At 30.4% G+C, this 576,716-nt stretch overlaps 11 protein-coding genes and 2 long non-coding RNA genes across 20 annotated transcripts; 5 read left to right on the forward strand and 8 right to left on the reverse strand.

The window, feature by feature from the left end:
* Nucleotides 1-4,675: 4,675 nt before the first annotated feature.
* Nucleotides 4,676-6,317, reverse strand: LOC136986831 (uncharacterized). Its single transcript, XM_067284452.1, has 2 exons — nt 6,073-6,317; nt 4,676-5,787 (listed from the first exon to the last, which is right to left on the reverse strand). The coding sequence occupies exons 1-2, from the start codon at nt 6,240-6,242 to the stop codon at nt 4,746-4,748; spliced, it is 1,212 nt and encodes a 403-aa protein (XP_067140553.1). The 5' UTR covers nt 6,243-6,317; the 3' UTR covers nt 4,676-4,745.
* A 16,927-nt stretch (nt 6,318-23,244) lies between these two features.
* On the reverse strand, nt 23,245-27,456 carry LOC136987103 (uncharacterized). The gene is made up of 2 exons (XM_067284773.1): nt 27,218-27,456; nt 23,245-24,271 (listed from the first exon to the last, which is right to left on the reverse strand). The coding sequence occupies exons 1-2, from the start codon at nt 27,385-27,387 to the stop codon at nt 23,245-23,247; spliced, it is 1,197 nt and encodes a 398-aa protein (XP_067140874.1). The 5' UTR covers nt 27,388-27,456.
* Nucleotides 27,457-30,149: 2,693 nt separating this feature from the next.
* Nucleotides 30,150-31,719, forward strand: LOC136987113 (zinc finger MYM-type protein 5-like). The gene is made up of 2 exons (XM_067284782.1): nt 30,150-30,232; nt 31,011-31,719. The coding sequence occupies exons 1-2, from the start codon at nt 30,150-30,152 to the stop codon at nt 31,717-31,719; spliced, it is 792 nt and encodes a 263-aa protein (XP_067140883.1).
* A 4,032-nt stretch (nt 31,720-35,751) lies between these two features.
* LOC136986846 (uncharacterized) lies at nt 35,752-201,775 on the reverse strand. 2 transcript variants are annotated; one of them, XM_067284474.1, is made up of 8 exons: nt 201,396-201,775; nt 68,439-68,471; nt 51,829-51,969; nt 48,733-48,879; nt 43,824-43,935; nt 43,623-43,744; nt 36,300-36,481; nt 35,752-36,236 (listed from the first exon to the last, which is right to left on the reverse strand). In XM_067284474.1, the coding sequence occupies exons 1-8, from the start codon at nt 201,526-201,528 to the stop codon at nt 36,195-36,197; spliced, it is 912 nt and encodes a 303-aa protein (XP_067140575.1). In that variant the 5' UTR covers nt 201,529-201,775; the 3' UTR covers nt 35,752-36,194. The 2 variants fall into 2 exon arrangements, with proteins under 2 accessions (XP_067140575.1, XP_067140581.1); XM_067284480.1 differs by lacking the exon at nt 68,439-68,471.
* Nucleotides 201,776-213,263: 11,488 nt separating this feature from the next.
* On the reverse strand, nt 213,264-324,252 carry LOC136986781 (uncharacterized). Of its 4 annotated transcripts, none has more exons than XM_067284404.1 (10): nt 324,038-324,252; nt 250,832-251,042; nt 246,429-246,698; nt 239,475-242,665; nt 235,708-235,911; nt 234,407-234,480; nt 233,200-233,371; nt 229,189-229,294; nt 218,657-219,973; nt 213,264-214,239 (listed from the first exon to the last, which is right to left on the reverse strand). In XM_067284404.1, exons 2-9 carry the CDS (start codon nt 251,023-251,025, stop codon nt 218,689-218,691), a joined length of 5,496 nt encoding a protein of 1,831 aa, XP_067140505.1. In that variant the 5' UTR covers nt 251,026-251,042; nt 324,038-324,252; the 3' UTR covers nt 213,264-214,239; nt 218,657-218,688. The 4 variants fall into 4 exon arrangements, with proteins under 4 accessions (XP_067140505.1, XP_067140496.1, XP_067140517.1 ...); XM_067284395.1 differs by lacking the exon at nt 324,038-324,252 and adding an exon at nt 266,567-266,822; XM_067284416.1 differs by lacking the exon at nt 250,832-251,042.
* Nucleotides 291,575-292,164, forward strand: LOC136987192 (uncharacterized). Its single transcript, XR_010882587.1, has 2 exons — nt 291,575-291,615; nt 291,945-292,164. It is a non-coding gene; the product is annotated as an uncharacterized lncRNA (long non-coding RNA).
* Nucleotides 324,253-330,047: 5,795 nt separating the features above from the next.
* On the reverse strand, nt 330,048-364,497 carry LOC136986809 (pyruvate kinase PKM-like). Of its 3 annotated transcripts, XM_067284428.1 has the most exons (13): nt 364,359-364,476; nt 355,481-355,654; nt 352,735-352,873; nt 351,720-351,811; nt 351,517-351,651; nt 351,256-351,442; nt 351,043-351,185; nt 348,452-348,579; nt 348,217-348,367; nt 335,879-336,198; nt 332,292-332,410; nt 332,082-332,099; nt 330,048-330,626 (listed from the first exon to the last, which is right to left on the reverse strand). In XM_067284428.1, the coding sequence occupies exons 2-13, from the start codon at nt 355,502-355,504 to the stop codon at nt 330,457-330,459; spliced, it is 1,626 nt and encodes a 541-aa protein (XP_067140529.1). In that variant the 5' UTR covers nt 355,505-355,654; nt 364,359-364,476; the 3' UTR covers nt 330,048-330,456. The 3 variants fall into 3 exon arrangements, with proteins under 3 accessions (XP_067140529.1, XP_067140540.1, XP_067140534.1); XM_067284439.1 differs by lacking the exon at nt 355,481-355,654 and having other exon boundaries at nt 364,359-364,497; XM_067284433.1 differs by lacking the exon at nt 332,082-332,099 and having other exon boundaries at nt 364,359-364,473.
* A 147-nt stretch (nt 364,498-364,644) lies between these two features.
* On the forward strand, nt 364,645-401,196 carry LOC136986838 (probable phosphoserine aminotransferase). Its single transcript, XM_067284462.1, has 10 exons — nt 364,645-364,796; nt 381,813-381,873; nt 384,198-384,267; nt 391,990-392,189; nt 393,306-393,383; nt 393,463-393,560; nt 395,099-395,268; nt 398,189-398,317; nt 398,550-398,687; nt 400,779-401,196. The coding sequence occupies exons 1-10, from the start codon at nt 364,740-364,742 to the stop codon at nt 400,882-400,884; spliced, it is 1,107 nt and encodes a 368-aa protein (XP_067140563.1). The 5' UTR covers nt 364,645-364,739; the 3' UTR covers nt 400,885-401,196.
* A 10,329-nt stretch (nt 401,197-411,525) lies between these two features.
* LOC136986767 (zinc finger protein 26-like) lies at nt 411,526-441,617 on the reverse strand. The gene is made up of 3 exons (XM_067284369.1): nt 441,346-441,617; nt 413,320-416,345; nt 411,526-412,654 (listed from the first exon to the last, which is right to left on the reverse strand). The coding sequence occupies exons 2-3, from the start codon at nt 416,326-416,328 to the stop codon at nt 412,076-412,078; spliced, it is 3,588 nt and encodes a 1,195-aa protein (XP_067140470.1). The 5' UTR covers nt 416,329-416,345; nt 441,346-441,617; the 3' UTR covers nt 411,526-412,075.
* Nucleotides 441,618-447,629: 6,012 nt separating this feature from the next.
* On the forward strand, nt 447,630-487,373 carry LOC136986774 (isoamyl acetate-hydrolyzing esterase 1 homolog). Its single transcript, XM_067284382.1, has 6 exons — nt 447,630-447,804; nt 478,073-478,131; nt 478,258-478,477; nt 480,012-480,099; nt 482,449-482,570; nt 486,883-487,373. The coding sequence occupies exons 1-6, from the start codon at nt 447,745-447,747 to the stop codon at nt 487,066-487,068; spliced, it is 735 nt and encodes a 244-aa protein (XP_067140483.1). The 5' UTR covers nt 447,630-447,744; the 3' UTR covers nt 487,069-487,373.
* A 23,390-nt stretch (nt 487,374-510,763) lies between these two features.
* On the reverse strand, nt 510,764-537,068 carry Tsp97E (Tetraspanin 97E). 2 transcript variants are annotated; one of them, XM_067284490.1, is made up of 6 exons: nt 536,936-537,068; nt 522,136-522,303; nt 520,479-520,694; nt 517,720-517,842; nt 516,779-516,879; nt 510,764-510,991 (listed from the first exon to the last, which is right to left on the reverse strand). In XM_067284490.1, the coding sequence occupies exons 1-5, from the start codon at nt 536,993-536,995 to the stop codon at nt 516,805-516,807; spliced, it is 642 nt and encodes a 213-aa protein (XP_067140591.1). In that variant the 5' UTR covers nt 536,996-537,068; the 3' UTR covers nt 510,764-510,991; nt 516,779-516,804. The 2 variants fall into 2 exon arrangements, with proteins under 2 accessions (XP_067140591.1, XP_067140598.1); XM_067284497.1 differs by lacking the exon at nt 516,779-516,879.
* A 5,766-nt stretch (nt 537,069-542,834) lies between these two features.
* Nucleotides 542,835-544,454, reverse strand: LOC136987197 (uncharacterized). The gene is made up of 3 exons (XR_010882588.1): nt 544,371-544,454; nt 543,192-543,404; nt 542,835-542,960 (listed from the first exon to the last, which is right to left on the reverse strand). It is a non-coding gene; the product is annotated as an uncharacterized lncRNA (long non-coding RNA).
* A 9,004-nt stretch (nt 544,455-553,458) lies between these two features.
* CycH (cyclin H) lies at nt 553,459-571,928 on the forward strand. The gene is given in 12 exon segments (XM_067284898.1): nt 553,459-553,532; nt 558,275-558,392; nt 560,980-561,102; nt 561,491-561,508; nt 561,510-561,565; nt 561,632-561,833; nt 565,350-565,457; nt 567,243-567,298; nt 569,575-569,645; nt 569,727-569,838; nt 570,630-570,705; nt 571,792-571,928. Coding segments are annotated over 11 exon segments (999 nt in total). The 5' UTR covers nt 553,459-553,532; nt 558,275; the 3' UTR covers nt 571,852-571,928.
* Nucleotides 571,929-576,716: the final 4,788 nt, after the last annotated feature.

A 576,716-nucleotide genomic window follows, 5' to 3' on the forward strand; every position in this document is an offset into this window, starting at 1 on the left:
AAGTTGACAACTCCTGTACCTAAGGAGAAGGGCGGCATCGCCGCCCAGCAGGGGAGAGGAAAAGCCGAAATAGTAACCTCTCAGGAACTATTTGGTACCCCAACTGCCCCATCTTGGAGCAGCTGATTGTTAGTAAGAATCGTCTTTTTTGCGAGACTTTTGAAGGCGTGGAAAATCTCTTGACTTTTCCAAATGTCGGTAAGGCTCGCAGGGCCAGTCTATGTTAATTTCATTCAGGAGAAGACTCATTTCAGTTCTCTCTTTGGCAGTTATAGTACAGTCGTATAGGTAATGGTTAGCTCCGTCTCTAACGGAGGTTTGGTCGATAGACGTCTGTCGAGGTTTGTTGATAGCTCGTCACGAGTGCCCCACAGTGGGCACTCGTCAGACGTTCTATCGACAAACCTCGCCAAGTAGTGAGAAAATTTCCCGTGGTTACTCAAAAACTGAGTAGTATAGTGGTCAGGGGTAAACCACTTTATTTTGTTGTGCTGCCGGAGGTCAGGAATGAATTGCTTAGTAATGTGGTGCCCAAGCTCGTTCCAGTAAGATTGCCATGTATCTATGGCCTCCTCCCACAGAAGCCGTTTAAAAGTCCCTTGGCTGATTTTGCAGTAGTCGTAAGAGATGTTTGGGTCGAGGGCTGCTTCCTTCGCAAGGGCGTCCCTTCAAATTGGGTGAACGAAATCGTGCCTCTACAACAGCTTATGTAAAAGTCATCTTTATGCATTTTATGTATTACCAGTGGCGTAGCGTGGGTGTCAGCCGCCCGGGGCGGAGGAAAATTTCGCCGCCCCCTTATTTAGGTATTTCAATTTAAAAGACTAAAATATACAGTAATTCTAAACAACTCTTCGGCAAGAACATTCATCATTATTGTGTATTGTACAGATTACAAATAAAAAAGTCATGTATATATGTTTTACAATATAATAATCACATTTATTATAAAAATTTTTACACGTATGTCCCTTATCCGTACTGTAATCTAATTTGCAGGTGTTATTAGGCTATACAATATTGAACACTATTCTTTATATGATAGAAGTCATTCTCGCTAAATATTAGTCATAAACAATCCAAGCACAAAATAAAATACATGAATCCCTACAAGTCAGTAGCCTACAGACGTGTTGCCAGTCGCTACAATGAGCAAGATGTCATTATTATACATTCATTTAAAGAAAGGGGATTCCCCAGTTTCGTCACAGAATAAGTAATTAAAAATTCCGTGCTCGTTTCAATCGGTCCGAATCGTAGGTGCGACAAAAATATGAAATGAAATGGTTCAAATTTTTACAAGATATTATTATTATTTATTGTGAAATTTTGCCGCTCCCTAAAAGTGCCGCCCGGGGCAGGCCGCCCCTGCCGCCCTCACTACGCTATGCCACTGTGTATTACTAGCTGTTACCCGCGACTTCGCCCGCGCGGATTTCGTAAGCCAACACCATTTATATTCAATATTTCAACAACCACAGTAATTGTTACATAACACCTACCGCTGAGAATGATGAAAATTGCTGAGAATCAAACGAACTGTTTTCAATTTGATCAATTTTCTGGAACGTTTACAATCGTTCTATAATCGAACCAATATGCAATAATAAATTCGAATTTAAAACGGTTCGAACATTTGGTTAAAAAAATCGAAATATATAAAAATATTTATAACAATGTTTAAAATGTTATCAATTTAATACACCTAAGTACTCAATAAAGACTAAACGTAGTACAAAATAAAAAATCGCATCTAAAATACTACAGTAGAAGCCGTTCTTCATGTTAAGCCTTAATGCTCTTCCTCTCTCCTCCGCGGGGGAATTTCGAAAAATTCCTTCTTAGTGTGCGTTTCCATGACGTAACTGTGTACCAAATTTCACTTCTTTAGGTTCAGCGGTTTGCTCTGGGCGATGATGAATCAATCATTCAATCAGTCAATAAGTCAGTCATAGACAACTTTGTTTATAACTGACTGATTGACTAATTGATTCGTCATCTACATTTGTAAAAATCGTGGTCGTGGGGTTGCTTTATACTTCGATTACAGACAAAACACTTTCTGACTTATGAAAAGCTCCATTTCCGCTCCACTCAATAATTTTAATGTCGACCCCATTACTTTTTGTCTGGATAACTCTTCTAGTAATCCATTTACTTTCGAAAAATTAAAATTTCTTATGAATAGAGAATTAAACCTCATTATTATTTTGTATTTATCAATTATTTTGCTATGTAAACTAACTTTTTAAAAAGTATTTATTTCTAAACACACATTATTTATCTTCATTTAAATTTTTTTTTTAGCTTTTTAAGAATTTGTCTTCAGCAACACATTTAAATATCTTTATGAAATAAATACACTGAACTCCCAAGTATCTTTGCTAATTTGTGCACGAAAAACCGGAAAACACGGATGATCCAAAGTATCCTTCTAAGCCAGGGGTGACCAAACTATGGCCCACGAGGTCAGTTCATCCGGCCCGCTGCCGCACCGTGCCACAAATGAGCTAAAATATAATTATTTATATAGAAATATAAATTGTAGATAAACTTACTATGTAGAAAAAATTAAAATAAGTGTAAGTAAAATTGCCAAAATTGGTCCAATCTGATTTTTGCATCTGACAGAAATATAATTTTCAGGAAAATCGGTGAAATAAACAATTCGGCGACTTTTTGCCACTTTGTATATCGGAGCGCTTTTTCAGTAAGTACTGTAGGCCTACAATACCAGCCATGAAGTTTCTAAGGAAAGCGGTTACGAGCTTGCTGCAGCGATCGTGTTTGTGTATTGGTAAATAAATATGTTGGTTGTCTTTATTTTTTGTGTATTCAGTGTATTGTATTGAACAAAATGGGTTTTTTTTTTGCAACTCTCTCCGCCCTGTGGGCACTAAGAGGGCTCTCTTATAGCAAGCCCATTATGGGTTCGGCCAGGTCCAGAATGGGGCGGCCGGGTGGTGAGGGACGGGGACCGATATATCCGGATGCACCACCCCCCGAAAAATTCCTAGGGATTTATCGGTCCGTCCGGATTCGATCCCGGGTCCCCCAGGGCGGCAGACTGACCGCTCGGCCATCCGGCCACTATGAACAAAATGGTTATGCCGCCCGCGGTCGTGATTTTTCTCAGTTATGTGGCCCGCTGTCAAAAAAGTTTGGTGACTCCTGCTTTAAGCTATAAAAATTTATTCAGATATTTTAAATGAATTACAGTATACTGTATATACATTCCATTATAACGAGATGCAAGTGTGAGTCCCAAGTTTTATAAGGTTATAGGTAAGTTTAGTCAATAAACATAAAATGTAGATTTCTTCTATCAATATTTTCAAAAATATGGTGTAGAAATTAAAATTTTATAGTTCTTTATATAATTCTTACATTTTTCAAATCACTGTACAGTACTTTAATTTTAAGACTAGATATACGTATATAAAATTACTGAACAAGTAATTTTATATATTTAAATTAGTTTACATTCATTTAATTTAAGATAGTTTTATTAAATAAGAATATTTATACGAAGATTAGCTCTATAAAATACAGTTGCTTATGCAATTACTGATTTTATAACATTTACTTTACACGGATACAATGCTTTTCCGCAGAGGAAATAAACAAATCAAGAGTCCGAACGATTACAACACATCTATCGGCAAACTTGTTTATTACCTCTACTTTTATAGGTGAGAACACCTTTAAAAGTAGAGGTAATAAACAAGTTTCAATAGACATTCAGAGACCATATAATCTATTGATTCTGACATTACTAACTTTTAATTCATTGTATAAAAACAAAACACAGAGACAGTCTTTCCAGTTCATTTACAGCACTATCAGCAACGACAACGCTCCTGGTTTATATGAAAGGTAGAATAGATCGTTAGGAAAGGAAAAAAATAATTGTATAATTAGTCGCCATTAAAGAAAACTGGGCGAAAGGCACAAAACAACATTGAAAATTTCAATACGCTAAAATCCATGTTCAAATATGACACAACACGCATGCTTGCTTGAATAAAAAAGTTTATGAAATGGCAGTGTTTGGACTTAAGATTTGCGATCGCGTTCAGTTTTATTAATATTAAGTAGATATAAGTCTTCCTAATAACAGCCACTTGGCACTAATTTCTACACTTAGCTATTCGTCGGGCTATTCAATTATTGGTGTTCTTTACACAAATGTTTTCTTTTAGACCCTACGGGTGACTGCCTAAAAACTGCACGCCAACATCAAACATAGCGGGTATAGTACGCCGTTCAAAGGGATCCTACTTTCTTTTACTGTCTATCTCCTCTCCCTCCTTCTGCTTCTCCTTACCCTTACCCTCTTTTCCGCCAGCAAAACACGATGTGTACGGCATACATATGTACAGTACAGTACAAGTACAGTACATATGTATGCCGTAAGTGCCACATTAACCAACTTGTATCAAGAGAAAAATGAAAGACTAAGCTTTGTTCTAAATTTACGTTTAAATTTGCACGTTTCTCTTTATTAACGAGTAAATTTTTTCTCTTTCACTTATGAAACAATCGAAAAAAATACTACACTATATAAAATGGTGCAATCGAATAAACTAGATTCTATCAAATGATTTTATTTCTTATATAAAGTAATCTATGTATTATCATAATTTTTTTTTGCAAATTTTGCTCATAATGAAAACTAAAATATTAAAAAAAGAAATTATAGAAATTTTGAAAAAAATTTGCTTTGGGACTGCTTTTAAACTTCTTCAAAAATAAAGATTTATATTACAATAGAGATATTCTATATCTTTACTCAATGAAGTAGTTCCTCTGAAATTTATGATTATTCTTTCATCCGGTATATAACGACTTGCCAAATTACTAATTCGTATGTTACTTCGTACGATATCATCATCATTAATTTTCGCTATCACACGAACTATAGAAGATTTCGGTACATAAAAGACTCGATTCAATTTAACGTTTCCGTTCTGATCACAAATTACGTTCCGTTGTTTTTCGGGTTTCCAACTACTATAGTCAATAAACTTCTTTATGCTTATTCTTATACTTTCTTCGCTGTTATAAGAAATTGGGAGTACAATTCCAGTGAGGAAACAATCTTCTACAACAAATATCTCCGAAATGAACTGGAATTTGTTTTCCATATTCATTTCTTGATCGAGAATGAAAGAATTTCGATTACAATATATAAACCAAAAAGTATGTTTTTCATTGTTCCTCGAGATATGTCTTCTAGAAATGCTATCTGGAATTATTGATTTGTCAGATGTTACTTTGTAGTGTTGAATGGAATTTACTTCTTCTTCTGATAGGAATTGTTTCGGATATACATAGCCCTTTAAAAATTCATCATCCATTGTAAGAAATCTGATGTTGAGTAAGAACGGAGCTACGACTTGTCGCAGGGATGTGTTCGAGTTAACTCTACGTCTTGCCCATTCGCAAACAATCTTAAATATAGTCATCTCGTCCAAATTTTTATATATAGGGCGAGAAACGAGTCTACGAATCACAATTTCATCACAGTCCAAAGCGTTTTTATTTTGATAAAATACTGTGTTCCAATCATTGCTAAATTTCTTCCAACAATAAAATTGTAAGCTATGGTCTCTATTTTCGCAAGCAAACTCGTAAATTGCACAAACATGTGGAGTTCGAAAAGGATGGTTCATATAACTTCGACAATAAACGTTTAAAGGAGCTATGTTCAATCTTTTGCTCATTCGATAAACGTTTATTGCATGCTTCAAAGAGTGAAATTTTGGCTTTTGTTCATTCATAAATCTATATATAAGGAGACCATAACAATTAAGATTAAATCAGAATGTGATATTTTAACATATCTTTAATAATTTTATATTTCTATAATAAAGCTTCATTGCAAGCGATTAAATATTAAGCTTTAGGCATAATATACTGTAGACGAATCCACTTGTTGTCGTCATTTTAGGACTCGTCTGTACTGATAACAGTGTAAGTGATTTCAAGAAAAGTCTACATGGAATTGTTATGACTATTAAAATAAAATTAAATATATTGTAAAATTCAATGATTAAAGAGAAAACTTACTCGCCGATTATCTTTATATTTTCGTATGCATAAGGCAAGTAAAGAGTGATAGATACATTGTTCGAATATGGCTTCAACATTAATTTTATTCTTGGGCTGTACTTACGAAACTTTGATCGTGAAACGGATATTTGTCTTCCATCCACATAATGTATTTCAATCGACTGCATTATAAATTCTTATACCAAATTAATTAAATTTTATTGAATACACTTTTGGATGAGAAGAGAAGAAACTATTGTCGGTTCAGATATTGTTTCGTAATAAACATTTGCTTACGTGATTAATTGTAATTCATTTCAAATTACGTAATTAGGAAATTGTAATTACAGAATATTTTTCTTATAACACGGTATTTCTAAACAAGGTTCGAGAATTGGGGAAACACCCGTACAGCACGTTTTCGCTTTAACACTGTTCGAAAATAGAAGACATCCCGTGAAAAACATCAAAATTCTTAATACTACTTAACAGCTAGACAGTCAGCGCGAGAAACAAACACAACGACAAGCTAGACGAGACAAGTGGACCGACAAAAGATAAACGAGCAAGACCCCAAATTCTTTTATTCTAATATTTTATTATTACAGTACTAGCGGGTGGGCCCGGCGTTGCTCGGGCAAAAGTAACGATAGCGAACATTAAGATTATTACGTTATAGTCAACCTTACCCGTTTTCACAGAATGCAAGAATTGGATCCCCCTGTTTCTGGACTAATTAGAAAATTGTTAGATGGTGTAAAAATATGTTCGATTTCCCGCAAAAACGAAAAAAAACTGCATCTGCGTCTTGCACGTCGCTTTCTCTTAACAATTCCATTGTTACATAACACTTCCATTGTTGACACTTCCATTGTTACTTGACACTTCCATTGTTACTTGACATTCCATTGTTGATGGAAGTGTTAAGCCTTAATCCTGTCCCTCTCCCGTGTGGAGGAATTTCGAAAAATCCCTTCTTAGTGTGCGTTCTCGTGACGTACCCTAACTGTGTACCAAATTTCAACTTTCAACTTACCGTTTGGGCTCTGCACTGATTATTATTATTATTATTATTATTATTTTATTTCTGCACGATTTACATCGGAGTAAAAAATACCTCGTCCCGTAACCCACAGAAAAGAAGGTATCTGTTTCCACACCTTTATTGCATTAGATGCACTTTAAGTGCAAGTAGTTCCTCTTCTCCTCCCTTTTCCTCTTCTTAAAAGGTTTCCAGATGAGCATTGTGTACTAGTCTCAACAGTCGTATTGGGTAACTCTAAATTAACTGATAAATGATGTCTATCTGATAATTGCTGCGTGTGTGAAGATTGCTGTATGTCTTGAGATTGCTGCATATTATGCTTGACTGGATCTGGTGTGTTGACCACAAAGATAGTATTATCAAGCACTCTACTGAGTATGAGGGATGTGTGTATGGCTGCCTGTTTCTGAAGAATGCTGATGTCAATGTTGGATTCTAATTGATCTATGTATTTCTTTATGGTTTTTGCTACTATTCCTGTTGCTGCAATTACTATTGGTAGTTGTCTGTGTATTCCATAGACGGCTAACTTCAGATTTCAAAAGATGATATTTACTTAATTTTTCAATTTCTTTAGCACCAATGTTGTAATCTGATGGTACAGTTATATCTATTAAGAATTATTATTATTATTATTATCATCAACTCGTCTCGATTATACATATAGATATGAATTCGGGATTATCCTGTTTTCTGGAGTCTTCACAATCCGCTAAATAATGAAACACCACTTAAACAGGTAGCGTTAACAGGGTCCTTCAGAAAACAAAATAATTGAATAACGCTCCAACTTATATTAACATTTACAATTTCAAAACCAAGCATCGCTTACTATTATTCTGTATCGATCACGTTTTTGCACCAGTATCAATCTTCGTCCTAGTATCGCGCAACACTAGTGGCTATGCGAGTTGTTACATGTGGAGAGGTCAACAGCAGAAAGCACAGAAAAATGACTTATTTTGTGATAGCACCTTGTTTGTGCTTTTGTTGGTATTTTACTTTCTTAATACATGCTTACCCCACCAGTGGCGTAGCGTAGTGGGGACGGCAGGGGCGGCCCACCCCGGGCGGCAAAATTTCACAATAAAAAGTAATATCTTGTAAAAATACCTAAATAAGGGGGCGGCGAAATTTTCCTCCTCCCCGGGCAACTGACGCCCACGCTACGCCACTGTACCCACCACAAATAAGAAACAATAACAGTGGTTGCACTGTATCATTGTCAGTCTGAATGAAGAGGGTACAGTGTACAGTACATGAAGTAATTAGGAGCATAGAAAGAGTACTCTGATAGAAAATTTATAACAATGTCTGCAACATTTGAATCAGACCGAATTTGGCATAAACACAAGAAACGTTCGTTAAGATGGCATTTTTGTTAAATCTTGGCATTAATTTTTTGCCGTAGGTGCTAGTATATAGCTTCTTTTCAACATTGTATTTTAATTATTATTTTCCGTCTTCTTTTTAGTCTAAATTCGGTTAGTCCCAGTTGTAAATTAGATTAGGGTTTGTTAGCTTTTGATAGGTTTGTTCTAGGTTATGGTAGATTAGTTTAGTTAGTGAGAAAGTTCAAACACGCTCTCACAGCGAGTATTATAGAAGGTGATCAAATTACAAAGAGTACGTATATACAGGTACTCCTCACTTTACGACCTATCTGCTTAACGACCACTCGCACTTACGGCCAATCGAGTTTCGACCTGCAATTCGGGGAATTCCCTTTCTCAGCTTGAGTGTCAGTCAATGGCGATTGGTGACATGCGCACTAAGCGTATTATAATAGTCTTATAGTACTATAATAGGCTAATAGCGTACTATAATAGTCTTTTTATAAATAAATTTGAAGTTTGTTGCATAATTTATAATTTTACAACGATCCTATATTTCCGGCGCAAGTTCCTCGCTTATCGACCAATTCGCTTAACGACGTAGTCGTCGGAACGGAACTCGGTCGTAAAGTGAGGAGTACCTGTATATTAGAATACAGGTATTTGTATCGCTCCGTTCTTATCTTTTTGGTCGATTTTCGCCAAATTTCTATTACTTATTCTCTAGGGCTCCGAAGGAAATATTGATTACCGTTAACTCTGGAAACCCTGCCCTCCCCTGGTTTCATCCCCCTTAATATAGAGATTGCGGCCCTCCCCTGGTTTCATCCCCCTTAATATAGAGATTGCGGCCCAAGTTATTAGCGAGGTTGAGGCCGAAGTTTTCAACACGAAAACGTGTACGTCGGACGTTCAGCGCCGCTTTCCTGTAAGCTTAGAAGTTTGACAACGGCGTTTGGAATGTCGAGCATGGTTCTACTGACTTTCCAACGCCATTGCCAAACTTTTAGGCTTACAGGAAAGCGGCGCCGAACGTCCGACGTACACGTTTTCGCGTTTAAAACTTCAGCCTCAACCTCTCTTATGTCTCTTAGACTCACGACTAAGCGGGATCACTTTGACGCTCAAGCAGGTCTCGTTCTCATTCTCCAATCTTCTTTGGTATCGCTGGTTTTGAGCGCGATCGTTCAAACTTCGCCAGCCTCGGACACGACTACGAAGTCGTCCACGATGCATTTTCGGTAAAATTAACGGGGATACTATAGATTACCCCTATGGAATTTCGGGATTTTGAGTATATAATATCTGAACTGAGGGGACCGAGACGAGTTCAACGATATAGGGTATCGTTGAACTCGTGACTTTTGGACCGGAGACGAAAAATAAAAAAGTTATCATACTTTTTTCGGCGATCGCGCGATATAGGGAGTCACGTCGCTCTCCGCTAAGTCGGCCTCGCTATCGCGATCGGGAGTCCCGTCACTTGCCGTTAAAATTGCCTTTAGTAGACGTTTTCCCCCTTTTTTTACTTTGTTCAAGAACTACCGTGAATCGATCACTAGTTTAGCACATGGCGGCGTGTAGTGGCGCCCATACGAGAGGTCAGTCGGGCCGCCATGTTCGCTGCCATAAGTAACATTAACCGAAATGGCGATCGCGCGATGATCGGAAGTCGCGTCGCTCTCTCCGCTCTCGTATCGCGTGTTTAACCCTACTGGAGATGACCGTAATCCGACGTCATGGTATGCGGACTTTACCGCAAGATGGCAGTACTAGCAACTATGGTACCGTCTTCGTGAGAGCATTAAAAAAGTATAACTTAAAAAGTATGATAACTTTTTTATTTTTCGTCTCCGGTCCAAAAATAGGGCACCGTTGAACTCGTCTCGGTCCCCTGAGTTCCAATATATAATCAAAGTCCTGAAATTCCATAGGGGGTAATCTATAGTACACCCAATTAACCTATCCAATTTCGAAATTTCTTTTCGTAGCGTGTCGCCCCGGGTTGAATTTTTGTGAATGCCCGAACGAAAATTTCTCGGTTTTGAAAAAATAATACTGGCTATTGGATAGTCCGAAATTATTTTTTTATTTTGCACAAATAATGTATATACAGTAGAGCGTCGAAAAGTGGAACCAACTGGGGACTGGGGTCCTTCCAGTTAATGATTTGTTCCAGTTTCCGACTTTGCACGAAAAAATACATTAACCTGTCCGATGTTCAAATTTTTCTCCGTTGCGTATCGCTTCCTGTTGAATTTTTCTCCGTTGCGTGTCGCTTCGTGTTGAATTTTTGTCGATTTTAACCCTAACGAAAATTTTTATAATAATCATCGAGGCTATCGTATCGTTAAAAATTATTTCTGCATTTTGTACAAACAAAATAAATATATTAAAGAATATAAAAAACATGAAAATTATACTTTAGAAGTAAATTTAGTATCAAAAACATTCGATTCAGCACGACACAGTCCGACTGAAATTCGTTCCACTTTCCGGTCATTCCACTTACCGACGTTCCACTTATCGACGCTCTACTGTATATTGTTTTATATATATATATATATTAATAAATGTAAAAAAAAAGAAATTATATTTTGAAAGTTAATTTTAATAGAAAATTATAACAACTAGTGCCATCTACTTTCAAAATGGTTCCGATGCTGAAACGAAATATCTCGGTGTCAACCGGTCAAGGTCAGCACGTGGCAACCAGAAATATGTGGGGAATAACACGGGACAGGTAAATGGGTTTTTCAAAGATTCGTTTGTCAAAATTCGATATAGAAACGTTCGCTTTTCTAACTTCCCAACGAGCAAATCTCGCACTACTGCCTGTGTGTAGAGTTTGTTTGTTTAGTTAGTTATGGCAACGCAACACTTGGGCGATCTGCCTAGGGGGACGCGGGTGTACTATAGATTACCACTTATGGAATTTCGGGACTTTGAGTATATATTTGAACTCAGAGGACCGAGACGAGTTCAACGGTACCCTACTTTTGGGCCGGAGGCAAAAAATAAGAAAGTTATACTTTTTTCAGCGATCGCGCGATGATCGGGAGTCGCGTCGCTCTCTCCGCTAAGCCTATCGCGTGTTTAACAGGCAGTCTGGCAAGTCGGCCATATATACCTTCAACAAAGGCAGATGTTAATCTACGAGCACACTGATCGTCTACAGTTCGAGTTATTCTGTGCCAAATTGCAATCCCTACATGTACTCCTTCATACATCTAAGCTGGTTAGCTTAGTGGTACGAAGGAGTACAGTACGATTTTATAAACAAGGCATAGTCTTGTCAATAATTACGAACTCTAATAAAACTATAAATTTTTAAAATGTCTTAATAAACTTAAAATACTCAAAATTAATTTTATTATTTCTTAAAAGTTGTAGAACACTTTTTTTTTTAAACTCTTTTCGCCCTGTGGGCACTAAGAGGGCCTCTTTAAGAAGGCCCATTATGGGTTCGGCCAGGCCCACAATGGAGCGACCGGGTGGTGAGGGACGGGGCCCGACATATCCGAACGGACCACTGTCGCACATATAAATATTATACATTGTACTTCAGGAAACTAATTTAACTGTTTATAAAGATGAAATGAAAAACGGGATGTCTCAGCCTGTGTATCAGTGTTCAGCGAATTATCTCCTCGATGAAAAAAAAATCCAGCGACAAGTTGCTTAACTTTCCCGACAACGATAACAATTTTTGTAGCGCCGTCTGTTATGAAATTATATTTAAAAAATGTTTTAAATTATTAATTGTTATAAAATGGCAAAAAGCTTAAGGTCCACTAAAAGCCAAGCGGTTCCGTTCCCCGAACACTGCGAATTCAGTCGCGGGTTCGCTAATCGCCAGATTGGGCTGGCAACCTGGAGTTTTTCGGGTTTTCTCTGCGTTTTTTGTAACGCCTATATAGGGGCCAGTTACTCTTAAAAAGACCTCCAAGAAGGCAATCCCCATAAACAGATCGCCCAAGTATTGCGTTGCATATCTTAATAAATCAAACACACAAGCAAAAACCTTAATTGTGGGGGAGGGGATAGGTTTTATAAAAAATACGTAAATACGAATAACGAGTAAAATCATCATTAATTAAAAAACCGACTCGAGATAAGACATACGACTCCTCTTTATCTCCACCAAAATTTCGATCACCATTATTGAATAGCATTGATTCTCCTAATACACAAATTAATTACAGGAATCTGCGCTATTGATATAACTTACAGAACGATTCGGCATAAAATTTTAAGAAACTATAATAATGTAATTCGCAATGTAAATGGCGAATATGGATGTGATGAAGACCGTGTATTTATACTGTTTGAAATCAATGGCAGTGAACTGAATTTTTTCTAATTAATCACAACATAAAATTTAAAAAAAAAACGAAACGGTTAAATTCACTTTTGAAAGGTTTACAGTTGAAATTTTGCTAACTAATCAATAGCATGCTCTCAGTTTCCGATCGTTGAATGGAATAATCCAAGAAAATACGGTATGACTCGTGTGGATTGTTGAAAAATAAACAAATAAATAAATGTAAAATTGAAATTTTTAACATAACCAAGCAATCGCCTTAAATATTCGGATTATAATCTTTATATATACAGGTAGACCTCGCCTTACGTCGGTAATTGGTTCCAGGAGAGGCGACGTAAGTCGAATTTACTTGTGTAGTTACGACGTAAGTCGAAACTACAGTGGAAAACGCCAATAATGAGACTTATAGACCGCTAAATAAGACAACACAGAAACACAGATGTTTTCATGTTTCATTCTCTATGATTTATGGTGATTATATTAACATTTACTGTAAATGTACATATTTTAATATGATTTTATGTGCTTTTAACGCTTTTCTAGTGATATTACGTCTTCAATATTTGTGGCGGACGGATGTAAAGTCGAATAAAATGACTTAAACTTAATTTTTATTTTTCCATATACTTTTTTGACAAACGATGTATAACCGAGAACGACGTAACTCGAAGTATACCTGTATATATATATACTTAGAAATTACTAACGAAAAATTCGAAATGTTCTGTTTTCTGGTGTCTTCACAATTCGCGAGATAACGAAACACCACTTAAAGGGGTAGCGTTAACAGGATTCTTCATAAAACAAATAATTGAATCTTCCAAGAAACGATCGTTGATTCAGCATTTTTGTTAATTTTGGCATTAATTTGCTTCCGTAGATGCCATATTAACAAACTCATATCAAGAGAAAACTGTAAGACAGCTATGTTCCAAATTTAGATTAAAATTTGCAGTTTTCCTTTATTAACGAGTGAATTTTTTCGCACTCATTTACGAAGTAACGAAAGTTTACGAAGTAAAAAATATTACACTACAGTATATACAATAATGCAGTAGAATGAAGTAGATTACATCAAATGATTTTATTTCTTTATACAGGTAAATATATTGTCATATTTTTTTTACAAATTTTGCTCATAATGAAAAGTAAAAAATTAAAAGAAAATTATAAAAATTTCACATAAATTTCCTGTAACACTGTTTTCAAACTTCTTCAAAAGTAAAGTTTTGCATTACAATGTAGATATTCTATCTCTTTATTCGGTGGAGCGGTTTCTGCAGAACTTATGGCCATTCCTTCATCTAGTATATAACGTCTTGCGAAATTACTAATTCGTATGTTACTTCGTAGGATGTCATCTTCATTAATTTTAGCTATTACACGAACTATAGAAGATTTTTGAACATAAAACACTCGATTCAATTTAACTTTTCCGTTTTTCTCACAAATAGCTTTTTGTTCTTTTTCGGTTTTCCAAATACCGCTTTCGAAAAAATTCCTTACTTTTATTTCTATTTCTACATTTCTGCTATGAAAAATTGGGAGTTTAATTTTAACGAGGAAACAATCTTCTTTGACCCATATCTCCGAAATAAACCGGAATTTCTTTTCCATATTCATTTCTTTTTCCACAGTGGAAGAACTTCGATTACAATATACGTACAAAGAAGTAAAATCTTCATTCTTCCTCGAGACATCTTTTCTACAAATGCTATCTGGAATCATCGATTTGTCAGATGTTGCTTTGTAGTGTTGAATGGCATTTACTTCTTCTTTTGTTAAGAATTGTTTCGGATATACATAGCCCTTTAAAAATTCATCATCCATTGTAAGAAATCGGATGTCGGGTAAGAATGGAGCCATGATTTGCCGCAGAGATGTATTGGAGTTAACTCTACGTCTTGCCCATTCGTAAACAATTGTAAAGATAGTCATCTCGTCCAAATTTTTATATATAGGGCGAGAAACGAGTCTACGAATCACAATTTCATCACATTCCAAAGCGTTTTTATTTTGATAAAATACTGTGTTCCAATCATCGCTAAATTTCATCCAGCAATAAAATTGTAATTTATAGTCATCAATTTGGCAAGCAAACTCGTAAATTTCACAAACATATGGAATTTGATGGGGATTAGTCATGTAATTTCGGCAGTTATTTGTTAAACTAATTATTCTCCATTTTTTGCTAATTCGACAAACCTCCTTCGCAAAATTCAACGAGTGATATTTTGAAGATTCTCTTTTAATAAATCTGTATGTATTGAAATAATAAGAATTACGGTCGGTTCAGAATGTAATATTTTAAGATGTATTAATAATATTATATTTTTACAATATTCCCTCAGGGCGTACTATAGATTACAACCTATGGAATTTCGGGAATTTGAGTATATATTTGAACTCAGGGAACCGAGACGAGTTCAACGGTATCCTACTTTTGGACCGGAGACAAAAAATAAGAAAGTCATCATACTTTTTAAGTTTCCATACTTTTTTAATGCTATCATGCAGACGGCACCGTAGTTGCTGGTACCGCCATCTTGCGGTAAAGTCTGCAAACCATGACGTCGGACTACGGCCGTCTCCCGGAGGGTTAAGTTTGTTGGAGTCAGAATCTCACCACGGAAAGCAATCATTCTAATGTACTGCTGGGCGCACCAGATGACACTAGATAAAGCAATTCACGAATCGTCGTTTGAAGATGAAAAGACCTCTCCGAATACCGTAGTAGATTAGTTTAATTACTGTCGTGAAGTCATCATGAATGCATTAGACGCACAGTACGATTCAAAAAGTAAAATTGGCAGATCCGGTCATATAATAGAAGTGGATGAAATGAAATTAGGACGTCGACAATACAATCGTGGCAGGATGGTGGATGGACGATGATTGTTGGGCATGATCGACCGAGAAGGAGACTATCGATTACAGATATGACCTGAAAACTGCCCAGACAAACCAATATTGGTTGCTCTCATACAGAAGCATGTGGAACCCGAAACTACAGTCATCTCGGATCTTTGGAAAGGATATAGTGGATTAGAAGAATATGAATACGAGCACCAAACCGTGAATCATAGCGAGAATTTTGTAAATCCCGAAGATGGTGCCAATACACAAACTATAGAATCTAACTGGCGACCACTGCGAAGGCGACTCAGCCGTGGAGGAATAAGAGATGATCATCTAGCTTTGCATCTGTGCGAATATCCGTGGCTCCGTGACGCGCAGCAGCAGAATGTGGACCCCTTCTTCAAGTTGATCGAGAACATTAAGCAACAGTATCCTCTGTAGATGTGTAAGTTGTTAAAGTTTAATTATCAATAAAGATGATGAGATAATGGCATAAAATGCATTGTAACGGCAAGCGACGCGACTCCCGATCGCGATAGCGATGGCCGACTTGCCTGACTGTCTGTTAAACACGCGATAGGCTTAGCGGAGAGAGCGACATGACTCCCGATCATCGCGCGATCGCCGAAAAAAGTATGATAACATTTTTTTTCGGTCCAAAAGTATGGTATCGTTGAACTCGTCTCGGTCCCCTGAGTTCAGATATATACCCAAACACCCGAAATTCCATAGGTGGTAATCTATAGTATCCCCCAGCCTCATTGCAAGCGATTAAATAGTAAGCTTTAGGCATAATATACTGACCACAGTGTAAGTGATTTCAAGAAGAAAAGTCTACATGTTATTATTATGTGTATTAAAATGAAATTAAATATATTGTAAAATTCAATGATCAAAGAGAAAACTTACTGATCGATTATCTTCACATATTCGAACGCATAAGGCAAGTATAACGTGACAGATACGTTGTTCGAAAATGGCTTCAACATGGATTGTATTCTTGGGCTGTATCGTCGTAACTTTGATCGTGAAACAGATAGTTCTCTTCCATCCACAGAATGTATTTGAATCGATACCATTATAAATTCTCATGCCTAATCAATTAAATTTCATTGAATACACTTTTGGATGAGAAGAGAAAAATCTATTGTCGATTTAAACTATTGTTTCGTCATAAATAAATATTTGTTTATGTGATTAATTGCAATTCTTTAAATAAATTAAATTGTATTTTTACTCCTTCTTATCGTTTATCTATTTCACAGAGATTATTTTCTACCTCAGAGCCAGAAACATGAACATGTTTCGCGTCGATCTTTTACTTTATAAAGCATATTGTCGACTTGTACTATATATATAATTCATAATAATTTTTAAACACGACTTTATTTACACATCTTATTGCATTTTTTACACTTTACGCAAACGAATTTTATAGTAATATCCTTTATTCCGGCTTTGTTATTACAATGTTTTTAAAATTTTTGTCATACTTTTACTCTTAGTACGTGTTGTTTCATATTTGCCCATGGATTCTAGTATTTTGAAATTTTCAATGTTGCTTCATGCCTTTCGCTTCGTAAGTATATTTTTGAATGCCACGTTATTTTGCACGCTATCTTATTTCAATCACTCACGACTTATTAACTAAAGTAATAAAAATATAATTTATGTATTGATGAAAGTACATAAATCTACTGTATACATTGTATACAAAGATGGTTGCTTGTAGGTTATAATTTTGTTTATAAAATGTATCTAAGATTTGTATTTTTAGATGCTTTTAAATAAATTTCTAACTGTAATTTGGGGTAATTTAATAGAGTTATACCCGAATTGAGAAGCGATACATTAGACAATTATTACAATATCAAATTATATATAGTTTCATCTGTATAAAATTACCTGTTACTTCTATATGTATGCAGAAATAGAAATATGTTGTAACAAGCTCATACAAGGATTTTTCCAAGTAATTTTAACTTAAATTTATTACTTTCAAGCTAATATATTTGATTAAAATGTACTGTACTGTACAGTACATGTATTCTGTACAATAGTGTATTGAAGATATATACATGTAATATGGCTTCTTTCAGTGGCATAAATGTTCTTACATTTGACTGACATTAAGGTTTTTAGAGTAAATATTACTTTAAAACAGTATTTAAATCAAAACTGATGATAAAGAAACTTTCATTTTTTTTATTATTAAAATTAATTTTTAGGAGCAATAATCCCATCTTTGGCTAGCCATTCACTGCTTAATTTTCTAGAACGTTTAAAGTTTAATTAAATTATTTTTTAAACATTTATATAAGTTTTTGCCCCTTTATAAAATTCTATACATAGGATCTCTTTAGACAATAAGCAATATATATAAAATATACTTCAAAATTATTTTGTATGGAGCATTATCTTCATATATAAACCCAGTAGAAAATTTTAAAAAATCGAAAATATTTAATTTAAATATAATTATCGTGATATTAATTTTTTACACGCGGTTTACTTGTCATGCAATACGTACTCATCAAATAATAAATTAAAAAAAACGTTTATCACTACTTTTATTGTATTTTTTAATATAAAGAGTTTGTCTATTGTTCAACTTACAAAACGCTGTTAATGTATTTTAACAATACCAGTAGTGTGTGTGTGTGTGTGTGTGTGTGTGTGTGTGTACCATTGTTGCAGAATGGTTAGCGTAAACAAACATTTTTGCTAAATCGTCGTCCATTGGATCAGGCAGTTCTTGCTTGTTGAACATTAATTTTTGCTTATACTTATGCCTGCTTAATTCATGTAAACCTTTATAATATTCGCTGGACATTTTTCGGAACAGAAATGATTGTGACTGATGCACACGATGTTTTTCGCATCGACTATTAACCAACCACTGGCAACACAACTTCGACGTTCTACCGGACGTTGAAGAAGGCCCAATCACGTGACTTGCCTCAGGCTTTATTTACTTTTAGACACGGTCAATAGTCACATTTTATCGTGCTCGAGAGACCGATTGTATAAAATCTCTAAACACGAATAAGCTGCTCGCAAATTATCGCTTCACCAACAGGGTGGCTGCGTGGAATTTTTCGAGTTTTTCATCACCTGTCTAAGGCGAGGAACACACATGCGTGAAATTGTGTGGCAGAAAACTGAACCAGAAATCAGCTTTCAGTTCAGTTTCTGTTATACGCTTTAATGCCAGAACACACATACGTAAAAATTCTGGCAGAATAGGAAACACCACTGTCACTAACAGTGCTAATTTTATTAATTTTTTCCTCTCATATCTATCCCTTTGTGTACCTTCCATTTTTTCTCCGCTTTCTCTGCTATAATATAGAAAATTTAAATTAATAGACTGTATTACGAATTCAACTAAAGCAGTGTTTCTGAAACTTTTTGGTCCGCGACCCCCATTTTGCACTTAAAAATTTCAAAGGACCCCCTGAAAAATGCGTATGTGTAGAAAAACATCCCGGAGGGGGATTAATTTAAATTTAGAAGTTCATTTTTTTTTGTTTAATTGCATTGAAACACTCATAATTTTAATAACAGATTTATTTTTAGTATTATTAAAAATTAATAACTTATCTTTGGTACATATGTTTTGACATTAGTAAACTGAATTAGTCAAGTTAAACATATTTTAAATTTAATGCGATGGATGAGGCTGCTTATTTTGGCACAATAAATTAAACCTGGGTTTAACATCAGTCAGTGCATGTCTCATAGCAATTTCTATGTTGTTAAGACGAGAGCGCTGCTTTGTTTTGATGTTGGTCATTACCGAAAATGTCATTTCGCATAAATAAGTAGTTGCAAACAGTAATAGAACTACCATTGCTAATTCAGCGAGTAGTGGATGCTCTGTTTTCACACTAAGTCAAAAAGAATTCAATGTTTGCTTGCTAAACTGGGTTCCGAACGTTGTTCTATTACAGTTCAGGCTGGGAGTGGAAGCTCGGGAGATTCCCGAATAGCGCACAAATTTTTGAATGTTATATTAGTCTCGTATTAAAATATTCATATTGTTTTTATTTATATGTGCAATTTATTTAAGTAAAAATTATTTTATACATTTTTTATTTCTACTATTTCTAAACACGAATCCATAGTAAATTTATAAAATATTTGAAAAAAATTGATCTGTCATCAATTTTTCTGCGACCCCCAAATATTTTTCACGACCCCCTCGGGGTCGCGATCTCCACTTTGAGAATCACTGAACTAAAGAACGTGAAAGCAGAATACTAAATTGGAAGGAATGATTGCTAAAATCGACAGAATGTATACCTGGGTAGAAAATTTGGACGAAGCTATTGTTAATTTAGAAACAAGACTTGAGGATTTAGAGAAAATATTTGCATACGATACGGGCAAGGTTTTATCGGTTGATTGAATAGATCTGGAGAATAAATTGGCCGAATTTACATTAAGTCAGGAGCGGTTTGAGTGTTTTTCGAGGCTCAATAATTTAATAATTTCTGGCTTACCCGAGTCGGAAAATGATAACTTGCAGATTAGAGATGTAGTATTAGAGTTTTTTCGAAATAAATTAAGTGTAGATCACGTTTGTTTAGAGCGGTGATATAGATTGGGGCAACAACAGAAAAATAGAACTAGGCTGATTTATTGTAGTTTTTTGGACTATGCTGATAAATGTAAGATTAGAAGAGCGGCATTTAAATTAAAGGGGAGTAGGATATTTATAATGGATGACCTTCCTCCTCTAACTAGAGGTATAAGGAAAATAGTTAATAATTGTGCTAGAAGGAAAAAAAAAAGGATGGGAGCTTCAATTACTTATTTAAATAATAGAAATGCGGTAAAATTGATAACAAAATTTATAAATATAATATAGTTTCTAAGAAAATGGAAGATTTTAACTTGACTGGGAGTAGGTACAGTACTTTCGTGGAATTGTGAAGTATTGTATATAAATCTAGTTCTTTTTGGAATTATTTTGCGTACTTTTGATATAATTTCCTTGATATAATCGTGGAAGATTGGTGTTGGATCTTTGTGAAAATGCGAGATATATAATTTTAAATGGAAGAGGATCATCTGTGTCTAAAGGTGATTATACTCATGTGGGTGAAATAGGATTTTCTGTAATTGATTTAGCCTTGGTTAAGTTGACTCGGTTATCTGTTGTAACAAGTTTTTTTGTATTAGATAAAGTAGATAGTAATCATTTTCCAATTAGCGTAGTTTTAGATTGCAAATCTAAAAAGAAACTACGAGAATCGTTTAAATAGTCTATGGGAAATAGTGCCGTGGAATTGTCTTATCCCTCAACTACGTCTGAAATTACTGATTGCAAAGACACATATTGTATGTATTGTCTACAAAATAAGTTCTATTCTTTATTGTAAAGCTTTTTTTTTTAAACAGAAGATTAATAAGAATTTGACGTCTGGTGACAGTAAACAGTTCTGGCGATTCATTAATTTTGTGTTAAGAGAAAATACAGGGAGCTTGCAGATCTTGATTGGGTAGCTTATTTTTCAAGGAAATGTCACTCTAGAAAATATTTACCGGATATTTCTGTATATAACTTGTGTGTGAATTGGCAGGAAACGATACTGCACCAGGTATTGATGGTATACCACCAGTGGAACTATATAAGTACTTCTCGAGCTTGATTAGATATATGGTAGGTTTGTTTAATAATGTTTATCAATCAGGAATTATCCCATTTGGATTGCCGTATATGTATGATTATTCCTATATTTAAAAGGGGCTTAGAGATTTATCTGATAATTATAGAGCAATTTCATTACTACTGACAATTTCTAAAGTTTTTGTAAAATTTTATGTAAGCGATTGATAACTTGGTTGAATAAGTTTGAAGTATTCTCGGATTTCCAGGTTGGTTTCGGTCTGGTTTCTCAACATTGGACAACATTTTTGTTTTATATGCTTTAATTCAAAAGTCTTTAAAGAAGAAACAGGCTAGCTTTATGCTTTTTTCGTTGACTTGACATCGGCATTTGATTCTTTAGATAGATATCTTTTGTGGAGACAGCTTTTGACAATTGGTTTGAGCTATAAATTTGTAAATTTCTTGATTCAGTTATATACTAATACAGAGGCATGTATGTCTAGTAAAGGGGGTACGTCTGATGTTTTTTTTCACGTTAAAAGGAGTGAAACAGGGTTGTGTATTGAGCCCCAATATTGTTCAATTTATATCTAAATCTTCTTGTAAGAAAATGTAGTGACTCCGAATTAGTGGGCATTGATATTCTGGGAACGGAGGTGAAAATCTTGACTGATGATTTGGTTGTTGCCTATAGGTCTGCAGAGAATGATTGACTTTTTCCGATATACACTACAAGAGTTAAAAATTTTTGTTAATATTGATAAATCTAAAATAATGGTATTCCGAAATGGAGGGAAACATTCTAAAAATTAAAATTGGTTTATACAAAATTGTAAAATAGAAGATGGTGATGAGTATAAGTATTTGGGTATAATTTTCCAGTCTAATGGGTGATTTTTAAAGCATTTAAAGTATATTCATAAAGTGAATATTGGAACAGACGAGATTATTAAGGCTTGTATATGTAGTAAATTGTTACGCTGACAAGATAAATTAAAATTATTCAAGTCATTTATTCAGTCAGTAGTGTTATATGGGTTCCGAGATTTGGGGTTTTGATTGGAGAAAGATGATAATTTACAAATTAATTTTATCAAACGTTTATACTCTTTAAAAAGATGGATTCTGTCGTATATTATATACTTAGAGTTCCAAAGGGTCCCTCTTTACTTTAATATAATAAAAATAATTTAAGATCCTTATGCAAACAGTCGGTTAGTAAATTTACGAAGTCCGCTAAATTGTTGTTAATCTCTCAAAGAGTAGCGTGGGGAGATCGAATTGTGTCCTTGTTGCAAAATTTTGGTTATCGAAATAATCCTATAATGTTAAATGAAACTGATGTTGATGATATTTTAATGAGATTGGCAAATAATTATTTAAATGAGTTTAAAGATAGAGCTGCTAACTATAAATATAATGTGGTTTTTGGATATTTTTAATGAATGGGGCTCGGTAACTTATTTGAATACAGAAAGACTATTTTGCATTACACAATCAGTGTTATTGTGTGCGATGTAATATATTTAGAAGAATGATGGCTCCGTGTTAGGATTATTGTGAATTGTGCACTCGTGTTAATTTTCATGATTTTCATGTAATAACTGAATGTAAGGCTCTGACGTCGGTCAGACAAAAGTGTTTTGGTAAAGATTATTGATCGGTTCAATCATATAAGCAATTGTTACAAGATTATAATAAATATCATTGTAATATTCCCCTACATACAGGGTTTCCCTGTATGTAGGGGAATATTACAATGATATAATAAAATAACTAATAATAAAATATAATAGATATAATAAAAAGATAATAGATATAATATAATAGATATAATAAAATAACTAATAAATAAACATTAAATTACTTTTATTTATTATGTAACTATATTGGAATGCTAATTCACAATTTTTTTTTTCATTTTGAAAAGCAGAAAACAAAGGAATAAAATGCAGAAGTTGAAAGAATTTTGAAAAATTTCTTTCTACGGAATTTCTTTTAAACTACTTCAAAAGTAAAGATTTACGTTACAATATACGTATTCTATAAGGTTACTCAATGCAACAGTTTCTTCTCTGGAATTTATGTCATCTCGTACATAACGACTTGCCAAATTGCTAACTCGTATATCACTTTGTGCGATGTCATCTTCATTAATTTTAGCTATCAATAGACCTACAGAAGATTTCTGAACATAAATGACTCGATTCAATTTAACATTTCCGTTCTGATCACAAGTGGTTTGTTGGGTTTTCCAACTATCACAGTCAATAAAATTCTTTACTTTTACTCTTATTCCTACTTCGCTGTTATGAGAAATTGGAAGTTTAATTCCAATGAGGAAACAATCTTCCTTGACCCATATCTTCGAAATGAACTGAAACTTGTTATTCATGTCCAATACTTTATCGAGAATGCAAGAGCGTCGATTACAATATATGTACCACGAAATTAATTTTTCATTCCTCCGCAAGACATCTCTACTACAAATGCTGTCTGGAATGTATGATGAATCAGAGGTTGCTTTGTAGTATTGTATGGCGTTTACTTCTTTTTCTCTTAGGAATTGTTCCGGATAGACGTAGCAATTTAAAAATCCATCATCCATTGTAAGAAATCTGATGTTGGGTAAGAACGGAGCCATGACTTGCCGCAGAGATGTTTTCGAGTTAACTCTTCGCCTTGCCCATTCGTAAACAATTCTATAGATAGTCATCTCATCCAAAGTTCGATACATAGGACGAGAGACGAGTCTATGAATCACAATTTCATCACAGTCCAAAGCCCTTTTGTTTTGAAAAAATACTTCATTCCAATAATTGCTAAATTTCTTCCAACAATAAAATTGCAAGTCATACTCTCTGTTTACGCAAGCAAACTCGTAAATAGTGCAAACATTTAGAATTTGATAAGGTTGGATCATGTAAATTCGGCAGTATTTACTTAAATCACGCATGCCCAATCTAATGCTACTTCGATAAACGTCTATTGCATGCCTCAATGAGTGAAATTTTGGAGATTTTCGTTTCATAAATCTATACATAAGAAAATTATTGCAATTAACAACAGATTATATATATCAATATGATATATTTAATAATATTACAGCACTATAATAATGTTTCATTACTAGGCATTAGGTAGAAGGTTTTAGGTATGTATAGTGAAATCCACTTTTTCTAATCATTTTGTGACTCGTCCGTATTGACAATTATCAACAGTAAGTGGTTACAATAAGCAGTCTACACGTTACTGTTACGTGTAATATAGTAATGCTTTTGATTACGTTAGAGGCTATTATGTAAAGTAATACTGTAAATGTTAGATGAAACTGTAAATGAGAATTAACGGGTGCCATATCAAAAATCTAAGTAAAGTAATGACCTGTTCCGTTCTATACAAACCAAATATACCATTGTTTCGCTTATTTGGTCAGGTAGAATACGGCAACACAACACGTGGGTGCATTAAGGAAAGAATTTTAATGGAGAACTGTGTCTAATGATTTAAAATGTGAAGAAAACCTGGGTATCTCCGGGTGACCAGCTCTTTAATGAGACGGAACCTGCTATCAACTATCACTGTTCAGTAGGTTTACCCTCGCCACACCTTTCGATTGTGTTTCTGTTAAAATATACTCAATTATCCACATATTCTTTACAAATATAGAACAATTTTCGATAAATATATATACATGGACAGCTGGATGTTTAATGATTGGTAACCTGGATTTAAATTCACAAAAAGAAGAATTCCAAAAAATTTTCATGGTTGGTGTGTCTCGGATATCTAATGCCTTACTCTCGCCATCTGGCCATTCCCATTAAGAGCCAGTCTATTAATAAGTTGGTCATAGAACGAAAATAGAAAACAAAATACAAACAACTATAACTAACTGTAATTGTAATTTTCTAGTGTAAGGGGCCGTCCATAAATTACGTAAGGGCGATTTCGGCCATTCTAGACCCCCACCCACCCCGGTGTAAGAAACCGTAATATTTTCTTTGATCCCCCCCTCCCCTTTCCTATCTTACGTAATATTTAGGCATAATTTTATAGAAAGATTTTAACGAAAATAAATTTTTTTAATGAAACCCTAAAAACTTTAAGTCCAAAATATATAATTATTAATATGTACTATTATTTATAAAAGACTATGTTATATTTTAATGAATTCGAATGAACAATTTATTTTAAGAACTTCATGTTTTAATTATTAACAATCTTTTTATTATTATCATTAATCAACATCATAATATTCATTTTTATATTAATTTTAATTTTCACAAAAGGACGCAAAAAACTTCGACAGATCGACCAGCTAGTGCACGTGTAAATAGAAACTTCATACAAAATAAAACAAGAGAAAATAGAAACCACATTCTCTTGCCATATTGGTTACATCTTGGCTAAAGCCAAGAAAATAAACTACATGCTGATAAAATGTGCTACGTACACCGGGGAACTAAATCATAAAGCTTATAAAAAAACTGTATATAATGGGGCAATACAACCAATGTTACTTTACGCGGCCTCTAGCTGGGATCATGTAACTAGTAAAAATTCAGTAGCAAATAAAGTACTCTCTCTTCAAAGTCTTTCAGAATCTGCCATCAGAATTTCAAAGTGCTGCAGAACTGTTTCTACTAATGTCTCTCAGATTCTAGAAGAGCTTCTTCATTTGCCACTATATATTGTAGAAAAGGTTCTGAACTACTACATCCACTGGCGTAGCCAGGATTTTGTTATGGGAGGGGCCTAGTAGAGGCTGTAATTTTCTGGGAGGGGCACCAGGTTAACTGGGGGGCCGTGCCCACCCATGCCCCTTCCTGGCTACGCCCATGACTACATCAGAACTACAAACATCAAAGCTCAACAACAGTGTCTACTCCTATCTACGGCTGTTCAAATGCTACCATATTGCAATTACCCTATCTCTGATCATCACCCTGTAAACAAGGTTATCCTCAGCTACATTCCTCCATGGATAACCATGCAGACATTAATATCTACACAGATGGGTCTAAAAACCCCCTTCATGTCCGCTCAAGTATCTGTATCTTCCTCCAAACTGACATATTTTGCCCAAAATATGTTAGAAGATACTCCCACATATCAAGCTGAAGAAGATGCTGTCTACCAAGCTGTTCAGTGGGCCACTTCACTACCAAACAAAACTGTCTATCAACATTTACAGTGATTCTTAGTCAGTCCTAAAATTTCTAATAAATACCAATTTCAGTAGCAATAAAATGACATATATCCAGCAACATATTAATAATCTTGTAATAAGTAACTGTTTGATACTTTTACATCTGTTTGATACTTTTTACAATTAGTGTTCAAAAAATATGGAAGATAATATTATTTCTAATTTCTAGTTTTACATTTTAGTTTTCACTAAAAATCGAATACTAATATTATGTTTACTTTGTATCATGTATTTTGGTTTATGTATTCTTAGTGTTATACACCCACAGGAGTGGTACACTTATTCAAATAAAAAAAATAACGAGAAACCCCTACACGGCCTTTCTCTCATGATAAAAAATGTGTAGAGAGTGAGTCTGCTAGCGTTATTATTCTATCACGTCACATCTGATGGTGCCAGTACAACGAGCGTTCTTAATAGGAACCGCCAAATTCAAAACTCCACCACTCAACGAGATCAAAAAATAAAAACAATATATTACGTAAGACGAGATCTATTACCCCCTACCCCTGAGTAAGAAATCCTTGACCCCCACCCACCCCAAAATACCTTACGTAATTTATGGACGCCTACCTAACAAATTATTTTAATTTCAAATTTCCGAACTGACCATATACATAGAAAGAAATGTTTACTGTTAGTATTTAGTAATAAATATTCCTAAATACAATATAAAATGCATTTAAGAAGACTATATAGAAAGACGATACTATATAATATTACCGATAATATGTTATAAAGTTCGAAAATATTGAAGGAGAAAACTTACTCATCGATCATTTGCACATTTTCGTATGCATAAGGCAAGTAAAAGGTGATAGGTATGTCGTTCGAAAATGGCTCCAGCATAACTTTAATTCTTCGGCTGTATGTAATTAATGTAGATCGTGAAACAGATACTTCTCTTCCATCCATAGAATGTATTTCAATTGATTCCATTATATATTCTTCTGCCGAATTAATTCAATTTTTTTAAATTACTATTTTGGATGAAAAGAAAAGAAAGTATTGTTGATTTAGACTATTGTTTCCTCATTCATAAATGTGTTTGTTTATGCAATTTACTGTAATTCTTTTAAATTACGTAATTTGGAATTTGTGCTTATATTCAAAATTTTACAAAACTTCTATTACATTCTGTCATAACACATTTAGTAACTGAAGTACTACCTGTACATTCTTATGATGTATCCTAACTGTGTACCAAATTTCAACTCTTAACCGTTTGATCTCTGAGTTTATCATCATTATTACAGTGATATCAATTCTATAGACAAAACGGTCACGGTTGGAACATGTCGGCGTACATGTACAGAACATTCAGTGGTGACAACGTACTTGATGTAATAAACAATTTTTCGATGTTAGCATTGATTTGGGAAAATTTTAATCATAAGTCAGGCTCAACTGTAAGCTTACTGTTTGTCTGTATTTGGTCTGAAGAGCTAGCAATGCAGAAAATCCTCACTTCCAATGGTAAGAAGTCAAAGGGCGTCAGGGTTTTCATAACAAAGCAAGTTTTGCCAATTCAATATATTCGTTTGTCAATTCACCCCAAAATTGCAACAAACTTGTCTCCATAAAATGACTTTCTGTATTAATATCTGATGAAATATCAAGCAGCTGTTCCTGCTCGATAACTGACAGTAACTGAACAGACAATGGAGAGACATTAGCGGCTGTTCAATTTGACATGTCAGAAGGTCAACCGTGGGATCGAGAGCAGAGAAATATTACTTATTTCTTCCAGCATTTGTTCGCGAGCTTTCCATAATACTTCACTTGTGCTTATGACACAATCGCCGAACACGTATTGTCATTTCGCTGTATTATTATAAATTGATTAAACTGAGTGCATAAGGAAATCGAAAACCCACAGCACTGTGAGCTGGCACAAAATGTACAGTACAACGTCTGCAACAATTTGATCAGATGAAATCTTTCGAAAATACAAGAAACGTCGGATAATTTGGCATTTTTGTTAATCTGCACTACTCTACCCAGTAGTTGCTAGATTAACCAACTTCAACTGTATCTAGAAAAGTGTTGGAAGAAAACACTTTGTCTGAAATTTGCGTTTAACTTAGCACGTGTTTTCTTTCATTATCATCTGAATTTTTTCACTTTCTCTTACGAAATAATTGTAAAAAATATTAAAATATACATCACAGTATTAAAAATAGATAGGAAAATATCAAATTACTTTCATTTATTACTAGCAGATGAGGCCGGCGTTGTTTGGACAAAAAGTAACAACAAACATTAAGTTTATTAGAATCTTTCGACTTTTAACCCTTCTATTATATTATATTATAGTATTTTATTTATATAATTACGAATGTTACCTTTAAGAAACTGTTCCATTCACAGCCGAATATCATATGGTCATCTGACAACCAATGAAATTTCGGAAAAACGGATGAAATGAATGAAAAACGGACCAAATATTTAAACTCGTCCCCTCGAAAACCACTTAAATCATATTTTGTGCAGGCCGGTAACCTCGTATTATGTAATTTTCCTAGTCCAATGCCACCATACCGCTGGTCCAATAGAAAGAAGAGACTGTCGCGAAAGGCGGGTTGCCAACCTTAATGTCTGAAAGATTTTATATGACTTGTTTAAATAAAAAACAGTCTCGTAATACTGTGAGAATAATTGCTTTTATGTTATATCTACGCAACACCTTATCTCACTGAGAATTACTTATTAACCGTAAAGAACGATTTCAACTTTTAACCAACAATTTTAATGTATTTTATTATTTTGATTATTTATATTGTATATATATTACTGTAATTTATTGTTTGGATTCAAATAAGTCAATATTTCAAAGAATTTTGTATATTAATGCTATTAAATTTTGGTTCTTTATTAAAGGTCGACAGGGTAGAGACATAGAAGGGGTCATGTGTCATATCTCCAGTGTGGTCAGAGTTAATGAATATTTTACTCGTTATTAGCATTCACAATCTCATAATATAATCGAGATGAGTTAATAATAATAACAATACTGTAATAATGATGATAAGGTGAGAGTTCTTACGGTTAAGAGTTGAAATTTGGTACAGAGTTAGGAAACATCATAAGAATGTACTATACATACACTAAGAAGGGATTTTTCGAAATTTTTCTCGCGGGGGGAAGAGGGAGAGGGTTAAGGATTACTTCGAAAAACTTCGTTTCTACCGTGCTATTTTAGATGCGGTATTTTGCGTTTTTGTGAAAAATCGAACATACTTTTACACCCATCTAAAAATTCTCTAATTAGTCTCGGAAGAGAGAGGACCTAATTCTTGCACCCATTATAAAACTCGGTCTCTACCTTCAAAATTAAGCTTGAGTTCTAATATGAGAACCAGTGGCGTAGCGTAGTGGGGGCGACAGGGGCGGCCCGCCCCGGGCGGCACTTTTTAGGGTGCGGCATTTTTTCACAATAAATAATAATAATATCTTGTAAAAATTTGAACCATTTCATTTCATATTTTTGTCGCACCTACGATTCGGACCGATTGAAATGAGCGCGGAATTTTTCATTACTTATTCTGTGACGAAACTGGGGAATCCCCTTTCTTTAAATGAATGTATAATAATGACATCTTGCTCATTGTAGCGACTGACAACACCGTCTGTACTGACTTGTAGGGATTCCCCGTATTTTATTTTGTGCTTGGATTGTTTATGACTAATATTCAGCGAGAATGACGTCTATCATTCTATCAATATTGTATAATAACACCTGCAAATTAGATTACAGTATGGATAAGTCCCTTCAGGGAAGTCTGTGAGTGATGCTTTGACAATTCAAAGAAAGTTTCATTAATGGATGATCAGTCGTCCAATTCACATTAACTTAATCGTATACAGTATACGTATGCGCTTTCCAAACTGTGATTTTAGTGCTCGTAAGTACGTGTAGTGATTGTTAAATTATTGAACTTTATTGAAAAATTGGGTTAAATTTCAGATATGTATACTGTCATGGCGGCGCTTCTGTTAGGTTAGGTTAGATTAGATTAACTATATATTTAGTAGGCGTTTCCTTTTTCTTCTTTTGTCCAATAACTACCGTGAATCAATAACTAGTGACGTTTAGCACATGGCGGCCTGAAGGCGGCTCTCCTCCGGGAGGTCAGTCGAGCGCGGCCATAGCGCCGCCATAGCGCCGCCATGACAGTATACATATCTGAAGTTCAACTAAAAATTGTATTGTTCGTGCACGTTTACATTCGACTATGTGAGTATTAAATATTTTATTTACGTTTTTTATTTTTGTAATTGTATGTTTGACTGTCTGCTACGTTGTTCAAGCTTTAATTTATTAAAATAAAAAAATATCAGAACAAGTAAGTTTCAGTAAAGTAGGTTATATTTTTTTAATTTATTAGTAATTATTTTGAAATGTTCTACGATACTTCGTTTACGAATCCAACTCGTACTTTTATTATTTATTATAAGTCTCAATAATTATATAGTTTTTTGTTTTAACATCAAAAATGAAAAGAGTAAAAGAAAGTGGGGCATCTTACCGTCATAAAAAAAGCTAAGTTGGAAAACATTAGAAAAAATGAAGGGGCATTACTTAAATACGTGAAAAGGCCTGTTCCTGAGACGTCAGATTCCACGTTGGACTTAAATTCATCAAAGATAACTGGATCTTCAAACCCAGAACAAGCTAAAAAAATACAAGAACTTGACACTGTTGATCTGGTACCTGTTAGAAATGTTGACATTGTTCCTGAAGATCAAATTCCAACAACATCTACTCAATTAGAGTCTGCATCTGTATGCCTAGACACCGGCCTCGATAGCTTAGAAACAGAGAGTGATACAGCATCGGCATTGTCTGCTATTCAATACCGAAACTTGGACGATATCGGAAACTGGCCTGAACACATAGACGAAAATATGCGATTGCATCTCATTCAGCAAGGCCATTTAGTTGTTCAGCATATCAATACTAACTTCGCTGTAGCGTCAACAGTAACACGTTTAGATTCGTGTTCTTTAACATCAAAAGGAGAGACAAGACGGCTTACCCAGGAATGGTTTTACCACACATTAACTAACGGCGAAAAAGTTTTACGTACTTGGATGGCTTATTCTCCTTCCAAAGCATCATTATTTTGCTTTTGCTGTCGTTTATTTGAGAACGTAAACACACCGAATGGATCAAAGTTCTGCTCATCTGATGGATTTAATACTTGGTGGAAATTAAATCCTAAGGTTTCAAGTCATGAATCAAGTGCGCTACACGACCAAAATTATTGAAAATGGAAGGAGTTGGAGATCAGACTTAAAAAAGAACAGACTATTGACAAAAAAGAGCAAAACTTAGTGGCAGGAAAAACAAAAAAAAAACGGCAAGAAATTCTTATCAGAATGTTTGATATTAAACATTTCCTTGCCAAACAAAATTTGGCTTTACGTGGCCATACAGAAAACGACACCAGTACTAATAAAGGAAACTTTTTAGAATTGGTGCATTTAATTGCAAAGTACGATCCTGTACTTCGTGAACATCTTGTAAGATCTGAAATGTGTGGCAAAATTTCAATCACGTATATGTCACCAGAAATCCAAAACGAATTTATTGCAATTTTGGGAAATAAAGTTCGCCAGCATATTGTCTTATGTTACAGCCCTTTCTTATGTTCTGGATCAGTGATGTTTAACCTGTAATATCTTTCCTAATTTTATTTATCTCTGTTCTTTTACCAAATATACTATAAGAGGTTCTTGGTTCCCTTTCACCCACAAGAATCTGAAAAGATTCTTCATGATTCTATATGTTATGAGCTGAAGGGAAACACATTCTCTGCCATTTCGGTAAGTGTATATATCTTAATTAGCTACAACATTATTGTAATGGGATCAATCATCAGGATCGTGAATAGGAGATAGTTGCCATTAAAAAGACCTCCAGGAAGGCATTCCCTTAGACAGATCGCCCAAGTGTTGCCGTAACTTAACTAAAGTAAACCAGACTTTTTGCCTGTGGGCACTAAAAAAGTTTCCTTTTAGCAAGCCCATTATGGGTTCATTCAAACCAACAATGGGTTGCGAAGGACAGGATCTAGTATATATACGAGTGTACTACCCTCTGAAAAATTCCTAGAGTTTTCGACCTGCTCGGATTCGATCCCTGATTCCCAGTGTTACGTTGCTTTATTCCTTCAATAAAATTCAAAAATATTCCTTTTTAAATTTAAAATATGCTTCTAATATACGAATATAATAAATTTTTAAATGATCAAAAGCATAACATATAATATTCTTATGATCAGTGATCCAAGCTAACGCACGTGGACTATAAATAACTTCGATTAAAATTATACACTTAATTCTAATTCGATTAACACTAAAGGGAGTTAAATATACGTCTAATGCTATATTTAACATTAAATTTAAAACTTATTATATCAGAAAGTTTGCAATTTAAAAGTATAAGAAGGAAGAAAAATATCGACCTTAGGGTGTAATGCAATATGAAGGTTGACAGTTTGTATCTCTTATCAGTTTTAATAACTTCTAAGTTAACTTCAGGCAATGAAATTTGTAACTTTTATGATTTTCCATGTAATAATTACGCTACGATTGATCAATATATTATAATATTCGAGCAGTTAACATAACTCTTCGACCTGAGACACGGAAAAAACCCCAAAATACAATTTATCGTGGATTCGCACCTGCCAGGTGGAATTTTTCGGAGTTTCTTCACGAGTCGGAAAGCAAAATTTTCCTTAGAAAGTTTTTCCCAGAGGCACTCTTTTGGCAAACTTCTTGCATGTTGCTTTGCCTTATTCCATCAATCCAATCCCTTCTTAATTTTCTCAAGCGGAACATCTTAAACACTGACGCCAGTTTTTTGGGAGGATGTCTGGCTTATGGACGTGACGTCACGAATACTCTGAAGGCGAATGTCTCGTGAAGGGTGACAAAAAGGTTATTGCACTATCGCACATATAAGGATGTTGTGTAAAAATTTCATTATATACTGTAGTTAGAATTGTATGTTATATTCAGAATAGTTTAATTTGTAAGGACATATATTTACTTTAGGCACTTCCATAGATTATGTAACATACCCCCTCTTCATAGGGTCGTGTTAAATTTATGGAGAGAGAGAAGTTTTTATTATTATTTATTTACATCTAACATTAAGAAGGCCTATTTTTCCCTATAACTCTTTATATTTTTACGTATAAAAGAATATATTTACTAAAATAAAGAATAATTTTATACACAAATTTAAATTATCTTTTATTAAAAATTTTTAATATATTTTTAATTAAAATTTTAACAATTATTTTAATATAATTAAACTTTTATGGCATTGTCATTTAAATTTCTTAATTAAAGCAAGTTTTATTGAATAAAGAAATACTTTTTGAATAAATTTAAATAATTAATCGCAACTATTCTATCTTTAATTTAAAGAATATCTAGAATAATGGAAAGTATTTATTATTCAATAGTTGAAAAATATCACACAAGAGGGCGCTAAGTGCACTTTAAATGGCCTTATACTTTATGCAGAGCGTCATATTTGATTTCATTTATTCTATTATTTCTGTTAAATTACAAAATTTAAAATTTAAAAAAATTATACTTTTATCAATAGAAAATTTTTAGTATTGAATATTTTAAATAAAATTAATTAATACTATAAAACTTTTAAAAAATTATTGCATCTATCTCCATTTTTAGGATTTCTTTATACAATTAAAAATGGATTCAAACTTGTTTAAATTAATTTTTTCTACTTTTGATACTCCTAGATAATTTAGATATAATTTTTATTGGCATTTCTTATTTTAGTAATATGAATTTTGATTAAATTATACAGTATTATGATACTATGGTTTACTATGATACTACAGTATGGTTTACAAGGTTCCATATCCTTAATTTACTTCAGTAACTTCCTTAATTCTTCATTTTTCAATGTTAAAACTCAAATTTAAACATTAAAAACTCAATGTTTGTCCTATTTTTTTTTTAAATTTGAAGCAGCAGAATTCAAATACAGTAATGGAGGAGGAAGAAATTGACTTAGGGATGATCACCTTCATTTACAATAGAAAAACTATTGAGAATGACCAATCGAAGTATTATCTAAATATTTATTTCTAATTCAGTATCACTCTTTATCTCATTTTGTTAAGGAAGATCTACAAAAAACAAGAAGAATTCAATTACAGACTGTGTTATTCAATAGTTTGAATAACAGTCGTTTGTTGCGAATGAAAGTGAATTTGAGAATCGGTCCGTCCATTAATTATGTGTATAGTTTAAGAATGGGGAGGATTGGCAAAAGTACAGTACATCATTGTACACGATGGGATGTAAGGAAAGCGAGGTATTGTCTATGCAGACTTTTTTGGTATTAGTGGCATACGAATTTATTCATAACTAGTCACGTAAATAAACTATCAGAAAATTTTTGCGGAAACTTTTAAAATTTATTATCCCCAATGTCAGGGGGTTTATTAACTCTTATGCACGTAATTAAATGGGAATTTGCCAAGAGTTCATCATTGTACTGGAGGAAGAGAGTCAAAAGTAGCTCATAAATTATAATTAAGGGACAATGTCTCATAAACTATTAGAAATTGACTCTACTTTAACCTAATTGGCTAGCACAAAATTGAAAATTTATACAGTGAGTTAAAGAAATGATTATTTAACGTTTATTATTAATAATTGCTAAATTTAACGCATTACGAAACGTTACTTGCGAGACTTATAAGTGTAAATGCAAATTATAAAATGGTTACTTAAGATTCACTTCAACAGTAATAATTTTTAAATAAAGTCAAACCTCTGAACAACGGCCAGTGACGAAAACATAAAAACTGGCCGTTGTTTGAAGGTTATTACATATATATATATTTGTTTTTTGTTCAAAACAGTGGTTACTGTTTACGTGTGTCCTTTATCGGAGGTTCCACTACGTGTACTGTAGTTGCATTTGTGTTACTTCTATATTAACTTTTTCGGCATCTGCAGATGCCGAAAAATTTATATCTGAATGAATGAAGAGTTATACTAAGGAACGAAGTTATCAAAACTCACGAAAAAAGCATTATTACAAAAGAATTAAAATTTGAAATGACTAATTAAGAGATTAATCGGTCAGGTCAGGTCCTACGCAAGATAATATGTTATCACACGAGTTAACACATTGTTCAAAACGTGTATCAGCGAATTTAAAGCAAGTTAATTATGTTCCTTTTACTTTTTATTTTGTAATAGAAAGATTCTTAAATGTAGAAGTATAATATTTTATTTCCTATGTACAAGATATAGCTATATAAGAGCAAAAATTCCGAAAAAAGACAAATCGGGAGACGATGTGGGATGATATTGAACAATTGATAGAAAGACATGCCCAATTCAAATATAAAAAAAATCCGATAACATATTCCCAATATATATAATTGGGTGAGGGTTCATTTCTACAGTTCATTTTCATTTAAGAATTATGCAGTCGGTTTCATTCAATTTCTTCGGGAGATATTTTTTGTGCATTCACAATATACTGTGGATGAGATGCGAGGGGTGTTTTTTAAAACCCTCAATTTTGATTTCAATGCAGTGTTTCTTTGAAAAAAAATTGTTAAATGGATTGAATGAGGTAAGGCAAATGATTCTTCCCCCTTCTTCTTCTTCTACTACTTCTTAGGTAACATCTTGGCAAGCGCCATCCACTCTTCCGTGTTCTTCAATCTTCACTTTCTTTATATGTGGTTTAGATGATCATCTGGTGGCTCTGGAGAAGGCTGCAGACAAAATTAAAGTTTAGAATAATTTAGAAATGATCATCCCCTTATCCGCGTGCTTACCTGTTTAGTTATTTCTGTGCTGTTTTGAGAAGATATGGTCTTATGTGGACTTTGATGAGAATCGGCTGGTGAAGATAACGTCCTTCGAACCATGTCGCGGTGACTTCGATGACATCGAAAAGACGAGTGGCTGCGTAAAGAAAGCTGAGAACGAACAGATGAAGAGCTTGGGCGCCGGGATCCTAAAGAAAAGAAAAGAATAAAAAGTAAATAAAAATTTATCTGGTAAAGGTTTTTATATCTGTGCAAACACTCTCGACTTTGAGAGGTTACATGACATCTTCCACAATAAAATCAAATCGTTAAATGTCTTCACTTTTCAACGTAACTTTCTTAATGTGAATTGTTCGAAACAGCAGCCTCTGACGTAAACATAAAACTGCCCGTTGTTTGGAGGTTATTTCAAAAACAAACGTTCGTTTATTTATCTTTACACTAACTAACTGTCTACCATTGTATTTATTAATCGACAAAATGGCTACCATTCGACTCGAGTTATATAATTTGCAATTTATCTATAGCCATAATATTTATCATCCTTTACTTTTCTATTAAAAGTACAAACATTTTTAATTTTTGTTTGTGTTTATATATACATATATATAATTATATTAAGCTTAAACATCATTAATTCGACTGTCAGTAATGTCATCTTACAGTAGATCAATAACACCCAGAAAGAAATTCACAATATTAATTAGATTAAGTGCTTATTTAAGGTGTGGTAGAGTCAATTTGAAAAAGATCCGAAACTCTTTAATTTAAAATAATTAATCCTTCCGCTTCTAGGGCCCTAATAGGACCTTTTAATGGTAACTGTCACGAATTCTTCCAGGCACCGGGTGGTGAGAGAGGAGCCCGACATATTGAGGAATTTTTCATGGGACAGATCGTGCTGCTGAGTCTATTGTCCAAGTGATGTTGAGTTGCTAAGATATATATATATATAAAAAATCCAATAACAAGATGCGTAACTTTCCCAGGAAAATTTTTAAAATTGAATGTGGCGTCATCGATTATGATATTTTATTAAAAACAGTTTTTAAATGTAATTAATTATTATTATATAGCAAAAAGCTTAATTTTGAGGGTAGAAACGAGTTTTATAAAAAGAAAACATATATATAAATGCTAATAATAAGTAAAAGCTTCAAGTCCAATCTCGAGATGTGTTTTTAACGACACCGTAACGTACTTTATGTTTCCACCCCCTTGACTTTTAACCACTAAAATTTAATAAAACGAATACACAAAGCTCTATGAAAAATTTCAGAAATTTTCGAAGAAAAGCAGAGGAGTTATTAAGCTTCAAAGTGGGCGAAAAATTATCCATACATACAGAAAAACCTTCCAACTTTTTTGCATTTCTCGACGTTTCACGGTCCTCCGAGTCCAAAAATGTAAAAATTTTTAGTGGTCATTTTTTGACCGAGTGCCATACTTTCCCTCTTATATATAACAGCCGGTAAGGTAAAAATTATAGGCTATATTTCTCTAATTATAAACTGTAAAACAATGTCCCCTGTTTAGAAGAGACTTCGTTACGCTATTGAATTTTACGCCGGTAAAATATATAAAAATATAAATTACAGATTAAATTACATAAAATTTTAACATAAAAAATACTAATTAAATTATTTTTATAAGGTAAATTATTCACAAAATCGACACAACTAAAGTGGTAAGTGTTGCAGCTGTTATCTTAAAGACATTCTTCAATGAGCATTCGTGGAAAATTCGATAGAACTCATTACTTCGTTTGAACAAACAATTCCTTTCTGTATCAATGAATTCGCCATAAAGGTGTTTGTTGATAAAATTTGTTGACACTTTTCATTTTAACTCTTTAATATACATTCTGTATGTCAAAACATCGTATCAATTTAAATTATTATTCGATCTATACGTGAGTAAATATTTAAAATAAACAGAAAAACGATACAGTTTTACGCTACAAATAGCATTTAACAGCCTATAATATACTTATTTTAATTATTACAAATCTCTAAATTCTTAATTAAAGATTAAGTTCCGCTTTAAAATGAAGTTCATCTGCCTTACATATTATAAAAACTAAGTTACCGATATTATTATTCTGCTTTAAATTATAAACTAATTAAAATAGTTATAAGGTGAGGGGACATTTTCGTGAAAGTATTAAATTTATTTCAAACATTAATTGATAAAAGCTTGTTGCTTGGTGTCTTCGAGAGCATACGTACTGTACAAAGAAACCAGTAAATTACAAACTATAAAAAAAATATTCATAAATTTCACAAAAGAACGTTTGTTTTTGATCTCGTTTCGTCCAGTGGGCATTAAGAGAACCTTATTTGCAAGTCCATTATAGGTTCTGCCAGGTCCATAACGGGGAACCGAGTAGTGAGAGACGGAGACTGACGTATTGGAAGGATCACTCCCGAAAAATTTGGATTTCATCCCGGGTCCCCCAGAGAGATAGACTGCCATTTTAGGTGATCAGCCATCCTGCCGTTAGTAAAGAATTAAAGAAAAATCAATAAAGAAGACATAATTATAAATTTTGCATAGCAAGATTAGATCCTGGCTTTGCTCTATTCATTTTCATAATTTTAAATTTATAAATTAAGGCAATATTTACTTATTAAACTGCAAAAATCACAATACAAATTAAAAAATTTTGCTTACAATTAAAAAAAAAAATATTAATGATTGATTTAAAGATAATCGATGTAGAAGACATAGTTACAAACTTCACGCACGTAGATTTAAATACTGGCTTATTTTTCCATTTTTAAATTTATGCAGACAAGTAACTAAACAAACAAACGAAAGATAAAATTCCAGGCATTATCCAATAAGATGAGAAGGAACTTTATTCAAAATGACACGAGGTCGTTCGGTTGCGAAAGGTCTTTCTTCTGAAGCAAAATCTATGTGATTATTATGGACAGAATCGATTCTTAGCTGGGTGACATTATTCACTTAGAAAGAAAAAAATAATAATAAAAAAAAATTCTTTCTAATGGCAAAATGTCAGCAAAGAAAACATGGTTTGGTCTACGTCATTTAAAAAAATATTTTTCAAGTGAAAATGTCGTTTTTAATTCATTTTTTCTTCTTTTGATAACCGAGGCCTGCAGCAAAAGGAGAATTATTTAGTTGAAAGATCTCATGTCCATCCATTCATGTATTGCAATCGACATTCTGAATAACTTTCGCTTTCACAAAATATTTTTTAATATATTTTCGAAAATATTTTTAATATATCGTACACACGGCTATTATCGCCTTGAAATATTGTTTTTTCGTAAATTTTTATTTAAAAATAACTTTCTTTTTTTTTACTAGGTAATGAATGATGTATACTTTAATAAAAGTGCTCTGGGATTGTGAAACTTACAAGGAGAAAGTTTCAAGTATTAATAATCCAGTAGTAATTTTTGTTTACTAAAATTTACAGAAAAATTTATAATTATATGGAAAGTAAACACATTTTTTCGTGCTCATTGCTTGTTCTTACATGCCTCAGTGTAGCGGCGTAATTAGGCCCCACAGAACCTCTCGTGCGAGGGTCTTCTGCAAAATTTTTGCAAATACCTCAATATGGGAGCTCTTTTATTGAAGGTTCTTCTATAATTTTTTTTTTAAAGAAGACTTCAATAAGGACGTCCTTAATAAGTATTCTGCAAAATTTTCCCGGAAGATTTCAATGAGGGAGTCCTTTCATTGCAAAAAGTGCCCACCGGTAGCCGAGTGAATAAAACACTATTCGCGGGTTCTCGCCTGATGTTCTATTTGAAGGGTCTGGAGATTGTAAAAATGTCCGTTAAGTAGATAAGTAGAGGTGTCCGATATTCGGGAGTGTCCGTTAATGAAAGTTAACTGTATTGTGGTTTCTTGATTACAGATCTGACATAACTTTAGAATTGTAGAAGTTTGTAGCCAGAAAAGATTTCCAGAAGAATTTTTAGAGTGAGAAAATATCGACTTTTAAGTCTCCTTATATTTTATTTTATTCATAATTCCACCTTATAATCCTACGAGTTAGAGCATTCCGTTCTAAACATATTATTTTTAAATTTAAATATTATTTGTAGTATTAATTAACTGGCTACCTAGTGCTAGTAACGAGTAAAATCTTCGACCCCTCTCGAGATATGTCACATGACACTTTATATCTCCCCATCCTCTTAACTTTCAATTACCAAAATTTAACAGCATCAATCCACCTAATACTCAAACCTCCCTGCAAAATTTCAGAAATTTTCGACAAAAAGCACAGTAATTATTAAGCCTCAAATTGGATGAACAAAACCGTGCCCCTCCCAAACACACACTAACATCCACACCTTCAGAAAAAAACCCAACTTTTTACATTTTTCGACGTTTCAAGATGCCTTGAGTTCAAAAATGCAAAAATCTTGGAGGTCATCATTTGACCGATCGCCATACTTTCCCTCTGTTATACGAAACAGCCAGGAAAATAAAATATACAGATTAAAAGATTTTAAATTTAACTGAAAAAAGAGAGCCCTTTATTTACAGAAAACGTACATATTTAGACGGGAAAGAACCTAAAACAGCTGTTCCATTCCTCTGTATATTTTTTTGTGTTCTTGTAGTGTAAAAACAAGGCGAATTGTAAAGACTCTAATTTATTTGTGCTTGGCTCGTGTAACCACGAATGCTTTCTTTTATTTTTAAATTATAATATAAATTTTATTTTATGGCAGTTTACACAGATTGAGTTATATATATATATATATATATATATACATGCATGCGATATGAGGGAGAATACACTGCAATGCTGTTTATGCTCTACTACAGAACACAATTTTGAAATCTAAATAAAAAAACACTACATAATGTTATGATGTCAACACTGTAACAATGATTTATTTTTCTGAAGTGTTACATAGCGAATCGTATTGTCTATATCGCTGCCTTTTTACGTTACAGTGTAATTAATAAAATAATGTAACGTTCGGTACTCCGTGCTGTGTATTATCGCTTAGTACAATTAAGAGGGGGGTCGATCGAGCATATGCTTTACGTAATTTTCGGTTTGGCGACGTTGTTACGGAGCGTTACAATGCGTGGATGGCTTTTTTTTTGGTTACGGCATGTGGGTTATCTGCCAATCTCTATGCGAAATTAGCTCGAAATACTACACGAGGCCAGCCCGTTGGCGAAGTGTGAACCCGCGACATGTTCAATGGTTTTATAGACTCGACTAGTGGTGGGCATTTCGGATCTAAGAGTACATAAATAATTCTAACTTGTAACTGTATTCGTCCATTAGTTTTTATAATGCTGTTAATAAGAAAAGTAGTTTTCAGGTAAATTATTTTTACTTTTTCAACATTATAGTAGTTTCATTGATTTAAATTAAAGTAAATATTTTACATTTTCTTGAAATGAACTAGCGTGGAAACAAATACAATAGTAATCAAATAGCTTCAAATATTTTAATTTGTAGAGTTATCTGGTGTAAAGTCAAACATGTTTAAGGTTGAATTTATTCATAAGCACATTTTTAATGGAAAACACATTTCTGAAAATTCAATCTGCATAATATAATTGTATAATTTTTCTCTTAAAACTTGCCATTTGTATATACAAGGCAAAATAAACAGACTAAATACTTTTACTTTCCCGGCTGTTGTATATAACAGAGGAAAAGTATGGCGATCGGTTTCTAATTTTTCAATTTTGAACACCTGGAAATGTCGAGAAATACAAAAAAACTCTGGGGTAATTTCTAAAATGTATGGATGTTTGTGTGGGATCACGATTTTCTTCATCCTCTTTGAAACTTAATAAATCCTGTGATTTTGTCGAAAATCTCTGAAATTTTGTAGGGCGCTTTGCGTATTAGGGAGATTGATGCTATTAAATTTTGGTGATTAATGGTCGAGGGGATAGAGAGATACCGAGGGTCGTGTGTATCTGTAGTAGGATCGGACTTAACCCTGAAAATGAAGCTTTTTGCCATTTTATAATAGTTAAAAATAGAAAAAGGTTTTAAATAAAATATCATAACAGATGGAGCCACCAAAATTTTGAATGTTGTCGGGAAAGTTGAGCAACTCGTTACTGGGTTATTTTAATGATGTCTAAGAGTATGCTTACTCTTAAATGCGCCTATCTTATTTTTTTTTTAAATTATAGTTGGCAGCACACTTTAAGCATGCTCAAGCAAATCCGGCCAAAATCTAACTAACAAAACAAGCTGACATTAAATCAGCAAAGATCATCACTTCTATTTTAAAGATTCACAATTTAGGAAATAAAGCTTTGTATAGCACCAATCAAAGAATTAGTATCGCTAGTAGTGAGAAAATTAAAATTTGCACTCTTAGATACCTCGTACAGTCTTATGTAACCTCATACATATATCATATATTTAAATAAAATACATACTATGTGGGTATAACTTAATTTCTACATGGACACTATGAATGTCTCTATGCAGGTCAACTGTTTTGAACGGCTACAGTGATGCGATTTCAAAGATCTACTAGACCTTAATTTAAACTTATCTCGTCCACTAGTACTTTATCAATTAACAGGACTTAATAAAGTGCTAGTAGACGAGATAAGTTTAAATTAAGATAAGGACACAAAGGCATATCAACCAAACTACTAGATCTGTAATTCTTGTGGTATACCACAAACAAAATGAATTTCAGACAGAAAAATTCAAGAGTGGTAAATTAGATTTGTGTGTATTTCCCATGATTGAGGTCCTCTATGAAAAGACTAAACCATCAGGAAAGCAGATGTTGAGATAAAATTCTTCACAATTGTTTCATAATGGCATGGTGATGAATTGTGTTGAGATATTACTGTGTCAAGAATATCATCCCGAAGAAGTTGAGATTTCAGAATTGTTTGAGCATGTCAAAATACATATTTCCTTTAATTATAGTCTTTGAAAAAAGAAATATTTCATAAACCTTTGACGTAGACAAAACCCATTGCGCCAGTATAAAAACTTTTTAAAAATATTTCTAATTTCAACATAATAGTCATTTTGTAACACCCTATATCACAGTACATATACTGGATAAGGAGATGGAATGAGGCAACACAATATCTGGGAATTCAAGGGGAATTCAAACCAAAGGGAATTCAAACCTGGGAAGACTTTACCATGGGAAACTTAACTGGTCTCTATTTAGGTGAAGAATACCCAAAAACACCACATGGCTGTTAGCCGTGTAGCGTTTTCGGGTTGAGTGAGGTGCGAACCGCAAACTACCAGTGTTCAGCAGTTTCATACAGTCAAGCTAGTGAAGTAGGTATAAGATGTAGGAATAATTATTTTATAATTACCACTTGTACGCGAAGGTGGCCTAGAGCCGATCACAGATGATCCTGATGCGTCCATGCCTGTCATGACAACGGAAGGAGCAGAAGCGTTTCCGAGACGATCACGTGGTCGATTAAAGCGTGCCCTAAAAATAAAATGTAATTTTAAAAAAAATATACAAATATATCAAGTGTTTTTTTTAGATTTGAAGAAATATAATTTACCTGCTGAATAATTTGAGCACAAGGCAAAAAAGACCAGTAAATATCATCAATCCTGCAACTACGCTTATTAAAGTTGCAAAATCGGAGTTATCGAGTATTCCGTTTGGATTTGCTGAATATTAAATGAATAAAAAAATATTATTCACTTTCTAGAATTTATTACAACATAATTAATTATCCATGAGAATTTTCTATTGTTTCTAATTAACATCCAACGTTTCCTCTTGAAGGACGAAACGTTGGATGTTAAAGTATGGATAAGAATGGATTCTGAATGATAATAATCAAAAATAAACAAATTTATACGAATTTACTAAAGAATAAAACGTTAATAATATATTTAAAATGGAGTAATAATAATAACCAGCAACGAGTTGCTCAACTTTCCCAGCAACAATTAAAAGTTTGGTTGCGCCATCTGTTATCATATTTCACTTATTAAAAACATACGTGCCTTTATGGTCACGTGTTTTTAATTGATTTACTAAAATATATTTGTCAGTTTGTTAAATATTGCCAAACCTGTGAACAACGGCCAATACGGAAGACACAAAAATATAACCGTTGTTTGGTGGTGATTTTGCTTGCATCTGTATTCAACTTTCCCGAAAAAATAACCGCCATTTAGAGGTGGCTGTAATTGGAGGTTGGATTGCATTGTAATTTATTTAGGAGAGTAATTGTAAATACGATGTATTTTTCAATTTTTATGAGAATTATTGAAAATTTTGAATAGAACAACTTTACAACAAAATATAGACACAGAGATAAAACAACTTTTTAAAAAATTCTTGTTAAATGATTTTACCCGAAGTATACACTTTGTAAGTGGTACAATTCTTATTTGAATTATACATTTAATGTTAAAAATAAGATAAAAAATATTTTTTATATAAAATTTTCTTATGTTACTAATATATTTAAAAAATATGAACCGTTTTTTAAAGCATTTTCTATATGCATAGTTGCGAATAAAAAATTAATAAGATGTCAAATGTGATCAGCATCATAAATAGTGAAGATACAAGTGTGCCCGGAGACCAATTTAAAATTGCACGTGTGGTATATAGAATGTCATGTACTTGTCGAATTCAAAATTATTATATTGGAGAAACTGGAAGAAGGTTGGAGCTGAGGATAAAGGAACATGAGGCGGCCATCACATTTAGAAGAATGGAATCTGAGGGGTTTTTGCATTGTAGTGAATTTGACTGTAACATAAATAAGAAAAGTACTAAAATATTATATAAAAAAGAAAATTGTACTGAAAGAAGAATTTTTGAACATTTTTGCATCAGCGCGTATACAAATGTACTTAATTTAAATACCGAGATGAACGTTGATGCATGCTGGGAAAGGTTGCTGGATATGAAACATGAACAACGATTATTAACTTGATGTATCCACTGATGAGGCCTACTAGAAAGGCGAAATGCATTTGGAGTATGTCATTTATGGAATAAAAGCGTTGGTAATGAAAGTTTAGTTTGTTCCTTGTCATTTCTTTGCTTTTTTTTTTTTTTGACTTGTATTGTCCTCGAAGTCGGAAGTAGATTGAGTACTTTTTTACTTGCTTTTAACTGAGAGTAATTTTTTATTTTTAGTTGATTATTGAATATACCGTTCCCATTAGTTTTAATTATTGAATTTATATATTTAGTTTTATGTATTTTTTAAAAGTAAATTTTAAGAGATTCTTTATTTGTTTACTTAAAAGAAGAAAATATTCTTATATTTATATACAAAATATGAATTTTTGAAGCGTAATAAGGAAAATACGTTCATTCAAAATGGCTGAATTGAGAAGGAAAAAAAATTTAAAATAAGTTTTCAACTTCTAATATAATTCAGAATATTTATTTTATAAACATAAAATAAATAAAATTTTGTAGAAAATACATCAAAATGCAATTTTCAAAAGTAATAAAATTTAAATAATATAATGGAACTTTCCAACATGGCGTCACAAGATGGCGAATTCGGAGCTAGCGAAATAGTACGATTCGCTAATTGTAGTCTTGTAATCTTGTATTCTAATATATCGTTTATGATTTTAAATGAAATTAAACATGTATTTGTTTATTTTGTTTGAAAAAAATATTATTCGGTAATAAATACATCTAACCCGAAAGTTATTTCAAATATCAAACGAACAGCTAGATTCTTTATTGGGCTATAAGGCCAAGTAATTACTAAACAATTCGGCAGAAGGCGAGCCGCCATCTCTTGTTAAATATAGTTATAGTAATTTGTTTAATCATCCGCCATGTTTTGATAAATATGGTGGATAAATATGCCTGGTGTTATATGGTGTTAAAAATGCCTGTCTCCTGCTTAGTAATTATTTAGCCTTATAGCCCAATAACGAATCCGTCTGTTCGTTTGATAATAGTCAGTATATATATATATATAAATACACGATAATATGGTTTTCACCTCGATGCAATTATTTTATCGAAAAGCAAAGCTTGCCACAGTGAAAACTGAAGCAGACTAAAAGTTGTACAGTACAATGTTCGTTAGTTCGTCATGTCCGTAATCTGACACTATTCACTCTCAGCCGCTAATGGCACTGTTGCCAAGTCACAGACGATCTTTACATTAGTTCAAATTCCAGTTTCCACTAAATGTGAACCCCTTCCCACTAAACGTAGCGTGATATCGAGCCCGAGCTAGGTCACAGTATCATATAACACAATACTGTATAAGTATAAAAATCAGTCCTCGAAATTTCCCAACAAAAAAAATACTGTACTTTCCACTAAATTTCCCACGGTCATTTCAATTTCCCTCAAAAATTAATGGAAATCTACCAACTTGCAGCGTGCTCAGATGTTCTGATTATTAGTCCAACACAATATAATGTATTAATCAGGGGTGTAGCAGTAAATTAAAAAGTACCAGGGTGTTCCGAAATTGAATCGCCACTGTCTAAGGAACTTTACATGAGCAAAGCGCAACTTTGTGGTGCAATATTTGCAAAACGGCTTAAATGCGTCAAAAATCGACAATATATTCGTAATCAGGGCAGAAAACTGTACATAAAGTATATTTATCAGTTTTTTGGCCGAAAATTCAACCTAGATGTTCACAAAATACAAGGGCATCGCCCTACTCATAAAAAGAGTATAGGGCGCCATCTGGTACGCCCTGGCACGACTACAGCGCCAGTATTAATACCATACAAATAAAATATGCTTATTTGTATTATGTCAATGGAATAAATAATAAGACAATATGACTTAAGCTTTCTTTTTCGTTTTCAGGAAATTTAACTATATTATAAATTTTTATATTGTATAAAAATAATTGATAAATACAAGAAAATTTCGTACTGTCATTATGATTGAATTTTTGTTTAAAAAAAATAAAAACAATTTAAATCTTTATGTCCGTGATCTCATTATGGACGTGCATTTTACACATAAAACATGGGGAAAATACGGTAGACTCTCTGTAATCTGACATATATCGGACTAGCGAGTGTTGTTACAGGACGTGTTGTGCTGGCGAGTGACAGACTGTAGATATTCTGCTGTATTTAATTTTTGCTATTTTTATAATTATATCAGTACAATGAAAGTTATTCGTTTTCAATTAACTTATATCATATACATTATTTGGAAATGTCACGTGTCAATCCTCCCTGTTATAATGTCATCACTAAAAAGGTCTGTAATTTTATTATTTTATTAAAACACAAAGACACGGTGTTAAAGAGAGAATTAAGTGTAAGTCTAAGAGAAAACGGAAGGAGAGACCAGCTGAAGGAAAAGAAACGGAACTAAAGAAAGGAATGGAAACATTTAGGAAGTCCTACACAATAGACAAATTGTTAAAATTCCGGTTAATGAGTACAGTGCAAAGCAACAGTTGAAAGACATCAATGTGTATATATATATATTATATATATATATATATATATATATACAAGACACTGAATTGTTGCCCAAAAAACTAATAAATGTTTGAGCAATTTTCTGTCACAGACATTGCAGAATTGTTGTTATTTGTGATGTCGTAGCCCAATAAAAGCAGGATGCAAGAAATACACGAAATGGGCTCTAGTGTGCGAATGACTAGAGTTGCTAACTGTTTTTAAGCAATATAGCCTACCTCTTGTGATGTTATAAAAACTCTAGAATGATCTGTTAAGTCGATATATATATATATAACATTCCTAAGAATAAAGACATGTCTTTATTGTTGGCAACATCGCAAACAACCAGTCCAAACACCATCGCGAACAACCAAAGTTCTCTCCCATAATATAGTAAGCGGCTTCAGAATTGTCTAATTCCGATTGCACATGATCCTAGTCGTAACACAGAAATGTCGCTGTATTGTAGTCTTCCACGACATCAGCAACTGTTGAAACACAATTTCACCTGTATACACACAAGCATTTGAACAATGAATCCGTCGTAACGGCGAAAAAGGAGTTTCAACAATTTGTCGATTGCCACTGAATAGTTTTCGACTCACAGTTTAGGAACTAGTGGCCTAAGACATAAGATACAATCTTCGTGAATAAGCTTATGCCCATTGGAAAGGTAGGGCCGTCTGGAAAGGGCTGGCATTTATATTTTACACCGGGCCTCTTAAATTTGATTTGATTAGTTCTATTCGTCATGCGTGATCTCTCGAAGGAGGAATACCTCCCGGGAGATGTGTTATGGACAACTATGCAAAGAAAAATCGGAAAACTCCATATGACCAGCCCGTTTGGCCAGGCCCGAACCCACGACCAACCAGTTTTCGAGGGTTTAGCCATTCAGCCACTAGTGGGCATCATCAAATTTGGAGTCGGTGCTGCATGTAGGACACGGGAAAAGATAGATAGATAGATAGATAGAGAGCGATTAGATTATAAATTTCTTAATATAAAATTAATTTAAAAATTCTTCACCTGGTATGCATATTATGTTTCCCGTTTCTGTGAATTGGCTCTGGTACTTCTCATCACATCTGCAGTCTCCCTCCGGATGACACACAGAATGTTCATCGTAATGGGTGCATGCTTCGCTATATTGACATTTGTCTCCTATTTTCGCAACTGTTCAATAATTTAAAGCAATATCTAAATAAATTATTTATTTATTTTAAATTTTTATGTGAAAAAAATGAAGTATGATCGATGCACAGAAATGTATGAATTGTTAATGCGGCTTAGAATATTTGATGTTTTATAACATAGAAAGTGAGTATCAAGTTTACAAAATTACTTTAAAAACAATTATTTTTAAACAATGGTCTTACATCTTCATCCATCAATGAAGATGTAAGAGGCAGAATGATGGAGGCAAGTCATAAGTAAACATTTTCTAGGCTCTAAGATAAGATGATAAGATGAAAATGCCGATGAGGATGAATAAAACGGTAAAAAATTAATGATGATGCTGGAGAAGATAATGAAGATAGAGGAGAAAATGATAAAGATGAAAGCAGTGAAGACGATGCAGAAGATGGTAATGATAGAAGTGAAGAAGGTGATGCTTGTGGTGATGATAAAGTTCATCATCTATATTCTGGGTTAGACTAAATTTAAAATATATTTTAAAGACAGTAAATAATTAAAACTCAAGATGTAAGAGACGAAAAGATGAAGACAAGTCATTTAAAGAAGGACAATTTCTGGACTTTAAGATACGGTGATAAAATGAAGATGCTGAAGAAGTGAATAAAAGTAAATAAGAAATGGATGATGGTCTTGAAGATGACAAAGATAAAGTCGGTAATGTTAAAGACGAAGAAAGCAATGAAAATGACGCAGAAGGTGGTAAAGATAAAAGTGAAGACGATGATTTCTGGTAATGATGATAAAGGTAGTGGAAAAATGATGAAGAAAATTTCTTTAAAATATTAATTACTGAAGACTAAGTTTATGGAAGCCTTTCAGCTCTCTTTAACGTTAAATTTCCTATTTTTAATCGTCTAAAAATTATATTTTATAATATTAAACCTTTACTCCATGTTGAAAATTAAGTAATTTATTATTTGTAAAACATAGTATAAAGTTGGGTGAATCTTTTATAAAAGAAATTAATTATATACTCGAATTTAACTTGTTTTAAAACAAAATCTATTATTATTATTTAAGAACAAATTAAATAAATCTACTGAGAGAAGAGGGGAATAAACAAAAATTTTATATATAAATTATTTCTTAATTTTATAAAAATTTTCTCCGCTTTTACCAACTTTTAAATAAAATAAAAATTTGGCACAAATTCAAGTAATTAAATATTATTTTGTAAATAAGGAAACGACGAATATTCTTTTGTCAACGTTTCCTTTGTATACTTAAAAAACTGGCAATGTTGTTGCTGAACCTTCCCATATTATTTGTTTCCATCCCTAATAATTACCTTTAAGTCTTCAGATCGGTTTTGGAGATATTCAGTGGTTGGGACCATAACTCCCGAATAAAATGTCCGATTTTCCTGAAAATTTCTAGAAACGTGGCCCACTAACACAAAAATCTTCATGCAAAAGTTCAGAAATTTTCGACTAACGGCACATGACTTATTATGCTTCAAAGTGAGAGAAAATAATTATGCCTTCATACACGCTCCTTCTGTTACAGGCTATATAACAGAGGGTGCGTGTGTAAGAAGTAAAAAAAAAAAAAAAAAAAGAAGAGAGAGAGAGATTCGTATATACTTTAAAATAAAATATAAAAATAATTTAAAATAAATGGTTTTAAAATAGAAGAGTTTTGCTAGTTTTTGTTGAATTTAAACAAACGACGATAAGACAAAAACTATATTTTTAAGTGGTAACAGATGTAAGTCTTCTTAGTCATTTAGTAGCTTGTATTATTCCCCTTCAAGTATTTAAATAAGTACAATTTATCAAAATTTTTCAAAGTATAGAAGATATTATTCTGTGTTAAGATGGATCTGCGCTTGTCCTTTTCTTTCTGGCAATTTTTAGATAAACGCAAAGAAAATATCTCTATCTACTCCCGTTTTCTTTTTTTTTTATGATGTCGTGTATCAGCTTCGATCAATTCTATTGATTTATGTTGTAAGTTAGTTACAGTTTGTCTTATTTTTTTTTATCTATAAAAATCATGTCTATTTTTATAAGATATAATTATCGTGTATCCTCCTGTGAAAATTGTTCTATATTAATTCCTTAAACTAAACTGGAAAAAAAAATTAAATAATCGAATAATAAGAAATTGTTCGATCAAATCTAAACACGGTTTGGCCATAGTGTATAGCCTGGCCCTATTTAGTATATATACAGGAAGGCCCAAAACTCGGTCTCTTAGTCCAATAACAGGATCTTATATTACAAGTTATATCAATATCAAATATCGTTTGATACTGTTTTTATTACACAGACTTGTAACAAGGGCCTTCAAGTCCAGGCAAGTAAACGTAAGGCTTAAGTCTACTTGTGTGGATTTGTGTTAGGGCCCTACGCAATCTAAAACAGCCATTTAATTCTCTGTAAGATAAAATTATCTTTAAAGATTTTCTACATTTAATATATTTCATGGATGAAGACTATATCTCGAGAATGGATCTTCTAGCAGAAATCCTTTTAGTACTTTACTTCAAAAGCAATAAAAAAATAAAATAAAATAAAATACTAAAAGGATTTTTAGACGATCTTCTTGACTTTCTTCTTCTTATTTTATTATTATTTTTTTTAATTACTTTATTTCGGAACGTCTGAAAAGTACTTTTACCAAATTTCCAGACTTTGAATTCATTCATGTGTGCGATCCACTATTGAAAAACCACAATGCTTATCAGAATATATTGAAATTATTCATAAAAATTAAATAAATATGAAAATTTATAATAAAAAATATTTAAAAAGGAGCTTCCATTAATTACGTGTACAATTACGCGACCCCTTCTCCCCTTTAATCTGTACAATTAATTAATAAACGTCCCGAAAACTATAAGAATTTCATAAAATTAATACGTTATAATTTCATTAAATAATGGTAAATTAGCATTTTAGAAGCTAAAACAATGACACATACCTTTGACGCAATTTCTATTTTCGATATTTACTGGATATTCTTCGAGACATTCACATTTTTTGGTTGTCAAATTGCAGTAAACATGAAATAAAATATTGTTGCATATATCTGTGCATGGTTCTCCGATAAAAAACCCAACACCTGTAATAAACGTACAGTATATACTCACGAATAAATATACAATACAATAATATAAATACAGTGAAACCTGCTTAAACCGGAATCGTACGGTACCGATTGTATTTTATGATGTGAAAGGTTTTAACAGGTTTTTGAAAACATTTTTAACATAGTAAATCGCTCCGTTCCGAAGAATTTTACTCTTTATGCAGGTTTCCATTTTATTTACGTTCTATTTTGGTCCTTTGGGCGCAAGATGATGCCCTTACAGCCCCTTTGGCTTTTACAAAAACCAAAGAGAAGGAGAAAGGCTTTTAACGTTAAAACAAGGAAAATAAATAGAAAGACTTCTAAAGTTAAGCCTTAGAAAAAGAAAAAGGAATCTAACACAAAAACAAGTAGAAGAGGCTTCTAACGATAAGGATGGAGAAGAAGGCTTCTAACGTCGAAGAAAAAAAAGAGAAAGAGAGGCTCTTAATCTCGAAACAATATACGAAATGCCGTTATCGGCATCTAAAAATAAAGCAATATAATCATTCAGATAGCACCCGTAAGAACAGATAACATTTCGAAGGACCATAGAATATTTATTAATTGAAAACAACGAAAAAACTAAGTCGTTGTTCAGACGCTTTCAAGAAGTGTACATTGTCTCTCAAGCAGAAAATAGAACGTGAGTAAATAATGTCGGCTTGATATAATGATAGGTTTGGTTTTCTAGAGCGATAAAAGTGGAGCTTCCGTGACCAATGGATGCTTTCCTCAAAATGATCGAGTAACCAAGCACCACTCTCCATAACACAAAGTTTGCCTCTACAGTAAACGTCATTCTTGTATATCAATATACAAAGAAATGACGTAACTTAGGCCAAACCATAATAAAAAAATGGCAGAAAACCAAAGATTCCTGGCATTTCTCCAAAAACGTTTCGATATTTATCGTTTATATTCGTTTTTTTATTATACTAACAATCTATAAATATAATAACATAATAGGCAATTTAGTGTCTAACAAAGAAAAATGGAGATTTGGAAATTAAACTCCTGTCGTAAAAATCGTTGGATCTATTTTTTACAGGGCGTAACATCATTTAAAAGTTAACGATTATATAGAAGTTACGCTTGACGTAACTCTAAATTTATCTGACACAGTGGAAAAAATGAAGGGGGGGAGGTAACTTCAGTAATGCTTTCTTTGTGTTCCTGATAATACCATTATCGGATTACACTCCATTAATTTATCATAGCATCGATCGATGTTTTATATGACGAGTTATAATTATTCTGTTCGATAATATGAGATGATATTCTATCCATTTATCATTTTATATAATAATATAAACAAGAACACTGAATAAACAAGTATTGAAAATCACTTAACCGGTTAATTTTACAGATGATGGAAGCGGTACTTTGCCGGAAATTGCCTGTTTTGCATACACTTGGATGCAAATCTGTATAAATTTAATTCAAAATACCATACAATTCTCTGTTGTGTCGCTTTTAAAGGAAGTTTGCGTGTAAACCTTTAAATGGGGGATGAAAAGATACGCGTGTAATTGTTGTATGCGCATTTTAGAGAACCACATAACATTTTGACGTCACCAGGGAAGTAGTTTGCAGGGGTGGAGTTGGTGGTATGCAAGGAGGAATGTATACAGGGCCGGAATGCAGGAAGGAATGTATGCGGGGGTGGTCACCTTCATTCACTCTCACCCTTTGTTACCCGAAAGATCCCAGAATACTGTCGTGATCCGGGTTCTTTCAGGTCACAAAGGGTGTCTACGAGAGTGACGAAGCAGTCTAAATCATTATAGCAACAGATTAAATGTAACAATAATCAATATACGGTAACTTTCAGATTTCCTCTTACGGAATATTTTGTTGTATTTAAATATGGCGTCGTTTCCTTGTTTAAAAGTTTAATAAAAACATTTTTCTCCACTCTTTTTCACCCTGCGGGTACTAAGAGGGTTTAGTTGCAATCCCATCATGTGTTCGAACAGTTCACACTGAGAGAAACTGGATAGGGATTACGCACTTAACAGGATCCAAACTTCCCCAGAACAATAGACTGATGCCTTTACTCCCTCTGTATACACAAGTCCTTCTTGTGAATATTATATTATAACAATTTAGCAAGTTATATAATAATATGTATATATATAAATACAGTAAAACCTGTCCAAAACGGAACCGTGCGATTTCTGTTTAAACAGGTTTTACTGTGGTTTATAAGATATGATAAATGTATTAGATATAATGTAAATTAATACAAGTGTGAGTAGTAGGGCATTTTTTTTACTTTCATTTCTGACTCTTTCCACCCTTACAAGACCTTTTAAAGTGGTTAAAGGTGAAGGGGGAGATAGAGGTCATGTGTCATATCTCGCGTGGGGTCGGACTTATGAGGATTGTATTTGTTATTATTTGTAATTTTTATGAACTTCATCGCCACCCTCAAAATTAAGGGTTTTTTTTGCCATTTTATAACAATTAATAATTTTAAAAGTTTTTAATGAAATATTATAACAGATGGCGCCACACGCAATCTTTAACTCTTACCGGAAAAGTTATGCAACTCGTTGTTGGTCTTTTTTTTAATGTAGTAGTAATATGTTGTATTTTTAACTTAAATAAGTTAATTTAAAGCAGAGTTTTTTTTTTTTTTTTTTTTGCTAATATTCGTTAATAGGATAAAATTTTATCATTATCCTTATCTCTAATTCTGATAAATTGTAATGATACTTAGTAGAAATTTATCGTTTAATGTCTTTTTTTTTAATGTGTCGGTGTTATAAAAATATTATAATTTTCAGAAACATGCAAATAAAATTGCTCTAAATTTTAGAGTTTTGTCTCTTCTTCACTCTACCTTCAGAGATCCTCTTTCCATCCTTAGAATACCTTTTAAAATGGTTAAAGGTCAAGGGGAGATGGAGGTCATGTGTCATATGTAGGGCCCTATCCCTCTCTATCCCATTGACCCATAGCAGAACATCTGCCATGGGTCAATGGGATAGCGAGGGATAGGGCCCTACATATATGGAACAGACTTCTCATTTAATAAATATACTGCTCTCCTGGATTCGATCTTTGGTTCCCCAGAGGGTTAGACATCCGATCACCATAAATTTTAGACTTATAAAGAATTAGTAGAAAAATATTTAAAAATTAGACAGTATTTTTGATTTAACTTGCATAAAATGAGAATCTTTGTGTGAAGATAAAGATTTTTGTATAGGTAAAGAAACCATTTGTTGATTAATTTCGTGTCTTTAATTAACGTTTTCTTTTCTAAAAAGCTAATTAAAATCTTAAAAGATCACAATCTTTTTGTGAAAATTTAGTAAAACATATTAATTTAATTTGAAATTAGCTGAATATATTTAATTATTATTATGGTTTTATTGTCTTATTCTTTTTCTTCCTAGATGGAAACTTATTTCTGTGTAGTCACGTGATGTTTACTATATACTGTATATAAATAAACGTAACATGAACATATGCGGGTGTTTACAGGTTTTTTATTTCATTACTAGACTCGCCAACAACCCCTTTCCAAGTACAGTACAGCTCATATTAAATAAGGTGCAAAATTACCAAATTCTCAGATAAAATACTTGATTGAGCAAGATACTGTCAAGCAAATGTCACTTAAATGAGTCAAGGGTGCTACTTTCGCACATGGGAAACGCAAAATCTCAATAAAAATTGAGAAGCGTACCGTTTAGATCGGTTATCCAGTCTAAAGGAAGAAGATAATCGTTCCATCTAGACTGGATAATCGAGACTCCATTGTATTCATTATTCATTTTCAATTAGCTAAGAGGTATTTATCACAAGTAGCCGAATAAAATTAAATAAATAGCTATTAATGAGACCGGATAAGACCATTTTACGAATAATAAAAATTTCGGTTACAAAGTATTATAATAGAGAGTAATTTTCTTAATTATCTTGAAATTTTCGGTTAATTTAAAATGGGTATATTATTTTCAACACTTCGAGCATTAATTCTTTAAAGAACTTAAGAGAATTGAATGTATTTCAATGCGAAATTAAACCAGCAGTAATCAGCAAGTAATGCCGAAATCACCCCCTCCAAGTAATTTGTAGTAATGCAAGTGATTTGAGAAGGAGCTAAGAACGTTTCTTTGAAGATTGTTCACGTGTAGACAAACAGTATTCCCATTGGAACTGTGCAATTTGCAAACATTTTCAATTGCAACTGACTAGATAGAAATTTTTCTAACTTTCTAAAGTAATTTTAAATCAATTTTTTCCCCTTATATAAACATCAACTTAATTGAATTTTCATTATAATTATAATCGATTTTGGAAATATAAACAAATATATATATGTATTTTTAATTTAATTAAATTAGAAATTCAAAAAACACATTGTTTTTTATATACATTTATTTAATTTACCTTCAATAAAAATCCAGTAACGAGTTGCATAACTTTCCCGGTAGAAAAGTTAAAATTATGTGTGGCGCCATCTGTTACTGGATTTTATTACCAAACTTTTTATATTAGTAATTATAAAATGGCAAAAAGCTTAATTTTTATGTTTTATATAAAATTGTAAATGCTAATAACAAGTAATGTCCGACCCCATTGGAGATATGACGCGTGATATCTTCTATTTCTTCACATCCAGGGTTTTTAAGCACCAAAATTTAAAGGCATCAATGTCCCTGATATATAAACCTCCCTAAGAAATTTCAGAAATTTTCGACAAAAGGAACAGGAGTTATTAAGCTTTAAATTGGATAAACAAAATCGTGCCCTTTTACACACACTAACATCCATATATACAGAAAAAACCCTAAATTTGTCGAGATCTTCGACAAATTTAGGGTTTTTCTGTATATATGGATGTTAGTGTGTAGGGATGTTTTGTCTGTAGGGTCGATTCATGACTTCTGAGTCAAAAAAATCTAAAAATTTTGGGGAGGAGTCGTTTTTTGACCGATCGCAACATTTTCCCTGTTATATACACCCTCTAGGAAAATAAAAATAATTTATAAAGAAAATATAAAAAATTGCCTTTTTAGAAGGTATTTTTCGTAATTATAAATCATTCAACTGATTTTTTTACAACGAAAATATAGAAACTTGGCCGAAATTAGATGTGAAGTAATCTTATTTGGAGATTTCTTTATTCAATAAATGTAATTTAAGGTAGCTACTGCCTGTCGCATTAAAACTTCATCACATCAGAATCGATACAAGAAAGACATAAAAATAATATCAGAAAAAGTGGAAAAATATATTAAAAAATAAATTTAATATTATACAAGCACAATTTTACTTTATATATAAGTGTAAATATTATCAGAACGGCTCCAATTCTTATATTATTTAAATAAAAATATAAGAAAGTAATTATCATTATAAATTATATTATATTATATTATATTATGTCAAATTATAGAAGTAAGTAAAAATTGGAGGGGGGGAAAAAATTCCAGCAACGAGTTGCTTAACTTTCCCAGTAACATTTAAAACAGCATAATATGACCTAAAGCTTAAGTTTCAGAGTACGGATGGGTTTTATAAAATATTGTAAATGCTAATAATGTGTAAAATTGTCATTACATTCGACCCATTAGAGATATGATATTTGATCCCCTCTATCTCCCCACGCCCTTGACTTTTTACCACTAAAATTTAATGACATCAATGCCCCTGATTCAAGAACATCCCTGCAAAGTTTCAGGAGTTTTCGACAAAACGTACAGGAGCTATTAAGCTTCAAAATCGTGCCTCTTCGTACACTAACATCCATACATATAGAAAAAACTCCCGGTTTTTTTTTTTTTTTCATTTCTCGACGTTTTAAGGTCTCCCGAGTCCAAAAATGTAAAAATTTTGCAGGATCATTTTTGACCGATCGCCATACACATCCGGAAAAGTAAAAAGGAAGAAAATAAATAGAAAAGACAAGAAAATAAAACCGGAAAGACAAATGTCATCCGTAATGAAGCATCTTTAATATAGACTTAATTGAATTATATTTTATCCAATATTTTTATTTTGTCTTATATTTTTCTTTTCTTCGATTTTTTTTCCTTTTAAGTGAAGATTGATAGTTTATAAAAGGAAAACTAAGATTAAATTGGCAAAAATTCAACGAGAACAATAGATATCGGATTTATTGTATACGGGAGTGTGAACATTCTGCATCAGATAATCGATTATCCGTTTAATTAACTTAATAAACTCGTCCAATTTAAAGATATCAGTTAAAAATATTAATAATAATTTTAAGAATTTCATTTAAAACAACATTAATTCTTTAATTTTTTTCTATTAATTCAATTTTTTTCCCCATTTAATGATTATCGATATTTTGTGTTAACTTAAGTTACCAGTCAAATTAAATTAACGAAAAAACCAATTTTAGTGATAAATTAAATAAGAAAACGCAAGATATCGTTTTAATATTCTTGTAGAATCAATTTTTTGTCATACGTTCTTTTGTGAGAAAGTCATTTTCGATATATTAATTACTTTCTCCTTCTATCAAGCTTAATTAAAGTGACGGGAGATAAAGACTCAATCAACCGCCTTCTGTTTATTATTAAAATAGACTGACAGTATTATCTAACATCTGAGCTACAGGCAAAATTTCAGTTAAATATTTCTATATATTCAATACAAAATTTAGTTTATTTAGTAGCTTGATATATAATTATTTTTAAAAAAAATTCTTCTCATTCAAGTTCTAAGAGTAGTTTAATTCATGAAAACTCACAATTCGGTCAGGCCCACTGGTCACCTGAATAATGAAGGAATATACACGAACATTTCCAAAAATATTTATTGGACTCGAACCCGGATGCCTCAAAATGGTAGCGGACGGATATGCAAACACCCACCTGTTTTGACTTTGTAGCATATTACGTATTCATTTTTAAAAGTAAATATTCGATGTTATTCATAATTATAATCACAAAACTTAAGTTCTTGCATTAGCTTTATATTCACAGGGTTGAAAGTTTATTTCCACATGTCTCGGATCTTGTAACCATAGGGTTTTTAACCCCTATGTATAAGACCTACCAAGAAAGTCTATATTGCACTACACTATAGCAGGCTGACGACGATGATAATGATGATTAGCTTTACATAGTCTATAGATCTTCATTTTTTCCCAACTCTTCATTCCAGGCGCATTAAAAGAGCCTTTTCTTCATGACCATTATTGAGTTCTGTCAAACTCATAATGGCTGAATTCAGTAAAGATCTTGTATTAGTAATCAAATCGAACCCTTTTTTTATTATTTAATAAGTAATAATAAAAGAAAGGGTTCGATTATTCGTGAAAATTACTAAATATCCGAAATGAACTCAAATACAGAAGCTCCAGAATGTCACAATTCCTGTGTCCTACGTCTTAGCCATATCTATCACCACCCCTATTATATAATCATTTTAAAAATAATTATATAATAAGATTGTGGTGGATTATATAGTGGATTAAATATCAAATTCTTCATATTTTATTAAAATTAAATTTTTTGATGTTGCTAAATGGACCACAATTCAGATTGAAGACACTAAATTATTTCCTTAAATAATTTTTAAAATATATTATTGAAACCGTTTTAAAGTATAATTGATCAATCAATCATATTTCAAAATGATTGGCTGATGATATGCTTTCTTAAACGTTAATTGGCTAATGATATCATTTGATTGAAGATGATTGGTTAATAACATCGATTAAAATAATTTGTTGGTTGATGATATCGATTGAAGATGATTGGTTAATGATATCACATGACTTAAGATGATTGGCTATAATGATATAAACTATATAAAAGAATTGCATGTATTTTCATATACTGAATTAATGTTTTTTATCTTTTGAATGGTATTTTATTTAATTACAGATGATCTCTGTTTATTACTGAGTTATTACATATTCTGTAATAGTTGCAGTAATAAATTCTTTAATTTTATTTATGTATCGTTACTATATTATTAATAAACAAATTATATTAAATGCTCAGTAACTTTTATATGAAATTTAGTAAGTTTTATATAGAGAAGTTATGGTTCTTCCATGCGAGAATTAGATTATTTGATACAAAAGGAGAAAATATGCTTCTATTAAAAGTTAGTGCCAGTTTTCTTTTCATTTAAATCATAAAATTATAAATTACGTTCTCAAATTTATGAAAATATCAGATGATAATAATATTTTTGAAATTTTTGTTTGCATATCTTGATTTAAATTGTGAATGATTACTTTGCGGTTTCACCGTTTGGAGCTCTTTCTTCGCTCATTAATTTAAAATTGTGTTAAGAATTTATCTACTAAGCCATCGTAGATTAAGTAAATTAGCAATACAGACCTGGTAAAATATGTTATAGTATATGATAACATATTAACACTCTCATATATTATTAATAAATTAAATTTAATTGTTTTAGTTTAAATAACGAACGTGTATCCATAAATTATAATTAAGATAAGGCTATCTGTTTTACACAGTGATATTCCCTATAGATCTTTCGATATAACTTATCTACACTTTGAATTATTAATTTTTAGTGTTAATTTTAAAGTATATTTAATAGTTCAGTTATTTTAATAATATAATATTTAAATATATTACAACTTTAAAGCCAATCATAATTGAATGCATTCAACTTTAGGAGTTTATCTTCATAGCTTAACTTTTTATTTAATAATATACAGTATTTTAGAATGATTGGCTGATGATATGATTTTCTTAACGCCGATTGGTTAATGATATCAATTTAATTAATGATGATTCGTTGTGTTGATAGAAATCCACGTAACTTCATTTATGCTTATTTTCATACTCTATTTTATTACGATTATATAATGATTATTAATAAATATGATTAAATATTGCAGCCGGGAATTGTGACGTTGCTACAACAAGTAAATGTTCGTTTTTATTAAAATAAATTTATTTTAATAAATAAATTAATTAATTAGGCTACTTTATATATTTTAAAATTAATTAAAATTAAATAATATTAAACACAATAAAAATAACATTTTTTAAATTATACAGTATATATTTAGTTATAAAATATACAAATATATTTTAAAAATAGAGGGAAAATAGAATTTATTTATAAAATTTTAAAAAAAATTAAATTTAAAATTTATTAATTAATTAAAAAGATTGAAAAGTAGAACCTTTTTATTTATAAACGAAATTACAATTATACATTTAATTTTGTTGATCAATAATTAAAAATTTAATTAACAAAATTCTACTTTTAATTCTATTTAAAAATTGATTAACCAATTAGTCATTGATCAATTGTTCTTATATTGATCATCTATGTGCATTGTTCGAGCAAATTTTTTTTATTTTTTATCTCCCTCTCGATTTAATCTTAACTCGTCCATCATTTTATAAAGGTTTAGTTGAAAAAAATGTTTGAAAAAACTGTTCTAAAATTAACATAAATTTAAATAAAAGCAGAGAGACTTGATTTAAAAAATGCTTTAAAAAATACATTGTTTTCTGCAATTTTCGTAAATTATTCTTAATATTTTATATATAATATATATCGTAAACGCTTGCTTACAGTAGTGATTCATACAAATGACTTTTTGTTTGAACTTTTGGTTTGGGTTACTACGTAATGAATAAAAAAAAAAAAAAAAAAAAATATCCAGCGAAGAGTTGTCTAACTTTCCAGGCGATAAACATTAGCACAAAGTTAAAATTGTGTGTGGCACCATCTGTTAGGAAATTTTATTTAAAAATAATTTTTATATTATTAATTATTATAAAAAGGTTTAATTTTGAAGGTAGAGATGCGTTTTAAAAAAATTGTAAATGCCAATAATGAGTAAATTCTTTATTAACTTTGACCCCACTCAAGATATGACACGTGACTACTTTATCTTCTAACCCCCTCGACCTTTAACTACCAAAATTTAATAACATCAATGCTCCTTATACACAAGTTACCATGCAAGATTTCGTTTCTTAATCATTACCCCATCCCGTGATATTAAACAAACTAGACGCCAACCCTCCTAAATACATACCTTCACACATACATACATACATATTTGAGATCCGGAAACTTTTTCCTGTTTTTTTGGGGGGGCCCAAAAAAAGAGGGTCTCAAAACGTCTAGATTTACAAAAAACAAGGAGGATCAAATTAGACACGATTACAATACTTTCCTGTGTTAGGCCTATATAATAGCCAGGAAATTGATAAACAGTTTCGTTATTATTTTTCTAACTAAACGCGTTAAAATAACACCAAGAATAGTAATATTTGCTGCTTATTCTTTACTATTTTACCTACAGTGTCTTCTCGGTTATCCGGCCTAAACATTATTTCGATAAGCAAAATAATAAAGAATTCAAATAATACGAAATGAATCCTTATAACATATACTGAACAGCACATTCGCTTTGCATAGAGGATCTCATAATAAAACAATACAAAAAACATTCTATTTGTTTGAAACTTAGTTTTAATTTAATTTATCTGAAAGATAGAAAAATGGTGACAAAAAGCTTATTTCTATATCAGGTTGAGTTAGAGGTATTGTATAACAGATAACATGCACAACACAAGTCACACAGATGTGTATGTTGTCAGTAGCGTAGCGAGGGGGGCAATGGAGTCTATCATACCCCGGGCCCCACTGGCAGAGGGGAGCCCGGAGCATGAAAGTAATAGTGACTATTCGTAATATATTATAGATATTTTAAGGTAGGTACTGTACTACATTCTATTATTATTTGTATTACATTCTTATTACGAGTAAATTGAATTTACTACAGTACAATAGTTAAAGTATCAAAGTTGCATTGTACTGTACTGTACAGTACATTACATACATAACGTTCTTGTATCAAAGTAACAGAATGTTTTTAATAATTTTAATTCAAAAACAGCAAAAAAGACAAAATAAATCTGTAACAAAAGATAAGAAACTTTTAAAAAGTTTAAAGGAAATTGGTATATTGCCAGGAAGAAGGGGGAGAAAAAATCAGTCATACGACAAATAGATGAATAAATACTGACTTGATCCTTTGTTCTTTCAATTCCAGCCATAGTAGTGAAATTATTAATATTATGTTTAATTTCCGATTTGTAAATATAAATAAAATTAATTATGTACTGTACAGTACAGTAAAACCAGTTCAAAACGGAACATAAATACAACAGAAACCTACCTAAACGGGTACAGTTCCTCGGAACGTTGATATTTTCTGTGTTTAAAAAACCTGTTCAAAACGGAAACCTGCCAAAACGAAAAAAACATTCGGTGCCGTGCGAGTCCGGTTTGCACAGGTTTTACTGTATCTGCTTAATATACAATTTATATTCATAAAAAATAAAACAAAAATTGAATGAATAATTCTTTTAAATATTTCCCTTTTTTTTTATTTTACAAATAATACGAATAAGATAATTTAAAAACAAAATTCATAAAAATGTACATAAAACAGATGAATGTGAAGATCAATCTGAATAAATTTATTTTTTATGAAACGAATTTTCTTTGTATTAACTTATTTAATGGCGGAAAACAAAGATAAAATGCAGTTAAAAGTTTTAAACCTTAAAATCTTAAATCCTTAAGAAGATAAATCTATTCCTTAAACTTATAAGCTGAAGCAAAAAATTTATCTTGTTAAGGATTTAAAATTCTATTTTATAATAAAATCCAGGTTAAATAAAGCATAATACATTTAAAGTAATTTAAAATAAAGTAGGAAGAGATTTCCAGTTATAATATATTACAGTCAAACCTGCATTTATCCTGATACAGTAGAATATATACACATTTAAAATGCATTTTTTACTTCCCGGCTCTTATGTATAACAGAAGGGAAGAATGGCGATTGGTCAGAAAATGACCCCCCCCCGAAATTTTTACACTTTTGGTCTCAGAGGACCATCAAACGTCGAGTAATGAAAAAAGTTTTTACTGTATGTACAGGGAGAGCACGATGTTGTTCACCCACTTTAAAGCTGAATAACTCCTGTTCCTTTTGTCGAAAATTTATGAAATTCTGCAGGAAAGTTCGTATATTAGAGTCATTGAAGCTGTTAAAGTTTGGTGATGAAAAGTCGACGGGATGCGGAGATAGAGAATGTCATATCTCGTATGGACTTAACGAAGATTTTATTTGTTATTAGCATTTACAATTACTTGTAAAACTTAATCTCTACCCTCAAAATGAAGCTTTCTGCCAGTTTATAACAATTAATAATATAAAAGTTTTTGTTAAAAAATCTCGTAACAGATAGCGACACGCACAAGTTTTAATTCTTTCGCTTGGAAAGTTATGCAACTCGATGCTAGATTTTTAAAAATTTTAATTCCAAAAACTACTTTAAAAGATATTTCTTTAATTAAAAAATTAAAATTTATATTATTATATTTTGTAATATTAAATAAATATGCGTTAGAATTTCGATTATTCGGCCTAAACGTGAGTAACGTTGGGGTGGATAGCACATTCAGAGGTGGATAATGGGTAAGATGTTACAAATATAATCAAACCAAATTTAGCCAACTTGCATTCGTAATTTTAAACTAGATTAAGACAACCAATCCCGATTATCCGGTTACATTGACAAAAGTCAAGATAATCGAGTTTTGCGGTAATTCAAAATTATATTGAAGTTATAACGATGATGGATAAAATTACTGGACATTTATAATTAGTATAACACTAAATAGAGTTGGATAACACTAGATAGAGGTCAGTTTCCTACAGAAAGTCTTTCTGGGAGAGACCCATGGCAGATGGCCCATGTAGCCTTATCACAAGGCAGATTACTAAGGAGATATGGCTACTTCATTGTCTCATCTCATTAACCACCCAACCAAATAAACTTAATTGGTCTTTCTTCCATATGTCCAAAATCAATTTATAAATTAAATTTATAATATAATCTACAAATACAACAACGAAACTTTCAATTTGTGGTGCTATCTATTACGAGATTTTATTTAAAAACTTTTATATTATTTAATTATTATAAAATGGCAAATAGCTTAATTTTTAGGGTAGAGATGCGTTTTATAAAAAAATTGTAAATGCTAATAACAAGTAAAATCGTTATTAAATCCGATCCCACTTGAGATATAACACACGACACCCCTCTATCTTTTCACCCATCGATCTTTAATCATGAAAATTTAATAGCATCAATGGCCCAAATACACAAACCTCCCTGAAAAATTTCAGAAATTTTCGACAAAAGAGACAGGAGTTATTAAGCTTCAAAGAGATTGAACAAAAATACCCTCTTCACACACACATAAAGACACACTAATACAAAAGCAAAGACAAATACAAAAACAAAGACAAACATTAATACAAAGATAAAAACACAGAAACACCAACAAAACACAAAGACAAAGACAATGACAAAAACACACAAACACAAACATACAAAACACAAAGACAAAGACAATGACAAAAATACACAAATACAAACACAAACATACAAAACACAAAGACAAAGACAATGACAAAAATACACAAATACAAACACAAACATACAAAACACAAAGACAAAGACAATGACAAAAATACACAAACACAAACACAAACATACAAAACACAAAGACACACACACACTAACGTCTTTACATACAGAAATTACCCCTCATTTTTGGGGGGGGCATTTCTCGAGGTTTCAAAGTGTCCTAAGTCCAAAAATGTAAAAATATTGGAGGGGTCATTTTTTGACCTATCGCCACACTTCCCCTCCGTTACATATAACATCCGGGAAAGTAAAAATAATCGAAAGTCTAATGAAGTTTGAATAAGGCAATAAAGAAAATTTTAAATTAAGAAACGAAGAAAAAGTTATAAACTTAGAATTTGATCTGAAAGAATTTCCAGAGAAACATTATCTGGAATATAAAAAGTAAGATTTATTCGTGTAATGATATTTTTATGATTATAAAGAAAAAATAAAACTACTTTAAAATGTATTCGAAAGTAGTTTTGATATTAAAGAAGAAATAAAGATTTGAATGTGGCCATTTACTAAATCCTTTCTTTCGGTTAATTTACAGTTTCAACTTTCCTGAGATTGTTTAGAAAACTTATAAAATACTCCGATAACTATCTTGGTTTTATGATAAAATGTCTTCTCAGACATGTTTCCTTAATACAAAGCTTATCTGTGGAAGGGGCAATTTCTGATCTTCATACAACATTGATGATTGAGTATTAAACATTAAAACAAAATCCTAACCCGGTGGCGAGTTATAGACCAATTTAAATTAGGCGGCCTCATACACAGTGTTGACTTCAGACATTTTTCTTTGGGGGAGTTTTTTGGGAGGAATCTCCCGGTACCCTCTGAAAGATTAAGTTCTGCCCAGCTCCTGCGTCAAACCAGCAATCTAGGGTCCCCAGATATGGCGCCAAATTTCGATATTCTTACTACGGGAATGAATTTATAAAACATTAGTTTGGGGCCCCTCTATTGCCAGGGAACTCAAGAAATTGTCGTTCTTGGGCATAGGATCCTAATACTGTAACATTTATGCTAATCATGGGATCATGAATTCTCAGATTTCTTATACAGTAAAACCTACGTAAAACGGAATCGCACGATACTGGCTTGGCGGTTTCCGTTTTGAACAAGTTTATTTAACATAGAAAATCACTCCGTTTTGAATAATTTTTCCTGTTTAGGCGGGTTTAGATTTAACTGTATTAAGAAATCCAGCAAATGGCAAAAGCTTCTGGGAGACATTTCTAAGGGAAACTTGTCCCTATTTAGGTGTTACAAACGTGAAAAAACCGGAAAAATGAGGAGACTAATACGTTGGCGAGGTACGAACCCACGACCGATTTACGAGTGTTCAGTGGTTTTATCCATCCGGCCATTGGTGGGATGTCAGTTTATCACTGGGATGGGAGGAGGTCTAGAGGATTTCTTAGTGGTACTAGTGGCACGTGAATCTGTACTAGCCATGTGAGTAAACTATAATTAGAAAACATTTGCATAACTTGTAAAAAATCATTTCTTCAATGTCAGAAAGATCTATTGTACAGTACAGTAAACGTAATTACAAGGGAAATTTGACAAAAGTAAGCTACATTATCGTATACAGAAGGGAAGGAGAGGTCAAAAATGGCTCAAAAACTATACACATAATCAATTGACGTAATCACAAATAAAATTAATAATCTCAAAATTATAAAATTATATCCACTTCATTCAGGTTTAAACAAAAATGTAACCATAAAGACAATACTCTTACATAAAATCCTATACACGAAACTAATGCCAGGTCATTCGTACACGCACAGAAATTCCCACCAAATTATTTCCTATCATTAATTATGATATTATTATATAATTTAATTATTTAAGAAGATAATTCATCGAAAATTAAACAATTTATTTAAATAAGAAAGACAGTAGAAGACTAAACAAGCTCAAGTAGAAGTCATTACTGAGTAATCAGAGTACTATACACATATATAACAGTGGAAGACATTAAGATCCTTTATCTCTTGTATTAATAAATATATTTGTAGCTAGCTAATTGTTCTCTTAGAAAGATTGGATGGCATATTTCCAAAACAGACATTCCATCATTTCTAAGATTTTGGCAAGAGATCGCAACCGGGCCACTTCACTACCAAGTGTTGTCTCATCGCTCATCGAATTACTGAACCTTAAACGCTGTCACCTCTACCAAAAAAAGAAACGTCTAATGACTGAACGCACAAAAATAATATTAAAAATAAATTATACAGTAAAACCTGTCTAAAACGGAACCTCGATAAAGCGGAAACCTGCCTAAACCGGAAATATTCTTAGAAACGAATCGATTTTCTGTGTTAAAAAAGAAAACCCGTTCAAAACGAAAACTTGCCAAACCGGAAAAGCACGAGTCCGGCTTATACAGGTTTCATTGTAATTAAATATAAATCTTTAATCTCCCTTCAAAATTTTGTATTAAACTTTTGAAAAAAATTCATCGTTTAAACGAGGCGGGAGATGTTTTTTAAAGGTCGTAATTTCAGTTTGTAGTAATTTGGGGTGGCCCAAAAGTCGGTTAACCGAGAATACTCTTATAAAAGTTAATAATTAACAAAATGGAGGAATTAACTCTCATTCTGAATCATTTTAATATACTCCTTTCGTACGTTAAACCTGTTTAAAACGGTTAACTGGGGCCTCGTATATAAAATTCAAATTTCCGAAGTAAAAAAATTTAAATTTAAATTCAATTTCTTCCTCTTTCACAGGAAAGAAATGCATCAGCGATTACACTGAATTTGTATTCCTACAATTGAAGATGTGGGCATTACGTTTTCAATTGGCATCTTACCACCCCCTTACTATGGATTAACTTATAATTTATCTTAGTAAATACTAAACATAAATTATAAAAATAAGAGAATTAGAATTAATTTCTTGTTATTACAATGGATAATATAACCTTGTAAGTCTGACTATACATACCTCTACCATAAGCCCCTTGTTTGCCTTCGTCCTCTGCACAATTTGCCACGAACACATACAAGAAAAGTGGGAAAGAAGGCAGAAGAAACAGGAAAGGAAAAAATAATAAAAGATAAAATTAGTTTATGTGTTTATAAAACAGATAATAATTTTAAAAAATAGAGAAAAAGAAACAGAAATTGTGCATATTTTAAATTTAATTCCTTTTTTTACAGGTTAAAATTCATACTTACAACTAATTTTCGATTAAAAATACATATTTGAAAGCATTTAAATTACTTCAAAATTATATTTTAAAAGTACTTTTATTGTTGTGATTTTATAAATACAGTAAAACCTGTCTAAAACGGCAGCTGAATAAAAAGGAAACCTGCACAAGAGGAAGAATTTCTTCATGAACGGAGCAATTTTCTACGTTAAATAATAATAAAACCTGTTCAAAACGGGAACCTGCCAAAGCGGAAAACTATTTCGTACACTGAGATTTCGGTTTATACAGGTTTTACTGTATAACGAAATTTTAAATGTTGTTATTACTATTAAAATATTCGAAATGTCCGTTGTATACGGGTGGTCGTTATTGGCATGAAAGAAAGTATTCTTAATACGGACAAACCTCTCAACAACGGTCACATATGAGAGCATTAAAAACCGCAGGTATTATTATTTGCAGGTAATTCTGTATACGATTTTGTTCAAGTTCGTGGAAGAATGGCCGCTGTTTACAGGTGGTAGTTATTGGAGGTTCGATTATATTTTTATAAGAAAATTCTTTTTAATTTGTCTGCATTAATGAAAACAATTTTTTTTCCCTATTTTAATGTATTTACAGTACAACAATAATTGTTCTCCATTTTAATAATTTTCTTTTATAAAAATAAAAATATACATACATAAAATAAGTATATAGATACAGTAAAAACCTGTATAAACCGGAATCTCACGGTACGAAATATTTTTTCCGTTTGGCAGGTTTTCCGTCTTGAACAGGTTTTCTTTCTCAACATAGAAAATCGCTCCGTTCCCGTTTATGCAGGTTTCCTTTTTAATCAGGTTCCGTTTTAAGCAGGTTTTACTGTATATTTCTATATATTATTTATTTATTTAAATTATTATTTATTAAAACATTTATATCAGAAATAAATTGTTATTTTTAAAGTTAATTTTAATAAAAAGTAAATTTTTTTTTTTCTGTTCTAAATTCTGTAAACAGAAAAATAAATAATGTAAACCTGTGTAAACCGAACTGGTGGCGAATATATATATATATATGTCTAATAGCCAAAAGCTGAATCGAATTAAATAAACGAAAATTGTTTAAATTGCTAATTATTATAATTCAGTGGGAATTTGTAAGCGTAAAAAATAGAAAATTGAAATTGTTTTAAGAGAAAGACTTTGTAAAATTGAATCCTCGAACAATTAATCAAACAAAGAAACAATTTAACATTTTGATTAAACGTTTAAATAAAAATTCCTTTGATCCGAAATTGTTTCGAAAAATTCAAAGATAAGAAAAGAAATTCTATAATTAGAATTTTTCCAAATCGATTAAAGTCACTTTAATGAAAAAATTCTTTAACCCATTATACACGACACAATAAACAATTTAACGTTATAAAATATCATACTTTAAGGATTGTTTTTTAAATAAATAATTTAATAAAATATAGTGAAATTCTTCAATTCTCTTCGAAAGTAAGAAATTACAACATGAAATTACTTTCTGGTACGCCAGCCAGGGGTTCCTGTCTTCTTCTGGCTCGTTCTGGGGTTCTTGGCTGGTTAAAATACAAGGGTTGTAATAATACATCTACAATGGTACAGTTTTTGCACTTTGTAATTAGGGCCTACCCTAATATCTGTACTACTTACACTGCTGCTACACTGTTATCACGATTGTCTTATAAGGGATTAGTGGATAAAACTAGTGAACTACTTTGTTGCGGGTTGGCTCTTTACTTATGGCACGGCCACGTTGAGTTTTCCGGGTTTTCTTCACGTATAAAACACCCAAATAAGGGTCAGTTTCCCGTAGAATGACCTCCCAGTTGTCTTCGCTATCAATTCGACAATTCTGTCAGAAACTTCTTGTCCATTTCCCAACTTCATCCAACGTGCCAATTCTTAGTGTATGTTTAACATACATTAATTGAAATTTCCAATAAAGCCTAAGGATATCTTTCGTAATAGTTTCCATAATAACTCGACTCAATTACAGATATATTACTCGAAATATTGAAGAATATTTAACAGATGTCTCCTTCGGATATTCCCTAAGGTCTAAGATATAATTAGATGTTCCAATATGTTTTTCAATGTTCAAGATCTTATGTTCTTGTTTATGCACAAAATTACTTTCAGAACTTATAGCTGTAAGCTACCTGTTTCATTCAATAAAACTCTGTTTTTTTCAATAAGGTTCCATAAGGTTCCTTCAATAAGATTCTACAAGGTTCCTCCAATAGGATTTCAAAAGGTTCCTTAAATGAGATTCCTTCAATAAGGCTCCACAAGTTTCCTTCAATAAAACTGAATTTATTTTTATTTTTAAAATAAAATTTTAAAATACATAAGGTTCCTTAATTAAATAAACTTTCATAAGGTATAATAAGGTTTAATAATTATTATAACTATTAAAATTCGGTTTGGAACCATCAAATGTCGAGTTTAATATGTTTAAATATTGTTTTCATTTTACATATAAAAAAATAATAATAATAATCATCTTGGTACATTATAAATTCAAAATGAAATTAAATGAATACTTTTATGCAAATAAAAGTTATAAATTCAAATAATTAATTCACTTTTAAATTGTGAAAACATTAGAATTAAATTATGTTTAGAAAGAAGATAAACATTTATAATATTTTAATTTAAATTGAAATTTAATTTTTAAATTCAATCTTGATATATTTTTTAAAATTAATTCATTAAAAATTTTCCATATTTTTATTAGATTAAACAACAATAAAATACGAAAATTTTAATTAAAAATTATTTAATTCTAATAAAAAAAAATCATTTTATATTAAAAAATAATAATTATTAAAGTAGATTAATATTTTAAATTTGTCATATTTATTTGTATAAAATATTAAGATAAAAATAAATAGTTTTAAATGTTTAATTTTGAATTTTATAAAGTAAACAACAATAAAAAATATGGAAATTTTTGACAGATTAATTCCAAAAATGTATCAAATTATAAAAATTATTATCAGGATTAATTATAAACTATAAAAATTCAGCAAATTATCTTACAAATTATAAAAATTCATTAAAATTGTCCCTCAAATTATAAAAATTAAGATTAAGTTAGAGTAATTCAAGATTAAATTATAATTTTAAAATTTTCTTTCTAGAATTAATTTTTACTCTGTAATAAATCCTTAAAAATTTTATTATAAAAATAAAAATAAATTCAGTTTTATTTCTATTTTTATTTTTATTAAAGAAGAATGAATGAGACCAGTTGAATAAATTTACTCTCTATTGAATCTATAATCTATAACTCAATAAATCTATTATTTTTTTATAGTAAATTCTGAGAAAAATGTATAAATATATTTATTTTTCTTTCATGCCGAAGTTATTGGCAATATTTTATGTATCAAGTTATAAGATTGACACCCCACTCGCAATAAACAAAGTTATAAATAAAATTTCCTACCAGGAATTATTATACATAAAAGAATATGGGAAAGAATTATATAAAGGAATAAAGTATACAAAGTTCTCTTCAATTTTTAACGATGTATTAAATTATTTTATAACGTTTCGGTCACAGGGGATCTTTAAATGTCCAGGGATTTTTTTCTGTGTGTACGAGAAGACAACGATTTTGTTCACCTAATTTAAAGCTTCATAACTCCTCTGCCATGTGTCAAAAATTTATGAAATTTTGCAGAGAGGTTTGTATATTAGTGGGTTGGATGCTGTTAAATTTTGGTGGTTAAAGGTCGAGGGGGTCAGGAGATACAGGGGAATCGTGTGACATAACTCGAGAGGGGTCGGACTTAATGACGATTTTATTCGTGATTAGCATTTATAAATCTTTATAAAACTCATCTCTACTCTCAAATATTAAGCTGTTTGCAATTGTAATAATTAATATAAAAATTTTTTTAAATAATATCTCGTAACAGATGGTGTCAAATACGATTTTAACTTTTTTTTTTTTTTGCCGGGAAAGCTACACAACTCGTTCTTGGATTTTTTTAACATTATATTAAATATTTTTCCGAAAAAATAATGTCGTAACTTGTTCAAATAGTACAAAATACACTGTTATTTTCATTTTATTCGGTGTTAAATGCGAATTTTAAACACGAATAACCTGATAAACATGTGTTCAACACGTCTTTAATTTGATTTACTTAAATTTTAATTACTTTATTCAAATGTTACACCCGAATATGTAAAGATTTAACCTTTTAAATTCGTGTTTAACACTTACAAAATGCGTAATTAACGAATTTAAATTAAAACGAAATTAACTCATTTTTAATTCTAATTAACTTCACATTCTTAAAAGTGTGTAAATTAATAACTTAATTACTTAATAAAGTGAAATTAAATTGAAAAAAATTATATATTAATAAAATTTAGTTTATAATTTGTATCATAAAATTTTAAATTGGTTTAATATATTTGAATTAATACAATAAATAATAAAATTAATTTAATTCGAATAAATTAAACGTTTCATTTATTAAGTAACTAGCAATTTATTATTGTGACGTATGTACTGTACTAATAGAGAAAGGGTTGTCAATACAATATAGTACAGTATACAAATTAATACAGAGAGAGATAGTAATACAGAATAGTACAGTGTATAGACTAATACAGAGAGAGATACCAATATAGATTAGATAGTAAATACAATGAATAGATTGATGTAAAGAGAGATAATAATACAGTAAAGTACAGTGTATGGATTAATACAGAGATATATCAATATAGTACAGTGGGTGATCGGTTAATAGCATTGTAATTGTAGAGATCGCCAAGCCTATTAACCTCAAACTGGTTTGTACGCCATTCTAAGACCGTTGATCTGACCTCCCCCACTTCTTCAAAAGATCTTTAATTAATAGCAGATATCGGCATTAATCCTCTTTTTCATAATAAAATATATCTTGCCGAGTTTCTTGGTGTTCTTCTGTCGTCAGATCCGTTTCAGGTTACATTATGAGCTCTTCAATGTTCTTTATTTCTCAGACGTGATTTTTGTTACTCCTTTAGCTGCTTGAGTCTTCTTGATTTACTGTATCTTTCTAGATAAGATTGAACTGCGCCTACTGAGATTTGTTCGAGCCATACTGCCCAGCAACATCAGACATCTTCTGCCCACTCTCTACCTTTGCTGTTATACTCTATGTCGACGTCTCCCGCGCTCCGAAAAGTTTCGAATTGTTCCCTGAAGACAAAGGAAAATCAATCGTATTTCTATTTTCGTCGCTTATTTTTATGTTTGTTCAGTGAAGTGTTCGTTGTCCGATCATAAAAATCTTTTGCGAAAGTGTTCGTTAACCGATTACCCACTGTACTTGTACAGTGTACAGACTAATACACAGAGAGATGCCAATATAGTACAGTAAATGGATTAATACAAGCCACATACAACCTTTGTGGCTTTTAATGTAGCCTGATAAAATGTAAAATGATATAAGTTTTTGAATTTTCAGCTACGAAAGTATACTTTATAATTTTTCTTTTTTTTTAATTAATATTTTTATGTAGTGTATTTTATGTAATTTTCAACACAACAGGTCTAATGAGAATCCTTTGAAATAGGAAAATCCAAAATGCCACATCCCATTTCAGAGGAATGAAAGGGGATCCACCTCTTATATAATTAGGGGAAATAACAAGAACTACATTACACACAATAGGAAGAAGAGGATCAGAAGCGAATGAAAAATTGTACAATTAATTAATGGACGGTCCTGTAAGCTAGCAGTCGATGAAAATAAATTTTACTTTGTAAGAAGTCTTCATATAATTTTTAAATCTTTTGTCGACTGTCAAAACTTAAAATAATATGAGAAATTGATCAGAAGATTAAATTTAAGATAAACATTGAATGAAAGGAAATCGATATAATTTAAAAATTTTTTAAATACAATTGATATTAGGATTTAAAAAGAAAAATAACTTAAGTTCTAACTGCAGAGAATTTTAGGTTTTAACTTTGCCGGCTCTGTTATATATAACAGAGGGAAAGTTTGGCAATCAGTCAAAAATGAATCCCAAGATATTTTACATTATTGAACTCGGGATTTTGAAACGTGGGAAAATACAAAAAAATTAAGGGTTTTTTTCTGTATGTTTGGATGTTTATGTACAGTACAGACGTTTGTGTGTAGGGGCACGATTTTGTTCACCCACTTTGAAGCCTAATAACTCCTGTGTATTTCTCAAAAATTTCTTAAATTTTGCAGATACAGTAAGACCCCGCTTAACGCGGGGGATGCGTTCCTAGATGACAGAGCGCTAAACGAAACAGCGTTAAACGGGGTCATCTTAACATGTAAATAAGGGGGATACGTGAAACAGAACAGAGAATAAGAAAATTTATCAGTTTTCTTTTGTTTTATTTTGTAACATTTATTGTTAAATACTTTTTTATTACATTAATTATAGACTTATTTATTGCTAATATCGTAATTTATTCATAAAACATTCACGAAAATAAAAAAAAAGTTCGAGTAAAGAAGTTATGTTTGTGATGAGGAAGGTTCTTCCTCATTTGACATTTTTTGTTTCTTTGTGAAGAAGTCATCTAACGTCGTTTGCCTTTCCCTGTTTCGTTCAGCAAGCAGTTGTCGATAGCGAGACATCGCATCCACGACACTTCGTCTTGCCTTTGAACTTCTATCAAAATTGAAATCATTTTGTATAAACTGATCCGCAATATTCCGTTATAGTGGCTAAACTTTTTTTAGAAAATCCGTTGAAAGTTCCTTTTGTTCCTCATCTTCAGAAACGCTAATTTCCTCATCTTCATGCACCTGTTGTTCTACTAATTCTTTTAGATCGTCGTTGGAAAAACTTTCTCCAGTTGTAACTCGCAATAATTCTTCAATATCCTGCGCATTTATATTATCCAACCCTGTTTCATTAGCTAGCTTGATAATTTCGTCGGCATCAACAATGGATTCCCTTGTGTCAACATCCTTGCTTAGCTCCGGCCATACATTCTTCCATACTCCTTTCAAACATTTCTCGGTCACCTCATTCCAGGAAAGATTGATGTTGTCTACAGCATCCATGATATTCTAGTTTTTCCAAAAATCTCTAATGGATTGTTTATCTGCTCCATCTGTTTTATCAATCAGTTGTCGGAATGTCCACAGATAATAAGCTTTAAAATTTGATATTACGCCCTGATCCCAACACTGCGTGCGATCTCGGGGAAGTTTAATACTACCGCGTAATACCGAAACAACGTTAAGCGGGATCTTACTGTAGGTTCGTGTACCTTACACTCCATCTTCACCTTACACTCCATTGATCCTGTTAAATTTTGGTGGTTAAAAACTAAGAGGATGGGAAGCTAGAAGGAGTCGATCAAGTAAGTTTGGTCCAATAAACCGGAGGTCGTCGCAGCTCCCTTACGAAATACAGGATCTTAAATTTTTGGTAGTGGTTATGTACAAATACCATACGCAGAAGCCTGACAATTATTGTTAAATATGTATTAAAGCTACACGTGGAGTGATGTTAATTCTCGCTACTCTAAACACCACCGTACAAACTCTCTCCATGCTGGATAATCTGCAGGGTTTAAGTCTTGTCAGTTAATTATGAATGGGATGTAACACTTGCTCATGTACTCCAAACGATATTCTGCCTGACTGTCACCTTTTTACGCTTAATGCTTTACGTGCAATTAAGAGTTGTTATCAATAAAGAAATAACAATTAACAAATATTCTGTGTTATGATTCCAGTTTTCACTTTTTTAGATTCATTTGTCTACGTTTTTCAAATTGCTACACCTCGAAACAAGTCGCGTGACAACGAAGAGACATTTAGGGGATCAAAGAAACTTTAGGTGCCTGTATTTTATAAGGGAACTGCGGCAATCCCCCAATTTATATGATCAAAATTTCTTGCATTGATCCCCTCTACACCAAAGCTACATATCTTGTGTTAATGAAACATATGTTACTTTTCCAGCTGTTACATAACAGAGGAAAAGTATGACGAGCGATTAAAAAATGACCCCCTCAAGATTTTTAAATTTTTTAAAACTCTGGGGTCCTTGAAACGTCGAGAAATGCAAAAAAGTTGAAGGCTTCTCTCTATGTATGGATGTTAGTGTGCGTGAGGCATGATTTGTTCACCCAATTTGAAGCTTAATAACTCCTGTGGCGATTGTCGAACATTTCTGTAATTTGCACGAAAGTTCATGTATTAGGGCGAAGTGTTTCTGAAAAATTTTAAGGAAATCGGACGATTGGATCGGCAGATATCGTCCCACCCCCTTAATATCTCCCGAACCAATCTGAAGACTTGAGGTAATAATGGTAGTAAGTATTAAGAATAAAAACAAATAAAGAACTCTGCGAAAGTCCAGCAACAACGTTGCCAGCTTTTTTTTCTATAATTAAATATAAAATAACACTAAGATACTGTAGAACAAAAATAGTCAAACATCAAAATACATTAGTAACCAAAATTTAGTTATCAAACTCCGTAACTAGGTGAGCGTAACCGCAATGTTCAATGGTGGAAATACTTTGTTACATTCGATTAAATTATCATTCAGGGTAATGATACATTTAGAGCATTGTAGAATCATACATCTCTGAAAGTGACACTTCGATATTAACGTTACAATTGACAAAACCAATGTTACGCTTGAAGGAAATTCTTTATGTATCATACTACACTTACATCAATATATATTATTAGAATTACAATTTATCTGAATTTTTAATCGAATTTTTTTTTCTCTTGAAGTATAAATTTTTCATGTACGCTTTCGCTTAGATTTCTAGATATTGAATATATATTTATAGCCAAGTGTCACGAATTTATTTTTACTTTATTACTTTACGTATACAAAAACTCAATTTGAAAAATGATATGAGAAACCATAAAAGAAATTTTTGAAAGTCGATGAAATATATATATATATATTCCGTTTTAAAGTATTGTCACTTGGAATTGTGTGCTTTTTTGGAATATATTTCTTTCAAAATCCTATAATTATTATTAAAATTAATACTTTCACGTGTTTTTGTTTCATTTCATTATGGTAACACGACAATGGGTGATCTGCCGAGGGAGGAATGCCTCCTGGAAAGACTTCCTATGAGAAACTGGCCCTATTTAGGTGTTACTTCGGAAACTGGACTCTATATAGGTGTTAAAAAACGTGAAGAAAAACCGCAAAAATCCACGTGGACAGCCCGTTGGCCAGGTACGAACCCACGACTAGTTTTATCCATTAGTCAATGGTGGGCCGGGTAACCAATAATAGTCACTAGACAGGACCGGTTTCTTGGTTTCCCAAAAAACTAAATAGACACAAGAAATTGTCGAAATAATCAAACCAACGTAATTCTTTGGATTCAATCTAGAGGAACAACAACTCTAAGACCTCTTAGTTTTACAATAATGCTAAGAAACGGGGCTTTTTGCGGGTAGTAAGAGGGCCTTTTATCTATATTTATCAAGTAAAAAATGTTATTGGATTGATATATTTTTTAATGTAATGAGATTTTTGTGTTTGTGTTCATTATCACAATGTAGTGAGTGTTTTTATGTGTTTGCGTGCATTATCTTAATGCGGTGAGTGTTTTTATGTGTTATTTTAATACAGCGAATGTTTTTATATGTTTCTATTCATTATCATAATTTAATGAGTGCTTTTATATGTTCGATTATCATAATTGAAAAGCACGGTGTCCATACAGAAATTCAGTATGATCACTTCACCCTTACAATAGTATGAGACGAACTGCTTGTCGATACATTTTGAAATGTCATATCATCACTCCCAATAAATTTAGGTGTTTGCAAAATATGTTCATTCAATCAGTAGACGTGATCTGTTTTCTACATTGCATTTAATTGAATTTTCTGTCTTATAGTTCCTTTACAATTAATGTTTTGTTTTGCTGAAACTATCCCATTTCACCCCCACTCAGCTTACACAATGATATCGAATAGATATATTTTTAATTATATTTAAAATTTTAATTACTTATAAAAATAATAATAGAAGCAAACTTGATTATCCGTGAAACTTTATAAGTTAAATTACCTATCGTTAAATTAAATGTAATTAATTTAATTAAAACTGACGAGTCATTTTAATTAAGAAAAAAATTAGTCTGAATTCCGAAAGAAAGTGTTTTCTGTAATTTTTGTTAGTGAAACGAATTTTTTTTAATAAAAATTAAAGAAAATTCTAAAAAGAAGCAATTTTTATTAATTAAATTAAGCTTTTAAATAACTTTTAAGTGATTTTATTTGCCTTATAAAAAAAAATTAGTAAAATTGGCAATTTAATTCAAATAAATAAATAAAAATCAATTAATTATTTAAGAAAAAAATATAGAAGTAAGCCTATAATTTATTACTGTAGGGGTGGTCCAAAAGTAAGTTAACCGAAATGTGTGTTTTTTTTAAGAAGGTTCGAACTAATCTAAGTTAACTGACTTTTGGGATACCATTCGTAAATATATTTAAATGTTCTTAATATATTCCAATTAATTTGCATAAACTCATAATGAAAATGACTTCATCGATCATTTTGACGAATGGATAAGAATTTAAGTAATAATAAATATATTGTTCGGTAACAATACGCATTATTTTAATTTATGAACAATGAATGAATATTTATAAGAAGTCTTTTAGATAAATTCATAAACATAATTGAATTCGTGTGTATTTTCTAAGTTGAAAGCCGAAGATGTCGTCTAACACAGTGTCTTACGCGAACAGGACGAGTCAATTGTTAAGTAGATAGATCAATTTACAAAGGAAATATAACGTGGTTAGATCTTAATATATTTCCTTGTTAATATCAACATTTTAATGGTTTCCTTTAGTGAGTTACACTTAATTGTTTATATTTAAATAAATAAACAATAAAATTCTTCAGAGCACGTCTTCAACTTGACACTATGGAAATATTAATAAACACTACAAAGTTTTTACATTATTCTTTAAGGCCTGTTCTTTCCTGGCTGTTATATATAACAGAGGGAGAGCATGGCAATCGGTCAAAAAATGACCCTTCCCAAGACTTTTACATTTTAAGACTTAAGACGTCGAGAAATGCAAAAAATTCGGGAGTTTTTTCTGTATGTCTGGATGTTAGTGTGTGTTTGGGGGCACGATTTTGTTCACCTTGTTTGAAGCTTAATAACTCCTGAAGCTTATTGGTGATGTCAGAGATAACAATTCAAAATGTTTACGTATTAAATAATCATTTCAACGCATGTAATCCTTTAATTAGGACTTTCGAGATCCAATTACATAACACTGGATTTGGTACTTCCAGGATACAATTGCATAACACAGGAACTGCATAACTCTAGTGTAATGCAGAGGTATTCGATGTAACAAGAATTATAGCTTAAATTCTATCATCTACTAATATGTCATCAACAGTAATTCACTAAAATTAACAAACTGGCAATGGTAAAGTTAATCGTTACGTTGCCTGATGCGGATCATTAATACTAGAAGCGTATTAAATGTTTAAAATTATATACCAATTGTATTAACTTACAATTATAAAGAAGCGCTCTAAGGTGTATTTTTTGGAAATTCAATTCATAGTTCGACACGTATAAACGAGGAGCATTGTTAAAGCACTACGATCTCATGCGATCGTATTAGACGAAACGGATTTAACATTTGTTCACGAAAGACACCAGCAGACTATAGATTGTTTCAGCTTACCTATTATGGATGACACCAGTGGAATCGATCAACACGGGAGAGATGAGAAATGACATTCCGATCTGAAGTACACACGGAAAATCACGAGAATCCAGATTCGATTCGAAATATGACCCCTACACGAGGATACACTCAGGCCAATTGTCTTATTGCTGAATACGACAATTGTTTTTTTTCAACTTATACCATATGGCATCAGTTCTTTTTCTAAATTTTACGATAAATCATCCACCTTCCACTTCCTATTTCAAATCATAAACCATAAGTTTTCTTATTTTGCAATAAATGAATCCGTATTCCATATTTCTCTCCCCCTTCTTTCTTCCCGACTTGAAAGGATACTTCTTTAAATAACAATTCTGGATTCGGTCGAGCTTGTAATAAGATTGACAAGATAGTAAAGGATGGGGTAGACGTAGTGGGCACAATGGGGGTGCAGTTGGGTAGTAGCCTACCCTTCTGGAGAACCCTTCCGACGCATAGGATTAAGAAAGCTTACCATTATTCGTATAGGGTGGATCTACCGGGGGAGTGCCTTCCGGGAAAGACTTTCTAAAGGAAACTGTCCGCTATTTACGTGTTACAAAGGTGAAGAAAATCCGGAAAATTCCACGTAGCCAGTCTTTTCGCTAGGCGCGAACCCACTACAAACTACCAGTGTTCAGTGGTTTTATCAACTCGGACACCGGTGGGCTCGAAATGATGTATTGATAGATACCATAATAATAACTATCCCCACCATAATAATAGAGCTTTAACTCAGAAGATACTTGTGCAAACCTCAGAAAATTTTTCAAGGAAGTCAAAGCTTCGACCAAATAATTACATCAATAAATATGTATTTAATTCTTTAATTTTAAGGGTTTTTATGGTAACAGACACTTATTCAACACTCTAATTATCAATGCAAGAACTTGAAAAGTATATATTTATACAATAATATTACAATCTGCAGCACTTCCATTGACAATACGCACTTCAAACTTTCTCCTCTCATTACTTACCACTTAATATTTAGTTTTTATTATTGTAATATAAATAAAATGCATCATTTTCTTCCTAGAAAACCATTAGATTTTGTATTTTCATCATACAAATGGCTTTGGTTTAAAAAAAAAACAAAGAAAATACTTTCCATTTTACTTATGAAAACTTAAAAATTAATATAACATTTTATTCTTATAAAGATTCTTTATATTCTCCAATAAGGGAGAATACTTATTCTATTTTCAAACGCTTATTTCCTGCAAGTAGCAATAAATAATACAAATTATGGAGTAAAATAAAATAGTAATTTTATAAATTTTAATGTACAGAGTGACCAAAATGTCACGTTTTTTCCTTGACAAAATTAATAAAAATATGATTAAATACTTGTTAATTTACTTTTTAGATTGGTAACCGACTTTTGGGCTACCCTGTACATCTTCCATATTCATAACTTCTTAGATTTATATGGAAATAAGATCTATATTAGCTTAAAATTTCATTAATCGTAGAGTAGTCTTCGATTTTAATGAAATTTCTATGTAAATCCTAGCTGTCCCGGCCACGCGTTGTTGTGGCTTAAAATGTATCTATTATAAATGTATAACACTTCCCCCGAGGGGAAATTTCAAAAAATCCCTTCTCAGTGTACATTCTCTTGACGTACCCTATTAAAACGCAATCAAAAACGCATCTAAAATAGTATAATAAAAGCCGAGTTCTTCACAGTAAGCCTTAATCCCGTCACTTTTCCCGCTGGGGAATATCGAAAAATCCCTTTTTAGTGTATATTCTGTTGACGTAACCTATTAAAACGCAATTAAAAACGCAAAAAACGCATGTAAAATAGTATAATAGAAGCCGAGTTCTTCACGGTAAGCCTTAATCCCGTCCATCTCCCCCCACTGGGGGGAATTTCGACATGTATATTATATAAAAACACGTGCGTATTCGAATGCAACGTTGTGTCAAAATTTCAAAGGAATCGGTAGGAACAAACGAACGTTATATTTTATTTATATTAATATTTATATTAAGTAATAATTTTAATAAAATAGGAATAATTAATAGTTATTCTCCTAACCTCACTCAGACTCTATTACACTGTAAGACAACAACACCTTGATGCTGAGAACCTTTAACTTTAATCATAAACAAACGTTTTCGGCCCATTCCATGGCCATCGTCAGGCTAACAACATTCGAATACTGTTCCGAATAACCAATTTCAAATTTAAATAAAATACAAAAGAACTCACGCGCGATGCTAAACAACGTAAACTAAAACTAATATAAACAACATAGAAAAGAACAAACGAACGTTATATATTATTTATATAGATAGATAGAAAATGATCTGCTTCAGTCCATTCTCACAGAAAAGCATAATGCCTGACAGAAAAGCAAACTTAGTTCGTCGGAAGGTAGCGCCATCTGTTGGACATAAAAGCCTTAATTTATATATAAATATATTTTTGAAAGGGGGGAGATGGTGTAGGGGTATGAAAAATAGATAGTAGCCGATTCTCAGACCTACTGAATATGCATATCAAATTTGGTAAAAATCGGTAAAGCCGTTTCGGAGGAGTACCGTGTACACTAACATTGTGACACTAGAATTTTAATTATATAAGATAAGATCTATATTAGCTTAAAATTTCATTAATCGTAGAGTAGTCTTCGATTTTAATGAAATTTCAATGTAAATCCTTTGCAATCATATTATTCTGTAAGCGTGGGATGCGGGAATAACCACGAGAGGAGTAGATAAAGAAAGGAGAGAATCTCGTGAAAGAAAGACGTGCCAATACGAAAAGTGTGATTGGATAAAACCAATGAACACTAGTCGTAGGTTCACACCTTGCCAACGTGGAGTTTTCCGGGTTTCCTTCACGTTTAATAACACCTAAATAGGGACCCATTTTCCATAGAAAGAATTCCGGGACGGCACCCCTTCTCGGCTGATCAGTTATAACGACAATCTACTAGAGAATCTATATTTGTTTTAGAAAAAATAATGCATAATCAAAGGTTACTCAGAGTTGACCTTAAGCAGAGTGGTGCAACTTGGCATAGTCATGTCCCATGTTTCAGCGAGCCCTTGGAAAGCTTTCTAAGTTTTCTCAATGTTTTCACACTTGAATATGTGTCAGTTTTCCATTAAAACAATACCCACCTGGGAAGCATCCTCCCATGGTAAATCACCCACTTGCTGCGGTTTTTTTTTAATTTTTATTTTTGACACCGGGATCCGAGCAGCCCCCGTTGTGGGCTGGTCGAATCCACGATGAGTATAGAAGAAAGGGCCCTCTTAGTGTCCACAGGGTAATATATATATATCGTAAATAAAAATAGGTATTTCTAATTACATTTTTAATTTATTACAATTAAAAATATGAATTAATGTGAATTTTAATTAGAAAATCTGAACCGACGTCGTATGAAACATAAACGAATTTAATTAATAATTTAATGCTTCTAGCAATATACAACTATTGCTGACGTAAAGTATAGACTTAATTTAATATATTTACGTATATCTAGTGGCAATATTATCTGTTTATCACAAACTAATCACCCGTTAGAATTCTATTTGAGTAAGCATTTGGTAATTATAAATATAAAAATATGAAGAATTAATTAATATTCTTCAATACATCGTGAAACAGACTCCCTAGTGTCTAAACCCACTGAACATTGGTAGTGGCGGGTTCGCACCCCATCGATGGTCTAATCACCTGGAGTTTTCCGGTTTTATTCGCGTGACTAATACGTAAATAGAGGCCAGTTTCCCCATAGAACACGGTCCTATGGGGACCAAATGCATCCTATTTTTCAGGTTCCTTACTCTAAACACTAAGTAGCGCTATCAGATCAATTTATTAATTAATAAAAAAACTATTAATCAATTCATGAAATCAACCATGGAGGATCTCGTTAAGTTTCTAATAAATTATTTGAATGAGGTAGCAATTTAGTCTCATTCTTCACTACAGTTAACTGATTTTTAAACCATCCCAAATAAATAAATTTATATATTTATGTATCGTTTATTCTTTAAAGATAAAACATTTAAATTATTTTTGACTTTTTAAGATAATTTTTTTTACGTTTTAATTTTACATACGTGGAAAAATAAAGTAGTTTCAATTTATTAAATGAGACAATATACAGTATCAGAATTTTATATGGTGGTTGTTTTGCTTGTATTGTTTTCACTGTAATAGAATTTATAGGCCATGTATTATCTGTAGTATTAGAAGGAAGAAAATAGGTAGAGCTGTCTGTCCTAATGAAATAAAATATGAAAAAAATTGATATAGAACAGGACTAGATTTTAGTTTGTTGTGGCCTATTTGAACGGTCCTTTACTCTTCAATAAATGATGATAAACTTAATAGCATAAGGCCCTAATTCGTAGCTTATTAACGTGAGAATCCAAACTTCAGGTTCGTAGTGTGGCTTAGTAACGTGAGCTCCTAAACTGTAACTACATAATTTGAGACCCTAATCTGTGGCTTTATGACCTATAACCTGAGTCTCGCAATTTTTCGTAAGGTCTGGCCAAAGAAGGCGTTATTTGCAATGTCTTAAATAACGCTTTCTTTGATTGGCCAGATATAAGTTGTCGTAAGAAAAGCAACCTTAGTGTGCAGAGCGCTAGCTCTTCAATATAGCCTTTACAGTTGATCACACTGTTCCAATACTTTCATGTTGGTCTGAGAGCAATCTTGTGTCGTCAGTCACTCCTAGCAGCGGTACGAGGGACATTGACAGCAGTGCTGCACGTTTAAGAAATACTGCACACCGATGTGTTTCTATTCATGATAGGACCGTGAACAGCCGTTTTGCAGCAAGATAATGCGAGGTTTCACACGCTAGAGTTTCCCAGAAATGTCTGTCACGTTGCCAGACTTTTTATCCTTTAGTGATGAGCATCAATTTTGCTGAAGAGAACTAATCATACAACGAACACACCAATAATTAACTATGCCAACTTTACTAGCGTATTGCTTTTATGATTAATTCTCTTCAGAAATATTTATGCTTATTATTAACGTATCTATCAGAAGAACGAGTAACAATTATCAGACTTGTTCTGCCTGCCCAATACCCAGCATTGCTGCCCATCCAGCATTTGCAGGATCAGATGGGACTCCAGCGTGAGCCATTTACGAGTGGACAGATCTGGAGCGGCAGTTGCAACACCCGTGGCTCTCGCAGGATAACATATGGTGCATGTTTGCCTGCATGCCAGATCGTATCACTGTATGAATTCAGGAAAGAGATTCTACAAGTTACTTTAAATTGTACCATTGTTGCCCAGGAAATTGTCGTATTGCCATGGTATTTTAATCACTTATTGCAATCTTAATTACGTTCGTGCTAATAAATTTTGTAACTTTTCTTGTCAAAGAGTGTATTTACAGTAAATATACATAAATTTACTGTAAATACCTTTCATTAACACTTATATTTACATGGAAAATAACTCGGAAAGTAAATATTTATATTTATTTTGTAAGATAAAGAAATTTAATTAACAAAGCATTATTTATGTGCAGAACATAATATTCAGACACACAAGATACAATAGAATTGAATTGGCATTTTTCAGAGATGTCGCCCATAAGTGACTGAGTGAATAAAACCACTGAACTCACCTGGCTAGACACGTGTTTTCCACTTTTCTTCCAGTAAATAGGGGCCATTTATCCCATAGAAAGTCCTCCCTCCTTGGCATATCGCCCATATGTCGCGTTGCCATTTAAAAAACAACAAAGATGTCATTCATATTATACATGCACTGTAGTGATGTGTACGTTAGGATGTGGCATCCCATTATCCATCACTCACAATCTCGATAAACATTACCAATAAAAGAATGATTTAAATATATAGGGCCTATATTAAAATTATGTCGTCATCAGTGGCTATTGTTTAGAGATTTTTCGTTGTATTTTAATTTTATTATTCTGAATTAACGATCGTTAAAAACTGTAATTTTTAATTATAAATTTCCAATTAATTCTTAATGATTTTTAATATAAGAACCTTATAAGAAATTAATTTAAGTTCTTTTTCTAAGACGTTTCAATGACTTCTCATTAAAACTTATTCGAAAGTAAACATTTTTCTATTGAAATCTCAAGTCTTCATCTTGTTATTCGAGTAATTTCAAAGATTTTTACATTAATTTCTTTTAGTTTTTGTCTTCTTAAATGTTAAAAAAATAAAGAAAAGCTATTAATTATTTTCTAAAGAATTGCTTCCAATTATATTTTAACAGCGTTGCTAATTATTATATTTAAATTTTAACGGCCTTTAATCTGTTTAATGATCATTGCTGTAAAATTCATGTACAGACTTGTAATTTTTTTTAGCTTTTAACGTTTATTTTTGTTGTAAGTTACAAAATTAACTGTAAAACGGTGAAAGAAGTGGCCCTCAATATTATTTTTAATAACTACTATGCCCTGTAGATAATATAGAAGACGTATAATCAGACCTAAAATGGCCAGGCCCCTCTGCACTACATCATCTACACTTAAATCCACCGCTGTTTTCAGTATATAAACAATAAAATATTAAAATAATTAGAATTGTTGTGGCCCTGTAGAAGAAGCCATTACTCTTCCACCTAATAATAAGGACAATAAATATTAATTTGTGGATGGAAGGAGACTTATAGGTAACTTCAAGCCCTAAATTGTAGCTTGGTTACATGTAAATCCGGCTGTATACACGTAATATTCTAAAACTATTGTACTAAAACTATTTTGTTACTGTTCACTGTTTATTTGAAGCTTACCTACGATTCGAATAACTTAATTAAACAGAAACTCTTTTATGATTAATAGCAAAATAATGGAAACAAAAAATAATCTAATCTTATTTCCTAAAAACATTTAACGTATTTATCAAAGTTTGTGTGACAAGAGAGGTCAACCACTGACACATTTACTTCTTGAAAATTGCATTTGTAGCAGACATCCATTAGTTCTAGTAAACATTGTAATCAACAACCTTTGATAGATTAAGAAGTTACACTGAAGAAAAATTGATAGCAAAATAATAAAAAATAATAAGAGTAAATTACGTTATTTAATCTTTGTGTAAATCAATCTTTGAGTAAACAATACGTCAAACTTACTTAATTTCTCTCGAAGTTTATACAATGGTATCCTTTAAGGTTATGAATGAAAATGTATGAGGTTCAGAGTCAAACACCGAACTTATATATTTAAATATAGGTGGATGTCTAGAATATGAATTTAAGATTATTTGGAGTATATAAATCAATTTTGAATAAATATAAGGATTCTATATATATATAGATTCGATTCATATTCGCTACAGGCTCACTAGAGCGAGGGGATAAAACTACTCAATACTAGTAGTCAATCGCGAGTTCGCACTTCATCAATGGGCTGGCTACGTGGAGTTTCGCGGGTTTTCTTCACGTTATTAATACCTAAATAGGAACCAATTTCTCGTAGGTTTTCCTCGCTGAGTAATATCTACCTAAGGGTCAATTTCTATTATAAATTTTGGAATGGTTTAATTCAGTTCAGTTAATTGCGTAACAGCCAGGCATTGATTATAAATGCTCTATTGTTCTTCCACACCACCGTGTCATTTAATTCGGGGTACAATTCACTTGAAATTTATTTATCATCGCAAACCTTTCATCAATAAGATAAACCGAATTAGACTCTATATATCAAAGTTCACAAACAAAAGTTTTAAATGTGTTAGAATATTCATGAATTAATTTTAGGTTCGTTAGAAGATTTAGGGTTTTGAATCGTCATTTTCCTAATTTGAATGCCAAACAGTGACGTAAAGAATAACGAGATTCGATGTAAATTTATAATTACATCCCCCGCTAAAAACAATTAACATGACAAATTATAAATTTTCAAAAGGAAAAGAAAATTATTATAATTAAAAGACGAATGATTCTCGTCTATTAATTCATTAATATAATAGCATCATTAGCGGAGAGCATCAGACATAGAAAATTAAAATTAAAATTTTGAATAATAATTAGAAAAATAAATAAATAAGAAAGAAAAATATTCATCATTAGAGATTCATTAACAATTGGGCCGCATTGTCATCATTTTCATTGATAATTGCTGCAGTTTTATAAATGAAAAGAAGGAAATTATTTTGTCTGAAAATGTAATTTGCCAACGAAAACTAAATATAGGAGGGCTAAAGCCAATCGCGTAACAAGAAGAGGTCCCTGGAGCCGGGGTATCCTTATCTTTGGTCCACCAGTGGCGAGTGGATAAAGCCACAATACCGGTTATAAGTCCGTACCTCTCCAACGAACTAGCTGGTGGAGTTTCCTGAGTTTTCTTCCCGTGTTTAATAAAAAAATAGGGATAGTTTCTTACAGAAAGTCCTCGGCGTACCCCATTAAACAAACCAACCTACTTTATAAAATAACCTCCTAATTATCTCAAATAAACAAGGGTGCTCACCAGTGATCGAGTGGATAAAATCATTGAACACCGGTCGTGGGTTCGCGCCTCACCAACGAGCTAGTCACGTGGAGTTTTCCGGGTTAGTAACAATAAATAGGAGCCAGTTTACGATAAAAAAAAAAAGCACCCCGCTTCGACAGATAACCACGTGTAACGTTCTGTATACAAACAAAACGAATTATAACAGACCCCCCACCATAATTCTCTTATGCAAAAACATTGGAGTTCTCTTCTCGAGTCTTAATTTACGATGGCTTCCGAATTCATTAATAAAATTTCATCTCTGATAGAATTAAGAAATAAAAAAGAAGTGAAGTAAAATCTAGCTGAAAACTTTTTTATTTTAATGGAATTTTTAAAGCACTTATATATATAAAAAATAGCATGAAATATCGACTGCAGAAAATCTTATTTATTTATTTATATTTTCAGCAGAGATTTTTTTTCCTCCCGGAATTCCTTCGATACTTTTTCTTAAATAAATTTTATTTATTCGCATTAAATTTTGATTTAAAAAAAATAAATATAATTTTTTATATCTAATAAATCCGAGTGATAAATTAAAAAAGTAATTATTTATTCATACCGAGATTTTTTAAAGCGAAACTTTATGTTTTAATCATTAATTTCTTGTAAAAAAAAATATTTAAAAATCATTTCAAGCAGATTTTTTAATGGTTTTAATTTATTTAAATTATTATAAATCTAAAGGGAAAAAAATAATAATATAGCCTAATTTATACGAGAATATTCAGGGCGGGCCAAAAATCAGTTAATCGTGTTTTGTTCTGTGAATATAAACTTTAAAATTGCCGTATTTTTACGAGATTTTTATTTTAAAAACGCTGTATTATTGGACTGGAATTTGAAAAATTTGTAGACAAATTCTCACTTTCGTCCGTCCGTTCGTCTGTATGTTCTTCTTTAATCTCGAGAACGGTATTAGATACACGAAATTCGAGATTAAATATAGAAAGTTTAGGGAAAAGAGGCCCGGATTAACTATATACGAATTTCCGTTCTAGAGCGGAAGTCACGTAATTTCGATATAAATTTTAGATGACCGCCGGCACGACTCCATTCCTAACGGGAAACTATGACGTACAGGGGCAAACCACTACTGATTTGAGGTGAAGAGCATATATTTATAATTAAATAAATTAAATATTGCTGGCCGGCATTGTGACCGTGTAACAATAAACAATTGTTTTCACGAATAATAATGCTTCTAGTTATCGTTACATTAGATATTAGACTTATTTTTTTTAAATAACAATGACGCCAAAATTAACAAATTCCCCTTTTTTCTTACACGCTGCATCGATAAGATTCTTGTTAATTAGCATTTTAATTTGAAATTTATTTTTCATTTTCTTTTCGTTTAATCATTAACAAGGAGCATTCTGTACGTGTTTTGGAGCGTGCCTTGTGGAATAGAATTTGGAAATAATGGAAATTGCTTGAAAACAATGTGGTTAACTGACTTTTGAGCCATCGTCCAAGGCGCTTTCTTTGAGAAACAGGTCCTTATTTAGGTGTAGATATAGGAAACTGCCCGTATTTAGGTGTCAGGCTTGTTAAGAAACTCGGTAAACCCGTTGTTGAGGTGCGAACCCACGACTAAAATGCCAATGTTAGTTATTTATCCAATCGACCGTTGGTGGGCTGTTCAACGATTGAATGATATACAATTTAATCTTCAACAATCTTATTTCTTTACGAGAATGGATATGTAATTCGGTGTTCAGATAACACTAGATTAAATTACATGACATATTTCATTTTTAAATTTGAAATTTTAAGGAGAATGTAAGCTGGTTTTGATGCTTTTGTTCCTTTAATAGAAACGCTACTGATTTAACAAGAGTATGAATGGTACAATAAACAAATTTGAAAGCTTTGATGCGTAAAAAGTCAATCGTCCTCTTTTGAATATTAAATTCTTTTGAAAACAATGCAGAATTTTTGTAAATTCGAGATTTACTTCTACAGTATAGCCATTTACAATACGCGGTGTTACATTCACAGTTGTATATTACCGATTATAGTCGGTGCAGCGAAAGAGTAGATGTGAGGCAGTCTGAGAGGAAGGGTCCATGTTAGATGAAAGGGATGGAAGCAGACTAGACCCTACTAACTCTTTCACTGTGAATTTGTATAAGGGCATTGATTGCTCTTATACTTATACGAATGTCCTTATTATAACTTTAATTCTGTAGTCATGTTTAAAGAAAACCATTTAGTCGTAACATATTTACAAAGAAAGAGTTAAAAACCAAAAATACAATTTGTACTGTACTGTACATTAATTTGTACCTTTTAATAAAACTGAACTGAACTGAACTGCAGAATTTCTCTGTGCATGTATTGTAAGCGGTATTATAAAATAAAATTTCTATACAAGTGTAATTTTTTTATTTATCAAAGTCTACTTTTTGACGTATAAATTATATTCAAAAATGTCTTGCCCCTGTATATATTATGCTTTTCCCGATAACAAGAGACATGCCGATCATCTACGTAACTCCATTCTGGGGAATTTTTTTGAATTGAAATCATGTGACTTCCGGTGTAGACCGTTAGTTCGTATACAGTTAAGCTTTTTCAAATCTAGTCTCGACTTTCATCTAACACCGTGTTCTCGAGATTAAGGAAAAACAGACAGAAAAACAATGGGAATTTATAGGTCTACAATTTTTCAAATTGTAGCCCAATAAGAAAGTAATCGCTTATTATGAGAAGACAACCTAACCGTTCCTTATAATGTGATAAGAATCATGTAGAAGTATTTGATTGGATTGTGATTGAATTGATGGAATAAGGCAATCTGCCAAGGGGGTGGACCTCTCCAGAGAATTTTCTACGAGAAGCTGGCTCTTTATTCAGGTGTTAGACACGTGAAGAAATAAAAACCAGAAAACTCCACGTGGCCAGTCGCATTGGTCAGGCATAAACCCGCGACAGACTTCAGTTCAGTGGGTTTTATCTAATCGGCCGCTGGCTAAGGAAAACACTACACAATAAAATCTATAACCTTCCCTTTTAGATCTGTTCAATTTAGTGAATTTCCATTATTTTTTCATGACAATCACTTCCTTATACATAAAAATATCTGAATATTTGAATATGATAAATGGTGAGGAGATATGAGCAATCCGCATTTTTTTCCAAAATTTTAATCATTTTATATTCTGAAGTATAGAATTTTAAGATATAAAATCTTTTCTTATGTCAAATGAAATAAACATTACTTGTTTAAAGACCCTTATTGTTTTCGCAGGCCTGTAAGAATTTAGTGTAACCAAGCGAGATTGAATATCAATAAAACTTTACATAACCTTCTAGTAACGTTTAATGAATAATTAAATGAAACATTTGAATATTCTGGAATTGATAATTATTCACTCTCCTGTATTTATTCTACAGTTTATAATTGAAAGCCATTTTCATTATCGAAATCAATTCAAGAACCCATCATCAGATGAAAGAAATTCCATTTTAATCTTACAAAAGAGCATTTACATTCTGTATATTTGTTTAAAAATGTGTAAATAATTTAGGGAAAAAAAAGGAAACAAACTGTCATTGAAGAATATACAAATTGCCCCAAAAGTCTGTTAACCTCGAGATATTCTTTAAGAACTGTTAGAAGTGGCATACATTACTGGTGGATATCATTCGTGCCTTTAAGTGGCAGAATTGGTCGTGGGTTCGTACCTCATCAAGGATTGTTCGCGTGGAGTTTTCCGGTCTTTCTTCGCGTTAGTAACACCTAGATAAGGGCCAGATTCCTATGGAAATCCCTTCCTGGAAGCATCCCCCTCGGCAAGTCCCCACGTAAACAAATGCACCGAATCGAGTTGATCAAGAGTTCGTACCACATCAGCAGGCTATTGACGTGGTGTCTTTTGGTTTTTTCAAGTGTGTGATACCTAAATAGGGGCCAGTTTCTCGTAGATAGTTCCTTTACTAAACACGTGATGTTATAGCATTTACAATGGCGCTTAGACGATGTAATAAAAGAAACATGCCGGAAAAAAATAAATCAAACTTAAGAGAATTTTCCATTACACTAAAATAAATTAATGATCATCCATACTATTTTATAAACAGGTTTTTCTCTCTTCGAAATTCACCAATCTTTACGATCATTTGGAATTAATCCAAATGACGGGGGTTAATAAAGATTTAGATTCATTGGATTGGATGATAAAAGGATGAATTGTAGCATTATGGACCACTTGCAAATTAAACCATTAATAGAAATTACACGTTACAGATAGCAGAAAATCAAGAAATTGCTTTTTTTTATGTAAAAAGTTCCAGTAACTTATCCAAGAATGCATATCAATCCAACTTTATCAACTGCTTTTAATTATAAACATTGTTTTTAATAGGATTAGTTATAGGATTTGTTTTGTTTGTACAGGCCAGTGGGATGCTTCCAGGGAAAACTTTTTTTGGGAAACTGGCCACAATTTAGATGTTTTTAACACGAAAAACACCTGGAGAAAACCCGCCCTCACTTCTGGCTTTTGCCAACTCCTTGGAAACACTTTGCAAGCCCTTTGGCAAGGCACGAACCCACGACCAACTACCAGTGTTCACAGTGGTTCAGTCGGCCACTTGTGGTCTCTTTAACTGATTGGCACAGCTTGGCACATGAGGCCCTTACGCCATAAAGACCAATAACGAAACCAAACTCTTTGCCTGAGAGGGTACTTCAGAGAATGCAACGTAAACAGAGTTATTATTTTGTAATTATAAACACCAAGTATAACTACTTTCATTTTACAATATTTAGTTATAGTTCCATTAATAAATAATTTATCTGTAGTGGCATTTATCGATTATGCAAGGCGCAAGAGACCCCTTTTACATAAGTTACATAATGCAAATTTCGTGTCCAAAAATATCTGATATTGTGAAGGGACTTATTAGTGGATTGATCTATAGGAAAGGGGCCTCGTGAGCAGTTTTTTACGGATTATTGTGCATCTTGTGTTTTACGGAAAACTATTTTCTCTCAAGTTTTATTATTTAAAAATACAAAACGTTGTAAAACTATATCTTTTAAATGTACCGAGGCCTGTTTTAAAACTTTTTTCGCTCTGTAGACACTAAGAGGGTCTTTTTCAACTCATCATGATTTCGGCCAGGCCCACGTTGGAGCGGCTGGGTGATGAAAGACCGGGGCCCGAAGTATCCAGAACAGACCACCCACAAAAAATTCCGATGCACACTTAGGCCTTAAAAAAGTATTCATCAGACTTTGAGAACCCTTGCTCTTCTCTAACTGAAAATTCCAACTGAATATTCCAAGAATTAGAAAGAATACTCAATTATTTATTTATTTATTTCTGTAAATATTTGAGGAGAAATCGTACAAATAATATCAATAGATATTCACGTATACAATCATAAATACGAATCACCATTTTTATTCAATAAGTGGAACCCTTCTACAAGAATTCTTATTTACAAATGCATGGAAAATCTCTTCAAATATCTCTGCTTATAATCGAGATTTCTTTTGTATTCTGTTTGTTTCTTATCTATCTGATCGATTATGTGATAAAGCTTGATAATACCAAATTAATATTAAGTAACAGATAAATTCTTAATAAGATCTAACATATGTTATAAGCTGTAGATCGGCTTTCAATATTTAAACATATTTAATTTATCTGAAAGATTAAGTATGGCTTATGTAAGCTTATTAGATAAGGAAATTTAGACAATTAGATTAAGAGATAATTTAACAGTAGCATTTAATAGAATAACACTTTATAGAAATTTAATTATTCAAGCGAAGAAATTGTTGACGATTAAATTAAAACCATATGGGTTCGTGCCTGACTTTTCCGGGGTTTTTTTTCGTTAGTAACACCTAAATAAGACCCAGTCTCCCATAAAAGTCCTTCCGGAAGGCCTTCTCATTCGGCACGTGTCCAAATCAACCAATGTTCAGTTATCTAACGCGTAAATAGGAACCAGTATCCTGTAGAGGTCATGGGTTCACGCTTAACAAACGGGCTGGCCACGTGCCAGCCCATTTTTCGGGGTTTTCTTCACATATCTAACACATAAGTAGGTGCTAGAGCCCCATAGAAAGTTCTTCACTAATCGTCCATTTGTTTGTTCGGTCCACTATTTCTCTTCTTCCTTATTGTATGATGATCCAAGATCATCTCTGGGATTCTGTTTCTGTCCATTCTCTTGAGATAATCACAATAGCTTAGCATTTTGCATTATGGAGGGGATCAAAAGTACCATTTTTAGGCAATGAAAAGCATATTTTTGGTACTTTTTTTAATTAAATAAACGTATATTTATTGAAATACATCTAATATGAAGGAATCCCAGGAATAATCTTTTTCATTCTCGAGTACAGGTTGACAGTCCCATTATATTTTCAGTTTTCCATACTAATTGCCATTATTCTTTCTGTTTATTCTAACTTAAACCGAATGAAGTGGCCGAATATAGCCGAATATTGAATAATGCCAAATCTTCGGTCTAATACTATTTAATAGGTAAATTGAATATATTTAAAAACGGTATTATACGTAGATTTACATCTTATATATAGGTTATATAAAAAATTAATGTGATACTTAATACTAATACGATATTATGAAGTTTTATTATACAGTACAATCAATAAGTTAGATTAGGAACGAACAGAATACAAGAGAAACCTGGAGAAATCTCGATTATACTCAGAGATATTTGAAGAGATTTTCCATGCAACTGTACATAAGAATTCTTCTAGAAAGGTTCCACTTATTGAATAAAAATGGAGATTCATATTTATGATAGTATACATGAATATCTATTGATATTATTTTACGATTTCTTCTCAAATATTTGTACAAAATATTCAAAAGTTTTCCATACTGTTTTCCATAAAAAGCCCTCCCGGCTGGCATTTCCACGTGTTGCGTTTCATTACACAAACAAACACACCGTATCATATTACCTATTGTTATGATAATTACAGAATATTTTTTTCTTGAATATACATACCTTAAATATTTTTTCTACATTAAAAACTCTGTAATTCAATTTAAATCAAAGATTTTCAGCTTTACATTTGTACAAGTTAACCAAATATCAGGACAATTACAGGAATCCTTCATTTGTAATTTGTAACTGTAAACAGAATGGATGTTTGCAATTCTGTTCTCCCGAATCGTTTATTTTAATCGAAGATAAAATTTAATGGATAAAATTAGATTAAATTGCCATCATTCTTGACTAGTTTTTGATCGATAATATCCTAAATTCTTCAATTTATGCCATTTGTAACGTGTAATTTCTCTAATTTGCTAGTGGTGCATGATGTTTTAATTTATCCTCTCATTATCCCATCCACTAATTCTACATCTTCAGCAGTCCAACTACCATTTGGATTAATTCCAAATGATTATAAAATGTCCCAAATATCGACGAATTCTGAAGAGAAAGTACCCTATTTGTAAACAACTGAATGGGCAATAATTTATTTTAATTTAATGGAAAATTATCTATAATTTAAATTCCTTTGTAATGGTATCTGCGAGATTCTCCTATGAACTAATATTTATGTATTTTAAGTGTTAAGTATTTAAGTGAATTTAAATGATTTATAATAAAGCGAGTCATTAATTTAGTTTTCCTATCAATTTTCATTGTTTGGGAAGAATGCATTGTGTTTATCGCCGCCATCTTGTATGACTGTAAAATGAATGTTGTCCTGTATTAGATTTCCAATAGTAAAATATTAAAAGAAATTACTGATTATGTTATATTCCGAAATTTTATACGTATTATACATTAAATAAGCCGTAATTAGTCAGTAAATAGTATATTTAACTCCATAAAGCAAACAAAGTATGGCCTAACGGTAGCCAAATACTAGTAGTTGGACGTGGATTCACGGCTCGCCAACGGGCTGGCCACGTGTTTTTCCGGTTTTCATCAAGCTAGTAACACCTAAATAGAAACAAGTTTCCCTTAGAAGTCCTCCCGGGTGGCATTCCCCCTCAGCAGATCGCAGAGGGCATTGAATAGGAGTACATGCTGAGCCCCTATTCAAAGCCCTCTGGAGAGATATTTGACAGTCCAAATGGAACCAAATCTGGTATAGCGAGGAAGACATTTCTGTAAAAAAGATTAGTAAAAACTCACTATTAGGCTCTTCTGGCACTACAAGGAACGAAAAAAGCAGTTTCCTTTTCATAAGTACGAACGTGCTGCAGTTAATTTCTGGGTGAACGGCAATTGAGTATACTGTGGAACAGTGGAGGGTACTCAGGAAATTGATATATTCGTATAAGATCAGCGTAACCAGTGATTGCTTTCCACCAACAGGTAAACTTATGTGATTTCTCATTGAACTTTCTTGCTAAAATAGAAGCGGGAGTGTCCTGGCAATGGAACATCCTGATTATTCCTGGACAGAATATTTAAAACACGTTGCAAATTTGGCAGCCTGAAAGACATCAGTTAAGATTGGATATTGGCACTGTTTATCACCTTCCTATAGCATGTGTGTCTCGTATAATACAAATGAAATGATTGTTGCATGCAGTGCCGAAAGTACCATAGTGGTGAGTTTTGTTACTCATTTTTACATTTTTGGACTAGGACACCTTGAAACTTGAACCTTGAAACGATTTTGTTCACACTCTTTGAAGCTTAATAATTTCTGTGTGCTTTTTTGTCGAAAATTTCTGAAATTTTGCAGGAAGATTTACTTATTAGAGGGATTAGTACTATTAAATTTTGGAGATTAAATGTCGAGGGGGTGGAGAAATAAAGGGGGTCGTATGTATCTCCAGTAAGGTCTGACTTAATGAGGTTTTTACTCGTTATTAGCATTTACAATTTTTATGAAACTCATCCATATCTTCAAAACTAAGCTTTTTACCATTTTATAATAGTTAAAAGTAGGAAAAGTTTTTAAATAAAATATGATAACAGATGGCGCCAACGATAGTTGCCGGAAAAGTTAAGCAACTCGTTGCTCTATTTTTTAATTAATTTGGTTGCATTTGGATTGTTAAATATCTCTCTAAATAGCGTTAAATGTGGTTACTTTAATTATAATCATCCTATATATTTATGTAATAGTAAAAATAGTAAGCCATGGAAGAATGGTAAGTTGCAGCTAAATTATCGTATCAATAATAGAATTTTTTTTTTAAATATATTTAAAAATTCATTAATTTATCATGTACTATCATTATTTAATATAGAATATTTTGATTTTTTTCAATATTTTGAAAGTTAATCATAAAAATTCTGTTGAATTCTGTTAGTAGTTTCTTTCTTGATGATTATTGCAAGGCTGCGAGATAAAATATCTTAATTATCCTTTCTTGAGAGAAATTAATCAGTCTGTGTTACTAATTATTGATGGTCACAGTGAATATAAGATTAATTAATTCTTCTATTTATAGAACACTTTTCATTCACTTTTCACTCACCTACTCTTACAGTTATTAAATAAATCATAATTTAAGCAGTTTTACTACAAACGTAATTAATGTATGTTAATTACATTATTTTAATTACTAAAAAGCAGTAATTATCAGATGAACAGCTAAAAACTCAAAAAAAAGACACGCGTAATAATATTTTTAAATTCGAATATAAATTTATGTAAATATGATTTACTTTATGTTGGTTATATCTTTAACAGGCACATTACAAGCCAAGTTTATCTATCTGCATAAGTATATCTATAAAAAATGTGTACTGTATCTCTGTATGTTAGTATGTATAAATATGTACTCACATTCACGTAATTGCCGAATTCAACACTAAAAACATAGTAGAAAATGTTAAAGTAATCCTGACCTTTCTTGGTCTGTCAGTCGCAGGGTTGATAAAACCACTAGTCGCGGGTTCGTGCCTCACTTATGAGCTGGCCGCGTGGTATTTTCCGGTTTTCTTTACCTACCTAACATCTAAATAGAGGTCAGTGTCTAACAGTGTGCCCGAAACCACTGAACACTGGTAGTTGGTCGCGGTTCGAGCTTCGCCAAAGGGCTGGCCACGTGGAGTTATCGGGTTTTCTTCAAGGTCATAGTGGCTAGTTTTCCATAGACGTCCTCCCAGAAGACAACTTCCATCTCAAAGCCGGAAAACACACCCTTGGCAAATCGCCCACAGGTCGCGTTGCCTCATTCCATTAATCCAATCCAATCCTTTCCTTCTTGACAGTTTGGACCGTTTGTTTGAACGCGTACTATTCGGAAACTCCAAAATCTAGGAATCCTTGGGAAAAAGTTTGGGGAACCATGGAAAGCACCATCTCAAAGATGCAAAGTAATGGATAGGTTTAACGATTTAACGACGACGTCGAGGCTTAAGGTACTCGGATGTAAGGGAGATTGACAAAGCTAACTCCCGAATACAGATATAGTAGCAGTAAATCTTCTTGAACAAAATGTCGAAAAGTTATCAGTGAATTACCATAATCATAATATTTTCCTCCTTCTTTCGTAGAATCGTCTCCTTTTCCTCTAAAAATCACTTATAAAATATTAATCTCGTAAAGCCTGCACGTGCAATCGAATTTGAATTCTTGTCAACAATATAACAGGTCTTCAAACGTTTATGGAGATTTTATACAATTACTTTCCCCGGAATGATATAACTTTTTACTGTATTTATCATCTTAATAAATTAAACCGAAATTTTGAATTTCTTTAAATGCAAAAATTGTTTTGATAAAGATTCCACACTCAAAGATAGTCAAAAATCAGTGGCATAGCTTCATGAGTCCAAAGCAAATTTAAATTAGGGGACCCCGTGTGAAGTGTTGACAGACATTTTTCTTCGGGGGAAAATCTTTGAGGAAAAATTTTCTTATAAAAGATTGGTTTGGGGCCCTTCTATGGGCAAAAAGGACAATTGCCCACCTGAGGCAATTTCCCTTTTTGCCCATAAGGTAACGCGCCATTGTCAAAAAGAATTTTAACCCTATACACGTTTTTATTAGAAAATATTTTTTAAGTTTCTGTGGCCCATCGGTGGCAGAATGGATAAAACCACTGAACATTATTAGTTGGTCGTTGGTTCGTAAACGGGCTGGTCATGTGGAGTTTTCCGAATTTTCTTCACATTTGTAACACTTAAATAGGAAGCTATTTCCCATAGAAGGTCCTCCTGGGAGGCATCCTCCCTCGGCAGATCGCCCACGTGTCGTTTTGTCGTATACGAACAAACAATAAGTTATTCTGTTCTGTTAAAATTTTTAGTGACCAAATCATCCCGTTTATATCATCTTCAATACTTTTTACATTTACCTGAAAGCAAAAACAAGAGTCAAAAATCAATTAAACAGATATAAATAGCTACGTAAAAAGCTGATTGAAAGTAATTGTAGGCCTCGAGACTTTTTCAATTTCTAATTATTTCTTGTGAATATACACACAAACGAGCAATTATTTATTGTGACGTCGTAACAACGCCGGGTTGCAAGTTTTCATAATCTTTTAATTTAAAAATTTATCTATATAACTCCGTTCTCGAGATTAACGACGGACAGACATACAGTGGTAATGTATAGGCCCGAAAATTGCAGCCCAATAATTAATTAAATAATATGAAATTTAACCTGACTTTCCGGTATTTTTTCAAGAAAATGTGCTTACTCTGGTGTATTACTCTGGTATATACTCCACATTAGCTTTGTTTTCACCCATACATCTCGATACCTTAAGACTTGATGGCGTTGTAACAAGTTTAGACATGTCTCGTGTTATACTGGGCATGCGCGGTACGTTCAAATTTAGTTTGTAGCCATTTTTCTTTGGATTGGTAGAAAATTACATATTTTGAAGTTACTGTTTTAAATCAAACCAATGGTGTCAGTGGACGTAATACAAAGTACATTATAGACAGAATTTAGAAAGATTTCTAGAGTGAATAAATCCTCTTACGCTGTATAAAGAGTGGAATTTAGAAAACTTTTCGGATTTTCTGAAGAAAGATTTCAATACATTTTGGGTCGCATTCTCCCTCATATACAGAATACTGATGGGAGAAGATTACCATTTACACCCGAGCTGATGCTATGGTATTTTGATATTGGAATCTTCCAACTCTCAATAGGAGATTTGAGCGGTGTTCATCAACAAGTCGTAAGTATATTAAATGCTTTATATATTGAAATATTGTAATCAAAACTAAAATTTCCTGTATTTTATCGTATGTGGCTGCATATACCAGCTTTATTTCATTATATTATAAATGCACAAGTTATTATCAGTTTTAAATATTCTAAAATATTTTATGATCATAGAAAATTATGTTTTATTAAATTTATCATTGTTCATTTAAATAATAGATAAAAAGCATTCGTAATACTGCATTTAAATTGTGACGTAATCACATTTACAGAGTCATTCTTTCTCATATCAGGTTGTGGAGTTACAACTATTACAAATACAGGTTAAAATTTTTTAATAAATGTCCGCAGTTTAGAGGTTCGGTTTTATACGGATGAATAACCTAACTTGTTTTTACTTTTAAAAAGTTTACTGTTTTTAATCTTTAAAAGATATATGTAGCATTACAGATTTAATACCTGTAAATATAAAATATTATGAGGTACTATTTGAAGTCTTCTCAGTAAGAAACTTAATAAAGTTTGTTTACGGCTTCTACTTTCTGTCTGTTCTCTAGCTGATGTAATCGATCTTAACTCGGCACTTATAACATCACGTATCTTATTAAGAAAACTTGTATAGGTTAGCTGCACCGTCAAAAAAGGACACTTACGTAGATAGTTAAAGTGAATTGAAAAGGGTAACACTTAATACTGTTATTCTTCCTTAGAATCGTGACTTGACTGGACACAGAAGTATCGATGAGGGAGGAAACTAGAAATTTCTTATCTATTAAATTTCTTTCGTTTCGTGTCGAATATAATATACTTATTTATATACAATTCAATTCCCTTCTTGATTTAAATGATTTCCGAAACGTAAAAATATTGAATTTGTCCATTTTAAAGTTATTAGTTTACATCTAAACTTTAAAAATAAAATTTAAATCTGAGTTAAAGTTGTTCAAGAAACTATTCAATCCAGATGTTATGATTGTATTGAGATGAATATATATGCTTTTATCTAATAAATATATGAAAATATGACGTAAAGGTGTATTTAACGAGGAAAATAATCTTAGAAAATGCCAAAAAGTGAATAGCCGAGGCGGTTAAGATGTTAAACTGTTGGTTTGGGGCATCCGGGATCGAATCGGGTAAATAAGAGTTATTTTATGACCGATCAGTCCATATATCGGGTTCCTTGCCTGACCACCCGGTTTCACTCAATTATAAGCCCGAACGAACCCGCAATGCGTATGGTAAAAGGCCAACTCAGTGCCCACAGTGCGAAAACAGCAAAAGAAAAAAAAACTGAACAAGTCGATTAAAATAGTTACAATAAACATAAGTAGTCGCCAGATAAATTTCAGAGAAAAACATTCTAAAAATCTTGTTAAATTTCAACAGCTATTGGCTAGATTAAAAAGAAATCTCCGCCTACTTTTCTTCTTTAACCAATCACCATAAAAATCTTGTACGGTACATTCGTTTCAACCAATTAACAGCATAAATTCATAATTATTGAAAAAGGTGCTGTGTATGTTATTCAATCGACGTTATTCTTTATATTTCTCATAATAATTTATAATTAATAAAAATTTGTATATACATATTAAGTTAAATTATTATTATTGTAAAAGCATCTTATTTATACGGAATTTATAAGAATGCTTCAATGTTTTTATTTATTTTAATAAAAAAATAATAAAAATAGTCTACATTCAATTACAAAAAGTTATAAAATATAAAAATATGCATATATTTAACGTTGAATGTATTTTATTCATTTATATATTTACGAATAAAAATTTAAGTAAATTGATGGAAGAAAAATATAAAGTTTAAAACTTGGACTTTCCATCATTTACTTTTTATTAAAATTATTTAAATTTCTAAATATAATACAATTAAATATAGTATAAGGTAATAAAAAATACGTGTAAATATTAAAATATTTTAAAAGTTTTAAAAATTTTTATCTTATGGAGAAAATTAAATTTATTTTTTTAATGTTTTAAAAATATTTTAAAAAACTACTTTTTGTATACTATCATCAAGGCTGGACTTTAAAATAAGCTTAATAAGTCACAGCGTAGGGCCTCGCTCCATCCTCCAAAAAATTAATTAATATGTATTATCCATTATTTGATGGAAATGTAGGGCCTCTAGTATGCCGTAGCTTAGAATCACAATGTTTATTTTTATATATTTCGTCGATCTGAGTGTCTGTTCGTTCATTAGTGTTTATAATAATACATACAATAGATTGTTTCTGAAATCTTTTTTTCTTATTTTTAAAGTATTTTAAGCAACATTCAAAATGAATTTTCTTATTTAACGAATTTGTGAAATGTTATATGCTGAATTTATGAACTAACTTCAACATATAATATTTCATAACTACTACTAAACTAACTCCTGAAATACTGTTGTTTAATTAAATATTAATAAATTTAATTAACAATTTGTTAATTAAAATTTTCTCTGTTTGACTGTCAACTGTTTAAAGAAACTTCTAAAACTTCCAAAATTATTCTATCGTTAGATCTATATTGTTACTAATAAACAGAATATAATATCCAAAATAATATATATAATTTATGTATAAATTATTTGTTAATATATTAACATATTACCGGGTCCTATCCCATCTATCAGTAAGTAAGGCTTCAGAGAGACGAGACGTGCCATTGGTTCACAAACACGAGGCCCCACACCTCTAAAAACCAAACGGCATACGAATAAAAGCAATAAAACAAACAAAAACACGATTTTTTCCTATCATTTATCAGAAGAGAATTAAGTTTAAAGCGATAGAATTTTACATTTTTATATAAAATATTAAATTTTGGCGCTATTCTGTATCCGCAGCTCGGACTAAATTATCCTATTTGCCCTTTAAAACTAGGCGTTATATATAGAATTTATTTGAATCTATATCTACATCATTTATAAGTTAATGTCTTAATTTATTCCTCATTAGGAAAGCTCATCGGGAATGCTATATCAGGAAAGGAAAACATAAGAATAAAGCAGCGGGTTGCGTAACTTTCCCGGCGACATTTAAAACTGCGTGTAAGGCCATCTGTAATAATTAAAAAATTATATTTCTAATTATTATAAAATAGCAAAAAGCTTAATTTTGAAAGTTGGGGTGGATTTTATTAAAAGAAAATTGTAAATGCTAATAACGAGTAAAATCGTCATTAAGTCTGACCCTACTCGAGACCCCTTGCGAAGTTTGCGAAAATAAAAATAATTGTGAAGCAGATATTTATAAAAAAAACAACACTGAAACACATTTAATTTTTCTATTCTCAGATTTAATATAGTTTCTAACAAATTTTTTAGTTTAATTGAAATTATACAGAGCTTCACGCTTAGATAAAGCAGGATCCAGTAAATCCATTTGGTCATGGGTTTGGGGTTAGGTTCGGTATAATTGTTGACGACAATGCGTTCTGCTGAGGGGTATGCCTCCCAGGACAAGTTTTTACGGTAAACTGGTCCCTATTCGGGTGTTACAAACGTGAAGGAAACCACGAAAAGTTCACGTGGTCAGCCTATTGAAAAGCGCAAACCAGATTTCAGTGGTTTTATCCACTTGGCCACTGGTAGGGTCATGGGTTCGAATACAGAAAAAAATCTCAAAATTTATTCTTCCGTACGAAAACACGGTAAGAAAGTAAGTTTAATAAATGATAAATGTTTTTATTTATTTATTATTAATATTATTCATATATCGAAGAGGGAATATATGACGTATGGGGCCATTTTATTTCATCCATGCCACTATAATAATACGCCTGACAGACCTACACTCTACATTTAAACCGATAGATGTTTATTATATACCCTCCCAATTCAGATTAATGTTAAGAAAAATATAATATTTATTTCCCGAAAATGTTATTCCAAATCTTTATGGCAAGAAAATATTTTATAATTATATTCATTTAAGCAGATACTTTATAAATGTTAAGTGAAATCATTTAAATTTGAAAAATATGAAAATATTCGAAATTCCTTTGCATAAATTACGAAACAAGAATTTCAAATATTAACCGTGTACTGTAATTATATCAAATTGTTAATGAAGACAATTAATATTAAGTTGTACGTTCAATTCTCTAAAGAATTTTCGAGTTAAATAAATTTTAATAGTGAATTTAAAGAATTTAACACGTTAAAAATTCAATTTTTTTTTCTTTTTATTATCATTGTCATCAAAATATTTATTTTTATTATTTTTATTTTATTAAAATTTATCGAGTTTTAAAATAAAAATGAAATAAAAACTCAATTTAAAAATTCCAGCAACGAGTTGCTTAACTTTTCCAGATAGAAACATTTAAAATTGTGTGTGGCGCCATCTATTATGATATTTTGTTAACATCTTTTTACATTCTCAATTATTATAAAATAGCAAAATATTTTAATTTTGAGGATAGAAGTGAGTTTTATAACAATTTTTTAAATGCTAATAACTTGTAAAATTGCCATTAAGTCCGACCCTACTGGAGATACACACGATCCCCTTTATCTTCCCACTCGCATCACCTTTAACTTCCAAAATTTAACATCATCAATGCCCCTAATACTCACATCTCTCTGCTAAATTTCAGAAATTTTCGACAAAAGACACAGGAGTTATTAATATTCAAAGTGTGTGAAGAAAATTTTGTCCTCCCACACATACTAACATCTAAACATACAGGGAAAAAAAAACCCTCAATTTTTTTCACTTTTGGAATTTTTAAGGTCCCTTGAGTGCAAAAATATAAAATTCTTGGGATTAGGGTCATGTTTTGACCGATAGCAATGCTTCCCCTCTGTTACGTATAATAGCAGGAAAAGAAATAAATAATTAGGAAAAAAATCTTTAATTGAAGACTTCTATTTTAAAAAATAATAAAAATAATACATTTTAATTTTCTATGTAATATAAAAATGCAATGACGTAACAATGATATAAAATTTACATATTATTACTTCAAGTTTTGCGTTTTTGTTACGTCATCACTGAAATAAAAATAAATGATGTAATAATATCTTAAAATATGTATAATATTAGTGGAATTTATAACAATGACTACCTGTAAATAGCGTTTATTTTTTTAAACTAAAATTCATATAAAACAACCTCAAAATTCACGTCATTGGAGCGACTATATTTTTTTTATTTTTTTCGCATTTTTATAAAAATTCAAAAATACTTGTGAAATATACGTCATTATTGAGGTACGAAACTTCATTGGCTCAAGAAATGTATATAATTTTTACGTAATAATATGTATTTTAATACGCAATAATGTGTGTAAATTACGCAATAATAATAATAATATATTATTACGTAATTTTTTCTAGTATTTTAACAATTAATCGCGTTATTGCTAAAAAATGACGTAACAATCCTACATAGAATATTCGTATTATTACGCAATAATGTTTAATTTTGTACAAAAATACAAAACAAAAACAAATATGAAATGGAAATATTGAGTGAAAAATTCGATGACGTAATAAATACGTAAAATTTATCCTGTCATTTCTAATCAGTGACGTAACAATCATTCAAAAATATTTATATTATTACGCAATGTTTCGATATTTTATTTTTATAAAAAAATACAAAAATAATTATGAAATGGAAATTTTGAAAAAATTCAGTGACGTTACGAATTACGGATTCATGACGTAATAAATCTGTAATTATATATTTTATTAATATTTTTGAGTAAGGGCGCGTGGTCTACACATTTCTATAGGCAAAATATCGATGACGTAACAAGCGAATTTTTGAAAATTTTGTGTGTAAACAGACTTAATTGATACATTAAAACAAGCGTTGTCTTGACAACTGAGTAAAGGAAATTATTACCATAGCAACAAGCTGACTCGTAATCGATGGCAAAAGTACGTTTCGAGGGCGTTACGATCACTTCCGTCTGTCACAATTTCAATAAAATATGAAAGTTGTGATGATTTCCATTCCTGTTTCTCTTTGTTTGAATATATTAAAATATTTTTCTTTCAACAAATAACACAACAAAATGCAAATTAATGTAATTTATTGTATAATGCCGTCTGCTGGCAAGTAGAATAAATTCGCGTGAAAACTTATTAAAGAACGTTCATAAATAAATAGATAAATCCAGCAACAAGTTGCGTAACTTTCCCGGCCAAAAAACGTTGAAATTGCGTGTGGCGCCATCTCTATTAATTATTATAAAATGTCAAAAAGATCGATTTTGAGGGTAGAGACAATTGTAAATGCTAATAACAAGTAAAATCGTTAAATCCGACCCCACGCGAGGTACGGCACGTGATTGCTTCTATCTCCTCAACCTTTCGACCTTCAACCTCAGAAATATAATAGTGAATGTCCTTAATATACGAACCTCCGTGCAAAATTTCAGAAATTTTCGACAAAAGACATAGGAGTTATTAAGCTTCAAAGAGGTTAAACAAAATCGTATTCCCCACACAAACATCCATTCATAAAGAGAAATCCCCTAGTTTTTTGAGTAAAACCCCCAAATTTCAAGGCCCCCGAGTCACAAAAATTTAAAAATTAGGGGGGGGGTTAATTTTTGACCGATTGCCATACTTTCCTTATATTATATAAAACATCCGGGAAAGTAAAATTTAAGGGAAAGATTTAATAATTTAAATAAAAAAAAATTAAATTTTAAATTTTTATTTAATTCCGATTCATTAAAATTAATATTTAAAATTTAATTAAATTTAAAGTTATTTTTTTATATATATATATTTATAATTTTCTTATTCATTTTTAAGTTTATTTATTACCTTAAATAACATACAACGAGACAAACCTTTAAACAACGGCCACTGCGGAATTATAAGAAAAATGGGCGGTTATTTCGTGTACATTTCAAAAATAGCCGTTCCCAGAAAAATGGCCGCCGTTTGGAGTTGGCCGTTATTGCAGGTTTGACTTACATACAATAAAACCTGATTAAAAGGGAACCTTAATAAAACGGAAACGTGTCTAAACGGGAAAAATATTATAAACTCAGCGATTTCCTGTGTTAAAGAAAACCTGTTCGAAACGGAAACCTGCCAAACAGGAAAATATTCGTTATGTACGAGTTCGGTTTACACAGGTTTCACTGTATTTATTTACTTATTTTTCATTTTATTTTAAAGATGAAAGTTTTATTAATTTTAAGGAAACAAAATCTATCAGTTTTTTTTTTTTTTTTTTTTTTTTTTTTTTTAAACTGGCCAATATATTTTTAAGTTATAAAGGTTAGATTTTACGTAATTAAACGTGAAAGGTATTGGCTCTTCTAGGTAATAAGCAGCTAAATAAACAAACCAATAAGATGACAACGTTACGTGTATGCTAGTTACATGTTATCTGTATTCTCCCCTCCATTTACTGCATCATATTTCTGACTATCTTCTTTCATGCCAATTGCTGGAAGTCATTAAAGCAGTTGCTGGTAGCTGTTTCTAGATTTTTCAACTTGTTATAAAACTGGGTTGAGAAAGTTTTTTTTTGACAATGCCCCTAAGCAAATTTATTACGTGGAAACTTCCAAGAAACAGCATCTACGTCAGATTCTCCGTATACCAGTACGTTAAATTTGCCCTCGAGGTGTGTAGCCAGTTCGTTTAGTCACAATAGTGGGCACTCTGACGTCATTTTCGCACTTCTCAATTAGAAAAATGTAAAAATTCACGTGCGATTTTTCCACGCCCATATATTTATAATGTTAGAGTAAGCCAGACAAACGAGATAGTTCAAAATATTAAATTCCCGTCTTACTTAAATAGGCTACAGTAAAACCTGTCCAACACGGAATCTGAATAAAGCGGACACCTGTCTAAACGAGAAAAATTTTTCAGAACGGAGCGATTTTCTACGTTAAAAAAAAAAGACCCGTTAAAAACGGAAAAAATATTCGTTACCGTGAGATTCCGGTTTACGCAAGTTTTACGTGTTCAATATTTTTTTAAATTAAGTTTTCTACGTTATAAATTCCGTTTACAATTTATATAGACTGTATAAGTGAACTTGAACACACAAAATAAAATACGGTTAACTGACTTTTGGGCCATTCTTTATAGGTATAATAATATAATATGAAAATATAAATATCGTCAATGAATTATTTTATAGGCAAGATTAAAATACATCTTTAAATTTTCGATTAATTTCGTGTAATTGAAGTCTTACTAACGCTTCAAATGTTGATATATGCAAATGAGGCTAGAGCGTCAGAAACTTGGAGTAGTGTAAGTGAGTTTTAAAAATAAAATTAGCATGTTTTTTTTTTTTTTTTATATAAATCATCTCGTACAGATTCGCATATTTGTACGCATTCATACAAAATAGTTTACTGTAATATTTTCAAAGTGATTTCATGATTTTATTCTCGACTAAGAGTAAGTACCTGGCATGTTTCTACTTTGAAATGTTAACTTTCATGTTTATGTGGCAAATATCCTAGCTATATTTAGAATAGCAATTTAGGAATGTTTTTATTGTTCTTTCTGTATATTACATGATATAATGTTCTAACACGATGCTACATAATACTGGCTAATATTTAATTAAAAGTTTCCCATTAGCAATCCAATCTGGTATACTTGACATTTCGGGAAATGCTCTAAAAATTTGTACCAAAACTCGCTACTGTGGCACTTTTGACGCTGCAAGAAACGAGAAAGCAGTTTCTTTTCTATAAACGCACGTGTTTCAGCCGGTTTTGTGTGGGAAGGTGGCCACAAGCCGTTTTTATCAGCTGCGATGCCAACCGCCTTGCAAGAACACCCATTTCTTGTGAAGCTGTTTTATAGATACAAATGTAATGTGGCTAGATTTAGGAAATTTCGTCGTCGTTAGAATTTATGCGGAGGGACGTTGACTCCACAAGATCTCAGGAGAATGGTCACTCGATTCGAGGAAACTGGACGTCTGGGAGTTCAACACGAAGAAGGCGCAAACTTATCACTTCACAAGTCGTTGAAAATGTTATCGCAGCGGTTGTTGAGCAGACAATGAATAATGTTGTAATCTCCAGTAGTATAGGTGCAAAGCCACGGCATTTAGGTTTATTTTATGGCAGAGTGGAAAGTACCGAGAAAGTTGGTGCATTTGTTATTCATATAAGATTGCCACAATCAGCAGTTGCTTGCCTCCTATAGAAAAATCCGAATGGGTTTTTGCATTAGCCTTCCTTGCCAGAATGGATGTGTCATGGCCAAGAAAGATAATGTTGACAACGAGACACATTTTGACCTCAGTGGAACAGTCAACATCCATGACTGTCTCATGTGGACCACAGAAAACACTCGAGTTTTCCAGTAAATTTCATTTAAAATGTGATATGTATTTACAGCTGCATTTAGAACATCCTTGGACCATTCTCCTTCGAAAAAAACTAGTAACAATAGATCAGCGCATGTTCCGTGATGGCCCAGATATCGAGAGATGTTCAACATTTTTCTCGTACCACAGCTTCAGCGATGAATAAACTATTTTCATGAAAGATGGAGTGTCTCCTTACATCGGAAGCTGCCTACAGAAGTTTCTGTAACAAAACTTCACTGATAACTGAGTGGTTAGTCGTATTTTTCCTACCACCTCTTAATCCGTGTAATTTTTGGTCGTCGGGTAATTAAAAAATGTGGTAGCCTATATCGAAGGCATGTTGCAAATTTGGGGCCTTGAAAGGATCACACTACATGGGAAAAACATCATAGAGTATCAATTGCAATCAGCAGTCGAACACATTGTCCTTTAGGTTTTATACTTTTTGGGACCACATTAAGTAGTATTCCCTGCGTCAATAAGATCTATTTATAAATTAAGTAGTCTCACCAATGGTGAGTGAAAAAAGTACTGAACACTGGTCGCGGGTTTGCACCTGACTACATGAAGTTTTCCGGATTTTATTCACGTCTGTATCATCTAAATAGAGGACAGTTTTCTCATAGAAAGCTACGGGGAGACACCCTCCACGGTAGATCGTATGTGTTGTTACCGTATACAAACAATAACAACAATATAGTTTAAGTGTCTTGTACTGTACAAATAAAAAGATTTGTTGCTTACAGCGCCGAACACGCCGTAGTGATAAGTTTCAATACTAAGTTTTTTATAGGGAAATGTCTTCCTAATGTCCTGAAATATATACGAGATGGTTTGTACTGTTGTACTGCTAAACATTTCTCTAGACAGAGCTAAATAGAATCGCAAATTACTTAACTAAATTATTAAGGTTTCGAATTAAATTAAGAAATATTTACTGAATATACATAAAAAAAAACATAGAAATTCTTAATACGAGAAATATCTTTCGAAGATGTAAATTAACTTCTGCACAACATAAAAGTAAAATGATTGACGAGTGCAAAAAACCAAGAATATTTTTTTTCTAATTTGAAACAAGTTTAACTTTCATTGACTCGTTTAAAAAAATCTGAAAGAATTATCATAAAATAATGCGAAAATTTAAAAAACAAAATTCATTAATTTTTAAAACTTAAATTTAAAAAAATAGTCACGAAAATCACTCTTTAAATTAAAGAGATGCTCTTTATGTAGGTTAACCTAATGAATAATGATAAGCTATCATAGTCTATTTCCTTTCATCGTGTTATAATCTTATCGAAGCTGACGATCGAAGTTTGAAAATTATTGTTAGGAAGTTGAGAAAATTTCTTCCCGATATTATCAGCTTTTCAATGGATATAATGCAAAAGCCACTTTAAATAATTTAAATCGATAATTTGACGTATTAATCTACCAACTGAGTCAATTACTTCTCATCAACAAACTTCGATTCTAATCGCTGTTAGCAAGTAACTTTATATATTATCAGATCTATGGGGTTAAAAAACAAATATTGAATTTTATAAAGTATTAATTTAATAGAAACTATTTTAAGGAAAAAAAAAACAACTGGCAATGACACTTGAACAGGCGGTTTAGGAAGTCCGATAATTTTCAGTTATGATTTCTAAAAGTTTCAAAAAAGGAAGGCCGAAAAAAGCCTTATTTTTGAGTAGGGTTTTAGAAAATTCTAAATGCCAATAACGAGTAAACTTTTTATTAAGTCTGACCCTACTCGAGATATGACCCCTAATTCTTCTCTATTTCCCCCTTGACTTATACACTTCAAAATGTATAGCATTAATGCGCCGTATACAGAAGTATTTCTGCCAAATTTCAAAAATTTTGGTTCATTGGATCCTGAGATATAAAGGAAGATACGTGCCAACATTCACACACTCTCGCATTCGTACTGTACAGTACAGTACACACACAACTTACGTACTGTACTGTAATATAAAAAAAATTGTATATCTCCATGATATACTGTACTGTACAGTACATGGACATGTACAGAATTTTTTTAATCTTTAAAATCTAGAGAAATCAAAGAAACTTGCAGAGTCAAAATTTGACCAATGCAATACTTTCCCTCTGTTAACTTCAGCAGTCTGAAATGAAATTATTATACATTTTATGTAATTAATTTGAATCAATCGATCCAACATCTAAATTTAAAAAGTTGTTTAATAAAATATTTTTTAAAGTCGTCATATAAAGAAATGTGTTTATTTTATATATTTTTCTTTATTAAAAACTTATAGGATGGTGTTTTTATAGATCTTTTATGTTCGGCTATAAAGCATCGTAACAAATTCTTCCAACTGTTTATGTTGCTTTCAAATGTTGTTTCTTTGGTCCGAATGAGTTATAAAATTATATCAGAAAGGTCATTAAAATCGATTTTATAAACTTATTTCCTATATATATATATATATATATATATATAAAGTAATAATTCCAAAATAAATAATTAAAAAATGATGTAACTTATTTTAAAATCTAATGTAATTTTAACAGACTATTATTTTATTAAATAAAATAATTTTGGTAAAGAATCAAGTGTTAAATTTAAGAAAACGCTTCTACAAACTTAGGTAGTCCTTTATAATACGTTTGAGATAGAGTCCACAAAAATATAAATTGATTGGGTAATGGACGAGTAATTATGCATAGCTCCGCCTTCTGATATATGTCTGTAGCCAATTACCTTAAGATGCATTAATTTTGTTGTAATTATGTCAATTTGACATCATTTTAGAAGTTTCCATTAGAAAAAATATGATAACGATGTCAAATTGGTGTAAAGGCGTAAAATTCTGACAACACGAATTCGTTTCTAGTTAATTAGACTTAATTAGTAATAATTTTTAATAACGTCAATTAATACTTTAAGACATTCCACAACTCTGTGATTTTTCAAAAATCTAACGGAAAAAAACAAACAAAATTCATATTAATTAGTGAATTTATCTTGTATAAATTCTAATATATTATTCAAATCATCAATGTTAAGTAGTATTACGTACTGTGTACATTAGTAGACTTAATCTGTAATGTATGATTGTAAGATGGAGATTTTATGTAAATTTCAATCGTTAAATTATAGTTTAGATACAGGCACAGTATATTCAATCCGTAATTTTCGGAAAAGGCATATATAAGTCTACAGTAAATTAAATGTAAAAAGTATACACTTGTACTGTACTTCCTTATGCAGTATTTTTAAAATAAAGTTTTCTTCATCTGTCATTTAGTAATTCTTTAATCTTGATTTATGCTTGATAAAATCGCATTTTTATTTAATTTCTTACATAAATAGTAAATGGATAGAACCGGCCAAATGGTCCTGTGTCGCTTTGTGGCATGTGTCAATATGTAAATTAAACTTGAAGTGAATTAATGTTATCATTCGTCAGAGACACGTGTATACCTCCATTGCAATAAGAGAACTGTTAACGAAAAATATAAGAACATTTAATTACGCAGTTTATTCATCAAATGTGGAGCTTTACCTTCTGTTTTCGAAAAGGTTCACCTCAAAAGAAAACGCTTTGAGGACTTAGCAGGTATTCAGAATAACACAATGCATCAATTAAAGACAGTATCTTTTTAAAGGTTTCTGTTGCTATTTTAGATAATAGAAACCGCAAATAGAGCATTGAATAAATGTGGCTAGAGAGTACTTTGAAGAGGGTAAACATTTAAATTGTTATATTTAAAAGAATGAATGATTTTTAAAATTTGATTCCCATTTCTTTTAGCCACAGCTTGAATCTAAAATTTTAATAATTGTAATTGAAATTTAAAATTAACAGAATAATAAATGATTACAATACCACGGTGCAATTTAAAAAACTAGTTTGTTGTTGGAGCACCTATTGCTCGATATATGCGGAGATTCCAGGTATGGAAGCATACAGGCATCTAATGCCATCCTGCCATAGATGAAAATGCAGCACTAGATTTGGCACACTCGTAGATGGTTGAAGCTGGCATTCAATTGGGAGCATATTCTTAGTTAATTTCGATAATATCAAAGTTTCGGTATCCAATAGAATCGGGAGGCTTACGTTGTGTAGTCGATCATTAAACAGCAGGTTAATGCCTAACTACTTGTGTATTGTATGACTTCGGATAAGCTTCCTGTTGTTATTGGATACACCAGCTTCAATATTATCGAAATTAGCTAAGCCTGTGGCTCCTAGTTGCATAGATGCTCGATGGGTGACAATTTGGAGATCGAACAGACCAACGAAGTGAATAATGAAGACATTTCTGGGAAATCCTAATTGGAGCTTTATCTTGCTGAAAAGTAATTATTTTCAGCTCTGCTATAAAGGCAACACAATGAAGACGCGATTTTCTAAACATGCCACTGTGTCGCCAATGTACTGTACAGTACAAGTATCTACATCATACCAGTAATTTCGTATGATAGTCGGACATACGAAAAGACTCCTCAGTCCAATATGAGAGCAACGGAGGTAGTGTGCCAATCGAAGATGAGATTGAAGCGCTCACGTGTGCTCCTCCATTTTCTAACATGGTCGTTCGTACCCAAACAGAATCGGGATTCGTCGCTGCAAACGACTCCGGTGTTGGGTTGTCAATGAGAGGATGCGTAACGATCGCCATGCATTCAATTTTGCCCCCTGCTAGTTGTCTGTCAATAATCAAAAATTTACAGAGTTTTGTAGCGAGATTTAGCCTGTTGTTGTTGTTCGTGCTTGTCCCACAATCAGAATGGTCATTTTTCCTAATCTTCTGAGACTTTCAGAATCTGTCCGCCATGTACTGTATTGTACTGTACGTTTGCCCTGACATACCAACACTCTAAGGTAAGGACTGTTAAGATGATATAGAATCTGGCAAAACTGCCTTCTTGTTTCTCTCGGTAAGATGATGGGGCCTTTGTCAAACCCCATCAGCTATGCATATTGCCTTTGACTGCGTGTATAGACACGCCTAGCGTTTGAAGACTCTAAACATTAGGTATATTGAAATTTTTGAACACAGTGAGCCTCTGCAAGCCTTTTTATAAGATACTGGACTAGCGATTTAGAAGCAGTTTTTGCTGGTATTACTTGGCCTGTAATCCGGCAGTACGAATTTTGCATAACGGTCGATTTCGTACGAGATCGACCGTTATGCGAAATTTGCATACTATCATTAAACACAATGCGTCTCAGAGATCAAAAGTTTAGTACTCCGGAGTTTTGTACATCTATCCAATATATTGGAAAAAAAACCAAAACTATGTTTAAAAATCAGTGTAAAATTTATTATTTAAAAAATGTAATACAGTATTTGAAAAAACACAAGAAAAATAACGATGAAATGAATGCCACACTGTAAATATGGAATCCGGACTAACGACTCTACTAGTGCTCTGTGATACATTTATTAGTGTTATTAATTAAAATTATGATTTGTCAAATTTTAATTTTTTAAACAAATTACTAAAATCAAGATTATAACGAAACAAACTTTACAAAATTGATTTTTATCTAAAATTATAAGCTTACAATTAAATTTAACAAACAGAATATTTTATATAAACTCTACTTTTAAAATAATAATTTATAATCTTGTTTATTTAACAATTTTAGTCACTAATGATAAAATTAATAATTAAAATTTATTTTCTGTAATTACTAATAGTTTTTGCTTAGATCACTACGCACGAAGTTAAGTTTGCTTTGTATACAAAGGATAAATCATTGATTTATTGTATCAGAAATGCGTACCAACCACCAAACACGTCCTTTCGAAATAGTCTCACGTATAACTTTGCCAAGTACAATCTATTTATCTAGAAATTTTTCTATTCTTATTTTAAACAAATACATCTTGCTCAAGTCACGCGTATAACTTACATAAGATAAATTGTTAACGAATACTCCTGGACAATGATAGAAAAGATAAAAATAAAAATTAAATTTAAAAAAAAAAACAAAAAAGCACTAGCGGTCTTCCTCAAATTAAGGCAAGAAATAAATTGAAAACAATTTAAATAACGACGATTGGTTGACGATGCGGTTTCCTTAATGATAGAAAAATTGAAATTGATGAAAGTAGGCGTATCTCTTTAACGCAAAAAATTAATTTTATTGGCAATTGGTCGAAGGCGTTGCTTTCTTAACGATCATTGGTTAGACCATTTGAAATCGTATAAAGTAGGCGTAACTGTTTTATTATTCGATATTTTAATTTTAATTTGAAAAACAACTTATTTATTTTTTTGCTTTTTATTCATTTTAAATATTTTGAATATTCATTATACTTTATTATTTTCGTGAAAATTTATATAATTTTACGAGTATTTACGAAAAAAATAAAATAAAAAAATGATGAAGTAGACAAACTTCACTTTCTCTTCACTATTTCCACTTGGATAGTTTATCTAAAGTAAACATTTTTCTTAAATTGAAGTTATATAATACTCACAGCAACTTTTTTTTTCCTCCCTTACTATTTTGGCCATCAGATTAACTCCATTAATAATTCAAATTAAAATTCTAGCACACGTATATTATATAACTTAATTTTTTAATTAAATTTTTTTATGTTTCTATGAATAAAATGTTTGATGATTATCGATTTTATTATATCAAATAGGTCACTACTGTAAATCATTTTTTAAAATAGTAAAGCTTTAATAAAATCATTGTTAAATATAAAAAGAAAAATTAATTTTTAAGTATTTTCATTATATTTTTCGGTAATAAAATGTAGTATTTTTGTTGAAAAAAAATTAATTTTTTGAAAAATTTCGCGATTTCTTCTGATACTAACCCATCTTTGACCTTGATCTAATTTTTTTTTATAGTTCTTAAAATAACTGATAAATTAAAGTTCTTAAAATTACATTTTTCTCACGGCTGATAAATAATACAGTTGATGTGATTTATCTTAATAATTATCATTCAAACTTATATAACGAGGAACATTAGTAATTTTTTTTTTAATATTGCAAAAATAAAAGTAAATAACAGTGACAAATGTTTTTTAATTATTTTAAATGTCGTATATTCATTATTTTTATCGTTACGAAGATATAAAAGGTGGTCCAAAAGTCAGCTAACTAAATATATTTCAGGATTAACGATCGTTATAATTAGTTTCGAACAGCTGCATACTGTTGTCTGTAGTTAAATTTATAATTTTACAATGAAACGATTGAATTGCTGCGAAAACCTCGATGTAGTATCCTTCTAATTAGTGCCACCCTCCTAAAGCGCTAATAGATATATTCCTCATAAATATTAAGTAGAGAATTGAATCCTTGATTTACTAAACGTGCTATTTTGCATTGCAAACGACTTTATCATCAAGTCACGCGATTCCCCAACTCCCAAACTCATTCTCCTATGTAAAATTTGTTACTGTATGTACTGTACAGTACTTTATGTTATTTCGTTTTAGAGTCGCTCTCGATATAGTGCCAAGCATAGAAATTCTGGCGCTTAAACCGAAGTTTTATTGTATTTTTGAGTCACCCGTAATTAAGGGATTTTATAATTTGTAAAAATAATTATAAAACATAGATTTTTAAAATTATTTGTTTTGAATTAATTCTAAAAATTTTGGAAATGGTAAAAATATTTTTAAAAAAGAACCACTTAGGTTTATATATTAATATTATATAATATAAAGCAATATAAACATGACACCAATCGGAGTATTTTTACAATGATTAATTATAACTTGATTTTCCTTATGGTATTATACTACGGTATTCAATATACAAATTAATAAAATAATACTACTTTTGTGAATCTAATGAGAAAAATTATTCTGACATCGTCGCAATGCTGGCTTCAACTTTTAATTATATTCTTAATTTATTTAATTTAAAGTATATGCTCTCGATCTCAAATTAGTAGTGTCTTGCCCCTGTACAGTACGTCATACTTTTTCCGACAACAACACAGTCATGCCAGTCATCTATGTAACTCCATATAGGGGAAATTTTTAAATTGAAATCACACGACTTCCGTTATAGACCGGAAGTTCGTGTATAGGGCCTCCTACCCCTAAGCTTTTCTATCCCATATCTAGTCTCGATGCTTATCTAAAACCGTTCTCAAGGTTAAAGAAGGATAGACAAACGGACAGACGACATTAGGAATTTATAGGTCTACAATTTTTTCAAATTTTTAAGCCCAAAAGTCTTTACGGCGAGTATTCCAAATATAATTTTTTAGTGATCTGTTTACCTCCTCATAAATCATCCCTTGTAAACGTCTACGCACGATTTATTCAGCATATTATAAGTAAAGGCGTAATTTAGTTCAAGTAATAATTAGTTTTGAACGAAGTACATGACAAGTGCTAACAATATACAAATCCATATATATATATATATATATATATTTGTAAAAAGAAATATAAGAAATTGACGGGGAACCAGAATGACGTTTGAATTTCTCATAAATTGTAAAAGTAGGTCTACTGTACGAAATTTAAATAATTCAAGTAAGGTTTTTATAAAAATGAAAGCTTATTTCGTTGATTTAAATAAGTAATTTTAATATCATTAATTATTTTTTATAACTTTTTAAAGGTTTTCATTAAAAAGGGAAGGAATGAAAAGTTAGAGAAACGAGCAATTGTTTTTTGATTCTGTTATTTCTTACGTTATTTCGAAATTAAATTAAAAATTAAAAAGCAAATTTAATTTTTATATTTTAAAGTTAAAAACATTAAAATATTGAAGATATTCATCAATTATTAATTTTCACTAAATGATGTATTACGCTACATGTCATCTTTACTGTAATATATTTGACACATACTTAACAAAAACTGCATTATTATTTTCTTTAACAATTAAAAATAGAAATTTAAATTTAACGAGCAATTATTTATTGTGACATCGTCACAATGATGGAATGCAATTTTTAATCATAGTTTAACATCAAAGTAAAAGCATTAATATTCATATGTGAAAGTTACTGTCATTTTATTCTATATGGGAAATATTTCAAACTTCCTGTACTGGATACACATACGTCGATACAATCAATATATAATATATATAGAAAATTGGAATCTCTGGCTCCTAAGCTTTCCATATCTGGTCTCGATTTTCATCTATCTAACTCTGTTCTCGAAGGACAGACGTACAGTACGACCCAATTATTAAATATTGCAACCCATTTATACTAGCGCTATGATTCATATTTTGATCGTTGATGCTTAGAATTTATCTTCGTGGTAGCTGAATTAGTCGGTCCATTACTATAATAATATAAAGGGTGGTCTATAAGTCAGTAAACCGTTGCAAAGAATAAATTTTTGTTATATTCAAATACTGTATTATTTAGAAACTTTGTAACAATTATTTAATATAAAAATCCTTCTCATTCCTGCAAACTGGTTGCAACTGACTTTTGGACTATCCTGTAGCCGTGTATTATTAAAATTTATGTTTTAAATATAAAAATATCTTTTTTAATCAAAAATTTTAATGTTATATTAATATAAATGTTGTATTATTTAGTAATTTCGTGTAATAACAGCAGATTACATAACACACATCATAGATACAAGGCTATCAGCATGTTAGTTATATCATGCATATGGATGATGATAACTATATTATAGATGCAAGATTGTTTAATTAACTCGTATTATAATTTCAATCATAATATCATACACTTTAAATTCTTATTTATACATACAAATTTTAAATTGCTAATGAATTACTTGATTCGTTAGCAAACGAAAGTCATTACAAAGTAATTAAAATTATTATTATTATTATTATTATTATTATTACTATTGTTATAAAAATTAACGATTAACTCAATTAATTTTTCTTAATTAAAATCGATTTAAATTCAATTTGTAGATAATTAAATATACACAAAAAACTGGCAGAATTATTGTTTTGTATCAAGGTATAATCTTTATTGAATCGAATTATCTCATTAAAACAAGAAAGTTCACTTAATGAAACATTTGTTTTTTATGTTAATTACAAATATTTAACATTTTTTTCTTGTACAAAGCTATGGCGGATTACCTAATAAGCGTACGAGGCGCGCGCCTAGGGCCTCGTCGTCTCGAGGGGCCACAAAAATTACATAGCAAGAGGATAATATGCCTCTAAAAATCTACGTTTGTGAACGTTTAAAAAGTGTACATTTTGGTAATAACACATAAATTGACGATTTTATTGTCTTTTTAATACAAACACTTTACATAAAAGGTCCTTACAACAAAATTGCTTCTAGAGTCTTATAACAAAATTGAGCCTAGGGCCTCATAACTGAAATGCGCCTAGGTCTCAAAGGAACACAATCCGCTACTGTTTTCCAGTACAATATTTTACAATATTTTAAAAACATTAAATTATCATCTGAGTGTTGAAAAGTTGTGAAATTTAACGAAATCGAGAAAAGGACAAGGATTTCTTTAATATAATTATAGAAATTTAATTTTTCTATACTTTCTCTTAAAAGTTATTTTAAAAATTTCGTTTGTTTTAACACTATTATAGAGCTATTGAAACATTTCTTTTCCTATTGTCACAGAGATCAGAAAGTTAATACTTTTATAATGATTCGTAAAATAATAATAATAATATAAAAAAGTACCAAAAATAATTGATTTAGTTCTCGACTTTCTTTTTAAATTATACATAATGCTCTTTCTGTCAAGAGCAGATTGAAAGATTTATACTGAAAATGCTTCTGTAGAATTCTTTTTTTCCTTTGTTTTCCTCTCTTTTCTCCCTTTGTTTTAAAGATAAAAGTGCTTAATGAGAAGATTTCGTAATTTTGCATATACTTATCTGCTAATTTTCGCCATTTAAACACAAGAAAAACCGGGAGGAAGTTTATAATTGCGCTATTTATTTAAAAAGTAAGGATATTTTAAATATTTAACACTTGAAACACCTAAAAAATCAATTTTTCTGAAGAAAATTTCCAGTTTTGACGTATTTTTTTTCGTATCAATCTGTGTAAGAGAGTGTGAAAATGTAAGATTTATCTTCTCCAAATCTCGATTTTTTGACTTTGCGTAAGAAAAAGGGAGCACGTAATAATGCTAAAGTCCTATAAAAGTATACACTTACAAACCCATCTGCTTTCTTTACATAAATAAAATCGAAGAATTGAAAGGGTATGCAAGCAATTTCAATCTGAATACCATCTACTGATGCATTACCAATGTGTTTGTTTGTATACGGAGTATTCAAATTTCTCTATTCCTTGAAGTTCAATTTCTACTTGTGTCACAAAAAAAACTGCCATTTTTATTTTCCATGCTGTTATATACAATAGATAAAAGTATGACCCCAAGATTTTTCCGTTTTTGGACTCGGGGCACCTTTTAAACGTCAAGAAATGGAAAAACATTTGGGATTTTTTTCCTGTATGTTAGTGTCTGGGGAACACGATTTTGTTCACCCAATTTAAAGCTTAATAACTCCTGTGTCCTTCGTTGAAAACTTCTGAAATTTGGCAGAGAAGTCCGAGTATAAGGGAGATTGATGCTTTTAAATTTTAGTGGTTAAAGATCGAGGAAGTAGGAAGATACAGAGGGTCACGTGTCGTGAGTGAGTTTGAAGTTGAAGGTTTTAGTCGTAATTAGCATTTACAACGCATCTCTACCGTCAAAATTAAGCTTTTGCCATTTTGTAATAAGTAATTCTGAGATATTATTAAAAATCTTTTTTACATAAGAGATGGCGCCACACGCAAATTTAACTTTGTTTGCAGGGAAAGTTACGCAACTCGTTGGTGGATTTTTTAAAGGAAAATCGTATCTTTTCCCTCTTATAAATAAAATTCGAATAATTAAAAATTTCTGACACTGCCAGGAAGACTCTACCGATAAAAATACCTGTACCGCGTATAGTCTTTATAAAAGATTTATGAAGAAACTACTTTAGTGATAACAACTTCCCATCTTCTCTATCCATAGCACATGCGTATAATAAAAACAGCGTGAAGAGAAATTGCATCAGAGTTGGCCGCCATTATTTGGCTTATCATCGAAAGAGTAGAAGAAAAAAAAATTTAGTTTTTCCCCCGTTTTTTCCCTTTTCCCCCCGTTTTTTCAGTAGAATTTATCGTCCTCCAACGAATAGATGATACATCGATAACTGTGGCATCTGCCTTTCTGTGTTATTTCTATCAAGGAAATTCTCTTAGAAAAAGAAAAAAAAAATACATTTTATTCAATTTGAATACATTTTCCATGTTTTACCACGTCTGGACTCTTTCTAAATTTAAATATGGGAGATTTATTCAGTAAATTCTAGAAAAAAAAAAAAAAAATCCAGTGATAATTGCAAATTTATTTCGGGAAATAATTATTTTTCTTACAGGAAATGAACGATGTGTTTCCAACTTTCCAAATTTTTCCCTTTATTTATTTGTTTTTCGTGTTTAGAAAATAATTTTCGGGACGTAAAAATTGTTAATGGATTTCCAAACTTGTATAAGAAGTAAAAATGAAAATAAAATAAAATAATAATAAAAAATTCTGGCGTGTTGTAAGCTTAAAAAACTTTGACTTTCGGAGGAAAGTTCTGATGATATATACGAGGATGTTGTTGAAAATCATCCAAGTTGATTCAACCTTCCTCGAAATTATCGAGTTTCTTTCAAAGAAACAAATTGTTTCGATATAATTTTGATAAATAGTCCTTTTTTGATTTAGTAAAAAAGAATTAAAACTTTTACAGAGAAATAATTTCCTTTTGTACATTTAAAATTTTCAATTGGATGTAGTAAAACCTGTTCAAAACGGACATCTGTCTAAACGAGAAAAACTCGTCAAAACGGGAGCGATTTTCTACGTTAAAAAACAAAAACTGTCAAAAACGGAATCTGAATAAAAGGGACAGTCGACTAAATGGAAGAAATTCTTCAGAAGGGAGCGAAAACCTATATAAAACGAAAGCCTACTAAACCGGAAAATGTATTCTGTAGCGTGCGATTCCGGTTTACGCAGGTTCTACTGTATTATCATAAAAGTGACAAACCGAACCTTTTATTTAATGTAAACATCATATTTTTATATATTAATAATAACTTTCTACCTGAGACACGAGGAGGAAATAAATTACACGTACTGTACTTTTCTCTCCTACTTTACAGTATTTTCAACAATCCATTACTCATCTATAAGTATCTTACAAAGTGACACAACGTTTTATCACTGATATATAAGAGCAAAAATATATACTAAACTGTCTTCTACTTTTCTACAAATACCGGCAGCCATTTATCAATTGACGTTTCAATAATTGACGTGAATGCAGTGAAACCTGTCCAAAACGGAAAAATATACGGTGAATTTCCCTTTACACGGGTTTTACTGTAGTGAGAACGACTCGAATTTTCATATAAAATTATATAATTTCAGTAGATTTTTACATTTCCGGCTCTTTTAGTATAACAGAGAAAATGTATGGCGTTAGGTAAAAAGAAGACCCCCCCAAATTTTTATCTTTTTGGACTTGAAACATCGAGAAATGCAAAAGAATTCGGTGTTTTTCTATATGTATGGATGCTTGTTTGGGCAATGGCGCGTTATCCTATGGATAAAAAAGAGCAAGTGCCCCAACCAACAGGGGACCCCTAACTCAAATTTTCCTGGACGCCCATGAGGCCGCAACGCGCCACTCTTGATAACTCCTGTGCCTTGTGTCGAAAATTTATGAAGTTTTTCAGGAAGGTTCGTGTGTTAGGGGAATTGATGCTATTAAATTTTGGTGGTTAAAAGTCTAAGGGGTGGGGAATAGAGGAAGTCACGTGTCTTATTTCGAGTGGGGTCGGACTTAATGAAGATTTTACTCGTTATTATCACTTACAATTTCTTATAAAAAATCATCTCTACCCTCGAAATTAAGCATTTGGTCATTTTATAATAATTAATAATGTGAAAAAGTTTTAAAATAGAATCTGATAAGAGATGGCGCCACACGCAAATTTAACTTTTTTTTTTTTTTTTTTAGCCGGGAAAGTTACGCAGCTCGTTACTAGATCTTTTTTTGTGTTGAATAGTTAGAATATCTCAAAATTTTATTAGTTTAATTAGATTTATTGTTAGAAATCCAGTAGACTGCACGCTACCACCTTTACTCATAACAACTTTTCCTTAACGTTATCTGAGGGATGAAGTAACTATGGCAACATGTTTCGATCCGTTTTCCTCGATAAAACCAAAAAGGAATATGATGTGGCGATCAACTCATTGCATGCATAAAAGAAATAATATAAAAACTACAGCGTAGCCATTTTTTATTATTATTATTTATTATTATTATTTTTTTACACTTCTTACACACGATCGAATAGCCGCTTAGCGTTTTTAAATGTATATTATCTCGTTAATTTAAATTTTTAAAAAATGTATATTTAATTAATATTTCGAAGGCGATAACATTAATTTATACGGTAGCATTAATAAAATACCTAATAATTAATTATAATTAATAAAACTATATTAAAATGAGACGATTCGTTAGAGATTTATTAATGTTTAGAGAACATTTTAGCGGCTATTTACGTAAAATAGACATAATTTTATCGAATTTTAATATTTTATAACAAATATTTTAATATCTTTTTAGGGCTTTCGGCAGAAATGAGTGTAAATTTAATCAGAATTTCGCTAGAAAATCGCATTAGAGTAGATCTATTCGTAGTATTAATGCAAAGATATGCGCAACTATTTGATCTATATCCGGTTTTTCATACCTGCAAATCGCATTTATCTGATGTTTTTCGATTCTTTAAACCGAATTTTACAACTTTAGCATGAGAAAATGTGATAAATATCAGCGGTTAATCATTTGTCTCACGATGAAATCTACGCTAGATTGCGATGATCGATTCGAAAACCATTTACTGATAAGCTCGAATGTTATGCAACTGAAATACGTAAAATCATAACTTCGAATTCGTTTAATATAATATAAACTAGATAAATTTTTAACATTATATATATATATAGGTCATATGTGTTCAATAGAGTTATCACTGTTGGGATTTGAAAGCTGAACTTTCATCAGATCTCTGTTTTCTCTCTCTTCTTATTTTCTTCTATTTATTATATATATATATATATATATATATATTATTATTATTTACAAAATAGTAAATGGAATTTTCGCATTATATTTTTCCTCCGGCTACACACATTTTCGTCTTTCTATCCACACACTGAGAATATATGAAACATTTTTATGTATCAGTTTCAAATATTTGTATGTAAACATGTATTTAGGTATGAAAATATCAGCAAAATTTTGTGTTAAAATATTTTTTTTTATAATTATTTATTTTGTTATTCTCATCATCAATATCACCATTAACATCCTTCTCTTCTTTATTATCATCAACAATAACATTTTCCTCCTCATCATCACCATTAACATCCTCCTCCTCATTAGTATCATCAACATCCTTCTTTTCTTCTTTCTCTTCCTCCTCCTTCTCCTCCTCATCATCATTATTCATCAATATGAAATCTTATAAGAATTTATATAGTCTCCCTTAATATTAATGAGCTAATTTTCTTTAACTAAGAAAAGTGATTATATTAAAATGTGCCACTAATGAAATAGTAAATTAATATTTTTAAAAAATTAAATCACTTAATGATCAGGATATATTAACCTTCAAAGTGGGTAAACAAAATCGTGACCCCCCACACACACACACATATTAACATTCACACATAAAGAATAGGAAAAAAACATTCCAAACTTTTTCCATTTTTCGACGTTTGGAGGTCCCCAGAGTCCAAAAATGTAAAAATCTTGGGAGGTCAATTTTTTGACCAGTGGCCACATCTTCCCTCTGTTATATATAACAGCCATAAAAGTAAAAATTGACGGTTAATGTTACTCAATAGTAATTTCTAACCATTAAAAAAAGAATAAAAATAAGAAATTTAAGCCAATAAACAAATAATTTTTGCAGTTCTTTGCGTTTAAATAGCACGAACAACTTCAAATAAGGGTCTGTTTGATGTAACTTCGACCATACTATGACATAAATTCCTATAGTAAAATCATTAAAGCATAACAATTTATCTGTATTTTGATTCGACGTTGTTGTTACTAGGTATTGTCCTTTCATTTTTACTGAATAATTTTATTTGCTGTGAAAATATTTACTTAATTTTCCATGTTTTCCTTGAAACTTAAGCTTTTAACGACAGGATAAACACATATTTCACAAGTTTAGTTCTCACAAAAGCTAATTTCTAGGCCCATAATAAATAATACGCTCTCATAAGATCTATACAATTTATCATTTATATATAAAATTAATTAATTAAAATTATAAATGAATATTTAAAATATTCAGATGAGAAGTGAATATTTTAAAGAAAATTGAAGTAAACAAATTATTTTTTAAAATAATTTATAAATATTTACTTAAATAAATATAATCAACTGTGTTTTTAATCCGTAACTTAATCTAGAAAATAATAAACAAAATATATTTTAAAAATAAATGTAAGGTAGAACCCGTAAATGACGGCCACCTCTAAACAGCGGACAACTTTTTTCTGAACAGAAATGCCCACAGAACAACCCAAAACGACGTCCACCTCCTAACAACGACCATCTTTTCGTTACTGTCCGTCGTTCAGAGGTTTGACTGTATTTAAATCATTATAAATTCATTTACTTTATGATAAATTCCAGGTTAAATATGGGTATTTTTTACTTTTTAATCATAGTAAAATGGCTTAAAATTCAGTTAATCACTGTAAACACTGAATTTCCTTCTTGTTTATATATGCTCTCGATTTTACTAGTGTCCTGCCCCTGTATACGTCACACTCCTCCTGATAACAGTCGAGCCATTCTGTTATCTATCTAACACACTATAAATGTGAAAATAATTAATATTTAAAGTCAGGTGACATATATTACAGTAAAACCTGTCTAAAACGAAACCTTAATAAAACGGAAACCTGCCTAAACAGCAAAAACAAATTTAGTAATTTTTCTGTTAAAAACCTGTTCAAAGCAGAAACCTGCCTAACCGGAAAAATATTCGTTACAGTACGAGTCCGGTTTACACAGGTTTCACTGTATCATTATTTTTATTTATATATTATTTTTAAAAAAATTTCCTATTAACTTGAGGCATTAAGTTACAATTTTTACGATCCGTAATGCCTGTTTCTTTTACAAAATTAGTGGAAACGTGATAAGCAGGTTACTTTATGTAATGGTTAACCGACTTTTGGGCTACCATATATATATTTTTTTAACCTTGCCGACTAAATAAGCAATTGTCAGACGACTAACTTATCGTTGATTAAGATTAATCGGTTATAGAGCAATTAATTGGTTGAGAATAAAAATGATATTGACATTTCTCCGCCCATTTTTATTTACCAATCAATTTCGCTGAAATGTTTTAGGATTTTAATCTTAAATATTTTAAAGGGGACTATTTACGTACTCGAGCTATTTTATACTTCGAGTGTATAACCATTTTACACTTTCGCGAAGGTATAATTGTACGGATAGACTTTTTGGAGATGTATGTACTGTACAGTACAGTACCCATCTCGAGGTATGGCACCCAAAAAATTCCTTAAAAATCGCTGAGATGTGAGAGGAAATACAAAATATCTCGAGTATAACTGAATTATTGAATGTTCAACCGGGAATTTTTGCTTTTATAATCATTTCTGCACTATTTTAATATATTTTATAAGTTGCCCTCTTGCTGAATACTTTAAAAAAAGATTGGCAGAGAATCAATCAATTATTTAAATGAATAATAATTGGCCGGTGCCTTCGAATCTAAGCAAGAGAATGGTCAATAATTGTAACTGTTTAATAATAATGAGCAAAATTCTGCTTCAGGGAGTTCAATTTGCTTCTGCATATAATTTTACAAGGAAAATGTCTGATGATTCTTATCTTTACATTACTCCATTCTTAATAAGGAAAATTTCGTTTTCCTTATTTGATTTTTGATTCAGAAGTAAATGAATGCGAATAATTTACTTTAAATGTAATAAAACTTTTTGAATATTTTACAAAGATTAATTAAACATTGAAAAAAAAATTTTCAGCAACGAGTTGCGTGACTTTCCCGGCAAAACAAGATTAAAATTGTCTGTGACGCCATCTGTTATAAAAAGTTTTCAATTATTATATAATGCGAAAAAGCTTAATTTTGAGGGTATAGATAAGTATTTGAGGGTTTATATATATATATATATATATATAATAGTAAAGGCTAATAAACGACTATAATATATCATTTTTCGTAAATATCTCTCTGTATAAATATAGAAAGTGACTCAAAAGACGGTTAACCATTGCAAAAACTGAATTGTTTCCTTATTGAAATAGCTTGTTACTTGCATAAAACACGGTTAACTGACTTTGGTGCAAGTCTGCATTTTGTTTATTTTTTTATGCGATTTACGAGTTAGAGCAGTGTTTACTGTGTTTTATTTTGAGTATTTTTAAATTGATATTTGTAAATAATTTATCCAAATTTATAAAAATAATAATCTTTATATGTTCGTTTCCACTTTTCACGCTTACAGTAAAACCTGTCTAAAATGGAACCTGAATAAAACGGAAACTTGCCAAATCAGAAAAACATGTTCAGTACTATGCGATTCCGGTTTACACAGGTTTTACTGTAAATAACACAGGAAAAGTATGGCAATCGGTCAAAAAATGACCTCCAAGAATTTTTACGTTTTTGAACACAGAGAACTTTGAATTGTCAAGAAATACAAAAAAAATTCGTAGGTTTTTTTTTTAAATGTGGATGTTAGTGTATGGGGGCACGATTTTATTCTCCTAATTTGAGGCTTAATAACTCCTGTACCTTTTGTCAAAAATTTCTGAAATCTTGCATGGAGGTTTGTGTATAAGGGGCATTGATGCTATTAAATTTTGGTGGTTAAAGGTCAATGGAGTGAGGAGATAGAGGAGTTCATGCGTCTTATCTCAAATGGGATCGGACGATTTTACTCAATTATTATTAATTATTTACAATTTTTATTATTAAACTCACTTCCACACTGAAAATTAAGCTTTTTGCCATTTTATAATAATTAAAAATATTTAAAAAAAATTTTAATAAAATATCATAACAGATGGCACCACGCGGAAATTTAAATGTTTTGCTGGAAAAGTTACTCAACTCGTTGCTGTATTTTTAAAATATTGGACTGTAATTTTTAAACTGGAGACCTGTAGATTCTCACTGTCGTCCGTCTGTCCGTCCGTTGTTCGTTAATCTCAACAAACGAGTTAGATAGATGGAAATCGAGACCAGATTTAGAAAGCTTGGGGGTCAGAGACCCGTTTAACTATATGCGAGCTTTCCGTTTAGACAGAAAGTACAGTACATGATTCTTTAATATTAAATGATGATTAAAAATCGCACCCTGGTATTGCGACGACGTAATTGCTTGTTAAAATTATAAATTTTCGCTCTAATTTTAATAGTTAAAAGGCAATTACAATTATCACATCGTAATAAAACAAAGTATCATTAACGTTAAAATAACTCGATACCTGTTTGATATTTTCCAATTAAAATGAACCCGATGAGTACAGAATAAATATATAACATCTTTAAATTAATTCAATTTAAAATATAGCTTATAATTTAAATATTTAACTTATAAATTTATGCAAATTAACTAAGCAGGCTGCTGCTTAACAACCGAGGAACTTCATTAACAACTGAGAAAACGTTAAGAAAATCAAACGTGTAAATCAATTAATTCCTATATTTTAAGTATTATATAAAAATAAAATCTGTCTTATATAAGTGAATATTTCACGTAAAAATTTTAAGAATAAAACGAATTATAAGCAAAAATTAAATTAATATTTTTAAGTTCCCCCCCCCTCTCTCGCTTTCTCTACAAAAGAATATTTTCAATATTGATCAGTAAATGTTACGTTAAATAATTAAATTTTTAATAAATTTTTTATAAATATATTAATATTATTTATTTATATATTATCATTTACTTGTAAAATTGATATGAGCATTAAAGTACGATTTGTAAATGTGGAGCAGGGTTTTAAATATATAACGAAATAATGTCAGTGAAGTATGTTATAAGTTTGTACGCTTCATATTAGGGTGGGCCAAAAGTCAGTTAACCATTCTAAAGCCCAAATTTCTGAGTTAATTTAAGACGTTTACAAAATTCGTTTAATATTTGATACTTAAGTGTTTAAATACGAAAATGGCAGCGATTTAACAAGTTCAGTTTGATTCGCATTTTACTTTTCCGGCTGTTATATAACAGAGGGAAATTATTGTGACCAGTCACTGCACTCGAGAAAGCCTTCAAACTTCGAGAAATGCGAAAAAGTTTGGGATTTTTTCTATATGTATGATGTGTGTGTGGGGGAAGGCACGATTTTGTTCACCCATTTTGAAACTCAATAACTCAACTGAAATTTTTGAGAAGTGCCTTCTGCCGAAAATTTTTGAAATTTTGCAGGGAGGTTTGTGTATCAAGCGGACTGGTGCTACTAAATTTTGGTGGTTAAAGGTCGATGGAGTGAGGAGATAGAGGATCTCGAGTAAAGTTGGACTTAATGAATATTTTACTCGTTATTAACATTTATAACTTTTTAAATAAAAGCCATCTCTACACTGAAAATTCTGCCATTTTATAATAATTAGTAATATAAAAAGGTTTTTAAATTAAATCTCGTAACAGTTGGCGCTACACACAATTTTAACTTTTTTGCCGGGAAGGTTATGCAACACGCTGCTGGATTTTTTTTCCATGTGTGAATAGAATTCGAAACACTGTTAACTAACTTTCGGGCATGCTGTAACGTATACCTCATCTATCTTGTCTTACGTTGCCTTTCAAGAAAAAGAGAATTGAACGATCTTTATACATCATCCACGTTTATATTGTAACGAGTGTTTTCCTTTTATTTATTGTGTTAAGTGGTCAGAATGCATAAAATATAAACGTGATTAAAATCAGAAATAAAGAAAAATTATATTTCTCTTTATTTGTAACCAATCGTCCTGGCTTATTTTAAAAAATAGTGATTAAAATCAGTTTTCTTTAATAAAATCTTCTCGTTTTACTGTATATAAAGAATTTATTTTATGGGGTTCACTTTTTACAGTGAAATTCTTCCCGGTATCGCCTAGGTAGGCTTTTAAAACGATTAGATTCGCGATTTCAATCGATTAACTGTCATACAGGTGTATAAAACAAGCGGAACAAATACGTTTTAAACAGTGGAAATCTCTCGAAAGATGGAATTTCTCGACATTGTTCCTTTCTGCAGTACAAAAGAAGAAATTCCTTTCCATTTAAAACACTGTTAAAGCCTCGTATAATGCATAACTTCCGCTATCCATTTTTACAAAACGGGATTGAATTGAGTCATCTGAAATGTTATTAAATGTCGAATGATGTCAGTGATACTGCTTTACGTTACTCATTTACACTTTCTTTCGGGTGTCTTTAATGATATAGATCTCTTTCTACGTTCCTTAAAACTTAGAAGAACAACAAAATTTGTAGGATCGATGTTTATTCGATTTATCGAAAGTCGAATGTCCGACGTGACAAAATTTAATAACAAATATTAATTGTGTCAACTGTAACATTAACAGTAATTTCCATTATTTAAAGCTTAGAAGAGAATTTCTGATAATATATTTATAAATATTCACGGCTGAGAGACCCGGGATCGAATCCGCGAGGTCGTAAAAAAATAGGAGGAATTTTTATGAGTGGGTTTCTCCCGGATATTTCGGGGCCCTGTCTCCATTGTGGGCTTGACCGAACCCATAATGGATATGATTAAAAAAGGGCCCTTCTAGTGCCCACGGGACGGAAAGAGTAAAAGAAATTGCAGATTTTGTCATAAATTTTGACTCATACAATCTTACCTTACAATTTTGACCTGTACATAGCTTATAAAAATAGGAACACTGGATTTCTATTTTCGCGAAGAAGGAAGTTTTAAAACATTCATAAATGCATAGTTTATAAGGGCGCTATATTGAGGGTTTTTTAATTAATTAAATATCTAATACGAAATCTTAACGGAATGTTTTCTTTTTTTTCTTTCCACTTAATGACTGTTAACATACACGAGAATCAACAGTGGCCGAGTGGATCAAACCTCAGTGGTTTGATCCACTCGGCCACTGTTGGTGGTAGGTTCGCTCCTCGCCAACGGGCTAGCCACGAGCAATTTTTCAGGTGTTTTTTCACCAAAATAAGTGCTAGTTTTGCGTAGGAAGTCCACCTGGGTGGCATCCCCCTTGGCAAATAGCCCACGTGATGTGTTTCGTAGCGTTGTCTTATTCATTGATCCTACGATCCTACTTAAGAATAATTTCACGATTCTATTGGATAAGAAGTCTTTTTTATCTATGATCACCATCCTCTAAGGAGCTACCACCCATCGGCTGGTCAACACTATCATAAAATCTTTTGTTTTATTGTATTGATAACAAAATTTTAACTTTCATTATATTGTCTGTGTGATTGTTTGTACTGTTTTTGAATGAAAGTAAAGACGACAATAGAAGAATGAATGATTTAGAATCTAGAGATTATTGCTTTATTCTCTTAAGAATAATAATAAAACAATTTTTAAAAAATTAAGTGTGAAGAGGTATAAAGAACGAGCAAAAATTATTGTATTGCTACAAATTTTAATCATATTTTTAATTTAAAAATATATGCTCTCGATCTCAAATTAATAGTGTCTTACCCCTATACATCATACTTTTCCTGATAACAAAAGTCTTCTGTATAACTCCGCGGAAATTTTCTTTTAATTGAAATTGCATGATACGTTTATATATACTTAATTTCGGTCTCATGCCCCTGCGCTTTCCATATCTGGTCTCGACTTTCATCTATCTAACACCGTTCTAAAGATTAACGAGGGACGGACAGACAGACGGACGATAGTTGGATTTTATAGGGTGGGAATTTATAAATCTACAATTTTTTCAAATAGCAGCCCAACAAAGGCCCCACCAGTGTCTAACGGATAAAACCATCGAACAGGTCGTGGGTTCGCACCTTGTCACGTGATTTCCGGGTTTCTTCATGTCTAATCCCCTCGAAAGATGACCCATTGAAGATTTTATTAATTAAATTTATAAGAAAAATTTCAAAACTCGTTCGAAATACAGAATTTAAAATAGAAAAGAGAGAGGCGATAAAGAAGAATTTATGAAAAGGGAATCGTGCGTAATGTCAAACAATCTTGCAAAGGGGGAAAAGATTTCCCACGAAATAAATGGTTAGAGTATGCTGATAGCTAAGAACACGTCACAGCTTCATCTGTGACGTGTTTTAGCTATCTGTGACGTAAGGAATTAATCCAGTAAGCAAAATTTATACTCGGTATATTAATGGATGTCATATTCTAAATATAGTACATTTTTTTACAGATAAAACATTATTGAAAATCTTTTATTTCTGTTTTTCTTTGCGTGTACATTACATTTACTGATAGGAAAAATAAATAGAAAGAGACTTATCATTTTTAATTAGGAAAAGGTTGTTTTTTTGTGAGTGTATAAAAGCGTCTAATTTATTTATCTGATAACATAATGCAAGAGCTCGAAGGTCCATTGGTATGTTAACAATTAAATAAAATGTGTAAATAAACTAAAAATAAAATATAGAAATTAGTTATATAAATCTTAATTTTTAATATATTTTTTATAATATTTAATAATTAAATGAAAAAGATTGTAAGGTTTGATTGCTTGAGACGTTTTATAAATGTTTAAATATATTTAGGTCCTGATCTAGTGAGGTACACTTGGTCCCCAGTTAAAGTGAAGTATATTTGGTTCCCAGTTTTGAGTCATAATCTAAATGAGGTATATTTAAAGAAGAATTCAAAGTATGACATAGAATATGTACATTATTAAATGTATATCTATATTATACTTATAGTTTCACATAGAAAAAAATGATATAGTATAGACCAATGGTTTTCAACAGAACATTAAGAGGAGGCCACAAAACTTCAAAAAATGATTTAAATGTGCTAAATTTTAAAATATATTTAGCATTATTTGTATAATTTTTCATATAAAAACTGCATATATTCACATTACGTTTGTTTTATACATACAAGAGCATCTTTAATGCCTTGGTATGTCACCAAACATTATGAATGTGCCACTAGCTCAAAAAAGTTGATAACCACTATATATAAATTTTAGATTATATATAATACTCATTATTTACTCATATTTTATATTGTATTACACATTGTTAAAAAAATTGGGAAGTCTAATGCATAGAAAATCAGGAGAAGGTGAGTTAAATATACTCTATTAAACAGTTTACTAATTGAAGTCATAGATGCCGTAACCGTAGTGAAAGGACATAATTAATAGATGTATTAAGGGTTTAGAATACGTGGTAATATGTATGTTTCTTCGGGATTTATAATGGTAACCTTTCTATTACAAAACTTGCTTATAAAAGATAAATATTTCATGAGATTTCTATAATAATAATAATTATTACGATTACTTGAGTTAATAAACAACCTTCAATACAGTCGAACCTCTAATAACGGTAACCTCTAAACAGCGGCCAGTTTTTCGGGATAGTTTCTTTATTCAAGTTAAAAATTTTATGAAATTTCCATATTTTTTCCTCTCTTTTTTTTGGATCAACAAGCAATCAACCTCCAATAATGGCCACCTCCAATAACGGCTACCTCCGAACAACGGCCGCTTTTTATGTTTCCGTCAGTGTCCGTTGTTCGGAGGTTTGACTGTATATATCTCCGTTGATACAAAAATAGAATATCTTATATCAATAATTTTTTAAAACGAATTATAGATTTTATTCTACTTTTTCAGGAAGTGGGCTTTATGCAGCATTATTTTTTGCTTCGTTGAATACTGAAATTTGTAGAAAATATGCACTTGTATGTAGAAAATTTTTAATATAAAAAATATAATATATTCCGTTATTTCGATCGTTTTAAAATAAAATTGATGTCGTGAGCTTTAACTTCGCATTTTCTCTTATGGATCTTCTTTAAATAGTTTCCATTGTTTTATTAAAATGTATGAAGGGATATAGAAACTATCTCCCGTAAAGAAATTCGCCGTAAAGAATTTTCACTAAATCACATATAAAACATTACAGACAGAAACAGAAATATATCTAAAATTACATGCATATAAGCTGTGTATGTGTATAACTGTAAGGTCTGACCCAAAAGTTTATGTAATAATAATAATATTTTATTTGTTTCTGAGCAAATTACTACACAAATTTATAATAAATGACATCAGTTCCGACTATTTAACAATAAAATTTCGTGAAATCTCGTTTTTATAACGGTTATTTTTAAAATTATCAAAGAAATAACGGAAAAATCAAGATGCCCAAAGGAAATCAATTTCCTTCAGAAGAAGATTGAAATTTGAAGATTGAAAGCAAGTGGACATTTAGTTACTGAAATTTCAAGCAAAATAGGTCTTTCAGCTTAAGGAAAATATATAGAATTTTGGCAAGAAAAGAAAATTTTAAATCAGCAGCACGTTCAGTTCGATCTAAAGTAACATCACACACAGATGAAAGATGTATTATTAGACTGGTATCTACACAAAATTTATTAGTTAGACAATTTTTAAGAGAGTCTAACTTAAATATTTTTTAAAATACTTTGCACAGAATAATGAGTAAAAATCCTTGTATTAAACTAACAAGGATATGTAAAAAACCACCTCTCAAACCTGAAAGTCTTAAAGTAAGTAATGGGCCAAAAGCTACATGCATTGGAAAGATGAATGGTTAAATACACTTTTCAGTGATGAAAAAAGTGGAAATAAGATGGTCCTGATGGCTGGAATTACTACTGGCATGATCTGAGAAAAGAAGACCGAGTGTTTTACAGCTGACAACAAGATGGTGGCTCGCTAATGGTGTGGAGAGCATTTGGATTTAATGGAATTTTCAATCTAGTATTTATTTCTAGACGTCAGACTTCAAGACACCGTAGAAGATCTTCTTCCTACAGCAGAAATGATAGTTAGTCCAAATTGGATATTGCAACAGGACAATACTCCCATTCATTGTTCAAATGCAACCAAAAAATGGCTTCAGAATCAAATGTGAATGTTATGAAATGGTCTGCAATAAGTCCTGACCTAAACTCAATAGAAAACTTAAGGAGAATCATGGCAAGACAGGTGTATGCAGGTAGTTGTCAGTTTTCCAATGTTACAGAACTTAATATAAAACTATGTTAAGTAAACGTAACTACGCGATAGTTACAGTCTTGTTACCGTAATTAGGATAAGGATTTTATATATCAGGATTATTCCAGGATTCGATAGTAACTTCAGCTTACATTCATAAATATTCACAACGGCCCACCAGTGGTCGAATGTATAAAATCACTGGACACTGGTCGTGGTTCGTGCCTTTAGTATTTCTTTAATAACACTGCTCAAATTCATTTTTTTTTTTAATTTTTGAAAAATCTGTCTGGCAGACAAACAGACGAGAAAATAAATATAAACGTTTATTTATTATTTTGAAAAAATTAATATCCTCGTCTATAGTAAATTACACTTAAATATTTGATTTTTTAAAAATTACAAGTTTATTATAACATAACAATTAAATTTTCGTCATTATAACAGACCATTGTTTATCGTAATTGTGGATATTGTTATCATTTGTTTAATGTTCTCATCAAGTCCCAAAACATGTAAGTTAATGATAATAATTAAATTAATAAATGCTTATACATTTTTAAATTGTTTTAACATCATAATGCTAGTCAATTAAACCAGAGACTCTTCTAATTGTAGTCTTATTTATTTACCACAGTTAATTATACCAGGTACTAAAGGCGAGTCCCAAAGTTATTTAAATAACAAATTCTTCTGCATTTAATTACTATGCTATATACTGTACTATAGAGAACTCTATTATATTTAATTACTCTACTGTACTACTGTACAGTAGAGTAATTAAATACAACCGATTAGAGTAGAATCGATTCTATTGTATTTTTTGCACCGGATTTTTTTATATTTAATTCTCTACAGTATAGTTTTACAGTAGAGTAATTAAATGCAGCGGAATCCTCTACCGTACAGTAGTTCTGTAAAGTGATTCTGCTGCATTCGATATCTTTAAATTGTTGAATTATGCAAGATTACTCGATATATTTTTCATAAAAATCTTTTAAATTCTATTTTAAATCGTCCGTCAATCTGTCTGGAAGTGTTTTTTTTTCTTTTTACGGTCTCATTCCAACATAAAGCCAATACTTTTCAAATACATTAAACTCGAACATAACAACTTCTCAATATTACATTCCAATCCAATTTCCTTAAAAATCTTTCTCTTGTTTTCAATGAGATTCGCATTAAACTGCATTCTTGATCTAAATCATTCAATACTAAACATTAAATGCGATTGGACTTACATGCCATTAAGGGCTATGTATATGAGATTGTCGACATTATCGGAAATATATAATAAAAATATTTTAATAAATAATTTATTGTTAAAGCTTTAAAAATAATAAAAATGAATGCGTAAATTTAAAATAAAGTTAATAAATAAAATAAACTCTAGTGTATATTATTGTGACGTCGTCTCAATGTACGTGATCCGGTCCAGACCGGAAGTATTCGACCCCTAAATCTGGTCTTCGCGTCGCGTAGCGCGTCGCGTCGCGTAGCGCGTCGCATCGCGTCCGGCAAAATTTAGTAATTTAATAGTTATTAAGCTTCTTTTACACGTAAAAATACTGTAAATGGATAATATAATTAACTTGACAGCAACTAAGCTATTAATTGTAATTTTAGATTAAATTAGGTCTGGTATAACTGAGAGAAAAATGTTATGAACGTAACAGATGATAATTTATTACTTCGTGGAAAGATCGTCTTTATTTTGTTTAATTATATGAAAAATGTAAACAAATTAAAATTAATAGCATAAATTTATTAATAATTTATGTTAAAACTACTCTGGAAACTACTTAATTTTATTCAGTTGTCGTGTTGTTTCGTGTCGACCCTCGCCTGCGTAACCTTAAATATTGTTATAGTTTACGTTTGCAATTTAAAAAATATATATATATATATATTTATTTATTTAAATTTTATTTTAATAAAAATAACAATTAAGCATGCAGATTATTAAACTGTAGTTTATAAATTCCGCAGATGAATAGAGTAAAAACCAGCTTTTGATTTAGACTTGCAGTTCTAAACTATGACATATAAAAGGCCCTTCCCCTCTACTAAACAACAATAACAATAAACACGAGGCCTCATAATACGAAGCCTTTAAAAGTAGCTCGCTTAGTTTATCTGTATATTTGCCCCTAGATAAATTACATGCGCTATTTGTACACTATTACGTCAGTTTGACGTCATTTTATATCTCCTCATTACAAAAGTGACGTAAAAATGTACTGTCCTGAAAAAAAATTCATTTTATCGTTGAAAACTGAGCCGTAAAGCGCCGCTAAGTGACGATTGATAACTCAATAAACTGCTCCTAATTCTCAGGCAACAACGAAATGAGATATATTATTTTATTTAAAAATAAATAATTTATTTCATCAAAAAATATTTTTGTTTATAATAGATAATTAATTAATTTCTTTCTTTATTATGTTTAGAATTCGTTCACCTTCGGCTGAACGGATAAAATCACAACACTAGTGATCAGTCGTGGGTTCGTACCTCTCAACAAGCTAGCAGCGTAGAGAATTTTCGGGTTTTCTGAACGTGTCTAACATCTAAACAGGGGCCAGTTCCTCGTAGGAAATCCCCAAAACCTAAACAGAGGCCAGTTTCCGGTAGAAAAACCCCAACACCTAAAACGGCCAGTTTCCCACAGAATAATCTCCAAAATTTAAACAGGGGCCAGTTTTCCACAAAAAATCCCCAATAACTGAACAGGGGCAGCAACCGAAAGTCCTCAATTTACCTAAATAGGGGACCAATTTCCAGGAATCTTTCAGATCGCGCATGTGTTGCGTTGACTTATCCCATCACCAAACCAAGCCTATTTTTAGAATAATTTTTAAAAAATCTGTATTGAGAATTGATCCATTTGTTCAAACAAATTCAAATCACGAGAAATTTATGGACTGGATTTTGAAGAAACTCGATCATAAAATGAGGAATTAATGATTTCCTCGAGGCATTTATCGATAAAGGAGAAAGTAAATCCCGAATATCCAAGTCTGAAGGGAGTTAATAAACTGATTCGATTACGTTTTTCTTTATTGAATACAAAATATTTTAACTTACTTTACACAAAATTTAAAAATCAGAGTGAAGAGAGAGATTTCTCCGGGAGAAAATCCATAATAATGTAATGGATTTTTAAGAAAAATGTAAATTTATAATAATAAAAATAATAATATTATCTCTCTCTCTCTCTCTTCTCGAATTTAAATATTGAATGCCTAACCACAGTGCTTTTTTTAATTTTAAAATTTCTTTTAAAAATCTGATAAGATCAATTTGCCAGCTCGAAGTATGAAGAGATAATTGATTTAAATATAAAAAAAGCATAGCTGAAAATACAGTAATTAAGAGAGTGCTGCGAATAAAAAATGGCGCTTATGAATTTTTAATTTGTTAAATGTTGTGCTGATTATCGAGTTTCTAACTTTTTTCCTTGTTTGAAAATATGCAAATGGGCGAAAGTTTGCTAGAAAATTATACATATTGACGTCGCGGCGGTTAAGGAGTTGCCTACTGTTCTGGGGGATCCGGGATCGAATCCGAGCCAACAGTTTATCTAGGATTTATTTATTTATTTATCTGTGGGAAGGTCTATTCTGTCATTGTAGGCCTGGCTCAACCGTTATAAGTATAGAAAAAGGCCCTCTTAGGGCTTACAGGGTTCTTAAAAATTTACGTATTACGTGATTAATTCAAAAAATTATTAGTTAATTGTGATATTTCATTGAAAATTAATTAATTTACTTAAAATTTCTCTAAAGAAATTATTGTTTTAAGATTTAGACTTTGGCTTCTTTGTATAATTTCATTTCTTTGGAACGTTATATGCTGTTTTGACAATTTTTTTTTCGGTTTAAGAAACTACTTAGTAGGAAAATTAATTCGAAATTGAATATTTCTGTATTGAATTAATGAGGAAAATTATATTAAAACATTTCTCTATGCAAAATAAGGTAGATTTTGTATTAATGGAATGCTAACATATTTTCTCATCTTCAGCATAAATACAAATTGGATCAAATGAACATCTTAAAAAATCCACAAGCAAGATGGATTTTGTTCGTGTGCTCGAGAAGATGCCACTGAATTTTGGTAGTCGGTAGTGGGTTGCGCTTCACCAACATATGATCGATGAGGCACGAACCCGCGACCAGCAGGAAAACGTTACGTGGTGGCACTTTCTGGGCATCCTTTACCTGTTTACACCTGATTATGGCCCAGTTTACCACATAAAGTCATCCTCCTTGCCAAATCGTCCACGTGTTGTGTTGCCTTATTCCATCAATCCAATCCCATTCTGTTTGATTAATTTGCATATAACTATTCAATTATATGATAAATTGAAGTGTCCTATAAAGAAATCGCTTCCTCGTCTAAGTTATATTGTAAAGATTCTCTGTAACATAGGGAATCTTTATAACTTCCTACTCGCTAATTACTTGAAGAACAACGGAAAACCTCTAAAGTCCTTCCTAGTTTCTCGAGTGAAATATTAGTTTTATTACTATTAATTTACCTAACATTTAATAAGAAAACAATAACCATAATTAGAAAAAAATTAATACATGTATGGTATAATCCAGACATCTTGCATGCGACTGTATCAAATTCTTGTAATGCCTTTTAACCCGTAATATTCTTCAAACTCTGAAAAATATTTTACTAGAATTAATAAACAAGAATATATTTTTAAACCTCACAAAAATTAGAATCGATAAGACTGTGTGTTTTCCACCATTCGTTGAATGTCACGGTTCCAACTGATAAGTTTTCAATTAGCTCTTTAAACATGACTAATGGCATTTCAGTCTGACAGTATTATTATTATTTTTTTAACTGTAAATATTGACGATAATCTGCGTGTCGTCGATGCCAAAATTAATTAGAAAATGCAGAAAATTTTAAGTGAAACAACTTTTAAATCTACTTTTTATAAAGAAATCCACGAACCTTAACTTTCTTCCATTTACGCCATTTTTACTGAAGTTAATAATGTTTTATACTTTCTTGGCTGATATATAATAGAGGTGAATTATGGCAATCGGTCAAACCCCTCAAGATTTGGCCCGTGTGGCGAGGGGTTTTGTCTGTATGTGTGTGGTGGTTTATTCAATTTAAAACTTGATAACTCTTGTGTCCATTGTACAAATTTTCTGAAATTTTTCAGAGAGATTTATATATTAGAGAGAAATGTTTCTAGAAATTTTCAGGAAAATCGGACTATTGTTTCGGGAGATACGGCCCCACAACTTTAATATCTCCCGAACCAATCTGAACACAAAAGTAATGGTAGCATTTGTTAGGTATGAAAACAAAGAATGCCGAGAAAGTACAGAAGCAAGGAACGTTGCCAGCTTACAGGTTTACAGAATTTAACGATCTATAATGGAATTGAAAACGTTTATTTCTATGGAACGAGAAAATGAAGTAGAAAATAGCAGCGAGATATTGAAAAACTAGTGTCAGTTACCCCGTAACTGACCACTAATTTAGAAATTTATACTCTCTTTTTTAATATTATTCTGCAGATAAGGAAATCATAAATTTAGTATTGTTGATATTATCATCACGAAAAAAAGATCAATTTAACAAATTTATGAGACCATTCGCGTTGTGACGTTGCGTAAGATATTGAATTAAATGAAGTTGAACTGAGTGAGTTCCACTTCTCGATCGAATCTGACAACTTATTTTATTCTTAGAATTGATAAAGATACAACCGCTGGTCCTTAGTTTTGTATATAAAAAAAGTTGGGAAGATATTTAAAAAGTTCTTTAAAGAATACTCATTTTTCTCCATTTTTACTTCTAGAACTTCAGTGAATTCGAGTTAAAAGCTTTTTAAAAGTTTGTAAAGACTAAATAATGTTTAACAATTCTTTTTTCCTTTTTCTTTTCTTGTAGAGAATTTATATCAGAATGGAAAACATTAAAAACTACTTGTAAAAAAAGTATTTTCTAATGCTTTTTTAGTGAATCAGCAGCCAGATTTGAAGCCAAATACTTGTTTAATACGAAGAGATTTTTTCCAAACAGATACGAGCAATTTAATGAGTAATATCTTATTAATTTCTTACGCAAGAGTTAATTTTTAGAATTTTTTTTAAATGAAAAAGACATTAAAATAACTACGAATAATGAAAAGTACGAAGGGAAGACACTAAAATGTTTGTTTGACGTGGACGATGTGGCTTCTGTAGGACTTTCTAAAAGAAACTGGTCTTATTTAGTTGTTACAAACGTGAAAAAAATTCGGAAAACTCTACGTTGACAGCCCGTGATTAGATACGAACCTGCTACCAACTATCAGTGAGCAGTGGTTTTATCCATTCGGGCACTGGTGGGTAAATACCCGAAGAAAATGCAGAAAAATCAACGAGGCCAACTAGTCAGTCAGGCACGAACCCACGTTCAGTGGTTTTATCTACTCGACTACTGACGGTCGACGTTACAACGAAAGGCCTTATTAGAAGCCTACTATTGTGACGTTTATCACCAAGTGTCAAAGAGAAGGGGTGGGATGTCCTGGTTTTGTGGTAGCCTTCATTTTTCGCAGGTCCTAAGGAATAAATATGAAAGATTTGATGCAGATCGGTCGAAGAGTTTAGGAGTTAATAAGGGAATTAAATTAGGGAGAGAGAGGTTTTGTGGTAGCCTATATTTTCCTCGAGGTACTAGAGAGAAAAACATTAAAAATTTGGCTAGATCGGGTTTAGTAATGTGTAGAGAACAGACAGCCAGACATTTTATTTTAATAGATCAACAAATTTCATAAATTTATAAATTCGAAAATATTTTTTAAAAGTATTTCTGTTCTTAGAATGTAAATAAATTCTTAAAATGATTTCCTCATAATGCAGACATGCCGACGAATATATAATAAACAACATTTTAAAGAAATAGTTAATTACTTCGTGACAAATTTAAAATTATTTCGGATCCACGCAACGAATACGTTTCACAGAATAGCTCGGCGCCTATAAAATCTTCGAATTAATTTACTCCGATTTAATTAATTTTAATTAAATTTATTCGTACAACGATGCAAAAATACTTTTCAACTTTCTAAATAAGACTTCATCAAATTAAAACTAAAAATTTAGTATTATTTAAATTCTAAATTAGGGAGTATTTCCATATAAAGCCTGAAAGTAAGAGTGAAAAAACAATGTAATTTTACGGGGCGCACTCTAAAAATTTATCCAACAAAGAAATTGTTTAATTCCAAGGAAAATGAAGGAAAGATCAAAGGCGAAGGATATATTTGACGAAAATTAGTAAAAATTAGAAATTTGTATCAAATTAGAAATAATGAAATGTACCGAAAAATTAATTGTATAAAGCAGCGATTTCCAAGGTGGGTGTTATTTCCCTCTTGAGGATGGTGGAAGACTCAAATGGGCGCTGAAAGGCAAGGGGTGTTGAAAGAGGAGGTAAAAATTCATATAAGAAATATATACATTAAAAGAGGTTGTAGTTTGGGTTTAGATTTATTTGGTTATGACAACGCGACATATGGGCAATCTGCCGAGGGAAATGGGGAAGCTGACCCCTATTTAGGTATTAAAACGTGAAAAAAATCCGGGAAATTCTACGTGGTTAGCTCGTTGGGAAGGCGCAAACCCACGAAAAAATGTACAGTACCTGTGTTTTATGCACCCGGCCACTTCTCGGCCACTTCAGAAAATCGTTACGGTTTTAGGAGTAAATTTTTTTTAAGTTGTCTCGTCAATTTGATAGCATTTTCCTTATTTTTCTAGCTGAAATAAATAATCGCCATTATCGATAAATTATTTACTTCCTGAACCTCTTCCTTTCTATCAATGCTGTAGTTCCTAATGCCGAGTGGATAAAACCAACGAACACAGGTCGTGGGTTCGCACCTGGCCAAGGACTGGCCATCTGGGGGTTTTCCGGATTTTCTTTACGTTTTTAACACCTAAATAGGGGCAGAAAGCTCTTCCGGGATGCACTCCCTCTCTGCAGATCTTTCTGCTTCTTTAGATAAAACTTTCTTAAATTTAATCAGTGATGTTGCTAATTTGCATACGTCTCTCAAAATAGAATTCAGGCTGTCTGAACTCGAGTTTAAAGCGGCGTTGTTGAACGTTATTATCTAATTTCGTCCCTAATGAGTCCGCTAAGTGTCGAGTGTCTGAGTGTCTCGTCACTTTAATTTCAGTTTTACAAGCATCCAGTTCGAAAAATTTTATCAAATACAGTAAAGCCTGTATAAAATGGAAACCTGCCTAAAGGGAACGAGGCGATTATCTATGTTGAAAAAAAACCTGTTCGAAACGAATGCTGCCAAACCGAAAATATATTCGTTACCGTGCGATTATGGTTTACACAGATTTCTCTATGCAGTGAAACCTGTGTAAACCGGAATCGTTCGGTATCGAATATTTTCTCTGTTTTGAACAGGTTTTTTAACATAGAAAATCGTTACATTTCTAAGAATTTTTCCCATTTAGGCAGGTTGGTTTCCGTTTTATTAAGGTTTCGTTTTGGACAGGTTTCTCTGTACATGAAATTACGATTAAACAATGACAAAGAATTTTAAAAGTTTATCAAAGTTTTGTAAGTGATTCACGTCTCCATTTTTCTTTCTTATTTATGTTTTTATTTTTAACATGATATATAATTATAATTAATTTATTAATTACTAACATCAATAACTCATCAATATCATTAGCATCGATACTAATAAGGCAGAACACTAAAATCTATCATAAATTGTGTAAAACGTGTACTTACAACTTTAAAATCATGCGTGTTCTCTTAAGAAATTTTTTGAAATAATTTTTGGCCCTTTGCCGAAAATGTCAGCATTCCCTTTTAGTATATAAACCGTATTTTTGACAAAAGAAAAAATACCACAAAAACGAAGATAAAAGATCTACATCCTGTTTTTATTTAATATTTATTATATGCATAATAAAATTAAATGATCATACATAAAGATGGAAGAACAATTTCATGGCATACGTTCAGAATCAATCTAAAGCAAGTTTCATTCGCCAAACACTGCATGAATTCATCTGAGCCCATCAATGGCCGAATGGATAAAACCATCGAATTCTGGTCGCGGGTTCGCGCCTGGTCGACGGGCTGACCTCGTGGACTTTTCCGGGTTTTCTTCGTGTTGGTAACACTTAAAAGTGGCCAGTTTTTCTATAGAAAATACCCAAGGGGATCTTCCCCTCGGAAGATCGTCCTCCTTCGGGCCTCCTACTCCTAAGTTTTTCATATCCGGTCTCGACTTTTCATCTATCTAACATCGTTCTTGAGATCAAGGAAGGAAGGACAGACAGACGGACAACAGTGGGAATTCATAGATCTACAATTTTTTCAAATTGCAGCTCAATATATATATGCAGACGTGTGTGTATGGGGGGTGTCCGAAAAGTCACTTAACAGTGGCAAAGATTAAATTACTGTGTGGAATAGTACTTCTTATTTCGATCAGTGTTTAAGGACAAAGCATTTCTTCTCCCATTTTACCTTGCTATAATGATTTACTCCGCTTTAATAATTGCAACAAGCAAATTATTTCCGAATTCACTTTACCCATCTTTGTTTAACAGGAAAGCATGAAAGATTTCTGCTAAATTTCTCTCCACTGGCAAAAGAAATATGATACAGCTTAACAAAATACCTACTTTTATTATTGTGTAAAAGGTAAATGAATCCTTAGTATCAACTGATTCTTTAAAAGCTTGTAAGAGGATTCCTTTCTAAGAATAATATCCAACACTTCACTCCGAATTTTCTCTTTTGCAATTTATTGTTTGAGAATTTTACTACGTTACTTACAATAAACGAAAATGACATTTTGTATTTTTATTTGCAAGGAAATAAATTTTGTGTAAAATGCAAATAATAAGCAAATTTAATTTTAATATTTAGATAATTTAAATAGAATAATTAATTTTAATTGAGCTGGAATTTGAAAAAAATTGTAGACTTATAAATTCCCACTGTCGTCTACACGAGGCCCCGATTAACTGTATACGAACTTCCGATCTAGACCGGAAGTCACATGATTTTAATTCAAAATTTTCCCCTGAACGTAGTTACGGCATGACTGTTGTTGTCGGGAAAAGTATGTTGTACAGGAGCAAGACACTACTAATTTGAGATCGAGAGCATTTATTTTAAATTAATTAATTAAATATGTGATTAAAAATTTCAGTCTGGCATTGTGACGATTATGTCACAATAAATTTTTGTGTTTAACACATACCTTATATCCCGATGTCGTTTTCTAACAATATAAAATTATACAATTGTATCAAAGCGTCGTAACTAAAAATACGTAGGGATGGGGTGGCCCAAAAGTCGGTTAACTGTTGCAAACATTAAATCACTGTCTTAAATATCAATTTAGAAATTTTGTAATTCGGGGGTCATTTTTCGACCGATCGCCATAGTTCCCTTTGTTAGCCTATATATAACAGAGCCGGGGAAGTAATAAACAGAAAAATGAAAATGAACGCATACAGATACATTTAAAAGCATATAAATATAAATACATAAATTTAAACGAGCTACAACAACACTCGTTTGTTGTGTGTTTGTTTATTTGTATATGTGTAATTTTTTTTTTTTTTTTTTTTTTTTGTTATTTGATGAAGCTCTGTGTTTGTGTATATTGCTGTATGTACAGTACGTGCTTTTGTGTGATTATTTTCTTTCCCTTCTCTTCTTTCTCATCCGTTCAAGGATGATGAAGAAGAAAATTGCTCTAATAAATTGCTCTTTACATTATTTTTTGTTTTGTAGTTTGTTCGTAAATAACGTAACACAGATATGGGCGTGTGCTCTTGCAAGTAATCGTTACGATGCGTTATAACGAAGTGAAGGATGTTTACTAAAAAATACTACGTAACGTTAGGGTCTCAACACTGTAGCAGAATGATTAATTTTGCTAAAGTGTGACAGCGTTACGAAACATTACAATGAATGGCATGTAAAAATATCTTTACGTAATTTATGAACGAATGCAGAAAAGGTCGTTTAAGTATTCTACACAGCATAACACTCAAAGGACTAAACGTATGTACAGTACAGGTACAGTATGTAATGTATGCGTATACATTTTTATCTGTACTGTATGTTTAAGTGTTCATGTATATTGAAGCTTTGTGTGTACCGTATATATGCTACTATGTGTTCGTGTTCTCGTTTACAGCTTAAATTTATGTATATATGTATTTATATGTTTTTAAACGTATTTGTATGCGTGCATTTTCCTTTTTCTGTTTATTACTTTCCCGGCTCTGTTATATTTAGGCTAACAAAGGCGATCAGTCGAAAAATGACCCCCCGAAGATTTTTTTCATTTTGCACTCGGAACCTTGAAACGTCGAGAAATGCAAAAATTCGTCTATCCTCTCCATCTATACCCTCAAAATTAATCTTTTCGTTATTTTATAATAATCAAAAATATAAAAGTTTTTAAATAAAATATTATAACAGATGGCGTACCATGCAATTTTACATATTGCCGGGAAAGTTAAGCAACTCGTTGCTGGATTTTTTCTCATGTAGAGTTATACATTTATAGCTAAATTGAGCTAAATGTGTTTTATGCAACATACAACATTCTTAATTCCTTTTCGTAATTTCCATAATCAAATTTTAGCTTCTTTTTTGAAGTTAAACAAAATTAAATTAAATTAAAATAAACATCCCATAAACATTTAAGAACGTAATTACAGAGAAATTTGCGTTTTTTTATATATGTTAAAAAGTATAAAACGAAGCAAATTGACAAAATTGTAACTTAACTACATAATTAAGATCTTATTTAGAAGCGCATTAATGTGATTAAGCAGGCAATTGTCCGTCACATAAATAAGATTTTCGTTATTTAACGTTTTTATAATTACGTAATGAGGATAGAAAACAGAAAATTTTTATTCTTTTATTGTAAATTAACTAAATAAATTTTATATTAAATGAAATTTTCGATTTTTAAAGCGAATTTCTTGATAATTTCTTTGCTGTTTAATGAAGTCAGTGAAGAAAACAAATGCTCTTTTATGTCATTCGATGCCATTTTGAGTATGGATCTTGGCCTAGCAATTTATTTTTTCGGATAAACATAGAATGTCAACCACCCGAAAAATTATGACAGCCAACTGGATAATAAGATGAATTCAATCTAAACTTTAATCTTCATGTATTATTAAAATATGTATAACTTAGAGATTAAATTCGAGCGAAGAATTCTTACGAAGCAGCAAAATCGACTTGGTTAAAGCTTAAATTATAATTAATTTATTAGAGTTATACTTATTAATATTCACTTAAACTTTAAAAGACAAACTCTTTAATAAAATTATAATTGTAATTAAAAATTACACCGAATTCTTCTTAATTAAACTTATAAAATGAACTTGTAAACTTGATTTTTTCACACTAGTAATGCAGCAAACTAATCGAAATTATCTTCTGAAAGAGCTTTATAAAATTTTAAACTCGTCCACAATAGATTGGAGATAATGATCGGACAGACAGACAGACAAACTGACAAGTGACTAAATTACTTCTTTTGGAAAAGTTCAATGTAGTTCATTCTGACGTTTTCTATTGCTGTTTTGATTATGAGTTCGGCTCTAGATTTATATAAATCGTCAAATAAAAAAAAAACTAAAATAAAATAAAAATAAAATTTGTATAGAAGGACCTTTTGGAATGCCAAAAATGAAATTTTGGCGTGACGTAGGCCATTTATTTCCTGTCACGAATGCTTATACGAGATGCCAAAATAGCTGGAGAAAGTAGAATATTTTCTATAATATTTTTCTATTAATAATATAAAATGTTTTTTACTATTTATTATTAAATTGTGCATAAAAAATATATTACAGTAAAACCTGCGTAAACAGGACGGAAACCTGCCAAACCGGAAAAAGTATTCGGTACCATACAGTCCGGTTTACAGAGGTTTTACTATATATATTTTTTGTTTAGGCAGGTTTCCGTTTAGGACAGGTTTTAATCTAACAATTGTTACTTTATATTTTCTGTTGAAGTTATAGTTTTACGTTATCAATATTCGAAGTGCAAAGTCAATATTGAATCGCGCAGTCGATATATTGGAGCTACTTTAAAATATTTTCGCTTCTAGAAATTTACTTGATCAATAAAGTAATAAATCTAAAACAAAATAAAATTTATAATACTTCAGCATTGTAAAAAATATCATAAAAATTCACAAGATATTGAGCTTTAGAACGAAATTAATGCCATATTTTTTTACTATGTGAAAATATTTATCTCCATTATAATAGTTTTAATTACAACCATTAAAATTAAGAGCCCACAGAAGTCAGATGTCCACACTACTTAGCTTCTTGACACCCTCAATATATTGAACCCAACACTGAATAGTGGGTTCACACCTCACTAACATTGAGTTTTCTGGGTTTTCATCACGTATACAAATAACATCTAAATAGGTATCACTTTCTCATAGAAAGTCCTTTCTGGAAGCACCCCCATTGGCACATCCCTTATCAATCCAATCCCCTATATGACCTATTAAAAAACAAGCTTTTAGAAATTGTATTATATATATATATATATTTTAAATAATAAAATTCGATAAAAATAAAATACAGATTTTTATCTTAATACACAAGAAATTAAATGGAATGAAGTGTTTGTAACAAATGTTTTTGACGTTCGCATTAACGTGATGCCTGGGGTCTATGTAGAGGCAAATGTTAATGAATAAATTTAAAATTTATTTTTAAATTTAAAATTAGAAAAGTAAATTTAAAAAAAAAGGAAGTTGAATTAAAAATTATAAATATAGGCGGTTCTCCGCAAAATAAAAATCGATTTATTTCAATAATAATTATTTAAAGATGTCTTTTACTTCGTGGGGATTGGAGAGATTATTTATTCTACCAGTTATCTCCTGCTGTACAAAGATGTCTTTTTCTTAAGGCTGATTGGTTAAAGAAAGCGCATTTTCTATCAATCATCGTTAAGATCATTCATAAACCAATCATCTTCGGCAAAACTTATTTCGATCAAACGTCATTAATATGTTTGAATATTAACTTGATTAATTCGCAGAGGACTATCAATGTGCACGAATTCATTAAAAAATATAATTCTTGTTCAACTTTTAAATTTTTTTATCTTTTCTTTAAAAAATAGCTTATTAACTTCGATAAAAAATACTTTAATTATTAATAAATTTATTAAATTTATAAATATTTTAAGTTTTTAAAATAATATTTTCTAGTAAAAAAATACTTTTTTAAGTCATTATTTAATGTATAATTTAGAGAAATTTTTATAATTATTACGTAGCCACAGAGGTTTTTTATGTTTATTTTTATTTTCCTCAGTTTTTACCCCGAAGCAAACGTAAGCAATACAGTTAATAGACTAACTTTATCTACTGCAATTTGTTGATGTTGTATCAGGAGACTGGAATAAATGATTTTAGCTACACTATTTTCTTTCTCGGATCGAAATCATCACACACTGGTACTTTATCGATGTTAAAAGTCATTTTGACAATAGGAGATGTAACATTTAGTAGAGAATTGCCATGTTAGATGATATCCAGAAGATAATTTGATCTTAGACGAGTAAACAATATTTTACAGAAAAGATACTAAAGAATTTACAGATTTATTAGATAAAACATAGAAAAACATTGAGTTGTCTTGCGTGTATGAAGATTTTACAATGATTGAACACAGAATATACATAAAAATTAAGGTAAATATAGGAAAAATTCATATATTTTTTACACTTTTATGAGAAATTTTGCGAATTGAAGGTTATCCTTTGTTTTATTTTCATAAAATTTAATGTAGAATCGTTACAATGCAGGGCTCAATATTTAATCATATTAGTAATTTATTCAATTTAAAATATATGCTCTCGATTTCATATTAGTTGTGTCTTGTCCCGTACATCATAATTTTCCTGATAACAGAGTCATACCAGTCATCTATGTATGTCCGTTATAAAGAAAATTTTTGAATTGACTATGACTTCAAGTATAGACCAGAATTCGTATATAGTTAATCGAGCTTAACTCGACTTTAATCTGACATCGTTCTCGAGATTAAGGAAGGACGGACAGCCGGACGGACAGCCGGACGGACAAAAGAGAGAATTTATAGATCTACAAATTTTCAAATTGCATCCCAACAAATTTTTATGCTGGTTACTAAAGGTTTCGATATGCTTTAAGTGAAGATTCGTAAAGCGCTGTAGAAATTTTGACCAAATTCGATCGAATTGTTGTTTAATTTTTTAAATTTTATAATAATTCGATTAGATTAGATTATTTTTAATAGATTTTTTTAAAAAATTTTCATTTATTTCGTTACAATTTTTATTAATAAATTAATATTCTTAACAAAATTTTGCACTTTCGATTGACTTTAACGTTATCTTGATTCGAGAAATCGAACGAAATTTTCGAAGTTACATTGATTCTAAATAAATTTAATAAATGTATTTTATTTTAGCAACATTTACAATTACTTCCCAGTAGTTATTTAATTTTATAAGAAATTATTTGATAGGAATGAAGAGAAATAAATTTAGCTCTTATGAAATCGTGTAAAGATACTGTAACATAATTAGTGTTTAATAATAATAATTTTTTGTAGTTTCACCAGTAATTATTATATTTAGAAGTAAGAATCAATTAATATTATTTAATATTTATTTATGTTTACGTATAATTTAACAAATATAATTAATTTTTTTAATATAAAAATCTGATTACGTTTTACTCGGTTAACAATTCACTGTGCTGTACAGTACAAGTTTTTCATAAAAATTAAATTGTCGTTTAAAAATAATAAATGTTTGGAGAGAAATGTTCAATTCTAGAATAAATAATAAGCTAATGTATAATCATATTATTAAATGCTAGCAAATCCACAGTTTAATATTAAACGTTGAAGTTAGATTAAATTTGAAAATTGTTAGTGTTTCTAAATGGCCTTGCATAATTTTTTAATAAACAAGACTGCCGTTCTAGATAAGTAAAAACAAAAAGAAAAGGAAAAAAAATTCATTAAAATTCTCACGGTTGAAAGGAAACTAAATATGTAACTGAATAATGATGATGTGCAAGCTGTGCCTTGATTGGAAATTCAAAAAAGTCCTTACAAGTTTGTTTAAACAATAACATAAAAAGAATTGCTGGCATAAACCTTTATTTTTTTATATATATATAACAGTAATTTTAAAGCTAACATTTAGAATTTTTTAAAAAATTTTTAGTTATTTTCATAATCTATAGAGTATAACAAAAAATTTTTTAAATAATTTTTTAATGATAATTGAACAGTAACGAGAGAAAAGAATTTTTCCTTTTAACAAAGTAAAATACCGTTTTTTTAATTAAATTTAAGTAAATATTTAGATTTTAATTGAGTTTAATAAAATCTAATTAGCTTAATTTTGTAGAAGGAACTTTTAATTATTAATAAAGTAATAATAATTTGTACTTTTATGTAAATTCGAAACAAAATAGGTGTGAGTATAACATTTAACAGAATTTTCGTCTTTATTTACAGACCACACGTTTAATAAATGGCTGAAATTTTTAATTCATTTAATTTAAAAAATATGCTCTTGATATCAAATTAGTAGCGTGTTGCCCCTGTACTGTACGTTATACTTTTCCCGATAACAATAGAGTCGTGGTCGATCATCTATGTAACTATATTCAGGGGAAATTTTTGAATTGAAACCACGTGACTTCCGGTTTATCCACGTGACTCTAGCCGAAAGTTTGTATATGATTAGTTAATTGAGGCCTCCTGACCGTAAGCTTTCTATATCTGGTCTCGACTTTTATCGATCTAACATCGTTCTCAAAATTAAGAATGACAGAAAGACAGATGAATGACAATGGGAATTTATACGTCTAATACTTTTTTAAATTGCAGCCCAGTAAAGAATTGCACTTTTATGACGTAGATACTAAAGTCCAATATACTAAGAGGGTGAGTCATGTGGAAAGAATGGGAACAGTAAGAAAGCAAAGAAAATTTACATGAAAGAAAAAAAAATGCCAAACCAAAAGGAAAATTCCAAGAAAGATGGATGGATAATATGAAAGAAGGCCTCAGAGAACCAGGAAGAGAGAATTGGAGTAAAAGAAAAAGTTGGGACAGGAAGGAATGAAAGAAAATTGCGTTTGTTGCCAAGAGCCTTTAAAGGCTCATGGCACAGAAGAAAAAAAGAAGAAAATCTAGAATCGAAAAACACATTATTTTTCGCATTACGACTTTAATTTTGATTGTAAAATTATATAAATTTCCTAAACTTAATAAAATTCATAATTGAAGAATGAACAATAAACATGAACGAGCAATTATTTATTGTGACATCGCAACAATACGCGGCTGCAATTTTTCGTCAGTGTTTCCAATTTTTTAGTAGTGTCTTGCCCCTTCCTATACATCATGCTTTTACTGTTAGCGATACAGTGGTGCCGATCACTTTAGAGGAAGTATATAGTTAATCGGGGCCTCCTGCCCCTAATCTTCACAAACAGATGAAAGTCCAGATCCCGATAAGGTGTCTCGACTTTCATCTATATAACTCCGTTCTCGCGATCAGGAAGGATGGACAGACAGACGGACGACAGTGGGAATTTATATGTCTACAATATTTTTTTCAAATTGTAGTCCAATAATTTAGACTAAAATAAATTGTGATGATTGTATATACAGTAGCTCCTCGTTATACCGTACATATAAGCGATATATTAGATCCGTTATTCGGTAAAGCGTTTTTATATTTGGAAAAAAAAACGTATTATATCCAAACGAGCGATATAACGAGAGTCTACTGAATTTACGAATTTCTAAATTAAGACTTACTCTACATGCGAAATAACATGTCAAGTAAAATTATATTTTATAAGAGGTATTTCATGTTGAAAAACACTTTAAATCAGGAAAGACAAGACTAATTAAAACAATTTTTTTGTCAGAATTTTAAAAAATTCGTTTTATAAATCACATTATTTATCAACTTTGCATCTTTTTATTTAGAATTTTAATTATATTATTTGATTTAGAAATAAAAATTCCGGTATGTCATGCACTGTAAATGAAGTGTTTCATCCAGTTCTGTGGGCTGTTTGACAATTATAATTAATAAATAAAACAATTATTATTTATTAATTAATATTCTGTTTAGAATGACATATATATATAAAAGTATTTTTAAAAATTTTTTTATAAATTATTTATTAATTTCCTTTTTATGATTTAAAATAACATCATAGCATTAATAATACGAATTATTAGCAATTAATTCAAATAAAGTGTTACTAAACAAGATTAATTTCATTCGATAATAACGAAATTTTATATAGACTTATTGATATTTGTTTCTAGACGTATCGAATAAAATGTACTAAATATAGACAGACTCGTTAATTATTTAATTAGTACATAGAGTGAGATTTCGATATTTCTATGTAATCTTTTTGAATCAATGCGATTAGATTTTTCTAATAATGGTGTTTCAGATTTGTCGTTTTTTTCATAAAACAACTAACAATGTTTTCTCCATCTTTATGATAGGTAATTTCTGAAAAATGTCGATAAATGCAAAAAATTGGGGTTTTTTCTATATGTAAGGAAGTTAGTGTATTCTGTTTACCCAGATTAAAGCTTAATAACTCTCGTGCCTTTTGTCGAAAATTTCTGAAATTTTGCAGAAAGATTTGGGTATTAGAGGGAAACGTTTCTATAAATTTTCAATAAAATTCGACCACTGGTTCGGAAGATATGGCTCCACTCCATTAATATCTTCCGAACCAATTTGAAGACTCAAAAGATAATGACAACAATTATTAGGGACTAAAATAAATGAAGAATGCCGTGAAAGTCCAGCATCAACATTACCAGCATTTTTCAAGATTTGTTTGACTTGTTTTATGGTTACATAACTCTGGATATTTTCTATTTGAAAGTTAAGATAATGACGAAAATATATACATTTTCAAGTCTATTTTTTATCCATTTTTTGGATAAAAAATCTGACTTGTTCTAACTAATTTCCAGTAATTTTATACAGAAAATCTTAGGAACTAATATCTAATTTATACTCGACAATTTCGCTGACGGCTACAGAAGCAATTTCTTGAATTAAAGTTTTGTTTGCTATAGAACTAAGGTTTTATCTGCTTCTAAAACTTTACTAATTTTATTCGTTAATAGGAACGGAGCTTTAGCAGAATTTAATACGTATTACAGCTCCGTAATTCTTTGTATTATTTTAACCATAATTAATGTAATTGATCCGTCTCTATTTACTTTCATTCATTAAGATATTTGTGACTCGAATCAATTTTCCTTAATCTTAAGCAATACTCTGCTAAATTCACGGTACAGTAGCCTATAGTATAGTTTCTTGGGCTGCAATTTAAAAACATTGTAGACAAATTCCCACTGTTCGTTTTCTGTCTATCCTTCATTACTCTACAGAATGGTGTTAGGTAAACGATGTCAAAATAATTTTTGCTTGTTTATAATTTATAAAATTACTTTTTTCACGAGTAAATATATGTTTTTAAGTACAGTATATTAATACAATTAATATACAGCCAAACCTTAATTTGGAGCCACAATTCTCTTTGAACTTGGCACTAAATCGAGTGTGGCGCTAAAATGAAGTACTTCAGACAATGCGAATTATATGTAGGAACGATTTTTACGCAAGAATTAGAGTTTGAAAGTTAAAATTTATGTAATTTGCTGATTATGTTCTCAGTTTGTAGGAACATATTTACGTGGAAGTTCCACTCGTAAGTATTTAATAGACTTTAAGAGAGTTGCGCTAAATCGAAGTTTTGCTCTATTTACTTTAATTAATAATTATATTTGGTTTCTAAATTAAAATTCTAATTTTGCTATAAAGCTTTACGATACAGTTATGAGTAATTACATATAACTCATCAGTTTATCATTTATCGAACGAATTCTTCCAATTAAAGAGAGTGTTACAAAACTTTTCTCTGCGGATAGAACGGCCATTTTAAAATTTAAAAATAAACGCTTACGACATATATTTAAGAAGACATCAGCACCCGTTATCCTAATGAAATCCGCGATAATGCATCAAATGTAAAAATGCCCTGGGGATAAAAAACAGAAAGTTGGCTTTGGAGAAAATCCCAAAAGAAAGCAGAAAGATTGCTGTGAAAGTCAGGTAATGTCCCACTACACCATACTATAAGTATCACGTGGATATACGAGTATTTCCACGTCATTTACTTCAGATCTAGTATTCCGAGTAAAGTAACTGAAAAGTAAAATGCTTACAGATATTGAATATGCATTTTATTTTAGACTTGTTTAAACTTGCATCCGTTTGAGTAATTTACATATGTATATATTAAAAAATAGCCTGTTATGATTACCACACAGTTTTTTCTCCGTTATTATTTGGAAGCTACAACATTATGATAAGCAATTGTGAATTTTTTAAAACTTTAAGTCATAATGGCTTCGTTTTTCTGGTACTGGATAAATCAGAAATCGGGTATCATCACGTAAAATAGTTTTTTTAATGATAAAAATTGTCAGAATCTTTATCTTTCCGGCTGTTATATAACAGGAGAAAGTATGGCGATTGGTCAAAAAATGATTCTCCCAATTTTTACTTTTTTAGACTCGGAGGACCTTGAAACGTTGAGAAATTTGGTGGTTTTTTCCCGTTAGTGCGTTGGGAGGCACCATTCTAGTCATACAATTTGAAACGTAATAAATCCTGTGCCATTTGTCAAAAATTTCTAAAATTTTTCAGAAAGCTTCCAATATTAGGGGGAAAAGTTTCTAGAAATTTTCAGGAAAATTAGATCACTGGTTCGGGAGATATGGTCCCCATTCCCGAATTAATCTGAAGACTTAAAATTGCTACCATTATCTAAAAGATAATGGTAGCAATTTTAGGAATGAATACAAATAAAAAATCCCGGGAAAGTCCAGCAACAATGTTGCCAGCTTTTTAATTATAACACATTTTAACTATCAATTACGCCACACATGATACACATTACGATAAGACTCGATCATCGATCGATAGGATAGATAATGTAGATCATGTGCGGCATAAACATATCGATTTATTCATGAAAATAAATATTTACCCCATGAATTTGTTACAAAATAAGCAAAAAAAAAAAAAAAAGTCTTACATTGAACGGATTATATTCCATTAATCTCGTTTACAAAAGAAATAATCTTTAAATCCCGTTAATTTAATTCAAAAGTTGTCTGTAAGTAATCAATATTTAACTTGATTGATAATCCCTTTACAGATTTTTCATAAGAAGATTTTTACATTTATTTTTTTAAATAAATAATTTATCCCTTTTATAAAATAAATATTAAATATTTAACTGAATTACATAAAGTTTTCTATTGCTCTCTAAAGAATAAATACATATATCATGCTTTTTTTTAAAGAAATTTATTATTTATATACAAATATTTAAAGGTAGACTTTTATAAAATTAGTTTATTTTTTATAAAGTAGACAAGTTTTTAAATAAAAACAAAGTAATGCAAAATGTACTTATAAGAATCGGACAATGCAATTTTCTTATTTTTTTTTTTTTTTACATACAAAATTCGATTTAACGTCACTATCTCTGAAATTTGCACTAAATCTGAAGTATGGTGAAGTATTAATACTTCAGCAGTATGAATTGTATGTAAGACTTAGTAAGATTCTGTACAGTATTTGTACTGTACGTCTTATTATGACCTGCTTCTTATTATAGATTAGTTTCTGTTAAGACCTAGTTCTTACTACAAATTAGTTCCTATTAAGACCTACTTTATAGGAACTAATACTTTATTTTTTTCCGTCTTATGGGTATTAAAAAAGGCCTTTTTCACACCCTCCTCGAGTTCGGCTAGGCCTACAATGGAGTGCCGTATACGAGACATACCCATGAAAAATCTTGAGGCTGCTCGTCCAGATCTGATCCCGGGTCCCCCAGAGCGAGAAACTTCGATAACTTACATGCTAGTGATGAGGACCTGCACGAGTTTGAGTTTGAAAGTCACATGAATTGATGAGAACAATGCCAAATGTAGACTTATGCAATACAAAATCGTACATTGAATAACTCAGATTCTGAACGGTATATACGGGAAAGATTTGGAAGCTTTACGAGAGTGACGTTATTTAGAAGAGTGCTATATCGAGTTTTGACTGTATTTTGAAAGTTAGAATTAAAGCAGATGTAGGTAAATATTTTTTATTAATAATTGGTTATGTAGTGCGTAAAAATGATTGGTTAATTGAGAAATAACGCAAAAGTAGCCGTTACTCCGCCTACTTTTACTTATCCAATCGGTTGCTGTAGCGATAATTATTTTTCCAATCATTGCTAATGTACATTTCAAGCAATATCTAACATATATCGCAAAGATCCACTTATGTTCATAAGAGATATTTTCTTTATTTTCGTAAAATAAACGAAATAGTTATACGTATTTAATATGCTATTATCTATTTAATGTTTTTCTATGTAACTTAAAACACATTTTGAATTAAATTTTAAGATTTTTATACAAAATATAAGATACATTACGTAATTATATAAACTACGATTCATATTGTTTGTCTGTTACTTGTAATTTAATAGCGTATATCATAAAACTGAACATGTAATTAGATGCTTCTATGTGTTTTTTGCTGTAATTTCAGAATAAATAATTTATCTGTTTCATTCCAATTACTACAACACGCAAAGCTTTTAAACAAACATTTTAATCCTATTATAATTAAATTTAAATTAAAAATTTTGTGTTTTTATGAAGACGTGTTGAAACTAAATAGAACAGAATCAAATAATTTAATTAATTCTGAACCTCCTAATAAACAAACTGTTTTAGTTTATTTCTATTTATATTTTATACGTAAATTTGATATAGTAATAATAATAATAATAATAATAATAATAATAATTGCGTAATATAAAAATAATAAATTGAACGGTTTTTAATAAAATTAAATTTAAAAATTTATAATTTTATACGCTAATTTATAATTAGGCTGCTGAAATTTTGAATTTGCGTACTGTCGCACTGTCGTCTGTCTGTCCGTTTATCCTTCGTTAAGCTCGAGAACCGAGTTAGATGATCGGTATGACTCGATTGTTATCAGGAGAAGTATGATGTTCAGGGGCAAGGCACTACTAAAATCGATACCAGATATGGAAAGTGTAGAGTCTGGAGGCCCGATTAACTATACACGAATATCCAGCCTGAACCGGAAGTCACGTGACTTCCATTCAAAAATTTTATCTCACTACATAGAGCGATAAGTTTGGCATAGAATTGATCATTGCGATTAACTCAGATCAATAATATATCATGCGATCCATAAGGTGTACAATAATCACATAATCTCACGTTTTAAAACTTTAAATAATTTATATTTTGATTCTTTCTGAAAGTAGATTCTTTTCTAAATTAAAATACGATTAAAAATTGCAGTTGAGTATTGTGACGTTGTCATAGTAATAGTTCGAATTTTTGGATATATAAAAAATATTTATAAAAATTAGCGTAAAATGTTTCTGAAATAAATTATCTTATTGGGTTTTACGTTTTCAGCAGGTAAGTTGCAGCATTAGCTTTCAACACTACTCTTTCTGAGTAAGCAGCTCTCACAGAACTGTATTGATTGATTCGAAAGGACCTTCTGCTCTTCAGTAATGGTTATGATCTCATTTAATGGAACAGATTTATTTTCATCAGTTTACAATTCCTTTTATTTTTTACCTTTCATATGATTGATTTTTCAGTGGTAGAAAGATGAAAAAATCTATATTAAAATCTGTTGAATAAGAAACTAATTTGAGGTATTCCCTAGTTTAAGATATTTCCTAGTGTGATGAATTCTTTAGTTTGAGGCATTCCCTAATTTGAAAGAGACTAATTTGGGATGAGTGGCGTTGATTTAATATAAATCAACGCCACTCACTCCATCAATTACTTTTAATTCTGTTTGATTTACCATTTTAAAAAATTTCAGACTTGAAATGGAACTATAATAATTAATTTTATTTTTAATTTATTTAACAGATTTTCCCATTAATTCTGTAACGTCACAACGAAAACATTAATAATTACTAAATATTTATTCATTTAAACAAAACTGTTGATGATTCTCTATAAGTAATTAGTCGTTTAAATACTCCTGCAATTAGTAGAATCTCATATTAGCCTGTTAACTAGATAAACAAGATTTCTTATGACAGAAAAAACACAGCGGAAGGTCTCTGTTTTCTTTTCAAGTATCACCGTTAAGGAAACTTCTTTGCATAATTTTCTTTGATTTTACGTTTAACTAATAGTTACAATTTCACTCATTTGTAAAAAAGAAAAAAAAATTATATTAATGTTTCAGGTTACTTCACACGCTTTGCTGTTTTAATACACTGTTCTCACTCCTCTAAATAAAATTCATTGTCAACAGTACAACATATAAATGAAAACATAACGATTTCGATCATTTCCACGTAGATGAGGTTAATTTAATCGATCTTGGCCAGATAAATGAATACATTCAGTTTAAGAAGTGATCATAAATACACTGAAACCTGAGTAAACCGAATTAATACGTATTTTTTCTATTTTGGGCAAGTTTCCGTTTCGAACAGGTTTTTGTTTAACACAGAAAATCGCTGCCATTCTAATAATTCTTCCCCCCATTTAGGTCAGTTTCCGTTTTAAGATTCAATTTTGAACATGTTTTTATTGTACTTTGTAATAGAGAAGTGTTTGAGTTGGAAAATTCAGAAGGAAAAGTAAAATGAATAAAAACATTTCAAAAATTAATATAACATGTTGTAATTAGCATCCCAAACGTAGTTGAAATCTATTATTCTCAAATGTGTTAATCCGGTTCTGATGAACACAATCCCTCGTTGAATTTCACTTCATGTTTAGCAAATTTAATGAGGGGTTGTGTTAAAGCAAATTGGTGAATTATAATTTCTGTTCTTCTAATTTTTTAAAAAAATTTTCATTCATTTTACCCTTCCTTTTGAATTTTCCAGCTCAAAAACTTGTCTATAACAAAAACAATTGAAGTTCTCACAATTACTTGCACACGATTAAATAAATTTTAACATTTTTTTAAAAATCTTGTATGATGCATATTAAAAAAATCATACATGGAACATTTTACTTAATACCTTTAATAATTCTACATGCAATTTGTGCGGATCTTATATTTTATTCTTTATTGGAAGAATAGGAAATATATTGTAAGATATTCTAATGATATTACTTTTCCTTACATAGACTACAAAATCTCCTTAAAAATTTCAATAAATTTGTTATAACAATGCCTATTTGATCTTGAAATTTATGCAGTAAATTTATTCTTTACAATCTTTGTTTCTACTGTACCTAATTGGTGTTTATTCTCCTGGATGTTATATAACAGAAGAAAAGTATGGCGATCGATCAGAAAATGACTCGACTTGTAGACCTTGAAACATTCAGAAATCCAAAGAAAGTTTGGGGCTTTTTTCTGTGTGTTAGTGTGTGTGTGTGTGGAGGCGCGACTTTTTCACCCAGTTTGAAGCTTAAGTAACTCCTGTCCCTTTAGTCAACAATTTCTGAAATTTTGCAGGAAAATTTGTGTATTAGAAAATGTTTCTAGAAATTTTCAAAAAAATCGGACCATTGTTTCGGGAGATATGGCCTTACCCCTTGCATATTTCTTAAACAAATCTGAAGAGAGATAATAGAAATTATTAAAGATGGAGACAAATAAAGAATGCCGGGAAAGTTCAGCAACAGCCTTACCAGTTTTTTTTTTCTATGTAATATTCAATACTTCTTTTTCAAAATATAAAGAAAAACATCTTAATGGAATTTTTATCATCTTACGCCATTCCGTGTTTAAACTGTGGAAGTGTACATTATCCTTTTCTTTAGTCCGAATAATCTTTTTCGTATTCTTTCATCTATAAGAAAACGAGTTTCTTTAATGTTAAACTTAATTAAAGCATCTAACGTTCTTTCATTTGTAAGTAAATAACAGCCATAAAGCAATAACTTGAACGGCTTTTTATTACATAAACAAATATTATAATAAAAAATGTCGTAAAAATAATATAACTTAAGAATTTTTAAGAAAGAATTTTTTTATATTAAAAAAATCCACATTTAAATCGTTGTAAAATATTTAAAAATTTCATAAAAATTCATGATTTTTCGGCGTTTCTTCGAAATGAATAATGTAAAGGATGCATATGAAATGATCTATAATTAATTTGCGTTTATAAAAATAAACCCAGCAACGAGTTGCACGACTTTCCCGGCGGAAAATGTTCAAGAAGCATAACAGCGAAGTTTAAAAAACATTTATGGCGGGCAGAATTTTTAAAAAGTTTCAATTTACATTTATTTTTTTGTAAACTTAAATTTTCTGCCAGTAAAAAAAAAAAAAAAAATTCCATAAATTGGAAGCATTGAGACATGGTCGACTTCCTAAATATCTCCAAAATTAATGTTCCAATTTTCCTGAAAATTTCCAGAAACACGTCCCTCCGATACATGAATCTATTTGCAAAATTTCAGAAATTTTTGACAAAAGGAACAGAAGTTATTAAGCTTCAAATTGGTTGTACATGTACAAAATCGCGCCCCCATACGTACTGTACATTAATATCCATAAGTACAGAGAACACTCCCCAAATTTTTTTTAGATTTCTAGACGTTTCAAGGTTCCCCGAGTCCAAAAATGTAAAAATCATAGTGGGTCCACAGCCGGGTACGTAATAATAAACAGGAATTTTTAAATAAACTTTACATGTTTACGCTTCGTTGAATAAACATACCTAAATCTCAAACGAACCAAATTAGCAATAAAATGAGTTATAAGTATCATTAAACCCATTTATTATTATAGTTTTACCATTAACTTTGTGTTTTTTAAGGCTTAACGGTATAAATTTCGTTAAAAAATTTGATTAAATTTACATAAAATGTAACATTAAAAACTATCAAAATTTGGTTTCTTAGCATCGAGAATTATGATAAAATTTAATGATCCGAAAGTCTGTTGCAAGGAAAATTTTATATTGTATTAAAATATAAATTTCAAGCTAATTTATTAGACATTATAACTCGTTAATTTCTTATTTTAAATTGGATTAAACATTAATAAACTTTGTTTCATATGAAAAAAGATGAAGAGGATAATAAATTGCAAATGATGCGTAAATAAAAATAGAATAATTTAAAATTAGATTTTTAAATATCTTAACCTTCTAAACATTGTTAAAAATTAGAAGAAAGTAAATTACGTTAGAAATTTAAATCGGGTATCAATTAATTGGAATTCAAATCTCAATAATAATTTATACATGGATTTTCATCCCGGGCTTCTAATTACAAGTTTGTTTTACATGTTACGAAATTTCCAAATTTTTTAATTTAATTTTTATTTTTATTTTTTTTTCTGATGAGGAATTATCGTAATTAAGAATACATTAAAGTTAATTAACAATAATCGATCGAGAAGTTCTTCGAGTCAATTAGCAATATGAAATCTTAAGAGAATCTTCTCAAAGTACAAAAAGATAATGTAAATAGGAAAGTAATTATAATCTTTCACTTCTTAAATTGAGTTGTTGTAAGTTGATAGTATGATAGAATAATTATGATGTGTGGATTATGTTACATCGAATTTTTATTCTTGGCATATTTAGCATTAATTACCATCAACAGTTCTGCGAGAACACGGGTCGTGGGTTCTCCCCTCGCCAACGGGTTGACGTGGAGTTTTCCGGGTTTTATTTGTGCTTGTAACACCTAATTAAGGGTCAGTTTCCCATAGAAAGTCCTCTCGAGAGGAAATCGTCCACGGCAGATCGCGTTGCCATAAACAAATAAAATAGAACAGCAGCTCTGTTTCTGGTATTGTAATTGTGGCTCCTTATGAAGGATCTGTTTTGCTTTAAAAAAATAGGAAAATATTTATTATAAATGCTAAATTACTGGAAATTAATTAGAATTCTTTAGTAGATTTGTTTGTATAGAGCAGGGGTGGCCAACTTTTGTATACATAAGATCTACTTTTTATCTTAAAAATGCGTCGCGATCGACTTGTTGCCATAGGCATAGTGTAAGTGGGGAGGGGGAGGTGTGAAATACATACTATGTTTATACATTGTGTTTCAGTACGTGGTACACTGCTTATGAGTCGAGTCATAACTGCATGCATACTGTTGTGTTCGGTTACAAATATAATACATTAAGTCAAGACATCGCGAGCGATCGACCAAAATTGGCTTGGCGATCGACTTGTTGGCCACCCCTGGTATAGAGCAATAAGACATGTGGACGATCTGTCGAGGGAGGATGCCTTCCGGGAGGATTTTCTATCGGGGTACTGACCCCTATTTAAGTGCTATAAACGTGAAGAAAATCCAAGAAATTCCACGCATCCATTCCGTTAGTGAGGTGCGAACCCACTAACTTAGAATATATGTAACAAGAGCCATTGCTAAGTTTGTTACAAGAAATAATCTTCATCAAGCCAGAAAGTCAAACACCAAAACGTTTAGACACTAGCAATTTTATTTCTCTGTGACATATGACACGTATGACGAAATTTATTTAAATCCTTTCAAACTTGATGGATGTCTCTGGTAGCAGTTTTAAGTATGCCGACTTTAGGCAAAATGTGGACTTGTGGGTCTCTGGTTATATAAGTTTATACAATGTAAACCCCTAGAATCTTAGCTTGTGCCGAATTCTGATTGTTGAACCAGGACCGAGTATCATTAAGCAAATATTTATGCGTGTCTGATATTTCTGGAACCCGTGATTTTAAGCAAAAACTTAAGTTGCTCGTGCCTAAAATCGCCCCTCTTCCTTCGTTTATCCCCATACAAAAACCTGAAATGGCCATCGTTCTGAAAGAAAATAGCGGCCATTTAATCACGTAACTGAAATGAAACGAGATTTTATACAATCCTATGCATATCTAGAGTAGGCAAATGCATATAAATCTAAATTTCATGAGCAAAATACTCAAAAAATCTAGAATTTAGGCCTTTCTAAAGAATTAAAACAATATGTAATTCGGCTGAAGGGTCAAATGATGAAGGTGTCGGACTTCTGCTTGGGGATCCGGGATCGAATTCGGACGGATCGAAAGATTCCAGGAATTTTTTGGAGTTTGTCCGTCCGGATTTTTCGGAACCCATCTCTCACTTTCCGATCTCCATTCTGGGCTAGTCGAACTCACAAACTTTAAAAAAGACTATTTTAGTACCCACAGGACGGAAAAACGGTAAAACCTGTCCAAAACGGAAACCTGTCTAAACGGAAAAAGTATTCGGTAATGCGCAAGTCCTGTTCACAGAGGTTTTACTATATACAAATATTACATTAAGACCTATAAGTATATTGAAAACCTTGCTTATACGGGAAAAATTTTCCAAACACAGCGATATTCTATGTTGAAAAAAAAACCTGTTCACAACGGAAACATGCCAAACCGGAAAAAATATTCCGTACCGTGCGAATTCGGCTTACAGAGGTTTTATTATATATATATAAATATTAGAGCAGGGCCAACGACTATTGGAAATTGTTTAAAATATCTTTCTACACGATTATTTTTAGCAGAAAATATCCTATAAAAGTTTTATTAGAGAATTAAAGATTTATAAAAATGCAAATGCTTATGGCAAAACTTATCTCGGCTCGTAATTCTTGTTGATGATTCCTGTTTTCTAAGTTTACCATCTTTTGATATTCCATTGTTAAATGAGACGGGGAGAAGTGCCGGTCTCGCGAGTGTAATAAATGATTCACTGATATAATAAACCAATACAGAGACACTGGAAAAATTTCTTTCCCCTGTCACAATTGGGAATTTACACAAAATATCCAATTTAAATGTTAAGCAATGGGAATTAAAATACGAATTTATCTATCAATTTTTAATGTAATTTTCAAAGTTATGGATTTATTCTTTGTACAAACTTAACGAAAATCAAATTGCTAAAATATATTGAAGAATTTTATACTACAGTAAAACCTGTGTAATTCGGAATCGCATGGTACCGAAATTTTTTCCGGATTGGCAGGTTTTTGAAACAAAAAACCCCTCCGATTCAAAGAATTTTCCCCGTTTACGTAGCTTTCGTTTTGGACAGGTTTTACTATACTGTACAGCTTATAGAAATATTTTGTTTATCTTAAAATATAACTTTTCGTTTCTCTTTCATGTAATATTTTCCAAACAAAATGATTCAAAGATTTCAGGGATTAATATTTAATACACAAAAGATTATTATTATTTGGTAATCGTGCAACATAAAAGCTAATGGAAGTATATCGACGTTATTAATAGATTACATTTTGTACTCCTTAGAGAAGTTTGTTTAGTAAAAAACATAATCTAAGAAAGAATTTAGATGTATAATGCAATCTTATGATATTAGTTTTGCATATTTTACTAATTGCATCGAATTAAATTACAGTAAAACCTGCATAAAGCGGAATAATCTGAATAAAACGAAAACCTGCGTAAACGGAAAATTTCTTCGTAATGGATCGAATTTATGTGTTAATAGAAGACCTGTTCAAAAAGGAAACTTGTCAAATCGTATAAAATATTCGGTACCGGGCGATTCCGGCTTACACAGGTTTTATTATATCAAATACATCAAGTAAACTATAAATAGTATAGTAACACTACAAAATAAAGAAGAAACAACTGCGTTACAATATCATAGGAAATTTTTAAAAATTCCAACAAACAGGTGGATCTTGTAAACTTCGTAAGATACAAAACTTTGTGCCTGACAATTTAATTTCAGTTGATTGGATGAGATCCCAAGTAGTGATTGGTCAAAATTTTATCAATTTCGTATCCGACCAATTACGATCGTGAAATTCACAATTAGCAGTTAGCTTTGTTATATCTTACGTGTTTTGCAGAGAACTGTCTATGTTTATTAAATTATAATAAATAAAATACCTTAAAAATAAGTTTTAAGAATAATAAATGCTTTTAATTATTTCTCAGTATTTGATTAAGAATTATTTTTCTTAATCGTTATTAAAAGAAAAACCTGTTCAAAACGGAAACCTGGCTAAACGGGAAAAATTCTTAGGCATGCAGAGAGTTTCTGCGTAAAAGAGAACCAGTTCAAACCGGAGAAAATATTCGATACCGTACGACACAGCTTACACAGGTTTCATTGTACATACAAAAAACGTATATACAGTTAAACCTGTCCAAAACGGCACTGAATAAAAGAAGAAATTTGTCTAAACAGGGACCTCAAGATCTCGCACGGAAAGCTCCAAAAGTGATCCTTTTGAACGTCCCGGATTACATTGAAGATAAGGACTTAGTTCCCACACTTTTCAACCAAAACAAGATTTGGGAAAACATCGACTATGCCGACTTCCAAAACTATCGTAAACACAGCACTTCCTTAAACAAAGGTAATACAAAAGAAAATTGTAGACATATCATCATTAGTGTCTTCCCATTCATTAGAAAAAATCATCATTAGGAAAAAACACGTCGCTCTCTCATGGAGCCACATAAAAGTCGACGACTTCGTGTACATCATGAGATGTTATAGGTGCTGCGAGTTCGGCCATCTTGCCAGCGGCTGTCAGCAGAATGTCACTTGTAGCCAGTGCAGAGGAAATCACAGATTCTCTGAGTGCGAACGCCAAGGGGAAAGACCATCCTGCAACAACTGCAGAGAAGCTAACCGATCCATGGGAAAATGGAAAGAATTGCCTACTGACCATAACGCCTTCGATCAGACCTGCCCAACACTGCAAAAGATCAAAACTACAATAATAAGTCAAACCAATTATGGACTCTAACACCAATAATTCTGCTTTCACTGGAACTGTACACTGCATTGCCGCCGCAGCCGCCACCTCCTCGTTCCTCTTCCGGAATCTCAGACTTCTTCAAGCTAATCTCCAAAAATGCAAAGCTGCACATCCCAGCTTAATCACGATATCAAAGCCTTAAACATCGATCTTGTCGTAATCCAAGAACCATATACAATCAAGAACAAAGTAGCTCTATTGGGCAGTTACAATGTGATAGAAACCACTAAAGATAATTCTACTTTCACTGCAGTGGTGATAACTAATCCTCACATTAGTGCTCAGTACTATTCCAACCACAGTAGTCAATATCACACAACTGTGTGTGATATTTACTACACTGTGAACTATATTTACTACATTCATCACGGAAGCATCAAAACTTACATTATCTCAGCCTACTTTCATCTTCTGAGCCTATCGACAACCTGCTCCAAAACGTTATTGACACCTTCCAGTGCTTGGTCTCATTCCCAGTCCTCCTTGCTGGGACTCTGCATTCTAAATACCCACTCTGATTTTCTCCAAGGGAAGATCCTCGTGGCGGAGCGGTGAGGGAGTTCATTGAAGAAAATCAATTATACTCCCTAAACGCCAGCCAGCTCCCTACGTTTTCTACCACACAGTGGAAGAACTGGATTGACCTCTGTATCTGCTACAACAAAATGTATAGCTTTATTAACTCGTGCAGTACTTCTGATATAATCAACTCCAGCGATCACAATTACATCTTCATGGAGATCTCTTGTTTAATCTCTCAAGCCACCACCTCCATCAAAAAGAAAACTAACTGGGATTTGTACGAGGGGATAGTGAAGGCCAAATGGAATCCCGGAATCCCGGATCAACCTCCGGATCATAAATGAACTTGATAAAATTATCGACGACCTCAACTCCACTCTTCTCATTGCTTATAATTTGGCCACCACAACCAAGATCCAAACTGTTAAAACTACCTTGGTGGAATGCTCAACTAGAGACTCTAGTTGAGCTAGTCTCTAGTTGAGCTAGAAAAGCCAAAATAAATTTCAGAAAAACAACAACATAGATAATCTGCAACAAAAATACCTTGACACAAAGAGAGACTACAAACAAACAATCAACAGGGCCAGGTCTGACTCCTGGAAACACTTCAGAGTTGGGGAGAAAGAGCCCTGGCAAATACACTACTACGTCGCATTTAACAAGAACAAAAAGGTACATACTCCAAACTCAGTCAAAAAGCAAGATGGCACCTACACCAACTCAATAGCTGAAACATTTGACTACATCATGGACTCGCCTTTTCTCAGTGATAATATTGATGAAAACAACGAACTTCACAAAGAAACTAGATCCGGGATTCCGGGATTCCATTTGGCCTTCACTATCTCCTCGTACAAATCCCAGTTAGTTTTCTTTTTGATGGAGATGGTGGCTTGAGGGATTAAGACCAATCTTGTACCAATCTTGACCTTATCAAGCACGACAAAAACTTTACCATGACTGAGCTCACGACTCAATTCAAGAAGGTTAACATTAAAAAAGCACCTGACCCAGACAACATAACAGGCGAAATGGCCAAGAGGGCTTCCTATCCACTTCCTCGTCATCTACAATGAATGCCTCTGCCTTCGATACTTTCCCAATCCCTGGAAAAAAGCTAACATCAAGCTCATCCCCAAATGCAGTAATCCAACAATTCCAAGATTACAGGCCTATCTCACTCCTCCCAATACTAGGTAAGGTTCTTGACGCTTTTATGGCCACACGGACACAATACCATGCTGAAACAGGTCACTATCTTCACAAACATCAGCATGGATTTAGGAAATATAGAAGTAGCAACTTTGCTCTCCATCAAATGGTCAACACAATCAAAAGGGTGAGGGAACAGGACAACCGCACCCTGGCAGTATCCATCGACTTTAGAGGGTCTTACAACCACGCTTGGGGGCCGGCTGTCCTAACAGCACTGAAGAATATCAAGTGCCCAGCCAACATTTTTGGGCTCTACAGAAGCTTCCTGTCTAAGAGGCTTGCCAGCATCAGCTATCAAGGGAAAACTGTCACCAAACAAATAAGGGGTTGCCCATAGGGCTTCAGCTCTGGGCCCCTTCTCTGGCTGCTCATGTATAACAGCCTCCTCAACATTCAAATCAACCATCAAGAGCACCCCAAAGGATAAATCATCGGGTTTGCTGACAACACTCTTACCCGTTTGTCTCACAGAACCATGTTCACCATAAACACTAAAAAATGTGGGTGCATACTCTTTCCAAGGAAAAAACCTTTAGTTAAAGATCCCACTGTCAAAATCAACGGAGAAAGGATAAAGTGTTTTACCAACAATAAATATCTGGTAATAATAGTGGACAAGGACAACCTGTTAAACTGGAATTACCATTTAGAACACATTCGCCAAAAGGTCATTATCCTCACCTACTCCCTTTTCTCCATTTGTCAGAACCTATGGAATCAATTTTCGTAACTCATCTCTCATATACAACACTGCTATCGAACCAGCAGTCCTGTACAGGGCTGAAATCTGGAGTGCTGTAGCCAACAGGCAGCATTTTAGAAGGAAACGTCTCCCCATTCAACGTTCCTGCCTAATCTCCATTACCTGCGCTTACCGGACTGGCCCCACCAAAGCCTTACAGGTTATTGCCAACACTGTCCCTTTAGACCTGAAGGCAATTGAAAAATACTGGATGTACTACTCCTGCAACCATACTGAGCAACTCATGACTGCTAACAAAACCTCTGACTCCATTCGGTACATAGCAGAGGAAATTGCTAAACACGGCCAAGATCCAAACCCACGTGTACAACTTTATCCACTCTGCTTCCCATCAACCAGAAGTGGATCTTGTCCCAACCTCAGAGGACCATGTCAATGGCAACCGGATTTTTACAGATGGGTCTAAAAGTGCACAGGGAGTAGGGGCTTCGTTTGTTATGCTCAATGACACCAACAGAATCATTCATCAGGCTACTACAAGCTAGACTCCTACTGCACCATCAACCAAGCAGAGAGCCTCGCCATCCAGAAGGCTCTCCACTACACCAATTAAAACTTTAACAATATGACAGCGCAACACATCACCATCTACAGCGACAGTAAAACAGCTCTTCTCCAATTAAAATACAAGAAAACCAAGTACAGTACATCATCATTAAGAACACAATCTCCCTCATTGCCTGTCTAACCATCAAGCACATCCACACACACCACTTTCCGCTGGGTTAAGGGCCACACGGTGGTAGCTGGCAACAAAAGGGCTGACTTCCTAGCCAAGAAAGCCACTGGTCACCAGCTTATTACATTCGGTGCTATACCGACTAGCTGGATCAGGAACAGACTTCAAGATCACACTTTTCAACAATGGCAAAAAAGGTGGGATTCCGAACTAACTGGTAGGATTACTTATGGCTTCCTTCCAAATCTCTAATTCAGAAGGAATGGACTTCTACATCCCAAACTATCATTCAACTCAATTTGTCACAGGGCACGGGAATTTCAAAAGCTACCTACGCAGGTTCCTTCTCAGAGGCGATGGTTGTGCAACTGCACTTTGGACATTGAGATCCCCTCCACGTCATCTTCCTGTGCCCAAAGTACAAAAATCAACAGAAGCTCCTGGCCAATGCAATAAACACTGAGAGCTACCACTAGCCATGCAACTGCCCGGACTTCTTCAACACCAAGAACACCTTTGCGGCCTTCTCTGCCTTCATTAAAGAGTCAGCAGTAACCCTCCCGGACTTCACCCGTAGTCGGCCTTCAACTGCTCACTAGCCAATCTCCACCTGTTTGATGCTTTTTCTTCGTGCGAAGGCTTCCAGCATAAAGCCCATTTTTGTTTGTCTTTCGCGTTCATTCTCTGTTGAGTTTTGGCGCCTGTTATTGTGCGTTGCGCCTAATTTGTTTCGCGCCCACGCGACACACCCTCTGTCGCGAGTCTATGGAAGAAAATTAGGGAAGGGGAAAAAAGATTATAAATTTGTTACACATCAACCCTGTTCTGTTTTTGTCATGCGTTGTGTTGTGTTTCCATTCCATCACTCCTTTTTGTCCTGTTTTGTCACAGGCAGCACTTGTCTCGTTTTTTTTTTTGTCAAACCACTGCCTTTCCTTTGAGCAACTTAATATCTGTATTCAGCTGGGCTGTGACCCACAATGTGTATGTAAATTTTCTTTGGGCAAGTAACGGGCCTTCGTTGCTTGCTCAGGTGACTCACATCCCACTTTCCTATCTACCTTTCCCCCCTTACTTCCTCTTTCCTCTTTTCCCTATTCTCATAATCCTTCACTTCAAAGGCTAAGCCCAAGGTACAGCCTCCTTATTCTTTACTTGTATTATATTGTCTAAACGGGGAAAAAACTTGTTTAAAACCGAGCGATTTTCTATGTTAAGAAAAAACCCGTTCAAAACGGAAACAAACCGGAAAAAATTATTTTGTACCGTGAGATTTCGGTTTATACAGGTTTTACTGTAATAAGCATCTAAGGAACTGGAATGTGTAAAAAATATCGAAATGTTTCATTTTTCGGGTGTTAATTCATACAACATCGAAGGGGGTCAGTTGTAATGCACGTGTTAAATATATAGAAAATACTTTGCATTTATTACATACATTTAAAATTATGCTATAAAATCAGGTATAGGTTAAAAATTTTCATTGTAAATTATGTCTAAAGAACAATATTATATTCCAGTTTTATATGAAGAAAGAATTGATACAGTAAAACCCCGTAAAACTGTGTAAACCGGAATCGCGCGGTACCGAATTTTTTTCCCGTTTAGGCAGGTTTTATTGTAATTCATTTAATTGTGATTTCTATAATAACAAAGATTGTTTTTTCATTTAATTTATGAACAAAAATTATAGGAAACGAAATAAACAGTGGTATTATCAGCAGATTTATCTCAAAATAATTTTTTTTATTTAAAAATTGTATTTTCCCCCCTTCTCTTTTTAATAATCGCTTCGATCGACTAAACTTTTGTCAGTATTTATAGTATACATCTCGAGGCATTTTTCTATCAGATCAGCAGATACGTGCTGTTTGGGACTTGGAGAGATATCTTTTGTATAACAAACGTCAAATTTTATAGCATTCAAGAGAATTTTTCAAGTGAAATTCTTTAATAAATTCATTAGTAATGCAAATCCAACTTTACTCAATTTAGTAAAGAGAATGTGACTTTCAAACTAATTCAAAACATCACAATAGGAAAAAATGGTAATTTAGTTATAATTTTCTAAAAATTTAATATTATTTCCATTGAAATTATTTACAGGTACGAGTGAAATCCTATCACGAGACACAGCAGGAACAATAGCATAGGCGCAGAAGGAACAATAGCATAGGCGCAGAAAAAACAATAGCATAGGCGCAGAAGGAACAATAGCATAGGCGCAGAAAAAACAATAGCATAAACGCAGAAGGAACAATAGGATACGCATAGCAGGAATAATAATATAGACGTAGCAGGAGCAATTTATGCAGGCCCTAAATTTAAGAGGCCTCAGAATCATTTATTCCATTGAATTTCTTGTTATTAAGAGAAAAAAATATTTTATATCAAATTTTATCATTTAAAAAGTACAATACAATTTTTAATATAGTGAGGAGCATTATGAAGACAAGTGGCCCGGGTCCCCTTCTCCACCCTCTGAAACCCCTGATAGGTATGATTTACTCATAGCATTTCCATAATCAATCAAGCAATCTTTCCATTGATTTAAGATAACCTCACCTATCTGGGAGAGTATTTCCTTAACATAAAGATTGATTTAAGCCCATAGATACAGCCGAAATCCCGTAATTGGCATTTAAATTTTAAAGAAAATATATAAATGTTACATCTATATACTCAAACAGAAAAATATAGAATAACATTACTGTACATCAATCATTTACTACTTTCATGTGGAAGGAGATAAATGATATGGATGGAAGCCATAATTTTAACAAGTAAACTTTGTTCTATAAATAATTATTTTGGTTATTAGTTTTGAAAGTAGAATTTCTGTTCTTTATTACCACCTCTTCCCTTTCACTAATATATCACATCACTGAGAAAAATGACCTGATACCACGGACAAAATTTGTCATCTTATCTTAGACACAAGGTAAGAAAGATAATTAATGTATTTTCTTACGCAATTTCCTGTTTCCAGAAATTTGAGTCTCTTCTCTTGTCACGTAGATCATTAAATAATTAGCATACTTTCCAATTATTGGGCTGCAATTAATTGCAAATATATACGTTCTTACTGCCTGCTGTCTGTCCTTTCGATCGAGAAAGCTGAGTTAAATAGATGAAAATCGAGACCAGATATGGAAAGCTACTAAGCCGGAAGCCCAAATTAACTATATATGAACTTCCAAACTGGACCGGAAGTCACGTTATTTTTTTAAAAGTTAAAATATTTTAAAAATTACGTCTCGGAATTTTGACGATCTCACAATAAATAATTACTAGTATTAATTATGTGTACATTACACGAAACACGTAAATATTAATTTATTAATTGAAGAATATGGTTTATTTATGAATTATTTATTTATTTATATAAATCTATATTGGAAAAATTTAATAAATTTGTAAAATTTATGAAGTAAATCCATAAATTTGTGCAAATCATGTCTCGCTCTTGCAATATATTATTTTTGAAGCGTTATCTGCTGCCAAAATTTCAGATTATGCGGGTGAAGTAATAACGCTTAACTCTGCTATGATGGAGTTTCTAAGACGAAATGATAATTAAGAACTTGTCCAACTTAGAATTAGGAATTTGACTTACCAAGGCATGGTGTGTCAAAAGTCTTTATAAAATCGAAACGAGTTAGCCAGGGAAAATTTTGGCATAGAAACATTATAGCTAGGACATATGGTTCAATCGTGCCAAAATGCCAAATATGTTGTTTAACAACATATTTGGCATTTTGGCATTTTGGCATGGGATGTGTCATATATGCTATGATATGCCATAGGATGTTATGTTAAGCTGTAAGATATGCCAAATATGTAATTTTATGTCTAAGGGCATGACAAAATATAATTCTGTCGTGCCAAAATGTCAAATTAATCTAATTCAATTCCATTTTATACGAGTATTAAGCAACTTTTAACTCAGCCTGTAAAATAAATTGTAATATCATATGTAAAATATAGTTTTATATCTCAAAATCTTTCAGGTTTATTATTAAAAATTTAATTGTCAAAATTGCGTAAATTAGTTGTAATATTAATGCAATACAATTTAATTCTTTGGCAATTACAGTTGTATCTTTGAATTTTACAATATTAACGAGTAACTACTCGTTATTTATTGAGCCAGACTACAATATTTAATAATCTTTTAATTTAAAAATTCACGTGATTTCAAATTTACACCGGAAGTTCATATACAGTTATCTGGGATCTTCGGCTCATACACTTTCCATATCTGGTCTCGATTTACATCTATCTAACTCCGTTCTCGAGATTAACGAAGGACGGACAAACGGACAGACGACTGTGAGAATGTATGGATCTGCAATTTGAAAATTGCAGCCCAATCTTCCTGTAATAATCTTTACAAATTAAGATAAATGCAGGTCATTTAAGTAATTTTAAAGGTAAAACAAATTTCTAAACACTGAAAAATCGTTATATGAATTAATTTACAACTGTATTTTATTGAATTAAATTTCGAAATACAGTATAAGTTTCGAATTTAAAAAAAAAGAAATGTAAAATCTTGCATATTGTATTAGCTCTATTTACAAGATCTAAAAATAAACGGGAGATAAATATTATATTAATTTACGTAAAAAGAACATAAAAATGTCCGTGTAATAAATAAATTTATGTTTAAAAATCTGCTCTAACTAAATTAATTTATAATTTATTTATAAAGCTACAATACTTTATCATTTTAAATGAATATTTAATTCTATTTCATAACAATTTTACTTAATAAATCGGTCGTAAAATAATTTTAAAAATTAACCGAATGAATTGCATTTTCTATTATTTAAAGATGATTTTAGTTTGTGCCTATGCTTGTGAGACCCTTCTATTGTGTGATACGAGCCTACAGGGCATTAAAAATGTCTACTATTATGTTATACAGGTCTACAAGACATTATATAATGTCAACAATAAAACACAGATTAACAAGAAATTTTGAATCATATAACAGAAGGAAGAACATTATTAGGAAGTTTACCAAGAGAATTTTCTTTAAATCTATTACAGTAAAACCTGTGTAAACCGGAATCGCACGGTTCCGAATATTTTCCCGATTTAGCAGTTTCCGTTTTTAACAAGATTTTTTAACATAAAAAATCGAAGAATTTTTCCCTTTTAGACAGGTTTTTGTTTTATTCGGGTTCCCTTTTGGACAGGTTTTACTGCATATTCTAGTTTTTATCTAGGATGAAATATTACTTCCTAATTCCACATTACATGATTTATCTTGCTAAACTGTATAAAAATTCAAATTTATACTATTATAAACAACTGAAACAGCCATAATTTTTCATTTAAGGCAATAAAAAGACTGTAATTAAAATAAATTCATGTCATAAATTCCAATAAAGTACTTCATTATCTATGGATTAGTTGCATAGTTAAAGAACTGACAAATGGATGTTAGCAAAGCTTTCAAGAAGATTATGAGTTAATACTTCTTCACATTTAACTGTTCCATGTTTGTTTCTGTCCCGGAAGATTGGAGGAAAAACGAACAAACAATACAATCGAATTGCAAAAATTGGTTTCAAGAACCTACTTATAGGAATTACAATATTAAATTACAGAAATATTCTAAGCTAACAATGCATATCCCGACCTCACTCCAGATATGAGACATGACCTTATATAACTTCTCACTCTGTTGATCTTTAACCACTAAAATTTAACAACATTAATACTCCTAATACGCAAACCTCCCTGCAAATTTCAGAAATTTTTGCCAAAAGGAACAGGAGGGTGAACAAAATCAGCCCCCAGATCTATATATACAGGAAAAAAACCCGAAATTTTTTGCATTTCTCGACGTTGAAGGTTTTCTGAGTCCAAAAATGTACAAATCTTGGTGAGGGTCATTTTTGACCGTCTAAGATTACCGTACTTTCCTTTTGTTATATACATCAGTGAAAATAGTAATATGCCAAAATTTAACTCTGTCTATCCATTTAATAAATAAATATGGAATATAATTCATTACGCGGTTGAAAAATCACGAATTTTGGATCATAAATAAGCGTTAACTTAATTAATTTAATCATAATTAAACAAGAGGACATCAAACTATTATAAACAATTCTCGACTCTCAAACAAATCACGAATTTTCGTGCTAAAGTTTTAAATGACAATGAATTTTAAAGGTAACCCTTTATATCAATTTGACCGCAGAATTTAAAACTTTGATATATTTTTAGAATTTCAATAAACTCTTGTAAATTTGATTAGGGAAATTCATGCATATAAAAGCTTGACATGGCGATTTTGTTCTGCAAAAAACAAAGAGGAAAAAATATATCCTAAATTAAATTTAGATAAGTCTCGAGTTACTTACATTTATGATCACAATTTATCTTGTTTCGAGTGTAGAAATATATAAAAATATGAAATATTCATAAAAATGAATGTTTTATTTGGCATATTTTCCTTATTTTTAATTACTATGCTTATTTTTCTACCATGTATGTGTGCTGTCATATTAATATGATATACAATTCAAACGATATTAAAATTTTATATGTTTTTTTCGCCAAATAATATCTTTTTTAATATAAAATTTCAATTTTACTTGTTTATTTATTTAAATATTACATTTTTTACGGAATAATTGAAAAAATAAACACATACAAAGAGACAGTACAAAGAGATAACACAATAATAATTGTTTTATTGTTTAATTAAGCTTAAATTTATGATATTTTGAGAATTTTTATGTTACTGTAAATAATTTCTTTATATTGAGATAAATTATTTATTAATATTTTGGATTAAACACAGTTTTTATAATGAAATTAACACAGGGCATCATTCACTCCGTGTTAACGATGTTCTGTGCTGAAATACAACATTGTGTGTGTTTTAACACGGAAACAATGATTTCTCGTGTTAAAAAGACAATTCAGAATGATCTTTCTTGTGTGTTAAGTCAACAAAGAAAGTCTTCTCTTGTATAACATTTGTTTTCTTCTAGTTTTACGTTAAGACAAGAAAATTAAAGGATTCTTGTAGTAAATTATATTTTTGCAGTAGTAAAAATATAATTTAAACCAGTTTTAAATGATCAAAAAAGGTTTGAATTAACGTAAAAAACACTTGTGAACTAATATAAATTTTTCTTTAACAGAATAAAGCATACACAATGCACAAATTTTCTGCATTATCATACAAAAGATTCACTCGTATATTGTTAATATAAACGAAATGAGGGATAGATGAAAATAGAAATAAAAGAATTTTTTCTTGATGTACTAACATAAAACCCTTTTATCCAAAAAACATTCCCTTAATGTTAAATATCCCAAAAATCAGTTAACAGAAATATGTTTTTAAGAATAGTTGCAGCTGTTCCAAACGGGTTTTTAACCGGTCTTAAAAATTTTATTTCAGTTAACTGATTTTTGGCTAACCTTTTTTAGACGAAATAACACGAGGATATTCTCTCTCCTCCTACGTTCGACGAACCTACGAACACAGGTTCTTTCCTATGTTAATGAGATTAAATACAAATAAAACTTTATATTTACTAATTGTCTACAGAAATAGGTTTTGTTTTGGAATAATTATACGTTATTATCTTTGTATTAACACACAAAAAGTATTCACGTGTAAACGTCTTCCTTTGTTAAACGTTTGTCTCGTGTTATCTTTGAATTAACATACAAGTCATTCCTTGTGTTAACACAAATCACTTATTGAAATTAACGTTCCGTGTAACGCGTGAAGATAAAAAGAATCCATTAAAATTCTTACACATTTACAAATAATAAAAAAAAAGTAGATATAAAAACTTTATTTATGTCCATTTGTCACTTCACTTCCATCATAAAATATACAGCAGTTGAAATTGCTTGAATTTCTACAGGAAACAAAAACGTTCATTTAAACAAAAAAAACAACGCATTAATTTGTTAAAACGGGGAATAAACTATTAAAATCATAATTACCTAAACGAAGGGCTGTCATTAAAATAATTGTTTAACATACCTATTTAATTAAATCTTAATTTCACTAATAGCAATTTCACAAACTCACTGAAAGCAATCGTTTAAAACTTTATAATTTAATTATCATTTTAATTAATTTGCAATGTGACGACGATTTAAAACACTTCTTAGCGTTATAAAGAATTTTTCCGAGCAATTTTCAATTAAAAATCTTGAAATATTTGATAGATAATTTACTTTAATTCGTTAGTAATATCTCAGTTCGGTTTCGAAATCATTTCTCTTGGCTTACATTGTTAATAATTACAGTAGAAGGGGGGAATGTCTTTTTACAAGCGAATACAATTTCCTGTTTGAAACTGTGATTAATAAAAATATTTTTGATTAGTTTTTTCCCCTTGGTTAATTTTTTTCCGAGCTTCACTTGTTTTTCTAGCTTATCCACGTTTCTCTATCTTTCGCAATTGAAATAGTTCCCAGAAAAGGAAATGAAATTAAGGAATGTTCGATAGAAACAATTAAGTTGGAATTACAACACTCGCCTTACTTTGGATAAACAATTTGAAAGAATGAAGCTGAGCAGAAATGATTTAGAGGTAGTTCTAACAAGTTAAGTTATATTTTCTCTTTGATGAAACTGTAAATTCTCAGAAATATGTTAATATACTTGATATTTAGAGTTAAAAAAGCATTTTAAAAAAAGATTTGGCGACAAAAATCTATAAAATATTTTTAATTTAAAAATTTTTAAGAGAATGGATATATTAATCGTCGTACTCTGCAGTCTATGTAAATAATATCAATATTTTGACAACAATTGGTTGGTGAAATGATTATCTTAACGATAATTGGTTGGAGATTTAATAGTGGGCGGAGACAAATCTATTTGTTTTATTTATCTTTTATAGCGAACCAATCACAGTTAAACGTTTCAAAATTTCAAAATGTAGGCTATTAATTAACTATGCTTAAATTTGCATTAACATTTTAATTTTGTTAAATATTTATGTTTAATAATATTTCATTAATATGAAAATTGAAGCTTAATTATAAATTTTACTTTCTTAATTAAAGAATTTTTAAATTTTATTGAAAACTAGCTACATGTGCCCAGTGTTGGTTAGGCTTTTAAGGGGGCGGGGGTTTGGTGAGGCTGGTTGGGCGATGTTGATAAAAACAATGGTTATAGTAAATAAAATGTACTGTACTGTACTGTACAATAACGTATTTACCTGAGTATTTCCAATAATGAAACAAAATAGTTCGGGATTAAGTTAAAGGCTTTAGGGGTGGTGTGGATGAGGACCATCACAGTACATTTTATAGGGTGTCGCAAAATTCATGTTAAATTCGGTGCGAATACGTTGAACCCGTACAGAACACTTCACCTAACAAACATACATAATAAGTTTAAAAAGGTAGTTGGGGACCACCATAGTATTTATTCTAGGGTATGGCAGAATATACAGTACATGCCAAATTTGGTACGGATATGTTCAATAGAAGTTTTCACCTAACATACATAAATACATATTTTTGACTTTTCTACATATGGATACACGTCAATATAAAGATTTTCAAAATTTTTGTAAATGATATAACATACTTTTTGCCTCCTGATGGATATTTTATTCCATAAATATTTTATTCTTTGTTTTAAATTGGACAGGTGATGCATTCTAGTCACTTTCTCTCGCTTCTGGCTAAATTATTACACAAGTTATAAAGAATCGCTTTAAATAGTCACAGAAATTGAGAGAGTAGAATACAGAAATATCTTTTCCTCATCTCTCCAGCCATTCTTCTTCATTCTACTAAGTACTCATTTATGATTATTATACCGACTGCAGTGGAACTAATTTATAAAATTGGTTTCTTGAAATATATGCCTCAATTTAAATAATTCATTCCGATTCCAATACATTAATTTTATGCCCAATTCTTTGATTATTCGATTCGATTAAATGTAAATCGCTCTAGTTTAGTACTTTATGTCTCTTAAAATTTGAATTAGGCTCGATATACTTCTTCGTTATTGCTTCAAAGCTGTAATTCACTCGGTACAATTTGTATAAAAGTTTAAAATTGGTTCAATTCTTCAGAGATTTTAATCATTTAATAATGATTTTTCATATTATTATATTTTTATCAATTATAATTAATTTTATTATGTATTTATGTAAATTATAAGTAATATTTTAACGTTGATGAAGTTGGTCTGACCGTTCAAACTTAATTAATCTTAAAATTAATTGATCCTCGATTACAAAAATTTATATAGAACATACAGTCGAACCTCTTAATAACGGCCACTTCTAAACAAGTCCCCATCAATGTCCGTTGTTCAGAGGTTGTAGGTGAAGAATTCAAAATATTTTTTTTTTGTTTACAGCATCAAACAGAAACAATTTAGGAGAGAAAATCGAACTTTTTCGACTTTAGACATTAAGAAAATTCAATTTTGCATATTTTTCAATTGCATGTTTAACTATTGAATAGTTTTAATCTATATTCACATTAAACACATAATTCACATTATTCTATTATTCTAGTAACAACGTTCTGTTGTGTTTACCATAACAGAACATTTGGAAAACGTCAGATTATTGTTTATCTCCATCTGTCTGCGTCATGAATATATACATCATTCCGCACTTTCTACGTCAATAAAGTTGATGTATGAGACATAAAAATGCAGAAAACATTGACTGTACACTTTCTTTTCCATGATTTGCGTCTTGTTTAATATTTTTTCAATTTTCTTTTTTATTTATCAAATTACTAAAATGAATCAAACTTTCAAGCTTACAGGCTGAAGTCTATACAAAGTTCATGTACCGGTACGAATAATATATGTTAGAATTGAATTTAAATAATAAATAAAAGGCATGTAGATCTTATTCTTTCTTATGTATATCATGGAGTAGCATTTATCAAAATTTGTTTTATTTAAAAATGCATTGTTATTTTTACATTAGAACCGGATAAATAAAAAAATCCATAAGAAGCAGTTGTGTGTGTAAATGCTGGAATCGAATGGTTAAAATCGATGAAAGAAATCGTGACAAATGTTAGATCTGATCAAAAATATTCCCTTCTTGTACATGAAATTGGATTCCGTAACTCGTCGTATACAGTACAGTACATTCTTTTATGTGAGATAAACAAAAAAAATTCATCTATGAATTTTTAAAAAATGCCAAGAGTTAATCGTCTTATCGAAAAGTACAAAAGAAATTTCTTTTCTGTAATCCGATATTTGGCTAATTCTGCTTTAAAATATGCAAATTTTGGCATTTATAAATAGAAATTTTGCTGAATTTTCATCCATTTTAGCGAGTTTTAATGATAACTTACTTAAGAAACTGATAAATATGACTTTATTTACTGGTGTAAAAATCATATTTATAGAAAAAATTATATATGCTTTTAACTTTATTATAAATAAAGTACAATTCTAGATCAATAGAAAGATGTGAATCAGTAATTTAAGAGAAATTATATTCTCTAAAATTAAAAATTAAAACTTATTTAAATATAAAAATATTAAACAAAATTTTATAATTAAGACTTAAATAATAACTTCTTTAATTTAAAATGCAATATAAATTATTTGAAATATTTATATAAATTATATGTCGTTCTTCGCGATATATTTTACATATCGCGAAAATACAGTAAACGATTTTTAACGGCGATTGGATGAAATTATCTCGATGACGATTGGTCAAATAAAAGTAATTTTAAAAAAGTAGGCGTGTCTCCGCCTCAATTTTTATTTTTCCAATCAATCTCGTTAGGACAAGTACTTAATTTAAAATCTTATCAAAATTTTTTAGATCTTTTTTTATAGTTATTTTATAGATAGCCATTAAAATTGATGAAACTTCTTTTAAAGTTTTTGCCTACGGACATTAAAAGGGCAGGTAAACTCTTTCAGTTAATTTTATTTGTCTTTCTATACCTCAATTTATCGTTGCTATTTATTTGTTTTTAGATTTTAATGCCCTGTAAATACTTAAGCTCATCTGCCAAGCCCATAATGAAGTGGCCGAATGCTGAGGTATGGGGACCACCCTTCGAAAAGTTTTTGGGATTATTGATTTGCTTGGATTTGATCCCGGATTCCTCAGAATGTCTAGATCATCTGGCCGGCAATTTGTTGTATGTATATAAATTTATATTATGTGTATATAGCCTATATATAAGTACTCTTATTCAATGCTGTGTAGAAAGATATTTAGCAGTCCAAATGCAGTCAAATCTTGTACAGTACATTTCAGGACATGCAGAAGAAATTCCTGTATGAAAAAATTAGTATCAAAACTCACCACTGTGGCACTTTTGGCGTTGCAGGTAATGAAAATGTAGTTTCCATACACGTATAACAGCCAGTTCTGGGTATAAAAATAGCCAGAACTTCTGAATGTCATTTTTAACAAATGCGATTGCTATCAACTTGCCTGAAAGCACATTTCTTCCAAAGGTGTTTTACCGAAAACAATGGCAATTCTGCTACTGCACTTCGGGAATTTCGTCGCTGTAAGAATTTACTTAGAGGACAATTGATTCCACGAGCTCGAGGGAAAATGATCACTCGATTCGAGAAAACTGAATGTCTGGGAGTTTAGTCCGGTTGACGGTGCATATCTATTATTTCACAAGTCGTTGAAGATGCTAACACAGCTGCTATTAAAAAGTCAATGAGCAATTCTTCAGGTCCAGTAATGTAAGTGCAGTATGAAGGCAGTTGAATGTATCCTATGGCACATCAGCTGATTTTATACAGATAACAATGCACCAACTTTCAAGCAGTTGCGTGCCTCTGATAAGAAAATCCATCTACCTTTTATGGAAATTGATGTATTGTAGCCACAGAACTTCTTGTGGTGCGACGAGGCACATTTTTACCTCACTAGAACAGTAAACGTCCATAATTGTTACATTTGGATTGTGGAAAACCCTCGTTTTTTGTCGTAGGTTTTCCTACACTTACGTAAAGTTAATCTGATATGGATCTGAATTCATATTTATCCATGGATCATTTTTCAAAGTTGTTCACAATGGGCTTTGAGACTTGCTCTGTGAAGACCCAAGGTACATCGAGTACATCGAGAGGTGCTCAACATATTTATCATACTTCAATTGCAACAGCCTTGAGTCCAACTTTCGTGCAATACAGAGGACAGGACCTCCCCATAACGGACGCTGCGTATGGCAGTTTCTGCATTTTATTATTAATAGATAAGTCATGTATTTCCTTTTAATCCTCCTTGATCTCTGGATCTTAATTCACGTGATTTCTAGTGGTTATCGAGGACTTGTGAGTAACTTTACAGAGCCATTGAACACACTGTATTCACCTTTAGAATGGCAACTACATTAAATAGCATCCTTTGCATTACAAAGGTCTCTGTATAGTATGAATCTGCACAAATAAAAAAAAATAGCTATTTTAAACGCCTAAAGTGCTCTAGTGGTAAGATTATGTATACATTTTTTACCAAAATTCTTCAGCGTGTCTTGGAATGTCACCATGCGGAATTTGGACTGCTTAACAGCGTTAAATAGGGGTTCCTACTTCCTTCTAAATCGTTTCTATCCCTCTAGGCAGCTTTGAATGGGGATACCGTAATTATGATCAACCGGTACATTTTAAATTTAATACATTTACTCTATAATAAGATTAGTATTCTCTCACACGGAAATTAAATGATGTAATCTGTCATATACTAAATAATTTCATGACAGTATTTAAACTGCTTAACGAACTAGCAAATGTGCGTAAATAGAAAAAAAAACACTCAAATATTAATTAATATGTGTATATAAACGAATTTATTAAGACAATTTTATATTTTTGACGTTTGAACAGGAAATCATTCAGTTAGAGAAAATTTGAATAGAAAATTCGTTATCGGTATCTACGTTTGACAGACAAACATAATTGCCTTAACTTTATAATAATTAGCCTATTTAATATAATTATTATAAGGTTAAAGGATACACGAATAGTTCCTAATTACATAAAATAGGACCGTGCAGATGATAAATTTGGAACTAATATCTCAGTAAATCGTTTTGAAAATAACATTTCTCATAACGTTTTATAATTTCTTTTAATTACAATAAAACCTGTGTGAACCGGAGTAGCACATTACCGAATATTTGTCCGGCTTCCGTTTTGAACAGGTTCTTTTTAACATAGAAAAATCGCTTTGTTTTGAAGAATTTTTACCTTTTAAGCAGGTTTCCGTTTATTCCAGGTATCGTTCTGTACAGGTTTTACTGTTATTAATTTTTATAAAATAGATAAAGTTTATATAAAATTTTATTGACGAATTACTTTAATGCATTAAAACCTGTCCAAAACGGAACTTGAATAACACGGAAATCTGTCTAAACGAAAAAAGTTCTTCGAAACGAAGCGATTTTCTACGTGAAAAAAAAACACCTGTTTAAAACGGAAACCTGCCATATTGGAAAAAATTATATTCGGTACCGTGCGATTCCGGTTTACACAAGCTTTGCTGTATTTATTTTTCGATTTATTCTATATTTTAAAAAAATTATATAATAAATATTTTTAAAACTGTAAAAAATTTAAGAATTTTTTAAATGAATTATTTATTTAAATCATCTTATATAAAAAAATACATCATCATCACTTCGTTTTTTATATGTAAACGGTGGAAAAACATAAAAATTTCTTCCTCTAATTATAAAATATTGTTGCAGACTATGGCATTAATTAAGGAAATTCTAAAATTAGGAAAATTTCCTTAAATTATAATCGTTAAGTTGCCTTAAAAAGAGAGAAAGAACCATGTGACAAGAAAGAATCATTTCGTTAGATTGATAGATCAGTAGCAAGGAGGAGGAGACGGGTGTACAGACACGATTTTTTACTCGAGTGAAGAATACAAATTCACCAAGAAATCTCTTAGGGTAAATAAATCAAGGAATATGAGTTAGTTTAGAAAATCGATGTTAACAGTAAGTATTTTCGACGTTAGCATCGATAAACTCCACCAATTTATACTCCTACAAGTTTTGTATACGGTAAAACCTGCATAAACCGAAATCGTGGGTTATCGAATATTTTTTCCGATTTGGCAGGTTCCATTTTATTCAAGTTCCATTTTGAACAGGTTTGACTGTATTTATTTATTTTTTAAATTTAATAAATGTAAAATAATTTGCGAAAATACTTTTATAATAATTGAGAAAACTATTTCTTTCAAGTATGAAAGGCACATGAAATGATATAGGCATGAAAGTAAGAGAAGAACTATTAATTATAATAATGCTGACTTCATTTTGACATAAAACTCCTTCTTAAAATGTTCTTTATCGAGGAAAAGTAATAAATAATGTTAAATATGTCAGCGGTCGATTGAAATTTGAAGTAAAGTTTATGAATTTTATCGTTTTAATCTTCATTTTTAAAACGTGTCATAAATTATTTATTCAAATGAAGAAATGTGGTCTAAATTAATCACAGATGAATGTGTGGCTTATATATTAAATTCGAGGTATACCACGGCCCTACTCGCAACCAAGGATTAAGAATTAAAGTTTGAAGTTAAACAATCTATAGGTCTACAATTTTTTTCAAATTTCAACTCAATATAACTCGAGGAAGACCTACAAATTCACGTGTAAGATGAAAAATAAGGTCCGAATTCAGGATTATAGTAATATCAAGAATCTCATATATTGCCTAAAGATACGGGTTCGGTTCCTACAAATTACATAAATTTTATATTCTTTCTTGGAATAGGTGTGTAGTTTACAGGTTTAAATTAAATTATCAAGCGCTATTTATTAATTATCAAGTCAGCGACTAAATTTCATAAGTCGTGAGGAACGTTTAAGTATAAAACATTAATAATTAATTAATTAAAATGAACAATTTTAATATTGTTTACTTTTAATTAAGACTTTTATTGTGTGGGAATTGTGTAACCTTTATCATTTTCTCTTGTTTGGTTTGTAAAGTCGATAGATAAACAAATAAATTTCTTATGTAATATACTTTATATGTAAAATCAAAATTTATATTTTCAAGATACAGTATTAAATAATTGATTAAAAAGAAAATGAAATGTATTTTATTTATTTTTCCTATTCAATTGTCGTAAAATTTATTTATGCTTTTATCTTATCAAATCACAACATACCGCTTATAGGCCTACAATAAATCAAAGCTCATATATTATTGTCTACTACACATTAATATCTTTTACACTTTACCCGTGTTCTCTGCGTGTTATAACGTTTACTAACAATTAAATCTATTCAGAAAAAACAATTAAGAATCAATTGTTTAATTGTTCATTTCACTTTCTCGGCTGTTATAGGCTATATAAGAGAGGGAAAGTGTGGCAAAAGGTAAAAATAAGATGACCTAAAGACCTTGAAACGTAAATAAATGCAAAAATTTGGGGTTTTTGTAGATATAGATGTTAGTATGTGTTTGTGTGTGAGGGGCATAAAATTTCCACCCATTTTAAAGCTTAATAACTCCTATGCTTTTTGTTGAAATTTTCTGGAATTTTGTAGGGAGGTTTGTATATTAGGAACATTGATGCTATTAAATTTTGGTGGTTAAAAGTCAAAGAGGTGGGGAGATAGGGTCATATGTCATATCTCGAGTGGGTCGGATTCAATAAAGATTTTACTCGTTATTAGCATTTAAAATCGTTTATAAAACACACATCTACCGTTAAAATTAAGTTTTTCGCCATTCTATAGTAATTAATAATATAAAAGTTATTTAAATAAAATCTGATAACAGATGGAGCCATACAAAATTTTGACTTTTTTGCCGGAAAGGTTATGCAACTGATTGCTGGAAATTTTCCTTTTACTCTCCCTGTATATAAGTTGAATTAATTTAAGCACGTATGGCATCTTAATGGAATTATAAAGAACTATATATTTAATAAGAAAAATATCGAAAATTGCGATATTTATGATAAATTGTGTTGGTTTTTATCGAGAAATTTGAGATGAATTTCACACGTTTGAGAGATTATTAATACGTTCTTGGAAAAATATGCTTCAATTTTTTCATCTGACGTTTCTCATGAAGTAGTTATTAAGGTTGATATATATAAAAATATACAGGAGATTTATAAATTTACCGTTCATTTTTCAATATATTCATTTAATAAGTTTTATTTTGACAGTTTTAAATTCGTAAATAATCATTTAAATTTAGTTTTAACAATTTCTTTATATCAATAATATTAACTTTAACATTGAACGTTGAATTGACGTATAAACAATATTTTATCTATAAACTTTATTCTATATTTTTTATTTACTAAAATTAAATTCTATTTTATAAAATAAAATAAGTTTTACTCATAAATTTATATATAAAATACATTATGTTATGGAGTATTATATAAGTTATATATAGCCTATATAATAAAAATTTAAAAAGTTAAATCTAAACAAATATTTAATAAATAAAATTTCCTTTTAAAAATGCAATTTTTGCCTATTCCAAAGAGACTAAGTTCAATCTGAAAATTTAATTTTTTCGCTATTTGTTTTTCCTTTCTATACCTTTAAACATACAATTCACCTTACACAATTCCTAGTATTTTACTTTAAATTGAGAAAAATAATTTCTTTTCTTTTAGATTTAAAAAAAAAAAATACAAAGGATAATCTTTTATCAATCAGTAATTTAAAAGTATTTCTTTACTTGCAAAAGTTTATGCCAAAAGAAAAAAGTAATTTTCTGAAACGTAGGGTATACAGTAAAACCTGTCTAAAACGGAAACCTGGCTAAACGGGAAAAATATTCGTTACAGTGCAATTCCGGTTTACACAGGTTTTACTGCACATCTCTAATATTAAAAATATAATAATAAATTTCTATAAAAAAAATAATAAATATTTTTTTATTTAATTTATTTTTAGACAATCTAATTTGTAATAAATACACTAAAAAAAATTATTTTCGAGTCGAGTATCCACTCTAGCTGATAAAAATCCAACTTATTCTTAATTATATTTTCGATAATTCAACTTATTCAACAGGGAAATAGAAGGGGAAGAAAAAAAAAAACAATTTCTTTAAAAAATTCGTAGTGAGTTTTATAATAATTAAGAATTTTTTAATAATGAAAAGAAATTCAAATTTTAAATACGAAAAATTTGAGGTAAGCATTCAAAGTTTTGAAATTTTTTTTATTTTTATTTTTGCGAGCTTTGAATGCTTTTGTATAGCGAGCGAATATAGAAAACCGTCTTACTATAGGATAATGCTCTTATGCTTTCCAGAAAATAAATCATGGCCAAAAATCCAATAGTAATAAAAAGTATCAAGGATCTTTTGCGGTTTTCGATTTTTAGTCGACTCGAAAGAAGATTATATTCTTCCTTTTTTTATTCTACCAGGAAGAACAAAGAATAATTGCACTTTCTACGCTTATCTCGCTCGTATTTTATTCTTCTCCAAAAAAAAAAAAAATTTAAAATTTAATGATTTACTTCCGATTTTTCTATTCAGCATAATTTTTTAATTCAAAATGTCATTCTATTCAACAAATTATTATTAATTTTGTATCCTATAACAATCTTCTCGACTTTTACACAATTTTAATGAATTTAAGGACGTTAGACGGCGATAAAGATTGCGTTTGTATGATAAAACGGTTATTATAAACATAGGTGGTCCTCTGTAGTAAGTGAAAATGTATTTTAACGATGATTGGCTGAGAAATTGTTTTTAAACGATATTGGGAGGTGATATTGAGTTGTTTAAGGTGATTGGTTGGCAAAAATTTTCTCATTACAGTGATTGGATAGAGAAATGAGAATCACTAAAGTGGGTGTTTTTTCCCCATAATTCCAACCATGCTGTATACATAGTTAAGTCAATTGGATCTTCAATAAATCGTAGGTGTGTTGTTTTGTCTGATTAATACGCATTTTTACGTCATATCGATGTAATAATTACACTTTCTTTTAACAACGGTATAAGAATGACACCGTTGACGTAATTGACGTAACAATTGACGTAACAATGTAACCATCCTGACATAAGGACTATATTTTATCGTCAACCAATCATCTTTAAATGTAAAATTCCTCCAACCAATCGTTGTTACGATTGTTTTTACGTAACCAATCATCATTAAAGTTATTTAAATATTAAAAAATTTATTAAAGAAGTAAATTTTTTATATTTAAATATTAAAATTAAATTTTTAAAAATATTTTAAGTATTTTTAAATTTAATTTGAAACTAAAATTAACCAATTAAGAATAATTCTAGTAAATATTAACTTGTATTAAATGAATTTAACTCGAGTTAGGGAAATAAATAAGGATTTTTTATTGCAAATTTTTTACTTTATCTATCGTTTTCCTCCCTAATCTTTAACATTTTATTAAATTAATAAAAAAATATATTAGTAACGATTTTTCTTATACAAACTTCAAACTTTCAATAGTAACTTCCGTCCTTTTATCAAAGGTTGACATGGAATCAATCGGATAAAATTAGAAAACTTCACTCAATCATAAAGTGAAGAGGGACATGCCTCAAGATATCTTTATATAATGCATGTAGATGAAACTTTACAATTAGATTTTTATCTGATTAAAGTTTCATGTGTCTAAATTTTGAAGATAATTAAATGTAATTTTAAAATGGAATTTTTAAAACAAATTATTATATTTTTGTGTGTGTGTGTGTGTGTGTGTGTTTAAACTTAAATTAAATTTTTGTGTAGTGGTTTTGTTTCTGAATATTTTAAAAATAAATGGAAAGAAAAATTAATATGTTTTAACGTTGTGCTCGGTTAAGCATGAAAATGGAAGAAACGATGGCTTCCATGAGAAATTTAAGCTTAGGAAGACGTGGTGAAAGGAATTTTTAACCTTGTTTTAATATTGTTTATTGAAAATTATATATATATATATATTGAATTTATAAGTGATTTTTTTAATATAAACAGCAGTTGCCAAATATTATACTATAGATAAACACAGGGAAAGTATAGTAATCTTAGAGGGGTCAGAGTGAAATCTTGGGGAATCTGAAATGACTTCCCCCAAGATTTGTACATTTTTGGACTCAGTGGACCTTCAAACGTCTAGAAATGCAAAAATTTAAAGTTTTTTTCTTTATATATGGATATGTTTGCGGGGGGCGATTTTGTTCACCCAATTTGAAGCTCAATAACTCCTGCGCCTTTTCTCCAAAATTTTTGAGACTTTTAAGGGAGGTTTGTATATTAGGGACATTGATACTGTTAAATTTTGGCGGTTAAAGGTCGAGGTGTGGGAAGATAAAGAGAGTCACGTGCTATATCTTAGGTGGTTAATGACGATTTTACTGATTATTATTATTTACAATTTTTTACAAAACTCATTTCTATCCTCAAAATTAATCGTTTTGTCATTTTATAACAATTAATAATATAAAAAGTTTTTAAATAAAATCTCATAACTGATGGTGCCACAAGCAGTTTTTAACCTTGTTGCCGGGAAAGTCACGCAACTGAATTTCTTTTTTTTTCTGTTTTTTGCACCTTTAGTTAACATAAATCAGTAGACATTCGAAGCATAGGCGTATTTAGGAAAGGATACAGAGGATATATAAGCCCTTCTTTATTCAAAAACTTTGAGATAAATACACAAAGAAAATAAATCGAATGTTTTTCTATGTGATATGGCTTATAGGATTTATCTACAAAAGTATTTTTACACACATACCTATTCCCAACATCTTCCTTACAATAATACTTAGCACACCACTGGAAGTAACACATCATCATTTGTAAGCTATGCATTCATCCACCAAGAGATTTCAAGATCCAGATTTATAAATTTGCTTGGCCCCGGATGAAATTCAAACCTTCCAAAATTTATTCATAAATTTTACTTAAAAAAAACTTAAATTTACATCGATCCAATGAAATTCAAATTGATTTCCCTTGCTTTTATCTGGATTTAAGCTTGTATTTACAACTTTATATAAAGTCTGGGGTTATTAAAAGTAGTAGACAAGCTCCAGGGTAAGAAATGTGTTGACTTCAATAGGATTCGAACTGCATCTTTTGATGACACAAGCCACGAATACTATCAGAAAATAGGATAAACTCAATAGCTTAAAGCATTGAGTTTATCTCTTCTTAGGCATTCAAGCTTAACTTCTATAATAGAACAGGCAAGTTCGGTTCTCATCTTCATTAAACATATATTCTTTCCTTCAATACGGGTGTTGGTGCTTTAATTTATAGTATAATTATCAAAATATAGCAAGAAATATGAATTTTTCTTTATATATGCAGTGTAATGATGAGTTAAATTTCATTAAAAATTCGAACTAAAATTCATCAAAATAATGTAGAAAAAACCTGAAAATTTCTGTAAATCTTTAAATTTACATTTTGTTTTCTCATAAAGTTCATTAATTAAAATATTTTCTTACAATATTTTCCCCTTAAACAGGTAAAAATGAATCGTTTATCATACATAGATGCATCTATTCTTCCGATAAATGTATTTAAAATTAAAAATAAAAAAAACAACAGCAAATTATCCAAAAAGAGTATTTGGGAAATCCGAAAGATGCAATCTGGAAAGTATCAAGAAAAGAAAAAAGGCACACTGCTGAGAAATTCCGGTGCGACTACCAAAATCGAACAATACCGGAAACTGTGGACTGACGTCATCCGCTCTCTTCCGTCATAGGACTCTGCAAGTGGATGAAAATTCCCACTCCGGCTTCCAGTTACAATAGAGAGAAAAGTCGATTTTTAATTTCCCGAAAATGTTCCATTGAATCGCATTCAATAACAGTTATTAAAGTCAAACTGTTTGCACACCAGAACAGTTAATTAAACATCAAACTTTCAAGAAAAATTATGTTAAAAAAATATCATTTTATCATCACTAACTTTTAAAATAATTTCGATAATATTAAAGTCTTTATTAACACACTAAATCCGAAATACAGGATGACCCAAGTAGCTAACCTGTCTTAAATACTTAATCACATTTTCATCGTTATTGTAAGCTTAGTTCACAATTTATGTTCACAAATATACGTGGAACATGTGAAACAAAGCACAGTTAATTGATTTTTGGGCTACCTCTTATATATATATATATCTTTAAGTTACTTTTTCCAATATAACATATGAATGACTTTCATCACAAAATAACGAACAATCGAATTTTTCTTTTAAATTCAATAAATCTATAAATCTAACGTTTTTTAAAAGTTATTACAAGTAATTTTATATTATTTTTTACGACAGGAAAACGAAAATCAAAGTAAGGAACTCAGTAAACTGTAGTAAACAACGTGGATGATGTATGAGACTAGATGATGATGTATGGAGCACAAGAAACAAAGTTCTATCACCAACAAAAATATATATATATATATATATTCTCTAATTATTAAATCTATTATTTGTCAATTTTTTAGAAGTAATTGGTGTCAGTAATGCGTTAAATTCTTAAAAATATATTAATTTAATTCACCAAAACAAGATATTCTTCTCAATAGGATAATTAAGATCAGCCATTATCTGTTGGAAAGAAAACTATTACGTTAATGAAAATGCTCTAATTATTATTTTGTTTATTTTTTATCAATTTTTAGAAGTAATTAATGCTAATAATGCGTTAAATTTCTTAGAATTGAACAATTTAATAATCCAAAAAATTAGGAAAGTTATCCTGTATTATCTATGGAAGATGAACGATTGTAGCTGTCAGAAACGAAATTTTATCACAAATAAAAAAAAATATATTATCTAATTATTAATTTTTAGAATTAATTGATGCTAATAATACGTTAAATATCTTATAAAATATTAATTTAATAATATATAAAGTCATTAAGAAGCGTATTATTTTATGTAGGATAAGGAAGAGTAGTATTGATAGTACTGTAGTACATTTTATTTAAGTGAGAGATATACTGCACTTGACAGATATAACTGTGTTTCTTACTAAGATATAACATATTTACAAGCACTTTATTCTTATTTGAAGAAGAAATTCGTGATTACTATCTGGCATTGTCAACAATCAACTAATAAAACCTCCCCCCTTACAATTGTGTTCATCAATAACTAACGAAAGACCATATAAGTACCTTATCGAAAAAGACAAATTCCTAACTGCTTGATATCTAGCAACGTCTTTTATTCACTCTATAATTAAATATATTCGCAGGATAGTCCAAAACTCAGTTAACATCACAAAAACTAAATTGTTTCCTGTACTATACACATGTTAAATATACGAATTGATAACGTGTTCGAGAGTTTTTAACTAAGTTTTGGGCCACCCTATATTATAATTTTTAAAAATACTAATTAAGATTATTTTAGTGTGTTCTATAACAAAACATCATGCTGTTTAATGGTATAAATTGCGGTTAAAAAATATGATTAAAATTCATAGAATAGGAGTAAGATTTTTTAAAAATATTCTTTGTCTTCCTTGCTCTGAGAAGTAAGAAGATGAGGAGGAGGAAAAGGAGTTTGTTATTTGCATTTAAATTATACATAATCAGTTATTAAACTGAAAGAATTAAAAAAAACGAAGGAGGATTTGCAAGTAAGGCATTAATCACTAGTCTGTTACAATGATAATCTATCGTCTTTCAGATAATAAATACGAGAGATCAGACGTCTTGGTTTGAATAATTCTAGAATTTATTTCGTCTAGAAAATTAAGAAAGGACAATGCATTTTCAGATATTCTCATCCACTTGGAAAATGACACGCCGCATCCAATTCATCAATTCAATTTTACGGAAGGAATATTTTTGTTTTGAATCAAACTATGTCCAATATAAACGCATCTATCATCAATGAAATGAAAACAATTACAAAGAATTTCGAGTAAGTAAATTATATTTATATTTTAGATTTATTAAAGATTATTATTCTTAGTTTTCTCATACATAAAATTAAATTAGAGTTAAGATATTTGGAATTTCGCATGCATTTTTTTAAAGATCTTGATGTAAAAGTCGATTTTAGAAGTATAAATTTGCGGCTTTTGTTTTGGTCTTTAAACTGTTTAAACAATGATTTTTAAATTTAATTAATTCTAGTTTTAAGTTATCCGAGAGGCCCTAGGCAGGAATGAATTCGGAAGTGGCAAGAGAGGCCATTTAATATAAAGATAAGAGTGGTTTTAGGTTGTACGAGGTCCTAGACTGGCGTGAATTTGTTCAGAGCCTCATGCAACCTACAGTTTAACATGAAGTTCATATCGAACGTTACTTGATACGATACGATGTCTAGGATCTTAGTACTGAATTCTGAGTATTGGGCCATAGTTGAGTACGTGTAGGAGGCCTCTAAAGCGCGAGGCCCTACTTAAAAGCTAGATTTTTTATGCCTAAATACAGCATGCATTCTACCACTCACATCCAGAAAAAAAATACATCTTTTATATATTTTCTAATAAAAAAATCGAAGTTTTTAAATCAAGAAAACATTCTGAATTTAAAATATAATTAATCACAGAATTTTATATTATAAACTAGAAAAAAAATCTCAACTTATTTTCTAGTTAAATTTAAAAAATTATATTTTAGTAATTTTAATTAAAATTAAACGAGTGTAATTTACAATTTAATATTAAATTTCGATCCATAACGTTTAATGTTAATTAATTATTTAGTATGCTTATTACATAATATCTTATTAAATTTGCTTTCTGACGTTTTGGAAGCAAGGTTTTAATATTTTCCAGGTATAAATAAACAATTTACCGTTAAATATATATTAAATATTTGTCTACATTCTATTTCGTAGTGTGGCTCGTTCTATTATCCAAGCATTGTTTTTTTAACACAAGTTTCTGATATGTCCAGAAGGATTATGTCACAGGAGGAGCCTATCATCAACCAAATCAATTATTATCAGTCGTATATAAGATTGATCCAAGCAACAGTAAGTATCTTTTGTTTATTTGCGAGTGAAATAACACGAATAATCCTAAATGACTGCGAGATATAACACGGAAAATGGCATCCCAACAAGAAATGAAGAGAAGGGCTCTTACCAGTTACATAATTTTTCATTGCAACAGAGAAAAGGGGTGGTCGTTTACAATTGTTTACGCTTTTGTTTGCCGGGTAACCCCCTTAAAACAGATGTCTGTGCAGTGAAGAACACCTGGAAATGATTGACAAATGAGGGTTGCTGTACTGAACAATCTAATTCGAGTATCCATTATGTATACGTCGATGCTTATTAAAATTAAAATTTAATGTTAAAATTTCTTAAAATCGCGTATAAATTTATTACGTAATATTAAATGACGTGAATGTATTAAATTGCATATAAATATTTGCAATTTTTACATCAATATATAAGTAATTTGTGTTTTCCACAATATAAAAGTCTCTTGGTTTCTCCATTATCCATTGTCGTTAATTTCAGGCTTATATTTTTGTATACAGATGAAGATGGAGAGGCCCATAAGGGCCTTTTGTCTTCGATTTCATTTGCAGTGTTAATGTGGGAAGACCCTAAAGACAGTCCCTCTATGTCTGGTACCTCCCCAACTTTTTGTATTAAAATTTCTTTGGATAAATAATAGAAAAACCGTGTTTTTATTGATATATTATTATGCCTTTCGGGAATTGATCAAGGCCTCATTTCCCTCATCTCGGGCCTTTCTCGAGAATAAAGTTTCTTAAATTTTTACAAGGCTAACATAAAATTCTAGATATAGATTTAAGAATTAAGAGTATAAAAATGAGTTTTCACTTTAAAATAATAAAATAATTGATTAAAATATTACATTTTTTGAAAAATATATAAATTCAAGTTATTGTAATAAATACAAATAATTCAATTAAAAATATATAATTAATTTATATTTATAACTAATTCTATTCACGAGTTTTATTCTTTTCTACGTTATAACCCTTAATAAAATTATTTAATTATTAAATTTTTAATTTATTTCCAATTAATTAATTATAATTCTAAATTTAATTCGAAAATGAATTTTTTTAAAAAAATATTTAATTAAAAAACAAAATTATTTTTATATATGTTTTTAAAATAAGCTTATAATATATAACGAGGAATTTTTTAAGAAGAAAAAATTAATTTTATATTTTAAATTAATTTATTTTATTGTTAAAATTCTCAGATATTTATCAGTGAAGTTAAATACGTTTCCCTACGTTCAGATGAATTTAAATAATAATAATAATAAAGTAAAAAATGAATTTATATATATTTAATTTAAGCGCTTAAATTTAAAAAAATTTTATTTTATTCCTTAACAAATAAAATAATTCAAGAAATTTGTAATAAATTTAAATTTTATCTTCGTGTCTTTAGATAGTAAGTAGAACAATAACAAAAAATTCCGAGGTCATAAAATAGATTTTAAAATACAGCACCGAAACAAAATGAATTATTAAAATTTCGAATTTTTTAAATGCTTGAATAAAATAATTTCCACGGAATTTTTTAAACAGAATTTACGTTTAAATATATCATAACAACAGCATCAGTAGCAGTAGTAGAGCATTGTAACTTATACGTAATAATTAAAGGTCATAGTTCACTTGTGGCCTCATGTAACCCCGCTTACATGTGGAGGTGTTTATACAGAACTCGTATACCTGCTACGAACAACGTACTCCATCCGGTTGCCATGTCAACAGATTGATTTTCCACTATCTCTTAGACTTAGAACTTATAGGATGCTTCTCCGTCAGACTCGCTTGCATAAGGAAAAGTGTCATTTACAGGCGCATAGTCACTATCAATCTATACAGATTTCATTCTTACATAACATCGATTGTTTAAGCGCTTGATATAAATGGAATAAATATAAAAAAATTAAAAAAAAACAAACCTAATTCGATTAAAATGTATTAAAATAATTTATTTTTAACCTTATTTTCCATATTTTAATATTAAAATAAGGTTAAAAAGTAGATATTCTCAACACTCCTTTATTACCGTAAAAAGAATGTTTTTAATAAATTTAAATCATTTAAATCGCTTCCTATAAGAAATATTAAGCCGTTATACAGTGTTTAAAACTGTAATAAATTAAAATATATGCAGTAAAACCTGTCTAAATCGGAACCTTCGTAAACGGAAAATCTCTACATAACAGGGGGATTTTTTGTGTAAAAATTAAAGGACCTATTCTAAACGGGTTTCCGGTTCACAAAGGTTTACTGTATAATTTTTGTAAAAATAAATAATAAAAAAAATATATTAAATTACATATTAGACGTTCGAGGATAAATTTTTATTTAATAAATTTTATTTTAAATAATTCAGATTTAAAATAATAATACATTAAGTATAGTGACTTTTGTAAAAATTGAGAGAAAGCGATCTCTCATATCGACCCATCTGTCATTACTATCTCCTGAATAGCTGTTAGAATATCATATATCAAAATTCCAGAGCAAGAATTTTATTTTTATAAACTTTTCTTTTAAAACTTTAACATTTAATTAAAGTATCGAATGTTTAAAATTGTACTTTTACTTATAAATAATTTTTTTTTAAATAAATAATAATAATAATAATAATTCCTGTTTATATGTTTCCATTCTTTCACATCTCTGCTACTTCTTACTCTCTAATTTAATTTTTACACTTAATTTTTTTAAAAAATTAAATAGTGTAAACAATTGTTTTTAATCTTAAACTTATTATTTCAGCTTTATTTATTTATTATTATTATTATTATTTTTATTAAATCGATGGATGTAGAAATCTGTATAAACTCTAGAAATCTCTCTCTCTCTCTCTGTAGATGTATCTAAAATTTATTTATTTATTATTTTTATAGAATAAAATTTAAAAAAAAATTCTAGAATTTAACATCAAAAGTAAGATTCTGAGCACAGAAAAAACGTTAAACAAGATCAATTTGACATAAAGAAAGGGAAAAAATTAGGAAAAAAAAATTCCCTGTAAAATTATTTTTCCATTTGGAAGGGAATTTTTTTTGTTTGTTCGTTTGTTTTTTAATTTATATTTCGAGTAAATAATTAATCGTTTCCCTAAAATTTTGTTTTAAAATTTAAAAAAATTAATAAAATATTCTTTGTGTTTACATAGTGATACACTTATACTTAAATTTGTTTACAAATGAAACAATTTTACTTCTATTTTTATAATAGGAGAAAAGCGCAAGATGTACTGTTTTAAAGTAAATAAATAATAATAATAATAAAAAAAGTAGATTTAAGAAAATTTTACGGATAAAATATTTAATTCTTAATACTAAAACTCGCTATCGAATAGAAAACAATCTTAATTTTAATTAATCTAATCGATTGCTAAATAAAATTAATTAATTGTAATTAATAAACATAATTTCAATATGTGCCTCAGTAAATCTTTGAAAAATTGCTTCCAATACTTAAATTATTAATTACTTTTATAATATAATTAAAATTTTCGGAATAAAGAAGACAAATTGTGTTTGGTAAACATGATTTATCATAAATTACAATTATTATTCTTCAATAATTATAACACTATTAAGATTTAACTGGGGGAATTTTCAAGATATTATTCTCTCATTTAGTTAATGATGATAATGAAAAAAAGAGGGGAAAATATTCGAAAAGATAATCTTAAAAATTGATTTTTAAATTAACTCCTATTCAACTGTGAATAATGCAAGAAATAAAGCTTCCAAGATAATCAACTCCTGATAGAAGTTAGCCCTTTATACTTTAATTATAGATTAAAATTCCTAATCCATCTTATCATTTATAAAGAATTAAATTCACGAATCACATCTGGAATATCTTGAAGAGATTTATAGTGTAGAATCTGTAATAAATTAATTAAAATTAAGGTAAATACTTCAAAGTTTTACATGAATTAGCAGCGATTCTTAAATTCAGCTGTTCTATAGAGTTTATAAGGAGTTTAAGGTAATGAATTTAATGTTAATTTATATTTATTTATGGAAGAAAATTCATATATGTATTTTTTTTTTATAAATATATCAACCAATAAAACGTTAAACTGAAGTGTAAAAAGTTATACGACGTTGTAGAAGATTATTGACAATATTACTTGGCATGTGAAGTAATATTAGGGATATTGGATGCCCAGTTTTTTAACTGTGAAAGAAAAAATATATATATATAGAAAGAGAGAGAGGAGAGGTCAACGACAGGACGTCACTCCTACATACTCAACTTTTTTCCTACATTTTTTTCTACAATAATTAGATTTTGTGACCTCAAACCAGCATCCACACACATCACTTCTTGTTACGTCACTAAATGCACGTACGTATGAGAAAAAATTTCGTATTTTTTCTATAATTTTTGCTTGAATTTCTGCCGTTTACGAGGTGTTAAAGAGACTTAAGATGGAAGGAAGCGCGCACAATACACAAAAACGAGGACGGAGGGGAGAGACGTAAGAGGAAAATCCACGATTTGATCTGACATAGAAATGAAAAGAACACGTGGAACACGGATAATCAATAGAAACTGCGGAGACAGCGAGTTGCCACTAATGTCGATCTGCCCATACATTTCTCTCATCAGTCAGAGTCGGAAGGGGCCATTGTTCTGTTCGGAGATTGGAGGTCAGAGGTCGTGACACTCGTGCACTTTCCTCCGACGTCTCCTCTATTCTTAGATTGAGGAGAAAAGATTGAAAGTAAAGTTACTCACCGTCTCTTTTATGCCTGAAAACTCTTGTTGTGTTTTCGTTTTCCAATTTCCATTGCGGGTAAGACAAAGCGAAGTATGGGATGGAAGTCACCAACGACCAAAACACTAGAAATTTGGGAATTTTGGAATCCATAACCTCAAACCATTAAGTCGTTATCCCTATTGAGTGAGAGCTGGAAGCTCTCCTTTTGACCATGTTAAAAGCTGTGTATGAATCCTACCGAAAGGGAAAGCTGTCTCATCTCTAGGCTAGCTTCATTCCGACTGACAATCTCCAGCTTCCGCCGAAAAAGACATCTGCCACCTGGCGACGGAAGATGGAAGCTCTTCGTTTAATATTTATACAGCGACATCCACCACTCGAATCTGTTTCTCCCGCAGTTTTACAACGTTACATCTGTATAAAAAAATAAAAAAACGCTAAAATTGAGTCGTAAAATTAACTTTCGAGTTTAAAATAAAGAATTCGATCGATTTTCTTACATTTTAAAAAAAATAAAATCGGTTTTCTAACGGGTTTTTCCTCATCCTCGCAGCATCAAGGAGTCGGAGTTAACTCGTGTTTTCGAGATTATATAAGAAATTTTATGTAATTAAACGATTAAAAAACGTTTTAAATATTTAATTCGAATTAATTGAGGATCGTAGGCGTGATGTACGTCACGAATATAGCATTCAGATGCTGGGATTTCTAGCATTTACGGATGCCAAATTGAAAGAATGATGGATGGAAAGACATCAAACGATCGCATTCGAGACAAGAAAAGTGACTTCTAACATGTCACTGCTACTGATTTGGAATTGCAGATATCACGTTCAATCTTAATCTAAGAAATCGAACTGCTCCCGATGTTCCTATATATTGAACTTTATTAGAAAATAAAGTTTTATTTTCTACTCCAGTTGGTTACTGCAATGTTGTTTCCATCGGAAACTAAATTGAAATTTTCTATTTTTAAACCCTAATTTCTTTACTTTTAACAAGAGAACGAGTGAAAAATTTTAATTTTTAATCGTATTTTTAATTTATTTAATTTAAAATATATGCTCTCCATCTCAAATTAGTGTCTTGTCCTGTAAATCATACTTTTCCTGATAACAATAGAGTCATGCTGGTCATCTAAGTATCCATTCAGGGAAATTTTTCAATCGAAATAATTTAATTTCCGGTTCAAATCGGAAGTTCGTACATAGTTAATCGGGAAAAAATTATAATTAAAGTGTACACACATTTAACTTGATTATAATGGATAATTATATGGATTTTTATGTGTACTTAATGCTTTGTTTATGATTTTAAAGCGCCTTTTTCGTAAGTCGAGTTATAAAAATAACGGTTTTATAATATTTGATGTATAGCTTAGAAAATAAATTTTTTTATATAAATAGTTATGGTTACGGACCATCAAGAGTGTGGAATTATCGCTTATTACACTCTTAATTGCGTGTAAGTAACTTAGGTGCAGCAAGGAATGGCTTTTAAAAGTTTGAAGGATATTAAAATAACAAGAAAACTTCACTTCATAAATGATTTAAATTAATTATTTATGGTCAATATATTCATATTTATAACGAGGACATCATCAAAAATTGTTGAATTCTTTTATTAAATGATAGAACATCGATGACCTAATTATGTCACAGTCAATAAAGCGTAATCTATAACAAGTTTAATATTTATTTAACGTTTAATATGTATACGTAGAGAATGCCTGTGTGCATTGTCCAATCTAAAAAAAGGGGGAAATTGAACATAGATTTGAGGAACACAGAGAAGGAAATTGAATGCAAAAGCGCAGACACAGAAAGAGTATTGAAAATGGATGTATAGAACACGGAGGAGTGTAGAATACGATGTATAAAACACAGAAAAAAGTGTTCAGCGCAGATTTTAGAACACAGAAAAAGAAGTTGATTGAATACAAGTGTATTCAATCAACTTCCTTTTCTTACACTTTATACATTGTATTCTACACTCTTCTGTGTTCAATCAACAGCGATGTAGAGAGAACAGAAAAGGGAGTCGAGTACAAAGAGGCTTATAGAAAACGGAAGAGCGCTGAATACAAACGCACAGAACACTGATGTGAAAAACACAGTGAAGACAATTGAACACAGACGTTTAGAATACAGAAAAGGAATCTGAATACAAAGAACAGAGTGTTGAACAACAATAGAGCAGAGAAAGGAAATTAACATAGATGGATGAACATTTAGTAGTGATTAACTCTAAAAATTGGACTTTCTTCTATTAAATTTCTAAATTTATTTTTATTTTTACAATAGAACGTCAAATAACGGCCACCTCCCAACAACGGCCGCCTCTAAACAGTGGCATATTTTATTTTTTAGGATACTTTCCTGTAAACAAAATTGCATACGAACCAACCTCCGAACAACGGACACTTTTTTGTTTCCGTCGGATTCCGTTCTTTACAGGTTAGACTGACGTATTTAAAGTGCTTCTCTCTGTATGTGAATTAAAATTAAATACGTGCAGTTATTCATAATATGACTGACGCAGTTTACTAATTCACTATATACGGTATTTAACTAATTTATGCACGTGTTTACTCATTTATAAATGCCAATAGTGACGATATCAACACACAAATTGTGACACTTGACATTTAAATACGCTTAGATGATTTTTAAAAATAATTAAAAAAAATTAAAATATATAATTTAAAAAGTTTAATAATTCCGAATTTATCCTGTATATAATCTTATTTTCCTTGCTCTTGATTGGTTTCAAGTAATTTACGTTACGTTACGTAACTTTTGCGTCATTTTGCTTTTACGTGACTATGACCTCACTTTTATGTTTAGGCTTTATGTAAGAGTTTTCCCATTTTATGTCGACGGGTTTTCGACGTCATTTGCATAATTTTGACGCAATTTGCTTAATTTTTACATCAACTTGACGTCATTTTGTGATTAATTTTGCGTAATTTTGATGCCATTTTGTGATTAGTTTTGAGTAATTTTGACGCCATTTTGTGCTTAATTTTGCGTAATTTTGACGCCATTTTGTGATTAACTTTGAGTAATTTTGACGCCATTTTGTACTTAGTTTTGCGTAATTTTGACGCCATTTTGTGATTAGTTTTGAGTAATTTTGACGCCATTTTGTGATTAGTTTTGAGTAATTTTGACGCCATTTTGTACTTAGTTTTGCGTAATTTTGGCATAGTTTTTATATAAGTTTGACACCTTTTCGCTTTATTTTACATAATTTTGAGGTTATTTGGCGCTTAACGACGTCAAATTTATCTAATATTGACATTTTGACATAACCTTTATGTTTATTTCTCTAAAAAAATAATAATAAATAAAAATTTTCACGGCCATTCAAACGGAAACATCGCAAACAATCACATTTTAATCATAAAAAATAAAAATTTAAGTAAATAAGCGAAAAATTTACGAAATAAAAATTACTTTTTACATCTTTCCAATATCATTTTCAAAATTTTTTCTACGCAAACGAAAGTGAAGAAAAAAGTTTCATCACAAGAAAAAAAAACTCCCGTTCGATCGTGTTTACGCCTCACTTGCCAATTTTCTTTTGATTTTTTACGATTGTTCGTCGTTATAACCTCAAATAAATTAGCAAAACGAAAGGGAAAAAAAAGAACATGGCGGAACACGAAAAAATGGCAACACTTTATAAAATATTATAGCTCGAGGCGACGTCATTACTCGCGGATTACACGAGCGGCTACGTCATCGTAGGTTCACGCGAGAGAACGACGACATTTGGCGAAGTGCCAACGTTTAAAGGCAATGAACGAAAATGGCGGAATTACGGCCTCTGACCTACTTCCCTTTATTTTTCATAAATTATACGAAAAGCAATTAATGGCGGTGTTTATAACGCTAACTTTTGCATAAATCACTTAAATTTTTCTACGTGGACGAGCAAATATTTTCCTAATTACGAGGTTGGTTTTCGTCTGAGGAAGGGGGAGGGAATTTTTGGGTAAACTAGAGGAAAAACTAGAGGAAAACTTATGTTTATCTTCGTTTAAATAATTTTCTGATTGCGTGAACAGATAACGTATAAGTAATTAAATGCGTTTATAAGATGTATAAAGCATTAAAATAATTAATTCGAGTGGTTTTGATAGTGGAGTTCCTCCTTTTAAACTTGTTTTCGGAGGTGGAAAAACATGTAACAAAGATCTTAAGCTAAACTGATTAATATGAGTTCGTTTTTAAGATTTTCCACTTATTTTACTAAAATTTTAATGTATAGTCGAACCTCCGAACAACGGACACCTTCCAGCAACGACCACCTCAAAACAGCACCCATTTTTTTTCTGCACAGAGAATAGAGGCCATTCTTTCATTTACTTTTTGGAACGAAAATGTATACAGAGTAACCTCTAAATAGCGGCCATTTTAGGTACAAATATGCGTACAAAATAACCTCCAAACATCGGCAACTTTCCTCGTTCTCTTCAGTGTCCGTTATTCAGAGGTTTCTCTATATCAAACTATTATTTAGTTTAATTAAATTTGCATGTAGTTAATATAAATCAAGTTTTGATTGTTTAAGACAAATAAGCCGATATTTTAAAAACTAATTTACTCGAAAAATATTTAACATTCGTAATGTCCGTCTGTGTGTCTAGTTGTGAAAGTGCATAAAGATTCTATCATAATTAATTAAAGATAAAATTCGAGAAATATTTTAATATTAATCTCAAACAGAATATTTAAGAGAAAATTATTTTTGTTTGCAATTTTAAACGGAAAAAAAACTTTTTTTTTTTTTTTAACTTTTAACTGGCGTTTCCTGGACATAGAAAAATGCAATAAAATTCGAGAACGTTTGCTCTTTTTTTATTTTTGTTTACGAGATAAAAGTTTAGAGTGCTGTTAAAGTCAATGAAATTTCTTCTTCCTAAAGACTAAACCATAACAGATAAATCGATAACAAGCACACACACACACACACACTACGCTTCTAGTGTTTCTACTCAATTTTCTTTTTATGTCATTTCCATTAACAAATCTTTTAATATAAATCGCTCCGTGAAATATTACATACAAACAGTATTTTTTAATAAATAGTATTTAATAATAAAGCATGAAAATAATAGTAAGGCAGAATACAAATGATAATTAATAATATAGTGTGCAGATAGTGCTTAACAACATAAAGGAGTATTTAACAACACAGCATGCAGCGGTGTACTGTACTTAATAACACAGCATAAAGATAGTATTTAACAATACAGCGTGAAGAGCGTACTTAATTAACTATAATGCACTACATTCGTGCATTATAGTTACAGCACAAAGTGGTGCTTAAATATACAGTACGAAGGTAATCTTTAAATAAAAGTAAAAAAAAAAAAATATGAAGTAAATTTTTAAAATCATATTTTAAATTAATTTATTTAAATAAAAATAAAATAATGATTTATTTTTTTAACTTTTTATCTTTGGAAAAAATAAACAGAGAATGCAATTTACATACTAAAAAATCAGGTTAGACAAACAACAGGAGCTTGGGACAATGGAGTTGGAGTTTAAAAATAGAAAATAGGAAGATTTCTAGAAGCATTCACTAAAAAAAAAATTCATAAATATCGAAATTACTAATTAAATACGTGAAAAATAATGAAGTCAAGAAAGTTGTGAACTGCAAATGTAAATAGTCTCATTTCTTCTGCCTGACAGCTTTTATTAATGACTGGAAACTTGATCTACTGCAACTTTCAGATCAAGGCAGGAATCTTTCATTAATGGCAAACACAATGACATTAATCCATTCTCTAAGTTAAATAATATAATAAACTATTGTCATATTGTGTTTCGGATTACGGAACAATGGAAAAAAAAGCGTCATGTTTCGCACCAAAGAAAAATGGCGCTCGACGTTTTTACGATCATGCGAACAATTTTAGTATAATGAAAATTTTAATTAAATAAATCTATACGAATATAGTAAAACCTGTCAAAAACGGAACCCTGTCTAAACGAGAAAAATTCTTCGATTTTCTACAATAAAATCTGTGTAAACCGGAATCACGGGGTATCGCATATTTTTCCCTTTTGACAGGTTGCCGTTTTGCACAGATTTTTTTAACAAAGAAAATCTCTCCGTTCCGTTTTGGCAGGTTTCCGTTTTATTACGGTTATGTTTTTGACAGGTTTTATTGTATTTTAAAAAAAAATCCCTGTTCGAAACGGAAACCTGCCAAATTGGAAAAATATTTGGTACCCTGCGAATCCGATTTGCACAGGTTTTAGTATATGATTATTCTGTTTTTTATGATTAATTTTGAATATTTAAATGCTATAATAATTGTTTTATTTCCACAATTGTTTCATATTTTAAATCGGGGATAATGATAATTTAATGCTTAAATTTTTCAAAAATAATATCTAATTTGCAAGCTTATTAAAAGAAATTAATTGTAATTCTAATTTCTAAATCATTTTTTTATTAGTTATAAGAAGAAAACTAAACAACGAGCTGCATAACTTTCTCGGCAAAAAAAATTGTGTGTAGCGCCATCTGTTATGAAATTTTATTAAAAGAAAACTTTTTATATTATAAACTCTAGGAATAAAAGTTTTAATTTATTATATTAAATAAATTATTTGTTAATAGCAAATTTTAAATTTCTGTTTAATAAATATTTTGGCATCCTCACTAAAATCGGGGCCCTGTGCTAAAAGCGAGTAGCCCGGCAACCGAGAATTTTGCGAATAAGTCTACTACAGCGCCGAGTAACGATTGAATTATGAAACATCATTTATTAAATCGTATCGTTATTTTTAGTATTAATATTTATATACGTATATAAATATTTTACCTCTTGTTAAAAATAATTAGCGAGTTATAAAGACTATAATATAAATTATAAAGTTTTATAATTTGAAGTCGAATAACCTGGTATCGCTTGTTTCCTCACGTTCGGCATATTATGTATCTGCTAAAAAATGATATAATATCTATTGTAGGGAATTTGCTTAAATTTCTAATAATAAAATAATAATTAATTTTTCAACCATAAATAAAACTAAAAATAAACTATTTTTGACGACAGACGGAGTTTGATTCGTCTGTCGTCAAACGTGAGTGTTCGCAATTTTCTTTTTCTTTTCTGTATTTTTTTTTTATGGAACTTTTTTCTTTCTCTTGATACTTCTAAAATGTTCTTCTGTTTGTTAAGTGTATTTTTTCGTTTTATTTTTCTTTTTGTAAAAGTAAAGCTCCACGTGAATATAGAAAACTTCAACTTGATCGCCAGATGGCGTTACCTGAAGACGCGCTTGCTGATCGCCTGTAGGAGGAGTTCTACTAGAGTCCATAGAAACAGAGAAGTTTCAAGTCGAATCACGAGTGACATCATGAGCATGCGCAATTGTCCGGCGCCATCTTTGTGGTTTGTTACGTTTTATTTATGAACCAATTGTCCTTCCACTCTAATTTACATAAATAAAAGCGTGTGTATTTTTAAAGATATAAACCAATAATTTCCGCTGTTCATTTACAAACAGCTTAATTAGATTATTTTGGTGAGCAACGTTAACATTTTTTAGTAACATTAACAATGCCGAATAAGTATTTTATGATGGGTATAAGTCTGGATACTGTAAATCTGGCGATAAGTGGCATATTTTTACACCACTTTCAAACCATATATATCTATCGACTTTGGTTTTATTCATTTGGTTGGTAGACAGTTTTGCTGTTTTCAAGCAGTTTTGTGATTTTTCCTACTGTTCTGTCAAGAAAAATCTTATTCATAATTACATTTTTAAATTTTATATCATATATAAAGAAAGAAAAAGTGTATTTGGTTTTTAGGAAAATTTAAGATGATAATTTGAAATTACAGATGACGTGGATATCCAAGTTTTATTGCTACATATTGTGAATGAAAGTTTTGTACATAATATTCTGAGTATAACATATCTGGTATATAGGTATATAACATATATGGTATATATAGGTAATGGCAAAATAAGTAAATAAATTTGCATTTTTATATTTTATTTTATTACATATGTATGATATGTAGGAAAACCATAGCTTATCCTACGATACATTTAAATAGCCAAAGAAATTTAATCCAGAAAAAGACAAATTATTTTAAAATAATTTATTAACTTTAACACTACTATACAATTTTACGTGGTTCAGTACAGTGAGAAATAGTATTTGAGATGAAATAGTTTTGTATCAATATTTTTGACATGAGAAATTTCTTATGACACTTACATTGGCACTATATAGTTTAGTAATTTATATAATATTCTGCACTATCAAAAGTAGAATATGAACGAAGATTTATTGATGGCCTACTACACCTGTCCTTGTTTATATAGGTCTAAAACACAGTGGCGTGCCGTGAAATTTGATGATAGGGAAGCTGTGTTTCTGTAAGAAGCCGACTTCCAGGGGCAATCGGTTAATTGCGCGTCAGTAATGGTCTAGGGTCCATTCGTACATGGGTGGTGGCTGTAGAGACAAAGACGACAAGTATCTGACAAAAAGCGTTTATTTTAACATAAAATAAACATACACTATGTACTGTACAAAATAGTTTGCTTTAGGACAATCGGCCGTTCGTACGTCCCGAGCGTCGATGTGGTTTTTCGATGGTCGATCGAAGGTGGCCCCGGGGCAGTGGCGTCGACAAGTCTGTAAGGCTCGGGAGACTGTCCGTTGGAGTCGGGGACACGGTCTAAGTCCGAAGTGGCACGAGTTACAGGTTGGCACAATAGACGAAAAATTTTTTTTTCTTGCTCGTTGACACACGGCGTTTTGGTTATTCGAACGTTAACCGAGTGCCAGGTGTCCTCGATTGTCGGAGATTATATCTATCTCCGTTCTTTCTTTCATCCATTTTGATTGGCCGTTCTCCCTCAATCACGCTTCCCGAGTGGTTGGTCCCTGGTTACTAAACGTAACGAGACTCTTACCTGGAGAGTGAGAAAAGTCAAAATCGAAGATGAATTCGATCTTCCACCAATCATAGGACGACTTTCTTCCGCGATTTATAGTTTCTGCCTGGCAGTTTGAAAACTGCACTCAACAGTTTTTCGACTGCCGAAAAGTTCTTTAGAATTACTGTATATTTTAGTCTTTTGAATTGAGATACCTAAATAAGGGGGCGGCGAAATTTTCCTCCTCCCCGGGCAGCTGACACCCACGTTACGCCACTGACTATCACTGTCAATATCTGCAAACTACAAAAATTCACCCAATATTAATAAATAAATAAAAACATGAACTTAACCTTGATAAACTTCAAAGCCATCCTAAATCTCCTTTTTTGTAACACTTCAATCTATTCTATCTTAATACTTGGTTTAACATTTCTATACATTTCCATAATTAAATCTATATAATTGTCATCAACCCCTTTTCTTCCTGATTCAGAGCGTTCTCGGGAATCCCATAATGACATTTACGAATAATGTTCGAAACCGAATTTAAACAGTATTTTTATAAATAAACAACAACTAACCCGTTATATATAAAGACCAACAACTGCCGAATTATCGCTAGCAAATGGCTATAGTAATATTAATAATTTAAGTTAATTTGGTACTAGAGTTAGGCGTAAGCGCCATCTCTTGCTAAATTTAATAATTAGAATTTAAATTATTTAATTAAAATGCTAATTATTAAATTTAGCAAGAGATGGCGCCTAACGCCTAACTCTAGTACCAAATTAACTTAAATTATTAATATTACTATAGCCATTTGCTAGCCCGATAATTCGGCAGTTGTTAGTATTTTTATTAAAAGAATTTCGAATGTTTACAGCTGACTCCACCTGTGCTCGAGCCAAACTTACGCCGCAAAGCGATTGCAGCGCTCGAGTGGCAGAAATATTTATTACGCCACTTCTGTAGTATTAGAGCTATTGATAGCTCAGAGACCAGTATACTGGTTCTACACATTCTCATCAGCCTTGAACTTATACGAGGCATGTTCGGAAAGTAAAGATATAAGGCGAATAGAAATCCAAGAAAAATTATTTTTTCAGTACGCATCTGTTAGAGTCTCGAGGCAGAAAGCACGTCCTTGACGAGGCGCAAACCCACGACCAAACTACCAGTGTTCAAGAAACGAAACTGCTTGGCCACTGGTGGGACAGACTCTCGATGGCCTCGCAAAATTTCGGAACTACACTATGACCAGCGTCAGAATTTTTACTAGGGAGCTCTTCCTCAAACGTATTCGTACAATTCAATTGTACTGTACATATCCCAGATGTAACCAGTGCCATCATCGAACCCTACTAATTCCCCGGAAGCACCCAAATATTAACTAAACGTTGAAAAAATGCGTTTACAATATATGGTACTAGAAAAAAAATCCTTTGTTCCGCTGTACTTGATTGTGAATCGCTAGTGCCACTGAATAAAACTCCAAGTCGGCAAACCGTATTTTCTCCAATTTGATATTCCAAACACGGAGTACTGTACAGTAAAAACTCAATTATCCGTCAATTTCTGTGTATAGTCAGAGTGCTAAATTCAGTTTTGAGCTCCGTAGAAACGAAGTGTGTCTAGGCAATCGTCTGGGGCTACCTGCGATGGTACACAAAATTACACGGAATTTTTTTTATGGGGTTTGCGCGTCAGCACGTACCGCATAAAACAAGACCAAACTGTACAATATAACGTTATTTACTGTATACCGGTTGACTTACGTAGTCATATAATATTCAGAACTTAACACTAGAGAAATTATTGAATCCTGACTTGCGTGTTAGAATTTTTCATTATTTACATCCACACAAACGCTTCATACTACAAATTTTGATTGTCATTAAGAATGTTTCATGTTGAAATCCGGGTAAATAATGAATCTCTCATTTACTTTTTCTCTGAAAATATGAGGGATTTTATATTTTTCATAAGGAAATGTTTGATGATTCATAAATTTGCAAAATGTTTTATAACTAATGATCTAATTTATTGGTTTGAAGAATGATGCAAATAATCCTAGGGAACATTTTATTGTTTAACCTTCTGATAAGTAACATAATTCTTAAATAATTAAAATGATTAAAAACAAATATTTAACAAATTAAAAATGTATAAATATAGTATATTTTGTAAATATTTCAATCTCTTAGGATTTATAATCATATTGAAAATCAATTTTGAGAGGAAATAACAAAATTATATATATACTGTATATATAAACCCCACTTTTATTGGGAAATAAAAGTTGTGAAAAGTATGAGTAATAAAGTAAAAATTGAGTATTCCTCTATAAAAAGTACTTTTAAGCTCTTTAAACATTTCTTGTAAAATAACATTAAATTACAAGATGAAATGACAAAGAACTTAAAAGAAAATAGATGTGCTAAATTTCCATGATGTACTATCTTGCAAAGATAGACAACAGGAAAATAATTTGTGTGCAAATAACTACACAAGTGCTCCTCTACTAAGTGCAATCAGTTTTCTTTTAATATTGTGTTTATTTTCACTTATAAGAATTGTAAAGAAAGTAATGAGAATAGTCAATTCATACATTTAATTTACTGAAACAAAAATTATTATTAGTACACTTATTCATAAATAAACTGAGAAATGCATTATTCTCTTTACAATTTAGATTTTATCTCCATTATCTAGCATGTTAGTTCACTTTGGGATCCGACAAACCACGAGAGCCATCATTATGAAACAGTATATAGGGGAAATCTATTGTAGTGTAGTATTTAAATTCTGAATATTGCATGTATAAAGCAAATAGATTATTGCTTTTATTCATTACTTTCAATACAATTCTTGCAGTTTTAGATGCAAAAATGCCATTTTCCCCCAATCATGCAATCAATCCCTAGTGCAAGAAAAGAACACAAAAGAAAAATGTGCAACCAAAAGGTGTATATATGTTTATTCATGCTGCACAAATGAAACAATAAAGTTGGTGTAACTTGAAAAGTGGAGAACATCACAAAGTCACAGGATATTTTTTTTTTTTCCACAATGCTGCCATACATGACAGTCAATAATTATAAACACTATATATATATTCTTAATCTAATCACTAAGAACCAAAATCTTGCACAACACATCACATGGTATCCACCCGGAGACCAGTAGGTGTTAACAGGAAGCTGTTTCTATGCAAATCACAACTGTTGTACGAATCACAAACTTAAGAATTTCTCTCATTTTTTTTTTTCTTTTTATGCAAAATTCTCAAAAACTGAGAAGTTGAAAAGAAATATATATGTAAATATATATATATATTGGTGCAATATTAAAATTATGACACGTTAATAAAAAGAATTCATTTTGTGCTGAAATGACTCAAGTGCAGCATTCAAAATATTTCAAAACTGGGAATGATTTAAATAATAATATAAAATAAATTTTTGATTAACAATATACTAACAAGCATAAATATAATCTGAATTCTTTTAGCTTTTTAAACGTCGTAATCTATAATCGTAAACACACAAAAGAAAAATTAATTACATCCATATTCTTTGCAAATTATATACAATTATTTCTTACAAAATAAAAAGGTAAGAAATTTACATTTCCTTCTGATTTTGAACAGAAAGCACAGTGTTAGCCACATTTTTATGGCTAGGCTACGGAAACACTGACATATATATACATAATATGTAACATGTAGAACGTATCAAGAAGAAAGGCCTTGTAACTCCAAAAAATCGGATAACAAACGTTTTCCATAAGTACTACTGTAATATTTACGTGATGACGTAGTCCTCCATGTCTGTTTCTTCACTCGACACGACATTCAAGATTCACAACACCTAAATAATACAATGCATCCCCGAAAGGTACACTTGGCCCTTAGTCTGATAATTGGAATCTGTAAAAATATCTGTTGTTATAAATGTAAATTTATCTAATAAACACGTTATAATTTTTATTCAAGGTTTAAAAATTAAATAGTTAAGATATAGATTCTTAGAATCTATTCAATATTATGCTAACCATTTAGTGTTTAACTATTGCCTTATTTATGAAAATTATAAGAACTTACATCTTGAGTGTTGCACACGTGTCCAAAACTTAAGGATAAACGTAACTGCTGGTAGCGACAGCTAGAAAAAGTCTCGGTGACAAGCCTGCCATGACATTGTGAGTGCTGCATGGCAGTTAAAGCTGGTCTTATTCCACATTGACAGGTCTCTCTGCCTGAGTATTGATAAGTACTTTCCATCCATTCTCCACCTATATCAAATTGCTGTATCTTTTTCACCACAGCTTACTTTTATTGCTTTGATTTGTAGGATTTTACAAGTTGTTGTGTATTACCCTGCATTAGATGTCAAGTAATATAGTTCTTGCTGTATTTGTCTGCATTCATCTATAGCGTTCTCTCTATTAATGTGTAAATGCCATTCGTCCTTAAATCTTGGACACGTGTATTTGAATAAACTGTATATATCTTACATCTATTATATTACGAGAAGAATATACAAAGCAGTTGATGAATTCTGTAACAAAACGTCTAAGAAAAGGTTCATCTATCAAACTGCTTTCATATTTTCTGAATTAAAAATTTCTTTAAAAATTATTTTCTTGCTTCTAAGTAGTTTTGGAAAATAATTTTTTAAATGTTGAAATTTAGTACCATTTCTTGGTGACAAATAATGTGTTCGACTTACCATTATAAGAAAGTAAAATAAATTTCTTATGATGAGATAACATAAGAAATTACTATCAATTTTCATTTGAAAAATCTTGCAAATTTATTTTTACATTACAAGGATCAAATGATACATTAGATGCCAATTAGAACTGACAGCAGATAATATACGTGGTACGATCCAAAGTTCGGGGAATGCAGTAATCTACGACAACAAAAGCATGTATTTGAAGTTACAGCGTATGAAATGGATTCTACCAAACCACCTCTACGTGTTCAGGTTAATTTCACCCATGTCATGTGATTAAACCGCAAGCGCTGCTGTTTTTTTCCGGAGATAGTTATCTTGTCCTGCGATGTAATCAAAGTGGAGTTTCAAGAACAACCTCTAACATTTCGACTTCACCGTGACCTTTCACCGTAGAATCATCGTACACCTTTCTCAGCAAGTTTAAAATCTCTGTAGGTGTTTTACCAAAACACTGACAAAATTTAATGTTGGAGGTTGTTCTTGAAACTCTACTTTGATTACGTCGCAGGACAAAGATAACTATCTCCGGAAAAAACAGCAGCGCTCGCGGTTTAATCATATGACATGGGTGAAATTAACCTGAACACGTAAAAATGGTTTGGTAGAATCCATTTCATACGCTGTAACTTCAAATACATGCTTTTGTTGTCGTAGATTACTGCATTCCCCGAACTTTTGGATCGTACCACATATATTATAATGAGTGTTTTCTGTCAGCACAAACAAATTTCATTAAATTATAAATTGTTCTACAATTTCTTTTTTTCACTTATAATAAAATTTTTTAAAAATCTGGTTTGTAAAGACTAGATATACAAATAAAAAATTTTCCTTAATTTAAATAATGGGTAAATTCAATGTACATTTATAAGATATTCATTATAATAATTTTAGAAATTAAAACAGGATGAGATTGGACTATATTACTAGTACTATCAATAATTAAATGCTAAGTCATTTGGCCACGAGATACAGAAGGTGTTTGGCTTTTTATATATTTATTAAGAGATAACTTAAATTAATAATTATTGGGCTTACAGACGTTTATCATCATCAATAGTAACTGAACAAAAATAAAATTTTCCTGCCTTTTCAGGCTTTTAAAGAAAATTTTTTTCATGTCCATCGTGGATTTAACCAGATCCATGACGGCACGACTGGAAATTAATAAAGGCATTCGAATGGTGAGAGACGAGGCCTGACGTATCTGGGTCAAACTATCTATGATAATTTAAAGTTCTACTTCGGGGGTGGGCATTAACAGTCGGATAAAATATTAATAAATATATCAATTTCCCAGCTTAAAATTTTTTCTGCATACTTCCTAATCATTATTTTCTACAACTTAAGTAAACAGTTTTTCATGAAATGAATTTAGTAAAAATTAAATTAAGAAATTGGCTAATAGACTTGCATCAAAACTGATTTAAAACTAGCAATGACTAATATTCACAAAGTTAGACGTCACAAACCAAAACCGTATAATAACGGTTTTCGTTTGTGACTTTGTGTTACTCACTACAGTGTTAATAGTAGATGTTTATTGACTAATATTCAACCAAATTTTTCCAATATATTACGTTCACGTCGGTTCCAGAAGTTAAATTTAGTACACCTATGTTAATTTATAATTATAAATGAATAAATAATTGTGATTTATTGGCTTTTTTTTTTCTTTTTTCTCTTGAATGAGGCTTGCATCAGTTCAAAAGTTTTAAAATGTAGCCCTTATATAAAAAAAAATTGCCCGTCCCTGTTCTAATCCGTATTTGAATCTGCGTTCTCTAGCAGGCTAATCCTCATATTACATTGTGCAATCTGTTTTTTGGTCCATTTTCAAAATATCAATCTTCAAAGATAAATCATGATTAGATTAATGTTTTGTAGGGTATTTTTTTTTCTTTGTTGAGTCTTAAAAAGAACAAGAATTTAAATGCTTAAAGTTGTGTGTTCTTTCTCAATTATAATTATTATTAAAATTGCAAAATCTTATAATTGTTTTTAAATTAAGCATTTTAAAAGATTCAAAAATCTTAAATGACTGCTTTAAAAGTTCTACTAATTACTATGATTACTATGCATTTGGCAAAATAACTTGAGGAAATTTTTCATTTTTTCATTCATATAAATTCCGACTGGTATTAAATAAATTATTAAAATTAATTAACAAAGAAATTCGGTTTAATTTTATTTACATTTGGTGTTGCAACTCGTGGAATCATGAAAAACTTGTCATAAAGCCAGATGATCTGCCAAATTAATTAATTCGTGGTTCATCCGTTGGATTTGTCGCGTGGTTGTTTTATGCATAAATCTGTTGTATTTTGCAAAATTGTAGAATATAAAGTAAATGCTACTAAGATTCAGGAAAATAACATCAAAGCATTTTCTTCAAATATAATAAAGCATAATCAGATTTATAAATTTAGTAGTAAATTCTTATTCAATAATTAACTAAAGATATAAAAATAGAATCAAATCATATCAGATGCCATTAACTCTCTTAAAATAATAAAAAACCTTTACTATTAAAAAGTTTGTGTAAATATACTTTTTATAGATTTTTTTAAACTACAAATTATGATCTTTTTATTAAGAAGTGCTAATTTAAACTGAACTGAATTAGTCTGCAAGAATCAAATCATCATCAATATTGCAGTGTCATCAAGCTAAAGATTTAGCAATGTAAAGCCTTTTTTTAGGCTTTACACTGCTTAATCTTCAACTTGATACAGAATATACATTGCAAATGTAGTTCTACAATACCAAAATCATCATAATCAAATTATTTGGACTAAAAACATATTGCTGTAGTATGTTTATTGATAAATTATCCAAATTTTAACAGGTTACTACTTATTAAAATACCAATAATATAATAGCTGATTGAAATAATCAAATAATATTCTCCACATAAAAATTGTGTTCCTCCTAGACCAACTCAAAATTTATCTTGTTTAAATGTCTAGCTAAAGAAAGAAAAATAAGGAAATCGTACTGTTACAGCAACTTTAAAAAACTTCAAATGTGGAGCCCTTTTTAATCTAATTCTTTTTTAACTATTAGAAAATATGAAAACTTTATAATTTACCATTATAATTGTATTTATCTTATCATTTTTAAACTTATTTTTTTACTGTTTTTATAATATATACAGTTCTTATGGAGGCAGTCATCACATGCTATGTGCGTGTGATGACTGCCTGTATAGAAACAATAGTAACAAAATACCCCACATATAGCATTACTTTGAAGATGTAAATAAATAAAATTACTATTTTCATGCATATAACCCATGAGTTATCTGTATATGTATTTGAAAGCAAGTGTGAGTTATGCAGTGGATAGGGAATAGGACAATTTTAAATTGCAATTATAAACTTGGTACAATGGGCAAGTTATGTGAAGGTTTTATTTTCATTCTATCAATTTTCTGTGGAGAGTATAACACCATCATAAGTTATATGCATGAAAATACAGTTTGTGAAAAACATGCAATCCATTTGTTTTTAAATCATAATAGAATTTTACATAAGCTATACGACAGATCAAATGCAGCAGAACATTTATGTCAATTAAATAATAAACTAAGTTTGTTTTTACCTGATTTCAATAATTATTGGCCACAGTGCATATCAATGCTCTCTACCTACAGGTGTTGTTCCTCTGCTCCTAGAACCGTTGGTCCCACCTCGACTTCCTACACGATGTACAGGAATTAAGGATTTTCTAGTGGTTGGGGGTGGTAGATTTGGTTTTGACTTGAGAGTGGATGATGGTGATGATGAACTTATATTTTCAGGAGAATCGAGTTGATTCACATCTGAATTAGAAGATACATTGCTAATAGGACGAGTCTGAGAAGAAGCTGGACTAGGGAGTTTCTTGTGAGATGACGGTTGTGGACTTCCACGACGAGAATGATGTCCTATTTCGTTTCTTTTACTCGAGAAAGGTCGAGGCATACGCGACTGAGCGGGACTCGGAGATTTTCCTTGTATCCTTCTCGAATCGGATGTTCTTCCTCGTAATGGCAACGGTGGACGACTAGCTGGTAATGCACTTGATACTTTAGTCAATGTCGCTCGATCGTTTGGTTCTGGTGTACTGGTCATCTGTTCCCATTTTTGGCGAAGCTTTTGAAACATCTGTCCTTCTGGTTCCGTCTTGCTATCACTTGTTTGAGATGGCATCGTAAAATTAGGTAAAGTATGCTCAATTTGCGAACTGCATCCACTATCTGTACTCGAATACATCAGTTCGGTTTCACCGTCGACCTCAATAAATTCATTTTGCAGAGAACTGATTTCTGCATCAACAGTTTTCTCTGCAGCATTCAAAATATCAGTTGGATTTGATTCTTCACTTTCTTTATTATCAAAGTCCAATTCAGAAGATACTTTTAACTCATTGAATGGATAGACAGTAATTCCTGGAAACAATGATAAGATGTTATTTTCTTCTGAAGGAACTTTTGCTGTATTAGGAAGTTTATCTTGCCTCATTCTCAAAAATTCATCCATAGATATTTCTGGAGTTTTATCTGGTAAACCATCCTGTTTCAAACACTTATCAATATTCGAATTAATGTTACTCTTTGATTCTTGAAATTTTGGTTTAAGTTTTAGGAAATTTTGATAACATCTTTTTATTGGGGATGCAGGTAATGAGCTGGTTTGGAAATTCTGTTCTTTTGTAGATAACTGACTAACTTTAGATTTAAAATCTTTTGATACAAGACTAAGTTCCAGACTAAAGGGTAATGTTGACAAAGGCTTTACCATATTTTGGAATTCTTCTTTTAAATGAACAAAAGCCTGATGGGTAAGTAAACTTAACATTGCTATTGGGTGATAATGACATTTTATGATGCTTTCACAAGAACACAGATGACCAATCCACCAATCTAAACATCCCAGACTAAAAAAAAAATTTTGAAAAATATATAAGCATATATAAATTATTTTATTTTAGTTAAACATTGTGTAAACAAATTATGAAAAATTTAGCTACACAGAAAAAAAAACTTGTTCTGCTAGGAAAGTAAGCGAAGTGTAAGTATTTCTTTCTGTATAGCTGTAATTATTCCAGGATAAATTTATAAACTCTACAAGAAAATTATAAGACTAAATAAATAAAGTTAAGGAAAAATATTCAAATTAAATTCTGAAACAAATAATATAAGACTTCTTCTAAAAAATTTAATAAACTAGCAAATTATTAATGCTGATAATTTATTAAATTTAATAGAAAAGATTTTTATTAAAAAAAATACTTGATTTTGTTTATCTTACATTGTTTTCAGAAATTTCATAAAGCAATTTCTATCTTTATACATTAACTTCATTTCTCATAAACAAACAACAACAACATATCAATAGCAAGAAGAACAAAGTAGATGAATAGACAATTATATAATTAAAATTTAAAAGGTATTATTCAAGAATATATTATGGCTTGTTTAGACATTCTATGTTAATTTTATTATTTACATAATACATATGCATTAGTTTTGCATTGATTATTTAAACATGTCTACGAAATAGCAGAATATCTAGAAGTGTTTGAATTTATTATTTATACATACTTTATGTTTGTTGCTTATACACAAGTTCTGTGTAAACAAAATTGTATCAGAATTTACATGAAATTGTATAAATCAAATTTTCAACTTATTTATGCAGCAAAAAAAGGGGTAAGTCAAGTTTTGGGCCAAATGGAATTACATAGGGCATCTTGATGTAGCCCAGGGCTGGCTAATTGCACAGACTTATCATACCTTGTAGGTTAAGCAATGAAAAACAGAGTTAGAGATCAAGTTCATAAATATATGCTTTAATAGTATTGGAAATACATTTTGGACTCAACTATGAGTCCAAAATGTACTTGCAATACTAATAATTTCCAAATCACCCACATACATTTACGTTTGAAGCACACCAAAAAGTAAATTACCAAGAGACACCATGAAAAACATGGAAATGGCATTTCTTCTAAGATCAAGCAACATGCTGATAACCACATGTGCAGTTTTCTACTGAAAGAAATACCTAGATGCTTGTCTTAATGAAAGCAAGTTATACTGTTAGTTAACAGCCTCATTTAGATAGAACTGCTTGAACAAAGTATTATGCCAACCATTTTCATAGAAAATTTGGACACAAATTCATCTATCTATCTATAAATGAATTGGTGTAGCACTTACAAAGCTCTGGAAATAGAAAAGAAGAATGTCACCATATCAGATGAAAAGCTAACTTCATTAACATACAATCACATGCAGCAGTAGTGATTATCCACATCTACTAGTTTTTTTTTGCAGGCATTCTTTTTATCAAAACTAACTTACTATAAAAAAACCACAAAACAATAATAGAATAAAAATTATTTCATATTCGGGGTGGCATATGCAAATTTTTATCAAGTGAAGTTGTGATGTTTAATGTGACTAATACATCATTATATTCTACAGCCACTTTCTAACCAAGACTATTGAAACAACGAACAAGAGGCACCTTTAAATCAAAGAATCATGTTTATTTTTTAAAAAATTCATATTTAACATTGTTTACAATATGCATTTTGGCTAGATACTAAATCAGGACCTCTTCAATTATTAGGTAACTAATAATAACCATTAATAATATGTTTACCTAATAGCTGAAGAAGACCTGACTGGGTACTAATCCAGCTGAAATGCATATTGTGAATAATGTTAAATATGAAATTTTTAAAAAATAAATGTGATCCTTTGATGAAGGTATCCCCCTGTTCATTGTTTTGATAGTCTCAGTTAGAAAGTGGCTGTGGAATATAATGATGAATTAGTCATATTGAACATCACAACTTCACTTGGTACAAATTAACTTAGTTATGCTTCTACGATATCCTCATCCTATCCATCTAATTGTACAAAATTTTTGGCAAAAAATTCCCTGCTTATCATGCACCATCAAAGAGCTTCTGGGGAAATTGGTGCCTTATGTAAGCCAATAGTGCACCCTTTTTCTTTATTGTCATACGATTGCATACATAAGGTGATTGATTTTCCACTCTTATGCCTTCAAAAATTATGTCATTGAGATCTCTCATGATTGCCATAAGAAATAGGCATGACATCATAAATGTTTTTCAACTACACATGACATGATGACATGGAAGTCTGCATGCTTGTTTTTATTAGATATCATTGAAGGTCATAGCAATCTAGGCTAAGCCCAAAAATATAGAAAAATCATTTCCTAGTCCTTCTGAGAAACACCTCAGCCATTTCATCATTCTTTCAAGCTGAACTCATTTCACATTAACCCATGCTACTGGAAAAGTTTGAAGGGCTCTGTAAGGGAGCCCAGTCAAGAATATGGTTCTGTAAGCAAATCATCATCATGTAAACTAAACTACATATGACACTAATATTTTGCACATGCAGAAAAGATACATTACAAGATTTTTTCAGAATTATCAAATTTGAGAAACAGCAATTACATACAGCATAATTGCATACGAAAATCAGCAAAAAATTGCCTCTTCATGCACATGGTCATGTTAAAGATTGCATGTTAATATGCCATAATAAAATGTCTAATGCTCTTCTATATTGGAAATTACAGCATGTTGATATTTTCTTTTTTCAGGTTACTATGGATACTAAAATGAAGGTTCACAGTTATATGGCTAACAAATTCTACTGAAAAATTGACACAGTTAAGTTTATTATCCATTCTAATTCCACAGTTGATGATTAGTGATGGATTATATGCCAAAGCCTTCTTTGCCTGTCAACAAATCATAGACTTCATACATATCACGAGGACATAGCTATGAAAGGAACCAATGAGGTTTGTTCTTCCCTGCATGATTTTATTGTCAGAGAGAGCCCATCTGAAATGGGGGAGCTGTACATGTTCTCATATTTGTGGGACAGAACCAGAACAACAGACAATTTATAGACTATATACCAAAACGGTTCATTATTGTAATCTTCATTGAGTGGACAAAATTACTTTCCAAATAGTTATAGTAGGTATTGCTACCATATTTCTTACAGTTCACATCTACTTACAAATGTGTCATAAGAGACCAGCAACATTTAAGCAATAAAAATCAAATATAATAATTGATTTATTTTAGTCTTTCTGTGAGAACCTGGGCTAGTGTAAATTTGACGATTTCAATCTTACCTTTTGGCCAAAAATAAGGGGGAGAAGTATTCCATTTCACAAATGCAGTCAAAAACTTCATAAAATTTTCCCACTGATGATTCCTCTATGAAAAATCATCAGTGATCCAAAGTGATCAGTGACACAGCTTCCAAAAAATTACTCATTGAGGGAAATGGGGGGGGGAATCACAAATTGGAGCAACCATCATCTTTGCCAAAAATGGACATTAGAGTGGCAGGGGGAGGACCCTGAATAAAAGGCAAGAGGATAGATGATCATCTTGAGTTCACCTGTCTAAATTGTGTGTGTCCACTAATTCTATGCCCTTGTAAAATAATTTATAAACTTAAACAAATAAACTTTTGTTACTTAATGTTTAAATGCATAGTGGAGTGCATTATTTCTGGTGCATTGTCTCTTAACTCCCTCCTCCATCCCAAACACGATCACTCTCATGCAAGACCACTAATGTGAGACTTAAATAAGGACCTAACAGTCACATTTCTTTTAAATCTGGATTCTACTGTATTGCATTGCCTATTACATTCTGTTCTATTGGTAAGCCATACTTTACATTTGAATCTTATTTGAGCCTACATATTTGCACCTGCTATTCTTTGTACAAAAGTAGTTATATAAGCTGATAATATGTAGAGAGATCAAAAACATTTCCAGTAAAAAGTATTTGGCTCCCTACCTAAACAATTTGGTATATAGTCTATACAAAACTGCTAATGTTATTTGAATTGGTTGGTGACAATTTATATAGTTGCAAATGGCAGTTTTAAAAAGTTCACACTAAATAACAATGACCCATTTGGGGTAATTCAAAATCTCCAAGATAAAGGATCAGTGCTAAAAGTTTTGGCATTATCAAGAAAGCCATTAAGATTCATGATCAAATTTGCACACCAATTCTTTATGTTGAAATTCAGATAAACTGCAGCAGCAGCAAAAAAAGAAAAGCAAATTTCATATAAAATGTAAAGAGGAACAGAGAGTATTAACAAACAAACAGAATAGAACAAATAATTTAAATACTTGTTGCCTTTAATGATAATGCTAATTTCATTTTTCCCTTCTTAATACATTCATATATTGAGAAGGTTAAATTATCAGTTACACCAGAAGAATTTTAATCTAGAAGAGTTTAAAAAAAAAAACACTTATTAAATAAGAAAGATTGAGAGATATTAACAAGTGCACAGAAATAATTATGTAGAATTGTAAATAAAATGTTACTGAAATATTTGAATAGACATATTGTTATATTGTATATACCAGGTGTGACCAAACTTTTATCCCTTAGGGGCTACTTTTTCGGTAAAATATAGTCTGCGGGCGACTATGAATATGGACAAACAATTTTAGGATTTTTCAAATTTTTCATAGATGTTTTAATAAATAATTAACAAGAATTTCAACTAAAAAAATATTATGGCAAATAAAGAAAACAAATAATTTTATTTTTTTATTTTTTTGAGATGAAATACTTATTAACTTAAAAAAAATACACTTTGAATAAGCAAATGAATAAAAATATTTAATTGGACAAAATCTGACATTGCATAAGTGCAGCAAGTTTTTCAAAATTTGGCAATTGCCATTTATATGTGCATGCGTTGTGACTACAATTAATTTAAAAGTTAACATTCATTTGCATTGTTTACCGGAATAAATACAAACACTATGGGTACGTTGCACAGACAGTCTATTATTGTAAGAATAAATTATCGAATTAAGATTTTTAAACATTTAAGTGAAAGCAACAGTGGCGTGCCGTCATTGGAAGCGATGGAAGCGCCGCTTCTACCTTCCAATGACCTTCCCTTGTATTTTATAAAATATAAATTTTCATATTTTAACGTACTTTGCATTAATTAAAATTAATATTTTATTATAACTGCATTATGTATCTTTTACAAATTTCTATACTACATGTGAAAAAAAACGATAAGATTGCTATTGTATATTCGAATAATTCGGTGGCGGAAGGAATGTCGAAACCGGGTCAGTCTCCAATCAGCCAGATTATATAGGCATTGTCACATGCGGTTTACAGAGCACCAACCTCACCCGGTTTAGCTGGTAGAAGCAACACACGCGTAAAGCGTCCAACTTTATAACCCGTAGCGGTTGTGGGCTGTTAGCCGCCTGCTAGATATTAGGCCACCCTCGCTCGATTATGCGAATCACGAGCAGACTAGATCAACGGCGGGCAACCCCTGGCCCGCGGGCCAGCTACGGCTCACGAAAAGTTTCTATCCGGCCCGCGAGATCTTTAATAGATTATTAAATTGGAAAAATAACTAATTAATAGTTATTTTTCCAATTCTTTGTAATTTTCGAAAACGATAAGAGAAATAAATGTAGTAATTAACTTTTTATTTATTTATTTCATATTTGCAGACTAAAAAATTACGAGTCACAAGAAGGCGTCAATTAACTACTACGGCCCGCGGAAAAACGTAAAATTTATTCTGGCCAGTGTTATAAAAAAGGTTGACCACCCTAGACTAGATTTATAACTTAACCCAACCGATTGGAGTTTACTGGCGTGTTTTTATGATATTTCTGTATAGTTGACAGGAGTTAAAAAAAAGCCATTAAAATATTTGATATATTTATTCTGTATTTAGTCTGCTCTCCCATCTTATATTACTTACGGATTTCAATGTTAAACCGGTGATATTACGATTATAGTATGTCCCATCTGTAAGGGAATGCAGAAAAAACGTGTACAATTCTTGTATAATGTTAAAAAAGTAACTGTTACTTTGGCATCATCATTTACAACCAAATTTAATGAATGAAACGCACAAGGTACAAAAAAGCTCTAGAATTTATTTTCTTTAATTTACGATCTAAGTATCCGTTGTCATAAAAATTTGTCTTTCCTATGTTTTCCCAAGACTACAGATATTCAAGTACAAAGTAACTGGTTTCGACTTATTTCTACTAAGAAGTAGTTAAATAATAAAGAAATTAGGGAATGGAGACATAAATAAAACCCTGCCAAAAGAGCCAGAATTTTACTTAAACAAAAGCGTAATCAAACCAATTACTAGCTCAGTACAGTGTGGAACTGATTTCCTGGTACTAAAACGAATTACAGTAGTTAGAAAACAAATGACTATTAAGTTTAACATATTTACATATGGTGAGAAACATTTAAAATTTACAACAGCCCTGTGGCGTCCTTTGAGATATACTAGTGACACGACAAAAGAGGCATTTGACATTGACCGGTATCGGCACCCTCGGGATTTGTCATGCATGTACACCTACCAAAATCGTCTCTGTTTCCATTCATGAGCCACTCGCAGGGAGCAATTTTAACTAAGTGGATTTGTTTATTTTTTAAAAAGTAAAGAATATTTTATGTTATTTTTATATACGTTTCTTCGCAAAAGTATATTCATACAATTGAATATTTTGTACCAGGTATGTATAATTGTATATCCATCACAAATTTTATTTTACTAAGTAAGTTTTAATAATTTTATTTTTAATTTTAGCCCTTATATTGTGGCTAGTGATTCAAAAATTTATTTTAAAAAAGTTTTGGCTCAAGACCGTATAATGAAAAAGAGAACATTATTAAAAGAGAAAGACCAATGTCTAAATTAAATATAAATATGTCAACAAAAAAATTTCGACATTTTGACGATAAAATTTATGACGAATGACAATCCTTTCGTAAAATTGAAGCAATTTGGAAATCAAAATAGAATAGAATTTAACATTGGTAGACAATATAAAATAAATATTGAAAATTATAACAAGATAATTATGATTAATAGATATATCTAAATTAATAGATGTTATGTTTTTTCTCAAAGCAAGAATTGGCATTTAAAGGGCATAGGGAATTTATTGAATCTAATAAGAAAGTTTGATATAATTACCTCTGTTATTTATTAAGTACGTCAGATAATCTATTAAAAATACATTTAAAGAAGTATACGGTTTTTACTGGCTTATCGAACAAACTAATACGAATGGACCCTGACGCGCAATTAACTGATTGCCCCTGTAAGTCGGCTGCTTACAGAAACACAGCTTCCCTATCATCAAATGTCACGGCACGCCACTGGAAAGCAAGTTGTTCAACTTTAGCTTCGCGGGTATTTTCAAAACCTTTGCAGTCAACCGGGGTCTACGTGTTGGCCACCCCTGGTATATACAGTATTTTATTTGTCACTATCAAATATATTTATAAAGTTTAATGTTTTATGTATACAGGATTAATATTTTGACTATGCTGTAGGCTGTTTATTGTTGTAAACATTTCTTTTTCATTAATAGTTGTTTCTTTATACATAGACATACTTATAAAAAAACATTATGATACTATTTTAGTATTAGCTGTTCATTTAATGATATAAAATATCAGAATTTGCAATCATAATAAACTGATTTAAGTTAAAACATTGAATTGTTTTATTTATAGTTTGTTGTAATAACCAAGAGGAAGTATTACAAATATCAACCGTTAGGAATGGATGAATAATCAAAACTATTTAATTTTTTAAAGTAAATTTTATATGGAATAATTTTATACAAGGAAAATTTTAAATAATGTAAATTGTTAATTGTAACATTTGCTAGATTACTAATAAATAAAGTGATCCAAAAGAATTCCAATTTTATTGTGTTTGATAAAATAATATATATAGAAAATTAAGGCATTGACAACAATTTGGTAATGTTCTCTTGACCTCAATCACAACTAACAAATCATCTAAAATTTATCTTGATAATATTGTTGCAATCAAAGATGTTCAATATTATTCTATAATAAAAGTATTATTCTTGTGTTTGTTAAAACAAAAAAGTGTCAAGTATATTGCCAAATATCATGGTTTATTTATAGGATGGGTGTAAAATAACTAGGTATTGAAAAATCACTATAATTTCTATATTTCTAACGCAAAGATGATGAAAATTATTTGACATGTACAGTACCTGATTAAATGGAAATACAATAGGTGCATAGCTTATAATTCAATGCAGGCACTGATGCCATCCACCAATGACATGTTTTCCTCAGACTGATGTGGAGCCACTTCTCTGTGCATCCACAACTGAACCTGTGGTCATGGTCATTTATCTTTGAATGACAATTCGCGATTGTTTCTGGATGGAATGTAGCATGACTCCTTCACCATATGCCATTATCTTTGCATAACAACCACCAATTTCCACACTTCACAGTGTGCAACAATTTGAACTTGCTCCTGAAGAGAGAAGCAATTGGCCATCTTTTTTTCCACTTCACATGCAGCCTCTCTCAGTCATTGCCGAGACAACAAACACAGGAATTATTTTATAATTCCATTGATTGATATACACACATACACAAATTTTACTACAATAGCATTATTATTATTATAAAAATTATGATTTCACAATGCCTAGTTACTCCACCTATCCTGTATGTCTGCACACATATAAGCACAATATGACTTCAATCAATTCAAAATTAATGCACTTTAATCACAATACTAGCAGAAAAATTGTTCAAATAAAGAAATACATAACTTATCCTTTGTGTATTTGAATACAATAACCTCTCATTATATTTCTCATTTGGATATATTGCAGTTTATTTTTTTGGTCTCTCAAATATAAAACCACCTTAGCAAGTAATCTGTAAAAAATCAGTTGCAATTGAATTTCTACTGGTAAAGAACTATTACCTTTTTTTAATCATTGACCTTGAAGCTACCACTATGAAATACAACCCACAAAAAAGCAAGTTGGCATGGAGATGAAAAACAGTCAAGGTAAATGGATAGATACATTGGTTATATCATGCCAACTGATGTACTGCTCATTTGGTTTGTCTCCAAACATGTGATATAATGAGGGATTACTGTAATTGCATGAACATCTTAACTTTTTTTATATGAATAACTAATCTGTATAATTAAGAAAAATTGTTGCTTTTATTAATACCATAATACTTACTTTAGGACTCCCAATAAAAATGCATTAAATTTTTGAATGTTTGAAGACAGTATTTCTTCTGCGTTGATGTGATTAATTAGTTCTTGGAGTTCACGTTTGCAATTTCCTGAAAATTTATATGTATAAACATTTAAAATTATTTATCTTATCATAATATTTATGTTATAGTTTTTGAAAAACAGATAAATTATATGAAATATTTTAAATTTAATTAATGCATTCTAATATCGAAAATCTATAAACTTACAATCGACAATTAATTAGAAACCACATATTCCTTGACATTTTATCAAATAATCTTATACTTTAAAATTCAAATTTGTTTCAATTTGTTCTCTTCAAATAAAATATAACAACAATAAGTTTAATTTAATTAATGTTTCTGTTGTTAGATTTCTGGAATTCTTTCAATACAAAAAGTGTTTGAAAGCACTGTTTGTTAGCAATTTATTTACAAGATAATCAATACCTACTAAATGAAATAATTTACCTACAAATGATAAAATGAAGTTTGCATGTTGTAATGAAACATGAAAAGATAAACATTGTAATACAAAAAACAAGCATTTTTTAAATTATTACACTTTAGGAAAGTATTTAAGTAGAAATAAAATAAACAGGAAGTGATAGAGAATGTTTAATGTTTCTCCTATTTAGAAAAGAATAACTATTCTTTCTTCAGGTAAGAGTAAAAACAAGTGTAAACAGATTTTGGTCCAGCAACTATTAATATTTCTACAAGAATTTTAATCCTTACAGTTTTATTGTAGAATGGAATGCAATAGAAAATATTAAGTGTAGAAAACATCTAATATTCCAACATTATTCAATTCTGATTCAGAATATTTTGTTTCTGTTTAAATTTGAGAGAAGCATTTATTTAGGGAGTTGAAATTTCTTGTTTTTACCTTCAAGTTTGAATTCTGATCTGTATGCACATATATAAAGCTTACCAATGAATATTTATTGAAGACAAATGTAAACTATATATTCTGGATTATATAGTTATATTAGCTAGAATATAGTATATAGCAAATAAAGTTGGAAAAAAAATAATATTCAAAATGAAACATGTTATATTTTTGTATATTACTCTTATTTAAATCATTTCTAGAGAAAAGAAAAACTCAGTGAAAAATGTATTCTACTGTAAAAAGTGGCTAAATTAGTTCTATTAAGAAATAAATGAATATATAATTATTTTTGACACTGACAACTTTGTAAAAAATTAAACTTATTTTTACATTTAGAAAAAGACCCTTACAAAACAAAATTTAAAGAGCATATAAAAATAAAAAAAACACCCAAAAAAGAACTTAGTTAATATTTCAGAAGGTATGTTAATCGATCCTCAATGGTATAAATTAATAGAAGGCACTCCACAAATTGAATATTGTAATAAAAAACACAGTCTAAGATTGTTGTACAAGATTGTTTATATTAAACACTAATACAGTACTGCATTTGAACTGTAGAATAAACTGATAGCCACCCACTTTAAATGTAAAAAATGAAATGTAATACATAATTACTGGATAAATGTAAGTTTTTTGGAATTTCTTAAATGAATGTGTTAAAATGTATAAAGTTATTATGAAATGTTTTCAACCACAGTTGGTGAAAGGGGGAAGAGGCCTTACTCGGAGGTATAGCCCTACAAGAAGAAAGGAGGGAAGGAGGAGCCAGGAGGTGGGAAAAGAAGAAATGGGGAGGGGGATTAGGAAAGGAAATAGAGGAGGGAAGAGGAAGATGAGGGTGCCTGCTGGAAACCGTCTGTTAAGATGTAGAAAGACAAAATTACAGATTAAAATTACAGTATCTAAGAATTAATAGCTGAATAACTGGAATAACTGGAATAGCTGGAATAACTGAACAACAAGAAAGGCGCCTTGGTTTGGCTTACAATACAATTGAAAACATAGGATGGGTGCCGGTGAGAATAATGAGGAAGGAGAAGCACCCTTTTGGAGATACTGAATAAGTCCTCGAAGTGTGGTCCTTTGATGGTTGCCAACCTTGTGTCCTGATGCTATGGAGTCTGGCTGTGGTTATCCGGTGAGATAGCTGGCATGTTGAATTGAGTAGCAGTTGGGAGATGATAGTCTGATAAATTTAGGTTGTTAACGAATTTGACGAATTTGGTGTATATGTCCTTGTCCTCGAGGAATACGCTAAGGTGGCAAGGCCAGTTGTGCCCTTTATGGGTTGTCAGGTCTCTGAGTTGTTGGCGATGCTGAATGAACTTGGTGCAAGTAAATATTAGATGGAAAGGGTCGTCCCTCTCCTTGACAAGACAGTCACAAAGTCCATTTCCCTTCTTAAGGAAACGATGAAGGTAGCACTTAAAATTGCCATGGATGGTGAGAATCTGCGTAATAGAATGAGTCGTACTCAGGAAAGTGAGGCGGGATCTACTGTTGACGTCCGGGAGGAAGTTGTGGATATTCCGTCCAGTGTGGCTACTGTCCCAGTCATTTTGCCACCTTGACATAGTGATGACGGCGAATTCCTTCCTGAGGAAGGAGATGGGAACGGAGGTGTAGGAGTACTTGGAGGCTACTTTATGAGCCTTCTTTGCCAAATTGTCCACAGTTTCGTCGCTGGAGTGACCCCTGACCCAGTAAAAGGTAATGAGAGTCACACCAGCAAGGGCACATAATGTGTCCAGACAATTACTTATGATAGGAAGTTTACAGTTTCCTTTTTTTATCTGATGCAGTACAGTTTTGCTGTCACTTATTATGTTGATCCTTTTCCCAGTGAACTGCCAGATATTGTCGTGGATATATTGGAGAGTCTTCCAAATTGCTAAAGACTCTGCTTGATTCACAGAGCAATTCTCGTACAGTTTGTAAGCAGCATTCCAAAAAAGTTTCCCTTGGGGATCCACCAGGTGAGCAGCTGCACCGACAGCACCTGGGACCTTGGAGCCATCCGTGTAGAAACTAAGTCCCTTCAAGGACAGTGGTGGATATTGGACAAAGTCGTAGGTAATGCTGTTCACCGGGTGGACGGAAGTTTAATCCTTCCTGATGTCAAGGCCCCAGTTTGCGATTTCGTCGATCAGGGGGTGTATTGTGTCCGGAAGGTTGTGGTGTTTGATCATCTTGTGGATGGTATCAGGGCTAAAGTTGGATGAGAGCTTGCCCATTAAGAGATTCATTACATATTTTTGGATGATCACAAGGTTGACTGGGGCTAAACCTGCGATCACTAGGAGAGCATCAGTGGGAGCGGTGTTGTAGGACTTAGTGATTGCGATTGCCGCTTTCCGCTGAGCCGAGAGCAGTTTCTTTCGGTTGTGGACTTTATTTACGGCGTACCCCCATACCTCACAGCAATAGGTGAGGATGGGTTCAATAGCACATTTGTAGATGAGTTTGCTGTTAACGCTGTTGAGGCTCCAACCGTTTCTGGCTATGGACCTTAGGCTATGGCTGGCTCTGATGGCCTTAATTATAGGCATAGTAAACGTGATCCTTCCATGAAAGCTTAGGGTCAAGGATGACCCCTAGATATTTTAAATTGTTAACAATTTGAATTTTCTCACTGTTTATCTTGATAGTGGGCTTCTTTTTTAGAGGGTTTCCTTTAGGGAAAACCAATGCTCTGCTATGGTTTTCTTTAGGGAAAACCATAGCAGAGCATTTGTTTTAAACCACAATAATTTTTTATTTTTATAATATAGTGGATTGTTATATATACCCATGGGAAGATAAAAATATAGAAATAGAATTTTTAATATGTGCCCTTATATAATATGTAAGTGTTTGTATTGTAGAAATTTTTTTTACGTGATATTTAAATAGTAATGTGTCCTTAATTACAATTTGTATATAAATGTTTTTGAACAGCACTGAAGATGGGTTGGAAACTTAAACCAACCCAAAATGTATTTGTAGTTCAATTTTTTAAATAAAGCTGTAGTTTTCTGACCAGAAAACTGTGAGATCATCTACCAAAAAAATTTTTGGATTAAAAGGACACTATACATAGAAATTAAATATTTACCTGTTTTTGTAGATGCTTCTACTACTCTCCAAGTAGAATTAGTTAATGGAGCCAGAAGTCCAGGAATTGAAGGTAATTGACCATCAGCTAATAAAGCATGCATAGCTGGACAAAAATTGGTGATAATTTTGGGTCCAAGTGTTGGAGACAGTGCACTGCTACCTAATTCACTCTGCAATTCAAACTTCTTGTATTAATAATACATTTTTTTTAGAGTATTTTATTATTACTATTAAGTTATTATTATTTACATACAATTTTAATAATAAGTAGTGAAAATTTTTTGAAATGATATTACCCTGCTATGTATACTATATAAAAGTCTGAAAATTTTTTGCTTTTCAATTAAAAATGTCTCGGTGTCTTGAAAAGCATTTAATCAATAAGTAATGAACTCTCAAAGACTTCTATATAGTACATAGCAAGGTAATGTTTGTTTAAAATTTATACAGTCTATAATTAAAAAAAAATTATATTTTATTTATTACATATTTAAAAAATTAGTAATTAATCAAAATTAGATTATATAACTAAAAAATTTAAATAAATCCATACTAAAAATTATCTCTAATACATTAAATTAAATAAGCAATTTTTTTCTGTGACGACATCACACTGATGGACTTCAATTTTTAATTTATTTAATTTAAAATATATGCTTCCACCTGAAATTAGTACAGTAGTCTCTTGCTGCTGTACATACTTTTTCATTAGCAATGGAGTCGTGCTGGTCATCTAACTCCTTTCAGGGGAAAATATTTGAATTGAAATAATGTGACTTCTGGTTTGCATCAGAAGTTCATCAGGACCTTCTGTCCCTAAACTTTCCATATCTGGTCTTGAATTTCATTTATCAAACACCATTCTCGAGATTAAGGAAAGACAGATGGACAAATGGACAACAGTGGAAATTTATATGTCTACAACTTTTTCAAATTGCAGCTGAATCAACACATCTAGTACTAATCACTTGTGAGACCAATGCAAAACTTGCAAAAGATGAAGTTTATAAAAAAAAAGTTCATTTGATAACAATGTCATTTGTTACAATCACTTATAAAAAATCTCTTAGTTATAAATGACCAATGTTAAAAAATTAAATTAGTTTATTTTATTTATAAATTTATGACTATATAACACCAATGTACAAATATATATTAATTTTATACAGCCATCAAATTTTAATATGCTTAATAAAATAATGTACCTGTTTTTTTGGATCATCTGAAGAAAAATGTGCTACTAAAAGATCAACAGCTTTCTGTAAATTTTCAACTAAGCCTGAAAATAAAGAAAAATATACAAATTAACACACTTTAACCTTACATTTTAAGTATCATTTCACAATAAAAATGAAATAATTATGTATGTATTGTATGTACAGTACATACATAAATTTATGCACGCACACACACACACACACACACACACGTACATACAATTTTTGTGTTTTGTTCTCTTCCATTTATTTAAAATCAATCAATAATATTTATTAGATGATGGTGCTTGCTTTATACACATTCAGATCTAATAAATTTATCTTTGTAAATAGGTTCCCATCATTTTCAGATAATAAAATTGCTAATTACTGTTTAAGATTCATAACTATTAGTCATCATCTTTTAAATATTACAATAACCTGAGATAATAAACAAATTCAATACTGTGAATTACACCGAAATCATATTTTTGGAAATAATCTGAAAATACAGATTCATCTAATTGATGTTCCTCCTAGAAATTCATATATATATAATTAATTTGATTTTTGACAATCTTAGAGCATTAAAAGTAAGATTATTATAATTTTTCTTATTAACATAAACATCTCACTTTAATTACCTTATATCAAGGTTTATAGTGAGTAGAATTTAAAAATAATGAGCAAAACTTATGGCATTGTCACAATTCCAGGTTACAATTTATTTAATTTAAAATATATGTTCTAGATATCAAATTAGTAGTGTCTTGCCCCTGTACATCACACTTTTCCTGATAACAACAGAGTCATGCCAGTCATCTATGTAACTGTTCTGCGGAGAATTCTTGAATTGAAATAACCTGACTTTTGGTACAAACCAGAAGTTTGTACTTATAGTTAATTGGGGCCTCCTGCCCTCAAGCTTTCTATATCTGGTCTCGACTTTTATCTATCTAAAGCCATTCTCAAGATTAAAGAAGGATGAACAGACAGGTACAGTGGGAATTTATAGGTCTACAATTTTTTCAAATTGCAGCCCAATAATGTTTGCATTTAAAAAAACATGCATACTTATTTTAGTCTAATCTAAAAAACTAACTATAGTTACAGATAATGCATTAAATGTGAAAGATTAATTTACTGATGTATATAAACATTAATAATAAAATCTTTTCAAACAACACATTTCCATAAAGATCCACTGATCATAAATAAAAATAGACTTAAAACTAACCTACATGAAACTTTACCATTAGATAAGCAGTTAAACCATTACATTAATTATTATTATAAAATAAAGTACAAACCTGTCCTTTTGCTTAATTCTTCATGTAATAGAGTAATAGAGAGAGTTTTATCTTCAGAAACTGGAACTGCTGGAGGACTAGATGAAGGTGTACTTGCTGGAGAGCACTGTGAGGGTGAAACTGCAAATTCCTGTGGTGGAAAATCCATATCATTTGAATCATCTTCTGGAGACATCTGATTTATCTTGCCGCAGTCAAGCTTGCCTACAAATAAACGGGATTCTGTTTGAATGAAACTATAATTATTCTGTTTAATCTTCTATTCGTAACCAAATTTAAAAAATTTAATAATTAATCTTTAACAAAATTATTTGTATTTTTTGAAAATAAATGAAACTAAATTATTTCTGATACAGCAGAATAATATCAGAATTTTTGTATTCTTGTCTAAAAAAAATAAGGTTTTTATTTAGTTTATAAACTTTAATAAAATCTGAAGATATAAAGCTTTTATATATATATATATATATATATAGCCTGTCTGGCTGACTATCTGTTGAATTATCAGGCTAAGATAAGTAAGTTAAATGGTAAGTTAATAAAAACTAAATTGACTACCTACCTACAGACAAATTACTTTGCATCTAATTATCAATTCAGCCTTATTATAGCCTGATAATTCGGCAGATTATCTGGCCATAAATTAAAATTTCTTTACTTTGTAAATTTGCTATTTTATATAAATATTCTAGTAATACTGGAGTAAAATAATTTTAAGATAAAAATTTAATATTAAACAATTTCTTAATTAATGTACATTTTTTAAAATGGAAATAAAATGTTTATGGAAAGTATACTCCTCCATATACTTATTTTAATTTCAATACTTTCATTCAAAATAATAAAAATGAATACATTGATAATGATAAATACTGATAACTAGATCTTTGGTTACTTTCAAAAAAAAAAACAAAAACAACAGAATGAACACAGAAATTATACTAAAATAAACAGCTAGCCTAGGCTACATCCTTAATTGCTACATAATTTTAGTATGAATAGTAAGTGTTAACTGAAGTTGTGGCTTATGATCATCACATGCATAATTTATATAAATTGCTTTATATATTTGGTATAAGATTATCTTACAGACGTAATTCCACCTGTTTAAACTGGTTAGAGATGATAAAGATCCAATCAACTACAGCAGAGCACAGGGAGTATATAAGATACCTCTAAGAAATTAAAGGTCCCAGAGAGACTTGTTCTATATAGGTTCAACCTGAAAATCACTCAGAAAGTGCTTAACAGAACACGGAGCAAATATAGACAGAGGGAGGCAAACTACTGCCTTCTTCAATATACAGGGTGGGCCAACGAAAACGAAACGGCAGTGTTCGTGTTCGTTCAAGCAAATCGCTCGGACAGGTCAATTTTATTCTCGAGGGGACATCTTTTGCAATAAAGTTTTTGCGATTCTGAATACAACAGATAACAAAAATTTTAAAAGCTCATTTATTTTGTATTAACTAAACAAACATTTATTTCGAAAAAAATGTTTGTTTAGTTAATATTCAGATTCGCAAAAACTTTATTGCATAAGATGTCCCCTCGAGAATAAAATCGACCTGTCCGAGCAATTTGCTTGGACAAACGCGAACACTCTGCCGTTTCGTTTTCGTTGGCCCACCCTGTATATGGAGGGAAAGTTAAACTTGATTTACAATGTGCTACATTAATTACAACAACAACAAACAATGACCAACTCAAAGTAATGGAGATGCTTGAGATTTTTAAAGTAGAGAAGCAGGGACAATGTATAAACTTTAAGGAGGAAAGGTGCATTTCATAAGTGTGACAGGTCCTGTTTGATACATCATTATGAAAAATGGCTTTAGGATTTTTACACTTGGATGCATCCTATTGGTCAATTCTAGATAATTTTAAATTCAAATTTGTATGAGAGCTCTTCTGCATTTGACATATTAGAACATTGAAACGTTAGAAGTTCCATTGGTTTGAAATTTTTCAAACCAATGGAACTTGAAGCAGTAACCGAAGTAGAAGTAGACCGAAAACGTTTGTGGGTGAGAAAAATCTGGGTAAATATCAAGTAGATATTGTACTATAATTTAGTAATTAATTATGTTTGTATGACGATATCATTAACTTCCCTGTCAAATTTCTATACATGTTTGTGCATGTGCAAAATTAAAATGAAAAATAGTTCATTTAAAACTTTTAGATAACTGAAATGTATGAAGTTATAAAACATTCGACAGAAGAAAAAAAAGAAACCAAAAGAAAATTAATGGATTTAAAATTTTATGCACCTTTATTAGTTTTTGTTATTTAAGACTACTTTAACATGTAGACTGACATTTTGTAAATGTAATAAAATTAAATTTTAAAAATATCTATTTAAAAAGAATATTTTAGCTATATACCAAGGGTGTATACTCAAATATTACTCAACTTTACTGTGTTATATCCTTTAATTGGCAATATCAAAATTCATAAGACTTGTTTTTGTGGTTACCCATAATTATTTTCAATGTCATAAAATTGTTTGCATAAAAAAATTTGAAACAATGGCACTGCACAAAAATCAGGATATTGATGTCCACGCATAAGTGCTTTCTGAATAGGGTTGACTTCCACAGAGATCACAAAATCACTAAAATTGAGTTCCATTGCTATAAGTCAGAAGATTGTATGCAATATCATTGGTTCTCATATGAAAAAATGATGGAATGCAGAAAATGGGGTGTCATCTAAAACTTTGTTCAAAACCTAGGCCTGCAAAGCTAATACTGAGAAGGTCTGCAAACTATCATCTATACCAAACCCTCAAGGATAAGAAATATTGCCAAGCAAATTTAAACTTGCCACAGAACTGTACAAAATGTAATTCATATGGATTTGAAAGCAACAAAAGTACAGAAGACTGAAGTACATTGCCTTTCTGCAGAACACAAACAAAATTGCAAGACAAATGCTTGCAAACTGTAAGAGCGACACCAGGCAGCAGGTAGATCGGAATTTATTGTGACATTGGATGAAGCATATTTCTACTTATGCTACTGCAATGGAGTTTGAAAAATCTGTTACCCTTTTCCTGGTTAAAACATTCCCAAAACTTGGTTGACGAAGTGCTATGAAAGCTGGCAGAAGGTTCATGATCATCTATGGAATGATTGGAAGAACACTTTCTCTTATAAAAGTCCCAAATAAAGTTAAGGTGAATGCTGACTATTATATCAGCAATGTACTGAAGCCATATTTAGAAAGAGAAGTTCTTTGCATGTACCCAGGTGAGATGGACAAAATTGTGTTCCATCATGACAAAATCTCTTACTCCTTAGTTTACTTTATAGAAAATCTCAAAAATCTTAAAGCATCTACACGTCTCAATAATGCAGTAGCATAAAATAAACTAGATATTCCTACTAAATCACTAAACTTCAGCCATTTACACTTCTTCTGTTTTGGATTCTTTAAACGACGACTTTTCCACCGGCATACTACAAGTGGATTTTGGAAAGCACTAGAGACAAATGGTCAAATTTAACACCCAAAAAACATAAACAAGTGTTTGACTCATGGAAACAGCAATGTAGGCTTGTTGAGAAACAGAAAGGAGCTCACACTGAACAGACAAAAACAATTCACAGAAGGGTTCTTAAAGACATTAATTAATTTTGGAGTTGAGTAATACTTGTGTCTACATCCTCAGCATACTGAATCCAATATATTATTATGCAAGTTTAAGAAATAAACGGCAAATTTTAATTTTAGCACATATAAAAAGAAAGAATACTTCCTACCTTTTAATATTGCATGTTCAATATTTTCATTAGATGTCTTTATTCTTCTACATGGAGAAGCATTTAGTGTCACATTTTGTTCTGCAGATATCTCTCCAAATTTGACAGACTTCTTTCCTTTTAAACATGCACAATTTGTCATTACAGAATTTCCTTCTGCACAACACTGATTTGATTCACCACTGTTATTATCCTGAGCTGCTAATAATGCTGCAGCAACTAAACTTAAATTGGAACCAGAACCTAAAATATGTTCCAATTGATTTTGAAGTTGTTCTACAGATGGAATTTCAGATAAAAGACTGTAAGAACTAGGATGATTCTTATCTTTTGTTTCATCCAGCAAAGAAGGTGGCGTATTAAGCTGTCTAATAGGTGAATTGTTAATGGAATTTCCATTACTGCTGGTACGATGTGGAGAAGAAACACGTTTGTGATTTTCATCTGATAATGTTCTTGACACTTTGTGATGGGTATAATCCATTTTTGCACCGCTAACTAGTCCTTTCTTAAAATTTGCTCCAAGGGCACTATTACAAGGTTGAGCTTTCATTCTTTGATTCAGTTCATCATTCTTTTCAGCTGATGACATATCTTCCTTTTTAATATATGTTTGCTTATTTAAATAATTCATTAAACTATTTACTTCTTGTATATTCTCTAGAACTCTTTGACAAGGTTCTTGTAAGGAATATCTTTTAAACTTAGTATCTTGTGTTTTAGGAAGAACTGTAGACATGCTTGAACATCTAGGCGGTAGCCCATAATCTTTATCATCAGATGTAGATGTGGACTTTCGTAAAATTCCTCTAACTGGTTTCCTGTCATCATTTTTACAACTTAGCAATGGAGAAGATGGTGCTGATTTATCACCAACTGCAGAATCAAGTTTCATTTTGTTTTGATGCGTAATGTTTTCAGTACACGAACATATTGGACTACCAGTTCTTGAATGTTTACCTTCAAGATTTGATTCTGTCTTGCCACCAATATTTAAAGTATCATCTAAGGGGCGAATATTTGCTCTATCGTGTAATTTGGATATTACAGATTTAAGGTCTTCTGGTAATAAAACACTAAGAGATTCCCAATCTTTAATATGATTAAAAGGCTGACAAGACAAAGAATCAAAGTCAGAACAAGATTTTGGTCTTTTTCTTTCCTGAGTAGAACGAGGATGTTTAGTATACGAAGGAACTTTATGTTTAGTTGGAGTTAAATAAACTACTTCTGGAGCTTCTGGACTAGTTGCAAAACTTCTTAAGAAACTGAGATCAGGAAGTGAATAATTAGGATAACAAACATATATTGATCGTTTTTCTGAACATCCACTACCTTCATTGCTCGCAAAGCCCTTTTTTGAACCATCTTTATTTTTCATTGGGAGTTTCAATAAGTAAGAACTCTCCATAACATTATCATCATTACTTTCTTTAATGCTAAAACTGACAGCCATTCCATTTTCATCTAACAGAGAAGTTTGAATTCCTTGATCTCTTATATGAACTGGTATTTGTGTACTTCTGTGACAAGGCTTCGTAATAATTACATTTACTTTTCTACTTGGTAACATCATATTTGGTATGTTGGTATTATTAATGAAGCCTTGAGAACTTTGCCGAAGTCGTTCAACTGAGCCTTGTCGGCTACTAAGATAACCACTAGATGATGGACTTGAATCACGTGAGGGACTATATCGAACATTATTGAGAACATCTACTTTTCCTTCTGCATGATTAACATCTACTGCTGTTGCAAGACGAGAATTAATTCCTTCAATAGGACTACATTCTTTACTGTTTAACTGCTTCGTCTGTGTCCCCTGTGAGTGATTCTGATATCCAAAATCTAATCGTTTCATTGGGATTTTTTCTTCTTTGTTAAAAGAACAAGCATTATTAGCCAAAATCATATTTGATTTAACATTAGGGAATACATTATTAATTCTTTCCACTCCATTCATCCATTCTTGTTTTTGTGCCAGACTATCCAATTTGTTATTCCTTGTAATATTACTCTCTTGGGAGCTACCAGTATCACTTCCGAAAGGATCTTTACTATCCTTCATGGTTTCGTCTCCACTAGATGTGTCTGTTTCAAGTGGTTCTTCTTCTTCTTTAATAGGACTTGTGAAAAAATCTTTTGAAGCTGGTGGTGGTACATCCATCAAACTGTCTTCAAAATATTGAGAATTTTCTTCTTCGCTATCAGCATACCCTTCTGCAACCAGTACATGATCTCTTATAGTAGGATGCAGAACATTATAGTTATCTGTGGGTAAAGGATTAATAGTATTATTATTTGTTTCTGTTGTTGCTAAAACAGCTGTATTTTCAGTATTTTCTGATGTAGAATGTATGGGACTAGTCAAAGCAGTTTGATTGAAATTTTCATATGGTAACTCAGGTTTATCAGCTTCTTGACTAATTTCATCTGATGTATTTGAAATAGGTTCTAATTGGCCATAACTATCTGTTAAACTTTCAGTCTTATCTTGAAAACCATTAATTATATTAGTTGCTGAAGATTCAGAATGACTACTGGATATAGAAGTAGAACCACATTCTGGACTATTAGTCATTCTCTGACGAATAAATAATTTCAATAGTGATACAGACTGTTGGCTATCTGTACTAGAATCTCTTGAATGAGCTGACTGACTACTTTGAAGGTCATAAACTGGTACACATCCTTTACTTCCCAGGCCACTTGCCCATTGATTTAATAATTTCTCTGATAGCACCGAGTGACGAAGTAGATTTGGTAAACTTTGACTTTTTGTCGTTGAATTATTTGTATTTTTTCCTCTAACTTTGGCTACTTCTTTAGTGCGTTTTAATTTACTCCATGTGGTAAAAGCAAAGTCTGACTGAACCATAGGTCCTGTATGCACTTTATTTGGCACATTTCTTTGCTTTCCCTCTGTATCTTGTGAAACAGCGATTTCAGTTATTCCAAGAGTATCTTGATAATCCGAATCGTCAGAAAATTGAGTGCCGCTACCTTCAAATGCAATAGTATAATTACTTTTATTTGCTCTGCATGTCAGAACTAAATCATGTTCTTCCAAAGAGCTGCAATCTAAACTATCTACTGAAATAGTACCATCTGGAAGAGGATGTTCTTTTACTGGAGAAAACAATGGCTCATCTTTACAAATTGAAATTTCATCTTCAGATGTACTACGGGGACTGAAAATATAAAATTTATTTATATTGTCAGCATTAAAATAAATTTTAGCAAAAAAATATAAAATACATAAAACATTCATAATCTCACATATTAGAAATATCAATTGTCTGGTGGAGGGAGTAAATATTGTATGCAACAATAAGAAAATATGCAATATATTCTGGAGATATTGCCTATTCATTAATATTAATAAATTTATAATAATGATATTTAAAATTGACTTAGGATAAGAAGTTAAAAACAACATTAAAACAAACTTCTCAAGTTGAAAAAGAAAATATGTTTTTATTAATATAAACAAACTTCACAAAACCCAATAAATTTGTAAGCCAAACAATTGCCGGATTATATCAGGCTACTTAAATATAATAAATTAAATATCAATTAAATATATAATAATTTAATTATATATTATATATTAAATATGATATATTTAATTGATTACTAAATAATTTATCACTAGAGAGAGGTGTTAGGTGCCATCTCTTATTAAATTTAATTATAATTAAATTAATATTTATTAAATAATTTAGAATATTCTGGAAGAAAAGAATTAGCCCGGAGCAGGACTCGTGCCAGCAACTCCTGCTTACGATGTGGATGCATTGGCAGTTACACTACTCAAGCCTCCAGTCCGATCTTCTCTTCCAGACATTTAAATATGATATAACCATCCTCGATTGGGCGATGGCTGGCTGAGTGCAACAAGTAGGAGTTTATAGGACAAGGGAGCTGAAGGCATCCCAGTCAGCACCGTAAGTAACCGAGGATGATTATATAATGTTTAAATATGTCTGAAAGAGGAGATCGAACTGGAGGCTCAAGTAGTATAACTGGCAATGCATCTGCACAGTAAGCGGGAGTTGTGGTTCAAGTCCTACTCCAGGCCAATTCTTTTCTTCCAGAATATTTAATTTAATAAATATTAATTTAATTATAATTATTAAATTTAATAATAGATGGCACCTAATGTTGCCTTCTAGTTCCAAATTATTTAATTAATTAATTAAATATAATTGCAGAAAAATAGCTCAATGTAATCCAGTGGTTGTTTGGCTTTGTTTTTATTTTACATACATTCGACTTCCAACAGTTTGACATCATCACAATCAAGGAAATGCTGAATTACCAAATAATCCTATAATTTAATTTTATCTGCACTAGATACTGCACATAGATTATAGTTTTTCATTCATTTTTATGATTTAAATTATTTCTTAGATAAAGTAATTAAAATATTCAAAATACAATAAAAATGAATATAGTTGAAAAACTAAGAATTTTCAGTTATAAATTTTTTTAAAAAACTTAATCAGTTACATCTTATAATATTGTGAGATCTGGAAATTCCCCTGAACGTAAAATTATAATAATTTGTCCCTATATTGAATTGAGAATTTGTCCTATTATAAACATCCTCGCTAGGAAAGGTCCTGGCCGAGAAAATATGCATTCCCAGCCGTATAACTGTCAACTATTCGTTGTTCTTACACTGAGTACGGATCATCTTGCAACTTAAGTTTATAGTTAGCGCCTGAATTTGCCGTATTGTTTCCAATCCCGGGAACACCTGTGACCTAATCACATTCACGTGGCCAACTATCCCAGCAAAAAACTATATAAGAGGCTTCCTCCCCCCGAAGGGGAGTCGATCGTCAACCAGTAGATAGAGGGTGCGCCGAAGATAATTAACGTCTCGTGCTTAAAAATAAGTCACGTCTCTGAATCCGAGGGAATTTACGTCTCTTGTGCGAAACTGTGGATATCCTACCGATTTGGTATATGGGTACGACGCTATAGAACATTGGATTGTCTAAGAGGTATGGAACCTATCTATGTGAGCTCTCTCTCTTCTCAAGTGGTAGGGATATATAGCTTTTTATATATGTCACCCCTTTAATGTCAGATTTTTGTAACGTATTTTTTTCATTAAATTGTTGTTATCCTGTTACATGGTGTCTTGTTTGCTTGAACATTCGCTTATCGCCTTACCACGACTCCACCTTCCCTCCTACACTCGACCGGATGAAAAGTAGTCCCGTCCCTACGGGATCCCTACCGACAAATAAGCCATCTCTGACTCGTGGGCAAGTCCCTCCGACTTGTTAGCCGAAATTAGACAGAGGTCTGACCTCGTCGTTTCTCCTCGGTACCCACAATATCATTCGGTATCAGTACATTTAAAATGATTTTAAAAAATGAATTTCAACAGTTTTTTTTAACCAAAGCATGCTAACTGAGAGTTACAAACTACTCATAGCTCAAAAACTTAATGTTAAAGTATTGAATTCAATTAAATGGCATATCTACATCTTTAAAACATAAAAGTTAAAATAAACAATTATACTAATACCTCACATAATACACATTATCTATCAAAAATCTGCTACTTTGGTATAGAGTTGATTCTATAACATAAAACAGACAACTTATAAAAGTTTCTGTGAATTATATATATAATATACTGATACAGAATTCATTCTGTAAATCTTACTAATATAGAATGTTAGGTTTCAGACCACTGTCTTAAAGTGAATCACAGACTTTTTCCTTTGGTAGTGCACATAAAAGCTTAAAAATTTATTTTGACTATCATTATATATTATTTAATGTTATCCTACAAAGAAGTTCATGGTGTAAAATTTGTTACCATAACCAAAGAATTTGTAACTCTTATGACTGCTTTTAAACTAGAAGTGACATGTTTCTGCAAAATTATCCTCTTCAGGATAATTTAAATAAGTTAAAGTATTTATTTGTTTAGCAATCTTACATTTATGGATGAATTTAATCAAGCATCAGTAGTTCAAATATAATCATCATAAAAAAACTTATTTAAAATTCAGATTATTTATATATACATCAATAATTTGGTTTAAATTTATAGAAAGCAAAACGAAAAAAAAAATCAGAATCTTGTTGCCATTCATTGCAGCAAAATTTTTATGTAGATTAAATTATTTTATTTAATAAATTTATAATTGAAAATGTGAATAAAACATATCATATATTAATATAATGACTTATTTACATCATACTGTATTAAAAAAGAAATTTAAATTAATATGTTTTTAAAAAATTTTCTTTATTTTTTTAATGTTTAAATATCTAATTTGTTACCTTAAATAATTTGAAACTTGCTTATGTAACATACACTAAGGACATAATATTAAAAATGAGAAACACTATACCAAGTTTTTATGTCTATATGAAAGAATAAAGCTAGAAAACTACAGAATATTTTATTATCCTCCAACATAATTTAAAAAATAATATTTTCGTAATTTCTTCATAGATTTCTCAATATGTAATTGGTTCAAACAGTTATTTTCTAGGAATTATCACATCCACAGCCTACAAAAATACTAGCCAATCGACAATTTTATTTCACCCATATGTATTGGATAATGAAGCATGGTTAACAAAAAGAACACAGAAAAAATGTTTTTAATATGATACTAGTCAAAATGGTGAAAAAATTGAAAAATTATGAGAGAGTATCGAAAAAGTGTTTACACCTTGTTTAACTTGTATGAAAGAAAACCCACTGAGGAGGAAAATATTGTAATTTCTGTAATGAATCTAAATGAAATAAAGTTGTTGATTGGGTAGTATTTTTGGAGTCTAGATGTGATAATTCCTAGAAAATAACAATGTTTAAACTGATTACATATTGAGATTTAAAAAAATGGAATAGAAACATAAGAAATAAATCTTCATAGATTGTTTATATTATTAAATTCATTTTCTTAAAACAAATACCTGATAGAAGAATCTAACTCTAGGCCTCCTAATAATGATCCAGAAACAGAGGCACACTGTTCTCCATTTGTAGCTGACTGGAAATCTCCACTATACATAACAGGAAGTGCAAGAATGGAATGAATGTCTTCTGATCGGAAAGTTTCCATGTCAATCTCCGCCAAATTGGCATCAATATTTTTTGACAAATCCTCATAATTGATTTCTTTTTGATTTAGAGAAACAGAATAGATACTTGTAGGACATTGGCCAGACAATTGCTGCGAATCCCTGTAATTAAATTTTTAATTACTTTTAGTGAAATAAAGTATTCAAAATAAAAAAATAAATTAATATTTCTTTACATACAATAACTACTAAATTTTTAATTCAACATATCAGTTATTTACATAATCCTCAATTAGTTTAAATAACTAAACACTATTTTAGTTCAGTGAAGTAAAAATATATATATATATATATTTAAAAGCCAACAATGTTAAATGTTTCATTCAATTCCCATTTATCATCCGAAGCAATCAAAAATTTTTATTTACATGATAAGAGTTAGCTTCCCATTGAATGGGAATCTTCAATGGGAAGCTAACTGTTGTCATGTAAAAACAATAAAATAATTTTGTAGTAAGTAATGAACAATTATGTTATATAATGTATTTTGTAACACAACCAAACTTGAATAGTAATAAATTCTCAAACTGATGTAAGACATTAATTTCATTAGTTATTAGCCACTTATGATAACCAAGTTTATTACTGAAATCTGATATGAACACCATCCAATTTCTTAAATTAAATCAAACTTAATACATTTACTTGGGTAATTTTTGCAATAAAAGTATAGTAAATATTATAATTTAAATTTTTAAAAAATGTACTTTCATACAAAATGACATCTTTTACAAGGTGATTCAAAAGTCAGTTTATTCTGATATATTTTAAGATTGTTACAAGTTCATAATTTATGTTGCTTCCATGAAACATTTTAATCATGCAGTTATTCTAAACATATTCTTAAATAATCTTAAAATACCATGCAGTTATTCTAAACCTATTTTGACTATTCTTAAATAATCTTAAAATACATTTCAGTTAACTTCTTTTTGACTGCTTTGTATATTCTAAAATATAGGAATTGTAGTTCACTGACTAACTATAAAAAACTTTAGTTTCACCAAAATTTTAATCAATTTTTATTAAAAAATTTGTATGGGTAAATTTAAATTACTAAAGCATTTATTGAATATATTATTAGAAAATGTCAAAATAAAAAAAATTGACTGATATATTGAAAAAATTTATGTATTAAATATAGATTATCAATAAGATAATCTATAATAATTTCATTAGACTTATAAAATATATTAATCGCATCATAAGAATGATATGCAAGTGGTTACGGCACCTAACTAATAATGGAATGAGAAATTTTTATGTTAAATTAATTTTTTCATTTCTGTTTCGTGATAATAAATTAATGTTAAAATACATTGTATGCAAAAGTTAGTTAATAATGCAATAAGGAATTAAACAATTATTTAATACCAGTCTTAACTACAGCTTTATATACAAATATTAATTTAAACAAAATTTGCATTATTACTCATCTCTGAAATCAATTTGCAACATAAAAACAAATGCAAAACGTTTTTATATCACATTTAGTAAAACTGTTTTCATTTATGATATTTTTTCACTAACGCTCGACTATTTACGGTCAAGAACTAAATACAAATAATTACTACAATCCGGATTATTCTAAACATCAAACATTAATAATTTCATTGGAAATTATCAGATTATAACTGGATTAAGTTATTTAATAATTTGTCTGTGCACAGGTATGAATCTATTAGTAATTCTAAAATTTAGAAAAATTTTATTAATTATTCTGAATTATCAAATCATTGAATAACTTAATTCAATTATAATCTTGTAATTTTTGATATTATTAGTTTGATTTAATATGTTAATAAATAATACTTATCACTAACTTTATATTAGTCTAGTGTGTGTCTATCATAAGTACTTAAAATAATGTAATATTTTAATTACCAAGTTTAATAATTTAAAAAAAATTTAGTAAAACAGATAATTAGATGGGACAGAAAATATATTTTATGATTTATATTGTTTATCTTAAACTATTTCTTATGATTAAAAAACAAGAATTTTTTAAATTAGGATTAAGAAATTTCATAGAGCGTATATATGAAAAGTAAATATTTCCTGCTCCCTCTAATTATTCAATTACTTATTTCAACAGTTTTGATTTTTTTTAGCTTTAAACCAAACTATTTATTAAAACTTTACAAAAAATATTGACAAAAGTCAACATATTACCGTATATCTCGGCGGATAAGACGATAGTTGAACCATAAAAAATGGCCCCGAAAATTCGGGACCATTTTTTATGGTTCAACTATCGTCTTATAGGACAGATACAAAAAAATTAGATTGAAATTTATATAAATTAAAACCATTATAAAAAGACAGACAAACTGTAATTATTTACTAGAAGAGAGTAGGGTATGTGCACAAAATAGAATAGCCCATACAATGTTTTTGTGAATAGTCATGGTTATTACCCGAATGCCCGAATTAAGAAAATAAAATTTGTTCATTCGAAAAATTACAAATAGGACATAATTCCATATACGCTATACAGTATTATTATTCAGATAATGATTGCTGATCTAAATTCATAGGCCATTGATAGTTTGGGGTCGTCTTATAGGACAGATATATGCTAAAACTATAAAACTTCGACGAAAATTTATACATCGTCTTATCTGCCGAGATATACGGTATCTATGGAATTTGTGACAAAAAAAATCTATTGCATCATAGTGTAAATAAAGAACTCATCCTACAATTTTCTATGCCTTTTATAAAACTGTAAAATAAGCCTGAAGTTAATTTTATTTACTTAAGTCATTTTATTGTGTTACTTAAATTTTCAGTAAAAACTGTAATGGAATTTAATAATTCATACAAAAATACTTAAATAATAATGGAATTTTATATTACTTATTAGTTGTGGAATTTTCTAACTTCTTTTAGATATAATAATAAATTAATTTATACTTTATGGATTATATATTCTGGATAAATAATAATGCAATTTTAATTTTGTCCTTCAGCAATAGATTTGTGCAAATATTTCATTGTTAAAATGATTTTGTAGTGAATAACTTTCTCAGGTAAAAAAATTAATTTTTTATGCTTTTTCTAAATTAATTACAATAATTAAACCACAGCTATTGAGAAACTTCTTTAAATTAAAATTGTTTTGAAATAATTTTACATTCATATCCCATTAGAATTATTTTAAAAAACCAAAATGGTTAATTATCTATTGAACTGAAATACTATATTCCTTTTTTTAGTAAATGATATTCCATATGGAAATTTCACATATATGTTTATTGATTATTATTTTCAATTTACAATTATGCATTCATTCATTTTTATATCATTATTCAAATGAATTAGCAATGGATTTCAAATGGATCAATATAAGACAGAATTGCAACTTCTGTTATATGTTTTTCTTTAAAGAAAAAACCCCTATATGAAAATTTCAAGCATTATTTTTTATATCATATTGTTTTCTTATATTGTTTACATATAGAGTGGCTACAAAGTCCTTATGCACGAGACTGTCCTCTGTTAATTATGCATCTTATTTTATGTTTTTTGGTAGGGCTTTAATATGACAGACACAAGTGAGTAAATATGATGTGGTCCTCCTCAGTCATGATTTGACAACATATGCATAATTTGCTATAATGCATTGTGACAGAGAAAATTTCTCAATCCCATCTTAATCCATTTAGCATTTGTATATTTTTATTTGCTTTGTTCAATCTAATAGCATAACATATTATCTTATTATTTTATAATAATATAGCAAAATGATTAATATGTTTGTACAATTATGAAAAGAAATACTGTAGTAACAAACATACAATTAGTCTACTTATAATGTTTTTTAGATTATTAGATTTTCTTAATATCTTCTACTTTGTTTATCGGTGTTATGTTATCATCAGTTAATAATGCATTACAGATTTTCTTGTAATGCATTATTAACTGTATTAGTTCACATATTCTTCATAGGTATTTTTATATATATTTGTATATACTACACATTAATATAGTGTATATATACTGTTCAAGAATATTCTTTTATGATTTTATTAATAATCATATACAGTAAGAAACAAAACTCTCTCAGTACGAGATATGATCTTACTTGAAAAGTGGGTAATATGTAACACAAACCACATCACATTATCTACAAAGACACTTGCATCGCAATAAATATGTCTCTTGTCACACACATCAAAGACAACATGGTCAAAATAACTTCCAAAAAAGGACAAATTTATCATTACTCTTACCACTTATAATCTATGCCATGCAAAACAGGTGTTAATTTTCCTGTATATGATTTGCTTACAGGTTCATTATTAGTCATCTGATGACAGTTACTATTAGGCTGGCTATGGTTCTCCATACAACCATTGGAATTACAATCTGCTTCAGGGCACACAAGACATATACTGGATGGTGACTGCCGATGGCTATTCTCCATAACAACATGGAGGTCACCTATGTAACAAAAAATAAATAAATAAATAAATTTATAAAACATCAAAAAATAAATAAAAAAACATTTTTGTTTTTAAAATGTTAAACTGAAAATAAGAAGAAGCTGCCTGTATAGAGCTCAATAATGAAGTCCAGATTGAAATTACAATAAATTAACAATTGTTAAAATTAAAAAAAATAAAGTTCAGAACAGAAAAAAAAATAATAAGCATAAAGTAAAATTCAAACTTCATTCATTCATCATAATTTCATAACTTTTACAGGAAATAAAAAGAATACTCTAACTTTACAATAAAAAATCCCAAATACCATGAAATAATACTCAAGTTTATACACTAAAATATTTATTTAAATATATATTTTGTTATATTTATTAAGCTACATTGAATATTAAATATCTTGCTTAATCAAAATTTTATTAAATACTGAAAAACTATTTCTAATGAATAAATTTTCTATTTTATAGTATCTATATTTACCATGAATGAAAGCTCTATGTTATAACATGCAATTTTATTTTTATTCAATTTATAATTTTATTTAAATAAAATTATAAATATACAATAGAAAAAATCTAAACCAAACTATAAACTTGTTAAAGAATTTCTTCAAACATAAATCAAGTTCAAATTGCTTTTTTTCAGAGCAAAAACTTTAGAAAACTCAAACAAGATGGGTACATTACCACTGAATAATAATCTAGAGTATCCTTGTATCCTCTGTTCTTCTTTCATACTGACACCTGATGAGCATATATTCTAAAAGTGTTTGGCTGAAAAGTTTTTGCTCTGGGGAAAGGAAGTTTGAATTGAATTTAAATCCAGACTTTTACAGAGATTTCCATTAAAATTTTAAAAAAAAGTTTTACTCCAAAATTCAAGCAGATAGATAGTACGGATTTCACTAAAAAATAGAATATAATATAAAATAATTTTCAATCTAGAGAGATAAGGTTTCTAGTAGTTGATATATGCTTATTCCAATATGAAACCTTATTTCAAACAAGTATTAACAAAATATTAATATTCTCTGAAACTAATCGCTCTTAAAATCAAGAATGAACTAAATCCAAATGATTTTAAGTTAGATATTTAACAAAACCATATAAATATCTGATTTTTCTTCTATTATTTAAAAATACAGTGTTTTTAGGAAAGTTTGTTGCCATTAATGGCTTACACAAATTTAACAAATAAAAAAGTTTATGAAAGTTTCTACACTAAAGTGTAGATTTACAAAGACAGATCACAAGGTTTACTTATTTTCTATTTACATTAAATTTTGTAAAGAAGGAAACTAGAGAATTTGGATGATTCATTACTAGACAGGAAACAGGATAAAAATGTCATGATTTTCTTAATTATAATGAATTATGTTACAGATTCTGTTCTTTATCTTTCAATCAAAATTTGAATTTGAAAGATTATAGTTATATATTTGCTTTCCTGTTGTTGATTAAAATTCATAAATTTTCTGACATTCATAACTTTTGATATTAAATCATTATGTGAAAGTCAATAACTTTAATCGAAACTTAAATTCAACTCTAACTCAATAAAATTAATGATAAATAAATTTTTTAATATAAAAATATGGTTCCACTACATAATATCTTTTTAATATCATCAGACTTGTCAGCTTCAAAGTATTGAGAAAGCTGATGTCATTCCAAAAAACTGACATATTAATTAAATGCAATTTAGCTGTTTGCGTTGCCCATTTTGAAATTAATCACCCTCATCTGACAACCTCACTCCAAAAGTGTTGATAACCTGTTTTGCACAAAAGAAAATACAGATAAATCTAAACTCAGCTAAATAACTTTGAAGTAATATTCACTTTAAGGTGCCAAAATAAAAGACTGTAAAAGCAAAACAAAAATGGGAAAAAGTGGACAAATTTTGACACTGTCACAAGATGACAGAACCCCCAAAAAACTGACAGATGGCATCTCTGTAATATTAAATCATTATTTTTAAATATAAATTTTTTAAATAATCAAGTCTCCAGTTTTCCTAGATTATGACAAAAAAAAAAACTGAATAAAATTTATATTACTTAATAATTATAAATTTGAAATAAGTACAAAGCAGTCAGTTAAAATTATAATATAACAGTTTGTAAAGTTAGAAATAGGTTTGAAAAAATTATCACAAATAACAATATGCAAGCTTTTACAAATTCATTTTTATAAATAAATTTTTCTGTTAATTTTAAACTGACAATTTTTCATTTCTGACTTTATAAATATTACATATTTACAGTAAATAAGAAAGGAAACCATTTCAACCCAATAAATTTAAAACAATTGAAAACAAAAACTTTCGTTTTAAAGAGGAAAGCTCTGATCCATTTTAAAAAAATCTGGTGAATAAAACAATTTAAGTTGTCATTAGGAAATTATTAAATGTAATATTTTAATAAACCTTTTTCATCAAAAACAAAAGCAATGTAGCTTATACAATACACTATTATTGCTGCCATTCTTCAAATAAAAATACATTTAAAATAGCAAAATATTTTATTTAATAAATTTTCAAATTTTATTTACTGTAATAGTAGTACAATTTATCATTATAACACAGTTCTTTGCCTTCAAACACATTCCTTTCTTAAAATTTGACAAATGCAAACATTAATACTGAAAAGTGAATTAAATAAAAGTTAATTTGCTTTTCAAATTGCTATAATGTTAATTATTGGCTCTAGATATTAATGCATCATGTGTTGTTTGGGCAAAAAATATATTAAGATGCTGTTCCTTGAATCTCAACATGAACAAAACTTTAATATATTCTCTTCTCAGATGGCAAAATCTGGCAACATTACTAGTTGCTCTTGTATAATTTTTACATTTACTTTCAAATTTATTATACTGCATAGAGATCAGGAGAAGGAATACTGCATTTTTAACTTTTGGTCTTAGTAATATTCTTATTAATATAATCGACATATGAATTTTGATTTGCTTAAGTTAAATTCTTTTAGATCATATTTAAACATCATAAATCAAAAACCATAACTGATAATTTTAAATGTTACGTTTCTAGAATCAAAACATTCATCATTTCTTTTCATTTCATCGTATTTTTTAATCAACATTTTGAATTTGTAGTGTAAATATTAATTCTGTTCAACACATAAATTTGAATCATTATTCTTGGAATAATCTAACATACCGAAATTATCTTCAATTAAAATTGAATCAATAATTTCTACACTTCTTGAATTTCAATCCAACTTAAAGCGATATTTAGATTCTTTTATGTAGTTATTTAATAGCATTATATACTTCTATAATTTAAATGTATTTCAATTAACACTGAGAATATAATAATTATAATTAGCAATTCTATAAATAGCATTAGTTCACATTAAAGTTATGTAATTAATCTAACAGCAAATTACAACGTAATTATGCTTAACATCATAATCACACGAAAATATATAGTTACATAAGGCATAACAATAAAGCTAATACAACAGAGTTAATGATAGAACACTAAATGATTAAATTTAAATTCATAAAATGATGTTTTAAGATAAATAAAATCAAAAGTTTAAAATTTTTATGTATTATAACTACATTGATGTTACTATTAAAATAATACACAATTTTATGACATTGTTATTACGAAAGTAAACAGAATAATTTACAGTTTTAAATTACAGATACTTTAAAAAATATACAATATAATTAACTATAAATAGTGTTTTATGAATGCATGAACGAAATATAATATAAACTTTTAGGTTTTAAAACTTGCATTACAATATTTTATGAGCATAATTTAAGAATTTCATTAAAAAAGTCACAGTCAAAAATTTTACAATTCCTCTGTTTCAGTAAAATAATTGAAGCAGCTATTATCTTACAGAAAAAAAATTATTGATATATAATATTAAATACAAAATATTTTAACAATGATTGAAGAAACTAAAATTATCATTATTAACAAATTTCCAAATCTGCAATATTTTTATATTCATTTATCAGTAAACCATTTATATACTTGACTAATATTGCTATTTTGTCATTACATTACACAACTTTCATTTCAGCATTCTTCTAATCCATATAGATGAATTAAAACATTTCTTTGTCTATATTTGGACTAACAAAATTTGCTATATTGACTAATTTTTTAGTACATTTGAACCTGTTATAGTCTAAGCTACACAAAAGAAATTTAAACATTTGATTTGCTACTTGAGAAGCTTTTTGAAATTTTTAAATTGACAAAATTTTCATTACATTAAGCTATATTAGTATATATTTAAATAAAAGAATTCAATGAACAGGTGCACAATTTTTGAATCCACATATGAGATAAAAACTGCTGCTCTACATCTGCTGATTCCTTACATCCATTACTGATGGATTTTTATTAATTGAAAAACAAACTACTAATGAATATATATATTAAACATATGTTTGATGATATAAATACCATCAAAATTTTAAAAAACGAATGTCATTTGAAATACTATTATACATTTTTAAACATCATTTGTATTATGTATTTGGCAAAGAGTTTCTTAAACTATTTTTCTCGAAACAATAAGACAGAGCTCTTATTAATTCCTGCTGATGGTCCCATAGTATACCAAAGTTCATACTTAAAATATAGACTATTTCTTCACATTTTATTTTTTACTTGACAGAAAACAAAATGCACAAAACAAAACACAAATTATAACATCATTGAATCTTAGATTCAAATTAGAAATATTTTAAATCTTTAAAACTTTTAATTAATTTATTCATTTATAAAGTCGTAAATATGAATCATACAAATGGTAATTTTATAGTGATTTTTTATAATTAAATAGAATTTTTTTTTTTAAATCACAGAGTAATGAATTAAATAAAATTATATATAAATATTTTAATTCATCTGTAACTTTATTACAGATATTTTACTCCAAAGAAATGCAATTTACTATAAAATTCATTACTTTGGAATTAAATTTGATAAATTTACAGAATTCATTATGTATATTTCTTTCACTTTTGATAGAATTTTTTCTACTTTTATCATTACATCACAAAAAGTTAAGAAAAAAAAATTATTACAAACTTTCAATGTAGTGGTTAATTGTTTTTATTAATGATTAAAACTAAAATCCTTACAGGGAAGTTTAAAAAATCTAAAAATATAATAAGTTCTAATAATCTGTTTTATTACAAAACATATCTAGAGAACTTTTATCATCCTGTTCCTTATAAAAGAATTCAACAGATTGTACAGAGAAATGCATGTAACAACTATTAAAAGACAATTTGTTTAGGATAAGTGCATTCTGTTACAAATTTCCAATGTATCTATCAAGTACATTAGAATAATAAATTAATCACGATAAGAAGAAATGAAAAACAAATTAAGACAACAAAAGTCTGGATATAAATAAATGAGAATGATGTTTATATATCTCTCAAATATTGACAAATAAAAAAACTAATTTCTATTGAATATACATATTTTTAATCAATTTGATATTATGTCTACAACAGAGATATTATTGTAATTTAAAAAAGAATTGCAATTACACTACAATTATTGTTAAATTTCTTATCTAACCAGTAAGAAAAATATAAACTATAACAATAGAAAAAAATAACATTAACATTATTTCACTCATTCTTTTATCTTAGAAATATAGTACTAGTTCATTAATCCAGCACCTGCAGGACCAAAGTGTTGCTGCATTACCAGACATTTTTGTATTTTTGAAAAATTTGGTAAGTTATATGCAATGTGAACATTGTAGACATTGCCATAATTTTGTACTAGTGCACACTGTTATATGCTTTTGATTTATTTACATACACTCTTTAATCAGTCTGAAAATAACACAGTGCATGACTATACTGTACTACAATTAGTATTTTTTCAAGTTTTTCAATCATTGAACACTTTGTAAAATATCAACACTCCCAGTGATTCATGTGCATATATTATTTATTTTCCAGACATTTTACTGTATACATACAATTTACGAAAGCTTCTATTCTTATTTGCAGAACACTAGCATCTGGTTTATTATTGGCAATTCCAGATTATCAAGTACTAGATTAAGGAACTTCTCTGTAATATTGACTTTTTTCATTGCTATGAATCAATAGCAAACATGTAACAGGTCAAACAATATCTTAATTTTAAGTATTTTAGAAAAACAATGAACATGCTTTATAATAACAATCTATATAATACAATGTAGTATCAAATATACAACATAATATAAATTTTAACAATTAGTAGTTATAATATAAATTAATGCAGAAAGGCAAAAATTTATATTTAAAACATGAACACTTAAAAACATTATAGAAATTCTTCTTTCATCAATCTCAACCAAAAGAACACTCAAAAGTATTGAGTAAGCTGATCCTCTCAATGTTTATTAGTAATGGATGGAAGAAAAACCCTTTCGTGTTTTCAATTTTAAAAATTAATGTTATCAAAATTATTTATCAAATCTATTATGATAAATTAAAATCCTGCCAAAACTGCTAAAAATTTGAATAGCATTTATTTTAATTATAAATCAAGAAAGTTGTTAAAAAAATTTAATATCATAACAAGCAATTATTTTATTGTGACATTGTCACAATGCTGGGTTTCAAATTTTGATCATATTTTTAATTTATTAAATTTAAAATATATGTTCTCAATTTCGAATTAGTAGTGTCTTGCCCCTGTACAGCATAGTTTTCCTGATAACAATTGAGTCATGCTGGTCATCTAAGTAACTCATTCAGGAAAAATTTTTGAACTGGAATAACGACTTCTGGTGCAAACCAAAAGTTCATATATAGTTAATCAGGACCTCCTGCCCCTAGGCATTCCATATCTGGTCTCAATTTTATCTATATAACTTCATTATCGAGATAAAGGAAGGATAGACAGACAACAGTGGGAATTTATAAAAGTCCACAATTTTTTTCAAATTGCAACCAAATATACCGAAAAAATAATACCTTAATTGAAATGCATAAACATTTAGGCATACCCATAATACATTTTCCTTTTAAAAAAACCCATGTCTTCTCTAACACCCATTTATATATTAAACAAATGCTAAAAACTACAGGAACTGAAATTAGGTAGACTAGTTTAATGAATTGCGCTATTTATCAATAATAAATTACTAGGAAGAGAATGAAAATAATTGCTGATAGCATCCTCTATTTTTAGATAATGATAAACTTAACAGATGATAACACGAAAAATGATAAACTGATAAATTAATTAGCAAAATATATTACAAATTAACAAAATACATCATAAACCAATCAAAAACTCAGATATAGATTTAAAATTTTATATTGATGAGCAAAAAATTTTCTTTACATCACCAAAAATAGAATTGTTCCATTAAAATACAGATATTTGGTTACTATATATATAGTTAAATCTGTCCAAAACGGAAACCTGTCTAAAGAGGAAAAATTTTCAGAACGAAACGATTTTCTGTTAAAAAAAACAGAACCTGTTCAAAACGGAAAAATATTCGATGTGGTTCAAGTTTGGCTTACACAGGTTTCATTAGAAACATTCTTATATTTTGAAATGTCACAAATAAAAACTAGATAAATAAATCCTCATTTTAATCTTCGTAAAGACCTTTCAAAATATTAAACAAGAAAATTAATTTGATGCTAAATTCATACATTAGGGCAATAAATGTTGCTTACCCCACATTTAGAACTGCATTTATATTATTGTCACCGCACTCCACAAAAAATAACTTTTATGTTAAAAAAAAAATCACTCCACTAAAGGAAAATAAAGACAAAACAAATACACGACCTTAAAATCACAAATTATTTTTGGAACGCTTATATTTTTAACCCAAATTGCAGACGTTTCTACACTTTAACGAGCCAGGCTTATGGAAGAATTACATAACAAACCTAATTTGCAACAGGTTCAATTACCAGAGAGTTAATTTAACAAGCATTTATCCAAATATATATATATATAGTTCAAGAATTTCGAGTAAATCCAAACGTTGAAATTTATATAACACGCACTCAAATTGATGCTTAAAGCGCTTAATACATAACGGTATTTTCCATTATAAAAAAATATATTAATATAATAAACATTTAATTAACATAGTAATTGATAAATTACATTACTTTAAAGAAACTTCTTAATTACAATTAAATATAAAACGCGTAAAATAATTCGTGCTGTTGTTAATGCATTAAATGTTAGTGTAAATGTTAACGCGTTAACAAACGTCACTACAGAATACATCGTTACTGATACTTAATTTCTTTTTAAACTAATAATTGGTAACTTTATCACTTAGTGATGAAAAATCGTACCTGAAAACACCCTTTGATACATGAAACAGTGGCACCGGAGCCAAGTTCAACGGTGCTTAACTACAACTGTAAGATGTAATCCAAAAATAAATTCTTGAAAATAACTAATTTCCAAAAATTCGCTGAAAAATTTTAAAATTTTCAGCGAATTAAATTTAATTAGCATTTAAACATATTCGCGTACAAACTAACTTCCATTATAATCCATCGTTGATTAATTCGATTTGCATTTTAAAAAATACAGCAAAGATTCAAATTTAAATAATCCGAAAATGCTGCAGAAATTCATAAACTGGAGCGTAAAATAATTTTAATATATTTTAAAGATTAAAAACACGAAAAAAAAAGCGTTTTTATTGGTCATACTTTTCGAAATTGGGGGTGATCTCACCTCATTACGAACACACATCGCGGTTAAATTCTACGTTTGTTAGGACTTTCGGATTTAGGGGCGGGCCACCCATAATATATTATTTAAATGCATTGTCATCGGACTTAGAAAGCTAAAATTTTGTGGACATAAAACTAACTAAATTAGAATTGGATGAAATTTGAGTTGCGTGACGTGAAGAAGATGGGAAATAAAGGCGAATTTTTACTTTTGAAACAGTAAGAACCAATAAAAAAATAATATTTTAAGAAGTTTTTTTTTTTTAAATATATAAATTATTTGCACACGAATATAATGGCCAAACGAAATTACACAAATGCCGAAAACTGATTTTATTCATAAATTTTATAAAAACTCATCTTCGTAATATATTTATTCACCTGACATTTTTAGCCATTGCACGTAAACAAATCGTATGATTGAAGTTAAATTAAAGCACAAAATCATAAATTACTTCATTTCCATTTTTAGAAACTGTAATTAATTAAAACAGACTATGAAATGAGTAATTTTTTTTTCCAACTAAGCTTAAGCTAAATTAAAAAATAAAAAATTACTCATCCGATAAATCTTAAAATAATTTAATGTTTTAAACTTTCGCAATGTAAATGAATATAGCAAGAAAAATTTAGGTACCGTGAAAATAAGATTTATGGCCAAAAACCTAAAGACCAGACAAAATCATAAAATGCCAGAAGAATTTAAATAAAAATCCTTGTTTAAATTCTTCTCGCATTTAATAATTGATTTACGGTGTTAACAGATTTTTAAGTATTCGATCGATGAAAACAAAAACGTGGATCTTGAACGGTCTCTTAAATCAAGTTTATGAAGAACTGCAACAGATAAAACCACGCGAGAATAACCAGGAAATTTCATTTTAAAAAACCCGTCATAGGTTGGAATTTTAAGGATTTTTATGCTAATTGAGCACTTATTAGATTCTCTACGAATATTTCCTAGTTGTATTTAAGCGCGCCGTTAAACAGAACAGTAGCAACGAGCAAAATTTACACGATTTATAATCCGTGTAAGTGCCAAAGAGGATTTAAAATTCCGAATTTAAACTATTTTAAAAGCTTTAAAATATAATAAATACCATTTAAACTGCAATTTTGAAGTGTGAATATTCGACGAAGCTGCACTTAAAGGATTATCGACCGAAGAAGATTGGTAGTGGAGAGATTGGAACGGCCCACACATTCGTGGCAATAGAATGAGGTGATCTGGTCAGGGCCACGATCCGACCGACATTTACCCTCAAACAAACCTGTTACGTTTATTGTGTACACAGAATCAAGAAGAAAAAAGCATAACATTCATATAAACAATATAATTCGGTGATAAAACCGATTCGATATTACGCCACTAATGATTTATTAATGTATGATTAATTAGGTGGATTTAGGTTCCTTTCCATGCGTACAGATGGTAGATCGGTCTTCCCTATGGTGACTGATTTCCATACAGTTCTGTTGTGTGCCGTATATTTTGCAGTATGATAGTGGTGTCAGATCAGCATCGTGATGTATGTGCTTAAGGAAGGTAGACCCTGCTCTCCCTTCCTTAAGCAGATACATCACGATGGTTAGTATCAATGTGGTTGATATTGATTATTACATTGTTGGTTACACATCACGATGGTTAGTATCAATGTGGTTGATATTGATTATTACATGTTATTGATGTACTAAATATTCTTTCGTTGGATAGACTTAGAGACGTTCTGTCAAAAAGTCCTACTTAATTCTATAAAAATAACATTTCTAGAACACATTTCACACACTATACACCACAAAAACGTGAGTTTTTCTTTTAAATGCGAGATTTTTCCACGCGATCCTCTTATTAAAAAGTTTAATGAATATGTTGGAATGCGTCACAAAAAAATTATAATATCCAATCAACGAAATGGTTCAATTTCAAGGGGGAACCTTAATGAAGAGATTTACATCTTAGAATTTCATTAGTATTTAATCGCCATTTTTAAGCTAATTAGAAATAAAATTCGTCCAGTTTCTGGTAGAGAAATAAGATACACGTCGGGGACTGTGATCGAATTTTCTTGAAATTGATCGAGGTCAAGCCGTCTAGAGAGCATTGAATTAATTATGCAGTCGTTAAAAACGCCTTCGGAATATTTCGTAAAGCATTGTTCGAGAATTTTAACTGCAAGCTTCGTGCGAAATTTACTTTTGTACTAAAATTTCTTTCGTTTGAAACGTAAAAACAAACAACAAATCGTCATTAACGAGGATAAGAGGTTGGAGTACCCACTGTTGCATTTCTGTGTACATTGCACTGGTTTCGCTGTTCCAAATAAAGAGTTAATATATTTTTAATTCTAAATTAATTAAAATTAACACTAGTGGTGATAAATTAACAAAAAAGTCATATCCATAGCATTATTCTGCCACTTATTATCTATTTGTAGTAATGAAGCTGCTTCCCTGTCACACTGATATCGAATCTCTTCCTTGTCAAAATAACGGCGCAATTTCCTCAAATAACCAAAATAAAAATAAAAAAATATATATAAAATTTTCCGGAAAAAAAGAAAAAAAAATCCTAATCAATCAGGGAATTTTTCCTCACAACACAGAAAAAGTTTATCCGACAGGCAATAAAGATAGTGTAATCTTCGAGATCACTGTTTTATTACGCTATATATTAATTAGAAGAGCAACATGATAAATTACAATTCCAGAAATAAACCAGATGCGAAGACATTTTGAAATTGTTTCAAAGTTATAATTTAATAATAATGTAAAATAAATTATACTCGCTTCTGAAAGAACACGCCACAATCAAATAATAATTCAAAATGGCGTAGGAAATGCACAAAAATATTCGAAAAAAATGCTGCAAAGTTCGAAATTATTTATAAAGAATATTAAAATATAAAAAACATCTTGATAATTCTCACACAAAACCTGAATAAAGCACGAATATCGTGGGAGAAAGAGAGAAATAAAATACAAAGAATATAGAGAGATCTGGAATGAATCATGAAGAATATTGAGAAAGACCAGAATAAAGCACGAAGACAATTGATAAAGACTAGAATAAAGCATGAAGACAATTGATAAAGACTAGAATAAAGCATGAAGAATATTAATAAAGACCAGAATAAAGAACGAAGAGTATTGAGAACCAGAATAAAGCATGAAGACAATTGATAAAGACTAGAATAAAGCATGAAGAATATTAATAAAGACCATAATAAAGCACGAAGAATATTGATAAGGACCAGAATAAAGCATGAAGAATATTAAAAGTATGCCAGTGACTCACAGTTTTATTCTTCAACCTCAGAGATAAGAATGGAAACGGTTGTTGATATAAACATTTGTTGAGCTCACGTTTAACTGCGATTAAAATTGTTACATATACACATTCCGCATGAAATATTTAACAAATAAATCAAAATAAATTTATCATACATCTGAATATATATAGATCTTCACACTACAAATTTCATTTTTAAAACATAAAAATCTGCCTATTAATAAAATTTTCAAACGAATAAATTTTCAGTGTCAAATACTATAGGCCTATATATATATATATATTATTATTATTATTATTATTTCTCTTTTTAAATCTTTAATGTAATCTAATTAACCATTAACAAGAAAGCAAACACAGCTAAATTCAATCCAAAAAATAAAAAAAAATGAATAATTATGTACAAAATAATGAATCGTAAATTAAATTTAGCATATTTTTCCAGGAAAACAACTAAAAATAAATATTTTATAATATGGTTGACGATTTCTTGAATTTTTTCTTCTTCTACCGTTACACATGACATACTAATTAGATGCTCAATAACAAATTCCTTTCAACTGTTACATTAATTTTTCCTTGTACAAAAAACTTTATATCTTTACTTTTCCTGATTTCGAAATCGGTAGGAATTTTTATATATTTATTCTTCAGCTATCATCTGAAGATAAAAAAATAATTATACAGCATAATCGCGCTGTGTTCATGTACATGTACAAGTTGAAGTAATAATTCATTGAAAAATAAAAGCCAGACAACATTTTTAATATACATTTTAAAGTCATTGATTATAGACATTTAAGAATTTTAGGTTGTTTTTTTTTTTAACTTTAAATATGATAGTTATATGAGATGTTTTGATGAACAATTATATTCTATTCGTACGTCCAACATTTAATTTAATTTCATGAGAACAATGAACATGTATTGCAAAAAGAGAGCAAATATCGAACTCAAACATGTAATTAATGTATGTAAATCTTATATATTAATTAATATATAGTTTATATGTACTGTACATACAGGTATACTGTATGTGGGCGTATGTTCTTGTGTTTGTGCACGTGTATACATTAATACATAGATAGGATGCACCAATTTACTGTGTTGGTAGATACCAATACAGTAAATTAGTAGAAAGTAATATATATGAAAAGGAATTAATGGCTTTTATAGTATAAATCGAAACAAAATGTATGTATACATTAACATATACGTATTTAGCCAGTTATAAAATTTGTATTTGTATAAACTTAACATTATGAAAGGTTCATTTATTCCACATACGTTCTTATTATTATAACCAAATAAAGCCATGTAACTGAATTTATATTAATAATTAAACAAAGGCACGAGTTCTGAGTCACACACTTCTAATTCGATGCATATTCCCTCAGTTAGTAAATTTTATTCGTTTTTAAATATTTTAAATATAGTTTTCCGTAGAGAAATATTTTTGTTTTATTGTTTTTATCCGTTGGGCACTTGGCTGCCGATACGATTTACTTTAAAATTGCCATATTTTACAGCCATTAAACGACAAAATGATGGTTTATTTTTTATTTTTATTTTTTCTGACCGAGTCGGATCGAAGCTAAAGAGGACCAAAAATCGAATTTCGGAAATTCGAACAGATAAGTGAAATCGATCCACGAAATTCAAATCTAATTCCTTTCTTGTTATATCTGTTTTTCTGCTCAGGAAATCTCCAAACAGGAAAAAATCCTCGAAATTGATTGTGTAATCGTTTTGAAGATCGAAAAAACCTAAACAAAACTACTCTTGTATTGTATAATTTATGATCAGAATCGAACTTTTAATGGATTAAATTTAAAACGAAAATTTCGCGTAGATTATTTAATGAATCCAAACAGAAGATTCTACATGAATTTAAAATCATTAAAAGACATTTCAAATTCAGTTCTAGGAGAAGCGGAGTTCAGAACATACCACAAATGCCAACTGGGCCAGACTAGGTGACGACTAAACATACGCTAGAGGATTAATCTCCGATAACTGACGTCATCTCCTCTCTTACCTCCCGCCTCCATCCCTTAATACATCTGTTAAAATTTTATAATATATCTAACCAAGTTGATATTGTGACTCAAAAACTAATCTTGGATACGTTCCAATATGGACGGCAGGGAGGGAAGTCGGAACATTTTAATTCAGTTCACTTTTTCTCTCGTGTTTTTTGGGACATAAACGTGCCAAAATTTCGGCAAAAAGTTCAAGTACGACGAGTTCCAAGTTAAAACATTTTTTTTTTTTTTCTTTTCCAAGAATATAAATTCGATGTATAGGCTTTTTATACGGAAAATAATGCCTAAAAATGGAACGATAATCGACTATTTACAATGAGCAGGGATAACGATCGATGCTGGATTTATAACGCTACAGAAAAATTCAATCTCGAATTCTTTCAATATATCTCCCTTCAACCCATCTGTATGATTCCCATATGTAACATGTGATGTAGTAATTGGTGCATGTGCCAGTATTATTCTATTATTTTATTTACATGATTTATTCATGAATTATGTATAATTTTTAATATTTCGTAAGCTCATTTAACAAACCGAACCAATTATAATTTAAACAGAAAACTACGTAATACAGTTTAAACTACGACGACCTTCAGATGCCTGCTTCTAAGAGTACACCCGGTTATTTCTGGAGTAGATCAATACAGCCACCTCTTCTGAACTTTGAGTAAAGCATCAAATACACAGGTAAACAATCTCATAAAAGCAACCACTTCTCACACATTATACATATTATATATTATATTACATTAAAAACTTGCCAAATCCTGTTTAATACAACACATCTCTAACGTTACAACGAATTTACATAAGCTGAAAATTCTTAAAAATGACTGAAATTATCTAATTTGCATAACTTGGCGAGTCATTAACATAATGAATATGGAAAGATTTTGCTGTTCTGTGTTTAAAAATTCGATATTATAGTGATAAATATGGAATAAACTAAAGTTATGTTAGTAAAATTTTCTGGTAGAAATTCATTTACACATGCAAATTACCTAAAACTTGAATTAACTTGAATATGGAGAAAAGTATTAAAACTCGATCGAATTCTTTCTTATAAAATTATTTAAAAGACTAATTTCGATGGATCAATCAATATACATAAGTACAGTACACTATATTAAATATCCATTATATAACAGTACCATACTTACTTGTAACAGTAACTAATTAATTCATTATTATAGAATATATTATAACAGAAAAATACAAGAATTAAACTTAATTTTAAGTAATAAAATCAATTTTTAATCAATAAATTCGTCCACTTTTAGGTAATTTTTAATATGCGTACATATAGGCAAATTAACTAAAAGTAACCTCTACTATCAATTTCAATATTAGAGAAGCGCACAACACTCTACACTAGCTTATGTTATACACATAAAAAAAACAAATACAATAATAATCCCGAAGAAGGCGTAGGATCGCTTACGGGAGTGAAAATACTCACAGTTCGACATCTTCCATTTATTTCCATGTTCGCTGTTACCATCCCTATTGGGTACAGTATTGTTATTATCCCAAATATGTCCGCCCTTCATTTCCGCACTCGAAATATACACACTTATATATAAAAAAGGGGAAAGAAAATGGATCAATTCTACATGAATCGTATCAAAATTGAAGTCTCGTACAAACACATATACGAATATCCAAGGGTAGGAGGCAAGAGTCGGCACTGCAGAGCGTACAATGACGCAGGCGCAGTTTAGTATCGAGAGCGCCACAGCCGTTCACAGACCGCAGTTTCCTGGACATTCCCATTACGTTGTACGTTTTCCTCTTGTGAGGCGATATATATATATTTTTTTTTATCATCTTTAATTATCGACGAGAGTGCTGTTTATTATTTAATTATATCGCCTCCTGTTTTAAATTTATTTTAATTAATTTTTAAAATAAACTTAAAACATAAATTGATCACTCGTGTGTTGTGTTGTGTTTGTGTATTGATTGAAGGATATATAATGGATATACGATTTCATTTATTATTTTATTTTCTTCTAGGAAAAAGAAGTTGAATAAAATCACAAAAGATTAAAATTAAGAATTAAAGGTTAATGATCTTACAATTAAAACAAAATCTATTAGCGAAAAAAAACCAAAAAAAAACAGGAAGAAAATCGCTCTTGATAGTGTTTTTTTGGGGGGAAAATCTTACATTTTTTCCCTTTTTTTAAGGGTAAATATGGTATATTTCGTTCTATTTTTATATATCATAAATTTCTACACTACGTTCGATAATTTTCTGAATGTTTCCACATGTTTAAAGAGAGTGCAGACTACCTAACTCTCCAATATTAATGATCCTTACTTTCATATTTTTTTTTAACACAAGATTTCTTCTTTATCCTGTAAATTTTTATGGCAATGGGGAAACAGGCAGACCATTAATATTATATACAGTCTATTCCCGACTTTAGCTGTGATAGATCGTGTAAGAAAGAAATGTCATTTGATATGAAAACCGAGATGAACAAATCTAAATTATGGAAGAATTTTTAAAATCTGAATTAGAAAAAAAAACGGAAGTTTAAGAATATTATTTAAAGTTAAAATTATTAATCTTAATAGTTTATTAATGCCAAATATCCATAATGGTGCTTGAATCTATAGTTTCTAGTAAAGAAATCAAGGCAAAGAATCATTAATTATTCAAATGTTAGCAATTAAAAAAAAACTATAATGTAAATAATGAATTAATTTTATTGACAATTCTAGAAAATATTAACAATTTATTTAAAATTTTCAAGATACTTTTAAGTTAATTCAACATAATAATCTCTAATTACTTATACTGAAGTGATGCCAAAGGCGTAACAAGGTGAGATAAGGCCAAAAACAGCCATAAACGTGGCCCCCCTCTTTCCGAAAGTCATTAAAAAACATGAATAAGATCAATAAAACAAATAAAAAAAAAATTCGATTTTTCTACAATTTATCAGTCTGATATCACATTTTCTGCATTAAAAACTAAATTTTGGAGGCCTTCTATTACGGGGGATGGGGGAAAATACCTCCCTCTCCCTGTAGTATCAATAGAATATAAAATATAATTTTAATTATATGAAATTAAATTTACATTATTGAGGAATTCGGAGGAAGTTTATATTGATTAAAACAATTACTCATATATTACGTCACAAATATTTTCGATAAGGACGAGTTAAAGTGTGAATTGAGGAATTTCCGGTATTTATCAGAAGTATAAATGAACTTCGTTCTTAAAAATAAATTAATTTTAAAATTTTGTAATCTCTCGTATACAAAAATAAGCTAGAAAACAATTTTTTGAAAGTAAATTTTTAAAATTTAATGATTTAATATTTAAAATTTAAAAAAAAAAAATTAAAATTGCATAAAAAGAGCTCTTTGTAAGACTATAATTTTTTATAAAATTGTTTAGTTTTACGTTGTAATTTATTCTAAGAATATTTTGACAATAATTTTATATAATAAAATAATTTTTCACGTATTTTTCTCGTATTTAGGGCGGCCCAAAAATCAGTTAACCGTGTTCCAGGTACATTCGTGAATACGAACTGTAAACTGGGTTTAGAATGTGTTCGTCTTCTACAAATTTGCTACAACAAGCATGACAAAAAATGCAATTTAATTATATTTTTTAATTGAATTTAATTCTTATAATGGTTAATTGATTTTTGGACCATCCTCTTCACTAGAAACTGAGAAACTCTGTATGAAAATAAAACTCAATTTATTATATAGAGGAATATTTTCCAAAGACATAGCCTAAAGGTTTATGACCAAAAACAAAATGTCATCCTAAAAAAAAAAATTAGTCCACTTGACAACCAACAGATGGCGGCACGTTTTTTTCTATAGTTGTATCTATTATTTTCGAAATAATTTTAAGTCATTAATTTTAAAATTATCTTTTCCATAATTTATTATTATTTTTTCTGAATTTTTAATCAAATTTTTATAAGATTTTCTCGTTTTCTACGCCATGTTTTCGTTATACATTATATACTTCAATTGCAATACTTTCACTTCAATCATAGAATACAAATTTCTAGATTCTTGATTTTTTTTTTCATTTTGACGAGCAAATTTAGTAAAAATAGAAAATTAATTTCTCGACTTTGCATGACTTTAACATTAAAATTAATTTAATTAACCTAAATAAATGAAAACATATTTCATGTTTAAGCTAGGGAAAAAATTCAATTTTCTATATATAATTGAATACTCACATCTAAATTTAATCCGTTTACATAATTTTTCTATTAAAAAACAAATCCAGCAACGAGTTGCGTGACTTTTCCGGCAAAAATTTAAAATTGTATATGGCGCCATCTGTTATATTTTATTTTAAAAAAAAAACATTTTATATTAACTATTATAAAATTACAAAGAGCTTTTCAGGATTGAGATGAGTTTTATTTTTAAAAAAATTGTAAATGCTAATAATGAATAAAAATCTTCATTAATTCCGACCTGATTCGAGATATCACACGTAATTCCCTATTTCTCCCCACCCCCTCGACCTTTAACTATGAAAATTTAACGGCACCAATGGCCCTAATACACAAATATCCCTGCAAAACTTCAGAAATTTTCGACAAAAGGCACGGGAGTTATTAATTAATTAAGCTTCAAATTTGGTGAACAAAATCGTGCCCCCTACACACACACAGACAAACACTAACATACAGAAAACCTCCGAATTTTTTTTTTTTCTAAAATAAAAAAATTACTCCCAAAAAAGCTAACGTCATTCAAACAACGGCGTGATTTGATTAGAACTATGTTGATGCCATTCAAAAATAAATAAATAAATTCGAAAATGCCCAAAATGGCAGCCATTCAAACGAGACAATGTTGAAGCTCGTACAAAATGAATTAGCTAACACAGTGAATCTTTTTTTTTTCCTTTCCTCAACCTATAGATCGATGGACAGCTTATTATTCTCTTAACATTTTCCTTTCTTTTGATCACACAATAAGAGCTCTTCTTTGACGTCAGCCAGTATACTGTTCCAGATCTTCCTCTTCCTGTTTTCAAATTCTCCTTCAAAAAAAGTGTGGTAAAAAAGTGTTTTATCACATATCCAAGTATATTGCTCCAGGTCTTCCTCTTCCTAATTTCCTCTGAAATGCTGTGATACACCAACCTGAATGTCTCAAAAGATGCCTTTGCTTCAAATTTTAATTGTTCCAAACTAGTCTTTATTTTCCCGGTACATTATTCTATCCGTGCAGGATATTCTCATCCGCTTCTAACACCACATTTCGAAATTTCAGTTGAATAATTGTTTAAATTCGCGAATTTTCGGAAAAACAAAACAGCGTAACACATATTTTGTAAGAGAAATTTGAAAATAACCAGCTTCATCACTTTAATGTGATATCACATCAAGTTAATGTTCATTGCAAATTTACAAGAGTAGCTGGTGTTACAAATTAACTCAGTAAAAAGAATAGTAAAGTATCTAAAAATCAAATTACTTTTAACTAAAATAAAATGTATAATATATTTAGAACAAATCTGATTTAAACCGTTTGAAAATATAAGAAACAGTTTCCATTCCCAAGACGGTGTAACAAAAATAGAAGCTCACTTTTCATCTTAATGTAAAAAAAACTGACAGAATCAATATGCCTGATCCTTAAATTAATTGCGTAAACAAAGAGATTACAACGTTTTATTTTCCCGGCTGTTATATAACAGAGGGAAATAATGGCGATTGGTCAAAAGTCGCCCCCGAGATTTTTACATTTTTGGACACAGAGCGCCTTGAAACATCGAGAAATGCAAAAAATAGTTGCGGGTTTTTTTTCCCTATACATATGTTAGTGTAAGGGGTGCGAGTCCACTTTAAAGCTTAATAATTCCTGTGCTTTTTGTCGAAAATTTCTAATACAGTCAAACCTGTTTTTATGCGGGGGATAGGGACCGCATTAAAAAAAACGCATAAAAAAAATCTCACGAAACTTCACGAATGGCTGTAAATAATAGTTTTCGCAACACAATTAAAAAATATTTTTTTTTATGCGGTCAACAGGGACCGCATAAAAGAAGTCTCACATAGAAAATAACTCAAAACCGTACGAAATAGAATTTATTGACAACAGATGTCAGCACTTGACTGCATCGTCTGGTCTATCGTCTGTTTTACATATTTTTGTCCAGGTGGTGTTTTGTTGACTTAAAAAGTAAATTATTTCATTTTTCGCATATTCATGCAATAATATTACTATAATAAGTGCATTTATGCTATAATAAGTTTATTTAGCTATAATAAGTCAACGTAAGACATGACGAATCGCACGAGACTAGTCGCCAACTATATCGCACAAATTAAAAATTCGCATTAAAAAAATCGCACAAATAAAAATCGCACATAAAAAGAGCGCATAAAAACAGGTTTGACTGTATTTTACAAGGACGTTTGTGTATTAAGGAGAAATGTTTCTAGAAATTTTCAGGAAAATCAGACTATTGGATCGAGAGATATGGCCCTCGTCCCTTTAATATCTTCCGAATCAATCCGAAAACATATAAAAGTAATGGTAGCAATTATAAGGATAAAAACAAAAAATGCGGGGGAAGTCAAGCGCAACGTTGCAAACTTTGTTTTATATCGATACAAACGTCTTTAAGTTATGTTTTCTTATTTAAAAATAAAATAAAAATATGTTACATAAGTCTTTTTAGAAAATCAGAAATGCGCATGTATTTCTAACAATAAAATCAACGAAGTCAAAAGATTACATTAGACTTTTTTTCAAATAAAATTTCAAATTTTGAAAGATATTAAATATATTCAGATTGCTTTAGATTTAATAAAGAACTGTTTATATTTTCGAGAATTAATTTATGTATGGAATATTACGTAAGTCCGATCCCTTAAAGGCAACTTGAATTAGGTTAGAGGCGGCTTTCCATACGCAATAGGTTGGATGTAATCGAATTGTCACCCAAATCTTCCAAATCCTTAATATCTCATCCCCTAGGTGATCATCTACACAGTAAAATCCATTGTTTACGATATACGCCCACGTACTATCGATCATTATTGACGACCAAGTTAAGACATAAACATAACGCTCTGCAGAAGCCGGAATCGAATCCCGGCGAGCAACTTCTTGGCAATTTTTTTTTTATGTCGGGCCCGTTCCTCAGTATAAGAGCGCTCGTTGGTACCCCCATTGTGAGTCTGGTCGAATCCACAATGGATATGAAAGAAAAGTCTTCTTAGTGCCCGCAGGAAAGAGTAAAAATGGAAATAAAATTGATCGTCATCAATACGTAGGCGTGCTTTATAAGTTCCATGAGTATGGAGTCCGTCTTCTTCAACTATGACTCTGACTCCTCAGTTTATGGTACCTTCGACTCCCGACTCTGACTTTTTTATTTATGTATCAGTAGACTACAGGATATAAATAATAAATATAATAACTAGGCCCTATACACTTTTTATATCGATTGAATGTACGCAACTACAGGCATTTAATCACTGTTAACTTGGATCACCAGACTACTCTTCAGAACCATAACCTGTTAAAGTTCGAGTCTGAAGTGTAGGCCATTGTGGCTTTTCTATTTTATTTATTTATTAAAGAAATTACAAACATTCAGTAACCTTACAGCTTAAAGAAAAGGCAAAACTTAGAAAATAAAAACAGCAAAGTTATATTTTGAATAAAACACTACAAAATAGAAGTAATAGGAAATAACAGAAATTAACTACAGGAGCATCTTCCTCTACCTAATCAAATTGAAGTTGAAGAGTGCATTCAGTAGCATTAAAAATAATAAACAATAAAAATCTGTAAGATACAGACTAACAGATAGTATAACTATACAAGCTTATATGCTTGATACGGTTATACTGATTTAATAAGCCAATTACATAAGAAAAACCCTTCAAAAATCAATCAACAAAGAAAACTCGAGTATGTTCGATAGCAGAAAAAATACCAAATAACAAAATTCCGGAAGGTTCAGACAGCATAACTATGCCAGCTTTTAAGCATAAAAGCTGGCATAGTTTTAATGGTTTATTAAGCCAATTAAATAAGAAAAACCAACCAAAAATCAATAAAAAGTGTAAACTTGAGTATATTCGATCGCACCAATACAATAAACAATCGCAGAAAACAATAAACAGTGAAAACCCGCAAGATGCAAGCAGCATAACTATGCAAATTCATGTGAATTATAAGCGTATACTGTCTTATTAAGCCAGTTAAATAAGAAAAACTCACCAAAAATCAATCAAGAAAGTAAACTTGAGTACATTCGATTGCACCAAAAAACAATACAAACAATACAAATCAGCGGGATACGGGACTAACAAAGAGCATAACTGTGCAAGCTTGTGTGTTTCATAAGGTTATACTGGCTTATTAAGCCAATTAAACCAGAAAAACCCACCAAAAATCAATCGAGAGAGTAAACACGAGTCTATCCGATGGCACCAGAAAAATACAAGCAGTACAAACCAGCAAGATATAGACCTGCGTATGCAAACAGGCAGCATAAATACTGCATACGCAAGCTGGTACATAACTTACCATTGCGTTTACGGCGTCTGCTTCTTCTTCCATTAAAAATGAGGGAGTATAATTGACCTACTAAATCCATTTTGTCTTCTCTCTGGCGCAATAATGGTCAGACAGAACGACGCTGTGGAGACGTTTCGATTCATCTCCTATTAAGCTGCATTAAGAATTGCTCGCTACTCGACGATTGCTTTTTTTTCCTCCCCTCCCGTTTAACAAGTTAAATCGAGTATTATTTATGCGCATGAACACACTGCGTAATTTTCATTCATTTAATTACATAATACAAAAGTATAATCACGACTGCATGATTTCTTTATCACACGGGATAATAAATTACGTATTAATATATTTTATTTTAACAATTACGAAATTTACAAATAAATTTATGTTTTTTTCAGATGTTTTTAAATTGTTTTCCTTCCAAAACTGTAAATTTTAGGGGAAAAAACAGTTTAAATTTATATTATTTTATATTTTTACCGTATTTAGCGTGTTTCGATTTTACGCATTTCGCGATTTAACGTATTTTTTTCGCTGTTTCCCTGAAAAAAAGTTAAAAAATAATAATAACAGTACAGTAAAAAGTCGATTTGATTATTTTAACGATAAATCTGTATACATTTTCAGTCTTATTCTCAATCTAAATTTTATTTTAACTTAAAAATAAAATTTAAATATCGAAAATTCACGTTGGAAATGTCCTGTATCGATTTTAAAGCCTCTTTTTTCCCCCTTTTTCTTCTTAAATCTCATTATTAAAGTATAAAAAGACAAATTATCGTCTTGTTCTAATATCGTCATCAAATTTTTGATGTCTCCTTTTTTTTAGTTCAAATCAACCAAAAAAAAAAACCTGCGATTTTGATTATGAAATTCGATTTTCTAAGGTTGAATACAGAATAAAATTTAATAGTTTTGAGTAATTATTATGTTAAAAGGGATTTATGCGAATATATAATCGTTTTAAATATAATTTCTAATTCAAATATACAATAATAAGTACATTTATTTTATATTTTACAGCGCAAAATTTATTTTCTATATTTTAATAACTGCAATATATAAAAATACATCTTTCTTGATTTGTTACTAATATACCTTATATTCTCTAAGTAATAAATCATTATTAATTATCCGAGAGAAATTAAATCAGTTAGAAATAGGCACGAAAGCTATAAAAAATATATATATATATACAAAAAAAATCTAGAAACGAGCTGCGTAACTTTCCAGGCAAAAAATTTAAAATTTTATGTGGTGCCATCTGTTATGAGATTTTATTTTAAAACTTTTTATATTATTAATTATTACAAAATGGTTTTTATAATTATAACATATTTAAAAGCTTAATTTTGAAGGCAGAGATGAATTTTAGGAAAAAATAAAACATTGCAAATGCTAATAACGAGTGAAATCTTTACTGTCCTCGAGATACTGTCCGCGATCTCCCTCTAGAGATCTTCCCACTCTCTCGACCTTTAACCACCAAAATTTAACAGCATCAGTGACCCTAACACACAAACCTTCGTGCAAAATTTCAGAAATTTTCGACTAAAGACACAGGAGTTATTAAGCTTTAAGTTGAGTGAACAAAATCGTGTCAAACCTACTCACGTACACAGAAAAAAAACCCATATTTATAAGAAAAAATTGCCGAAAATATACGAAAGAAATTATATAATGTACTCACCAGTATGGAAGATAGAGATGTGATAAAAACTTAGACTTTACTTATTTATAATGTATAACAGCTACTACACTGGGGTGTGATCGGCTTATAAACTGATCTATCTTATATTTACGATGCATAAAGCACAATGCAAGGAATTCTCATGTAGAAACAATGCTGGAGATTGGATGCCTTCTTACGTCTGCAATAATTCTACAGATAATCTAACAAGATACTACCATAAACAATGAGTAATTAATTAAACAGTATCGCTTTTTATGATACGAGTGGTAACCACGTTATTGAATGAAACTCTTCTATAATTAGAATAAGCTAGGATAAGGATAGAATAATAGTATGGGGATACAGGATAGGATAAGATAAAACCTTGAGCGGATTTAGGAGATGTGCAAGGCGCAGAACACCTCTTTCTGGGGTATATCGGGTAGTAAAAAGTATTGTAAGGCACATCGTTTCCTTTCTAGACCAGCTATTGGCTATCACTATCCTATAATAGCCTATCCTGTACAAGAATATCAAAAATTAACTACAGTAGCATCTTAAAGAAACTGATGTGTAAACACGTGTTTAAAATATCCAGAACAATTTGATTAACTTTGAGACCCGTATAAGAGGCAATTCATTCTATTACTTTATAATCAAAGGAGGATTACGGAAATAAACGAGATCTTACTATCAATATTCGATATACTTGTACGATGAAATATATTGATTTCTAGAGAGAATAAAGTTTTGGAAACAAATTATTGGCATTTTTATCTCGTACTCCTCGCGGCGCATCCAATTTATTACGGACACACTTCGTATATTTTTGTTGAAATAATGTGGAAATACCCCCAAGATTTTAAAATTATTTTAGATTTTATTTTATTTTCTGTCGTCAGTTGCATTGTAATAAAATGTGAAGATTAAATTTAACGTGTTTACCGCGTTTCCTTGCAGAAGAGCTTACTTTTTTCTGTTTTTTTTTTTTTTTTTAATATACAAAACCGCATTTTAAAAGGATAAAACATGACTTTAAAAAATATCATACGATATTTATAAAGTTCTTTCCACCAAAATAAACAAATCTGAATATTTCACTCCGTTGTTTCTAGAAATATTCTTGAAAATTTGTGATATTGTATAAAGAAAACCAGACGCTAGTCTATCAGCTTTACAAACTTGTGAATTTCGTGTAAGTGAAAAAATATTTTTCACATTCCTTTTATATTTTGGTACAGGAAATATTCACTGGCAAATGTATTTTTGTAAGATTGGATTGATGGAATAAGTTAAAGCAACACGTGGACTATCTACCAAGGTGGTGGGTGCCACCTAGAAGGGAGTTTCTATGGAAGACTGGCCTCTATTCACGTATTAAACACGTAAAAATCCAAGTGAGGCGCGAACCCGCGACCACCAATGGGCTGGACAGTGTAGTTTCTCACCAGTGCTTTTGTACGAACAATTCTTGGTATGAGTTTTTATGTAGCAATTTTACAAAAAGCGTTTTTTCTTTGGTTTATAAACTTATAAAATTTATTTTTCCAACATTTTTATTTATTTATTAAGATGCTTTACGAAGATGACAGACATTACTTACTTGTTAGTATGTGTAAGTGCATGATGCCGGGGTATCCGGATTGGCAGGTTTCCTTTTTGACAGCGGCGTAGCTAGGGGGGTGCGGTAGGTGCGGTCCACACCGGGTCCCTGGAAAGCGACAGGCTCATAGGGGCCCCAAAATCAGGAAAAAAAGACCCGAAAAATCTTTTCGGGGCCCTAAGTTATCTCTGAAAAGACAGTTTTTAATATACTGGAGGGGGGTACAAATGTCAGTTAACCGAGTTAACTGACTTGATATTTACGGTAAAAAAACCTGACTAAACGGGAAAAATTCTTCGGAAGAGAGCGATTTTCTGTTAGAAAAAACACCTGTTCAAAACGGAAAAGATAAGCGATTCCGGTTTACGCAAATTTTACTGTATCTCGGTTAACTGACTTTTGAAACGCTCGGTTAATAGTTATTGCCGCCGAATTTAACAAATAAATAGATACATTTTTATCGAAAATAAATGAAATTTTGAAGATTTCAGGCATCAAACGAGAGAAATTTTAGAGTTTCTTTTCATGTATCTAGAAATTTCTATAATAACTGATAAGTTCGAAGTCATTTGAAAAGATAGGCTCCAGATTTCTGAGAAGTTATCAATTGTCCATAACAGATTTACTTCACAGGCATTTTTCGAAATTATATCAGTGAATTATCGACTTAATTTAATTCTTAATCGATAGTTTAAATTTTAACAAATACCATTAAAAACAGTCGAAAATTACATTTATTATAACTACAAACAATTTTAACGAATAAAAAAAAGGATCTACGAAATTTATTGCGTGTATAATTTATACAGTAGAACCCCTATTTAACGTTTTCTCGAGGACCGGCTTAAAATTGAGCACTTAAAATAGAGGTTTAGAAGACGGAGCAATTACAAATGAACGCATAATCGGGGTACAGTTAAAACGGGATTTCACTTAATTAATCAGAATTCTGATTTTAGTTATTATGTTTATCAAAATCATTTGTTTCTCTCGTGTTTTGTGGATGTTTTATGGAAAAGATTATCCCTGTATTGATTTATTAATGAATACAGATCAGGATGTAGGAGAGTTTGGGCCTACTCAGCAAATATGGAGTCTTGAAAGTCATAAAAATCCATCAATAAAATCAATTAAACGAATATAAACAAAATTATTTACTGTTTTATTCATTTATTTGTTGTATAAATACAAGGCAATGCGATAAATGCACGAGGTTGCTTCCTCTCTTTTAACTATATGACAGTAAAATACAATTAAAAAATCCAAATAAACTAATTTTACTGTTAAACCATGATATAGCGCCATCCTCATAGGGTGCCAATGAGTTTCGTGAACGAATCTTCCTCATAAATATAAGAGAACCCCTTCAGTATCTTGCAGTAAGTAACATTGTTATCAGTAAATTATGGCTTTCAAACTTTTGCTTAGACCTCGTTACTGCATATAATTCTTGCTGTTTGAAGTACTTCAATTTACTGTCGCACTGGATATAGTGCCAATTTCACAGGCAAACAAATAGCGGCACTAAATCGAGGTGTAACTATAAATCCTTTCATATTATTTATTTATTTTATTTTATTTTATTTTTCATAGCCAAATGGCCCCAAATGGAAACCATTTCGGATCTCTTTATATCCCGGACTGGAACAAAGACTGGGTTTGGTTAATAAAATTTTGGGAATAATTTAGTGTAAATGTATATTTATCACATAAATAAATCTGTATAATAAAGTCATTTGAGTATTACTCCTATCGAATATATTCTAGAGCCGATAAAAAGATTTAATACTTAGAAAATGTATCTAAAACAATATTTCCCTGCATAAAATTAAGCTGATTAGACGTCTTTATACTTCTAATCACATCATAAATTCGATTATTATGCCTATTTATGGCATATTTATGAAGTCTTTATGAAGAATTAACGTTAAATCTGTCGATTAAAATTTTGTTGCCGTCTTTATCTAATGAGAAAATTAATTCTATAGCTATATAAAATTTAATTAAGTAAATTTGAAGCATTTTATCTTATTTTTTAAGTTATTATTTAACGTATTACAAAAAGAAATTCACCTCCTCTACAAATTAACCTTGGAGTAAATCATCTACAAGATCAAGTTACAGTGTTTTTTCAGCTACAGATTAGTTATTTAGCTTAATAGTTTGTATTTTCTGGTGTCAAAGTTGAAGTTCTTCCATATTTTTAATTAATTTTTTTTATTGCATCGACTAATATACAGGATATAATAATAATTTTATTGTACTTCAGGATTGTACACCTGTTACACGGAGACAAAAATCGCCCCCCTTATTTACGGATTTAAATAATCTTCTGGTGCAAAATTTTGATTGTAAACTTAATTTTACAGATTTAAATGATTCATTTATTGAAAATCATTGAAATAAACTAAGGTTAGCATACGTTATACAAAAGGAGTATGTGTCGTCCTTAAATGCCACGTCCTCCATTTTGTTTTTGTTTATATACCATAAAGCGACGCGTGAGTTATCTGCTAAGGGGGTGCCTACCAGGACTTTCTAAAGAAAACTACCCTATTTGGGTGTTACTAACGTGAAGAAAACCCGGTAAACTTCACATGGTCAGCCCGTTGGCGAGGACCAATGTTCAGTGGTTTTATCCACTCGGCCACTGGCAGGTTTCCCCATTTTTGACTTTAAAAAATGTCCCCCTTTTTATAAAACGTTAGAGAATTGTTGGTAAATGGCGCTGAAAAATACAATGGTTAACTTTTTTTTTATATAATAAAAGATTGATTTCTTTATATTATTATTATTATTATTACATTTTACTTGGACCGTATTCAAACTCACCCCTAATGTCTTCCAATTCATAATTTTTCATCTTACAAAACTACTCATAATCAACTGAGTATTATATTCTGCTTATTAATAACAATATAAATCCTATAAAAAGAAATTTATATTTTTACATTCTTACGCTTAAAATGTTTTTAATTGGTTGGACCTTTCAGTTTCTAATATAACTTTTATTCCTTAAAAATTACTAAAAAATAAAGGGAAAAAAATGTTCAAAATTTCATCACTTAGTATGAAGTCCAAATTTTCTTAAAAGGCATGACTTTAGTTGCTACAAAATCCTACCGGAAGGACCCGGGTCTCACATGGAGGCTAGCAAGAGGCCCGCGAGCAATAAAAATAACTGTTGTAAATTATTTATTCCATTGTTTATTTTTTGTCAAATATTATTACTTAAAAATAATAAACTGTCGACTATCTCATCTCAAATCGCATTAACTGTAATGCCGAAAATGCCTACGGATGAGTCATTATGTCGTCACAAATCGCTTTATGACTCATCCGCTTTGCTAGGCAGAGGCGGGGAAGGGGCACGATACACTTTGCTGAAGTGTGCAGCGCGTGAGGTGATTGTATGCAACGTCCTCTCCAGCAGGTTTCTTGAAAATTTTCCGTGTTATGGTACAAGAATTCAAGCATATTAACCAGAATGAGATTTTAACGAGTCGTACTAGATAATCGAATATATCTTATTGTTTTAGTTTACTTTGAATATACTAGGGGCTTTAAAAAAGATTTGTGTTTTGTCTATAGCAGAACCCTTCAGAGGTCAAGAGGGCCTGGACCTCTTGACCTCTCGGGTTCCTGCTTTAAATTAAAAACAAATTAGACAAGATTATCAGTAAAATAACCAGATTTTATTACTATGTGAACAAGATTTAATATCAGAAATGACTGATAACAATGAAAAATTAATGAGTTATATAATTATGAGATTGTAAAATTTGTGAATAATTGATAAATATGAATTCTTTTTATCTATACTTTCACGTTAATTATATAGTAAATGATAATCAGAATATTGTAAACAGTTTTCCATTTTAGTTTTTTTAATATCATTCACTCCATTTATAAATCATTATCTAATCTCCAATAAACGGAATGACTAAAATTAAAATATCAATACTGGTATTTAAGAACACAACCACTCAGAAAAAGTCATTTGTCAAAAGATCATTTTGATAAAAGCATTGAATTTAATTGGAATTATTACAATTATAATTATTTCTCATTCAAACTGTTTATCAATCATTATCTTTAAGTATTGCTTTTACAGTTGAACAAATTCATTTTATAATAAGTCAAAATACATTTGCCTGTTAGATAAAGTTCAATGTATCCTCACCAAATTTAGCATGAATATTCTTCATGTTGAAGAATATTCCTAGGAAGTTTTGGGGGTGGTTGAGGGAAAAGGTCTAGAGGTGGTTGGGGTGTAGAGCCTGGATGTCCCAATCCCCAACCACCCCCTCTTAACTAAAACCCCAGCAATTTCTTGTTTTGCAGTTTCATTATGGTAAATAACCGGGTCAATAAAAGTACATTTTAGTTACTAAGACCATTGTTTTTTATTATCCTTTCCCAGCCCAACCTCACAATCCCCATGAAATTTTCTAATAATATAAAGTGAATTATGATTAATAATTAAATTACAGTTGATGAATTTTGTTTAAAATATACAATTACCTATAATATGATGATGATAAATATTATAAGCATATTGTAATTCTAAGTTAATTTTAATATAATATCTAGTATTAATGATACATGATTCAAGTAATTATAGAAATTTATTAAAAATTTCATTGAAATATATTTTTAATAAAATTTTTCAAATTAATTGGTATTTTCTACACCTTAAGAAATATATTTTAAGAAAAAAACATACAGAGCATTTAAGTAACAAGCATAACTTATGAGTTTCAATTTTAATACATCAATAAAACTTTAATTTAAATTATATTTGTGTATAAAACAATATTTAAAATTAATAACGGAGAAAGATGCAGAGAAATTTTCTAATTATCACCATCCTTCTTCAAATTCTACTTAAAGATAGTCTTCATGATGATGATTTGAATATTGAAATATTAATTATTAAATATTCTTTATGACTATACAATTTGATACATGTTCAATTATATAGATTATTTTTTTTTAATATTAATATATAGAATTCAAGATTTGAACAAGTTTAAATTAATATTTAGCATGGTTTTATTTGTATATCATTATCCAAAGGGGATGCCTTCTCACGAATGATGATGGTGATAAATATTAAGAAGAAATAAATATTCATTCCATACCTTTTATTAGCTGAACTTGCTTACTTTTTAAGATAATACATCAAGATATTTGATGATTTTAAGAATATCAAATACTATTATTTATCTATAAAAATTTACATTTATTTTAAATAAATAAATATATTTTATTTTGGTTAATAAAAATATTTAAAGCGTTAAGAATTAATAACTTAAATATCTTCACTCTAGCTTAATTCTTAATCACATTTTACATTTATTAGTTATTTAATTTTTCTTAATCTATACATTAAAACTGATATACTTTATTCCTCACATCTTTCATTTAAATTAAGTATATCTTCTACTGATCATCTGAGAGGATGAGGATGATAAGTTGACAGCACCAGTAAATTCATTCATAGTTTTGATTTATTATTATTTAATTTTTTCTTAAATTTTCTTTTTTCAACAAATGTGATAGATTATTTATCTAATCAACCTTACTCTACAATCTCTGAAGGTGTACTGTACAGTACAAGTCCATTTGAACTGACCCTGACACGTTCTTTACCCACGTTTTCCTCCTTTTCTAACCTCAAATGTATTTATTTATCTTTTACTATTTCATCACTAATATATCTTACCAAAGGCAAAACATCCCTCTGTACTTATTTCATATTTTACATGCAACTTCTAATCAGAGATTTTGAAAATTTGATTTAGAAAAATCTGATATAAACATTTTTTTCAACCTTACAGACCTAATTTTATTAAGAAATTCAAATGAAAAATAAAAAGTACTGAAACAACAGGTAACGTAATAAGACAACTCCAACAAATCTTTCCTATTAGATAACCCAGAAGTCGGTTGACAGTGTTCTGTGTTCATTTATACCTGTAAATATGAGCTTAAAACGAGTTTTTCTATTATAAAATTCAGTAGAAACACGCAGTGGTTTTGGACCACCCTGTATAAAATTTAATAATGGATGTTAAATTAACACTTTTAATATATTTTAAATAAAAACTGAATAGTTGTGAGTGTAAAGCTTTCATAAAATCCTTCGCGTTGCTTTTTCCATTATAAATGGCAGGTGAGTGTAGTCACGTGCGATGACGTATTCGATAAGCGTGACTCATGAAACGATGTGACAGCTGATGTTGAACAAATCGAATAATAATTAAAGTGTAAAATTACAAAACCTTTTAGTGACTTTTTTACCGAAGTTTTTTGCATATTTAAAGGATTAAACTGAATATTTTAAATAAACTACAGTATTTAAATAATAAGATTATTTTCGATAAAATATTCATAAATTTTTATATAACAATACTATTGTAAGACCAAATTTTGCTGATTCTTCTGTCTGAGTCCTTAGCGGTTATATTATTAATTTTGTCCAGTGTTTTAGCATAGGGGGAAAAAACTAAATTTTGGGAGGGGAGAATTTATTACGAAAGAAACACGAGCAAGTAATATATTAAGTATTTATGGCTTTTGAAGCGGGTGGATCCATAAATTTGTGACTGACATTATCTCACCTTCCACAGTGGCAGAATGGATAAAACTACTGAACACCGGTCGCGGATTCGTGACCGACCACGAAGTTTTCCGGGTTTTCTTCACCTGAGTAGGAACCAGTTTCCTACAGGAAGTCCTCTCCGGAGGCACCACCTCCTTGGCAGATTTCCCACGTGTCGCATTGCTTTGTTCCACGGAAACAAACTAAACAAACCTTTCTGAACTCATGCTACATCTTTTAGTGCCCATGGGGCGAATAGAAAGTAAATTATTAAATGACAATCTTATAAGAACTGTGTTCAACTTATCAAAGAAACAAATACCTATTCGTCTTAAGTGTAATTTAAGTATAGTAGTATGACTTTCTACACATTCATTCATCGTAAGACATCAGATTACAGGTTATACAACAACATACTCTGGAATTCATTAAATTATAAGACAATTGTACTCTCAGGCTGAATTATAATAATTGTAAAAAAACTTTTCTATGGTCAATAATACGTGGGTGCCATATTTTAGGAAAGCTTCCTTTCGTAAAAAAAAATTTATTAAAAAAACCTAGAAAATTACTGGTTCTTGATTAAAAATATGATGACTGATTCGGAAAGTAAACCTGATCAACTTAGATCAAGGACTGTTTCGAACGTAGGTAACAAAGTGGTAACAGGCAAAACTATTGTTGACCCTATTACAAGGTGTTAAGGCGTTAAATGAGAAAGGGCGCTATACTTTCCTAAAAGGTAACTTTCATTGCAAATCTTTATTTAATAAATGTTAATCGAAAATGTTTATTAAAAAAACCCATTTATCAGTGCGTGGTGTCAAAATATGCACAATTGTGTGGGAAGGCCTCCAAGCGCCAAAAAACCCACACTATGTCCCTGATTACGTTATAATTTCATTTATGCCTACATTAATCTTGCAAGCACTGTTAAGTAATTCCAATATTTTCGTGATTAGGCGTAGTTATTAGTAACGAGGTATTTGCATGCTTTTTAAATCAAAGAATATGTATTTTTTTTTAAATCCAAATTAGAGTAACGTTTATTTTGTTAAAAATTAATCATGTACTAAGCTTGCCATTCTCGAAGTTCCATACCTTCCAGAGCCCTCTGAAGTTTCCTACACTCAAGAGGGTGGCAGCACCTACTATGGGAACCACTACACTAGACGCACATTGGAGAGCAACGCTAACCAAATCCTGATGCCATTCCTTCATAAATGTTTGAAGTTCGAAAACTGAGTATTGGGAGCACATCTGAAAGTACTTCAATATTTAGATTACGATTACGTTGTTTGGAATAAAACCATGTGAGAATTTTTCGTGTCACGTCTAACCCGAGTTCTCGATAGAATTCGTCCGCCTAGTCCTTGACCCTTCTTTTTTATGCAGATGATGAACAAACGAATTTGCCTTGTTTTAATTGTAAATTGTGCAACAGAGTTGAAACGAATTTGCATGAAAGTTCTTCAAATTCGAGGACTTCCAAGCCATGTTGTGCTTGGTAAGAAAAAATTGTTTTTATAGTGTACATTATAAGTTTGCGTATAAAATTTACTCGTTATACAAGTTTACAATAAATTTTTGAAGACGACGGTGATTTTGTTTTTAAATTCTTTCCGTCCTGTGGGCACCGAGGGTCTTTTTTCCCATCGTAGTTTCGGCTAGACCCACAGTGGAGCTGCCATGTGGCGAGGAACGGGGCCCGGCACGGATAACTAATAAAGTGCATGATACTTATCAATATTGTACACTGCTTTAGTACATTGTTTGTAAACGTTATTGCAATGCTTCTATTAAATTTTAAAATTTCGATTTTCTGTACTTTTACATTAGACAAGTAATATTTTAATCGATTGAATCTTTAAATTCTGACCGATATATAAGAATAGTCAAGTGCAATTTTTATGATTGCCACAGACACAATAAAGGAAAATTTTCTGCGGTGGAGTGAAAATAAAATCCAATATAGAGGTACCACGCCAAGATTCGACGCGTCGACTTGGCGCTTACGAATTCGATTGATAAATATGCGTGCTACTATATTAGGTTACTTTTAATATTAAATGCGGTCGTGAATAATCGTTTCCTGTAATTATTTCAAGAGTTTTATTTAATTTCATTCATAGATATTTGCATTTTGGGAATATAATGTTTGAAGCAGAGTTCATTGATTTCTACACTTATACTGCAGCCAAAGTTCTGTTAAAATTACAGAATACCAGTTTTAAATTTATGTGTAACTTAATTAATACAATATTGCGAAATCATTTCAGTTTAAACACACTTTCCTGAATAATCAAGAAAGCCTTCTAATATATTAGCATCAATCGAATTTGAACGCGCCAAGTCGACGCATCGAAGTTTTGGTGTGGTACCACTTTATTGGATTTTATTTTCCCTCCACGTCAGAAAATTTTTTTATATTATATCTGTGGCAATCATAAAAAGTTGTCTACATTATATTTTACTATTCTTATACATTTTCAAAAGGAAACAATGCACCAAAGCTATAAAAAATATATGTATTGTATCTTTAAAATGCTTTCCTTTAGCTGATTAAAAATGGGTTGATACAAAAGGATTCTTTGTTCTTCACATATGCCTAATACAATATTCTGCACGAGAAAATACTCTAGAGACAACTGTCTCTCTCTTCAATAATTATGTCCCAGTCTTGTTATAAAAAGGGATGTGCACTGTAGGTGTTTGAATTGGGAGATTCGCGCAAACGCCCAATTCTTAGGATAACAACAAATCTCTAATTACAAAACAAAATATTAATGTTTTTTATTAATAATTTTCATCCTGCGATAAATATAAGTCCGACACGTGATTTAGTGGTACACAATCTTCAATAAAATTGGATTAATGAAATAAATCAACGTAACATATGGGCGATCTGCCAAGAGGGTTACCTTCCAAGACGATTTTCTATGGGGAAACTGTATTTAGGTGTTAGACACGTTGAATTTTTCGGATTTTCTTCACGAGGAAAACCCGTTGGTGAGGCGCAAACCCGCAACCAGTGTCCACTCGGCAACTGATGACACCCTGTTAGCCCATTGTATTAAATATCTTGTTGCGTCTACTAAATCATACATTATACAGTCGGAGAAAATTTTGGGCAAGGAACTCTTTCATGCGCATTTGAATCTTATTAATTTTAAAAAATAAAATATATTTTAAAATTTCCTCTTTGTATTTTACCATAGAGCATAAGTCAAAAATATTTTTGTTAAAATCCATTTTTCCTTTATTAGTGTGGAAAGTAGATTAAGCGCAGTTTTGTACAATTACACATACCGTGTAATATTAAAACCCAATTATCTGGATTAAGTATTGATTTATCTTTCAAAATTCATGCATTTTATCAATTGATAAGCTTCGTGTTATGATAAATTGTTTTGTCCACGAACAATCTCGACGCAAATTTGTGAACAAACGCATTTCCTTTACATACGACCTTTGATGTTATTTATAATTAATAGTTTATGCGCTCTTGTTGTTTCAGCAAGAATTTGAAGTTTGTTTAATTAATTATTTCTAACGAATACTCCATTTAATTAGTTTAATAGTGTTGACACTTTATACAATATTAAAACTATTAATGAATTTTTGAGGAAAAATAGACAGCAATGAATTCAACTTCTCTTGCTGAATGTAGTTTCAATTGGACTGCAATTTAAAAAATTGTAGACCTATAAATTCCCACTGCCGTCCGTCTTTCTTCCCTTATTTCTAGAACGAAGTTAGATAGATGAAAGCCAAGACCAAATACGAAAAGCTTAGGGCAGGAGGCCCGATTAACTATGTACGAACTTCCGGTTTGGACCGGAAATTACGTTATTCCAATTTTTAAAAAATTCCCTTTAAAAGAGTTAAATACGTGACCGGAATGACTTTTGCTAGCAGAAAAAGTTTAACGTACAGAGGCAAGACATTACTAATTTTAGGTGGAGAGCATATAAATTAAACAAATTAAAAATTGCAGCCCGGCATTGTGACGATGTCGGAATAAATAAATCCTCGTAATGAATTTATAGTGACTATAAATTTAAATGAAATTAATATTGATATTACCAAATATCGACTTAGTCATGCTGTAACTATAAATTTGATACATTTCTTGATAAATATGATTAGAGTTAGGCAATATGTCTCGCAATTGTACGTAGAAACAAACAATAGTTACAAAACTTTAATAGTCGCTATCCTTGACTCTAATATGGTCTAATAATAATAATAATAATATTAATAGTACGTGTTCAGCATCCTGGTTCGATTTAATATTCGAAATTACGATTTGCTTCAGTGAATTAGATTCACATAAACCGAAATTTGAATCAGTCTCTCAATGTTTTAGAAAAAAATTCTAGCATTTTCTTTAAAAACTTGAGATGAAATCCGAAATGATTTCTGTTTCTCATCGACTGTTGTCACGTTTAGATGCCAGCATACCCACTTGTAGAATGAATGTTTATGTTGAAAAAGTAGAAAATATAAGCGTATTAATGTTAAATAATATTAGGTGGTAAATACAAGGTATGTCTGACAGTCTTTTTAGGAAACTAAATTCGAATCAAATCGGGCACTCAGCAATTTTTCCTGTGGTCTTTTCTGAATATGTAGATATGTTTCTCAACCAGAGTCATTACAAGTCTAGTTGAATCTATACATAGAAAATAAAAGCCATCTTAGTTGTCTTTATGCAAAGATTTTTTTCAACTCTCTTTCTCATAAGCACAAAACCTTTTTGCAAATTCATTATTGTTTCGTCCAGGTTCTTAGTAAGGGATCATCATGATATATCGTGACTAAACCAAACCATTCATGCCCGTCAGTTGTTCCTCTTTGGTAGAGAAAATAAAATTTATCATGAAAACAAGAGCAGCTCTGACCCGAAATAAGATCTCACCAACAACAAAAAATAGAAAATGTATCTAATTTCATTTTTTTTAAAACAAAAATAAAACTAATTCGATTTTCCACTGCATCGTCATCTTTAAGCATAGTACTTTAGCACCAAAAAACTTTTCTCGTCTTTTCTTGTTTTTCTCAGATTTAGTATTACAAATAAATGTTTCTTAATAAAAATATTGATTTTATTCCAGGACACGATTTACGAGACTTAGATCATGTATCTACCTAAGCGTGACGCCCTAATACTGCCAGTTAATTAAACCATGAAGTAATTAAAATATTATTTTACATTTTACTTATTTTAATTTAACGTGAAGCATTGTAATCGAAGTTAATACCGACGTCTGCGCCAAAATTTTAAAGTTGATTCGCAGAACTCCATCAAATTACATTCTAAAGTACTGTATTGAGTTTCGGTGAAGATTTAATATATTATTTTGAGTGAATCAATATCAAACTGTTTACGAACCCAAATCATGTGCTAATATGTTTTTTTTTTTTTTTATTACTACTCTTTCTGCTCTATAGGCACTAAAAGGTTCTTTTTATCAAGTCCATTATGGGTTCGGCCGGGCCCACAATGAAGCAGTCAAGTGGTGAGAGACGGGATGGACAGACTACTGGTGGGGTTTTCGGCCCGTCCGGATTCGATCCCGGATGCCCCAGAGCGGAGGCCGTCATCTTAATCGCTCGAACCTTAACGAGTCAGCTCTTGGTTTTCATGGACGAAGTGTGACGATTACGCAAATTCATTATGTATTATGTAACCGTCATACTTCTGCATCCGTACAAAATGTCACGGAAAGAATTTAATATTTTGTAGTTAATGTGATTATAATACCCTCAGATTTCTCTTTGAAATGCTGCCTTGAGTTCTCTTAATATTTTATAAACAGACTAATTAAAATATTAAACTAGATTTATCGCTAAAATTTCCGATGATAATTTACAAAACTGACATTGAAAATGTTAATTTGGAAAATTATCATCATCATCATCATCCCGCTCACTAATCATTTTAGATGCAAAATCGTCGTCGTATGCTTGTTTCAAATATATTGCTACTGTAGGTTGAATTTAATACGTAAATTCCAATTAAATTCTATATTCAAAGCACTGAAATTATATATATTGTACATAAAACCAACTTTATTGGGTATTAAATCCATTTACAATCGTTAAAACTGTGGTTGGACAGGTTGGCCATATAATCCTTACGAGATGGTGCGTTAGAAGTCAGTCAAGTTGTCTTACAATGAAATTACACAGTCAAATCTCTATTAACGACCACCTCTCAAAAATGGCCACCTCTAAATAACAGCCATTTTTTATGTTCCTGTCAGTGGCGGTGTTCAGAGGCTTGACTGTATGCACACAAAGTATATTTTGCAGAAAACCGATATCAAATACCGATGAAAGAAAAAATAATGTAAATTCTAGATTTTTATTCTCGTGAATTGTTATATAAGTTGATTTAATATTAAATTACTATAGAGAACATACTGATTAGCGCAAATTTCCATTATAAACACAATTAAGAATAAGACAGAAAAGGAATAAAATTATATAACAAGATAAATGACCTTTAAATGCTGGAGTCTTGTTACATGTATATTGATGTTACCTTCTGCATATAATTAATAATGATAACGGGTATGAAAATATAATTAAATTTTTATGTAGCTTGTATTATCAGATAATTTGCTAATTAAGAAGTTTCGAGCTTAACATCTCACAACATTCGCTTTTTAATGTGAAAGTTCGGTTTATTTATCTTAAAATAACGTTGTAATCGAAGAAGTTTAATTTCTTGAATTATCCGACCCTTTCATTAATTTTCGTTGTAAACACAGAAATTTTATACTTTGAAGTCGCTTCGGTTTTCTTCTACGTACAAAACATATAACACTAAGTAATCAATGGAATGGATATTGTTTGAGGATGATCATAATTCACGCCAAGTCGTCATTCTTCCTAGGAAAATTTTAATGATAAAAATCGTTAACAATATTTCTAATATTAATTATGCTGAAAATCAAACAAACATTTCATTACATATAAAATATTTGGTTGTATATACATTATAGTATGTTAATTAGGTCATTCAAAGTCTTCCTGACGAGAATCTTTAGCTGACCTCATCGGAAGTTTGATACAAAGTACGGCTCGACGCCTAGTAATTCTGACTAGAAATTACAATAAAAAAAATCCAGGAACGAGTTGTGTAACTTTCCTGGCAAAAAACATTTAAAATTGCATAATAGCAAAAAGCTTAATTTTAAGTGTACAGATGAGTTTTATTTTTAAAAAAATTGCAAATGCTAATAACGAGTAACATCTTAAGTCCAACCCCACTCGAAATAAGGCACGTAAGACCCCTCGACGTTTACCCACAAAAATTGAATGGAACCGATGACTAAAATACACTACACCTCGCTGCAAAATTTCAGAAATTTTCGACTAAAGGCACAGGAGTTATTTAGCTTCAAATTGGGTAAACAAAATCGTGCCCCACTCACACACATATAGAAAAAAACCCAAAATATTTTGCATTTCTCGACGTTTGAAGATCCCGAGTCAAAAATACAAAAATCTTGCAGGTCATTTCTTATCCGATCGCCATACTTTCCCTGTTATATAATAACAGCCAGAAAAGTAAAAATAATAATTTTTTTTTCTTATATTACGTTGAAATATTAATGCTCGATAATGTTAAAAATCTCGTGTTAGATAAAATATATTTTTATTTTTTTTTATTTTTTATTTATTGCTTGCAATAATGCAATACCGATCTCTCGTCTATGACAAAATTCCCTCTCGAGAGACTACTCTTAAATATATAAAATAAAACTTACTCTCATCCAATATAAACGATATCGATTAGAATTTTACAACAGCCCGCTATAATAACGTTGTAATTATTGATTTCAGCCTAAATTATTGATTATTATTCAATAATTTCACTTAAAAAATTATTTTAAAATACCTCTCTCATATTTTTTTTAATAATAATTTTGAGAATTTTTGCAGAAATCGCTTAACTTTCAATACCTTATTTTATCAAATAACTTTAAAAATATCTGTTTATATTTTAATCAATTTTCTCTATTAATTAAGATCACATGCTCCGTATAGCCGGAAAATGTCGACTGAATGGTTTGTTATCAAAGTATTCAGTTAAATTTATATTAATTTATTCGTAGAATTAATTAAAGGGCGAAATTTTCTGCCAATTTCTGCATAATAAAATGTAGCTGATTATTATATTTATTTAGCAGCTTGTTTCAAATTATTCCCTGTAGTAACTTCTATTAATTCGAAATTTAAAATGTAGATAATTCGTTTAAAATTATAACAGTTCCTTCAAATTTAACAACTAAAAACGAAGAAGAATATTAAATTTAATATTGATAATACCTTAATACGTCTAACTAAATTAGTTAATATTTACGTACATTTAAATGTGTTTAATCGATAAATTCTAGACACTGGTTGGGCAAGTTTTGCAAAGTTATCTGAAGAAATCGTTTCTTTACATAGCAGCAAAGCAAGACAGTGAAGTTAACCCCATAGGGAAAACCAAATTTATTTTCCTTTTAATTTTATTAAAGTTGGCCTTACCTATTACTTTTTACGCTGATAACAAACTCATTTTTATACAAAAAATTCTTAAATAAAAATAAATAATTATATATTTCTAAAAAAACTGAAAACAGCGAATTTTGAACTTAAATGCAGCATCAAGGATCAATTTAAATTTTATGAGTGGAACTTCTATACTTTGTATTTGTTTATATCGAATCCTTTTATTTCCGGAGTAATTTATTAATTTACGAATTTGCATTTAAATCGTTCGTTTACACGTGAAGACGAATTGGCTAAGCACGTCCTCATTTGCATTATAAAATGGTTTATGATGATCAGCGATAAAATTAATTACTAAAATGACACTAGTGTATAAATGAATTTATAGAGACGTGAAATAAAAATTAATCTTAATTAACTAACATCTATGTTAGTTAACTGTATTGTCTTTTAATGGCAATTAATGGTTATTTAAGGGTAGGATAAATTTTCATCATAAAACAACTAACATAGTTAATTGTACTGTATATATGATACATTATTATAATTAGTTGTATTGTAAAATAGTAATTGTAATTAACTATGTTACAGTTAATTGTATTATTAAGTCGATCATAACTTGTTAAATGTAGGCTATGATTATACTAATTTAGGAATTAAGATGAATTATTTCAGAATAGTATACATTTTTTCGTCAGTTTGACGTCATTTCTATATATATATTTTTTTTTTTTTTTGTAATGGGTAAGGCAAGGACATCTAGGCACTAAAATAAATATAAACATTTATAAAAAATTATATGATTTTTAGTGATTAGATATCCTAGCCTTAGTAATGGGGATGCGTAAACTGACGTCAAAATTGGGTTAGGTTAGGTTCTGGGTATGTATTAGGGTGTACAGTACACTGGCAAAACGAATAGAATTCTCGTTATTAATTAAAATTATAGTTCGTTTGAGAAGACAGGATGACCCAAAAATCATTTAATATATAGCGCGGTTAACCGTTTTTTGGCCCACCCTGTATCCATTCTAATATATTAAAAATGTTAATAAATTCTGAATACAATGACAAATCTATCCTCATGTAAATTTCAATTAAGATTTATTCAATTATTCGTTTACAATATATTTACCTTGAACTCTCTTCAGAATGTTGATTTCAATCATTGCCAATTCAATTTATACGAGTTGAACAATTCTACTTAACGTTATTCTAGTAATTTAGCTAAACGGTCGACAATAAAAATAAAATATTTCGAGCATTTTGTAAAATGCTTGTTAAGTTAAAGCTTTATCGAGGTTGTTAATGAAATAATTTCCGTTAATAGATCACTTCCGAACTGATTACGTAAGAAACTGAATTTTAAATCGGCAATATTAAAGATCCGAGTTAGCAGTTCGGTGTTATCCGGATGGCTTTACATCGAAACTAAGTGAAAACGTTTCGGAGTTAATGAATTTTTAAAGATGTAATAAATTTTTCAGTAAATTTGCGTGATATTGAAAATGATGGCGATAAGCTTCCACACGAGTACTTTGTCTAACGCTAATATAGTTACCGATTCACCGATTAAAAGACCAAATTCCCATCAGTAGCAGAGAGTGGATAAAACCACTAAACACTGGTAGTTTTCGTGGGTTCGTGCCTCCCCCGGTCACGTGGGGCTTTCTTCACGTTTCTAATCATAGCGTTTAAATCGAAGTTTGACCATTAAGATCACATTTAGCCAGTCACTTTTAATAGCTTTCTGTGAGGTCCAGATAGTCCGAAACTCATTAAACGTACAAAAAATCAAGTCATTTGAGAAAATATTTTGTTATAAGTATGAAATAGACTTGTCGCGAAGGTACGAAATAAACAATACGGTCCAAAAATGTAAAAATCTGGGAGGTCATTTTTGCCGAATCGCCATACTTTCCCTCGGTATAACAGACGAGAAAGTAAAAAGTATAGATTATTTTATTGTGTTATTTTTTTTATATAAAACTCATCTCTACCCTCAAAATTGAGTTTTTTTAACACTTCATAACAACTAATATAAAAAGTTTTTTAAATAAAATCTTTTAACAAATGGTGCGCGCAATTTTAACTCTGTCGAAAATGTTACGCGACTCGTTACCGAATTATTTATTACTTTTAAAGCAATATCATAATTTTAAAAAGTTCTCCACGTATTGGAAAAACACGTTAAAATAAAACAATAGATATAAAATTAAGTGGTAGATACATCAGGTTTGTTTCTTACTTGTTAATTAAATAAAATAAAACATATGACTTTATACTCACGGAAAAATTTCGAACACGGGATAATGTATAAGGATTTATTGCCACTTTGGGACAATTATCCAAATATATATAACGACACAAGCCATATATAACAACTTTCTGATTCACATTAATGAAAATTTTCCATCATTTGCTATTTATAATACTAATTAAAAGGCACTCAAATGCAAATTATTTGATATTGATTATCAGAAGAGTCAGTCCGCATTTTTCACTGTATTCAACAGTTTAAATCCAGTAAATTTTAAGAAACATACAGTAAAGCCTGCGTAAACCGGAATCGCACGGTACCGAATTTGATAGGTTTCCGCTTTAAACAGGTTTTTTTTTTTTTTTTTTTAAACAGAAAATCGCTCCGTTTCGAAGAATTTTTCCCATTTAGTCAAGTTTCCGTTTTATTCGGGTTACATTTTGGACAGGTTTTATTCTTTCTATTAATCAACATTCGCGTACAGTTTGCTTACAGAAATGTTTTGTATTTAAATACTCCCATTATCGGTTATATACTACACGAATTTACGCTGGTTAACTGACTTTTAGAGCAAAGATTATATTATCATTTCATTAAAATATTTTACCCGCTTACAAACTAAAAAAAAATTGTTCAAAATGAGATACTTCGATACAAAAATTACGACTCCTTACCTAATTATATTTAACAATTCACGATTCATGTTTACATGTACACACCCAAAGCAAGGCTAACTGACTTTTGAACCACATGATATTAATCATTCCTTAACTATTGTATTATAAATCATTTAAATAATGGATTCGAATTTCGAGCAACAAAAATTGGAGGCACTTATAAACGTGTAAATCAATAACTTGTTATTTTAATGGACTGTAGAGAATCTACATTTTGTGGGATGGGTATACAATAAAGCAAAATGCAGTTAGCCAGTCTAAAATGTTTCCAAGGATTAAAAAGAAAAAAACTATAAAATTTCGCAATGAATATCTGCATGTTTATATTTTTGTCTCCAATTTTAGATACAAGTCAACCCCATCCTGCATTATCATCATCTGATATTTCCCAGGATGCCATAGGTTAAAAGTGGAAGCACGCCAAAACTGTAAAATTTTATCTGATATTCACATAATATTGACTCAAGTACTTAAAGTTTTAAAATCCTGGAAAGTTTTATAATGATTAAAAAGAAAAAAAGTCAAAGGTAGAAATTATAAAATTCACAAAGGATTTCTACAACAAAGTAATATAGTATAGCTCTGAGAAACTTTGACAATATCTTTTTAAAACTTTCTTGCACGTCTTTAGCAATTTTATGCTAATCAAAAAATAATAAAAATAATAATAATAAATTCAAAATAATAAATTCTCCAAAGAATGAAATGTAAAAGCTTTGAATTTCACATTACATTTTGCAATTTTAGCTTTAAGATTTCTAAAAAAAGATATGTTAGATTAGTTACATCAATTAAATATTGTGTTAAACATTGAATGAATTAAAAGATATGTAGCCAATTTTAACTCTTACTGCAAAGACAAATCCACTTCAGAATCCAATATGAATCTCTGACATGGATAACAAACCAGAGTTTGCCTCTCTATCATTTAACTGACTCCAAGTCTATACTGTACATATAACCTATAGCAGCAAGAGCCATGAAGTAATTGATATAATATATATAGTGTGTTAGTGTCTTGCAAAAACAACCCAATTAAATTACTTTAATTTATATATGAATTAGAAGTTATATGTTGACTATAATTTTATAAGTATAAAAGTGAAATATGAATATTCATATTACACTCAAACCTGTTTTTGTGCAGTCTATTTTTGTGCGATTTCTTTTGTGTGATTTTTTGTGTGCGGTATATGAATTTCAATCAAATTGGTATACTGTACAAAAATAATTGCACAAAACACATTGCACGTATAAAAAAATCGCACAAAAAAGACTGCACAAAAACAGGTTTGAGTGTATTTTATAACAAGATAATGTAATAAAATATGAACTAAGATAAGGAAGATATGTTTTATGAATGACTTTTAAATTAAAAAATGAAAAGTTAATTACACCTTTGTACATATTATAAAGGTTATATTATATATATAATTTTAAATTAGAAATTAATCCAAAATTAAAATATATTTTTCTATATTAGTAAAAAGATCATTCGTGGAAAATTGATCAGAGAATACAAAGTATTTCCCAAAAAAATTATAAAATAAAAAGAAATATTACATAAAAAGTATCACTTATATTTTTGAATTCTCGAAGGATTTAGAATTTATACTGAGTTCAGATGTGTTAACCAGGTTATTGAATTTATTAGTGCATCTAAATAGTCAAATATACAATAACCAGTCTGTTTGACCTAAAACAAAATAAGAACAACATTGAAGATTTTAACTGATTGCATATCAATTGAATCAGAATATTAATCCAATAGGAAATTAAAAACTTCAAAGATAATTAAGCATTTTAAACAATTGAAAAATCAATCCACAATATCGATTTCAAGGCAGTGAGGCTTGAAAAATAATATGAATATTAAATAAACTAATTTTCTAACCAATAAAAAATTTATAGATCAAATATCAAATTAAGTGTTCACTCAAAAACTATTCAAAGTGTTTTTTATAATACAAAAACAATTTTTATACAGTAATTATGTCAAATATAATAATTATATGCAATTCAAATTTCATGTTTAACTGGAGTTTGCTTATAAATTATGAACTGATCAAAATGTGACAGGTACTTGTAGGAACTATTAGACAATTTTATCATATCTTCCAATGAAAATAAGAATACAATAAATTATTTATTACAATAATAAGATTTGCAAGAAAAAGCTGTTAAGAGTTGATATTTTACCATATTTTTGTCATCTCTTTTTAATCAAATATAAATATTTTTATAAAAAATCATTTATTTGTAAATTTAAAAAAAGATAGAGGAGTATAAACTTAATTACATTGTACAATATAAACTGATTTAAATTCATAGTGATTATAAATTAGAATTTTCCTCTAAAGCACATTTTAGCAGCAGCTGAAACACCTTGTTTAAAATCAATATTTCATTATGGAAGAGGAAAGTAAATTTGATCAGCATAATCACATGTGAGAGAAAATTACACTCCAATGATATTTCTTTACTATTAGATTAAGGAAGTGTAATCTAATAGAACATAATATAACATGAGACATTCTAACAGGAGAACCAAAATAATAAGAGCTAGGAACATAAGAAACTGTTGTCATTTACTCAAACTGTTAATGTTATGTATTTGTATAAGCCTTTCTTTTTAAGTAAAGGTGAAGACAGAGCCTCTTTTCACTTTACATCTAGCCTTTTTGTGCTTCCAAACTATTATAATGCCAAGAGTTTATACAGAATTTTAAATTTAAATTTTATTTCTGACACAATCAATATTTCATTACAATCCCTGAATTCCTGTACAAAATTTAAAAGTTAATATTTAGAAAGAAAAATTTAAAGAAACAAAATTTATACATCGTGTGGAAGAGAATTCATGACTTCAGTTCATGCTGAACGTACAAGAATCTTTTAAATTACAAAAATATCATTAAAATTAACTGATTATATAGTGAAAATAAAATTTTCTTTATAAACATAGCACAAATTTAGCCTTAGTAACATCAAATATATACATTTCATATAAATCTAAAAATTATTACAGTATTTATATTATTATCTATAAATTGATTGAAACATTAAATATTTTAAATTTTAACTTGACTAAAATAACTTACATCCTATATTTTATATACCATTAAGTTACCTAACTGAATGTTTTATATAAATGTTTAAATTTATTCAAAATTATAGATTTTATAGGAAATATAAAAAAACAATTTTGCAATCACATGCAATAAAATTTCACATGAAAGTAAATTTAAAAAACACTTCCTGTTTATAACTGGATCATATTTTTGAAAACTTCTATTCCAAATAGATTATGAGATAAGAAGTTTATATAGACAAAACAACAATCAGCTTATCTCAGGAAGAAAAGAGAACTGACTATGCCAGTTCAAAATGCAAATTATTTTAAAAATTATATAACAGCTGTAATGTAAAATATGAAAAATTATCTTACAATATTCTAAATTTAACTGATTTTAGAATTAATTATTGCTATAATTGCATTATTTAATAGAAAAAGTGATTGAAAGATTACAAGAAGCTGTCAAATTTTAATTGCCAAATTGCAACATTATCAAAAAATAATTGCATATAGAATTGGTAGCATAGAAATAATATATTTTAATTTTCATATAAATTCATTTAAATTAATAAAAAATATGATTTTGTAGAGAAGATTAACTTTTTTAAAAAATCAAATAGTAATAATTTTTAAAATTTTTTCTAAAAAGCCTGTTTTCAATTTAAATGCTAATTATTAATTAATTGACATTTTTTATAACAAATCAAACTATTGAACATTGAGATTGAATAAATGGTGATTCTTTTTTCAGCAGACTGCCTTCAATTTAATTTTTAAACTTAATCGCCATCTGACGAAATTCTACAATTTAACAAATCAACTGTAAGTTTATATTTTCTGAAATATTTTCTTCAATACCTGATTATCTTATTCAAAAAAGAATGAATGTACTTTGTTGTATTTATCAACCATTAAAATTAATGTCCACTTTTTAAATAACACTCGTCGAAAGACGTTACTGCAAGTTTATATTTTCATATTAAAAAATAAACTAATTATTATTGATTAAAATATTAAATGAAATTACTTCCTCAATAAAATAATTAGCCTAGATCTTCATTTTACATTCATTTTCTCAAGTTAAGAAAACATTCACAACTATAAAGATAAGTGAATCAAATTTCATTTAATACAATGCTTTATATTCTTTATAAATATGATTCACTCTTTTCAGCATTTTTTTTTTTTTATAAGATGGTAGAATTACAACTTTAATCATATCATATTTCCATGAAATAATGTATATTTTTTAATTCATAAATGAAAACTTTAAACCAAATATGTAATATATTTCTTTCCATTTAAGTTTACTTATAAACATCTTATAACAATCAATTATTTAGTTGTGTGACCATTAAAAAGGTAGAAAACATTTATTAAATTTGCCTTCTTTGCTAGATTATTGGTGTTACTTTTCTTCAATTTGCATCCAGCTTTTTTCTGTATACATTGATATTACCAAGTTAAATCACATTTTACTTATTAATGATTGATATTATCAATTAGAATTCTTTTTTTTTTCTAAATTAGTTTTACACCTGTATGTTATCTGTCCTATTTACTTTCAAGAATAACATGAAATAAAAATATTTTAAGTAAATCTTAAAATCTTCAAAATTTAATAATGATACCAAAAGACAAACTAATATAGTCAGTTCAGTTGATAAGATTTCATAGATAAAATAATAAATTTATCTTACTATTTATCAAATCATCTATAACTTAATTTCAATTGAAGAATACTATTTCAAACTGATTTTATATAAAGAAGTATAGATATAAAATTAATTAAGAAGCATTCTTATGATTATAATCCAAATAAAAGTATTCAAAAAATTTTAGAAATATATAACAATTTTAATTGTATTTTCAGGAACACAAATATTGAAAAATTATACTTACTTTAAATTTATATTTCTAAAATCAAGCAAGTGAACTGCACAAACATGTTATTAAACAAGTTAGTACATTGTCTTCTGTTATACTATATCAAAAACAAAAACAGCATTGATGAAAGTTCAAGGAATGAATGAATAAACTATTTGATAGTTCTTTTTCCTTCTTATTTGGTTATCTAAATATTTTCATCCCAATAAACTTAGCAGAATATTAATGACATCATGTTGTTAATGCTCTGCTGGTCTTTATAAATATTAAATGAAATAGTCGGGTTCATAAATTTTAATTTATATATCATTATTGTTATTAATAAACATTTCAAGTGAAAAAAATTAATAAATGTACAATAACTACTGCTTCATAAGAATTACCACAAACACACCCCTCAATATAAAACAATGTTTTCTCCAAAACACAGAAATATGGCAATATGGCTTTTATATAAGTGATTCAAGAGAAAATATATACTACTTTGAAAAATTTTCCTTAAAATAATTGAAAAAAAGTAATATATCTTCTAGATTTAAAAAATGACTCAAGAATATACATAATTTTCAAAAATAAAATTAATTTTATTCCATATAAAATTATCTATATTGAGTTACAATTGATTAGTCTAAATGTAGACTATTGTACATGATTAATTTCTAGCCAATAGTCTAGATTTTCAGGGTTAATCTCTATTTGAGCAGTTCCAGAATGTTATTTGTAGCATTTTCCATACAAATTTTTTTTTCCAGAAATTTTTATAGATAAGAAAAAATTTATATATTTTGTTTTCAATGAATTTCATTATTAACATGAGTTAAATTTAACCGTTCAATATAGATTTAATTCAATTTAGGTATAACATTACAGAAAACTATTAAAATAAAAATAAACTAAATAAATTGTAAAACAAAACTTAACTACTGAAAAACAAAATGTGTGTCATTTATGTGCTTATGCTGCTATTAATGTCATGACCCAGACTGGTCTTGAAAAGTTATAATATATTTAGTTTAAGTGGAACTAAATAAATAAGGACTCAAGAAAAACTGATCTAATATCCTTAGATCTTTTTTTTTCCTTCAAATTCCAATCAATCTATCAATTGTTGTTGTCCTTAATAAGCTTTTAAAAAACTTATTAAGGACAATAATTTATAGATTGATTTGTGTCATTTTCTAATGAAAAAAAATGTAAAATTCATACACGCATGAAAGAATTCAGCAATCAAATATGTAATTAAACAATTAAAAACATAATTAAAATATTAAAAAGTTTTCTTAATTTAAATATTTCATATTTTTTTAAATGAAATAAAATTTCTAAATTTTACAGGAAATATGACATCATTTAATAATAATAATAATAATGATAATAAAAAAAATCAGAAATCTGATCATTATATATATATATATATATTTCCCAAATATAAGATCCATTTCAATTAAGAGAAAGAAAGCCCACTTATGAAAATGTTTTAGGAAATCATTTTTATAAACTTTTTCTTGGCTATGCAGAATTATTTTGCACAATCAGAAAAAAAAAAAAATTTTAAAAATATTACATCAGCCATTGATTTTCAATTTCTATACAGTAACTGTAATATATCTATAGCAAATAGTTTCCGTCAACCGTGTAACTCTGAAATACTGTATATTGTTAGAAAACATATTTCATAAACCAAGAAGCCATAAATATATAAAACAATTAGTTCCTATATTCATTTAACTTTACATCATCATCAAAATCAGCTTACCAAAAAATCATATTTATTTTTTAATATACTCGTTTGATTAAATATAACCTTTTAAAGTAAAAAATTAATAAAAAGTACACAGCCAGCATTATTTACATTTAATAAATATATAAAAATATAAATACAACTATACAAAGATAAAACTTTGCTTGTGTCTTTCCTTCTCGCCGTTCACTCCGTCGGCAGTCCTTAGACGATTCACAAACTCTCGGAGACGACCTTTCTTTTGAGGCTACTGCCACAGCAGAAGAAATGTAAAATCAGGTAAAAGCGTCATCTGGTGTTATTGCCACATTCATAATATCACATTTCAAAGTAAAAAATTAATAAAAAGTACAAGGACGGCCGATGGAGTGAATGGCGAGAAGGAAAGACACAAGCAAAGTTTTATCTTTGTATAGTCGTATTTATATTTTTATATATTTATTAAACATAACCTCTTAATCACTTTTATAACCACTTCAAAGGGGTTTTTTCGATGAATAAAATGAATGTTATGTCCTTTGAATCTGACACTCATCTGAGTTCAGAATTATTCAGAAGACAAATATCAGATATTTTATTTAAATGCATTTTGGATTGAAATTCCTGCCAATCCTCCTCAATAAAGGTACAATCTGCAACAGAGCCCATACCGATTTTCAGACTCTTCAAATCAATCACAGTAACAACTTTTTAAATTTTATGTCAAATGCAACATAAAATTACTTTTCAATACATGAATAAGGCAAATTCACTTAAATGGATATCATATTTAATTTGAAAGATATAAAATGCATGATGAACAGCTAATATCAAATCTTATGCATACAAAAAGAATGTTTTGAAAATTTTATCCTATTTGTATTATATTGTAATTCTGCTAACAGATCTAGATGAATGTAAAATTCATGAAAAAACTACGGGTATAATGTGTTATTTTGCTTTGCTGAATTATCAACTTTTTTCTTAAAGAACACAACTGACAGCAGATTATCGCTAGTTTCAGTAAGAAATGAAACTGCATATGAAATGAGATTGTCATATTTCATTAAACTAATATTAAACCTGTGAAAATGTGATGATATTTGGATGAACTTTTGGAAAATTCTAGTTTATTAGGCCTACTAATAAAACCTGAAATTACAAAAAGCAAATTTTATTAATTTTATATTTAATTTGTATTATAACAATTCATCTCTACGATCTAGTGAAATTATTTAACTAAACATTATTATTTTAAAGGTTATGTTTATATGTTTTAAAATAATTTATCAAAATATGAAACTTAAGTTTTTGTTTATTTTTGTGTGTGTATGAAACAAATCAATTTTTGAAATGTTTATTAAGAATAAAAAAAGACTTCTAAATTATGTAAAAGTTTTTTAATGATTTAAAAAGCTTGCACAGTTGTACAAAAAAAAATGATGATATTCAAACATACATAAAATTCAAATAATGAATCCAATTCACATAAAATTATTTAATAAAAACATCAAAATATGTTTAAAATAACTTTAAAGTAATCTTAATTTCAAATTATTAAAAATTGTTAAGTTTCAGATAACATCTAGTTTCTCTCTCAACTTATGCACATTTCTAGGCATTTGCTTGTGTACTCCACATAATTCCAAATATTTAGCAAAGTTTGATTTCTTTTTTCCAAAAATCCTACTGAATATTTGTTTCTTAAAAATTTATAAAAGTCAATAATGCTTTTTTAATGAAAATTATCAATTATTATTTTATTAATAAATTTATTCTTATTCCTATATTAGCGAGGTTGAGATTGAAGTTTTAAATGCAAAAACATGTACGTCAGACATTCAGTGCTGCTTTCCTGTAAGCCTAGAAGTTTGACAATGGTATTAGGAAAGTCAGTGGAATCAGGCACAACATTCCAAATGCCATTGTCAAACTTCTAGGTTTACAGGAAAGCGGTGCTGGACGTCCGATATACGTGTTTTCACGTTTAAAACTTCGGCTTCAACCTCGCTATTATTTTACTTTAAAACAACAATGTACAACAATGTAGTTGGGTTGTTATTTCTTAGTAGTAGAGATTTATTTTGTAAAATAAAACTATGAAATGCATAATGACATGGATATATTTTGTATTTAATTGATTGTTATATTGATAGTTAGTGTATATACACACACATATTCGGATTCATAGCATAAGTATTGCTCACTCAAATAAAGAATCTTATTTTTGTATTTAAAATACATTCTTCTTTAATGTAAAAGATGTGTATTTTTATAAGTTAGCATATTTATCTTCTTAACAATGTATAATTACTTTCAATTACACCAGTATGATAAATCTGTGATTCAATATTTTCAAGGTACTTTTGAATGTTTAGACAGTATTAGGTTTTTCTAATTTATAAAAAAATATATATTTGTTAGATTTCAAAGCTTTGCATACATGGTGTGAAATCAGGTCCTAAAGCTGTTGTGAAAAATCTTGATTTTTCTGTTTGAGGTTTGTAATTATCAAATAAACAATAGCAGATTTCTCATTACATGAAGTATTTGTTGCAATCATAATCTTTTCAGTTATATTAAATCTAGTGTAATTTTTGTCACATAAGTTAAAAAGATAAATAAAACAAAACATGTAAGTACTGTATTTTTTAATGTTTTAATTATGCAAATTAAATATTTGACTTGTGACTTGGAAATTTTAAATTCAATTTTGACACACCTTCAGAAAAAAGGTTTGCCGTCACCGAATTAAACTGAAGTTCATCAAAAGAGAAATCGTTTTAAATCCAACAAAATTATTTAATATAAATATTTCAATTTTTAAAAGGTTGAAAACATTTGTTATATTCATGATATCAAAAGCAAATATATAGTAATATGAAATATATTTGAATGTCTTTTTGTATTTGAATATGAAAAAATACACTTGACTTGATTTTAGTAATCTGAAGATAGCTTTTAAAAAATTGACAGCATTTGTTGTAATAAATAATTCCACTGGATTTATAACATTGGTTTTCTTTCTATTCTAAGAATATAGGATATTTATACTACATTTTTAGAGCAGTTCTAAATTTAAAATTGTTCCCAAGTTAAATAATGGCAAATGATAAACTGAGAAGTTCAAATACATTACTTTAAATAAAAATCATTATAGTTCCCATATTGTTTAATATCACATATAGGTTTAATTTTGACTTTATATTGAATAGTGTAAATATTATAAAATAATTTGTGATATTGAATAACAATTTTTATTTTTACATACATACATGCAAAATATCCTTACCTGAGAATCATCACTGCATGAGAAAACATAAATCTTGTTTCCTAGAAACTTATGTCAATATTGAATTTAACCAATGTATATGAATCTTGTGTTTTATTTTTCCCCATTATATAAATTACCAGTTTCAGTAATATATTTTCAATCATAAAACAATATAATACTACTACAAAAATATTATTATTAAATTAATTTTTCAATTTCTTCAATAATACATATTCAATTTTTTCCATTTAGAGTCATTTATAATTATCAAATAACTACTTTCACATTTAACATCGACATTATATATTCTTAGCTAATTTTTTATAAATGAATATTGAAATTAATTTACCACTAAACTTAATTCAAAGTAAAACTTTCAAATTTTTACTTCTGCTACATTTTAACATTATCATCATCTACAAGTATCTTCAGTGCCATCAAGGGGGGAAGCTGGAGATTTTTACATAGCCAGGAGAAAACTTAAGGTAGGAACAACTAGGATCCCTATTTATTAATGTTATTTTTACTAACAAAATAATCAAATCTTTAAGACTACTTTTCATTAATAAAGAAACATTCTATATATTTCATTTGTTTAAAAAGAAAAGAAAAAAAAGAGCAAAGAAATCCATTAAAGGACCCGCTTTACCCTTAAGCCACCGTAAAAGCTCTCAGTGACTCTGAGTATGTTAGATATTATTATTATTGTATAGTAATTTATTATATACATACTGTATATATGGTATAAGACTTATTGTTATAACTAAATTGGATTTAACAAGATCTATTTTTTTATATCATTGTTAATCTGTTGATTTAAATAACAATAGTTTGGACTATTAAACGCCTTACTACAGTAAAATTTATGTTTTCCATTAAAATGATTTTATTACCAATTTCTCCTCTAATTACATAGATTATATATTAAATTAACATCTATTTCTGATCAGATTTATCTGATAATGTGGCTTTTTATTTTTAAATTTTATATTAATTAAAATACAAAAATAATAGTTTTATTATTATAGCTTGAGTCTCCAAGCCAAAAAGTGTTTTATTTAATAATTTAAACTATGAATAAAATATAATTTACAACTCATCTTAAATTTTTTAAATAATTTAATAAATTTTCAATATATAAGCAAATTTATTTCAATTATTATCAAATATATTAATTTGTTGTATAATTATATATTAATTTTAGTATTTTGCCACTGTTTAATATTACACAAAAACAAATTAAATCAATATATAACAATTAAAAGTTTACTATTTTCAATAAAATAAAGATTCAATTTAAAAATTTTACAGAATTTATGGAAATTCATAACAATGAACAACAATATAATGTAATAAAATTATAATTTAAGTTTAATAAAACAAAATTTTGAAAATTAAGCATTTAATTAAGTGAAAGAAAAATCTAAATTTTGAAAAAAAAATCAAATAATAAAATTATTTAATTTAAAAAGTAAATTATATTAAAAAATTCAACATTAAATATTAAAAAATGAAGAAATGTAATTATGAAGAACATTTTTTTAAAAATTACGTTGAAGTTTTAATATAAATTTAATTTTTAAATTAAATGGTTTATTTAATATCAGCTTTTTATCCGATTTTACAGTTCTTTTAACTGTGGCCTTCTAGTGCATACTGCTAATTTGTAATATAACCAAAAAAGCAAACAGTAAAAAATTACTTTTAATTTAATAATGAAACATTTTCCTCTTATTGTTTATCTATTAAAAAAAAATTTTCTTCTTCAGCATTCCAGAAGTTTGTTTATTTTTTAAATTATCAATAGCTATTTTTTTAGAGCTTATCTATTACATTTAAAACTAAAAGTAGTAAGTATTTTATACTAAAAAATTCATATTAAGTAATGTCTTAGCAAAAATTATGATATGAAGAATTTTATGAATTTAATTTAAAAATAATTACCGTATTTTACGGACTATAAGACGCATTTTTTTCTTTGAAAAATTGCCTCCAAAATTCAGGTGCGTCTTATAGTCTGTAGCGTCTTATAGTCCGTAAAATACGGTAAATAATATAAATATAATTATTTTGTGTAAGTAAAAAGATGTAATCCTAATCTTTAAGTAATGTATTGCTAAAAACACACTATCTAAAAAGTAATTCCTTAATTTTTTTTTTATAAAGCCTAAAATTAACTTTTAAAATTAGAATTTAAATTAATTTTAACTTAACGATATTATTTTTTTGAAGTATTTAAACATGATTAATACTACATAGGAAGGCAAATGGGGGGGGTGAAATCAAGCATAGTTCATTTCAAAGTAGCAAATGTTTTGATAGCATTATTTCGTTACATTTGTTCAATAAAATTTTAATTATTTTGAAAATTATACTAATTTCTGTAATAATCTCTCTTACAGTAAATGTTTTTATAAACTACAGTTTGCCAGCAAAATGTTTTTCTGAATTATTTGATATAGTTTAAAGAAATAAAGTCAAGCGTTTCATGATATTTTATATTATTCTCATATGAATTGTATATATAAAATTTTAAATCTCAATTTCTAATGTTTTCATAAAATATGTCTCCAAATTTGATAGTCAACTGTGGACTCAACTTTTTATATACCAGTATTTAAAAATTTTTATATATAAGAAGAATAAAACTAAATTTTAAACTAATTAAATTTATGTAATGTCTTCATCCCTAAAATTATCACTATTTTGTAATGTAAAACATGTAAATGAACATTAAATAAAGCTTTTCATATTGGATAACTTAATTCTATATCAAATTTATATCAATTTAATAAAATAATACGTAACTATTCACAGAAAATCTGCTACTATCAATTAACAAATTTTTACCTACTAACGTTACTTATTTAACATTAATCTTAAAAAACTCTTAAATATTCTTTCCTCTTCTTATTTTGCAAACTTAATGTTTTATTTTATTAATAATCTCTGAAAAATAGTCAGATATGCTTAAATATTTTCTTAACCTATTTATGCACATACTCATAATTTTAAGAATTAATGTCAACTAACTGGAATTTAAACTGTTCTCTTCATAATCTTAATATAAAATAAGAATGATTTAAGAAATAAATTATCAAATATAAAAACTTACTTTATGTTGTAAGCATATTTTAATAAAGAAAAATTTCTTGTTTAATAATTGGCACAAAATTAAATGATTATTTTCAGACCTATTTTTGTTTATATTTCACAATATTCTGGTTCTATTTATCTTTCATATTAGTCTATTTTTAAAAATAATCTGAATTTTCTGTTATATATTTTAGTCATCAGAGAGTTGAAAAACATCTGATCTATACCATATAATTCAAAATTAATAAAATTAATACCTTAAATCTAGTAAAACATGAAACCATGTATATTGGCCATCTTCAGGTTCTAGAAATTAAAAATGGCAATTATACATGGTTGGAAAAGTTTATCTCATTAACAAACATTCCATTTTTTACTGGATTTAAGTTTTTTTGGGGTATTAATTTTAGTAATCACATCCAGTTTTTGGAGTTTCTCATTTCAAAATTAATATTTTACTGCATCAATCATCATATGCTCATATCATTACTCAATTAGCATGTGATATTATAAAAAAATATAAAATCACAGTAAAACAAAATGCATTAATGCCATTAAAAACAAATTAAGAACATGAAATTGTTAATTACTATGTTTCATTTTTTAGAAATGGAAACATTCCAAAGAATAGAAACCTGATTAATAAAATTTCCTTTAATAATTTGCAATTTTTATATTCCAGAATTTGAAAATAATAAATCAAACTGCCAAAAAAATAGTAGTAAAGAAATTTTACTCTCTACTTCTTTACTATTTTGTTATTTGCCTTATTTAATTGAAGTTCTATAATTTATCATTAAGAAATTAAAAATGATGATGAACACTAAAAGAATAATTTTTTCCAAACTTTGCTCTAACATAAGAATTTAATAGTTGTAAAATTTGCATTTATAATTTGAGAAATTCAATATATTAAAAAACTAAATGTCAAGTTTCATTTATTAGACAGGCATTGAAGTCTGAGAAAAGTAATTATTAAAGAAACTTCATAAACAAAGAAAAATACATCAAAACTATTTCCTGTAATGTACTGATTTTTGTCATTAATATTCATGCACCAAAAGATTCTCTTTGTACATAAAAAGAGAATCATTTTGATGCAAGAATTCTTTAAAATATAACAAAAATTGTCTCGTACAATAAATAACTTTGAAATATTAAAAGCATTTCTGAGATAATTTAAATAAATTATTGTGTAACTGTCATTAGATAAATTTAAAAATTCCTCTTTTCTGATATATAATTATTTTGCTCTAGAGAAATAAATTAACACATTCATATCAGTTTCAGCATTATATTATTATTAATTATATCATAATAAATTAATTTAAATATCTTTAATATTTAAAGCAAATTGTTCTATTTCATCTCTATTGTATCAAGTTCTAATGACATGATTATAATGAAAATAAAGAAAAGCAATGATGTTGTAATTGACAGAAATAGATTTGTTGATTGATAGTATTTATGATAAATTTTTGTTTAATTTTATCCTTAATGATCTGGACATGTTTTAATTTCTAATTTATTTTATTTTAATAGATCCAAATCTAATCAATTCTAACCACATGTGGTTCTCTAAATATATTTGATGAGTTAGAAACCTCCCACAACATACATAAATTCTACACTTACTTCTGATTATTTTTCTCTTGTTTTATGTAAACCTAATTCTTCATTTTCAATTAACCTAATTGTCCTTTCAAATCTTAACAATTTCAATTTATTTATTTTCAATTCATAGCTTAACTTTAATGTTAAAAATTATGTTTAATGAATATATATATATATATATAGTATATATCAGGTTTCTATACAGTAACATCTTTTTGGGAAATCTTTTACATGAATTTATACAGACTGTGTGGCATTTATGTAAAATTATCCAACTATAATACATTTAAACTATTAATAATTAATGTAATTAAGAGTGATAATTATTAAATATGTAATATATAATGTTTGTAGAATAATCAGTTTTATACATCTTCTGAATTTAGAATATTTTCTAACAAATTGTTTTTAATTTATAAAAATATTTTAAATTGCATTATTATGCTGTTTCTTTTTTAAAATACAAGAAAAAAATGAATACTGTATTTTAATAAAAAAAAAAAAAAGTAAATTTATTTCCACTTTTCTTTTAGGAGTTAATACTATTAAAGTCTGAACATTTTTAAGTTAATTTTAAATTCCATCTCAGAAACTATTTGATAAACTCTTCTTTTTTAGCAACAGGAATGTTTAATTTAAAAATGAAATTTTTACATATTTCAAAATAATATTTACATAATTTAAAGTAACTTCTTTTTTAGGAAAAGCAAATTATTTAAATAGAATTTTAAATCCCAAAAAAAGTTTTAAATTACATTTAAATCTTAATATATCTGTTGGGATTCTTTCATTTTATCTATAATTTTATTTTTAGTTTTTTAAAATGTATGATCTTTGTGTAAATTTCAAAAATTACTGGTATGTATCATTAACATAATAAAATATTAATGAAACAGCCCTTGTTATATCACTCATTCAGATATATCATGCATTTTTTTTGTCTTTCAAATATAAAAGCATCTTAGTCATTAATTTCTTTTAAAAAATCAGCTGCCTTTGAGTTTCTACAGTCAAGGAAATATTACCTTATTCTATCATTAGCTTGAAATTCCCATTGTATATATACAACCCATAAAAAAAAACAAGTCAGAATGGAGATTGAAAATAGGCAAAACAGATGGATAGATTGGACATATCATGCCATCTGGTTTATCACTCCTCATTTGATTTGTCTCCTAACATGCTTGATATAATTAATGAGTGTCTACTGTATTAATATGCAAAATATATTTTATGTAATAATTTCCAATATAAATAAAAAGCACTAAAGTTATAGATAAGTTAATGTCTATTACTAAACCAAATGACAACCTTAATTAATCGGGCTGGCTGGTTTATATATATTTAATATCTATTACTTTTATGCTATTCTTACTATTATACTTATTAATTTTGGGATAAAATTTAAATGGGAAAATCTTTGTTTAAGCATTAATAGCTTTTAAAATCTATACTGATATTCATTGGATATTATAAAATGTTATATGTTTTATCATATTTAGGATGTTCTTAATTCCAGACAATATGTAAACAGTTTCTAATTAAATACAATTAATATAATTAAAGAACTCTGCACAAACCTTATGGGAAATATGTTTTGATGAATTTGGCTGAATCTTTCATATTTTATAGTTCTAATCATGATCAAAAAGTCTCCATATGCACAAAGTCAAGTCATGAGTTATTCCATGTCAATGATGCAAAAACAGCATAATTCATGCACATGTTGTGAAATCCTAAATGTTTTTTGTTTCTAAATATAAAATGATATGTTTTCAAACATTATTAATATTTGATGCATTATCTGAACTTCCTTGTGGAGAAATCATTCTCTATGTAATACATGCAAGGCTTTATTCATGTACTGTTTGGATTCCTGCTACACTAGCAATATAGCACACATTGCTATGTGATGTACAAATGTCCTTCTTGCAAGAGAATCATTCTGCTGAGACTTGATAACAGTTGAACAGGAACTCTATTTGGCCATTTTGAAGCATATACTTATTATTGTATAAGTACACTCACTCAAACCTCAGGATTCAAATGCCTCACTTTTCAAAGAGTTTGGTTTACGAACAAAATTTTGAACTCTTTTTGCCCCAGTTGCCATATGATAACTTGGTTGCTGAGCAAGCTACTTAGAAGAGCTGGCCACTGATGATCAACTTCCTATACTTCCTATATTAAAGAAATTCACCAACTCAATTAATTAATGGCAGGACTATTGGTTCAGAGGTTAGTGATACTGAAATCACCTCGTGTCATAATACAAATCATCAATGACATTGCTATTTAAACTAGTTAAGTAATGCTATATAAGCGTGTAGCCAGAGCAAGGCTGCTCGCACCTTCATTTTCTAGATTATGAGGGAAAAAAGAGAGAAAGAATCATTCATTCTCAACAATATATTTGATTTCTACTGTATCACTTAAAGGTACTGTACAAATATAAAATCAGAATAAGCCATTAATTAATTGCTATGCCAATGTATCATGAAATTCTGTCTATCATTATGGGCCTTGAACTTACAGATTGACTCATAGCAATCTTTATTGTAACTGTTTAAAAATATTGTGTCAGTTATTTTTTCACTCAACTGAATGCAACTTAGGTAAGACCGATAGTCATCTCTTTTTTAACTATATCTATTTTGATTTTTGGAAGAGTTAATCCCTGTGATTTATGTATAGTCATAGAGTATGCTAAGGTAAGGGGAAACTGTCTACGAGATCACAATATACTACCATCATTCGAAGAGCATGTTATGGGGATTATTGGAAACAATTACCATAGATGAAAGGTCCCTGATAGCTATCGAATTCCACTAAAATAAACAGAGGAAGAGCTGGAGGGCAAGCTTTAGGAGCATATATAATGTAACGTATAGTTCCTAGTGAACTATTGACAAGACCTTGAACCCATAAGTTGACTCTCAGCATGATTCTGGCATTAACTGAGAGATTAAAATGCTTGGAGCTGAGTCATCTTTGGATGAAGGCAGGGCAATATCTGGAGTGTTTTCAGATGCTGTGTAAGCAACAGGGCACCCAGTTGACTGCAAGTAGTCTTCGTTGCTTTGTTTAACTTGTTCGTTTGTCGGATATAGTCTACTGCCATTTGGAACTGGTCAAGTTCATCTCTGGATAAATAGGCTCAATAAATAGATGCTGCCACATAGGACGTAGTCTTAGTCAACTCTTTTTGACCTCTAATACTGAAGAAAAATGCAATCTTTGTTTTGACCCCTATCTTCAGATCTACAAAAATGGATCATTTTTGAGAGTTGAAATTTTAATTGGTTCATCCTTGAATGATGATGAGTCGTCCTAGAAAATTTCATCAAGATCGAACAACTCATTCTAGAGTTATGATGTTGACAAGGGTTGCATGAAGTCAAGTGTTATTCGTTGCTCAGCTTTGCCTCGTTCCAACAATTAATTTCAATGCACACAAGGGAAAGATACTATTTCCAGTTTTCAGTATGTGCCACAGTTGAATTTAAATCAAATTACTTGATAAAAACCACTTTAATTGACATTTGTGTAATATAAATGGCAGTCAAGAATTCTTGGTTAAATATGCTTAAGTTAAATTAATTGATAAAAATTTATTAATATAGTATTATTAAATATTAATATTATAATATATATTTATTAATACTAAGTAGCCAGTTAATTAAACTAAAAATAATACAGTAATTAAATTTAAAAGAATAAAATAATAATTAAAACTGTCCTTTACGCCAAAACTGAAACTAAAACTAAAACTAAAAATAAAATAAAATAAAATCAATTGAAACACAATATGTCAGAAAATGTGGATAAAGTATTTGTTGTCAGTCTTGATTGATTCAGTTATTTTGCATGACTCAACTCTGCCTGCATTACATGCAGGCAGTCAGAGTTGAGTTTCTGTTTATAGCACTTATTTGTAAAGTGTTTGTTCCTTCACTGCCAACTGAAATCAAAACATTTTACTTTTAATATATATAAATAATAAATATTGATATAAATGATGTAATATTATATATAATACAATATTGCCTTTTATATGCATTTTATGCATAAAATACAGTTAACAAAGTAAAAAAAAAAAAAACTGTTTTGTTTTGGGCGTCTGCAATGGATTAATCCATTTTACATTATTTCTTATGGAAAAATTTGTTTTTGAACAACTTTTAGGAATGAATTAAGTTTGAACCCTGAGATTTGACTGTACTTGTTTCCTCAAAGTTTTGTTCTTGAAGTTAGAAAAAGCATATATTTTTCTTTTCTTTTTATATTAATATAGTTTACATTGTCTAATATCTTTTCTATCTAAGATAGAATAAAAAAAAAAAAAGAATTGCTAATTCTTCCTTATTAATATCAATTTATTAACTTCCATAATTCTGAAATAGATTAATATGGTTGTCAGAAATCATTTGCAATGAAGCAATTCTTCCACAGCAAATAACTCAAACAGATGTAGAAGAAAATGCTGATAAATGCAATATCACTGTTCAAATATATGAGGGATTTTTTGTGACAAATCTAACAAGAATATTTTATAACACAAAAATATATATTTGATTTTGTGCTATTGGGACTTTTGTACAGGACCACTAGAACCTCTAAATATCAAAGATTCAGTCAAATCAATCAAGATCCATTTCCTATAATGTTTGTATGGGCCCTTTGTCTAAAAACAATTTAATGTAGTTGCATATGACTAAATATTATAAGTGCAATAAAAAGCTTGTGTTCTTTGATTTGTCTATTAATACTAGTTGATTCTCTATCATATATGACAGAATATAAAAAACTACTACAGTTATATTTGTAAAGTTTACTTAACTACAATAAATGTACTGAAATAGATTGTAAATTAAATTAATAAATAAATAAGTAAGACATTGCTTTAAAGCAATGTTTGTCACACCACAAAATAACAATAAAATGAGAAATTATTTATTGTGACATTGTCACAATGTCGGGGTACAATTTTTCATCACAGTGCTCTCAATTTTAGCAGTGTCTTGCCCTGAACATCATACTTTTCCTGTTAACAATACAGTCATGCCAGTCATCTATCTAACGAAAATTTTTTTAATTGAAATAATGGTTTGGACCAGAAGTTTGTATATAGTTAATAGGGCCTCCTGTCCCTATTAACTATAAGCTTTCCATATCTGGTCTTAACTTTTATTTATCTAACTCTGTTCTCAAGATTAAGAAAGGACAGATAGACACACAGACAAATCAGATATCAGTGGGAATTTATAGATTTGAAAATTTTTGAAAACCAGCTCAATAATAAACTCCCAATCAAAAGAAACTAAGATACATGCAATGCATAACAAATGTAAATATATAAATACACAATACATAAAAACAGAAACTCATATAAAAGAAATACATAAAAATATGTAAAGCCAACAATAAATGTAGTAAAATTTACAAAGAAAACAATTTTTTCCTTTTTTTTAATTTTTCTGTCCTGTAGGCATTAAGAGAGCATTTTTATCAAGCATATCATGGATTCAACCAAGTGCCAAGAGATGAGGCCTAGCATATATGGAACAGACCACCTCATAAAAATTACTGGGATTCACCATCTGGATTCAATCCAGATCCCCAAAGCAAGAATCTGACAGCTTAACTGTTCAGCCATCAAACAGTCCATTTCTGTTCATTAGAAGTTCATTTCTGTTCATAAAACTTTCTAACATGATGCTATTTGCTACCATACAGTTAATGTTTACATAATATATTCAGTATTACAGAATATATAAAATAAATTAAAAATATATAAAAAGTAGCAAATTTAATTAATGATGATAATAAAATAATAAATCCTACAGTACAAATGTTTAGCACAAACAGTTAAAATCCTTGCTATCTAATGACAACAGCTTATATCGGATAAAGAGAAGCAACTCCAAACAGAATTAACATTAGCATAAATTGTATAAATCTATTCCAATGTTGGCTGTGTATTAAGTTGCTATGTTACTCCCATCATGCTTCCAGAAAAAAAACTTTTACCAAAAACTCCAAATCTTAATAGTAACTTCAGAATATTTTTTTATACACATGGTTATTGTCATACTCATAATGAGCTTTTTGTTTTTTAACCTAAATATTGTTCATTACAGTAATTAAAAAAATTGCTCTTATGGGTGTTTCATTCATAATTTTGAAGTTGGTTTATTATAGATAATTCCATTATAAGTGAATACTGTATATAATATATATATACACACACACATGCATAATATATAATATATCACACAATATCACATAATATATATATATATATATATATGTATATGTATAAATCCAGAAATTTTTATTCAAATTCATTCTTTACTCTATAATTCAAAATGTCATCTTGTAGTAAAAATATAAGGAATTAACATTTCTGCATGTGCATTGTTAAATGTAACATGAAGTAAATACACTTAGAATGCATAAAATATTTTCTTAATTTATTACATAAAATTTTATTTATCTGATTCTTTATAACAAAGTATTTTGTACAATTTTTTAATTCTTTTAAAAATAATAATATATATAAAAAAATTATAAATTTTCTTACCATATATTTGAGTATTAAACAATTTAACAATGTATGAATGAAGAAATTGGTAAAAATATTTATGTTACAACTAAAATGAAGATACATTCAGAAATAAAACCAAATCATTTCTCAAATCATCTTTTTCAAATTGCTCTCATCTTATATTTCTAAATTGCTTTTTCCATAATCTTCATTAGGAATAATAAAAATTTAACGACTGGTTCATTTATTTTATTCGACACAATACAAAAATTTGAAATAAAAATTATTTTTTGAAAGCATTAACAGTAATTCACCGAACAGAAATGACAAAAGACAAAGATTCGATTGGATGCACAATAACTAAACAAAATTAACTTGATTTTTAGAAATAAATTACATTGCAAGTAAATTGACCACATCAAATGTTTTAAACATTCTAACTTAGAAAATAAATTAGTAGGTACCGTATTTTACGGACTATAAGACGCACTTTTTTTTTCGAAAAATTGCCTCCAAAATTCAGGTGCATCTTATAGTCCGTAGCGTCTTATAGTCCGTAAAATACGGTATTATTTATAATCATGAAAACAAATACTGAAAAAGTTGAATTAACCTAAGATATTTCTTTTAAAAAGTCAACCTTAAAATTCAAGAATATTTATTACAAAGATGTTAAAACTATCTTTATCTCATTTTTAAAATTGTCATTCTAATGTCTTTGTAAATTTGAATTATTTTATTAGTGCACATTTCAAGAATGTATGATAAATGTCTCTCTATTCATCCTAATTTTTTCTTTTAATGTTTAATAAAAAAAAAAAAAATTTGAATTGTAACAGAGATAATCCAGGAGATTTTATTGTCCCAGTTAAATGACTTCAAACTACAGGATGCAGAGTATTCCAAAATAGAATTTAGTTGAATAAAAAGAACATCCAATGAATTGTTTAAGTGTTAGGTTGAAAACATTTTTGTTTCATTAAACTTTTTGCTGCAGTTGATTTTTAAGGTGTGAATTTATTTTCTGACATTCCCTCCCAGTATTTTGTTAGGATGCAAAGTTTCAGTAGAATAGTTTAATTTATCACAGTTTGAGAAACAATCCAGATCCTAAAGAACTTTTATCAGGTTGTTTAGTTTCTTCATACAGTAGTTTTCCATTGCTAGTAGTAAGACAGTCTGATGTGATGATATTAGACTTTCCCCCTATGGGACTATCTACAGGGAAAGGTTTACACAAATAAGCCTAACATTTTGCAACAATTAAAGGACAACATTAAATTAAAAACACTAGAAACACTCCAAAACGTAATGGAAAATGCTATAAAAAAGGGCCCAACTATGTATTAATGCTTGAGGTGAACATTTCTCAAATATATTCCAGGTGTAATATAAAAAAAATGTAAAGATTTAAAATAAAATATAATTTATAAATTTATTTTGAAATTTAAACAAAAATAAAAAAAATATCAGATGATGTATGTTTTGCTACCCTATACAGTTGAATATATAAATATATATACATAACTTCCTTAAAAATTTATCAAAAAATAAAATTACAATAATAAAACGATATTCAATAAAAACAGAACATTTTATTATTATGTATTAGTTGAAAAATACAATAATAAAATGCCATTTTTATGACTAATTTTTATTTTATACCTAAATATGTTTCAGGTTATAATTCCAACCATAAATAAAATAAATTAATATTGACTTTTAAAAACCTATTCAACATTGTCATCATTTATAATATATTTTTAAAAGAATTTGAAACAACATTGTTAGAATGACCTATTTACTTTTATCCAGAAATATTGATAAATTGTATAAATTTCTAATAAAATATTATGAACAAATGTAGAAAACAGGCTATATTTTGGCTAATATTGATAAAATAGTAGAGTGACTACACTGAGATTCAAATATTTAATAGCAAAAATATGAATTTCTGCAATATTTGACATAATACTGTTCAAAACTGTTAATTTAACTCAAGTTCTTTTAATAAATATTACACATAGAGATAATGGCTTATCGAAAGTGTCCGATGTTTGAAAATATACATTTTCGGTAGAAAATCAGAAAAAATTTTTGTTGTGTTCTTTTTTATACACTGTTTTAATATTAAAAGTTTTATAAGAAGTCATTAATTATTTCTAGAATTAGTAATTTAAAAAAAATTAAATAACAATTTTTTATCGTATGAAATTTATTAATAATTCTCTATTTCCATGTGGATTAAATATCATATTTCTGTTTTATAATAATTTATACTGTATATTAAGTAATGAAATTAAACATGAAACCTTTTAATCAAGTAAAACGTTTAGTGTTTAATTTTTAATTATAGATAGATATTTTATAGATAAAAATGTTATTTTTATGTATTTTTTATTGATAAACTAAAATATAAAATCATCATTAATGATGTTTAATTTTAAAAGGAAATTTTATTTATAAGAAAGAAGGTGCTAAAAAGCTTTCTTTATAATTAAGAAGTTAATCTGATACGCAAAACTAATATTTTCAGTAGAAAATTTTTTGAAAACATTTTATTACTGAACTAAATCATACATACAAACTTGTTTCTGATAAATCAGTCACTGTGAAATGTGTCAATTTATTTATAAACCTAATTTATTTATAAAGTTTTCTATTTACATCTTTCAAAATTCCATAATTTACTTTCTTCTAAATTATGATAAAATTTATATTTATCGATATATTATTCAACAGTGTTTTTTTTGTTTTTCAAATACAATTTATGAAAAATACGTGTTGATTTTAATAATAAAAAATTAATAAATCTTTCAAGAAATAAAATAATAATCAAGTTATTTATACAAAAATAAGAGTGAGTGTTAAATAGAAATTTACTGTTCGAGTTTGTTTTTCAATTCTATGAACCTTAATCTAATAATCAAAACAGCCAATATAAGAATCATCTAATTTGCTTATAATTTAATCAGTTATCCTAATGGTGTATGAAAACACTGAAATTTAAAGTAATGACTAACCTTTAAAGTCAACAATTAGATATGCATAAATTATAAAAGCAAGAGAATTTTTAAGTTGTGAATCAAATTAGTTAATCATTGAGAGAAGAAACACGTCTATAATTCTATTATGATACAGTTTCAAGTAAACATTACCAGTAATAAAAATTATTTTATTAACATTTTTTGAATTAAGCTAACATAATTTCAATCAAATAATATCTTGACTATTATGAACAGAAAAGGAGAAAAAAAATTCTTCTTTATTTTATAAATTTGTAAACATAAAATGCATAATATAAATATCAAATGATATGTTTACATAGTATTTCATACTTCAGTTAACTCTTTAATTGAATGATCAATGTAGCTGAGAATTCATTTTTTTATGATATACCTCATAAAAACTATATATATACACCTGTATATAGTTTTTATGAGTTTTTGTTTTTATAGTTTTTATATTGTTATATATAACAAATTCAACTATATACATATAATTTGATGTAATAATCAATACTATTTATGTTAGATAGATTTCATACATCAATATAAATTATTCAACATAATGTTATATTTTACTGACTAATGGTGACCTGCAATTTTGCTGATTTACATTAATTGATAACAATTATTAACATCTTTTTCATTGTAAATTAACTTTAAGGTCAGGTCCAATTTTCCTCTTTATCAAACAAATCGTAGGAATTTAACCAGATAATTGCAATTTGGTACATAAAATCTATCCTTGATGATGATAAACTTGAGTATTTGCAAAAAATTTCATATTTTCAATATATTATAATTTAATCAAATTTCTGTTTAAACTCATGAAAATAGTTATTGCGAAATTTATAATTGTTCATTTATATAATGAATTCATAAATTATATCAAAAGATATATATTTATTTGTATTATTACAGCTAAGTGTACCAATGTTTTGTAAATATGTTGCTTTTTTTAATTTTTAATATTCAATTTTAAGCAATTTACATTTTGATTTCAGCTTTTAAATTGAAATTGTTTCTTATATTATTCTAAAAATTGTTCTATTATTAAGGATCTGTTGATGTAGTGATTTCAAATAAGTTATAAATTAATGAAAATCTGTTTGTTGAAATTGTAACATGAACATGTATAAAGATATAGTTACAATTTATTCACAATAAATATATCTTCACTTTTAATGCATTGTTAGGAAAAACATTTGTTTTAAATCATTCTGGAAAGTCAAACAATTTAAGCTATATATTAATAATTTTATTCAAAGAAATTAAAATTAAAAAGAGTACTTTTTTGTAATTTTGTGAATTGAAAAATATAAATCTATAATAAATCCATCAACTCAATATTTAATTAATGTTAAGTAAACTGTCAAATTATGCCCAATAATAAAGCAATCGTTTAGCATTAAATAAATCACATAAGTAAAGGTAAACCAGACTTGATGCATTTTTGAAATTAAATAAATCTACAAGATATTCTAAAATAAAAACTTTTGCATTAAATTTGAAATGAATGAAATATTTACATTCAATCCAAATGTCAACATTCATTTATATAAAGAATCTCTAGAGTTTATTTTCAATTACATTTTGTTTTGTAAACAAGTTACTTTCTAAGCCAGACATTATTATTTACATATTGTCTAGCTTAGTAACTAAATCTCTTTTTATGTGCGATTTTATTTGTGCGATTTTTTTAATGCGAATTTTTAATTTATGCGGGTTTTTTTGTGCGATTTTTTATTTGTGCGGTATAGTTGGCGACTAGTCTCGTGCGATTTGTCATGTCTCACGTTGACTTATTATAGCTAAATAAACTTATTATAGCATAAATGCACTTATTATAGTAATATTATTGCATGAATATGCGAAAAATGAAATAATTTTCTTTTTAAGTCAACAAAACACCACCTGGACAAAAATATGTAAAACAGACGATAGACCAGACGATGCAGTCAAGTGCTGACATCTGTTGTCAATAAATTCTATTTCGTACGGTTTTGAGTTATTTTCTATGTGAGACTTTTTTTTATGCGGTCCCTGTTGACCGCATTAAAAAAATATTTTTTAATTGTGTGGCGAAAACTATTATTTACAGCCATTCATGAAGTTTCGTGCGATTTTTTTTAATTGCGTCTTGTTTTAATGCGTTCCTATCGCCCGCATTAAAAACTTTGACTGTATTGTCTAGCTTAGTAACTAAATTAAACTGTTTCATAAACTAAAACAGTTTCAAATTAACAAAAGTAAAAGTTATTAATTTAATATCCTGTTACATTTACTTTAGACAGTGGTTCTTAACCTGGGATGCATGCACCCTCAGGGGTGCGAGAGAAATTTCAAAAATTTAAAAAAAAAATAGCTAGTGTGTATGGAAATGGAATTTGAAAAACTAGACTTAGAACAGTTCTGGTGTAAACAGTTAGAAGCTTACTGTATCCACAACTGGCAAAAGCAGCACTAGAGACACTTTTACCATTTGCCACCACCTACCATTGTGAAATGGGATTTTCAGCACTTTTGCACATCAAACAAAAGCCAGAAATCGCTTAAATGCATCTGATGACTTATGCGTGGCTCTTTCAAAAAAAGAGTCTCGTTTTAATAGAATTATTATGAATAAACAACAACAACTTAGCCATTAAAATTTAAATATTGCTTTTTATGTTATATAGTAATATATATTGTAAATAAACATGGCATTTGTTTATGCAATAAATGTTTTTTCTTAAATAAAAAATATACACACATTTTTAAGGAGGGTGCAAGAGCTTATTTTCAGATTCAAGGGGGTGCTGACCACTAGAAAGGTTAAGAACCACTGCTTTAGATAAAGCAACCAAATTCATTCCTTGATTTGTTGATGTCTTGTTAATAAAAAAATATTAAATTCATATTTAACACTTATTACCTTTTTTTTCCAATCATTGATTATTGATCTGTAATAATCAGTAATAATTTTCTATTTTAATTAAGTTTATTTCTAGTTAAATAATTGTTTAATCAAAAACAAACAAATTCAAATTATAAACTAGATATCTCATATCAACTTTGAATCATTATATATTATACTTAGCTTAGAAATTTACAAATATTTATAAACAAAAGTCAGTAACAAGAGAATAACATCAACCAAAATTACAGTCTTTCATCTAGTATTAAAGATTTTAGAACAATATCAAAATATTTATTTTAAAGATTGTAATCTTACATAAAAATTATATTTCGATTTTTTGTATTGCTTTTTAAAAAAATATAATATATACAATCATCATACAGATAAATTGGTATAAAAATCTGTTTTTGGTTGATATACCATTCTTGATTCTAAATATTTGGCATTACTATAAAAATAAATTTAATCATTATTAAAGTCATTTATATTATTATTCAAGTAGGCTATATTATATTCTCATTCATAAAAATTAAGTCACCTAATTCAAATGTGTACAAAATCAGACCTCATTTTTACATCTGTCTAACAGACCAGTCCATTAAAGAAATTCTTAATCATGCTTCTCATTAAGAATCTCAATCAAACATACCATATAATAATAATAATAATAATAATAATAATATAAAACTTGAATAATAATATAATTTAGCATTAATATGCAACATTAAATCTATAACTTTAAAAAAATATAAAAAAAACAAGTTAGCAATTAGATAAATTTCATTCACTTTAAAAGTATATTAAACATACAAAAATTAAATCTTAAAAATTCTTTCATGGCACATTTATTTTACAAGAAAACAAGGTTTTATTTTAACTTAACAAAATAATTTAACAATTACAAATAGCTAATTAAGAAATTCTTAAAACAGATGCATCAAAAGTATGCCATCACTATACGATCCATTTATCTCTATTATTCTTTCGACGTACAGATTTTACGGAAAGATTAATCTGCAGGCAACTTGCACTGTCGAGAAACTTTAGCGATTTATATATTGCAGTCACATAAGAAAATATACGTGTGCTAAAATCTCGCAAAAGATTACAAGTAGATCACCAGAATTCCTTTGACTATTCCTACGGGCACAGTCTATAGCTCCGATTAGGTTCCAACTACCTCCTTCGGAGCTGCAATTGTACTAATTTACTTGCCTACTAAAAAGATCGACGGAATAGTAGTTAAACCGAAATAAATGGAATAAAACAGAACCGTGACATAAGAAAACGTTCACATATTAAAATCTCACAAAGGTAACCATCAATTCCTGGCATTTTTTTATTTAACGTATAGACTGTACCGAAAGGTTAATCCCGCACGTACCTCATACTGGCAATATATATATTGCCGTCACACAAAACATTCACATATTAAAATCTTGCAAAGTAGACCACCAGTTCTTTTGACTTTATTCCTACGGGCACGGTCTATAGCTCCGACAAGGTTCCGTTCGGAGCCATAACCGTACCAATTTACTTATCAACGAGAAGACCAACGGAACAGCAGTTAAAACACAGTAAATTTTGCAAGAAAGTCTCTCTGTTATGCAAAATAAATTTTTCTTACTTCTTAATCCTTTTACATCATACAAAAATTAAAAAATTCTTTATAAATATCTAAACCATCTTAGGTAATTTAAAATAAAATAAATAAAAAAGAAATTGAGAGATTTTGCTATATCTTAAGACACATGAAACAGAACATGATTAAAATCAAAACATTTCAATTTCACTTATTAAGTTTACCAAGGCAGAAATCTGTAAACCGGTTACAAACGACTTAATTAACTTTAAAATATGATTTTTAAACGATAAAAATGATTAAACCCACACGAGAAACGGGAGACAACACCCTAAACAAATTTTCCATCTACTTACCAACCAGTCCTCTCGTCTCTACATTCCGATTATTAGTATCTAATATTTCTGACGATTCTTTAGACTTCACGATTACCACCGAGTAAATTCAAACACAAAAGAAACTCGATTTTTCAGCATTTAACTGAAAACGATGCTTAAAAAACAACACATTCCACTACCTACATCGCGAAATGTCTCTCCGTGGAACAGATGCGTCACCAAACGATTCAAAATATTATCGATCGACTTTTCGCTCTACCGAAGTTAATAAATTAATTAAACGTTTCCCCCTTTAAAAAATCCGATATAAATACGTAATAAATTTTCTATATTATTAATAATATCGATATTTCATCGTTTTTTAATGTTAAAATATAATTATATAATTTTATAATAAATGGAAGGTTTATTAATAAATATGTTTTTTTCCCCCTATTCGAAATTTCTGGAATGACAGATTGATGCAGAAATAATAGTACGCTAAAAATCACGCTAAAAATAATAGTTCATTTGGTATGGGTTTTAAATGAATTGCCGAGATGCTACCATATACTGTATATTACACGCATTGTATAATCATCATATATTTGATTTATGTGTTAATTGGGGCTACTTTAATTGTTTACTTTAAAAATACCCCAAAACTATTTTATACTCCACCCTGCGTGGATTAATCCCATTAATCCGTTATGATTTGATTAGGCTCACGTTAGATGATGAAAATATTCTGGAATATCAGGACAATCCACCCATAAATATTCTTGGTTCGAGCCGAATTCGAACCCGGATTCCCCAGATTAGTAAACTAGTGTCTCGGGCCTCGGCCATTTAGCAGTCCAAATAAAATAACAAAAATTTGAGATTTTGTCATAAATTTTTGTTTAGTTTTCTGTTCTAAGAACAAATATTTCTTGTAAATATAGATTTTGTTTTCTTTCTTCACTTGTACATAACTCGTAGTATTAAAAAAAAAAAAAAAAAAAAAATTGTAAAGTGTGATTAATTAAATATGTATAACAATACAATAAATCCCCGCTTTATGATTAGCATACATTCTCTATTAATTAAAACAATATGATATGTCTCACCTGTGTTGTATTTTGTGTTGGCATCAGCGTGTGGTATGTGCAGTTTAAAAAAGTTACGCACCAAGGAGGGGGTGTTAGAATCGAACGAAACTTTCAATGTGGACGTAATGACGATAATAAGTTTTGTAATTACAATATCATAATAATGCGACAATTTCCTGTTCAACAACTATACAATTTACAGGAAGCTTTAGTTCTTTTTAGGACTTTCTTGTCTAGTAACTTACATTTAGCGATACAATCGGGTCTGGAACTATAAGAATCGTAAGCTTTCTTGCGATAGATTTGTCCCACGGATGCTGCAAAAGTCGTTCCAGATAAGTCAATGTTAGATGGTCGAAGCTGGTATCCCATCTGATCCCACAAATGCTCGATGAGCAACAAATCTGAAGATCGGACAGACCAATGAAGAACGGCAACGTGTCGGAGACTCTCCTGGAAAATCCTAAATGTGGGGGGATGAGTATTATCTTGCTAGAAAATTGCTGTTTTCGTCTTGCATGAAAATGAAACACGAGGGCACAGGATTTCCTGAAAGCGCGGTTAGTTGTTAATGTCTCTCGCACTCCTACTAGAGTAACTACCATATGAAATGCCCCCCCCCAGATCTTCACATCAGCAGTGAGGGACAGAATGCCGCTCATTAGTAAAGACGGGATTAAAGTGCTCACCACAAGTTCTTTACACTAACACGGTGATCGTCCGTTCTCAAACAGAACTAGAGTTCGTCACTAAGGATGATAAACTGCCAGTCCGCAGCAATTCGTTTTTCTGTTATAGCACCACTGCAATTCGGCAATGGTGCTTCGGGTGCTAATGGCAGGTTGCATAGCGGTCGCCAAGCATTCAAATTTGCCGCTCACCTGTCAATGATATGGGAAGAGAGGATTCTTTAGCGAGGTTTTCACGCTTCTGGATGATGAACAAAGATTTCGTTAGAGCCGTTTCTTCTTGTTTCATGATCGTGTCAACGTGCAAAGTCTGACCGTCATGTGTATGTGTCCTCGCGAATCCCCTCAAAGTTAAGTCAGAATAACTCAAATAGTATACAGTTTAGCGAAATTGTTATCCTTCATACCACCGTCCAATAACGTGGTCTTCCTCAAACTTTGTCAGTTGTGTGTAATGACTTTGTGCCATACAGGCATGCCTGGCTTTCGAAGCCCTCAAAATAGATAAACCTGAAAATTCTGAACACAGTCTCTGCAAATGTTTTCATAAAATACTTGAGTGCCGATTTTAAGGCGATTTGGTGGCATTACCTCGCTTGCAATTGGATCATTACTAAACATTTATATACCTTCCTCAGACAAAGCTGTATTTTGAGTTTTGCAGAAAAACAATTCTATTTGCATGCGTAACTTTGCCAATAGGTTTGTTTATTTAATTATAAATAACTTGCTGTATTCCATGAAAACAGTTTCTTACTTTCTAAACATTTAACATTTTTCAGATTTTCATTTTTCTCCTAATGTATAGGTTGATTTGATGGATAACGGCAACGCGATTCGCCAAGGGGATGCCTCCTCGGACGACTTTCTATTTAAAACTACTCTTTGTTTAGGTATCAAATATGAAGAATATCCGGAAAATTCCCCGCGGCCAGCCCGTTGATAAGATACAAACTTACGATCAACTAGCACTGATTGAGAGTTTGGGATTTTATACACCGTCACGGATAAGCCAACACCTCAAGCTTATAGTCGTCTTCGTATTTTGATTGTATTATTATTATTAAATACCTCCCCGTGACGATAAAATTTCACACAGCACTATCTTTGTGACACAGGGCACCTTAGAGAAAAATACACAAAATTAACGTAAACAGGTTTAATTTAATAAACAAATTCAAGTAGAAATGCATAATACTACGTTATATGCAAATTAGGAAAGAAATAACTATACTTATTACCAGCATCTTCCATGAACAATATATTTCGCGCACTGACGCAAAACATTATCGAATGAGAAAAAAAAAAAATTGCATATTGGAAGCTAAGCCATCTAATAAGCAAATGAATCTGTTGCTATGAAATCTGCAGCAGGTTGTTCACGAAATTGAAATACTGTATAACATGCCAAAATCTGTTAAGACAGAAAATAGAAGTGCCAAAATGCTACTTTTATTTAGCAAATTGTTCGTTACTTGTATACAAGTGAGTCGACAATACGTTCCTTCCTGACACAGTATCAGGAAATGGGAAATTTGCTACCAGCAGTATTAAACCACCAATCTGGAACAGTGATGGAGGCAGTAATAGTATGGTAGGAACGCACTGAACATGTTGTGCGATAGTGTTATCAAGACTGCATGGAATGGATTTTCGGTCACACAAAAGTAAACTAAAGATTATGTTAACCGCACGAGAAAAGAAATAATGTTGTCATTGGGCAACATATTAACTGGATGACAGTGGACTAGGAACTTGTGTGATCAAGGCGACTCTTCCTTTCGCATACTTTACGGAAATAATGGGGGACGAGTTATCCAGCAACATGACAGTCTTCAATTTATATCGAACATCAGTGCAAAATTTTCATTGTTATTTGCAAGTTTGAGGATTTTTGGACTTGCTGTCACGGGAAAAATAATGGCCTGTAACGCATTAGTGGAGGCTACGATGCTACAACACATGCTGCCTTCTTTTCCTCATTGCTGCCGCAAGATGAGATATTTCAAGATGATCTCACAGGGCCATGTTGCGGCGATTAAATCAATCGTGGATGCAGCGAAACATCTTTGGACTGAATCACAATTTGAGGACTTGTAAATACATCTGAAGAAACCAAACGGAAAAGCAACTGATCAATTTTTCATGATTTGGCACTCGATGAGCGGAATTTTGGCCCAAAGTCTGACGGCTATAATACCACGAGTGCCAGGCATCATTGCTGTAAGAAGTGGAGTAACAAAATGGTGTTGATAAAACAAGTCTGCGCGAAATATTTTGGACTCACGTAATCCTCGTATACTAATTTAGTAAACATGCATCCTATACAGTCTCGTTACGCATGGCGCCGTAACATTTGTACTGATTTCCTTTCTGATAGAATTTAGTGGTACTGTACATACCTTAATATTTAACAGCCCTTGTAAATGCGCTTAAAGTTTCGCGCTTTGATAGATTATTCATCTTGTGGAAAATGTATAAATTTAGTAAAAACTATATTGTTTTTCACAGATGATTTTTAAAATACTTTTGTTTTTGCCTTGTAGATGATCTTTTTACCATGCCCATCTTCGATTTAGTCAAGACCATAATGAAATTGGCCGAATGACGATGAAAATATTCGGGGCAGATCCCCCATTAAAATTTCATTAAGATGCTCGTCCAGATTTTATCCGGCTCTAACCGGATCAGCCAAGTTATACCATAAAATAACATTTTATCCTTGCACCGAGAAGCGAAAAAGAAAATTTTGTTCACTTTGTTCTGTATTTCGTACTATTAGAATAATCTCAACAATAGTAACCATGCGATTGCATTGTAATATTTTTTTAATGAATGAAATTTTTAAAAATGGTAATTCGTTTTATTAAATTCAACAAGCCAGCGCATTTATAATTACCAAACATTAACGATACAAAACTACAGAATACCACAACACAAGAATTTAGAGAATAATTCAAACCTAACTGCACATATTCGATCATTCCAGCATTGCATTCGTGTTATGCAGTGATGTACTGATACCCCTTGCGTGTAGTGCGGTGAAGCATTTTCATGTTATTTAACAGCCTGTTCCCGGATCCCACTTGATATTTCTGAATGCACTGAAAAGTAGTGGTACGTGTTTTTTCGGGTACAAAAACTTAGTAAGTGACAATGTTGCCTATTTTCATTCGGGGCGAGATTTACAAAAGCCCTCTCCAATAGATGAGCTGAGAGAGTGGAAATGATGTTTCTCACATACCCTACTCAGTATATATACTGGTAGGTCGATCACTATGTATTTTTAATTGCAGAAAAATTATATTTCAATAAAGTAAAAGTATTTTCAACTATTCTTATTTGAATTTTACCCAATGATTAAGACTTATCAGAATTCAAACTAAAACACTGCTTTATAAACCAAGTAATTGCTTTATTACACACATGCAGGTTGAAAAGTACTGAGGCTGGATTTCCCAAAAGTGGTGCCTTCAAGCTACAAAAATGAGTATCTTAATTATGCAAGAAACTTCAAACTATGATTCAACATAGGATTGGTGCTCCCATAAAAGGTAGTGCTGGTTGCACTCTGGGCTAACTTGGACTTGAAAACAAGAAATATGGTCAGAGCCAGAGGGCCAGAACCAGTTATAAATTGGCTAAAGACTTTATAGTACGGTGAGATGATTTACTTTGTTTTTAATGTAAAAGCGTCAGATCCTCGAATAAAAGGCCGACGTTGGATCGTTTTTAACTTTGAATTTTTTACCTATTATCTTTTTTAATGAAGTTTATCCTTCAAACCATTGTAACTGATACTTCTGTGGTTGTGTTAAAGGATTAAAAGATAGACTCGAAAACATTACATTTTTGTAAATAGTCTTAACTAACTCCTGAAGCAGGCTGGAGCTTGGTATTTTAAAATTGCCCCTTTCTATAAGAATTGAAAACAATTGCAGTTTTCAAGGAAGTTATTACCTTAGAACAAAAAAAGTTCCAGCCTGTTCCAGCAAAAATTTTTAATTTTCTAACGTTTCAGTTATCTATGCAACCATCGTAAAGGAAAATTCCTTTATATGTTCATTCATTATTTTTTTACATTTATTCCAGTTAAGAAATTTTATTACCTTAGAATAGCAAAATTTTATATCCAACACTGGCACTAGGGTTTAAAGTGTATGTAACAAACATTACAATAAAATATATTATAAAATCAAGATTGAAAGTACAAATGATTTTGTTAATGCAATGAAAAAAAAATCTTAAAAACTACTTTTTTAATACTAATTTAGTTTTTTGCCATAATTTATTAAATTCTGTTTACAGTCACAAATTACATATTGTAGGATTATTTAATTCTAATATAGAATATGATGATAGACATTTCTCTCTGCATTACTAAATGCTCCAAATACATTTTAAATATTTTTCTTTGTTCACAAAAATAATCATTTTTTAACAACATTAACATCATATTTCAACGGCTATAAACTTAGAATTAAAACAACTTTCCATATTATATTTACAGGAAAATAGATTTAACTGTGTAGCACAAATTATTTAGTGCAGTTAGAACGAACATTATACTCTGGAATAATTTAAGGCAATAAAATAATTTAAACTGATTACATTTGCTCTAAAATTTCTAGGAAAGCAAATAAGGAATGGTGAAAAAGCTGGAAGAATGCCGAAGAATTTATTCCACATAAACGACACGCATTGTGTTTGTTGCACCGGCACCCTTTCTCCATCCGGTAACGACTATCACAGCATCGCCTGCTCGGAGGAATTGGCTTGTTTTTCCGTAATTGATGGCGTATTGAATACGAACGTCTACGTCTTGTGGCCAGTCTGGTAGACGATCGCCTATAGAAACATTTCATTAATTAAGATCTTAATTTAGCAAACTTTTTTAGCATACAAATCAAGAACAGATATCACAAAGCAAAACGTTAACATTTTATTATATCTAACTCATTTAAATTTAATAAAAATTTACTAGACGATATTATATTAATGCAATATGGAAATATCACAGTACATAAGCTCCATGTTATATAAATGCAGTATCAATTCAAAAAAAAAAAAAAAAAAACAATCTTAAATAACTTAATTCATTGAAATTTAATTATTAATCATTGACTATTAAGCATTTTAAATACTGGGTATACAAAGTCTGGAATCCTAAAAAAGAAAAACTTTAATTTCAGATTAACATTGAACCCATAGCTTCAAATTTGAAAGAGAAAATTGGCTTTTTTATTCTCTATGGTGAAGGAAGGCTGGTCTGAACAAATGTAGCAAATTTAACACAAAAAAGACCAGAAGACAACCAATTAACATTTTGTTCTCCCATCAAGAGAATTTTCCGGTAAAAGATGAAGGATGAGTGACTCGAGCACAGTTTTATACATTATTCTACAGAGCTGAACACCTTACACTCATCTAGGGTTAATGTAGGATGTATTTTTAATGAAAAACAATCATTTCCATCACTAAGTGGCACACACTGTTTGCCATTTCAATGTCTTGTAAAATGAGGCTGTGTGCAGGAAGTTACCAGTTGATGAAGCTTTACATTTAATAAATGATGATCCCAGGTACACACATAGTGCTGTTATCAAAACGAAAAACATCCAGTTTAAGCTCCGTAGTACTATTATATCAGTTTTAAATTAAAACCACTGATTTTTTTAAAGCTTTTTTCTTCTTAATTATTATTCTGTTAATTGTTGTGTGTTAACAAGAATACAAAGAAACAACTCCTAAAATATTAGGACTTATTGATTCATAATTTTTTGAAAATAGCCAAAAAAAAATCTGCAAAACTGTCCGGCCTTGTAAATGCCCATGCAGACTAAGTGTTAAGCTTGCAAACCATACTTTGGATTTTTGTCCACAAGTGTGAAATGAGATCTGAGACAGACAAGTTTTAGTCTCACTAATTTCACACAAAACTGTGTGAAATGTTACTACCGAATTTCATATTAATTGAATATAAGGATCTATGGTTCCAGACATTTCAAACACCCTGTATTTAAATAAAGCAACATTTGCAGCATAGAGTGAAAGTAGAATGAAAATTTAAATTGCATCACACAAAAAAAAGTTGCAAATTTTAATAAGCCATTATAGATAAAAGGTGAAAAATCAAGAATTATTGCTTTAGTGTTAAGGTAAAACACAGAAATTTTTTTTTTCTTGAGTAAAGTATAAACTAAGTTTCCACAAGTAGATTCAACATGAAATTAAAAAGTTTAGTCCCAACTTACCAATATCATGCAAAAAAAATTAGAAAAAATTTGCATCATTTCAGCCTACCTGGTTTTAATCTTCTATCTGAAAAAAAATTAGGATCTAAAATACTATAAAGGTATTTCATGCAAGGAATATTTAGTAGGATAATTTCAATAAACTTCATTCTTGTTATTAAAATTTTAAAAAAGTGGTAAATGCAATGTAACCATTCTAATTCACTCTTACTGATAAGTAACTTTACTGCTACATTAGAAAAACTGGAACACTGCTTACCCATAAAATGTACCGGCAAAATACCTCTCCACAAATGAGCCTGTCTAGTTGTACGAGCAAACCGAGAGACGGCAATAATTGGACAACGTGGTCTATACTTGGACACAAGATGTGCAGTTCTACAAAATGAAAAAAAATTACATTAGAATAATTTAGAAACAGGTGGTCACTGACTTCCAGACAATTATTTAGAGATCTTGGAAATCTCTAATTTTACAAAGCTACTATTCAGTCAATTCTTTCCTAAAAATATGTATTAAAGTTTAATGTCAAAACTTAGCAATGAACTTTATGTTAAAAGGGATTTCCTTTCCTGGATAGAGAAACACAATCTCCAATACAAAAAAGTTTCTTTTCTATTAAAAAAAAATATATATTAAAAACTATATGAAAGTAATTATAGTTTTAATGATTAAAATTTTCACAAATGATTCTGATGTTACGAAAACCAAAACAACATGCAGACAGAGCCAAAGCAATGTTTATGGCACCCTTGGCAATGCAATAGTTTTATAGTCCATAGTGCACAAATATTTGCAAGGCATCGTGCCTTGCACCCTCAACAATGCATTGGCAATGGGACAAATGCTATGGCTCTGCAGAAAGTGTTACTCCAGAATAGCTTGAAATTTTTGTATGTCAGTTGAAAATAGGGTTTCTCCAATGGGATCCCAGCTGTTTAACCTGAGAAATCCTGCAAATTTCTTAAAAGTTCACTTTTTTTCTTATTTTGTGTTAAGGTTGAGGAAATTTTGCAAATAGAAAGTATAACTACAAATATATTCTGAAAGTTCATGAGTTATTTTTAAATTTTAAGCCTGCTTATTAATTTTTTAAATTTTTGCTTATTATGGCACGTCACAGGTTGTCAATAATCAATATGTAGCCTATTTGTGACAGGACTCTGAAAACTCTACTTGTCAGAACCTGTAATATCTGGAATAATTGTGCTTATGCCGTCTTAATTTTTAACCATGCCCTTAGATTCGAGGTTGTGCAAATTGGGCAAGGGTACAAACGAGTACGAAGTATGCAAGTATGAAGTTTTTCTTCATAAACCTGATTATTAAAGTCAAATGAACTGCTGTATTATTGGGCTATAAGCTTGATGCAGCTATTAAAGCAGCTGAGATAGACAAATCAAGAATACTAGACAGTAAAAGTAGTACTGTAATGCATCTTGGAAACAAACTTGAAATCTTCCAGGCTACGAGTGAAAAAGCACATAACATCCGTTGTCTCTTAAATGCATTAAAGACAATTCCACCAACATTAATTGAATTGAAAAGGGCAATCTCGGTAGCAGGACTTTTCATTACTAAATTAAGAACCAAATTGAGGTATCAGAGTATGGACCATCTTTGCTTTTTAAAATCTTAATACAAAATATTATTGTAAATTTTTATAATATGTTTTATTTACAAAACGAAAATTATCTTCTAAGTTAGAAGTTTGATCCAAGTTCGTTTTTCTTTAAATTTTCAACTTAATTCAAAGGCATTTTTGTCTTAAGCAGTTTCAAACAAACTTTAATAAATTTTTTTTTATTTGCGAAAATTTCTACTTAATTCAAAAGCAATTTTTTTATACATATTTTACACAGCATTATAATTATTATTTTGGAAGTTGCAGGATGTATTAAGTTACTTAAAAATGAAAAATAATTATCTGATTCAATTTTAAGATTTTATATCATATCTTAAAAATAATTATTTATATCCCAGAATTTCCCGGGAAACAGTTCACTTTTTTCCCAGAATCCCAGGACAAGCAAAGGATCGGGAAATGAGAAATCTTACTTGAAAGTGTAAAAAAGTGCAGATGTGGCATATAAAAAGTAATTTAGGAGTATCACATATAAAAAAGTTGTCGGAAAGTCAAGGACTGACTATTATACTTTCCTACTTTAACACATGGGTATAGAAGAAACATTGATGAGCCATGGCTGGCTTAAGTGATAAAATTCATTAACATGAAACAACCCCTATATTTTCTCCCACATAGAAAACCTAAATAAATATGTAACTTGTTTATGATAAATATACATAACACATTTTTGATTTATATTTTACACTTTTGATTTTTACAGGGGAGAAAATGGGTAGGCCATGTCCTACTCAGCCCTCCAGTTCCATAGCATGTTACATATATATAGAAAGCAATACAAATAAAACAAGCATCAAATAATACATTCAGTAAAATAAACATGAAGAAAATCCAGCAACTCAAAACAAGCTCTTCACAAGAATTTATGTATTGAAAAAGAAAAAATTTAATTCTTAAAAAATTTTTTATGAAAGAAGTACAGCTTTAATCATCTAAGTATAATCTTGTAAAATTGACAAACTAATGTTAAATGACAAAATAAATTGAGATAGGACCATGCTTGCTATAATTCTGTTGACATTTTAAGGAATACTTTTGGTAATGATATTTAATTGATAGGTTAAAATATTAAACCAATTATTCCACACTTATAGTATCTTATAATGTAAGATTTTTGGATCATGAGTATAATTCAGACCATGATTAACACAATGTATTGCTGAAAATGGAGTGCTAAGCAAATCAGTAGAAAAATTATTATTTTAGGGAGAATAATTAAAATGGATGATAATATAATATGATAACATGATAATATTCCAAGAGTATTACAGTAGTGTGTAGCAAAAATTAGGCCAAAGAGATCCATGTGTATCAAAGAAAACTGGCATTTCTTTTCCAGCAATCAGTTGCACTTTAAATGATGGAATTATACAGGAGATTGTCAAACATTTTGTCATAACCAGTCTGAGACAAAAATTTCCAACCAGTAAACCTTTAATTTAACAGATCTCCATTAAACAAACCTCAGATCTAATAAACAAAAAAAAGCTTGTCCTGTAGGAAAAAATTAAAAATCTTTGTGAATAGAGCATGCTAAAAGGCTAAAACAATAGGTCAATGAGTACAAATTATTCAAATGTACTGGTACATTATACTGTTTTACTCATACATAACATTCTAACATATCTTGCACATTTTAAACTATAAGAGTTAAATTTAAGATCAGAACACTGTAATAAAAGAATAGTTTCAAACCGTATCACAAGTTTACATTAGTTCTAAACAAATCCCATCCCCCTAACTTACTACTGAACCCAATGAGGTTTTATTACAGTAATCCATCAAGAACAGTACATAAACAGAGAACTAATTTTCTTCAGGGAGAGGAAATTATTAAGAATCTTTAGTTTTCTCCATTTGAACAATGATTTGTCATTATTTAATGAATACAATCAGAAAAACATTAATTTTTATGGAAATTGTGAATGATAGTCTCACATTCAAGTACCCATTTATTATTTGGAAATAGGAAACAAAAAAATTAATTTCAAAACAAATAATAAATTATTAAATAAAAAAGTATGTGTAAAATTATTGATATGTGATTTATGAAACAAACTTTCATATTTGATTGTTAAATACTTAGATTTTAGAGTAAAAAAAATCTAAATATACTTTTGGTTAATCACACTAATAAAGAATATATCAATAAACTACAATAAAAATTTCATTATGATTTCTAATACATAAATTTCAAGTACCTTCCAGTTGTTGTAATGACTATAATTGCTGAAGCCAAGCATTTCATGGATGCACTGACAGCAGCAATTGCCAGTGTATGAGTGGAATCAGTAGGAACTGGAGTTTTAGCAGTAAGTTCTGTAAAGACATGTCTATGGAAGACAGCAGCTTCTGCTTCTACACATATTGCAGCCATTACTCTCACTGCATGTAGAGGATAATCTCCTTTGGCGGTTTCTCCGGACAACATTACGCAATCGGCTCCATCCAAAACGGCGTTAGCGACATCAGATCCTTCTGCACGAGTCGGTCTTGGTTTCTTAACCATGCTTTCTAACATCTATACAAGAAATTTTTATAAAAATTATAAAATAATGAATTCAGAGTATAAAATTCAAAATTAAGACTTTTTTGTCAAAATTCTATTTAACTTAGTAAAAATAAATTCAATATGAAAGCATGACAAAAATATTTTTGTTATAGATATGAAACCTTAATTACTTTCCAAGTTTGGCTTCTTCAGTTTGATTTTTTTTAAAAACATACTTTGAAAATATTGCTCATATCTACTTCAAACTATAAAAATGGAATAATGTTATCATTATGAAGTTCTTAAACCATATTTAATACTTGAACAATTTTTAGTTTTAGTTACAAAATGAATACTAAAAGAGAAATTTAAGATGTTTAAAACGTATTACAGATAATTGCTAACATTTTTGTAAATTGAAGAAAATAGGTACAGTCAAACTCCTCAAACTCAACTTAATGTAGACTAAGGTGAGAGTTACCATAAATGAAGTGTTTTACAGCAGAGTCTAAATAGTGAAATTTTAGTCTAAAGTGTAACATAAGTACTAATTTTGTAGACTAAATTTACAAAAAGTTAAAAACTTCTGTATCTATCAAATTTTCATATTGTAAATGGTCAGACATTTGACAATCACTTGTCAAATGTATTATGAAGATGTAGCTTTTTCCATCATTTAGTTTTCCTAGCAACATATAGAAAGTAAATTTTATTCTTCATTGAATCATCTAAAATATTTAACAATATATATTGAGAACAGAGAATAAATTTTCTAACTGAACAGATTTTTTTTTAATTTCAATCCAATTTAGAGGAAATATTGGTGTAGAAGTGTAGAAAATTTATGATTATGAAATAAAATGTATTTTACACTGTACACTGAGAATATTAGAATTGTCTATTAAAAGTGGTTATTATTAGTAAATTAACACCAAGCTGAGCTTTTTAATTAATTATTTTTATACTGGTATATGTAATTTGAAGTAAAGAGCATATAAAAAAACTGATTCAGTTCTAAAAGTTTTTAATGCAATTCTATGAGCTTTAAATTAAAAAAGCCTTTTTCATAGGCTCATTACAGGTTTGGCCAGGCTCACAATGGACGTGATGGGTGGTGAGAGAGAATCTAGTATATCTGAGACAGACCATCCAAAAGTTCGAGATTTGCCATCCCGATTTGTGCCAGATCTCACAGTATGGTAGGCTGAAATCTTTACTACTTTGACCATCTGACTATCCATTAAAAACTACTACACACATTAGAATTTAACATAAAAGAGGATAAAATATAAATTAATATCAATATTATATTTATACAATTCTGTACAATGAATTATTACTTAAGACTTGTTTTGAATGTCTTATAAAATTCTGAGAAGAGGTCTCCTCTCAGAATTTTATAAGATTTAGTTACTGGGGACAAGGCAATCTAATGCATTCCTGATCCAAATACCAAATTCAGAAACCAGGAAGTTTTTCCCCACTATCTTATTAGGAAAATTTAAACATGTGCCTAATCTCTCTGAATAACAATCAATCAATTTCCCCAAATGATAAACATTGAGAAACCACCTACTTATTATTGTGCTAAAATCATAGACCAATGAACACTATTAAGGTGATCAGAATTTATAAGAAAGCAATCATTAAAGAATATATTCATCATGTTACTGTTTATAAATTTATGTAGTGTGTCCCATTAAAGAGTTGAAGGAACTACATTTTCCCTAATATGCCATAGATAACAATTAAAATGTTTTAATATAAGACAGAACATTCTAATGAACTGTTATGAATAAGCTCATCAGACTGCATTGAAATTTTGTGACTGACATCATTAAATTGTGGTATGGTAACAGAACGCATCTGAAACAAATGCAAGCAGATGCTAGAAACAGTCACATCCTATTTCTCTCTTACTAGTGCAGCTTTTAAAGTTTTTACAAATGCATTTAAGAAATTAATATAGATTGATTTAGTATCCATTATGATATCCAAAGAGCATTATAGTTATCCTGTGTTCATTATAGTTAAAATTTGAGTGTAGTTTTGGATACTGAAATACAGGTGTATTTATACAGTTGAAATTAATTTCAGATGATAGAAAAAAAAAATCAATATAAATTATTCTTAAAACTTTAAAACTGTGTATATTATATATAACAATCAAGCTTCATTTTTTTAATATTTAAAATGTCTACAAGCCAGATTTCTGAGTGTTCATTAGGTTAACAATCCAAATAAAATTATATAATTTGCAGAAATTGACATGAGGTTTAATCAAAAAGTATCCAAGTTCAGGGGGAAAAAAAATCTACATATTTATTAGGTTTAAACACTAGTGCCCCTTCTGACTTCACACTTCTCCCAATGATGCTTTCACTGTTGAAAGCATTTTTCAAAGTCATCTATTGAGATCTCCATCGGGCACTTCGTTGCATTAGTCTTGATCTCCTCTGCATCCTGAAGCTTTTCCTTTGACTGGCATCTTGAGTTTGGGAAAGAGCCAAAAATGGGTCAGAGTCATGTCTAGGGAGTAGGTAGGTTACTGAACCTGCGTAATAGCATGTTTTGCGAGGAACATCTGTATGAGATACGATCCATGGACTGGAGTATTGTCATGATGAATGAACCAGCCACAGGACTGCCAGAGCTGTGGTCTTTTGCATCTAACAGCATCTCACAGGCAACATAAAAAAAGATAGTACTTTGTTAGTTTGTCTATGAGGGTCACTCATATGATGAACTATGCCTAGTTGTTAGGAAAAAGAAGTTAACATGGTCTTCACATTGCTGCTTGATTGTCTTACCTTGGCCATGGAGGCCATGGAGACCATGGCATAGGATAATTGTTCCTTTGTCTCAGGGTTTTATCTGTAGACCCAGGTCACATCTCAGATTATAATTTTCATAAAATCAGGATCATTCACATTCTGCCATTTTCACTAATGTGATGATAACATAAGCATGTAACTATCATGGCTGCCTGACAATGACTGCAGTATAGGATGGACTCACCAAAATTAACACATTATATGACCTTGGATCCTATTGTGATAGTCTCCTCTCCAGCTTGCAAATACTTGCAAAAGAAAGAAATAAGGTCTGACACTTTTTGATCAAACCTTGTATAGAATTCAAAATTATCTGAAAGTAAAAATAAACTACAAATCTGTGTAACATATTGGATTGTTCAGAAAGTAATTTCATTTTTTTTTCTTTAAAAATTTCTTATATAAATATTTTATTGAATTATATATTGACCATATTAAAAATGAATTACACTTCATGCAGACTATTTAAATATATAATAACTACACTTAAGTGTTGTGGCATTACCAATAGCAACTTTTAGATTGGTAGCAGTTGTATTCGATTCGCCTGATGACAGTAACTTTACGCTACTGAAAGTACTTGTGAGCACCCATATACTCTAAAAGTTGCTATTGGTAATGCCACAACACTTAAGTCTAGTTATTATATATATTGACCATTTTGATCCAATGCCTTTTGCCATCTTTCTGGTAGTAGCATGATTCTACACTCATAAAAGTTCTGATCTTTGCTTACAAAATTCAAGTGACAATTACTGATTCAAGTGATTTTTGACATCGTCATTTGAAGTAAATGTTAACCTGTTTAAAAAATTTTGTAAAGACCAGAACAAGTAATAATCCAAGGGTGCCAGATCTGGCAAATATGATAGGTATGGTAGCATAATCCACCCAAGCTGTAACAGCTGACAAGTTACCAAACTTGTATGAGATCTGGCATTATCATGGCAAAACACTACACCTTTCCTGTTGATCAATTCTGGCCTTTTCTGTTTGATGGTATCACTCAATTTGTCCAGTTGACGGCAATACACTTCTGAATCAATTGTGGAATTGTCTGATAGTAGCTTAAAAAAAAACAACAACAACAATTCTCTTAAAATCCCACCAGAGAACACCACTTTTTTGATGAATATTGGCTTTCAAAGTGCTTTGGAGCTGACTCATCTCTTCTGCTCCATGATCGCTTGTGTTCAACATTGGTATAAACATTTTTCGTTGCCAGTTATGATTCGCTTCAAAAATGGATCGTTTTCTTGACGTTTGAGAAGCAAATCACAAATGTCAATGCCTCTTTCTTTAATGACACGTGGAACCCATATATCGAGCTTTCAAACAAAACCAAGTCATTTCAAGTGATCATAAATGATTGAATTCAACAAATTTAATCTCTTAGCAATTTCTCATGTTGTTATTTGGTGGTTTGCTTCAATCAATACCTTTATTTTTTCTTCATCAGTTTTGACTGGCCTTCTAGAACATGGTGCATCTTCAATATCAAAATTGTCAGAATGAAATTTTGCAAACCAGTTTTGGCATTGTCAGTCTGTCAACATATCTCCATACACATCACATTTTTCTTCTTGCTTGAACAGCATTCTTACCTTTTCAATAATAAAAAAGCAAAATATGCCAAAATGCTGCTTTTGGTTTTCCATATTTGACGGGGGAAACCCACAATTGCAAAGAATCAAACAAAATTTTTTACAAATAAGCCTTGAAATGTCAGCTATCAAAATATATGACGACAATACAATTTAGAATGAAATTGGTGGGTAAAAATATAACTAATCCCTCTGGCGGTAAAAAACAAAATTACTTTCTGACTAACCCAATAATTGGTAACACATCTACATAAATTGTGGATTAGAGCCCTAATCTGAGTCATTTTTGCTCCAGATTTATATCAACCAAACCAAAAATTTAGCACAAGTTGATAGTCTCATTTCCTACCCACTGATGAAATTTCATAACAAACTATTACTGTAATGATATTTACAAGCCAGATTTTTGGACTATTTAAATATAACAGTTATTAAACAACAATTCTTCTGATTTATCTCACATTACATAGACAAAATGGAATATCAGTGTCAGACAAATGATGTTTATTAAACAATACTTAATCTTCAGATGAATTCCTATTTATTCATTCAGCCTATCTTTACATTCAAATCAGATAGTGTCACATTTGAATTATTTTGCTAGTTAACTAGATAAACTGTTCTATATGAAAGTTCATACAATTAAATTTTTACATAGTGTATACATGATTTGTTTCTTCTGTTGTAGTTTCTCTGAAGCTGAAACTACGTGTATAATTATATAATTGTCTTATAAGAAGTTAAAAATGCTTTCAAATTTTATGATCCACCTGCTCAATTTTTACGAAAAGAAAGAAAAACAAGTATAATTGAGAAAAATTCAACAGCAAGTATTGTCACCTCTAGATCCATCCTTGTTTGTTCTAATAACTGATACATATCATTCCAGGATCATACTACTATAATATTCACAACTAAACTCAAAGCTATAATGTTAATAATAATACAAATTTTTCATTATCAGTAGCAAATTATCACTAAAAAAATTATATTAAAGACTGGAAGTGGTCTTAGCAGATTTAAATGCAAGAAATAAATTATTAAATGCTAAAATCCATATGTTACTGCCTCAAAATTCCATATAATACATTTTAATGCAAATTAAATTTTCAAGTATTTTAACTTATTTTTGAAACAAAATTCTAATGACATAAAATAACTGCTAACAATATCTGATTACCATAAGTGGATTCATATGCTATCTTCAGCAAATAACAGTAAATAGTAAAACTTAGGCATTATTATTATTAAATAAAACTAAAAAGTTTAGACCTTCATGAAGAGATTCTTATAATTTACTTTGATTTAAAAATATAGAAATTTAATACTTAAACTAAACTACTGTAGTTCCAAATTTCAAGTTTGGAATTTACACCTGAATTAATTAAATATCAAACTCAGCATTTTTTTAAAAACACTTAATAAAACATTTCACACCTATCACTGAGAATACTTTATTTAATTAAACACAAACATTTTCAGCCTAATGGAATAGGCCATCCTTGGTGAACTGGCATTCAGACGTATTTCAAAATTGTAATAAATGGAATGTTCAATCATTATATATTCAAATTTAAAATGAAGAAATAGATATTTTAACAAATAAATAACAAAATAAAATATACTAAATACACTGAAGCTACAACAATATAAATAATATAAATACATAAAAAAAGGCATCATAATATAAGGGCAGATACAAACTAAAAATTTTTATATTTTAATTTTTCTTTTACGTAGAAAAGAAATACAAATTAGGAGCTCTTTTGTATAGTATTCTCAGAAATGACAGACATGCTTAAGAAGAAAAAGCGGGCATATATAGAATTCCGTTTGAAAATCAGCAATTAGGAATCAAGAAGGACTATATTGGAGTCACAAGAAGGAATTTAGCTATTAGACTTAAGGAACACAAATATGATATTAATAAAGGGCACCGCAACACAGTTTTGTCGAGTATGGCACAAGCGGAGGACTCTGTAGTTAAATGGAGTGAAGTAACTATCCTCAAGACCATGCAGTCCCCAACATTAGCTTTGCAAGAAGAAAAGATTGAAATCTATAAAAGTAAATTAAGAGATGGTTGTATTAATGCAAGGGATGAGGATGGATTAGCTTCTGCATGGAAATTCTACATAAAAGAAAAATTAAAATATAAAAATTCTTAGTCTGTATCTGCCCTTATATTATGATGCCTTTATGTATTTATTTTATTTATATTATTGTGGCTTCAGTGTATTTAGTATATTTTATTTTGTTATTTGTTAATTTATCTATTTTTTTATTTTAAATTTGAATATATAATGATCAAACGTTCCATTTATTACAGTTTTGAAATATGTTCAAATGCCAGTTCACCCAAGCCTGTTCCATTAGGCTGAAAACATTTGTGTTTAATTAAATAACACCTTCTATAGCTGAGAATACTTTAAATGTTTTGAGTGTTTACACCTGAAATTGTTTCTTCTTGTATTTTATTTTTTTCCTCCTGTTGTCAAACTTCGTAATACCAGATACTGTAACTTGTAAAAAGATTCCCTAATTCTATTTGAAAAATTAAGTGTAACATTAAAATTGTTCAGAAATGATTACAAAATATTAAAAATAAGTAAGAAATCTTTGAAGCTTAACTTCAGAAAATATATCAACTCCATTAACATGTTTGAATTCCATAAATGTTCTTTAGAATCAAAGAACATTTAATCCAAAAATAAAATTGACTTGTATAACCTAAGCAGATTATATAAAATATTTCAAATTCAATACATATTTATTCACAGCTAAGTTTAATAGTAAGAGGACAAACTCAAATTTAAAACAACAAAAACTTATTACTTAAGTAGAAACTTTATTTTTAATTTTTACCTAGCAAAAACAACAAAAAGCTATTCAACACACAACAACATTGCTAAAAGAACTGAACCAAATTTTGCTTGACATCAGGACAAAAGACAGACTGCCGACTAACATCTCATATCTAATAAAATGACTTACAGATAAAATAATTTGTTGTTGTTCTTGATTAGCTGTGATGAAAGCAGTTAGAGGATTACCCTGTTGTAAAAACAAATTCCACACACTTCAATAATCAGAATACTTGAATAAAATCAATTTAAATTTCTTTTTATTATTTCTGCACCTGAAAAATATCTGCAAGTTTTGTTATTAATTTGCAATGACTCATTAATTACTACCTTAGATCTGAATCAAAATCATAATCTATAGTGACAAAACATGGAGTTACTGTAAAAAGTAAAAAATGTTCCAAAAAATTTTTATTCCTTTATTACATTAATATATAAATGTAGAAAAGTCTATTAGATAAACAACTTAATCTTAAAAATTATAATAGAAATTATTGTAATATCTCCTTCGAATATTAAACAAATTAATAAAGAATGCAAAAAAGTCAACATCTAAATTCTTTTAAGAAATAAGAACTTAAATTTATAGTGACAAAGTATTTCATAAGTGAATTTCCTTTTCTAAGATAAAATAATAAAGTGCAATGCTTTATCATTTTCAGAAAATGAGAATCGACAATCTCATCCATTATATGCCAATACCTATAAATTTAGTTTTCTACTTTCTGAATTTATTAATAGACACTCAAGAGAGATTCTATTCAGAAAAAATTAGAAGCATATAGAATAATTATAAAGGAAAATTACACTACCTATTTAAAACTAAAAACATTAAACATGCTTAATTCATGGATCATTAATTACTAATTTTCTTTTAAAAGACATGCTACAGGAACCCATTCCTAGGACAAAAATAGCAAATTGTCATTTCTGTTTCTATAACAACAGAAAGCCAAAATTAAACTTTACAAATTTTGAGCATTCAAGTAACAATACAATGATGACTTAGAACTATCAAAAATATTAGGTTAAGCAGTCCATGATAGTGAATATAGCCATGAGAAAAAGCATTACAACTGATACTTATAGAATAACGCAATGTAAAATGTTAGAATTTTTGACATGCTACTTATCTATGTGGTATCTTGAATCTTAAATTTCTTTATAAAGAAATTAGTTTATATGTGTGTTCATAATCGTGAAATATTTTATAGATTCATCAATACAGCAACTTGAAAATTGATAAATAAATCTGGGAAAAACCACCACAGTATGAAGTCTAATAATTTTAAACATATTAAAAATATATATTTAATATTAGCTAAACTGTGTTTCTTTTCATACTAAAAATAATGTTAACTTCACACAGCTAAATCCTCAGAACATAACTACTGAAAGGTCTTATTACGATCATTATGTAATTCAAAAAAATATGTCCAAGGATAATCATATCTTCTGTTCTTAATTTGTATTTACAAAGTTTATGCATTAAAAGTTTGAGTTTTTCTTAAGTTTCTTAAGCAATTAGATAAATGAATCAAAACATTTAGTAATCTTCATTATGATTAATGAATATGGAATCAGAGTACATCGTATAATTAAAAAAAAATTGTTAATGCTACTAGAAAACACTTCTATAAACTTATTTAATTTCATTTTGTATATGATAGAAAGATTATTGCAGCTCATACAGATCATAAAAATTCATTTACTGATATTTTTTAATCATTTGTGATCTCTCAAGTATTTTAACAAAAAACTTAAATTTACCTCAATGGATGTTTTGATAAAGCTAACAAAAGAAACAAAAAGTCAAAATTTATAAATTTTTCTTATAGCAGATTTATAGTGTAGGATTACTTAATTCAAGCAATTAATGGCAAACACCACTTACATAAGTGTGGGTACCGAGGAGGTATGACAACGTCAGACCTCCATCTAATTATGGCTAACAAGTCAAAGGGACTTGCCCACGAGTCAGAGGTGGCTTATTTTACTGTAGGATTTCCCGAGGGACGGGACTACATTTCATTTGGTTGAGCGTAGGAGGGAAGATGGAGTCGTGATAAGGCGATAGGCAAATATTCGAGTAATCAAGACACCATTTAACAAGATGATAACAGTTCATTTGAATAAAAAAAAAAAAAAAAAGTTGCAAAAATCTAACATTTAGGGGGTGACATATACATTAGTATATCCCTAACACACGAGGAGAGAGAAAGAGAGAGAGAGAGTTCACATTGATGGGTTCCATACCTCTTAAGAGAATCCGTAATCCAATATTCCGTTGGACACAAAGGTCAGTAATTCTTTTGAAAATACAGTGGTGCCTCATATAACGTACTTAATCCGTTCCAGGTGCACGTCCGTTAAGTGAAACGTCCGTTATACGAAACGCGTTTTCCCGTAGAAATACATGTTAAAACATCTAATTCGTTCCGCAGCATAAAAAATGAACATGGGGTGCGTTCTTTTATTCCTCCGCGTAACTCTGCGCAAGCGACATCCGTTTAAAAATTCCTGCGGAACGCGTTCCTAAATTCCGGTGGGAGTGCACGCCGCCGAACGGCAAAAACGACCGCTTGTAGCAGTAGTTTACGGTGGAAAGCAACATGGCGTCCTCCATGGCTCAGATAGTTTCGTTTCCGGGCCCATTATGTGGTTTTATGAATGAGAATTTAGAAATTGTGAAAGCGCGAGTTAGCGCACGCGGTGATGTAACTGTCTTTACGAATTTTTTTCGAGGCTATTTTGAATGCTCTTTCAACAAATAATCCATTTTATGGTTAAATTTTACAATTGGGACTCTTCTTTTGCCTTTTAAAGCTCATATTTTAGAATTATAGATTCCTCCATCACGATACTATCGATAGTGTGGGCGCCGCCATCTTTCTTTCTTTCACCGTCGTTCCTAAATGCCTACAAACAGCAGCACACTCCTGTAGTAGCGGAGACGCAGAGCAACCGCTATTAAAAAACGCACCCATGGAGCAGTCACCAATTATGCCGGAAAGTCCGTTGTTCGCAGCCAGTCCGTTGCTCGAGTCACGTAATGGCTAAACAGAAAGTCCGTTATTCGAGGCGTATGTTATACGAGGCACCACTGTACAAGGGTCGGTAACTCTTTAGGCACAAAAGCAAAATTTTACATTAGGCATAAGGACAAGATGGAAAATCCAACGTGACTCGATCTCGGTCGACAATCGACTCCCCCCGTGGGGGGAAGGAAGAATCTTATATAGCTTTTTGATGGGAAAATCAGTCATGTGATCTCTCACAGAATGTGATCAGGCCATAGGTGTTCCCAGGATTTAAAACAATACGGCAAATTCGGATGCTAACTATAAACTCAAGCTGCAAGCTGATCTGCACACAGCACAAGAATAATGGATAGATGACATTAATACGGCAAGGGACGCAATATTTTCTTGGTTAGGAATGTTTCTATTGAGTTTGTTTATAATAGGGAAAAATTATTACAATTTTGAGTCTAATGGAATTTCCAGATCTCACATAAGCCTATACTCCAAATAATCTATAAAAAAAATTAATACCTACATTGAAAGTAATCCAAAGAATGAACATAGTTAAATGAGGATATAATCAGAATGAGGATATAATCAATGTTTAATTTCAAGGAGTATTTTAAACCATAACATTAAAAATATGTATTTGCAATGTAGAGCCTCGTATGAATTAGATTAATACTTGAACAAAAATCTATTAAGATCTATCTTCTAAGATAAAAATGTACAATTCTAGTAACTTATTTCAAAAACATTTTATTGTGATAGCAAACATCTAACAAAAAATCTTAAATACTTTATATTTTTAATAATTACTGTTTTAAACATTTTATTATTAAGATTTAAATTAAATTCTAAATATTTCTAAAAAGATTTCCTGATATGATAGATTAAACATCTAATGAATGCAGATAATAAATTTGGATTTCAAAATTCATATGAGAAAACAGATTCACACTACACGATGTTTAATTTTAAAATTTAGAAAATAATTCAAATGGATAAGCTATCTGAATCACTTGGATAAGAAGATAGGTAATAAACACAACACTTCAAATGGGAAATCAATATAAAGTAATATTCAAAATCATTCAGATCAGATAACAAAAAACATAGTATTTAATAAAATATATTTTGTAAATACTAAAATGCTACAAATTAGAGCACTAATATTGTTTATGTTAAACGGCATTCTGAATTTGCCTCTTGGTTTAAATCACAATTCATTTCATTAAAATTTGCTGCAAACTAAAAGCTTACAAATAAATGGCACTTATTGCCTTCAATAGGAGATAATCAAAACAAATATCTCAAAACAAGTAGCCAAGTAATAGTAAGTGGATTTATTTAATATAAAAAATGAGCAGATCTAGAATTAGCTTAACATTGTTTTTGTAAAAGAAACATTTTATAAATAAAAAAAAATTAATTTTTGATAATTTTTTCCTTATTTTAATTTTATTCCTATTTTAGAAGTTGAACATAAACACCTGGAGAAGAGTGTTTTTTCCTCCCACTTAAAGTTCAAAAATTTAAATAAGTAGAATTCTCTCAGACTAAAAGTTTAGTTAATATATTTCACTAAATACAGTAGAGTTAAATAATAAATAATAAAGTTAAAAAAGTAACTGTTTATATTAAAACTGAATGGTATGTTTCAAAAATTAAAAATACCAAAAATCTGTCCAAATGTCTTTTAGCAAATTTTTAAAGTATTTACCTGTGTAGCACAAATAACAGGTTTACCCAGCATATTGCATTTAGCAATCATCATTTTTTGTGCCAGAAAAACTTTTTCTGGAGGTATTTCAATTCCTAAATCACCACGAGCACACATGATTCCGTCACTTTCATGAATAATTTCATCTATCCTAAAAGTCAACAAAAAGAATTCAGATCAAAACATTTAAAATTTTCCAAAAAACACATTTGGATAAAATTAAAAATCAACTTACTTAACAACACCTTCATGGTTTTCAACCTTGGATAAAATCAGTATGTCCTTCCCTTTTTCTCCAAGTATTTGACGTATCTCTCTTACACCCTCACCATTTCGAATAAATGATGCAAAAACCATATCAACCTAAAAAAACACAAAGCCAAATTAGAAATTAAAATTACATTGTAATTAAAGAATTTCTAAAAAATCAACAATAAGAAAATTCAGAATTCAGTGTTTTACAACAATAATAAAGTATTAGTTATACAAATACATCAATATCAAAAACCCAATAGTTACATATTAAATCCAAACAATTGTCATTTCTGGAATTGAAGATCAGACAAAGGTCTGGATAGTGTGTAACTGGGAACATGACTGCACGGTAATGCAGAATAAGCAGGAGTTGCAGGTTTGAGTCCTGCTTTGGGCAGATTTTCTTCCAGGACCTTCTAAATTATTAATTATAATTAATAAATTTAGCAAAGGATGGCATCTAACACCTGCCTCTAGTGTCAAATTATTTAGCATTTAAATTATTAATAGTAGTAGTAATATAGCTGAATATAATCCAGCAATTGTTTAGCCTGATTATTTGAACAGTTAATTAAGAAATCATTCAAACATTGAACTTAATTTAAAATTGAGAAGGTTGCAATCTATTTAATTTGTAAAAAAGTACTAGTATTTCACTGCAAAAACAAACATGTTCATACATACCACTTTGAAGCAATTGTTATTGATTACATCTAAGAGAAAATAAATATAGTCAAACATTTATAGGCTTGTCTTGTATATTAAATTGCTACACATTGTTTTACATTATGCTGGATAAAATTTCTGAATACACACTAACTTAAGTTTAAAAAATTGCTCTAAATAAATATCTCACTTAAGAATTAAATGAAATTTTCACAACACTATTCACTATTTAATACAAAATATACTTTCTTACACATATATAATAAAACTATTACAATAAAAAGGTTATCACACATGAAATTATCAATGACATATATAAGGGCATACCCAGCGAGAGGCAGCTTCTCCCTAGAAGAAAAATTAAAGTGCAGTAATTGACACACAGCACAGACGTATCAATTTAGTTCAATCAGTTTGAATAATGAATATTGTGACTAGACTAGAGCCTAGAGCCATTTGTTATGAAATCTTAGAACTATTTCACTGTTTGCTGCTATTCTTAGACTCAAAGAAACCGAGTTGCCCCCCTCTAGTTCAGATCCTGGGTATGCCGCTGCTTATATATCTTCTAAAATGCATTTTGGACCCTGGTGTTAATGGACGTCATCATTTAGATGAATATCTTTTAAATATAAGGCAAAAAAAAAATATCCTAAAAATTATTACAAGACTCGCATTTAAAACAATAAAATTATAAAACCATTAACCAGTAAAATGTTTAAATCTTATGCTTAGCTGTCAACAGTTTTACAATTGTACAGTGAACACTTTTGATAATATATTGTGCAACCCAGTGGGTTATCTGAAAAGGTTGTTGTTTCACAGATGTTGCTGTCAGAGCTTTATGTGTCTTTATTACTTCTCATACTTAACTTTATTCACTGTTACATAAACTAAAATTTTGTATTCACTTTCATATTTTGTTTCAGCTAGTCAGTCATTTTAGGAATTTTGGAAAAATTTTAAATTTATCAATTGATTCTTTTTACTATTTTTCACAACTAATGCTGACATTCAAGTTATAAAAATCAATGAAATAAATAAAAGTGCACAAATTGTAAAAAAAATTTTATGATCATTTGTAAGGAAAAAAGTGTCTAACATAGTAGATATAAAAAGGACCATGATCACAAATTACTTAACCAGATTTCCTGGCACTAATTTCCAAATTTATTACTAAATTTAAGTAATGTCAATATTTGTAATTGTGGTTTCGAACTCTTATTCTATAAACTTATAATTTAAGTATATATGTTTTGGTAAACATCTTATAAAATACTCAAATTGAAATGAGAATAATGAACTGGATATAGAGTATATGAATAACAGCATATATAATAAAATTATGAAATAGTATATACTAGAGAAGATATATACAGACTAAGTAGATTGACAAGACACAAATTGAATAGTTAAGACTTAAATTTTTCATATTAGTTTGGCAAATGCATATAAATTTTTTGTAAACATGGATATAAATAAATGATGTCATCTTAATTTTTAATCATACAGAATACATAAATAAATTGGTAATTTTTTCCAAAGTTGAAAAGAAAAGAAACGAAAATACAAAACACGGTTTCCTCAAGATAGAATGCAAATAATTTTTACCCCCTTCCAAACTATCATATGAGCACTAAGAAGGTCTTTCTATCAAGCCCATTATAGTTTGGGCCAGGCCCACAACTAAGCAACCAGGTGGCAAGGGACAGACCACCCCAAGAAATTCCTGGGAATGTTTTGACCCCTGGATTCAATTTTAGGTCCCCAGAGTAGCAGAACAACACTTTAATCACTTGGCCATCTAGCCATCAAATGCAAAGTATTATGACTTCCTAACAAAATGAGGTAACATTTGATTCAAAAGATTACATTTTCTGTATAAAATACTAAATGAAGACTCACATCTTGCTCAATTCCAAAAAGAAGATCTTCTTTATCTTTTTCTGATACAGCTGGGAGATCAACAATTGCACCAGGCAAGTTAACACCTTTCTTACTTCCAAGCATGCCACCATTTTCTATCTCACATATTAAATGATCAGAACCTAAAAACACAATATTATTATTAATTTAAATTACAAATTTAAAGTAAAAGATTGTTAATCAGAGAATTACCTATTTCTTTGACAATCAAAGAAACTAAACCATCGTCTACATAAACTTTGCTGTTAACATTTAGAACTTTAGTAATATTCTTATAATCTACATGAATGACTTCAGCTGAACACTTTTCTTTATAAGCATCATCTGTGGTGACCTTAATAGTTTTTCCTTTCACTAATTCAACTTCAGCACTAGGACCCTGCAAAATAAATTTTTCACATTCACATTTCAATAGAAAAATGCACAAAGTATTATATTTTAGAAACTTCATACCCCTTCAAGCAAACCAGTTCTAATTTCTGGACCTTTAGTGTCCAATGCAACTCCAACAGGATAAGAAGGCATTCCTAATTCTTTAGCCATGATTTCGGCTGCTTTTCGTACATTTTCTATTGTTCCAGCATGATACTGAAAATTAATAATATAAACTGAAACTTTTGTTTAGAAAGTTAGCTACTTCAGATCAAATTTTTTACCTCATGCGTTCCGTGAGAAAAATTTAAACGGGCAATATTCATGCCACTCTTCATCATTTCCACTAATTTATCTACATCTCGAGATGCAGGTCCTATTCAGAATTATTTAGAAAATATTTTAATGACAAGAAACAGATTTTTATTTTATTTACAAAAGTACATAGTAATGCCTAAAAAAGGCAAGGCTTGACCACTTCCCATATACAATATTTTAATAATGTTATATAATATTAAACTATATACAATATTACATTATTGGCTATGTCCATGTGCATCATGGAGAATGCATATGCATCATTTTAAATAAACCAACATCCATTCTTTTAAGGAAATGGCATAGCTTCCATTACAGTACCTCAAAAAAGGACTTCATTGCTGAAGAGATTGTCTGTGTCCTTGTAATTGATAGCTGTTGATTAAACATCTTCAAAAACTAGAGAGATTTATAAGTTAGGCCACCTCCCAAGTTAGATGGTATATAAATGTTATACAAGATATATAAAACATTATTTTATTGGTATTCGTTTGCAGTTAATAAAATAATGTTCCATTTTTCAAAAAATTTGTTCTAAGTATGATTTCTTATCAAATTTATTAATTTTAAAACCCAAAGATAATTGATTAAGATGGTTGAAAATGTTTCTTTACATATTAAAGTATTAGTACACTGCTAGATTTGTGGTATTTGTATGTTTGAATATTGCATTATTATACAATAAATTTAACATTATTATTAACATTTTAATTATAGAATTGTATTTTAAAGTAATATTTGGCTGCATTAAACTAAAATGTTAACAAGGTTAAAATTAAAAAATGTTAAGTTTTCAACAAATAATATGGAGTTATAAATCTCAGACAAAACAAAGGTACAGTGTTTAATGAAATAATAAATCCAACATTTTAAAACTTAAGTCAGAAATTAAACAATTTATTTCTTATGTAATCTGAATGAAAGACACTTATTACATTCAAGAAATTCATAATACAGTAATTACAAAATTTATCTACTTACCAATAGTGCATATTATTCCAGTTAATCTCTGATATATTGGATGAGTATCAATGTTTAAACCACTTAAATGGTCCAGCCAAGAATCTGTTTCACCTCCATGCAGTTGTAATGCTGTTGCTTTAAGTTGACTCATTTTGGGCTATTAAAAATTTTTTAAATACATTAAAATTAACTTTTTATTAAAAAATTTATTTGAGTTTAAAAAAATAGATTTCTTATAAATCAGAGTTTCCCAAATTGTGTTCAATAGAATACTGTAAAAATTAACCAATTTAGCCCATTTATTAACTCAGTACTAACTCCTAAGAGTTCTTAAGAAACTGATCTATCAATACATCTCAGCCAAGAGATTCAGAATTTCATATTCAATATGGATGTGATATGTTGAAAAATCAAAGATTAAATTTAAAACAAGGATAAATATTCAAAGTACAGTCAACCCTCGTTAGTATGCCACAATCTGCTGCTCTTCCTTCTTTTTTGGCACTATATGAGGGAGGCACTATTTTGAAATTAAAAAAAAAATGTACTGCTGAAGAAGTTCAATATAACATGTAAATACACCTCTACAGCAAAAATAAGAGTTAAAGTGAAGTAAAATGTACACATTTACTTATTTTGAGATGAAGAAATCCAGTATTAATGACTGCTTTTTTTTTTAATGCTTAAGGATCTCATCAATAATAATATTTATGACATAAACATGGAACATTATATCAAAATCAACACAGTATGCTTCTAGGAAGGCTCATACTATTCTAATACTTTCTTTTGCTTCTTTAGCAGATGGTGCATTTTTTGTCTTATCATTTGAATCAGAATTTTCAGTGTGATTTGCAGTTTACGTAATTTCTTCAAAAGTTGGAAAACTGTCATCAAGGTTTAAACATTCTTCTAAAGTTAGAGGATTTTCCAATGCTGCTGTTGCTTGAAACTGGTTCAAAACATCTGATCTCATGATTTTGCTGTAATGGACTATACATTGATGGGAATTAATGCTATGTGGTTCCAATAATTTCAGATTGTTACAGGAAATTGTCTTGTCTAGCTGCATGCAGTAATACAATCCACTTTCATCCATATTATGAAAATTTTGCAACTCACTGTCCAACCATGTCAGACATTGTTTCACATACATCTGATACAACTTTGTCATCCACTTCGGCTGTTTTATTTTGCCCGATATGCTGTGAAAGTCCATGACACTGCTTGAATCATGCCAACCAACCCACAACCCTTGCTATATTGGAAGTCTAATTCCTATCTGTCTTCCAAATTATTTTGCTTTTTCTATGATTGCCGCTTGTTACAATTCCATGCTTGGCTAATCCACATTACTAAGGCATCTTTAAGATTCTCATGTTTAGCAGATCTAGGACAATGCCTTAGAGGAAGGCTGTTGCAGACACTTTCTTCCAAGATGTGTCCAATGCATCTGCAAGTAATTGCTTTCTTCCACAAAAAGAAGTGTTCTACTATTCTTTGTTGTAGACTAGAATTTGGAAATCTCTCCTTGTATAAGCAAATTTCATGTTTTTATTTAATTGAAATGACTGCTTCTTTACTCATATTGAGGACACTCAAACAACAGCAAATTAAAGCAGTATAGAAAATACAGTACCCTATGAAAGAGCAACAGATTTCAAAGCAAGAAGTCAAGACTCATTGCTATCTGCTGTGGTTGAAATGTACTCAACATCCCACCAGAATAATTCATTATAAAACTGTTTAGGGGAAAAAGATTCCAAAAATTTACTAGCATTAAGTGAGTTAACAGAATAATGTGGATTTTAAATATATACTCCATAAGAAAGATTTGCTCTTCATAAATATATGGCAGTAAATGAGGATGGCACTCTAACAAAAAGGGCATACTAACAAGGGTTTACTGTATTTATTCATGCCCTCAGAGATTGGGAAACTCAATTGGATAAATATATAAACATCCTAAAGCCCAATGAGCATATCAGAGCCAAATAATTACATTAAAATTGAGCTAACGTTATTTAATAATTACAGTAGAGCATCGATTATCCGACCCCCGATTAACAGACTTATCGGTTAACCGACCGAGTTCTAGTCGGCAAATTCAAATGTCCGCTAGTGATGTGGCGCTACAATATTTGGTTATGTCTTGGCTACTTTAATATTATTTTTGTTAAATTTTTGCACGTTTTAGCTGGCAGCACTGGCTCGACCATGAAAGGGAAGCTAGTATTTAAACAAGGCCTAATACACTATACTAATAATGTATTTTTTCATACTTTTCGGTTATCCGACTTTTCAGTTATCCGACCAACCCCAGTCCCCAATTAAGTTGGATAATTGATGCTCTACTGTATTAGCAGCAGTAATGTAGCCAGATTTAATCTGGTAATTGTTCAGCTCTCAATTAGATAAAATATTAATGTTAGAAAAAATTAACATAAATTTTACATTATGTAAATAAACTCTAAATAAACATTTCATATTATACTATTAGAGTTATAAGACTACAGACACATTTAATAAGTTTAACAATTCAATTAGTTTGCTAGTTTATTTATTTTAATTTGTCAAATTTTGTATGTTAAATTACATATATATATATTTTTTTTTTGTTAGATCAAGTGTTTCAATGTAACAAGCATTTTCAATTATGTTGAGGATAACAAAAGATATTTTGCACATCATACATAACACTTAAATATAGTCACACAGATTTGTTAGTTATAATTTCTGTAGATATCCTAAAAAGATTACTTACAGGTACCGGACCAACCGGTACCATGATGCCCGACGTCTTAATACAAGAACAGATGCCAGCAATAATACTCGAACCAAATTTCGTAAACAGAGCTGCCAAATATCTTCTATGGATTACTTTAAATGATAATCTGAAGGTCACACAGAATAGAGCATCTAAAATTTATTCTTTCAACTATAAAGTTTTGTAAAAATTAGCCAAAATTCATATTAAAGGTTAATAAATTTTATATATAAAAAAAATTTTGAATTTATACAGAAAAATAATCCTGCATCAATAGTTTTACATAGTTTATATAACCAACAACTTACAATATTTAGAAAATTTGTACATTCTATTTTACTTTGTAACTATGTTAAGTTGCATTTAAATCTGAACATTTAGATGTTTTTAGTTGTAATTTAATAGTATCATAAGAACCAAATTTAGCATTCAAACATTTTTTTTTTAAGTCTCTATACATTTCTGAAAAAAAAAATTAATGGAAAAAATTGTATTTGAACTTTTCTTAGATGTTCCCTGTATTCGAGTTATCCTGTTTTTTCAGGATAGCTTTTGTATCTTTCTGCTGGTGTTGCTGAAAGTTGTATTTGAAGTTAATACTTCAATCTATATTTGAATCTGGATAATAATGAACTCTGAATGTTCATATTTAGCAAATTTCAAAAGGTTACAGTAATTTGTGTATATCATGCTTTTAAAATTTTTGAAAGCTTAAGAGTTTGTTTACCTAATTAATTTATCCATACAGAATCATCACATCCTCAATATCATTAAATATTTTCTCTAATATAACAAATGATCAAAAGTTTTTTTTATAAATCTTTATTATAATGCATAAGATTTATTATGATAAAAATTTTAATGCGTTATAAGAATAGTTTTCATACCCACTACTTAAATAGTTTCTATTATTATACAGTAGTAGTACTGGATACCAGTTGTTAAATGAGATGGTTCAACTTATGAATTTAGTGAAAGGTTTATTAGAATTAGTAAAATCATAAAAAGATATAATTACATATATACACCACTTCACAATTCATAACTGGATTAATTATTATAGTTTTTAAGAAATTCTGATAATATTTTATCCATACAAGTTAAATACTGCTTAGCTTTTTATTATTATTAGTTGCAACAATACAGAAGCTAGATATTTTTCAGCTTTATTTACAGGGTAACTTGTCTTGAAACACATTTTATCATTAAAGCACCATTTTCATTGTAATTTTCCAGAGTGCAATAACCTATATACTAGTTAATAATGACGAAAAGCAGATTAAACATATCACACAATGCAATATTAATAAATTTACTATGTCTACTGCCTATGTTTCCAGACTTTATGGCCATTCTGTACTATTTTACATAATATAGCATCTATATAGGTTTTTTTCAGGCTATAATATACTTTTACTTATTTAGCAATTTATATATATATATATATAATTTGTTTTCTTTTTTAAATAAATAAGTAAAAGTATATAATAGCCTGAAAAAACCTATATATATATAGGTCACTTCATATGAAATTTAAATATTGATTTTAAATTAAAGATTAAATTGGTACATATAAAATTATTTTTTATATACAGTCTTGTGTATATATATATATATATATATACACACACATACACACGAGACTGTCTCATCTCTAAAATCACATTGTCGTCAACTGCTGCACACCTTAGAGGTATGAAAGAGTACATGTCAGGAGTTGCAATTTCGCACAGAGTATGTGGTGCCCAAATCATGCACACCCAAAATAAACCAGACTTGTAGGTAGTCAGGGGACCGAGAACCAGGTCAAAATAAAATACAAAATGCAGAGACCATTTCTACAAACAGGCGCAAGTGAGATTTGTGCATGCGTTGCTCATGCTCTCTGAGACAGTCTCGTCCCAAGAATGGCTTTGCCATTTTACTTGTTTTTAAAATAATAGATAACTCCTCCTATAATTAAGAAATTGCTACCTAAATCATTAGTCCAATGAAATTTATTTGATTTCAATATTTACAAGCTCTATTGTTGGCTATCATCATCTGCCTCAAATACTAGACTTATTAAACCAGTCATAAAAAAAACTTATAGCAAATTCAAGAAGTTTATTTAGTTATTTAATATTTAGTTCATATAGAAAATGGTTTACTAATTTTAAAACTTATGTAGTAGTCATTATAAATTCGGCTGTGAGGGACAGAAACATCTGAAATGCTTTCCCCTTGTATCAATGAATTAATAATAAAAGATGAGAACTTCCTGAATATGCTGTAATTCCTTTACAACTAGTGTAATAAGTCTAATATTTCAGGCAGATAATAGCTGCCAGTAGAACTTGTGAACAAGTTTCTTGCAATTGCTTAATCTAGTTATGATTAATATACACTTATTAAAAACATTTAAATGTGCAAACTTTTTATATATTAAATAGTTTGTATGATATATATAATTATATTTGCTGAAAAGGCAAAAATCCACACATTAAGAAATAATAGCTATTGTTTGCTAAATGCTTGCCAAAAATATACACTGGTTGATTAAAAAAATAATAAACAAAAACTGCAAAACTATCAAACTTACTGATAAATACAGGAAAAAAAAAACCACTATTTTAAAAACTTCAAATTCTTTAAATATTGCTTGTTCAATTTTAAAATTGACATTTGTTTCTACAATTAAAACAAGCATCAGAAGATTCAAAAGAGACAAAACAAATAGAATTTGATTAAAATAGCTAAATATCCAGGGGGAAAAAAATGTCTACAATAACTTTTGAATTACATATATTTTTTTTAATAAATCAGTTCCTTAGAAACAGATAACATAAAATATAAAAGCAAGCAACTGGAAACTTAAACAAGGACAGTTTCATAACAGGATAATTACTACTCATGCAGTTAAAATGAAATATTTCTTTCAGACTAAAAATATTTAAGCTTACAATAACTTTAAAATCAATTTGAAATATAAGACAAAGTGAACCTATTTTATTCATTTCATTTTTATAATATTTGAATATTTTTAAACAAATTCATGTACAAGATTTTAAAAAGCTTGCCATTTACGTTTTAAAGATGACATCATGCAAGTGGCCCTTATTTGTGGCACAAACTTTCTTCACATCTTTGACGCACATCATTCAGAGTTGCACACCTCATTCTAAGTACATTACTGAATGTATGGCATTTTTTTGCCTTAAAAGTTTCAATATTTTCGTAGACAGAGTGTAGTATATGAAGATCATCCAAAAAAATACTGAAATTCAAAGTAAACATTTGCAATGCAATCAATAACAATCAAAAATATGTTGTACAGCTTTATACATGATATTCTTCAAAGATGTGAAGAAAGTTTGCACCACAAATAAGGGCCACTTGCATGTCATCATCTTCAAAACAAATGGCAAATTATATTTCAGTATTAACTTCCTTGTACAAGATTTCAAACATTTATAAATCAATCAATCACCTGTTTTCCTGATGGATCTTGTTAATACCAAATATTCTTAATGTTTAATTGATTCTCTATTGTGTTATTTTTTAATGCAATGAAACATTTCTCTAGATAAAATTATTTGAAAAATAATAATTGATATATTAAATGTCACAAAATAAGCTAAGATTTAAAAATTATATGAGAGAAAAACTGTCAACTATTTAATCTTTACATTCAGATTTTTTTTTTAATTACTAATTCTTAGGTCAGTAGAAATTTCACTAAATAATTTTGCATATACTAGAAATCTAACTGTTCCTATTTTTATTTTAATACTGAAAAATTATGTTTTTAAAAATGTCAAACTTTCCAATGTTAAAATAATTTCTTACCTTAGAATATTAAAAAATGACTTGCAATATTTAGGCTTTGAGTAATATACTAATTACATAACAATAAGCCTATAGTATGGTAAACATTCATCATACAAAAAATTTTAAGCATGTTTTTTTCAAGTTGACAACGTTATAGGAATTAAATCTCTGAAGAATGCTTTATATATCAAAGTAACATTTAATGAATTAATTTGAAATATTTCAAAAATTTTTCCCTTTAAAATACTTTAAAATACATAAAAATATTTTCTTATGTATGCAAAAATTTATTCACAAGGATTTTTAACAAAAAGTAATTCCTTGATAAATAATATGTATTTTGTAATAATATTCTTCCTTTTCTTCATAATTTTTAAATATTGATTTTAAATTAAAGATTAAATTGGTACATATAAAATTGTATTTTTCTTTAAAATTTAAAGAAAAATACATCATCTAAACAAAGAATTTGATATATACTGTATATTGGCAGCATTTTCAAGTCATTTGGATCAATCTTCAAGCCTAAAATATGCCACACTAAATTATTTTTATTACAAAACTTAAACTCAAAATTTAAAAAGTAATTTCTTAAAATCACTTACTTCAAATTACACATATGTTGACTTCCAACAATAGCCTAGTAGCAGTAAATTTTTAAAAATTTATTTTTAATATAAACAGCAATGATTAACTGGTATAGTTAGAATTCATACTTGTAATGAACGATTACTAAGTATAGCTTTTATCTGTAGATATGAATATTTAATCTATCAAAAGGAAAAGTTATGAAATCAGAATATTGCTACCCAAAAACTAAATTCTGAAGATCACCTTCAAACTAAAACTTATTTTAGGAAATTAAAAAATCTTTAATCTATTAGAAAATTAGAATTATTACATGAAGAAAAAACAACAGAGATAATTTTTAAATAACTTCAAATTTTTAAATTCCATTTTAAACTAACAGTAGTATTAATTAATATTTGAACGACATTTAAAAACAGTAGAAATAGAATAGAGTAAAATGATAAAAGGTGAAGTGAAGGACATCCATCCGTGAAAAAAATTCATTACAAATTACAGTCGACATATCCTCAAGTACTTTATTCTGCAAGTAAAAAGATTCAGTTCGATAAAATTAACTTTATAATTTTGAATAAAATTCTGAAAAGCTTATAAATGTTCCAACATGTATAAAGTTTGATAAAGTTTAACAGTAAAAAGACTGAAAATAGTCTTTTATTCACAATATTTCCAATTTTTACATACTATTATTCCAAATTTCAAATTATATTATTATTGGTCTTTTAAAAATGACAGCTGTTATTGTCAGTTAAATTTACTAAATTCACTGTCAAGTATCAAGTTCAGTTGGCAAAGCATTAAAGTGATTACCCAGAGTTCAAATTTATCACTTGACTGTTCTTTTATCATCTTTAATGATAACTTTGGTATAATTACATGCCCATTCTAATAGTGATGCTTTATTTAGTTTGTAGAATATCTACACAGTTCAAGTTTTGAGTTCATATAGACCTATCTTTACAACATTTATTTGAACAAATTTTCCTATCAGAATTTTAAAACAGTAATGAAAACTATTGAACAATACTAATAATTTGATATTATTTAAAAGCCAGAACATTACTTGGTTCTGAAACTTAGAAAACGGTTATCTTCATTTTTATAAATACAAAAATTCTGTAGTTTAAAATCTCTCAAAAGTAGATCTATTTGAACCTAAAACAAAGATGTAGCTAACAATGTTGCTGAATTTGGGTATATTTTTTTATCTTTTACTTTAAAAAATGCTTCAACTCAAAATAGTGAAATTTGAAAAATATGCTTGTATCCAAAGGCCTGGTTAAACTTTTAAACAATAACTCAAAACCAAGCTATTCTTATACAATTCTGTTTTAGTAACACAAATTTAAGGTAACTAATTAAAGAAATTCTAAATTTAACAACTGATAAATATTTTGGGGGACTGATTTCTCAGCTTCGAATCCTCTACTTAGAAGAGGACCTAAAGCTGAGAAACAATTCTCAAAAATATTTATGGTTAAATTTAGGACTCCTTTAACTGAAGAAGTGTCCAACCCAAATTTATTATTGTAGTCAAAACTACTCAATTTTACTACATTTACATTTTAAAAAAGTGATAAAGTCAATGAAAAAAGTTAATCTATATTGTGTTAAACATTCACTTGGTTAAAGATTAAATTAAAAGATCTAATAAATTAGATCAGTGCATTTTAATAACCAGCAATATACTAGTTTTTTGCAGAAATGAGTTTCAAGCTCAATGCAGAAATAGATATTTTTCACGTTGAAAATTTTACTAAATTAGTATAAAAATTTACGGATGGTTCATTCATGTTAAAATATTGCTTATATCTAGTGATAATTTGTTTGATAATTGAAATTAATTATTACCACTTTATTTTTCAAAACACTAAAGATCTACCATTTTAAATAACTCACTACTCACCACACTGGAATTACTTAAAAAAAATTGCGTACATAGAACCTTTTAAGGTGCGCGACCTGGTTTTTGTAAATCCTTTCAAACCTACGATCGAACTGATATTTAATGGTAATTGAACATCCATCTAAAAACAGTTTGGAACCTGATGCAGAACCCAGAAGTGGTTCGAAAATGTTTGATAACGCATAAATATCGACACACCATAGAAGGTTCGGTATACGTAATTTTTTTATCTAGCAATTTATTTTGTTTGTCAAATAAGAACCCAAAAAAAGCCATTCAAAACATTTAAAATCAATTGTACAATTTACCCCAAAAACAGAAATAGAATTATGAATTTTAATGTTATGCTTTTATTTTAAACAGTTATAAACATATCTATAAACATCACTATTTCAGCAACATTTTAAAATGGAAGAAAATGCAATAAACTGAAATTCTTAACAAAACACAAACAGACTCCAGTTAAAAACATTCGAGAGTTACTGATGTTTTCAATAGCTTTCAGCTATTATCGGGTACTTAATCTGATGATGACAATTTGTGTTTTGTTAGTAATTGTCCAGTTTTTGTGTGTTGGTTGTATCATGCGAAATTCTTATTTTAAAAAATTCCAAAAAATTAATTATCTGCAATATATATTTTTCCGTTCATATTTATTATTTAATGAATGACTTTTAGAAGAGTTGCCATTTAGATCTTATATTACTCTTAACTGCTTTATGTTTAAATAAAATAAAAGAAATTCAAGTTTTATTTTAACAGGATTTAATCTGAACTAAAAAAAACAATATTCAGAAAACCTTTATATGAAAAATGCCATTTGCAAGTATGATCAGTCTTCTAAAAGCTATATTTAAATATCCACAAACTTCTATTTAAATAATATTTACAAACTTTAAATCAGATTTCGCTGAATTTTACAGAAATTACATCTAATCAATGCATTTTTTTTAACATTTTTTTTTCCTTAAGTATATTTATATCCCATGTTGAACAATATATGATTTTGCAATTTAAATATTTTCAGAAAGTTTTAAATTTACCTGTCATTTTTGACTGACATATTTGCTGATTAACTTAAAGAATCATCATATTTCTGGATTTGCTCTTGCAAATTTTTATTGGTATAGTTGAGAAATTGTTCATTTTATAGATTGCAGTTAAAACTCAGTGGATAATAGAAAGAAATTAAATTTTAAATAACAAATTTTCTTCAATTTTTTCTTAAACCATGTCTGTGAACAAAAAAAAAATTATTAGATTTGGTGATCATCTTCGGAAGAGATACTGAAGGATATATTTATCCACTAATACAATTAATCTGCTGATAGCAGAGATACACTATCAATAGATTAATTTTACTAGTGTCTAAATTTAATTACTAGCAGATATAACCTATTGCAATCACATTACTAGATTTTAAATTAAAAAAAATGTCTACTCTTTGCAGTTTAAAAGAGTATTAAGAAAATTCTAATTACTTTCATCTACCAATTTTTAATCCATTGAATAGGAATTTAAATCATAGCTAGTCACATACTAAATACATTCATAAAACACATTAGTAATATATACTGTATTGTTTAAAGGTAATTATAGATTGATACACAACTATAGCTCAAATTACAAATAAGTAAACCACTTAATTTTTCTATCAAATTAATTAAATACATGCAAGAATTTCTAAAAATTATTAAGATATAGTTTGGTAAATTATATATAATTTTAATTAATTTATCGACAGATTTATAGCTTGTTATTTTAGAGATTAGCTAGTAGCATAATTCAAAAGTTATTGATTAGTATAGATCATCAATATATATTTTTAGTGAGAGTATAATATATTCAATAAAATCCAGTAACCAGTATATCAAAACTACCTTTAAATGTAAATCTTAGCTTGGATTTATTTTTAAAATTTGTACATTTCAGCTAAAATTTACATTCTCACATATATAAATTAGATAATAAATTGCATAATAGTATAATCAAAGACAAAATTGGAAGAACTGAAGGTTTCACTGTCATACAAATATTCTAAACTTGGCTGCCAGACTGCTTGAACTTCAATGCCCTGTCTGGCTATGCCATTACAACTGAAATTAAAAAGGAAAAAAAGCCGAAAGTTGACTTTCAAAGCAGATGTTACTGTATAGAACAGGAAATACTGAAAAAGATTCTATTCATTACAAAAAGATTAGAAGATAAAAAAAATAGCAGGTTTTCTTCAACATTTTCTCATAAAAAAAATATATAGTTATTTGATAATTTTCGCATGTTTATAACTCATTTAGCTTCTTACTAATTCAATTATATTTTAACAATAATTTAGAGAGTATTAAATTTAATTTTTAAGTAAAAAAATCAAGTTCAAAATATAAAATTAGTAGAAGTTACCTTTAGATAAATTACACATATATAAGTATACAAGCATTGACCTAAAAGTAACTTCTACTGAGAGACATTCAAATCACTGCGTTTTCGGATTAATATTTTAAATTACACTCGATTAATATATTAGAAATGCTCATAAACACTAAATATAATGCAATAGGAACTTATATGATTCACCTTTTTATCATAAAATAGCAAAATTTAACAGGAGAACTTTTATTGCCGCTGCCTTCTCTTCTGCTTTGCCGGTTTAAAACGCCCTTCACAACATGACCTTTACTTAGAACTATAGAGAGGCGCTACGATCAAAATATCAACAAAATTGTCTCCTTAAAATATTAATTTAATTAAAGAAATATTTAATTTGTATAAAATTAAATAATTCATAATTATTGACGTCAATATTGTTTAAATTTTATATATTAATATAAATACTAGAGGCGCTCATATTGATAATATTTCGTGACGTCAATGCTATCAATGTATTTTACGTACGGATATCAAATAGTTTTCCTTTTAATTTTTAACGCCTGATTAAACACAGTTTCTACAATAAAGATGTCGGGAGGAAGAGTTATTAATTTCTCTGCAGGACCGTCCAAAGTTCCCACAGAGGTAAGAGGGATAATTTTGATCATTAATTAATTAAAATATATAAAAATAATTTATAATTTGAAATGCATTTGATTAAAGCGTGTCCATTAACAATGCATTAATTACTTTAAAAAAATTAATAAACATCAAATTACAATTAGTTTGCTATTTTCCATTGTGTTTTCTAGTTGTTTTTTTTTGTCAGTCTGTAATTTGAGAACATTATCAACGTAAATTTCATGCCTTAAAGGGTTAAATTATTATTATAAATGATTATAATGCTTACATATTGTAACACTTGATAACACTACGGAATTATGACGTAATTTGAATTTCATTGTATAATTTAAATTACGAAGTAACGCTGGAACAGAATTGTTATCATTTTATTATTATAAATCAATCTGTATATAAAAAAATCAAATATTTTAAATTTAATATTTCAAAATAAATTTTAAAATTTTTTGAAAACAAAAAAAAATATTCTTTCATCGTTACTTACGTAAGAGCTGCTGCTTTTACGGTCGCGCCCTCTACGAGTGATGAAATTTGAGCAATTTTAATCAAATTATTTAAAAATTGAATCGGTTAAAAATTATTGAAATATTTATTTTATTAAGAATGTGACTATAATAATAATTATTATTATTTATAAAATGTAACTATAATTAATAATTTTGAAAATAAATAATTTTTTCTCTTGTATAAAAGAATTTAGGTTATAAAAAAAAAAGTCATTTGGTAACATGTCTGAGACGACGACCTTGCAACAAGTTTTATCATTTTATAATTTACAACTGATACTGTTGTTATCGATGTTATCAATGCGCTTTTAATTGACTTCAAATCAAAGCATAGTTTTGTACACGTATTTTCTAGTATAAAACATAAATTTTTATTTGCCATTTAAATTTTGAAGCGCATTTACAAATTTTAATTACAAATTTTTTAATTGTACTTCTTATAATTCCGTCTTATGGACACTAGGGGATTTTTTTCGTGTCCATGAAAGAGTAGGCTGGCCTGTAATGTATGAATTGGCTCCATCCATTCACGAAAATTTCTCAATGGCACCAGTCTGCCGCTCTGGAGGAGCGGCAGACTGGTGCCTTTACCACTTCGCCACGCTAAATCCCATATCAGTCACACTGAAAAACATAAAAGTAATTAATTGTTTTACAGATTGGCTGCTTCTAGGTGGCAAGCCATTACTAAAAGAAACCAAAAACATAGTTCATTTCCTATGAATCGGAATATGTTACTGCTTTGTTCGCTTGAATGCGAGCAAACCAGTTAAGAAACACCAACCATAACCAATGTAAGAATGATGGATTTGTCTAAGAGTGCAAATAAAGTATATGATACATAAAGATTGAATTTGCTATTCAGTATAGTCGCTTTTTAAATTAAATATTTAATTCGTTTTGTTTTCGTTTTTAAATCAATAGTTATAATCCCATACATTGAATTTTTTAATTAATTAAATAATTTTTAATTAAAAAACACCGTATTTGATATCTGTTCTTTCGTTAACTTACACTAGAAATTGTATTAACAGGCCTACATTCTTTCAATTAATAGCGCTACCTCTTAAAGCGCCAATGAATACCTGTAAACGACTCTTTCCTGCAAATAACTTCGTAAATAGAGAAACCTTTCAGTATTCATGAAATTAATAAAGCGTACGATTTGGCATTGCAAAGGGCATTATCACCAAATCATGTAATTTTCAAATTTAAACTTGTGTATAGACCTAATTACTGTAGACTAATTTTATTGTTTAAGATTTTTCTCCAAATTAGAGATTTGGAGTAAGTTTGGCTGCATCGCAGTAAGCTTTAATTTCTTTGAGATGGATGTCTTTTTCAGAAGTAATTTTGATTTATTTAAATATGAAAAACATTTTAGATAAAATTAGATGTATATCCTTAAAGTTTCAGCCTTCTAAGTGCGATGACAATGAATTTTAATGATGGGCCATCCCCTAAAACATCTGCACTACCTTCGTCATCCCGAAACCCGAGAGACATAATACTGAATTATTAAGATGATACTAAATTATCATACTAAACCGATTACATCTCTCTTTGAACTATCCGATCAAGTTAAATTATATTCTAGTGGAATGGTGATTCGTACAGAATTTAAAGTTTTCTAACATTTAAAAAGTAATAGGAGTGAAAGCTGCAATCAGTGTTCTGATAAGATTAAAATTCATACGTTTAATCGATTGACTACGTCACGATTTATATACCACTACCATATAAGATTAAATAAATTTTTCAGATAAATGCAAAAGTTTTTTCAAAGTTTTTGATAAGAGACTTCAATTCGAGATCTCTTATTGCCTCAATTGCCCATTGCTACTACTTTAACTTTAGCGTTCATATTTTCTGTTTTTATAAAATGTGAGTTAGCCCTTTGTGAGCCCTGAGTAAGCAGTGATGAGCAACCTTTCTGAGTGCGGGCCGCAAGCAATTTTCTTTTTTTCTTACGTAGTGGCAGCAAATTAGGATCTTGAGGGCTGCAAGCGGCGCGCACCCCGCGGCCCTCAGGTTTCTCATTACTGCCATGAGGTCTTCAATTACTTTGAACGAATTAAAATGCTGTAAAAAGAAATAAATAAAAATGCGAATAAAATTTGAAATTTTATTTATAATAACAATATAAATATAAAAATGATGCTAGACAATTGTTTGTTTATACAATTATACAATAACACTTATTTGAATGTGAATTATGTTTGATTTCTATATAAATTATTACTTAAATGTATCACAAAATTGATATCTAGAATAATCATCAGGTTTGTGAATGTTTTTATTCATTAGGCATCTATTTACTAATATAAAAGTGTTTTAGAAATTTCCTCATATTACAGTTTCGATCAGTTTTTTCTTTGTTTCGTCTTTGCATAACGACGTTTCACCTTTCTCTTTGGTTTTACCTTTAATTTTTCTCTTCTTCCTCTGGGTGACGTACTTCTTGGAGATAAGGGTCTTGGTGAAAGTCTTCTCGAATATTGTTCCTGTCTAATTTGGGGTCTGTATTTTGGTATTTTCTTCTTTTTGAGTGTTACACGTGAATCTACAGACCTATCTCCACTAATCCCTTTAGAAGTTGAAGGTTCGGACGTTTGTGTTGAAACTGGAACATCAACGATGACATTTAAGGGTGTTTTAGGTTCACTTATCACAGGTTTGCTTATTTTATCAGAAATTATTTTAACAGTTTCTAGGGAATCATCGGATATTACAGGTACTCCATTACTGAAAGGTTCAGTAACTGTCCGAATGAAACTTTTAGGTCCGAACAAGGATGATTCAAACTGTTCGTCTGATCCGCTTGACGATGAAGGTATGGGCCATCCTCTAAATTTATAAAGTTTTACTTTAGATTTAGTTATGGGCGGAAGTACATCTTTCTGTTTTTCAGAAATTTCCTCTTCCTGTTCAGTTTCATCTGATGTATCCCAAAATTGTATATCTGTTCGTCTCTTCTTATATTGTTTTCGTTTACCTTCTGATGGTTTTTCAAATACACTTCTTCTTCTTCGAATAGTTCGTTTGTGCAATGATTCTGATGAATCTTTATCACGTCTAGATCTTCTGTATCGAGATTTAATTTCTCGAACATCCTCAGGAGAATACTTCTTATCTTCGAATTTAACTTTTTTGGCCGGCTCACTAATTTTTTCAGGAAATGTTACTGTATCAGATGGAATTCCTTTCTTAAATTTAGTAACTTTTAATCGTCTTTCTTTATCAGGCTCAAGGCTGCTTATATCAGAGAAATATTTATCAGGTTTTGTAATTTTATCTTCAGGCTTTTGGAGTTCATCTATTTCAGTAACTTCAAGTTCAGATTTTATCATCGGTGATACAAGAATGATTGGTGTTAAATCAGATTCTTTATCTATTTCAGATATGACTTCATTGTATGTTTCAGTAGATGATTTACTCTCATCCGGAAAGACTTTTCCCTTTCTTTTGGGAGCTCCGTAATAATGTAAAAATTTTGGAATGTAATCGATAATGCCCTTTCTTTTAACTTTTGTGGCATCCTCAGATGAAGAAGGCTCACTGTTTTTCAATAAAACTTTTCGCTTTCGAAAAAAAGGAAATTTTCTCTTTTCCCTGTCTTCACATTTTCGTTTCGAAATTTTTTCAACGGGCATTTTTTGTAAATAATCTTTACTTGTTGTAGGGATTTCTGAAAGTGATATTAACTGTTCTTGCTCAGCAGATGTTGTCGGTGTAATTCTAGTTTTATCGGGGGAAATTGCTTCATCTGTTACTTCAGCAGACGTTGATGGTTCAAACGTATCGCTAGAAAACAATCTTTTAATTATACTTTTTCCAGTAGGTTTAATTTTAAAAATTACGGGTTTCTGGCTTTCCTCGCCCGCTTGTAAAATTTCTTTAGGTATAAATGATATCGTTTTAGATTCTTCGTTGATCGTTTTATCTGCACTCGATAATTCCTGTTCAAACTCCTCGCGTGTCATTTTTGTGCCAAATTCATCATGTTCTAATGACTCAGTCATAGATTTAATTTCTTCAGTTTTTATTTCATCTGTAACTGCAAACGCTTTTTCTTTAGATCTTTGAGGTGTAACTTTAACATCAGGTGATAAAATTTCAGAAACTTCATCTATATATATCTGTGGTTGCTCTTCTTCATATGCGTCTGAAACTGCTTTCTCAAGAATTTCTGGAATATCTTTGGATAATTTTGATGGTAATTCTTCTTTACATATAGATTCTTCATATTCTACAATTGATGATAGAGACTTTTCGTTATCATCTTCTTCTTCAGATACAGACTCTTGTGGTTCGCGTTTTGCAGAAAAAGTTCTTTTTAATACCGAAAATATATTTTCAGGTATAAATTTCTGAAGAAATGTTTTGTGTTCTTCTCTTTTAACTGTGGGTACAGTTGGCAAAGACACAGATTTTTCCACTAAATAAGGTTTAATAGTAGTCAACGGATATTCGGATGGAAATTGGATAGGAGACAACTCTATTTTCTTCGTAACGATTTCTTGAGTTGGAACTTTTTTCAACAAGAACGTCTCTGGACCGAGATCACTTTCTTGTAAAATTGGTTCAGATTTTGATGAACTTAATCGAACTTTTTTCATAAATTCATCAGCAGAGAAAGCAGGAATGGTACTAAATTTAGATACTTTCATATGTGGCTCTGATTGCCGAAATGAGATTTTTGGGACCTTAATTTTCAGTTCTTCAGTTGTTGTAATCGGGATTTTATGCGATTTTAAGGACGATTCAGTTAAATCTTCAATTTGTGGACTCGGTTTTTCGTCAATTACTTTTTCAAATGCGTCTTCATACTGTTCTTTAACCTTTCTACCATTTTTGTCGATTTTTTCAGTTATATCTTTTTTCAGACTTGTCGTAGATATTCCAGGCATAGGTTCGTATTGGGTTTCTAAATCTTCACATATAATTTCATCTGGAAATTTTGTTTCTTCTGTTACTTTAAGCTGCGACAATGATAGTAAAGACTCTTCGGATTCTATTTTTCCGGGGACAATCTTTCTTGAAGCAAATAATCTTGTAAAAATAGATGGTTCGTGTGATTTTGGAACTGTAGATTTAGTTTTCATAATGTTCTTTACTTGGCTTGTTTTCTCTTTTAAAATATTTTTAAATTTATCGTACCTTGATTCATGTTTGATTTCATCAGCATCAATTACAATTTCGGAATCGTCAGACTTCGCAGGAATCTCTTTATCAAGAGTTTCAGTTAGTGTAATTTTTGGTGGTGGGATTAAATCAGAATCAGCTTTTAATGTTTTTAAAACTTTGTAAGGCTTTCTACTTGGAATTTCCAGATTTTTAGAAAAGTTATTTCTGATTGGTATCCCGTTTAATATTATTTCCATAGCTATAATATACTCATCGTCAAATTTCTTCAGCATATTTGAGATATTTTGAAGAGATAATGTCGGGAATAATACAGCTAGACGTAAAAATTTCTTTCTATTGCGTTCATCTAATAAATTTAAGTCTTCACGAAAATCATTTTCAAACGTTTTCAGCAAATTTTGAAAATTCTTCACTAAACGAGTCTTCAAATAACGTCTAACGCTAATTACTCCTAACATAATTAAACAAATTAAAACTAACAAGAGAAGAATAACGAACAAAATTAGAGAGAGAGAATTTTCTATGACATCAAATGGATGATATTTTGGCTTGAAAAGTATACATTCCGAATCGCTGAAAAAGAACAATGGGATAATTTAGTCGTTGTTTTTATTAATTAATATTTTGATTGGAAACAAATTTAATTTTTATTAAAAAAAATAATACCTCCCTTATTTATCGAAGTATCACATAAACAGGAATATTCATAAAAGAATGGTAAGGTTGCACAGACGTGTATTTTCTGTATTCTTCATCATAGTCATGGCATGTCTCATTCGGACTTGCAACTGCCCAATATGATGTGCGTTATTCAAAGTCTGTCTGTGTGCACGCCTTTCATCACCCGGCATACATCCAAGCAGTAGTCAAATTTCTTCCAGATCTCATCGAGCCTGCCCGGCCTCCATAGCACGGTTACTTCTTTTTCGGAAATCTCGGAGGGATTGGAGCATTGGAGTATGTGAATTGTATTTTTCACGAATTCCAGTAGGACGAATCACGTACAGTTAGGTACAGGGAGCGGGCTGGCCACTTTGAAGAAGGTGATTGTGTCCGCAGTACGTCCAATCCAGTGCCGCCAAGATTGGGTCTAGAGAAAAACTGGTCACCCTATACGCAGAGGCGACAATTACATAAAGGCTAAAAAGGCGATACCAAGAGCCTCGTGCCTTCAGAGGCCTTGCAAATTTGGTAGTATATTTTAATATTTAAATTATAAAATTAAAAATATTGTACTGCTATCTGTTACATCTGCAGAACGATAACTTTCAAAGTTAAAATTAATCATGAACTACTCAGAACAACAATGTGTCTTTTTTTTTTTATTTTTTATTTTAACTTTTCCGCCCTGTGGGCACTAAGAGGGCCTCTTTTAGTAGGCCCATTATGGGTTCGGCCAGGCCCACAATGGGACGGCCGGGTGGTGAGGGACGGGGCCCGACATATCCGAACGGATCACCCCCCGAAAAATTCCTGGGGATTAACAACAATGTGTCAGAAGACTTTCTTCATTTTCGATCTTATTTTTATTACTTTATTCTGTGTTTTACTATCTGTTTCTATATTAAAAATGTTCATATTATTGTTGACAAAGTAAGTCTATCCTCTACATCCATCACTCTTTTAATAGGCCTCAAATAAATTTTGCCTAGGGCTTCGTATATCCTAGGGTCGCCTCCGCCTATACGAGATGAAGTTTGGACAGCTGAGAGATAAATCGTGAATGAATATGTGAATTACATTTCATCGAAAACAGAAGGAATTAAACTTCTGTGAAACCTCACCATTCTTTTATGAACACCCTATGTGTAGTAGGTTACATTAGCGGATTTATCGATTTGTGCAACTCTGCAAGTGAAAAGGGCCCGAAATTCTACGTATTCCCGAAAAGGCTTAAAACTAAACTTAAGCTTAGTTTTATGATTCGATTTACTTCTATTTTTATTTTATTGTATATTTAATTAAACATTTACTTACTGATTACAATATCCGCTCCCATCCAGACAAAACTCTCCAAGATGTTTCCTAAAGAGAATGTTTTCAGCAACTCCTACTCGTAACTGTGTAAGAGACTGACATTTCTTATCCTTCAAGCAGCAGATATCGCATGGATTGGCTCTACATTCGCATTCCTAAATATTAAAAATGTCAGATAATATATAATCATTATTGAGACAAAAGAAAAATTGATACATTATTGTTCATATTTCAAAATATTACTATTATAATTTTTAAATATTCAATGTGTGAAAAAATAAATGCGTAATTGGATTGAAAAGCAGCTTACTTCCAAGTGAAAACGATGATAACAAACGCTTGCATTACAAATTCCATTAAGACAAGTTCGTGAATAGCCAGCACAATATTCGCCATTCGATATTAAAGTTCTTCTTTCGCATTCGGGCGACCACCCATCACAATAAACTACATCTAAGCATTGCTCCAAATGAGAAGTGCATATTTTATACTCATTCCTTGATATTATTTGCCCATCCAGAGTACAACAAGGCGATTCTCTGGCGCTACAACTTTTATTTTGGCTTCTTCTTATGAAGCAAGGTGTATCATTCATGCTTCCTTCAGGGGCACAATTAGGATCCACATTATCGCAGTTCTCTTTTGGGCCACAATCACATTCTTCTCCTGATTCAGTGATACCATTTCCACATTTTGGTATTTCTAGCTTACTCAAACACCAAGCACCTAAATAAAATAAGTACTTAAATAGGAACAGTCTCTTAAATATAAATGTTAAAAATTTGATAATACTGACCTCTTCTATGAATCAACGACGATATAGACTCTATACTATAATTAGATAAAAATATTTTAGTTTTTGAATTTGGATTAATAATATTGTGCATAAGGAATGTCTCTGTATTCTTAGAAATATTCGAATTTGTATTGTAATCGTGAAATGCACCGAAACCATGTCCGATACCATGAGCGAATGACAATGCGATTTCTAAACGTGGTCTCATTCTAGCACCGATTTTAGTCGAAGTAATTCCAGTATTCCTAGAGATGTTATCTACTTTGGAATTCATACAAATGCCATTTCCACTTATCGACCCTATTCGTGCCATCCCTCCTCTGATATGTTTGAAAAAACGATGAACAAAAAAGTGCACTAAACAAAACTCATTCTGATAATTGCCGGTTTCTCGTAACAAAGACGAAGCTCTTGCAAATTTTTGCATGGCTGTAGCTTTGAAAGGGTAATTTTCGTTCTTCCAGTCCTTAAAAACTGTAATCTTTTTCAACTGAAGGCCAATATTATCCGGCAAAGAATTTCTGTTGAAGTCTGTATTACGAAAAATCTTATCTGCGAACTGTACATAAGCGCTCATTTCGTGTAACAAATAATTGCTGGAATTGCCACCAGCGTTATATAATGTAGGATCAATAACCATTTCTATCGTACAAACTTTTTTAGTAAAACTAAAATCATTCCTCTCGTTTCTGTTTCTCCAATTACGAGATGAAAATTTACTGTCGATTATATGCCTCTTAATTCTTTCCAAATTATTACATTTTAAGTAATTACTTTCATCAGCAATAATATCCGAATCTCTATAGATAACAGCATCGAAATTTACTTGATCATTAATATAATTTGATGCTGGTTCAATATTATATAATATTTCTTGCGATTGAATGATACTCTGAAAGATTCCATTGTTAAAATATCCAATTACAAATGATCGAGGAACATCTATTAGTACACCATTGTACACTTCAACTCCAAGATCATTTAGTTTTGATATTTTACTGCTGTTTGCATCGTAAAATTGTACTAATGTATCCGCAGCTATCACATCCTCTGTTGCTGGTTCTGCGACAATACGAAAATGGCGACGAAAGGCAAAAAATTCTAAATTTACTTTCTTCTTATATAAACTACGCTCTCTTCTGAATGTCATCATCTGTCTTCCCGTTTTAATGTTGCTTTCGTTCTTAGATCTGGAAAGATATAGAATTTCGTAGTTCTTAAGAAATGGAATGGGATACCTTCGAGAATCGGACGCTTCCATTTTATCATTAATGCCGGTTAAACAGAAGAATAAGATAAAATAAATCATCATAAAATACGACATTTTGTCATGACAACTTAAAATAATTTGTCTTTTCTGTTATTAAATCATGAAAGTCAGTAATAGATAAAAATCACAATGTTCTATTTTTCCTTTTATGGAACAAATTCAAATTTAAGTAGAACTCTTCGCGTAGAACAAGTTGCCAAATTATATTTTAATTGATTTCACGTGAAAATTACGACAAAGTTTTTCTTAATAACTTACAACACACAATCTAATATAATAATAATATGTAATATAAAAACATTTTTCGTGTGTTGAAGTGTTTCGGTGCTGTAGCGTTACCAAAGAGGGGCCCAGAGGCTCAGTGGCGTGCCGAAATTGGAAGCGGTGAAAGCGCCGCTTCCCTTGTATTTTCTAAAATATAAATTCATATTGGGCGATTATTTTCATATTTTAACGTACTTTGAATTAATTAAAATTATATAATGCGGTTATAATAAAATATTAATTATCTTATTACAAATTTCTATACCACATGTGGAAAAAAAACGATAAGATTGCTATTGTATATTTGAATATCAGTGGCGGAATGGAAGCGCTGTATTCCCAATGGAAGCGTGAATCGCAATATTTATATTCGTGTCCGGACTCTATTGACAAGTAACTCTTACACATAAAAAGTATTATAATTAATGACGATCCGAACAAAGACGTACTAAAAGAATTATATGATTTAATATCATTTATTTTTACGGTACCATCTACCGGTGGGTCTGTTGAGCGCAGTTTTTCGACCACGAAGCTAATTCATACATTGCCAAGAACACTCGGTCGGAGGAAAGGTGATCGTCGCTAGCGTTGCTTTCGATAGAAAAAGAGCTTTTAAAAACGTTGATGGAATCAACGACCAGCGACTTTTATGATAAAAGTAATTAATGACTTTGCGGAAAAAATCGCCGAATAGAGTTAGTTTATAAAAAAATTAAAAAAAAACAAGTTTTTCTATCATTGTTTGTATCATATCAATTTGATTTGTATTGTGTATGTATTTGTATTTTAGTTCTAAAATACATAAATCGTTTATTTTTGTCATTTCCAGTATTTGTTTAAAACTTTTATGGAAATGAGGTTTCGGACAAGTCTGAACCGTCACGAAAAACGCGAAAAAACGGTTAGAGAAAAATTTATTAGTTTAAAAAACATAGGAAAAAGTCGTTTGTAGTCGGACACCTGTGAGTTTGCCGACAGGGTGCCGACTATGTCAAGAGGGTCGAGCGGTCGCGAAGGGTCGTATGTGGGCAATCGGCACTGAGACAGACTCTACGGTTACAAGAAACCGTTTATTTGACACGAAAGAAGCTTACAAGATTTCCGCGATCTTGGAAGTTCTAGGTCGGCAGCAGCCTCTGGGTCTTCCTCTCCTTTCGAATATAGTCTCATTTTGAAGGAGTGTCCCTAGGTCGCGAATGGCCAGTTCCCTCGACGACTCCGCGACTCCAGGACGATGCGGTCGACTTCCGTTGATGGAAAGATGTCGATCCGAGGTCGGGAGACGGAGACGAAGATGGGCACCAGACACACACACAACAATAGATCCGTCACTTGGAACTTTCGGGAGAAGAAGCCCTCGCGTCCTTGAATTCTCAGGTTTTATCTGTTTTCCTCCGATTCCGCTTTCCGATTGGTCTCTTCTCGTCACCTGGTGACAATTCGAAACCTTTCGGGGGCGCGGGAGAAGTCAAAATCGAAGTTTAATTCGATTCCCACTCGGAGATAGACGATCTACGTTTCCCCATTGTTCTATTGTTTAAAAGTTCGCGTCGTTTTCTTTAAGAAAAACTATTTCTAACTTCTATTTTTTTTTCCTCTAAAAAAATAATTTTTTTCTAAAAATAAATGATTTTAACGCGAATTTCAGTGAGGTTCGGACCTATCCAGAGCCTCACACACCCATTGTTTATATCAAACTGCCAGGCAGAAACTATAAATCGCGGAAGGAAGTCGTTCTATGATCGGTGGAAGATCGAATTCATCTTCGATTTTGACTTTTCTTCCGCTCCAGGTAAGAGTCTCGTTACGTTTAGTTACCAGGGACCAACCACTCGGGAAGCGTAATTGAGGGAGAATGACCAATCAAAATGGACGACAGAAAGAACGGAGATTGATATAATCCCTGACAATTGAGGACACCTCGCACTCGGTCACTCGGTTAACGTTCCGAATAGACGGCCGGATGGCCGAGCGATCAAGGTGGCAGCCTACCGCTCTGGGGGACCCGGGATCGAATCCGAACGGGTCGAATAATCCCCAGGAATTTTTCGAGGGGTGGTCCGTTCGGATATGTCGGGCCCGTCCCTCACCACCCGGTCGCCCCATTGTGGGCCTGGCCGAACCCATAATGGGCCTTCTAAAAAAGGCCCTCTTAGTGCCCACAGGGCGGAAGGAGTTAAAAAAAAAAAAACGTTCCGAATAATCAAAACGCCGTGTCAACGCACAAAAAAAAAAACAACAATTTCTCATCTATCGTGCCAACGTGTAACCCGTGCCACTTCGGACTTCGTCCATTGGCGTCCGGGACACGGTCTAAGTCTCCCAGTGCCTTACAGACTTGTCAACGCCACTGTCCCGGGACCACCTTCGATCGACCATCAAAGAACCACATCGACGCCCGGGACGTCAAAACGACTGGTTGTTCTAAAAGCAAACTATTTTGTACATAGTGTGTGTTTATTTTATGTTAAAATAAACGGTTTTGTCGGATACTTGTCGTCTTTGTCTCTTCCGCCCCCACGCACATACGAATGGACCCTAGACCAGGGATGGCAAACCTATGGCACGCGTGCCCAAAGTGGCATCATCTGGCAAGTAATGTATCATATGATTTCTGTCTTTTTCAATCATCCTTTCTGTTTATCACCTGATCATCTTTTTTTCAATCAGATTTTTTACATTTATTCGAATAAGCGTGTTTGTTTAATTTCTTTAAATATCATTATTCGAAGTCTAAGACATTGGCATGCATTAACATCTTTAAAACTAAGTATGCTTACAATATGGCACGCGGACTCAAAAAGGTTTGCCATCCTTGCCCTAGACCATCACTGACGCGCAATTAATTGATTGCCCCTGGAAGTCGGCTTTTTACAGAAACACAGCTTCCCTATCATCAAATGTCACGGCATTGCCACTGGGCCTGGTCTTTCCCTTACCATTGTAAATAAATAAACCAAGTACAGGAATGTAGCTTGTACACAATGCATATATTTTAATACAATATCTAAGAGTTTAATCTTCATCCACAATAGTACAGGGATGAATGTAGGTTTGCACAATCAGTTCCAGTTATGCTAAGATCGCATTGCAATATGGTTATTTTCTTCCTTTTGCTTTGTCAAAATAACCCACCACACTTTTAATAATTTTCTTCAGCTAGTATACAATAAACTCTATCTAATTTTATTTAATAGATAAATCAGTATACTTTCTTTTCAGTTTTAACTCCCATCTTTGGGCATTAAGCAGATTTGCCATTTTTGAGGTTTTACCTCTAGATTTAGAGGTTTGTTTCTAAGGGCATTTATTTCTCTGTGTTTATAAAAACATTCGTTGTAAATTAATAAAATTCAAGACCGAAAATAAAACTTCCTTCTGAGTTTTAATTGTCATTGTTTACAATAGTGTAGTTTAGTTTTAATCACTTACCAGCTTTATGAATTTCTGCCCAAAATTTAGGGAATTTTAGTTATAAGTCAAGGAAAAAGAATCTGTTGTCAAACTTATTAAGTATAGATTGAAATTAAGAAAAACCTACCAAAATGTTGTTTATTCAAAACAATCAAATTGGCTTAAGAAAAGGCAGCGGTTGTAGGAGTATGGGCATGTGAATGCAAAACTGAGGACTCTGACATAAAATGACATTTTCTATTAACATTTCAAATTATATAGATAAAAGGTTTATTGTTTTGAATGATACAGTAGTTGTAGTTGCTGCTGTATTGTTTAAGTTGTAATAAGTTTACACAGTTTTTGAAACTCATAGCAATCTAGAGGTATTTTCTACTATAGTTGGAGATTTTTAGTGGTAATTTGCTCTATTATTGAAGGTTTTGAGGCAATTTACTCCATAATTGGAAGTAGGTTTTACATAGTAGTAGAGTTGCCACCTATCCGGGTTTGACCCAGAGACTCCGGGATTCAGTGAGTTATCTCCGGGCTCTGGGGTTAATTAATATTTCTCCGGGTTGTGCAAGTTGAAATGAATATGTACAAAATTATGTGCAAACCGTCGCGTATATTTCTTCTCCCGTGTACCGAATTACTAGTGTGGTGGTCGTTGGCTTAAAGACATAACGTCTATAACTGGTATAGGCGCAGTGCTGCTGCGTGCTATGTAGTTGAACTCTCTCTTGTGACTGTTCTGTCAAGAGATGTCTATTGAGAGTGACTTGATATAGCCTACATAGGTGACAGTTTGATAATCAGTGTTCGTGTTGGTTGATGATTAATGGTAAGTTATAGTATATAGTTACTCCTATCGTCCCACGCTCTAGTCGGTCTCGAGCAGGTTAAATAGCATTACATAACAAACGCTCAAAATGTATATATATACAGTATATATATTTTTTGATTTTCGGATGTTTTTTAAGTCTCCAAATTTTTTCAAAAATTTTTACCCACGCAAAAAAATTTTATCGTGATTTTAATCAACCTTTAATGGTGCACGATTAATGCTTAATTGTTTTTTTATGGAATTTTTTAATCAAATTTCATTCATCGTTCTAAAGTTCTAGTGCACGGATTTTACTTTGGTAAAGTTATTTAAAGCTACTTTCTGATGTCAAAAACGACATCCAATAGTTTTTTAATTTTTTTAATTAATAGATTTTATTATATATATGTTTAATTAAGTCAGGGGATCGGAGATTGCAATAAAAAGTGTAATTTTTGAAAAATATTTAGAAATATACGGCCAGCTAGTATTTACCCTACTTTAGACCCTTCACCTCCTGAGACTTCTATGGAAACGTCCCCGGGTTTTTTTGGTTTCTTAAATCATCGTCTCTGGGCGAGACTAAGTTATGAGGTGGCAACTCTACATAGTAGCGCTAAGAAAATCTTTTCCACGTCCATTATAGATTTGCTAGTTCTACAATGGAGTTGCTGAAATTGATTATATCAAATCATCCACCATTAAAATATCAACAATCTATAATCTGTTTTGGTTTAAATCATTTCTCATGTCAGTAAATTGATTACTAATTGTATCATACCATAGTATTCAATTTAAAAATTAGTTTTTAATCTTTGTAAAATCATGTTTGTCTGAATTATTGTGAGTGTAGCTGAGAGATTCAAGCTACATTATACAAATATGACTATAGACTTCGGATCACCCTCAAGTCTATAGTCACATTTTTATTCGCGTTTTTCATGAACTATAGAGGGCGCTGAATTTTTACAAAATGGCTACTTTATCTGGGTCGCTTGTAACTAGTAATGTAAAATTAATCATATATTACTGCCCGATATAATGATATATGCTGCTTGCAGCTGTTTATCGAGAAATTTTATAGTAGCAGAACAATTATTGCTAGCGGGATACGTCTATCAAAGCAAGTGAACGAGATCGTTCTATGCATATTTGTGCCCTTTGTGTTAAAAACATCAGCTTTGACATTGTCCTATCAGGGTTAGATTTACAAGTAAAAAGCTATGTAAATTGTTGCTTAGGCTTCGACTTTCAAGCAGCCTCAAACATTTGTACAAAAAAAAAAAAAAAATTAAAGTCGAATTTTGTAATAAACATTTTTTTTACAAACCAACAAAACATACTTTACTTTTTATTTTGTGTAGTATTTCGTTAATTTTTTTCTAAGAATTAACGTAAGGTTTTTTTTTAAAAAAAAACGATAAAACCAATTTTAAAAAAGATTTTTAAAAGAATGGGTATAAAAATTTAATTAAATTCAGTTATAAAACAGAAGACTAGTGAAACCTCACATCGTTTTTTTCCAATAACCGTATTGAATCAGAGAGATAGTCTGATTTAATTTTTTTCTTTTTATGATTGACTTCTAAAATTGTGAAGGGCTTACATTCAGCTTAAGGCTTCGAAATGCTTAAATCCGACGCTGTGTCCCATACAAAATAACTGGCATTTTAACTTTAAGAAAATAACTTTTAAAATTGACAGCATAACTTGTTCGTGTAAAGTTGGACAATCGGGAAACTGCCAATTCTTAAGTCTAATTCACTCTTTCCCAATTCGGAGAAGCTCATAAATATAACCGATCGATTTCCGAATAATCATCTGTTTTTCGTGTGAGAATAGACGAAAACTTATATTAGGCTCCCGTAAATCTTCGAAATTGCAATTTGGAACGCGACAGAAAGCTTTGCTTCTTTTATTGTTATTCATATTTACTGCTGATAATACACAAGAATTAATCAAACGACCCAGATGGAATAGTTTTGTTTTTAAACACCAGACGGCGAGCATCCGGTGAAAAATGCGATTAATGTAGCTTTAAATACACAGGAAGCTAGTACATCTCTATCACTATTTCTCCCTATGCTTGTGTGGTATGGTTGCATCTAGCTTTATATACAGGGTGGTTATAATTAAAGTTGCCCTACTCGGACCTGTCTAGAGCCCGTTCTCGTGGACGTATTTTGATGAACCTTGGTATATATATTATATGGACCATGGGGAAAATGAAAATGCAAAAAAAAAAGATTTAGTTCAAATTTTTACCACTAGGTGAACAAAAGGCGCATGGAGAACAAAAACACAAAATGGAAACCCGCAAAAGGTTTTTATTCACAAAATTTGTTCAATGTGCAACCCATTTCTTGTTCCTCATGTGCTATTTGTTCACCTGGTGGTAAAAATTCAAACTAAATCTTTTCCTTTTTCCTTGCATTTTCCTTTTCCCCATGGTCCATATAACACATATACCAAGTTTCATCAAAATACGTCCACGAGAACGAGCTCTAGACAGGTCTGAGTAGGGCAACTTTAATTACACCAGTAACCACCCTGTATGTATATTAGAGATTCAAGATTCTGCATTCCTGAAATATTTAAAAAACTTTTAATAAAGGATTGCTTATTTAACATGAATGTATTCAATATTATTAGACTAAACACCTTTTTAAATAGAAGTCCTCATTTAGATTTCATTGCATAAATATTTTTAAGCTAATCATGTGATCTTGAATATTAACTAATTTAAACTTTAAATTGTTTGTAATGTTTCTAGAACAAAATTGCCTTATTCTCGATAACATTGTTATTAACGAATGCTTTTTACTTTAATTTGTAGGTACTAGAAAGAGTAAAACAGGAACTGCTTAATTATAATGGAGAAGGAATGAGTGTTATGGGTGAGGACATACACAACTTTTATTGCTTTTGTTTAAATTTTTTTATAATATTGATTTAAATATATGTAACTTTTTTTTAAAATTGGAATAATCTTTTAATTTTTAACTTGTCTTCCAAGTTTTTTTTTTTCTTATTTGGATGTTTTTAAGACAGCAGCCTACCACTCTGGGACCAGGATCGGATCTGGGCAGGTTGAAAAACCTTAGGAACTTTTTGGGAAGTGGTCTGTTTGGATATATTGGGCACTGTCCCTCATCCCATTAGGAGCTTGGTATTGTGAACCCATAATGAGCTTGCTAAAAAGATCTGATTAGTGGACCAACTTTGGATATGAACAGGTGTAAGAGTAATGCTAGTCTTGGATAGAAAAGATAGATAAACAAGCAAGGGAGGTAAACTATGATAACAGCAGATAGTGCAAAAGTTTAAGTAAAATTGCCAGATGGGGGAAATCCTTGTCTCTACAGTCTAACACATGTAGCATTACTGACCTCAACTTTACCACCATTAAAGATGTATTGCTTGCTTCATTAGTTAAAGTGACTCTGTTAACTCTAACAGGTTAGAAATATACACAGTAATTCACAAAAACCTAATGGATGTCAAATCTAAAATATTAAAAGAAAAGTGTTTTTTAATGTCTCTAAAGATAGATTGTAGGAACTCAAAAGTGCTAGAATTATAAAGATGTGAATTCTGGAAAAGCAATTTTGGATGATATCTAACTTCTTAAGGAAAACATTGGCTATTGTAACTATATTCTTCATTTAACTTATCGTGTTGCTTTATTAAAAATTTATTATGATGAATTTAATTAATTAGTATGATTAGCTTGTCCTATCCTAATAAAATAAAGTAACTCAATCTGCAAAATTCACAGAAAATGTTTTAATTTTTAAAATGTGATGTACACACAAAAGTATGTACCCTGACAAAAAGGAAACATACAAGTATATGTAAAAAGAAACAATATATTTATTTTCACATTTGATGAATGTAGTTCTTAAGGATTCCAATCAAAATTATAATAATACAGTTTTTTGTTAGTAACAAAAGCGGGGGAACGACAATTAGTACCAGGTTCGCAACATAAAAATTATGTACTGTACCAATAATATGTATGATAGAAGTAAGACAAATTATGACTAAGGCTTAAAAACTAACTTAATACTATGGAAGAAGGGAGGTGATAGATATAGAAAATATAAGAAATAGAATTAGAAGAAAGTGGGTATTTGGGCTTTGCATTAATCTTGAGTGGGGATCCCAACTCTAGTATTTTTTTTTCCTTGGGAAAAAGGATGATCTCTCTTTGCCAAACTTGTCTTAGTACCTTGTATGGGTCTCTTTTCATCTCCAGTCACTACTGAAACACGACCTGGATCACAAACCTTTCACATCCTTTCTTATTGATGTCAAAGCCAAGAGTGTCTGTTATTCCACTCCTTAGCTCTCGAGCTCCTTCTTTTGTTTTTGTTCTAAGAATTTGTCATCACTACCCAAGGGGAAAGAGTTAGGAAAGAAAATTCTAGAAGGAATAGAAGAATGGAACAAAGAAGAAAAGTAAACTTAAATTAACATAAATACAAAATATGACCACAAAAAATTGCTTCACTTTCAGAAGCATTTCAATTCATACATGTTTTTACTCTTTTATAAAGTACCTGTAAAACTGCTTGATCTTATAAAAAGAATCTCTTTTATTATTAAACTTTGTCCTGTAGCCACTAAATAGCTCTTTTTTCCATGCTCATCATGGATTCAGCCAGGCCCACTATAGAAACAGCTAGGTAGTGAGGGATGGGATCTGATATGTCCACAACAGACTGTCCATGAAAAATTATTGATATTTCTTACCAAGACTTAAATCTGGATTTCCCAGATGGCAGGTTGATATTTTTCTTGCCTTACAGATCTTTCATTTGCAATGAATTGGCTAAGATATTTATTTAATGCAAAACATTTTATTTTGCAATTTTATGAATTTAACAAAAATAGGAATTTATGAAAACAGAACTGTTATTACTAAAATTGAACTTTTAGTTCTTTAAAAATTGAATAAATACCATATCTTGTTATTAAAAATGTAAATATTAATGATATTACATATGTAATTCTGTAAATAAGTACAGGTTAGAAATTTTCTATTCATTTTTTCCATATTATTTTTTAAATATTAACTGTGTTAAATTTTTTTTATTTGTAAATTATTTCTAATAAATTTTAGTGTATTATTGCTTTGTAATTATTAATTTAATGCATTAATATGTCTTTTATGAACATAAATATTATTTAAATTTTATTTGAATCATTTTTATTACAGAACTTAGTCACAGATCTGCAGCATTTGCTAAAATTGTGCAAGAAGCTGAACAAGATGTTAGAGATCTGTTGTAAGTTTTTCTATAATATTCTACAAATTTAAAAGGTTTAGTAAGTACTGTACATAAAATAAAAATGTAACAAAGATTAAATAGAAAGATATACTTTTTGGTTCTAGCAAATGTGTATATTAAAGACAAAAATACTATTGAATATTTATTTTGATTTTTGATTCCAACAAAATACTTTTATTCAAATCCACATGTTTTGCTACGTACTGTGTTTTTGTGCATGTAACCTGTGGTAGCATATACCAGGGCTGGCCAAACCTTGTCACAAGAGCCATATATTGCCTATCAGAAATATAAGAACCACATTCTCTATTGAAACTTTATTTTATATAATGAAAATATGTATTTCCACATATTTAATGATTATGACTAAGTATTATAGAAACTGCAGTGAGGATCTAGAAGAGCTGCAGTTTGACCATCCTAAGCACATATCCTGCAGATTATTATTAGATTAAAAATTAAACCTTTGCATAACCTGTGCCATAACCTATGCTGTACCTTGGAGTAATGGTTGCTCTACAGGTAGAAGTATGTAATAGGGCTGCAATTTTCAAAATTGCAGACCTATAAATTCCCATTGGCATCTGTCTGTCTGTCCTTACATAATCTCTAGAACAAAGTTAGATAGATGAAAGTCTAGACCAGATATGGAAAGTTTAAGGGCAGCAAACCCCAATTAACTATATATGAACTACCAGTTTGGATCAAAAGTAACATTATTCAAAAATTTTCTCCTGAATGGAGGTAGACAACTGGCATGACTCTGCTGTTACCAAGAAAGTATGATGTACAGGAACAAAACACTATTAAAATTGAGAGCATTGTTACATCATTACAATAAACAATAGCTCATATTAATGTAAAATCAGTGCATAATCTACCCTATCACATAATCTATACCCTTTCAAATTGTCTTTTAATCACAAATAATTCATTGCTAATCTGCATGTTGAATTATGAAATACATTGTTCAGGAGTTAAAGGACGCTGTAAAAGAATGAACGTAGATATCTGCCAAATAAAAATTTCAGTAATTTGTAAACAGAAGAAATTCTTAAATCTTTCTGATGTAATGTTTGTTTATTGTCAAATAAGAAATCTAGTAATTTAACATTTTGAAGTCTCTCTTTATCAGTATTTTACTCTAAAATGCTTTCTTAGATGATTTTAGATATATATTGTAAAAACACTCTAAGGAACGAGTTCTGCAGGGCTAGACAAAAGAAAATGGACAAGTCGGTTTGACAGATATAGATACACTGGACTTTTAATTAATTCCAGTTGACACAATCGCAATAATATATATATACATAGTTCATGTTCTATCACAAACTTGACAAATTTTCAATTTTCCGAATAATAACAATGTAATGCTTCACACGTTTCACATTCCCCTTTCTTTCCTCCTCTCCTTTAAGGGGGCTCATGGCATGCGACAACAAAAAGAAAATGAAAAACAGAGGTTGTGTGACACAAAAATGCAAAATAATTTTTCTCCCACGTACAAACAACGAACAAGAAAACTAATAAGTTCGGACGAATCGCCCACTGATCTTCCTTTCCTTGGATGTGTTGTAACTCATTGAGTTACAACACATCCAAACAATGATAAGATTGCTATTGTATATTCGAATATAAGTGTCCTAGGTTGGATGTAACTGGATTGCTGTCTCTTCGGACTTTATCCTGTACTTGGTCCTCTAACGCTTGCCGCCTCTATCTCCTATCGTTCATAGGTGGCCAGAACATTGCAAGCAGGAACAAGAAGAAAAAAAAGGTGCCCCTCACACGTGGATTGCGACCTTTTATATTGTGCCAAGTGGATATCCTCCCCATGTGACCCCTACTGGCCAATCTGGCTGCCAGCATAAAGTGAACTAGAAAAAAGGGGTACCACAAACAAAAATGAACGGGTGGAGGGAAAAACCGAAACACAAGAATACATAGTCACAAAGCACTACAATATATATCAATTATTGAGTGTTGCCAGTGAAGAATGATAACTAATTTTTACCTCTATAATTGAACACTAGAATAAAATAAGTTGTGTATTTCAGTGGCATGCCATCCATGGACCACTTCCCTTGTTTTTCTAAAATATATATACATATTGTGCAATTATTTTCATATTTTAACACACTTTGAATGAATTAAAATTAATATTTTATTATAACTGCATTATGTATCTTATTACAAATTTCAACACACGTGAAAAACAATGATAAGATTGCTATTGTATATTCAAATATAAATCTGTATATGCATATTCCCAATGGAAGCACTGTATTGTCAAATATGGGACAGCTTCCATGGTGAAAATATTTAAATCATGTATAGTGCCAGACTACAGGCATTTGTGCATGTGCTGTACAGAGCACTAACCTTGTGCAGTTTAGCTCATGGATGCTACATACCAAAATATCATATAATACTTCCAATGATTCTATCCAGGGCTGGCACAACTTCCCTATCATCAAATGTCACTGCACGTCACTGGTGAATTTTCTTTTTTTCATGACACTGCAAGTTTTATGGAATGTTGAGTTATCAAGAGTCAAGTTTCTGGGACTTTACTGTATATTCAATGAATGTATACATATTTTTGCTAAATTATATATTAGTGATATATAGACCTACATCAATTTATATATCTTGTGCTTTACTATGTGTTATATTGATACACATATATATTGTAAAAATTTATTTGGGGCTTATTTTAAATTATATCATGTTTTAACTGGTATTTTTCAAAATGCAATATCAAAACCATTTCAAAATGTATTGTTAGAATGTTGTAGTTTATGCTGAGTTTGGTAACATGAGAAAATAAACTGCCTAACAAGAATAGAGTTTAATGAACACATAGTGTAGATATATTGAGTGTGTGGGGCTACGTAAGTTGTCTGCAGAGCAGAAGTTCTAAGTGTCACCTGGAATGCCCTTGGGAAGTGCAACAATACTTTCACCAACATTGTTATTTAAACAAACTTTTAAATTCTAATATTTTCATCATATTTAGTTTGATTGTATGAAATGTTGAGTCTTACTTAACCCTTTCCATGCGGTTATATGCCTTTAGGCGTATGTCACGTGACTTGCCGTTAATTCGTGATGCGGCATATGCCTTTCGGCGTAATTAATCAAAAAATTCGATTATTTTGCGTTATATTCGATTTTCCAGCGATCTTAGCTTTGATTCGCTATTCTATAGATCGATTGACTTTGTTTAAGCCAAAAAGTGTTTTGTGACCAACCCTGGGCCATAAATGTTTCGGTAAAATAGACCCTCTCCCTGCCAAGTAATTAGAGACATAGTGTAAATAATGGCAATAACTTCTCTTCCGCTCTAGCTAGAGAGCTGCAGTTTCTTTTATTTAAAAGAAGACAGATGTATCTAACTAACAAATATACAAAGTTTAGCGATTTTTTGTAAATTAATTATTTTTTTCTTTTGTTTGTAAGCTTCAAATTTTAATATTATTTTAAATTTCTATTAAACTAAAAATTAAACAATCGTAAACTGTGATATGTTCTTAATCAAACACAAAAAACAGATTAAACATAGCGCGATTTAAAAATTATCCAAAAACTGCAAAAAATGCGCCGCATGACGAATTCCACTCAATTATTTGCTGTAGATCGCCAGCATGGAAAGGGTTAAGGAAAAAGAGCTAATAATAACAGCCTTACAATGTAAAGATTATTTACAGGTCATTTTAGAATACTGTATTTACTTGCGTATAAGACGATCTCGCATATAGGATGAGGAGTGACTAAAGATCAAAATAAAAATTAGATTAAACAAAATAAAATTTATAGAATTTTATTAATAAATCACAAATAAAATATCAAATGCACATAAATGCAGACATTGTCTGGAAAAAATTACTGGTAACTTAAACTTTAAGGAAAAATCTTGTAAAATCGACAACATAATTTGTTCATGTAAAGCTGGACAATCTGAAATCTTTTTTGCCAATTAACAGTCAAATCCATTCTTTGTCAATTACACTTATGAGTTTCTCCAAATTCTGATTTCCGAATTATCATTTGTTTTGACATGGAAATAGATTAAAACTTATATCAAGCTTCCATGTGATTTTAAAATTTCAATTTGGAATTTAATTCAAAAGTTTGCTTTTCCTATTGCTGTTCATCTTTACTCCTGACAATATATAAGAATGATTCAAATGACCCAGATAAAATACTTTTGTTTTTAAACACCAGAGGGTGATCATCCACGTTTCACAAAAATGATTGCAAAAATGCAAAGAATCCTTTGCTCATGTGTATAGGACGACCTAGGTTTTTGAAGCAGTGAAAAATGAATAAAAACCTTGTCTTATATGCGAGTAAATATGGTAATTTGTTCAGTCCTTATTCATTTTATTTCTAATAATAATTTAATAGAATTGTATTTTTTTATATACATAGGAAAGTTAAAAATTATTGTGTGGATAATTTTTAACTTTTGCCATAACACATTGTTAGGTTTGTCACACTTCCTTCTGAACATGCATGCTTACATTTGACACTACTGTGGTCACATTATAAAAGTTTAACCTTGATAGTGTTATTTTTCTTATTTCTGTTTCAGTGTAAACATGGCCACTCCACTAGCAGTGTGCACTAAAGCTCTGGTCACACTATGCGATTTCCAGCCATGCGGGCGACTGCAACCGCGACAGCTGTTTCCGTTAACTGGTAATCCCCCCTCGAAAACCGGCGCTACTGCAACCACAACTAGAAACAAAAACTTTGTTCTACTGGCGACGGTTGCAAACGCGCATCCAATCAGAAAACGTCTTTGTGCCACGTCATACTTTGTGTTGTATATTTGTCAACATATCTTGATTATAACATTTGTATTAACTCAGTTTCAGTACATTTAAATGCTATATTTGACATAAATCAAATCTGAATTTATAAAAGTTATTGTTAGATTTATTTTAAAAAGTTTGATTACTTTTAATAATATACAATTGAATAAAATAAATGCTTATATAAAAGAAAAAAATATATCGATTATAAATAAATTAAATCATTTAAGCTTTCCTCTAAACAACACTTACCCTCAAATATTCACTTTTATAAGATTGATAAATAGCATCCAAAACTTTGGGATAATGACTGATATCGAATTATGGGCCACTCTAAATTGATATGCCAAACTGCAAAACGTTTCTCTTAAATTATATATAAGTATTGGTATTCATACGGATATATCCCCTATAACCTACTGCATCCGAAAGCCTTAATTCATTCATCAGCTGGTGAAAGAAAGCACAATTGTGTAGCCCGTTGATTTTCATTTCGTCAAGTTTTAACCCAGCATGAACGTTTTTTCTTATTTTTCTCTTTGTATATTCTTGCCAGCTCTAACAAAATTAGCGCCTTTTTTCTTTTATTCATTCCAGAAAAGGAACTGCTTGCTATTTTAATAAGAAAAGTAGTTAAAATTCCGTAAATACTCTGAAGTAGAACGCAAAAATGTTGGTAAACTCACGAAAGTAGACAAAAACAAGCTACTGTAATTTTATTGGTTTATTATAGGGTCAGGTGTTCCGAGTTGCAACGTCAACGAACAATGTGTGACCACGAGAAGACGCGCGTGACTCGCGCTTGTTGAGGTTGCGGTTGCCTGCGCGGCTGGAAATCGCATAGTGTGACCAGGGCTAAAGGAGGAACAAAGTGCAGTGATCTGATTTCTCTGGTAATTTGCTGGCCAACAATCTGAAGCCAGCAATTTGCACTAAATGCTGAAGCCTATTGTTGTGGAAAGTGTTGTTGTTGCATGACAACACATACTTACACATGGCCAGCCAAACCATTGAAATCATTACCCATTTGGGTTTCAAGGTGCTGGAACACAATGCTTACACCAGAGATCTTGTCTTTTCCTTTTGTCATCTCTTAAATGATCGGGCTACAATTCTGCTAATTTTAAATAATTAATACAAAGTAATTTACTACTAGATTAATTATTTAAAATTAGCAGAATTGTAGCCTGATCATTTAGGTCAGTGTTTTTCAACCTTTTTCATTGAGTGGCACCTGATTGAAAAATAAAAAATTATGGCACCCTTGACTGGCGGTGGATCTAGAATCTGAATAAGGGGGGCTAATGGGGAAAGATGAACTTTTTGCGAAAACGAATATTATGCACAACGCTGGGGTGGGGTCCAGGAGGGGACTCTCTTCCCAGGGAAAAAAATTTTAAAAATTGACCGTTTGAAGTAGCATTTTAATGCAAAAATAGTGTTTCTACATGTTCAAAATCAAAATTTAAGTCCATTGAATTTTGTCGAAATACTGACAATGAGTTATCTTGAACTACACTTTAGGCATTTTCTTGGAAATTTACTTAAGCATTTTCTTGGAAATTTTCTTGGGGTGTTGCAAAGTTTAGGACTTTTAGGGTCCTAAACTTTGCAACACCCCAATCGTGGTTTCGTGGCACCCCGGTTGAAAAACACTGATTTAGGTGATTGCTGGATGTTTCTATATACTTATTGGGCTTTGAGATGTATGTTATTGTGGTGTTCGTAACAAGAGGTACACGATCCCGCGAGCGAAATGGTACAAAATAAAACTTAATACAAAGTAGTTTTATTCTCTCTGAACAGGTTCTTTACATAGGATCCCAACTTTACAACTTCCAGAATTTAATATATATAGGCATTAAATGTTTGTCCTCAAAAACAGTTATCTTGCACACACGCGACAATCTGACGAGGACCGTATTCACTTACACTAACTTATACTAACTTAAAACTAAAAGAAATTGGAAGAATAGAAGAAATAAGGAAAGATAAGAAAAGTAGTAGAAATACCCGGGTTTCTTTGCGATGTGTCTTTTGGTGGGGAACAACTTCGGATCTCTCTCTTTTGTTACGTTTGTAGCCCTTTTCCTTATAGATCTTTCGTCTATAATCTTTTTCTTTCAGACTGAGTCGTCTTTCCTCGATGATCTCTCTCTGCACTTTATCCTCTTAGATCACCCTTCTCCCTTTCTGGAGCACTCCTTTTCAGCTCCTACCTCTTCGGGATTCCAACCCAGACTGGCACTCTTTCTGTCTGTTTTGCTTCAGGGCCTCACTCCCTCTTTTGTTCTTACTATTGAGGGAAAGATAATCCTCCCCCAAGGGCAAAGAGTTAGACAAAGAGAGTTCTAGGAAGAGTTAGACAAAAGAAAGTTCTAGAAAGAGTTAGACAAAGAAAGTTCTAGAAAGAGTTAGACAAAGGAACAAAGAAAATCTAAGACTAATTCAATATAAAATATACAAAATATACAATATCATGGCCGACGGCCACATTATACTTATGTCATCTCTTTGGATTGCTCAAAAATGCTTTACAAATTTTTCAATTTTCTAAAGACAAAGAAGTGTGGGAAGTGGTGCATAAACCAAAACCCTTCTTCTTGGAGGGAATAAGCAAGCCTGTGGACCACTGGACCAAGTGCATCAAAAAGAAGAGAGACTACGTAGAAAAATGACACACTTATCCAACCCCTACATCTGTGTAAATAAATTGAAAAAAATAAAGTGTGGATAATTTTTGACTTTCCCTTGTATATAAATAAATGGAGATTTTACATAATAAATTATTTCAAATTGTATAATAAAATGTATAAAAATATAATAATCAATGTTTTCCAATAAAATAGTTTTTGATGAAAATAATATTTTATTACATATACATTTCTCTTTTCTTTAGAGATGTTCCATCAAATTACAAAGTTTTATTTATGCATGGTGGAGGAACTGGACAATTTGCTGCCATTCCTCTCAACATATGTCCCGAAGGAAGTACAGTAGATTATTTTGTAACTGGCGGATGGTCAGCCAAAGCTGCTAAAGAAGCAGAAAAATATTGCAAAGTTAATAAAGTTCTTCCAAAAACAGATAAATATACAGGTGTGTTTAAATTTTTCTTTCAATGTTTTATTCACTTACTTTAAATATCAGATTTATAACTAAAAATATAGTTTATGATGATAAAAATCAGAAAATACCATTACAAAAATTTGATTTAGTATCGAACTTTTCATAAATATATACACTGCTTTTCTTTTGGTCTACCATAATGCTAATTTCCTTCACAATTTGGTTTCTTTGATTTAAAAAAAATAGACTTTAATAACTTAAGAACTATTTTATTTCACAGCTTTTCAGTTTGAATAGAACAGCCAAATATTTAAGTTTTCTTTATAAGAATACTTTATTTTTTGAGAGATGATCATTTTCTTTACATGATTTCTTAATTTATTATACAATATCTTTCAACAGAAAGAAATAAATCTGGAGTGGACAATGCCATAGTAAATTATCTAATAATTATCAGCTTAACATTGTCATCTAATACAACTGAACTTTGATTTAGTGCCACTATTTGTTCATCTCTGAAGATGGTGCTAAACTGAAGTATCTCAAACAAGTTTTATATAGTAGTGAATTTAAATTTAAGTATGAAAGTCATATGATTTGGTTATGTGCAATTATGAATTGTAAATAATTAACTCCGATGCTGAATGGTTCTTTATTTAATAGTGATTTCTCAATAGTATGTGTCAATAGTCTTTGCAAGAGCTAGCTCAGATAATTAACCCAATTTTATATTAAATAACTTCTGACAATGGTCTATAAATAATGTTTGAATATATCAATATTTAATGTAGTGGTTTATTCTTCTAAAATAAATTACAGCATAGATAGCATGTAATATATTACCCAACAATAAGAAATTTAAATAATACACTTATATTTAACTAATTTAAAAAATATTCATTCAAAATATGAAACTATTAATAAATCTTGTGAACTCCAATACAGTAGATTTTTAAATTTAAGAAATTGGAGTTTTATTCATTGTTTATTTGAAAACATTAACAACTAATCATTAATATCTGTTACATTTAAGACATATACGTATTGTGAATTTATAATATATAAAGGATTGAAATGAACAAAGACTTTTTTAAATTTTATAATTAGAGTTTAATTCTTTCCTTAAATTTTAATTTTGTCACTCAGGAATTGCTGATCCAAGTACTTGGAAACTCAGTCCCAATGCAGCTTATGTATATTATTGTGCTAATGAAACAATACATGGTAAGTTATATTCTGATTTTGTATGTCATTGATTTTTTCCACTTTTGAATTATTTGTAATTTTCTTTTTTATCAAATAGGTGTAGAATTTCATTCAATACCTGAAATATCTCCAAGCATACCTCTTATTTGTGATATGTCATCAAATATTTTCACAAAGCCAGTAGATGTTTCTAAGGTAATAAACAGGATAATTAAAAATAAACAATCTTTAATATTGATAGATTTTCAATTATGAGTTTAAAAGAATGAATATTAATTTATTTAATCAACTACTCAAAACTGGGTATACTTAATAAACAAAAACAACTGAAACAATTTCCAGCATAAATGTGTAAGAAAGCAAATGTTTTTAAATATTTTAAACAGGCATCTTCAGACTAACTGACCTTTGCAGTTGTTAAAACAAGGGGATTGCCTTCCACGTGTTAAGAGGAGTGACATAAGAGAATGACGTAAGAGAAAGGGAGGGGAAGAAAATTGTAAGAATAAAGATTGTAGATTGACTTCCATGCAGGGGGAAGGAATCTACATCTTAAAAGTTTATAGCCACATTTTTCATAAAAATTTGTGCTGGAAATTGGTTTCATCTGTTTTTGTTTATTAATTTATTTGTTCATAACATTGAACTAATTTACTATTAATTCAGGATATGTTTTAAAGTAAAACTGAATAAATATATTAATAGTTGGCTAAGGCATCAACTTAGTGCTCTAGGGCAGTGGTGCACAAACTATTTCATTTCCAACCCCCCATTTTGTGTAAAATTTTGTTGCAACCCCTGGATAGACTGTTGATTATTAAAAAAACATCCATAGTTAAGTGCAAATCCAAGAAAGAATTTCACTTTATATTTCTGCCTTATTACAGGTCTGAATAAAACATAATTTTATGAAACAATGGTTTTATTTATGCATATGGGTATAAATATTTATTTAATGAAAAATACTTTTAAAAAAACTTTACATCATAAGAATTCAATGTGAGATATAAGCTTGCAAAGAGCTCATGATTGCTTCCATGTTTAGATCTGTAATGGAAATCACAAGCCATAAGTCATCCTCTGTCTGTATTAGATACTAATAAAAAACAATTGTTTTTGTAAAATAAATATAGTTCTATTTTTATAAATAATATAATTTTATTTCACTATTTTACTGGTACCTGATACTTGTTGAAGAAAAGCCTTATATTTTTTATTGTCAAATAAATTTCTTTGAATTTGGTTTGTGCACCTCTGCTCTAAGGGACTGGAATAGAATCCAGGAAGGTTGAAAAACCCCAGGAATTTTTCAGGGGTGGCATGTCCTGGATATGTCAGGTCCTATCTCTCATTATGTTCTTGCCCCATTCTGGCCTGACCAAACCCATGATGGGCTTGTAAAAAGGTCCTCTTAATGCTCACACAGTAGATAGAGTAAAGAATATATATCAATGAACCAAACAAAAATAAATAATAGCTTATAAATTCCATTATATAAAATATATATATTTTTATTGCACTTAATTCTAAAATTTCTATAAGAAAAAAGATCTCAGAAAGTTTATATATGCTTTATTGTTCATATTTTTTATATAGTAATTACAATTACAGTTCAAATCAATTTCAAATTAATTTAATTTTCTAAAATACTGATTTCTGTTTTTTCAAATTTTATATTTGGTTTCCTAAGTAAAATGTATGTTGAATAGTTAAAATATTTTTTTATGTTTCAGTATGGAATTATATTTGCTGGTGCACAAAAAAACATAGGAGCTGCTGGTGTCACACTTGTTATAGTGAGAGATGATTTAATAGGTAAAGCAAGAACCATTTGTCCATCAATCTTAGAATATAAAGTGAATGCAGAAAATAACTCATTATATAATACGCCAGCAACATTTAGGTGAGATTCTTTAAATTTTACTCAAAATATATAACAGAAATTGGTGTGAATAACTGATAATTGTGTAGAGCTTGTGAAAGTATAAAACGCAAGAACGAGTCGACATGTAAAACTTCAGTGATTTCTTCGAAAGGACAAATTTAGAACAAGCATGCTTGATAGAACAGACACTTAGCTGGGGGAATCCACTGATCTCAGTAGAGACTAGACAAAGACAACTATCCAAATTAACAAGATAACCCTTTAATTTTCCTGAGAACATACAGTACTTCTAGGAAAAATTATCACAGGAACGTACAGAGCCCGACAATCCAATATACCGAATATTATTAACATCAAATCTCCTGACAATATACTGCTCAAAATTCCTGTAACGAAAGGATATAATATACTGACAAATGAGTTTGAAGTGCACCTCTTTCTTTTCTTCACACTGGGCAGAAAACAGTTTGAAATTCAAAATCTCCACACTGATTGCACTTCCCGCACACTTTCACACACTACCACTACTTTGCTTCTTCCCCATCCTCTCTCCACTTCCATTCCAACCTCTCCCCGAGACACACCCTCCAATAAAACTCCCACCCTTGGTTACACACCCAGAATTACACAACTTCTCTCCACCGAGTTGGACCCATCACGTGGCGAAGGGGGGGACAGGAAAAGACGTAAGGCACAAGCTTATATTTCTTAGATACAATATGAAAATTTATAGGAAATCATTTTTTAAGAGACTAATATCAAAACAAGTCAAACATTTACATATAATGTATTGTAAGACATTTGAATTGTTTATTAAGTCAAATGTTATGATAAATCTAGGTAAAATTGGATCAAGTAACCCATAAAGATGTCAGATAAAACATTCCTATGTATTTGGATATATATTCAGCCAAAATATGCAGATATGCCATACTGACAGTTGCTGAATATACTGTATACTGTGTGTTCAGTTACCATTCATGCATACTAGAAGTAATTATTTTAGGAAAAAAGTACTGGTCATATAATAAGAATTATTAAAATTTCAATTGTGGCTGTGCACCATATGTATTTTATATTTTATTATCTCTATTTCTCTTTCATAGACAATAAAACAAAAGAGGAAAGCTATCTTTTGTGGAATTTCCTTATTCAAACTTCATTTCCTTATATTGGCATAGTGAACCTTATGAAACAATAGAAGGGTATGTAGCCCAGAGGGCAATAGAAAGGGAATGAGGACAATTGGGGTTTGAGCCGTGGAAGAGACGGATGTAAGTGTCATCTATTCCAGTACGTTTTGGCACTGTACAGAATAGATGGACGTATACTACCGAGGAGAGAGCCATTGAGAAGCCATTGGACGATCTAAAGAACAAAAACATGAATATTTGAATCAAGTAATTAATTCTGAAGTGACAAGAACAGTAACCCCCAATTTTCGACATCAAAGAAAGATCCACGCACAAGTGACCATCTAAGAATCCAGATACAGAACATTGGGTACCCATTTCTCTATTCCCTCAATCTGTCCTATCCTCTATCGTATTCTTTAGTAATATAATTAGTTATAGGTTCTAGTTTTAGATTATTTTATGTTATTGAATACATGTTGTATTACGTGGTCAGTGTTGAGATTTTTTGCCAATCCTATAGATTTTGTTGTGCGGTATGGTTTGATGATTATCTGTTTTCTAGTACTAATAATTAATATTACAAGTGTCGCATGTCGGAATCGAGGCTGCCTGGCATCTAGTATACGAACCTATACATGATCTTAATAGTACAATTAAAGTGTTCTTTGTTAATCTACTATCTTTGTGTTAAAATAAAGGTGTTTCACAAATAACCAATCATATTTAATATCTAATTACAGTTCACATTAATCTAACTTAGAGGTTCTCAATCTTTCTGAGGTGTGTAACACTATTCATATACGTTTTATTACACAAAGCATTAGCATCAATATAAGCAAAAATCAATCAATTAATTCCATGTTTACTATTTTCATGAAACAACAAAGCAATAAACTGATAAAATTTATTTTATTCAATACAGTAAACATGGAATTGTCTACAAATAAACTAATATGCTTTATTATATTGAAATAAATTTGCAAGAAAAACTTTAAAATCTTTTTTTTGTTAACACTTGAGACAAGTTTGCAGAACATTGGTTGAGAACAGATGATCTAACTAGTGTAAAGGTAATTAACCACTGATCTAATTAATTTAAATACATTAGTAATTTATTTCTAAATTATAAATTTAAGTATTTTGAAATACAGTGTTCCCATCAAAAGTGCCCAATTTGATTTGGCTATAAAAAATTAACAGTTACAGATATAAGTTCACCAAAGATTTTATATGAGAGAAAAACTTACTAAATTTCATTGAAAAATCAACACATGTCTGAGTTTTTCTCTCATATAAAACCCTTGGTACAATCAAGACAGTAGGCAATTACCTGCTATGTATGCTGCAGCATGTCCTTTCTCACAGCGGCAATGGCTGCAATGATGTGTTCCCGAAGATCCCGAAGGTCTCTGATCAAAGTTGCTTAAACCATATTTTCATCTAATCTCCACAGAAAGAAGTCTGTGGTGGTCAGATCAAGAGATCTTGACGGCTATGCTATCAGGTATACTAAATCACAACCTGCGTTTTCTCCTATGGCAAAGCCATGACTGAATAATAATAATCACAATTCAACTTCTGCACAATCTTGCAGATTGAAAAAATCTCTATAAAACTTGATGAGTTTTCCCAGCAGATACCACTTGTTTATATATCTTAAACCATTCATTTTTTTTTATGGAGAATTAAAATTGGGTACTTTGGAACAGAACATCCTATATATTGTTATATAATAGTATAAAAAGTAATTAAATTACTTTTTTGATTACCTAGATTTAAAATTGTTAATTATTTCCCTGCAGTCTTTATGTTTGTGGTTTGGTATTAAAGTGGATTAAAGAAAAAGGTGGCATTGAAGCAATGGAGAGAAACAGCATTCAAAAATCGAAATTAGTTTATGACACCATAAAAGAATCAAAAGGATTTTATTAGTGAGTTTTAAATTTGTAATTAAATTGATAAACTAGTTTATGCTGGATGGTTCTTTCAGATTAATAAAGAATTGTTCATTCCTAGAAAAAAAACATTCTTTGTTTTACTTTATCCACAACTAAGCTATTTAAATTTATCTATAATTTTAGTCTTGAAAGATATTCATTTTAATTATAATACAATGATGAGAATAAAAATTAACCAAATGATTATATTTTCAAAATTATCAAGTTCTCATATTGAAGAAGCAGTACGTAGTAGGATGACAATTCCATTTAGAGTCGGTGGTCCTGACGGAAACGACAACTTAGAAAAGAAATTTTTAGCAGCAGCTCAGAAGAGAGGAATGTCTGGTCTTAAAGGACATAGGTAAATTATTGTTAACTATTGATTTTTATTTGATTGCAATAGTGTTGATATATGGCTGCATACCATGTCTCATAGTTTTTCACATAGTTCTGACTATATGAAAAACTACTACAGTAGAGCATCGTTTATCCAAAAGATGGTCAACTGAAACCTTTCCAGTCAGATTGTGTCGTGCTGAATCGAACGTTTTTGATACTAGATTAACTTCTAAAGTATGATTTTTTTTGTTTTTATATTTTTTCAATATATTTATTTTGTTTGTACAAAAGAAAGAAATAATTTTTAACGATACAATAGCCTCGATTATTATTATAAAAATTTTTGTTAGGCTTAAAATCGACAAAAATTCAGCGCAAAGCGACATGCAACGGAGAAAAATTTCAACATCGATAGGTTAATATATTTTTTCGTACATAATCGGTTATCTGAAAAATCAGTTATCCGAACAACCCCAGTCCCCAATTGATTCGGATAAATGGTGCTCTACTGTACTTTAATTAAGTAGTTTATGATAACTTGGGGTATACTTTCTTTTAAGGAGTTTCTCCTTTGATGGAATAGTTAGTGTTTTTTCACGATCACTCTATAGTTGTTTTGGTTATAATTACAGTTTAGTTTTTTACTTTGTTTCAGGATCTTTCGAATCATTTTGTACACACACACACACACAAAGATATTTATGAAATGGAGATTAATATTAAAAGTTGATTTTTATTCAAACATAATAATTAGCTACTTTTAAAAAACTATTCAAGTATATTGATATTACAAGAAGTTATAGTAAAATATTAAACTTTATTCATAAATTACTATGTAAATTTTATAACAGTTTGAAATCCATCTCAAGTTCAACAACAGTATTTAAATAATGTTGCTTTTTCATCCATATATTTCATATATGGATGAAAATTATCATTTTATGGATGTGGAATTTATGGATAGATTTTATGGAACATTATCCATATATTTCATATATGGATAATGTTCCACATCCATAAAATGATAATTGTGCAGGGGGTAGTTTCAGTTACAAAAATATCTTTATTTATGATGTGGGACGTTATTTTATGAAAGAACAAGATCAGAAGTGTATTCTATAAATTTGAAAGATTTTTAAAAGTCCTGCAATTTTATTGATGAATTAATTTAGTTCCATATTTATTTAAATAAAAATATAAAACTGCAAAAAGTTTTCAGGTTTTAGTATCTCTGAAAATAGCATGTGTCTATGAATATGATGCCATTGAATCTAAGCAATATGTCAATGACTTTTTTAGGCCAATATTTGTAATAGTAAATACCTAAGAAATCTATCTTATCTCAATCTCACTATTCTATTATAGTAATGTCATAAATACTTGAATGAAAATCCCATAAAAAGTTGCATAACATTCTTTTAAGAAATGTTATGTTTCCAACACATCACTGAGAATCATTGCAAGTGAGATGTGAGCTTTGAATACAACGTTGATCCCTAAGAACCTAATATAGAAAATGAAGAGGTTTCTGACTTCAATTTCATGGGATATAATGATATAAAACATTTACTCAACTTGCAATAAATTTCTCAAGTTCTCTATTTTTTAAAAAGAAACCAAATCCATGATTTAGAATACAGAATAATATTAAGCTGCATCTTAGATTCGACGATGTCTTATATTTGAATAAATATAGAATATTTATCACAATTACAGTTGGAAATATCATGTGTAAGACATAAGATTTCCTTTCCCATTTAACAGTTGAACCAAAAACATAAAATAAACTACATAAAAATTATTTTAATCATCATCAATTAATGTATTTTTGAAAAAACCTGTTTAACACTTATATGGGGAAGGTTCCTAATTACTATGCATAGTAGTAGGGCTGTATTTTATCATGTAGAAAAAAACTATACAGAGAACATTCTGCTATTACAAATCTGGCACAAGTTACTTCCGTATAAATGTTAACATTTTTTTAAAGCACCCTGTAATTACGAATAGTATATATATAATATAATATTTATTGTTTAGAATGAATTATTTTAACTATTTTTTAAATCATGAATATTTCAAAATAACTCAACTTTTTCTGTACATTTCGCAGATCGGTAGGAGGTATACGAATTGCGGTATTCAATGCTATGTCTATAGAAGAAACGCAGCAACTTATTTCATTTATGAAGGACTTTGCATCAGAACATAATCATTAAATTTGAAAAATTTTAGTCTGTTTTCAAACTTACTTTTAAAACATTCCAGCTTTATTTGATTTTTATACACGCTTCCTCAACTAATACAAAATTTGATTTTAAGCCAACTTGAATATAATTCTAAATTGCTGTAAAAATAAATTGAATTAATTATTAATTCAATTACTTTTATTATCTTGAGTCCGTATGCAGCAATCTTTTCTTTAAAGTAGATATGCTGCATATGGAATCGTTTTTTAAAATTTAATTAATATATGTTAATCTTAAAAGATTTTTATTTACCTTGTATATAAATTAATAAAATTCTATGTAATGTTTTCAGATTATACACGAACTTAATTTGTATTTTTATACCTTTGATACAAAGAAAGACACTTGAAAAATATAATTTCCTGTAAATATTTAAGAAATAATTAAAAAAATTAGAGTCGATTTAATTATCGGTATTAGTCTAGGTTGAGATGTGTATTAAAAAAAAAATTTTGCTTTTGATGTATAAAAAGTTCCATTAAAATATTGTAATTTTTTAAAAATATTTTAAAAATTTTATATGAAGAAATTTGATTAATTAAATAAACTGCTATAATCTAAAATGAAATGTAGTGTTTAATTTTATTGAAGATAAATTTAATAATTTAAATAGTTTCCAGTATACGGTATTACTAATGCCAAACAAACTGCCGAATGCTGCAACGAGGCTAATTTAGTGACAATACTGCCTACCTGTAGCCAAATTGCTATGTATCTAATCATTAAATTAGCCTTGTTACAACCCAGTGAATAATCCGGCAGCTTTTTTGGCATTTGTAATTGAGAATTGGTTGATGTATGTTTTCGGTATATATTTGACTGTAAAAATTAGAGGTAAGGTATGCTTAATTCTATAATTGCATAATCATTAAGCCAAAAGATTTTTATGCTTGTGTTAAGTCTGTTAGTGATGATACCGTTATTTCTTGCTCTCAGAATTAACATTACTTGCGACTGTTAATATCTGGATAAATCTTTAAAATAATGTTATCTTATATATTTTTTAGTACTTATTCCTGATGATAAGATTGCTTGAGAGAATGATTCACACAAGAATACACAATGAAGATAGATACACAGATTTTATTAATTCTAGAGGATATTCATTTCAGACTGTATCTGTCATCAGTGTCTTTATTTTACATCAAGATGTAAAATAAAGAGCACTGATGACAGCTGTACATTCTGTAAATTATAAAAGGAGAAAGTAAACTAAATACAAGTAAAATATTCATATTTTGATGTGTTATATGTTCTGTTTATTCACATTAAAACAGCTTTTAATGTCATTGACAGAGTTTTTCTCCTTATTTTTATAGTTATATTCCTAAAGGAATAGGTTAATACTAAAATATTTTTGAGTTGTGTTCTATGCTAATAAATTTTCACTTAATATTGCAGAAATAAAATGTTAAGTAATGAACAAACAATAAATATCAATAATTAAAATGGAAAAGTACTATTTCTAAGGCTTAAGAAAGCTCTCTTGCTTGACTTTTCTGGCATTTGAACAGAAGTGTAAGGAGACTATTAAGTTATATAATTTTCAATTATAATGCCATATAAAATTCAATGAAATTATTCCTCTTATTCTTTAAAATCTCATGTTATTAAATTATTATAAAAAGGCAAAAAGTTTAATTTTGAAGGCAGAGATGAGTTTCTAAAATTTTTAAGTACCAATGAGTAAAATTTTCATTAAGTCTGACTCCATTCTGAAAAAAAAGTCCTCTTATTCTTTAAAATCTCATGTTATTAAATTATTATAAAAAGGCAAAAAGTTTAATTTTGAAGGCAGAGATGAGTTTCTAAAATTTTTAAGTACCAATGAGTAAAATTTTCATTAAGTCTGACCCCATTCAAGACATGACACAATCTTCTATCTCACCTTAACCTTAACCTTTAACGGTGTTTATTATGTAACGGAAAAACTTTGCAAAAATCGTCACGACACAATACAATGCACACATCAATATTATATTTGTCAAACAACTTCAATTGTTATATTCCAACAGAGGTGGCCCCAATAAAATGTAGAGCAACCATGTGCCACTCAGATCATATGACTGAAAATGTTAATAAGTTTTGCTGCATTTCTTGGGTTTCTATTTAAGTATTATATTACTAATGAGGAATTATACTCCTAACTCTCAATCCTTGGTTGAGAATACAACTGTTTTGAATTATTTTGGTCAAGTTCCTCCTTTTTATTATCTTGAGTTTGAACATTCTAATTCCAAAAATTGAATGTTTTACAATGTATGTGTACAACTCAAACTGGAACTTCTATAGATAAATTTTTTTATTCTAGCAACTTAACTCTGATTAAATAATGATTAATTCACTAAACAAATGTTAATGGCGATCTTCAGGCCACTTATCAAAATTATATCTTGAAACAAAATTTATATATGTCCTAATATTTTGAATGTTTTTGGAATGCATTTTTCAGTTCCACTGAAAAATAAATGTTTCAAAAAAACCAGTATAGTAGTTATAACAACACTCCCTTTTTTGGGTCAACTGCTTTTTTCCCTTCCTACAGCCAATATACATGTAAATTGTTTGATTGCACGACTTTCTGCCAGACAGTTTGGGAGGGGAAATCTAATTTGTCTTCATGTAATTAAAGCAAAACTTTATGTAATTTATTTTAAGTAATTTTTAAACAATATAAAACTAACTAAATTAAAAAGTAGAAAAATCTTAAAATATAAGCATTTATTTTAAAGGAATATGTTTTCTGTTAGAAATAAAAATCTTACAGGAACAATTGTTTCTATCACTGTTGCTCTTGATCTATCTGCTTTCAGTTATTAAGCTTATAATTTCACACCTATTTTTATTATAATAATCCTTTAAATGATTTAAAGTCATCCAAAGGTGTGTATTAAAGTGGATTTGAAGTTACATAACCTGTTCCAAAAGTTATATAAACTAAGGGATTATAGTAGTTTGCTTCTTTTTAACTTCTATAAGATTTGTAATGAATCCAAAATTCCAAATATATTTCAAAATTAAGTTGCTAGATGAACTTAATTTGTAAAAAATTCTGATGTTTTATTTATAAATTATTGAATAAATTCTTTGCATTAAACTGCAATGCAAATGTCAAGACGTTCAACATTATTTCTGAATAAATTTAATTCTACGTGTCACTGTTTCGGCAGCTTCACAGATGATTACTAATAATACACATTGTATTATTAGTAATTGTGACATTCTGAACAAAGAAATTTTTTCTTTGTGTTGGATCATTAAAAAGGGGCATCCAAATAAAACTGATAATATGACACTCAACAATCTGATTATTTCATGTCAACAATCTGTGGCATTATCATTCCAATAGATCACACTGAAAAAAAAGATCAATTGTTATTCTGAATCTAGGTCAAGTATGTTATCAGCAGAGAAGTAACATCATGAAACTAAATCTGTCATCTGAGAATGAAAACATTTATTAGATGAAATTTGAGGTCACGAGAAAGAGAGAGACCATTATCGCATTCTGATGTCTTTAGAGTTTTCCTAAAAATCCAGGCTATATATTAATGGGAAAAATAATCCAAATAATTTGATCATTCATAATTCTGTTAGTTTTTACTAAGGAAAAAAAATAAATCTTTAAAAAATTGTGTATTAACAAAAAATTTATTATGGACTAAATTTCCATAATTGCCAAATGAAAATTTAGTAATCTTATTGAATTAGAAATTTTAATTATAATGTATACTAATTGGGCTGCAATTTTCACTGGACCACTAGGCAAATGTCCAGTGGGCTTCAGAAAATGGGGTCAATTGGAACTTTGTTGTATTAATTTTGAAAATCAAATCATATTTTTATTTTTTGATTTTCTGCCCTACGGGAACTAAGAGGCTTTTTCCATACCCATCATAGATTTGATCAGGCCCACAATGAGAGCTGCAGGATTGTGAGGAACAGGGCCCAGCGTGTCTTGGAACAAACTGCACACAAAACATTCCCGAGTTTTACATCCACCCAGATTCAATCCTGGTTTCTCAGAACAGTAGTTGAAGCTATAACCACCTTGGCAGGTCATCCAGTTTAAAATACTTTTGTCCAAATAAAAATATTCATGTTTTATAAATGCTCATTAAAACAGTTCTTGATATCAATTTTGAATGAAAATAAACTTTTAGGATCTTACTTAGAGAAAAATGCACAAATTGCTAGTCTGGGACTCTAATAGTTACTTTTTTTTTCTAATTCAAATGATTTCACTATGTAGAAGTTATATGATAAATAACAGGTTACACAAAGGACACGGGGCCTAGATACAAGTTGGGTCCCTTTACAAATAGAAGATAAGAAATTATTACACTGCAGTGCAATGAGTAAATCAAATAGACCAGAACATTTTTTTATCATCTTACTGTGTGCAAGTTTATATTTCTAGTACAGTACCAATGATATAATTTCATTATGTATAATTAAAAATATTAAAAACTACCAATCGTGACCACCTAGATTTGTGTCAAAGCCTACAACTGGCAATGAAAGCATACCCTGATGGACTATTATAACAAATGTTAATTCAGTATTGTTCAGTACAGTAGACCCCCCTATAACACGGGTTCGTATAAGATGGATTCGTATAACACTGCAATTTTTCCGCCATCGTGTTCATATAACACGGTAAAAGAATGAGACAGATTGTCGTGGCCGACTTGTGTCTCGACAGGATTGGTCGAATCTGGACCAATAGTGGACATTGCACAAACCGTCGAGTTTAAACGAGCAGTGGAGCTACTAAAAAACAATTATAATTTTTATGGCCGTTGAATAATATTTCTATTAATGATGTCTCCAAAGTTCGGTGAATTTTTCGAGAAAGAATAACTTATCGGGAAACGCGTCCGCCATTCGACGAGCCACTCCGCGACGAAAACAAGCTTAAGCAATGACGTCTTCGAACGGTGCGCACTCGGCAAGTATTCCTACAATTTTTTGTTTATAGCATAGTTTATACGAATTATTCCCGAAAAATTATACATGTTTTGGAAACGTTCAAGTCAAATTAGTCTAGAATCGATTAATTTTAGGAAAGAAAACCTTTCAAACAGCCATACCTCCTAAACTGCTCAAGTGTCGGGCTGTGAACGTTCATGTATTTGTAAAATGTAAGTGACTCGTACAACACGGAATTCATATAGCACGGAACATATCTACCGTGACGTAGGGGAGGTCTACTGTATATTATGGTTTGTGTTTAAGATGATCTGTAAAGAAAGTTTTTTTTATCTGATTATACAGTATATGCAATTTTTACTGGGCTCCGATAGCTTTAAAATGGATTAAACAATACAAAAATATTTTATGAATTGAATATATCAAATTATGTATGGATTAACTGCTGCCTAGCAACAACTACTGGTCCATAATGTTAGAAATTCTGAAAATGTGTTGTTTGACTGATAACGAGCTATGGGCTTGAAAGTACTTGTTGATATATACATTTGATTCATTCGGTTATTTTACTTCAGCAAGGCAGTTCGTCAATCTATCTGTTAATTTAAGATCTAGAGTTCTCAAATTTTATTTATGTATTAAATTTGTTATCAGTTTGTTGAGGCTATATACTAATAAATCTCACATTAAAAAATAAAAAATGTTCTAAGTGAAACACAATCTCAAAAATCCATATATAATTACTGTGTAATCAATTCTACATCTATTATTAGAGGGATAAAGTAAGGCATAGGATAAAAATTTGTAAAGCATAAAATGATCTTATATTAAGTTGTTTGGCTTCTATTGAAAAAGTTAAGTTACTTTAAATTCTGAATTAAAATATCATTAACATTTAAATATCATTTGAAAAACTTAAAATTTTTATATTAGACTCGGATACAAATTGGAGTTCAAGGAAAATATTCTAAGCGAGTGTTTACCATTCTTAAGTTTTCATAAATACAAAGTACCCCTAGTCAAAAACAAAATTCTTTCACACTACCTAAATGCAGCATTTATCACAGCTTGATTAGGAGAATTTACACAACATAGAATTTATTAGAAAACATATATCCATGTTTACCCGATTGAAAGCAATCTTTTAAAATTCTTTTCGTGGTTCAAAAAATGTCTCGATTTAGAATTGGTGTCATTAATATGGTCGGTAAAGTAGGCAACGCCCTTTACCGACATCAAAAGTTTGGAAAAATATTGCCAGAAGCCACCACAGATATTCTGTGAATTTTGTATGCTCACGTGGAAAAGTACTTTAAAAGAAGTCATCACTGGTGTGTTTAAAAAGTATTCAATTTCAAATGCACTTGACGGCACAGATGATATTCCGTATCAAAACAGAAACAAAGAATCGAGTGACACTGAACCCGAGTCGTCTAATGACGGCAACTGAACAATTAAATGGTGTAAAAATTTATTCTATATGCTTTATAAATAAAACATGAAAATTTATTATTTTGATTTCCTGGGGTCAGCTTACAATTAGTGTTGGCTTATAATGGAATAAATATGGTATGTTAAAAATAATTCATTACTTTAGTATTTTTTCTAAATGATTCTGCATGACAATAACACGTAGCCAAAAACTACCACATACTAATTTGTTTCAACTCTCAACTTCTCTAAATTAAAATGATCACATTAAGAATAATCAATCAAATTGCTATTTTTATAATTATTTTTCTTTTTTCAAATTTCAAGTCTAAATGAAATTAACAGTAAACAAATATAAGGTGATCCAAAAGTCAGTTAATCCAAATATATATTATATAGTTAAACCCAGTTTGAAAACTGTATATTATATATAATTTAATCGCTACATTGAAAGTAACTGAATCGTGTATAAATGACATACAGCTAGTCAGATTTAAATGTTATTAAAATAATCTTAAAATACAAAGTGGCACATAAAATGTAGCCCCGATCCAGTTCAAATCTCTGGCATTAGTGTATTGTGTGGAATGAACCGTCATCAGTTGAGCAGACTTGTGGTGAGCAAACACAAGTGCCCCATATTCAGCAAATCCACACACAATACAGGAATTGAGGTAAAGTACATCATTAGCTATGCAATCACTGCCATTGTCATTGTTTCACCAGTTGTTCCTAAACTTGATGTGCACAGCTGTGTATAGATTCAATAAATAACTACTTTCAACATTTATTATGGTGATATCAGCAGTTGGAACTGTGTTTATTATTGTATTATTCTGTTTCTGCTAAGCCACAGATCAGGACTATTTTTTGTTTGTCACCTGTATATCTTTAGATCATTCTGTAGATCAACAACATTAGTTTTAACAGAAATAATTAGTGATTACTTTGCAAAAGATACTTGAAATGCTTAAAAAGTCATTAATCAAAATTTAATAATTCAAAGAAAATTATAGAAAGGTTACATAAAGTACAGGGCATTTATTAACAGATAAAATGTTTTATATACTTCATTATATTATTGGATCCTCTATGCATTTAAATCGATCGAGAATGACGGAAACATTTGCTCGAGCGTTTAAACAAAACCGAAATAAAAGACTAACTTAAATCAAACATCTTAGTCTAGTGTTTAGATGATCAAATAAATGTTTCCATCATTCTTAAGTCAATTCAAATATATAGAGGATCCAATGATAGAATGAGGAAGTACAAAAAAACATTTTATCTGGTAACAAATTTCCTAATCTTCTTGTAGCATTTATGTAACTTCTTTGATTTTTAGTGAAATGAGTAGACTTGAAACTTGTCTTTAAATAATTCAAAATCAAATATGGAGTTTCATGGCTTTTTGAGTTAATTTGTTTTTTAATAGCTTTGTGTGAAATTCGTAATTCGTCTCATAAAATAACATAAAACAATTATGTATAATTCAAATCTTTTTCCCTTCTTAACCGAAAAATTTCACCATTTGAGATCAAAATTACGTAATAAGAGTATATACACGTTTTTAAATATCTTAAATATACATTACAGACATATTTTTTTTTTCTAAATTCAATTTTGAAAATTACATCAAACAATCAAATTAATACAAATAACTTTTAAATTTACTGACCAATAACATTTTTTGTATTAAATATAAGCATAGAAATAAATATGGTAATTTCTACCATTTGAAAATAGATAATTCAAGATCCAAACAACAACTCGAAATTGGAAGATACACCTTAACATTATCACACCCTGAGCTTGATATGTGATTTATACCATGACTTTTAACTATAATGTGCATTTTGTTAAATTCGAAACAGTCTTCGTTAACAAAGAAAATTTTAGAAATTATGTATTTAAATGCAATTTGTTTCACACTTTTCAAGTTAGGAACATTTGTTTATTGCCGAGTTATAAAGATATTTACATAGCCTCTATCTTTTTTTTTCTTTTTTTAATTTTATTTAACTTACAAATTGGAAAAATACATCTCAGTTATTCCAAATTTTTATTTTAATTGCATACAGAAAAAGCTCATTCGATTTCCGTGTAAATACTTTAATAATTATCACAATAACAAAATCGTGGATACACATCGTAACTAATTCCAAAAACTTTTACTCGAGTTTTTTTTTCTTTCTTATATTTGTTCTCTTTATAAAAACTTTTTATAAAGTATTTATATTTATTTTTTCAAAAATAATAGATAAATATCCAAGTCTTTTTTTAAGATTATTTATATTAAGCTTTAAAGTAATTAAAAAATATAACCATTCTACCAAAAAATAATTTACCAACAATACAAATTTCTATATGTATATTAATATATAATTAATATATATATATATATATGTATATATATAATATGTGAACACTTACGCATTCATTCATACATCTTATGTACAAAAAAGTTTTCTAAACTGTAAAAAATTTTACCAAAGTGTATAGGTAAAACTTGTCCAATAAATGTAATTTACATTTAGTGGAAAATGTTCCCCAGTTTTCCATAAATTTTCTTATTAAAATATACTATTTTCAGTTATTAATTTTAAAAAAACAAGAAAACAACACAGTGTTTAAGTAATAAACAATCTAATGTTGAGTAACTCAGATTCAAAACTAAACAATTTATGAGTAATACAGTCTTGTACTAACGGTACGTCGACGTAACCGAGTTGCGTACAGATTTTATAAAATTCGGCAAGTGCTTAATAATTTTTAAACACATTGAACTATGTGAAAAAATGTTTATTACAAAATTGCTGTTGTTGTTTGAACAATTGTTGTTAATTGATGAAAAGAAAGATTTATGTTACTATTCATATCAAAATGTAATATTGTATTTATTAGCATAATGATTTTTTTTTTAATTTTTGTATTTACATAAGTCATAATGGATGTTTAAAGTGATCATTCTTTTAAGATGATAACTTTACTTATGTATTTAAAGTAAAAGAACTTTACTATATTTATACATTTTAAAAATTTTAACAGCCTTATATAGAAAAATAAATAATCTAATAGCCAAACATCTACGGCTAGGTTATTTTTGGGTTAAAATTAAGCCAATTATAATTTATCAAATTACAGAATTTAGCTTAAAGATTAAACTTCATAATGATTCCATAATAAATTCTATAATTTGATTAATAATTAGCTTAATTCTAGTTCGAAAACCTGGCTTGTTGACATTTGGCTGTTAGGAATTTCTACAGTTGTTTATTTATTGATAAACAAACATAAAACAAAAACTGTTATCGTCAATTATTTAAGAGCTTTTATCTTTCGTATCATGAAAATATCTAAATTTTTTAAGCAAAACTTTTTACAGTTACAATTATCTTAAATAATAGTAACAGAAATCTGTACAAATTGATTCTCAGATCCAAAAGCTCTCACAAAATATTGATTTTTAAATAAATAATGTAATAATATAAGTTAAACCATGTTTCTAGTTTTGAGCATTTTAAATATCATATTTATAAATAATAATTTAATTTTAGCATCTGTATTCTTTTTAATTAAATAAGAAGGATTATAAACCTTTGTTTCTGGAGGAGTTTAATAGAAGGATTAATATTTACTGTCGTAAGTTGCAGTCTTCAAATTACACAAAAACTATAAAAATACACAGGTACAAAAATTAATATAAAATGTAAAATATCGATATAAATAGGCTATTAAAAATAAATTTAGCATAATTTGAGAATACTAAACAAAATTTAACTTATTAACATATTTAAAAATTTTAAATATTTATTTAATGCTAATTAAAATTTCCAATAAAATTTACATTAATATATTAACATGAATTCAAGATTATTTAAAAAAATCAAATTCTTTGGTATAAAAAATATGGAAAATATTTATCAAAGTCCTTTCCATAGTACAGGTATTTTAAATAGGAACTGTTTGAAACTTCTCAGTCAAATTAGCAACAAAGTTACAAAATCTGGACCGAGATTATTAACTTACAACACAAAAGTATTAATCCTTCAATACAAAGACAAACTACTGAAATCAATATTTAATGACGTAAATGTCGATCTGAGATAAAATTTTATCGTGATTTATTCCACAAATAAATACTGAAGTTTTTCCAATTTATCACTTTGAAAATAACTACGTTAATTATGTTCTATGTAGTTCTAATATAATGCATCAATTTAAATGCAACTTAGTTGCCACCTCCTTAAGATGACTCGTGTAAATGATTTTTAAAACTTTACTTCATATTTCTTATAATCATGAAATAAAAAATATCATCTTTGTCTTTATAAACCAAAGACAAAAACTTAAACTCAATCATTATGCAAATAAATACAATACAATTAAACACTTTTCTTAATAAGCAAATAAAAACCTGAAAATATTTTGATATGACTTGTTAAAATATAACATTATGAATGATATACTTCATTTTTTTTTAACATTCTATCACTAATTATGGAATGTCTACGGACAAAATATTAAACACGTGTTAATCTTAAATGTACAATATTCAACTGAATTATAAATAAATTTTTAATAATTATAATGGTCAATGAAATAACAATTAAAACTTTATGAAGTTCTAATAACTATAAATATGGAAATTAATATAAACACCCAATATTTAACAGTATAAAGTTTCATACCTCTGAAACTATATCATCTTAAATGATTTTTCAATTAGAAATATTTTGACAGAAATCAAATCATAGCACATTATAGTTAAAAAGACATAGTGTTTAAAAAATTTAACCTAATATTCTGTTGCCATATCTTTCACAATACTATGTGATTTTACATGTTTGTCACATTGGTCTTTTCGAAAGAAAACTCTTCCACATATAGTACACCCATGTTTCCATACACCTGTATGCTGACGGCGATGTCTTTTACAGCTACTATAATTAATGAAAACACGTTCACATTCTTCACACTTGTATATTTTTTTTCCTCTCTGGAATAATACAATTGCACGTGGCCTCTTTGGTTTACTAGAAGGCAATGATTCGCAATTATCGTCATTCAGTAAAGTCAATTGTTCGTTTTCGACTTCCGCTACGTCGCTAACGGAAAGCTTTTCTGAATCGGCATTGTCACTGGCAGCGATAGTTAAAATGTCGAGTGCTGGCTCGACTGTAATTTCCTCGACTTCTGAACTAGGATATTGGGAAACTGGAATAGAATTTGTATTTTGTTCATTTGTCCAAACTGGCAAATCTCTTTGCTGTAAACTATAATCATTTCTTGCATTCCAACTATTAAACTGGAAATTTTGACCAGCATCACCAACAAATGGAACTATTTCCTGTGTATGGAAGACATTCTTTTCAACCTAGAAATGATTACAGTTATTAATACTTCAATATATAATTTAAAATTGATAAAATTTAAAAATGATTAAGACTTAGTTTCTAAAAAAACAAATTTCTGTCTTTGACTATGGTAATGCATTGTACAAGTATGAAAAATTTGATTTTTAATTCAGTATCCACAATTTAAAGCAGCATTTAATTATAGAAACAAGTTAACATAGCAGTAGTGTCATTGAAATATCATCTAACATTTTAACCAAATTGCAAGTGTTACAGATTTGATTCCTGCAATTCACTCAGTTTCTAAATTAATTAGTTTAAATAATAATTAATCATCACTGCTTACAACAGATGGCAACATATGTATCCGTAATACCTAATTTGTCTAATTATTAATATTAGCAAAGTTAATTAGCTGGAAGTAAATGTAATTTAATAAATTTTAGTAATGGTTAATTCTTATTTAGTTTAATCTAAATAGATGATTTAAATTATTATTAATGAATGATTAAAATGAATATGGAAGATCTTAATCTTTAGATATCACTAAATCCTTATGAAGTCTTTTAGATGTGTGAAAGATCTGAGTATAAAAAGTTTTTAAAGCACCTTTATTAAAGTATAGATAAATAGATATTCTTGAAAATAAACTAAAAGAACAAATGACAAAATTTAAATATCTCACCTCTGTCTTTGAAAAATCTGAATCCATCATTCGATGGCTTGATAAAGAAAATTCATTATTTTGAGAAGAATTATAATTTGCTTTACAATTTATTTTAGCTTTTGTTTGAGCTAAAATTTGTTCTTCTTGATCTTGTGGATAGGTTTCAATTGTTGATACAAAAGTTCCACACTTCTGCATATGGGATAACATATGAATATGTACAATTTCTTGTGACCCTTTATGATGACAAACTGAACATTCATACATATCCATGACTACATGTGCTAACTGTTTATGTGCTTCTAACATTTTTGCTTCATTGTATTCTTTTAGGCACAAATTACATACATACTTTCGACTAGATTTACTTTCAGAACTGTTTGTTAACACAGATGTTTTAGTACATAAGTGACTCAATAAACTATTATGAGTACTAAATTGTCGATGACAGCGTGAGCACTGTTTGTATGATCCTTGACTTCTTCTTAAGGTGTCTTTTTCTTCTATTGAACAATCTAAATTGTTCATCTCAGGTCTGTGAAGACCATGAGTATCTTTAAGATGTACTGCCATTTCTGTCATACTCTGAAAGACTAAAGAGCATTTAATGCATCCGTAACCTCCACTTTCTTGATAATTAGATTCATATGCTTTTGCAGTACCATTAACACTTCTTGATGTTATACTGGCTTTATTACTATAATCTAATGGATATATGATATCGATACTTTTACTATCGTCGGCTTCCAGTTCTAATTCAGAGTTACACGAAACATCAGAACCTTCATTCGTTTTAATTTTTTCATTAGATGTACTTGATGTTTTATCTGAAGACTGAACATAATGAGAGCCTGGTACTTTGTGAGAAGATATCACATGTTCTTTTAATGAATATGGATCTGGATAACACACACTACAGTAATAACAACAAAATATATCACCATTTGATTCCATTCCAAAATGACGTGAAGATTCGTGATGCTGAAGGTGATCCTTTCGAAAGAAATATTTTCCACAGTATTTGCATGAATGTATCCAGTTTCCTTTATGCATTCTAACATGTCTTCTAAAACTGCCTTGATTTGTAAATTTTCTCACACAAATCTTACAGAAAAATGATTTGGATCTTTTATCTGTTGCATCTGTTGGTGGCATAATTTCTTCAGAAATTATTTTACTATTTTCATCGTCATTACAAATTTCAGATTCTCTGTTAAACGTTTCATTTTCCTTATTATTTATTACTTTTGGATTATCATCATCATCTGCATTTTCATTTTCATTTCCATTTGTTGCTTCATTTTCTTTAGGAAATTCCGATTCAGTCCAACCTTTCATACATTCTTTTGTGTGAATGTTCAATTTTTCTTCATCCTGGAAACAAACTGAACATTTTGAACAAGTGTATGTTGAAGAATGTACTTTTAAATGATCCTGATGATCTTTATGCGACAAGGACACTTTTCCACATAATGTACAGGTAAACCATTGAGTAGCATGGAAGCTATTTTTATGTAATTTCATGTGACGATTATAATTATTTAATTTATAAAAATTTTTCTGACATATTTTACAATAACCAGCAACTTTATCCTCATTTGTTTCAGAAATATATTCATTTTTAGTGATGGATTTTGTTGATTCTTCCAAAGGACTGAAATCTGTTTTTGATGTATTTAAATCTTTAATAGTATTTTCTGTTTGATCTGTTTGCTCTAAAATTGTCTCTTTTCCCTCATGAATCTGAAAATGCTCTCTAAGAGAAAAAGCATCACTTGCTCTGTGGCCACATTCAAAACAGATATATTCCGAAGTTAAATGATGATTCTTTATGTGTGTATTAAGTGATTCTGACCGAAAAAAACTCATACAACAGTATTCACACATGCTCGGTTTCATACCTAAGTGCATTCTTCTATGTCGAAGATAACTGCTATGATTGATAAATGTCTTCTGACATGTTTCACAAACAAAAATACCTCTTTTTGGTGTTCTTTTAATAGTTAATTTTGGAATACTTTCTTTGACTGAAAGATCGCAAGGTAATTCTTGATTACCAACAACAATTGAATCAGATTCTAATATTTGTATCTTATTATCGTTATTTAATAAATTATTTGTATTTTGCCTCTTTCTTGGAAGATTATTATTTGACATGGGATAACATACTTGTCGATGAGCTAATACTTCTTCCCGATTTTTTAACGGTTGAGAACATATTGTACAAAGCCAAACTACCGAATTATTATTTTCGTTTTCTTGAGAAGGATTTTTCTTCACTTGATTTTGATAAACTGGTTGATTGTATGGGATTTCTTGGTTTGTTTGTCTATTTATATTACTTTCTTCTCCAAATAAACTTTTATATTGATTAGGTTTCTCTTCAGGAACAATAGTATACAAATCATTTTTTCTCTTTTGAGAATATCTTAATCTTTGCAGCGGTAAACCACAAGCTTGAAGCGGTTCTTTATTATGAGCCTTTTGATTATGTTGTTTTAAAGTTTCCGTATCTTTAAACCACATCCCACAATGACACAACCTAATACTTTGTCTAGTACTACCATGAGCCTTCTCAGCATGTTGGATTAAGAGATATCGACGAAAATAACGTTTACCACATTCCCCACAAATATGACTTTTTCCTGTAATATGCATTCGCAAATGACGTCTGTAACTTCCATAATTTGTAAAAACCTTCCAACATATCTTACACTGATAAGAAGAATCCTCACTCTGGTTGGTAAATAATGAATAATAATCTTCTGTCAACAAAGATGAATCATTTAAATTCATAAAAGTTTCATTAACATACTGATTATAATTATTGTCCATAACATTAGAAGAAACATCACAATCTTTGTCATTTAATGCATTTTCTTTATCTTGAATTGCTTTAGTTTTAATTCTTCCTCCTTGAAAGCACTGAAGGCAATGTTCCTGTAATTCTTGTGGATTGTTAAACATTTTCCAACAGTTTCCACAAACATGGCATCTGTTAGCAGCTTTTTCAGGATCTGCTTCCATTGAAATTGAATAGAAACCTGTAAGCATAAAATGATTATAGTAAGAAAATATATATAACTGATCAGTAAATTTTGATACTGTATTAATAAAATAATTGAAAAATTACTTTAAGACAAAAAAGGATAAATATATAATATACAATTTTAGATAAAAAAGAAAGATAGTGGCTGTTTACTAAAATTTGTCTCTAACTTTAATTCTTTCAGTTGCTATAAATTACGAGGTAGGCGTCAAAAGTTTCTCGCTTATATTTTAGATGTTATAGGTTTAAAACAATGATGTCATTTTTCAATATACAGTAGAGCGTCGTTTATCTGAAAGCCGGTTAACGGAAAGCTTTCCAGTCGGACTGTGTCGTGCTGAATCGAACGTTTTTGATACTAGATTAATTTCTAAAGTATAATTTTTTTTGTTTTTATATTTTTCAATATATTTATTTTGTACAAAATAAAGAAAATTTTTAACGATACAACAGCCTCGATTATTATTATAAAAATTTTCGCTAGGTTTAAAATAGACGAAAATTCAACGCAAAGCGACACGCAACAGAGAAAAATTTCAACATCAAATAGGTTAATATATTTTTTCGTACATAATCGGTTATCCGAACAATTCCAGTCCCCAATTGACTCGGATAAACGATGCTCTACTGTAGTCTCTTTACAGTTCAACACAGTATTACATCTTTAAATTAGCATTTCAATATCCTGGAAAAAATATTATGCACTTTTGTCTGCAAAATGCTCATAAACTACCTCCTGCACCTCTTCATCACTTTTAAATTTTCTCCCTCAAAGGTCTTTTTTGAGTTTTGTAAACATAATAATGTGGGGCTCCAGAAGTGGGCTGGAACCACACTAAAAATAAAAAAATAATAAAAAAAACAAAACTTTTTTGTAGAAAATTTTTTTTATAAAGCCATTTAAGAAAAGGGTATAAACTTTATGCCCATGTAAGGTCATGCTTGATGGAATTGTTAGAAAAGAGAGTCTCAGGTTAAAACAATAGATGAATGTAAGTCCTAAGATCAAACATCTTCGATAGGGATTGAATTGTCAGTCAGTGTTAACTCTTCCCACGACCTGGGTTCCTATCTTGTTACGTTTCGTAACGAAAGGGGACCAATTGGAGAACAGAGGTGCGTCGGCATTGACTTATCAGAATGTTTGGTCTAGGATACAAAAAAAAAACTAATAAAACGAGCATTTTCAAGGACACGGGGAGCTTCTCCCCATCTTCCTATTGCATGGCACTATACGCTGAAAAAGAAATCGCCTCTGCATCTCGGTATTGAACTGGATTGCACCTCGACCTCGTGACTTTCTCCTTACAACGCCCATGGGTCTGCAACCTACCGAAAGGGATCCAAAAGAATAGTTCCAGTGGGATTAACCCTTTGAGGGAAGAAACAAATTAGAAGACCAGACTTTGCCTATTGTCAACTGTTGTAGCTGTAAGCTTATTCTTTTGGTTATAATAAACCAGATAACTATTTGTAACAGTGGAGTCTGACTCTGTGCAAAATGCTCCCACTCACACTCGGACATTCTGACATCAGTCAAACAGTTTGGCAACCTCACCTTAATCATTAGGTACCAGCTCCAGGCTGTAGGGTGGATGGTCAAGCCCCTCAACCCACAGTCCTCCCTAGCAGCCTTGGCAATGGCAACCATGGGCAATGGCAACCATGTGCACTGGCACATTGTCCTGCAAGAGGTAAATACCCTTACACAGTTTTTTGTGCCTTTTTTCCTTGATGGCATCATGCAGTTTGTGCAGCAGACAAGTATAGTATTCCTCATTCACTGTTGTGTTTTTTCCTTGAAGTTGATCATAGGATTTCTACCAAATCCCAAAAAATCATTGCCATGTTCTTCTTTGACGACTGAGTCATCTTTGCCTTTCTTGGGCACTTTTCATCTGGCTTACGCCATTCTATTGATTCTCTTTTTTGATAAAAGATTATAATATATAATCATAGTTTCATCCCCTGTGATGATGGAATCCAGGATTTTCTTCTGGTTACTATGGCAAAGGTCCAAAAGGTATCCGACAGCAAGTAACACACTGTTGCTTTTGAACTGCAGACAGAAGTCAGGGCACCCACTTTGCACTGAATTTATTCATATGAAAGTGTTGTGCTTATGAAGAATGCAATGTATAGTGGTGTCTGAAAGTCCCAACCTTGCTTAGACTTCCTTCACTTTCAAATGCCTGTCTTGCAGCACCTCTTGCTCAACAAGGAAGACATTCTCTACTTGCAGAATTTCCATTGGCTGGCCCTCACAAGGTTCATCTTCAATGCCCTCTTGGCTTAAAGATATGGGCTAAACATTTCATTTAAGGTGAAAAACAAAGGGGAAGCTATGCCATACACATCATCTAAGTGCTGTTTAATAACACTTAAGTAAGACCTTCTTAGTAAGAAATTTAATGACAGCTCTGTACAACTTTCAACATGATGCAAATTAATGCAACAAGTCTAACTAAAATGAACGTTTCCAAGTAACGTATGCAAATTGGCAAAAAAACTGTTTTATTAGTCCAAATACAGATAAAAACCAAAATTTACACTTTCCTCTCATTTTCCAGCATTCACTGATTAAAAACGAACATTTTCGGCTACCTTCAGTGGCCTGTGCTTGTGTTAAGCAGATTCTATATTGAATGTCTAAGGCCACTGCAGGTAGCCGAAAACATTCATTTTTAATCAGTGAATGCTGGAAAGTGAGAGGAAGGTGTGAATTTTAGTATTTAGAAAATAGTTTCAGCTTTAGAATTAAAAAGTCCAAATACAGATTGCACTATCTGATACTATCATCATTTTATTCCTAACATGTCTAAAATATAGTTAAGTTGTAAACTTTTGGCATCTACCACGTATTTCATGTGAACATTTTCAGCCCTCTTTACTAGCCATCTTCAGTTTAGAACAACAATAAAATTCCAAACTAGCAAAACTGAATTACAGAACACCAAAATTCAGATTAAAATTTAAATGTTCAAACACATTGTTAGGCTATCGTTTGAAATTCATCAGATTGTTCTTACAAAACTTGGTATATATCTATGATCTTAATGATTGTACATTGTGTAAAATACATTTATGTAGTTTAACAAAATAAAACAAATGATACATAAGACAATATCCGAACTCAAAGTATATAGTTAATCTCTTCCACTCCATTTCATATCCTGATATTTCAAAACAAAACCTCCAAGCAAGAGAGAGTGGTCCACAGTCCTAATAATTTATTGATGTGCCTTTGAGGATCAAGTTATATATCTCTAGTTCAAGTGATCTCAGCTGATGGATGTTCTGTATTAGTCTAATTGCGGCTTCCATTCTGCTCATATCCACAGAGCATAAAGGAACTTCTCTTTCAGAGAGTGTTGGGGTCACAGTCTGCTCCCTGAAAGACAGGTTCAAGAAGCATGACTCCACAATAAAAGAAGACAAATAAAAAGAAGGCAATGCATCACGGCTTTGGTAGTCTATACATTGGAACAATCTGAGGATATAAACATAAAGGAAACAAAGATTATTAGACTGATACAGAACATCTATCAACTAGGTCACTAGAAGAAGTAGAGATTTATAAGTTGACACTCAAAGGCACATCAATAAATTATAAAGACTGTGGAACCATCTCCCTTGCCTGAAGGCAGTGTTTTGAAATACCAGGATAAGAAATGTACAGTTAATCTCCTTTACTTTTTTATGAGTTGTGGTATTTTATTGTTTAACAAGATAAAAGGAATTACAAAAGCTATGTATTGTTTTTTTAAAGAAATAATTAATTTTTCTCAAACAGGAAGTTATATATGATCTCACACAAAAATTGGAAGATTCTTCTGTTTTAAAATAAAATGGAATTAATGAAATGGTAGAAAAAAAATTTCAAAAGATTATTATTTCTAAAAACATATACTAACTGTGTATATTATAACTGTGTAACTAAGTATATTATAACTGTGTATGGATAACCATAGGTTGCGTTTTTAAAAGTCAATTTAAAAGCAGGTGTAACCTATGTAGTGATGCAAGTATCTGCCAATTTTAACTCAAACAGCTTTTGTTTTGTTTAAAGTTAGCAAGAGCATATTTAGAAAACATGAAAAACCTTTTCATACTACTAACATTCATTTGTCATCATAATTTTTCCCAAAACCATCAAAGATATATGTATATGTATACACTTTTTTCTCTCAAATTCATTTTCTGTGATGCATCAATTTATGCTTCATTATGCATTCCTATTTGAAAACCTGATAAATTTCCAATAATTTTCCTCCTGTATATAATAACTATCATAAAACAATTTAGAAGGTTCTGTTTAGAAGCTAAGCAATACAAGTTATGCAAAAATTTTCTTTGTTTTAACAATTTTCTGTTGGATATATGCCAGTGTCGATTATATACTGCCACAATGATTCACACAAAATTACAGTACAAAATAAATCAATAGTGGTATACACATCAACTTTAAATTATCTAAATACATATACAAAAGTAAGACTATATAAATCGTTAAAAAGGAGCTATCATATATTTTACATATTGAGGCTAGGAAAAAATAATTTTAACATTTATGGTCTCTATCAAGTTATAGAATATCATATAAATGTGCTTATAAAACTATACATTATTAATCTTGTTTTTCAAAAGTTCAGAATTTATATTCAAATATCATACAACTTTAAAATTAATCAAAAAATTTATCATCATCATTGATGATGAAAGTTACATCCAAAAAAATTTCAGTGTAAATGATTTTCAGCTCCTAGAAAATGTTGGTTTTTATTTTTTTAAATATTTTTTATGAATACAAAGACAAACTGAAGGTTAAAGATTCTCAAGAAAATTCATGAATGTTGCAGAATTCTACTATAAATACTGATGAGAATCAAAACAGCCAGTTTTGCAGGTGGCCCATCTATTAATTTAATTTAATTAAAAAATAATAATCATCATCATTTATCATCAAATTTTTTTTTATAAATGTTGGACAAAAGCAATAAAGGTTAAAAATTAATATTAAATTAATTAAATAATTTAATGAACTTTTATTATAATATAAATATTTAGACATAGGCCTATTCAAAAAATAATGTATAGTTTTAAACAATAATTTGGAAATATCCAAGTTAAACAATGTTAGGAAAAACTTACTACAAAGACAAGGACAATTTTATATATTTATTGTTTTAATTTTATCCAATAACGTGCAATGAATTTTAAACATCCTTCTAGCAGGAAAATGTCTTTTAATTTTCACAATAGCAAACGTTTTTTGGTCTTCATCAGAGGACTGTGTCATGCTTACACAGAACAAATGTAAACACAAACTGACCATTCCAAATTTAAAATGTTTTTGAGATTATTTTTCTATGTCACAGCATTTAAGCAATTACAGGATTTTAAAAAATTATACATATTCATCTACGGTGAAAATTTCTACATATAATAGAAATTTTTACCTGAAATATAATCCTAATTTTTATCAATTTTTAATTTAACAAACAATGAACAGGAATCAAGTGCACATTTTTCATTGCTGTAGTATTGTTTTCCTTCAGAGGGTTGTCTACCAATGATTGCCATGCCTTAGAGATATTACCTCACTGTCCTTATTTATACAGTTTCCATTAACTGTTGTATTAAAAGTTTCCCAGTTCTTAAATTTAAATCAAAGATTTTTGGTAGACTATGTTAAAAGTTTTAGAATGAATGTTGAATAGAACAAGCACTAAAGAGAGCAACATTTTTCAAATTAGAAGGAACGAACATAACATATGAAGAACCTTATTTCCAAAAATGCAATAAATCATATTGAATGTAAATAAGTGTGTATTAATCACTTATTGCTTATGCTAGAGACTTAGGAAATTTACAGTCAATTCAGTCTAAAACTGGCTTCCATACTTCATTAAGTGCCATCACATTGTTACTGTTGATAATATTTAAACTCAGACTTTTGACTTAGAGAAGCAATAAATGAAAATTTGTTCAAGAATCTTCATCAGATGTTCCTCTCAATGTTTCTTAATAAGCAGTGTTAACAGGTATTTTCAATAATGGTGCCAAGTTTTACAGACTATGTAGTACATAATATTTTTAAATAAACATTAAAAGAAAAATTTAGTTTAGAAAAATATACACTATTCATTCTTTCTAATATTAAAAATTTTGAAAGTATTGCCAATAAAGATTAAAAAGTGGCTGAATAAATTTTATTAAATTTCTTTTTTTTTAGTATTTATTAAAAATCAAACCTGTAAAAATATTGACACTAATGTTATGTTTTCAATACATTATCACAGTTTATATAACAACTTACTCCAAATTATTCTCACTGATTCATACATTTACTTATACAATATGTAACTGCAATAAAATCAAGATAGCATTTATAAATTGGAGCATTTATGATTATTAAACTGATATGATTTCACATTGCATCAGTTATTAGTGTATCAACAAATGTGTGTCATTCGAACAGTTGTTAAAGTACATTAGCTTTTGTCAATGTTCAAGTTGCTTGATTCAGGCAACTGGAAATTATTTGAATTCAAGGTCACTTGAAACAATGTCAAGTTTCAAATAAAGTAGACAGCTAGTCTACTTTTCTCAAAACTTGGTTTCGACTTGAAGTTTTTACAACCTGAAAGTTTTTATTCCAATATGTTTTGTTTTATTTACATTATTAACATTGCTAGACAGAATAGAAAACAGAATAATGAAAAAATTGTTTCTTGATAATATAATAGATATTTGATGCTTTATAAGACAAAATTTATCATGATAGAAATTTGATAACTATTTTTTTGAAACTGATAGACAAATTAAAAGTATGCCAATTCTAAGCCAATATTATTTTTTTTGAATTTTTGTTTCATTAATATTTTGCAATTCAAATCTATATAGTAATATAGTAATGAATTGTTTCCATAAACTGTTAAATTCAATGCTAGCTCTTACAAAGTTATATAAAATTCCTAGAATATTACAGGTACGCCACATTTAAACTTGTCTTTTTTGAACTTCAAATTTATTTAATAGTAAAAAATTCTGAAATTGGTTCTTTATCATATTTTTGATTAAAAAAATTCAATAAACTAGAATTTTATAAAAATGTACTTAAACTTTAACAAAAATGTCTGATGCAAGTGTAGTTAGAGGATTAAAATCTTCAAGCCCCAGCAGTGCCTAATCTATTTCGCGTCATACTAGAATTTTTTATCGTATTTTTAAAATGTTTATACTAGTTTACTTAAATAAAAATTTTAAAAACAGAAAAAAAACATACTTTTCATATCAACTTCATTGGCATCTTTTTAAATTAACTGCTGCCTTCTACTATAACTTGAATTTTGAACTTCTATTAGATTATATTTAAACATAATTTCTTGAAATTATATGAATCAAATGAACTTTGATAATATATTTTTATGTTGTTAAAATTAAAATGTATCCAGCATATGAAACAATATCAAAGAATAAAGCAACAATTATGTTATTAAATGTTGAAAGTAAATTAAAGCAATATATTTCAGAAAAAATTAGGGAAAATATTATAATCTTAAATGATATTCTACAGTTTTGAATGTTTTTGGAATATTGTTTTTCCAAACATGGAAGTAATTAACTAAAAGAAGAAGCAAGTTACAGCAAAAATAAACTAATAGTATTTACTTATTTTCTTATACAACATCAAGACTTGCTATTTATTACATGTTTGACAGATTATAAAACTGTAATCATTTTTCAGATGAAATAATGTTTAAAAATTATGACATTTTAATGATTAATGTCAAAAAGTTCAAATATATTAAACTACATAAAAATTACATTGATATATCAATAACAAAGTTAGAAATTTTAATTTATTCTTGATGTTAAGTTAGTGTTTAAAATGGGAATTATTTTTTGTAATTTTGATTATTTTTACTATAATTTATGAATTTTTCTGAAATAATAATTATTCAATTTAATTTATAGAATTTGATTCATTTACTATGAAAAGCTATTTTAAATTTAATAACACTGTTCAAATAATTTGTCATCTGAAACGAGTGTGTAATAGAGTTTAGTATATAATAAAAGTCCTCTAATCAAGCATGCATAAGACCAATATAATGTGGAATTATAAGAAATGCTAGATTACAAGACCCCCTTCTGTTTTTGATGAATTAGCATTCCAAACAGTTCAAAAACCAGTTTCAGCTAAGAGCTTCATAAGTATGCCAAATTATTTGATATTCTGGATTACCAGGTGCTGGACACCCAACCTCACTAACATTTTTGAGTCTACGTCAGGAGAAAGAGCTTATACAATATATTTAGTAGTAGTGGTAGATACAAGAGGGCTACAATACCTTAAACCAGTGGTTCCCAACCAGTGTTCCGCGGAACACTGGTGTTCCGTAAGCATCTCTCAAGTGTTCCGCAGATTTAGTCGCGAATCAAAAAAGTGTACAATCGTATTCGAGCCGCCGAATATCAAAAAATTAAAATCATAAAATTTTCATAAACTTAAATATATATGTACGACTCGTACTTATGGAGTGTACTACTGTTTCGAATAAGATAAAGGCAATGATAAAAACTGAATGAAATATGTAAAAAACATCAGGCACAAGTTTCCCATTAAAGTTATTTAGGTATATTTTTTCCTGTCTTAGAATTGGCATTAATAATATGAGTAGAGATTTTGAATTATAACTGCTCAATTCTAATAAAATAACTGATGACAAGCTTATGTATTTCATATTAACTTAAGTGTTCTGCTAAAGAAAATTGCTCACAAAAGTGTTCCGCATCCTAGAAAAGGTTGGGAACCACTGCCTTGAACCCTCCTCATTAGCACAAAAATCTTCAAAATTTATTTGTTCGAACTTCAAACTGTATTTTAAAAACATTCATGATTGCAAATATAGTTTATTTGGCCATCTGCAATACAATTGTCATGCAAGTAATAAAAAGTACTTAATTAATCAAATATTTTTAATTTTTGAGTTATCCTCTCTCTATGGATACATCTGGATCAATTACTATTTACTAGTAAGCATAGTAATGTTATTTATGATGGTTATATCACTCACTATATAATTTAGAGTTGCTCTATTTTAATTGCAATCTCATCATCAGATTGAATATCAGATTTGAAAACTAAACAGATTTAAACTTTTACTGAAAATGTGTAAAAATTATGTTTATTCTTACTAATGTGAAAGAAAAAAAGTGTACTTAACTTTTGTTTGTATCACTAATCTACAGTACCTTTCATGTTTTCCAGCAACCACCCGACACTGCAAAATCATAACAGCAAATGTTTTGGCCTCGTTCAATGGCCGATTCAGGCATTTTCACCAAAAATTTGCATTGCAACCTTTCTGTTTAAGTGATGTAAGCAGATGACAAATGAAAGAATTTTAAATGAAAATTTCTGAACAATTAAAAATATAACAATTGTAATGCAAATTTGAAATAGGTAACAGTGAACAAATTCGAAGAGACTTCCAGAACATTTAAAAAAGTTCAACTGCAATGCAAATCTTTGGTGAAATGCCTGTAGCTGGCCATGGAACAGGGCCAAAAATGTTCACACTTATGATTTTGCAATGTTGGGTGGCTACTAGAAACTTGTGAAAGGTATTGTAGATTAGTGTTATAATAATTCAAGCTTTACATATAGTTTGTGATTTGTTTTTATGTTATCACAATAAAATGTATTTTTTTTTTTTTTTTACTGTTTCATACAAGTTTCAAACTTTTTAAATGAATTTTTTAGATTTTACTGAAATTATATCATCACTAAAACATTCTCTCTCTAATTACAAAACTAAAATTTCTATTAAACTATCTACAACAAAATTCTACAGATCTACTATTGTATAATAGTATTACATAATCAATAAACTAAATTTTCTTCCTTTTTGAATTTAGGTTTGTGGTTTACACCTTGTCTATCCCATGTTACATAATCTATGGAATTATTACTGAAAACTATATAAAAACTAAATTTTGAAGAGTCAATGCTTTCTAATATTAAAAAATATTAGAAGGAAAAAAATAGTTCAACATAATTCCAATTATCTTTGGATACTTCTTGTTAGAATAAAATTTCTAATTTTAGGTTCTTAATCATCTACTAAATTATTAAGAAAGAATAAAATTCTTGACATTTTAGAGTAGGAGTAACAAAATGAATTAAAATATGATAAACACACTGAACTTTACACTTTAAAATAACCTAAATACCATTAAGTATGAGCACATTACTAAGCATATGGCTAAAAAAAGTGGTTAATCAGTTACAAGTGATGTAATTACTCATCCTTCTGAATTTAATCTACCTCAGGTCACACCATTCAATATTAAAAATCCTAAATCTAATTCTTCTTTCAAACTTTTTTCTATGCATAATTTGATTTAAGAACTTCTAGAATACTAAGCTTTATTTAAGATTTACTACATATGTATAGCCAGTTTTAGTTTGAATGTTAATTGGAAAGATGCCAGATTACGTTGCTAATTTATTAAAAGCAGTAAAAATACAGTATCGTTCAATTACATGTTATTCTCTAATTTATAGTTACATAGACTACATATATAAGTTTATGTAAGTTGTGTAAATTACATTTTAAATAATTTTCAGAATGTAAGAAGTTATTTATGCAGATTATGAAAAAATAAAGAGGGAAAATAGTTGTGTTATAATACCACAAAAACTCACACCTTTAAAGCTTATCGATGTGTTATAAAAGAAAAGTTTCAATGTCATCTTGCATAAAACAAAGAAATTGCTGTAATGTATTTAAATCTATAAGAAAATAACAACATGGTGAATGTCATTTTCTGATCTGAGGTTTATGCCTCTTTCTTTTAACTAGGTCCATAATCCTAACCATTTCTATCTTCACAGTTTTACACTTAACAGTTGCATAACTGTAATTGTTGTAAATATTGACATGATATTCTATTCTTTAACTTGTTTTTAAGTAGGGAATTTATTTCCAAAGTCATATACAGGTGGTCCCTTACTTACAAACAGGTTAGGTTCCTGAGATTTTGTCATAAGTCAAAATGTTTGTAAATCGAAAACTAACTTAAAAAGTACACGTGTATACAGAATAATCACATATTGTTAGTGTTTGATCCTTCAATGTACTTAACTAGAATATATTATGCTCATTTACCTGCTCGCTACTTTTTAGAAGCAGGTGTTTCAAAACAGTTTTTTCACCTAGTGCACTTAGTTTTATAACATCAAGTTTAGTTTTTATGGTAATAGTGTGACACCTCTTGCATTTATCTTCACTGTTAGATTAACATGTTTTGGATGCATTTTTGAAGCATAATAGTAAAAATTTATAAAAATTGCAAACAATGATGAAAAAGACCGTTACTCCAACGTTACCAACTTCAATGCCACCATAAGGGTGGCAAAGGAATGTCAGAATTCATGCAAAAATGAAAAAAAGATACACAATAGAAATAAATCCACATTAATTATTTATTACTGGCTAAAGACTGACTTCAACACTACACCAAGAGCATCAAGAAAACTTCAAAGTCTGCATAAAATTTAAAATTTTAGATGTACAGTCAAATTATTTGTAAGTCTAAAAGTTCATAAGTTGAATATTTGTAAGTAGGGGAGCTCTTTTAATCATTTTAAAATCATGGTTAGATAAATTCATTAGAGGACACTAAAATAACAATAATCATCTTTACAACTTTTACCCAATATAAAAAGTCAACCAAGAGGTATAGAAATACTGGGTTTCCATTTTACAGAGAAATTCATTTTAAGTTCTAAATACAAAAGATTTTCTTTGATTCTCTAAATGAGACACTACCAAATGTGGATTGGCTATGGAGATACCACTTATTTGGCCACTTAGATTGCCTGATATCACACTTCACAATTTTTTTTTCTCTGGGAATTAATCAGAGATAATGAAACATTCAGGTGACAAACATTAATGATCTGAAGGAAAAAAATCACAGCTGGTTTATGGTTATGCTGCAGCATCTATCTATATATATACAGGGTGGGCCAGCGAAAACGAAACGGCAGAGTGTTCGTGTTCGTCCAAGCAAAGCGCTCGGACAGGTCGATTTTACTCTCGAGGGGACATCTTTTGCAATAAAGTTTTTGCGATTCTGAATATTAACTAAACAAACATTTTTTTCGAAATAAATGCTTGTTTACTTAATACAAAATAAATGAGTTTTTAAAATTTTTTGTTGTCTGTTGTATTCAGAATCGCAAAAACTTTATTGCAAAAGATGTCCCCTCGAGAATAAAATCGACCTGTCCGAGCGCTTTGCTTGGACGAACACGAACACTCTGCCGTTTCGTGTTCGCTGGCCCACCCTGTATATATATATATATATATATATATACAGAATATGCTACTTACTTCCAATTCATTAAGGCACTTGTAAATTTAAGTATAAAATGTAATTTGCATGCATCATTTTGAAGCATTTTTTAAATAAAGATTAGCCCAATTTCACCTATTTTACTATTTAATTTAGTTTCAAAATAATTAGAAGTAAAAATATACTCAATTTTGCTCTTCCCATAGTGGCACTCCTCCTTGTCATTCTGCTTATTGAACTTAACAAAAAAATGCTATTGCTGTAATTTATCAATTACATCAAAAAATAATTTCTAAGCATTAAAATCTTATTACGACATTAGTTTCTGATAATTTTATAATTACAAATATTACAATTCTTAAAAGTTGTCACACAAAAAATAATACTTGCATGACAGTATTAAGTTCTATGAACAATTAAAACTTAAACTATTTTGATATGAGTCAAGAACAATATTAAAATTAAGAGAGCTACATCATCTAGTTTGAAACTTTGTTTCATAACGTCCAAAGTGCAAAAGTTATAAAAAAAATTTCCATTTGTGATAACAAACATCCTAAATCATTCCAATAATTTGTGTAAATGAAGTATCTTTATATACTCTAGAATACTTTGTATTCAATTAAATATGAGAGAGAGAAATTTAATTATCTCTTACATTATACAGGGGGGGTGCAAAAGTAGGTATACAGTTGAGAATCTAAGAAATACAAATGTTTGATGTTCATTATTATTTTTATTATCTTTTATAAGTTTATATTCCTTATTTGTGATTTTAATTTGTACATGAAAATAAATGTTTTTTCTTCCTATTTTCTTTCTGTACATTTTTTTCCATAACAACAACTGTATACCTACTTTTGCATTCCCTGTATAATATATGTATTCAAGAGTGATTTAAAGAAAACTTAGTCTGTCATGAAAAGTCCTTTGATTTCAAAACATGAATTTTAAGAACAGATTTTAGATTAAAATTAGTTATTTTAATAAAAAAAATTACATCATCAGTTTAAAAACTTTTACATTTCAATTAGTTATGCAACGAATATTCGGTTACTATTCGGTATTCGGCCGAATACCGAATACCTAAAAACAGGAGTAAGAAATAACAAAAACACAGTAAATTAATCATTTTGGTATTTAGATTTAATGTTATCGGGTTAGTGTTGTTTGTTTATATTTATTTATAACTTATAACTTGCACAAAATAAAAAACCAAATAATATTAGTCACATGTATTCACAATTTATAATTACAAAGATCAGCCCACACACACACCTATTCGTTCGAGAATTGCCGCACATCTGAGGGTCTGACCCTGCCTATCCTTCTTTTTAAGTGCTCGTTTTTGCTCTTCCCTCTCTCTTTCTTCTATCACTCTAGTCCATGTATGCCTATGCATACATCATAATGTGCGTGCACAATACTTTCAATTCGTCACTTTTCCATTGTAGATTTTCCATTTTACAATTACATGACTCCTAGCCTGGTGACGTCCTATCATTTCACAAATTTGAGACAGCTTGGTAGCCTGAATGGCCCCAGGCTTTTGCCTGTGCACGCTAAGTAACTTTCATTGCAAGCATTTAGCTTTCCGAAGTCTATGAGAACAATTATTTGGCATTGACGGCCACAAATTTCGCACCAATAAACTGCCTTGACTTGTTCAATTATGATATCAACTCAATTTCATATTTATTTTCACATTTTCACCTTGTAGTCCTTCTCTGTTCTTTTTCTGTTATTTACATATGTAGGTCATTTCATTGTTATCCATATTTGATATCATCACTTATCACATACTGCCATGACGCTCCTATCTGTCCACTACAACTGTCAAGAATTAATGAGATTGGTGAAGCGTAGTGACAACAGGAAAATAGAGAGCAGGGTCCTTGCCATAATGCAGTTTGGGCGCCAATTTTCGTACGTGAATTAACCAAGCTGAATAGTTTGACCAAATATTCGCCTATTCGGCCATGCTCCTGGCTGAATATTCGGTATTCGGTCTGAGGCCAAATATACTATTCGTTGCAACATTAATTTCAATACTTATAAATTATTTGAATTTGAAAGTTTGCCTTGGATAACGTGGAACCTCAGTTAATCTAGACTCGGATAATTGGAGTTATACTGTAGTTGAAAATTAAAAAAAGAAAAACATTAAAAATTTGACCAAAGTCTTAAAATAATGCGAAAACCATTTACTAATAATGTATCTCGCTGTTTATTAATAAAAATAATTATTGTATTTATATAAAATAAAATAAAAAATATATTTTATTTTTTTTAAATGAAATAAAATATATATTTCATTGTAAACATCTTCAGAATAAAGCAATGTACCTTTAACAGTGGATGAAAAACTAGTGTTTTCAACCCAGTTAATGGGTCTTCCTCATGCATAGACTACTAGACTGAAAATGTTAGCATTTCTCCATCCTTACTCATTGTTAGAGGTACCTTGCTTCATTAAATTAACCAGTAATAGTAAGATTTGAAGTTTTTCAAATATTTAGAAATAAATTTGTTAGATGAACATAAAAATTATTTAGAAAATAGTTATGCTTTATTGGAATGTTTTTAATATTATCTTGAATACATTCCCACATTTAATGTTGCGAAAAAAAACTACATTATTAAAAACATTTTTCTAAATTTATCATCATCAAATACTTTTAGACAATATTTCAGGACAATACCTGAAAAAAGATCTTCAAAACACTGAAATATCAATGAACAGTAATGAGCTTTAATGAACTTGATGAACTTAAATATCCATGAACAATAATGAACTTTACATCATAGCTATGTTCATTATTGTTCATGGATATTGACTGACTAAAGATACATGACTAAATTTTTTTTAAATTAATATTAAAAAATATATATCTATCACATTAACTATCATATTAAAAATATAATTGAAGTTTTAAATATTTACCATTAACCTCTACCACATTAAACATAAAATAATTCCAGTTATCAAAATGAGAAAGATTTGTAGTGCAGCCAAAAGATTAGCATTCAAAAGTCTACGCTTTAGATCTAGACCAGTGATGGGCAACTTTATCAGGATGCAGGCCGCAAGTAAACTTCTTAGGCATCCAACGACCTTATGCATTTTTTCTTATGAAGTTGCAAGCTTTAAAACTTGGTGAGTACCAACATACTCCATAACTGTCAGTACACTAGATACTAAAATATATGCCAATGATATGCAAACTAGTAAAATATAGTTTATTTTCATCTTTTTATTGGTTAAGATTAATTTGAATGTCACTGTTGCAAATATCAGGTTAATTAGGATTGTAGTGACAAGGTAGAAAAAATAAAAATAAAATGATATTCATAAAAACATATAATTTATTCATGTTCTATTCAGCATCTCATTCTTGACTTCCATATAATAATCAAAGGGTTTTTGCTACTCCCTAACAATCCTAAGGCTCCCTCTGTCTAGTCACATTTGCCAAATATACAAAATTACCAGTGGGCTTTTCATTTCATGGTTTATTAAGAAATAAATTTGATCACCACCATTGATGGTACACTTTAATTTATTAATGTAGTATTAATTTGTACTTTTATCAATGCCTTGTAAATGTTTTTGCTGTCAAAGCTAGAGCATTGATAGGAAAAGCTTTAAACTTGTAGCTTTTAATGACAGAATATTTAGATAAAATGAAACAAAATTAACATGTTATATGTTAAATATAGTACAATGCCACCTGTCATCTGTGATTTCATCTGACAGCAAACATACTCCATATTAATTAACCTGAAGAAGACCGGAAAATATGGTCGAAAACATTTGTATTACAATTAAATACAATAAATCATGTATCATAATTTTAAAAACTAATTTTTTAAAATGATGATACTATTTATTTGTAAACTTATTTGAATATAAAAAATATATAGAAAAACAGATAAATCTATGTTATAAATTTTAAAAATTGTTTCTTCTATTTTACTCAATCTCCATATTAGCCAACATTTTCAGTTGCCTAACATACTTTTAGTCCTATTTACATCAAATAAATAAGACTATTGTATTTGTACTGCATATACTTCCTTCCATATTATCTTTTCCATTCTTTAGTTTTTGAAATTTTATATTGGCACTCATGAATTATATGAAAGAATTCATGAATGCAAAACTTTTTAATTTAAAAATTTTTCTTTTATCTTTTGAACTTTTTTTACTACCAAATTTACAATATTTTTATGGTTAATTTTTTTCTAAATTCTTTTTATACATCTTGTTTGCTGGTTTCCAAATTTTCAACCAGTGTAAGGATATTCTGAAAGCCTGATGTTGCTTTAAATATCAAAATTTTGTTCTTTTCTATCATCATTTTTATGTCTAAGAGATTAAAAACACTTATAAACTAATAATTATGAATACCATATTTCCTCAATTAAACCCTGGTAATATATTTTTAAAATGTATGTATGTACTCTCCAGAATTTTTTTAGTAACCAGGGTTTATTATAATTGGATAAAAATTGAAATACTTGCGCATTTTTAGATCTATAAAAACTGTTTACTGACTATTGGGTTATAGCTACAACATTTGAAATAATTACTATTTTCACAGTTAACCTAACTCAGTTGTTATATTGTCATTCATGTCCATTTCAATGTCATCAGAATTGGTATTCAGTACTTTCTTCAGGTTCAAACTCACCATCTTCCTAATTATAATTTAGCTGATATTTAGTTCCATTCACAAACTCAGTTGTAAGTTTTCCATGCTCAATACTCAATGATTGTTTAATTTTATTTCCAAAAGTGTTTTTTGAACCTTGGAATTTATATTCCAAGGTTCAAAAAAAGTTTTGGGTTCAGAGCACTGTCCAACTCTAGATAATTTGAAGAGAGATTTTTAGTTAAATTTCTTGTCACTCTAAATTACATTATCCTATATCTGTTGAAATGCAAACATGTATTTCAACATGTTTCCCATACTTTTCAACCTGGGGTATATTTGAGACTGGGTATCATTGTTAACACTACCATTATTTCTTTAGATTTATTCAAAAACTGGGGTTTATTTGAATCCCAAGGTTTAATTGAAGAAATACTGCAGTTATCAAAACTTGTCTTGTTACTAAATAATAGCATTCTAATTTCTATAAACATAAAACTTTCAAAATTGATACAAATAGTTGCATTGCAATATACAGTATGTTAATATACTAGCTCCTTGTTATGTAATATATCTAAATGAACAATACAGTGACACATGTTTTTTTGACTTCCAAATACGAAAATGCTTTAGCCAATAATGGATAGCTAGATCAGTTATATCACACCATCTGTTACATCACTCATTTAGTTTGTCTCCCTAAATGCACAATGTAAAGAGGAGTTACTGTAATTAAAATAAATATTAATCATTTACAGTAGTGAAATCAAAATCTTAGGAAACAGAACCTTGCAAAACAATACTACAAAAAAAATATCAGTTATAGTATTAACATGTATGTCATATAAATAGAAAAGTGCTTGTACAACTATTCAAAAAACTAAACAAATTCAAAATTTTTCTCTTGAATTCTTTCTGTATTTTAAAACATTTTTATCACAATTAACACACCAAAATATTGAAATCTTATGCAGATTTCCAAAACAAAGATTCATTTTTATATAGTCAAAATGTTTATAATAATTACATAAAATGCCAGTCTTAAGAGAATTGCAATTTTAGATATTTATTTTTTCCTATTTATACATCTAAAAATATGTAAAAAATAAATTAAATAAAAACATCCACAAGTAATAATTTCTTACTCAGAAGTATCTGAAGAACATGCAAAATTACATACTATTTGTACATAATTACTATTATAAAAATTACTGGATATATACATATAATGATGTCTTTCTTGTTAATGAAAATACTTAAAGAAAATTTATGCAGTATGATCTAAAGGTTCACATGACAACTGGGTGATGGTTAACTGGGCAAGTCACCATGGATAATAGTAAACTGAGCGACAGTTAACTAGGAGACCATCATTTGAGCAACAGAAACTTAAAAATTTTTGCATACTTAGCAAGCATACAAGTTTGCAGATATTATTTATTTTTTGTATATATTGGTAATATATATATATATATATATATATAAATATGGTTAAGACTTATGAGGTATGTTATAAGTTACAAACATTTCCAACTTAAGGAAATGTTTTGGAACAATGCACTGTAGCATTGTTAATTATCGTATGTTCGAAGCAGTTAAAGCACATCAAAGGAAAGTTCTCCAAAACAAAAATTCTTCAAAAAAATTTGTTTTTTTGTTTTAATGTATATTGTATTTAATGTAATGTATATTTAATTTTATGTAATTGTTGTCTTTGTTTTTATGTACCTACATTTGTTAATTTTGAGGATAGATATCAACTGTCCTTTGAGACTTTACTTGTAAAAATAGATAAATAAATAATGTATGTAACATGTATAAATATGTTTGTTAATTACAAAATCGTTCTTTTACCTCGTTCAACTTGTTTTTTAAAAAATATTATTTAAATTTTCTGGAGAGCATATCAATAGAAAAGAATAGTTATTTTAATAAATAAAACAACAAATTTTGTTTTTGTTTATTACTGATCTCTTGTTTTGTCACCCAGTTAGCAGTAGCCCAGTTGTCCAACTAGGCAATGGTAAGTGGATGATGATAGTGTCCCATGTAAAGTCCCTCTGCAGTGGACCACATCCATGTGGCTCAGCTGAGTGGTGACATCATAACTTACTCTAATTCTTTCAACACACAGTCTGCTGGGACATCATTACTTTGTTCCTGAAAGCTCCTCCTGTTTTCCAGACCCACTATAAAGGCACTTTACAATCACACTGTATAAAAGAAATATGAACACAAATAACAAAATACCAAGTGATCATAATTATAGTACCCTTATTCAATGCTATCTAGAGATATTTGGCATGCTAAATGCAATGAAGTCTGGTTTGGTGTCATTTCGGACATGTACTAATATTTTTTTTATGAAAATATCTTTACCAAACTCATCACTATAGCACTTTTGTTGCTATAAAAAATGAAAAACCAGTTTCCATTGCATAAGTGCATATTTTACAGCCAAATTTTGGCTTAAAAGTGACCACAACTGTTGAATGTAATCCTTATTATCAGTTATAATGGCCATCATCTTTCCAGAATTTGCATTTCTTTATGAAGTTGTTATATGACAACAATAGCAATATTGCAGCTGCATTTCAGGAAATTTGCTGTTGTAAGAATTTTCAGCAAAGACCAGTGACTCCATTAGCTCTCAGAAGAATGAACAGTCAGTTCAAGAAAACCAGACATCTGGGAAATGATGGCAACCCAGATGATGGCAATCATTTCACAAGTCACTGAAGATGTTAACACAACTATCATTGAACAGCCAATGAATAATATTACAGGTTCCAGTAGTGCATCTGCAGTGTTACAGTTAGTTTTGCCACCAGGCTAATTTTCACCCAGACAAGCCAATTTTTAAATTCATGATCAGGATTGATTATTAATTTGTCCGGTTTTCGTATAAATTGCAAAATTATGATAAAACAAAATAAATTTATAAAAATATTTGCGAGTATTTTATTTTAACAGTTAAACACTAACTTTACACCCCCACCCAAACTTACCCCTAGGCTAAGAATGCGACTATGCAGACGCAAATTTAGTAGCAAGCCATATAGTTCTCGCAAAGAAAAATGTACACAGGCAAGAAGTGAGAAATCTCATTGGTATGAATGAATTTCTGGTTCTTGCACATATCTGACAGGGTTTGTTTGATATTTATCACGTCTCGCCTCTTCTTGCCATATATTCTCACTCGCGTCTGCATAGTTGCAGCCTAAGAGTGACAGAAAATGAACTTTCAAAATTCTAACTTGCAAATATCTCTGGCAAATATTAGGTCTGTTCCAACACAAGTCCCTAACTGGTTTAAAACTGGCATGCACATTATTCAGTTCTTGGCTGTAAAATGACATTGTGCATGCCTCATACGGTTTCAAATTCAAACCAGTCAGGGACTTGTGTTGGAACAAACCTATTGTCCAGGTCAACAATTTTGAAAAGGTGGAAACACTAGTTACAGTTGTTAGATTATCCTATGGCACAGTGCAGAATGTTACTAAGAAAGTTTACCAAGGTGGTGTTTGATTTGTTAATACTAAGAAATACTCAACACATTAGTTGTAACCTAATTACAATACTTCTTAGTGCTCTCCGAGTGAAAAGAAATTTATGATCCTGATCCAAACTCTAACTTCAATAGTGATAATGCCTTGAATCAGTCAATTTGTTCTTCAGATAGTAATTCATTCAAATTTATTATGAAGATACTTAAAAATTGGTTTATTGAGGACATGATTGTCACTTGTAGTATCAGAAGGGGTGAGTTTTAGTAATATTTTTTTTATGGAAATGTTTTCTGCATGCCCTGAACTGTTACAACAGTAAATTTGATTGCATTTAGACAACTAAATATCTCTCTAGACCAGTGGTTTCCAACTTGTGTTCCAAAGACCCTAGGGTTCTGACAATAAAATTTGGGATTCTGCAATAAAGTTAGTTTTTTATTCACAGTTTATTTCACAGTAAATAAATTTTTCACACATTTTAGAGTTTTAAAATTATTAATATTCCATAGAAAAAGAGGACCTGCACACAGATTCTGCATGGCTCACATATGTGGAAAATGAAATCCATTGAGTCTAATGGTAGAAAAATCAAATCATGTATTTGATTCTTTATATTCCAAAACTAGTGTTCATTACCATCAGAGAAACTTGCCCAAGAAATAAAAATATTTGAATACTTTTGTGTCTATTTAGTGATTCCAAAAAAAATCAAATGCATTCAGTTGTCTCCTTAGACCAGTTCCAACCACATTTGCTGACAAAATCTGTAATAATTAATGCAAAAGATTACCTTTGTGTTAATTATTAGTTTAAATTAATATTTGCTTTTCCATTATTTTTGATCTTTTAATTTGTTGTTTTATTCATAAACAACAAATTTTATACACAAGTTTTATTAAAATAAGTTGGAAACTGCTGTTCTAGGCAGTGTTGTATAAGAGTATTTTAATTAAGATCACCCAGTATAATAAAAAAAAATTCAACAACAAAATTAATGTCAAATTTACTAAATTTTAATTAATTAAACATTATGAAAGCTAGATAAGGTTTCAGACATTTCAAATTTTGCAAAATTTGCATTTTAAATAAAAAGTAACAGACTTGACTATTCTTGGCATTAAATGATTTTGTTTTATTTTGAATAAGAAATCAAATTAAATTGATACTGCTTTTGATAGCAAATAATATGTTAAATGTGATCAAAACTTTATTTTCATAAGAAATAAATACATACACTTTTTGATTTTATGTATTTGTTAAATCAAATATTCTATTATTAATTATGACAGTGTATTTTAAACACGTATATGCTTATGATTCATACAATATGATTCACAAAATGTTAACCACATGCATTGTGACTTTCGGAATGCGATACATATGATTAGATAAAATATGTTAAATTGCATATGCAGAGTTTTAATTGTATTCAATAATTAAACAGACTAGATAACATATAAATACTTCTAAAAGGATAAATAACAATCAGTTGTCAGAGACAAAAATCAACCAGTTCAACAACCGGTTAACTGATTGGTAACTATAATTACCAATCAGATTAAAATGCTTGGAATTGAATAGTTATAAAATAAAATTATTTACTTATTGTCTAAATAACAAATCTTAAGTTCTTAAAATATAATAGTTATAACAACTCATATTAATAGTAACTTATCACACTAACTCATAGGTACTGTACATCTTAACATTATGTATTGATATTCATCATTACTCAATTAATAGATAATTTAATTCAGATAGTCAAATAAGTTTTACTTTAAGAAATATTTTAGGTCATAATGTGATCAACTTCAGCTTACAGATCTGGAGATGATCAGATTGACCTAATATGTTTCTTAAAATAAAACTTCCCGGACCACCTGATTTAAATTGTGTATTCATTGAAATTATTACAGGGTCAAGTTTCACAAACTTTTATGATACCAATTATATATATAAAGTAAATTTGATAAGTAATCACAACTCAAATCTCTGACCCTAATTTCTTGATATCCAATAACAGATATAATCTGTATTCTGTTTCATGCTCTCAAGCTAAACACTAAATTTTATTGCTTTCAAAGTTCTATTGTAATAATTACACTATCCAATATGATTTTACCTCAAAGGAAATAAAGATGGTGTCTTATCAATTTCAATGCCTACATTTTGAAAATCAGCAAGAAAATGTAATATATCATCAGACCTAGCTAAACATATATATAAGCAGCTAAACATTTGAATTTTAAAAGGTTTTTAGAACATTGGCAGTTGAATTTTTGAATGTCTTTAGCATTTGCTTTTTTAAAATTATTTTGAATATAACAGTAATAAGGAAGATCAGTAGAGTACTAGCAGCTAAATTTTCAAATATAATGGTAATAAGGATGATTGATGAAATATTCATCTTTCTTATTCTAATATCTGAAAAGGACCTCTAGAGATCGAAAATGTTTGTATTTATGAGAAATATAGGTACTGGAAGTTGTATTATAAATGCAAGTTTGCTCTAACATATTATAATTTTCAGATATCAAAGCCCTTAGTACATCTGATATTTGTGCATTACCAATGTAAAGTAGATGATGTAACATCAATATTAGGAATTAATACCATAGGAAGCACTTTCAGATAAGTAAAACAAGCTGCTGAAACTTTAAACTGATAGCCCATGTTCATAAACCAAGCACATTGTTTAAAGTGCTTTAAACTGGAAGTGAGCTTTGTTGCTAGGTTGTGGGACAGTTGTTGAGACAGATGTTATTCAAATAAATCTTCATTTATACTCAACAAATTAAATTTATCTCTAGAATTTAATAAGAAGCTATAGCAACCATAACTGAACAGATTACAGTAACTTCTGCTCTTTGAAACATCAGATATAATCAGTATAATCAACCAAAGTAGGAATCTGCCCTTGCTGATTTGTTACTAGCTGAAACAGTGCAAATAAAGAATCAAAACAACATTAGAATGGCTTTCACAGATTTATGCTACAATCATAAGCTATTTTGTACTGTACCATTATACAAAGATGCATATAGGTTTTTCCCCTTGCACGATAAGAATATTTCAAGGTGATTTTTGAAATCTGGAGAATTTTTTCTATCGAAATCACCTGTTTTAATGCCAGAGTATAAAAGATATTTTTTGTTGAATAGTGTTATTGAAATGACACAACTGTAAATCTTACAATAACTTATTTAACTAAAATTTTTATGTAACTGGTATATAACTTTAAATCTTGTATACTGTTTACATTTCAATCTTAATAATTTTTTAAACTAAATTGTATACATCAAGATATAATTTATAAACTACATTTTCATATACAAGATTAATATTTTAATTAAAATAGTTGAGAACAAAATCTCATCTATTATACATTGGCAATCCATTATATTATTTTCCTCAAATTTTGCCATATTTGATAAAGAATTTTATCAGTAACTCATTACATTTAATTCATAAATCTTTAATTTATATTCATCATCAGCATTTTTTTATATTATCAGCATTATGCTTGATTGGGTAAGCTAAATATTTTATTATTGCACAATAAGCATTATTAAAACAAAATTTTTTTATAAATTTTTATTGAGATTTGTTTAACGTTTCATATATATTTTATTCACGACCTCTGTTAGCCGGGACGAAGATTCCCATTTGCCACACTGCATAAATTAGTGAATTTATTCATTTTAGTTTGCAATTTCATTACATTTTTACATCATAACCCAATTTAATCTCGGATACAGTATCACTTTGTACACAATATAACTTTAAGAATATGTAATGAAATGAAAATTTTAAGTATATAATTTATATACTTATACAAATCATTAAAATGTGTTGTAAGATATGTGAAAATAATTTATAAATTTAAAAAATTGAAGAAAGGAAAAAAAAAAACAGCACAATTAAAAAATTCCTTGAGATTCTAAGATATAATTTTAAGTAATTGCAACATATATAACTCGTCAAGCATAAAGTTGCATCTGTCAAAAAAGAGCATTGCCCTCTTCGTGCGCATTCTAGCATTACGCATTCTACCATTTCTTCACTTCCGGTACACCCATGCTGATGACGACATCGATGTTATTTCCGGTGTAACCTCGATTTGGCTAAGGGCAAAACAATATTTGCTCATACATGGCAAGTGTTCAAAAAATTACCGTTTAATTGTCTATTACACACGAAAGATTTTGGTAATTTCGAAATCGACAATCTTAACGGAATGATTTTGTTCGTAATCTAATCACAAATCACGAAATTATAAGGATTTTTAATACTGGTTAAGCCTTGTCTACATTATTATTATTAAAGATCAAGGACGTTACGAGGCCCGAGACTTTTAAATCTGATACAAGAGATATCAATGCCGAATACCACCATGGCTGCCAAGCAAATTATATACCAGATCCGTGAGCTTATTCAATAGATTAAATGCACTCACCTCCAAACTTGAGTTCTTCGTAATGCGACTACGTAATAGATGGATGATACCTGTTGATAACCGGTGCAATTTGATAACAAATTTCCCCCTGTTAATAACTATAGTGCAACCCAATTTCCATCCGTATCTTACTAGATACTGTGCCCTACCTGAAGACGTCACCCCGGTGGCCCCCGCAAACCGGATACCACTCGACCAGTGCCAGCAGGAAGATACGGTACAAGGCCATCAGCATGGTGCACGTATAATACACATAGAAACTATCGACATCTGGCGGTGGGTTACAGTGTGATCCACGTGTGCGCTTCCGTATTGATCCGTTTGTTAATTGTCGGTTGCTTTTTTATTTATTTATTTATTTATTATTTTAAGGAATTTACTGCGGTTCAGATATGCAACATAACTGTTGACAAATAAGAGTCTACTATAAATTGTTAAAACAAGATTGGGTGCTAAATGTATGGTATTGAAGTGTATTTGAAAGCAGTTTTAAACTGTACGTTGAATAAATTCGTTTTTTAATATAATTATATACGTAAAAATTGCATACTTATTAAGTTTATTATAGAGGAAGGTAGCGATTGTATATATATATATATATATGTGTGTATATATATAACAAGAAATTAGGATTGCTGAAATACGGAATTTGTAAGAGTGACTTGAATAAAACTTGTTCTTACATAAGTTTTTAAATTACACAATGAAAAATATTGTTTTTATTAAAAGAAAACTTGTTAAATTGCTATATTGGTTTCTTCAAATCTGGTATTACTGTATATATTGGACAGAAATAATAAATCAAACCCGGATTTTCTTTCAAGAACATCATTACTTGGAAGTTAAATGACTTCAATACAATTTATTAATAAATCTAGTTATCGTGTGAGTTTAGATATATATAATTAAGGATTTTTATATCAATGTCACGAAGGAAGAGCATGGTTTGTGTTCTGAGATGTGTCTGAATTAAAGTTTTTCCGATTAAAGAATCCTGATCAGCAATAAAGCCAGCTAATGTGGATGAGATATATGGAACATCACAGCTGAATCAATCAAGAAAGATTACAATGATCTAGAGATTCTAGACTAGTGACGTACTCATGATTTAATCGTGGGGAGTCGAGTTGCACAAATAAAAAAATTTTTAATGCAAATTCAAGAATTCTCATCTTATGTAACCGCTAATTCATAAGTAGTATAGAACTGGAAGACATGACATAATAAAAATAAAATATGGATTTTGATAGAAAAAAATTTTTGGAAACTTTTCTAGTTTTTTGCTTTCTTTCTCTAGAGGGTGCCAGGGTCCATTGGCTCCCCTTTGGGTGCACAACTGATCTAGATTAGATCCGAATACTAAAAGTGAATCTTGAACATTAGATATATTAAGACGTATTAAAGATAGATTCTGGAAAATACTTAAACTAAAAAGTCCAAATAAAAGTTTTAAATATATATTATATTATTCTTTTAAAACAAAAATTTTTCTCTTGTAAAAAAAGTGAAGCCTGCAAGTGTAGTAGAAGTGAATAACTTTAGCCCTTAGCGAAGTTCTGTTTGAAGTTGAGTTCGCAGCCAATTTGCCAGCTGTTCAAGCAACCATTATTCAAAACCTCATTGGTTATCGTAAAGTACACGTTTGTCCATTGTAAATTACTCAAAGATTTTGAAATATAAAATTTATGTAATGCCTCTATTGGATGGCATAAAATTCCCTTTGACTTTATATCCGTTAACGCACTTCTGGCAGCGTGAAGAAGGTCCTCGTTGATGATAGCGCCTAAAATTAAGCAAACAACATACAGGGAACGCTTCCCTGTATGCCGTTTATGTGCTATCTATTGTATAAAAGTACAGAACAACAAGGACAGAAATTTACAAGATAAATTTGTGATTTTTATTAATTATTACGCCTTTGTGTCCTTTTTATCTTAATTTAAATTTAATTTGTATACTAGTACTTTTTATATATTATTAATATATAAAAAGTACTAGTATACAAATTAAATTTAAATTGTGATTTTTATAGTTAGTTTTGAATGCCAATATTAGCTGTATAATATTATAGCAGTTTTATCTTCTATATAATAATTAATAAATGTATAACAATGTTTTTAAAATCCGTGTAAAAGTTGTTTCGAAATTTTCAAATTGTAAATGAAATTAATTGTTATCAGTAAATTTACTTTGTATTCGGCGATAACGGAACATTTTGCTTTTAATATAGTGTTTCTCATTTCCCGGTCTTTTGCTTGTCCCGAGATTCCAGGATAAAAGTGAACTGTTGTGATAACCGACAGCGAATGAAATGTTATTGGTTTCGTTTTTCGCGAACAAAACGAGTATTAACAACACATTCTTGATAAATTACAAATTATTCTTTACTTTGCTATATTATTAGATTCTTTATACATCGGATCCCAACGTGTAGGCGTTAAAATACAGAACTTTATATACATGAAAGAATAAAACAAAACTCGATTCTTATTACAAGCGCCTATAACTATACTTAACCTACTTACGAACTATAATTATAAACTATAAGGGGAAAAGAATTGGAGAATATAAGGATAGAACAAGGCAGTGGCGTAGCTAGGGGGCGCGGTAGGTGCGGTCCGCACCGGGCCCCCGGAAAGCGATAGGCCCATGGGGGCCCCAAAATCACAAGAAAAAAGACCCGAAAAATTTTTCACGGCAAAGCAAAATTTGGCATTTGGATGCTCGAGCTGGGGCCCCTATTACACAGGAAAATTAGCAACTCAACTGTAATCTAGTTATACACTATATAAACCACTACATAAAAATATTTTAGTCCGTTTACGTAAACAAAACAAAAAAGTACCTAACGCATCATTCATCAAACGAAAGAAATTGAACGTCTAAACGCAATGTTTTTAACGGAATAAATAAATTCAAAAGCCGAAATTTATAGAAAAAATTTACTTGTTTTCGTTTGGACGTTCCCGATTACCATTACGGAAAAGGACACCCCTACCGAAAAATTTTTTCGGGGACCCACAAATCTGGTTCCGCACCGGGCCCGGAGAACCGTAGCTACACCACTGGAACAAGGGGAAGGAAGAAATACCCGGGTTTTTGCTCTGGATGCTCTGTGATACTGGGCGGGGTTACTGTTGTCTCTTATCTACTCCTATCGTCGAGGCTTTTCTTGGTTCCTTCTTTAATCTCTTTTAATAGATTTCTTCCGTTCTCTTCGTCGGTAATTCACTTTTCTCAATATCGTCGGTGTGGAATCCGTCCGATTCAATTGACAGTTCCGTAGGAAGTTCTTGGCTTCCTTTAACGGACCGGATGGCTTCTTCTCCTCGACCTCTCTCGTCGAGTTCCACTTTCCAACCTTTCGTCCCGATTCAGAGCCCGTTCCCCTCGACCTTCCTCGTCGAGTCGAGATCCTTCTCCCTCTCTCTCTCTCTTTTTTTTATTACTTTGTTTTTTACAACGTTGTTTTTCGTGACGGAGGCATCACTCCCCACCAGATAGTAAAGCAATTAAGAAGGAAGTCTTTTTCTTAGTCAACAGGAAAGGGAGAAAAACGAAAGAAACCTTAAGCCTAACTTAAATTTATAGAATTATTAATTACAAAAATACAGTAATATGGCCAACGGCCACACTGTTTCCCGGAATAGAATTAATTATTTTTAAGATATGCAAAATATCATGAAATCAAATGATAATTATTTTTTATTTTTTGAAGAAATTTAATACGTTCTGCAACCTCGAAAATCATATTAATAATGCTGTGTAAGATATATATTAAAAATTACTTTTGAGTTACGTAAAAACTTTCACAAATAGAAAGAATTTATTAAAGTTTGCTGGAAATTGGGGGATACTATAGATTACCACCTATGGAATTTCGGGTCTTTGGGTATATATCTGAACTCAGGAGACCGAGACGAGTTCAACAATACTCTACTTTTGGACCGGAGACGAAAAATAAAAAAGTTATCACACTTTTTTCCGGCGATCGCGCGATGATCGGAAGTCGTGTCGCTCTCTCCGCTCTCGTATCGCGTGTTTAACCCTCCTGGAGATGATCGTAGTCCGACGTCATGGTTTGCGGACTTTGCCGCAAGATGGCAGTACTAGCAACTATGGCGCCGTCTGCATGAGAGCATTAAAAAAGTACGATAAGTTAAAAGTATGATAACTTTTTTATTTTTCGTGTCCGGTCCAAAAATAGGGTACCGTTGAACTCGTTTCGGTCCCCTGAGTTCAAATATATAATCAAAGTCCTGAAATTCCATAGGTGGTAATCTATAGTACACCCGAAAATTGTATGCAACGACAACAACAAAAAATTATTTTGAATTGAGTTGAAAATTAAAAAAAAAAAAAAAACTTAGATCAAACTTCTAACTTAAAAAGTAATTTTCGTTTTTCAATAAAACATAATATAAAAATATTCAATAATATCTTGTAAGATTTTAAAAAGCAAAGATGGTCAATACTCCGATCAGTCAATCTAATTCTTATTTTAGTAATGAAAAGTCTCGCTACCGAGAATGCCTTTTCCGATTCAATTGATGTGATTGGAATCGTGTTTAATGCATTTAAGACAAATATTATGTTTTTCACCTGTAGCCTGGAAGATTTCTAGTTCGTTTTCGAGATTATAGTACTTCTTTTGTTCTCTACTATTCTTGATTTGTCTACTTCGGCTGCTTTAATAGAAACATCAAGCTTTAAGCTTGTTGCCAATTCCTAATACTTATGATACTAAAAACTTTTTATAATTTTAACTGATGCAATTTTAAATGTTGCCAGGAAAGTTAAGCAACTCATTGCTATATTTTTTTTTTTTTTTTTTTTACAATAGCTAAACTTTGCAGCATGCTTTTTCTGATACTTAAAGTACCCAAATATGATGAGAGAGGCGTTATTCTGCCGCTGGAGGATCAGAAATCGAATTTAAGAGGATGAAAGCCTCTAGAAAGTTTTACGTCGGGTTCCAGACCCTTACTGCTCAGTTGCCCTGTCGAAAGCACATAATCGCCTGTACAACACGTCTCTATGAAAGTATGTTCTTTATTATGAAATTAGAAATCATTATGAAAAGATATAGTCCTATATATATATTTTTTCATAATAATTTTAGAATCTGGAACATTTAGAATTTCCAAGCAAATTTCCGCATAATAATATAAATCTTGGGCTGTTAATCCCGAACGTATGACAAATTAATTATCTAATTTAATGCAATAGAAAAGCCGATGCACAAAAATTTAATATTAAATAAAGGGGGCTAGGTGTCAAATTAACATTAAGACACTACGTTTTAATATAATTATATATTGTAATTTTTCCTCTTACACAGTTACAAATTCTCTTTCAAGCTTTTCTTTTGCACTAAAGTTTTAATAATCCGACTAATCTTTGCACAGAGAAGTACCGGATTCTAGTTCGTTTTCGAGATTATAGTACTTCTTTTGTTCTCTACTATTCTTGATTTGTCTACTTCGGCTGCTTTAATAGAAACATCAAGCTTTAAGCTTGTTGCCAATTCCTAATACTTATGATACTAAAAGAGTGCATAGAATGATGTCTGCTTAAAGACGACGAACGACGTGACCTATCGCCCTTCGATATTGATTATTTTTGAAGGAAAGTGGACAAATAATATTGAATAATAACATGCAATATTGTACACAGAAATGAGATCCGAGTAAACAAGGAATAGCATGATTAATATGACTCACATTTTTATAGAAATGAAAGCGCATAGGCGGGGAGATACGACGGATTAGCAAGAGTGTGCTATATACCGTTTTAAAGGAACTACAGATAGCCGAAAAAGTTAAAATTTCAACGCTCGCAGCTCTGGAGGAATCGGGATCGAGTCCAAATCCTGAGTTTTCCAAGTATGCGGTTTTTTTAAACTCAGCAAGCCCATTAAGGGTTCGGCCAGGCCCATAATGGGGCGACCGGATGGGGAACGGGGCCCGACATATCCAGACGGACTACCCCCAAAAAATTCCTGGGGATTTATTAACCCGTTCGGACCGAACCTGGGTTCTTCAAAGCGGTAGGATGCCACCTTAACCACGCCATTCGGCTGATCGGGTATGCGGTCATTTCATTGAAGGACTCTTAAACTTTTATTTAAAATATATTAATCTATTTATATTTTAACTTTTTATATACCTTAATTTAATATTATCATTTAATGAGCAGTATTTATCTTACATTAAAATTTAATATGAAAAAAATTGATTAATTTAAAATTTTAAAAATAAAATTGTATGCTCGTGTCGCCTCGATCGCTGGCCATGTGGACCAAAGAGATTCTCAAAAAATGCTGAAAATATTTCATTTATCTATTTAGGAAAAATAGAATAATTTAAAACGAAATTTTTACCGAAAAAATAGTATAGTATGGATTCCTACCAATTAAAATGGCCCAAGATTATATTATTTGGCGATTCCTTAACACAGGTAGGGAGTAACGCATTCAAATATTGCCATTCCTAATAACAATCCGATCGGTTTTAATTTTTCAAAACGTGTAGACACGAAAACAAAATATAAAGTCGAATAACGCTAAATATCATGCAATATATACAAATAGAATTCGATCGAAGAAATTCATTCAATTGTAAATTTAAGCATATTTAAATATTAATTAATGGAAATAAATTTAAAAAATAAATAAATAAATAAATTTAGATAAGTTATGAAAAATATGCAAACGTGTCATTTACATAACTTTTAAAATTGATCAAAGAAATAAATTTACATAAAACATTAAGCTTATGTTAACACATCATACAAAGGGGGTGTGTCTTGAATAAAATTTTAAAAGATGATAATATTTTATTTGTTTAAAAATTAAAAACTAAGTTGTGTATAAAAAATTATTAATTTCTCATATAAATTTTTTATTTTATACTTTTCAGATTGATACATTTTCTTTTAAATGTATTATTTCAAATAATGAAATACAGTAATTACAAAATAAAAAAGTTGAGATTTTATTAACAGTTTTAATAGAAATAATAGAAATGAAAGTTACAGATTGAAGATTAAATAAAAAGTTAAGATTATATTGAAGATTAAGATAATATAAAGTTACAATTTAATGGTTTATTTGCCATTAAAGATACATTTAAATTCATCCAAATTTGGTAGGATCTTTGTAAAGGTTGACATCATTTATAAACTTCATTACAGTGATTTTAAATCATTGGTATGTACTGTACAATTTGAAATTATCATTTTTATTGTTTTTTTAAAATAGTGATTTTCAAATTGTACTCATCATTATTTAAAATAAATGAAGTCTATAAATGATGTGAATCATTATAAAGATTTATTTCTAAAGTAATGATAAATAAGATTTTGCATTCTCATTGTAATTTTATATATATATATTATTGTATTCTATGCCTGCATTAAATCCATTTACAATGATAGAAATCTTGAATAGTCAGTTGATATAACAGTAAATTGGCTGACTCAGTCTCCAGATCTAATCTTATTGATGGAGCCTTGTGAAAATAAATTCTTTGTACTAAAAATTATATTGCTGAAAGATTTGAATCAAATCAAATGTAGATAATGACCACCAAAATTAATCATTACTTGTTACATGAATTTATTATAATTTCAGTTTGTGCACAGTATGTATGAATTTTCTTAAGATCTGGAAAAAATTTTATTGAGTTATTTTCTATAATAATTAGAAGGATATGGTTTTATGCATTCAATATTTTTAGAAATTAGTTTTGTAATTGTTTACTTTAATTTTGTATATATAATATGTAATAAGCATAAATAAGATGAATACTTATGTAAATATGATAGTACATTGTTTGTTAAACTAATATTATAATTATGATCTAATCTATAAATGTATTAGATGTTATTTATGTGTGGAAAATGTATTTCAATTTTAGTTCATGAAATTCACGGCATTGAAATACGTTTTTAAGTTTGGAATGTAAATATTTTCTGTTTTGTTTTAAACATTTAAAAAACTTCAAGTTTTCTTGTTTAAAAATTAACTTTATGTATAATACATGATATAGTGAATGAATTTTCATCTTGTGCAGTTGTTGTAAATGATAAGAAAAGCAATTTGTAGAAAGACTTTGCTAAATGATATTGAGTAAACGGTACAAATATTGTCCACTAAAGGAAATTTTTATTTAAAAAATTCTATGACATAAAGAATAAATTGAGTAACATTATACTTACTGATGAATTTGTTTTTTTTTTTATAGCCTTTCTATTGCCAACATCTAGAAATTACAAATGGCAATTATTTAATTCAAAATGTGCTTTGTTTTATGAAACTGCAAAATTGTATAGTTATTGGCCATATGCAATGACACAAAAATCCTCAAGACTTTTTGCTACTTACTGACAACAGAAACTTGTACTGATATTGCCATGAAATATTCCCAGAATAGCTTTTATAGAACTCTAATTAAAGAGGTTTAAATTTGAAATGGTCAATTACTATCTTGTGGCTAGTAACTGCACTATATAATTTATTTGAGTTATGCTCTACAACAGGGGTGGCGAACCTATGGCACGTGTGCCCAAAGTGGCATGTAAGAGAAATCATCTGGCATGTAATGTATCATGTGATTTCTGTCCTTTTCAATCATCCTTTCTGTTTATCACTTGGTCATCCTTTTTTCAATCAGATTTTTTACATTTATTCGAATTAAAGCGTATTTGTTTAATTTCTTTAAATATCATTATTCGAAGTCTAAGACTTTGGCATGCATTAACATCTTTAAAGCTAAGTATGCTTACAATATGGCACGCGGACTCAAAAAGGTTTGCCATCCCTGCTCTACAACAAAAATTTGTACATACATTGTAATAACATCTTGATATATTCCTGTAAACATCATTTTGCTCAAAACATGGAATCAATAAATTTACAAGCACCCTGCACTTGCAACTATTGCTTAGCCAAATGCAAATTTTTGCTTCTTTGTGTGCCTTGCAGTTGCTAATATGCAAATGAGGGGCAGTGTGAAATCTATTGTTACCAAATGATCTGCCTGACTTTCATCAGTGTTTCTTAACCTGCAGTTTGCAGATCACAGGTAGTCCATTATGTTGGGACAGGTGGTCCACAGGCAGACTTAATAAAGATTAAAACTTCGTTTAATGATGATTCACTTTTAATAGTTTACTTCCAATTTAATTAATTATGCTTCCATATGTATTCAAAATATGTTTTTAGATTTATTATGTTATAGTTATAAATGGCACAGTATGTCCCAAATGTTGGTAATACCCACATAAGTTTAAAAAATTAGGCCTACATAACTTAGTAGTCTGTAGAATTTTTTCAGAAATTTTACTGGTCTTTGGGCTTAAAAAGATTAAGAAATGCAGGACTATATCATTTGGTATTACTAATGTATCAGATTATGTATGTTGTTATATATAAAATCTAGTGCTGTCTCTGCATTGTTCAGAATAGAGAGTTGGGGTCAGTCAGAATTGGAAGCAAGGAGTTGGAGTCAGTCAGAATTGGAAGCAAATTTGTTGCTAGAGGAGTCTATAAAAAAAGACTGACTCAACTCTTGTTTTTGTATTATGTACTCTAAATTAAGCTCCTGATTAAATTCCTGTATTGTGTTGTAGGAGTCTCCTGTAATGTAAGATCTTATTTTATGATGATTCTCTTACTTTATGATCTTTCTTTGGATATTACTAATTACTGTTGATTTTTCTTTTCAGAAATTTTTATTTAAATACACTGTGGTAGCTAATTCTAACTTTTTATTGTCAAAAGATCCATGCAAAATTGCTAAGACTTTGGTTAAATGTAGTATTTTTGAATACAGTAAGACCCCATTTAATGCGGGGATGCGTTCCTAGACGACAAAGCGCTAAGCGGAGCAGCGTTAAACGAGGTCATTTTAACATGGAGTAAATAGGAAAAGGAGAACACGTGACCAAAAATAAGCAAATTTTACTTTAATTTTAAGTTATTTTTATATTAATATGTATAATAATATATGTTAAGTAACATACAAACATATGCACACAGAAATGTAAAGTTCATTTTTGTGATGAATGTTTTGGCTTTTCTGAAATTCTTGTTTTTTTGCAATAAAGGCATGTAGTTTCATTTGTTGCTTATTTTTTCTTTTCTTAAGCAAATGTTGGTAACAGAAGATTGCATCCAAAATGCCTCGTTTCGCTTTTGCACTCCTTTCAAAATCTGGATCATTTGCTACAATTTCATCAATGATTTCAGTTATTGTTACCAAACTTTTACTAAGGAAATTTGTAGCAAGTTCTTTGGGTATTTCGTTTTCAGAATCACTATTTTCCAGTTCTACATGAATTCCTTGTTCTGTCAGTTCTTGAAGGTCAGGCTCTCACCAGAAACTTGCAGTAACTCCTCAATATCCTGCTCATCTACATCTCCTAGTCGCTGTATCATTAGTTTGACCAAAGAATCAACCTAACAATACAGCAATAGGCTCTTCTCATTGAGAATTCTTGGATACTTTCAGCCATAACTTCTTCCACACTTCATGCATTTATCAGTTAATTCTTTCCAAACGGAGCCAATATTGCCTATGGCATCCGTGATGTTATATTTTTTCCAAAATTGCACAAAACAAACATAGATTTAAGGAAAGTACGGCGCTATGACGAATTGCCAGCTTTTGCTGATCGGTTTGTGTTTTGGAATAATCATATTATATAGGAATCAAGGAAATGCCACGTTAATTTGAATCAGTGTAAATCTTGAGCATTTTTTAGGCTTTGAGCAGACTGTGTTATATTGAATCAGCGTTAAGCGAGGCAGCATTAAGCGGGGTCTTACTCAGATGGAAAATATTTTGTGTCAATATGTGATTAGAGATGATAATAGTTGTGATAATGAGAAACTTTGGAGGGAAAGAAAAAACTCAATTTCAATAAGACTGCCTGATGATTCATATAAAAAATGCTTAAAAAGTAGCCTGATGATTCACTTGGTAGTGATGAAATTTTGGGTTAATAAAATCAAAGTACAGTACATATATTTTAAATTATTTTTTAGAAGCAGGTGTCTGAATCTGACTTTCTAAAATTCTATGTCGGAGTTGGGTTTGGTCTACTGATTGCAAACCTCTAGTTCGGAACTTGAAACAATGGCAAGAAAGAGGTTAGGACTACTGGTCTGTTAGCATATCCTTCAGGAATAATGCAACGGAGTGACTATGTGGTTGATTTCTTGGGAATTATGTTTAAACATGTCTAGTGTTAGATGTTTTTCACACACTACAAAGAAATTGGTTCTATCACATCTAAACACAGTAATGGTAGCCATTGTTAATGACTACTTCCAAAAAAGATCAAATTTTGCATTCTTTGTTATGAAAATCTGATGTGGTATGTTCATGAAAGCAGCAGAATTGTGGAGCAAGTGCATAGACTGTCCTGCATCTCATCAAATTGCTAGCAAAAGGCTACAAGATGTTTAGCTATGGCTCATACAAATGTAAGCAGAAGTTCTTGTTAACATCAATTCAGCATAGGTAACAGTTTGCACAGGCCAGAACTATCCATCCTAGACAGAAATTCAATGTCATAGGGTAATTTGGTGTAACACATTGCTCTTCTTAGTCCTGTAAGGAAATGTTGAGCAGAGAGTCATCAGATGGTCCAGTGAAGAACTTGTTCAAAACTGTATGAAGCAAGAAGTCAAGTTTCTAGCCACAGTGTAAATGTGGGGATGTTTTAGGTATTCTGGCATTGGTGATTTGATTTCATATGATGGAAATGCATAACACTACCAGGCAATTTTATACCAGCATTTTCTTCTTTTATGACCCACCTATGATCACAGGGACATGTAATCTTCCAATAAGATCTGATAAGCATGTACTGTACTCCACTGGTTGGCTTGTTTAGCAAAACCAACCAGTGAAGTATATGGCTTGAAAGGCATCGGGTTCAAGTCCTGACATGAGTCCCAAATTTATGTGACCTGAATCTAATTGAAGAACTGTGATGTGTCTTCAAGAAAGAAGTGCAAAAACAGAAGCTCTGAACAAAAAGTAAGCTAAAGATGGTACTTCAAGAAATGTGGGTCAACATTTCACAAGACCTTTATCATGCCTATGTTATATTGATGCCTAGATAATTTGTTGATGTGTATACTTCAAAAGAAGAATCTGTGAAATGGTGATTATATATGAGTGCAGGGTGTATATAAATTTATTGCTTCTGCATTTTGAGCAGAATGATGTTTTTCCTTATGTTGAGAACTTGAGATGTCTGTTACAGTATATATACTGATTTTTGTTGTAGATCATAGCTCAAATGAAGTACAGTAGAGAGTCGTTAATCGGAACCCCGGTAATCGGAATGATTTTCAATCGGACTGTGTCGAGCTGAATCGAACGTTTTTGATACTAGATTTACTTCTAAAGTATAATTTTCATGTTTTTATATTTTTCAATATATTTATTTTGTTTGTACAAAATGAAGAAATAATTTTTAACGATACAATAGCCTCGATTATTATTATAAAAATTTTCGTTAGGCTTAAAATTGACGAAAATTCAACACGAAGTGACACAACGGAGAAAAATTTGAACATCGGACAGGTTAATATATTTTTTCGTACATAATCAGTTATTCGAACAACCCCAGTCCCCAATTGATTCGAATAAATGATGTTCTACTGTATTTGATATTTCTAAAAAATTTTAAGTATAGATAGTCTGTTCTTTCAGATTTAATACATTTCTAAATATTCAATTTTCAAACATTCAACTTTTGCATACATTTTTAGGAATGTGTTACATCTGAAAGATTGGACTGCCTATACTTAAAATTTGTTTAGAAATATCAAGTATTGAATAAATTGTGTTTGTAAGTTTAAAATGTAGAACATTCCTGGAAGAATTAAAACATTGTATTGAAATTAATACTGGTTTCCAAAACATTAATTTGTATTTATTCCTTTATATAAATCAAATAATGAAATATATTTATTAAATTTGTTTAGTCACTGTATATATGTTTAATAGGTGGTTGTCTCTTTAATCCGAAAACATTCGGTAGACTAACTTACAGCTGAACAGGTTTAAAACTTTTTTATTGGTTCTTCATCAAATGCATTTCGGACCAGTTTTATGAGTCCTGGTCCCTCATCAGTGCTACAGGAAATCAAAGGTTTTTTATTAACATGGGTGACGCGAGTACGTACATAATAAGATTTACAAAAATTCTTTAAAAAAGTTTTAACTAAATACATTTTTTATACCTTTTTCGTATACTCTTTATTAACAATACATTGCTTACTGGTATCTGTTTTCATATTCGTTTTTTAATTCCTATTATCCCTTGTATTTACAGTAGTACTGTAATTATAAAGTTTTCTTATATAAACTACTGTAAATACAAGGGATAATAAGAATTAAAAAACGAATATGAAAACAGATACCAGTAAGCAATGTATTATTAATAAAGAGTATACGAAAAAGGTATAAAAAATGTATTTAGTTAAAATGTTTTTTAAAGAATTTTTGTAAATCTTATTATGTACGTACTCGCGTCACCCATGTTAATAAAAAACCTTTGATTTCCTGTAGCACTGATGAGGGACCAGGACTCATAAAACTGGTCCAAAATGCATTTGATGAAGAACCAATAAAAAAGTTTTAAACCTGTTCAGCTGTAAGTTAGTCTACCGAATGTTTTCGGATTAAAGAGACAACCACCTATTAGAAATATATTTAAATATTATATGTAACATTATTGTCACATTTTTCAAATTTTGATTGATGATTGATTATAAAACTTTACATCTTTCATTGAAAGTAGACTATTTTATACTTTAATATGTAGTTTTAAAATAAATTTTTTATATATCACTCATAAAACCAACACCAGCAAATAACAAGAAAAAAGGAAAATTTACGAACATTTTCGTCTATGTGAAATAGACATCCTAAGGTATATATGATATCGAACAAACGGCTAACGAAAATAGAATGTTTTTTAAAAGTTTGGACTGATTTGTAAATACCTGAGGATGTCTATTTCACATAGACAAAAATGTTTGTAAATTTTCTTTTTTTCTTGTTATTTTCTGGTGTTGGTTTTATGAGTGATATATTTATATAAACAGTTGTTGAGATGTATTAAATTTTTTATAATAAAAATTTCATTTGAATATGGTTTATTCTATTGAAAACTTTCTGAATTTCCATTATGTTTATCCATAGAAACTCATAATGAGTGTTAATAGTAGCTATGGAAATTTATATCAAAAAGCAATCAACAGAGGAAAGTAGCATATTTAAACTATGATTGCAATTTGTAAGGATAATATGTGTAGTATAAAGAAAAAACCAAGAAGAATAACCCAAAAATGCAATTTACCACATAAGATGTTATATTGAACTTGACTTATTTTACATCATAATCTCACTAATATTGTTAATGAGCCCTATTGCAAGAACTTATCATTTACAATTATGGGACAATAACTTGCCATTCCATAACTGTGGGGAAAAAGATCTGAAAAACAACATGATCAGTTACTTCTTATTGAATGGAATCCCAATATTCTGTAGGGCCACATAAAAACTTAATAGTTTTACAGCTTTCCAGCATAGAATGGATGAGTTTCTTCAAATATATTATGCCATATTTGTAATATCAAACTTTTTCTGCAATACATTCCTGCAGTTACTATTTATTTTCAGACTTGTTTTTCTTCTTTCAGTTCTTTTCTACAACCTTTGTGATTGTAATATATCAACAGTTCTCAGTAGGATTGAGATCAAGGCTGTTATCTGGTCAGTTTAGGCATTTCTGGGCCTCGTGTAAGAACATCTTACTTAAACAATAGTTTGTCAGTTTAGGTGACAACAATACTAACAAACCATAGAGAAAGAAATGTTATACTTCACTTTCCATCTTGGTATGGGGAAATGACACACAGTTGTTCTGGAAGATGCAGAATTTTGTATTATGAATGTGTTTCTTGATTATAGGAATTACTTTGGCAGATAAAATATTCCTGTAGCACTCTGCATTCACAAATCCATTTATAAAGTTTAGTCTGTTGACATCTTTACTGAATATTCAGTTCCATATCATTTTACACAGCAGAAACTTTTCTGTTTCCATCAAGCAGTATTATAGGCCAAAAATGGCCAAACTTGGCTCTTCTAGACCCTTACAGCTGCTCCTGTATATTTACAATAGACTCTCCCTTCTCTGGACTGATGAAAGGCAACCAAAAATTTTTGAAAATATTGTACACTGCTCTGAATTATACCTTTCCATACTACAATGTGAACATTTTAAAATGTTTTTATTAAGGTTGCTTTGAAGTTCTTAGAAGAGCACAATGCACCAACCACTGCTGACTTGATGATAATGAAATATTGGTGTGATACAGCAGCTTATCAGCAAATCAAGAACTAAACAAACTTTAACACAATACTCTCAAAATGAATTGTAATTGTCAAAAATAAGTGTCAAAGTCAAAATAAACAATTTTTATACATACAGTAGGCATGTATTTTAAAATTATCACACTCCCTAATACAGATTTTTATATCTTCTAGATCAGGGGTGGCCAACTTTTGTGTACATAAGATCTACTTTTTATCGTAAAAATGTGTCGCGATCGACTTGTTGTCGTAGGCATAGTCTAAGTGGCGAAAGGGGTGTGAAATACGTACTATGTTTATACACTGTGCTTCAGTACGAGGTGAACTCCTGCAAGCAATGGGTAGATAAGGAAAATATATGTTCAAAACTATTTTTTATTTTTTAAATCACTTATTAAGTTTTCAAGATATAGGCTTATAAAGAAAATAAATTTCCAGACCCAACTTTTGATATTTGCAGTTACGAGTTCATTCCGTACAGGCGGCACCTAAAAAATCGATTTTTCGACACTTTCAAGATAGATTTTTATTTACTTAAAATATAATTTAATTTTTTTTATCAATTACAATGTATAAATTGTGGTACTATTTGTTTGTAAACTTGAAAAAGTTGTTATAAAACTGCACAGTACAGCTGATAATTTGATTATAAGATTTTACTTTTGCGATTTTTTTTTTGGGCGAGGAAAATTTATCATGGAAGAATGATATAAGACTTTTAGACTTATTTTTTGCTAATCTATCAATAGCTTGGGGGCTTGCTCTTTGTACTGAAACACCCTGTATATTTACCTACGTAAAAAACAACGTAATTATTTAGCGGGCCAAAATACTCACGTCCGGGGGAATTAAAACAACATGTGTAATTATTAACAATACAGTCAAACCTGTTTTTGTGCGGTCTTTTTTTGTGCGATTTGTTTTGTGCGATTTTTTTTGTGCGGTATATGAAAATTTCAATCAAATTGGAACATAATTGACTCCTGTAAAATTTTTAAAAATTCTATTGGTTGTTTTCTTTGACATCAGCAGGTTTTTTCATTTTTTATTCAGTAAAATTTTTTTCTCATACGTTTATTTCGATCCCCTCTTATTTTAATAGCATAAAAACCATAAATATTATGTTATATTTGAACAGATGCTGTAAGTTAGCTCTCCTCCAGCTTTAGACTGCAGGTGTGAAATTTCATGCCTTGTTAAATGAAATAACACTTTCTGCAGCTATATTTATCAATCATTATTTAACGATTATTTTTAACTTTTTAATGTTAGATTCATATTTAAGTGGAAATAATTAATTAATATAAAAATTAAAATTCTTAGAGGATTTTTTTCCCCATTAAGTGTTGCAGAAAAAGGCCCAAGGAGTTAAAAAAAGCAATTCCTAGTTATTTCGTACGGTTTCGAGTTATTTTCTACGTGAGACTTTTTTTTATGCGGTCCCTATTCACCGCATAAAAAAAATATTTTTTTAATTGTGTTGCGAAAACTATTTTTTATAGCCACTCGTGAAGTTTCGCGCGATTTTTTTTTATGCATTTTCTTTTATGCGGTCCCTATCCCCCGCACAAAAACAGGTTTGACTGTATTTATTAATTCAAATTAGCTACTGATAAAGACAGATTTAAAATTTATTTTATTACGTTACATTAATGGGAGGACTGAGTTTGCACGTCTCTTACCAAGGAAACATAATTAGGTGTATATCCTGACAAAGATGATAATAATGATTCTTCAGTATGGGAATCAGTCCGGACAGAATGTTTAATCTTCGTTAACTTTAAGTATGAAAATGCCAATTCACACAGGTACGTAGTTCCGAAACAGGAATAAATATATTTGCTACATTTGGTGATACTGGGATATTTTTCTCAATTGACGTATTTCCAAAAATCCAAAAATATAGAGGTCTGTTGCCAAAAACGCTCACTTATCAAGTAAATAGATAGGAAAGAAAAGCCATAATTTAATTTAAAACATAAAGAACAGGTACTTACATTTTAAACAAATGAAAAATTGAAACTCAACGTTGTCACCGTGGATAAACAATAATGATTAATAATAATAATATTCCAACTCACATCAATCAAACGTACTGGATGAATGTACTTCTTCTGATATAGCCTTAATCCTTCCAGTTAATTTCTTTTACGTTTGTTCTAACGTTTTCGGCCCACCCTGGGCCATCTTCAGGAATATAATGAATGCACGTGTAGAATTAGAACGTATACATCGAATGCCTTTTGATTCAAATTACTGTGAAACGGTTAAATTTGTTGAAGGAACATTCTCTCGTGCTATGACGATAATAATAATAATGTTAATACTAAAGAAAAGAAGCTACCGCATGACAGTATCAAATATTCAAGCTAAATGGCTGTGTTTTCTATGAGTCCAGTCATAACTGCATGCATATTGTTGCTTTTGCGCGTTACGTTCACGCGTTGCGTTCAGTTACAAGTGTAACACATTAAGTCAAGACATCGCGAGCGATCGACCAAAATTTGCATCGCGATCGACTTGTTGGCCACCCCTGTTCTAGATCACTCCCATCCACATTAGTTCAGATTTGGGAGAATCTACTGGATATAATTATTTCTTTTAAACTTGGTACATACTACTAATATATATGTAATATTGTTTTTATTATTGTGTTTTGAATTTGTAGAATAATATAATACTGAAGATTTTTCTCGGACATCCTGTAATAGAACAGTATTTTATATATACAGTTGAACTTGGTTGTAACAAGCAGTAGCGGATCAGCAAGATTTCCTCATTATAACTTACTCATTATATCTGGAGAGCAGTGACATAACTAGGGGGAGAATGGACAGCTGCTTTGGGTGCAAACATGTAGGCACCTTGCAGGTGGAAAAATTTTGTAGTTATGTCACTAATGAATAGTGAAATTTATCTTTTAATTTTTAATTCTAAATAAATTGATAGATTCAAAAAACAAAAAAATTATATAATTACCGTATATCTCGGCAGATAAGACGAAATATAAATTTTCATCAAAGTTTTATAGTTTTAACATATATCTGTCCTATAAGACGACCCCCAAACTATCAACGGCCTATGAATTTAGTTTAGATCAGCGATCATCATCTGAATAACAACACTGTATAGCGTATATGGAATTATATCCTATTTGTAATTTTTCGAATGAACAAATTTTATTTTCTTTCACTGCCTTGCGATTGTTGCAAACATTCGCGCTGATTCGACATTCGGGTAATGACTTTGACTATTCACAAAAACGTTGTATGGGCTATTCTATTTTTTGCACATACCCTACTCTCTACTAGTAAATAATTACGGTTTGTCCATTTTTTTATAATGGTTTTAATTTATATAAATTTCAATCTAATTTTTTTTGTATCTGTCCTATAAGATGACCCTGGATTTTGGGGGCCTTTTTTTATGATTCAACTATCGTCTTATCTGCCGAGATATACGGTAAATTATACTGTATTTTTATTAATAGTTATATAAACTGCAATATAATTAATATCAAACAATTAAATTATTTTTTTCATAATTAAAGATAATACTAATTAACAATATGCCTGATTCCAGTTAGTCTTTTTTCTACAAATCTTAAAATTGACAATTGCTTTATTTTTCCATAATGTCAATAATGTCGAAGAAGAAAAACAAAACTGTACACACTTTGACATTTTTAGTACCATGTTATAACTCACAAATAATTTTTACTTCATAAATGGAGACATTTTCTCTTCTTCATAGACATATTTCTCATGAAATAGTTCATTTCTAAAGGGTTCTACAGTATGTGATAGTTTTACAATTGTGATGGTTAGGTAAACTAGCAGAGCAGGGCCAGAAGCTCTAGTCAACAAAGAGAAGGACAGTCACCAAAAAAGAAAGTTAAGTGATAAATAGGCCTGTAATCCATGCAGATTATAAAACTAAATAACCTTTTTAGTTTTATCTCTTCCAAGAATTCAGTATCAGATTTTTTACTACTTGAATAATTAATGTTTGCATAGCTATCAAAAACTTGCTTGGTACATCCATGAATCATGCTCATTATAACTGTGAGAAAATGTATGGAATTATGGAAATATTTATAAATTAAAATTGTTATGGTTTTTTGTTCATTATAACCATGAACTCGTTATATCATGTTCATTATAACTGAGTTTGACTGTATATATAAGATATTATTTTAATAGAGGATACAGCTCTTGTATATTGCTGATAGGCAATATCTAGTTCCTGTCATGGTTTAGCACTTCTGTTATAGGCCTTGCCTTTTCTACACCCAACATTGAGTTTTCTTTCAGATCAGTGTGAGTTAAATTTGGATTTATTTGAAAACAACAGAATTCCAAATTTTAATGTTTCAATCCAAATGCTGTTTAGTCCATATAATTTACTGTCTGTGCAGTGCATTTTACTCGTTTGTAATAGCTTCTTAAGTGGACAGCTGGCTTTTGAATTCAAGACATTGCACAGTTTGTGTATTTGCTTTTATGCCTGTCAGCTCTTTCCACTTTAAGTTTGAAAGAACTAACAAAACATTATCATAAGCTGAGACTCTTTATCAACCTATCCTGCACAATATACTCACGTGTTTATCTCCTCATCCAGCATTTCTTTCAATGTTTGTGCCACTTTTGTAACAAACACACAGTTGTTGATTGATGACAATGCACTATCTATGCTATTTTACAAAAGGATAAATCTTCAGCATTTAAATCAACCATTACAAAGTTTTTTAAAACTTTTTATGTTAATTATAAAAGCACACCACCTTTGCACACCTTTACACAATGTTGCAATCATTGTATACAAAGCAATGTATGTACTAAAACATTCCATGTAGCAGTGTATGTTCTAAAACATTAATAGCAATGTATAAAATAAAACAATGATTTAGAATTTCCAATGTTATTAAACATTAGGATTTCTCAAACGGGATTCCGGTTGTTTTTTTTAACCCAGGAAATATCCCGGGAAATCCCGCAAATTTCTTAGAAATTCACTTTTTTCTTATTTTGTGTTGAATTTCAGGAAATTTTGCAAATAGAAGGTATAATTAACTCATAAACTGTCAGAATACATTTGTATTTATTAATTTTAAACCTACTTATTAGTTTTTTTAATTTTTGCTTGTTATGGCACGTCACAAATGGTCAATAATCAATACGTAGCTTATTTGTGGCAGGACTCTCAAAATTCTTTACCAGTAATATCTGGAATAATTGTGTTTACGCTGTCTTAATTTTTAACCATGCCCAGTAGCTTCAATGACTGCGTAACGCCAAGTTGTGCAAATTGGGCAAGGATACAAACGAGTACGAAGTCAGCAAGTATGAAGTTTTTCTTCATAATCTGATTATTAAAGACAAATGAACTGCTGAATTATTGGGCTATGATGTTTCTATTAAAGTAGTCAAGGTAGACAAATCAAGAATACTACAGAACAAAAGAAGTACTACAATCTCAAAAACGAACTAGAAATCTTTCGGGATACAGGTGAAAAACACACAATATTTGTCTTCTCTTAAATGCATTAAACACGATTCCAATCACATCAATTGAATCGGAAAAGGCATTCTCGGTAGCAAGACTTTTCATTACTAAAATAAGAATTAGATTGACTGATCGGAGTATTGACCATCTTTGCTTTTTAAAATCTTATAAAAATTTACAATATTTTGTATTATATTTTATTTAAAAAATCAAAAATTACCTTCTAAGTTAGAAGTTTGATCTAAATTCATTTTTCTTTAAATTTTCAATTCAATTCAAAGTCATTTTTTGTTGTTGTATGCAGTTTCCAGCAAACTTTAATAAATTTTTTCTATTTGTGAAAATTTTTACATAATTCAAAGGTAATTTTTAATATATATCTTACACAGCATTATTAATATGATTTTGGAGGTTGCAGAACGTATTAAATTACTTTAAAAAACGAAAAATAATTATATCATTTGATTTCATGATATTTTGTATATCTTAAAAATAATTAATTTTGTCCCGGGATTTCCCGGGTTCCCGGGAAACAGTTCACTTTTATCCCGGAATCCCGGGACAAGCAAAAGACCAGGAAATGAGAAACCCTATTAAACATCTTAATTAACTGCTTAACTGAAACTTTAATCTATAGATATAAACTATCATTTATATCTATACTAATCTTAGGGTTGTAGATCATGTTTTATATAATATTGTAAAAAGAGAGATAATAAAAAATAGTAGATTTTTAATAGTACTATGTGTCAGTTAAAAAGGTTGTAAATTAAAATCAGCTGAAGAGAACATCAATGTTTTTTTGTTGTCAAATTGTATATTTGAGTTTTAATTGTGAATTTTTAATTGTTGAATAAACATAGCATATGATAAGTCTGTTGTTGGTTGTGTTTGAATGAAATGTTTAATTTCCTAATTAGAGTTTACATTATTTATTTAATGATATTTTCAATTTTCCTAGTGCTTTCAGGTTCCTATGACCTGTTTTCTGGGATCTCTACATAAAAAATTCTTTATACCAGTATTTCAATTTAAAATTGTTCTTCTTCTGTTCATCATTCTAAATTACCATTACTTTCTTCTATAAAATGCTAATAATGTGGACTTTGTATTTTATATGTATTTTTTATAAGAAAATTAAAATATCTGTATAAAATTTTGTAGAATTTACACATTTAAGACATTGAGTGAGTTTTTTTTAATATAAAAGCCTATTTAAATTTTTTTTTTTAAGTATTTATTTGCTAAATTATCCTATTCATTTAAATTATATACATTTAAGCATTTTCAAACATATATCATAGTTCGTTTTATATTTATTGACACATTTAAACATTCAAGTACCTTTTGTGTTAAATTTTAATTATGGATTTACATTTCAAGAGAATTTATAAAATTTGTATTTCTTAGGAAATCTGTGAAATAGTTTGGATATTGATAATGAATTTTTTTTTGTTTCTTTGTTTTTAAATACTTTTGGGTTTTATTATGTATTTGTTGAATTAATTTAAATCAAGTGGATTACCTTAGTTCTGTGTTTTATTCCTAATTATTTGAAGATACCAATGAATCTTCTTAAAACCTTATAAGCGGTGAGGGCATGCTCAAAGTTTGTAAGCAAACGTTTTCAGATCCCTCTCTGGGTCCATCCTCAAGCTATGTTCTTTTTAACGAGCAGTTATAACGAAGAACAGCTGCATTCTGGAAGAAAATTTAATGTGTGCCAACCAAATTCAAAAAAATTATGTAATCGTTTAAAAATTTTTGAATTTGGTTGGCCTGCGTTTGGTTTGGTTGGTTCATGTTAGATTCGGAATTCGATAATTCAAATTTTCTTCTGGAATGCAGCTGGTGTTTGTTATAACCGCTCGTTAAAAAGAACATAGCTTGAGGATGGACCCAGAGAGGGATCTGAAAACGTTTGCTTACAAACTTTGAGCATGCCCTCGCCGGTTATAATTTTTTAAGAAGATTCATTGGTATTACCCTGTTGTATGTAGATTGTTTGTTATTTGAAGATAATGAAATTAAAACAATTTACTGTATTATTTCTTTAACTAGGGTAGATGTACCAGTTTTGGCCAGGTAGTACCAGTTCTGGCCAGGAAACAAATTTAACTTAAAAATATAATCACAAATGAAACAAACTTTTATTGTTAACTGTTCAAGCAGTTAACAATAAAAGTTTGTTTCATTGGACAGATTTGAATATGTGGTGATTATATTTTTAAGTTAAATTTGTTTTTTGGCCAGAACTGGTACACTGGCCAAAACTGGTACATCTACCTTATGTATTTTAATAATTTTAAATAGTTTTAACTTCATTAACCAGAAATAATTAGGACTAAAACAAAAAAAAACTCAAGATTATCTATTTTCAGTTCCTACTACAATATATGGAGCTCTCCCATAAGATGTCTTTTGTGGTTTTATCAAATCTTATTCTATTTTTAGTGAAAGACATTTGACCATGAATTCATAATAATTTTTAATTATTTTTTCATTTCATCTTACGTTTTAATATATAATATATATATGTTACAGTAAAAACTAGTTTCAACTAAAAACTAGTTTTTACTGGACGTCATTGTTATAACTAGAATTTACTGCTAGTCAAAAATGAATTTGAGTTAAAACTAGTTTTAACTAGACAAAACGGGTTTTAACAAAATGGCTTAGTAAAAACTTTTGACCAAGGTCATTCAGCTAACACGTTCCTATAGTGTATGATGAATTTCGTATCGCTTTAACCCTTTTCCCCGACATCTTGTTTACATTTATTTTGCAATCCTTCCTAAGGCAATGTAGGTCAGTCAGGCAATATTATTTTAAAACTTTGCCAAAAATCAAATTATCATTATATCTACATGAAAAAAATCACTTACATTTATTAATATCTTTAGTTTTAAATACGATGTTTTTCAATACATTTTATTAGAAAAATTTATAAGAAAAAATATAATATATACAAGAACTGACACATAAACTTGATAATTTGTAACATTTTGTGAAAATTAACATTGTCTAGTTACATAGTTGTTTGCGGCACTGAGCCAGAAAGACGTAGAATATTGTTTTGTACAGTTCGATATAACACTTAATCATGTATGTTTATTCGTTGTGAAATTATCGCACATGATATCAAACATTTGTTTGAAATCAAAATTTTATACTGCTATCAACTAATATAATGAATTATTATACTTTATTTACTTCATATCGAACGAGATTATATCTGTTGCTAATAAATTTTACAAAAATCGATATTTACCAAAGTAACGATGAATCGGTACCCTCGAAGTTTTGCTTAAAAAGCCAGGGTACCGATCGATCGGTGCCTTCGAGGACAAAGGGTTAATTAATGTTAATAACACAGATGTGTGACCAATATTTTCAATAAATATCGTATTAAATAATACAAATGTTTTAATCCTAATTTAATCCATCACTTTATTTATTTCCCCCAAACATATTTATGTAGCTAAAATTAGTTTTAACTAATGTTAAAAGTTAAAACTAGTTTATTCTAAAATCAAAACACGTACTGTCCAACAGTAAATTCTAGTTTTAACTAGACAAAACGAATTTTAACAATGACATCCAGTAAAAACTAGTTTCAACTAGTTAAAATGTGTTTTTACTGTAACATATATATATAATTGTCCATTATCAGGCTTTAAAGATATGTGTCTGTGATAAATAACAATTTTTAATTGATGTATAAAAAATTCAGCAGAGAAATTTTAGAGCTCACTTGGCAAATTACACATAACATTTGTTATTGAATTGTAATGCTCCAAAAAAAAAATTACCTAATTGACTTAGTGATGTTATAGCAACTATAAAATATTATGCAAAAATACTAAATCATTCAATAAATGTTTAATACATTAAGACAGATATCTTTGAATAGCATATATATTTTTTAATGTCTTGATTTAAAGCATTGAAGATAAGTCAAATAGTCTACATGTTTTTGGAGATTTTTAATATAATTGCAGTTATTTATTGTGACGTTGTCATAATGCCAGGCTGCAATTTTTCATCACAATGCACTTAAGTTTAGTAGTGTCTTGCCCCTGTACATCATACTTTTCCAGTTAACAAGAGAATCATGACGATCATCTATCTAACTCCGTTCAGGAGAAAATTTTTGAATTGAAATAACTTGACTTCTGGCCCAAAGTAGAAGTTTGTATTTAGTTTTTTGGGGCCTCCTGTCCTTAAGCTTTCCATATCTGGTCTCGACTTTCATCTAACACTGTTCTTGAGATTAAGATAAATTCCCACTGTTCCGAGATAGCAGTGGGAATTTATAGATCTACAAGTTTTTTCAAACTGCAGCCCAATCTCCAGATATATAATGCACAAAAGAGTGCAAATTTATCATTAGGGTAGATGTAGATACATTTTATTACAATAAATGAACATTGGTAAAATTTACGAGGAAGTAGCTAACTATAATTAATTTTACCAGAATATCTAGAGGTGTCTCTATGGTAATAAGGATCTAACAATAGTATGTTACTATAAAAAAAAAGTGACTTATGATTTAATTTATATTAGAAAATGTAATGTGTAAGGAATATTTTACCCTTTTTCACACTATGTTTTTTTTCTTATCAATTATGTCTCTTGGATGTTGGCAATTTTTGTCAATGAATGACATATTTGCTGAGTTCTGAGTTAATATAAAAAGTTTTAAAGCCTTATATATCATATTTTTAGCCAGTTTTAATAAAATATTATATATTATTGTTCAATCTCATAAATCTTGGAAATTACAAGGTTAAAAAAAATCACTGAATTTGAGTTTCTTTGCTATTAACGAATGAAAGTTTTTGAACACTTGAACAAAATATGTGTTTGTTATTATTGAACTCTTTTTTTCAAAAACATTCAAACTTGCTATTACAAATTCAAAAAATGTATACATTCCTTGTTTTTATCACAATGTTAGTCAGAACACATTATAATACGTAGACATAAATACAGTGCACTATTAATTTTATTAATTAAAGCATAAGCTTTAGCAATTATTTTATTTCAAAATATACAGAGAGAACAAATAATGTTATTGAATAATTAATTCATATGCAAATACACAATTAAGTTATGTAAAACTGTTCAATGGAAACAATCTAATTAGTGATGTGCTTTATGTCCTTCAAAAACAATCTACTTTACATAAAGTGTTTAAAAAACTTTAAATAAAAAAAATAAAGATAAACTCAAAAATTTAAAAGCTTAAAATTTATATAATATACACTGGTGTTCAAAATTAAGAGAATTTGCACATTTTATTGATTTTAACAAAAAGTAATGAACCGAAAGTACAATTTATGCCACTGAATAAGAATGCAAACTTTTAGTGTTGAATATGTAAGCTTACATGTGTGTGTGGGCATAGCTTTGACAGTGGAGGGCATGAAAAGCACACGTGGCTTTGTCCGTGATTAGCTTGCTTGTATTCCTTGGTGACATTTGTTGTTTTTCTTGCAAGAGTTAATTGCCTATGAAATGAACTAAGTAAAATGAGTAGCCACAAATGTGTTGATGATGAGGTGAAGAATTGTGGGTAGCCATGAATGAGGTGAAGAATTGTGGGTAGCCATGAATGAGGTGAAGAATTGTGGGTAGCCATGAATGAGGTGAAGAATTGTGGGTAGATTGGAGACAGGGCAATCACAAGTGCAGGTTGCTACAGAGCTCAATGTAATGTTTAGTTGTCTGCAATTTGTGGAAAAAGTTTGAGGACACTGGATCCATATTGAGAAGGCCTGAGCAAGGTCAAACAAGAGCCATGATGGCCAATGATCATTATTTGGTACTTTCGGCGAGGTGCCACAGGACTGCTATAGCTTCACAGGTATTTCATGAGCTGCGTGCTGCCACTGGAACCCGAGTTTCAAGGGTTACAGTTTTCCAGAGGTTTCATAAGAGGGCTTTTTGCCAGAAGACTCGCTGTTTGTGTCTCACTTACCTCAGCACATAAGAGCACATTTGGCATGGTGGAGACATCAGCCTTGGACCAGACTTTAGTGAGGTACAGTTCTCTTCACAGATGAGTCATAATTGAGCCTGGACATGGATTCTTGATGCACCTTCATCTGGTGAGAATTTGGGACCCAATACCTTTCCTCCAACATCCGAGAAAGGGACAACTATGGCAGTGGAGGTGTCATGGTCTGGGCAGGCATCATGTTGGATGGGTGCATGCGTTTGATAGAGGCTCTCTGACTGCTGAGAGGTGATCTTACAGCCCTATGTTTGGCTTTTCAGGTGTGCAGTTGGTCCTCTGTTCATTTTTATGGATGGCAATGCTTGTCCCCATAGGGCTCACCTGGTTGATGATTATTTTGAAAGTGAGGACATTTGCCAGATGGATTGGCCAGTCAGATAGTCAGACCTAAACCCTATTGAATATGTCTGGGATGCTCTTGGGATGATAATTTCAGCTTGCAATCACCCTCTGAGAACCTTTTTATAAACCACCCAGAAATTGAAAACTGCATTGCTGCAGGAGTGGGACTGACTGCCATAGGACTTATCAGCTGCCTCATTTCCAGTATGACGTCACAATGTGAGATCTGTATGACTGTGAGATGTGACCGTACCCCATATTAGAGTCACTTTATGTTTGATATTGCAATGTAGGTTTCTGTGCTGTTGAGCCTTACTGACAATCATGAGTGCATATCATGACTGTTGTATAGTATACTTTTTTCTCTTATATAACTGTATATCCACGCCAAATTCATTAAAATGTGTCCATTACTTTTTCAGAAATTTGACGAAATGAGCAAATTCTCTTAATTTTTATTTTGATATAAATTTCAAACTGATTTTTAGCAAATAATAATCATACTTTGGTTATTGAAACTTTTAACTGGTTTAATAATGTTTTTGGGCTAGTTTCATGCTGTGATAGGTTTTAGGAATGTAAAAATTTTAAATATTACTCTTTATTTATATATTCATAATAAATATATAAATAATAATAATGTTGATTTGTTGTGAAACCGTGTTGTATTGTCTTAGAAGTGTTGAACACAAGATCGTGTTAATAACAATCACATAGCTTTTTCCACCTTTATTTAGTTGACTTTATTATCAACTAAATACAGATGGAAAAAGCCATGTGATTGTTATTGTTATTGTTATTGTTCAACACTTCTAAATGTTAATAATTAAATTTATTGTATATGTTATTTTAAAGACATATGTATTGTTACATGAAAAATATAGATATAATATTTCATTTTATATTATACATTTATTTTGATTTTTACATGAAATTTGGATCTAAGAATATGGTTAATTTTATTACCTTTTTTTAAATATGTGAAGAAATAAATTTTTAATTCTTATTTTTGTGAAATTAAACATAAAACTTTTGATTTAAATAACATATTTCACGATTAATTCAGATTATTTCCATGATGTCTTTGACTGATTTAATATTGAGAAAAATTTAAAAAATTAAATAAAATGTACATAGAATATTTATTTTTTATTATTTTCAGGTTTCATTTTTTTTTCATCATTAGTTTTAGGTAAATAAGTAATATTTATTTATTGTATATAATTTATATTCTAATGAATATAAAAACTTTTCACATATTTCTTAATTTTAATTTAAAATCTATTTAATCAACTGCATATTCCAATTGAACTAAATTTGTAATTTGACAAAGTCAAATCAAAAAGGTAACAGTGCTTATTTTGAAAGTATTTATTGTTTTGTTTTATCTGCAATAAAACTGTACATTGCTTAATTAAAATTTTTGGCAATAAAGAAGCCTATAGCCTATATATTTCTATTTGTTTGTATAGAGACTATATAAAACAGTACAAAGATGCATTTGTTGTTGACATTGTAGAGCTGACAAACCTTGCCCTCTTTTTTTTTGACCTTGACATTATGTCATAATTTATCAATATGAAAATGAATTATGACAAATAAACCTGTTGAAATTATTCTGATTTATGTCATACAGTTTGTAAATGCTAAAAAAAAAATTTCTTAATAATTGATTATCTGTGAATTTCATCTACACAATTAGTAACAATCTAAATAGAATTTTTATAATTAAGCTATTGTAGCTATTCTAACATTTTTCATAATAATAATAATAATAATAAGGAAAATATAACTAACTAGCAGGTAGGCCCAGCGTTGCTCGGGCAAAAGTAATGATAGCGAAGATTAAGATTATTACGTTATAGTCACAAAAGAAAAAGAGTAATTTCATCAACAAACTAAATATTTCTAAAGAAAGGTCGAATTTGAAAATCGAATGTTCTGATATTGTTACATAACTCTGGATTTCTTCTATTTGTTCTAATATTGTTTGATTTTCACGACGTGTTCTGATTATATCGTTCGATTTTCATCGAATGTTCTAAAGAAGAAAAGTCGAGAAAACCGAACTAATCTGTTTAAATTTGAAAATCGAATATGTTCTAACATAGTATTCTTTTTCTGTTTTTTTCCTTCAGCGCCTGTAAATCTTGCACGTTGCTTTCTCTTGTTCTCCATTGTTACTTAACACTTTGGTACTTAAATTTGGTATCCTGTGTACCGAATTTCAACTTTCAACTCCTAACCATTTTAGCGAAAATTAAGATTATTACGTTATAGTCAACCTTACCCGTTTTCACAGAATGCAAGAATTGGAACCCCAGTTTCCAGACTAATTAGAGAATTTTTAGATGGGTCTAAAAATATGTTTGATTTCCCGCAAAAACGAAAAAACTGCATCTGCGTCTTGCACGTCGCTTTCTCTTAACACTTCCATTGTTGATATTTCCATTGTTGATGGAAGTGTTAAGCCTTAATCCTGTCCCTCTCCCCCGTGGGGAGGAATTTCAAAAAATCCCTTCTTAGCGTGCATTCTCGTGACGTACCCTAACTGTGTACCAAGTTTCAACTTTCAACTCCTAACCGTTTGGGCTCTGCACTGATCATCATCATCATCATCTCGTCTCGATTATATATATAAATTATTATTATTTAAAATTTATATAAAATTTTTCATCTAGGAAAATTAGTTTTTTTATTATTGTTTTTAAGAAGTTGTAATAATGAATATATTTAATATGAATAAATGTTTTTAATTTCTTATGCAATCCTTTTATTTATCTGTATCGTTTTAATAAATATATTTGATTAATTTTGACACTTTTCTTGTTAGTTTGTCTAATAATAAAAATCTTTCTCCTGCCAATTACTTCAAAAATTAATAGGACAATCACTGTAGTGCTTTACTGATGTGTAATATGTTGAGCGTGTACTAAACTAGCAATTCCCAACCGGAGGTATGAAAAAAAAAATAACGGCAGATTTTCTATAAGAATATTCGGATTCTGTGTTGAGGCTTTTGCGATGTCACAGCACTCAATGCTCAGTTTTAAATAAAAATATTATTATATTTCTGTGTCCTTCCAATGCTTTTTGATTTAAAAAAACTTTTTTTACATGTAATTGTACAGCACTGTATAATTGACCAAGGTGCCACTATTTGACAAACATGCAAAATAAAACTTAGTGAAAATGGGCAGTCAAATCAAGAGAGGTTGGGAACCACTGTGCTAAACAATAGTGTGAATTTCTGTCCTGTCTAGCTCTTCTATCAGAGAGCTGTTGTAATCTTAGTCTTAATGAAAATAAGGCAACATTATCAATTACAAAGTTGTAGCACATTAAAAGAATATGTACTATTATCTGTTAGGTTTAAATATTTTGGAATGCACTAACTACACAGTCAACCATGCTCACGTTGTATTTGTGTTATGCAGTGATACATAGTGAAACACAACACATTTTACCTGTTACATTTGATTTCCAGTCTGGGATCCCACTTGATATTTCATAATGTACTAAAAAGTAATAGTATATATTTTTTCATGTGCTATAACTTTGTAATTGACAATGTTGCCCTATTTTTATTAGGGATTGAGATTACAACAGCTCTTTCCAATAGGACTGGGGGAGGCAGAAATTTATGCCATTGTTTAGTGCATACTTGATATATTATATCTCAGAAAAAGGTCTAGTGATTACCCTACTACTATTTAAAATAATTGGCTGGGAGAAACTTTTGCTACTACCCTATACTTTTGCTACTAACCCCTACTATTTCAAACATAGCTGTAAGTAACTGTGATTGATCTACATGAATATAACATGCTTTAGGTATAACAGTTTATCAAACTGTAGTCCTGTTCCAAACAATTTACTGTTTGGGAATAAGTTGTATTTTTTATAATATCAGTAAAAGACTATACCACTGGTTGAGTAGATAATACCACTGAACACTGGTGGCCAGTTTCCCATAAAAGATATTCTGGGAGGCATTTCCCTCAACAGATCACCCATTTATCACATTGTCGTAAATGAATAAAACCAAAAGATATGGAAGTATTGAGGCTGTAATTGATTTTAATTTTATAAAAAGAATAGACTATAATCAGCAAACTTTCGGTGAGTACTTCTAAATATGAAAATAATATATCACGATTAAAAACATATGAACATATAGATATGTGCATATCAAGTTTAAGGGCTTTAAAATCTGCATTAATGGAAATTTGAGTAAAATGATTTTTAAACTGTAAGTAAATATTAAACATTTCATTTTCAAGAGAAGTTCATCTTTGATTTGGAATTTCATACCTACATTTACCCAAAGATTTCAGGTTGTGAAAAAATTTTGGATAACTCACCATTTTAGTCAATTGTTAAGCTATGAAATAGTCTTTAATAAAGATTATTTCGATAATTAATAATTTTAAATTTATTTAAAAATGCATTTCAGTATATTGAAAATATTTTCAGCTTTAAAAAGTATTGCTCACCCATTATTAATTTAAATATATTGAATGTTTTACTTATTTAAATCTGTACAAAATTTTCCAGTTGATATAAACATTGTTTATCTTGTATTTTTAAAAAGTGGCCATTTGACAATTCTAATTGTAAATTAAAATTTAAAAACAATTTTTGCTATGTATGAGAGCATCTTATCCATGAAAAAGTCAACATTTCTTTAGAACTTTTGCTTTTGCAGCTTGTACAAGATGGCTGCCTGAAGCCAGGTTTTAGTGTAATTTAAATTAAATCTAATGATATATGTTGATTTTTTTTTTAAATGTGGTTAAAGTTTCATTTAGCATTTGTAAGATATCTAGAAAGATTCAAACATAGAAATGACAATGCTATTTACATTGAATCAATTTTATATTATCAGATACATAAAGCATTTAAACTAATAATACTTTTATTTATTTATTTATTTAACTATTAAATTGCTTTAATAAAAAATTAGCATTTTGAATGCTACTTACTTTGTGATGATATTTTTATTTAATAATAATTTTTAAATAAAAACAGTTAATATAGTGTCCAGTTCTATGAAGTAATTAAGATCAAAACATCACACAATATTAGTTCAGGCCAGAAACAAAATTTTAATGCTTAAAACAAACATTTTTGATCTATACCTAAGATTTACATTCGTTTTTAACTTGTTCAAAATCAGACAAATACACATAATTGGAGAAAAAGTGATCACAACAATAAATCATACATTGTTTGCCAGACTTATGAGATTTGTTCCACTTCTTTATATTAATACAGTTCCCTTTTTGGTCAGCTTTCAAAATTTCCAGGATTTCCAAATCCTTGAGCTGGTCAATGTGGATGGTGTGCCTGAAGAATAAGAGGACAGGGAAGTGAATTGCTTATTATTTACATCATATTTGTGTTCATTCGAATGTTATAGCAAGGATCTTTTTTGTGGAACCTATGTGAAGTAGGTTCCACAAAAAATGTCTGGAACCTGTGATCCTATAACAGAATCATTTACACTCCTGGTGCCCTATGTTTATAGGGTCTTTCCCATTCCGTAATAATTTATATATCATTAGTTTCTGTCTATATGCAATTTGTATACCCATATATATCTTGCTATTTCATTATATGTGATACAAGCATATACACACTATATATTACATTTACAGTTGTCTGTTTTTAAACAGATGAAAACATTCATATGAGTAAAGTCTGTCGGAATTTTAACTGGTCTTGGTGTTTGTTGAGTGTCTTTATCGGCACTTTGTTTTATTAATTCATTACTTCCAAACGAGTTTTATTGTTTTATTTCATTAACATTTTTTTAGCATTTGTATTAGTGAAATTATTATTAACAGTTATCACTTATTAGATAAATATTTTGAATTCTTGTTTATTTTTCTTGTACATTTTATTTATTTTGATATGATTTTTATCAACCTCTGGAATATTGAATGTTCTTTTGATTTTAAAAATTTATTTATAAATAAAGTCCATATATTTATTTTTTTTTAATAAAAGGTTGCTTAGAGTATGATGCATATACATTGTTATTGTTATTATTATATCTGTATTTAATAAATCTTTGGCATATGTATGTGAGGTTCCACACAAGTCCAAACCTGTTATTAATCAAGCTAAAAAATATATCTTTAAAACAAAAAAGAAATAGTAATAAATGAACATGGCACAAAGCAACGTGAACGTAAACAATGTGAGTCCCGAGTGTGACTCTGAGAGGTGTTAGAGAATAGATCAGTGTCAGACCGGAGAGTTCAAACTTTGACTCTGACACTTGTACACAAATGATCGAAGTTAAACTGAATTGGGAAACTGGGAAAAAAGAAAAAATGTTTGTGTAGTAGTTAAAATTCCAAAACATCAGAACAGTGACCATAAGGGTCTAAAATAAGAATGTTGGTTTCAAAATTTCATCAACATCGCCCAATCAGAGTTGAGTTGAATACCAAAGATTGACCTTTCTCATGACTCAATCAGATCTTATTTCCACCTGGAAACAAGGGAGGAGACCAATTGGGAAACAACAAGAGGAAATCTGAACCAATCGGAGTAAGAAATTTGGGGGGAATCCTTTAAATACCCCAGATTTTAAGAACAAAGTGTGGATTTCTGACTTTTTATCAAGTCCTAAATGATCTATGTACTTCTGTCTGTGTGTGTAATGTACCATCCTCCCTGCCGAAGTTCCTGTCTTTGCTCCACTGGTGACCATACCAGATCTACTGGACTTACCCATGGCACTGCCCCATGGCTGCCAACAATTCCTCAAGCATCCAGCATCGATGATAAAATCTCTTTGGACTCTCTTAACATCATTATCTGAGAAGGAGCATCTCTCCAAAACACTTTGTAAGCTGCCAGTTTACAATTTAAATCTATTTATTTTAAATGTAAAGGTGCCTCCCCTCGGTATATCCAACACACTAACCACATAGTCTTTTATCCCTCGTTCATCTTGACTGGAGTCTGACTGACACCCCCTTCTCGGCCAGCAATCCTCCTCACATATAGCATATTATTTCAAATTATTCATCATTGGTATCCATGAATTGTTGATATCTCAAATAAGCATGAAGAACACATTCACCAAGAAATTTCTTAAATCATGCAATTGAAAAGATATATGAACAGTATTAAGTATTGAAGGTTTCTCATTAAGAAAATGCTTGAATTTGAAGTTATGGAAATCTCTACTTAATTTTAAATGTATTAAAAATTTAACAAACATAGAACAATTTATATTTTGATAAATAGTTTTCTAATATGTATAAATACATGTAGGTGGTAATGTCACTCTAATTATTCTTCTTCAAACTTTTTATTGACTTTAAGTTTTTATATATTAAATTACAAACATTTTGTAAATATTTAAATAAGTTTAATTTACTTCGTTACAGTGGCGTGCCGTGACATTTGATGATAGGGAAGCTGTGTTTCTGTAAGAAGCCGACTTACAGGGGCAATCAATTAATTGCGCGTCAGGGCCCGTTTGTATTCGTTTGTTCGATAAGCCAGTAAAACCGTATACTTCTTTAAATGTATTTTTAATAGATTATCTGACGTACTTAATAAATAAGAAAGTTCAATATAATTACCTCCATTATTAGATTCAATAAATTCCCTATGCCCTCTAAATGCCAATTCTTGCTTTGAGAAAAAACATATAACATGTTCTATTAATCGTAATTATCTTGTTATAATTTTTAATATTTATTTTATATTGTCTACCAATGTTAAATTCTATTCTATTTTGATTTCCAAATTGAATCAATTTTACGAAAGAATCGCGATTCGTCATAAATTTTATCGTCGAAATGTCGAAATTTTTTTTGTTGATGTATTTATATTTAATTTAGGTTTTGGTCTTTCTCTTTTAATAATGTTTTTTTTTTTTTTTTTTTTCATTATATGGTCTCGAGCCAAAACTTTTTTAAAATAAATTTTTGAATCACTAGCCACGATATAAGGGCTAAAATTAAAATTATCAAAAAAACTTACTTGGTAAAACAAAATGTGTGATGAATATACATGCCTAGTAAAAAAAATTCTTCAATTGTATGAATATACTTTTAAAGAAACTTATAATTAAATATAACTTTGTGAAGAAACGTACATAAAAATAACAAAATATTCTTTACTTTTTAAATCTTAAAACAAGTCTTACAACAAATTTAAGGAAAATAAATTCTAGAGCTTTTTTTGTACCATCGTACGTCTCATTCATTAAATTTGGTTGTAAATGATGCTGCCAAAGTAACAGTTAATTTTTTAACACTGTACTAGAATTGTACACGTTTTTTCTGCATCCCCTTACAGATGGGACATACTAAATCATAATATCACTGGTTTAACATTGAAATCCATAAGTAATATAAGATTGGAGAGCAGAATAAATATATCAAATATTTTAATGAAGTTTTTTTTTTTAACTCCTGTCAACTATACCGAACTATCGTAAAAACATGCCAGTAAACTCCTATCGGTTGGGTTAAGTTATAAATCTAGTCTAGGGTGGGCAACCTTTTTTATAACATAGGCCAGAATAAATTTTACGTTTTTTTCGCGGGCCGTAGTAGTTAATTGACGCCTTCTTGTGACTCGTAATTTTTTTAGTCTGCAAATATGAAATAAATAAATAAAAAGTTAATTACTACATTTCTTTCTCTTATCGTTTTCGAAAATTACAAAGAATTGGAAAAATAACTATTAATTAGTTATTTTTTTAATTTAATAATCTATTAAAGATCTCGCGGACCGGATAGAAACTCTTTGCAAGCCGTAGCTGGCCCACAGGCCGGGGGTTGCCCGCCTTTGATCTAGTCTACTCGTGATTAATATAATCGAGCGAGGGCGGCCGAATATCTAGCAGGCAGGCGGCTAACAGCTCAGAACCGGTCCAGGATATAAAATTAGATGCTTTACACGTGTGTTGCTTCTACCAGCTAAACCGGGTGAGGTTGGTGCACTGTAAACCACATGTGCCAATGCCAATATAATCTGGCTGATTGGAAACTGACCCGGTTTCGACATTCCTTTCGCCACTGAATTATTCGAATATACGATAGCAATGTTATCGTTTTTTCACATGTAGTATAGAAATTTGTAAAAGATACATAATGCAGTTATAAAATATTAATTTTAATTAATGCAAAGTACGTTAAAATATGAAAATTTATATTTTATAAAATACAAGGGAAGGTCATTGGAAGCGATGGAAGCGCCGATTCCACCTTCCAATGACGGCACACCACTGCTTCATTATGTAGAAAACCCTATATATGGTCGGATAATGACCATAATAAATGACTATGCTTGTGTTCATTATTATAATTTTAGATTTATGTACTGTACAACAACAGATTCTTATAGATAAGAAAATGTAAACTAACTTTTATGTATCTATTTTTAAAATAATGATTTCTTCATTTATTTTTTCTAGCATTCATTTGAACCAGAAAATGGACTATGGGGTGCCCTTCTAGCTGATCGTTTACAAAGGTATTTCCATCTTTCAGAAGGATAAAATTAGAAAATTAAGAAATATTGCATTAATTTACAATTATAATTTTTAATATATTAAATATGCACCAACCAATTAAAATCATTTAATTCTCTTAATTACAGAACTTGTGATGTTATTCCTCGTGGATTTTCAGGATATAATACCCGAATGTGCAAAATTTTACTCCCTCGAATATTTAATAAAGAAAATATTCAGGGGGTAATTTTATTTATTATATGTCTTGGTGCTAATGATTGTTGTGGAGCAGAATCTCCTACTCAGCAACATGTGCCCTTAGATGAATATGTTCAAAATCTATATCAAATGATTGAATATTTAAAGGTAAAATATTAAATACTGTAAGCTTTTTAAAGAATATTTTACTTATATATCCTTGATGTATAATGTATAAAATATATTTTTATTTTAATGTTATGGATTTATAATTTAAAATACCACTGAACTAAATATTCTTTGAATTGCCATATACGACCATGGCACATCAATTTAAAACCATTAAGTTATTTTAAATTTGCAGCAAGATAAATGAAAAGATTTTTCATATTAATTTTAAAATTTGTAAACGTATTCCTATACAATAATCTAAATTACACTCAGCAGAACAAAATATATCACTAAATGCCTTTTTTGCTGCTGAGATTTGTTTAATTTTGGCAAATGTTTTCAACCTATTAAATAGGCCATCTTCAGACTGCGTATTTCTTGGAACATCTTTACTAACACTATAGAAGGTCTGATTAGAAAGTTTGAAAAAAAAAGACACAAAACAGCAAACCTAGAATTACTAAATTCACTTTTAACAGGGACATAACTAACATCATGAAGGAAATTGCTAAACGTAAAGGGTCTAGTGTGGTTGTAAAAAGAGCCCCAACTATGTATTGAATTCTAAGAAATGATAAGGATAGATTGGAAAAAGAAGAAAAGGCAGGTATGTACAAGGTACCATATGAAAACATGCAGTTAGTGATAGACAAGGATTACCATTGATGCGACCACAAGGAACTTGAGAATTAGGCTTAAAGAACATCAATATAATGTAAGAAAGGGATCCGATACTATGGTACTATCTGAGGACTCTGTGATAAAATGGGAAAAGGCAAACATCAAGTCTATAAATCCCCAAAATGCTGAAAAACTTTAAATATATAGAAGCAGGTTGAAAGATAAATGCATTAATTCAAGAGATGCAGACAGCTTAGCAACAGCATGGAAATACTTTGTACAAAATAAGTTTGTTAGAAACTCTTAATTCCCTCATTTTCTACTATATGTACTTTTTGTATATTTTTGAATTATTTATTTTGCATTTTACTGTTGTTCATTATTTATGTTAATTTTTAGTTATTTTTGCTTTGTATTCAAATATTTAAACATTGTTATTCTTGTATTCTATTTTGGAACAATATTTAATGATAAAGATGTTCCAAGAAATATGTAGCCTGAAGATGGCCTATTTAATAGGTTTAAAATGTTTGCCAAAATTAAATGAATCTCAGCAGCCAAAAAGGTGTTCAGTGATATATTCCTATGCATTAACAACCATATTTCAGAAGTTTGCACCAGTCAGGCATCAAGGAGAAGGTATTGTATGGAGACAGATATTGTGTTCTGTGCATAATTTCAACACAAATCTAGAGAATTTCTGACAAATGCTTCCTATGCATTAACCTGATGCTTCGAAATGCTAACAAATGCTTCTTATGCATGTGACCAAAGAAGTCACATGATTGATTTTCTTACGAGTGCACCTTGTTTTAAATTTAAGCTGAGATTATATTAGTTAAATAATAAATATAAATTCTTAAAATTAAATTTTAATAAGTTTTATTAATAAATTTTAAATTTATAACAGTCAATAGGTCTGTCTAAACATCAGATTCTCCTTATTACACCACCGCCATATCATCATGAAACATATCAAGAATATTGTATGAGTGTAGGTAAGATGCAATTGATAATTTGCTATATTGGTAATAAATTAGCATCTATGCTTAAAGTATTCTTATTATGCTACTGTTAATTGAATTAACTATAAAGTTAAGTGTTTCATTGGTCATTGGATAAAATTTTATGATTATACTTTACTGTAAATATTTAATAGATGGTGATTTGTGTATATTAAAGCTTGTGGAAATGTTTATGACAATCAATTTGTTTTATTAACTAAAGACAGTATGACATACAATCTTTGCCGGTAACACACATAATCGTGTATCACCACCAAATTGCAAACTGGAGTTTTTTAAAAACTTGTTGAAAATAAAATTATTTGCCAAACTTAAATCCAATTTGAAAATAATTTTATAATGAAGGCTGTTTATATACAGGTATCCTTTGTACAACATGGTTTTGCTCTAACACAGTTTGAAAATTGGGGATAACTCCAGAAAACAAGCTTTTGCTCTAACCTGGTTTTGGAAATCCTCAAAATCTCACAATTTTTAAGTGTAAACTTCATTAATGTTTTTTTTTTATTCAAGTAAGCACACATCTCAAATTTGCCCATGGATTTTAAAATATTGAAATTTTCAAATTATTTTGTGCTTTTCATCAGGTTTACTTTAATGAAAACTGATAGGACAAGGAAGAAAAAATTGTCACTTTTTATAGATTAAATAAACTTTACTAAAAATATTTAATTTTCATATTTAGTACAGTGTTATTAAACTTTTTTTAACCATACGTATTATTTACCTATGAATGATTACTTCATTCATAAAAATAAACGAAATATAGTGGTATCTCGGTACTCGAACAATTCAGTATTTGAACATAAATTCTGGAAAAGTCACTCAATACTCGACCGAACAAACATGAACCACTAGAACAAATTTTCGATTAATAAAACATATTTTTATGATAAAAATTTTTAAAAAAAATATGAAAATGTCAATACTTTTGATCAAGATCAACAAAAAAGCTGAGATGATGACAAAACTTTGTAAAAAGAAAATGCCCTGGTTAACTAAAATTAATATTAACATGTCATACAGTACTTTTAATTGTGACTGTTAATTAATTATTGTTTGTTAAAGCAATCGATAATTTATTTCCAAACATATTCAAAATCTTTTTCATTACTAAGGGAAAGTAATAGCAAAAGAATACTAATCTTTTTCAACTTCTGGAACTATCCCTATGTTTTGTATTAGTCCATTGTTTTGTATAGCATAGATTTGCATAACATGGCACAAATTTAACACCTAAACGCTTCTTCCAGCAGAAATAGACTTTAATGCTCTAACGTTTTCGGCGTCATTTAGAGGCCTTCTTCAGGAACGTATAACCAAAAAAACTGTTCTATCGTTTGAAACCGTCGAATCAACGTTCGACGGTTAGAGCATTAAAGTCTATTTCTTCTGGAAAGAGTGTTTAGGTGTTAAATTTGTTAGTATCGTTCCAGTTATTTGTGATATTTGTTTTGTCTGATAACATGGCCCTTTTTCAGAATGTAACTACCATGTTATACAAGGCATACCTTATATTTACAGTATAATGTATATTAGAATGTAATTTAGGTATAGTAATTAAATAATAAAATCATACTGTGTATTTTTTCACAGTTTTTTGGGATTAATTTTTTTCTTAAGCATTTAAAAATCTAAAGAAAACAGCACACAATACTAAAATTCCAGTGTAACAAACATTTTTTCCTATATTAAATGGTCATCATTAGGCTGAAATTGTTTGAACTTGAAAAAGTAAGTTTTTACATGTTTTTTGCTGGGTTTTTTGATACTGTATGCTGATTTTTTCACACATATCCAAAGATAAGAATAAGGGAAGACAAGGATATGACATGAATTGTAAAGAGTTATTGGTAGTTAATGAGAGAGGAGTGCTGACATTTCCATGCTAGTGCTAGAGAAGAAATTTAAGAGAACATTGAGAAAGAGAAATTATAATAATTTGAAAACTGCCAAAAAATTAAATTGATAATTTTTAAAATTACGATAATGAAACTGTTTTATGCTAACTGCTTGTGAAATAAAATTCAGATGGAGTTTACTTCAAATATTGAATCTTCAAATTTTGTCCCTTCGACGAGTTAAGAAAAGGCTTTGATTTAAACCTCTGTAATTTGTAACAAGGTCTTCAATAAAGCACGACACAGTTATTTCAATTTTGCGTCATTATGATAGTGTTTTAACTATTTTGTATGATGATCTTGAATCTCCTATAAAACAATTTGACTTAATTCAAAAAAGTTTCAGAATTATCTCAATAGATTTATAATTAATTATCAGCAATTAATGTAATCTGAATAAGTGAAAATTTTTAAACCTTAGGTAGTGCAATACCAGTTCGATCCAATGAAATGGTTGCAAAATATGCTGCAGAATGTTATTCCTTAGGTGTATCTTCTGGTCTCGACGTAGTTCATTTATACAGGGAAATGTCCAAAGATCAGGTAAAATTTTTTCTTCTTCTAATTTACACTTTTTAATTCAGTGTCAAGGGACATATGCCCTTCTGTATCCCTCCCTCTATGCTAATTATTCTGTTCATTTTGATTTTCTAAAGATATTTTATTAAATTATTGTTCATATCTCATTGTGAATAATGTCACAATTTTTATAATTCTATACATTGTATTACTGCTTAAGGGAACCAAAGGCAAAAGACTAAGCAAGGATTTAGCATGAAGAGAAGCTATTCATTTACATCTTAAGTAAATGCACTATTGTATATTGTATTTTATATCTTTTGTAAATACACATTAATGATCTGATGTCATTTTATTGTTCTGACTTTCTCTACTAATGAAAACTGGATATGTATAACATTCCAATATTTGAAATGCAAATCAAACAATGACATATTAAAAAACTAAGAAGAAAATCATTTAAAAATAACTAATTACTGTGAAATTTCATGCTTGCAGTATACATTAAATGTATAAGTAAAAAATAGTGATGTAACGAATAGTATATTTGGCCTCAGCCGAATACCGAATATTCGGCTAGGAGCGTGGCCGAATACCGAATATTCGGCCAGGAGTGTGGCTGAATGGCCGAATATTCGGCCAAACTATTCGGCTTGATTAACGCACGTACGAAAATTGGCGCGCAAACCTCGTTATGGCAAGGATCGCGCACTCTGCTCTCTATTGGACCGCTGTCACTACGATTTTTTCTTCCAGTAGGTCTAAATTATTTAAATTAATTAATTAAATTATAATTATTAAAGTTAATGTGAGATGGAGCCTAACGTCTTCCTCTAGTGCCGAATTGGTTTATAATTTATGTAATAACCGTAAAGAGCCCGATATGATTCGGCAGTTGTTGGTATTTAGATGTAAGTTATAACTTATAAGTTATTTTATTTGCGATCGATCTTTTTAACGCTAAAATTTTGTTTTTACTACGTATTTGTAGACTGAATAGTGCCCTAAGGATATACTTTAGTGGGGACATATGGTCTAGTTTCTGCCCAGTTGTGGAACAGTTCAAATATATTATTGGGGGTTTTCTATTTGTGAAGTTTTGTGATATTTTAGTGCTATTGTTTTTGTCAATATTTTTAAAATTAACATGATTTCAAATGTTATCTTTTGCATATAATGAAAAATGCTCATTCTTTGCTTTATATATAAAATAAATTATATATTAGTTACTCATCTTCTAGAAATAGATAAATGATTCTTTCATTAAATACGATAAGTTTCAATAAAACGTCTCGTAAATCATTTTGAAATATCGTAAAAAATATAAAAATATACGCGAATACGAATATAACATAATTAACTAAACAATAATATTAATGCCCGATACATTCTAACCTACACGCCATCAATGCCATAAGATATCGGGCTAGATAAAGGCTATAATATTATTTAATTACGAAATAATTTAATACTAGAGTTAGATGCTATTTCTTATTAACTTTAATAATTATAGTTTAATTTTCAGCATTAATAAAAGTTACCAAAATGATTAATTTACTGTGTTTTTGTTATTTCTTACTCCTGTTTTTAGGTATTCGGTATTCGGCCGAATAGTGAAAACTAGGCCGAATAGGCCGAATACGGGTAGTAACCGAATATTCATTACATCACTAGTAAAAAATTATTTTACATCTGTAAAGGTCCGCTTTTAGCGTAGCAGGTCGAAAAGCCACGCGACCGGGATAATTGGTCCCACCTGGTGTTGGGGCTATAAACAGCCGGGAAGAACAAAGGGGTAGCGTCTCCGTTTATGGGTACACGTCAATGTGTTTGCCACGTGTTGCTCGGTTTGAGAAATGTAAACAAGGGACGGACGCGACTGTAAGCTACGTCGTCGGGAGGAGGGCGGACGTCTTTGGAAGCTCCCAGGGGAAAAGCAGGACCTGATTGGTCGCAAGTGATTGCCGTGAAACTCTTTAAATTGTAAGAGTGGCGAGAGGAACGGAGAGAAGGGCGAGAGACCGGATACATGGTAGTCTCTGACACTTAGGAAGCCCGTGAGGTGTAGAGATCGGACAGCCACACGTTTGAGCCAACTCCGCAAACCGACCGGAGTTTCCCAAGAGTCTAATAGTCCCCAACAGACAAGCTGTTACGCGAGGCACCACACCTTTGTTGCATCGTGTGTGTAATGTTGTCAAACTTGTACATCTTGTAAATAAACTGTAAATATTCACTGGACTGAGTGTGGAGGTGTAGCTTTCCTCGAACCATCGTACGGACATTCCCGAGTCGTAAGAACCAACTCGAGACTGATCATCGTAAAGATCGTAACGGATTACATAAGGATCTTCACTACATCAATACTTTAACAACCATTTTTCCATTTAGTGATAATGTGACAATGGTTCAGTGTGGGCAATACAATGTAATACACAAAGGAATGAATTTCAATCAATAAATACTCATAACCTTTTTATAATGCATTCGTTCAAAACTATGTTTATCATATACAATTATATTGTACATAAAGACTCATTAAAAGGAGGGTAGTCAAGTATGTTATCACTTTATGATAATCCATATGGGCTCACATTCCAGTTAGACCAGACAAGTAACACTCAATGCTATTTTTTAGATCTGAATATCAATGTTAAAAATAAACACATATACACTAATGTCTACTACAAGCCAAGTCATACACCATTGTTTATCCTAGCAAACTCTGCAGACCCATTCATGTATAAAATAGCTGCTTACAATTAGAGCTTTTATGCACTGCACTTATTTAGATGACACATTAAAAAAACTGAAACATTTAGAACAAATTGCTACAATTCATGGTTACAAAAAATGGATTGATTTGTGATTTAGCCAAGGCTTACACAAACAAATGCAATGAATTTTCTCATCCAACCACAAATACGTCTGTTATATACAGTTTAACAACCCTACACGTATCTTAGTTGATTTTGACCACGATAACGGCCCACCAGTGGCCAAGCGGTCTTTGTACCCTGAACACTGGGAGTTTGGTCGTAGGTTTGCACCTTGCTTGGACAGGCTGGCCACGTGGAGTTTTCCAGGTTTTCTCCACGTCTAACGCCTACATAGGGACCAGTTTTCCTTAAAAGACTTTCCGGAAGGCATCCTCCCCTAGGCAGATCGCCCAAGTGTTGCATAACTTAACAAACAAACAAACTAAACTTAACCATGATAAGAACTTGTTATACAAGGAAGTAGCTGCTAAAAGAGAAGTCAGTTTGGTATATGGATGTAATCCCATGGCTTACAACTACTTTGCAATGGAAAAGATGCAGTCAACAAGGAGATGTTACAGGAGGTATACAAAGTTCCCATAAGGGATGACAGAGTCAATAAAGATCTCAAATACATAGGATCTACTAAACAATCCCTAAGTAAGCATCTAGCTGAACATAATAGATATGAGATTACTAACAAGAAACATACCACAGCCCTTGCCATATATGCGACAGATAACAATATACATGCTAATCTCCACGATGCCACCATCATTAGAAGGGCCAACCAATTAGAACACATTAGAATGCTGGAGACACTAGAGATTTTCAAGTCAGGCGAAAGAGGTATGCATTAACTTCGAGGAGGAAAAGAGTATGTCATATGCACGGCAAGCATTTTATGATGGCATGTTGTCGAGTATGATGTGAACTGATACCTTACTCAAAGACTCATAAAAAAAGTAGTAGTCATGTACAATTTAATCATGTATGATAAGTATAGTTTTGAACAAATGCATTATAAAAAGGTAATGGTATTTATTGATTGAAATTTGTTCCTTTGTGTATTACGCTATTGTCCACACTGAACTGTTATGTCATATTATTGCTAAATGGAAAAATGATTGTTAAAGTATTGATGTAAAGTAATTTTTACTTATATGTTTACTGCAGGCATGAAATTTCACAGTAATTAGTTATTTTTAAATGTTTTTCTTCTTAGTTTTGTAATACACCATTGTTCGACTTGCATTCCAAATATTGGAACATTAATTCACTCGATAAATTTCTTAGTCTTAGATTAAAAATGTTAGTCAGTTTTGTTTTGTACTGGAGAATTAAGGTATTAAAGGAGTTATTTTACATTTTACCGTTCATTATTTTTCAAATTTAGAAGTGCTTATTTTGTTCTAAAGTGTCATAATGTATTAGTGGCCAACACCGACTCGATAAGAGTCTAAAATGTTTTCAAAATAGAAATATCTCTAGGCTTTGGTTTCCCTAATAAGCAGTAATATGAAGTATATTCTATAGTTCTAGTTTTGTTTTCAAGTTGAATGTATTTTCTATTCTAGAATTGGTCAAGATTTTTAATAGATGGATTACATTTTTCACACACCGGTGCAGTTTTTGTGTACACACAGCTCTGGCCTCACGTAGCTCGAAGAACAGAAAAACTAAAAATGATTGGCCCACTGTGGACTGATTTTGATAAAGAAGATAAAGAAGACAAACGACTACCATCCAAACCTGCGCTATAAGAGAACTAAAAGAAGCGAGAGTATTTAACGTACGTGCGTAATGTGGAATTATGACAAAATTCAATTTTAGAGAGGGGGAATAATAATAATAATAATAAAAAGAAGATATATAAATGGGACAAGACCAGCTTTCTTAACTTTATCACAGGAAATATTGTATATCAATAATCTCTTCCTAACAAGAAAAAAATATCTTGCATATAATTTCTTGTCTGAATTTCTAAATCATAAAAACTTATTTTTAGATTAATTTAAATATCAAAAAACAAAAAAAGTATTCCTAATAAAAATTTTGAAAAAATTGATTGTTTTATTTGCAAAAATGTTTTTTAAAAATAATTGTTAAAGAACAAAAATAATTTGATCGTCTGTTCCGAAAAATAGTTTTTATCCCTTAAAATGATTGAAATTTTATTGTACTTATTAAATGATTGAAAATTCATTTTTATGTATCAATTTTAAGAAAAATGGAAATACATTATACCCAAATAAAATAATATAATCGATTTTTATTTAACATTTAAATTGACAACTTTAAAAATGTGGGTTATTATTATTATTGAGTTAACCTAAACAGTTACTAAATAGATTCAAGCAACTTTGTACTTCAGAATCACAGTGTTTCCATTATTAATTGAAAATAACACAATAAAAATTTATAATTAATTTCCAAAATCAGCTACAAATCTTATTGCTTTTACATATAAAGAAAAATAATTTTGAGTTTAACCTCTTTAAACACAAAAAAATCATAAATATAAACCAATTTTGTTTCTTTTAATTTGTTTCAAATCCATGAAACTTATCTAAATGTTGTAATTATAATAGAATGTCAGTATCTTGATCAATTCTTCTAAACTTAATTTGGTTAATTCAGCTTTAATTCAGAATATTTTTGACTCTTGGTGATAGATATGTGGCCCAAAAGTACTGAAAAATATCAAAAAGATTGACAGATTAAGAAAAGCATAGGTGGCCATTTGCATTACGTTGTCATCCACTCCTAATTTCCCATCACTCGTGATTACATTGGTCTAATAAAAATTGAATTTACTAACAAAATAAATCCTGCAACTATTATTGAATCGCCCTGTACCAGTTTTACACATAAGCTTCTTTAACAAATGTGCTGTAAAAAATATTGACTTTGTTTAAATACTCTTAGGGCTTGGTGCACAAGTTTACAGTTTAAACTATGGAATAAATTTAACATCCAGTTCACTGAAAAATTTTTACTGTGCAGTCATGATTGATTGGAATGCAGATGAAAATACAGGTGATTTTTTAAAACTGGAAACGTCACTGGAAGTTGGCCATAAGCTGGCAAATTGCAAAAGCCTACCAAATATTTTTCTCGCCTGTTTGTGTATGCATTAGTGCATTTTTCTTTCATTCCAATTTACATTCTCCTATTTCTCAGTCAGAAACAACATAGTGTTTGTCTTATCATCCTAAGGAGTGTTTTCTTACCAAGAAAAAGACATTTCATCAAAAATCAAGTTGTATGTAGACTAAATGTGTGGCATTTGTGGGAGTCACATGGTTACCGCATCATACTGTCACCCGATGGGTCAAAGCCTTTTTCTGTGGACGAAATAATGAGATTATGCATGTTGGTAGCTATCTACTCACTGCAACAGGTGAACAACATGTGAAAACCGTTTTGAAGTTATTGGAGAGCAATATTTGATGGACTAAGAAATGATTCAAAAGTAGGCATTGCAGTTTCCTAAGTTTACCACATCTTGGCAAAGAAGTTGGGAGTAAAATTGCTGTAAGATAGATACTTCACATTCTGCACAACTTGAATAAATAGCAGTGAATGGAAACTGCTTGAATTCATATAAAGCATTACAAGCATGAAAAAGAATTCTTCCTTCCATCAGATTATTGCAATTGATGAAAGATGAATCAGGTTCTACACACCATAACTGAAATGCCAATCATCCACACACCCCAGAAACTATGGCAAACATGGAATAAGATGAGTATTAATGATCATTGCATACAACTTTCAAGGAGTCCTCTTGTCTCATGTACTACAGCAACTGCCACTTCCTTGGTTATCTTTATCCAGAAATTTGTAACAATAGGACAATTGTCTTCCACCATTACATCTCAAAAGTTTGGCAGCAGATTGTCCACAAAGGTGGGGATTACATCAAAGGATTGTGACTTTTGCACATTTTATTATTATTTTAGAATTAAAACATTATAACACTGTTGCCACTGCAAGTAAAATAACTCTTGTATTTAGAATCATCTGAACATGCCAATTAAAATTACAATGGAACATTGACGTTTTATATAATATTTAAAGTTATCTAATACAGAGCATAATTTTTAGAAAACATTAAATATAAATATTTATTGCTAGAGTAAATAAAAGGTTTTATTTTGTTGAATTTGACTCAACAATAGTTGACAATTATTTTTACATGTTTAAATTCTCTTGAGGAAAATTTGCCATGAAAGGATCTATAGTAAATTTAAGAAAATTTTCCAAAAGCTTCAGCAGATATTTTATTTTTCTTGTTCAAATTGCATTCATTAAACATGAATTTTTAAAACCAAGTGAGAAAAGATTTCATTTCTTTCAAAAATTTTGAGACACACTCAAACACAAGATGATAATGTCAAAACTGAGACTTTCTGAAATCAAGTAAGCAATTTTCTTTGTTGATAACATGCATAGTGTAAATTAGCATAGAAGGACAGGTAAATATGGAAAGTTTGAGGAATGGGAATCAAAGGGGACTTGTTGAAAGGCAAAGATAAGATCATCTCCACATTGTTCTGTTGAAGTTTAGAGATGGGATCAATGTCAGGCAGCTAAGATAAACCATGATGGAGATGAGCCTGATTCAGAAGATGAGTTTGTGCAAAGAATTCGGTGCTGGTGGCCGAGATACGCTCATCTCTGGAGTGCTTGATTCAAATTCAAGAGTGAGAGCATATGAAGAACTCGGCATTGTATGGGGCTAGACTCATCTCCGCTAATTCTCAGTTTGAGTTCTAGCAGCAGAATTTGCATATGAATGCAGTGTCCAGTGAGTTACACTTCTAACTGGCTTGACCTACCACCCTTCAAAAATCAAACATCAAACAATGTGGAAAACTTGATGTCAGAGATTGGATCTTCTCTGGAATGTTCTTTTTGAGTTTGGAGAACATGAAGTCATGTGAGATCTCGGTGTCAAGTGGAAGTAGTCTTCAAGAGTTGCCTTCTATTTAAGTTCAGAGTGCAGACCATGTATCTTAAGACAGGACGCATACAGATTGATTGTTGAACCTGTTGTCAATGCTTCCATTTTAATTGTCAGTGTTAAAAGAGATGATTGGTGCAGCACTCAATGACATTCAATGTCACCTTAATTTTGCTGCCCATGTGCATCTGCCTTTGTTGGGTGAAGGAAGTTAGTTAGGTTCATTTCTGGAGTGCTTGTTTGATAGTAGTATGAGTTTACACTACTTTGGGTATATTTTTGCTGTATCAACTATGATACACTGCAGTATTAATTAAAATCTAACTTTAAAGTATGCCATTATACTGCCATAGTTTGATGTAGCAAAAATATATCCCAAAGTGGTGTTTTAAGTTCAGGGGATCTTGGCTTTGGACGGTGTTATTTCAGTGGGCTTCATTTGAATTCTGATGGTGAGAGATCAGTGAGTATTTTAGTGTCAGTGGAGTTATGTAGGCTTATCTCTGGAGCATTCAGTTTGAATTTGGAGGTGTAAGTTTATGCAAAAATACCAGCACAAAGCAGAGGCAGACAACAGTTGAATCTGGTATTTTTGCACTGGGCAGAATTGCTTAGGCTCTATCCATATGGTGGGATGATTTTGGCATCAGGCAGGGTTTGTGTCCTTAGCACCTGGTTTGCTTTCTGAGGATGGAAGTCTTGGGATTTCAATTTCACTGTTGGGCTGTTACATGAACCAAGTCTGCTAGACACAAGTCTTTAAGTACAAAGGGCAGGAAGTATTAGGTATCTCAGCTTCTGGCTGTGCTAGAAAGACTCATTCAGTAAACTCAGTTTGAGTTCAGAGAAGGTTGTGTAACATCAAGTTTGCTTTCAAATTATTGTTAATGCATAGAGGGTAGAAATTTTATAGGTTTTATATGCTTTTTTTCTAGATAATAATTTTGAATCACTATACTGATATTAAGTATAATAGTAAAAACAAAGCATGAAAAAATTGTAGAAATTTCCACTGTCATCAGTCCATCTTTCCTTAATTTCAAGAACAGAGTTAGACAGCTGAAAGACGAGACCAGATATGGAAAGAGTAGGGGCAACAGGCCCCGATTAACTACATACAAACTCCTAAAGCAAATCAGAAGTCGCATTATTTCAATTCAAAAACTTCCTCCGAAAGACACGAGCAATAGAGTCATGCCAGTCATCTAACAGAAAAGTATGACGTACAGGGGCTAGACACTACACTTGTAATTTGAGGTGGAAAGCATATGTTTTAAATTAAATAAATTAAAAAGGATTAAAAATTGCAGCCCGGCATTGTAACGACGTCACAATAAATAACTGCTCGTCATCTAGCCATTCACATTGTAGGCCCAACGGAAGTCACGATGCCCATTCGGTAGTGTTAAAAAAAACTCTCTTAAATCCAAATATGATACAATTTGTTAATATTATGGAGTGCTTCAATATTAAAGCCAAAGAAATTAAAATGGTAAGAATAGGGTTGTCCCATCATACTCTCCTCAATTTGAACAATAGTTTTTTTTTGTAAACATCAAATAATAGATATAGCAATGTCAATAGTGATGACTGTATTTTTGATAGCATACAAATATTTTTCATATTGGGAACTTTTTTAAATATGGAGTTAGCTGAGATTCTTAGCTGGCACTGATCAGTTTCAATTGAGATGTAAAAAAGTGAAAGATTAATAGTGATCAGTATGTTATTAAAAAAAAAATGAAGGATCAAATTTTATACGTGAAATTTAACAAAATATTTTTACAATATGCACAGGCTCTTGCATATTATTTTCCGTAGTCAGAAATGCACAATTTATGTTTCTAGTGCATCTTTTTTTCTTTTGTTTTCAGTTTGTATCTGTACTACATAACTTGTATATGTTACCGGCAAAACCCGATTTTACGCCAAACTAGTTTGGCATAAGCGTGTTAGGCCAAACTAATTTAGAATTATTATTCAAGTATATTAATGGTTAAAATAAAATTAAAAGGCAATCAATTAGATGAACGATATTTATTCAAACATAGTCTACTTAATTATAAAAAACGGGGTTAATGTTACCCTAGGTATTGAAGGTGGCGGCTCGTCTCCAATTCCAGCGATCAGAAGACGGAACAGTGGGGACGCACGTTCTAACCTAACCCAACCTATTCTAATAAATTACCATAATTATTAGCAACCAAATTATTAGAATAGGTTAGGTTAGGTTAGAACGTGTCCCCCACTGTTCCCTGTCTTCTGATTGCTGGAATCGGAGACGAGCTGCCATCTTCGATACCTAGGGTAACATTAACCAAAAACAGTATTGATTAGAAGTGACACAACACTTGTACAAAACTATAAAATAAAAATAAGCTAATCAATATTTGAGCCGCTCAATGCACACATCGATTAACTCCACTTTTTGAAAAATCTTAAATTTAAGTGTCAAAGCCCTTGGTATAGTCATAACTTTTTATATTTATTGTAAGGTATGGAATCGCCAAGACGCGCGATTCCCACCTGTTTGTTATAACGAACTGTCATAACGGAAAAGTCGTTAGGATCGGCCGTTGGAAACGACCGTTAGGAACTTCCGTGGGAAGAACCGTTAAGTTTCGAATCGTCAACCATCGGACGATTGGCCGGCGGGAAGTGACCGTTGGCGGCCGTTGCGGGAACATTCAAATTTGATTGGAGCAGGGTTCGAACGCCGTCGACTATTTAAGTTCGTATCGAGTCGTATCGGCGTTCGGATGGGGTGTGATCGTATCGGAGGTGATCGGATCGGATCGGATCAAGGGAGATCGTCGTTATCGAGGTGCTAACTAACTCTCTCGTGGGAAGTTACGTGTTTGTGTATGAACTTGTTCCTGACTCGGAGGTTTTGTTAATTACAAGTCTGTTTGTTCGTAAGGAGTTCTTTCGACGAATTTGTACGGGAATAGTCGGTTGTTGTTGGAATTAGTGTTGTGCATATTTAATTGTAACTCTAAAGTGGATTATTTTGTACATTACTGTAAATATAAAATTTGTGTTTTTCGTCAAACCGACTGAGTGGTTATTTTGAACATTACTGGCGCAGTCTCGACAGGATATTTTGGATACTTTGGATTACGTTGGATTATCCTGGATTATACTCCAAAGAATCGGAAGAACTGAGCTACGACAGAGAAGCAGACGTACGTACAGAGCACCACCAGCAATTAGACCCAGGTAAATTATTTGTTTCTCGCTAGCACACAGAGATGCCTAGACGCGCGAAATCGCGGCAGCTAGATGCTAGAGACTGGGAGGACGACAAGCAGGGAACGGCGCGTAGGACAAGCAGGTCGAGTCGTGAACTCGAAGCACGTAAGTTACGGGCCGAGATCGCGAAAATCAAGGCGGCGACCAAGGAGAGAATCGCGGAAATCGAAGCGGCGAGCAAGGAGAGAATCGCGGAAATCGAGGCGGCGAGCAAAGCAAAAGCAAAGGCAGAAGCGGCGAGGAGAGCAGAGATAGAGTTAGAACAGTTGAAGTTACGACAGTTGACTACTACTACGATCACCGGAAAATTAGACGATACGAGGCGGCAGGAACGGCAAACACGATCCGAAGGACTTAAAGTCGAGGGGAACCGTGACTTCGGGGATAGAACAAGCTCGTCGGGAAACAGGCCGCGGGTAGAATGGGATAGGCCAAGGGAAACTGACCGGCAGAAAAGAGGGTGTTCTGATAGGCAAGTAGACGACGACGCCGAACGTATGCGACCCAAGGCAGCGGACCGAGTGGTGGTGGAGGTGAGAGCATCTAAACTCTCTTGCCCACCGGGGAGCGGGGAAGCAAAGGATCGGGTCAAGGCAATGCGGGGAGAAGGAAGGCCCACGTACGTAGCCGAATCGAGGACGGGAATTGCGGGGGTCAGGGTGGCCAAAGTCCCTATGCTAAGAGTAGAAAGTAGGCGCAGCTCACAGGTAGACCGGGACATTAGGGAGCCTAGTGGAGTCGCGGCAAGACGGGAGGAGGCAGTTCATAATATCCAACCCGAAGTCGGGAGGTCGCTGAAGGAAGCTGAGACAGTAAGCGGCAGAAATGGTCCCCCAGTTAAGGACGTTTCGGGAACGGAAGCGTCGGGGTTAAGGGAGTCATGGGTCCCTAAAGCGGTGACGGGAACGAAGGAGAAAAGCCAACTCGTTGGAGCCTTCGGTCACCAGGTAGAGGCAGGCGTAGCGTCAGTGCCGCTTGGATTGTGGGAGGAAGGACGCGAAGAAACGCCAGGATCGGCACGGGTGACGTGTGCGATCACCAATAGGTTAGGGAAAGCGACAGACGCTCTCTTAACGGAAAGGGACTTCCGAGCGCTGGTAGAAGCGAGAGAGAAAGCGGATTCCGAGGCAAGAAAAAGGGAATTAGCTGAGGAGCAGAGTATATTAAGTGCGGTAGCGGGGATGTTCGTGGAAGCGAGCGAGGGGGTTAAACGAGAGCCGCCCGACGACAAAAACCGGGGGATGGTCATAGGACCGCTTGACCAGACACAAGAGCGGCAGCGCACGGCCCAGTGTGAGCGGAGGGCGCAGTCTGAGCAAAATAAAGCAGGGGACGCGACTCCTATTGCGAGGAGATATTCCGGTAGCGAATCGGATAGCCGAAGCGAACGACCCGCCGCGAACAGGAAACTGGAGGGCGAGGACGCTGATGAAGGGAGGCCGGGAGTCAGAGCAGTAAAGAATGGGGTAGCTGGGACGCCTCAGGGTCAAAATTGTGGCGTCGGGGAAATAATCGACTTGGGAGATATCGGCCGGGAACCCGCGACGCAGTTGGCGCAACACGCCGATGACCAAAGACGAGCGATCGGGGAAACTAGCGAACCGCTGCTAGGGTTACCGAATACGACACGGGATGAGCCTCTGGATGCCACGAAGGAGTGTCATTCCGTGGACGACTTGGCCGGATTGATTGGGCAACAGGCGAACGTGATCTTGGCGACCGTCACTCGGGTTCAAAGAAAACACAGCGGTGAAGAGACCCGGAGGTCTCGGGCCACGGCGGGCGCGGCCAGTGGCCAATCGGAACCACCCACACACGTGCTAAGTCCGGAGGGAGGCATATCGCCGGTCCGGAAAACGACGGACAACGGTCACAACCGAGCTCGCGGTAAGAAACCCAAATTCCGTGAGAAGGGCCGAGCGACATCTGGTGACCAACAAAACCGGATGACGCGCCGAAGGCGACGGGGACGACCTCCTCGTAGGGGGACCCGCGCGGATAGGTCTCGGGGATCCAAGGGGTCCTACACCATCGCGAGGCATCTCTGTGCGCGGGTTATAGCGAGTTTGCCCGGTTGTACCGGAGGTAAGGGTCAGTCCGCACGAACGGACATTTGTAAAATTGCTGAGTGTTGTTGGATCAAACAGGCTTGGGCTAAGCTCAGTTTGATCCTTGGCCGCGGAGGTGTAAGGTATGGAATCGCCAAGACGCGCGATTCCCACCTGTTTGTTATAACGAACTGTCATAACGGAAAAGTCGTTAGGATCGGCCGTTGGAAACGACCGTTAGGAACTTCCGTGGGAAGAACCGTTAAGTTTCGAATCGTCAACCATCGGACGATTGGCCGGCGGGAAGTGACCGTTGGCGGCCGTTGCGGGAACATTCAAATTTGATTGGAGCAGGGTTCGAACGCCGTCGACTATTTAAGCTCGGATCGAGCTCGTATCGGGAGTTCGGATCGGGGTGTGATCGTATCGGAGGTGATCGGATCGGATCGGATCAAGGGAGATCGTCGTTATCGAGGTGCTAACTAACTCTCTCGTTGGAAGTTACGTGTTTGTGTATGAACTTGTTCCTGACTCGGAGGTTTTGTTAATTACAAGTCTGTTTGTTCGTAAGGAGTTCTTTCGACGAATTTGTACGGGAATAGTCGGTTGTTGTTGGAATTAGTGGTTGTGCATATTTAATTGTAACTCTAAAGTGGATTATTTTGTACATTACTGTAAATATAAAATTTGTGTTTTCGTCAAACCGACTGAGTGGTTATTTTGAACATTACTTTTATAATAACTTTCCTGAATAATAAAGATTAGCACCGTTAAATGGCAAATTTTTTTGGCCATTGAATAATAAGTAATTTATTTCAGAAGCCATTTCGATTAACTCCATACTCTAATGTAAATCGTTTCAGTAACGCTGTATCTGTTCTGGCCGTGCATCGACGCTTATTTGTTTTTAAACAGCCGAAGATGCTCTCTCCCTCTCAATAATATTCGTAACAAAATCGCATCGGTAAACAGATAAAAAGAAGCACAATGCAAACGGTAGTTAGTATAGCAGTGATCTCGCACGCTGAATGTTACTGTGTACTTCTTAGTCTTTTCAACATTACTCCCAGATTGTTTTTAAAGAAATAAATATTATACCGTTATAATCAAGATGAGTGAGACTAATAATGTGAGTGAGGAAAGCAGTGATGATTCTTCAATACGAGTTATCAACAGAAAGTCTGGTCCAAGAAGACGTTTATTTCTTTTCTTTTCTTTCGAAGACACAATGTAGTGACGTAAACTTAAACACTGGGCGAATTTTTCATCCTTTTTATTCGGTTGGAACGCTTTTTTATTACATAACGCGTTTCGGGCCGATGCCCCTCTTCAGCCAACTAAACATTAAAAAGTGAGAGATATAAAAAGTGAGAGAAATATACAAATATTTAAAATAAATATCGTGACAGTATATATAATTAGTTTTTAGAGGTTGTTACCTTCTAAATCCTGGTAAGAGCTTGTATACCGTTAAAAGCTGGTCCGTACCTCATTCGGTAGTTTAGACGGATGTAATAGTCCAAGGGTACGAATCTTGATAAAAATTCCATAAAAAAGGAAGGTTTAGTATCAGTCCACGACCCTTCCACGGTCCATCACAGAAAATATCCCAACAAGAGACAAAAAATACATCAACCTCAAAATACTAAGATCAGCGATAAAATTTAAACACATTAAAATTAGAAGACTAAAACGAGATTTACAAAAATACAATAAAAAGGAAAGAAGAGCGGACCCAAAAAATAAAGAAGAAACCACTAACAACTTACCAAGAGATAATATAAATAGATATCAGACAAATAAACAAAAAAAAGCTAGCTAAACGATTTGGCCACCCAACTATGGAAGAAATAATAGAATGGAAAACATCCTTGGTATTAAATAAAACACAAATCACGATCCCCGAACATATTCTAGAAACAATAAGAAAAGGACTAGACTTTAACGGCCCTAACACTTGGGAAGTATTGGATATAATACCTAATTTGGATCGTATGTGCAATGAACTCGAAGATACAGAATCAAGAATTTTGAAAACGACCTTAAGTAATAAAATTAAAAAATATACTGTAAAAAAACATAATAAAACAACTATAACAGATAAAAATTACTATAAATACAAAGACGAGATAGAAACATTGCAAAAATTCTTAAGTGATAATCAGCTAGACCTCATTAGAGCCGATAAAAGTAAACAAATTATTATAGTAACCCAAAAATGGGTTAAGTCAAAACAGCTAGAAATAGTGGAAGGCAAAAAGTTCCGAAAACTACCAATCAATCCGAAAGAAACCCTATATGAAGAACTAAAAAAGAGAGTTATAAAACTGCAAAAACTTAACAAAATTACAAGAGCAGAACGAGAGTTCATCCTTAATCAAGATAATGATAGAACACCTAAACTGAATGTGAAACTTAAAACCCACAAAATGGGAGAAAAAGTAAGACCCATAGTCGATTTTAAATTCGCTACCTTATATAATCTGGAAAAATTCCTTAAACAAAAACTTAAGAAATATCAAAATTCGAAGCACTCTATCAAAAATACAGAGGAACTTTTGGACAGTCTAAAAAACGTTAAAATAGAAAAAAACATCAAAAATGGCTAGTCTGGATGTGATTGATATGTACCCGTCGATAAAATGGGAATTAATCGAAGATAAACTTAAAAAATTAGAAGTAGAATCACATATCATAGAATTAATAGAATTTGCATATATGAGTAATTATTTCGAGATAGATGAAGAATACTACACACAGAATAATGGTATTAGTATGGGGTCCGTCATAGGCCCGAAACTAGCTGAAATAATAATGATCGACGTTGACAAAGAAATTAATAATATAACAGGTATAAAATATTATAAAAGATACGTAGATGATGTCCTAATTATATATAATGATGCAGAAGTAAAGCCTAACATGATAAAACATATAATAAACAATATAGATAAGGATATCCAATTTAAAATAGAGGAAGAAAATGTGGCCGATAATAGTATACGATACTTAGACGTCATGATAACAAGAAACGAAAACGAATTAGATTTTGAACCTTTTAAAAAACCATGTTCAATCAACACCACAATAAAATATACTTCAAATATACCATTGTATATAAAACAAAACATCTTTAACATGGAATACCGAAAAATACAGAATAGAACTAGTAAAGAAACTAATAAACCCAAACACATCATCGAATTGAAGAAAAAGTTTGCCCTAGACGGGTACCCAACCAGACTGATTCATAAATGGGAAAATAAAATTACTAATAACCAAACAAAAATAAAAGATAAAAAAACCGAATCGAAACCAAAATATACCAGCTTCCCATACATTAGGAACCTTTATGAAGAAATCGACATAGATATGAGGAAAAATAATATAAAACTTGCCCCAAAATACGTAAACCTGTTATCTAGACTTAAAGCGAAACAAAGAAAAAAGAAACAGACGATAAAAAAAGAAGATATGAAAAACATAGTTTACAAGATACCATGCACTTGCAAAAATACCAACTTCTATATAGGAGAAACAAAACGAAAACTCAAAATAAGAGTGAAAGAACATATAGCCGATTTAAAGTACAACAGACTAAACTCAGTATTCCATGACCATTGTGTGTTAAATAACTGTAAAATCGATGATACTAAAACAAGCATTTTACATAGAGAAAAGAAGACATACAACAGAAAATTCAAAGAAAGTGTAGAAATCATTAAAAATAAAAATAAGACCTGCATAAATACTAATCTAAGCATAAAAATCAATGAAAACTGGATTAAATTACTATAAAATATACTATAAAATAAAAAACTGTTTTACGATCTGTTACGTCATTTGCATAGCGACAAATATTAAAAATACTAAAAGCCGGAAAAAATAGCAATGGCCACGTGCTATGTTCTAAAAAATCACCGCTAAACCCCCCGAATAATTTTATCGGAAAAGAAACCTATTAAAAAAAGGAACATTCCCCTGCTAATGCTCGACCAGACATATGCAAATTAAAAACAGATCGTGCTCCGCAGTTGAGGTGGAGGAGTACGAGCTCAGTGTTAGACAACACACCGGAAGACGAATCTCAGGTATGGTTTCACGAATATGATTTGTGAAAGAATAACCCCGTATACTTCTACAGACTGATACTAAACCTTCCTTTTTTGAACTTTTATGGAATTTTTATCAAGATTCGTACCCTTGGACTATTACATCCGTCTAAACTACCGAATGAGGTACGGACCAGCTTTTAACGGTATACAAGCTCTTACCAGGATTTAGAAGGTAACAACCTCTAAAAACTAATTATATATACTGTCACGATATTTATTTTAAATATTTGTATATAGTCATCTCTCACTTTTTAATGTTTAGTTGGCTGAAGAGGGGCATCGGCCCGAAACGCGTTATGTAATAAAAAAGCGTTCCAACCGAATAAAAAGGATGAAAAATTCGCCCAGTGTTTAAGTTTACGTCACTACATTGTGTCTTCGAAAGAAAAGAAAAGAAACGAAAATACAAAACACGGTTTCCTCAAGATAGAAGACGTTTATTGTTTTCCTCGGATTCGTCGGATTGCAACAGTACAAACACATTGATTGGGAGGAAAAGAAGTCGTAATCCTGTTAAATGGATACGAAATTTACAAAAGCATAACAGGATAAAAGGTTTGGCATACAGGAATAGGGGAGGAAAATTAATACCTGCAAAAACATTTGTCGATATACAATGCAGATGCCATCAAAATTGCAATCAAAAAATTCTTTCGGATGAGAGAGAGGCTGCCATGAAAGAATTTTATAGTTTACATAGTCAACTTGACCAAAATATTTTCTTAAGAGGTTGTATCAAAGTTAACGAAATAAAAAGAAGGCGCCCTACGAATGAAACTAAAGAACGAAGATCACATTCGTTTACATATTACTTTCGAAAAGAGAGACTTGATATTCCCGTTTGTAAAAAATATTTTAGAGACACTTATCAGGTGAGTGACGGGCAGATATACGATTGTTGTTCTAAAGAACAAGTTACATCTTTGGTTGATAAGCGCAAAGGCCGCGCTGCAAGCAATAAAATAGATGATACAAATGTTATAAAGCATATAAAGTCATTTCCAGCCTACAGTAGTCACTACACCAGAACTCATAATCCAAGACGACAATATTTAAATCCTGACTTAAATATTAAGAAGATGTATGAACTATACGTCACAGAATGTGAAAAGGAAAACGTAGCACCAGTGAAAGAAAAATATTACTATAATGTGTTCTCTACAAAATTTAATTTACATTTTAAACAACCATCAAAGGATACGTGTCAAACTTGTGATGCTTTTCAAATAAAAATTCAATCTTCAGACGATGAGGGAATTAAGATGGCGAAAATTGAAAAGGAAACTCACTTAGAAGAGGCTGAACGGGCTCGCAGTCAAATGGCTGCCGATCGAATGGCAACGTCGGAAAAATTGTTCGTATTTTCTTTTGACTTGGAAAAAGCTTTAGCCTTTCCCAAGTTGACCACATCCGTAGCTTATTATAAGCAAAATTTATTGTTTATAATTTTGGATGTCATGAATTCAATAAAAATATAAGCCACATGTTTGTTTGGCCAGAAACTGAAGGATCTCGTGGGTCTCAAGAAATTTCATCTTGTCTAATAAAGTACATAAAGACTTACGCTGCAAACTTCGAAAAAATAATAACATATTCGGATTCGTGTACCGGGCAAAACAGAAATATTAAAACCGTCTTAAGTTTATTGAAACTTGTTCAAAGCACGGAAATCAAAGCTGAATCAATTGACATGAAATTTTTGGTAAGTGGACACAGCTATTTGCCCAATGACTCAGATTTTGCCATTATTGAGTATGTGCAAAAAAAAATCAAAACATTTTTTCACCAGATGATTGGTACCATATAATCAAAACATGTAAAAAGAAAGCGCCATTTCATCTAATCCAAATGACTCACCAAGATTTTTTGTCAACAAAACCTTTAGAACAGTCTATCATTAACAGAAAAGTAACCGTCACAGGGCTTCCAGTAAATTGGCTTAAAATACGCTGGATAAAGTTAGAAAGGTCCAAACCCTATCTCATACAATTCAAATGTGACTATAATGAAGATACAGAATTTCAAGCCATTAATATAAGAAAATCTTTAGTGGGTAGACTGCAAAGTTTGAAAAATATAGATCAGCCTTTATTATATCCTAAAGGTAGAACTGTGACAAAGGAAAAATGGAGAGACATGATGGACCTGCTAAAATTCATTCCTCCTGTTAAACACGATTACTATAAGAACTTGTCAACAAATCGAAATGACCAATCCTCGCATACAGCTGATGAAGAAGACATTTATAATATTGCTGAATCATCCCAAAGAATAATGCCGCTAACATAAAGCTGCTATGAATTAATTACAAAAATTATATTATAACCGAACTGCCAACATTCATTTTTATGGAAAAGCTGTGATAAAAATGTATAATAACTAACTTTTTCTGTAATAAAAAACTTAAAAATGTAAAGACTAAATTTAACTTTATTACTTTTTTCAGTTGCCAAATTGATTAACTCCACCAGTCACATAAAAACTGTAACATTACTGACGATTGTTTGTTGGCTATTCTTTCTTATTAATTTTATATACCGTTAGACGAAAGCTATATCTGCAATTATGCATTCTACATTATATATTTGAATTCATATTATCAGAGGAATTTTAAAAAACAATATACATTACATCATTGCGTTTCTCAACTTTTCGTTTTATGCAGTTAATCGATGTGTGCACTGAGCGGCTCATTTATCAGTTTGTATTTTTTTTTTTTATTAAGCCATGCACTTTTAAAGGTAATTAACTTTCAAAAAGATTTTCAAAAATTCAAACAAAATAATAAAAATAACTTTTAAAATCAAACTAAAATTAAAAATGAACTTATTTGTGTTTTATGATGAACTTAAATTAACCATTAATATACTTCAATAATAATTCTAAACTAATTTGGCATAAAATCAGGTTTTGCCAGTAACATATACATAAAAATGTGTGTGTGTGTGTGTGTGTGTGTTTTTTTTTTATCAGTATTAGAGCCTTCTATTTTTGTTTCATCTTGACAATTTTATCTTAAAGATAAGCTATAGAAAATTACTTCTAATTTTTTGATGGAATAGTTTGTTCCATTTTGTGGCAGATATGTTTGCTCAATACATAAAAGGCAAACACTTATGGAATGAAAGTACTTTGTATGTGCAACTAAGACTAACAATGACATCATACAGCCATGTAGAAAAACCTTGTCGACGAAGCTTCACAGAGCTTGCTTAAGACATCAAAAGTCGGGCTTCTAAGTCATTCGGTATTGAAAAGTTGTCAAAATATTGAGAGATCGCTTTTCTAGCAAGCATTGCCATTGCCAACTTCTAAAGGAAAACTATACATTTGAAGATTGCATGTACTGTATGCATTTGATAACTTGAGCTCTGTTGATTAACTGTCACAACTTCCACACACTGACCACTCCACTATTCATTTGAGGTAACGTATATGAACAAGATTCAAAAACCCATTAATTATTGTGTGTGTAATACGTGTACCAGTACACGTACATAGAATAGTTAAATAAATTCAAGTGTCAAGTGTCTTTTAGCAAAATAATTTCATTACAGATTCTTTTTACAGTACTCTGTGGTGTTCCCGTTAATGCAGCAGTCTTATCATCATTTGCTTTATTGGATATTTATACTGGTTTGAAACAGCTTCACAAACAAGAAATTTTTACTAAAGAATGTACAGTGGAATCTCATTTATGTGCCCATCTTTGGGATATAAAATTTCTGGCCACATAAGACATTACGAATAAACCGGTAATGGTTTGCTCGACTTTCCCGGCAACATTTAAAATTTTGGTGGCGCCATCTGTTACGATATTTTATTAAAAAGAACTTTCTATATTTTTAATTATTATAAAATGGCAAAAAGCTTAATTTTGAGGGTAGGGATAAGTTTATAAAAAATTGTAAATGTCAATTTTACTCATTATTATAATTCAGTCCAGCCCTACTGGAGATACACACGACCCCCATTATCTTGACCATCAAGATGGAGTTCAATTTATATTAAAACTTAAGAGCTTCATAAGGGAATTTCATGGTGGTTACAAAGCAAGGGGTTACTGTACTTCCCATTAATGAAATAGGACCATCATGTTATACCAATATGCATCCTCCATTTCTAGATTAATTTTGTACATTTACCCAAAATTCACCTCGTGGGCACGTTGAAACATTAATGGAGATACCGTCATCTGGAACAACAGTCAAAAAATAGTAATATCCACATTTTTATGTATCTTAAAATTAGAAATTTTGTGCAATTATTGTTACCGTCTACATGGGTATTCGTCGAGACAAATTTGCAACACCAGAATATACGAGTTTTTTGCAAATAAAGTACTTCCGCTAAATAAATTTTAAATACTTTTATTATAAGACAACATACAAAGATAAAAGTGCTTGAAATTCAAACATAAAATTATAAAAATTCACAGCCACAAAATTAAAAGAATATACACTTACAATTACATTTATTAAATTTACACTGATACCAAAAATTAATATTGTCCATTAAATAAATTTAATGGAAGTCAACTCATCATGTATACAAATGCATATCATTCTCTTGTAGACAATCATTGACTAGATACTTAATAATCATTTAAACCTATACAGATTATTATATACAAATTTTTATGACCACGACCCAAAATAAAATTTTACAAATCATCTCGGAAACAATATTGTAATTTTTTAAAGGTATTATTTAATAAAAAAAAATTACAGAACTAAAAAATAAAAAAAGCTAAAAATAAATTTGGTCATTTTATTAATAAATTGTATAAATAAAAAAAAATGTACACGAATAAATATTTATAACATGATTAATCAGAAATTTCACTGTTTACAATATGATTAGCCTAAATTATTTTGACCTTGTATACCGCAAGGACCCAAATAGCAAATTATTTACAATCTTAGTTATAATTGTCTTCATTTGCCTCAAACAATGATATACCCATCAAAGTTTAAGTTTGTTTTTAAGACAGTCTTATTTAAAATATTGTATTTTATCAATTTATGCTAGATTCACAATGAAAATGAGCTATTGCAAAATAAATTAATTCCACTTGCATGGTTGAATTTTAAATTTTTTTTACAAAGTTTATCAAGTTATCTTGATAGTAATTTTAATAAGATTAACATTAAAAAGCACTTAAATATAACTTTTTTCCTATTCCAAAAGGAATAGGAAAAATGTTACAAGACCAACACACGATTTGATGCAATAGCTTTATTTAATTTTTTTATGATGATCTGATGTTATACAACTGTTACAAGATAGTCTGTCGTCGTGGAAAAAATTTATTTCTGAAAATATTTCTTCTCTCGAACATCTCCCTTTAATTGGGTGGCAGAAAAGTAATTACGTAATTCGTCGTTAAAAAAATTGTCTAACAAAACCAAGCCGAGCCCCGTCACGGATATACTTTTGTCTAACTGCAAAGTAAATTTTCGCGCGCACACATTTAGCCTCTTCAAAATCTATCATCTCTGCATTTTGCAATAGTTTTATCTGTCAATGGAATTTTTAATTTCTCAGAATAAGTTTTACCACGAATGATGTCAACTATTTTTACTACAGGAGAGAGGAGCATTTCACCAACAGAGTGAAGTTTAGTCTCCATTATTAGATAACTAACCTCAAACTCAAAGGAAGCTTTTGAATATTTTTCATTAATCCTACCGTATTTCTGCAAATTTTTAGATCGAGCACTGCACATTGTCGGAAAACACCAAAAAAAAATTACGTAGGATTTCTAGCATGTTCAGAATGCTTGGATTTTAAGATGTCTGTCTAATCTCAATAGCTTCATGCTATCATTAGTGAATATATCACAACAAAATGTGCAAACAGGGCAAGGTTCTTTGTTAATATTGGTATGTAAATACATATTTTACATATCTGATAATGATTTGTTGGTAACTCAACTTGTGAAGCCATATGTCCACTGGCATTATTTTAATTTAGTAAAATAATTTCAACATCACAATTTTTCAAAGTTAAGAGTGAACAAACTGTTTCCATTTTGTGCTGATTTAATAATATATAAATATTCTACTCCAGGCTATCCAGTGAACACTTACGGTGAATATATTTTTTAAAATGGATTTACCATACGATCTGTTTATTAGATGCTAATCACATACATCTTTTCGTTAGACATATCTGAGCAATACGGTCGTAAGAGAGCACGGAATGTTGGAAAAAACTGCAGGCGGCAACATTGTTCGCTGTTAAAAATTTTTATTAGATTATGTCTGGTATTAATGCGTGTAACACTCTATCGTAGTTCATTTTTCGTTGTGAATCTAGCAATTATTCTTTGTAACAAAATGCATTCGATTTGTCGTCATTTTTATTTTTTGAAATTTATAATGTGAAAACTTTAGTCACTTTACAAAATGATATTTAAATTTTCTAATTAAAACCATCAAAAATTAAATATTCATTTAAATATTTTACAATTTCATAATTCATACTTATGATTTTTGATTTTTTTTTATTTATATATAAAATCTTAGCAAATCAATTGAAATAATTTCCATGATTCAACTCATGAATTGTCTTTTTAAATATATCACTATTTAACACTATGTATATAAATATTTATATGATTTTATATTAACTTACATTTTATTTTGCATATATATGTATATATTTATCCAAATTAAAATGTAGTAGACAGGCAAAAAGTCTCTTAATTTTTCTGCTGTATATACTTTAATCAAATTACGTTAGAGATAAAGAAATGATTTTAAGAATGTATATTAAAATTCTGTATAAAGTATTATCATTATCTTTAATGATACTGATTGAATAAAATTAAAATTCGAATACATGTCAGGTCTTATGCATGTATCCACTCATTTCAGACAAAGTTCTTTCAGATTTAGAACCAAAATAAGCTAAAATTATATACTATAGGAAAGAGTTCCCATTAGAATGAGCAATTCAATTCAAAATATTAGAATTCAATCATTTTTGAAATTTTTATCATCATCTTTGAGGAATTATGAAATTTGTTCAATAGAGAAATCAAACTATCAAAACTAAAGCATATAGTAAAAAATTTTGATAAGAGAACTGCATGAAATGGTTTCTCAGATAATAAACAATTAAAGAACTCGGCTAAGATAATTCGGAATGATTTAGAATTAGATTTTAAAACTAATCAAATACAGTCGTCAGTCTCCATATCTATGGGATTAAGGTGCCAACATTTGCCGTAAAACACATGGATTTCTGCAAAAAATCTGTACTCTATCAGTGTGTCCCAGATGTTTTTACGTATGTCTGAACACGTAAGCAACCATTTACAATAAACATAATTAATGTTACAATAATGAGTAACATTTTAAACTCATGTTTCTCAAAATACTTATAGTTAAGAACATGGTATCCACTAGAATACTTACCAAATACATGGCACATAAAGATAAGCCACCCTACTTAGATGGCATTTGTTGCTTTAGTGATAATGGGGCACATGCATCTTCAAAGTAAATGTAGTGAGCAGTAAACATTTTTTTATATGGTTTCATGACCATGCAAACACAAATCCATAATTATGGAGACTTGACTGCATGTTAATTGTTTAATAGAACAGAAACAATTAAGATTTATGAATAAGTTGAACATAAAATTCAATAAAACAAACCTTCAAAGAAGCATCATTTTACAGTTTCAAATGATTGACTAATTGGTATAATCCAATAAGATATTAACTGTAATAATTTTTTTTGCTTACTTACAAAATAAAATTTTCCAAAATTGTTCATTCTTACGAAGTATTTTCCGAATAAGAAAATTGCTTTGCAATTTATTTTTTGTAAACGAAATGTGTCTAATTAGAGTAACTGAAATACAGTGAACTTTTTCTATGACTAAATTTTTAGAGCAATTCACAATGGAACAAATAAATTGCATTAAAAGGCACAATTTTTTTGTGTAATCAAGCAACTAATTCATTAAAATAGCAATTTTTTTTTAACTTCTGATAATCTTGCCCTCTTATTTCCAATAGGATGGAGAGAATTAAAAGATGACTTTATAATATATAATCAAATCTATTTTTAAATATTTCTTACATCTAAATTCATTCTTTCCAGATATTTATGTTAAATAAAAATAGCCATATAAAAATCTTTTTAAAAATAATACAATATGATTAAATAAAAGAACTGGTAAGAAGTAATAAGAAAAGTTCGACAATGCTGCAAATCCAACATGTCAACACTGAGTATGATAAGCTGAGTGATGATACTGCAGAATTGCTAAACTCCTAGCGCAACTTCTCAAATTCTCTCATTCAATTACCCAGTATATAATAATTTACATCTTGTATATTGTAATATGTAAAAAATTAGAAAACAAAGAAGAGGTATAATTTAAAATTTCCAAATTACTTTTGAAAACTGTGTAAATACTTCCATCAAATAAGAATCAAATAGAATTACCACATTAGAAAATAGTCAAAGAAAATAAAATGTTAAAACTAACTAAATACTGTAACCTTTGTTATGCTGCTCATTAGTACATATTGTGCTTTTTTGTTATCCAATTATCATAAGTGCTTTAGCCAATAACTTTTAAAGTGTTAGTCACAATTGAATGTACAATTCAGCCATCGCTATCGCACATATACTAGTCAATTACCAAGCAAATTGGTAGCCGTATAAATAGTATAGTCACAACTGAATTTCTACCAACAAAGAAATGTTACCAATCATTGAACTTGAAACTACTATTTTATGAAATACAACTTACAAAAAAGTCGTATTTCACCTTGAGCCATTGATATATTGCTCGTTTGGTTTGTGTCTCAACAAGTTTAACACAATGAGGGGCTACTGTATATGTTTTATTGGTGCTTGTGAAATAAAAATTAATTGATATACATAGGAATTAATTGGGATATAAAAAATTTTAAAGTGTTAATATGAAATGTGTGTCCCCAAATTTTTATTCCAAATGGCAGACATTACTAATATCATAACCATGCATCATAAAAAAATGGCATGTCCCATAGAAAAAATCAATTTGTCAAAATGCAGCAGAATTGAATTCCACATTTTTATCAGTTGTCATAAGTGTCTAAATGAAAACCTGCTGTATTGCTTGACTGACCAAACTTCAATTACTTGAATTTGATGATCTCAGTAGCCAGCACAGCAGATTTCAGACATCTTAAATCTAAATGGAAATAAGAGAATAAATATACTGTCCTTTACTGTTTCCAACAGATCTGCAAGAGTTATGACAGCATATTGTTATAACTATTACTGAGCTGCAAAACAGACAATTTGATTATTGTATTAATGTCTGCAAAGTTACATGTGAGATTCACACTGAGGTATTGTAAAAAAAATTTTTTAAATGAGAAACATTTTTGTTTTAAAAAGATAAGCTTTTTTTTAAATATCTTTGGCAATTTATTACAATATAATTAAGATGGAAGATGGGCAAAGTTGTTCATATACAGAGGTAATAATCAAAGGATGATTATTACCTCTGTATATGCACATGCATCTGTTTTGGATGAATTTCTGCATATTTATTTATTTTAATTACATATAGGAAATGCCCAGAGACTAAAGATTTCCACCCACCATCCAACAAAATAGCACAAACAATAAACTTGAGAGAGAGAAACATTTCCAACAAGATACAACAATTTTTTTTAGTTTTATCATTAAAATGTTTTCAATCTAAAATGCAGAATAATTACAATCAATAACACACTCAATTATACTGTAATATTAATTCAAATACACAATCACTGAATTTACTGGACTACATTTAGGCTAATACTAAATCAATATTAGTAATTTGGCCTAAAAACAAGACAGTTAAAATGATTTAATATCTGTTTAAATATAGCATAATCAATCATAGATTACAGCAAACTGATACAACTGGGAAAAAATGACAGCAATTAAACAGCACAAACAGATGTTACATTGTGATGAAAAATTGCTTTAGATAACACAAGTATCAAAATTATCAGTTATTAATGATATCTTAAGAATTGAAGGCGACATTAAATGCTTATAGTGTATTTCTTTCTCCTTTTATGTAGCAAAGACTTATAATAGAAACAAAAAAAAATATTGTCAGATTTTAATGTAAAAACACTTTCAAGAAATTATTTCCTTCAACAAAATTAACCAAACAACATTTCATACTAAGAGAAAATAATCAAGAATGCCTGTAAAACTTTTATAGTGATAGATAGGATGTATCAAATCATCATTTGCTAATTGCTATAATTAATAACTATTTTTTTTCAATTTATTTTATATTGCAATTAACTTTGACAAAGGTATAAACTTGCTGAGAATAGTGTGCATTGACTAAAAAGTTTCCATCTATTTTATTATGAATGTGATGAAAATAATGTTAACACTAATACCCTGAGGCAATTCTAAGACAAAATTTTAAATTGTATAAATTTTATATTCCCCGTTCCATTTTCTTATTAGTCTTGATCCTGATGATGGCTGTCCAGTCGGCTGAAAGCATTCGATCAATAAAATATTTCTGCTGGTAGAGGCTAGAACTGTTTTCATTTATCCAATACACCTGTTTATGAGACTTATTATTGATATCATCATTGAGCAACTGATCAAATTCTGAAAAAAGTCAACCAATTAACTCCAGTTAAAAAGAATACCCTGAAAGTTAACTACCGTATTTAATTTAACCATGCAAAGACAGAAAAATTTCACTGTATTTCATTTAGTGAGACATATTGAAATTAAGTACATCATTTTAGTTTAAAAGTGCACATAATTTTCAATTATTTACACAATATTCACATCACTAGTGAAGAGAACTTGAAACTGTATATTTTTATTTGCAATTTGTCAGTTATAGTATCATCTACGTTAAGCTGTGCTGTATATTTAATATCAGCAGTGAAGCTTTGAATAGTAGCAGTTTAAGTGTCGAAAAATATCAATTAGGAAATCTGAAAATGTTTCAGATGTATTTTACTGAAATTAATTATATTTACTGTTTATATATGTATATCATTAGAAGCATATAAAAAGTTTCAATGCAAAACTACTATGTAATTATTTTATTTTACATGCTTTTTCTAAGTGAATCAAAACATAAGTGAATGCTGCATAATATATATATATATATTATATTATGGAAAAACAAAAACATCTGATGAATTAAATTTAATAACATGATGAAAATAAATATTTCACAATCATAAAAAGGCATGAGGTTTGGCACGTGGATCCCTTCTTGATCTGTATCTGTATGCTACCCAGATTGTTAAGACCTAAAAATTAAAATAATAATAAATCTTACAAATTCATACTAGAAAATATTGCAAATAATTGCACCATTAATTAACTGTAAATGAAAACTGTATTTTTAATCATGAAATAACTTATATAAATTAAGGACAAATTGTAATGCACAAATGATACATTATTTGCATCTTAAAATGTTAAAACATATCAAGGAAAAAATAATTTAATGAAGTATAAAATACAGTCTTCCAAAAAGAATGCCACATTTTAAACTGTTGTAACTATGAAATTACCATCTCAGCACTAGAACAAATTATTAAACCTTTAACTCCCAGTAAAAAAAATTTTTTAATGTAAATATTGCTGATAAACATTTCGATCTTAACCAAGGTCTACCTCAGGTCATCAATGATATTCCAAAATTGGAATGGGCAGAGAATGGAATGGAGAATGAAAAACTGGGATTTGCCAACATAAATTAATAATAATTATTACTATTTTATTTCTTCTATTTATAATCTGGTTTAATTGTATTTTTACTACCGCTTAATTGTTTGTTGTTTTTACTATTCATTTAAAAATATATTGTAAACTTTGTTCTCTCCACATTTTACTTTTGGAATATCATTGATGACCTGAGCAAACTTTGGTTAACTAAATTTTTACATTAAAAATTTTTGTTACTGAAAGTTAAAGGTTTAGTTAAATGTATTGTAACTATGTTAATACATGCAATCCATGTTAGACAGATTGTGATGACATTGTATATTACAACATTGAAAAACTGTCAAAGTTTTACATTTGTCCATTACAATTTCTGTGTGTGTGTATCTTGTGTCACCATGGCACACATCCAACCAATACTCAAATTCTTCCTATGCTCGCTATAGCACATCCATTGACACTCCTCCCGCAGTAGCCATAATTTTAAAGCTCCTGCAGATTACTCGTGTTGCATAATGATGAGTGATTCCAACTTTCTGGAATAAATCTTTGCCTTCACAAAACATGTAACATTGTTTGTTGCAGTGTCACCATTTTCATTTATGATTCTTCCTAGAATTAGTAGACAGCAAGATGTTTGAATGCAGATGGGAGATAAAACTCAGACAGTTACTCCATCAATTGGTGTACATTGCATACTACTCAGGTAATAATTAACATAATTACAGTAATAACCCACTTAACACTGATTCAATATAATGCAGTCTGCTCAAAGCCTAAAAAAGCTTCAAAATTTACGCTGATTTAAATTATCGTGGCATTTCATTGATTCATATATAATACGATTATTTACGAACACGAACCAGTGGCAAAAAGGTGTACTTTCTTTAAATCTATGTTTGTTTGGTGCAATTTTGGAAAAAATACATCATCATGAATGCCATAGGCAATTCATGATGTTATATTTTGATTGCAAAGAAAGATTTATAAGAAAGAAATTATATCATGATGCAAAGAATTAACTGATAAATGCATGAACAAAGTGTGGAAGAAGTTATGGCTGAAGGTATCCAAGAATTCTCAACGAGAAGAGCCTATCGCTGTATCATTAGGTTGACCGAAGTCAACCTAATTGATACAGCAGGGCTAGGAGATGTAGATGAGCAGGATATTGAAAAGTTACTGTAAATATCTGGTGGGAGTCTTACCAACGACGACCTTCAAGAACTGGCAGAAGAAGGAATGCGAGTAACTGAAGAAGACTGATGAAATCAGTTGAAAACGTTTTTATATAGTTAAACTTTTGCTGGAATTTAAGAAAGGTGTTGTTTTCTCTTTAGAAGAAAGAATTCGTGTACAACTGAAAAATAGAGATTCTGAAAATGAAGAACCCAAAGAATTTCTCTACAGATTTCCTTGGTAAAAGTTTGGTAACAATAACCGAAATTGTTGATCAAATTGTAGCAAATGATCCAGATTTTGAAAGGAGTGCAAAAGCAAAACGAGGTGTTTTGGATGCAATCTTCTGCTACTGACATTTGCTTAAGAAAAGAAAAAAGCGACAAATGAAACTTCACAACTTTATTGAAAAATCAAGAATTTTAGAAAAGTCAGGACCTTCATCACAAAAAATGAACTTTACATTTCTGTGTGCATATGTTTGTGTGTTATTTAACATATAGTATTACACATATTAATACAGTCAAACCTGTTTTTATGCGCTCTTTTTTGTGCAATTTTTTTAATGCGATTTTTTATTTGTGCGGTTTTTTTTGGTGCAGTATAGTTGGCGACTAGTCTCGTGCGATTTGTCATGTCTCACGTTGACTTATTATAGCTAAATAAACTTATTACAGCATAAATGAACTTATTATAGTAATATTATTGCATGAATATGTGAAAAATGAAATAATTTATTTTTTAAGTCAACAAAACACCACCTGGACAAAAATATGTAAAACAGACGATAGACGAGACGATGCAGTCAAGTGCTGACATCTGTTGTCAATAAATTCTATTTCGTACGGTTTTGAGTTATTTTCTATGTGAGACTTTCTTTATGTGGTCCCTATTGACCGCATAAAAAAAAAATATTTTTTAAATTGTGTTGCGAAAACTATTTTTTATAGCCACTCGTGAAGTTTTGTGCGATTTTTTTAATGCGTTTTTTTATGTGGTCCCTACCCACCGCATAAAAACAGGTTTGACTGTATAAAAATAACTTAAAATTAAAGAAAAATTTGTTTATTTTTGGTTGCATGTCCCCATCCCTATTTACTCCATGTTAAAATGACCTCGTTTAATGCTGTTTTGTTTAGTGCTTTGTCGTCTAGGAATGCATCCCTGTGTTAAGCGGGTTCTTACTATATAATAATTTGAAATGGTAGCATTTATTTTGGAAAGCCCTGTATAAAAAAAAAAAAGCAAGACTAAATGATCTTTTAAAATTTAAATGCTTATCTTGAGAACATACAAAAGCAGTTCTGTTGCAGTGAATAAATAAGAATAAAATCAATAATTCTCTCTCTAATATTTTCAAGATAAGTACTAGAATATTTAGTCTTGCCAGTTTTTTTTTGTATTGACCACAGATATACAGCTGACCCTTGATAATCCGACAGGTATGGGACCAAAGGGGTGTCGGATTACTGAAATTTATTACATATTTGGCATTGTTTTGCTAGCAGTAGCCTATAATATGCCTATATTTTATGAGTAAAATGCTGCCTAGGTTAATATGGAAATGAAACACCCATTTTGGTTAACTAAAACATGTTTATTAAAAGAAATATGGAAGCCAATACATGTACTGTACATACAGTATGTATAGGCATAAATAATACAGTCCGTACAGAACTGCTCACAGAAAACACAAGAAATGTGTGTCATCATGTAAGAATTGGGTGGGGAGATTCATGTCGCGACATCCTTCTGCACAAGCAGACATGTAACAGGACGAGGACTACGGTGTCCTTGATGGGAGGTGCGTCGGACTACTGAGCATGTCAGATTATCAAGGGTCAGCTGTACTTAGTATTATTATTTTTGTAATAAAACAAAATGCTTACTGGAATTGATAAACTAAAATGAAATAAGACCTTTCACTGTTCCAGCACAATATTTAATTGTTTAAGAACGTTTTTGACTGATTTGATCAGTCTTCCTCAGTTAATCGTACAAACGAAAAAGAACTAAGAATTCGAATTTACGAAATATAAAAACACAAAAAAATCAACTGCAGTTGCATGTTTTAGCGGTAATATGTGAGTCATGCAAACATACAATGATGATAACGGTAAAAAAAAAAAAAAACAATTAAAAAGCAATTCAAAAAGGTAACAAAAAATAAAGAACAGCACTGCCCTGTTCTTTTTCGTTTGTATGATTAATTGAGGAAGACTGATCAAATCAGTCAAAAACGTTCTTAAATGATTAAATATTGTGCTCGAACAGTGAAAGGTATTATTTCATTTTATTTTTGCATCTTTTATACTTCTTTAAGCATTTTTCCTTATTAATGTTTATATCAAATTGACTTAATGAATTCAGTTGTTGGTAAAAAATATATCATGAAAGCTTTACTATTAATCATTTTAACTCATGATTTGTTTTAAACTCCACTTAAAGTATTTATATATTTAATATTTCAAGACCATAAGTAATTTTTCATAATTAAATACCAAAATCATTGTTTAACATTTGTAAAGTTTTGTTTTATTTGTAAAGTTTAATTTCAAGTGATGTTCTATTAGCACATTATGTAAAACATAGGAAACTAACATTATTGCCAAACCTACATTTCTAACATCCAATTTGAGAATTAATTAATTTTTTGTTAATTTTTGTCCGATGGCGATAATTATGTTTAATTAATTTTCTGAAGACAAAGTCCTTTCCGGAACATGGGACCACCATTTTTAAGTTCCAAACATTACACTTTTGGCGACTGACCTTTCCTTTTAGGCTACTGGCCGCCAAACAGTCCTTTAAAAACACAAACATATATCTAATTAAAAATATTAACATTTGTAAAGAAGCAGGAACTGGTAAAGTACTGGTAACTGTCTTCAGAAAATTAATTAAACATAATTATCCCCGTCGGACGAAAATTAACAAATATAATTTTAAAATATCGTCGCCAGGGGGTAGCTTTCCTCATCTACATTTTATCAGCACCTGTTTTGTTGTAGATAAAAGCCGAACCAACCCCAAGAAGGCATGATGGAGAATAGAAGACGTCCGTACTTTACCAGTTCCTGCTTCTTTACAAATGTTAATATTTTTAATTAGATATATGTTTGTGTTTTTAAAGGACTGTTTGGCGGCCAGTAGCCTAAAAGGAAAGGTCAGTCGCCAAAAGTGTAATGTTTGGAACTTAAAAATGGTGGTCCCATGTTCCGGGAAGGACTTTGTCTTCAGAAAATTAATTAAATTAATTAATTATTATTATTAAAGTAAATTCTATTATTATAAAATGTTTATTTCTGTTTATTTGTCATATATGTGTAACTAGCAGATGAACCCAACATTACCTGGGCAAAAAATAAAAAAAATTAAGATTATTTCACACTTCTAACCCTTCTATATTATAACTACAAAGGTTTTCTTACGTTAAGGGTTTATAACACCAAGTGACCAATAGTGCCATTTCATATTAAATTTAATTAAACAATTTTAGATGTAGTAACCGACAATGGTTATATCGTGATGTTAAATATACTAGAAGAGAAGACTGGACCGGAGGTCCAGGTAGCATAATTGGAAATGCATCCGCACAGCATGCAGGAGGTGCGGGTTCCAGTTCCATTCTGGGCCAATTCTTTTTTTCCAGTTTAATCTAAAATTATTCAATTAAATTATAAATATTAAATTTAATATGAGATGGCACCTAACACTTCCCTCTAGGGTCAAATTTATTAGTCATTTTTTATTATTATTATTGCCAATTTATAGCCCAATGTTATATGGCAGTTGAAGTGAAGTCAATGAAGTATTTGAAGCATTCACATAGTAAATGAGGTCATCTCTCAATGCAACAGGAGTGTGTTAAAGCTATTTTCTTGATAGTAATGTAAAAAAATGACGAACTGAAACTTAGTCTACTGTTTCAATTTAACCCAAAGTTTAAAAAGAACACAAATACCACAGTTTTATGAGTTAATTTATAGAAATAGATTAAAAAGATATTTTGCATTAGTACATAAAAATAACTTCCTTTGAAAATTAAAAGAAAATTTTATTTAAACAAATAGAAAACAAAGAAGTTTGTTATTGTTAATATTTATTATTTATTAATTATTAAAGAAATTAATCAGATAGAATATATTAATCAATATGTTAATTATTTATACTCAAAGTCAACCATTTACCTCTGCCAACAAAATAAAAGTTAGTTTTAGAGAAAAGCACTAGGATTAGCTCGTGAATCTTTCTGGTTACGGTAGCGTACAGTCAACCATACACCAATAAACTGCAATAAAAATGCATAAGAGAGATTATTTTTATGGCAAATTTAAAAGTCACTTCTATTCTCTGAAATTTTGAATACAAGTGCTTTTAAAAATAGATAGGTTTAACTATATGCAACTGCCAATATAAATTTAAAAACATTTTCAATACAATTTACTCTACAAGTAATATAACTACCAGCTACTATTGTGTAAATATATATTAATAATTTATATTTTATTTCCTAAACAGACCATGATCACTTGGCATACAGTACTTCATGAACTAAAATATTTTGTTAATTTAATTAAAGATTGTTTTTATATTATAAGGAATGTTTAGTTAAAGAATTTTAGATTTTTATTATGTTTATGTGTGTTTAAGCATTAACTTATAAAAACAGTTGAAAATGATACCCAAAAAGTAAAAACAAATTTTAAAAAAGTTTTTATTATTTGTGAACAATTTCAAATATAGCTTTTTAATTAAATGTACATTTGAAACGTCTCTATGAACAATGAAATAAAAATGAATACATGAAAATAATACACAAAATATTTGTAAAAACAATATTCAGAACTTAAACCAAAGTGTAGCCTGATCATTTAAGGTGACCATTGGATGTTTTAATTTCATTTCTACATTTAGCCAGTTAAGTTCAAAAGAGCAGAACAATGATACTTCCAACCAGTTTGTGTTAAAATTTTATTTAAGTTTGCAAATATATTTTATTAAAACGTGAGAATTATTTCAATGATAATCAGAATAAAGTATGCTGTATGAATTACAGCAGTTTCAGAACAACAACCAGATTATTAGAGAGATTAATTATCAAATTAAAACATAAAAAATCAATACTCACCTCTGTAAAACTGAAAAATAAGCCAATACCTCCACTGATTTTTAAAGCATAATCAATTTCATCTTGAAGTTTTAGATAACAAGGTGGGCAATTACATTGTTGGTCATTGCAGCAAACTGTAACCTAGTAAAATTTAATAAATTTGAAATTTCGTAATTACTACAAATTGCTGACTACAGAAATATGAATTTGTTTTTATTCTTAAAATGTCTCTGAAGAATACCATTTTTAATTTTAAAACAAATTTTGAAGAATAAATTCTAATTTATGAAATATAATTTCAATGATTTAGAAATATTATTATTCATCCAAATAATATTTAATTCCTGAAAAACAAAGATCTGGAAATAAAAACATAACTAGACTTAACGAAATGTAAAGGTAATGTTGTCATTAGTAGTTCCTGTGAATGCTATGTACAAAGTTGAATAGCACATTCCTTTCATCTTCTAAAATCTTATTAACTGATTCTGTGCTACTGATTAATTGGCTAACTAACTTGTTTGACCAAGAATAATCAAATACTTATAAAAGATGGTATGAACAGTTAGAAATAAGAAACAGAGAGAAAATCATGAATAATAATTTCGGCCAAAAATTACATGAATTGTGGTACACATATTTGACCAGAGGGGGCATGGGAGGGGGGAGAAGTGTGAAAAGGATAGGAGAGAGAGTGACAGCTATTCTGGAATGTACTTCGAATCATCTTGTTACTTTATTCGTTTTACAGTGAATCTGCTTATTATTTTGTTTTAACAATGTATATTTTTACTACCTTTACTGGTTTAACAGTACCTTAGTTTATTATTCTGTTTTATTGTATCAACATTACCCCCCCTTTTTTTTTTATGTAAAATTTTTTTGTTTTATGGCATGTTTAGACTTTTAATGTTCTAAACTTCGAATCAACATGTTAAATCTAAGTCTATAGCCTTTTTTCACTTGTGTCAATTATGGTACCTTAAAATTGTTAACCTCCTTTTAATTTTGTAGCAAAAAAGCTGATGAAGGACTCCAGGTCCGACATGCATTCTGAAAATAAAATAGTTTTTCTAAGTCTAATTTGATGTCCTGTGGTAGTGTAATAAGTCTAGCGGTAAAGAAAGGCCAATCTTAGTTCTCACAAGTCATCAAGAATAATCTGCTGCTGGCTTGAAATCTAATTAGTTAAAATTAATTTTATTGATATTATACTATGTCAACTGGATGGATTTAAAGTTGTATTATCAAGCTTTACTGTTTTGAAAAATATTAACTAACTAAATTTCTTGTTCCCATGATAAACTTATTTCTTAATATCTTGTCATTTTTATGTATACACTTTATAACCATATTATCCATAAAAATAGAATGAGAAATAACAGCAAGGAATAAACATTACATCATCTCAGTACATCCAAACTTCAGAAAATTAAGACTTTTTAAAAATATGAAACTACTAATTATTTTTATATAGCTCTTATTTCAATCATTACCATATCAATTTTTCACTTACAAATGTAGCATCCATTGTTTTCAAAAGTCTATAAAAATTATAAGATTGAAGACAACAATTTACCTATGATCAATATATGAGAAGCTTATTTCCAAATGGATGTAAGCACCAAATTTGTGACATTTGAACTAATGCAGTAATATTACTCATTACAAGCTCTACTGTTTAGGTAATAAGTTTGTATCAATAGGCCCATATACTGTACAATAGGAAAAATAGCCTCTAATTCACATTTGTTTACAAATGGATGTGTATTATTTCTACTGTACTTTGTTATTTCCATATGCACTTACATCCATATGGAAATCAGTTCATATATTATACTTAGTTAAAGAACAGTTAGAATATATAATAATTTAGGTCATCAAAATTTAGGCACAGAACCACTGACAAAACTTATTAGATTTTCATTATTATAATGAGCATTAAACACAAGACTGTGTTATTTATCAAACACCTGGCTTTTTCCTCCTTTATTAGTTGACATTAGACACGTAGATTCTGTACATTTGTCACAGTAAATTTGACATCCGAACTTGTGCTGTACACGTGCACTCGAATTCAAGGAATTAACGTTGACTGAAGAGGGGCAAAATGCCCAAAACAAGTGAAATAAGACCTCGTCTCAACTAATAAAGGTGGAAAAAGCCAGGTGTTTGATAAATAACATGGTCTTGTGTTCAATGCTCAATATACAGTAAAAACACAGTTTCAAGAACATTTCATTATTATAATTATCCATACTATATTTTATATAATTATATATAATTTGAAGTCAAACAAACTGCTGAATTATCAGGCTATAATATGGCTACGTAACTAAATACTAAAGAATTAATTAATTACATAGACATATTATAGTCTGATAATTCAGCAGTTTGTTTGGCTTTAACTATAAACCAGGTTTATGAGTTAATGTTTATATATAACTTACATTGTATATCTAATATTTAGAATTTGAATTAAAGCTCTCTTTTATAAATCTTCTTATAGGATAATAATATAAGATAGGTAGTAAGCAAGAAATTTTAATTCACTGATAAATAATGAGTTCAAGAAAAAATGAAAGTTAAAAAATAAATAAATTTTAATAAAAGTGTAAACAGTTTTTAAATAACTGACTGTAAAAAGTTCTGTAAAAAGACTGTAAAATATTCAGTTATTTCTAAATATCATTTTAACACAATCATCATATCTCATTTATTTAATCTTAAATACCAGATAATTAAATACAAAGTTTTTATAAAGATATAAAACATACTTCTTTGCAATCAGGTCCTCTCATCGATGCATCTGAAACATTTAGCTTTAAAAAACCACAACAATGAAACATTCTTTGTGCTTCTCCTTTAATTTTAAACGAAGCTTTCCTCCATCCTTTTTCTGCCATTTCACGTTGCTGTTCTTTGTTGAAAGCTAAACAAGCACAAGCTATGCTGAACTGAACAACAAATAAAAGAAACAGAATAACCATATACTATTGAAAAAGTTAAGAAAAAATACTAATTAAAAATTTTAAATAATAATTACTGAAGCCAACAGAAGCATTAAATTGATAATACAGCATATAAATAATTATTCACATCTGTAAAAAGTAACTATTTATTAAAAAGTTTAATTTAAAATTAATAAAATAGCACTTCAATGACAACTAATTTTTGTGTAATGAACCTTGTTACATTAAGAATTTTACTTAAGCAATGCCGTTATCTTCACATCAATTTGCATTTATACATTCACAATGAATGTTTAAAAACAGCAACAGATGTATTTGTTTAAGCTAACACTTTCACCCAATTTGTGAAAAAGTGAATTACTGGATATAAAAATTTCTACAGTGCAATGGTAGTGATGGGAGCTCATCTTTGAACTGATTATATGTGTAGTGACTGCCACTTGCACCAAATATGACAGACTTCTTACCTTGCTCTTTAATATTGGAAAGAAGCAGAGTAATGTTGATTAATTTAATATTGGAAAGAATGTATTAAAGCCAAACAATTGCCAAAGTATTAGTAATATAGCATGATATAATCACAACCATTGGATTTCAATGTTTATACTTGTATATGTATATATACTTGTATACTTGTATATGTATATATATATATATATATATATGCCACCACGTCTTGGTAGATGTGATGGCTGACTGTGGGAGTTATAGGCTATAGGTACTGAGTCATCTACCATCTACAGATGGTGCAGTAAGTAACTGTGTGTGGTTATATCTAAATTAATAGGTTCTGGAAGCAAGGATCAGACAAAGGTCTGGGTAATGGACTGCATGGTAAACAGGAGTTGCAAGTTCGAGTCCCATTTGACAGCAATTCTTTTCTTCCAGAATCTTCTAAATTATTAAAATATTACTTAATTATTAAATTTAGCATGAAATGGTACCTAACACCTGCCTCTAGTGCCAAATTACTTAGCATTTAATTAATAATAGTATAGTAGTAATATAAGTTCAATATAATTTAGCAATCGTTTGGCTTTAGTATGAAATTGGATATTAATTGAAAACAGAGTGAATCGCATTGTGTTCATTACAAACATAAATAACTGTCATATAATGCTGCTAATTAAATTTCACACATTGTAAAATGATGAGTTTTCATTCATTCACTTATAAATATTGTAAAAAAACTTCACAGAAGTTACATCACATGAATTAAGAAATATTTTGTTTGTGCATTCTTAGACAAATATATACTAATTCATTCACATTTTATAAGTACACAAAACAGAAATGGCATGAATATAAAACTATTGTGAAAGAACCATAGTTAACAGCTGTCTGCAATTTTTCTACTACAAAGCTCTACACATAAATGACAAATCCTGATTAATTTTCTTTTTAGTTTTAATTGTATACCTGTAACAAAAAAAATGACAATTATATAATTTTTAAAGGATACAAAGAAGAGCAATACTTGATGATGTTTGATTGCACCAATCAGACCCAGTAACGAAAGTAAAAACAGGAATACACCACATCCAATAATTGCTGCAATAATAGCAATATTGGTAACAATGCTAGCTGCTGTTCCGTAGGCTGCAACACCAATCAATATAAATGATACAATCTGAAAAGAGAAAAAAAATCTTCAAATTATTATGTATTGCACATACAGTGGCTATCTGATAATTCATCCACTACTAAATTTTTACTTAATTTAATTTTTCCTCTAAGTCTAAGCTAAGCTGTTAACTTAAAATTATAGCTATTTTTATAATTTGTATCTCTCATTTATATCATTCTATAAAGTTGTTTAGCAAAGGATAAATAATTTTATAAAATGAACATGAAAAATTTTTCTTCTTTGGTATAAAATAGAAATACAAAAATTACACCATCAAAAAAATTAAGACATTGAGTAGTGTGAATCCTTTCATGGATTAACATACAATAAAATTCTCATCACTTTGGGGCTTGCCTATACTGACAACAAAGTTAAGTACAAATAACTGATAATGTTAAGCAGGATACCTTCTAAATTAATTTGTCTGGAAGTGAAGATCAGATGGAGATAACTGGCAATACATTTAACAAGGTAAACAGAAGTTGAGAGTTTGAGACTTGCTCTATTTTAACCTTTCCTTTTAGAATGTTCTAAAATTAATTATTAATTTATTGGATTGTCCAGAAAATTTTCTAGGTTTTTCAAAATAAACTTTAAAACCAGATCCTGTCCATTGAAGAATCTCTCAAGGTATCTTTCCACATCATCTCAATTCTGTAAAGTTTTTCCTTACATAGTTTTATGGAAACCAGACTAAGTAAAAAGTAGAGAAACTAAGATGTTTCACGTTTCCAATTTGAATTGTTAATTAATTAATCTCAGGGCAGCAAGTGTACAGGATATGCATTGTCTTGGTAGAAAATGATTTACCATCTGTTGCTTAATTCACGTCACTTTTGAGTAATTACTTCTTTCAGGCACCCGAGTTGTTGAGTGTGCTTGTATAAGTTTATTGCTTTATTTATCTTCCAACAGTTCACAATGGATAATTCCTCAGCAACCTTACCAAACAGACGACAATATCTTTTTTGGTAAACATTTGTTTTGGGAATGGTTAATGAGAGAAATTACCAACCTCATTCCAACTTTTTTCATGCAACAATGTTGTAAAACAACCATTTCTTCTATATCCTGTCACTATGTGCTTCAAAAATTGTTAAAAAAATGCATAGCAGGCGGCTGCATATTTTTACTCTAGCAAACAAAATTTCTTTCGTTTAACTAATGAAGTACAGTACCCAAACATCCAAGTGATTCACATAGCCTAAAACAAACAAACCACTTTATCTTAGATTTAAATGGTTTATTTATTAAATGTTGCATAATATTTAATTAGTAAATCAATTGATTTTGTAACAGATACAGAAATTTATTAGTTATGACATCCCAATTATTAATAAATTTTAGAAACAAAATTTACTCCCATAATCAATTAATTCAAGCAAATATCTTCATCATCTGATATTTTATTGTATATTTTTTATAAATTTTAGTCTCCAAAATTTTAAACAAATATTTTGAATTTAATATTGAAAGCAGGTGTTTTCATTCAACAGCTGTTCAAGTATCAATAATCATTTTTGCATACAATAATATTTTCTTGATTCAAGCACCTGTTTTTAAATTTAAAATTTTATTCATGCCTATAATTCTGTGTCTAAAATTTTCACTAATGAACAAATATTACATTAAAAGTTTTGTTTTTTAATTCAGAATAACCTCATATTTTAAAAAATATTTTAAAATAAACTTCATTCTTTATTTTTAATTAGAATGGAAATTTAAAGACATTTCGAATATTAATAAAGTTTACAGTTCTACCAAACTGTCAAACTTAAATAACACGAGTGAAATTAAAAATTTGGTTGATGGTATTCACATTAAAAGGTCATCTCCATATGTGAAAATTGTTTTTGGATTGATGCTGATGTCGTGAATGACAAAGTGAAGACATTTGTAGCTTCAATATGTTTATATACAGTGGGTGATCGGTTAACAACATAATCCATTCCAAAACTTTGTTAACTATGCAAATTGTTCGTTAACTGATTATCAATTTATCATAGGTTTTTATGGGAATTTGATTAATTCGTTCTGGAGACCCCAAAAAATACAAAAAAAATATACACTTGGCTGTTGTATAGATTACTTCCTACAGAATTTCTGGACTGAGTATATATTTGAACTCAGGACCGAGACGAGTTCAACGATACCCTACTTTTAAACCGGAGACCAAAAATAAGAAAGTATAGTGGAAAACTCCAAAATGGCATAGAATGCATTGTGAAAAGCAAGAAATTGTAAATATGATAACTTTCTTATTTTTAGTCTCCAGTCCAAAAGTAGGGTATCGTTGAACTCGTCTCAGTCCCAAGTTCAAATATATACTCAAAGTCCCAAAATTCCATAGGGAATAATCTATACAACTTCCATATACTTTCTTACTATGTTTATTTATATGTAATAATAAAAATATATATATACACAGTCTTGCATTTTAATTAGTCATGTTTTTTCTGTTTGTGGGGGTTAAAAAATCTGCCTATTGTCAATTGCTTTTCTCTCTTCTTCAGGATTTTTCAGAAGTAATTAATAGCATTGTAATTGTAGAGATACCTAAGCCTATTAATTTAACACTTTCAATCCCACGTACCTCAGCCTGGTTTGGATGCTATTCTAAGACCATTGTTCTGACAGCCTCCCACTTCTTCAAAAGATGTTTAATAGCAGATATCAGCATTAATCCTCTTTTTCAGAAGAAAACATATCTTGCCAAGTTTCTTGGCATTGTTCTGTTGTCAGATCAGTTTCAGGTTCCATTATGAGCTCTTCAATGTTCTTTATTTCTCAGATGTGATTTTTGTTACTCCTTTAGCTGCTTGAGTCCTCTTCATTATACAATATCTTTCTTAGATAAGATTGAACTGTGGCCTACTGTAGACCTGTTCAAGCCACACTGCCCACTCCATACTACACTTTACTATTATACTATCACCTTTTGAAAATAAAAACCAATGTAAAACTTAACGAGTGCCCACCTGACAGTCTCGTGAATACAGTAGAGTGTCGTTTATCTGAATCAATTGGGGACTGGGGTTGTTCAGATAACTTATTTTTTGGATAACCGATTACGTACAAAAAAAACACATTAACCTATCCCATGTTGAAATTTTTCACGTTGCATGTTACTTCGCATTGAATTGTCGTCGATTTTAAGCCTAACGAAAATTTTTATAATAATAATTGTGGCTATTGTATCGTTAAAAATTATTTCTTTATTTTGTACAAACAAAATAAATATATTGAAAAATATAAAAACAAAAAAAATTATACTTTAGAAGTTAATCTAGTATCAAAAACGTTTGATTCAGCATGACACAGTCCAACTGGAAAGCTTTCAGTTAACCGACGTTTCGGTTGATCGGCTTTTAGATAAACAACGGTCTACTGTACTATAAAAGAATTGTTTCTGTCAGAAAAACGAAAGGCTGGAATTACAAGGGAGAGTTTCAAAGTTTGGAGGAATACTATCCAATCAGTATATATCGGGTTGAGCATAGATGTCGACGTCTCTCAGGCTTTGAGAAGTTTCGAATTGTTGCCTGAAGACAAGGGAAGACCAATCGGTATTCAATATTTTACGTTGCTTCTTGTGTTTGTTCTGTAAAGTGTTCGTTATCCGAACATAAAAATCTTTTGCGAAAGTGTTTGTTATCCGATTTGTTTGTTAACCAATCACCCATTGTATTTTAATTTAAATAATGTATTAATGGAGCAAAAAGTACTTTTGAGCTTCCTTACTCATCTGGATAAACAAAATTTGGCATAACAGTTTATTCAGTTATTATGTTACATGACATATAACTAAATAAGCCATTATGTCAAATTTTGTTCATCCAGTTGAATACTTAAAGCTTAAATCAAAATTCTATTTAGAAATAAAAACTAGAATATGAAACAACGATCTGATGAAGAAGCTTTAAAAAACATTAGAAAACAGACTAAAAGACTTCAGGTTGAGAACTCAACCTGAAGTCTTTTAGTCTGTTTTCTAATGTTCGTCTGTTTTCTAAGATCTCGGTGGAGGCCGAAAACGTTAGTTGGTTCTCTATCGTATACAACACTGTGAAAGGTTTTAGTCTGTCTCTCTGTGTTACGCACTACAGTGTTATTAGAGAAGTTGTTTATTGTGTTAAAAACATTAGAAGTTAATATCTGATCCTTATAGCTGATTTACACTGACATTTTGTTGCACCCAGAAAAACAGACAAGATTTATCAGTGATTCAGATATGCATAATGCATCAGAACACAACTTGCAAGTTGTCCAAGTTTGCACAAGAGCATTTGTTTCTCAAGTGATGAGAATGTGATCTAACATATGATTTGCATCTCATCATTGATTGATTCAATGATGCAACAAAAAATCTGACAGATTAATTTTTGTGACACTTATGATTTGTCAAATCAAGGTTGCTTGAAGTTTGTTCAAACAAGGCAATCCATGGAAATTGCAGTTTGGATGATAAAATGTCTGTGGTAGTCATACTAGCTTTTATAATATAAATTTGAAGATTTTAATTTAATGAGAACTAATAAGTTGATAAAACATCAAATTCAGCATTTAAGCTAATTTATCATGCTTAGAAAATTTTTACATTCTTCCATTCTTCTTCGTATGCCATATCAGATTCCTGACATCGGTGAACACCTAGCATAGGTTAGTAGTAGTAATGCGCCGAGGTGTATCCTAAGGGAAGTTACATCCAGAGTGGTTTCCTGTTGCCTTCTCTGGGGTGCAATGTTATGCAAGGGGAAATGCCTTCCGGGAGGTCTTGTATTCTTCCATTAAATTACCTCATTTTACAGCATATAAGATACACCTATTTCAGCATAGAATATTTAGAAAAAGTATTTAATGTGTTTAATTTAAGCCATCCTGTGTCTTTGGCACTCAATCCTAAATTTTTTTTTACTGTATTCTGGTTTTAAAAAAAGTAAAATTAAAATGGACACTCATTTATTAAAGAAAAAAGGAATTTAAAAAAGGTCACTTACAATTAAAATTTACCATTAAAATACTCAACATTAATAAATGCAAAAGATGCTTAGCTGTAGTGAAGAATAATAATGATAAAAACATGTTTACTTAAAAACATTTTTGTTCAAGAGTTGTTGTGATAAGTTGATATAAAACCACTTTACAACATCTATGCTTGGGCACATCCTATTGGTCAATCTTTGGTTTAAATTCAAATTTCTCAAGAGTTCTTCTGCATGTTCCATTTTGAACATTGAAACCTGTGGAATTCTTTGTATATCAGTGTTTACTATTATAACAAGCACAATCAGAACCTTGTAAATATGTTTAGGAAACAAAGCAGAGAAAATCACATTTTAAACATTCAAATTAATTTCTTTATTGTGTATCATAGTAAAGTTGAATGTAATAAAATATTGTAAAAAGGAAAAAAAAGAATTTTAGTAAAACAAGAGAAAGAAAACACAATTATTTCAATTAGATAGTCAGTGGTTTAAAAATCAAGAAGTACAGAAGGATATTTGATGCCAAGAATAAGCATATAACCAAACTATATTTCATTTAAAACAACAAGTGTTTCAAGATTAAGCATACAGAATAATACAAATTATAAAAACAATCAGAATTTATAGGTTATCTTGTGCTGTAATTCAATATCTTTAAGACAATGAAAGGCAAATTAATTATTATATAATAGCAACCTTATAAATTTCAACTGTTTGATTTATTCATGCAAGGCTATGGTTTGTTACTTTATATATGCTATGCTCAAGTCATAATACAGGTATACCTCGCTTTACGTCGGTAATTGGTTCCAGGAGAGGCGACGTAAGTCAAATTTCCTTGTGTAGTTACGACATAAGTCGAAACTACAGTGGAAAACGCCAATAATGAGCACTTATAGATCGCTAAATAAGACAACAACAGAAACGTAGATGTTTTCATGTTTCATTCTCTAGGATTTATGATGATTATATTAACATTTACTGTAAATGTACATATTTTAATATGATTTTATGTGCTTTTAATGCTTTTCTAGTGATATTACGACTTCAATATTTGTGGTGGACGGATGTAAAGTCGAATAAAATGACAAACTTGATTTTTATTTTTCCATATACTTTTTTGACAAACGACGTATAATCGAGAACGATGTAACTCTAGGTATACCTGTATAAAATTAAAAAAATGAAAATAGTCTAAATATTAGTTTTGTACTAAAATTTAACAAAATCAAATAAAACAAAACTTTATTTAAAAAATCTTACAATGAAGTTGATGTACTTTTAATTTTGTTATAACTAACAATAGTACTTATGACAGTTAAACCTTTGCATGTTATGTTCTCATGTCACACCCTTATTGTTTCAAAAAAGCATGCATTCAAAAATTCAAAATCAAAATTTATTTAAAAATAACCATAGCTGTATTTCTAAAATATTACAATAAGGTACATTTTGCAACATTGCTGTAATAAATCACAATATTCAAAAACCTAAAATGATTATCTTGAATATTAATATTTATGTATCGTATTTTCCAGCGTATAAGACGACTTTTTAACCCAGGAAAATCTTCTCAAAAGTCGGGGATTGTCTTATACACCGGGTGTCATCTTATAGGGTGAGTATATCTCAAACTCTATATTTTAACTGTAAAAGTCGGAGATTGTCTTATATGCCCAGTTGTCTTAAACACTGGAAAATAGGGTAGATGTACCAGTTTTGGCCAGTGTAGTACCAGTTCTGGCCAGAAAACAAATTTAACTTAAAAATATAATCACAAATGAAACAAACTTTTATTGTTAACTGTGTGAACAGTTAACAATAAAAGTGTGTGATTATATTTTCCTCAAGCCTATAGAACTCAACTCTAAAAGAAATGATGAAACTAAACTTTTATTGTTAACTGTTCACACAGTTAACAATAAAAGTTTGTTTCATTTGTGATTATATTTTTAAGTTAAATTTGTTTTCTGGCCAGAACTGGTACTACACTGGCCAAAACTGGTACATCTACCCTACAGTAAATAAAAAAACTTAAATCAACACCTTAATGTTCGCTGAGAGATTTATTAATGTAACTAACGTTTTCGATCTAATCGATAGATCATCTTCAGGTTAAACAGAATGTTTCTTAAATGGAACATCAATTTCAAAATTTGAAATTTGAAATTGATGTTCCATTTAAGAAACATTCTGTTTAACCTGAAGATGATCTATCGATTAGATCGAAAACGTTAGTTACATTAATAAATCTCTCAGCGAACATTAAGGTGTTGATTTAAGTTTTTTATTTATTTAATTCTGCTGGGTACGAGTGTGATTTATATCTACCCTACGGTAATTTGTTAATTTTGTTACATTAAAACATTTAATTACTACCACCTGGAAAGGAATTAAAAGAATCCTACTTACTTTCCTTTACTTAGAATAAAAATTCATAGCAATTCCTCAAGCCTATAGAACTCAACTCTAAAAGAAATGATGAAACTAAACTTTGATCTGTGCATCCATGAATAAGTCTGCACAACAAAAATTACCCCAACAAATTGCTCTGTTATAACTCCCTTGGCTTTTAACACAACTACATTTTGTTACCCTTATTTTTGAAAAAACATTGAAAATATAACATACCATATGCATACTACTAAATACAAATGACATTCATTCTTACACAAATTGGGGGAGAAAAAATTCTCCTCAATACTAATCTGAAGTGCTAAACTTAAATTTCATAACAAGAACCAGTGGGTTATTGCAATATAAACCTTTTCTTAAAATTAGTTCTAATATTAAATACAAAAATAAAAAATATTTTAAAAATTTTAGAAATAAATAATCACCACTTAGATTTTAATTTTTGTCCTTTAAATTCCTTCTTTGAAATCATAATCCAATTAGGATGCATCATTTCATAACCATGTGATTCACAACACTGGAAGAACTGAAAAACTGTGGCACAGAACTGGAACATGATACATATGATATAATATGAGTGTGTGTTAAATACCATAACAACAAAATATAACTGTCATGATAAGTCTTCCAGTAGTTAGTTTTATTAAATGGAAACTGTAAATATTTATAACAACAGATGTAGGACATATCGAAGTCTGATGTCTATTTTCTAGCAATAAATACAGATTTACTTTATAAAGAAAACTCATTTAAAATATTTTTGTATAAATTACTTAATTAATTTTATAATTTATAGATAATAAACAGTACAAAAATATATTCGGTCAAGCATAGATAAATACTGTATTAAATTATTTAAACTTTATAAAAGTTAGAAATTACATTTGTACTTTTATTACTAATAAATGTAAATCTAGCTTAATTATTTTATTATACACTTCCATCATATTATAATTATTTGTTGTTGTATTTGGCATCTTATAATGTGTGATATAAAATAATTATACTTTGTATTGTACATTACTTATATTTTATGTGAATATTTTTAAATGCTTTTATTTAATTTGCTTTGTATCATGTCCACAAATCTTGCAACTTAAATTTCAATCATTTAATTACAATAGAAGGTTGAAACTCCAAAGACACCAAGTCTGATACATTTTAATGGTGTCTTAGAAAGATGGCACCACCTCCAGAATTCTCCTCATTCCAAAATCTGATAAGCAATGTAGATTTTAATCATATGTATATGCATTAATTTCACAAACACAACTTTTTGCTGAGCTTAAAATTCTTTTATTTTTATTAATGTTTTCAACCTATTAATATAGACCACCGTAAGGCATATTCTTAAGCCTGACAATGGCCTATATTAATTATAAGCAAAAATGTGTCCAATTTCATATTCCTATAACAGCACTCCTCCCTACCTATCTGGCTATTGAAGTTATCTTTGTCCAGTATAAAAACTCTTCAGTAAATAACTTTGAGTTGATTTTTTTTTATTGATTTTGTATTATTTTTTAAAATTTATGTTGTTAGTGAAAAGCCCTATTGTAAATTAAATTTTAGTCGGATGAACTGTTGTCATTTACCTCGAGTAAGACAGCACACAAGTCTTATTTGAACAACAACTGTTTCAAGTAGGTGGGAAAGAAATGAAAAACCACATTTGATTAAATAAATGTTGTCAACTTAATTTACATGGAGAAATGAATTTCTAACTGTGAATGTATTTACACAATATTTTACACCAAGAAAGTTTATAAGTCTTATATTAATAAATTTATTTTCTTTTTATTTTCTCCATTTGTAACTTAACAGCAAATATTTTGTGCTGGGAACAGCTAGTTATAATAATTACAAAATAATTTTTAAATATATTTATATTTACAGTCTAATTTTAAATGACAAATTCATTCATCAATTTGTAAATATAAAATAATTTACTGTTTTTACCTCAAAGAAACTGATATCTTACAATAAAATAAGTCAATCAATGTGAAATATGAATCTAAAGAATCTAATAATGTCAATCTATACAAAAAAAATATCAAAATAGCTGTAGATAAACTTAAAGTAAATGTTTTAGGACTACTATATATGGAATATAGTACATCAATTTGTTTTATATATGGCCTAACAGTAGATTATTCATTCAATTCTTCCACAGGTCATAAGTCATTAAACTCTGCTGACATAGGACAGAATCCAATTTTAAAGATGACAAAACAAGAAGTAAAATTTCTTGAAAGGAGGACATTATTTTTTGCTTGTTCAACTCTATCACTTCATTTTAAATAAGATCTTATTTTAACAATTATTACAGTTTTCTTCCAGTTTACATTAATTTTTATTTGTATATTTTTTCAATTTAGGAAATTCTCAAAATTTAAAAGTTGATTATTTGAAAATCTGTTTAAATATTATTTTCAAGACATTTTATACATATAATGATCATATAAAATATATATATTGTATATTTTTTATTGTTTTATAAAAAAATTACATTATAAAAGACAATATATTTGCACTTATATATACAAATACCATATTATTTTCAAAGTACACGTACTTTCTTCCATTTTTTTAATTTGGAGTGTATTTAATTAAATCTAAACGTCAATGTTTGTATATAATTAAATTTGATATTTCCTATTATTCTACTTTTTCTGTTAATTTTACTTTCAAATAATTATTATATTTTTAATCCTTAATAAATTCTTTTAAGCTATATTTATTTCAAATTATTTAATTTTCCTGTAAATTCTTTTTGAAAAGTGAGGTATATCTTAACAATATAGAGGTAACCCTTAATATAAGTGTTAACTGGTTCTGTGAATATATTGCACATAAAGTTAACAATTAATGCAAAATATATTAATTCATGAATTTAGGTCATTAACAATTTATCTGAAATCATGATTTTAAATTTATATTTGCTTGGATGAAGTAAAAACACAGAAAATGAAATGTTTATTGAAAAATTTTAACAATGGCCGCATTTCTTTATGCAGCGAGAGTGTAGCGAAATGACGTCACGAGCAGTGTTGGCCAATTAGAAACCAGTTCCAGTGTATTCGCTGTAAAACGCTTCTCGAGCGCTGCATAAAGAAATGCGGTCAATCAGTAAAAAATTAGCAAAACATTTAACTTTTTAAATAAAATCTGATAACAGATGGCACTATATGCAAGGCAAGTCCTTGCCCCATTTTAGTCATACTGTCTACATAAAATCTTTTAACTCAATTCTTCACCTGCTTCCCAATTAAATGCCAAAACAAAGAATTTCAATAATTCAATGCTCCACTGAAAAGTAGAAAATAAAAATACAAAAATTTTTTTGTTTTTTACTCTCATAAAATGCACTAACAAAATAATAAAATTCCAGCTTTCACAGTATTCTTGGTATTACATGATCTAAAATAAAAATGTGCTGCCCTCATGGGAAACAATACAAATTGATAGAGTGTAACTAAGAATATTTCTAAACATGAGCACCACATGTTCTTGTATTATAGTATTCACTCACAGTATTCTTGGTATTATATCACCAAAAATACTGTGAAAGCTGAAAAAATTTATTTTTCTTTGTTTAGTACAACCACCACAATATTACCGGTATACAAGACAAACAAAATATGTAATTACTAATAAACCAGCAAAAATTCGTTAAACAAACATTTTCTTCCGTTTTCAATGGTCATCTTCAGGTTTTAAAGTAATGGAATGTTTGTCCAAAGAATGCATATTCCAAACATTTTTAAAAAGCTGCACATCATGAAGATATGTACAGTACATGCGCAATATTGCATTTAACAAAATTAAATTAGATTTTACACTGGCCTCCAATTTTTAAAAAAATACTAAATTTATATGAAAAATAAAAACAAAACCTGACCAAGCTCTATGGCATGTCCTCCATACAGCTGCTAATGAGTCCATTTCTTAATATAATATAGAATGATACTCATGCCAAGTAATAGTAGCAGGAAGTAGAGTTCACTGTGTACGGCAATGAATAAATACTTTCATCGTCTTCAGGAGAAACAAAGTTTCTCCTGAGACTTCAGGACAAAGTCTTCAGGAGAAACAAAGTTTCTCCTGAAAGACTTCGTCGTGAATACTTTCGTACTCCTGAACTCGACGAAAGAAAGTATTTATTTATTTGTGGCCAATTCATATCGAATGTGGTCCAAAAAATCATTTTGTTTAAAATTATGCGTTCCTTTCCGTTTTGAACGTTCATATTCATTTTTTAAAAAAAGAGTCCATTTCTTCAAAATCAATTGTTGTCCCCTTCCTAAATGCTATTAAAAAAAATTAAAAAAATTTTTTAATAGTTTATCTTTCCAGTACTGGTTTAATTATTGCGCTTCCTAAATGCTTTAAATATTTCAAGTTGTTCCAGATATTTCAGGTTGGCAGGGTTATTGCAATGTTATAGCAATTGGACCTTGTCAAATTTGACCTGTACATCGTTATCACCGGCAAAAGCAGCCTATGTGGTAGTGGATAAATCTTTCTGAATCTTATATATATGCTCCTTGATCCTCATTTTTAGACGCTGTACAGTAGCTCCAATATATTCACATGGACAGCCCACCCTATGACCGTTCAGAGGGACTCCGAAGATACAATTCCGGTCCAATCGGTCCTTATCGTTCCTAATACTAGAGAAAACAGTAGGAGATCTCCTGCATGCGATTCTGTTACTCTTAAAGCATGCTATTTCTTTGTAGATGTTGGCTAAGACCTTATTATAAATAACAGACACAAAGGGCTCATTCTTTGATTGTAATGTTCCCACCGGATACTCCTGGCATAACCTAAGAGCATTGATAAGGTGTGCTGGGTATCCAGGCTGCCTGGCTATGCTTGAGATGTATTCCAGCTCTATTTTCCTATCTTCCGCCATAGAACAATGTGTATAAGCCCTTCTTACCAGGGCTTTAAAAGCAGAGATCTTATAATTGAAAGGATCATGTGATTTAGCATGGATGAAGAGTAGAGCATATGAGGTCTTATGGGGCACCTTTGTTCTCAACCAGCGTTGTTGTAATGTGATGTCTACGTCAAGAAAGTGTATGCTGGTGCAGTTTTGTTGTTCCACTCACAAAGAGGCCACAAGCACTATCATTGAAAGCCTTGATAAATGCAGACAAGTTCCGTTTTTTTCCTCCAAATAATTAACACACCATCAATATATCTTCTGTATACATTAATGTTATTGCTAACATCAGGTAAGACTTGTTGTTCAAGGTGCCTGACCACTAATTCACAGAGCGCTCCTGAGATAGGACTACACATGGGTACCTCTACCCAAAACGAAAGAAAGCATTTGTTTAACAAAGTTTCATCAAAATTTTCTTGGTTTATTGGTAATTACATATTTTGTTCTATTGTTTAGTGCATTTATGTGAATATAAAGCATTTCTTTAAAATTTTTTTGGTACAGTTCTCTCTAAGAACTAAAGAATTAAAACAGAAATACATGCAGAAATTACACTAAACATGAAAACAAATTAAACTATGTGAATAAGAACACTAAGAAAACCAGGTTCATTTTTCACTATTAAATAGTGAGTATGAGTAAGGAGAAGAGATCAGTTTACATTTCCAGCTCTAAGTTTGACAAGCAGACAATATTAAATTTCCCTTTCCCTCGGAACAGACTTGCATTAACTCAAATGCATACTTATCAAAACCATATTATCAGAGAATCACCTGTGTGTGTGTGTTTGTGTGTGTGTGTGTGTGTGTGTGTGTGTGGTGTCTGTGTGTATGTATTATACATATTTGAAGCTACCTTGTATGTATAATACAAGGTAGCTTCAAAAAGTTCCCAGAAATTATGTTGTGTTAGTCAATTACCATTCACTGAAGGTCGTGTTAGTGAAATGTCATGAAATGAATCTGGCAAAAATATATGTGGAAGAAAACATGCAAATATCAAATTTTGTGTTCTAAAAATCATACAATGCCTCACTATGTGGTTGACTACCGGATGGGGTGTCGCACACTAATTTTTCCATCACTACAAGTGAGGCAACCTTTCATTATGACATGTCATCAAGAAAGGATCTATAAGGAGTCAAACAGAGCAGGTTTAGTCAAGCTAATTATGCACAGATTTCAGCTAACACAGTCAACTACCGGAAGCAGTCGACAATAGGTGCCACTGCCTGATACACTTATTTACATCACTCGAGATTACTATTTAATCATCACCCATAACAAACTGGACCGGCTTAATTATGTTCAAATATCTTTCTGCAGGCATGTAAAATTTTTTCATAGACCAGCAGTCAAAAAAATACCGAACGTAAACGATACATTTAATTTAATAAAAAGTAAAAATACGTTACAGATGGATACTAGTCCCATCTTCACTGCTTGCCATGTCCAATCACCAGGAACAACTATTTCCATTGCAGAGACAACCTTTCTTTAGAGGCTATGCCTTTGCACAAATATGTAAAAGCAGTTTTAAAATGCATATTTGTGCAGAGGCATAGCCTCTAAAGAAAGGTTGTCTCTGCAATGGAAATAGTTGTTCCTGGTGATTGGACATGGCAAGCAGTGAAGATGGGACTAGTATCCATCTGTAACGTATTTTTACTTTTTATTAAATTGTAATTCTGCCAGTCCATTTTACAAAAACAGATTTGATTATTTGTTTTATTGAGATATAAGTACTATATCAATAAAGCAAATAAAATACAAATGTGAAGAGAAAATATATAAAATTATGCAAATTATGCATACAAGGTTAGGTAGATATTATTTTTAGTTAATTCATGTATATAACATACATAAATTACCTAAAAATAACTTCTACTGGAGGTGATAAGACTGGAAATTAAATAAATTGTTAGTTTTTCCAAATATTTTTAAAGAGAATAATAAAAAATATTTATGAATGAGTTTATGAATTGGGCAATTCCAGATAAAGTTTAAGCAACTGATTTCCACATATGACACGTGTGTAAATTTTTTAATTTATTTGAATTGAATGCATTTTCACGGTAATTCAAATTCGTGTGTTACGTAAACTTGCGTCATACTTTAACAAAATATTTACCGATAACGTAGACGACTGTCATCAATTAACCAGAAATAAAAGATTAACTTTGGATTTAAGATTATTTATTTACTTTTTAACGTAACACGAATTTATTAGAATCAAAACTAAACTTAATATCATATATTTTAATTTTATAAAAAGTACTTACAATGTAGAGAATATTAAGCGCTGTTAAAGCGTTTTTTGAACAAGTGAATCCTCCACACATTTTCCTAATTTAAAATCGTCAAAAAACGATACCACAGAATAAACTTCCCCACAAATCCTCCGATAAAGATGGATGACTGTGAGTAAGCGCCCTCTAGATTAAAAAGAATTTTTTTTTGTTTCAAATTCAAATTTTAATTTTGATATTTATTATTATTAAATTAATTTGTGTAAATGTCAAAAAGGTTAATTTTGTATAACGACGTAATTATTAATTTGATAATATAATAATAAAGCGAATATCAGCTAGATTCGAAAATTGCATTTATGAGAAACGCAGCCCGAAAATTAGATTTCGTTTATGTTACAGTCATGTTTTGGTTATTTGTTTATTTTCGTTATTTTAAAAGTATTATATAAATAGGCCCAAATAGGTCGTGTTAGTGAGATGTCAAATATCTGCCCAATAATATACAGTCAAACCTGTTTTTATGCGCTCTTTTTATGTGCGATTTTTTTAATGCGAATTTTTAATTTGTGCGGTATAGTTGGCGACTAGTCTCGTGCGATTCGTCATGTCTTACGTTGACTTATTATAGCTAAATATACTTATTATAGTAATATTATTGCATGAATATGCGACAAATGAAATAATTTACTTTTTAAGTCAACAAAACATCACCTGGACAAAAATATGTAAAACAGACGATAGACCAGACGATGCAGTCAAGTGCTGACATCTGTTGTCAATAAATTCTATTTCGTACGGTTTTGAGTTATTTTCTATGTGAGACTTTTTTTATGCGGTCCCTATTGACCGCATAAAAAATATTTTTTAATTGTGTTGCGAAAACTATTTTTTACAGCCATTCGTGAAGTTTCGTGCGATTTTTTTAATGCGTTTTTTTAATGCGGTCCCTATCCACCGCATAAAAACAGGTTTGACTGTATTTGTTATGAAACTAAACATGCATACTTTTTTCAATACAGTTTATATAATATCAGTGGCGTGCCGTCATTGGAAGCGGTGGAAGCGCCGCTTCCACCTTCCAATGACCTTCCTTCCCTTGTATTTTCTAAAATATAAATTTTCATATTTTAACGTACTGTACTTTGAATTAATTAAAATTAATATTTTATTATAACCTCATTATGTATCTTATTACAAATTTCTATACTACATGAGAAAAAAACGATAAGATTGCTATTGTATATTCGAATACCAGTGGCGGAATGGAAGCGCTTACGAGACAGCTTCCACGGCGAGAATAACTGAATGGTGTAATGCAGCCAGAGAACATTGGCGCATGCGCTTTACAGAACACCAACCTCACCCGGTTTAGCTGGTGGAAGCTACACACGTGTAACGCTTTCAACGATTCTATCCCTTAGCCACTGGCAGGGAGCTATCTGACTAAGTGAATTGTTTAAGATTTAAAAAGTAAAGAGTATTCAATGTTATTTTTATGTACGTTTTCTTCGCAAAGTTATATTTAACTAGCAGGTAGGCCCGGCGTTGCTCGGGCAAAAGTAACGACAGCGAAAATTAAGATTATTACGTTATAGTCACAAAAGAAAAAGAGTAATTTCATCAACGAACTAAGTATTTCTAAAGAAAGGTCGAATTTGAAAATCGAATGTTCTAATGTTTGATTTTCACGACCGTGTTCTGATTATATCGTTCGATTTTCATCGAATGTTCTAAAGAAGAAAAGTCGAGAAAAACCGAACTAATGTGTTTAAATTTGAAAATCGAGTATGTTCTAACATAGTACTCTTTTTCTGTTTTTTTCCTCCAGCGCCCGTATATCTTGCACGTCGCTTTCTCTTGTTCTCCATTGTTACTTAACACTTTGGTACTTAAATTTGGTATCCTGTGTACCGAATTTCAACTTTTAACTCCTAACCGTTTTAGCGAAAATTAAGATTATTACGTTATAGTCAACCTTATCCGTTTTCACAGAATGGAAGAATTGGGTTCCCCTGTTTCCAGACTAATTAGAGAATTTTTAGATGGGTCTAAAAATATGTTCGATTTCCCGCAAAAACAAAAAAACTGCATCTGCGTCTTGCACTTCGCTTTCTCTTAACACTTCCATTGTTGATGGAAGTGTTAAGCCTTAATCCTGTTCCTCTCCCACGTGGGGAGGAATTTCGAAAAATCCCTTCTCAGTGTGCGTTCTCGTGACGTACCCTAACTGTGTACCAAATTTAAACTTTCAACTCCTAACCGTTTGCGTTCTGCGCTGATTATTATTATTATTATTATTATCAACTCGTCTCGATTATATATATAGATTATAATTTTCTTTTAATTATACTGTAATTATATTGACATAAAATCTTTAGAATTTTTATCACTTTTACATGTTAATAATTTTAATATTATGAAAAACAACTATTCCAAGCTTGTTTTAATTCTGTAAATTAAATTTTATGGGAAATTTTTTGATTTATCTAAATTACGTAGCGAATCGCAATATTTATATTCGTGTCCGGTCTATATCGACAAGTAACTCTTAGACATAACAAGTATTATAATTAATGACGATCCGAACAAAGACGTACTAAAAGAATTATATGATTTAATATCGTTAATTTTTACGAAACCATCTTCCAGTGGGTCTGTTGAGCGTAGTTTTTCGACCACGACGCAAATTCGTACATTGGCCGGGAACACTCAGTCGGAGGAAAATTGTGGTCGCTAGCGTCGCTTTCGATAGAAAAAGAGTTTTAAATACGTCGATGGAGTCGACGACCGGCGACTTTTATGTTAAAGTAATTAACGACTTTGCCGAAAAAATCGCCGAATAGAGTTAGTTTATAAAAAATTGAAAAAACAAGTTTTTCTATCATTGTTTGTATCATGACAATCTGTATTATGTATGTATTAATTGTATTTTAGAACTAAAATGCATAAATTGTTTATTTTTGTCATTTCCAGTATTTGTTTAAAATTTTTATGGAAATATCACGTACCGGACAGGTCTGACCCGTCTCGAAAAGCGCGATAAAAACGGTTAATTTAGAGAAAAATTTATTAGTTTAAAAAAACATAGGTAAAAGTCGTTTGTAGTCGGACACCCATTGTTTATATCAAACTGCCAGGCAGAAACCATAAATCGCGGAAGGAAGTCGTCCTATGATCGGTGGAAGATCGAATTCGTCTTCGATTTTGACTTTTCTCGCGCTCCGGGTAAGAGAATCGTTACGTTTAGTAACCAGGGACCGACCACTCGGGAAGCGTGATTGAGGGAGAACGACCGATCAAAACGGACGAAAGAAAGAACGGAGATTGATATAATCTCCGACAATCGAGGACACCTGGCACTCGGTTAACGTTCCGAATAACCAAAATGCCGCGTGTCAACGCGCAAAAAAAAAAAAAAAAAAAAAAAAAAAAAAAAAAAAAAAAAAAAAAAAAAAGCAATTTCTCGTCTATTGTGCCAACCTGTAACCCGTGGCATTTCGGACTTAGACCGTGTTTCCGACGCCAACGGAGGAAGTCTCTCCGTGTCCTACAGACTTGTCGACGCCACTGTCTCGGGGCCACCTTCGATCGACCATCGAAGAACCACATCGACGCCCAGGATGTCCGAACGGCTGATTGTCCTAAAGCAAACTATTTGTACATAGTATATGTTTATTTTATGTTTATTTTTGTCGGTTTTTGTCAGATACGTCTCTTCCGCCACCACGCACGTACGAATGGACCCTAGACCATAACTGACGCGCAATTAACTGATTGCCCCTGGAAGTCGGCTTCATACAGAAACACAGCTTCTCTATCATCAAATGTCACGGCACGCCACTGAAGGACAGAACTTTAGCCTTTACCACAAAGCTTTTTATGCACTTCCTTAACTGATGTTTGTTCTCTTGTGATAACTTCCGCAGGACTTATCAATGTCTAAGGTAATTAATCGATCTTTAAAATTCCCTGAACTATCCATCGTATGAATGGTAAACCAAGACTTTTCAGTAACCGTAACATCACCATCGAGTCGATCTCATTTATAAGCGAATTTAATGATGTCAGTTGACTGGAATTTGTATAATTTTGCGTTTGTGAGTATGAATATGCATACTAGCTCCACATATAGCGCCATTTTTTGCCTAGTAGCAAAAGTCCGAAATATAACTTTTATTACCAAAATCGAAATTTCACGGTTTGAATTATATGTTCACCGACTTTGGTGGAGTTTGGCCGAACAGTGCTCGAAATGCCTTTAGACTTTAATTATGTCAGGACTTTAACAGTGCTTTAATTATGGCCACGCGATATAACGGCTAGGAAAGTAAAAATAAATCGTCTCTTCTTTCAACGCTCAAAAGAGACAGGATTATCCAAGGTAATCGAGCCGAATACCTCGGATAACACGAAATGTTTAATACAACGCGATCGACAAAATACAAAAACATTAATTACAAAAACAAATTTTGAAGACGCTTACGAGAACGGCCGAAAAGGAACAGATGACTGTCCAAAATACATACCGTTTTTATAATAAATAACCGGTATTCGTCTGTCTCTGGGCGATTTCTTTAGTTAATTTTAAAAATTATTCTTGTCGTGAAAAGTCATCATAGTAAATTTTTCTTTCAAAACAAAGAAGTGCCCAGTAAGTTAGCGCCGGCTACGTGGTGTTTTCCGTATGGAAACATACCAAACCAACCAAACTAATATTCGTAAAATGAGCAGGGCCCTTCGCTGTTTGCATACGGCAACTGCTTATAGTAATGTTGCCTGGTAAAGCTACTTTAGACATCTTTGTTAATTTGCTAATTAGGCCTAATCTGTTGTAAGTTCTTCCGGGTCCTTCCCCTGCCAATCTAAATGCCCATTTTTGGTAAAGTTGTAAGTTCTTCCGGGGATCTGTTGTAAGTTCCCCCTGACAGATTGCTCAAGTATTGCATTGCATCATTCTGTGAGAACCCAGGCTAGAGTAAATTCGACGATTCCAATTTTTTTTTTTTTTTTGTTTGTCAAAAAATGAAGGGGAGAAGTATTCTATTTCACAAATGCAGTCAAAGAACTTTATAAAATTCTTCCACGGATAGCACTTCCTCCGTGAGTGACACTACTCATCGAGGGAAATGGAGAAAAATCGCGGATTGGAGCAACCGGCAACTTTACCAAAAATGGGCATTTAGATTGGCAGGGGAAGGACCCCGAATAAAAGGCAAGAAGATATGCGAACTCTTGTGTCGTCATCTGTCTAAACTATGTGTGTTAAACTTCCATCGCTCCCCGGGACGAACAAGTACCGACGGAACAAGACCCTTCTTGATTGTTAAGTTATGGCAACGCAACACTTGGGCGACCTGCCTAGGGGGATGCCTTCCGGAAGGTCTTTTAAGGGAAATCAGCCCCTATTTAGGCGTTAAAGACGTGGAGAAAACCCGGAAAACTCCACGTGGCCAGCTCGTCCGAGCGAGGCGCGAATCCACGATCGAACTCCCAGTGTTCAGGGAATGAAAACCGCTTGGCCACTGGTGGGCCTGACCCTTCTTGACCCGGACCAAGCCTTCCCTTTTTCAGAAATAAGGATCACAACTAACCATCCAGGTATTTATCAACTCGCGTCCGAAATTGTAAATGTTCTCTCCCTCAGTTCGGCGCGCTTGTAGGAACAGACTCTTCCACTGTTCTATGCCCTTGTAAAATAATTCTAACTTAGCTACATTAAGTTGTTGTTATTTACCGTTTTAATGCGTAGTGGAATGCGTCATTTCCGGCGCGCGGGCTTCTCCATCTTGAACCCGACCGCTCGCGCGAGACTCGCGTACAGACGTAACAGTCACAATTCAGTTAATACAACACAATCCTAAGGATTTTGATGGCAATTTCTAATTCGAGATGCAATAACAAGGATCAAATAGTAATAAAAGCGAGAATATTGCCAAGCCCAAATGTTCTTTATTAATATTGAATATTCAAGTTACATAGTTTTTGAGACGATTCAACAGATATTAAAGAAATGAAACCGGAAGATCGCCGATATTCGGTCCACCTCGGAGTCAAACTGCAAATATTTTAAATTAAAATTATAAAATATACTATAAGTAGAATTTTGACCGTTTTCCTCAAAACAAGGTCAAAATTTTGTAAAATATTTAGAAATTTCGAAAATGTATTTATTAGAGTTATAAATGGAAGTTTGATAAATAGTAATTATCGTATAAATAATTAAAACCAAAATGATTTTATTCTATAATAAATGAATAAAATTCTGTTTTATTACATCGGTACTGACCTTTAATTCTAGTTATCGAGTTAGCTTCAATTTTCTTTCATTCATCATCATCTGGTGAAACACCAACTTCACCATTGGCTGTACTTTGCTCATCTTCCAACAAACCAATGTTGATACCAGCGGCAAGATCAATATTTCTTTCTTTCAAATTGAATTGATCACGTTCTTCGATTTTCGTGTGTCGACCTTCGCCACTTTCTAACAAAATAATTCCTGAAAAAATATGGTTTTTTCTTAATTGAACTTATTTTCAAATAATGCTAAACCTGTGAACAGCGGCCACGAAAGGAAAGGAAACGTTTATAAATAGCGAATTTGCAGATTATTTTCTACGAATTCTTCTTACACAAAAGTTTTCGGAGGAAAAAAAATACCGTTTACAGATGTTCGTTGCTGCGGGTTCGAATACATAGAAATCATTCTAAAGTTCGTTAAAAAAGGTACAATTGAAAATGTGAATGATGCAGTTGGGATCTTAACAGAGCTATAGAGCATGCCCGTAGGAGCAAAAAAGTCAAGAGGAACCATACCTTTAAATGTGACCCTAGCCCCCAAAATCAGCCGCACGCAATAACGAGGATTGCGTGCGGCTGATTTCGTGGATCCTCGCGCCGCGGACCGCGCACTCGGTTATGACTATCGCGTTTAACTATTTAGCTCAAGCGACTATGCCGGTTTCGAGTAGTTCACTTGACTATTCGTGGAGTACTTGATGTTTAATCGTTTTAGCGGGTGTAGGGGTTCGCCCCCACCTGGGCACTGAGGTGCCAGCGATAGTCAGCACCGAAGCGTACTACTACATGGGAGCGTAGGTCAAGGCTCGCTGTCGCTCGTCTTGACGACGCAGATCATAGGAGAATAGGCAGTACTGGTTCGAAGTAAAAACCTCTTTCGATCGGTAGAAGTTAATGCATTTATTACCTGTTATAAGCACTGATCACTGTGCTGTACTGACTGTTAATAAACGCGTGATCAGCTTAGCGGAGCACGCGGCGTGATTCCGTATAGCGCTTGGAAATAGGCTTTATGCTGATTTCGGGAGCTGTATCTCGCGAAGAGTCACATTTAGAGGTGTGGTTCCTTTGACTTTTTTGGCTCTATAGCTCTGTTAAGATCCCAACTGCGTCATTCACGTCTGCAAACTTACCAGTCAGAAGATACTTTATAAGAGTTACTTACCAATAATGACGAATGTAAACAGGAACTTGTACATCTTCGCTTATTAGTTCTGCTTCCGGGATTTCCTGAAGGTTTTGTCCTACCGAATGCTGAAAACACGCAACTTGCACGTCTTTATATAAGAAAAATATGCAATTAGTCAAAATCTCATTGGTTGCGTGACAGATGTCGATGATGTTGCGCGTGGGAATGATAAAATGTCCAATCGCGTGAATTCTTGTTTAAATTTACATATTTTACTTCAGTAACTGACCGAATTCCATGATGCAAACATGTCTACTGGTAGAATATTTCTGTCCGTATTTGTGAGAAAATAGAAGACTTTTACCGACGCAGAATACAAAAAATTCCCGAGCACATTGGTCAAAATTTTTCGTATGCGTGTTTAAAACATTAAAAATTATTTAAAAATTGGAATTGCAACAAAATATTTCTTATATGACGTAAGAAATTATACTTTTATTTATTTTTTAGCTACAATATATTATAATTGAATAAACTATTACAAGAAAGGATTAAAAACGATAGGATTTTAAATGTCTTAAAAAGATTAAATTCACCCGATATTAATTTACCGGTAAATAATTTTTATAATCATTTATAAAATAAATTTTTATGCTAATTCGGTAATAATTTTAAGTAAAATTTATAAATGTTTTGTCTCGGGACTTAAAATATATTCACGAAAATGAGAGAACGAAACTAGAAAAAGAAAAAGAACGTTGTTTGCCTGTCTGACCCGAACCATCAACAATAACACGTGTATAACGTTTTTAGGTACAGCAACATTTAAATATTATAATATAAATCAGTATTTCTCAACCTCTAACGAATCGTCGCACCCTTTAATAAAACCGTTACGTAGTATCGCCCCCTTCACTTCGAAAAAAATGCGATGACAGCATTATTCGCTGTGAATCCCCGCTGCAAGCTTCAAAATTCCGATGCCGAGAGCCGAGGCTAACGCCGAATTTGTATTACATTGAATAGACTAGTGACTAGTATAATGTTATTTGTTTAATTATTGTACGATATAACGAATAAAATATCTAATTATTCTTAATATCATGTTTTACAGTATCTCCCATAAAATTGTTTTTTGCCCCCCAAAATATAAATTGTTACTAATCGCCGCCCGCTGAAAAACACTGATACAAATAAATTACTATATTACAATCAATTTAAATGCTAAGATAACAATTCTAATGTAATAATAATGGAGACGAAATCGCATAATATGCAAATAATACGAGGTAATCGCAATTAAAAGATCCCTATTACACAGATATTTGGTGTGGTGGCATTCGGACACGTGGAAGAATTGTCGTAAAAAATAACAAATTAGTACCAATTTCGCCACTATGGTAGATTTGGTGCTGCGATCCGTGTGATTTTTTTAAATATTTATTTATTCACAAGTTATTCTAGAGAATTTTCTATAGAAATTTTTGTATAAAAACTTTTAAGGGGCAAATCACACAAAGTAGTCGGTAGCCTTTATACATAATTATAGAAGAGGAAAATAAAATATATAAATTCATAACTAGAACGTTACAAGTATTCCACCTGCATTGTCAGATTTTCGTTAAAATTCCACAATTGAGTAGTGACGTTAACTTAACAACTGCGTGATTACAGGTGTTCGAATTTAAAAAGTAGAACACAAAAAATATATTTTTAATTCTAATAAATTTTCGATAATTTTATATTTTTCATAATTACTCCTTTAATTAAACACAGGAATGAGATTTAAAAATACTATTATCGCCATACTCAAAAGGGAGACTTCTTTCGGCAGACTTCAACATCTTCACTTTAAAATATATTTTAATTTGTATATATTAAAAAAAAATTAAAACTAGGTCAAATAATTTTTGTTGATGATAAACTATAATATAAACACATAAATTGGGTTAATGGATGCACAGGAAGCGTGCATCCATCGCCGTCCCTAAAAATGCGGAAAAACCCCAGCTGTCTTATCAAGAGACCTGTTCCCACTTCATGGCATAAATTCGTCCATTTATAAGTAAATTTCGATTTTTCATTTAAGCCTCTAAATAGAGTTAAACAATAGTAATTAAAATTATTAGCACAAATTTTACTTAACAAAATGATAATTTAGTTATAAAATTTAATTTGGAAGAATCGTGGAAGACCCGGATCGGTAATCTATACATTAATTCGTAGTCTCAAATATGTCCGGCTTGGTTTGTCAGAATTGCCGAGGGTACAAACGTGATTCGAGTATCAAAATAAAGCTCTTGCCGTGTATTTGGGTCCATTGCAATCACAAATGAAAAATTCACAATCGTTTTGGCGTGGCGGAGAAGCAAACATACAATGTTAAGTCTGTGGAAGAAACATGTAGGACTCGAGCTTCATCTAACGATTTAGTTTATTTATTTTAATTATTAGAACAACCGTTGCTCATTCCTATTCTGAATTCCTGCTTTATTATTAATTACACATTAATTAAAAGAAGCGTCTTCCTCATTCACGATATCAGTATTTTGTATTGTTTGTATAGCGTGGTATCCTTCACGAAGCTTTAAAAAGCATGCATAAGGAGCCGTCCATAAATTACGTAAGGGCGATTTCGGCCATTCTAGACCCCACCCACCCCTGTGTAAGAAACCGTAATATTTTCTTTGATCCCCCCTTTCCAATCTTACGTAATATTTAGGCATGATTTTAAAAAAAATTTAACATAAAAATTTTTTAATGAAACCCTAAAAATCTTAGTCCAAAATATATAATTATTAATTAGTTAATTAATATATACTACTAGCAGACCCGGCCACGCGTTGTTGTGGCTCAAAATGTATCTATTATAAATGTATAACACTTCCCCCGTGGGGGAAATTTCAAAAAATCCCTTCTTAGTGTACATTCTTTGACGTACCCTATTAAAACGCAATCAAAAACGCATCTAAAATAGTATAATAAAAGCCGAGTTCTTCACAGTAAGCCTTAATCCTGACCCTCTCCCCGCTGGGGAATATCGAAAAATCCCTTTTTAGTGTATATTCTGTTGACGTAACCTATTAAAACGCAAAAAACCGCATCTAAAATAGTGTAATAGAAGCCAAGTTCTTCACGACAAGCCTTAATCCTGTTCATCTCCCCCCCCCCAGTGGAGGGAATTCGGCATGCATAATATATAAAAACACGTGCGTATTCGAATGCAACGTTGTGTCAAACTTTCAAAGGAATCGGTAAGAACAAACGAACGTTATATTTTATTTATATAGGCAGATAGAAAATGATCTGCTTTAGTCCATTCTCACAGAAAAGCAAACTTAGGTCGTCAGAGTTAGCGCCATCTGTTGGACATAAAAGCCTTAATCCATATATAAAGATATTTTTCGAAGGGAGGAAATGATGGTCTTCACATATGCCACAAATCTTCGCGGGAGTGTATTAAACAACTTCTCAAAGTTTCATGGCAATCGGATAAATGGTGTGGTAATACACGAAGAACAAACACACATACAGACAGCCATACATTCGTTTTTATATATATAGACTAGCTGACCCGGCCATGCGTTGTTGTGGCTCAAAATGTATCTATTATAAATGTGTAACACTTCCCCCGTGGAAAGAATTTCAAAAAATCCCTTTTTAGTGTATATTCTCTTGACGTAACCTATTAAAACGCAATTAAAAACGCAAAAAACCGCATGTAAAATAGTATAAATAGAAGCTGAGTTCTTCACGGTAAGCCTTAATCCCGTCAATCTTCCCCCCCGTAGGAAGAATTTCGACATGTATATTATATAAAAACACGTGCATATTTGAATGCAACGTTGTGTCAAAATTTCAAAGGAATCTGTAGGAAAAAACAAACGTTGTATTTTATTTATATAGATAGGTAGAAAATGATCTGCTTAGGTCCATTCTCACAGAAAAGCAAACTTAGGTCGTCTGAAGTTAGCGCCATCTGTTGGACATAAAAGCCTTAATCCATATATAAATATATTTTTGAAAGGGGAGAAATGGTGATTTTCACATATGCCACAAACCTTCGCGGGAATGTATTAAACAACTTCCCAAAGTTTCATGGCAATCGGTTAAATGGTGTGGTAATGCATGAAGGACACACACACACACACACACACACACACACACACACACACACACACACACACACACGCGCGCAGCGCGCGCGCGCAGCGCGCACACACACACACACACAGACATACATTCGTTTTTATATATATAGATTATTTATAAAAGATTTTATGTGAACAAATTTAAAAATATAAAAATTTAATGAATTCGAATGAACAATTTATTTTAACAACTTTATTGAATTCCTACTATTAGTTTACACTATCCCTATATATTCCCTATATATACATATATACAATATATATATATATATATATACAGTCAAATTTGTTTTTATGCGGTCTTTTCTTGTGCGATTTTTTATTTGTGCCGTATAGTTGGCGACTAGTCTCATGCGTTTTGTCATGTCTCACGTTGACTTATTATAGCTAAATAAACTTATTATAGTAATATTGTTGCATGAATATGCGAAAAATGAAATAATTTATTTTTTAAGTCAACAAAACACCACCTGGATAAAAATATGTAAAACAGACAATAGACAAGACGATGCAGTCAAGTGCTGACATCTGTTGTCAATAAATTCTACGTCTGTTTTAATTACGTTAATTAAACCTTCAAAGTGCTTTCACATTCCTGGACCATTAAGATTGTGGTGGTTCGTTGAGAAGGGCTTGTAAATCCGCGAATGCACGTTACCACTATAAACACAGAGACTGATACACAATTAAAAGTCTTTTTATTTCCCTTCCGGAACAAGGTTCTTTCCTTTTCTAATTTTACAAAGGATCCCAACTGGAACAACTTCACTGAGGAAGGGGGGCGCCACGTACCAAGAATCACACCCGCGCTCGTAACAAAAACTTTTTTTTTTTTTTTTTTTTACACCCGACTTAAAAATAAACTTATATCTACCTTAAAACTAAAAAGGAAAGGGGAAACAGATAGATTTAGGAAAGAACGAAAGTGGATAGAATGAATTAGATGGAAGGTACCCGGGTCTACGATGATCGGTGTTTTCGCTGGAGTGTATTTTCGCAATGGCAGTCGCTTTCCTCTCTTTTTCTTGTTCGGCTGTCTGCCCTCGACGTCTTTCGATTACCTCGGTTTTGTGTCTATTTTCCCTTGGCCTCGACGGTCCTGTAGCCTCCTTTCGACTTTTTTCGTTCCTGGTCGATCGCTGGCTCACACTTCCGTCCTTCTTGAGGTCCAGTAGAAAAGTGTCCCTTGATCACCACTTAGCCTTCGGGGCGTCCTCGCCTTCTTTTGTTCTTACTTAGGAGGGGTAATCCTGCCCTCCAGCAATAACGGTCAGGTTATTTAGACAAAGGAGAAAGGAACGGAAATAAGAGAATAGAATGAAGAAGAAGGAAGATAGAAAAAATATATATATATATATGTATTTACAACTTATGAATTAAACAAAAATATACAAGAAAACAATATGGCTGACGGCCACATACGCCCCCCCTTAGAGTCACACTCCGTAGTGTAGCCTACGGTAGTCGACCTTATGGCCACGTGTATTGTACGGGTGATGGTGCTTAGCGTGTTCTCCCTCTTCATGATGATTCTCAGGGTGATCGTTTCCGCATCCCTCCTGTTGTCCTTCGTTGAAGCTTAATTCTGGTCTTTCCCTAGGCATCACTGCCCATATGTTTTCAGGGTGCTCATCCTCCTCCAAAACCTCATCCGCGGGTAGAGTCACCTTTCTTTTCTGATGTCTCTGGGCCGCCGTCCTCCACTCCTTGCATACGGGGGAGTAGCATGGTTTTATGCGATCAATGTGCACAATCCATCTGTCTTCCTTCCGATTACCGCCCAGCTCCACCGTAACTGGCCCCAGAACACGGGTAATTCTGTAGGGCCCCATATATTTAGGGGAAAATTTCCCCTTTTTTATACCTTTTCGCATAAGCCAAACCCTTTGACCTTCCTCCCATCTATCGCATTCTCTGTTCTTATTTATTCTCCCCCTGTTCTTCTGGTTTCGCCGCCTTCCTAGTTTATAGGCAGCTTCCCTTATCATGTTTAATCTTTTAACAAAACCCCAATCTTGATCACGGTTACGATTATTATCAGGGCTTTCCATTGGAAAGGCCCCAGGAAAACGAGGGTCGAAGCCATAAAGTAGAAAAGCAGGGGACTCGTTAGTGGCTGAATGGGTGGAATTGTTATAGGCGAACAGAGCCTGATTTATGAATTTGTCCCACTCACGGTTCTCGCCCTCCGATATTCTCGCGATGATACCGCATATGGTCTTATTAAAACGTTCACACACAGAGTTGGAACAAGGTCTGTAAGCCGTGGTTAAGTTGTGCTTAATGGAGAGCTCGTCGCATACCTCCTCAAAGAGTTTTGATGTGAAATTGGCCCCCGGTCAGAGATAATTAAGTCGGGACACCCATACCTGCATATGAGGCGATCAAAGATTACTTCAGCTATCGTACAAGCAGATTGATCAGGGATAGGAATAGCCTCTGCGTATCGCGTGAAGATATCAATAATAGTAAGTATATACCTATTACCTTTTTGTGACACTGGGAGGGGACCTATTATATCGGTCGCGACCTTCTGAATAGGAAAATCAGAAGTTTCGGTCTCCTGAAAGGGCGCACGCCCCCTATGCAAGTTAGGCATACTATGTTTTTGGCATACCTTATATCCTCTTATGACCCGCTTAACACGATTTCTTAAATCTCTTATATAATAGTACCTATCGACAAGATTGCAAGTCTTCTCCGCGCCAAGATGCCCTGATAGCGGGGAGCTGTGGAATGACCAGATTACTTGATCCACCATTTCTTCGCCTACACAAATACGTATCTTATTACCGAGCCCCTTTCTTCCTGGCTTGACGTGTACTATCACATCACCCTCCATCATGAACTCAGGTTGAATCCCTCCAATGAATTCGCTATGCTCGCGTCTCTGTAACTCGCAATTATCACGCATCCGTTTTAAAAACTTGTCCATTCCTTGAGATGCAACTACCTGTTTCCAAATCTCATAATTATCAACCACATTGCTATACACTGCGCTATCCTGTTTTTTCTTTTCGAAGCCTAATCGGGATAAGGCGTCAGCCACTTCATTGTGCTTCCCCTTTACATGTTTTATCCTTATATCATAATCGGCTAGCTCAGTTGACCACCTCATCAATCTCTTATTGTGGTTATTCATGTTTCCCATAAATATTAGAGGCTTGTGGTCGGTGTGGATCTCTATTTGGTGGCCTAGGGCTAGTGGTTTAAAGTGACGCAATGATGTCACAATAGCCAAGCACTCCTTTTCGACAGTGGAATAGATCTGTTCCGTTGTGCTAAATTTTCGGCTGAAGTAACCTACCGGGCAAAAACCCTCTTCCTTCATCTGGCCCAACACCGCACCAATGCATTCATCTGACGCATCCGTATACAGGTGGAATGGAGCGTCGAAGTCGGGGTGACGTAATAAAGGGGGGTTGGATAATATATCTTTAAATTTATCGAAACTATTTTGGCAAGAGATATCCCAACAGAATTTTCTGTTCTTCTTGGTCAATGTAGTTAAGGACAGAGCGAGATCGGAGAATTTGGGTATGAAGCTCCTAAAGTAACCGATCATGCTTAAAAAGCTCCTTACCTTCTTCACATTCTTAGGGGGGGGGTGATTTCGCGTATCGCTCTTACATTATCCCCGTCTGGTAGTATCCCTTTTTGATTAATAAAATGCCCGAGGTACTTGACCTCACCAACAATAAAGCGACTTTTGTCGGGGTGTAGTTTGAGGTTCTTACTGTGTAAGGTACCTATAACTTCGTCCAACAGGGCAATGTGGTCACTCAATGATTTTGAGAATAAGACCACGTCATCCTGAAATATATAGCAGTTTATACCTACGAAACGGGCTAGAATTCTGGTCATCACTGCCTGGAAGAAACGGCCGCTATTCCTAGCTCCCTGGGGAAGGCGACACATTTGATACTTTCCCCACGGCGTCGAGAAAGCATACACGGGTCTCACTGAGGGATCTAGACCTATTTGAAAGTAGCCTGACTTTAAGTCTAAAACTGAGAAGTACCTGCTCCCGTGAAATTTGCTCAATATCTCGTCCACCCGGGAGATCGGGAACTCTTGGGGGGCGGTCAGATCGTTCACCCGCCTTAGATCCAACGTCATGCGAATTTCCCCATTCTCCTTTTTGACGATATGGATCGGCGAGTTCCACGCGGAGGAACTCTCCTCTATAATCCCAGCCTTTAGATAACATCCACAACAATCACGACATTACTCGCCAGGGTAGAACATCTCTGAAGTTAACAAACTGAAAACTCTCGGCATTTTTATCACGGCTAACCTCTCTTGGAGTACACACGTTCAATACATCCACAACAACTACAGCAAACTTCTCAACATTTTCAAAATTTTCTGCAACAAAAACTCAGGCGGCCACCCTACTGACCTCCTCTGCATTGCTAATAGCACCATTAGTAGTATCATTACTTACACCATCCCTAGTATAGCTACCCTTACCAAGACACACCTTAGAGGCTATTCAAAACCAATACATCAAACTCAGCCTTGGCTTCCCCATCTCTACCAACAACATTGTTACACTCTGCACCGCAAATAAAACTTCCCTCGATCGTCGCTTCCACAAATGCATCATTAAACAATACTGCACTTACATCAAGAAAGCTATTACTGACTACCTCTTCCATTCCCTCTGGGGGACCCGAAATCGAATCCGAACCGGTCGAATAATCCCCAGGAATTTTTCGGGGGGTGGTCTCGTTCGGATATGTCGGGCCCCGTCCCTCACCACCCGGTCGCCCCATTGTGGGCCTGGCCGAACCCATAATGGGCCTACTAAAAGAGGCCCTCTTAGTGCCCACAGGGCGGAAAGAGCTAAAAAAAAAAAACAAAAGCCAATTCCACTCACAGACCTGGAAAAACAACTACACGAGGCGAAATAGACGACTTAACTAACGCCTAACTTCACCGCCAGAGGGCGGCAAGCAAGCAAACAAGTGTTATTTGTGAATGTTGTGTTTTGATTTGGTTGTCGATGATTTCACGTTTATTCTGAGTATTTTGGAAACTGAATGTAAGCATACTTATTAAATTTTATCTCCAGTTTATGATATGACTAATAATTTATATAGGAAACAAATGTACAGTACGTACATATATTTTTTAAATTACAGCATGTCAACAAAGCTAGTTAGAAAGTCTGATGTCTAACCGCAATATAAAAAATTGAATGTAATTAGTTACTGGTAAATTAAAATGATTGATATTTTTACGAACTGCCATATTTTTGTAAGATGTGAAATTGATTGAAACTATTGAGTCCACAGTCACGACCAAGTGTAGGAAAGAAGTTGGAAATTTGAACTCCACGTAGTTGGGTACTTAATAAAATGAGAATGTCTTGTCTTCGGGTGTACTATAGATTGCTCCCTATGCAGTTTCGGGACTTTGAGTATATATTTGAACTCGGGACCGAGACGAGTTCACCGATACCCTACTTTTGGACTGGAGACCAAAAATAAGAAAGTTGTGATATTTACGATTTCTTGCTTTTCACAATGCATTCTACGCCATTTTAGAGTTTACCACTAGGTGGTGTTTGATTGTTCGAGCTCCCAACAGACTCCTCCCGGAGGGGAGCTGCCGGAAGGTCGCCGAGCATTTAACGGCACTAGTTATTGATTGCGGTAGTTCTTGAACAAAAGAAAAAAAAAGGAAATGCATACTGAACTACAAGCAGTGCCACCTAATAGAAAACTCTAAAATGGCGTAGAATGCATTGTGAAAGGCAGGAAATTGTAAATATCATAACTTTCTTATTTTTGGTCTCCAGTCCAAAAGTAGGTTATTGTTGAATTCGTCTCGGTCCAGAGTTCAAATATATACTCAAAGTCCCAAAATTCTGTAGGGAGCAATCTATAGTATCCCCTTGTCTTCTCATTGTTTTCACGTTACTCCCTCCCCATTGCTATATTCCAGCATTGTGTTGAGAGACAGCCGAGACAGGAGTCAGTCTACCGTTCTGTTTTACAAAACTGTTTTGAGTTAATTAAAGAAATGAACTGAAAAAGCTTTTAGGACCTGAAATATTATAGCTGAATAATCTTAAACAACAAACAAACATCATCATCAAACCCGATATATTATAAAGCTATTCTCTAACTAATGCCAAATATTATCGGGCTAGAAATGGATAACACTCTCATGGGAAGATATTCAGAAAACTTCTTCTGTAATTAAAACTGTATAATCTGTTTAGTTGGCTGAAGATTAAATGTACAAAGATTATGTGAAATAGTTTGTAACCAACAAGAAAGTTTGTGAATGGACTGCTAACAAAACTTTGTCAACTTGGAGATAGGGTGAAATGGTCTCTCACTTCAATAAGAACCATGTTCCTTTCTTGAATGTACTTAAGTTAGCAGAGGTCCCTTTCTACTTTCCTGCCATCAAAAGGATATTTATCCTTGTGAATAGTGTATAGATGATAAAACTCAGCTTGCTATGGAAATTCTGAAGATAACATTAATAATAAATAATAATTATTGAAAATGATTGGAAAATTTTTAGGTTTTCTTGTATCTTTGTTAGGTATCTTAACTGATACTTGGCAGCAATGTAATTTATCATATGTATTATTCTTTCAATTTGTCATTGAGATATTTTAAGAGGTCACATTTTCCAACCCAAACTTAAGATGTCATATAAATATGAATTTTTCAATGAAAAATAAATCAATATAAAAATATCGTATTACTGAGATACAGTAAAATCTGTTGCTAATAAAGCTAGTGTCACCTTTATGCTTTAAAATAAGGATGAAGAACAAGAAGTAGCATAAAATTTGTATTTTCAGAGCTGTGAATTTTTTTAGATTTTTCTTCTGAAAAAAATCATAGTTTACTCTAGTCATTAATGTTGTCACAGTCTCTTCAATAATACTGGTATAATTTAGTAATAAATAGTAATGCCGTATTAAATGCTGCCGTTTCTAGGGTAATTTCAACCTTTTAGGGTAATGTTTAGGGTAGTCTTATATAAAGGGTAAATCTAGGATAAAACTGCCCTGTGATCTAATGCTATTACCCTTTGCGCCACAAGTTTTGCCAGAAAAAGTTTTAACCTAAAACCATTCTGTTTTCTCCCATAACTGAAGGGTTGTACGATAGGACAACAGAAGCTAAAGAAATAAAGCATATTGGTGCTAGGTACTTTGATGTACACTGTATACTACACCCGAGTAGGATTTTGCTTTTTTCAACCTTCATGCCATTGGGCCATTGGCACTCTCCATATCAGATGTAAATTAATACCTCTGATAAAACCTAAAAATCCTAAGACATTTTAGTTATTAACATTTTTAAAAACAATGAATTAAGAATTGTTCTAATTATTATTTTGCAATAATAGTACAGGGATTTGTGTCATAGAATCATTTGTCTTATTTTTTTTAATCCAAGCATGAGCTTGAGCTCGGAGAGTTTTCTCAATTTAGGGTAATCTAGGGTAAAACGAAGGTGCTGTCAGAGTAGTTACACCAGAAGTAGGCAGCAGCACTAGCCATATTGTATGGTACATGCACGTATTTCATGATGATTCCATCTTTAAATTTGTATAATGATCTATTTTTAGAATACACATTCATTTATATCTACATTTTTCTAACCTGAAGATGACTGTTTAAAACAGAAGAAAATGTTTGTTTTGTTTAAAAATATTTATTTCTTGCTGGGTTTTTGATGTTTAGGAGTAGGGTTTCTTATTTCCCGGTCTTTTGCTTGTCCCGGAATCCCGGGATAAAAGTGAACTGTTTTCCGAAATCCCGGGACAAAATTAATTATTTTTAAGATATACAAAATGTCATGAAATCAAATGATTTAATTATTTTTCGTTTTTTAAAGTAATTTAATATGTTCTGCATCCTCCAAAATCATATTAATAATGCTGTATAAGATATGTAATCAAAAATTACCTTTGAATTATGTAGAAATTTTCACAAATAGAAAAAATTTATTAAAGTTTGCTGGAAACTGCATACAACGACAAAAATGCCTTTGAATTGAGTTGAAAATTAAAAAAAAATGAACTTAGATCAAACTTCTAACTTAGAAGGTAATTTTTGATTTTTTAAATAAAATATAATACAAAATATTGTAAATTTTTATAAGATTTTAAAAAGCAAAGATGGTCAATACTCCGATCAGTCAATCTAATTCTTATTTTAGTAGTGAAAAGTCTTGCTACCGAGAATGCCTTTTCCGATTCAATTAATGTGATTGGAATCGTGTTTAATGCGTTTAAGAGAAGACAAATATTGTGTGTTTTTCACCTGTATCCCGAAAGATTTCTAGTTCGTTTTCGAGATTGTAGTACTTCTTTTGTTCTGTAGTATTCTTGATTTGTCTACCTTGACTACTTTAATAGAAACATCATAGCCCAATAATTCGGCAGTTCGTTTGTCTTTAATAATCAGATTATGAAGAAAAACTTCATACTTGCTGACTTCGTACTCGTTTGTATCCTTGCCCAATTTGCACAACTTGGCGTTACGCAGTCATTGAAGCTACTGGGCATGGTTAAAAATTAAGACAGCGTAAGCACACTTATTCCAGATATTACTGGTAAAGAATTTTGAGAGTTTTGCCACAAATAAGCTATGTATTGATTATTGACCATTTGTGACCTGCCATAACGAACCAAAGTTAAAAAAAACTAATAAGTAGGTTTAAAATTAATAAATACAAATGTATTCTGACAGTTTATGAGTTAATTATACTTTCTATTTGCAAAATTTCCTCAACCTTAATGTAAAATAAGAAAAAAGTGAATTTTTAAAAAATTTGCGAGATTTCCCGGGATAAGAAAAATTTCCTGGGATATCTCCCGGGTTAAAAAAACGACCGGAATCCCGTTTGAGAAACCCTATTTAGGTGTATTTATTATTAATGTTATCTTCAGAATTTCCATTGCAAGCGGAGTTTTATCATCTATACACTATTCATGAGGATAAACATCCTTTTGGTGGCAGGAAAGTAGAAAGGGACCTCTGCTAACGTAAGTACATTCACGAAAGGAACATGGTTCTTATTAAGGTGAGAGACCATTTCACCCCATCTTTAAGTTGACAAAGTTTTGTTAGCAGTCCATTCACAAACTTTCTCGTTGGTTATAAACTATTTCATGTAGACATAGTCTTTATACGTTTTAATTTTCAGCCATCCAAACAGATTATACAGTTTTAATCATGGAAGAAGTTTTTTGAATATCTTCCTATGAGGGTGTTTTGTTTAAGAGTACTCAGCGGTAATATTTCAAGTTCTGAAAGCTTTCTCAGTTCATTTCTTCAAGTGACTGAAAACAGTTTTGTAAAACAAGAGTGTGATTGAATGAAACTTCTAACTTTCCTTGAGATAGTTATTCTTTTATTTCCAGTTTTTATTTTATTTATTTATTTACAAGTAGATTCACAGTAACATTTTCAAGAATTATTTTAGCAACTAATGAAAGGATACTGCTTTCAAGTTTGCTAACTTGAAATTATTGTGGAAGTAATACATGCAATTAATATGTTATATCTGTGTTCTTACTATTTTAATTAATATAAATCAGTGATATTAATTCTATTTAAAATTTAAAAAATTATGCTGAAATCAGAAATTAAAATATATTTTATATTTAATACAATTAATATTAACATAATAACTTACATAATTTCAAGAGAATGAAATAATTTTTATTTATAATGTGATTAGAATAGTTGATTTTTTTAATATAAAATTTTAACAATTGTTTGTTCTATTATTCATTTTTTTACAGAATGTTTTCATTAAGTACACAATACAAGTTTTGGCTGTTCTCTAACGAAGAACGTCTCTGTACTTTAAGACATAAAGCTAATTCTAACTTCATACAACAACATGGAAAAGGTATTAAGGTAAGACATTTTGTTACTTTTCTGTTAACAGGATGCCAGTCAATATGTACAGCAATGGGTAAGATTCAAGCTCTAAATGAGTGGTTCTTCACCCCCAGAATTGTTGACCCCTATACGAGCAAAAAAGTCAAAGAAACCATACCTATACATGTGATTCTTCGTAAGATATTCATCTCCAAAGGTCTGTTTTTAATATGTATCAGTATACTGCTTATTCTCCATGCTTTGCATCACCAAATTGCTCACTTTGACTGACACTCCTCATGTAGTCGTGTGCTTTGGTGTACACCTCAGCACCCAGGTGGGGCGAGCTCCACACCCCCTAAAACTATATAACATCAAGTACTCCATGAACAATTAAGTCAGTTACTCAAAGTCAGCATAAACACATGGGCTAAATAGTTAAACATGATAGTCTTAGCAGAGCAACGTAGACAACAGTATCACGCATCAGATTAAAGTTACAATTGGCTGTTAACAGAAAACTACCGACATTTTTATAATTTTTACTCAAAAGAATTCATAAAAATTTTTAAAAATATACAGTCGACTCCGCACAAGTCGACACACCAAGGGGAAGTGGAAATGTGTCAAGTTAGCCGATGTGATGACTATAGCGAAGTTGGAAAAAAAACCACAAAACTACAATTAATAAAATACAGTAGTGCGTTATACAGTAGTATAGGCTTACAATACATTGTGTCCTCCATTTACAATTACTCTGTAGATGAAAAACTGAAAAATTCATTTAGTGTTGTTTGTTTTGAGCACTTAACTGTCTCGACTTTCTTTTTCAACGATCACAAACGCCTTTAAAACATCATCTTCGCAATTGTTAATTGTTGGCAAGTAACGTCTAAGGATTCTTAATGCCTCTGGTATGAGAAAATGCAAAATTGGATTCTGGTGTGATGTTGATGTAGATTGTATATTTTCTTTTTGTTTATCTGTTATTATTTTATACATAAAAATACATAAAATGTTAAAGCATTTTTATTAATATGTATATATATTAATATATTATTATATTATTAAATATATTAATTATATATTAATAAATAAATCGAGTTCCCCTCCTGAAAAAAAAAAAATGAGTTTGCACCACATGTGTGGAGTGAATTCATTTTTTCGGGAGGGAATGACGACTTATCGGAGTGTGGAACAGCAAAAGTATGTCGACTTATCCAGTGGTCACGAGTTAAACGGTGTCGAGTAAACCGGAGTTTTTTAACATTAATGCCTATGTAAGTCGGTCGGGACCACAGAAAAGTGACTACTTAACCAATGGTGTCGACTTATGCGGACTCGACTGTATTTCCATTCCATTTTATAGTTTGAATATAAGAGAATTTTTCTAAGTGTTTTATATTAAAATTTATTTAAAGCAGGTTAGTTTTGTTTTTTTAATGAATTGTTGATATTATTCAATGTTTTTGAATTTTTTGAAAAATTTTGTTTCTTAAATTATAGAGAATATCTGGGAAACTATCTTCTTTCATACTTTTTTTTTGTAAATAAAAAGACTATAATGTAAAAATAATTTATTTTGAATACAGTAGGTCTCCAGTTTAACAAACTAATTGGTGAAAGTGATGTCAGTCCATTAAATCAAATGTGTTTTATCTGCTCTATCTGAAAATACAAAAAGGTTATAAATTTTTCCTTTAGGGAGAGAATTTTTTTGTTCATTAAATCCAAAGTCTGTTAAATCACGAGTCTTTACTTTCTTTAATTATATTGGATATTTTGCAATTTATATTACAGACCAAAGAGAGAATACTTCTTCAGGAAACATCACTATTTAATAGCTGTAGAACACATTACAGATTATAGCAGATATTCAAAATATAAACCGTTTTATTATGTACCGTGTTTTGCCCGACGAAAGAAAAATGTAAAGTTATATTGCCCGAAATGTCCGAAAGATATTTTTGGCAATGTAATTTTATTTGGGAACACACATTTGTATATCATAATCGCTTAAAGCAAAGAACTACACCATTACGTTGATGCCATATTACCATCAAGTAAGTTATAAGCTAGATTGTAAAATATGTGACAATTTTTGTTACTTCTGCTCCATTATCGGAATGAGAGATCTGTCAAAGAGTCAGATAAGATTGATAGAGATTAAATATATTCCATGTAAATGATACAGAAGTTGGCATATGTGGACTAAACTTTTCATGAATGTTGAATGCATATATCCTTTCTGTTAGAGATCTTTTACTCAATAGTTCTATTTTATATATGTTTCTTTTATTAGATGTGATAAAAAAAAATGCATTATTTTTTATTTTTTGCCTTCATCTTGAATTGGAATGAATAAATTTAAATTTTAATGTAAAAAAACAGAATGAAATAGTAGGGTGAAAAAAATTTAGTTTTTTTTTTAATTTTATGATTAATGATAAAGGATATTACGTATGGTAGAGTATCTTTAGTAGAAAAACATAAAATTAATTAAAATTTAATTATTTATTTATTACAATTAATACTTAAAAATTTAATATTTTTTAAAGTAGATTTTAAAAATGACATCAATTTTATGTTACAGAAATATAGTTTTTTTTTTTTAATTTCGTAGGATGAGACAAAATATATTTTTTTCTTATCTCCGCAAGAGGAAAGAATGCTATGTAAATATTACGAACACATTCTTCGAGATTTTTGTAGGAAGTTCCAGCCTGAAATGCCGAAATGTGTTTTGGTAAATTTTGACAATATACATTTTGCTTATTGAAGAATTTAATTTAAAATATGAAATATAAATGCAGTAGGCCCTTGATTTAACAGACTATTAGAAGAGATGTCTACAGTTGTTGAAGTCCCAGATTGAAACTTATCATGTACTGGATGTGTGAAAATGCTGTAATAACATACAAGTATTAATAAAAATTATTGTAATATATAATGAATAACTTATGCTTGTTGATTCACTGACCCCTCTACCCTCAAATAAAATAAAATAAAACGAAAGTTCTAAATTTTTTCTTTAGGGCAGAAATGTCTGTTCATTAAATCAAAGGTCTGCTGTACATCAGTTTAATTTTTCTGATTAATTTTTATATCATCATAATTTTTTTATATTCTTATAGGGTACATCATTTCAATACTTTTAAAAGATTTTATTTAAATAATTCTGTTATGGACTATCATCCAAAAAATGTTATGTAAGTACATATTTTCTTGTTTTATTTTAGTAGTTAATATTCATTTCCTAATATTTTTTATTTTAGGGTAACATGTGTATATTTGGCTTGCAAAGTAGAAGAATTTAATGTATCTATAACACAGTTTGTAGCAAATATCAAAGGTGACAGAGAAAAAGCAATGGATGTCATATTGAATAATGAATTATTATTAATGCAACAATTAAATTATCATCTGACAATTCATAATCCATATCATCCGATAGAAGGGTTTTTAATAGATTTAAAGGTAAAATGTATATCAATTTTATTTTAAAATATTTTAAATTATTTAATGTAACTGTAATTCTTTAATAATTTAGAGAATTAACTATATTATATTTTGGTAATTTTGAAATAATAAGATTATTTGGAAATGGATAAAAAAGTCAGAATCTGACAGTGAATTAATCTGTGGTATAATTGTAATGATGTAGAGAAAATGTAAATTAAAGAGAACCCTTTAAAAGAAGGAATGGTAGAGCTTAAACAGTCTAAAAAAGGACATCAAATTGTTTAGTGATACATCATTTTTAATTATAAAGAAGTAAAATTGGAATAACATAGAATAATTTATCAGAGAGCAAGAAATTTTATGAATAACGAAAGAAAGTGCTTTTGTCAGTCCGATGAAAGATGACTTTTTGAGGTCCATTTTAGGTGAATGATTAGTCAGTCTCATTGACAACTGAGACATAACGCAATACTTGTGTTAATAGGCTACTACATTGTTTTTTCTATGCTACAAAATGAATTTTGATAACTAAAATAATTATATACAATCAAAATGGTAGCCCAAGCTTGATTGTACAATACTTTTTGTTTACATACAACAATCCACAAATTTTATGAAAAAAATCAGAACTAAAGATGACATCATCATTTTAATTTACTTCATTTATGCAACATATTCTAAACACTGATTGAATGAATGAAACAGGATTTCAGCATCCTATTGAAGAGCTGACAATTATAATCTATCAGGTCCTAATTGTACCTATCCAACAAAAGATGAACTTTTATAATTAAATATTTAAATGATTAAAACTCTACAATAAAATCTCATATATAAAATACTCTACAACTCTAAGGTGAGGGAAATCTTACAAGCTTTCAGATTCGTGATTTAAAAACAAACATTACTAACAAAATTCAAGTTAAACAGAAATTAAAAATATTTGAAAAAATTCTTAGAGGATTTAAAAATCGTTCTGAATGATATAGATTATCTTTGAATCATTACTTTCCTGGCTGTTATATATAACAGGGAAAGTATGGTGATTGGTCTATAAATGACCATCAAAATTTGTACATTTTTAGATTTGGGATCTTAAAACATCAAGAAATGCAAAAATTCAGGGGTTTTTCAATATGTATTGGTGTGTGTGTGTGGGGGGACATGATTTTATTCACCCTTGTTGAAGCCTTGTTAATAACTTTTGTTCTTTTTGTTGAAAATTCCTAAAATTTTGCAAGGAAGTTTGTTTATTAGGGGCATTGATGCTATTAAATTTTGGTGGTTAAAGGCCAAGGGGAGGGGGAAAGGGTCGTGTATTGTATCTTAGTGGGGTCGGATTTAATGAAGAAGAATTTACTTGTTACTAGCATTTTCATTTTTTATAAAACATAACATGAAGATTTTACTTATTTGCTATTTTATAGTACTTATGTAAAAAGTTTTTTTTAATAAAATAACTTAACAGATGGCACCACACACAATTTTAAATGTTGCTAGAAAAGTTATACAACTCATTGCTGAATTTTTCAAATAGATTTTATTCTAAATTCCAACCAAATGCCAAATTCTATTGGGCTAGATATGGCTAAATACTAAATAAATTATGCAACCAATTTGGCACTAGAGGGAGGCGTTATCTTCCAGTAATTCTAAATTATTTAAAATTAATTAATTAAATTATAATTATTAAAGTTAATAAGAGATGGCACTTAACACCTCCCTCTAGGGCCAAATTGGTTGCATAATTTATTTATTTATTTAGCCATATCTAGCCCGATAGAATTCAGCATTTGGTTGTAGTTTAGCTTTATAGTATATCGGGTCTAGCAATGTTATTTATATAGATTTTATTTTTTTAAAAAGTATGTAATGCTACAAGCTTAAAATTTTAGAAGTGTATAAATTCATAAACTTGTATTCATTAAAATTTGATTTTTACTGAGGCAGAAAAATAAATTGTTTAACAGTTTTTAAGTTGCTTTTTAAAATACAAATTGATTTCTTTGGCAGCTTAATAATAAAATTTTAACTTTTTATGTAATTATTAAGTGAATAAAAATGGGATGGAAAGTTTAATTCTCTCACATTTTGTGAAATGAAGATTTACATGTACAATATTCACATTTATGTATGCATCATTGTAATTTTATCTGTTTTATTAAGAATATCAAACTAGTTGAATTTTATTACACACTAATTTTTTCACAAATTTTTATTGGAGCTACAGTGAAATTCCATTAACCTGGTATCATCAGGATCAGCGCCGGATTAAGCCTCTAGCGGGCCCTAGACAAAATTTAAATTGGGGCCCCATTTAAATAAGTTGCTTCTAAACAAATCTTATATAATGTGACATTAGCGTAGCTAGCATGGGTGACACCCGGTGCGGATATCGTGGTGTCACCCCGAGTCACACCGTAGTGTCACCCTTTTTAACTCTTTTATAAAACACTATTGAATTGTAATATCTTCGCACTCGACTTGAACGCTATATCGTATATGCGATGTTGCAACGTATAGGTGTAGATTTAGAAAATAAATCATAACCATCCAACATCGGTACTACCACGAGACGCAGCCCTAGGAATATATCTAGATGGTGCGAGATCCCGTGGCGTTACTTCTGACCCACGGGAGGCTGTTGACCTTTTTTTTTTTTTTAGGCAATGGCTAGTTGAGAGGAGCTTAGTAAGAAATTGTTAAGTACAGCATTTTCTGTCCTATCAAATTTCTTAAATTTTTAACTCATTTTCACACAGAGAAATCTTCTGCACTGAAGCCGGGCCCCTCTGACTTACGGGCCCTAGACATTTGCCTACTTTGCCTATTTGATAATCCGGCCCTGATCAGGATCAATGAAGTCCTAGTTTATTGAATATGTTGCCTTATTGGATGGTAGAAGTTTTCTGGTTTTTTACAATTCCATGGACATAATTTTACATATCTTCATGTGTAAAAGTAAAAATATGCTTTTTATAACCATAAAACATTATTTAACATGCACATTTCAATTTTTTTCAGGCTATTTCTATCCTTCATTAGCTTGAAACAATACCACACTATTCTTTGTGCTTTATACACTTTTATTGTGTATACATACAGATATACTTTAATTATCAAAATACATAAACAGTATGGTACTGTAGCTGTTTATGATAATTATTGATTCCATGTGTGCTAAATATTTCTCTTTTCATACCAAATCCGTGCACTAATGTCTTTGGAAAACTCATTAGAAAAATCATGCATAAGCTAATTGGTTTTACCTTGTTCATTATCATGTTGTCTTGGTCTTATTATGTTTCCATGATAAGTTGTTGATGACAATGGTAAAGATGTCATACATTGCACTGGTAACCCTTCAATGAGGAATTAGACATGCTGGTTTATCAAGTTTGTCAGCATACAAGATGCCAGGTTAATGGAATTTTACTGTATTTAGGAATTTAAACTATTTTGTTGCATTTTTCTACATTATGATGATTTATTAATTATTAAATATTGAAGAATTGTTTACTTTATCCTCAGACACGATATCATTCACTAAGTGATCCAGAACGTCTTCGTCCATTTATTGATGAATTTCTAGATAGGTCTGTTTTTTCAGATGTTTATCTCCTTCATCCACCATCTCAGGTAATTATTTAAAAGATTTTATTAAGAGAATATATTTTAAATTGATGGTTCTTTGACCTAGGCCCTTGTAGCACAAAAAAAAACCCCAAATCCAATCATAAATTGATGGTAATATGATAAAATAATAGCATTAAAAATTAACACACATAGTTTAAAGGAATTTATTAAGATAAAATTAATCATCCATATAATGAAACAGATATTTTATATTTTAAGCAGTTTTATGTTTGCTTTTACAGGAGACTTTGTTTAAAAATGTGTTTTAACAGTATTAAAAGTATAATATATAAATATAGATTGTAAAGTTTAAAAATTTTATTTTATTTTGAGGCTTAAATATTATTTAATCAGCCAGATGGCTTAAGACGAGTACAAATGTGTTTCTCCTCTTTTCATTCATACTTGTTTCAACATATGAATGCTTGCAAGAACAGAGAAGCATAAGCATTTGAGATGCTCTTGGTTTAAAATATGGTGAATTGGACATACTTTAAAGTGGTATCTTATTCATAAAATGCTTTAAAAATGGAGAATATATGCTTTAAGAAACTCAAGAAGCAAAAAACTAATATATATATATATATATTTAATTTTTTTTTGTTTTTGCTTCTTGAGTTTTTTGTTATATATATATATATATATATATAACAAATACAAATTGATAAAAGAAAGTAGGAAGGATTGTGAATGCTATTTTGATATTATACATAATAAATTTTAAAATAATATTTATTCAAATTAAAAATTTTAATTATCTAAAATATATGAATAATAATAATAGAAGTGTTTATTGATGCTTCTATATATCAAATTACTTGATTAATAACACACACAAAATTGTGGCTATAGACAAAGATGATGTTTTACAAGAGAACAAACTATTCTCTTTAGAACAGTGTGTTCTTGTTTAGAAGAGAGCAATTATGGTGTTGTGCAAATAAATCAATATAGTGTTGTTTTCTCTTCTTTTTCATTCTCGCCAGTCTGTAGCATTTCACTTTGGAGTTTGAATCTGGTCCTGATCTTCAAATTGATCATAGATTGTATGAATCAATGCATTGTTCCCTATTCCTCACCTAAGCTGGTTGTGACCTTATTGTAAGTCAGGCTCACTTGTAATAAATATAACTATGGCTGACTGTATTCCTATGTGTTTTTAATTAATAAAACTTTTATATATTTTCTATAAAAATCTTTTTCTTCTTTAAAAATTGCAAAATGATAAATATACCAATATTTTAAAAATATAATTTAATATGTACAAAAACTCTTGGAGGTTTGAAAAGTGGCAAATTAAATTTTAAATTTTAACATTTATAACTTTAATGAAACTGATTGAAACTGGCAAGTTTAAGAAAATTCTTGGCTAATCAAACTGTGAATATCTTTAAAAAAAAACACTAGATTTAAATAAATTTTCAAAAAATTTTTCAAATATTTTTGTATTTTTACAGTAAAAATTTTGATATTTTCTTTCATTTCCTTTTATACATTTGATTCAAGAAAGTGTTAAAATTTTGATGGCATAATAATTTCTAAATTATTGTGTCAAATATTATAATAATAATTGATATATGTTAAAGAATAAGTATATCATTTTAAAATATTTTTTAGTTTATATATTTGTTTGCATTAAAACAAGGTTATCCCAGAAACTCTTTCAGTATAATTTTTCTATTAAATGTGTCTTGTAAAGAAGATTTATTATATTTAAATTTTATTTGCTTATTTTATTACAAATCTTCACAACGATGTCATTGAAGACAGTTTGTTGTTATTTTTCAGGTTGGCCTAGCCGCTATATTGTATTCTGCAACAAAACTTAAAGAAAATATAGATAGGTAAGAAATTAATAATCTGAATTTTGATTGAAAATCAACTTTATATTATATATCTCACATTTCTGAATCGGAATTTAAGCCAGAATAACATTTATTAAGTCAGATGTTCACACATCTGTAGCGGTTACAAGACATCTTTTAACTAGCGAGTGAGACTTATGTTTAAAAAATAAATTTCTGTTACTGATTAAATGTAAAGTTATGAGATTTTTAATTAGATACTTCTTGAAAAATTTATTACCTTACTACATCTATAAAAGCTACTAAAATTTAGGAGTCATTAAGGAGACAGAGATGGTGAACATTTATAATTGAGGCAACTCCTTTTAATCTAAAAATTAATACAAGAATAACATAGGATACGTATCTAACAAATGGGTCCAACACGAGGGTAGGACTCAAACTGCAGAGATGAGACAAAAGAACAAAGTTAGGTTCCCTGGCAGTCCAAATTTGTTCTCACTTGTAAGCATCAATAACAGCCACTATTAATTTATTATATATTTGTGTTGTGCCAGTAGAATTTTAGTGGTTTGTGGAGGTTTTTCTTAATTGCTTAAGCTGTAACAAATGATAGGTTAAGATACAAGAAAATCAAAGATATTTTTAATTATAAATTTATGTGAAATATATTTCTTACATTGCTTTGAAAAAGTTTATTTTAATGGTATGTATTTTTAAAAAATTTGTGTAATTTTTTTTTTCAGTTTTTTAAACTTTTTAATTAAATATTCAATAAAAAAATTCTTGAAATTGAAAACTTTTTAAATAGTTTTAAATTAATTTTAAAAAATACATTAAAAACATTTACTAAAATAAAATTTATTTTTTTAATGTATTTTATTTTTTTAATGTATTTTAAATTGAGCAGAAACATTTCATAAACTTTTTATTAAATTTTTAGGAAATTTTTTCAGTTTATAACTGCTGTTTAGGTTATATATAAACTTCAAATTTAACTGTTGTTTAAATGGTAAACATTTACAGAAAAACATTAGCTAAGATTTCAACATGAGAAGTAAACTTTATTTTCTTATATATTTAAATTATTAAAAAGTTTTTGTTTAATTTACTGAAAGCTTCAATATTTTTAGTTTTTGTATCACAGTATAATTTTATTTAATTTTTGAACTTGTGCATGACTTAAATATTAAACAATTTATTACAGTAAATGAATTAGGAGGCCGATTTAAAATTCAAAATATTTTAAGATATCATATCTGAATAGAGATAAGATTCTAAGAGGTCATTTCTTTTGACATTTTTTTGTTTTTCAATTTGACATTCTATTGATATTCAGATTTGATTATTATAATAAAATATTTACTATTAGTGTGAAGACAAAATTAAAAATTTATTGTAATAGAATTAACTTTTGTTTGTACATTTTGTAATAATAAATTATAAGGGTTTTGTAATGCAAAAGTTTGAAATGGTTTACTGAAAAGAAAGCAAAAGTAGGGCAAAATTTAATGTTTTAACAAGTAGTAACTGTTGTTTGTCATCACACTAAACTATTTATAGATTACAGTATATATAAGTTATCATTAAATATATATTTTCTTTAAATACAATAAAAATTCTGCAGATTATCTATTATCAAAGTGAAGAAAATACATGGTCTTTCAAAAGGAATGCTACCATTGTAAATTAGTTTAATTACTATAATTATTATCTGTCTTGTGAGAAGTATGCAATGTACATTGATTAATAGAATCTGAGTTTTTGTTGTCTAGTGCCACAAATGAAAATGATGACTCTACAACAGTGAAGGTGTTTTGTGTTCTGCATTTCACAAAGTTGTAATCACTCATCATTATGCAACATGAGTAACCTTTAGGAGCTGTAGAATTATGGCAGCTGTGGGAGGAGTGACAACAGATATGCCATAAGTGTAGGAAGAATTTTGAGTATCAGTTGGATGTGTACCACAAGATATACACATTGAGAAATTGTAATGGGGAAATGTGAAACTTGGACAGTTTTCCAATGTTTTAATGAATATTACAACATTCTCAGATAATAATTATCATAATTACAAGAGTTTAAAATGATATCATTCTTTTTGAAAGACCATGGGGTATAAAAAATATTTTAATTTATATTTATAAACAGATTTTTAAAAAATTGGAGAGGAAAATCAAAAATTTTAAAATTTAAACTTAAATTTCTTTTACGTTCTGATGATAAAAAATCTTTTATATATTTAAATATTATTTTAAAACATTAAATATATTCATATTTAATAGAATAATGGGATTGTATTATTTTTATAGTTATATTAACGATGTGTTGATGATGAAATTATCGAAAGAAAAGATAATAAATTTAAAAAATTCTCTAAGGAGTAAGTCATGTTTATTCACTATAATTAAGAGAATATTTACTTATTTAAAATTATGAATAAAATTGATTTAAATTAAATAAGGTATTTGCTCCATGGTAAAACCTTCCGAATGTCCACCAAAGGATCAAATAAAAATAATTGAGAAAAAACTTGAAAAATGTCGTAACCAAGAGAATAATCCCGATAGCATAATGTAAGTATTTACATATGTGGATAAACAAATTCAAATTGTACTTAACTGATTTATTGATTTTAAATTTTTTTTATTTAATTTATTAAATCAATACAAATTCCTGTAATTTTCTATCAAACAGATGCTAATTAATGATTCTAGATGAAAAATTTTAGCAGCTTTGCAAGAAAAATTTTTACTACATATAATTACTGTATTTGTCTGTAATTTACTTAAGTTTTGTTTGATAACATTTTTAAGAATGCATTTAAAAGCTGAATTTTCAATATACAGATTACAAACCTCATAAGTTTGTAATTAAAACTACGTTTTTATCATATTAAATAATAAAAACAACCAGTTTTTCTTTTGTCATTTAGGAAGTTTGTTTTCGATCATCTAATTAGCCTAGAAAGAGAGATTATTTTATAATTTGGTAATATAGTCCTTGCAGTTCTAAAGAATTGTAATTTTATAAGATTATCCTTTCTATTGAATAAATGTTTGTTGTAGTCAAGTCTGCTAGGATTATCTGTTACATATTTATTAGCGACTGCTCCATTTCTCTTCATACCTATACATTAAAATTCACTATGTACAGTACATTTGAAGTTGAGTCGTCAATATTTGTATGCATTGAATATTTGAACAATGAGTCGCATCACATTTTGGTTTTTATATTATTTATGTTAAATGTTTTGTGATGAAATGAATTGAAAATAGGCATACAAAATCAATTGGAACTCAAATTTTGAAAAGTTTATCTGTTAATCACACCTAGACTAAACAACTGAAAATTATTTAATGTATAGATATAAAAGAAAACTTCAAGAGATGTTGGATGAAGAAGAATGGATGCCAAATCAAAAATATGCAAGAATCTCAGAGGTGATTTCTTAACTGTTTTTTATTTATAAGTTTATTTATCTCATAACAATTATATTTTAGAAAGAAAAATCATGACTGTTTTGAAGTTTTCTGTAATATCTTTATTCCCAAAATGCAACAGGGTGTGCCAGAAACACCTGACAGTTTTTAAGGTAAAATAACACTTCGGAAGAAAGTGTAAATATTTATTGCTTTGCACAGATTCATTCTCCATTAAAAAAAATGCACGTATATCACTGTTATTTCTTGAAAATAGAATTTCGTAAGTAGGCACTGCGTCCTGCAAATTAAAATTTAAAAACCATCAGGTGTTTCTGATGCACCCTATATATATTTAATATAGAATTTGGAGGATAAAATTTAAGTTTGATACAGAATTCTAAAAACTGACGTTATTGAATTTTTGACATTTTTATAATTATTGAATGATGAGAAAGTTTAGAGCTAAATAAGATTGAAATTAAAAATATCCTAGAAATAAATTATTAACATTTAAAATTATGTATTCAACATAATTTGAAATGAACGAACATATGCAATATGAAAATTATTCAGAAATTAACACACACTAAATAGTTTTTAGGATAAACTTTTGTTTAAGTTGTATTCTTCTGTAACTTGGTTTGAAAGATTAATGTACACGTATATGATTAATGCTGTCACTCCTATTTAAAATAATTCAAAACCAGTATTTTAAGTAGTATCTTAGTGATAACAGAAATATAATATAAAACTACTTAAAGCTTTAGATTTTGTCTCCTGCATTAATTTGTTAATGTTGCATAGCGGTGTTTCTTCAGATTTATTGCAATATGCAATCAATCTCATGCAAATAGTACACGGGTGGAATTTTAATATCAATATGATATTTCAGTAATCGATACACAAAACTTCCATTTTAATCAAACATGAAGTTGATATAATTAATGGAAAGAAATTTATCTAATTTTTCTATACCAGTTTTTTTAATAAAAAATATAATTACTTCTTCACTTATAAATTTTTAAAATTGAATGATAAGTGAGTGAGTAAATTTTAGTTACATTAGCAACAAAGCTGTAATTACTATACATATTTTTATTCTAGGAACAGAAAAGAATAGAAGAAGAATTATTAGCAACAACAAGAATGTCTGATTTATGTTGACTATACTATTTATTTTACTGATTTGTATGTTAATTCTTTATAAAACTTTTTTGAATAATAAAAGTTAAAAGATTATAGATTTTTTTATATGTTTTTGCATGTATAAATTAGTTTGTCATATTTCTTACAATGTAAATTCCTTGGAAATATCACTAAACTGTTACATAAGCTGATGATACAAATTTAGATGAATGATATGTCTTGTTACCAAAAAATTTAGTATGAGCATTATGCAATATTTTCTATTGATTTTGAAATTTAAAACCTTAAGGATTCATTTTATACTAGTGATATTTAATATCTGTAATAATAAACAGTTGTAATAGCATTTGTAAACAAGTTAAATTACATAACATATCCATAAATTATGTAAGAAAGCACTAGTCTTGTCCATTTATGCTTTCTGCTTGTGCACTCGTGTTCAGGCCGGAGCACTAGACTTCACTGATGTGCACTAACCACTCTAAACTGAAAGTCAGTGCCTGTCAGAGCGAACTGTTCTCCGGATACAGAGTCAACACACACCTTTCTAAAACTGTCAGCATGAATGGCTTAGTGCACAGATGATAAAAAATATTTATAAATCAATATAAAAATTTTTAATTTGCTCAACACTTTTTCATCTAAACTTGTATTTTAAATGAAGTTTTCAGTTATGAGGACAAAAGATTCATTAACAAATAAGGTAATATCACCACACTTCAATCCTCATTGTCTGTAAACACTCGAGATACGACACGACACGTGACATCTATCTCTCACTTTTTGACCTTTAACCACCAAAATTTAATAGCATAAATGCCGCTAATACACAAACCTCCCTGCAAAACTTCAGAAATTTTCCACAAAAGTAACAGGAATTATTAAAGTTTGGCCGGGAAAGTTACGTAACTCATTGCTGGATTTTTTAAAATTTTGCTTGACCAAATTTTAGACTGTATCGGTGGACATGCGGGTAATAATTACGATGCGTTACAAGAGGGTGTGAGTGTTTACAAAATCGTTACGTAATGCGTTCACTGTCCAATTCGCCAAAAAACAAAAGAAGAAAAGTGTTGCAAAGTCAACCGTGGTGTTTGTCTGCTTTGTTATAGATACAATTAATAATGTAGCGTTAAGACTAGAATACAGTAATTGTAGGTTTTATTAAATATATAATAATCCCCCTCAAAAAATCTTGGAAATGGATAACCTGACATAACAAAATGATTATTACTTTTTTGTTTAAAAAAATAAATTTAACGTTACAATTTTAGTTGAGCTAAAGTTATATTGTTACAAACCAGTAAACACTATTTAAATTTCATCTCAATTATAATGCTAATATTGGTAAATTGAGATGATGACTAATCTAATTTCCAAGATAAATGATCGGCTATTTATATATATATAGAATGACCTCATTTAAGATTAAGTTAACAAGAATATCATAAAATTACAGATAAAGCCGATAATTTAATAGTGTATCAGCGATAATTTTAATGGTTTAAGTAAAAATAAATATTCAATTAAGTTAATTAATTAGTTCAACGTAAATTCTAAATATTTAAATAAAATTATTTATTGTGATGTCGTAACAATGCCTGGCTGCAATTTTTAATCATATTTTTAATTTAATTTAAAATATATGCTCTCGATCTCAAAATTAGTAGTATCTTGCTCCTGTAAATCACACTTTTCCTGTTAGATGACCGCCACGACTCTATTGCTAACTCCTTTTGAATTGAAATAACGTGACTTTCGGTGCAAACCGGAAGTTCGTATACAGTTAATCGCGGCCTCCTGCTCCTAAGCTTTCCATATCTGGTCCCGATTTTCATATAGTATATTACACGCCATCTTGTAGCCATACAATTTTTTTCCTAGTTTCAATATCTTCATTGCAGTTTCCGGGCAACGCCAATAGTAGGAATGAAAGGCAAATAGATTCTATACTATATGCAGTGGCGTACCCAGAAGTGGAGCCAAGGAGACCTTTTTCAAGTAAAAGGAAAGAAAATACTAGTAAACTCCTAATTAAATATCATATTTTAATTTATATTGTGCCGCGTCTTATGAATTAAGGGTCGCATAAGGTGAGTATTTTATAGAATTCGCATTAAAAAATTTTTATACTTTCAACTCGGCTCCCCAAATTAAATCTTCAGTGTGCCACTGACTATGTATATGGAAACAGCTGCCATATCAGATTGAAGTTAATTCTATCAACCTTAATCCAACTTATCTCTTAATCCGAACTTCCATGGAGAGAATACACAAGAACATACAGGTGTGTAGGCCTATCTTAAAAATTATGATAGGCCTACACGCCTATAAAAAATTGTTTATCGAAAAACGCTATTGAAATTTGTAATTTCAGATAATTGCACATGCCTACGAGATACTGTACACACTTTCTAAAATGTTCTTGTTTCCATTTATCGAAAAAGTTTATGTAAATAACGTTCTATTTTAAATATGGAACCATTAAACGAATTCGGTTGAAGACATGTATTTAACGGATTTTAAACTGAAAATTGATCGAAGCAAAAGTTCTAGTAACAATGACTAATTCACTAAAGAAGAGTTAGATGTAGATGCTTCAAATGACACTCCTAAGTTTTCACTGAAGCTTTTGCTTTTGCTGGCAATCAGTCCTGGGGTGGTCATAGGCCTTTCCTGCCCAGTCACAGCTCATCATCACCAACAGAGTGTATGACAACAAATGCATTCAAAAGAAGCTGGCACCCTTCTTAAAGAAATACTACCCTGACCAAGGATATGTACTGTACAGTACGAGTTGGGCCATTGCGGAATTTGATACATCCCAGTAAAACCTGTTGGCTTCACTGGAGATGTTCGAACGATTGAGGGCCCACCAGTGGCCAAGCGGTTTCGTTCCCTGAACACTGGGAGTTCGGTCGTGGGTTCGCGCTTCGCCAGGAGGGCTGGCCACGTGGAGTTTTCCGGATTTTCTTCACGTCTGTAACGCCTAAATAGGGGCCAGTTTCCCTTAAAAAGACCTCCTGGAAGGCATCCCCCTAGGCAGATCGCCCAACTGTTGCGTTGCCTGCCATAACTTAACAAACAAATAAACGATTGAGAGCTTTTTTTACTTACGTCTATTTGACTTTCAGTTGATATTAAAGTATGATCAAATTTATGATGGTCCCACATAACTGATGATACTATCTTCTTTAAAAAAAATTCCACCCTGTGGGCACTAAAATGGTCTTTTAAATGGCACTAAAAACGAATATGTCGGCCTCGTTCTATTGTGGGCTTGGCTGAACCCATAATGCGCCTGTTGAAAAGGTCATTTTTCGATCCCGAGTCCTCCTGAGCGGTAGGCTACCATTAACTTCTCGGTTATCCGGTTTGGTTTACTTTGATTACGGCAATGTGGCACGTGGGGTAAGAACATACCTCCTGATAGGACTTTTATGGGAAAGTGATCTTGTTGGTGGGGAATGAAACGTAATACAGACATATTAATAAAATATAATAATAAATCATTACTTCTATTAAATCCAAACCGGTTTAGCCTCTGATATTTAAAAACCAATTTGTTGAAAACTGGTTAAAAATAGGTTCGCTTAGTGCCTACAGGGCGGAGAGTTCTAAAAAAAGACTTATAAAGGAGCGACAATATGTATTTTAACGTCACTTCTTACTTAATTTTAAACGAAATAGTGTTACACTAAATTATTTGAATAAGTATCGATTAAAATGATTGATTTTTATTCAAACGTTCTACTATTTTCCTTAAACACGAACGTAAATTAAACAAAAGCATGCTCTTAAAAACTCGTTGTCGTGTTTTCTTGTTATAAAGGCACTTTTGATACACCAAACAATGCTTTGCATGATACTATAGACTCCAATACTTTTCTATAATAATATAATAGCGTGGGAGATGATGGATTCAGTTGAAGATACGACTAATCCGATTACGTGGATCAGCAGCTGGGCGGCTGTGTCGGTCCACGCCTCTTAAATTTCGACACAAGGGGCCTTTCAAGTGTGCTCATATAAGACAACAATGCTAAAACAATAAGATGTATTACAATAAGCAAACTAACAGTTGTTAAATACGGTTAATTGTATTTAAGTGGTTTATATACGCCCAAAATGTCTAAATGTTACGTAAATTAGAATTTAATTAAACTTATATTATTATATATAGTTTACACTACAGCACACTATTATTATTATTATTACACATAATATGTTTATTCTATTATATAATATTCCATTTGCCTGTAACAAGAATAATATTGCTCAATTAACTATTAAAATGAACTTCAAAGATTCGCCAAATTTTCCAATTTATTTATTAATTATTTAGAAAGTTTAATCTTTCCATTTAGTTAATTAAAATAAGGAGTAGGTACTATACAGTGTATAATATCAATTTTTATTTTAAATTTGTACAAGTTTATTATTTTTTTAAAATTAATTTTGATGATGGATTCTTAAATACAGGGCTATTGCAAATGAATCATTGTGTTTTAAGGTCCTGTAACTTCCAAAATATCCAGGTAGGTCGTCCACGCCAGACACGGAACGAAAGAAAAACTATCCAAATTTGAAACACGTGTAAATATTGATAATTTCTTGTGGCAGCGCGATGTCCATTGCCAAAATGGCGGCTATGCAGCATTTCAGCGGGATGAGATGCACCGATATCTGAACACAGAACACCCACACCGCCGGACTGGGCGTTGCAGTAATAATGTACACAGTGGCGTAGCTAGCATGGGTGACACCCGGTGCGGATATCGTGGTGTCACCTTTTTTAACTCTTTTATAAAACACTGTTGAATTGTAATATCTTCGCACTCGAGCAACTTGAACGCTATATTGAATATGCGATGTCGCGACGT

Source organism: Centruroides vittatus, unplaced genomic scaffold, assembly GCF_030686945.1.
Source record: "Centruroides vittatus isolate TY-2023 unplaced genomic scaffold, ASM3068694v2 contig_1215, whole genome shotgun sequence".
Taxonomy (NCBI): domain Eukaryota; kingdom Metazoa; phylum Arthropoda; class Arachnida; order Scorpiones; family Buthidae; genus Centruroides; species Centruroides vittatus.

Bases quoted from the DNA above. Each gene is read 5' to 3' on its own strand.
- LOC136986831 (XM_067284452.1), bottom strand. From the start codon at position 6,242: ATGCAGTCGATTGAAATACATTATGTGGATGGAAGACAAATATCCGTT. The intron at 5,788-6,072 runs GTAAGTTTTCTC...CCTTATATATAG, and splicing joins AATATAAAGATAATCGGCGA to ATTTATGAATGAACAAAAGC.
- LOC136987103 (XM_067284773.1), bottom strand. From the start codon at position 27,387: ATGGAATCAATTGAAATACATTCTATGGATGGAAGAGAAGTATCTGTT. The intron at 24,272-27,217 runs GTAAGTTTTCTC...TCTTATGTATAG, and splicing joins AATGTGCAAATGATCGATGA to ATTTATGAAACGAAAATCTC.
- LOC136987113 (XM_067284782.1), top strand. From the start codon at position 30,150: ATGACGTCTATCATTCTATCAATATTGTATAATAACACCTGCAAATTA. The intron at 30,233-31,010 runs GTGAGTGATGCT...GGAAAACATTAG, and splicing joins AAGTCCCTTCAGGGAAGTCT to AAAAAATGAAGGGGCATTAC.
- LOC136986846 (XM_067284474.1), bottom strand. From the start codon at position 201,528: ATGGATTCCAAAATTCCCAAATTTCTAGTGTTTTGGTCGTTGGTGACT. The intron at 43,936-48,732 runs GTGAAGAATTTT...TTTAATATTCAG, and splicing joins AAACATAATATGCATACCAG to CAAATCCAAACGGAATACTC. The intron at 36,482-43,622 runs GTAATTATAAAA...TCTTTTCTTTAG, and splicing joins GCCACCTTCGCGTACAAGTG to GATCCCGGCGCCCAAGCTCT.
- LOC136986781 (XM_067284395.1), bottom strand. From the start codon at position 266,657: ATGAAGGGCGGACATATTTGGGATAATAACAATACTGTACCCAATAGG. The intron at 234,481-235,707 runs GTTTGTACTTTA...CTTTATTTTCAG, and splicing joins AGAATTAAGCAAAAGGACAG to GCTTAGTTGAAAATTTACAG. The intron at 229,295-233,199 runs GTAAATATTTAA...ATAAATTTTCAG, and splicing joins AGAAGCATCTACAAAAACAG to GAAATTGCAAACGTGAACTC.
- LOC136986809 (XM_067284428.1), bottom strand. From the start codon at position 355,504: ATGGTACCGGTTGGTCCGGTACCT. The intron at 351,652-351,719 runs GTAAAAAATTTG...ATTAATTTTCAG, and splicing joins TTTCTCACGGAACGCATGAG to TATCATGCTGGAACAATAGA. The intron at 348,368-348,451 runs GTAAGTTGATTT...GTTGACTTTTAG, and splicing joins AACCATGAAGGTGTTGTTAA to GATAGATGAAATTATTCATG.
- LOC136986838 (XM_067284462.1), top strand. From the start codon at position 364,740: ATGTCGGGAGGAAGAGTTATTAATTTCTCTGCAGGACCGTCCAAAGTT. The intron at 393,384-393,462 runs GTAAGTTATATT...TTTATCAAATAG, and splicing joins TGCTAATGAAACAATACATG to GTGTAGAATTTCATTCAATA. The intron at 398,318-398,549 runs GTGAGTTTTAAA...AAAATTATCAAG, and splicing joins GAATCAAAAGGATTTTATTA to TTCTCATATTGAAGAAGCAG.
- LOC136986767 (XM_067284369.1), bottom strand. From the start codon at position 416,328: ATGGAAGCAGATCCTGAAAAAGCTGCTAACAGATGCCATGTTTGTGGA. The intron at 412,655-413,319 runs GTGAGATATTTA...AATCATTTCTAG, and splicing joins CAGATTTTTCAAAGACAGAG to GTTGAAAAGAATGTCTTCCA.
- LOC136986774 (XM_067284382.1), top strand. From the start codon at position 447,745: ATGGATTCCTACCAATTAAAATGGCCCAAGATTATATTATTTGGCGAT. The intron at 447,805-478,072 runs GTAGGGAGTAAC...TATTTTTTCTAG, and splicing joins TTGGCGATTCCTTAACACAG to CATTCATTTGAACCAGAAAA. The intron at 478,478-480,011 runs GTAAAATATTAA...AATTTATAACAG, and splicing joins AAATGATTGAATATTTAAAG to TCAATAGGTCTGTCTAAACA.
- Tsp97E (XM_067284497.1), bottom strand. From the start codon at position 536,995: ATGTGTGGAGGATTCACTTGTTCAAAAAACGCTTTAACAGCGCTTAAT. The intron at 522,304-536,935 runs GTAAGTACTTTT...TTCTCTTTTCAG, and splicing joins CGCTTAATATTCTCTACATT to ATTGTATCATTTATATTGAT. The intron at 520,695-522,135 runs GTATCCTTTAAA...CTTTTTCAATAG, and splicing joins ATCAAGTATTGCTCTTCTTT to TATATGGTTATTCTGTTTCT.